Here is a 499,052-nt window from a genome sequence, read left to right on the forward strand (position 1 = left end):
TCAGTTTCCTCACTCTGATCTTTTACCCCAGATCGTAATGACTGTACGATACTTTCCTGGACACTTGGGCATGGCTGGTGGTTCTGCCTCTGCCTAGATCTTCACTGTGAGTGCTCTGCCTTTCTTCCTCTTGCCATTCTTCTGCTTGGTAACTGGGTGTATCCATGGCCACAGCCTCAACTTCATCCATTGGGGAACTTTGTGGGGTAGGGAGACACAAAAACATCCACCCCAGATAGAGGAGGCACCAAACAGAACAAAGTATTCCATTCAAGTCCAGCTTGGTGAACCAATGAGTTTATTGTCACTATGTATAGGAACATAAATGGCTCAAGGCAGTTACAACATTGGATCTGACACTTTGTTTATCTCTTATACAGCAGTGACTGAAATATCAGAAAGGGAGGAACTCATGTGGATCGTGTGAGCCTCTGTTTTCCTTCCATGACAGCACGTTGGGCCAGATCCCATGAGGGTCTCATGCAGGTCATCAGAGCTGCTAAGCTTCAAGATTTTGCTGGCCATGCTCAGCCTGGAGGCAGAGGCTACACCACACTAAGTTAGCTTTTGCTCATTATCTATGTTTCCCCTCTGTAATGGCATCAAGTTTTTAATAAAATCGTTATATCCATAAGCACTTTAAATATAAACACATTTGAGTTACTGCGTCTAGGCAATGCATGACTGTATCTTATACTAACAGTTGGTCACCTTAATCCAGTGTTGTGAGTTATTATGTTTTTAACTACACTTGTGAGCTGTATTTCATTTAAATACTCTAGCATGAAGAAGCACTGGCTGTAGTTGTTACAATAATGATGCTCTGGGCCTGGGAAGGTAGTTAGTACTTAAGAAAATCTAGGGAAATATGTCCTGCCTTTCAAACTCGAGATTAAAAAGAAATGCAAGGCAAACAGAAACATGATTCACTTGTCCTCTATGAACAACCATTAGTGAAATTAAGTTTGCATGTACCAAGTTACTTGTATCATGAATATGTTATTTACTGAAGCATTCTAATGATCCAAAAAATTGTCTTTTAGGGAAAGACGTGAATGTTATAAATTTGGTTGGTCCAAATAGCTGTGCAGTGCAGCCAAATTGATTTCTCTTACTAATGTCAGGCCCTGTAAGAAGGATTACCTTGATAAATCCTGATCTCTTAATCCACATACAATCCTTCAGCTGGAAAGTTGATTTATCATGAAGTTTGTGCCCACTTTAGAGAATGTCATTACTTAATCTAATGGCAAAATAGTGCTTAATAATTGCTTAGTTGGGGCCATGTGTTTCACACATTTATTTTCTAAGTTGGGATACAAAAGTTGCATAATTTGCAACTTTTAAAATTAAAGCCTAACCTGAGAAAACACTTTTGATAAAGCCTGGATCCCAGGGTCTAGTTTTTCTCTCATCCTGAATCCCTCTGACATATCTAGTTGTTGCACTTATTAGATATTTGTCCCATTTTAGACTGCATCTCAGAACTACCACAGACAATACAGATTTTTCTATACACAGGATTTCTGTTCCCAAGATTCCCTGCACACAGTAGAAGGAAAAGAACCAGCAAGCAGAGAAAGCAGCAGTCATTGGTCATAAGATGGTCAGTTCTAAATTGTATGGACTTATTTGCTCAGTCAGATTAGAATGTTAATCCCAAATTTAGCAATATTTTCATTAAACTGATTTCTGTTTCTCAAACAATCTTTTACTGTTTTTTTTTTAATGTGTGTTGAATAGAATTCTAGAAGTAGCATGAAGTCACTATACCAGGTTATCTAGGGCTCCAGCTTACACCTCACAAATTTGACTTTACCAGTAAATCTTGTAAATTTATATTTATGTTCTTTATTCTTTAGTTCTTCTACTAGGATAGTTAAAATTTCCAATCTCTCTATAGTACAACGCTTTTATGCTTTTTTTTTCATTGTTTTCCTATCAAGATCAAGAAACAGAACTGAACACTGATGGAAGGAATTGTCTGGTAGTGTTTCTATTGCTGGACATAGCAATGTGAAGGAATCATTAGAGAACTGTCCGTGTGACATGTCCAACTGTTAGGATTGTCAGCCTGAAGCTGACAGAGCTGAATGAGTGTGGAATCCTCAAAGTAGCTTAGTTTATTAGAGAGATGTGTGCTACCGATATAAGATGTGTGCACTGCTTCCTTTCTAAGTACTTGACTCAGACTGTAGCTTCTGTAACTTACAAAGCATCTATCTTAGCACCTATTGCCATTACAGCTATCTGTAATTGAGACATTTATTCTTATGAATTCTAATATCAAGGGGTAAGAACTAGTTATAGTTCATAGGTAACCTTTGGAACATGTAACCTTCTGCCAGAGGTTTATGGCTTTGACTGTTAGGTAGACAGCTGGGTCACAAGGAGAGCTGCTCCAGGACTGCCAAGGACTGCTGGCAGTACTCTGACCTTTCCTTATTGCATCCCCTCTGGTAGAATCTCACTGCTATTTAACTGTAATTATCTTAATTTGAGGCATTTTTAACATTCTCACCCTTCTGGAGGCTCTACGGAACAAGTCCTCTGTGGGCTCTTAGCCACAAGCACTAGCATACTTTCAGGATAAGAATTCCTAATAGGAATTTAAAAGAACTCAGCTAAATAACTCAAATAATTCAACTAAAAAATGGGGAACAGGCCTGAATAGGGAATTCTCAAAAAAGGAAACTCAGTTGAGTGAAAAACACATAAATAAATGTTCAGCGTCCTTATCCATCTGAGAAATTCAAAGCAAACTGCTTTGTGATTTCATATTTTACCTGGCTTGGATCAATAAAACAAGTGACAGCTCAGGATGGCAGGGATATCCTTCATTGCTAGTGGCAGGGCAAATTTGTATGGTTACAAAGGAAATAACTGTGGCAGTTTCTCAGAAAGATGACAATTGTTCTACCTCAGGACCCAGCTGTATACTCAAAGGATGCTTCATCTTACCACAGAGAAACTTGCTCACCCACGGGCAGTCCTGCCATATTCTTTATAGCCAGAAACTGAAAAGAACCTAGATTCAGCAGAAGAATAGACAAATAAAATGTAGTGCATTTGCACAATGGAGAATTACTCTGCCATTAAAAAAGAAAAAAAAGGAAGGAAAAAAATCATGAACTTTGCAGGTAAATGGATGGAACTAGAAAAAAATCTTCCTGAGTAAAGTTTCCCAGACCCCAAAAGACAAATATGGTATATAGTTGCTTAATGTGGATATTAGCTGCTACATCAATGATAACCAAGCTAGAATCTGTAGAACTACAAGAGTTTGGTATAGAGTATGGGGACAGATAGATCTTAGTAGGAAACTGAAATAGAGTAGACGGTAATAGATAGATGGATAGAAGGGACACATAGGTAAGGGGAGGGAAGACAGAGTGAGGACAGCCAGAATTAAGGGCCATTTGAAGTATGTATGTATGAAGTATGAGGTAAGTATGAAAACCTAATACAGTAGAACTCCATATGGGAGTTTCATATATATGAATCATATGTATGAATATATTTGATATATATATATATATCAAGATACATATGTATATCAACATATATGTATATCAAGATATATACATATACATATACATCATACACATATACATATGCATGATCTAACTGAAATCACCAAATAATGGGGAATACATAGCCCTAACTAGCCATTTTTTGTCACCAATGAAGTTTCTAGTACTTGAATTGAGTTACATCTCATTGAGTAGTTGGCCAAAGGAGTCCACAGGAATTCCAAACAACAGAGGCTGTTGCTAAGACTATAGGTTGCTTTCCACAAAATGACATAAAGGCCCCATTGCTGAAGACAATACCTACTCATTGAACATGAAGAAGTTGAGCTGGTGTCTATTTAGAGCTTTCACTGCTACAGTGTAGCATCTTTGGTACTGGAAGGTACTCTATGCACTACCAAAAGAGAAACATAAGAACCAACCCAGCCACAAACCCTTTGGGCTACAATAGTGTCTTGCCTGCAAGATATGCTAGGGCAATGGTAGTACAAAGCTTGAGAGAGTAGCCAACCTTGGCTTGAGGCCCACTCCATGAGATGTAACTCTTACCCAATACTACTTGGATATCCAAAAATAGATAGCCCAGGGACCTAGGCTAGGGTAAAACCAAATACTGCTGTTTTTTTTTTAAATATAGCAATAAAATGACTCCTAATGACATTCTGCTATAATCATATATCAGTGCCTTGACCAGCCATGATCAGAGAACTTTCTCCTGCTACACATGAGAACAAATGCAGAGACAGGTAGCTTGACATTAGACAGAGAGTGAGATACCATAGAACACTCAGCCCTAAACAGGTTGTCTCCTTCAGATATGTCTTCTCAGAGTTCAGGGAACTGTGGAAGAAGAGACAAAAAGTGTTAGAGCCAGAGTGGATGGAGGACATCAGGAAAACAAGACCTCTAAAGAGCATGATAGCAGCTCATGTGAACTCACAAAGATTGGGGTGCCATGTACAGAGCCATCACAGGCCTGTAGCAGGTCCTCTGCATGTATATCATGTATTCCAGTTTAGTGTGTTTGGGGAATTCCTTAGTGTTGGACTGAATGGGTTTCTGATTCCTATGCCTTTTCCTGGGCTCTTTTGTTTGCTTGTTTTGTCTGATTTCAATGTGTTAGTTTCTGTTTTACCTTATTATATTTTATATTATAAAAAATTAATTTGTTAAAATTGTCTATATTTAAAAAGAAAGAATGAAGGAAAGAAAGAAGGGGAGGGAGGGAGAGGGAGGGAGGGAGAAAGAGAGAGAGAGAGAGAGAGAGAGAGAGAGAGAGAGAGAGAGAGAGAGAGAGATACATATTCTTTTCCCCTGCTACTGCTGCTAGATGGAACTTATATTCTGGTCAAGTTGTACATAGGTCATGGTTAGTAGGTTAGTCACAACAAACTCTTAATGTCTTTCCAAAAGGAAGGAAAAATAATCCCCCAGTGGTGATGCTAGGGGGTCCCTTGAGGTCTTAACATACAGAATAAGTATCAATGAGTTTTAGGGAATGCAGTCTTTCATAGCTTCTACACACAAGATTTTTTAAGCAGATAGGATTCAAGCTCCAACTCTATAACTAATGGCTTTGCGGATTTGGGTTCCCAGGGTACAGTTGAAGAATTACTAGTGCCCAGCCCATACTTGCATGGAAACAGACGTGTGAGGCTTGGGATACATTCCGCCTGGATTCTGGCACTGGTTAATGTTAGCTTCCTTCTGCATGTCCTGTTGTACCCCTTAAGCCAAATGTGACCCTACCTATTTTTTGTTAAATTAGCTCTGTCTTGATTTTGGGTGTTCATCCTCAGATGTTATCTCCTCATCCTTTTAATTGGTTTACTAAGAAAAACAAACTTGGCAGAGGCGCAGTAGAGATGATAGTTATCCTCTGTAATGGCTTGGAGTACAGGTGCTTCCAGCTCATGGCCATGGCTTCCCTCAACTGGGTTGCCCTGTTCCTTCCCACCCCAAGGAGATCCTTCGGTTTTAATCACTGTGTGCATACAGTTATGGGCATTTTGCAAAATTACATTTCTTATGGTGAATTTCACTAGATTAAAATTACACTAGATAAAGATGAACAGGAGTCTCTTTGATTCCCATGGTAATCAGTTCCTTCCCATCAGTTTGTGAAGTGTGAATAGAAATGTCTCCCTGAATAATATCGAGCAGAAAGAGATCAGGTGTGCCTATGAAACTGTTACCTATAAATTAGTCTCTTATAGGATCTTGAATATTTAATCTGAAAACTAATTCTAAAAGTATGTCTCTCTGAAGAATTAAAAAGTTGTATGTGAGAAACCTTGTGAGAATGTTGGCTTTGAGTGGACTCGTATGTTAAATACTATTGAACAATAAATACTGCTTTTTGGATGAGATTTTGTTTCCCTTGTTTCCTTTCTTTTAAACGTTGCCCATAAGTGAGGATTGGGGAGTTGTGAGAGATCTCTGTTGGGAGTCTAGAAACCTACACTAAGTTGCACAATTACTGTATACTAGACAGGTGACTAGGAGCAAGCCAGTGTGCACAGTGGCCATGACAATGGCTATCTGCCTTGCTGGGGAGGAATGTGACTCACATAGCATTTCAAGCTGGACAATTTTTCTTATGAGTTTTGTACAAATGTCACATTACCATGATCTATAAATAAATGTAGACCATGTAAAACACAAATACAAGAGATTAATAGAGATGACTCTAAAGGAATGGAGAGACTTGACTGCGAAGCTCTGTCCTAGAACCCTAGGGTCCCTTCTCTTCTATATTATAGGGCTTCAAATTCGAGATTCCCTCAGAGGATCTTGCCTAAAGCCTTCACCCTGTAAAAACTCTTATCTCTTCTAATCAAAGCTGTCCTTAAGAACAAACTCTCCAATCTGGAAACACAAGTTTCTCTTAGCATATGCAGTGATTATTTTTGACTTAAAGTTCCCATGAGGGTGAGGGATAAGAACTACATAGAGTAGGCTGTCAAATCTAAAAGAAACTCTCACTTTTGAAAAAGAAGGTATATTTGACAAGACAGGGCTGTTGCTTGCTCAAAAATAAGTAAAGGAAAGAAGATAATTAAGAGACAGGAAACACCGAGAGAGGCTTTTCATAGTCTTCCAACGGTTTTTTATTTGAAAAGACTTTTTATTTGATGTTATCACTTACTTTTGTGTTCTTGCAGCATTACAAGAGGAAGCACTAGACCAGTGTACACTGCAAAGTCAAAGTCCTACCTTCAAAACTTCAATTTTATTGTGAAATTGCCAACATTCTGAGCTAGGGGGTCACAGCACTGGGAAATTTCTACAACAGATAAAATATATGTCTAACTTGCTTTGCCAGAAGCTATAAGGTCAGCCACATGGTAAAGCCTTGAGCTTCCAATAAGCATAAATCCCATAGGTACTTGCACTTCAAATCATGAAGAAGTAGTTTATTTCTTCATATAGATAACATACATTATAGAGATGACATAAAGTGCATAGTCACATGGACCCATTGATATATGGAGGCTTCCAAACCTTATGTTCTTGTCCAGATGATGTGGAAAACTGACATTTTCTTTATGTAATGAGACTTGGAGGAAGAGGCAGGAGGGAGAGGAGGAGGACAGGCATAGAGAAGATTCGTTGTGGTGTTTGAGGGCCTCTTCAAGTCTTCTCATGAAGCATATCTGGGTAACTGAGCAGGTTAGTTGCTGGCTCTGAAATAAATGTATAAATAAATAAATACATAAATAACACAGTAGATGTGTAAATAAATAAATACCACAGCAGTTAACATGGCCTCAAAGTACAAAACCCTTTCCCATCCTGTTTTGATACCTCTCTGTGAATTTGCCTATTTATAAATTAAAATGATACAGTTGATCAAAATTTGGCTTCCATTTTATTTGTAGTAGATACTTGCCAGCATAATAAGACCCAACTTGGAATGTGGGTGATCTCACAATAAAAATGGAGCTTAAAAGATATGTACGATACAAGATATATGGTGTTTCTCTACTTGTCATGCAAAGAAAATCATAAAAGTTGTGAATCTTCCTGAAAAAAAGTCCTTGAGAGAGTATACAGTATCAGTTTCAGCACTTTCTGTATCACCATCTTCTCTCTTTTACTTAGCTACAGGCTTCTGGCATGAAACAAGCCTTTCTGGTCAGTGATGACTCTTCCCCATGCTCCCCGAAACCCATACTGTCTCCTGCCTGTGTGTGAGCCCTACCTTTCTCTGATATCTCCTATTTGTTTCCGTCTCTCATTTGTTCCCTCAGTGTCCCTATTCTTACTGCCCTCTTCTATTCACCTTAAAAAGATTCCTAGATTCCTCATGTCCTAGGGAAATGAAACAAACCTGGCAAACCCAAGAATCTATACCTGCTTCTCCTGTTCCTCCGCCACCATCCTCATCGCCTTCACACTATTGTCCAGTAGAACAGTATTGTGCTGCTCTACTGGAAAACAACAACAACAACAAAACAAAACCAAAAACTCTTTCCAGTTCATAATCCTGTCCATTTCTTTCTTGTCCAGAATTTGATGCCCCTAACTCCTTATTCTTGAATACCTGCCAGTCTCTTTCTACTCCAGGCTGCGCTGACATTACTGCCAAGTTAGTCTTCCTTGAATTTAGAGCTAACCATACTTCCCTGATCAAAACTCATCAGTGGCTTCGTGAATAATTTACCCATGAAGTTAGAATTAATTTCCAAACAACCCGAATTTAAATACTTCTGCAGCAGGTCCTCACTCTTGCTATGGCTTAATTTTTTGTTTTCTTTTAAAGTTCCTGTGTTAGAGACTCAGTTCCCTGCACCATTGTGGTTGTAAAGGGAGAAAGTAGTATGTATGCAGACTGTAAGGCACCACCCTTATAAATAAATAGTGTTGTCATTGATGGAAAAAGTTTGTTATAGTAAGTTTATTTTTTAATTTTTTTAAAGATTTATTTTATATGTATAAGTATTTTGCTTACATGACTGTATGTTCCACATACCTGCCTGCCTAATGACTATGGAGGCCAGAAGAGGGCATCAGATTCCTTGAAAGATAACCACTTGGGTGTGGGGAATAGAACTGGGGTCATGTGGAAAAGTAGCCTGTGCTCTTTATTTTTTTTTTTTTTTGACAGAATTCTTTTTTTTCTATATTCTTTGTTTACATTCCAAATGCTTTCCCGTTTTCCAGTTCCCCCCTCCCCATATGTCCTATAAGCCCTCTTCTCTCCATCCATCCCCCAACAGCCCCCCTCCCATTTCTCTGTCCTGGTACTCCCCTACAATGCTGGATCAAGCCTTTCCAGGACCAGGGCCCTCTCCTTCCCTTTCCTTCTTGGGAATCATTTGATATGCTAATTGTGTCTAGAGTATTCAGAGCTTCTGGGCTAATTAATATCCACTTATCAGTGATTGCATTCCATGTGTATTCTTTTGTGATTGGGTTACCTCACTTAGGATGCTATTTTCCAGTTCCAACCATTTGCCTAAGAATTTCATGAATTCATTGTTTTTTAATTGCTGAGTAATATTCCATTGTGTAAATATACCACATTTTCTGTATCCATTCCTCCATTGAGGGACATCTGGGTTCCTTCCAGCTTCTGGCTATTATAAATAAGGCTGCTATGAACATAGAGGAGCATGTGTCCTTATTGCATGCCAGGGAATCCTCTAGGTATATGCCCAGGAGTGGTATAGCAAGGTCCTCAGGAAGTGTCATGCCCAGTTTACTGAGGAACCGCCAGACTGATTTCCAGAGTGCTTGCACCATCTTGCAATCCCACCAGCAGTGGAGGAGTGTTCCTCTTTCTCCACATCCTTGCTAACACCTGCTGTCTCCTGAGATTTTAATCTTAGGCCATTCTGACTGGTGTGAGATGAAATCTCGGGGTTGTTTTGATTTGCATTTCCCTAATGACTAATGATGTTGAACATTTCTTAAGGTGATTCTCAGTCATCTGAATTTCTTCAGGTGAAAATTCTTTGTTTAGCTCTGTACCCCATTTTTAATAGGGTTATTTGGGTCTCTGGGGTCTAACTTCTTGAGTTCTTTGTATATATTGGATATTAGCCCTCTGTCGGATTTAGGTTTGGTGAAGATCTTTTCTCAATTTGTTGGTTGCTGTTTTGTCCTTTTGATGGTGTCCTTTGCCTTACAGAAATTTTGTAATTTTATGAGGTCCGATTTGTCAATTCTTGATCGGGTACAAAGAAAAAAGGTCAATGAAATTAAAGAGAAATAATGTAATTAAAATAAATGGCTGAGTGATACCCAAAATATAAGAATGATAGAAAAGAAGAGAATCAATCTGAATATTCTTGAATGTTGTCAGCTCTTTATCAAATTACATTTTCAAACACTGGATTCTCTTCTTTTCTAACCTGTGCTCTTAACCACTAGGCCATCTTCTCAGCCTTGTGGATTGGGCTTAAAGCAACTTTAGCTTCATTTGCTGGTACATTCCTGTGCTCCCACCTCCTGGAGAAGAAGTTTGAGCACCCTCACCAGGTGTCAGGCCATGTTTTCAGATTTCCAGCCTCCAGAACCTCTACTCAGTCAATACATTTATTTTTAAAACTTGTTCAGCTCCAGTATTGTCTTCTTGACTAATCTCTCTTGCTAGGCATCTGAGAAACAATGACTTTTCCCTTTGTATGTATTAGCTGATTTTTCTGTCTTAAGTAATGCCCCCAATTCTTGGCAATTCATTTTCTTCATCTCTATCTGTCAAAGAACGTTTAGTTAGGGGCTACTTGAAATGTTTTCTTCGGCTTGACAAATTATCCTAATCCTACAGACACAATGTGCTACAAACATTTTAAACTCTTCTGCATAATTTTTTTGATGTCTTATGGGTTGGGTCTCTTTTTGATTTGTAGTTCTAGTAATTGTTTAAAACACTCTTAGTCCCATTTTTACAATCTGTATGTTAACAACAACAACAACAACAACAAAAAAACCCAAGAAAGTTTTCTTCAAATGAAAGAAAACCCAGGAAGTTGTATGTCTTCCTTCACCTTTATATTTCCGGGAAATTAAGCAAAGTGAGCAATAGTAGCACTACACTGAATCCCAGGGGTAGATGGGAAGGGGACAGATAGGCACAGAGTTGTCCAAGATCACAAGGAGGAGAATTAAATCATTTAACTTGAAAAAACATTGGGAAGGAGCAATAACTGGTATCCAGAGAAAGGATCTATCTGCAGCTAGAGCAGTGACCGGTTCCCAAGAGGAGGCGTGGTCTCTGATAGAGTGCACACCCACAGCACCTTTCAGCCTAGCAGGGAGGGAGCCAGGGAATAAACACACTGGCCTCTCCATTTCTCTCTACAGTCTGCTATGATTGTTTCTCAAAGTCCAAGTCAAAGTCCAAGTCCAAACTGCAGGGGAACTTATTAACTGAATTCATAAACGTCTGTTTCCTGGCGGCTTGAATGGTATGAAGAGTGAAGCATCAACCTGATTGGACAAGTGGAAGTTTTAAAGTTCAATAATGAACTTTATGGGAAATCAGTTTTTTCAATATTGGGCCCAGATGGAGTCCCAGGTCATGACTGTGCTAGTGACTAACCGAAGAAGCTTTGTATTGGTCTTTTAGGGCCAAAATCAATTAGGAAATGTACCATCAGCAGACAGGATGACTGCAACTAATTCTTTGTACTTATTTTGGGTATTTTGTGAAATACATTATGAGCGTTGGATAGCATCTCCTAAAAGGCAATCATTTCTCATTATGAGGAGGCACAAGAGACATTTCCATCTGGAGTAGAGTGATGTCACCTACTTGCTATTGGAAAACGAGTCAGAGAATAAATCAGCACACAGTGTTGTCACAGAGAAAAATGTCAGCCTGGGAGTTAGCAAGAGGAAATAAGAGGCATGAGAGTCCCTGGGGAAGCAAAGTGCTTTGACACTGAGTACAACCAGAGAAAGCCACTTCAGAGACCGAATTAAGATGTATAATCCAGTGTGTGGTTCCTGCAGAGCTGCTGTGTTTGAGTCAAAGCAGAGTGAGGAGATGCTGCCTAAAATAGCTCAGCATGGAGGGCTGTGCTGGGGCACTGAATGCCACTCCACACTCTGTGCCTTTTTACTTTGCCTCTTTCCTGTAAAACAGCGTTTCTTCCTCTGGTTTCTCAAATGGAAAAAGATCTGTGCAATGACTCAGCACCACAATCCTCCTTGCTAATGGATTCTCACAGCTAGAACCTTGTGCCTTCAAGCCTCTTTTAGCTTGGTGCCTTAGAAGGTTGAGAGTGTTCATTTGCTCACACTCTTTCCTCCTCTGGGTAAAGATTTTTGGAGTTTCTTGATCACAGATACTGCCTTGGGTATGAGGTAGACCCATTTGTATTATTCTGTCACAAACGCAACTTGTGACAGACAGGGTTCATTTCTTCCTCCAAACCTCAGGTCCCATTCTGTCTGTAAGGAATCAGGGCAAGAACTCAAGGCTTGGAGGCAGGAAATGAAGCGGAAGCCATGGAAGAATGCTGCTTATTGGGTTGCTTACTTTAACACAAATCAGGACCATTTGCACAGAGTTGGCACCACCCACAGTGAGATGGCTGGCTCTCCTGTATCAACCATCAATCAAGAAGACTCCTAGCAGACTTGCCTATAGGTCAGTCTTAGGGGAGCATTTTCTCAGTTGAGAGTCCCTCTTCCCAGATGACTTTAGCTTGTGTTAAAGTTGACATAAAAGCAATACAGCTACAGACTTCGGCCTCACAAATATGGTAAAGATACTCTACATTAAAGTCTCATGAAAGATGAAGATGCCACAATAATAGGAAGAATTTTTTTTATAATGCTAGCTTCATGCCTTGCATTATACTTATTGCTATAAAATATCATATCATAATTTCCTAAACTTTAGCTTGAATTTTGTGATTGGGACTAACAGACATTTTGTGTTTGTGGATTCAGTGAACTTTATTGATGGTATTCAAGAAAGTAGGGCTCCTTAGATTCCTCCCATTAATCTGGGTGTCTGGGATGGAAACTATAAGGTTGAAGCTGGTATTCCCTAACTCCAGGGCATCAGTTATTCCTGGAAACCTCAGTGGTGTGAGGAATGAAGGGGGCCTGAGCTGGACTGCCAGAATGAACCTGGGGGTGGGGGGGACAACTACAGCTTAGTATCAAATGGAGAGCATGGAGCAGCCTGATGTGGGAGACATAGGCTACAAGACTCTGTATGATGAAGGCTTCCCACCAAGACGGTTCTTGATGAGAGAGACAGTCCTTACTTGTCTATATTGTGTATTTATTGTTCATCGTTGAAAATGGGTGTATAGGACTTACTCAGGGTAGACCAGAGATTAAATTCCTTCTGCGGGAAGGAATGTCCAGGAAGGGAAGCTTATTGGCTAAACCTTCAGGGCCTGCCCATCTAGATACATCATTGACATACAGAACTCTGCTATGTGACTAAAGGTCACAATCTTCCCATGGGGGTCATGATCCAGGACAGGAACCCAGGTCGGGGAATAGGTGAAATTACTACCTATTCTGTATCATGACTCTTAGGTTATTGTAGTAAAAAAAAAATTGGGTGGGCTGGGGTGTAAGTATTAAAATAGAACACAACATGAGCCAGAGGGGTAATGAAGGGTGGGAGCTAGGAAGACAAGGGATTATTGACCTAATTAACTGTTCAATGGATTGAAATTGAGGGTGAGTTTGTACAGAATTTGTGAAGGTATTAACATTGGTTTTAAATAACATTTGATTTATCTACATAGACATAACATTTTTCTTACTATCATGTAAATTCCCGCAAGTTCAATAGCTATTAGGCTCTGGTAAGAAAGTTCATCTGTCAATGGAAGGTCTCAAGGCCAACTGTCATCTGTGGGTCTCACTCTCTACTTGCCATGAAAGTCTTCAGTCAGATCATGTGACTAGAAAAAGGTAGCTTCACAGCCCCAGGCAGGTCCAAAGAGATGGCCTTTCTGTCAGCCTGTGGTGGCAGCATTGTCTTTATTTCTTTTGTAGAGATAAATCTGTAGAATAATCATCACAAGAGAGCAGAACCCCATCAGGGTGATGTCTGTATAGGTGGCTAATGTATTTGTTAAACCTTTAGCAGGTTGATTGGGAGCACATTGGTGGTTTAATGTTATGGTCCTAGAAAGAAGGCAAGGGTGTTTGAAGAACTTAGACCTGGAAGGAATGCTTTAAGGGGGGGAGTTACCTGCATTATATTAAGGAAAGCAGAGGGAAGAGTTGAGAATCTGTCTGTTTGAGGTCATGTTAATTATGTATCTGGAATAAGTAGTAACAGTTTGTCTGTAAAAGGAAACTAGGTGTTAATTAAGGATTAAATAATGGTTATCCACATAGTTGATTTGACCTGTGGGATAGATTAAATATGAGTTTTGAAACTTAATAGAAATTTTAAACAAATTGAGAAATTTTGGAACAATTTTGGGTTAAAAAGCACAAACATTGTTTCAGGTGTTCCTGCTAGGGAGAAGAACAAGTGTTTAAACAAAGAAGCATGGAAACTTTGGGGTTAAGGCTTTTAGGTGTGGGGTTTTTTTTCCTGAATTCTCAGCAGCAAGAGCTCACCCATTGTTTTTCATTTGGTGGGCTCTTTCCGCCTAGACAGAGAGGGAGGAGCCTGTTCTGCCATGCTGTGACTGTTGGCCATTCGCTCTTGTGCCAAGGCTCTATATGATGAAGGCTCCCCTCCCACACATGACAGGGAGGGGGTAAGAAATTGTGTTACACTAAGTTGACATAACAAAGACGTTTTCTGCTCCCCAGTAGAAGCAGTAGCGGGAGAGCAGATTTACCCATAAGTCAATGGTGGGGGAAACAGATCTGGCTTTTAAATTTGCTTCTTATGGGAAATCCTCATAGATATTTTCCTTATGTCCACGACCTTCAATTTTTTTCTTCTGTAAAATGGTGCCATGTTGATTAAATGAGATGATGAATTCAAAGTGTATGTAACTCTTCCTTGGGAGGAGGCACTAGGCCGTCATAGTCCTACTTGAAATTATGACATGAACTTCTACTAGGAAGGGATTCTGCAAGGTCTGCAGTGTACTTCTCTACCTGTGTTAGACACTTCTCATCACCCAGGGAAGTCTGTGAGCTTCGGTGCACTGGAGGAGGATACTTGAAGATAGATGAGGGAATCTATGTTTCCACAATTCACGACAGCATTAGGGTACCGCCCTTCAGTGTGTCTGAGAATTCATAAATGGATGCTTGATGCTGAGTGCTCAGTATCATTCACAGCACACACCCACCACTCGCTATTGCTGCTGTACACCACAAACTAAAAGATTACCTCTCAAACGAGTTCTTAGGCATGTTCAGAGCCTTTGTACTGCAATTATCAAGTGTCCACACACAGACGTGGATGCTTAAGATGTACCCACAGTGAGCACTTTAGAAGGATTTTAAAGATATGACAAGTGGAATAAGAGCAGACCGTATGCAGCTGTGAAGAGGGCAAGGCCTGTGTTGGCTTCTCATCTCTTCTGTGCGTCTTCTCCTTGTGTCCTGATGACCCTTTGATTAAATGAATAAGAAATAACAGTATCTGTGACTATGCACTCAATCTATAAGAATCCTGTCTTGAAGGAAGTAGACTTTTCAAACACGCAGACATATTCTTATTTAAAATTATGTAATCTCTGAATCCTTCTGATACTTCTGTCTTGACCAGGTGACCCCACCCACTCATACCCACCCACCAGTTCATCACTTGGCTTCATATGTTTTCCTTAAGGAGTTTGCATTACACATTCTTCCTCCTGTCTGAACTCAAAATGTACTCTTACATAACTTTATTTTTCTGGTTTAGGGGAAAAAAAAACACCTGTGGAAAGTAAATTACAAACTGTATCAGTGGTTAAATGGTTCTTATTTTGTTATTCCTAGGGGATTTTCCTTTAAGTGAGAGCAACTTGAAGACTGGGTGTATTAACTTAAGACATGCAGTGTTGCAGTATGGAGTTCTAAGCCCTATATTAGCATAAGAACGTGTTAATTATGAAGACATTTTGGGACCCCTTCACATCACATAAGGAAGTGCCCATCTTCACCCCTCAGGTGACATTTCCAACCATGTCTATGGTCAGTCACTAAAAATCCCTAAGGACCAGCCATATTAGTCTCTCCGTTTCCCTTGGCTTCAACTAGAAACATGCAGATAGGGAAAAGATTACAAAGCAAAGTCAAGTTGGGCATGATAGTGCACACCTCTAATCTCAGCATTTGGGAGGCAGAGGCAGAAAGATCATCACAAGTTTGAGTCCAGCCTAGTCTACATAGCAAGTTCCAGGCCAGCCAAGACTACATAGCAAGACCGGTCTCAAAACAAAACTTGAGTAAGCCTCCTGATTTCCTTAATTTTAAACTTTTAAATGTAAAATTTCATTTTTTTTGGTACAAAGCTCTCTGATAGAACCTTGCAGAGAGTCAAGCAGGCCTGAAGCAGCATCTCTCGTCAGATAGCTGGTCTGATTATTTTTACTCCACACTGTGCTTTGAAGTAAGAGAATCTTATGATAACAAAAGCTTATCATCTTTGAAAATAATATTCCAAACACAAGTCATTAGAACAATTATCATGTCTAAGGTTCACAAAGTCCTGTTCTTCCAGAACTCCTGAAAGGTTCAATAGCTGTTTTACAGAAGAATAGAAACTATGCTCTGAAGAAGTAAAGAAAACGGATCAGCTCTAGGCTGTACAGTGGGTTCTCAAATGAAGCCAGGGACTTGTCTTAGGACTGAACTGAAGGCCCTTTCCTATCTCTCAGCTATAGAAATACCTCCTAATCAAGGTGGGTAGGAACCTAAGAAGCTGTAGTTAGGCTCCTAGCCAAAAGGAAGGACCAGTGTGGTTATGCTCTGATTGATGTCAGCCTGTGATGTGTACACTCTGTTAGACAAGCAGCTTTCTTCCTGTGTTTCTCCAACAGGCAGCCTCATTGCCAGAGAGGACTGTCAGCTGCCTGCCCTGCCTAGCCACCATCACATGCCTCCGGACTGAAGCTGACCACAGACAGACCAGCATCTCCACAGCATGAATAATTAGGTAGGCATAATGGAAGGCACTCACTGCACCCTCCAGCTGCATAACCCCATCACTGAACTCTGCTATATCAGCTTCTATCTTCCAAAAGGGGAAGTCAGAGGATTTTCATACAAGGGCACTGTAACTCTAGACAGATCCAATAACGCTTTCCATAACTGCTACCAAGTCCGGGAGGGGCCAGACATCACCAGCCTCAGCCAGCAGCCAAACGAACATCCAGGCGACATCTTTTTCAAACAGACTCCCACAAAAAACATTCTGACAGAGCTATACAAGCTCGCAGCAGAGAAGGAGAGGCTGCTGGACAGTCTGCTGAGGTCAGACAACATCCTCGGCATTTCGATGGGGAATCAGGAGGGAAAGTTGCAGGAGCTGTCAGTAAGCCTTGCCACCAGGGACGACCATTTCCAGAGTGCTGGCAACTGGCGCAGAGAACTCCCTGGGAGCTCGCTCATTAGGAGAAGCACCCAAGAGAACAAAAAGCCCCGGAGGTCTGGCAGGAGGAGAGAGAGCCTGGAGGAGCTCCGGGAGAAGAGAACCAGAAGGAAAGGGCGTGGCTGCCAGGAGTCAGTCTTTCAGATGGGGAAGGACCAGGTCTGTTCCGGTAGCTCCCTGTCTCCTGGAGCTAGGCCGAATCTCCGGCTCCTAGAAGAAAGAGGAAATTTAGTTCCCCAGGGAACATTTACCTCTTCGCTGAAGAGGAGAAGAGAGAGCTGCCCTGCCAACATCCTCAGGACACCAGATGCAGACCTGGGCTTCAGAAACTCTAGGAGGACCTCAGAGGACCCTGATCTTGAAGGACCTCTGTCCCCTGACAGCAGCCCCGCCGAGGTAGGAGTTGCTAATGTGGGAGGGCAGCTCAAGAGATCTCACCAGCAGGAGCCCCCACAACCAAATCTGTCTGAAAGTCACGTGAAACATCCAGGGGCAGAGAGGGGGGGCAGCAGGACTCGGAAGTCAAAGTCGTTGGAACGGACTTGCAGTAAGAAACCTGTTTCCAAAGTGGTGACCAAGGTCCAGGAATTATCTGCTCCAGTAAAAAGAATAGTTAGGGCACATCATGATGGCAAAGGAAGGGTTGCCTTCAGCCCAGATACCCAAACTGAGTCTATTTCAAAAGCTGACTTCCTCACCCTCCCAGGAGGTGAAGCTGAGACCCATAGTTCCAGGAGGCTGGTGGAGGAACAGGGAGGGATCAAGTTATTGTGGTCCTCATCCACAGAAAGAACCTCCCTTACCAAAGAACCAGCCAGCACCGAGGCCGCTGTGAACAAGGTTCTCCGCAAGGTGATAGAGAGTGAGAAGTTAGACGAAGCCACTGAGGGGAAAAGGTTGGGCTTCTCTCGCAGCACAAGGGCCACCCACACTTTCCCAGAGTCTCGAAGCCAAAGGAAGGCTGGGCTACCACACAGTGGCCATAAATTCTTGCTTCTAGATCTGCCCCACACAGTAGGTCCTGATTCCCTGCAACCCAAATGCGACGAGAGAAAGCCAAGCCCCCAGGCTCCAACAGCGCTCGGCATGGTATTTAATAATTCATCGCCTCAGTCCAGCGCACACAAACGGCTGTCACCTGTTCCCTCGCCTCTGTCTCCAAGGTGTCCCAGCCCACAGCAGCACCATAGGATCCTCCTGCTCCCTCCACTGCCTAGTGAGGGAGAAGCTGTGTTTAATGAGTGCCCTAGTAAGAAGAACGGCGGCGTCTTATCCTCTGGGTTCCCCTCTGCTGACACCTTGGAGCCATCATCTTCTACGAAGGTCACGGAGACCAAAGGAGCCAGCCCGACTTCCCTCAGAGCAAGTCAAACTTGGCTGGTACCTGAGGAAACTTCCGAAAAAAGCTTGGGGCTAGAGAAGGTTCCGGCTCCACCCCAGCACCAGTTGCTATCAGGTTAGTCTCTGTTTAAGCTATTTAGATCTGTTCTTGGGAGATTCAACAACTATTGATCCACTTCTGCTGCTAAGAGACTGACTAATTCACAATGGACTGATGCTCCTAGGGCGGTGTCATTCAGTCAGTAACAAGAAAACGGAGAATTGTGAATTGGGTGTGGTGATGATAAAGACTTTGTTGACCCAGAGAACTAAGAGTGAAATTGTCTCTAGAATGCTTTATACTAGCTTAGAGATCTGTTTGTTTGTTTGTGGCATATAAAGTTGCCTCCACAATTGCTTAAAGCTGAGACTCAAAAAGGACCAGGCAGAGAAGCAGCAGCTTGTCACTGCCTTTGATGTTAGCACTGAGTAATTGGCCCATTGACCTAAATTCTACTAGTGGTGCTCTGGATGTCATTGTAGGGAGTTTCTAAGCAGAATCACAAAGGCACACTGTTTTTACTCACAAGTTGGCAGCTACTTAGGTTTTGGTTGTCTTGTTTTCTATAAATACATTTGCAAGTGACATGATTTGTGACTTTATTTTTTTTTTTTAACCAGAAAGAAAGCATTCAATTTAATCTGAATATACTTGGGTACATGGTGTGTTGGTCCATGTCTATAAACCTAGAAGTTGGTCTGCTGACGCAGTAAAATCATCAGTTTAAGACTAGCCTTGGCTACAGGGAGAGTTGTTTAAGGTCTGCCTGGGTTACAGAGAGTTCAAGGCCAGCTAGACTCGATGAAAGGCTAGCTCTGTAAACAAAACTGTATATATATATATATATATATATATATATATATTGAAAAAGGAAGTTGGTTCAAGATTTCTTCCAATCTTTTTTTCTATTTAGCCACCCAAATGAGCACAAAGCAGCTGTTGAATGCTAAGTATGTTTTATGTATGGGTTGCTATGTGACTAGAGCAGCAATTCCATTTCTCATGCGTGAAGTACTAATGAGCTCCTCTGACTTGTACATTTTTACATGAAAATAATTTTGAGTGTTCAACCAGGAGTCCTAATCCCATACCCTTGGCATTTTCCAAGCCAGTGCACCCAAACATTCAGGCTTTGTATGTCACTGTACAGGCGAATCTGTTCTTCAGCAACATATGGTCAGCGTCTTAGACTAGGAAATAACTTGTAAATGATACATAATCTCTTATAGGGTATTGGAATTTTATTTATAGAAAAGTCTTGTAACATTTTGAGATAAAAATGTGGATCTAGGAAATAAAAGTTGCCAAAAGCTTTCTCTTTTTCTTGACCTTGTGACATTCTATAAATTTCTCTACATCCCTCATGCAGGGAGATTGTTTTTAAAAAAGGTGGTAAATGCTTTTCCATCCTCTTCATGTATTATGTTGATTTTAGTCCGGTAAAATTTGCCGCTTTCTGCCTCAAAATGAAAGTCATAGAATTGTAAAATTCATATCATGTACTGCACAGAACTAATAACAAAAATATTTTCTGAGCACGGATGCTGACAGCATGAAATCAGTTGGCAACCAAGCTCAATGGAGGTTGAGGAGGGAGCCGGGTGAGGTATTGTTGCCTTACCTCTAAAGTCTGTGTTATGGAGAGTGTGGATGTCAACTTGAGAGTCTAAATATACTGGGAGGTAGGCCTCAAGGCACGCCTGTGGAGAGTATCTTGATTATGTTTATTGGTAGATCTATCATAACTGTAGTTGGGACCATTACTTTGTCAGGGAATACTGGACCATATAAAATGGAGAAAGTGAGCATATATTCTAGATTGTGGATGCAGGACAAGCAACTGCTTCAAGTTCCTACTGCTTCGACTTCCCAACCATGAAGGGCTCTGAACCAAAATGAACCTTTCTCCCTTAAGTTGCTTTTGCCATGGTGTTTTGTCACAGCAACAGGAAAAGGGAACTATGACTTAGAAATTGCATCAAGTTCTAGTGACCTATGCACTCCTCATCCAGAATCTGTGCATTGAATGCCTTTGGTATTTCATAAGACTTCTGTCCCTTAATTTAGGATTACTGTGTCATTTGTTAGTTTCTTATGTTATAAAAACCCCATCATTTTATAAGCTAGTAAGGATTAAGCTTAATTGTTTGTAAGCACATAAGAAGACATTCAGTTTCTGTTGGCACTTGATCGTGACCCACTGAGGGACATGTTGAACGGACAGTTCCATTTTCCATGTGGCTTCTCCATGCAGTTGTTCATGACCACTCTTTGTACTTAAGCCTAGTCTTTTTCTGGGATCTTAGGTAACACTTTTAGGAGCCAGTTATAAAAATCTATGGTAGGATTCCCTACCACAGAGACCTCCTATGCTCCTAACATTATATAAGGAGTTAAAAGTGGGACAAGAGTTGGAGTAGGCGAGACCTTCATTTCCGTAGTAATTAGCATCTCTTAGACTTTGTCCTAGGACAGTCAAACCTGGCACTGGCTTGAGAAGCATGGATGAAGGGAGAGTTCTAGCTGGCACCTTGGATCTATGGTATATGTTTTACCCTTTCCTTCTTTCATACTTCACATTCCGTAGCCAGAGTCCTTGCCGTGTTTTAGTTAACTCCTGCTGCTGGTGAGATCAGAGATATCTTCTTTCTGGGTGCTTCTGTCTTGCTTCCCACATTTCCTCCCTCTCAGTCTCAGCAGAGGCCTCAGACAGAAGCAGCCAGCTCTTCAGAGGTAACTCATTTACCATCACCCTACAGTGGTCCTTCATCTGAATTCAACTCCCATCTTTCCCCCAAGTTAGCTATTAACTAGATGGAGTTTATGGTCTGTGGACATGTATTTCCTCTGGAAATCACTACGAGGGTTTTCACTGAAGTGATGAGAGTAAGATAATTGAAAGCCCTCTTTAATTACTTAAGTAAGAGATTAACTCTTTGAGGTTTAATGTTCACATTACTTTTCAGGTTTCCTGTTTTCATTTATTTTTGACCAAAAGACCCGTTTCTAGTTGGAAGGCTCTAGAGCTACAGACAAGTAAATTCTGAGTACATAATGAAACACATATCTTACAAGACCATGAACTTAAATCCAATGTCAAAGCCACCATGCAGGACATAACATAAAGGTATCAGAAAAGCCATTGATCCATCTCCTATTGGCTTTAAATTTTCTAACTCTTCATCCTATGAGCTACATAAGGAATTTCTTGCATGTTAACAATATGATGAAGCAGAGCACACACTAAATGTGAAAGACTTTTCTTCTCATAGACTCATCTAGTGACCACCCCATAATGGTTTTAGAAGACCTTACTTTGACAATAGAGGTAACTCCAGGTTACCAAGCCTCTGAGAAATGTATTTCCTTAAAATAACTTTGAGGGACTTTTGAGTTGTGCGAACCTACATAGCAGTGTTTTGGGAGCTTAGCATTGAGATTCGTTTCTGGTTTCCTGTTAAACCAAAAAATAAAATAAAATAAAATAAAAATAAATAAAGCTCCTTTAACGGCACAAGCATGACATGACAGTTGGCTCACCACACTGAAGAAACATCTAGTCTTTCTTGTGTTGTTTAGCAAACTTATGATTTTTCTTCTTTGGCATTAGTGAGGCATGATAGAAGCACATGTCTCAAGCATCAAGTTGCTTGATTTTAAAAATCATTTGACCAATTCTTGTGCTCATAAAAGATGTAACTAATGCCAGCTTCTTTAGAGTTGGGAGGCAGGCACTCATGTCAAAGAGTCTATTGTATCTAATCCTTCTGTCAAGTCTTTGGGCCTATAGTATGTGAAGTATATAAATTATTTGCATATAGATATTGAGATTTAATGTAATTTGATGAATTTTTTAAAAGTTCCAAATATTATTAGATATAGACACATATTTAGCTAACTTCAAAAATTTGGTATACACAAAAAGTTACCTGTAATTGCAAGGATAGTAGAGATTTCAGAAAGTGCATATACCTTATTATATCTAGAATAAAAAAGAATACAGTTGAGTTAACAAGAGATATCAAAGAGTCATCATTAAAATTATATGTATGACCTAGTGACCCTACCTTTAAGAACTTTGCTTAAATGAATATATATACCTATATGATTACATGCACACAGGTATTTACTGCAGCAGTTTAAAATTTTATTATCATTATTATGAGTGTTATGTGGGTGTGTGTGTGATGGAGATCATGTGCAGGCATAGACGTAGGAGCACTGCTTTGTGGTGACAGTTCTCTGCTTGGACCTTTATGTGTGCTCATGGGATTGACTTTAGGTCATCAGACTTACGGGGCAAGCACTTTAGCAGCTGACCGTCTTGCTGGCCCTGTAACATTTTTTTATACTTTCACAAAATCTAGGCAAAAAAAACCTGAACATTCATGAACGAAGACATGTTTACATAAGTTACAACACACTTTCCCTCTGTAACACTATGAAACTATCTAAAGTATTAATATAGATTTCTAACAAGCTGCAAAATAATATATAGAATGCTCTTGTTTCTTGTAAAAACCAGTGTGTGTTCTTCCCATATAAGCATCTTTCGCAGAGACTTGAATGTCAGAGAAACAGGTGTAAGGAAGGATTAGCCAGGCTGTTAACAGTCAAAGGGCAACAGCGGGGAATGGACCAGAGAACAAGATGTGAGACCTGGGTGTGTCGGCTCTTGTACCTTTCTGCTTTGTGTATTGTTACAGTGTTTCTCTAGATGTGGGGTGCATGTAACTTTCATAGTTTTGAGAGCATTATTTTTACCATTGTACTTACTATTTTTATTTATATTTTCAGGAACCAGTGTATTTTTATGCATTTATCCATCCCCAAAATGAAAAATTGATGACAGCCTTAGACCTAGAAAAAAATGATTAATTTTATATCCTCTTTCATCACTCATTTATTCCTACATTCAATCTTTCTTAATCCCCTAAAATTTAATCCTTTTTCCTGAAAATTTTGTGCTTTTATATTTTTTAGAGATAAATAGCATTTACACACACACACACACACACTACATATTTTCTTTTTTAAGATTGATTTTATGGTCAGGCAGTGGTGGGACCTTTAATCCCAGCACTTGGGAGGTGGAGGCAGGTGGATTTCAGAGTTCGAGGTCAGCCTGGTCTGCAGAGTAAGTTCCAGAACAGCTAGGGGTACAGAAACCCTGCCTCGAGAAACAAAACAAAACAAAGAAAGATTGATTTTATGTATATGAATTTTTGTTCATAGGCATGTCTTTGCCCCCTTTGAGGGCTTGGTACCGATGGAGGTCAGAAGTGGGCATGGGATCCCCTGAAACTAGAGTCATGTGTGATTATGAGCCTCCATGTGGTTGCTGGCCATTGGGTCACGATCCTCCACGAAAACAAAGAGGCTCTAACTACTGAACTATCAGTCCAGCCACATAGACCGATTTTCACTATCCATTCATGTGTTGGTGAACAACTAGGTTGATTGCAGTTCTTTGCCTTGGTGAATCAATAAATGTGGTGTGTAAATATCTCAGTGGTGGCATATAGAGTTCTCTGGATAAATGCCCAGAAGCAAAATAAATGGACCATATGGTAGTTCTATTTTTAATTTTTGAGGAATCTCAAAGCTGACTTCCACAATGGCTGCATTTAGTCCCCAACAACAGTGAATTAAGGTTTCTTTCTCTCCACATCCTCTCTCAGTCTCTTGACAGACTTATTGATGATAGCCACTCTGACTGGGGCGAGGTGCTTTGACAAAGTAGTTCCAATTTGTATTTTTTCAAGGGCTAAGGATGTTTAACACATTTAAAATAGTAATTGGCTATTTCTGTTTCTTTTTATAAGTCTTTATTCAGTTCATCTGCCTATTTGTTGATTGATAGTTTTGGTGGTTTTATTTCATTGGCATTTAATTTCTGCAGTTCTTTTTGAATTCTGGGCTTTTATTTCCTTGCTTAAGGATAGTTAGTCAAGGTCTTCTGCCTTTTCTTAGACTGTCCATTTGCTCTGATTGTTTCTTCTGCTGTTCAGAAACTGTCCATTCTCAGGTAGCCCCATCTGTTCATACTTAGACTTGGTTCCTATGCTATTGCTGTCCTATTTACAATTGCTACAGCTAATCTGGTACTGATGTTTCCTCTAAAAATTGCAGTTTTATTTCTTTAAGAAAAAACAAAGAAATATGCTTTACTGAGTGTCATGTATATGTGGGGGTAGGATTATAGTGGAAGCACATTTTTCTGTGTTTTTCTGTACCTTCCAATGAAGCAGGGAACTCAGCAATGAGAATATAGTATTTGTCAAAACAAACAAAAACAAACAAACAAACAGGAAAGTATCTGGAGAGCCATGAAGGTAATGCCTGAAAGGAGTATATTTGATGGTAAAATTAGATGAGAATACCACAAAATCCAGAATCTAACCATGAAGGCAGTATGACCGGGGGCGGGGGTGGGGGGCAGTGCCCTTCTGGATTCAACAGAGTCCGAACAGGAACAGACACCTCCAGGCCCTCCCAGGAAAGGGTGGGGGTCGAGGAGGGGTGTGTGACAAAGAATGGCATGGTCCCAGGGGTTGGGGGTGGCTGAAGAAGGGACCAAAAGGAGAAGAACATGTGAAGGGAGCAGTAAATAGCCTGGCCTGACTTTCTAAAGTAAAGCCAAAGGGGACCATCAAGTTGCTGGGTGTGGCCCGCAAGGTCTGCCCGTCAGGGCCCAGAGCAACGAGGGTGAAGTGTATCCCAAGGAGGAGCACATGGGAACCTTGATGATGGAGGTGAACTGCCTGCGACATGGAGACCAAGAAAAGACTTGATTGGCAGAGACCTGGAAGAAGACATCTCAGTAGAACCATCTGCTCTTAGGTAGTTGGTAAGCAGGTGGTAGGCAGGTAATTAGGGACAATGAGAGAGTAGAAAGAGTAGCTAACGTTTCCTACCTAATTTACCAGTGACTAGATGTGGAAAGTGGTTTTTAGACAGCCAGAGTGAACAGGAAGATGTCAGAGCACATGGTTGTCTTGGTGTTAAGTGAGCACTGTAGTATTTCTCTTCCTTTTCATATTTTATACTTCAGTGTTGAATTGGGTTGACTGTCTCTTCTGATGTTAATAAGTGCACATTGAAAAAGTAAATGAATTAGAAATAGAAACTTATTGTTTCGTCCATAGATTCAGAAAGAAATTACCTGTTTCTTTTTTTTGAAACAAGAGTTTATGTTTTCAACAGCGATTGGTATCACATTGCGTCTGCCTTTTTGTTTTTCAAGAACACAGAGTTGAATCTGTCTTACCCAGATATCTCACATTAAGAATAGATGGTCAATAGTATATGAAACACTCTGCCAACGAATGATTTGTACTCTGAGGTCAGTTCCTATACACAATAAATGAAGGGTATTTCTGAATGATTTTTTGAAGGGATTAGGACATGTGGCCTAGTTGGAGTGGGCGTGGCCTTGTTGGAGTGGGTGTGGCATCCTTGGAGAAAGTGTGTCACTGGATATGGGCTTTGAGATTTTAGAAGCTCGAATTCAGACTGTGGCTCACTCTCTCTTCCTGCTGCCTGCTGGTCCAGAAGTAGAGCTCTCCGCTGCCTCTTTCACACTATCTCTGCTTATGTCCCACCTCGATGACAATAAACAAAACTTCCAAAACTAAAAACCAGCCTCAATGAAATGTTTTCCTATATAAGAGGTGCCATGGTCATGGTGTCTCTTCACAGCAATAGAAACCCCAGATGAGACATGAGTATTAAACTTTGGAGATTACGTGTGTTTATATATAAGCATGTATTTATGTACACACACACACACACACACACACACACACAAGCATTCTTCCAGATTGTATAAAAACTCATACTTTTGAAGCTGACGCGGTGGCACATGCCTTTAATCTCAGCACTTGGGAATTAGAGGCAGGTGGATCACTGAGATCCAGGCTAGTCAGGGCTACATAGTGAAACCCCATCTGAAAACATAACCAGAAACATGAAACACCTCACACTTCTGAGCATGTAATTGAATTACAAGCATTTTATCTAATTGATGAAGCTAAATACTGACTGTTGAAGACTTATGTTTTATCCTATTTGTTTAGATCCTCTGAGTAAAGATTTTTTTTTTTTTTTGAGAACATGGAAACATTAGCTTGCACTCTGGGCCCACATTCTTTCTCTTAGTAACTGTTACTATATAATAACACTTTCGTTTGTTCGTGTGATGGACTTCATCTGCTTTCTGATCAGTGCTTTTAAATAATTACCTTTTTAAAAAATAGAATCTTTCATGTAGCCCAAGCTGGCCTCAAACTCAGCACTCCTCTGTGTAGGTATTCTAGACCAGAGTCAAGACACCCAGTTGAGTAATTCTTAGATAAAACTCAAACCATATTGAATGGCCCGTGGAATGTGAAGGTTGGGCATCCCATCTACCTCAAGTTCCTCTGCGTGGACTGGCAAGGCAGCCCCCAGTTTATAGTGTCTCATGGAGTTTCCACTCCCACAGAGAGGTGTGTGACTTACTTTCATCCTTATAAAACTTTTAGTGTTTCAAACCTGATTCTTTCTATGGGGCCAAGAACCTTCTAGGAAAGGGGTTGAAACTAGGTTAGAATTGGAATTCAGACATGTATAAGGTTGCACATGGATGTGTGGGGTCTTTGTAGGACAATTGGTAATAGAAAGGTTCACAGAATAGTGGGAAGAGGAGAGAAGTCTGGGTCGAGTATCTGGGCAGGCATCCCCTGCCCCTGGGAAGAATGCCTCAGGCTCTGTGCAGAAGGGAGTCTGGGAGGAATGGAAGCATGATGTTGACTGTTAGAGGCCAACAACTAGCAGTGTGGAAACTCAATGCAAGCAGAACCCTCCCTGCTGACAACTAACCTGAGGCTACATGAGAGTCGCTGTTAGCACACCAAGAGCAATATGGCTGAATAGAGCCCTGGGGCTCCCAAATGGTAGATCTAGGCATCAGTGGAAGGAGGGGATATGGATCAGATCTGCCTTCATGCTAGCCAGTGAACCTGGGCTTACAGCATTGCAATTCACACGCCTATAACTTTTGTAATAATTATATTCCTAAATTAGTAAGTTGGACCATCCAAGTTTTAGGTATTTCTTCTAAGTCCTGATAGCTTTTGTTATGGACTTAAGCTAATGTTCTGCAGCTGAGTTTTCTGTGTAAAGAAAGAGCTGTCAAATCATCCAGTGAGGTACCAAAGCCACTGACTTCCAGATTTCCCGGAGGAGTTGTGGAAAGTAAACAACGTGTGAAGCTTCAGGTCCCTTCCATTCTCCCTGGAGTTCAGAGCTGTCCGGGCATGCCTGCATAATCAGGTTAGGCCCATCCAGAGTCTAGCCTTTGAATCCGCAGAGGACTATCACAAGGCTCAGTTCACATGGAAGAAGGGAGGATGTGAGATCTGTTGAAAGGTACCAGCTTCAATGGGGGAGATAACTCTGAAAACAATATGATGCAGATCTTTACCCACTGGGTTTCTAGGATGCTCATGTCTGCTCCCTAGAAAGAAAACAACAAAAGACAGGGTTGTTATTTGAAAAAGAACGTTACTACAATTTCTTCGAGACATTGACGATGCAACCTCTGTAGCATAATGTACTTATATGGGTGCAGGCTCTCTACCCAGGGTGGTTTTGAAGCGGCAGGACAGGTATAACACATTGGAGTGAGCTAGATTTTATATTTTCCTAAGGAGAAGTGGGAAATGTGAGCAACTGTGCCTTGGGCAATCCATCTGGCATCTTCTATTGGAGCAGAACAAAGTGCCAATTTTGTCAGCATCAAAAGGCACCTTTAGGCAACCAGAATACAAGAGAACAGTACCCAAGAGGTTGGACATCACATTCGTATGATTGGGTCCATATGATTTCTAGGAGGGTCCAGGAAGGAACTGGCACATTTGTAGGGGGAGCCCAACCCGGATGGTGTGTATAGGCAGCTTATTTTGCATCTTAATATCCCAATGAATGCATTTGTTATAAAGCATAATATCTAATTTAGAATGTTCTCTAGTGAACTGATGACATAGTGTCATTGAAAATACTTCATGCACCACTAGGAAATGTTAGCTTAATTATAACTACAGGTTGCTGTCAGCCTGTGGGGAGTAGGATGGGACTTTAACAGCCATTGTCTGTTGCTGTTCTCCAGTAAGAAAATGGTGCTGCATATAGTATTTTAGAGCCAGTTACTCTGTGCTGTGATTTAATTGCTCTTGGTTAAATTTGATACATTTGTTTCTAGTTCTATATTGTGTTAATTTGTGTTGAATTGTATCTTGGAATACTTTGTCTCACTTTGTATCCCAGTAAACTCATGGCAATCCTCCTGCCTCAGATTCCTGAGTGCTGGTCTTTCAGATGTGGAATTACCAATGCTTGGCTTGCTTCTGTTTGGTTTGTTTGTTTTTATTTTTTTTGTTTTGTTTTGTTTTGCTTTTAGGTAACGGCTTACATAATGATTTTGTCTTTTTGAACAGGCTAATATTGGATTTTTCAAAAATCCAAATATCATAAGGAAAGGAGTTATTTATATATGATGCTTTTAATGTACTTGCATAAAGCTTGGTTTAAAATGGTTCATAGTAGCCTTTTAAATTAACTCTGGTGTTAAATTTTAATTAAATCACAAAGGAACTAAAATTGAATGATTACTAATGACATTGAAATATAAAATTATAAATTAAGTTATGAGATAATAAAAGACAAGAGAAACTAAAGTTCTTTTTTCCTACTAATTATTCATGGAATTTAATTTTCTCTCTAGAAAGCATTCTTAGTTTCTACAGGTATTGCCCATTCAGTTCCTCCTGACTCCTATATTAATTTGTCAAGGTGATAGGTTTTAGACCTCACTTGCTTGTGTCATTACACAGTAATATACATCCTATTGTAAAAGTCCCCATCAGACTCTTTGGGTTTATGACTTGCATTTCATTAATAGTGGGTCAACTTGTACTGATCTTTTTTAATGTACTTGCTGAATTTAATCGAAAGCAACCTTCCTACTTAAAATGACCAAGCAGTTGTCTATCCATCACCACAAATTCATGACCTTCCATAACTTCTGGGATGTGAAGGAATTTTGAAAATGTGATTGAGTGACTAATTTGTCTAGACAGTGATAATAGAGGGATGACACAGTGACCTTTAGAGCATTCGGACAGAACCGTTGGAAATTCCTTTAGCTGACTCCCACAAGAAGAGTAAGATTGGTTTGTCCCCGCCCTGTTCTCGGTATCCCATTACTGCCGAGAACTTGTTCAGTTGGTGTAAGAACACAGTGGGGTTGAAGCTAATGTTTCTCATTTTTAAAAAAGTTATCTTCAAAGTTAGCACTAGTGTTACATATATGTAGATTCAAATTGAATACATGAAACATTCTATTACTTAATAAGCATTTCATTGAAGAGTGAATTACTAGAAGGATGGATGGATGGATAATGTAGCATCTTGTCTACAAACTGACAGTGGGAACAATGTTTTCCCACTCACCCTATGTTAAAAAGAATGAAACTGCTCCATGCCATGTTATGCAATTTACACTGGTATTAGACACTGATACAGTACATTCTAACAAGTTATTTCTGTAAGAGCTGAAGAAGTCTAAGACCCACAGGCCATGAGAATGAAATTAAGTGTAAAAGGTACACATGCATACATGGTGGACAATTTTTTATCAGAGATCTTATATTTTATAATAAAACTTAACCTGACTGTCAAAGCCAGGTATAACCAAGTGCCCAAACTTGACATAGAAACCAACGTTATTTAATGCTTCATGTTTCCCACTGGTCACAGATTAGCCGTGTTGCATTATGCATGATCAAAGGCTGGCACAATTGCAGTTTGCCTTGCAGGTGCTCTGCTTTATGACCCATCATACATGCACTACAAGGCTGGGCAGGCACCTGTTGGTGCTCTTGGCTGCGACCCAGGGTTGTCTGCGACCCAGGGTTGTCTGCAAAGCTGTCCTGCTGAGTGGCTAATGCCCACCACTGGTGTTCACTTTCTGTGTGAAAGCATTCTACTAGGAAACTTACTCACATGCAGCCATAACTGAGGTCACGGGACCTCAGTTTATGCTTCCACACGTTTCTGGCAAAACATCACACTGATCTGTAAAGCTCCTGTTATCACCCAGTGAAGCAAGGTTTTTATAGAATCCTAAGAATGGACGCTGAAGAGAAGGCAAGAAAAGAACAGATGGACCCAGACAATAGCCTGAAAGTTTGAGGTTTTAAGCAGCGGGGAACTGTGGGAACCCCAAGGATCTTCATTTCATCTGCAGAATTCCTATAGTTTTGCTACATCATATAACTTAGCCACAGAGGATATGGTGGACCTGTATTCATAGTTTCTGCCCTTACTGAAGAAGGGGGATTCATTCTGAACATGTACACCAAAAGGCAGGAATCTTGAGACCTGAAAGTCCTCTCTAGTAGAGTGAACTTCCATAGTCTAGTACTTACTGTTTCCTCTCCTGTCTTGTCTTCCATTTCTACTATCAAAAGCTTGTTCTCACAACATTCCCTGAAGTAACTGTAAAGGTTGCCTCCATTTCTGGAACATACTAATCACAGTGTAGTGACAGGATGCTAGAGATGAACATTTTGGGTTAAATTCCAGATCTGCATCCTGCTAGAATATTGGTAACTACTGTACTTCCTTATCTATAAATTGAAATGATAAGTACACACACACACACACACACACTTGTATGTGTATTGAAGAGCTTTGCTCTTCCATATATGTTTAGCACATATTTCCTCAAAAATATTTAGTTCACTTTAGTTTGAAAAGTATTCAAGTTTTTGTTCATATTTTTTTATCCTATTCTTAACCTTGGTCACATAAAGTCTCAAACCGCATGTGTTGAAGAGATGGGAGAAGGGAACAGGGATATTTAAAAACTTTCTATAGCCGGGCGGTGGTGGCGCATGCCTGTAATCCCAGCACTTTGGGAGGCAGAGGCAGGTGGATTTCTGATTTTGAGGCCAGCCTGGTCTACAGAGTGAGTTCCAGGACAGCTAGGGCTATTCAGAGAAACCCTGTCTCGAAAAAACTAAATCCAAAAAACAAAAAACAAACAAACAAACAAACAAAAAACAAAAAAGCTTTCTATAAATCTAAAGTTATTTCAGTATAATAAATTCATTTGAATCTTAACCGTCTTCTCTATTATAAAACTCCTGATTTCTCTCATTGTAAGATAAACATCTTTTCTTTTTATTCTCAGGGAAATTCATGCATAATGTTTATCAGACAACATTATTAGTATTTGTTTATCTATCTAGACTGTAAACTCTGTGGAAGCAGAGGCTGTGCTATTACTCACCTGTGTATCTCTGGTGCACATTGATTCAGTATCTGACATAGTTCATAGGATGCCCAATCTGAAAATTACATGCATCCCAAGATTCCTGTGGGTGTGTTCCAACCCAAAATTGTAAATACTTAAAACATACAATTTTACTATTGTGAGTTCTTTTTTGTAACTTGACAAAAAAAGTGGTTCTTGGGCATTAACTTTGTAATGACAGTGTCATATCTCAATGTGAAAAGGTTGGACATGTCTGATGGCCTATGTTGCATAATTGCTATGTTAACAACTGATGAATGAAGCTCTCCCTGTATTGTGCACAAGTAATAAGGAAAAGGAGATATATGACCATAGGAAGTGTTAACACATGGGAGGGCCAGCGTGGCTGAGATCAGTGCTTTTTACATTGTGGTCACTGGACAACAGCATTATTGACCTCAAGCAGAAAGTGCATAAAATGCTGTTAGGCTGCATGGCATAACCATCAGAAGTGTGGGGTTGGGAGTGAGCAATTTACTTAATCATTTGAATAGAGACCAAGATAAAAGCATAAGCTACACTAACATGCAGCTATGTTAAATGAATTGAAAGTCTTTTCCATCCAAATATTTTATTAGTGAAATGATTAAGAGTTATGCTCCACAAATAATTAGATTCCCACTCAGCTATGTGTAATTATTGTGAATAACTGTTGTAGGTCTCATCAGATTTAGGAACTTGTACACTTGTTAGCATAAATATGCTTCTTATTTTTTATTAGCTCACTGATTAATTCTTTCACACTGCTTTTACATAGGAAGGGGGTGGGGTCTTGCTGAATATTTTTCCTTTCATTTGCTGCTGTGGTCACAATGTTTTATGTGGTCATAATAATAGCCATTCTGGCCTCACTGCAGATGTCTCTAAGGTATGGATGCCTGTCAAATGCCAGTCGCTGCCACACAGTCCAAGATGCACTTCCTCCAAACTGGATTCACATGCATATTAGTGTGCTACAATCTCAAGTCTGCCATCAGTTTTATGTTGTCATCAAATAACTGTTTGAGCCATTGGATTGCATCTACTGAAAACATGCAGACCTCATAATCACAAGTACACATCCTTACTGCTGTGTTGACTCCTTCCTCATGGCTTTAAGAACAGATGTCTAGAAAAATCACCTGATGATGGATGACTAGTCTCACACATGGCCTTTGTCAGGACACTGCCGGTGTCTTCACTGCAGAAGCTGCTCAGCCTTAGCCTCTGTGCTTTTGGAGAAAACTCATGCCTTACTGACCATTGATCTGGTTTTCCTTTCTGAGAAAGAGGTCTGCCTTTGAAGGACACAGCAGCCTTTTGGTCACCTTCCCCAAGTAGGCCATGATCCACACCATCCTTCAGTTGAGCTGGATTGAGGAAGATGCCCCTGTTCTGAAAGGGAGATAGGCTCACTACTGTACAACTCACTAAACCTCAGTCTTGAAATCAGAATGTCTGAATTAAACCCTGCCAACTATGGGTAATGTGTCACTGAGAAGTATGCGACTTGTTTGTATAACCAAAGGCTAATAATCAGTATATGACATTATGATGATGACTGCAGGTGGCAAACTCAAAAGTTGCAATCACTGTTCAATTATCTATGTGACTTCCAAAGTCCCTGTACCATGGAGACCCAATATTTGCAAGTGGGAGAGCTTGGTGCTTCTCCTACAGGACTGTTGACCTGAGACCTCTCTATGGGGGGTTGTGAGAGGCTTTAACAGGAGCCAGGGGCCCAAGGGGCGTGGCTAAATATCTGCCATCCCTTGGGGGCAGGGGGGGACAATCACCTGCTGGATCTCCTGCATTTTAAGCCTGAGCTCACCAGGAACCAGGATGACTATCACAGCTCACCACCCCACAGGAAGATTGTCTTGATTGTTAATTGAGGTAGGAGGGGCCTGCCCACTGTGGGCAGCACCATTCCCATGGCGGGTTATCCTAGGCTATATGAGGAAGCTAGCTATGCATGAGCCTGAGCAAGGCAGCAGGCAGCAGGCAGCATTCCTCTATGGTTTCTGCTTCAAGTTCCTGCCCCGACTTCCCTCATTGATGGGTTATTGCCAGGAGGTGTGAGCTAAATAAATCCTTTCCTCTCTTAAGAGGTTTCTGGTCAGAATGTTTTTATCACTGGTACTCATCCTAGTGTGAGGCATTAGTGTGTAGGGAGGGGCATGCAGATGGAGGAGGCCACTTTGGTGTTTTCTTCTAGTGCTCTCTACCTTACTTTCTGAGGCCAGCTCACTCACTGTAATTGGAGCTTGATGATTGGCTGGCAAACCCCCAGGAAGCTGCCTGTTCCGACCGCTCACCTTTGCTGATATTACAGGCATGCCCACCAAAGCTGGTCTTTTGTATAGAGTGCTGGGGATCCAAAGTCAGATTCTGGTGCTTGTGTGGCAGGCAGGTTACCAACTAAGCTGTCTCCCAGCTGCCTGGGAGGTATTTGATTGAATGGGATGACTCACCAGTTCCAAATGGCTTTTCTGTAAGGTCTCACTCTTCAAAATGAGGGCTGAAAACACAGATGCTATATTACAATTACTTTGTTTTTTGTGTGTATGTTTTTAAAATATACTTCCTAACATTATGGCAAGATTGACTCTATTTATGAAGGGCTTATAAATGATCACCACTCACAATGTATCATGCATTTAAATGTGGTCCCAACACCCAGATTAATTAAAGTGAGTCAGAAGATAACTTAGTTCTTTTTTTCCCCCATTGGCAGAACATAGCATAGATACAAAATAGGCCTTTGCCATTCAGTGCTTCTATTTCAAATATATTACTGTCTGGTGGTAATATCAGGCTTATTTTTAATCCTGAAAAATGAGATGAATATACTTTGCCTGAGAGATAAAATATGTTGACATATGTTTAAAAAAATAAATGGCCACTCTCAGGAATAAGCCCTTGGAAGCACATACCCTCAAGGAACCTTTTAGCAATTTCTAATTTCTTTTTTCTAAAGCCAATGGCAGTTCTACAAGCTCCACATTGATTTAGTCGTACTTGTTTTTTCTTCTTGTGATTATATAACTGTCAGCTAGTGCCTTCATGTTGTAGATAATGAAAAGCAGGGTTCTATCCACATTCGATGTTGAGGGGCAGGAGATCCTGGGTCTTCCAGCTTCAGTGTTGGTGTTTCCCCTTCTCCATAGGAAGCCCCTGCCACAAGTTTATAGGTAACGTGAAGTATATATGGATCTTTAATAATTTTGAGTTAGTACTACAATAGGTATTTAAGTATTTATTTGAATCTTAAAATTTCCTTTATACATGACTTAAAAAAATTTTTTTAAATGTGTGTAAGTATTTTGCCTAAATGTATGTCTGTACAGCATGTGTGCCTGATGCTCCTAGAGGCCAGAAGAAGGCTTTCGAGTTTCCATGTGGGTGCTAGGGATCAAACCCATGTCCTCTGAAAGAGCAGCCAGTGCTCTTAAGTCTGAACCATCTCTCCAGCCCTAAAACCAATTTACCAATACCCTTAATATTATTATCAATAATTAATGACCACTAGTACTTACATCCAATGGCATAAACAGCTTTAATATGAAACATCCAGATGTTTACTCAGTATGGATTAAGAGGCAAGGTTTTGAAAAAATATTCCTTGTTCAGCATATAAATTATCTCAAAATTCTAAGTATAATACATAGTCATTGAAATACCATTTGTAATAGTCCCAGACTTCTTTTGGCTAATTGGCAAACAAGGAGCTTAGAATGAATCTGTAAGGACAGCGACTCTTTGATGCTTGGCCTGTTCTAAGCCTCTGAATTCTCCAATTTTAATAACAGAGTGCTCACTCAGAATCTGCTTAGCTTCCACGGTTACCTGATGCCCAAAGGGTGAGTTTAAGAAATAAATGAGTTTTCTTGTATATGGCTTATTTGTTACTTTTTGGAAAGTAATGGATGATTAAGATACTACGTGGTCATTATAGAAGGTTCCTAAGGGTCTCCTTCACTAACAGTCTTCTATATGTGTCCCTATACTACATTCACTTTGTGAACTATCTTCTATCTAAATTTGTAAAATCATAGTTGCTTAAACTGTGCTATTTCTCTGTGCTTGGCTGGACGATGAGAAAAAGAGGCATCACAGAATGAAGGGAACTAGAAACCTGTTGCTTTGATAGATTGCATGTTAGAGAGAGACTCCTCAGTGTCAGTGTTCTCCGTGCTGGGAATGACAAAACACAGCGTTCTTAAGATGTCCGCAAGATGGTCATCACAGTGTCAATCACAGCACTGGGGTGTGCCAAGAGGAACAACTCCTGCTGATATTCCTGCTTCCACTGCTGGTCCACTATACTGTTCCTGATGACATGGAAGTACTAGCTAGTTTGGTGTGTTTTCACAGAGCATGTGTTTTCAAAGATATTCACGGCAGCCATAAATTGGATGTGTCAGCAAAGAGTTATGCTTCTGATTTCTACAATAATTTCTCTGCTTTTCTTCACTGTAACTGTTATCTGAAAGAATGCATAGCAAGTGGGTTGCTGGGGTTATCTGAAAGTGCTCAAACAGAGCGATGGATGGATTCAAATGGGGCTGGAATCTGAAAACTGCATTTCTCCAGTCTCGAGTTGTGCCTTTTCTTTTTCCTGTCTGTACTCCCAATCTGCAACCAAGAGATAGTGAGCATTTCATACAGCATTTGAGGCGATGCAGACTCCCTTTTAATGGTGACAAGGATTTGCTGCTGAGAAGGACTTAACTCAGTTTCATATGTAGAAACTGATCATTTCCAGCATCTATTCACTTTTCAGATAGGAAGGGGTTAAACCTTGAAACATGGCACGAGACCATAGTGAAGCATGTCCACAATATCTAAATAATCACTGAAGAGGCAGATTCCAGGTCAGACTTGACCAAAGTTCAGACTGTTCTCATAGACATCCTACAATGGCATTCATAAAGAAAAACATTTGTCAAAATCTAAAGTATCATTTACTGTGTATATTTCTTTGCATATCATCTGCCTAGGCTAATCTTAACTACTGAGCTATGTATAGTCGTTTATTGTCAAATAATTCTTGTTGTCATTTTAAGTTCATAAGTTAAAGAATAGTTCCTGCCATGGGTTTTTTATAATAGACCAAGAGGCCTTGTCTAATGGTTCCAAGCAAGAATTTCCTACTTGGGATTAGTAGGCAGCGAATAACCATTGCCTCTTCATGCTCTTCATGGAATAGGGCATGCATTCTACTAACACCAACTTTAAAAAAATATTAAAATGTGCTAATAAAAATTTCATCTGCTAGTACTATTTTTAAGTACTAGTTCAATAAATATTAACTTTGCATCACTCAAGGATTTTATTCCTGCAGAAGAAAATTCTTATCTAAAGCTAAGTTTTTGATCAATGCTCTGGTATTACTCAGACTCAAATATTCCAGCCCAACCCAACGTCTTTTTTTTTTGTCTTTTTTTTTTAATGTTGACAGAATCCCTCTAGCACTCCCAGTTATATTCCTCCTACATCTGCCAGCTAGCAGGCCTGTGTCCTTTCTTTCTCTTCAATTCTCCAAATCATTGGGAGAAGAAATTGAAAGAATCTATTGTTAATTGGCTGACTGCCAGAGTTTAGCTCTTCTTCTTACAAGTCCAATGACTCATTAAAAAAAAAAGCGGAAGACAGAGTTATTGAGAGTCCTGAGGATTTGCCATTTGTTATAAGATCTTGTCTTTGCAAACCTGATTACACAGAATTACTCCTTTCTCCAGGGGTCTGTGCCTTGCTCACCAGAGTGCATTCAGACATGAGATGCTCTGCCGGGAACCTTTCATACACTCTAGTTTTAGTTTGGGCTTTAGCTTCTTAATTTTATTTCTTTGTATAAAACATAAAGTTACTCAATACTTATGGTTTTATTATTGAGAAAGTCAGTTAGTCAATTAATTTTCTTGCATCTAATCTACCATTGTAATGCCTTAAAAGATCACATCTGTGCTTTTTAGGTTTTCTTACGAAATCTCCTGATGGCTTCTTCTGGTCACTGGTCACTCTCACCCATTGTGTCCCATTTCCTTCCAAGATGTCTTGTTTTCTTTTCTCAGCTCTTGGGCACTGTGAAGGTTCCACCCTGCCCTCTGGGGAGTTATGCTAACTAGTGTCAGCTGGAGGCCAGGTCTCCTGGGGATTGGGTAACTTGGAGTAGCTTTCACAGCAGACATCAGCCTTGTTTCTGTAAAATCTCGATCCTTTCCTCTTCTTGGCTTAAGCATATAAAGTGACTCCGTGTCCTCAAGAACTGACTGGGTGTCAGGCGTGTGGCTTAGTGAACCGACCCTTCAAGAAAAGTGGCTTATTATAAAGGACTGTTGAAAAATAGATAATGATCTTTTCTTTTTTCTTTTATTGGATATTTTCTTTATTTACATTTCAAATGTTATCTCCTTTCCCAGTTTTCCCTCTGGAAACCCCCCTATCCCATCCCTCCTCCCCCTGCTTCTATGAGGGTGCTCCTCCTACCTACCCACTCCCGCTTCCCCACCCTGGCACTCCCCTACACTGGAGCATCATGCCTTCACAGTACCAATATGTTCCAAATAGTTCTTTGTGAGAAGATTTAACCATGCACAGCTTCAGCTATAATTCTTGAGCCCCAGCTAAATATCTTTTAAAAAAATAAACAAAAACAACAAAAAAAAATCCTATCTTTTAAACAGAGCATGTGTCTTCCGGTCACTCTCAAAATGACAAACACAAAGGGAAGGAGAAGAGAACAACCTTGTATGTTTTCTGTGCCTAAGAAAAAGAACACAGGGCTGTTCTCTTGACCACTTACATGTGAATCTGCAAAAAATAATGATATTATAGACATCAAGGGAATGGACATAGTATAAAATGAAGTAAAATAAGAAGAATGCCCTATAAATGTCACCATGACAGTGTCCCTCAGCATGTCATTGGTGTTATTGCAAACAGGCAAGTTACAGAAAAGATTCTTGCTAAGAGAAGTAATGTGCATATTGAGTACCCTAAGCACGGAAAGAGCTAAGACAGCTTCCTGAAATGGGTGGGAAAAAATGTAGGAAAAAAAAAAGGCAAGAAGCCAAAGAGAAAGGCACCTGGTTCCAGCAAAGCCTCAACCTGCTGCCTGCTGCGCCTCAACAAACAGGCTTTGGGGGAGCTATCAGAAAGAGAGGCTTCAAGGGCTGTCTCCAAACACCTAAAGCCACCTCCTCTCACCTTAAAGGCTCTTTTGCCCCCCGGTAGCACCATTCTGAGGACCAGCTTTTAATACATGAGCATTAGGGGAACATTTGTGTCCAATCTGTATCAGTCCAGAAGGTGGGACTCTGCTGCATTTATTCAACTCGTTAAACTAGAGACAGCTTAGGGAAGAGAGAGTACAAATTGTTCTTGCATACAAAAGGAATTTAGGAGTCATAGCATCCACACGAAATATATAAACTTTGTCTGAAACATGGCTGAAATAACCCATTTCTAAAAATACAGATTTGAGACAATCACATAAATTGAGCATGGCCTATAAATTAGTATCAGATAATACTAAGGATTTGATCTAATTAAGAGAATATTTTGAGTCTCAGAAGAGTCCTTGGAATTTTAAACAGTGTTGAGACTATGAAAGACTAGAGGGACTTTTGAAGTTGTACTAAATGCATTTTGCACTGTGATGTGACCACAAGGGAGTGGAATGTGATGGTTTAAACAAGACTGTTTCCTCATAGGCTTATATGTTTGAATATTTGGTTTCCAGTTGGTGAAAGTGTTTGGGAAGGATTAGGAGGAGTGGCCTTGTTGGAGGGGGTGTGTCAGTGGAAGTGGGCTTTGAAGTTAAAAACAAAATCAAAATTAAAAAAAAAAAACTTAATATTCTCAGTTAACTCTCTTGGCTTTGTGGTTGCGTCTCAAGATGTGAGTTCTCAGAATCTGCTCCTATTCCTGCCTGCTTCTGTGTTTCCCACAGTGGTGACCATGAACTCTAATACTCTGAAACTATAAGCACAAAATAAACATGTTCTTTTATAAGTTGCCTTAGTCATAGTGTCTGATCACAACAATAAAAATTAACTACAACATCTAGTAAAACAGAGGAAAGCAGAGTTGCTACGCTAAGTCGAGTTGTCTCTGTCGTGTTGAAGTTCAGCTGAGAGGAGGCCTGGGTGGCTCTGGGAGATATAAGATGTGCTGGAAGGTGGCAGGGTAGAGAAAAGGATCCCACTGAAAGGAAACCTGCTCTGGCCACACTGTGCTGGCAAGAGTGAGTGAAACAGGAAGCTCAGGAGAACAAGAAGCAACAGCTGCAGAGTACAACGGCCACGAGCTGGTGACGCCTTTCACTCTGTTCATCTGTAGGTTGCCTCCGATAGGAATCTAATACCGCAAGTGTCTGCATCAGTGATAATGTTCCCATAGCAGCCTGTCCCAGCACGGACATGCATCCGTTTCTCTTCTCATATTCCTCTCTCTCTCTTCCATGTTCCAACACTGACTTTGACCCCATCTGTACCATCACATCTGTGCCTTTGGACATTGGTTTCCAAGTGGCAGTCACGGCAACAATAGGCATTTAGACAGGATCTAGACAGAGCTTCATAGAATCCAGGTATTGAATGGACACTTCATAAATACTATAGGTATTTCAAACCTCAATCCATGCAAGAGTTTCCAGTGCCTTCATTTTATAGAGGAGGAAAGGCAAAGTCAGAGAAATGAAACTGTTCTAGTCCAGGTGACAAAGTTACAGACCACCATGAACAGAAGGGCACCTTAGAGTCATTTATTAGCCAGCAACCAAGAGCAACCTCTTATCCTAAGAACTCTCAGTCTTAAAGCTAGGGGTACAGCATTTATAAAGGCAAAAATCCACCAGCGCCAGAATGACATCATTCTCAGGTGTGGGTCAGGCAAGCCTGGTAACATTTGTTTCGGCAGAACACATCAGCTGTTATACTTCTGGGCCATGGCCACAGTCATAGAAAGTCACAAATGTACGGCCAAGGTGTATGCAACTGATGAGTGCTTAGGAGCTGAAAAAAAAAAGGCCCTGAGTAAACACAAAATGGAGGCAGGTAAGAGCAGGACAAGATGGCATTACTTCAGTCAGGTTAAAGCAAAGTACCTGGGTCCCACATTGCTGGCAGGATGCAGAATCCAACTCGAGCTTGACCAACTGCAGTTACAGTGCTCTAGGTATCTGATTACTACGCCTTCCTTCACAGGAAACAGTAAATAGATTAAAAACCTGGATCCAGTTTGCTGAGCTAGCCACACAGGTCAGAGTCTCTTAAGAGTACCCGAGGCTCCCTGTTTCTATAAGGTCAGTCACATAAAGAGCAGTATGGGCTGTCTGGCAGGATGGCTCAACAGTTAAAACAAGTGGTTCCCCCACACCCCCAGCCCCAGGCAAGAGGACTAGAATTTGGATCCTCAGAACCCACATAAATTCCAGGTAAATGTGACTGACTACCTATAATTGCAGCCTCAGGGGGCAGAGACAAAAGATTCTTGTAGAAAGCTGGCCAGTGAGACTTGCCATATCTGCAGTCTCTGGATTTGGCTGGGAGACCTTAACACACAAAAGAATATGGTTAACCACATGTTGGGGTGTATGCCTTTAATCCAAGCACTTGAGAAGCAGAGGAGGGTGGATCTCTGTGACTTTCAGGCAGGCCTGTTCTACATGCTGAGATGCTGTCTCAAAGAGGGGGAGGAAAGAAGGAAGAGAAGAAGGAGGAGAAGGAAAAAGAAGAAGAGGAGGAGGAGAGGAAGGAGAAAAAAAGAGGAAGTTAGAGAACCACTGAGAAAGATTCTTGACCTTATCCTTTGGCTTGCGTACTCATATACCACATACATGAACATGAACCCACACAGGCAAGTGTAAACTTGCATACATGCACACCACACACACATACATACACACACACACACACACACACACGCACACACACACTCATGTGAAAAGGTGAAATATACATACACAAGCAATTCACATAGAGAGGGAAATGTGAAAGTAAATGTTATCTGATAGGGTAGGAAATATCATTGCTTGAATCAAATCTGAATTACAGCTGTTTTAAAAGTCCAAACTCCTTGCCGACACCGCTCTCAGGGGAGGCATGTGGATGTTAGAAATGTCCTTGGTATAATCACGAAGCATTGTGTGAGCTCATTCATCTTGGGCGTAACTGATCTATCAGTCATGTTGAATTCTTTGGGAACCACATGAGTTCCAAATCATGCAGCGATCTTTTTTTTTTTTTTTTTTTTTTTTTTTTTTGTTTCTCCTTAAAGTATACAGCTACCTTTCACATTTGGGGCGGGAATCCCCATACATCCTAAACCTCTTGGCGAGCATGTGGAGATAGCAGAAGTGAAGATCCCATTGCTTCAAAACACTGTCAGGAGTGGTCTTGGCTAAAGACTGAAAGAAAAAAAAAAGAACCAACAGATGCAGGCATTTGTGGCTGCATATTTTATTGTTTACATAGAACATGTTCACATGCACTGTCAACACATTCTTATAAAAATCTCTCTGAGGCGGGTATGCATATTTATACCTTCTTTTCTTAAGTCTTACTCTTTTCCAGGAAGTTTAAGGGACTTGTATTCAAAATAATAGATAATTTTTAAATGGTAATAAAAATTAGAACAGGAAGTATTGCTTTAGACTTGATAGACCCCTTTCTACTGTCTAGACCCTTTTTATTCCTCAGAGTCAATTTTTATGACTCCATTACCATGATCTTTGCTTCTCTGTTTTCAGGAAGAAAGTGTTGTAATATTGTTCACCAAGGAAAGCACTTGCTCAGAAAATTTCCATACTGAAATAGGTTATAAAATTTGCAAGCCACATTTTGAGAGCCTTTCTGCAAATCTAGGAGGTGTAAGATTTGAAGCCCTCCCCCAACCTTCCTTCTGTCTCTGCTTTTGCGGGTGTTTCTGTCATTGTCTGTGTGGGCGGATGACATATGTTCATGAAAATGTGTATTTTTCATAATTTTTCAAGAGACATACACAGCCTGAATACTTTTTGAGAGAGTTCTAACAGCCCTATCTTTGAGACAAAGATCATCTCCATCTGAATAAGTGTGGAGCCAAGATAGAGAAGGTTACATATTAAGGAAATAAAGACTCTGATGTTGTCACCTGTGTTCCCACCTCCTTAGCTACATTATGATGTCTCTATAACTGTGAAATGACACGCTGTGAAATTAAGCCATGTACGTAGCTCCATCACTGTGGTTATTCGTGTTTGAATTATGAGACATTCAAAAATCATTCTTGTCATTCATCAAATAACCTAATCATGGATTTATCACCCCTCTAGGCATAATAAACATAGACCCATCAGATAAAAACAAAGCTAATTTCTGTCTCCACAGAGCTCACATTCATTCTAGAGGGATAAATATCAAAATATATAAACCAGCGCATCAGCTGTGACCTCTAACTAATACAAGAAAATCCTTAGCCTTTTGACCTGTAGATTAGGTAGTTTACTATTGGTAGGATATCTGATGGTAACTCTTTCCACTTTAATGTGTTTTGCAACCAAGAGGAAGCCATGAAGTTGGCTCTAGTGGCATTCCTGTGGGAGAGTCAGTGCTTCTCAGGAGCCTCTGCAGACAGAGTCCTTGGTTTCCCAGCCTCACGAGCCCTTGCCAGGACAGCTTCAGTTCCAAAGGGACTGCCAGCCTCACATCTAAAGACAGACTCTTTCTTATCAGGTGCCAGTGAGAAGCAGGCCAGAGTGAGCAGACAGGCTGGGCAGGATTCTTTTCCCTGACTAGGCTCTACTGCACACTGAAGGATCTGCTGTGAAATCTTCATTTGGCACCAGTAGTTAATATCAGCAGTTCATTTTTGATAGACATGGCTCTACAATGGAAGACTTAAGAGAGGAAGAGAGTCCAGAGATTCTTAAGATGTTACATTGGACTCTTGAAAAGACTTGTTTGCCCAGAGGAATTTTTGGTACCAACCAGTTCTAACATAGTATCTTTAACTCCTTAGGTCTTACCAGTCTTGTGTGCAAGTAAGACCAAACTGCACTTCATTTGGAGCTTAAAACTTTTAACATTTCTTTGTAAACCAAAGATAGATAGATAGATAGATAGATAGATAGATAGATAGATAGATTAATATGAGCAAGGGTGTGGGTTGGAGCAGGGAGGGTGAACATTCAAGGATAATTTGAAGGAAGAAATTCCAGGAACAGAATATTTCAGGCATTTAAGTGACCTTTATTTTAATTGCAAAACTTTGTGAGAACAATGTATCTTCAGATTTTCTGACCAGTGCATTTTTAAATTTTCCATAAAAGGCACAGTAACCAAGTATCAGGCAAGATAAGCCACCATATGGGACAGTGCTTTTCCCAGCCCCCTCCTTTCAGGGCTCCTGCTCTTGACCTGACCTTGTGCTAAGCCTAACCCTGTGCACTTCTGTTTCCTGTCCTGTCTGCAGTGACTACAGAACGCATGTGGAACTGCAGTGGGGTGGAGTGGGCTGTGAGCAGCTAAGTAGAGACCTTGCTTTGAAACTCTTCACCTGACAAGCATGTGCTTCTCCTCAGGGCTGTTGCTTATCTGGGTTACCTGGACTAAGATGGAGTAGAGTTGTTAGTTCAGTGCCTGGCCACTGCTCAGCTGCCTCTTGAACTAGCCTCATACAACCCAGCGGCAGGCTTACTGTATTTCAATCTGTCTTCCTTGTGGATTCCTACACTTTGCATTTAAGATTAGTGGAGTCAGCTGTCTAACTGGGTCAAATTGTTGGGTGTGCTTACCACTGGCAGTGGTTTTCTGCGTGGTTTATGACATGACTTGTAGAGGCTTTGTGGTATGAAGATAGTGCCCTGGTCTGATAGCTCACTCGCCGGACAGGTGAGACGTCAACGTGTTGAATTGTGCTCTTCAAAACTCTGAGCATCAAGTTCAATGTAGACTCAGTTGTATTTATTATAAAGCAAGTAGAATCGTCAGTACTCCCTGATGTATCAGAGTACTCCTGGAGCTCTTAGGTCCTTATGAGAAAATATCGACCCTGATAATTACCATTAGCTACAAACATACAGAAACTTGTGCATTCAGACACAGCCTCATTTCTTCGTAAGCCAGAGCTTTGGAGACAAAAGCTGACTCCTCTAGGGACAACAGATGAATGGTGTTAGAGCCAGGATTGGGACACAGATATGGAGCATTCCAGTGGGCACTCTTCCTCTACACTGCCACGATGACTTTGCTTGTATGTTGAGCACTGTCACTTGCAGAGAATCCCACACCTCATATGTCTGTATGATGAGTCCTAGTTCCAGACTCAATCATGGTATGAATGACCGTGGTATGAATGGCAAAGGAAGTGCAGCCTTGTCATGCCTAGGCTCATGGAGGCTGCTGATGCTGTGCCAGAGATGAGTCCCCAGCTCTTGACTGCAAGAGCAGCACACTGTTCTGCCTTACAACACTCTGGGTTGTAGCTGATGGTTGTACCAGAGAAGGGTTTAACATTTAATGTGAATACCCCCGTGAACTCCATTGCCCAGATCTGGTGAACTGAACTGTGGAGGGATACATAGTTCCGTAAGATACTAACACTTGGTACAGAGCCGTGGCACTCTTCCACTAACTCCCCATGACTTTAGGTCATGGTGGAGCCTCTGCTTGCTCATCTACAGTCAAGACAGTGAACAAGGGACCCTTTTCTAGTCGACAGAGTTCCCTGGTCCTTTTCCAGATGCCTATGTACCTTCATGTTTCGTCCAGTAGAGGGGGGTATGTGCTTACAGACTTAACAGCCCTTCTGGTCTTCTCCCAGTTGGATAAATAGGGAGTTTCCTAGAGGGTGTTAGGATCATACAGGTCCAGGCAGGACATGGCATGCTCCTGGAAGTCATAGACCCAGTAGAGCGAGAATTCAAGTTGTGGCATTATACAGAATCAGCAGAGGACATAGTGAGAATGCCTAGGAAACAAACCACTAAGGCCCTGAAAGTTGTTAGGAGTATGTCCCACAGAAGAGAGACAGGTTGGCAAGCAGTTGTCCCCTCTGTTCTTAGGAGTGAATGACAGTAATGCAGGAAATGGCTGTGTCTCACAATGTCAAGCCAGTCCTGAGCTGAGGCTCCTTTGTCAAATGACATAAAGTGGGGGTGCATAAGAGGAAAAGGTAATGTCACCTAGTAGGTTGGGCATCTTCAAACCTGAAGCCTGAAATGCCAGTCGGTCCACAGTGTGTTAAATCAGAGTTCCATGAAAGAAAAACAGCGTCTGTGTGAAACAGTATTTCACCAGTGCACAGTAGAGAGGACAGCAGGCAAGACTGTTAGAGAGGAACCGCAGCTGCACTGCGGCACACGTGGAGGATGCTATGTGGAAAATAGTTCCTTGCTCATATGTCAACAGTCATATGTTGCTCATATATTCATATGATAGAAGGAGAGAGTGGTTAAGTAGTGGCACTTTGAAGGGTCACTGGTACAGGCTAAGAAAGGAAGGGAAAGAAAATATTTTGTCTAACCAGATATGGGAAATATTATTTCTGTTCTTCTAACAAGGCTAGATGATACATTGGGCGAGGAGGAAAGTGCACCCTCAGAACACATCCTAGACCCTGGCTGTCTTCAGCTGTTTTTGTTTGTTTGTTTGTTTGTTGTTTTCTGGTGGAGAGAGTCAAGTTAGGCATGTGGAGGTAAGGACACATACTCGGTCTGTCTGCTCTATTTGTAGGCGGGGCTTTTAAAGCAAGTTCTCTATAATCTATAATCTCTATAATCTATAGCACTGGACAACACTACAAAGTGCTTCCATCATTGGGTTGGATTACCCACCAAGGGCATTTTCCTAGTATGACTGGCTGCTCGTTTCACACTGATTCTTCTAGGTCTCTAACCTGCCAGGCTCATCAACTTCCTGCATTGGATCCCCTGCAGGCTTTTGAGCACTGGCCCAGGGTGATCTAATCATCTGTCTGTATAGAATACTCGGCAGCCTTGGCATCTGGAAGGATGCTTGCTGAGGGAAGCAGAAGCTTTTTGTACTCTACATTCACAGCTTATAAAAGATTTTATAATGATGGGGTCCATAGCCCTAAGAGTCCATCTCAGAGCGTGCTGGCCCTGCTCACACACAGTGAGCCAATGCTGATGACCCATAGTAACCAGGCCTCTTAAAAACTTATTTCCTTGTGCCACAGCCTTTGAGTTGATCAGGAGGACAGTCGAATCAGTAAAAGTAGTAGCCCCACTCACACACTTTTTAATACTGTACCGTGTCGTTTGCCACACATTTTCATAGCTGTCAGTCATCCTATCTGACCCACCCCTCAGCCCCATGGCAGCTTTTACATTTGTTCTTGTTTGTTCACATGTGGGAAAAGCTAAGCTATGTGAATTAAAGCTCCCATTAAGAAACACAGCTAGTGACCAAATCCTAATATACTGGGTATTTTCACAATAAAACTAGAATGTATTCTTTTAAAATAAATACCACTTAATGACTTGTGGTTTAAAATGCACATATATCATATAAAAGCCAAAGCTCAGTGTTTTATTGACATCAGAATTCCTTAAAAATCAAGGTTTATACATGTAATAGATTTGGGCTCACTGTAATGTTTAAAAGCTTTCTGTTGCATTCTTAGCTTTTGTTGATCTTTGTTCTCATATACTGACATTTGCTCTCATAGATTGCAATTTCTAAGTAATTTCATAAAGCTTATTTCTGGACTTCAGCATTTAAAATATGTTTTAAATATTTAAAGTATGTGTTGTTTGTTAGTTGATTGATTGGTGGTTTTTAAATGTGGTGTCTTGCTATGTAGCCTAGGCTGGACTTGAACTCAGAATTCTGCTTTGCCCTCTGTAGTGCCATGGTTGAAGGTGTATATCGCAGTCTGGATTTAAATGCTTGGTTTTTGCAGGGTACATACATATTTTCATATGTATAGCCACATTTGAGAGTTCAACAGACTTCTGAATGCAGTGAGTTTCTTAATGATATAAGTGGTTATAATAAATAAGAAATAGAAAACATCAGTAGAGTGACCTCAAATAGCTGGCACAGAGGATTCAGGGGAATTGGGTCAAAAGCCGCATCTCATACTTATCTCCGTGCTAGACTACATGGTCTTCCCGTGGGCCCAGGGCACTGTAACAGTTGTCCCTCGGTAGCATTTTCCATGTTTTATCATAATTGCTTGTAATTGCTTGTTTACTTGTGTGCCTCTGTGTATATGTCAGGGATGCCCATGACGGCCAGAAGAGCATGTCTGATCCGTTGCAGCTGGAGCTACAGGCCGCTGTAAGCTGTCTTTGTGTAGCTCCTACCAGACCGAGAACTCTTGACAGGATAACCTCTACCTTATTTACTATGGCACTTGGTTTTTTTATTAATATTTTATTTATTCTTTTAAAATTTCATTCATTTATACAATGTACTTTGATCATATGACATTTATAGCTTAAGTGCAGTGTGAGGTCCACGGTAAGTACTTGTGCGAGTTTGCTAGAGCCGTCACGACACTCTGTGACGTGTAATACCATACACTGGGTGACTTAAACCACAGAAATGTTATTGCATTGCTGTACTAGAGGCTGTAAGTTGGAGATCAAGGAGCTAGCAGGGGAGATTCCTTTTGTAACCCACATACCTGAAAGGAAGGAGGATATTCTAAAGAGATGCTGTGTCCCTCTATTTGGCAACTGGACTGTTAAATCAAGATATGCCAAGAATCTCAAGGAATCTCAGAAATCTCAACCCTAGTTAGCTCCAGCCAGAGAGGGAACTTTTTTCTCTAGAAAGCATATTTTGGGACTCAGCAGTTAAGACCACTGCTTATGCTTCCAGAGGTCCTGAGTTCAGTTACCAGCATCCACAGGGTGCCCCCAACCATCCATAATGGGATTGGATGCTCTCTTTTTACATGCAGATGTACAAGAAGACAGAAAACAAACAAACAAACAAACAAATACACCTCTGAGTTGTTAGCCAGTACTGCAGGATCCCAGAGCCTAGAAATTGACAGGGGTTTAGGGGTGGGGCTATAACCTGACCTGGATTGCTGAGCTACGTGTACCTTAGGCCAGGACTCCAAGGATAGGCTTGGAGAAATCATTGGATCTCCTTATCCCTCTTTTTAATGGGTCACATTGGCTCTTTTGATTGGTGTACTGAGGATCAGTAACCAATACTGGCTTCTTAGGACACTGACCCTAATAATTAAAACCCAGGCCTGTCTCCTAGACTGTGGACAACTACCTGTTGAGGTGGCCATCTCTTTGTGGACTTGAACATATGGAGACCATGAGTCCCAGTACACTTATTTGTCAAGAACACTAGTCAGTTTGGCTTCAGGAACACTGTAAGTATTTCATTATAACCCCACTATTCTCTGATTCTGAGAGATTAGGGCTTCAACACAGGGATTCAGGGGGAAGACAGTTCAGTCCATAACAGTACTGTTATCTGTTGTGAAATAGTTGAAATGCTTATGAATGCATTAAGTACATGATATTTTCATTCCAGCCTCCTACTTTTCTGGATCCCAGTCAACTTCTTTGTAGCCAGAGGTCTGAACAACTCAGGAAGTCTAATATTTTACAAAAATATGCCAGGCCTGGAATTCTATCCTGGCTTTGCCAATACCCACTGTATAGCTGCATTCCCTCCATATACCGCAAGCCCTGGTCTCTTCTGAAGTAGAAAAAAATCACACCCAGTGCAGAAGAAGGTGTGCAGCTAGCTCGCTGAGGTCATATATATGGGGTAAGGTGCATGCCATGAAGTAGACATCAGAAAACTCCAGAAAAACACGCTGTCAGTTAAAAGGCACATTTGAAATAAGCAGTATCAACCATTTGCATAAAAATTTCATGAATTCATTGTTTTTAATTGCTGAGTAGTATTCCATTATGTAAATATACCACATTTTCTGTATCCATTCCTTCATTGAGGGACATCTGGGTTCTTTCCAGCTTCTGGCTATTATAAATAAGGCTGCTATGAACATAGTGGAGCATGTGTCCTTATTGCATGCTGGGGAATCCTCTGGTTATATGCCCAGGAGGTATAGCTGGGTCCTCCTGAAGTGTCATGCCCAGTTTTCTGAGGAACCGCCAGACTGATTTCCAGAGTGCTTGTACCATCTTTCAATCCCACCAGCAGTGGAGGAGTGTTCCTTTTTCTCCACATCCTTGCCAGCACCTGCTGTCTCCTGAATTTTTAATCTTAGCCATTCTGACTGGTGTGAGGTGAAATCTCAGGGTTGTTTTGATTTGCATTTCCCTAATGACCAATGATGTTGAGCATTTTTTAAGGTGCTTCTCAGCCATCCAAATTTCTTCAGGTGAAATTTCTTTGTTTTGCTCTGTACCCCATTTTTAATAGGGAAAATATCATCCTAAGTGAGGTAACCCAATCACAAAAGAATACACATGGAATGCAATCACTGATAAGTGGATATTAATTACCTCAGAAGCTCTGAATACTGAAGACACAATTAGCATATCAAATGATTCCCATGAAGAAGGAAGGAGAGGGCCCTGATCCTGAAAAAGCTTGATCCAACATTGTAGGGGAGTACCAGGACAGAGAAAAGGGAGGGAGGTGATTGGAGAATGGATGGAGAGAAGAGGGCTTATGGGACATATGGGTAGGGAGGAACTGGGAAAGGGGAAAGCATTTGGAATGTAAACAAAGAATATAGAAAATTATATATATAAACAAAGAAAGAAAGAAGCAGTATCTCCTGAATGGGTGGGGGCACCACAGGATTTGGGGATCCCTGCTGCTATCAGTTGGGCTCTCTGCCACCAGGTCCCAGGGCCCCAGGTTTGTTTTGCTGCAACTCGATTTGGTTTATTTATCTTTTTTTTTTTAAATGACACATTAGCTGTATTTAAAGTACTTTTTTATGACCTAGAGTTTGTAGATTTCACTGAGTGATTTTAATTCTCACCTCTAATTTTTGGAAGCTAATCACACAGTGTTGTCACCTAATTGCTGTCTTCACTGACAGTTATGCAAATGGAGCTTTAAAATATGTCTTTATGCAAAACACCACCACGCCTCATCCTCTGTGTAATGCCTGTGGCGGCTCCCAGGAGGCTGAGGCTTTTAACAAATGGACTTTGAGGTGTCACATGAATACACATTCTTCTTTTAGAGACAGTGATTTTGCTGATTAATGAATGGACAACCAGTGAATTGTGGAGATCCTTTGGGAATCAGCAGACCAGAATCAGAGCCAGTAGCCATGGGCAAGCATAAGAGCATAAGTTGGTTGGTGTCTTGTTAGAAATTGTGGCGTTGCTTTTGTTGTTTTTATTAGTAAAATTTTCTCCTCCTCCTTCTCCTCCTCTTAGGAAGGATAAGTTGTTTATTTTCTGCTTCCCCATGCTATTTCTCTTGCACTCACCTCTTTTTCCTCTTTCTCTTAATTTATCCCTGTTTCTCCTCTACCCTAACTGCCCTTTCTCTCTGTCTCTTGATGATCTGGGCCTTCTACTATTATCCTCATGCTTTCTTATCCTGTGTATCACTCTCTCTCTCTCTCTCTCTCCCTCCCTCCCTCCTTCTTCCCTCTCTTCCTGTCCTGTTCATTCTCCTTTCTTGGCTTTCCCTACACTTCCCCTCACCCTTCGCTCCCCACCCCTGCCTGGCTGCCTAGTGATGGAGGGTATGAGATCCCTCAGAAACACAGCCGTGTCTTCACATGCCCCCCCCCCTCTCTCTCTCTCTCTCTCTCTCTCTCTCTCTCTCTCGTACTGATATGAGTTCCTCAGACTAACATGGAATGAAATGTCACATTTAGCATCACTAAAAAGGGGAGGTTTTGTTATCTCAAGTAGGAACTTCAGTTGGAATGGAGCTAGGTTTAATTTGAAAATATTTGTATTTTAGGTTAACTTTGGCTAAGTACCTTTAATATACCCGAAGCCTTCTTTTGTTTGCTTTTCTTTTAATTTTTCATTTGATTAAATGAAATTCGTTTCAATTAATTAATGCATGTATGTCTGAGAGGGAGAGGGAGGTGGATGTCAACTTCTGCTGCTACCTACCTTGTTTCTTTTGTTTCTTTTGTTTCTTTTTTGGTTTGGGGGATTTGTTTGTTTTTGTTTTTGTTTTTTGTTTTTTGTTTTTGCTTTGTTTTGTTTTGTTTTTTGAGACAGGGTTTCTCTGTATAGCCCTGGCTGTCCTGGAACTCATTCTGTAGACCAGACTGGCCTCAAACTCAGAAATCTGCCTGCCTCTGCCTCCCAGAGTGCTAGGATTACAGGCGTGCGCCACCACTGCCCAGCTACCTTGTTTCTTGAGAGAGTCTATTTTTCGGCCTGAAGTGGCTAAGTAGACTGGATGACCAGAAAGTCCCAGGGATCCTCCAGCATGGAGGTTACAAGTGCTTCCCACTGCCAGACCTATGTGCTTCTAGCGACTGCATTTGGTGTCTAATGCATTTGGTGTCTAGGCATTTGGTGTCTGCACAGTAAGTGCCTGAGATATTTCTTCAGCCTCCTGATCCATGGTTGTCCTGATCCATTTCTTGACACTGCAGTGAACCAGATGGTCCCTGTGTAGATAGAATCTAGTTTGTTGCAGGCCCTTAGAGTACATGCTGAATCTGGATAATATTAAGCATGGCTTCTCTAAACTGACAGGAAAGGAAATCTATGGTTGGATAATGATTTGGGTTTTTTGTTTGTTTTGTTTTTGTTTGAGAAAAATGTCTTAGAAGATAAGGTCTGGCCTTATCTTCTCTGTTGGACATAAGATGTAAAATCTCTGCTTGTTATTGTCAGTCTGACCCTATCTCAGCTCCCAACACAGTGCCTGGATAACAGCAGATGCTGGTGGCTTTCTGCAGCATTTGCCTTGTAGTCTTCTCTTACTCACACATGTAGACCCAATGGCATCCTGCAAACCCTCAGCAGCTCCAGCCAGCCCCAGTTCTTTCTTTCTCAAGAATCCCCTTGCCTTTAGTCCACGTGAACACTCCTCCCAATACACAGTTTTCCTGCCATAGTTATTTATGAGTATCAGTTTTCCTTCCTTCCCAAGGTTTCAAAGCCAGAGAACGCACCAGGAAGTCGGCTCCAGAATCCTTCAAGTTTCATGGCCCTGCAATTTAGCTGCTACAGTAATTTGTCTGTCCCTGCCCTCTCTCCCTGGTTTCTGCTCCAACCTGCCTGCAGCCTACACTACCCGTTTATTGCCTCCTCTTCCTGTCGGCCAAGTCGATTCTACTCTGGGCACTTTGCCAGGCTTTGCAGCTTCCTCTTTTCTGCCTACTTCTCAATCCTTCACCCCTTTTCTCCCTGATCTACTGCAGGATACGTAACTACCCAGACCACTCAACTAAATCGGTGGAACGCCATCAGGAAGTTTGAAGATAATATGGAGAGTAGACAAGGATGGCCTGTCTTCGTCATCTATCTACACAGACCTTCCTTTCCAAGTTCCATCTTACATCTATTTCCTGCACAAACGCTGGGCCCCGGGCTCCTCTCCTTTTGGCACTCTGCCCTGCTCTAGTGAATATCCAGTCCACTGTTCTTTCCTGATTCCTGCCTGCTTAGCTCCGCCATGTCCATGAAGGCTTGGAATCCCTATCTCTTCACAGTGGTGCTGCCCATCTCTTCCTCTGAAATCTAAAAGAACTCCCTGCGTGTCCTCACATGATGCTTAGTGACCATAGGAAGGTCATGTGGCCTTCATAGGAAGACATGGGCCTCCACATGACCCAGGGTAACCCTTGACACCAACAGCTGTGGCACCTGCACGTGGGAAGCAGGCTAAGTGTCACGTTCACTCACCCAGTACTTTGTCACCAGCAGAGCCCTTTCATCCGCTGAATCTCATCTGATTTACAGAACTGTATTACAAGGTCCACATCACTATCATCATCTCTTAGCAGCCTCAACTTAGTGACTTCAAAAAAAAAAAGCCCTTTTAACCACAAAAAAGAGTTCATAAAAGAGATAGTTTAGAAAGCAATTTGGCATTTTTTTTCTCCTACAGGCTATATAAATAACTAAGTCCTCCTGCTTGGGAAGGTAGGCATTTAGGCATCTAGTATTAATAAATCTGCTGCTAAATAACCCTGTGTGAAGGTTATGGAAGCCTTCATCCCTGAAATGGTGGCTGATTCTACAAAGCAGTCACCATACAAAACTCACCCTTTAAAGCAGCAGTTGAGAGATCAAAATTTGACAATTGCATATTTGAACCCCAAACATTACACTTTGGGAACACCGCTGGGTGCTTGCTCTGAGTAACTCTTCACGTGCGCTGCCCTAGTCATTGTTTATAGTTCACGAGGAGTCTAACTTCCTTTCCCTTAGCCCCCATCTTCAAGATGAGATTTTGGAGACAATATTATTTTAACTAAATGATGCCAGCTTGCCCTCTGTTGGAGCTTTCTCTGTATCACCATCATGAGAGTGTGTTTGAGAAATCGCACCAATGTATGGCCGACAAGTTTGGGCTTAGAGAGGTGACCTTCTTAAGCTGAGCACTTGGAGCAAAGACAAGTTGGACCTGCTATTGGTCCTCTACACATGGGGTGCCATGTGTCCTCCCTGGTTGTACTGTCATTGATGAGGTGTTAGGCAGTTCCAGAGAGGGGAGTGCTATCGAGACACTCTGCCACTTAAATTCTCTGAAAACCATGATGATGCAAGTGGTCCCCGGGCAGTGTTGTGTGCTTTCAGGGTGTTACTGCATTGAGTTGTCTCTAGTTCAGCATCAAGGCCTCAGCAGAGAGCAGCACATAGGATTTCAAGATTTGCCCTTGTAAACATGGCACCGTGATTTGGTACCCTCTCCAGTTTAAAGCAAACGTGTAAAAATAAAATTCAAGCACCCTCCACCATCTCACTTGGTATTGAATTACTCTTTGAGAATGTAATGAGTAGGATAACAGACTGCTGTTGTGTCTCAGGTCTGACTGATTTTAGTCTTTCTCCTTCCATATTTTATAGACAGGTTTCTAAAGAGCATAGCAAGCTTCTCATATTCCTGTTCTAGGAGAACATACAGTATTTAATTATTAGGTGACAAGATATGTGCGGTAACATCAATATTCTACGTGCTGATGGTGAAGACAGAAAGTGTCTCCTCTCCAGGGATTCTCAACTGTGATTGCATATTAGGGTCACAGAAGGACTTTAGAGAGACCTCATTGCTCAGACCCATGCAGGTAGGGGCTGGACAGCATCTTCTCAAGGTGCCTCTTCATTGGTCAGAATCTCTGAGTGGCATGGAGAAGCTCTAACAGGCCCACAAGAAGCTGATTGTGTCCTCAAAGTCCCGGCTGGACTTTTTTCACAGTGAATGCCAATATTTTCTTCCCTTGCACTCACATGTTACCCCTCTGTCTGAGAAGGGCACTCCTCTCCCTTCACAAGATCCATTTCACTTCATATGGTTAGAATAAGGCTGATCATCTTCCACTATCTAGAATCGGGCAGGGGAGAGTTCATGGCCTGTTCAGTAATGGGTTCACCCTAGCTTTTGCTGGAACAGCTAGGACATTCTTTCTAACAATGTTTACTGAGCTAGAAGGGTATAATTCTGAGGCTGTAATGACCATCTTGATTCTATAAGGGGAAGTCCTAATCAAGATGGCATACAACATTGGGGTACCTTGGCTGAACTGTGTCTGTAAGACTGGAACTTGTGGGTATAGAAGCTAATGGCGTGTTATTTTTCAGATGCCACTTTGATTATAGCATAATGAGTTCCAAGTGAGTGATTCTACCCAGTGTGACCCACAGGCCAACTGGAGGGAAGTACACCTTCATATTAAGCTAAGGATATGTGGAAAAGTCATACAGTTGTATAAAAATGAACTCAAATAGCTATCTCTGTTTGATTAACAACCATTATAGTATCACCTATCCACAAATGTTGTTTTTAATTTTTATCTTTCTTATATATTGTTGAATTTAAGACTAATAGACTCTAGAAGATCTCAATACTGCATCTTGATACAACACTATGACTGTTCTTGTAAGAACATATAGTCATTCAATAGGCATTTATTAATCATGTCTATAACCCATATTCTGAAGAGAGACATGAACATCATGCATAGGAGTGTTTACCTAATTTAAAAGATAATGAAAAGCCATAAAAGGCCTTTGATCTGAGGAGGGGCATGATACCAGCCTTGGCTCAGAAAGATTAGCCAGATGCCTAAGTGAGCCAAGGAAAAAAGCTAGAAAGGGCAAGGCCAGCTTGTAAGCCTGGAGAGAAAGGGCAGTGTTTAGAAAATTGTCCCAGAATAGACAAGTAGGTGTCATTATCTGAAGTTAAGGAAAAGAGGTAGGTTATAGGTAATTCCATCTTTTGAGCTTCAGTTAAAGGGGTGTGCACTTTCTCTAAACTTACTGAATTATGTGAACATGGTCAAAGCATTAAACCCTATGGCCTACCTGTTCATTTATGAGACATTAGTAATGATTACTTAGCAGTATAGTTACAAGGGATGATAGATGAATAGATAGATAGATAGGTAGATAGATAGATAGATAGATAGATAGATAGATGATAGGTAAGTAGATAATATTCAGATCAAAGCTTGACATATAATACATGGTAAATCAATGCAACCTTCCTTTATATTAATTATAATCCTAGACCATATCAATCTCCCACTCTTCTGACACATAAGAAATATTAACAATTCTTTCTCCTTTCAGATTATGAAGCAGATGATGGCAGTAGTCTGAACAGAAGAGAGCCGTATCTTTAGCTGTCTGGAAGAACAAACTTGAAGTAGACTAGGCCAGCAAGGACCAAACTCAGCATTTGTAGATTTGACACAGACACCAAGGTTTCTTTTTCTTTTTTTTTCTTCATCACACGTCAGTGGCCATTAGAAGGGCCCATTAGTGCATTACCTTGTGGGACTATTTAGAAGGTGATGTCAGGGTGTTGACCCGATTGTTTATTCTGTTGCTAGTTATATACTTAAGACACCTAGAAACTTTGCGTGAAACTGTCTGTGGGCTGAACATTGAAAAGACAAGACTACTGTGCAAGGCCTAAAAGCAACAGAACTTTTACAAAACCCATTTAAGCCACCTCACCTTCATGCTTAGCACATATACTCTCAGGAAGAATACTGCTAAAGAACGGCAAGGTTTACAAACAACTTTCTCCCTGAAAATCACAGTCATTGAGCATTAAGAATAGAGCAATATTTTGGGAAATTTCCACTTAATTAGGAATATATGGAATTGGACTATGTAAGACTAACAAAGCAGCATTCTTAGCTCATTTGCTTTGTGGAGGAGAGTAAGTCAGATCAGGCCTCTACTGATCTGCCTTCTACTGAAGGCGGGAGGGCTTGCTTTGTCAGCTGAGCAGAACTTGGTTCACTGTTTAGTTAGCTGTGGAAGCTCCCAGGAGGCTTTGGCCATACCTTGGGGTCATTGCTCTGCATCCCTTTCTCTGGCTGCTCCCCCTGACTATTGCTCAGCTGTTTGAAAGCAGTGACCGTATCCGATTTACCCGGTCTGCTTCAAGTGCAGTTAGTAAATGAATAAATGAAGTCAGTAATAGGAAAAAAAAAATGATGAAAGGCGGCTTCACTGTAGACTGCTCTAAGACTTTTGATTTCTGTTGCTGCTTAAGACTTTCAGACTAAAAAGTTATCTTGCCAACTATAAAATTATTAGGAAATGAGGTGATAGACATAGGATTTCCAAACGTGTATTTTTTTTTTTTTTGGTAAAAATAAAGTTCTTTCTCACTGGAAAGAAGACCTTCCTGTTGGCCTTCCAGGTTACAGACAGTCTGGGATATTGAAAACACTATCACTATTGATTTAAATATAACTATGAATCTCCCACGTGGTTTGGTTTAGTGGTGAAGAGGTACAAACAGCCAGTCATAAGACACCCATGCTCAGGCTGATCATGGGATTGAGGCCTTATTTGCAAAACACATTTTTTCCTCTAAGATGAGGAACTCACCATCCTGTCTGCAAAAGAGAAAGATTTGACTTTGTTGTGGTTGAACTAAATCCTTGGAGAATATTAACTATAAATCACAGATAAATGATTGTATGTACTGTTCTTAAAACTTGGTCTGGTCATTTTTCCATTATCTGTGGAAAACGTTGTCTAGCTCACATTTAAGTGCAGTGTGTTGTGTGTGTGTGTGTGTGTGTGTGTGTGTGTGTGTGTGTGCATTTGTGGAAGTCAATGGTCAGTGTTGTTGTTTATCTTTTTCACTTGCTTTCCACCCTGTTTTTGGGAGGCAGGATCTCCCTGAGCTTAGAGGTCACCAATTGGGTAGCAAGTCTTAGGAATTCACCTGTTTCCACTTCCCCTGGGATTACAGCCCATTGTCACTGGCTTTCAAAAAAATATTTTGTTGTTGTAGTTTAATTTGGGTATTAGAGATCAAACCCAGTGCCTCTTTTTGAGTAGCAAGCAACTTTCCGCCTTTTCACATTTTCAGGGTCATATACACGACAGCAGCGTTGCATCTTACAGAAAAAGGCAAAACCTCTGCTGCAAAGTGACCATAAGGATGGAGGGACAATTGTATTTCCATGCAAGAGTCACAATGCTATAAGCACCTCTCTGTGTAGAGCAATGGGAAAGAACAAAGCTTTAGAATCAGGCGTTCTTTAAATTATGTAATAATGGGAAACATAAAAATACCTTTTAAAGAAGCCCACAAATTTAGACATACAAAAACACTCATTGCAACTCTTAAGACAGAAAAAGAAATGCCCGAATGGCAAATAAAATGGGAAAGGATAACATAAATGTTATATATTTCCATACGTGTATGTGAAATGTAAATGTAGTCACTTAAAAGAACAGTATGACTGTATGCGAACTAACCGATTACAATGGGGAGGAGAAATTACCAAATTTGGAGAGACAGCCAAATGAAGCTCCAAGTCAATGTATCTGTATCCTTGCCTGGGGATAGCCACACATCTCTTTGTTCAGGAGTGCAAATCTCTGGAGGTGTCAACATAGACTCATTTTTTTTTTAAAATTGTATAACTCTGCTTCAAGTCTCAATGAATATGCATGATAAACTTGCAATATGGGTGATAAACTTGCAAATCGTGGGTGGAAGATAAGCTTGTTAGGATTATTTTGCAGTGGAAGTTTTGACTTTTTCTGTAAGATACTATACCACCATCATCTGTAAGTGAAATGGGGGACGGTGCTTGGCATGCACTGCTCTTCTTGCTAGGGTACGTGACCACTCTACACGACACAGGAACACTAGCTGTGGCCAGGTCCGTCCGTAGAGGGGTTGGTGGTGACCCTTGGAAACAGAAAGAGGAGTGAAAAGAAAATTAAATTGACTCCAGGTGTGACCTAATTTGTGATGTGATTTATTTTAATTTGCTTTTCTGTTGTCTAAACTTGTACAAAAAAAGAACAGATTGTCTTTAAAACACTAAGCACTGATGGTGACCTGGATGTCTTACTCAGTGGAACATGCCCTTGGAATTAGAGTCAAGAGGCCTGCGCTATGCTGTCTTTAGTTAGTACTATGACCTCAAATTTAATCATGTAATTGGTAATCTCTCTGTTTCCCTATCTGGGAAAATGGATAATAATAATAATAATCTTTAGTATAGCATTCCTGAATGGGGTGTTGCGAAGCTTAATATGATATTTTTGCAAAACGCTTTGAGCTCTTTAGATAAAAGACGCAATATAAACACAAAGTCTCATTAAGGTGATTATACAGTGGTTTTTCGGAGTTCAGGATTATGTCCGGCACTAAATGTAGTGATGGAGGTCACTCTGTAAAACTTGGGGTAAGGAGTAAAATTCCTAACATGTTCTGACAACAGATATAGTAGATACATTCATCTCTCAAACAAGAAAACTTGGTTTTGAGTGATATTAAAAATGTGAAAGTAAAAAAAAAAAAACCTGTAAGTTCTGTATTTAAATGAAAACATCTCTTGTATATTGAGCCGATCTCTGCTGGCTGCTGACAACAGAAGAGAACAAAAGGGCGCTCTTGAAGGGCACTGCTGGTTTCTATAAAGCTTTCTATCCTTACCCCCAGTGTGAGGTGGTGGAACCTGTCTGCCCACCGTGCCCTTGGAAGGTTGACTCACTCCTCCTGGCATAAGCTCTCTGCCCAGGTGGCTCTGTAGCAGCCACTCCTGTGATGGAGCGGGGAAGCTACCTTCTCCACGCAGTTCTTCTCAGGCTGTGCTGAGAGTCCATCATGTTTACCACAGGCTCACCGCCCTTCAGCACTATAGGTGCATGCTACCGCTATAATCCAAGATACGGGCAGCCCATTTCAGTTTCCAAGGTGTGGAAGTGCCGACACAGGCAGTCAGTAACCCCAGATGAAGGTAAGCTCCAAAGCCTGCATTTGGTTTGAGGTGGGGGAATGGGGTTTTGTTTTGCTTTGAGACAATCAGAATTGAAACTCTGCTCATTTTTAGGGCCTTTTCCAGTTCCCATGGGAAACTGTATTCAGAGGCCCACCAGTTAGAACTCTGAACTGTTGCTGGTCTCAGCTTTGTAAAATGCCATCTGAATGTTAATATTTCCCTTCGTTTATATTAAACAAAGCTAATGATTCCTTAATTTTTTAAAGGGTATTTGAAGGCTTATATTTTATAAAGGATTATTTTCACCCTAAATTCTTCCAATAAGAATGTGAATATTTGTGTTTTTGAAGTAGGAAAGTTTTATTCCATTTTTAAAAGTAGATCTGTATAATAGAATATTATATCAATATAAAATATAATCGACCTAAATTATTTAGCTAACCAGGTAGCAACATTTCAAACCTAGTATTTAGAATGAATGTTAGACTGTGAAGCAATTTCTCAATTCCTTCTTTTCTACAAGAATTTTCTCATAGCTTTTACTGTGTTTCTATAAAAAATTTTTATATTCAAACTGGAGAAATTACCTAGGAGAAATGAAAAATGTACAATACATTAAGTTCAGCCCTAAGGGGAAAACTAGCATTTTCTTTTACCTCATTCTTTCCACATGCTGGTGCTTATTCAACATTACAGTCCTGATTTTCTCATCTTTTTATGGGACTTGTTGGTAAGCCCTTGAGAATCTCTGTGCTTGGAGGATCAATACATTCAAATAGTTCCAAATGAAGTAGATAAAACATGAGGACGCATATTAATAAAACAAATGAGAAAAGTCTTTAAGATTAATTGCTTAGGGAACGAGTAATTAAAGCAGAAAATGCTAAAGTTTCCTTTGGAGGATATTAGGCAACAAATCAAATAATTTTAAGTTTGCAAACTACATTCTGTGATCTTTTAGCATTTCTTGGAGAGTATGCATGCATATTTGCATTAGCTTGGACTTCATAGTATTTCATCTTATGAGAAGGTCGGAATCAGCTTTGGAAAATGTTTGTGCAAATCGACAATTCTATATCATTATTTTGATTTGGAAAAACAAAGATTTTTGTCTCTAGGGTCATGAGGGAAATTAATTTTCCCTTCCTCTGATACCAGCTTGTTACAAAGACCCAGACTGCGTGAGGAGCAGGCATATGACTGAAGGGTACACCTGACTTTTGTTCTTGGTTCAGTTTCTTCCATGTCTCTGAGCATGTTATGCAAGTGTTGTTTGCTTTAGAGGTTCTTCCTTCAAGAGATGCTAATCTCTGTGTGTGTTCTGTCTTGTGGAGATAGTACAAACCTGCTGTTTGCTGAGGCGGCTCCCTTCCTTGGTAGATGTGGGTGTATCAGAAATTCATACCTGAATTGGCATCACTGAAAAATTTTCATAATTTTTAATTTGATATGTACCTCTGAACTGTTCCCTACCATTAATGCAATGCAAGGAGCAAACATTTTCATCTATTTGGGATTTTCTAATGGAAGGCATGTTGAGTTCCACTCATTTCCTTGAGGAGATGTTGTTAAATAGGATATCATTGTTATCGCCAGAATCTCAGGGAATATAGCTTCCAGTAGTGGCACCTGGCTTTGTTTGTTTGTTTGTTGTTGTTTTTTTAATGTCAGTGCTAGGGCCTCTTGAGAGAGAGCTGTTGGGAGATACAATTTTTGGCAACACTCAGTAGCTAAAGCACTTTCTCTTTTTGTTCATTATGCAGAATTTCTACTGGTTAAGTCCCGTCCCTGTCTGTACTACTGAAATAGGCTTAAAGCTAGATTATGTGGGTTCTCCACCATTCATAAGCCTTTGATATGTAAATGATGTATCTGGTTCTGAGAGTAACTCTGATTTCAAATAGGATGATCCTAGTTCCTGCAGGATCATCCATTCCTTTTACTTAGTCCATTGACTTTATTGCTGGGCTTTATTGGGTGTAGTAGTAAATTGTGTAGGTGGCAATGATAATATATATATATCACTCCCTCCATTATGTAAAGAACCTACCCGAAGTTAGGATAGTAATCTTTCTGAAATCAAAGCTCACATGTTTCTATTATTCTATATTTTATATGATAACCATATATATAAATATTGCATCACTTGCTATTTGTATTTTACAATAATGCCTTGACTTCAGTCAAGGATTCCCTCACCCCACTGCTTCGTGACAGGCACACTTGCTGGGAGAGGTTTGATGGCATACCTAAGAGTGGACAGCAATGTTTTAATTCTTCGATGTTAACTGTATACAGCCATTTTCCACCTTTTTGTCTTAGTATGAAGCAAGCATTCAGATAAAGAAAGCAGTCAGATTTTTCCAACCAGATACAAAAGAAAGTAGAAAATTAAATTTCCTGGCCTATAAGTCAATTCCACCCCGCCCCCCAAAAAAGTCTTCATATTTCTTTCTCTTCATAAAATGGGAGTCACAGGAGCTACTTTTGAAGCTCGGGAGAACAATAGTACTTAACCAGATCTCAGGGCTGAGCTGAAATTAGGGGCCCTTCTTTTTATGGTAAGATAGCTAGTCTTTTTGTGTCAGTGCCTTTTAAGATGAGAGACTATAGTCTGTATCTATCCCAAGAAAATTCTTTAACACAGTCCAGAACTACCAGATAATTAATAATAATAATAATGAATAATAATGAATAATTATCATTATCATAAGCAGATCTGTGTGAGAACCTAGTTAAATAAATAACTATGCAGATGGGTCTGCTGATAGAAGTTAATGAGAAATGCTGTCACCTGAAACTGCTAAAGTCAATAAACTCACCTGACCACAAACAGGACCCACAATAACCTAGACAGAGACCCCTAAGCGGTAACAAAGCCCGGCCGATGCCTGCAGTATGACAGGTGAGGATAGACTAGGGAATGGGAAAGGCAGGAAGGATGAGGAAGAGCAGCCAGACCACAGGATACAGACTAGATGATGCAGACGCTCTCCACAGCTGTGCTGTCAGGTGCTGGGCACATGGCTGTGGCCTGTGGGAGAACCACCTGCATCTAAAAGGTGGAGATGAAAGAGGTGGGGGTGTTAGGGAGGCTGGCAAGGAACCAAGTTTCTCTCCCATCAGGATATTTTCATGACTTGAGCATGAAGTATGGCGTACTTATCTGGAATGTGCACCAGGACCTTGAGGAGATGAGGTTTGCCTTTCTCTGACACAAGTAGCACAGATGTTGTCTTCTGCACACGTTTTACTATGGGTGATGTTCCTGGTTATTTCCCAAGAGGATTATTTCTCTGGTCCTCACCCTCTTACCCTTCCCTTCCCTTGTTTTAGATGGTATTCAACTTTTTTGTTGTTGTTGGTGGTGATTTCTTCTCACACTTAAATTGTGATAATTGTTGGTTTGGGGTTTTTTGTTTGGTTAGTTGGGTTGGGTTGGATTTTTTCATTTGGTTTGTTTGGTTTTTTGTTTGTTTTTGCTTTGTTTTGTTGGTTTGGGTTGTTGTTTTGCCATCACATTCTCTTCAGAGATTGGACATTTTTTTTTTTTTTTTTTTTTTTTTTTGGTTTTTCGAGACAGGGTTTCTCTGTGTAGCCCTGGCTGTCCTGGAACTCACTCACTCTGTAGACCAGGTTGGCCTCGAACTCAGAAATCCACCTGCCTCTGCCTCCCAAGAGCTGGGATTAAAGGCATGCGCCACCACTGCCTGGCGAGATTGGACTTCTTAAAGCCAGTGCTTAACTTGGTTGGTGCCTCATCAACGTTTTGACTGAATAGACAGGAGAGAAGTGTGTGTGTGTGTGTGTGTGTGTGTGTGTGTGTGTGTGTGTGAGCAGGTCGGGCCTCTCACTGATTTGGAACTTTCCAAGTAGGCAAGGGTGACTTCCAATAAGTTCAGGCAACTTCCTATCTCTTCCTTCCTGGTTGTGGGATTTGAAGCAACAAACACGATGCCTGGCCTTTCCTTCCTTCCTTTGTCTTTACATGGGTTCAGGGGGAAACATACGAAGGGAAACTGAAACCTTCCAGAAGTCTAAGGTCTAATCAGCCGAGGTGGGATCCTCCTCTGTCTTTGACTTATAGTACTATATGGCCATTTAAGTTCTGTCCATTGTCAAGCAGTGAGGAATCCACACTTCATAGTTCAGCCGGGACACTGCAGCCTCCATTACGCTGTATTTACTTGTTGACTGTTTCCTATAAAGGTGCATTGTTGGTCAGCTAGCAACAGAAGGAAATCCCAGGTGCTTTGTCATGAGACAAAGACTGATGCTTGCGTGGTATTCTAGTGCACACACACACACACACAAGCAGCTGGATGAGTCAAATGATTAAACTAACAATGATTTGTTCTAGACAAGGAGCATCCACCCATAGCAAAGATGGCCTTCTGGGAATCCAGAGTCCTTATACAGATTGAAATATTGTCTGGGCAAATATTCAGATTTTTATGATTTCTGTATATCTGTATTTAAGTCTAACTATTGAGGAAGCATCAGGCCCATTTTTTGTTTGTCTGTTTGTTTCTTGTGTCCAGGTCATGAGGTTATTGTGCCAGGATGTGTTAGAGTTGCGAGCTACTTGAGTGTCTTCCCACAAGGGAGGGAAATACCCATCTACCCACTGCTTAGCTCAGGGATTCCCCCTGGACCTGGCTTCCTCAGGTCCAAGTCAGGCCCATGGGCCCGGACTATGTGGCTGTGGAGAGCCACGCATCTGTTTCTGCAGAATGTGGAGATGAATGACGAGCCCTGAAAGTAGCATCTTATAGGACTTCCAGGACAGAGTAGGTGCCTGCCTGGGAGACCATGGAGTGCTGCCAGGAAAGGAATTTGACTTAGACCCAAGGAGCCAGGCCCAGGGGGATCCCCAAGCTAAGCCGTGGACAGATGGGTATTTCCCTCCCTTGTGGGAAGAGTAGATGCAGTTTTCCATGGAAATTTTATTGTCAAGGAGGGCTATGCTTTGAAGTATATGTAGTGGAAGTTTGGTGAACTGCACCACAGGAGATGCCCTGGAAAAGGACAGAAACACAGGATCTTACAAGACTGGTAAAGCTGAGAGCATAGTGCCCCATGTCTAAGGCGACACAAGAAAGCTCTGCTTTACTGTGGCTGCTGTTGTTGCTCAAGAGGCTCCTGCACAGAAGAGAACAGTAAACACACAGAGCAGGTGGTGCCACTATTCAACGTGGGCTCTTGAGGAAGGTACATCAACACATAGATGACAGGGTTTGTGGTTTTTTTTTTCCTTTGGGGCAGGAAAAAAATTATGAGGTCCCTACGGGCCTCATAATTGAATAAGGGTGGAATGAGGTTAAAGTTGTGGAAAAACAAACTTGCTACAAAAGGGCAGTTTTATAATAGTGTGTGCCACTCCATGTGTTCATATGAGGGCGCATCGAGAAAACAGCATGTCAATTGTTTATAAAAAGAAACACTGACACTCTGAAGCTAATAGAAAAGAAACTGGGGAAGACCATTGAGGACATCGGTACAGGGAGAAAGTTTCTGAACAGAACACCAATAGCGTATGCTCTAAGAGCAAGAATTGACAAATGGGACCTCATAAAATTACAAAGTTTCTGTAAGGCAAAGGACACCATCAAGAGGACAAATCGGCAACCAACAAATTGGGAAAAGATCTTCACCAATCCTACATCAGATAGAGGGCTAATATCCAATATATATAAAGAACTCAAGAAGTTAGACTCCAGAAAACCGAACAACCCTATTAAAAAATGGGGTACAGAGTTAAACCAAGAATTCTCACCTGAAGAACTTTGGATGGCGGAGAAGCATCTTAAAAAATGCTCAACTTCATTAGTCATTAGGGAAATGCAAATCAAAACAACCCTAAGATTTCATCTTACACCAGTCAGAATGGCTAAGATTAAAAATTCAGGAGACAGCAGGTGTTGGAGAGGGTATGGAGAAAGAGGAACACTCCTCCACTGCTGGTGGGGTTGCAAATTGGTACAACCACTCTGGAAAGCAGTCTGGCGGTTCCTCAGAAAACTGGGCACCTCACTTCCAGAAGATCCTGCTATACCACTCCTGGGCATATACCCAGAAGACTCCCCACCATGTAATAAGGATACATGCTCTACTATGTTCATAGCAGCCCTATTTATAATTGCCAGATGCTGGAAAGAACCCAGGTATCCCTCAACAGAAGAGTGGATGCAAAAAATGTGGTATATATACACAATGGAGTACTATTCAGCCATTAGAAACAATGAATTCATGAAATTCTTAGGCAAATGGATGGAGCTAGAGAATATCATACTAAGTGAGGTAATCCAGACTCAAAAGGTGAATCATGGTATGCACTCACTAATAAGTGGATATTAACCTAGAAAACTGGAATACCCAAAACATAATCCACACATCAAATGAGGTACAAGAAGAAAGGAGGAGTGGCCCCTGGTTCTGGAAAGACTCAGTGAAACAGTATTCGGCAAAACCAGAACGGGGAAGTGGGAAGGGGTGGGTGGGAGGACAGGGGAAGGGAAGGGGGCTTATGGGACTTTCGGGGAGTGGGGGGCTAGAAAAGGGAAATCATTTGAAATGTAAATAAATTATATCGAATAAAAAAAAAAAGAAACACTGGGGGGAAAGTCCAGTGATTCTCTGCCACAGTCATCCTTGAACACTGGAGCCAGTTTTCCTTCTACTCACCCATAGATTCAGTAAAAGCAAATTTGATCTCAGTAATAATTAAGCAGGGGTTGGGGAGATGGCACCGGAGATAAGTGTACCGAGCGCGCTTCTAGAGGACACAGGTCCAATTCCCACGGCCTGTATGGCAGCTAGCAATTGTCTGTAACTTCTGTTCCAGAGGATCTGATGCCTTCTTCTGGATTCTGATCCATACATTCACATGTGGTGTACAGACATACATGCAGGCAAAACACCATACCCTTAAAATTAAATAAGTAAAAACTTGTGAATAAAGGGCAGATCGAGATGCTCTTCAGATTTCACAGTTATGCATCATCAACTGAAGGAATCGGAGGCTGAGAAAGCACAAAACAACAAATAATTAAATGTGTCCTGGACATTTGCTTGTTCCTGCACTAAAGCTGAACTCATGCAAAGGAGCACAGGTCAGAAAGCGAATGCTCCCTTAACAGATTCTCAGACTATACACAGGTCAGACTTTGGGCCTGAGGCATCCAAATCAAACCAACCAAAGCCCTCATTTGATACCTAACATATTTAGAGGCAGATGGGCCTTGGGCTGGCCAGTGTTTCCATTGAACTTATTTATAAGTATCCAGGTCCCTGTTTCCCTCCACAATGAGACACTGAAGAAAACAGAGATTACGGGCCCACTAGCCAAGGTTCTCTATTCTCCCCCTGCCCTTTCCTCCTCTCAGTGCAGAGGGCAGTTGGAAGCTGGTAGCTATAGCTTTTGGCCAGTATCAACACCAAGGAAGGCTATTAGACTCAAGATTCTGATGCCCTGCTATGAATGCCTCTGTCTCCTCAGATCTGTACCTCACTTCCTAACAAACAACATTCATGTCTCCATCTCCCCCTGGATTCACGTGCACTCTCAGGGAAACCTGGTAGTATCTTAAGCTCCTGTTGATAGAGCATCAATTCTGGGTACTTGTTCTTGGTGAAACAGAACAAAGCCAAACAAACCATACATGTCCAAGTAGGATGAGTTCCTGTCACTCCATGAGCTGAGTTGTTGCAGACCCTGATACCTCTAATACTGCTGCTGTCTGCCATCTGTCCATATGTGCCCAATGCTCTTTTATTAGATATATCTAAGGAGCCTTCTAAATTCATTGGACTGATGTGCTTACTTCCGGTTTGAAGAAACGATAGCAATATCAATATCTTTCTTAATTGAGAGGGTTACAAAAGAAAGAAAAAGGCAAACAAAATCTTTTATAATCCAACCACTTGAATTCATCTCATGGAGACTGGTAGTTTAAGTGACTTATGTGTGTTCATTTTATATTTTAAATACTACTTCCCGACATTACTTTTAAACTTTTAATGTTTCCATATGATTTTTTAAGTTACAGCTTTTAGTTATGATGGCTGATAATATTTTACCATGTATATAAACCACAGTAGTTAGAGTTCATTATTATACATGAGCCCTTAAATTGTTTCAACTTGAAGCAAATATAAATGACTGTAGTTAGTGTTATTATGTACATAGCCTTGCCTCCAGTAAATTATATAAATATATAAAAATAGTTCATACAAGTATAAACACTTATTCACTGCAAGGTTTTTTTCCTTCAGGAAAACTATCATAATGAGTAATCCAAGTGACTGATATAAGATGGTAACCGACAGCTTATTTTAAGCTTTATGGAGATGTACCTCATAAATTATCCCAGTAAAAACGCAATATTCAGTTGTTCTCGTGTATTCACAATAATGTAATCACCATCCCAATTAATTTTAGAATATTTTACTACCCACTCCAAACTATATTTATTTTCATGTACTGTATCACACAATCCCCTCTAGTACTAGGTAACCATTAATCTACTTTTTGGACATTTCAAATAAATATAATATATATGTATTACATATGTGGTCTTTTGTGATAGGCATCTTTTAATCAGAATAATATCTTCAAATGATCTCTATAGACAAATGACATTCTGTTCTATAATTTGCCCATCCATTCATAAGAAGGTAGGCACTTGGTTTGTTTTCCCATTTTAGCTGTTAGGAAAAATGCTTCTATGAGCATTGGCATGCCAGGTCTCTGTGTGGGCACACCCCTTCCTTTTCCCTTGACATACTTGTAGAATTGATTCCTAGGCCATACTGTAATTCCATCCTTATCCTTTTGAGGAAATGCTGTGTTGGTTTCCGAGATGCTGCATGTGCTTATATTCCCACTGACACTGTATAAGTGTTTGGATTTCTTCACGTGCATGCTAACACTCGTAACTCTCTGATATTGTGGCTCTCTGACTTTGATGCTTTCAGGTCTACTATGAATTTTACACACATATATATGTAAATCACATATAAACATATATATATATCATATATGTTGAAAGAATTTTATATCATACTTCAACTAGAAATCATCCAGTATTAATCAGCTCATATACTGTGAGCTAAATGTACCACCAGAAATAAATACAACATCATAAATGCTATAGAAAAATTTGAAATAAAGTTTATAATTATATAGCACCTAGATATACTAACTCATTTACTCTGAACATTATTATCTTTTTTTTTCTATATTCTTTGTTTACATTCCAAATGATTTCCCCTTTCCCGGATCCCCCCTCCCCATATGTCCCATAAACCTTCTTCTCTCCATCCCTTCTCCAATCACCTCCCTCCTTTTTCTCTGTCCTTATATTCCCTTCCCATGCTAGATCAATCCTTTCCAGGATCATCTTAAGTGTCATCCAAAGATAATTTCAAAAATATGAAGGACTTGTACATGTTCAGTAAAGTTAATGAACTTATACTGCATGTCAAGTCTTTAAAATCCTTTTAATGTTGGAGTGTTTGTTTGAAGACAGGATATCTCTCTCTGTGTCTCTTTTTTGTCTGTCTCTCTGTCTCTGTCTCTCTGTCTCTGTCTCTGTCTCTCTCTCTCTCTCTCTCTCTCTCTCTCTCTCTCTCTCTCTTTCATCCTGGATGCTTCTATTTAGACCAAGCTGACCTGCAAATTCAGAGATCCATCCACTTCTCCTTCTTGAGTACCTGATCAAAGGTGTATGCCAGCACGTCTGGCTAATTTGGGAAATTTTTAATGGATTCAAATACTAACAAATTGAGTCTATTTTCATCGTAACATCAAGAACTGAGGATAATGGACTAGAAGCATTTTAATTTAGATTTCACAAGTTTCAAACAAAATAGTTGTACTTTTTTGTGATGCCTTACTGACTTGGGCATGTACAAATCTATCTTGAACAAAGGGAGAGAAAAACCCTGCAGAGTGTGATGTGTTCTCAGGAAGCTATTTGGTGTATAGTTCTCCAAAAGTGCTCTTCCTGTTTCACTAATGAGAATGTATGTTTTTGTTACAAAAGCGTTATATGGCCATCATTAAATAACCATAGAAATCATAAGGATAGAAAAAAATCTGTCCATCATTACCACCCTTGGAACTATTACTCTTGACATTTAAATTTCAGTAGAATGTTTTCACAATACTTTTAAAAAGTCTATGTACTTGCTGGATGGCTTTAAAGTTCAACATGTTCCTTGAAAATCTCATATTTTCAAATCTTTCATAAGCATTGTTTTAATGTTCTAAACTGTAAAGAAAACAAGACAATCTTTTATTTGCCAGTCTTGAACATTTGGTTTGTTTAAAGCTGTCAGAGGTTTGTTTGTTTGTTTCATCTGTTTTTTAGTGTGGTGGGTACTGAGATGTCATAGGATGTGTGTGGCCACCAGGGGCAGCATTGTGGGGCTTCTTCTCTTCCTGCCTTTGGGTGGGTCATGGGAATTGAACTTGGGTCCACAGGCTTGCCAGGCAAATGTCTTCACTTGCTGAGCGATTTCTCCAGCTTCAGGGGATTTAATGGTTTAATAACCCTTACACACATGTGTGTGCACGCGCGCACACACAGACACAGACACACACACAGACACACACACACACACACACACACAATCTTTACCTCTTAGAAATTCCTCTCTGGTGAAATATTTCTGGCAGTCATAAGTATGGCATTGGTCTGTTTCCCAGTATTTTTCTTCAGATTGCCTCCCTCTCTTCCTCCTTCCCTCTTCTCTTCTCTTCTTTCTCTCTCCTCACTCCTCCTCTCTCCTCTCTTCTCTCTCTCTCTCTCTCTCTCTCTCTCTATATATATATATATATAGAGAGAGAGAGAGAGTATATCCATGTCAGAAATATATATATATATATATATATAGAGAGAGAGAGAGAGAGAGAGAGAGAAATATATATATATATATATTTCTGACATGGTTCTACTATATAGACCAGGCTGGCTTCAGTCTCTCAGAGACCCACCTGCCTCTGCTAGGCCACCACACCTAGCTGTTCCTTTCTGTTTCTATTCAGTATACTCTCACAAAGTAATTATACATGTGTTAATTTATTTTTAAACAAAAATAATGGGAACTTTCTGCATCCAGTACCATAAGTATGTGGGGCTAGCTTAAACATGATGGGGTCCTTCCTGCTTGGAACGGAGTACCTACATTGCTACTGTGTTACCAGTATGTTCTTTGTATGTTGTATTTTAGCTTTGTATTTATTAGTGCTGTATTTTTAATTCCATTATCTTGTGTATCTTTCATTCCTAGTATGTAAACAGTCTTCACTCTTACTGATAAGGATACTTTTCCTTTTTAGTCTTCTGTGTTGAAAAAATAGACATCAGAGATGGCTGTGTTCCCTGTCCACTCAAATACCACAGATATTAAATGCCTGTTAGGACAAAGACATATTTTTAATTTCATAGATCATTTTGAGTTAACTTGTTTCTAAATAGTATATCCATCTTCATTTCAGGATCCTAAGTCATAGATCAAGTGTGGGTCATTCCTGTGTTCCTTGGAAAAGGTCTGTAAATAGAAAAGTCATAGCATGTCTTCTAAATTGTGAGGTTTTCTCTTGGGTTTTGGTGTATCTTTAGTATCATCAGATTGGATAACTGTCTGTCCTGTCAACTGATTGATTATCAGAGGGATTCATAATGGGAGGCAAGCAGCAATCAATATTGTAGGCTGAGGTCACTGACGGGCCAAAGACAATAATGTGTGAAATTTAGGATGAATTGCCTTGGGGGTTTTGTCTAGATTTACCCAGACAAGGGAGTTGTTTAGGCAAATATTGTGCTTTTCAGGGCTCTTTGAAGTGAGCATCTAATGAATCAAGGGAACGGCAGTTAAACCCCTCTTGGTGAGAAGATCAAAAGAAGAAGAGTTCGGTTACAGGTCTTTGGCGCTATCAGTTGACCTTTCCTGAGTGGAAGAGGAACCTGGATAGCCGGGTAGTTCTTAGTTTCTAGTGACTTTTATAATCCTTTCTCCCTGCTTTCTTATCCCCATCTTTATCATCTCTAGGCCTAGCCTTGCTTCATTACTCAATAACATAGAACATTGCATTATAAAGGTAATATCCTCTAAGGATAGAGACTCCTCCATCATTCTCTGTATTACATTGCTATAATCTCAGAATGTGATCTTCTTTTCTTAATTGTAACGAAAGCAAGATCATCAATTCTTTTTGGGTTTATTTCACATTTTCATATGCTATCATTCTCTTTCTCCACTAACAGGAGTGAGAGATGAATAAAAGATTCCCACCTACTAATTCACTGTGTCTTTTATTTTTACATGGTTTTAATTTCTCCTCTTGCAAACTTTCGCTGCGGTAACAAGTTGAACTTCATATATTTTCTGATTTCTTGTTAAGCTGACATGATGTCTATGATAAAGACCTGCCAATAAGTTAGCAGGCAAAAAACAGAGACATAGAGGTTAGTCAAAGAATGCCCAAAACAGGGTCACATTCTATCATACTTTTCGTCCTGAGCCAAGAAAGGCATTAAATAAACCGTAAAGCCCTTCCATGAAAGGGGCCTGAATTCTTGCCGATATTGTATTGTAACTATTCTTTCTCAACAGCATGGCGCCCAACCTGAGCCCTGTCTTCTCGTCTTACTACGTCTATAACATAATTCTGAGGCACTCCAGTCTTTGGAATGGTACTCATGCTCCATGGCAATCCATCATCTTACTTTGCAACTTATGAATACATTCCTAATTTCAGCCAGCCTCTCCTAGAGTGAAAGGGGGAAAGAGCAGAAACTAGTATTCATGAAACAGAAAACAAAAAGTAATATTTATTTGCAGTTATAGCATGTGAGAATATACAGATATAGTCATGATTCCTTCTAGTTATTACAAGGTTCTTTCTGGTACACTGGATCTTTCCTCAGTCATTGCTCTTGCATTTAGCAAGAGCATTTAGGTTGATCTGGAGCTCTTTGGGCAGCAACCACCATTTAGTACTAAAGTCTGGACCGTTGACAGCATAGCTCAGAAAACACAGTAGTCTGCTGCTAACTTCTCCTTCAAACTCTGTTCATGACTCACCAAATCACTACCAATCTCATGGAAACTGGCTGATCATGCCTACTTGATTCTGCCTGTTCTTATTCTGTTAGGTAGTAGTAACGAACCCTAGAGAATCTGAGGATGACTCCTGCTCCCCTGATCAGTGGGAATATATTACTAAACAGAGGTCTGCCCAGAGCCTTCAGAACTTAAGGTCTAGAGTCATGTAAGACTGTTGGACTTGCTCATGGTGAGTGGAGGAAACCCTGGATATGAATTGTAGATATGGACATGACCATACCAGGACCAAAGGTCTCGGACTCATGGGAAAATGTCAAAGCCTTCTCCGGACTAGGCTCAGGCAAATGACAAATCTTCTCTCTTGACCCAAGTATGAATGTTGATAATGTGTGCAGAAAATGTCCACCATAGCTTTGTCCTTATGATTATCTATAGCCTGAAAACTGGTCCCCTACAGAGACTGGTCCCCTATAGAGATTAGTTAAACCTGCCTATTGAGCCATATGATACCATAAACCCTGCCTCCTTGTTTATCTGTAATAATCCCACCTCCCTATTCTGCTGTAAGTAATAAGCCAACAGTATATAATAAGCACAATGAGTTTCCAGGGTGCGGGGAAGTTGAACTGTGTCACAAGACAGAAAAACTGGTAAGGTGGAGCAGATTAAGGGAACCCAGCAATTCTCATAATTGAGAATGGTAGGCATTTGAATCTGCTCCCAAACAGATTCCCGTTCTGGAGCATGTGACCATGACATCTCACCAAGAGGACCATGACAACTGGTCATGACCATAGAGCCCAGAGTTCTCCATACTAATGAGGTGTCTAGATGTGCTACCAGAGGATTTAGCCAGTAAGCTTCCCTTCTTTCCTCCAAAAGGTATTTAACCTCCGGCCCACCCTGAGTAAGTTGTATGCACCCTTTTCACCATGAATAAACAATTCGAATGAACAAGGATTGTTTCTCTCATCAAGAAATGCTGTGGGGGAAGCCTTCGTTACAGAGCTACACAGCCTAAGTCTCCTGCAGAAGGCCCCTCTGCGCTCCTGACACTCACCCTGAGCTGAGCCAGGTTCTCCCATCCCAGGACTCATCTCAAGCCTATGGGCCATGTTCTAAGCTCCTCCCCATTCCCAGTGGTGTCTGGGTGCCCACGAGTTTGGGAACCACAGCCTTGGCCCCAGCCTGCACCATTTCTCACCCTGAGAGACGCAGGTAGGAACCCTCTCATCTTAAGCTGCATTCTGCCTTCCCCGAGTCACCAGTCTGAGTCGGCGGTATGTCCCATGAGCCAGGCACCCCAAAGGTGGTGAGACTAACATAGCCTAGCACCCCTGTGTTTTGTCTCCCTGAGCAGCGTTTACACACACGAGCCGCAAGGCGAAAGGAAGAGCCACACTAGGGTGCTGTGATTTCTCCATCAGAGACCTCAGGCCACCCGAACCCAGTGTTTATGTACGTGTGTCCATTTGTCTGTTCTTTCTTTATTCCCTTGATGGCTCTCTTATCAGATCAAGTTCCTACAGCCATACAAAAATGCAGCAGTTGTTGCTAACCCTTCTATTTATGATCTCCTATAACCATGTAGAAAGAGATATATCAGCATGTATGGGCCCTTGGGTCAGCATGAGTTTTTGTGTCAGAAGGCTGCACCCTGCCTCACAGAGCACTGCTCCTACCCACCCCTGCAAACCCTTGAAAACAGTCATTTTGTCTTCATTCTGTTTACTACAGAAACAATAGAAGTGATTTCAAATTTTGCATTGCTTTTCCATTGTGAATGTATTGTATGTATATGTTCATGTGTGTAAGCTCAGTGCGTGTGTGTGTGTGTGTGTGTGTGTTGTTGTTGTTGTTTATGTGTGAAGTCAACAATAGATGTCTTCCTTATCACTTTTCACCTCATTGACACAGAATCTTTTACTGAACCTGGAGTTCATTCATTTGGCCAAGCTACAGTGAGCTGCAATGCTCTGGCTGCATCTGCCCCACTCCTGCAGCACTGCCATCACCAGTGTGTGCCGCTGCACCCCCCTTTTTATGTGGGTACTGGGGGTTGGAACTGAGGTCCTCATACCTATCCATCTAGCAGGCCTTTTACACACTGAGCCATTTTCCCAAGTTCTTCATTGCTTTTTTCTTGTAAGGATACAAATATTAAGACTCAAATTTGCATTGTTTTAAAAATATCCATGATTTAACAATTTTTTTTGCAAAGAAAATAGTGTCAAGTCTCTTCAGCAAAGTAACATCTTTAGTAATTTACATCAAATTATCCAATCGTTCCTCTACTGTTTTTTCCTTTTCAGTAATTCACGCTGTTCTGGATTCGGTGGCAAGTTGCAGAACTATTTTAAGATTAAATTAGCTGGAAGACATTGCTGCAGGAATAGATTTTTCTCACCAGTTGCCCTAGCAATGTGTTCTTATTTCCTTTCCCAGTTGGTTTCCCAGTGGCTTGAGCAATGCTGAGTCCCTGAAAAGTCTCTTCACCGGACCCCGCCCCCAGCCCCAGGGGTGAGCGAGCCTGCTGCTTTCCCCAGAAATCGGGTACATTGCTGCCCTTCGTGTGTACATTTTCATTTCAAATAAGGGAAGAGAGCATTAATGATTTGGAGCTTTGTTTATTACCAGACTCACCACTGGCCTATGTAATCCTCCTTTGGTTGTTTAACATGCGAGCCCACAGTAAAAGCCCGGCTTCTGATACATTTGTCTCTACAACACACATCAACCCAAGCCTTTTCGTTATACTGAAGCATTGCTGACAGTCTTGTACTGATTTATGGTTCCTCAGTAGCCTCAGGCTGTGAGATCCCTATTTTACTATTTGCTATTTTCCCAGTGAAGGTTTACCATGAATTGGAATGCATTGATAAGTCCTTTTTGGCCAAGAAAGATAACTCAGTTCTGTTCTTAGTATAGTTTTAACCCACTTTATGCATCAGTTGCTTTCATAAAAATTTTGGCTTATGGAATCAATTTTCTCTTAGTACATTGATTTTTCTACTGACATGCAATTTAAATTGGAGCTGTGTTTTCTGGTGCAATAATAGCCTAAAGACATAGCAAAATCACACTGATGGTTGCAACAGTCCCCTTGAGGGGGGTCAAATATTGATATGATGCTAAAAGAAAGCTAATTTATTAAACATGATTAGGACTAATTTCATGTTTGAACAAATGGATTTGAGGGGTAATGAAAAGAAACTGTGGCACTTTAGTTGAGCAAAACATGCTGAGAAGACCCTGAGACCTCTCGTATCCTCCTACATGAAGCTTCTCTTGTTGCTTCAGTGGCTAGTTGTCATTGTTGTTGTAGTTGTTTGGTTGGTTTGGCTTGGTTTTCTGGATCATATTATATATTGAAGAGAGGATCAGAAACAACAAAAATACTTAAAAGCAAGTAAGATGAATTTGAGATTATGTCAACATAATTGAAACATTCATTTGAGCATGAATGTGAACTCCTTATACCTATGTGTTCTGGGAGAAAAAGCATTATATTATTTCCCCTGTTTCTTGTAGACATACGCTACTCCATAAAGGAACTGAAGAGATTTATGCCAACATCAAAGACTGGAACAGTACAGAGATGGTGATTCATCCTTAACACTTTGCCACAGGAATTCCTTTAGGGTTAGTCAGGACTCTAGGTGACTTTCGGAGAACAGCTAGCCTTTTGTAAGCTCAGTTACACAGGGATGCCAATTGCAGCAGTAATTCAGATGTGGTATTGCTGCCAAATATGTCTGAGGAGTGCTCTGGTCCTGTGACTTTATTGATCTTTAAAATGCTTCCCTTTTGTACCAATTAAATCTGGGAAAGACAGTAGCATAGTTATTTACATCATTCCCTTTTGGGGGCTATGTCAATTTCCTCTTTTCTGTCAGAACAGAAGATGAGAAGGGGTTGTTCACATTGATAACTCACTGGAGAATTGATGGGCCGATCACATTATTGCTATTATTCTAAATAAGTACTGTGGGTAGCAGACAGAAAGGGCCTATGTAGATTAGTAAATATAAACATGTTAGAAGGCAGGAAATAGATACCATTGCCAACGCCAATATTTGTCAGAGTTCCTGATGGAAAGTTAGAGAGTAAAGTTAGTGTGTCCAGACTTGAAGGTAGTTTTTAGAGGTTGTGTATGAACTGAATGACTTAGTTAAGAAAACAAGCACTGGTTTATGGGTTTCCAGGAACAAACATGAGTGGGTGGCCCTTAAGACTCTTAGGCTTGAAGGGAAAACAAATTTCCAATCTTAGAAAGCTGACAAGAACTGTAGAATAGACAAGCAACAATCAGTAGAAGCTATGACTGTGAAAGAAAGCAGTCTTCAAGATCTTGGTGCAGTAGGCATGGAGTTACACAGCCTGTTTCTCCTTTTATTCTCCAGCTTCTTGCTTGCGGTATTAGAAGTTCTCAGCTAACTGACAGCCATTGGAACTGAAAAGCTAACTGGGCCAATAATGTATGTAAAGATTCTGACCTGGAACTTGACTATAGAGTGAGCTGGAAGGATTATCTTCCCAGGAACCTCTAATAGATTCAGCGTTCTTTCTCTTGAGCTGGTCCTGTTTCTTCAAGACCAGTGTCCAACATATGCCTAACCCTAGAGACTAAAAGATTCCTGGGAGCATAGCAGTGGGGAAAAGCCAAGGCTTTCAATAGCAGTGTTCAGAACGCATATGATCTTTTCTAGATCATATCCACTGTGTGCAACATTCCCCTAGCCAAAAGAGTTAGGGAGGGCCATTCAGTGTTGGAAAGGTCTATACATTACCCATTAATTCTACTTTAATTGTGATCCCAATATCCTCTCCTTTTTTGTGACTTTTTTGAGGTTAAGTATGTTGTCTAACTTTTAAATATTTGGTTATACATTCTACATATATCTGAAAAAGTGTATTTTTCAATTATTGGGTGGGATATTTTATAACTATTAGATAAAATCTGGTCTTTGTTTTATTAGATAAAATAAGTCTTTATATCTATTGATTTTGCAGTATTATTTTTGAGGTAGGCTCTCACTTTGTAGCCCAGGCTGTCCTGAACTTAGTTGACCTTGAACTCGGGTAATCTTCCTGCTTTAGCTTCCTGAGTGGTGGAGTTTCCAGAATAAGCCACCCTTCCTGACTTCTCCACTGATTTTCTGTCAATCTTTTATGGTGATTAATAAGAGAGTAATATGGAAGTGTCTCGCTATAATTTTGAGTTTGTATATTTCTCCATTCATTTCTGGTAGTTTTGTTTTACATACTTTGAAGGTCTTTTATTAGGCTTCAGTAGTAAACATTTAGGATTGTTATAACTTTGTAATAAAGCCAGTTGCCTATGCCATCCTCTCCCCTTCCTTTTGACTGCACTGAAGTGCTGCCAGCACTCACCGTCTTCTCCCTTTTTAGTTCTGATTGGAAGCTTGTGCTAGTGTCCAGCTTCCCCTACCTGCTTCGATAGTAGTCCTTCTATCAGTGGTTTTCAGCAAGTTTGTTTATTGCTAGTTTGTTGTGTTTGTCTTGCTTGTAGTTAGTTGGGCCATTTAAATCCATGGGTTTCTAACCTTCTTCAAACTTGAAAAATTAAAGCTAGTATCTCTTTGAATATTTTCTGCCCAATCCCTATGCTCCTAATAACGTCCATGCTAGAAAGCTTAAAATGTCAGATACGTTGCCAGGGCCTTGTTTCATTTTTCCTTTGCAATCCAGAAATCAGTGTTTGGCAGAAATCACAGACAGTTGAGTGGCTCACCTCACACACTTCTACTCTCCCAGGGATTAGACTGATGCTTTCCATTGGACATCTAAAGCTCATTGTTGCCTGTAGATGGTCTTGTTGTGTATGGCAGGAAGTTAGCAATGGACATGGGCTCTGAGTTCTGCTCTACTCACTTCTTGTTTTGCCCTGACCAAGGCTAACTTTCCCCATCACCACTTTTCCATCTTTAAACCCAGGAGATTTTTATGCCTAGCTTACAGGGTCATTGAGAAGATCCCCAGCCACATGTAATGTATATAAAGTGTATGATGCAGAATAAATTCCTCATATCAGACATTACTCACCCTTAGAACAATCAGTTTGTTGGGAGGCTTAGTGAAGGTTACTGGCACAAGGTGAAGAGATATTGGGAAATCCTGGTGTCCAAGACAGTGATTTGAGAATCTGACGGCTTCACAGAGACTTCTGACAGACAGTTCTTCTGAGGAATTTGGAACATTGGACACCTAAGGCAATAGGCCATGCTTCTCTGGCTAGAAGAGCTATTAGCAGGCAGCTTGGCATGCCTTAAGCCCCAATGCTGCCGGTAAAACTCAGTGCAGGTAACTGGAGAACAGCTGGCATGCAATTAAGGTTAATGTCAACCTACCTCTAGAGCTATTGATATCAGAATTTTGTATTAGAAAAAATCTGTATTAAACCCAAAGGACCAGTCATTTTCATTCTTTTGGTTACACAAATGAAATAATGAAACGTACTTTCATACTTTCTTTTACATCATGCCTAGAACCGTATTTTATTCTCATCCCTTAAATGTTTATCATTGATATTAATAAAAAAGGTACTTATTCCCCCCTGTTTATCTTGCTATTTATATTCTCAGTTCTTTGAATCTCAAAATGGTTTCCAAAGAAGTTCTAAAAATTTCATTCATGGTGGCTATAGAGATGGTTCAGCAGTTAAGAGCACTGACTTAACTGAGTTCAATTGCCAGCAACCACATGGTGGCTCACAATTCTCTTTAATGGGATCCAATGCTCTCTTCTAGTGTGTCTGAAGACAACAACAGTGTACTCACATATATAAAATAAACAAATCTTTAAAAACTTCATTCATATAAATGTTTTATAATCCAATGCTTATCAGTTTACAATTTTTCCTTTATCATCTCTCTTTAAATCGTTACATATTCTTTTAACCCAGCCTTCAAACTGTGCAACTTTTACAAGAAAAAAAGTTATAAGTTTTACTTTTAGTTATTAAAATTGTATACTTTCTGTATTCTTGACTTTACTTCAGAATTTTTAGTAAGTATATTTCTTATTATCCAACATACCTAGGTTTTTGATAACTTAGACATTTGAAGTACCAACATCTGTTTTCTTAAGCATTTCCTATCTGAGAGTATACAGAAGCCCTTAATGTCTCAGGACTTCCTAAACATTTTTCAGTGATTTTACACCAGATCTTACCTAGAAGTACCTCCCCCCAATCTTTACCCATTCTCAGCATAATTTGTATTACTTTAAATATGTGACTCTTGTTAAATGTTCAGCATAACCATATTCACAAATGAGTTTCTTTATTTGCAAGTCCATATCCTTCCCAGGAAAAAGGCCATATTAGACAGTTAATATAATTATTATTAGTATATATTGATGTAATTCTTTAAAATAATATTTCTTTGGAAGTTATGTTTATAAATAGGCTTTCTTGGCTCTACGATAATGAATTTGACCCTCAGTGAAGAAATGTCTTAGTGTCTCCATGAGGAGATTGGCTGATCAACCACTTACCTGAAGCTATTACATCAGATGATGTGATTTCTATTTTGGGTGCTAGAAAGACTTGGGAACTACTTTACTGGAATGTTCCATAAATTTTTATCAGCTTAATGATTCTTTTCAACTTCTTTGATAAAAAGTTGTCCTTCATTCGCAGATGTGATATTTAATTTATCTCCATTGCATTTAATAATTTTTAAGCCAGGATTTACTTGCACCCTTCATGCACTTCACACACCCACAGCCTCGGAAGTTTCCTTGGAGAGAATAATTTGGATTCCAGTTCATTGCCAGGCTTATCCTTATTATCTGACTTTTACTAGTAAGGCAATGATGACATAAGGATGTTTGACACTTCATGGTTAAGCAATTAGTATTAGAGGAAGCCAGGAATCAAGCTCAGCGGTCAAAAGCCCAAGCTCTTAGCCACTCCCACCATCTTCTGTCTCTTACCTCAGCATCCTCATTTGTGGTTTAGCAATAAATAATGTCCTTCAGCAAGTATCGTAGGATGCTTCTCTCTAGGAACTAGGAATTTTCATCCAAAGGTTGCCACTAAGTGTGCTGGAAATACTGAAGTCCTCCCTGGGTTTAGTTCCCTCAGCTGTAGAATGGGTGGGTAGCTGGGAAGACAGGCAAGAAAACCTTTTCTGCTTTAAATAGTGCTTCATTTAGTTTGACGTTAAATATCACTTTAGGCATCCAAACACTTTATTCATTTGGTAGCTATGATCCTTTTCCTGTAGACTCTCAAACTGGTGTAGCCTCCTTCCCACTCCATCCTGCTTCCTGGTCTACAACAGCCTACTTCTACTTGGAGACACCATCCTCCTGACACAATCCCATCTCGTGGTGGTGAGGACCTGGTGGTGCTTGCTCGTTGTTCTCCTGGGTTGGAGCAACAAGATTTTTTCTTCTCAGAATTCTATCCCCATTGCTAATTCAGTTACATGCTATCATTTCCCACCGTGGTAGTGGTGGTTGGGGTGTTGAGGTGTGATACTATAGAGCATTGAGTCTGACTGAAGGTAGCCATGAGCCTATTTGCCAGAGCTGTAGGTATGGATGTGTATAATTCCGTACAGAGCTGTGTCCCCTTGCCTCATTCAGCCAGAGATTTCGTGGCCAGATCCAATATGTGTGTGGCTACGAAACACTGGTTCTTATAGGAGTCACAGAGCCAAGAGGAAGATTCTGAACTCACACTGCCACTCAAGGAGGGAGCAAAGAAATCAAATAGCAATCTGTGAACCACGGGCAGAGAGACTGATTGATTGCATCTGGGGAAGGTGGATTGTGAATACTGCCTCCATTGTAAATGGCATATTACCTTTTCTTTCTGTCTGCTCCCACTGTTTTGATTACTGACAGCAGCCCCCAGGCTGATGCTGTAGGTTAGCATCAGCAAGGTGCAACTCATCATTTGAATGGTTGGGGAAAGCACAGACTTTCAAAGGTAAGCCACCTTACCCTTTGTGTATCTGTGCTGTGTGTCCTATTAACCATGATCACCTGTCAAATTAACCTTTGTGTGTATATGTGCTCAATCGAGGGGCTGATGTGCCTTTGAGAAACAAAACAACTAATAAATACCTGATAAAATTAGACACATAATGTGCACTAAAGAAAAGAGACATTTGATTAAGTTGATGATTTTTGGTGTTTCAGAAATGTAAATCTAACACCTTGAAAATCTCTGTGAATTAGAAATTGAGTGACAGTTGACTGCTGACAGATTTATTTGCTTCATTTTTTGCTTTTTTGTTTACTCAGCTGAAAAGAATAATATGGAGATGCCCTATTTTAATAAATATAGCCATGTATATTATCTTACAAGTCATTTGTATTTATATTATTAAAACTCCGTATTCAAAAATTACTTTATAAATTTGTTACTTATTCATTTTTCTTGAAAAGTTGGATTTGTCCTTCGTCCTTAGTTTGTCAAACTTTTGAGATAACACTCTGACATAACCTGTGTTTTCCTCTGGTCCTTTCATGTCCTAATGATCCTTGTCGGAGTTACCACGAGTCATGGCCTCTCTGCGTGTTTTCTTCATAGGCTATTGTCTGGTTAGATACTAGGCCTCAATAATAGGCTCTTTGAAATGAAAATCAACTCCAGAATTAAATTAACTTTTATTGTTTCTGCTTAAGCTTTCTATTGTTTTTCCTCTGTGTAAAGAGTGACTTGGATTGTATGCCTCACCTCATTAATGTGGTGTTGGCTAGACACTGCAGGTATGTGAGTGTGTGCATGTGTGTGTGCACATGAACATAGATGCACATGTGTGTTTTTACTGGGAACACCAAGCCTTTGCTATTTTGTGAATTCACCACTTTTTCATTCCACTCTTCACACTGTAATAATAAATCTAGTCTCACCAGACAATATGCCTCTGATAAAATTAATGTCTTACTTGGTGTACTGTACAGTGTATTTTGTGATAGATATTATGTGTTACATAGTTACATTAATCCATCTGACCTTCATCCAAAGCCAGCATTTACTCCATAGCCTAAAGGAAAAGAGTGTAGGGATCTAAGAGAGGGGTCTGGTTAGTAATTATCGACTCAGGAAGTGAGATGGTGTGAAGTGAGCACTCCATAGGTTCACGAGGGTGTGTCTCCTTCTTTCTTAACAGCAGGGACAGAAAGGTTCTAAGCCATCCCACCACCACTCTAGCTTCATGAGCTTTGGGTCTTCACAGTGATAATTTCCTTTCAGGGTTGTCTGTGGAGGCGCTTTGAGGTTCTTTTGGGCATTGGCTTCCTGCCCCATCCCTCGACCCCTGCTCCTTGAGAACAGTAGTTAGGGGCAGCCCCCAGGACATGACTCCTTAAGTCAAAGCTCAGGTGGACAGCTGTCTGCATGTTCTGTAGACAGTAGGTATGGGAGGCCTCAAGCAGACAGAGACTCATCTTAAGGCACTGTGGTCTTATGAAGAAAGTACCCGAGTTCACTTTCCAGATACCCTACATTTGCAGAGATGACAGCAGACTCCTGAGGTCCTGGACTCTCATTTTTCTCAGGAGCTGAAAGTGGTTTTTGAACAGCCTTCAAAACATTACAGTTGCAGTTTTAGAAGCATTGCGACCTCTGTCACCTTCACTCGGAAGTGTGATTAAAACTCAATGAACCGAACTGAACAAGCTAACAGAAATCCACACCTTACATGTCCTCAACTTCTCTGGCTCTTCAAATGCTACTCTCATAAGAGACAGGCATGCTGCCTCACAGCCCTTTGTGCACTGAGTTAGTCTCAGCTCAGATTACTAATGAGTCTGGTTTTCTGCATGACAAGGCCCTCAGCTGGCTTTGGATCACTTCCAGAGCACCTCTCTTACAGGGATTATGCATAATAAATACCCTATCGCATATCCAGCAATCCCTCTTGCAAAAGACACCGAGTCTAAGTCTTGAATGTCTACCTGGTTGCTTCAGGTTTTGCTGAGGTTGCTTACCAGGAATTCAAAGAGGACCAGGAGTGTGAGTGCCTCAGGAGGCTTGTCTGCCATTAGACAAATACTTGTCTAATCTAGTATTTTCCAAACTGCATTCCAGTGGAGCGCTAATAGTTTACAACATACTTGGCTCAACAGATGTCCCTTTAAATGGATCTCATGACCAAATAAGTTTGGGGATATCCCAATTGATAGGTTTAGGGCACTTGCTTTTTTTTTTTTTTTTTTTTTTTCATCAAGGGGCATTTCAAATTCCTCAGAAACCTGACATTAACTGAGAAGCACGGAAGGATACCCTTTCTGACTGTGACATACTTTTATCGTAGGACATGTGTTGCTATCTCAAGGATATCAGGCAGAGGCTATATATAGTTTTTAAGAACATAGCCTCTAGTGTTTAGCTGCCTGGTTTCCAACCATTGCTTTCTCCTTTATAGATCTTAAGAACTTGATACTGTTGCTTAGCAACTCTGTGCCTCAGTCCCCACCCACCCACCCAAATGGGAGTAACCGGTGTTTCCCAGCTTTAGGTTATGTTAAAATTTGAAGATATCCCTATTGTCACCTTTACATAGTCTAGGTAAGAGAAATTAGCTGATGATTCTGGAGATGACAAAAGTCATTCCCAAACGAGTTACTCATGCAGCACGCCCTCATCACCAAACATGGACCTGCATGCTTAGTGCACAATGAGTCTGTCCCTAGAAATAAGGCACAGCTTCAGTTCCAGAGGAGCAAATACATTATTGCCATGGCTTAGGTGACACCCTAGGGTGGTAGAGCTAAACGTCCATGCCCCTATTGCCCCACCCCTCCTCAGATTCTGTGGTGAACGAGCAGAAACCACCCCACATGGGCTGGCACCCAGGACTTTGGAGCATAGAAAAGAGCGAGGATACCAACTTTTTGGTGAGAAGGGCATATGATTGAAGATCCCAAAAAAGTACTTAGTAAAAGCCCTCTCAAGGACAGTCAGTAAACTCTAAAAGTATGCACTAGAAAGTGAAGCCAGAGCATGGAGAGGGCCTTGTAGAATCCCTAAACTTGCTGACGACATTGTATTTCATCTTCCTGTTGTGGTTGTGTGATTGACACTCTTCCCTGTGTTCACTTAGGTATTGCCTCTGAAGGCTTTCCCTGCGACAACTCCAATGAGCAGACAGCAAAAGACCTTCCCAATAAGGACGGAGGGGCTTGGGTCCTGGGATACAGAGCCGGACCACCCTGTCCATTTCCGCTCCATGAAGAGAAAGAGAAGACAAGTAGAAGCGAATTATACTTGGATCTCAACGTAAGTGGAAATCTTTGTGCTTATCCTGTAGCTCTTTGTGGTCTACAGAGGCTCATTTAATGCAGACTTAATGTAAAATGCATATGTAAAATTGCTGAGGCTGTATTCTATATGTAGATCATTGTTTGGAAAAAAAAATCAATGGACTGCAGCAAACCGAGGCAAAATCTGTGAGCTAGAAGGTGACTGTGTCTGTAGTTTCTTTGCAGAGTACTCTGTCTCATTAGCTGTGATGCCGAAACCTCCCTGCGGGAAGAAACCCATTTGCTGTTAGTCACTTAATATCATTGTACTAAAAATTTATGAATAACATATGCTAACTGACAGATATGCTCGGCGCTTTCCAGTGAAACCCAAGTCACCTGTCTTCATTGCACATCTATAAACGTCTCTTTCTCTCCAGCTGCTCAAATAACAGTCCAACAAGTTGGTGGGAAACCTGCCAAATGCAGGATGACCCATTTGAAAACATAGGCTGCTCCTTTCTCATTCATTTCCACATCCACTGACACAGAAGCATTGACTCTCCAGGACAAAGCATTGGGCAGGGCTAGCCACTCCCAGTGTTAGATGGCCCGATGGAGTTGGCCAGACCATGCCATTTGCCTCTCTTCCCCATAGCTTGCTGTGGCCTTTTCTGTTTTGCTTTAATTTTGATGCCCACCCACAATCTCATTCTCTGCTTTATTATATTCCAATCTGAAACTACACACACCACAGGTGTGAGTTAGACCTATAGTCATCTAGGTGACACTGTGGCTTCTCATAGGGGTGTTAGACCTGCCAGTTTTTTATGGGTAGTAGCCATTCAGTAGAACTTGGGGATTTTTTATAACCACACAATAATAGTTACTGTAGTTGTCTCAGAAAGACATTTGACATTGGTTTTCATAAAAAGAGGTTTGAAGGGTTGGAGAGCTGTCTCAGTGGTTGAGAGTGCTTTCTGGCTTCAGTTCCTAGTACCCACATGCATCTAACAACAACCTAAACAACCTAACTCCAGCTCAAGCGAAAATAACGTTCTTTTGGCCTCCACAAGTATATGCAAACAACACACACACACACACATACACACACACACACACACACACACACACACACACACACACACACACACACACACACACGGCGACAACCACACATGCATGCATGCATGTACACTCTCTGTCATATACACTCTTTCTCACACCCACACCCACACAGCTCACACACATAAATGACAGGGGGAGGGGAGGAGGAAGGAGAGGGGAGGGGAAAGGGAGAAGGAAAGGGGGAGTGAGAAGGAGAGGGAGAGGGAAAGGGAGAAGAGGGAAGGAAAGGGAGAGGGAGAGGGAGAGGGAGAGAGGGAGTTGCTCCTTACTTGAAAAGTCAAAGCTGGGATGTACTCATTTAAGTGCAACAGTGACATCTACTGGTGAATTATTTTAAGCTGCTGGGGACACCGGGACTCATAGGCAGCCTGGAAGATAACAGTGCACAAATGGACTTTGAAAGGCTGTGTCTTTTTCCTTTCATGATTGTAGTCTTGGTATTTGTTTCTTCGGGTTTTGTTTTAAAGTACTATAAACCATGTAATCCTGGTTTTCTTTCTTCTATGTGAATGAAATTATGTCTTTGCTTAATGTTTTACAACTACAGAAATCATACACAGTCCGTGAAAACTATTTAAAACATAGAGAGGGTACTTGTGGGGGCTCAGAAACAACTCATCGTCTCAGCCCAATGACATCACTGTGAAACGTTAATAAATTTCATTTTATTTTTTACTGTTCATGCTTGTTTTCAATGAGGATTTTTTTTTTTAAAGTAAGCATGCCACATTTTCCAAGTTTCTTTCTTCCTGGCTTACCCATACTGTTTCAAAGTCTTAACAGATAAGCTCTCAGTGATTGTGTGATATCAAGGGCATGCTCCAGTCTCATCATTTCCTCATTATTGAGTACTGGACTTTGTCAGTTTTGGAACTCTATCTATTTGGGCCCCCTCAACATTTAGGATCATTTCCTTATAAATTCCTATTCCCTGCAAGTGTTCTGGGGCTTTTGATAGTATCATTACATGGAAGGAGAGTTCTTTTCCTGGAAATATGAATGAAAATATATCTAAATATATATTTATATACTACCTATATGGATATATAATAAAAATAAAACATTTATGTGCCTCTTGGTTTTTCATTAATTATTAGTTTCTTCAGGGTAAGCAAGTCATCGGTTCCTACCCTCTGGACTCTGGATTTCCTCTCTTTTAGAGGATTTCCCCTTTCCTCAGGCAGTGTGGCTTGAATCTTACAGGTTTGAGATTGTTATTCCAGTTGAGGCTTCCACTCAGAATATCCTCCAGTTTAGAAAATTGTGTATGCAGCCTTGTAGTAACAAACACTCCAGAGGTCCTTCCCCAGAGGGGGAAGCAGGGCTGAGATGTAGACACTGTGATCAGCAGGTTTCCAATTAAGATCGCTGACATAAATCCAACTTATTGTTCGCTAAGGTTTCTGAGACCCTAGTTGGGGATCGGTTTGCTCCATTACTTTAGGTGTGTGATGCGGTATGCTGTTATGTCAGAGAATACAAGGCCAAGTCAGGCTGTTCACCTTCCCATGTTAGTCAGTAGGCAGACAGGGAGGATAGAGAGACATGAAGGCACAGCCTTAGCCAGGGTTACTACTGCTGTGATAAAGCAGCATAATCCAAGACAACATGGGGGAGGAAAGGGTTTGTTTCATTCACAGCTCCATAGAACAGTTCATCATCAAAAGCAGTGAGGGCAGGAACTCTAGCAGGGCAGGAGCCTGGAGGCAGGAGCTGATGCAGGGGCCACGGAGCGTTGCTGCTTGCAGGCTTGCTCCTCATGGCTTGCTCAGCCCGCTTTCTTATAGAACCCAGGACCACCAGCCCAGGGATGGCACCACCCACAACAGGCTAGGCCTTCTCCATCAACCACTAATTAAGAAAATGCCCTGCAGCTTGCCTACAGCCAAGCTCCCTCCTCTCTGATGATTCTGGCTTTTTTTTTTTTTTTTTTTTTTTTTTTTTTTTTTTTTTTTTTTTTTTTTTGAGATAGGGTTTCTCTGTATAGCCCTGGCTGTCCTGGAGCTCACTTTGTAGACCAGGCTGGCCTCGAACTCAGAAATTCGCCTGCCTCTGCCTCCCAGAGTGCTGGGATTACAAGCGTGCACCACCACCGCCTGGCAGCTTTCGTCAAGTTGACATAAAACTAGCTAGTACAGGAAGGAACCAAATGTCCTGAGGCATGCCCTAGTGACCCACTTCCTCCATCTAGGCCCCAACTCTTTTCTGTTTTCACCACTGCCCAATAGCCCATCACACTATGAACCTTTGAATAGATTAATCCATTGATGAAGTTAGAACAAAATCTGGCCACCTCCCTAATCCTCTTTGAGCACTGCATCGTAAGGGACCAAGGGACTCATGAGCTTTGGCCAGGGCATTTCAGATCCAAGTCATTACAAAACCTAGGGACAGGGAGGAATATATTACCAACAGTAGTTTGATCAGCACTATACCCTAGGTCAGCACTGCTCTAGTTTCAAATATGAACATGATTTCTAGTGTTAGCTTTAGATTACGGATTTCCTGAGCCTTTTGCTATGGCTGTGCTGACTCTCAATTGTATGTAAGGATGGCAGCCGGAACATTTAGTCGCTGTTGGGAGTTTTAGCATCCGTTAATCGTAGTACAGCCTGGCATGGGTCTGGATTACCAGAGTCCTTCCATCCAGCTGGATACTCATTGTTTAGTTATGAAAAGATCTAGGATGCAGAGTGTCTTCGTTTCCTTGATAAAATTCCATGACCAAAAGCAGCTTGGGGAGAAATGGGTTTATATTTTGGTTTCCACATCCCAATCATAGTCTATCACAGAGGGAAGTAGGGGCAGAAACTCAAGGCACGAACCCACAAACAGAAACTTAAGTAGAGACCATGGAAAGATGCTTCTTATTTGCTTGTTCACCTGCCCAGGGGTAATGAAACCCACAGTGTGTGGGGCCCTCCCCTCCCACATCAGTCATTCATCAAGAGCATATACCATAGGCTGGCTACCGGGTATCTGATGGAGGCTGTTTTTTTCTGTCTTAATTGAGATTTGTCTTAGAGTTATTATTGCTGTCAAGAGATGCATAACCATGGCAACTCTTTTAAAGGAACACATTTAACTGGGCCTGTTTACAATTTGAGAGATTGGTTCATTATCAGCATAGAGGGAAGCATGGCAGCATGCAAGCAGGCATGGTACTGTAGAAGGAGCTGGGAATTCATGGGGATTCACAAGCAGCAGGAAGAGAGGGAACCACTGGGCCTGACTTGGGCTCGGGCCCACCCCAGTAACATACTTCCTCCAACAAGGCCAAACCTTCTCCAACAAGGCCATACACATCTCCTAATCCCTTCATGCCGTACCACTCTCTGGTGACCAAGCAATGAATCTGTGAGCTTATAGGGGCTATTCTTATTCAAGCCACCACAAGGTTCCTCTTCTCAGATGACTCCAGCTGTGTCAAGGGAACAAAACAGTAGCCAGCACAGCAAAGAAACCCAGAGCAGCATCGAATTACCAAACTAAAGGCATTAAAACAGATTTTTTTCTTAAAGTGATCTCTTCAGTCTCAGTGTTTCAATAGAAAAGAAAACTGCTACACTATGGCTTTAAAAAAAACAAACACTACAAAATAGGAAGCACTTGTAATTAGATGCATCCAGTACAAAACCTGGCCTTGCCATTCCATGGGTATCTAATCTCAGACTTGACCTGATTTCTTTGAAATGCCTTATAACATCTATAACAGTGCCCAGTAGAGTGCCTGCTTATTGTGATTCATTTAAAGAGGTGGGTCTCTTTAAATGCATTACAATAAAATCATATTAAGCACTTCATTTCTTAGTCACTGCCCATGTTTTATGTGCATGGAGACCACCCTAGTGGAACCACTATTGACTGTTTGAGAGGGCAAGAGATAGAATGTTTCCTTTATTGTACAACTTGCACTGATCAGAGCAAATCTAAAATATAAGGCTGATGATAGCTTTCTCATAGCTTTGTGGGGGGAATTTAGGCATAAGAACAATTACATGAAGAATCCATCAAGAATAACGTACACATAAGACCTCAGTGGCATCCACAAACACGGGCTGGGCTGTCTCTACCTTTTGCCCATACTTTTCTCATCTATTTGCCTTTGCCTCCTTACCGCCCTCCCACCTCCCCTCCCTGCTTTGTTATGTTGGGGATTGAATTCAGAGTCTTATCATGTTAAACCAGCAAGCATCCTACCACTGAGCTATCTTCCCAGTACTTGGTTTGTTATTTGAGGCAGGAACTCAGTGAGTAGTCCAGGCTGCTCTCAAACTTTCTTTTGGCTCCAGCTTTCGAGTGCTGGGGCTATTGGTACATGCCACCACATACCCAGCTTCAGTTTGTTTTAGGTGTGTCTTCATCTTCCCTAGCCTTTTCTATTTATTCCTTTAAGTTAAACACACACACACACACACACACACACACACACAGAGGGGGGGGGTGTTGGGTGGTGGAGTTAGAGTTTTGCAGTTCAACTAATTCTCAAGATAACTAGAGAATGATGAAAAGAAATGGCAAGTATTCCAAGTTTTTCTCTCACATGCAGACTCTAGACTTTTTTCCAAAATGTTAAATCTATCTCTCAGTGTCATGTAAAGCAGAAGTGTAGGGGAAGGCTCTCCTGAGGAGCAGGAAATGATTATGAGTTGAAAGAGACAGGTATAAACAAGGTACAGTGATGCACATGTATGAAAGACATCCTAATGAGATCCTTGATTGTATACGCTAAGTAAACAGTTAATGTAAGAATTAGGCAGATACCTAGGTGTAGCAGCAAGGAGCTGCCTGGCATTGCTGCTAGGGAGGGAAGAGAAACACACTGCATGAAGCAAAAGTAGTTTATTACATTCCAGACCCTCTCGGTAACTTTTACCAGAAGCAACTTTGAAGTAGTTTCTCCACAGACTCCATGTCTTCTACCATAGTTGTCCCTGTGGCACAACAAAATTTCTCGCTTTGCTTGGGAAAACCCCCAGTATCCTTCAGAAACATGACCTACAAAATGCTGTACCTTAGTGGCTGCACCTCCCACCAGCCACACAAGTGGAGCCACAGATTTTCTGTTCCCACCATTTTGACATTTGTAGTGATTCCCCTTCACAGATAATCTTTGACACTGGCTGGAGGAATCCAGTCTCAGAAATATTTGATAGTAAGAACCTCATGAGCCTTGTAATGGCCAACATGATCTTACTTTTCACATCTGTAAGAGTAAATCATTGTAAAAGGAGCAGCACCTTAGAAGTCTAATGAGTTGAATTGAAGACAAAACAGAGTATCCGAGCTCTCATGGTGAGGATGGGTAATCACAGATGTGTGACTGGCTGCCCTTGCCGGGTTGCCGGCAGTGTGCTGCAGCAGGCATTTGAGGGAGAATGGAAAGACACTCCTGATCTACAGACTCTTCCACCCACAAAATGGTTGAGTTGGTTTGAAAAACATCATGGACCAGGAAATGTAATAAAAAATAGAGTGAACCTCGTGACCTTGTGCAGAGTCACCTGAGAAAACCTTACATTAATCACCCTATGAAGGTGAAAGAGATGGAAAATCCAACCCTGAAAGCACTAGCCCTGAAACACTCAAAGGGATCTCTCGAAAGAATTGACTTTGGTGTCCAAGTCACTTGGAGTATAGATGAGACATTGACTTGGGAGATCTTTAGTCCCAGTTTCCAAATGCATGTGTTATGGGGACTTGGGAGGGAACAACTCCCTGCTTGGACTATCAGTTCATCAGAAAATGTTTGTTTCCTACTGAAAAAAAACAAAACAAAACAAAATCATGTCTGATAGATATGGGCTGGCATCAGTAAGAAAGTTGTTTCTTTCCCATGAAAGCCTACAGTTCCCATGAAGTCCTCTGGCCAGGCACAGACAGGAATACCACACACATACAGTTGACTGTGTAATCCTCACCATCAACACAACACAGGTACTGTTGTTACATCAGTGTCCAGGTGACAGAGCAGCAGCGCTGGGAAGCTATGCCATTTGTCCAGGAGCGAGCTTGTAGGTGCCAAGCCTGCATGGAGCCTGAAAGCCAGAACCATGCTTAACTCTGCACATAGCCCCTGTTCACAGAAACATCATGCACACTCTGCTCTCTTCAAGTTCCACAGCTCGTCCAACCTCACCATTCTCCTCTTCAATTCTTTTATGCTGTTATCCATATTTAACCCGTTCCACAGTGGAAGCAGTCTTACAACTATTTTATATTGCTAAACAGGAAAAGGCCTTCATCATTGGGACCCATCCTTACAAAGTATATATGCAGCTTGCTTGTTGTTTGTTAGTTTGTTTTGTGTTTTGTTTTTGGAGACAGGGATTCTCTGTGTAGCCCTGGCTATTTTGGAACTTGCTCTGTAGATCAGGCTGGCCTTGAACTCAAGAGATCTGCCTACCTCTGCCTCTCTGGAATTACAGAGTTGGGTCATTGCCACCTGGCTATATGACCTTTTGTTGTTGTTGTTCAACTGATTAGCAGAAATAGTTGATGGCTATTATTTGGAACTGGTATAAGTTAGGAGGTATGGGAGGCACAGATGTTTCAAGCCTAGAAAAAGCTGATGGAGGTCTTGGGCTTGATTTATGTTATTGTGATCTCTCTCAGACTTAGTTCACATTACTCTGAATTAATTAGAAGTAAGAAGCTAGAGGATGTGGTAAGTAAGGGTAAGATCTCCTGGTCTGGCAATGGTCACTGTGCTGCCGAGCAGGTCGGAGGAAGGGAATCTCATTTCCCTTCTAGATTTGCCATTTGGGAGCTATCAGCCAATAGCAGCTGTTGACTCCTCTTGACTTTCCACATCTCCATCTTTAAAAATGAGGTAGAGATGTTTGACTTTCCAAGGTCCAAATTCAGCCTCAGATTTACCCATATCCTTCCATCACCCTGTGATCCTTTTAGATGAAACTTCATAATTTAAATGTCATTTCTTCTGCTCTCCCAATATTGTATCACATTGCATTTGGTGAACTAAAAGATATTCCCTGGACTCAGTTCAACCCACCCTCGCCCATTATTCTAAGTTCATTCATTGTGATATAAGAGACAGATGGCTCTCTGTACCTTGTAATGGAAAGAGGCCCATCATAGACAGTGCAGGTTGATGATATAAGTAATTGTGAGAACAGAGACTGGAGTTAAAAGGAAGATTAAAGGTTAACGTGACAGCTGAAGTGGGTGAATAAGAAGTCTAGTAGCTGGATCTGAGATAACCATGCTAGACCAGAAAGAAGAAAACACAGAATTCTGGGCCACTGGAAACAGCCCCCTGTGAAGCTCTTGAGGAATGAATGTGAAGCACGATTGTCCTTTTGTAGATCCATATTCCTAATGTAGCTGATTGTGACAGACTAACTGTAAGGAAAAACAGTTTCTAACTAGAAGCTTCCTGCTAGGAGACCACATCAGATAACTCTATAGATAAGAAACTAAATATGAAGTAACCAAGACTGCAGATAGACCTTAGTATCCAGCATAGAGTTAACTCTCTGCCATGGTAAAGCTATAAGCTTGTCATGTAAGCAAGAGAACAAAAAAAAAAGTCTAATGTAATTGACAGCGGTGAAACATATGCAAAATCTGAAGGTAGTAATGTTGGCCAAGTACCCAACAGCTAGTAGACAGGTAAGGTCAACGCTCCAGTCAGGAATGGACAGAGGGGGGCTTCATCTTCCCATGAGTGGTTGGGCAGCCCATGAACAGTAAATGACCATCTCCCTGATTGGGTGATGGTGACAGGCATAGTGAATCTAGGTTCACCTTTGCCTTAGTCCTTGAAAAGAAAGAGAATCAACTAATCTCAGCAGAGATTGCTTCACCCTCTGCCCAGGTCTGCCATGACCTACAAAGCTTCTAGACAAGGAAAAATCATTTTCCTCTGTTAGAAAGTCTGCTTCTGGAAGTTTCTCTCATTCTTCCTTTATGTCTGAGTTTTTGTTATAATTTGTCCTAAATAAAGTATTTGAATTACATTTAAATAAATACATACTGAAATATTTTGCCATAAGCTTCCCACAATGAAAACACATAATCAATCTTTGTCGATAAATTCTTTGAACTCCATCACTGTGTCTTCCCAAAGGAGAAATTGTACCTGAGATCCTAATAAGAGTCTACCCCCTTTGTAGACTCAGCCATGTATGGTGTCCTGTGACAGCAGGAAGCCCACTTCTGAGTTCTAGAGGATAGTTTAAGTGTGTCCTAGAGTCAAATCCTGGCTCCCTTGTTCATTAACCCTGATAACAGAGGTTATTTAATCTCTTAGATTATCTTAGAAACTTAGAAAATCTTAGTTTTCTAGCAGGAGAAACAGAAAGAGTTCCAAGCTATAGCGCCCATCTGTATCTATTGACTTAGTATATGTAAAGCATTTAATACAGTACTTGGGCACATAGTAAATGCTCATTTCTAGATATTACTGTATTCATTCCCACCTGCTACTCTGAGAAACTCTACTCAGTTACCTTCTCTTGACTTTGATTTCCTAATTTAAAATAAATCTAATAAAGCCTTACTGTCTAGAGCAGAAGCCTGTGAACGCAACGGTCTCCTGATCCATTTTCTATGAAACTGTGTTGGCACCTGTGGAGGAGGAGGGCAATGCTGGAGCCCTGTAAGTCTGCCCAGGGCTGTGGTGTGGACTCTACACAGTAGAGGGACTAATGAGCCCTTCCAGTGTATATTTTTGCCCAAGTCTGTTAAGATGCCTGAAAATTTACTCTGGGCAATATCTGAACAAATGAACCATCCTCAGAGAGAAGGGAAACACCAACTGCGCAGAGCTGTCTTCCTCCGTAGTCCTGTGATCCATGTGTGCAGCTCATGAAACTGGAGCGCTGATCCCGTCTTCCCACAGCCTCAGAGAAGGCAGATTTGTATCAGTGGACATTTCCTCTAGAGCGGAAGCTTTATTCATAGATGTAAATGACACCAACAGATCTCTCTCTCTCTCTCTCTCTCTCTCTCTCTCTCTCTCTCTCTCTCTCTCTCTCTCCCTCCCTCCTCCCTCCCTCGCTTCCTTTTGCCTTGCTCTGGTATTTACTTTGGGTTGTTTAATTTTGTTGTTTTGCTGTGCTGGAGATTGAGCCCAAAGCCTGGTCCTTGGTGGGCTCACACTCTGCTGATGAGGCTACATTCCTAGCACCATGTCAGTTAAGGTTACATCCCCCAGTACTCCCCCCAAAAGTCAACATTGTTGGAACTGCTTAGGATTTGTAATTCCCTGTAAGGGTTGGTGGAATAAATACCCCCTCCCCCCAATTTGTGGGTTTTTTTTTTTTTTGCAGTCACACATTATTAAAAATGCATTACTGCACCCAGAGTCCCTCAGACCCCTGGGTTTGACAGGAAGCTGTCCTACAGGTAACTAGGCATCTTTGATTGCCCTACCCCATATCCTCAGACCTCCCAGAGACAGCAGCATGTAATCAGAATGGCAATCTAAGCTGTGCTGGGCTTTCTTTCTTTCTTTCTTTCTTTCTTTCTTTCTTTCTTTCTTTCTTTCTTTCTTTCTTTCTTTCTTTCTTTCTGTCTTTTTTTTTCTATTTTGTACAAAATAGGCAGTGGAGGCCAGACTGATAGATACTTTAGACCTTTAGAGAAATAATAGATCATTGGGGATCTCTGGCGAATGACTAAGAGAGCAGATTGTTTGCGGAAAATCGTGCCATGCCTGGTCCATTTAATTTGGTTGCAACACCAAAGCTGAAAAGATTCCCTCCACCAGGATTTGTAACTCACAGTGGGAGTCATTGCTGTGGAGCGGAAAGAAACCTGACATTGGTCCACAACCCAAGACAGTAATCATTCCTACAGGGTTGGGGCTGTTTATTTTGCTGCCCTTTAGTAGGTGGACACTGGGTGCGGTAGGCGTGCTTGTCTAAGTACTTGTTTGCAGAACACCCAGGCAGGGCAGAGCTAAAACAGCAGTAACCTGAAACCAGTCTAGTTGGTTTTCCTCCCAGCAGTCAGAGAAAATCTGCATTCCAGATGAAACCTGCCAGCCGAAGGAAAGCATTTAAAAACAAAAGACATTCCAAGGGTAGTCAATTAACTGCTCTCAGAGTTGTGGGCTCTCTGAGAGGATACTTTTTCTTTACTTCCGGTCTTTGATTAAGGGTTTCTAAGAGGCTGTTGATGTGGGCAAATTGCTGGGTTTAGGGCCTCGCTGGCCCAGGCCTTTGATTACCATCCTATGGAAAAGAGAGCTCACTTTGGTCATTTTCTGCTGATTCACTTTGGAATCTCTTGGGCTGCACCAGGGGGTGGTTCAGGGCTGTCCGCACCAGCTTGCCGGCTCAGCACTTTTAAAAACCTCAACTTGCTCACCAATGAGGAAGTTGAATGCTACCAGGAGAATCATAGGCTCTGGGGCGGAGCTCCTCCTGAAGTCCTGGGCTGGGATTACGGGACAGGCTGACTTTGCCTGCGACAAAAAGCCTTTTGTCCTGGGGAGTAAATACGGAAGTCCAGAAGAGCAGCCTACCTGCCCATGTGTAGTAAGGTGTGCAGCCTCAGCTGCTTTGGGGCACAGAGTTGCCAAGACTTAACAAGTTGCCCTGGGCACGCCGGCATCCAGCAAACCGGAAGGGAGGACGCTTGTGACCTGAAAGAGACCAAGTGTGTTCTCTGAGCTGCTGAAAACCTGGCTCCCTCCCCGGTCCTGTCGCTCCCTGTCCTGTAAGTCAAGAGCAGATGGAGCGGATAAACTGAGGGAGCAGGGCAGGTAACACAAGGCAGAACTTGTGTCAAGGGCACTGCGGGGACATGGAGGAGGTTGGTAACTCTCTCAGCAGCAGAGATGTGCTGGACCCAGACAAATCCGAAGCCGGACTTGAGATGGCTCAGTCGATCCTGAGTAAATTCTCTATGAAATCCCTGTTTGGATTTACAAATAAATTGGACTCCTTGGATCCCGAAGAAGAGGAAGATGCTGTGCTGAAGGCATTTCGCAGTTTAGAGGTGGATCCCACTACTGAGCGAGGTGATCCCAGTAGAGGCTCAGATCGGCCACAGGCAGAGGCTCCAGTTCCACCTGATCTTAAAAATGATGGGAAATCAACAAGGGCGGAGACAGGAGCCGAGGGAAGTCCCGGGAAAGCAAATACCGCTTCCCCTGGTTCTGAGCTGCTTTTGCCTGCCACAGTGAGTGTGGACAGTGAGGAAGTCATTTGGGTCCGTGGCACCCTGGTTCACACCACCAGTGATTCTGACTCTGAAGATGGAGGCCAGGAGGCAGAAGAAGGAAGTAGCCTTGATAACCAAAAGCCCACCACTGCTATTTTATGTGAACCTTCTCAAGAGCCCAAAGACAGAGCAGGGGATTCCGAAGAAAATCCTGATGCTGGGAACACTGATGATGCAGAACTCTGTGCTGAAGAGTCTGAAAGAACGTTACCTGAGACAAATAGCAAACTGGAACCTGGTGGTGATGGTAGCCTTCCGGCAGAGCACAGCCCCAGGCAGGGCCAGACTGCGAAAGAGGGGCCTCAAATCCAACCCGCAGCAACAGACCAGACTGTAGGTGTCCTCGAGAGCACTGTTTCCAAAAGAGAAGCTCCCGGAGAGAAGTCCTTCCAGCTTCCAGCTTTCTTCAGTGGCCTCCGTGTGCTGAAGAAGGGGACTACCACAGAGGCAGGGGAGACCATCACTGAAATCAAACCCAAGGACGGGGACCTAGCTTTGCTCAAGTTGACCCAGCCTGTTCAGAAGTCTCTGGTACAGGGATGCCCACAGACAGTGAAGAGCCAGGGTAAAGCAACTGATCCGAAGGCCACACCCACTCTTTTGGAGCAGTTATCTCAGCTGCTCAACATTGACATGCCAAGAACTGAACCGAAAGAAGCGGACCCCGAGTTTCACGGTGCGGATGAGATGGGTTATAGTACTGACCAGGAGAGCCATAAGAGCCCTGGAGATGCCCACGTCCAGGGTGGTCAGGTGAAGGCCAAGCCACCAGAGACTGCCCTGGAGGCTTTTAAGGCCTTATTCATCCGACCCCCTAAAAAGGGGAGCACGGCTGACACCTCTGAGCTGGAAGCTCTTAAACGAAAGATGAGGCATGAGAAGGAATCACTCCGCGCTGTGTTCGAGAGGTCTAAGTCGCGGCCGGCAGACAGCCCTTCTGATCCCAAAAGCGTATGTAGAATTGGGTTCTGCGTTTTACCATAAAATATGCTATAAGTTTTTCTTTCTTTCCAGGTTTCCTGTTAAAATGATTTTACCTGCCTGTCATCATTATTATACTCCCTTGGGTAAAAAAAAAAAAAAAGAATTCTGATATTAAATGTCTTGCAAAAGAGTACTAAGTTGTTCAGAAGTGCTTCTCTTCTGTTTTTCTTGAATGTATTTAAGTGTGAGCTATGTGCGGATGTATGGGAAGGAAGAGAAAATGTGCACCTTGGGTTTACACATGGGTTTATCCATGGTCAATGTGCTTCTAAAGCATAAGCAACATGGTGAAGTGCCACCATGGACAGGTGTTGTTGAGGTTTACAGGTGTGTCTTTACCCTTTAGTCATGCACCGTGAATACTAGGCTCTCCTTTGAAAGTGCACCATTTAGCAAAATATGAGTTTATGATGTAACTGAATTGTCCTGTGTTGTTTATATAGCTTCCTGGCTGAGTATGGAATTTGGAATGAGTGTTGGTTTTTTAATACCAGCCTCTGCCTTTTATGGCAGGGTGACCTTGATAATTTCTGAGCCTGCCTTCCCACATCCCAAAGGAAGCAGCTAGCCCTAACCCTCATGGAAAGAGTAAAGGAGAGAACACAAGAGGATCTAGCAAATAAAAGCTGTGATTATTCAAAGAAACTCGAAGGTAATTTATAACGACCAGGGAGTGTTTGGCATTGAAAGTTCATGGAAACAGTGGACAGAATTTCTTGTCAAACATCAATTCGGTATAGGATTATCTTGTCTGCTTGTATATTTAATTAAGCTATTAAAAATTAAAGTCTGTAGAACAGTTACCACAGATTGTAGTTAAATCTAAACACAGCACAGTATTCCAGTTGCAAAATTCAACTCCTTAAAAAAAAGTTGAGCATAGAGCCCATCTCCTTTATTTTGTAATAGGAAAGAATCAAACTCAGTGTGGAATGCGTAGAGAAGTGTGTCTTCAATTATTGCTACTGTTCATGGGAAATGCAAACTTAGTCCTCATTGCGCAGAGTTTGTTTGGACTGCAGTTTTAAATAGTCTTTATAAGTGTGCAGATGATAGTGCATTTGGTTTTGTTTCTGCAGTTCAGAGTTTGCATGTGCCCTTTAAACTAGCTGAATAAAAAAAAAGAAAGGGTTGCATGTTAGGTAGTCTGGAGTGGGTTTTTTTTTTTTTTTTTTTGGTTTGTTTTTTATTTTGTTTTTATTTTTGTTTGTGGTTTCTTTTTTTTTTTTAACTTTAGTTTTTACCCCAACTGATCTTTCAACCCTCCCGGAGAAAGGTTCATCTTGTCCTAAGATGGCTCACTTACGCATAATGGAGGCACTGTGCCACTGGCCATTAAAATCGGTATTGGAATCAGTGTTAGAATGTGCAGCTTTGGGAATCAATTGGCTCTGGCCACACTTCGCTTAAATTAATCTTTGCCTGTTTTTGCACAGCCTGACCAGAGCCCCACAGAGCAGGACGACAGAACTCCAGGCAGACTCCAAGCTGTCTGGCCACCCCCAAAGACAAAGGACGCAGAAGAAAAAGTGGGACTGAAGTACACTGAAGCAGGTAACGTGAAAGGAAACTGTCACTCGGGAAGGGAAGGAACCTCTTCCCGCAATGGCCTTTAGCCTGAGTTCACGGGACTCTCAGCATTTGGGGTTCGAGTCACCGTACATTACAATGCAGAAGGCTTCTTCTGCTCTTGGCATGAAAGCACGCCACTTTCCACATTTGCCATGAGTGATGGTCTCAGGGATGAAACGTGACTACATGCAGTGAATGGAGTGGGGCACTCGGGTCAAGTAGGAGAGCCTTTGGGAGCGAAATGGAGCAGGTAGATTACAAATTCTCCTGGAAGCAGGTGGTTGGGCACATAGAATGCTTCTGTGAGCTGGCAGCGTGGCCAGGAGAGGCGAGTATGATTCTCCAGGACTGTAATCTGATGTTCTGTTTGTCTCTGAGTAATGCGTCCCAGATAAAGGAACCTTGTGCAGACTGAACATACAGATGCCATATCAGTTACTCGCTCGCTCTCGTTAGACAAAGCTTCGTTTAATGCATGTCCAATTCTAAGACACCCTACCTCTCTGGAAAACTTCCCAGGAACTCAACTTGAATCTATTTACATGGAACAGGACTCTAGATATTTTACTCTTTAAGTGGAAGGTTAAAAAAAAATCACTGTAGAACTAGACATCAATATATTTTAATTGTGTGTGTGTGTGTGAGTGTGAGAGTGTGTGTGTGTGTGTGTGTGTGTGTGTGTGTGTGTGTGAGGGGTAGGGAGTTGTGTTTTATCAAAACTCTCTACTTTCTTCCTGATATTTGGTGACTTATCTGTCCTACCCAGAGACTGCCACTCCAAAATTTGGTGACAGTGCTTTTATTTATTTAATTTAAAGGATTACCTAGAAACTGGCAGGTGCTAGAAGAGGCTTTCTGACAGCTTTTCATTGTCATGTTCCAGTTTTGACTAACTTCCCTGATGTGAGTTCTAATTGCGACACTGAACTAGCGAGTCCTAAGAAGGGGCTTCGTCCCTTGCTACCTGAACTGCGTTGCAACCTGAAGGCTGCTGCACCTGGGGTGCACTTCTGATCTCTGCCGAGCTTTTTCCTGACTAAACTCGCATGGTGGATAGACATAAGAAAGCTGAAGTCTGTGGTACACCCTCACAGGCTACCATTTTCTATTTCAGTCCTGGTCAGTATTCAAGGGGGAAAGTGTTCCTGTTGGAAAGAATCACTTACAATCCGTTGTCTGTTCTGTGAGCCCAAGGCCTTTGTATTTTCCACTTTCCCTCTTCCCTGTGGGACAGAGGACTCTTCACTGTGGGACCACATGATTTCCTCCATGTCTGTTCCCATTTTACCCATATGTTAGCAGTTCATTGCAGTGAATCTTTAGAAGGTAAAGAGAAGCCCTTCCTTTGTCCATCTTTTATATGTGGCTTTTTGGTGGTGGTGGTGGTGGTGGTGGTGGTGGTGGTGGTGGTGGTAAGCATGCTGTAAGTTTAGTCTACATAATGTATAGAAATACTTCTTTTTGTAAGAAGCTCAAAGTTTCGTTAACTCAGTAGGCCTTGTGTAACATCAAGCAGTGCTTGAGAGTTCACACCTTGGCAAGGGGGCCTGGAGGTGGTCTCGAGCCTCCACACACACAATCACAAACTTGTGGCTTCTCTGGGACAGTTAACTACATCATAGCTTGTTATTTTTCTGCACTGATTTTCTTATGGGATAAAAAAAATCCCTCATCCTGAGTGAAAATATGAATGGCCACTTGAGGTTTCCAATATGCACAAAGCTTCTCCCAAATGGAAGGCTGTCTGTGTTCACAATATTGACCCACTCACCCAGTCATTTGCTTAGCATGGTGCAGTGTGAGTGATTAAATGCCTTGAGATTGCCTTAACTTACAAAACATAGAATACAGTGAGTCCTAATGAATACGTTAGAGGTTTTAGTCTTAATCTAGTTGGTATAGCGTGGCAGCCTTCCTCACCATGGTGGGCAGTGCTAAGTAGACCAGGAAGTAAATGCGTCTTGAATGCAGTCTAGTCCTATTTTGCATTGCTCCTTAGTTTTTGCTTTGTGTTATTCCTTTGTCTTCTACTTCTGGGCACTCACTGGGGCAGCCATCCCAGTTAACAGTGGCTGTGATTCCTCGCCTAGTGTCTTGTCAGAGCCACTAAGACTTCACATGAGCTTGTGAGAAGGCAGCAGGTGAAAGGGGTATTAGTGATTACTCCATTAAGTAAGGCAGCAGGCTGGCCGTGCACTCGCTGGGGGCCCCTTGCTTACAGTACTTTGGTACAACTCTCTTCTGTGTCTGCTGCCTGGATGCCTGGGAGCCTTCTAGTACTGGTGTATTTTAGGGGATGTGATTTCCATACAGGGATTAGATACCCTACACATTTTGTACCTCATTGACAATTTTGAGAAAGTTAGTAGAACCCCTTCCCCCACCCCCTCGTGCTCATCTTAAGCTCTGTTGTTGAGTAAACTGAAATCGCAGAGGAATTTGGTGTGTAACTGAACGTGTTTTGTGAACTCTCCGTTGGTTTCCCTGTCCCTAGGGAAACATACTGAGATCAGCTAGTCTCTAGGGAGCTTAGAGACAGCAGTTTGAGTGACAGCAACTCAGGGTATCCAAAGTCTCGAGCGTTTTACATCTTCGGTGTACTTCAGTGTTCCCAGGATTTAGTAGTCACTAATTTAAGGAAACAGGGGAGTAAGACCTCAGTGTTTCTATTTGGCACATACATTAGAAGTCTGTACAAGCTGATGAAGGGAGGTGGTCAGTCCACCAGAAGCCTGGCTTGCCCATGAGTTGCCCCTACTCTACTCTGTGATGCTCTAGGCCATTTTTACTGACTTTTCTTTATCAAATGACTCTCTTTATCAAATGAAGAAATCACTTGATCGAATGAAGAAATCACTTCATCCTACAGGTTAAATGAAACGGAAATATAAGAGAATCTGTGAATTTTAAACGGTGGCTTCTAGAATGTTCTTAGTCCATGAGGGGACCTTGCAGTGGTTCCTCGTGTCCACTGCTCGCATGCTCCCTTCTGCAGCCACCAGCATCTTCTGCAGCTCTGGACACAGTGAAACTCTAGGTTTTGCTGGAGCATCCACTGCCTCAGCCTGTTCCGTGCCTGTGTTAAGGGCATTGCTGCTTCCACTCTCTGAGTTCTTGGGGCCTTGGTGACGGCCAGTTGAGAGCTGTCACTTAATGGACTGCCATAGGGACGGGAGTTGACTTCTACACAGGATTGCGTTTGGAACTCACAGTGTTAGTTCCTGCTGTCCCTGAAAGGCTTTGCTCAGATAGGACAGAACACCCCACCCCCACAGTGGATGAGCCTTCCTTCCTATACCGTTATCGGCAGTGTGAGCCAATCCTGAGTCTTGATGCCTCACGGTAACTTTGGGTGAGCAGAGCATTTTACCTCTGCTTTATTTGGCTCGGACTGGGACATAGGCCTCTCAGAATTCTTCCTCCCAATACCACCCTTTGCTATCGATGTGAGGTATGGATGCTTTTGTGTTGTTTTAAGTGGGTTCCTCTATCTTCTTTCCCATTAACAAAATTCTAAGAGAAGCCATGTCATCTGGAGCCACTTAAGAGACAGGTCATAAAGAACAGTGACAGTAATGAGGCAAGTTAATCATCCCCTGTGCAGGTACACTGCCTGTGTCCTGCATTCCTTAAATGATTTCCTTCTTCTTCTTCTTCTTCTTCTTCTTCTTCTTCTTCTTCTTCTTCTTCTTCTTCTTCTTCTTCTTCTTCTTCTTCTTCTTCTTCTTCTTCTTCTTTTCTTTCCCTCCGTTTCACAACAGAATTTGATTTGGAGCACAATCTGAGTAGAAGATCTGGGAGTTTTTTGTTCCTGAATCTTGAATTGATTTCACAGCAGGGTTTTAGAATAACTGTCCTCTCTCTAAATTTATGCCTGCGATGGACTTCCCGTGGCTGTGTTTGCACAGTTCCTTGGCATCTGCAGCCCTGCAGTGCCGCTGCACACCTCATAGAGTAGCACCCCAGTTTTCCTGCCTACTTCAAACAATATTTTCCACTTCTCTGATCTACCTGTTCTTCCAAAACTCTTTACAGAGGGGTCCCCTTTGGGAGTTTTTCTTGGGATTGTGTTACCTTGTTAGTGTGAGGTGGGAATGAACACTCTTAGTGTTTGTATATATTATAGAAAACTTTATCCAGGGCACCTTATGATTTTTAGAAAAATTTTAAAATTATTTGTATATATATATATAAACAGGTATGCATATATGTGTGTACCTTGCATTTTATCTCAATATATCTCCAGACACATTATTTAATAATAAATGCTTGCTTGGATTCGTTTCTTGGATTAGTTTTCTGTTTCTAGAATATTTCTAACTATCCAATGACGAAAGCTTCATGGGTTTTACATACTTCCTAGCCAAGTCTAGAGTGCGTCCCAGTATAGGTCATGGAGGCGCCTTCTCTGAGCCTTTGGTCAGTGATTCTAAGTATTTTGAGAATTTTTAAACCCTAGACATGGAGACTGGAGAGATGACTGGGAGCATGTAAATGGTCTTCCAGAGGAGCAGGGTTTGATTCCTAGCACCCAGATGGTAATTAGCCACAGTAGGTAACTCTAATTATAGGCTATCTGACGCTCTCTTCTGGCCTTTTGAGGTCATGCTGCACACACATGCACACAGACAAACCACCTGTCTACATAACATAAAAAGAAACAAATCTCAAATAATAAAACCAGGTAATGATAACCACAAACTACTGAAAAAAAATCATGCTGCCGTCAGCATTTCGTGGTGTGCCTGATGCCGAGGCGTCTGCTTGTGTCCCCCAGATTCAGATTCAGAGTCTGTCTCTGTTCTTGACACCCACTCCTCTTCTGCTACTATGTTCTGTGACTGGTGGCATGTCTCAATATATTATTATGGTGAAACTCAAAATCCTGAGAGACAATGAAGTCAAAGCTTGTGGACTTTAAAGGCACCACTTGTTCACTTGCCGATCTCTTAATTGATTGCCCATCAGAGGGAGGAGTCATGAGGCACAAAACCTCTCATATCTTCTTGTCTGAACTGGGCACCTTTGGCTTCTCTTCCTCTGAGCATCTAAGAAACCTTGTTCCCTACTGACAACACTTCCAAGCTAGGCTTGGCAAGCCCTAAATGCCATCCCCTGAGTGTTATGCTGGTTATGGCTTTTGTAGAAAAGAGAACTCAGGACGGGGTATTGACGTTCTGAGCTAGCCGCCAGCATAGGCCCCATTTCCTGGGCTTTCACTGGCAGAAGCTTGGAGGTACCAAGCTCAGAACAACTTGGAAATATTTCTTATCGAGAGACCTGAGGATCAGCTCAACCCTCACCTGAGTGAGGATCTGCCTACCCTCTGGTTTGTTTCTCATTTGCCTTAAGCGAGACAGCTCTTCCTAGTGAGTCAGACATCCTTGCTTCATCAACCAGGGAGAGCTAAAAATATCACGGAATTATTGGCTCACTGTAGCCCGAGTTTTAATTTCCCCATCCATGGCTAACAGAGTGTGTTAAGCCTGGGTGGATATTGCCTTAAAGTCATGTGTCTAGATGACTTGTCCCAAGTCCCCTTTCATTGCCTAGGCAGTGGATTTGCTTGCCGAGTGTTCTATGGCCTTTTAGGTCACTCTGCCATCACATGCGTGAAGTGACTCTGATAGCACATAATTTAGAGATTTCCGGACTAGAGACCAGAACAGCCTTGCATTTTGTGGGTACGTGCAGAAAAGAGGGACAGACTGGGAAGCAAAAGGTGAAAAAGTGTTCACTTCCACTTGTTTAATGCTTGGAAACCTGTTGGGAAAAATCAACTTCCCCAAACTACGTTGCAGCTGAAGCTTGACATTTAGCAAGGGCAGATCCAAATACTGTGTTCAAAGAGTTTAAAACCTGGCTTTTGTTTGTATATTTATTTTTGTTTTGTATATTTATGTAGTTAATTGCTGTTCTGGCTAATTGTATGTCAACTTAACGCACATACCAGAGTCATCTTAAAGGAGGGAACCCCAGTTGAGAAGATACCTCCATAAGATCCTGCTGTAGGGCATTTTCTTAGATAGTGATTGATGGGGGAGGGTCCAGCCCATTGTGGGTGGTGCCATCCTTGAGTTGGTAGTTCCAGGTACTATAAGAAGTCAGGCTGAGCAAGTCGAGGGTGACCAGCCAGTAAGCAGCACCCCACCATGGCCTCTGGATCAGCTCCTGCCTCCAGGTTCTTGCCTTGATTGAGTTTATATTTTATTTCCAAAGTAATGTATTAATTTATATTAACAATCAGTAATAACATGTAAATTTCGTTTTTCTCAAACTGATACCCCCTGCCCAGCCTCATTTAGCAGATGCTGCATTCTTGCAAAAGTGCCAGTTCACAACATGTATTCAAATTCATTCCATATTTTCGTCTCTTTCCAGACTTATTTATTTTCACTTATTGTAGCTATTACTTCTCTCACCCAGATATTATGCCAATAACGTCAATTTGCTCTTTCCTCTTGTATATACACTTTACAGTGAAATTTTCATGGCTCTGAGGTCAGGAAGATGCTTAGAGGATGTGAAGCATAAGGGGTGTGTACATAAGGGGTATGTGTGTGTGTGTGTGTGTGTGTGTGTGTGTGTGTGTGTGTGTGTGAGAGAGAGAGAGAGAGAGAGAGAGAGAGAGAGAGGAACAATCTTCTGTATATGCCAATAGAGGCTAGGCAGGGTGATGTGTATAATCCCAGTGCTGGAGAGGCAGAGCCAGGTGGATCCTGAAGGCTCACTGGCCAGCTAGTCTAGAAGAATCAAGAGCTTAAAGTTTAGTTAATGGTGTCTCAAATGATGCAGTAATGTCCATAACACTGCCTTATACACTGAAAACTGTTTATAATGACAAATATTGTTTACTGCATATCTTACTACATTAAAATTTAAAAACCAGGTTTCAGGAAACAGTTGAGTCAGTAAAGTACTTTTAATACAAACATTAATCACCCTAGTTCAGTCCTCAGAGCCCACCTAAAAATGCCAGGTGTCAGACATGCTTATAATCCCAGTGCCAGGGATTATAAACCAAGAATATCCTTGGTACTCACTGGACAGCTAGCTTGGCTTAATTCATGATCTCTAGGCCAATGAGAGATCCTGTCTCAAAGGAGGTGGAAGATGTTCCCAGTGTGGTCCCTGGGCCTCCACAGACGTGCATGTGTACTCACACGTATTTCTATACACATTCACAAAAGTGAAATCATCAATAAACAGTACCTGGTAGTCCAGGGCTATAATCCCAAGTACTCTAGAGTCCAAAGCAGGGGAATTTCAAGTTCAAGACTATCCTTAATTGTACATTAAATACAAGGCCAACCTGGGTTACAAAGTGGAAAGCTTTCAAAATAAACAGAATAGGGGCTGGAGAGATGGTTAAGAGCAGTTGCTGTGTGCAGGTATAAGTGCCTCTGTGGAAGCCTGGAGGCCTGAGGCCTATGTTGGGTGTAGTCTTCAAAAGCTGTCTATTCTACTATACACAGTATAATGTTCCCAGGGTTTACCAATGTTGGGGCATGTTTGAATACTTTGTATCTGTTACTGTGTTTTGTTTATACATTCTTCTGTGATGTGAGTTGTTCCTATCTCTTGTTTAGTGTCAGTAATGCACCTATTTGATTGTGCAAGGCTCCACTTCAAGATATGCCTTCAATCGTTTAGGGTGTATGTGTTCTCTCTCTCTCTCTCTCTCTCTCTCTCTCTCTCTCTCTCTCTCTCCCTCTCCCTCTCCCTCTCCCTCTCCCTCTCCCTCTCCCTCTCCCTCTCCCTCTCCCTCTCCCTCTCCCTCTCCCTCTCCCTCTCCCTTTGTGTGTGTGTTTGTGTGCATGCACATGTATGTACTACTGTGTGTGCGTATGTGTGTACATGCAGTCAGTGCCCAAAAGTGGTATTGACAGATTACTCTTTTTGAGGAATTTCCAGTGTTTTTATGTCCCCTGCCTTTGGAGGCAGGGTCCCAATGCATACTCTGGGTAGCCTGGGACTGCATAGATAGACCAGGCTGGCCTTGAACTCTCAGAGATTTTCCTGTCTCTGATGACTACCCCCCAAGTGCTGAGATTGAAGGAGCGTGTCACTAACCTGGCCTCTATACTTAAAACATAAATACATAGTAACATTATAATTTTTCATTGCTATCAACACTTCACAAACTTCTATTTCTTCACATCCTGCAAGCATTGTTTTTTTTTTTAACTTAGCCATCACAATGAATATGAAATGCTTTCTCCTCTGCTCTGAACTGCATCTCTAATGGTATGACACTGAGTGTCTTTCTGAGTGCCTCCTGGACATATATGTATCTTTGTTGGAGCAAATGTCTGTTCTATCCCTCTGTCCATTTTTTAATTGGATTGTTAACTTTAGAGAATAAATCACAGTTCCCCCTAGCCCTCCCTGCTTTCTGGTACTTGCCAAATAAAGCTGAAAATAGCTAATAGTTATCATCTTACGTCTTTTTTATCTCAAAGGCTTCCTTTCACTGTTGCCTAGTTCATGATCATATCGGACTAGAGATTTTATTTAATTTTATTATAGATCTGGACTTTTAAGTGCTGTTTGAATTTGCTCCACTAGGGATATTCTTATTAAAATGATTCATGATATTCTTCAACATTTTGATTTATTAATGAAAATCCATTTTTACTTTCTTTCCCTTAAAAAAAACCTGATTTATTTATTTATTATGTATACAGCATTCTGCTTGCATGTATGTATGTCTGCTTGCCAGAAGAGGGCACAAGATCTCATTATAGGTGGTTATGAGCCACCATATGGTTGCTGGGAATTGAACTCAGGATCTCTGGCAGAGAAGACAGTGCTCGTAACCTCTGAGTCATCTCTCCAGCCCTTATTTCTACTTTCTTGAGAAGGAAGTCCCATGAAATTGTGATGTAAGGCTGAATTTTATTTGATGACTCTCTGGTTCTTTATTTGACTGTTCCCCCATTTTCACCACAGTGATAGTTTAAGTAAGAAATGCCTCCCATGGGCTCATGTCCTTGGGCACTTGGTGTCCATTTGATGTTACAGGAGATTATAGAGTCTTCAGGAAGTGAAGCGTGGCTGGAGGAGGTACATCTCTGGGGGCGGGCTTTCGGAGTTGAAAGCTCTGCCTCATTTCCTGTTCTCTGTCTATATCTCTGTCTCTCTGTGCTTTCTCTGTGAGAGGATGTGATCGTCCTGCTTCTCCGTCCTGCTGCTGCTAGCCTTCTGCACCAACCATGATGGACCCATTTCTGAAACTGTAAGAAAAAATAAACCCCTTTCTTCCTTCAGTTGCTTCTGGAGATGGTATTTTACCACAGCGATAGAAAAGTAACCAACATAGTTAACATGCATTTATTATTTCCAATAAGGGCTTAATTATGGCATTTTCATAATGTGAAGATGATCATGTGTAATAAATGCATTAACCATATGCATTGTATCTTCTCCTTCTCTGAAAATCTGGCATCTTCAATACTGAAAAATGTCCACCAAAAATATCTTTGTGACTTCAAGATAAAGGAAAATATTAGGACATTTTTCTGTATATTAAGTAACAGAGAGTACAAGGGTGATGTCAGAGCACTAAATTTGTTAAGAACAGAAAGAAATGGATGATTTTCAGATCTGCATTCTGTGTTCTTTCCCCGTCTCCCCTTAGCATTAGGACTCCTTCAGTATACCAGTATTCAAGATAAGCAGAAGTGAATTGAGATAAAGAACTGCCATTGTGTGTTGAGCTCTATGCCATGGCTAGGGTAACTCCTAGGGGATTTTCCTTGAGTTTGTGAGAACACATTCTATCTCATGATGTAATCCTAGAACTTGCAAATGGCTGGGATATCAGAGTCCGAGATTATATCTCACTCCTATTTAGTGACACTAACACGCTATAAGTATCTACTTCATTGGTGCTGGTATTAATAATACACCCATTCATTTAGCAAAAATTCACCGAGTATCTGCTCCGTGCAGGTAAATGTGATAGGTGCTTGGAATGTAAAGAGGAACACAGCAAGACTGTTATTCGGAAGCGGCTTATGATTTTACTTTTAGGTTTTAGTGTTATTTTTCACCAGGGTCTAAGTGGGTAGGTTGGAGAATGGAGAAAATGTGAAATGTATACAGAGAGTGAATAGAAGATAGAAGGTATGTATGGCATGTGGTTGGATGACATCAGTCCTACACAGAGAAATGAGAAGGAGCCTTACAAGCCAGCTTGGAAAATGATCGTCTGGGTAAGAGGGAAGAAGCTGAGAAAGAGGAAACACAGAGACGGCAGTTCCTAGTGGTTATTATAAACGAGTACGTAAGCAAGCTGGGCCTGGCAGCACAGGCTTATACTGTCAGGTACTCTAGAGGCCGGATCAGGAGGACCCCAAGTTCTAGGCCATCCTGAGGGATCAACTGTATGGTGTGCGATGGTGTTAAACCTGTACTTTGGAGGAGATACGGGGTCTTTGGAGGAGAAGAAATGTGTGGTATGCCATGTTGAGGACTGACCTATAGACATTTGTGGAAGCTATTGAGCGATTTTAGGCAGAGAAATAACATAAGCAAATATGGGTTTTGTGAGAGTCCTGTCAGGGTATTAAGGAAGAATGTTGATGTCGGAGGGACGTAAGGAGGGGTGGAATGAGAAGGAATCTTGTTTGGAGTTCCGCGTGTGGTCTAGAGGGAAAATAATAGGGGCAGTCAGTGACTTTCATTGTCTTGTGAACAGATACACTGTAAATCCTCATTTTTTTTTTTTGTGATGTGATGTGATAATGAAAATGAGATAGTTTAAATCAGTAGATTCCTAAGGTTTCACTTTTAGGCGATGACTCATTTTTCTTTCTTTCTTTCTTTCTTTCTTTCTTTCTTTCTTTCTTTCTTTCTTTCTTTCTTTCTTCTTTTTTTTTTTTTAAACCTATTGCCTCGTATACGAGAAGAATAAAATAAGATCATTTGAACTTAATACATTTACTATCTTGTTCATCCTGGGAAGATTATGGAACTTTCAAGTGATATATGTGTGTGTATACTCTATTTTGTTTATGAGTTATTTAATTATTAGATGAAATGTATCTTTCATGTCATGGCCTAGTGCCAGGCTATTACATTAGTAATGAGCTTATATAATGCAGATTTTCTAAAAAAAAAAAACATTTCTAGGAATTATTTTTAATGACTTATTTTCTTTTTAATTAAAAAGTAATTATCACATTGCAGCAATCCAATTAGATAACATACTGCCACTGCACTAAGGTCCCTATGACCACCAATGCCAACTAAACTTTTCTATAATTTCAGACTCAGCCTATGTTTGTATCTCAGCTTCATCTTTCGGACTCTGCCCACTTTCCTCCCAGTCTCGGCTCTGCTTCCTTGACTCTCCCACCATCTCATGACATCTTCTGAGTCCCCATCGGACACTGCCTGAGACAGCTGTTTGATTATTGGGGTTTTATTTCAGATTTATGCCACTTGCTGAGCATTTTTTCCCTTGAGCCCTCTTTAAGGATGTCCAGTCTTCAGTGGAGAAGAGCCTAGAGAACCTTTTTATTAAGATTCACAAACATGGTGGGGAATCCTCTGGGTATATGCACAGGAGTGGTATAGCAGGATCTTCTGGAAGTGAGGTGCCCAGTTTTCGGAGGAACCGCCAGACTGATTTCCAGAGTGGTTGTACCACTCCTGGGCATATACCCAGAGGATTCCCCGCCATGTAATAAGGATACATGCTCTACTATGTTCATAGCAGCCCTATTTATAATTGCCAGAGGCTGGAAAGAACCCAGGTATCCCTCAACAGAAGAGTGGATGCAAAAAATGTGGTATATCTACACAATGGAGTACTATTCAGCCATTAGAAACAATGAATCCATGAAATTCTTAGGCAAATGGATGGAGCTAGAGAACATCATACTAAGTGAGGTAACCCAGTCTCAAAAGATCAATCATGGTATGCACTCACTAATAAGTGGATATTAACCTAGAAATCTGGAATACCCAAAACATAATACACACATCAAATGAGGTACAAGAAGAAAGGAGGAGTGGCCCCTGGTTCTGGAAAGACTCAGTGAAGCAGTATTCGGCAAAACCAGAACGGGGAAGTGGGAAGGGGTGGGTGGGAGGACAGGGGAAGAGAAGGGGGCTTACAGGACTTTTGGGGAGTGGGGGGCTAGAAAAGGAGAAATCATTTGAAATGTAAATAAAAAATTATATCGAATAAAAAAAATAAAATACAATAACCAATAAAAAAAAAGATGCACAAACATTTGAATAATCAAGAGATGGAGAGCCCATAAACCAAGGATCATAGCATGCCCTTTCCGGGTCCAGGGGAGACAACTTAGAGCAGTTTTTATCCCAGATGCTCCTTTACCTTTAGTAATGACATCTGAGATACCCTTGTCCATGCCAAAAACCAAACCAAACCAAAACCAAAACCAAATCAAAACAAAAACAAAAACAAAAAAACAAAACAAAACAAAACAAAACAAAACCCAATAGCAACAACAGCAACAAAACCTCCATAGCTCTTACATCTCATGGGATTTATTATTCTGGAGCCATGAGTGACTGTGCCCCTGGGACACTGGTTTATTTCTCCAAATTCCATGTTCTGTGTTCCAATATGCTAACAGTTTGATGAAGTTTTTTCTAATAATAGAAAAAAAAGAAGTTGTAAATCAAGGCACTTTTTAAATATGTTGATGGAGACAGTAAGTACACGTGGGTTAAAAGCTCCGCTGTAGGCCTCAGGTGCCATCTCATTATATTCTTAGCCTTTTGGTTGGTAGAAAGTAGAGTTTTCTTAATACATTCCAAAAAGTTTTTATCTGTTAGTCATAGGATGTTTCATTGCACACAGAAGTGGGCAGGCAGTGGCTGTTTAGGGGGCTAAAGTTAGCCCAAGATAAATTGTAATTAGTTTCTGAACATCCAACAGTCCACCCTGTCCTGGCCTGGTCAGGCATTGAAGTTCTATTGAGTTAGCTAACTTTGCAGAAGGTTCAAGTTGACAGTATAATTTCTTTCTGGAAACTTGTTCACAGTTTATTAAAATGGTTAACAATACATCCTACCCATTCAAATAAGATGAATAACTTGCCCAGAAGTAAACTTATAGCTAACATTGATAACTAGAATGCTCTTTTAAAATAATATTGTTATATTTCTATCCATTTCTATCCCGTAAAAATTATGAGATGTGATCAATACAAGGCATTCAGTTGGAAAACTAAATTATTGGGTGAGTTCTGTGGGGAGACTGAAATTTTTATTTATTTATTTTGCTTTTCAAGACAGGGTTTCATTGTGTATGGCCCTGCCTTTCCTGGAACTCATTCTGTAGACCAGGCTGGCCTCAAACTCACAGAGGGATTCCCTTGCCTCAGCCTCCCAACTAGTGGGACTTTGGTGTACATCACCACTGCCTGGCTCTGAAATGTTTTAAGAGATAAAAGAAACCATAAAAAAAGTTCTAAGTGTCAAAGCAGAATTTGTTCATACTTTCAAAAAACAGATGGTACTTTGTGCCATAAATCAGGATGTTTGTTAGATACCATTGGCTACACTTAAATCTGCCAGAGTTGCTTTAAGATCTCAGGATTCATAAATTCTTTATAACTTGACTTTGCCACAGTATCAATTTACAAATGTTTTAGGTGTCACTTTATTTATGTGTAAGGAGTATGCTATTTTTTTTTTAGAAAAATGCAAAACAAACCCGGGGTGCATGCACGGTTTGGAGAACACTGTTTTGGGCTACACTCTGAACAATACTGCTCCCACGTCACCTGAGACCTTGTTAAAAGTATGGGTTGCTGTTACTGGGTCTTATCTAGGAATGAGGACATGCATGACTATGGCTGACCTTTAATGAGTCACTGCTCCTAGGCAGAGCGAGCAGCTCATTTTACAGAAATGCCCGTATTGTTTATCTTACCCCAGGGCATGGCTAAGGTCCTTTCTCCATGCCTTCCTGCCCGGTTCACAGTGGTTTCCACCAGAGCCTAAGGTTACAGAGGGCGGCCAGCTCTCTAGAGTATCTTCTCCAACCCTTGTCCCAAGTCCGTCCAGAGTTCCTACAAGGGGCCTCAGTCAGGATTCCGGGCCCTTTCCTCCCCTCCTTACTCCTTCCCCAAGCTCAGAGGCTCTACTGAGAGTGGGATGTAGGTCTTTCCACCGTGAAAGACCGTGTCCTTCTGTGGTAAACCCAGAGAAACCATTTGGTGTCTGTACCTACAGGGCTAGCTAGCCTTTGAGTTGCCTCTGGGAGGTTTGCAAGAGAAGAACTGGAATATTATCTCATTTGTCCATTTTCAATAAAGTAAAACTAAAGTCAATGAAGGGCTTCAAGCCTCTTTAATAAAAATAATGTGTGAATTTCTGATATAGACCCATAGGACAGAAGAATAGGAGGAAATACAGTGAGATTGCTTCCTCCCCCTCCCCAAGGGGTTCTTTTAGGGAGACAGATGGGGTAGCTAGAACAGGCACCTGAACAGAGGGACAAGAAAAGAGAGGATGGCCAAGGGGATGCAGGCAAAGTCAACAGGAGATGCGAAGCCTCTAGGCTGCTGACAAAGTGTCCAGAAATAATCCAGAGCAGACATCTTTATCAAGAGCCTTTATAAAGAGGACTTCTGAGGATTCACAGGCAGAATTCAAAGGTCTATTGAGTAACATCAAATGGAAACTTAGATGCTATAAAATATTTGTTATCAAAATGTGCAGCCCCTTCAGAACTCTCCTTTTATACCAATTTTAAGATTATAAGAGTTTTATAGAACTTGGAAGGCTGAGGTAGTTTAAGGCCAATCTGGTCTATATTGTACATTTCATGTAAGATTTCTATCAAAAATAAAAATGGTTTTAGGTGCCATCTTATGTATGTGGCTTTTCTACTTGAATTTGTGGTTTTTATTATTTATTTATTTTAAAATGTCTTGGGTTCACAAGGAAAGCATTTGAAGAACAGTGTTCTTTGTTATACTTTAAAAAGCGCTATGCCTGAGGCTAGAGAGATGGCTCATAGGTTAATAGAGCACTGACTGCTCTTCTGAAGGTCCTGAGTTCAAATCCCGGCAACCACATGGTGGCTCACAACCATCCTTAAAGAGCGTTGTGCCACAGTCTTTCATGACCTTTGCTAAAAATGTGGATTACCATTACTGGGTGTCATCCAGAAGTGAAAATACACATGGTTAAAGCTGGCATTCACTGAGTTAGTTCAAAGCAGGTGGATGTGGAAGGCACATTTCTACAAAGTCTCAGTACTGTTTAAAACACATCAGACCTCACATCAGACCTCACTAGATCGCACTACTTACTGGAACACATGGGTCACATTGTACTTAAAAGCATTTAAAAACCTAATTGATTTCTCCTGCAATTCATTTTTATTTTTTTTAAATAAATGTAACACCATTAGTCTGGGAATCCCTAGACTTTGTCAGCTGTCAAAGGCGTCTGTGATGCAGGAGGATTAAGGGGTGAGCCTTTGATGTTGGACGTTGTAATCCCACATAGGGTTTGTTTGATTTGGTTGCATGCAAAGTGAAGAGGGAGTTACCAGACATATTGGAACAGAGGTATGGCTTAATAGTCCTGTTTAGAAAGACTCCCTATGGTTACTATGTTGAACTGAAAAACAAGGTAGGAGGTTGGGTGGGTAGCTTGACCCACAATTATAGGGAAACTGACTACTGAAGACAGTAATGGGAATACAGACAGGAGACTGTATTTGCATAGAGGGTGGCATCTTGAACTATGGTGACAGTAGTGGAGACATTTCTACATACTCAGTTGTAAGAACCACTACAATTTCCTGACAGATTGAATGTGAGGAGAAAAACTACAAAGTGTCCATTTCTGACACTGAGCAAAGAAAGTGTGGAATTTCCATGGACAGAAGGAGAAAGTGGGTGGATCAAGTGTATGTGGTAAAATTAAGACAGTGATAGGACATGCTGTAGCAGATGTTGAACTAGTGTTTGGAATTACGAATGGGGAATAGTGGGAGAGACTTTCCAACCAGCAGTTATGCCTTGGAGAGTCACTGCATAGGCAAAAGTCAGTGTTGAAAAGTTTGGACTAGATGAGACAGTCATTGTAGATGGAGAAGGAGAACCGGGGCTGACGTAGGGACTGTAGAGACTGAGATGAGGTCTAGTGAGAACTTACAGTGAGGCATCCTGAATACACTCAAGAAAGTGTCAAAGAAGAAGGGGACGTGCCACTGGCATTCTGTCTATGTCCGGGTGCAGACACTGCTCTCTGCACTGTATAAATATCAACCGGAAGGCTCGTAATGCCCGGTGCTGGAAATCAGAGTCATCTTCATTGACAGACAAGGAAACCCAGCAGATAACCTAAGCCCTTGGGTACCCTGCACTTGGATGGCAGACCTCAGATCGGAAGCAGGCCTCCTCTGTCCAGAATTTGTTTTGTTGGTCTCAGTGCTCTGATCTTGAAGTTGTTGGTTGGTGTGAGTGACAGCGGCTCCTCAACACTGGCTCAGAACCAGAGCTACACCAAGAAACCCAAACACTTTTATATGAGTTATTTTCATTCTCATAGTTAAGAAAACTTAGAAAACATATGGACATGCACAGAAGGGGAAAACTTTTATCAACTGTATCAACTTGTATCAACCTATGGAGTCTTAGGATGTCGATGAAGTAAAACAGCTGGTTTCACTGAACACATCATGTTGATATTAACAACAGTATTGTCATAGTGATGGGTAAACATTTAAAACATTGACTTTATTAAATACACCAAGTTGATGATTATTATATATAATAGCATCTGGATCTTTGACTGTACTCTAAATTTACTTTGGGGGCATGTTTTCAAAGGAAGACTTATTAAACTCCTTATGTACCTGTTCAAGACTTGAGAAAATTACTGCAGATGACACCAGTTTCTCTTTCTTATTAACCCATCACCCTGCCTGTCCTATAGAACATAGCACTGTGGTGTATTCCTTTGCACATGCTTCTCAGCACAGTACCTGTTTCATACAACAGATGTTACTGATTGTACTAACAGTAAGTTACCATCGTTTTGTCATCGATAATTATGGTAGCAAAGCTGTTATTTGTTGATTTTTTTTTTTTTTTTGGACACTGGATTTTGTGGTTGAGAGGTTTTAAAAGAGAAACGCAATAATGGCACATCGCCATTCGTTACTGTATCTTCGATGACCAGCAAAACTGAACATTTGTTCTTATGTTAAGGGAAATGTCGACCCTGGCTGTGACTTTCTATTTCTGTGGCATCTGTTACCATAGCAACTAAGGCAGTGAGCTACAAATGAAGTGCATACATTTCATGAGCCTGGCCGCCAGCTTGCTGGTTATGGAAGGCATAGGTGATGTACAGCCTCGGGCTGTGTTTCCTGGTAGCTGGGTACCTGGATGCTCTTTCAGCTGTGGCGTCTCTGTTCGGGACAACTGCGGATGTAACTCCAGGTATTATATTAATGAAATGAAATACATATCTGGAAAAATAGAAGCCTTATATATTCCTAAAAGTGCAATGGATTTAAAATGGACATAAGGAAGGGCTTCCCAGCTGGCAGAGATGAGTTGGTGCTGACCATTGGTGCCCAGGACTGTACTTCAGGAAGCTGCTAGCTGGGAAAGAAGCTTTGCAGAGGACCAGGCCTGCTATGACCTATTTTGTGGGATGCGAGGCCTCTCTGGTTTGTCCAAATCTTTCCGGTGCATCAGGCACAAACTCTCCAGTGCCCATTCCTTCTTTGAGTACAAAGCTCAGATTTGTACATCATAGTATTTCTTGTCTGTCTGTCTGTCTGTCTGTCTGTCTGCCTGTCTGTTCTTGGTTTTGGTTTTTGGATTTTTGAGATCTGGTTTCTCTGTGTAAAACCCTGGCTGTCCTGGAACTTGATTTGTAAACCAAGCTGCCTTGCTCACAAAGATCTGCCTACCCCTGCCTGCCAGAGTGCTGGGGTTAAAGGTGTGCACCCCCTTGCTGACCTTGTAATTCTTCTTTTCTTCTCCTCAGGACTCAGGGAGCCTAATAGCATTCTGTATGCATTTTGAGTTTAGCCTTTAGAGTTAGGTTTTCTGAGCTCAAATGCTGGCTCTTTAGCCTATTCTGTAATTTTAGGCAAATTAAAGCTTCCATTGTCTTGGTTTCTTTTCCTCAAATATGGAGGTGGTAGTGCTATCATGCACATAAAAGTCTTAGGAGAATTATTATATTATTAGTAGTATATTTTGCTTGCTGCATGGTGTACATTGTCTATATCTGCTATTTGGATATGCAGTTTTCATTGCAAAAGCTTTTCTTTGTGGGATAGAAGTACTAATGCATGTTAGAATCAGCGTTGGCTTCTAACTCCACACTTGTGGAATGTGTTATTTGCAAAGCATGAAATGCAGTGCATAGAAACATAGGTTGGCAACATAAAGTTCTAAAGAAGAGTTGACTATTATTCATTTGGTTTTTAATTATACCCAGACTAGAACAACCTCATAAACTTAAGGATCTATTTTGTTGCAAGCTCCTTATAGGAGAGGCCTTAAGAGCAAAACCAAAACATATCAAAGGACTAGACATCAATGAAGAAAGCATCTTTGGGTCCCTTGGAGTCTTTAAGTGTAGTCTATGCTTATCAAGAGCTATCTTTTCTTGGTATACCCATGACACAATGTCCTAAAATCCAAGTCTCTAATTTCCCTTGACGACCATTTGTAATCTTTTTTTTTTTTATTCTAAGTCACTTAATTCCAAGAGGTTTTTCTTCCAGTTTGGTCAATTAGTGACATGTACTTTATGGACTTTTAACATTTGTGGTTTCTCCCACCACTTTCAATTGTTCTGGGATCTTCCTCAGCTTTCTGCAAACACATACCCCGTGTTTTCTTCCTTGGGAACTTGACTCAATACACGTTCCTCTATCTGTGAACCCTTCCTTCGCTGGAATTCTGTGATACGATATTTCTAATAATGTCTTAATTTCATTAAGGAACAGACATCTAGGAATCCCCAGCTCTGGAGAAATTCTAATTCTTGTTCTTTCTTACTCTTAATCTGAACTGCAAAGAACATTAGAAGAGAATTCTGTAACTTTCGAGGTTCTGTCACTGTGAGTCTGTGTTCTCTGGCTATGTGTGGGCCCACAATACTGTGTTCTCTGATTTCATGTGGGAGATGTTCTGCCTGCCAGAGTCTCTGCCTTTCCAGCCCTTACTCCACTTATAGCAACCGCTACTAAATAATGCTCCACCCCTTCTCAAAACCCTGTTCTCTGCCTCTCCTTTTACTCTGAATGTTTGATTCCATTTTAAAACAAGAGGCTTTAAAGTATACTAGAAAATACATTTGCCTGGCAAACAGTCTGTCCCCAGCTAAACAACTATTTGTATTTTTCCTCTTGTGTGACCATAAAGTGTAATTCCAAATGCATACAGGCATTCTCTGTTATTAGTTTAATGGGCGATTTGATGATTATTCTTAATTTTCTTGTAAGGATTTTAAGGGAGGAGGACTGACTTCAGCAGCATCAGAAAATGCATCTTTAAAATCTGTGATTTTACAGTTTTGTTTTGTATATGACACTTAGCATAATTCCTGGGAAGACATGAACAAATGTCTTACTCCAGATACAGAACTGCCAACACACCAAAGAGAGGATATCACTAAAGTCCCACTTGATGAACCAGTAAGTTTTATTAGGGTTGCTTATAAGAATACAGGCATGTGGTTACTTATAGAAGCAGAACTAACTCAAAGGGAGCTGAATTACCAAAGCCCACCACAGCTGAAAACCTGGAGTGAAGCCCAAACCTGCAAGTGGTTCAAAAGGTTAGACAGTGTCCTCCCTAGGTCCATCAGTTGCTCTGGGCCTCTAAAAGGCAGCTCTACTTGTCTCAGTAGTCCTTACTGGTTATATATGCTTGGAAAGAGAAGGGCCTGGTGAATCTGGTTCATTTCAGGGACTTCTTGAAGCCATTGTGTTGTTTACTTCTTGAGTTTAAAAGTAGCTTTACTGAAGGATACAATGTTTCACCTCCACTTAGAACATCCCTTGTTTCACCTCCTGCATAACATCCTGTATCTTAATAAATTTCCCTCTGAATGGGAGGTTTAAATCTGGGATGAAAGTGCTACATCACGGGATACGGGCTCAGACTAAAGACTGGCCTTAATTTGTTGGAGATTATTTATGCCAATGCCATTTACTGTAAAGGAAAATTTATTCCTTTTCAATTGCATTATTCTCAGGCTCCTAAAACAAGTCTTAATGGGATCATTGCATCAGTTGGAAGGTGGAAGAATGTGAAGACACTTAAGAAGTGCTTTTGCTAAGCCTGGCATGGTGGTGCACATCTTTCATCCCAGCACTAGGCAGGCAGAGGCAGGCAGATCTGAGTTCAAGGGCAGCCTACAGCGAACTCCAGCATAGCTATGCCTGCACAGAGAACCTTGTCTTGATAAACAAACAAACAAACAAAGAAACAATTGCTTTTCTTTGTATCTTTTCTCTGTAACTACTCCTAGATGCTAGACTTTCAGGGGAACTGCATACAGTAAGATACCAAGAGTTTACCTCTACTGTGTTATTAGCTCTTAGTTACCTGCAGGGTCAACTTTGTGGCTTCATCCGCTGGAGAGAGCAGAGCTTGAGTTGTCGAATGTAGAGCATATCTTTTAAAACTGAGATGTAAACGTAGCCTCGGGTCCCTATGGCTTGAGAATAAAACAAAGCAAGCAAGCAAACAAAAGACAATGCCCTCCATTCTGGCTACCTTATCAAAGTCACCTGGAAAGCATTAAAACAAAGCAAAACACAACAAATCAGATTTCTGCTTTGGGGCTGGGACATCCAGTCATGAGCCAGGATCAACCCCCACAGGTTATAAACCAGCCCTGAAAAACAGAAGAATAGCAAGAGGTAAGGCTTTATGAGATGTTGAAATGGGTTGGCTGGTGAAAAAGTTTTGACTTTCACAGTTCCCTGATTATCTCATTTATGTTCCTGATTCTGAGGTTAATATCACTGTACAAAGGTCAGAGCTACTTAGCTGGGCTGTAAGAGCCCAGTGTCTCACTGTGGCCTCTGAGGTTACTTTATTTTTCATTGTGTTTTAGTGGAATCAGTGAGCTCTCTTCTTCTTCTTCTTCTTCTTCTTCTTCTTCTTCTTCTTCTTCTTCTTCTTCTTCTTCTTCTTCTTCTTCTTCTTCTTCTTCTCTTCTTCTCCTCCTCCTCCTCCTCCTCCTCCTCCTCTTCCTCCTCCCCTCCTCCTCTTCTTCTTCTTCTTCTTCCCCTTCCCCTTCCTCCTCCCCCTGCTCCTCCTCTTCCTTCCCCCTCCTCCTCCTCCTCCTCCTCCTCCTCCTCCTCCTCCTTCTTCTTGGGGGGGGGAGGAGGGTGTTCGAGACAGTGTTTCTCTGTATAGCCCTGGCTGTCCTGGAAATCACTCTGTAGACCAGGCTGGCCTCTAACTCAGAAATCCACCTGCGTCTGCCTCCCCAGTGCTGGGATTACAGGCGTGCGCCACCACTGCCTGGCCTCTCTTCTCTTTGTATGGCCTTATTCATGTTAGTCTCGGCTCTGAACAGGAAGGGGAAGTGGAGATTGTCTGTATTCACGTGTGTTTTATCTCTTTTAGTGTCTCATTGTTCATCTTGTTCACTTGGAAAACTAGAAATTTGCCACTGAATCTATCCTGAGATTATCTTAGATCCTGTTACTCAAAGGGGCTGGATATGGGGGCGAGGGAAATCCTAAAACATTGACTGCAACCTGGGTTCTTTTAAAAAGGCTTGTAAGATATGTGGAACCAATAATTTCTAGCTATCCCAAGGAATCTTCTTGTCGGTCCTTACCCACATGCATGCATAGTCCTGAGTTTCTACACATTGCTGGCCTGCTGCATGTAGTTTCCAAGAAGAATGCTTGGAAATCTTCAGATTGCTAAACAAAAATGTGAACCTCACATACAAGCTATGAATATATGTTTAGTGTCCATGTGTGTCACATATTCTGTGATCTCATCTGTTGTTGCTCTAAGCCCACGCTCTGAGCACAATGGAACACGTGTTTTTAGTTTATGTTTCTGGCAAAACTGTGGGCCTAGCAGTGTGTGTGTGTGTGTCAGGGGGGAGGCCAGAGCATTCTACATTCGTTTGTGGGTGGGTCCGCCTACACAGAGGCTACTGCTTTCTAATTTGGGAGTCCATTTGTACCTCAAATTATCAATTAGGTTGATTTTTTTTCCCCGTTTGTCTTAGAGGTCTGCTCACCTTTGATGTTAGAAATTAGTGATATAGGCTTGAAAATAGCATGTTCAACTACAAGCACATGTGCATGTGCAAACACACGTGCACACGTTCAAATCCCCAGCATTTATACAAAACAAAAAAACAATCTAACCTCCTGTACTGCAGCCCTGTGGGGGTGAGGAAATAGGAGGCTCTCCAAGGGCTGCTAACTGCCAGCCTAGCTCCCAGGTTCTCTCTCTCTCTCTCTCTCTCTCTCTCTCTCTCTCTCTCTCTCTCTCACACACACACACACACACACACACACACTTTTAAATTCTGAGCAGTAGACGTGATGCCAACTAAACTGTATAGCTACAGGCAACAATCCAGGTAGCAGCTGCAACATGTTATATTTAGAGTACTTTTCCACCATGTAAGAGGCACAAGTGTCTTGTCTCCTTTAGAAACCTGGGCAGGTAGCCTGGCCTGATTTAAGAGAAAATTCCACTCTCCTTCCAGTTACATTTGGCTGACTTCCACCTGCCTCTCCAGAGAGTAACCTTCAACTCTCTCTTCTGAGGTTCATTCTGTCAGCCTTAAATAAAGGGCTTTCAGCGACGGATTAAAAGCACAAGGGAGAAAGCAGGCAGCTTCTACCAACGTGTGACTCCAGGGAGTCCATGCCAGTCCATGCCACACGAAGAACGTGGTCATCTCTGAGCACCAAGTGTTCATTTTGTGTGGACTTCAGCTTTCTTCTAATTGACTATTTGGCTGTATCTACTGTCATATAAAATGTATGAGTGCATGTGCGTATATTAATTTTGAACATATCTGTTGTTGCTTACAGAAAAGAATCACAGATAATTATAAAATGATATAAAATAAAGGTAGAATAATATCTGTACCATATTAAGCCTGTCTCTATACCTCTGAGATTTATGAAGCCAGTGTTGAAGCCCCTTCTGCTAATCCCTGTATCAGATTTCTTTGCTGCTCTCTCTAGAGATGGTGAGCCAACCCAGCATTTCTTGTGTGCTCATCAGCTTGCAGAGCCCACTGGAGCGCCATCCACAGTCTACCTGTTTATGTGTTTCCAAGATGACAGAGAACCTGGGACTTCTGAGCTCTGTGCAAATGCTACCCCAATATATGTTTTTAACAACTATAAGATAATAATTTCATCTCTCTTGAAAGTGATCCCTACCCCGTTTTACCCCATTGTTTCAAAGCTCTAACATACTATAGGGAGATGTGGGTGATTACTCTCGGTGAGCCATTGAGTTTGTCTGGTTTACTTACACGAGTGAGCGTGGATGACACAGCACAGCTGGATCATGCTACGTTTGCTTGTGCGAGTTTGGGTTTTATTGATTTGAAAAACACCACGACCAAAAACAGTATAGGGAGGAAGGGCGTTCTTGCTTTTGTTTTGTTTTGTTTGTTTGTTTAGCTTGTAGCTTATAGTCCATCTCCATTACAAAAAGAAGTCAGAGCAGGAACTCAAGTTTGAACACTGCTAATGGTTTGCTCTCTATGACTTACTCATTCTGGCTTTTCGTGTGGAAGCACCACCCACAGTGGGCTGGGCCCTTCCATTTCAACCATTAATCAAGAAAATGCCCTACAGGCTTGCCTCTAGCTAATCTGATAGGGACATTTTTTTTCCAATTAAAGTTCCCTCTTTTAAGATTGTCTCTGTCTTGAGTCAGATTGACATAAAAACTAACCAGTGCAGTGGTCAATAACTCACAAGAGAACCACCCCTGGACCTCTCTACAAAACTCAAAGGCAGCTCACTGAATCAGAGTGTCTTCTCAGAAGTTACTTACTCATTATACAGCACTGTGGAGGGGCCTTGTGAATCCTGTCAGTTTCAGGAACTTCCACAGATTTAGACTGAGACTTGTAAGTTCCCTTTACTTCTTGAGTTGTAAGTTTACTTCTTCCTTTCAGAAGGGATTGTTTCAAGGAGAGGAAATAATTACACAGCAGTGCACCCCTTTCTTAATTCTTATATTCTTTCCTCCCCTCTCCTCCACAATGTTCCCTGAGTCTTATTTAGGGAGTGACATAAATTCCTGCTTATTTTTTGCCACTTACAGCTGGGAGCTTGACTGGTTATTATTCAGTAACCACTTCCCATAGTAAAAGAATAGGAAGCTTTCCTCCAGCAGCTTGGCGGATGGCATCTATGGGAGCAGACATAAAGCTTTAGAAAGCATAGTAGCAGACACATTACATATAGTTAACAAAATCATCACAGGTGCTTCTCTACGGAAGCATTCTATTTTATTTTAATTCAACACATGATTTATTGATATAGTTCTATGACGTTAAATAAAGTCAACATATTGACTCTCATTAGTAGTATGTAATTCAGTAAATATACTGTGGAAATTGTTACACTAATCCTACATGAATGGATTTGTCTCAAGTTTCACCACTACTTTGGAAATTTGCTGACGTTTTTGATAAATACTGTGATTGCCGGTGTGTGAAATGGCTCAGTGGTAAAGGCCCTTGCCAACAAGCTCAGGACCTGAGTTCAACTCCTGGGACCCAGAAGGTGGAAAATCTACACTGTGAGTTGCCCTCTGAGCTACACACTCACAAAAATCACAGCACGTATCATTTTACTATCTCTATATCAATGCCACAGTTCCTTAACTGACAGATGCCCCTTAGCCTTATTTCCTTGAGACAGGGTGTGTGTGTGTGAGCCAACCCGGGAGCTAGGCTGGCAGTCAGCAACCCTCACTCCCACAGGGCTGCAGTACAGGAGGCTAGATTGTTTTTTTTTTTTTTTTGTATGAATGCTGGGGATTTGAACTCAGGTCTTTATGCTTGTACAAGCGCTTTTGCCTGCTATGCCCCTTCCTTAGCTCTCTGATTCTTTCCTAATTTTCTTTTCTTGTGCCATGAAAACCTTTTAATTTTCAGCATCTTCTACTCAAAAATGCATTTTGGAGTAGAGTTTATGTGAGAGCACTTGAGTTTTTTTTATCTTGGTGCCTGTGTTGGGGTTTGCCATGTCAAGTCTTCGTAATCACCCACTGTTATTTTCTCAGCCTTACTTTAAAAGTGTGATCTTGTCACTTTTGTTAGCAGTGATTCTTCTTATTGTAGACTTGGTACAGATTCGGAAAACAATGAAACATTTTCAGTGCATTTGATATTTAAAATTTACATTGGGTGATTTAGTATTTCTGTTGTTGATCTTGTCTGCCTCCGTTGTTTATTTCCTTTATGATGCAAGTTACAAATTTGGCCTGAGGGCTCCTATCTTTAGAATAATTTGAGGAATCGAGTTGTGTATTTTGCAGTCTATGCAGGACGTATAGTTAGAAGTTCATCTTACAAGAATGATGTAAGCTTTGATACAGATGCTGTATAACTATCTTGGTGCCTGTGTTGGGGTTTGTCATCGGGGCGTCGTGGGATGGGATTTAAGATCTGAAGGTTGCTCTCGGGGCCCTAGTTGATGCTTTCTTCAGCTTTTCTTCCCACCCAGGGAAGCAGCACCCTCAGTGGGTTTCTGAGCTGTAAGCCTTAGATTCCCAACCCCACGGGTACTTAGCCCTGGTGACTCTGCTGTAACTGTCCTGCCCCTTGATATCTCACCGCGCATGGGCGCTTCATCATTCAACTGTCTAGGATGTTCAGCTCACCTGTGATTTGATTCTCTTGCGCTATCATTGAGCTACCGGTGATGTGTAGACATGGCAGAGGACCAGGCAAACTCCAGCCCAGATCACCCAGAAGCCCATTGGATCATGCTTGTCTTTTTTTGGATATATGGTTGGAAAAATCCCGTATTTGTTGTGTTTCTCCTCATCCGTTCGCTTTCTGAATGAGAGGGGCTGTTTCTCAGCTTTGGTTCAGTTCCCTACCCCAGGCCAGGCCCACTGCCTGCCCCTCATCCCTCCACCCTGACAAACCTTGAGGAGTTGTGGTGAGTCTTAGGACTGTTCAATGTGCAGTGCTGTGACTGCCATCTAGTGGCAGAATTGGGTACTTTTTTAAAAACATTTTCTTCTCAGTGTATGTCTTGAAGAGTAGGAAGCTTTATTATGCTTGCATCCTGGAATCGCATCCTAAACTGCTTGGCATCTTCATCCTAACAGAACAGGAAATAGATGTAAGAGGATGACGTGAAAAGGCAGCTTGTCTAAGGCAGCTAGGATTTTTGATGGAATGGCTACTTTCTCTGAGGTAAGCCATCCAGCAATGGAGTTTTTCTCTCAATACAAGTAATGTTCAGAGTCGTATGAACACTGACCTTTGAACCTGTTTTACATCAGTACCCCAGAACCTAAAGACACAAGTTCCTTGCTCAGAATTTTAGTATATAGTTGTTTATTTAGGCTCATTAACCGCTTTGCATGCCGGTCTATGTCACCTGGGAAAAATACGTCTTATGTCTCTAATCCTCTGAAATATATGCGTGGAGCTGAAAACGTGCCAAACATACTCATTTACCATTGCTTGCCAGCAGCAACAATGAATGCTTCGTAACAAGTCAGCGTAACATCCAACAGCTCCAAGTAACAACTATGTCGTTGCATGGGTATAAAGAGCGCAAGCCTATTTATATGCACTAGACTGGGCCCTTCTGAGCTGGCTTTCCTGTCTACTGTGCCTAGGGTTTGGGTCTGTGCATCTCTGGGACCCAGGCTGAGGAAGGAGCAGGCACTTATCATGTGTTCTCACCTAAAAGCGGAACAGCACTGCGAGAGGCAAGCAAGGCCATCAGTGATCAAATGTCAGGCCTTTCCCCTCATTCCCTCCTGAGTTCCAGCAGCTACAGCTACTTGGTGACCAAACTGAAAGCTAGGGGATTTCTACACAGCAAAGAGCACGGGGTGAAGGTAGACGAATAATGTTTTAGCAATGCTCCAATCCACTTCTGCAAATAAAACATTCAGAGAAGAGCAAAGAAGGCCTTGTGAGACAACAGGTTTAATGATTTCATCACAGAGCGTCTGTGATGAAGTTTCTCACGTATCAAAGATGTACACCGTGAAAGACCTTTGAGTTTGGGCATGTTTCTCCTCATTGTTCTCCACACCCAATGCTCAGTTCAGTGCGTGGCTCAGCGACGGAAGCTATCTGGTATAGTGGGTCCCATATGCCACTATAGAAAACATCCCATAGGCTGTGAAGCTTATAAACAATAGATAATTATTTCTTATAGTTCTGATGGCTGGGAAGTCTGAGCTCAAGGTTACAACAGGCGTTGGGGAGGATCTATTTCCTGGTTCACAGATGGCTGTGTTTCTGTTGGTTCTTATGTCTTCTCAAGGTGAAAGAGATGAAAGGGAGACTCTTTTATAAGCACACTAATTCCATTCATTGGTTCATGGTAACTTTTTCCTCATGACCCAGTTCCCACTCAGCAACCCCACCTCCTAATAGCATCACTCTGGGGGAATTAGTATTTTAATTCCCTAAGCAAATTGGCTCAGAACAATAGGATATTGGTAAGCTTAGGGAGTTGAGGGCTCTCCTCATCTTTTAATGTTGGTAATTCTTAATGTTTCTGCCTAAAGAAATCGGTATGGAGAATTATAAATCCTGAATTATGGTATTTCTCTCATCTGCTGTCTAGTGCTGTGTTGTTTGGGTGGAGAAATTATTTTTTTTCTGTATATATAATCAATTGATCCATTATCCACTTAGTCTCTTGATTGCCGATTGTTGTCCCTTTTGAAGGGACAACAATGACCTTCTGCCTCTAATCCAATTCAGATCCTGAGACCTTGTGTACACTGAACCCACACAGAACGTGTAAAAAGTTTTTTTTTTTTTTTGAGTACATCCTGAGATTTTCGTGACAAATCGGTCAAGCATATAAGGCTGGTCTGACATGACTTGAGGAAGAGAGAAGGGGATTGGCCTGGCATTTCATGGTATTAGGGGTCATGAATAGGGTGAGGGTTTCCACTCATGGGCAGTAAATTGTAATTGGTGTGGTCTGACTCCCTCGTCTGTCGTGGTTAAGGGCGTTCTTGCCCATTGGCTCAGAAGGAAGGAAGCTTAGAAGTTGTTAGCAGAGAAACTTCGAAAGGACCGAACATGGGTCTAAAGAGATAGCTCAGCAGTTCAGAGTATGAGAGTACTTACAGTTCTTGCAGAGGACCGGAGTTCAGCTCCCAGAACCCACATTTAGGCTGGTTACCACATCTCATAACTCCAGATCCAGGGCAGTGGACATCATCTTCCAGCATCCACGGGCACCAAACTTAATAAAACATGCACACACACACACACACACACACACACACACACACACACACGGTGATGTATGCCTTTAATCTGAATACTGGAGAGACAGAGGCAGATGGACCTGTGTGAGTTTAAGACTAGTCTAGTCTACAAAGCAAGTTCTGGGTCAGCCAGGGTTATATACTGCAACTCACTGTAAGAAGAGAAAAAGAATTATCCATCAATCCAGCAGAACTCGCATCATCCCCCCAACACCCTGCTAGCACACACCCTGCTAGTCCCTGCTCTAAGGTACTAAGCCTGGACCCAGGCTGGCTCCTTGACCCCTTTCCCACTGTTTCTTGGGGGGGGGGGGGGCAAAGGTTTCTTTCTTATGCTTAGAGCTATATTGTTGAAGGTGGCAGGGCAGATTGAGACCTGGCTGCATTTTTTGTCTGCCTACATATGCTAAATACAGGAGCTCAGTGTTTATTTTATTCTTGAGTTTTGGAGTAAATGGCTTGTGTTTGCTTTATACGACTGAATATTTTTATCTGCTTAAAAAAAAACATTGGAGAGTATTTTTGCATCCACTTGTGGGGTAAATTTGAATTTGTTTTTTTCTGTGAGGGATTACATCCTCCCATTCCTTATGTCCTTACCTTTTATCTTTGACACACATTTGTAATATTTCGGCTATTATTTTCACGTATTTCTTAATCTATTTTTTCCCCTTAAATTAAATGAACCTTCTCTTGGAGCAGTGGCACACCGACTTTCCCTTGTGTGGTGACACTTAGCCGCTTCTGTAGCGTTCTCCAGGTTCCGAGTCAGTAAGCAGGTGCATCATGGGAGTAAGGCTCTGCACATCTGAATAGTGTGGGTGGTCCACGGGCAGCTCTGGAAGCACTGAGTAGAGGTTGGGCGTAATGGAGGAAGAGTCCCTGCCATGGAAGACTGAAGGATGGATTTTAAAATGTAAAGACGGGGTACAGGGGAAGGCCCCAAAGGAGGATAAGTGGGACAAGCCTGAATTCCCAGACACACAGACAGTCATGACTCTCAAGCATTAGGTAATCAGAAAACATCTAGCTTCTTAAGATGGGGGTATTGGTGGGGGTGGGGGAAGGGAGGAGCGTAGTGTGAGAGAAGTCTAGGATCTATGTGTGTGTGAGAGGGTAAGTAAAATTTGATTTAACAACAAACTCTTACTGTTGGCCTGTAAGTCCAGAAAGAATGGACAAACACCTAACCTCTATCAATATTATTAGATGATAGACCTTATACAGTTTTCTTGACCCCCTTTCTCTCAAACCTTGGCATTAAAAAAAGATAAGATCTCCTTTTAAATAATTAATTTTTAAACTTTTAAAAATTTGTTTTACTCTTTGTGTGTATATATGTGTACCACATGTATGCCTGGTGCCTGCAGGGGTCAGATTAGGGAATGGGTTCCCATGGAACGTGGCTTACAGAGGGTTGTAATGGGTGCTGGGAATCTAATCTGGATCCTCCGGAAGACTAGCTCTTGATTGCTGAACATTGGCATAATATCTATTTTAATAACTTAGAGAAAAAGTCCAACATTTTTGAGTTCTTCTAGTGTTTGGACAAAGCTCCCAACCTTAAAATTTCTAGGGATTCTGAGTTTTGTGTGTACTTCATGATTACCTAACCAAAGAAACAAGAACCATACCAAGCACACAGTCCCCAGGGTAAATAGAGTCGTCCCCTGGATGTTGTCTTTGACGTTTACGGCTTGTGGCTCTAGGAAAGATGTTCACCTGAGCATTTTGCTTTCCTTCTCTGTCGTGTAGGCTTATCAATGATAAGGCCTTCTTGGAAGTCTGTAGGGGGTGCTTAGATCTGTTCTTGAAGCCAGTGCCATACAAAAGGGTGCCAGCAGTTTCACACTTATGAGGTGAGCACAGTCAGCTGTAGATTACAGCTGTGGTGGGCCTGTACCTTCTGTATTGCTTAAATTGTTTCTGATTCTGCCTTTGGCAAATAGGAGACCCTGCCCAGGCACTTGGAGGAAGAGAAGTCTCATTACTCTGAGCAGATCAGGAAACCACCAAGGGAAGCCCTGAGTTAGATGAAGCGCTTGATTAGAAGGAACTTTGTGGACAGAAGTTCTTGTGTGTTTGTTCCTCCAAAAGTTGAATTCTGCCACTAAAGAGATTTTCTGTCTTTCGTCTGAGATGTTTTAAAAACAAACAAACAAGCAAATAACTGCATCTTTTTTGATGCAAAATATTTTCATTAATTTCTTAGCTTTCATGGAGAGTCTGGTGACTGCAGCGGAATTTGCCATTTTCAAGGCCTTAGACTTAAAATCTCTGTTCCTCTGTCTCAAGTGAACAAGAGCTCTGCCATGAAATACCTCGGTTAAGTTCTCTTCTTTACTAACACTAACATCCTTGGTCTTGAACTTGACATCTCAGAAGAATGTTGACCCTCCCTGAGAATATGCCTCAAGCAGGGCAGATCACCTCTCAGAAGGCACGCATGGAAACTACCAGCCTGGCTTTGATTTGGCATCATTTGGGAACCTTTCTTAATTTTTTAAATTAGATTTAATGTATGTATGTGTATACATTATACATGTGTGTGAGTGTGTGAGTGTGTGTGTGAATGTTTATGTATGTAAGTGTATATATTATTGTGTATGTGGGTGTAAGAGTGTGTATGTGTGTGTGACTGTGTGTGTGTGTGTGTGTAAGTGTGCATGTCTCAATGCCTGTGTGGAGGACAGAGACAACTTTCAGGAGTCAGATCTTCCCTTTGACCCAAGCTCAGGCTTAGGCTGCCCGGCTTGGTGATAAGCACCTCCCCCCACTGAGTCATCTGCCAGCCCTAGGAGGGACCTTTATATTCTGTCCTGTTGCCCTGTGAGTCGAGATCTTAAATGAGCAATCCCACTGATCAAGGCTGCATTTCCTCTTCCTGGCTTCAGGTCATGCTTCCCCCCCCCCCACCTGTAATGGTGGACTGCTTAGCCAAAATATTTGCTTAAGGAGGAGACAGATCATGCTTTGCTCGGTGTTGGTTTTGCAGTGACCTCTTTTGTCAATTTGTTAGTAAGTTAGTCACAATTCTATGTACCACACCCTTACAGACACATTTCATATAAAATGAATAATTTTACAGCATAATTGTGTGAGTTCTGTTCAGAGGAGGGTAAATGTCCCAAGAGGCATTCCTTTCTCAAGAAGGTTGAATTAACTGGTTTCCTTTGGCTGCATTATAGATCGGATTCACTGGGCACCTGGATTTATGATCATAGGTTGTGACTCTACCTCAAAGTCCATTAGGAAAGCATTTGGCAGGTTTAAGAGTTGGCAAGAAACCAGTGTGCCTGTAGTGGAATGTACAAGTGGGAAGAGTAGCATGAGAAGAGAGAAGACAGAGATCATGAGAAGCCTGTGGCCTGCAGCCCTTGGTGTGTGTGTGTGTGTGTACCTGTGTGCTCATGTGTGTAGGTGTTTTCTCCCATACCTGTGTAGCAGGGGTATGGACACAGAGTTTGATGTCTGGTGATTTCCTCAACTGCTCTCAACCCCATTTTTTGGTCAGGGCCTCTCACAGACCTTTCTGTTTTGGTTAGACTGTCTAGCCAGTGAACCCTTGAACTCCACCTGTCTCTGGTCCTCTGGTCCACTTCTTCAGTTTCAGATGCATGCTGCCATATTTGGCTTTTATTTGGGTGATGGGTATCTGAACTCCAGTTTTCATACTTGTAGAAAGCACTGAAAGCACTGGAGCTCCTGAGCCACCTCCCCAGCCCTAACAGGTAGGAAGGAGTCGTAATGGCAGGTTCCATGAAATGCCAGAAGTAAAACACAGTCTGGATCGTGTCTTTAATAGATTGTCCAGACTTTCATGAGGAGACTCAGTTTTGATGTTCCTGAGAGGGGAGCAAGGGACCCTCTGAAAAGGAGAATGTAGGGTAGAGAAAGATGATGGTGGCTCAGACTACGTAGGTGGCTGTGGGGATAGCGATACGTGCTTTGATTCACGGTATGGTCTAGATGCCGACAGCATCGCTACTGGAGCACGGTCCTCGCAGGGCTGCAGTGTGGCTAGGCATAGCCCTCAACAACCCAGCTCCTCTCCTGCTGGCACTTTCCTATGGTCTTCCGCTTTGAACTGGAAGCCCAAAATGTCTGCCTAACTCAGGATACTGAGTTAGAGGAATAATCTGTTTGTTGCAATACAAAGTTGCGACCAAGAACATACTTGTAAACAACTGGTTTGTCCCACAAAAGTCAGTGTCACGGCATCTTGCTTTGTCGTTCCCTGCAGTGTGAATGTCTCTGTGGTTCTATGCACGTTAGCTGTTCTGTTGAAAGTAGTTGTCTCCTATTCTCAGCCCGATGGGATGGTAGTTTTGGTAGCTGGCTGCAGCTCCTGTGTACGTTGGGGTCAAAGTTTTGGAATGAATGTCATTATATTCAGATGAAAGGTGGACTAGAAATTTATTTTTGTCCTTCTTTCAGCCTCAGTTCTCTCAGGAATCTCCTTCAAATGACAAATAGTCTTGGCTTTCTTGGTTGATCAAGAGCCAAGAAAGGGGCCAGCATTAGCGTCTCTCTCTCTCTCTCTCTCTCTCTCTCTCTCTCTCTCTCTCTCTGTGTGTGTGTGTGTGTGTGTTAAACTGAGTTAAAAATAGAGTTCTGTGCTCTCAGATAGAAAGTTTCTTTTATAACCTCTCTTACTTAACACATCTGTGTTTGTTCTCTGTGGCATGAACTCTCAGCTCCTTGAAGACAAACACCTGACTTGGTCTTAACTGGCACTCGCGCGCCTCTTCCCTTTATAACCCTGCCCTCACTGCCAAACTTGGTACTTTTTGTGATACAGGCTGTGTCGAAGGGAAGGAATCCCCCTTTACTGCAGTCCTGGCCATCTCTCTCAGCTCTCCTTCCGGTGCACGCCTTGTGCACACCTTTGCTTGTTCAGAGGGTGGCTCCCACTGGGATTCAGGTGATGTGCCCTGGAATTCTCTGACTCATTCCGTGCTCCTTTGTAACTGGCTTCTCTTGTGATCTTCCAGAATACCAGGCTGCTATCCTACATCTGAAGAGGGAGCACAAAGAAGAAATTGAAAACCTGCAGGTATAGATCTTGTTGTTTCTACTAACCTGGCCCTTCAATGTTATCTTTCCCTGTGCAGAGCATTTAACTAGATAGTATCTGCAGCTCCCCGCTGCCAGTGGGCGCCAACATTACTCTGAGATGAAAATCTTGGATGTATGTGGCCCTTAATAAACTCTGGTTTCTAACTTTGAAAAATAAAATCACCATAAAAGCCTTTAGCTTGGGCTAGAAAAGTGATTATGTGTTTTAAATCAAGAAAGACAGAGTATTGAGACTTTTACTGCTCGAGAGATGTATCTTAGAACTTGATGGTGCTATCCACACTGTAAATCATTTCTGGTCCATGCATTCCCCTGCATGTTTCTTAGCCCCTCCCTGGGGTATGATACCGTGCAGATGAAGGTGCTGAGTCATTGTGTCCCCAGGGCGTGCTGTGCTGACAGGTGCCAGTGGCTCCGCCTCTGTTTGCCATCTAATTATCAGGGTCTAGGGTTGATGTTTGCCTACCGGACATATGGCAGGAAGTTTAGAATCTTAATTTCAAGCTGCAGGATGGTGACTCAAACCTCGAGCCTAGTTTATAAGTGGGTGGAAGCCCTGTGCATTACCCAGGAAGGACTAGCGGCAAATTTGAAGTAAAACTCCTTGTTCCCTTAACGCTAACTCATGATTTACCACTTGTGTCAGTTTGTGGCTAAAATATCCCTCCTCCTAAATTTTACTGACAAATAGAAATTATAATTCATAGTGCATGGCATGCTTGGAAACAGTATGTATTCTAGAGTGACTAAATTGGGTTTATTTATAAATGTACTATTTTAATGAATTTGTGGGTTGAATATTCTTCCTGGTACAGTGTGTTTTTGTTGACAAATAGGAGTTGGATCTAATTTACAGGGCACAAAGTGTTTTGAAATGTCATTCTTTGTAACATGACTGCTTGGAGTTCTCACTTCATATACTTATTCTTAACGAGCAGACTCCAGTCTCTCAGCAGTGTTTAAGTAGATGATACACAGCGACTTAAGCTACTGGAGTGGCCACCATGGCCAGTCACTTCCACTTCAGTCGTACCTAACTGACAACCTCTTTTAATTATTTCCCTACTTCTCACCGTAGTAGCACGTTAGACTTTCTGTCTCTGCGAATGCAACTCTCTTAAATCTGACATATGAGTGAGATCATGCAGGATTTATTTTTCAGTGCTAGGATTTTTTTTTTCTTGACATCTTTCAGGTTCATCCATATTGCTGCAAACTACAGGATTTCCTCTTTTCGAACAGCTGAATAGTATTCCATTGTATATATGCACAGGCCACAGTTTCTTTATCCTTTCTCACCAGATTAATTCTGTATCTTGGCTTTTATGAAAAAACGTTGGAGTGGGCGCAGAACTGCACCTATACAGTCCTTTTGGCAAATAGATTGTACTGAAGTTGCTCATTCGTGTGGTGGCTTAGTTTTGAATAACTCAAACTCTGCTCGTTTATATTCCTGTGGAGAAAGCTTAAAAATGTCTCTCTTTTCACCATGTCCTTGCCTGCACTTGCTTTGTTGTTGTGGTGGTGGTGGTCATTTGTTGCTGTTCTCTGAGGTGTGTTGTGGTGAGCCTGTGTGGTAGGAGAAGCCTGCTGACTTCACTGAGCTTGTGAAACAAAGCAAGAGACTGGAAGGGCCCAGGATCCCGCTCTTCCCTTCAAGGGCCCGCCCCCTCACTTCCTTCCACTAGGTTCGCCTTCCTGAAGGTGCTGTCTTCAGCTTCTTGTCCTATGGGCTGAGCACCAACCTTTTAACTTAAGCACTTTGAGGGACCATTGGACATCTAAGACGGGGAAATGAAGAGTAAATGACAGGAAGAAATGTAGTGTGAGGCTGATTCCTGTTTTAGATGTGAGTTAGATTATGATATGATTAGCATTACTTGTTATGTTTTCAGCACCAATGTTGTGATCATAAAAAGTGAAAGGGGTTTTAGAGAATGTGGTATACGGTGGTGTTGGGAACAGGGGTGCCTAGGTGGGCCCATGCCCAGGCATCCTTCCCCTGAGGGACAACACACCAACATGGTATAGAGTAGAGTTTATTCAGGACAGAGGATGGGAGTTAATGGGTCAGTGGAGGTAGAGAAAGGCAGAGAGAGGGAGAGAGTAGAGAAGTGGAGGCCGGCCATGACCATGTGGAGGGGGAGGGAAGGAGAGCCCAAGAGGGGCAATAGGAGAAAGAGAGATGAAGAGAGGCAAGAAGAATAAGAGACAGAGAGAGGAGGGGGCCTAGCATCCTGTTTTATAGGCCAGGCCTACCTGACTGTTGCCAGGCAACTGTGGGGAGAGGCATACCTGGCTGTTGCCAGGTAATTGTAGGGTGGAGCTTAGACAGAACCCTAACATTACTAAATATTAACAAATTTTCATAATCACACCTCAAGGTTTTGGAAAGTAAATGACTTAAATCATTATCTATTCTTTTGATGCTATTAGTAAAGCTAAATTCTTTATACCCCAAATATATGGTTTATGCCAAGTTGCAGAAACCCTGTGGCAAGGCACTGCTCTGTGGGCAGTAGGCCCAGTTTCTATAGCTGACTATCTCTTGAGGCATGTCTGCACTCACAGGGAGACAGCCAGAGGTCAGTGGTCTGCCCCCCCCCCAAAATTATTTTGTTTCAAATATAGCATTTTAAAGATTGAGATAGGAATCCACATTTTGAATGTAGAGATGTGTATAAAAGAAGCAGATACCGTTCATAAAATGGACAAACCAAAACCCACAGTGGCTGTCCTTGCACTCCTACCTATGGCATTCTTTAAGGAAAGCAAATCCCACTCTCTCGTGGAAGGTGATGGCCAGGAAGACTGATGCTTTGATGCTTGTGTCTTAATGCACCGTGGGCCCTAGCAGCCCTCAGTTATGATTTCTTTGTTATTAACAGGGCATGGAGAAGTCAGGTGTTTCACGACTTCCTCGGCCTGTCTTTCTGTGCCATTTTGGACCCCAGAAGAGTCCGTTGCTCACCTCCTCCTGTGACGGAAACCCCTCTTTCTAGCACGCTCTGGATAGGTGGTGCGCCTGTCACCGGGCACATGAAGGCCAGCGGTGCAGAAACACAGTTTTCAGCTTCATTCTGCTCTCTGCACCTGACGGTTGTTGAGTAGAGGGAGAAGGGCTTGGTCCTCAGCTTGGCTTTTCGAATGTGTCCTCTTACAGACATAAAGATTCTCATTGATGTCTTGACTGAATCCTGCCTGTATGGCCGCCTTGTACCCCCTCTGCTACTGTGTAAGCTCAACCGTTTGACTGATGTTTTTCCAGGGAAGGAGGTTGTGACAGGTCAGACATTTTCCACGATGTCATCATTTTATGCAATTTATGATTAAATTCACCATAGGAAAGTTCTTTCTTTTATCTCCTTCCCCCAAAATATATGTTCCTTTTAGTGTACTCCACTGTCAAAGTTTGGTCGTTTCGTGATACTCGGCACTGTCTAGTTGAGGTTTCAGTAACCTTATGGTTTTGGTTTCCTTTGGGAGGCAGAACCTTCCTTTGTGTTTGCTTAGAACTTCTTGCCTGAGAAGCTTGCGTGTTGGATTTGTAGAAAGCATTGCTTAACAAGTTCATGGTCATTGGTTAGAAACAGTTCAGACCTATTAGGCATTTGATTGAATTCATTCTCTCACAGCTCAATAGATATTCCTTTAAGATTGCTTAGGAACTAGGATTTGAAAATCACAACTCTTTCATAGCTGATCTATGTCTTGTTGCCATCTCAAGACTGGGCGAGATGTCAGTTTGTGTTGGATAACTGTGAGAGAACTTGATTTTGGCATCAGGACTCCACTCTTTTGCACAAGGACCATATGAAATCAATACCTTCTCTGAGAATCAGTTTCCTGGGTCTCAGCAACTGTATTGTTTAACGGTATTGATCAAGTTAATGGTAAAGCTAACAACACTACTCTGCCTGAGGGATGTTGAGTAAGACACACCCTGATGGCGTTGTTTCTGCAGCACATGCAGCCTGATGGCATTGAGTCTGCAGCACATGCAGCTTGATGGTGTTGTTTCTGCAGCACATGCAGCCTGATGGCATTGAATCTGCAGCACATGCAGTCTGATGGTGTTGTTTCTGCAGCACATGCAGTCTGATGGCATTGGTTCTGCAGCACATGCAGTCTGATGGCATTGGTTCTGCAGCACATGCAGTCTGATGGTGTTGTTTCTGCAGCACATGCAGTCTGATGGCATTGGTTCTGCAGCACATGCAGTCTGATGGCATTGGTTCTGCAGCACATGCAGTCTGATAGCATTGGTTCTGCAGCACATGCAGTCTGATGGCGTTGGTTCTATAGCACATGCTCAGCAGCTGCTTCTTATTCAACGTCCTTGGATTTTTATCTTTAGACAACCTCAGCTTAGCATGCCTTTGAGTTTTGTTTTTGTTGTTGTTGGTGCTATTGTTTCTATGTTTTGGAAGAGTTAGTTTGCTCTTTAAGTGTAAGTATGCCATTCTCTTCTGTCTTGGTGCTCAATATCAGGATGGTCTAAATCAGTTTTTTTTTTTTTCAGTTTTTCAACTTACAGCCCCACTTTACTCTAGAATGTTTTCATGCAATCCTGTTGCTCTGAGTTACTTCTCTTTTGCTATGATAAACTCCATGACCGGAAGCAACTTGGCATGGGTTGGGAGTGGAGCTGAGGGCCAGGACAGGTTTACTTGGCTTCTATGTTCAGGTCACAGTCCAAAACTGTAGGAAGTCAGGACAAGAGCTCACGCAGGAACTGAAACACACAGTGGAGGAATGCTGCTTACTAGTTTTCTCCTGGCCCATCGTGCTCAGCTGGCTGTCTTATGAAGCCCAGGCTAACATGCCTAGGGCGATGCTGCCCACAGTGGACTGAGCCTTTATACATCATTGGCAAGCAAAACAGTGCTCCATAGACATGCCTACAGGCCAACCTAATTCTTCAATGGAGGTTCCTGCTTCCCAAGTGACTTTGGGTTGTATCAAGCTGGCAATGAAAACTAATGAGAACTGGGCATTAGGTATATAAAGTACTTATACAAATCAAGTGTCTATTCATAATAAATCATAAAGCTTATTTTAAAACAACTTGAGCTGTGCACATCACTTTATCATTTACTACAGATAAAAGCACATTTGCATACTGATGAGGTGGGTATGTTTATTTTTGCATAAATAAATTTTGGCCAAATTGTTGATACTGAGTTACATAGAATATCTTCAGCACTTTTTAGATTTTTATTGATTTTTATATTTTATAATTAACAATGCTGAGATTCCCCACTATGCATAAGCACAAAATGGCAAAAGTGTATTTAAGGCCATTTCAGAAGTCATTGGAAATTCTGTTCTAATCCCAAGCCAACATTCATTTAATGATTTTTTTTAATGCAATCCAGGAACTCAGACATTAAAAATATTAAAACTAGACATTTTAAGATTGCCCAACCAAAGATAATTAATTTTAAATATAATGTGCTAAGGAATGATGAGAGGAAAATATTAGAGTGTTTGTTTTCTATAGGAAAGTATGTGCTTCTATGAGAGTGGAAAACTACAGTGAGAACACTGCAGTTCTTAATATCCCATTGTCTTCTCTGAGCTGAACTCTTGAGGTGTCACGTGGCATGCTGACATATGCAATGGGAAGAGAGCATTTGTACGTTCAGTTGTGAAGTTGTGTGACCCCACCAGGGTAAGCACCCACAGAACAACCTCAGATTCTGCACAGTTGGCTTTAATTAATTTTTAGTCATTTCACATTAGAATTCTCTTAACTATTGTCAAAATTTTTCATTACTTCCAACATTTATTTTAAAAAGCTGCGTACTAAACCAGGTTTCCCCGAAGCCTGTTTTACAGAACAGCAGCTTTTTGAAATGCTTTCTCATGAAAAGTTTGTGGTTTCCAGCCAGTTAAGTTTGAGAAATATCTACTTGTTCATTTGGTGCAGGCTTGCCTTGTTGGAAAAGAACTACAGAAATTTGAATGCCCTCTCTCTTCTAGAGATCGTGCTCTTTTAAGCTCCATGCTGTGTCATACAGTGAATTTTTTTCTATGCATAAGTTGCTTTCTGATTTCTACTCAATTCTTTTGGGAGGATTTATTACACATTTGTGTTGTAAGGCTCTGGTCACTCATCTTGCTTGCTCAGGGCATTTCAGAGGCAGGAAGGAGTGTTAGATTTTTCTCTCTGTCTAAGATACTGCTGACCCAATTATTACTTTTGCTGTGATAAAAAAAAAACAACAACAACAAAACTTCTGTCCAGAGGCAACATAAGAAAGAAAATCTTTTCCTTCCCCTCCTTATTTCTTCTCGTCCTTCTTTTCCTCCTCCACCTCCACCTCTACCTCCTCCTCCTCTACCTCTTCCTCCTCTTCTACCCCCTCCTCCACCTCGTTCTCCTCTACCACCTCCTCCTTTACCTCCTTTTCTACCTCCTCCTCTACCTCCTCCTCTACCTTCTCTACCTTTTCCACCTTCTCCTCCTCCTTCTCTTCTTTCTTCTACATGTCAGACCAAAGTCCACCATCAAGGAAAGTCAGGGCAGAACTCAAGAAGTATCTTGAAACAGAAACCATGGTGGAACCATCTTTTATCTCTCTTAAGCTCATGCTTGGCTAGCTAGCTTCCTTGTAGCGCAGAACTGCCTAAGAGATGTTTCCACCCACTGTGGGTCACGCCCCCTATATCAATTAACAATCAAGACAGGCACACCCACAGGCCATTCAGATCTGTTTTTTTCCCCTCAATTAAGACTTCATTCTCTGGAGATTCCTTTCAACCTTTACAATCCTCTTTGGGGATTGCATATTAGTTATGCTCCATACTAAATATTTACAGTATAATTCACAACAGATAAATTACAGCTAATGAAGAAGCAGTGAACTAATTTTAAGGTTCGGGGTCACCAAAACTCGAGGAACTGTATTAAACAGTTACAGCATTAGGAGGGTTGAGAACTGCTGCTCTCAGGTGTGTCCATTTGGCAGTTAAGGCTGACTAGGGCAAGTACCTAGCAAAGTTCTTGGTTCATGGGTTATACACAAATATTTATTGCAACTTATGCATGAAAAGAACTGTACCCAATGTTCCTAATGTGTGCCAAACACGAAACCTTTAAAGACCGTGGCTTGTCGGAAGTTTGAAACTAGTCAATGGTGAACCTGAGTTTAACCCAGCTCCGGAGGTCTGACTTGGAAGGCTTCCTCTTTCTGTTAAGCACTGCAGCACTAACCCAGAAAGCATTAGAGTCACATCTGGATTCTGCTCCGTTCTTCCCTGTGAATACCATGAACTTGAAGCGTGTGTTGGACTCACCTCCTCTACTTTTAAAACGAAGACTCAGGCTCTGTGGTCCCTGGTAGGGTCTTTCAGTGCTACACTGGGTCAATTTAATACTTAAAAGAAAAATCATCCATCATACTTCAGCGTAAGATTGTCTAATTCAGAAACTCTGAATTCCTACTTGTGCTCTCTCTTTAGAATAAACAAAAGCCTTTTAGCACCTCTAGATGTTGCCCTTGGTAACCAGCGAGCCTCGCTCAGTGGCCTGTGGGGAGCTGTTTGGTGGGTTTCCGGTTGTACCCTCCGCGGAGCCTCTGCTTTGTGGAGCCTTATCAGGTATGCCACTCACAGAAGGAAGCAGCGCCTAAAACAACCATCGAACCTTCTGTGGAAGGCCCGGGCCTCCTCTTGAAGTCAGGAGGGAAGCGGGATGAAAGGACTTAACTGGGTTTCTATTTTTCCCTCCATTTTAAAGGTGAAAGGGGAAAACAGAAGGCATCTCCTTTGTCTGCCCGTGGAGAGCTTGATAACTTAGCTGTGGTGTGTAGGGCCAGTCCTTTCAGCAGTTTGGAAGTGTCCTAGAGATGACAGGCTGTTTGGTCTGTTCTTCACTGATAGTCTTTGGGTTGTGGGATACAAGGAAATGGAGCAGTCAGCACTTGACCTTCCCGCTACGGGAAGCCTTTTGGTTTACTCCCGTCGTCACATGCTCCGTTCGTTCCTAAGTGAGGAGCAGCATCACTTGGTGAGGAGAGCCATGGCCTCTGGCAGGCTCCTCTCATTGTGCAATCCAGTCACATTTATGGTAACTCCCAGGGCGAAATGGTCCAGGGATAGCTGCCAAGTGGAAAATTAACGTAGGCTGTGCCTTGTCGCCAAGAGAACCGGATGGTATGGTGGCCTCCGTTAGGGGAAGCCTGTGGGCGCCCTTACTTTTCCATCTCTGACCCAGTTCATGGGTCCCTTTCTCAGGGTTTACACTTTGCTGTTGGCACAAACGGAGTGCTCTCTGCGCATGGGCTGGGACAGCTAAACTCACAAAAAAAAAATGTTAATCCGAGATCTATTCATTTGTGTCTTTTTCTTCAGCAACACAGCACATGGAAATCGTAATTTCTGAGAGGACAAGGGAGCAATTTGGGCATTAAACAAAACTGCCACAAACGTGAAATATGAAAATTTTGTAAAAACCTCCCTGGTATTCCCCTAACTGTTCATATCAGTGTAACTGAGATGCCAGCGAAGGAAGATAGAGAATTCCTTAAAGGATATTTTCACTTATCTTTCAGTGCACAATATAAACCATCACGAGTTTAGCAGAATTAAATCCTGGGTGTTGCTACTTGCAGATGTTGAGTCTGAGTCCTTCAGGCCCCTTAGAAGCCCGTGTGCAGACTTGCAGTTGAGTTCTGCTGGAGGCTGAGGAGTATCTCGTCCCCACACACCCAGGATCCAGGGTACCACAAAATGCAGACGTTGTCAAGCCGTGCCCACTGACAGGGAGCTGAGATAGAGGGAGGGATGTATTAGTTACTGGTGGCATGGACGTTTGTACCAAGTTATTACTGCCTCTTCATTTACCGTCAGCACTCGTCTTCCCTGAACTGCAGAATCATGGCTAGTTAGGAAGAAAATCTTCTAAAATATAATCTGACATATGCCTCTAACTGGCATAGATGGGTGACAATTTCTTACTATGTTCGTAGAAGCTTGTGCATTTGTTGATATAGTTCCATTAGTTTTATCTTAATTTTCTTCATTTGGTATGAATATAAATGGTAAACAGTCTTAACTGAGAAATGTAGTTTTCTGTCTGACAGGGAATCTGATTTCACTTTAGAAGCAATTTCCATACATACCACTAGGGGTCAGGCTGACCCTTTTACTTTTTGAACCAAGTAATCTTTTATACTGTGTTTTTTCTTGAAACAAGTGGAATTAAAAAAAAATTAGTGTGCATGTTTATACACAGAGATAAAGCTAAAATCAATCTACAGAAGTGATACAGCTTTTCTCTCAATTAAATCTGTCTTTCTGTGTATTCATCCAGACATCCATTGTACATAACAAAAGACGAAAGGATATATATAAAAAAAATGAGTTAAGAGACTATTTCATTTAAACATATTTATTTAAATATATTTATTTAATTTAAAATATATTTAATTTTACATTTATTTCATTTAAAAATAGAAAAGGGAGTTGGAGATCTCGTTCATTGGTTCATCCTTTCAGTGTGTATTAGTGAAGTTAATGAAGTGAGTGAACTGGCTGTCGTCGGCACTGTGCAGCAGCTGGAGGACTCAGGACAGACTTCTGCTGCATTGGGATGGGGAGAGGAGAGGAGACGGAAGAGAGGAGTGGGAGAGAGAGAGGACCATATCTGTCTCCTGGGATGTCCATGCTGAGTGTTTCTGAGGCGTGCTCTCAGAGGTGTAACTTTGGAGGAAAGGATAGACAGTATTAGGAACTGACAGTTTGAGTGGCGTGTAAGGTTCGAAGAGCCTGGCGACTCCAGAGGACCACAGAGAGCCTGCTCACCGGAGCATGGTAGTGGCAGACAGGGCAGCAGGTGGACATGAAGCCTTGAAGTGGAACCTTTCGAACTTTTTATACTGCATGTTAGAATAGGAAAGTCAATTTTTTGCCAAATCCTAGGTTCTACGTTTATATGTAGGTGAGACTTTGCAGGTCTTTTTCAAGTCCTCGAGTTTCGCCCTCAAGACAGTGAGATCCACGGACTGGTGCTGTGTGGATAAAGAAGCAGATCTGTGTTTCCAAAGTCCTGGCTGTGGCTGTCCAGTTGGAATTTAGGACGTGGAGGGCAGCTGGGACGGCTCACCATCATTCAGGTCAGACGGCTTCAAGGCACAAAGGACGAGCTACGGTTGCTGGCCAAGAGCACTTGTGTGGTGCCTGCGCCAGTGGCAGCTTCTGCTGCCACCAGGCCTGCTGGGGCTCTCTCCAAATCAGCAGCTCTCTCATCCTGCGGTCCTGACCCCCTCGGTAGTCACGTATCAGATATCCTGCATATCAGCTATTTACATCATGATTCATAACAGTAGCAAAATTAGAGTTAGGAAGCAGCAGTGAAGTAATGATATGGTTGGGGGGTCACCACATCACGAGGAACTGTATTAAGGGGGGGGGGGTGCAGCATTAGGAAGACTTTGAGCTACTGCTTTAAAGATTTACAGCTTGATGCTGTGTGTGGTATCTAGGATCTTGTAAGTCCACAGTAAATATTTCTCAGATGAATTACTGGGGAGGAAAGGGGTACCTATAACATAATACTGTAGTAAGTGACAGCTGGCCATCCTTTCCCTAGGTAAACCCATTATACATATGCCACCAGACAGTCATGTCCATTCACAGGGGCAGTTTCTTAGAATATCTGTGTTATCTATGTCATACAACTGTGCGGGATGTAGGTTGTTTGTTTGTTTTTGCTTTGTTTTGCTTTTAACTGAATGTCCTATCTGCTGTACAGATATAAGAAACAAAATTCAAAGTGTTCAGAAAACATACAGTTTTCCAATTCAACAGAGGAAGCTCACGGGTTGAATTGCTAACGTTTGACCAGTCCTGATGCATAAAGCAGTCAGTTTTACGCGACATAACTGAATCCATTCACCTTAGAAGACAAGGACACGGTTGTGGGGGCGGGGAGGCTTCTCCTCTGGATAGACCATCCTCTGAGATGCTCTCTGAGAGAGTGCATCTGAAACTATCACAAAACGTCACCTGGAGACTGAAGCGAGTCTTCTATGTCACTCCTCATAGAACTGTTGAAACATCTTGTGACTCCAGTGGGGAATGTTTTCCAGCTTTCAGGAAAATCTATGAAATATAAAAATCATTGACAACTGCTTACTAAATGCAAATTAATATTCCCTGGCCTAGTGAATAAGCTACATGGACCGCTCGTTCTTCTGACAGCCCAAATGAATGTTTTAACCCTTAAAACATAATTATGCCTAACCATTGATCGTATTAGTCCTTATATTGCAGGCCTTTCTAAAAGCCTTTGTAGTCCTGCTTGCTCGTAAATTGTGGTGGCACGTTTGCTTCTCCTCCTCCTCTCCTTCCTCCTCCTCCCTCTCTCCCCCCCCCCCCATCCTTTCTCCACTTCTTCTCCTGCACTGCATCAAATCTACTTCATAAATTCTTTATAGTAAAAATTTATTTTTCCAGTTACAGGAATGTGGAACTGTGGGCACAGATACAAATACTGGAAGACGATTAGACGATAAATCAAATACTTAAGTTGTATTTATTAAATATCTTTTCATAACAAATATATGATTGGGTAATTTCTTATTTCTCCCACAAATACAAGCTTTTAAATTTGTCACCGCTAGACACCTACGTCTGCGCTTTTCCCACCTCAGACTTGTGTTGGTCAAGCTCTTAAAGCCAGTCTCACAACAAACCTCATCACCTTTAACTATAGTGAGAAGCCTGTGATCAGCATGATGCGGAACAAGGCTTCCCTTTTGGTATTATGTCCTGAGCTCATAACGTAACACTGGATCCCAGCTGGATGAATACAGTATTATGGTATCTTGATTTTTCTGTGAAATCCTAATGTTCCAGAGGAGTGGCTCACTCTTAATAGTTGGGATGCCAAAAACCAATGCTTTTTCCCTCTCAGGGTAAAACAATGGTAGATGGATTCCAAACTGGGGAGAGGAGAGAACAAGATTGCCTTACAAGCTGGCAAGATCAGCCACACCAGGAAAACCAAACGCAATGATGTTTTATGGGTCTGAATTTATGTGAGTGCCCAGGATCAAAGGGCTCAAGTCCCCCTGGACTACAAGGTCCATAGTTCATGGCAAAAACTCATCAAAAAGAACACTTTAGTCGTTTAAACTTTTCATTTTAATCAGCCTCAGTAATAAAAGAGCCTTTAGGTGTCCAAAAACATTCTGCAAGATCAAGAGGCTGTTTTCTCATTTCTCCACACAGCGCCCGTGGTCTCAGAGTGTCAGAGGGCCATTGCCTCCACACCGTTTGCCCTGGTGGGATGGTTCCTTTCGGTTCTTCTAACTGTGCATTATGTGATAATAAATTATGGCACCTGACGGAAGGACTGTAAAATTTTCACACCATTTATCAAGCTCCCTTCAGCCATTTAAAGCTAGGCCTCTGACAGCGAGGCAGGGACGAATGTTTAGACAGAAACATAGCCCACTGCCCTGTGCCTTGACTAGCACCAGGAAACAGCTCTGCAGAGGAGAAAGAACACAAGACTTGAGAGTCACAAGATGCAAACCGAGTCACAGCCCGGCAGACACTAGCCACAGCTGCATGCTTTTTGATACCTCTGCCACTCGTCCTTAATGCACGGGGTGAGGTTTGTGAAGTTGCTAATGCTGCAGAAATAAGGAGCTGCAGAAAGAAGGAGCGAACGCTCGAAGGGCGGAGCATGAAACCAGCCCGTACATTACCAGTCTCACAGTCTTCAGCCTGAGCAGATCGATCCGGGAGCTGGATAGAAGGGCGTAAATTGCTCAGAAAATATTTTCGAGAATGTGGAAGATGGTGAAATCGAGATCAGAGGAATAGAGTGGGATGGGGGTGTGTGTGTGGGAGATTGTAGACCTATCAACAGCTTTTCTCTTTAGTTAGTTGCTTATACACACCTCAATTTTTTTTTTTTTTTTTTTTTTGCTTTGTACACACCCCCTCTCTTCACCCAGGAAAAGAGACTAACTCAGCTGATGCTCTTGCACACGGTCTTGGGCATCTTTCTTTGCTGTCTCCGGCACTTTTTTGCACATGGGTTGTTCTAATCTAGGCATGTGTCTTCCACGCTCTTGGTAATGAATCCAGCCATCCTCTACACTTAGGTTTCTTCCTTCAGTCATACTCTTCACTTGAGCTTAAATCCCTGCTGGCCTTGGGATTTAAGGCCAGACACTGATTACACGCCGCAGCTCCCCACACCAGTTTCCTCCTGTTACCAGTTGGTCTGACACAGCTTCGCAAACCACCATGAGGTAACTATCCAGTGCTGTCGGTGATCTTGGACCTATCTCTGTTGAGCTGGGTTGTAGAGCAGGCTCTGGTGTCTTGGGCCTGCATCATCTTTAAACACCCAGGACAGTGGAGTTGCCAGTTCTTTTCCTGGAAGCCATCGGCTATTCTTCTGCATTGTCTTTTCCAAGGTCTCGCAGTTTCAGCATCTTCCCGGTGGCCAAATGATGCTACTTGTAGCTTGCTACCTTGTCCTCTGATGTACACATCCTTCTGACATCCTCACTCTATCATGTGAGTGTAGTTAACACTTCCGCCAGCTTACACACATCCAAGCCCTTCTTAGTTCTTTACCCGTCTCCAAAGACTCATAGTTCCCACTTAGGCTGGTGCTTAGAACCTTCAGACTTCAGCTTCCTACCTATTTATTTTATAACTTCACCATTTACCTATAACTCCCCTTCTCTTTCATTGCATCTGCACTTACAGAGTCCAGTGAGAGCTCACTGGGATATATAAAATACTTCCCTTCTCTGAATCATGGGTTCTTCCTACTGTACTTATGAACCTAACAGACCCTTGAACATTATCAACATGTTCTTGTCTACTTCCCTCTGCCTGCCATCTTCAGTGCCTACAACAGGAGGGATCGAAGTCTTGAACAAAGAGTAGACACTTGTACTTTTCATCACAGTAAGATATACATTAGTGAATAAGTTAACCACAGTAGGTTTTTTTCTTTTTTTTGTTCCCTTATAATAGAATAGTCAGTGCTTTTCAAATTCAGAGAAAATATGAAACAGTAGTGGGAATACTATTTCCCAGAAACGTTTGGTTGTTGTTGTTGTTGTTGTTTTAGAGACATTTTGACAATTTGTAATTTTTTTACGGGTAGAGTGTTTGTACCTTGAGGTCATCTTAGGTTCTGGATTTAGACAGTTATTGTGAGTGATCATTTATATTAGCTGTCTGTGTCAATTTGTGGATTCTTTTTTGTTTGTTTGTTTTAGTGTTTATTGTAGAGAAGTAGAGAGAGGAAGGCCATGGACACGTGGCGAGAGGAGGAAGGTAATAGGGAGAGAGCAGGAGCACGGGGACACGAGACAAGAAAGTAATGGAGTAAGAGAGTAAGAGCAAGAATTCTTTATAGATGAAAAACTCAAAGCTGTTGTAGGGTGTAGCTTAAAGTCTATTTTTTTCTCTACATCTAATAGAGATGACACACTTCCAAATGGATTAAGGTTACCATAGATAAAACAACCAACCACCCTTTGAGAGTTGTGGTGGACTAGTTACAACCAGTTAGCAATAGGAGAGCCCAAGATGACATGTCAGAAGCATCGCATCATGACTGAAAGCTAAGTCTTTGCCCAGTCCATTGCTCCACCCAGCTGTCACATGGAGGTGTGGCTGAGGAGGATGGAGGAAGCATTGGTTTCACTGTAAGTGGAACAAAAGCCATCGTATAGCCTGCACTGGAGGGTGATGCTAAGAATAGACTGATATTTAAACATACGAGCTTAGAGACAAGTGTTTTCAGACAGATAATCAGTTAGGAATTCACAAATCAATCGAAGAAGAATCTGGCCACATCTTTGAACCATTTATTTTGATTACTTTTTTTTAAAAGCAAATAATTGTTCTTAAGGTCAAAATTTATTATGTGTTCCCCCCACCCCGTTCACTCTCATTCTTAATCACGTGTGGATTGCTTTATGAGTCTCAGACGAACTTCTATGGATTTGTGAGCTAGGGCGAAGTGTTCACACTTACTGTTCTTTTTAACTCAGACTCCAAAAGTATCACTCACACGTAGCTCATTAGCAACCTCATTACCTAGAGAAGAGACAGAGAGCATGCTGGGCAGGCCATCAGGTAATTAATACCTCTTGGAATGTTCCCCCTCCCCCAGTTTTCCCCCATCCCTGTACCCAGGCATTTGGGTTGCAAAAGATTTTTAAGAAAAACCTTACCCTAACATCAAGAGAACATTGCTGAAGACTGCTAGAAGATATTGCACAGCAATTTTGAGATCATAAAACCAGTTATACCCAGGCAGGGAAAGATGTTTCCTCCTTGATGAACACTGTCTATAAAATTGGATTATTAGTATTTTCATCACAAATAGGTCATGTTTGAACTTAATGCTACACTATTATTTCCTATGAATAATTAGTTAAAAGCCTGAAAAATAAGTGACTCGAAATAGTTTCGTTTTGTAACAAATATAGTTGAGATTAGGTTGTTTTAACAAAGTTTGGAAGAAAAAGTGATCTTCTTGCCAGTCTTTATAAAAATCAAAATTCTTTTCTTCCAAACACCTCAACCACCCTAACCAGTTTCATATGCTATGTCAATACCATGTTCAAATGCACACAACCAGAAAACCTTCTCCAGCTCTGATGCACACTACAGGAAAGGGGATGGTCCAGCTTGGAATTCCTAGTAATCTAAATATTTAGAATGAGAGTGGTTTGTAATTGTTTAAGGCAGAGAACTGGCATAGTGACTTGGCCAGCTCATTTTCTCCTGAAGGGTACATGGGTGAAGACTGAGAAGTTATCTCTTGTAGCTGGCACGCCCATTGTATAAGACAGCAAAATGGCTATCATGTGGAACAGCATATCTGCCATGTGCTTTGATGGAACGTTACAAGGTTGACCCTCTGTACCAAGCTAGTTATTAACCTTCTTATGACATGGGAAGGAGTTACAGCTGTACTTTCAGGTAAGACTGCCCCCATCTCTGTACCCTGTTCATATGTGCAGCTATAAAGTCTAAGATGGGTTGTGGCGAAGAAAAATAATAACCATCCATAATCCTCTGTCACAATAAATTTGAAATGATATTTAAACATTGGACAGAATTAGATATATGATGAAAACATTCTGTACATTATAGTTCAGTTTTGATCAGCTAGAAAATAAGACTGATTTAAATTCATGTCATCTACTTACTAGGGTAAAAACTGGTCTTGTAGCAATTATCCTTTGAAAAAGTACAAATTGCAGAGATGGGTATCAATCAGAATTAATAAAGTTTAATGAAGAGAGGAGGGAGGAAGGAGAATGTGGTTTGTCTTTATTCCAGGAGAATAGAATCAAGTCAAGATGAGATCCCTTCTACATTCTTCTGACAGCATCTTTGTAGAATGGCATTTCATGTGAATCTCAATGTTTCAAGGATCATCAGCCATCTACTAATCAGAAAACGTGCTCTGCCAAATCCAACTTATTATCTTAACTGTTTAAGGCATCAGACGCCCTAGGTTTATAAATATATAATTAAAGCCCCTACTTAAAAATAAACCTAGATGGGGGATTTACATTTTTTCTTAATTCATGTTTATATAAAGAACAGATCTGTTTTTAAATAGTACATCAGTTCTTTTTGAGCTCAAATAAATTGGTGTGACACTTTGCTGAAACCATTTCTAGAAACAATGGAAATTGATGCCCTGTGATCAAGAAACCCTTTCTGTAGAGTTTTAGAATTGTGCTGTTACTCAAAATGGATGCACTTTGTAGATTGTATCCTATGAGTTCTAAACATGCAAGGACCCTATATGAAGCAATTCAACTCAAGAAATATTTCTGCCCCATCTTATATAGTCCTCTAGATTTCCATGCTTTGGTAAACAAAATTACTTTAGTACAGAAACTGAGAAATATTCTTTTCACTACAAAGGAAAAAAAAATCCATCACCCACATTGTATTGCATGCTGTGTTCACCACGGTGAAAAATACTGAGAAAAAGAATTCAAAGTGAGAGAAGATTTGTTTGAGCTCACAATTTTAAAAGTTCCTGGTAGGCAAGGTTTATTGTTGCAGATCCAAGGGTGTGGTGGATCAAAGTAAGTCATCTCACAGTAGATAGGAAGCAGAGAGGCACAGGAAAGGACAAGATCGAGACCCTGAGGACATACCTGCAGCCTCTAGCAAGACCTCATCTTAAAAAGCTTCTAGGCCCTTCCTAATGCTGCCACATAGGAACCAAGATTTCAATAAAAGAACCAGGGCTGAGTGGATGGATTTCATGTCCAAACCATAGTAGGTGTTATATGTTAAGGTTCTTTTGTTATTCAAGGCATGTATATACCCATTTTCATCATTTTGTTGTCTGTTACAATGAAAGAGAATTGGGAACTATAACAATCAGTGTGCGAGTGTGTGTGTGTGTGTGTGTGTGTGTGTGCAAGTAGCACACATGCACTTAAAATAGCTGAAGTATATTCATCAAAGTAAATACTTTCATTCTCACTCTTTAATGGTGTTAGAAGAACAGTGCTCTGAAAATTCTTAAACAGAAATGTGGCATTTGTTTACAGTTACGGCAATATTTGATGTACTGAAGAATGTTTATTTAGACCGATTCTGGGTCACTTTGTTTATTGACTCTCTTCTGGGCCCTGGGTGTATTATATAATAATTTAACTGGAAGAACTAGTAGACAAAACAAACTCAATGCTGTCTGTATGAGATGGACCTAGAACTTTGGACGTTCTGAATGCTAGGATTTCATGAGATTTGGAGAAAAGATCATTGCCACCATCAGCTGTGTCCTTACCAGTATGAACTTCTTGAAGAAGGATCATAAGGGTGAGTCAGCCCTGCATCTAACAGTCCTTTCTTGGACACTACTCAGTCATCACTCCTTTTTCCTTTTATTAAGTGAGCCCATTGTTCTTAGGCAAAGTAACTAGAGACTTCTCAGGACTGAGGATATTAGAAAACTCTTCATTAATTCAGCAGTATCTGCTCTAGGGGTGTATAAAAGAACAAGAGGCAAAAAATGGCATCAAGAAGTTGACACATATTTGGATGGTAGGAAAAAAAGGGTGTAGGAGGCAGGATGATCTTAGACATAGCAGGAGGATCAAGATTCTAAAACCACCATAGAAAGCTAAAGTTCCAAAGGAGAATGACAGGGAGAATATCTACCAAGCTAGGTAATTTGGGTAAAATGCCACAACAGGAAGCGGTTGTCCTTTGTAGCAGTGTTTCTGTGAACATTTTAGCAGTTTGTCTAGATAAGGGAGCAGTTACAAATCCCAGTGTTCGGTGTCTTGGTTTCTTCTTTCTTCTTTCTTCCATCCCTCTTCTCTCCCTCCTTCCCTCACTCCATCCTTTATTTCCTCCCTTCTTCCTTCAAACATCTCCAAGGCAAAAAGAAACAAAAAATGCTTCAGAAAAATCTCAGCAAAATGTGTCACATGCGTATAAGTTATCCTGGCTTGTTTGTTGCATGTAGAAACAAAAGCCAAAAACAAAACATTCATCCTTGTCATGTACATATTCAATTTAACATTAGTTGTGTAGTAAAGAATGGATTTTATTCAGTCATAGTGTTTTAGTGTCTCATACACTACCATATAAGCATAAAACATAAACATTTATGTAGGGGACTTCTGGGTCATAGTCTTATCCTATGAATGAATGTGAATTTTCATTCCCAGCAAACTATTAGTTATATCTGATATCATATAAGCCACATGATGTTTCTCAGTCACAACAGTTATTTATTTTTACTTTTTCCGGAAGCTTGTTCTAAATGTCTTTCATTTTCCATGAAAACTGTATTGGGAAGCAAGGCAGCCAGAGCATCCTAGGTTTACAGATTAGAACTTTTGCAAGAATGAGAAGCAAATGATACTGATAGAACTATAGTCTTCAGTTTGGATCACTAACATATATGAGACAACTGATTTAATTACACCAGGGAGCAATCCTGTCTATTTTGATTGGAGATATTCTATGTAACTAAGGAAAATGTATGAACACATTTAGAAGCCAATTTTAAAAACCATAAGTACTCTTTTATACTAATGCTGATTTATTCTTAAGTCTGGATTAAGAAAAACACTAATAAAAAAAATCAAGCATGCTTTGGCTGCTCCAATTATGGGCCCTTTCCCCACCCCTACTGAATCAGTGGCCACTGATAAATTCTGGGAAGTTAGAAAGCACTGCCACCAGTGGTGTAACCACTGAGGAGCCCTACAGGAGAGCTCTAAGCCAAGGCTCACACAGATGGCCCTGCTTAAACTCACTGGGTTTATAGAAGCACAAGAATATGGCAGAGGGACTTGTAGGGAGGAGCTAGGACTGATAAGGGTTGGAGAGATTCAGAAATGGTGACAGAGTAAACAGAATGGAATCTATACTTGTGTGAAAATGTCAACACAACAACTGACAAAAGTAACTTGTTCGTCTGATAGATGATGTTAGATTTATTTTCCTTTCAGAATTTTGGAAACTTTTTGAAAAATAATTTCTTCTATTATATATTACATCCCAACCACGCTGTCCCCTTCCTCCATCTGTCCCTCACGTCCTTTACCCCCTCTACCTTCTCCCTCCTCATCCACTCCTCTTCTCTTCCCCTTTAGAAAAGGAACAGAACTCCCATGGATGCCAACCACACTTGGCATATAAAGTTGCAATAAGATTAGGCACCTCCGCTCCTATTGATGAGGTAACCCAGTAGGAGGACAATGGACTCAAAAGCAGGCAAACACATCAGAAACAGCTCCCTCTGTCAGGAGTCCCACAAATGCCAAGGTTCACAACTATAACATAGACACAGAGGGCCTAGGTTAGACCCATGCAGGCTCCTGATTTTCTGTTCAGTCTCAGGGAACTCCTATGAGCCCAGGATCTGTTGTTGATTCTGTGGGCTTTCTTGCCCTGTCCTTGACCCCTCTAGCTCCTACAATTCTTCCTCCCCCTCTTCAGCAGGATTCCCCAAACTCTACCTACAGTTTGGCTGTGATCTCTGCATCTGTTTCCATCAGTTGCTGGATGAAGCCTCTTTGGTGGCAGTTGGGTTAGGCACCAATCTATGAGTATAGCAGAATATCACTAGGCATCATTTCATTGCCTTTTTTTCTTTTGCCAGCTGTGTTTGCTTCTGTGCTAGATTTCTGAGCTTAGGAAACTGGCCTCTGGTTTCTGGTCCTTATAGCAACAATGGAAAGGTTTTTAAATCAGAGTTGTTCCTTTTATAGTAACAGGAAACCTGTTCAAGGAACCAGTAACATTCCTTAAAGCCCCTGGGGAAATCTGATTTGTAAACAGCTTGTGTCTTAGTTATGGTTTCTATTGCTCTGATAAAACAGTATGATCAAAGCAAATTGAGAAAGAAAGGTTTTATTTTATCTTACAGTTTATAATCCATCATCCAAGGAAGCCAAGGCAGGAGCTGACACAGAAGCCATGGAGAAGTTCTTCTTACTGGCTTGTAACCCATGGCTTGCTCAGCCTGCTTACACATAGCACCCAGCCCACCAGCCCAAGGCTGGCACTACCCATAGTGAGCACAGCCCTCCCACATCAATCATGAATCAAGAAAATGTGAGCCGGGCAGTGGTGGAGCACACCTTTAATCCCAGCACTTGGGAGGCAGAGGCAGGCAGATTTCTTAGTTCCAGGACAGCCTGGTCTACAGAGTGAGTTCCAGGACAGCCAGAACTATACAGAGAAACCCTGTCTCCAAAAAAACAAAACAAAACAAAACAAAAAAAATTAAAAGGAAAGGAAGAAAAGAAAAGAAAGAAAATGTGCCACAGACTTGCCTAAAAGCAATGTGGGGGCATTTTTCTTCCAGTTGAGATTCCCTCTTCCCAAATGACTCTAACTTGTGTCAACTTGACATGAACCCAGCAGCACACTGGGAATAGAGTCAGCAATGTCAAATAAATTTAAGATCATGCCGTAACTTTTTGATGAACTAATAGTAGGTTCCTTGACCGATCTTTATTTGTATTTTCCCCCTTTATTTTACCTTGCATCACAGAGTATGTCAGAAAACACTTCTCTTTGGGTTCATGACTGAAAGGTTGAGAGTGTACTTAACTTTGGAGTCTCTCTGACATCTTAGACTTTATGCAGTGAATACACCTTTTGGCTGGGACAAATAGCTTTTGGAAATTCAGGGAAACATTTTAGGCCAGGAACCTAGGTTGCAATGTCTTCCTGTTTATTTTCTCTGTTAATGACCCTACAATTTAGAACCCATTCAGTGGTAGATTTATCCAGTGATTGATCCCTGGGAAGGCTTAAAGTGTCAAAGAGAAGGTGGCTGTGGCCTAGTCAGATATCATTGGACTACACAGGACTACACAGCCATTTGCTCAAATAATGAAGCTAGAAGGCCAAGTACCTCCTGGATCACTCATGAAAATGGGTTTGGAGTAAGTCAGTAAGTGTTTGGGACCTAGACCAGATCATTGCTGGCATAACAAAAGCAGCATGGATGACATGGGGTGAACAGATAAACACGTTGTTGATCACAACGTGTTGATTCTTTATCCACAGTTGTCAAGTAAAACTTACAAGTGACTAGCACCTGATAGTAGCAGTCCTGTAAAGCCTTGCCAGCTCAGCTGTACTTCAGGTGACAAAGGATGTAAATATACTGCTATTTTGAGCTTCAAAATGAGCTTCTCCAAAGTACAGGGCTTATTTTCTCAAGATCTCATACACAAGATATGCTCATTCTGTAGTATTTGACTACGAGAGGTAGCAAAGAACCCCATCTCTAATGCAATGAAGAGTTCAAGAGAACAAAGGTCTCCTTGGGTCATAAGGAAATACTACAAAGAGCTGGACAGAAGTGGAGAATTTATCCAAATTATTTACTTGAGTGACATTCAGTTACCAGAGATCTATATCATTTGTAAAGACGTAAACTAATTTGTAGATAGTAGTCCTAGAATCTTAACATATCTTAATACATACTTATAGTAATATGTTTTCATATAATTTATATAACATAAGGTAGAATAATAATGTGTAGTAATATATGGTTATTATGTATTAAGATTCTTGGATTATTTAATATTTTGTATGTTACTTACTATATTACTATCAAATATACACATATGTATAATTATATACATACAAATATTAATTTGTTTGTTATTTATTTGGTAAGAGGTATGTGTGACTAGAGACAACATGTTGGAGTCAGTTCCCTCCTTCCACCATGGAGTCCCAAGCCTCAAACACAATTGTCAAGTGGGAAAGCAAGTGCCTTACCCAATAAGCCATTTCACTTGACCCTTAACCCTAGAATCTGATGTATAAATTTCAATCTTATTTTCATCCCAGAAGAACTTAGCAGTTGGTTATATTTGATATCTACTAACCCTCATTGGACAATTCTTTGTAACTTGCCTAATAGTCATTTTCAGTTTCCTACCTGGTTCTAAAAAACAAAAAACAAAAATCAAAAAACAACAAAAAACTAAACCAAAAACCAAAAACAAAACAAACTAAAACCAAACAAAAAACAAAAAAGACAAATTAGTAAAAGAATATTCAACCCAAAAGCTTGGAGTATGCAAAGCAGGCATAATTTAGTTTCAAATGATACCATATCCTAGTTCCAAATGTAATTGTCATACAGATGGGACATTGGCTACAGGATGGCTCCCCCTTGAAGACAAGAGGGTGAGTCACTAAGACCAAAATATTAAAGTGATTCCTATAGTGTGTCAGTTTTAAGGACCAGACAGCTGTTCCTCAGCATGCATGAGCTCTAGAGTGAGTGACACCTCCTTGGACTAGTTGTAGAGTTTGGAGAGATAATATGGCAAAAAGTCCCAGTTCTCCTTTCTTGCTGCAGAAAAGATTAGTGTACTGGATTATTGCCTAAAAAGACTCAGTCTTGTGCTTGCTCAAGTTAGAGTTACGTTTTGGAAAAATGAAGTCTCAAAATAATTTTCATGGATATTCTATTGTGCATTCATCCTATGACCGATACTCTATTTTGTGACTTAAAAGTTAGACATAAAATGTTACCAAAATGTCCCTTGAGTAATTATTTTCCCTTTATTTATTTCACAAAATATGTGTTGAAGACACGGTTGTTTTGTGCCCCAGTACAAACTCCAACATTATTTTCATTCTGTTTAACTTCCCCACTACTTCTGTGACTATTCCTATTTATAGTTGCTTATTTTGAAAGTTTGTGACTGAATGTTTAGAACTATCACCTTTCAAAACTAGGTCTAAACTAACATGCATTGTATATTTGACTACTGCTGTGTTTTACATATTAGTGAGTCTGTCTGACCGCATGAAAACATTTGTTAGTGAAGGCTAGGGCTCTTTATATAGACTGCATAATATTGCGCTCTAAGCTGTAATGAAGTTTTCAGAACTAAGGCTGTCTGCATTCAAGGATATTTGAAAGAAAGATAAGAAGTCTAGTGTGTGTGTGGAAATTATTAATGTACAGCTAGAAGAAACATCATGGATTAAATTTTAAATATCTAATTTTAGACAATAAAATGAAGCTTAAGGAAAATTTAAAACTTGGCAAAGGACAAGGAACTCATGACTGAAGTATGCAGAAATAGGATCTAGCTCTGTTGATCTTTTTGGCCAATTCTTTTTCTTCCATTTATATTGAAACCATTCAAGTTTCAGTCTGTTGGTTGTTGAATAACTCTAGATACTTTTCAGAAGAACAGAGAGAAAGTGATTACAACCAAGGGTCTCTGATAAGAAAATATCTTTATATTTGTTTTGGTAATTTGACTTCCTAAGAACTATTTAAGTAAGAAAAATATTAATCACTGAAATTGGATGATAACGTGTATGTTAGACTCATGTTTGTCTCTTAGTAGCCATTAACTTGATATGTCTGTACTTCTTTTTCCTTATTTGGGAAAAAAATAAATTAAAGACAGTGTTCTGATTGTTGTCAAAATTACACACATTAAGTGGTCTATATTATTATTCACCACTAATTTAGTTACTTTGGGTAAGTTACTATTTTGCTAGTCATTTGATAACCATTCAAAATGGTATTGTGGAAGGAAGATGAGTCTTGCCACCTAAAAGGATTCATATTCTTTTATGACCATTTCCCAGCTGTGTGCTCTCATACAGGTTGGAACACCACCCACAATGCTTGCCTCCCTGGAGTACAAGAGTTAGCATAAGTAAATGAGGACACTTGGCAGTGTGCTCAACTTCCTCGGTTGGTTTCTTTCCTTGCGCATGTTGAGCATCAGCGCTGCTTTCACAGACAGACAATGTATTCTCTCTCCAGCATCTCATGGATTGGGATCTGCTCCCACATCAGCCTAAGTGAACTTTTCATAGCTTTGAATGTTCTTTGCCCCTCCCCCATTGCTCCCATCCTGCCTCTCTCATTCTTAGTAAGTTCTCATTATGGTGATGTATCAGATGTGCCTGATATTTCAGAGTGTCCCTGAGATGCCCTTTTGGTTGTAACTTGATGTGCTTTTATTTCTGATAAGAAAAAAAAATTACTGATAATAGTTAATTAAAACCAGCTATTGGCAATTTATGCCTTTTCATAAACCCAATGCCGTTCTTTTCATTAATATAGACTTTTGATTTTACTGCAGCAAAGGTAGGCCAGTTAAATAAAGGGCAGTTGTGGTGTTTGTGTAGCTATCAAAATGAAACACAACAGAAAAACCCAGTCGACCATATCCAGTACCAAAGGAGCACCATCTTTTTACCATATCACAGCACTCCTTGAGAAGTGAAACGTAGCCTTTTCCAGCCTTCCATGCCCTTCCTGTTCCACTTTCCTTGGCTTCCTTTGCCTCTGCTCCTCTCAGTTTACACTGTGTTTCTCTGAAGTAGCGAAGCTTTTTTGTCCTTCTGCATAGTTCCCTAGAACTATCTAGCTTTCCCCCAACACAAGAATGGAGAATTTGGATGGATCCCTGGAAAAGACTAACTTGCTTCAATCACATAGCAGGTAACCTGACTTTTTACTGAGCTGGCAGCACCAATAGAAGACAATTCTTGTAACAACAGCAAAATGTTAATGGATCTTTTTTCCCCCAGGCTCTAACCTGATGTCTGTCATCAGGAGACATTTTTCCACCTTCTCTTTGACAGACATGCTGTTGGTGGAGACCAGACAAGCAAATGTCTTTTTCTGTTGCTTGAGTTTCAGTACAGTGTGTTCTTTCGATGATATCTCTGAAAGGTAGTACTATGGAGGATATTAAAAAATAATGAGGATTTGGTAGGGAAAGGGAGAACCAGCCCCAGAGGAAACTGGGGGCATGGTGTAGAGCCCAGTTCCTAATCAGATTAGAATCACAACTGTGATTCAGTTCTCACAGATGTGGGAATAGCCTTTGTACAGAGGGCACATATCTATATTATATATTTGGAATTATTAAAACAACGAAGTCAACATTAACTTTGAGAAATGCGTTAATTTTAGAAATTGAGTTTTCTAGACCAAAAAAGTAGATAGGGAACAGATCAGAAATGTCATCTTATCTGTTAAGAGTTGGCATCAGGGACACCCCCTACTCAACTACAGGCCACACACCTGCCAGAAAGCCAGGTAGCCTGCCTGAAGATCTTCTTTGTTCTCCCTGCTCCCTAAAAGACCCCATCCCTCAGGCTCACCCCAGTTGCAGCCCCGTCCCCACCCTCAATACCTCCTTTTGGTCCCCTTCTGACTTCCCAGAAATCAGCACCAAGACCTATGATCACCCCAAACTCAGATGTACACACACCTACACAATACCTTAAAAGCTCCTATATGAACATGGTAGAGGTCTTTTCCAAGACATAAAGGTAGAGATAAAACACTTTTTAGAATTCAATGAAATTGAATACACAGCACACCTACATGGGACCCACTGTTTATTAGAGCCTCATTCTTAATTGGATAGGAATACAGAAGCTCAGGTGAGTACTTAAAGGTGAATGGATTCAGCTCACCAAGCATTTGTGGATACTTAACTAGCCAAATGCTATGTAATTTTCTGAAAGTTTAAACATGCACAAGGCATGGTTCCCAACTGCCTAGGGCCTGTAGATTTGCAGAAAGGATAAGCATAAATGACTATTACACAGTTCTTACCTAGAAAGTTCTTTGGCAATGTGGACAATGGAAAATTTGTGTCTAGAAGAACCAAGAAAAGCTCAGATGAGCTTAAGTGAATTTTTTCCTAGGGCCTTCAGTGAGTGGAGATAAGAGGCTGAAGACATTGATGAGGTAGTATGTAAACAAGTGGGATGTGGGAGGTGATTGTGTGCACACTCAGGTGCAGCTTGGGGAATGTACATGTATATGTCTGAAAAAATAGTCAGAGGCCAACTTTACATGAGTTATGAGTACAATGTAAAGAATATAGTGCCTCCTATGTAAAATTACTTGTGTAAAATTTCAACATGGATAATGAAGAAATACCTTTTTTACTGAGACATATCAGAATTAGGAAAGGCCATCAAAAAGCACTAGTACCATGTTGTCATAATATCTGTGTTAGATCAGAATAAAGATGAACAACAATTGCTGTTGGTTTCAGCTCTGACTCTCATCAGATCCTCTTAGGGAGTCTTAATACTTCTGGTACAAGGTAAAGTCTGTAACAATGGGCCTAATCAGTATCTTCTAGAAAGCTCTCTGGATGTGAGTTTTAAAACCTTTGCTTGGAGTAATAGAAATAATGTTGAAGAAAGAAAGCAGCATGATTTAATTGGGATTGCCTTGTTGATGGCTGTGCTTCTGGAGGGGATAGGTATAGATTAACAGACTCTTGTGGGTCCCCTGTTCAAGTAAAGGAGAATGCCCAAATTATAGATGTATTATGTCTCATTCATTTAGTTTTATTTGTAGCTTGGGGTTCTGCAGGCCTGGGCATGATGACTCATAAAGAAATCCAGAATCCCGGAGGATTGTGTAAGAATAAATGCACGATTATCAATCAAAGGTCTGCTCTGAACCCCACTCACAGAATCACTTATCACTCTCTCTAGAGGTGAGTCTAGACAAAGAAGAGAAAATACCAGACAACTAGTAGGAAATGGATGGATTGAATGAGGAGCTTTCTACCAAGCCAAAGAGATTATTGAATAGTGATAGGCAATGGTTCTGCCTATGTTTGTGGGTAATTACATCTTAGTGATCAATAGGACTCGTCATCATCATCTCAGCATATTGGTGTGGAGTGCCTGGGAGTTCATTGTTTGCCTTCTTCTTTAGGCATCCCTCATGCCGGTGAATACAGTTTTGTAGATCTATTTGTGGAGTCTACAGTGGCTTATCTGCTCATGGTAATCTTTCCTTGGGTGTTTGCTGGAAAAAAAAGGAACTGTCCAGAGAAGACAGTATTTTTATGAAAGAGCATGGGCCTGGGAGATGCAAGGAGCTATATAAGACTGGATTCCAGGGCACATCTCAGCAAGAGGCCAGAAACCAAAGTGCTTAAAGGAGGCAGAAAAGCTATCAGAGGAGTCATCTGGGCTAAGTTTTCCATATAGGTTTGCAAGTAATAGCTAAGTGTTGGAGGGGTCTTAAGGAATAAAACACACAGATTTGTTTATGAGAAAAATCTTCCAGAAATCAGAGCTAGCTAAATTTATGTTGTCTAAAACAAAACAGAAAACAAGCAAATAAAACCAGGTAGATTTTTTTAACATTGTCCTGATTTTAAAAAAAAATGGGGGTGGGTGGGTGATAGAAAGGCGTAGGTGGCACAGATAAAAACAAAGCACTAAATCAGAAACTGAGAGAAACGAGGATCCCACATGGTGCGCAGGCAATTCCAGATGACATGAGAGGAATTTCAGAGGGAGGAACAAACCTGTTTCTTGTGGAGTCTCTGGTGGCTGGTTAAATGTGCAGCTATAGTAATCTAACAGGTAGTTGGATCAGAGTCTCAAGGTAGTAATTTAGAAGTTGCCAGTAGATCATCGAATGGATCTTACTTGTCATATGATACAGAAAACATTAAACAGAGAGTATAATGTGAGAAAAAGAATAGGAAAAAGATGCCTGATGGATCTGAGGAACGAAGGAGAAAGGATTCTGGGGCTGCCTGGACAGAACAGGGAGGTAGGGAGGAAAAATAGTTGCATGGGAGGAGTGTGGGGTGGAATTACGATTCCGGGGAAGTTCAATTGCAAGACACCAGCTTCCATCAATACAAATAGGACAGGGGAAATCCACTGAAAAATGCTGGCTAAATCCTGTTGAGTCCTCACAGAATAGTAGACAGAAGCCAACTGTAATTTGGCACAAGTAAATGGATGAGAAAGCAGACAAAGCAAACCCTGGATGACTTTTTAATGTCCTCCCCCCTTGAGTTTTCACCCCCTAAAAGCTCTGCCGTGAAGGAAAAAAAGTTGGTGAGGAAAACCCTGACAGCTAGAGGAATGTAAGGGTGCTTTTGAAACACGGGGCAGGATAGATAGGACATTGCCTTAGGAATCATACATAGTGACTTCAAACACGTGGGTGTGGTTATTGGCCTCTGCTGTGTCTGGAATCACAAAAGGCAACAGCAATGGTATTGGACTTACACAGTACTTGGTTCTAAATGTTCTTAATACCTTATTGTACAAATGGGCGTTCTACTGGGTAAAGGGTAATGGCGGTGCACATCTTTAATCCCAGCATTCGGGAGGCAGAGGCAGGTGAATGTCTGAGTTCAGTACCATCAGTGCTACAAAGAAACCCTGTTTCAAAACAAACAAACCAAATGGGGATTTATTTACGTTTCATGGCTGCTTTGGGAAGTGGATATACGGACCTTAACCTGCCCAATTTGTCTCCCTCCTGTCTCGTTAAGCTTATACATTAAACTCGGCGTCCAAGGCAATATTTAAGAATGAGTATCGCCAGATTTGACTGGGAGGTGGGACCCGCCTTTACTTGTAGATGCTGCTTCATTATCTTACAAAGGGGAATTTCTTCAGAAAACATCTTTGTCGTTATTTCATATGTCTGCAGGAGGTTGAACTCTTGCTTGACTCAGCAATACTTGTCAATGCAAAGCAACACAAGAACTTGTCTTGAAAATGAGCTTAGCAGGGAACACCAGTATGAAGTTATTCTCTGGTGACAAAGTTAAGGTAGCCACAAACATCAAACTAAAATGTTGGTGAGTGACTCAGAGTAAAAAAAAAAAAAAATCACAGTAGGATGTAGGAGAGGTGGGGAGAGAAATGAGGGATCTGGAATGATATTGAAGCAAAGAGAATGCTAACCACGCCATTGAATGAAGCTTGAAGTTGCTTGCAGGCACTTGGTAGTAGAATTCATTTGTAGTGTCGTGCTTATATTGATGGCTTCAGCTTTTCCTGGTTTTACACTTTCATTGAACCAATGTGCTATTTGAAAGTTTCAAAAATAATTAAGAATTTAGAAGCCTCTTATTTTACTGTTATTATTGACACCCACACAAGTTCCCCGATTTATGTGAAGCATCTCATTTTATCATTAAAAACCAATGCAATGCAAGCCAAAACAGAAGCAAACCTAGAAATGGCTCCATGTTATCCTCTCTTACAACTGAAGAAACAGGCTGGGCCAAGGTCACAGACTTAGACAGCAGTGAAGTTTAGACCTGGAACAAATAATGTGAATCCACTCTCTGTGCTGCACAGTTTAGTGCAATACTCTCTCCACTTCCTTCAGAGATTCTCTGGAGATACCATGTCTAAGAACGGGACAATTATCAATTACAAATCTTAGTCTCTATATTCTCCTAGTGTGTGAGAATTAGTTTGTCAGAATCAATATTGGGAAAATTTGAACCAAGATAAAAAAAAATAGACAGTTAAAAATGTATCCCAGTGGAAACAGAAAAGCTCCCCTTTTAAATTTAACTTTGCTGACTAGATTGTTAAACACATTTCTTTAACATTTCATGCTAAAGGGTTATGTATGTCCTTGTATGTTGCTTCTATTCTAGATATTTGTTGGCTGACGTTATACCAGAGTAACACTTGATTAGCCATTAAGCAAGGCTCTTGAGACAGGGAGCGTGCATGTGATTTTATCTATCTATCTTTCCAATACCGTGCTCACTACTGGGGTACAGAAATGTAGTCAGTATTCCACTGATGTCATCTGGTGGAGCTAATCATCTGGGTGAAGGCCAGCAGTAAGAAACAGACACAAACAGTGACCTTGGTCAGCTCTCATCTGGAAACTTAAAAAACAGACACAATAAAAAGTACCCTTGCTCTCCCAATGCCTCCTGTTTCTCTAGCAGTGCTATGGAACGATGCTGGAGACACTCTCTAAGGAGCACAAAGTACAGCAGCTCCATACCAGCGAGTTCTCAACTGCCTCCCTGCCCCTGTTTTCTCAATCCACACCAAAAGCTGTAAAAGATATAGTCAAGCCTATCCAAACTTCCATTAAATTAATTTCTTCTGCATTTGATATTAAAACGGAGTGGGAGTTCTTAAGTGGATTTGTTCTAAATATTAACCCAATAGCAGGAATCTCCCATGATTTCAGATGAGATGAAATTACCCCTAAATGTTTGTTCTCTGGAAAATTCTGAAATGAAAGTTTATACCCTTTTGGATTCTTGAACAAACATCTCCATTCTTTAGTGGTACATTTACACATTCATGGTACTATTAAATGTCTACTCAGGGTTTGTTATCATTAAAGTCTTACTTTCCCAATGACTTTTTCCCCTACAGGCACAGTTTGAACTCAAGACATTTCACATCCGGGGTGAGCATGCATTAGTAACAGCAAGACTTGAAGAAACGATTGAAAATTTCAAGCAACAGTTAGAAAAGCGTCGGGGAGGATGTGAGGAGATGAGAGATGTATGTGTTTCCACGGATGATGACTGCTCTCCAAAGGCCTTCAGAAACGTGTGCATCCAGACAGACAGAGAGACCTTCCTCAAGCCCTGTGATGCTGAAAGCAAAACAACCAGAAGCAGCCAGATAGTACCCAAGAAGCTGAATATCTCCTTAACCCAGCTCTCTCCCTCAAAAGACAGCAAAGACATCTATGCCCCAGTCCAGACAAGAGAAAGCATCTCCTCATCTAGTCAGCAGAAGATATCCCCTCCAACTCCTCCCACACCACCACCACTCCCTCCGCCTCCCATTCCTCCACCTCCGCCTCTCCCACCTGGACTTGGACCTTTGCCACCAGCACCACCCATATCACCTGTGAGTGCTGGGTCACCACTGCCACCTCCTCCACCTCCTCCTCCGCCTCCCCTGCCTCCAAGTGCTGGACCACCCCCACCTCCTCCTCCACCACCACTTCCTAACATCCCAGCTCTTCCTAACAGTGGAGGCCCTCCTCCTCCTCCCCCTCCTCCTCCCCCGCCAGGACTTACACCCCCACCTCCTCCTGGACTATCCTGTGGACTCAGCTCTTCTTCCTACCAATGTCCTCGTAAACCAGCCATTGAGCCCAGCTGTCCTATGAAACCTTTGTATTGGACTAGAATACAAATAAATGATAAGAGGTAAGCTCTCCCTTGACCCACTAACAGTTACAAATTCACAGGATTCTTCCCAAGTGATGCTTTATTACCCACAGTTCACTGAGGATTCCTACAGTATCTTTTATGATATCCTTTCTTAATTTTTGGTAACCAGCCTTGTGGTCTTGTGTTAGTCATATTTTTTTTTTCACTTACTACGGTGAGTACCTTAGGAAAATGTGGAAGAATTTATTTTGGCCTATGGTGTCAGAGATTTTAGTCTTTCATGGCAGTTTGGGTGTGGCACAGTGGTGTAGCTCATCTCCTGGCCAGGAAGGAGAAAAACAAAATATAACATCTGGGCTATTAGCCTATGGGAGGATCCTGATATTCAGAGCTGATCTTCCTACCCTTGGTTAATTCTCCTTGGGAATGTCCCTATAGACATATTCAAAGGATTCATTCAGCTCTTAGAGGCTTTGTGGTGAGTCTGTATATTTAAGTTATCTATGCTTTTCATTATTCTTGAAATTACTGAGACTTGGCTTAGTTATTTATTGTTTAGATTATAAGAGAGTCTTAAAATATACCCACCACACTTTTGAAGAATGGCTCATAAGACTTCTTTTACATCTTTATTCTTTATTGGCCTTCAGAGAAAATGCCCGAGTGCGGCCAGCTGATGTGGAGAGTACTTTCATTTGTATATGTTATGAAACTGGATCTGTAAGGCAGAAAGTCGTGATGACTTGGAAACTTCCATACAAGAAAGTTACAGTTAGATTTCTTGCTTCATTTCTGAATCTCTCAAAAGGACAATGACAAAGATATTGACTCAATTCTTGGCCAAGTTCTAGTTTTGAAATCTATTTGTTTGTAAAAAAAAATGTATAATAATAACGACGGTAATTTAAAAACTCCATTTCTAAGGTTATTCCCTAATTCAGGATTTTCAGGCTTATGTAAAATTCTACTTAGAGAATGGAAGATAATGAAACAAAATAACGTTATAGTTCACAATTTAAAAAAATAAAAGGAAATAAAACCATGGAAACCACTCTAAGAGCAGGGGAAATACCACCAGTCTTAGCATGTGACGAACCAAGCTGCTGCCATACTTCATACTGTCCCTAGTCTTCTTGCCAAAAAATAAGGGTCAAGAGTTGACATGTGGAAATTTCTAGATATATTGATGTAATGCTGATAAAAGTGCTGTAGAATTTCCCAAATGAATATTTGGTTGTGTGTGTGTGTGTGTGTGTGTTTAATAGGCGAGGTGATCCTAAAATAGTTCCCAACACTAACACTGAAGTGCTAGCATCCCATTTCTCACTTGAGATTGGGATATTTCCCAAGAGATGATTTCCCAGAACATTTGAGTCGTGTTTCTTTATTAGTGCTCTGAAGTCATTGCGCAGTCACCCTGCAGTGATGGATCCCACCTGTGAGCCCTAGCCTAGCGTGTCCTGGCAGCACACGTGACTGCCTCACACCTGCTTCTCACTGGCATGCCTCATTCCATTCCCCAAGAGACTTCGTGAGCATGGAGCACCATAGACACAGCATCATAAAGCTGAGCCCTGGGAGGGCGGACCTTCATCCACTGTTCAAGGAAGGGTAAATGAGATTTGGGGGAAATCACTGATTTGTTTTTCTTTCCTCCTGTGACTTCCCACCTTTTAAAATGGAAACCAGTCAGATGCTCAAGCTTTCCTTAGTTACCCTGGTTAAGCCAGTTGTGCAAGCATCGTAAACCTAGTGTTGCACTTTCAAATCAAATGAACAGGACATGAACAGGACATGAGGAGTGACTGACTGGGGGGATGTGGCAGCCTTGTGCCCTCTGTGATGTGGTAAGAACTCAGCAGTCACCTCTTGCTAGCACCACACACTCAGGCTCTATCTGTCATCAGGGGTCCCTCAAAAACAATTTATTCATCCCAGCACAACTGCTTTTAGTATGAAAATCATGACTTGGTAACTAATCATTTAATAGTATGACAGATATGTTTATTATATCTGTCATACTATATCTATAAGTAGACTATAATCTATAAGTAGACTATATCTTTATGTATATAGAAGAAATTTACTTTTTTTCCCGTGACACTAATAGTAACTTGATAAAGTACTTAATTCTGTCCATTTGAAGAAAAGAAACAACACATTCCAAATTAGGGCCCATATAGAGAAGTCTGTACACCTGACTCTTAGCGGTGGCTCTGACCCATTTGATTTCTGGCAACTTCTTGTTCTCTGGTCCATGACAGAATGACCTAGAGACTAAAATACAAACTCACCATGGATGCTTCAGTTGGAATCACCCTGGGGTGCCCATGCAAGGTGAAATTGTATGGCTTTCTGTAGTAATGTTATCTCTGGTGAGATGCTGTCAATTGATACATCAGATGAGCAGTTGACCAGTCATGTTTCGAAGCCCCTGGAATGAGATGACGTCAGTTAATCCTGAAGACTACATATAAAATCCTTAAAGGGAGTCACATCTTTACTGTTTCATTTTCAATCTTTTGAAGAATTACCTTGGGCTTTACAGAGTAGGATATGTGCAGTCAAGCCCAGAGACGTCAATCTAATTCCATGGGTCCTGGTGAAGGAAGGACAGAACTGACATGGTCCTCTGACTTGTACATGCATGCCATGGCATGCATATCCATTCCTCACGTACACATGCATATACATATACACACTAAGAATAAGTAAAATATAGCACCATTAGAAGGAATAACCTTGTCCATGTATGAAATTACCTATCCCATATCTCTCACTGTATTGCTGTTTTTCCCGGCTGGAGATGCTACAGTTAAGAGAGAAGCATTTTACATGGTCCAAACCTCACCTCCAAAAATTCTAGTCCTAAGGGCCTTCTCAGAGCTCTTGTACTAATCTAATGACCATTATATTTTTTGGATGTTTATATGAAGATGTGGGTTAAAATATCCTGTTTTGACTCCCGAAAATGTATAACATGAAAAGCTTCTATCCCAGCTTTACCAGGATTTTGGATTTTTTTTTTAAGTGAATTAGAGAAAGATTTCCTTGTATTATAATCTTTACTGCTTTGTTTTCTAGAGTTAACCTGATGCTTTCTTTTTCAAGCCAAGACGCCACACCAACTTTATGGGACTCCTTAGAAGAACCTCATATTAGGGACACAAGTGAATTTGAATATTTATTCTCCAAGGACACAACTCAACAGAAGAAAAAACCCCTGTCAGAGGCCTACGAGAAGAAGAACAAAGTCAAAAAGGTACTGTGCAGTCATCATTGTAATCGTATGCACATTGCAATCCACTACATCCTGCTGGTGGGTGCCTTCCCCAGAAAGTGATCCAAGTCTTGAATGCCAAAAGGATCCAGTTAGTTTAAGAAATCTGGGCTTACTACTTTGGCTTTCTCTCCTGAATTTTTAAATGTTGTTCTGAACTGTTGTTTTAGTGAGGGTTACTACTGATGTGATGAAACACCATGACCAAAGACTTGGGAAGGAGCATATTTATTATGTATATGCTTCCTCAGGACAGTCCATCAGTAAAGGGAATCTGGATGGGAATGCACAGGGCAGGAGTTGATGCAGAGGAGTGTTGCTTGTAGCTTGCTCAGCCTGCTTTCTGAGGACCACTGGCCTGCTGTGGCCCCACCCACAATTGACTGCACCCTCCTACATGGATAACCAATTAAGAAAATGCCCTATAGACTTGCCTGCAGCTGGGTCTTATAGAGGAATTTTTTTTCAATTGAAGTACCTTTCTCTCCAATGATCCTAGCATGTGTCAAGTTGACAAAAAAACTAGCCAGCACAATTATAGTCATTAATTCTATCGAAAAAATGTGTTCAAATTGCCAATAGTGAAAGTAGTTTGTGTTCCCCCCCCCCCCAAAATAGGTCTCATAGGCCTGTTGTGATTGCTAAGTTGGTAAAGTGCTTTGTCACTAAGCACAAGGACCTGAGAAGCAAAGCCAGGTGTAGCTGACTGAGTGCCTGTAATATCAGCATTGAAAAGACAGAGATAGGAGAGTCCTTGGAGCTTGCTGACCAGACAGTGTTGAGAACTCAAGGTTCAGTGAGAGAATCTGTAATTGAAGACACCCAGCTTCTGGCCTCCAAATGCACAAGTGCAAAGTTGCATAAGCATTTACTCATGCATGCATAAATATGTGCACATACATGTGAATATATCTCATTTATATATTCATTCATAGACCCAATTAGAGCCTGTGATACAATGCATCATACTAGGCCTTTGCTAGAATATGATAGGGGATAACATGTAGTCATTTAAATGATAACAATTAAGCAAAATGGAATGTTCAGTCTTTTAACTACACTAGGTACTTTTCTTCAGTAGCTACTAAATATGGTAACACAGTAAGTTCTATTGGACAGCTCCTTGTAAATATTAGTAATACGTGAGATGGGAAGAAACTAACCCTAAAATGGTCATTGGCCTGTGGAGTTTAACAGTCATTAATACAAGCAAATCTCTGCAATCCTATAGTAGAACAAGGAGTGAGATCAGCATAGGCAAGGTTTGGGTGGGGCCTGCAGTTTTCATTGGAGTTTTCAAGACAGGTCCCATTGGGAAGGTGACTTCTGTGTAAACACATGAGGATTTTAAAAGCCAAAAGCTATTAGTCATTTGTAGGACAATTTTACCATCCTCAAGCAATCAGGCAGATGTGAGGACCAGTCACATAGGACCCAAGGAACACTACCAGCCCTTGCTATCTCCTAATGCCTTAGCTGTGGCTTGAAATAATATCTGTTGTGGCTTAATGAGTCCCCCAAGGGCCCATTCAGGAAACCTTCGGGGCCCAGGGTGGTGCTATTGGACTCTTTAAGATATAGCATCCAGTAGAAGGTCCTTGGATCACTGGAGCATGTGCCCTCAGAGGATTGCGGGATTCTAGCCTCTTCTCAATACCAACTCATGAGTTACAGAGAGCAGTTGGGTCTGTCATGCTCTCCTGCCCTGATACAAAAGGCTGACACAAAAGAGACAACAGATTTAGACATAGAGCATACAGAGCAATGGGTAAAAATAACTCTTTCCTCTGTCTTATTTGCCTTGGCAAATAAATTGTTATCTTGTTACTGAGTGTGAAATCTGACTAATAGAGCAACCACACACCATGCCCTTCTGAAATAATGAAATGAATTCATATTGTACATAGTCTACAGTATGCAGTCAGTCCACATTGTGGGATGGCTGTTCTCTGGATTGCTATGGTCGCTGCCATTGCTACAGTTCCTTTGCATTCATGTTTTGTTAACAGTAGAGTGGTGCTAAGGACAGTGAGCCCTGGGCCAGTTGCCATGGGCTCTGGTTGTGTTCCTTCTCATTTTTCCTCTTCCCTATAATACATGGTGATGATCAATACCAACTATACTTAACTAGGGTGCTGTCAAATCTATGGGGATCTGAGAAAGGTACAGTATAGAGCAGATGGTGTTGCTGCCATCAGGGTTACTCCTCAAGTTATGTGGTGGGTTTCATGTGCCAGTTCATACTCCCTGTGCCAATGCAAACACATCTGTAATCTATGGAATGGGATGTGACCTACAATTCCTGATTGTAGTTTTGTGTTCCAAACTAAGCTTTCTCACGGACGGACCTGCTCAAAACCATGATCAACAATTTTCATCCTTCAAGTACACTAGAAGTATTTTATCATGAGAGAAATGTGATCTCAATAATTAGATATGGTAGTGAATCTTTACTCTTTTTTTTTAACTTTCAGTTATGTGCGTGTGTATGTATTTGTGTGTGTAAATATCCATGACTGTGGAGGCTGGAGGAGGGCCTTGCATCCCCTGGAACCATTGTGAGCTGTCTGAGTGTTTGGGATCAAACTCAAGTTCTCTGGATGAGCAGCAAGTGATCTTACCCACTACTCCATCTTTCTAATCCTCAGAGTGACTCTTTTGGGGTTCTTCTGTAAGAGCAGTACCAGACAATAGTCACTGACAAACCATGAATGTATTCCAGAAAAAATAGGTTCTTACGGATGATGATGTGTGTGTATGTGTGTGTGTGTTCGCGCGCGCGCGCACATCCGTAAGAACCTAATCATATTACATTCTTCTGTGTTCTTCATCTATTCTTCAATTGTATTGCTCATTTTGTTTTTCTCTGTATGTTTTGGTAACATGTTGTTTCCTCCTAAAATGAATTATTTCTGTTTTGGTAAGGAGTATTTGTTTTCAAATATGTTAACCATTGGTCATTCATTGTGTTTCTTATCTCCTAAGTGTGTGCCTATTCAACAGTTGATTTTAATTAAGGCAATTAGTCCTTGATTATTTGTTTTCTTGCTCTGTCTGAAGGAGAAATGTGCTTCCTTTGAACTCTTCAAGTGTTCTCCGTGGCGAGGCTCCATCACCTCACATGGAATCTACATGTATGTGTGTTCTGCTTGAGGGTTCAATGCAAATGGAGCTGAAAATTCTTCTGGGTTCAGTAGGCTCAACAGGAGGGATGATTTCACTGAACTTTGTAGCCTACCTCAACTTGTGTTTCTTAAGTGGTAAAGAAAGTTTAAAAAAAGAAAAAAAGCTAAATCAATGCCAAAAGACTGCACCCCTGCTCTTTGAGCCTGCACAGCTTCCATGCCTGTGGCAAGATGGGTCCTGTGATTTCCTCTAGAATCAGATGTTTGTTTTCTTTTCTCCTGAAGAGAAGATGAAAGTGGCTTTTTAGAGGACATTCAACTTTGAGGGACAAATAATGCTTTCAGTGTGATCATGAGATCGTCTCCATATGAGAAGACCACAAGAACACTTGCCAAACAGGTCTTTTTATAATACCTGATCTGGAGAGAGGAGCGTGTTTGATGGATATTGAAGCATTGACTTTCTGAATCTTGGGAGGAGATGCTCAGATGCTCAGCCAGCATCAGGAGGAAATGTCTGAATCTCTCTCTCTCTCTCTCTCTGTCTCTCTCTCATAGAACTGGTGTGGTCCTTGTGTGTATCAGAAAGAGTAGGCTTGGTTGTTGAGTCTGCTGAACTCAGCTGAGAGTGTCTGATGACAGTCTTCATATCTGTGTTTTCATTTCCCAGTATTGAGCCTGCCTTGCACTAAGACAGACATCGATTACCACGAACTGCAGTAAGTAGTGTAAGAATCCGAAGGATGCCCACTGTAGTGTAGTCCTCTCTCTCTCATTAGGACACAGAACCAAGACTGGAATGACTTGTGCCGCTTTGCACATCTCTAACTGGGAAGGTGTGAATGACAACGAGCACTGGAGAATCCACATAAGAGCTTCCGCCTATGTCTGCGGCTCCTGTCTAAATTCACTACACTGTGGATAGCCAGCGTCTTCCCTGAGAGGACTGAGTTAAAGTGGATGAGGAGGAACAGCCATTGCTACAGGAGTCAAGACACAGCTCCATGTGATGAAGTCTAAACTGTTTCTTTCATTGTGAGATTATACAAAGTGTTCTTTAGTATTCCAACTGAAAAAAAAACCACAAAGGATTCAACCTCCTGAAGAAAAATTGTGTGCCTTATGTACAATTATGGCAAAGAAACACATAGGTTTCAATTGTGTTATTTCCTTTGACTCAGCCCATTGCACTTGACATATTATTTATGACTAAAATCGTAGGCATGGCAACATTTGCAGCCTCAGGGCTGCCATCCTCCAAGGTTACACCAAGACCATCAGCCACTGCAAGCACAACACTGAGAAGAGGAGCTTCGAGCACAAGGATTCATAACACCACCTCTTGGTACAGTCTTTCTTATTCCTCTTTTCATAGCAAATGACCGTCCCACATCAATATATATATATAAAGATAGAAGTTCTAGGGTGAGCTAGGCTACATGAGACTGTGTCTTTAAAAAAAAAAAACTTAGAAAAGAATCTAGAACATCTCCTGACTGTTGTCATTTTCCAGTATTTATGGAAGCATTCCACAACTTCCTATAATGACACATTCCAACATCTAGTACTTCATCTTGGGTTGGCTTGCGTTCTCTTTCTTGCACTGTAAGATAAGTGTTTACACTGCTAGTGTGCTCGTGTTTACACTGTCCCTGAGTTAAATTTGTTCCCAAGCAAGAAGGTCAGGGCCTTGACGGGGATCCAAGTGTCTGTCTCTGCTGTCAGAGGCTCTTTCCTCTTGGCATCTGTCCAGGAGGTCACTACGTCGATGAGCTTCCCAGTTATGTTCTAAACTTGCTTGACAGAAAATCTGCGAGACCCGCCAATATCCTTCTGCCCTTGAGATCCTGTGATCTGACTTTGAATTGTGAATCGTTTGTTTGTTTCCTCTTCCCTGAGATGTATAAAAAGCATTCTCCTCCCTCTGTCTCCTCAGGAGAGATTTCTTAAGAATTAATGAGATACTGGCTACTTTCTCTGAGCCCTTTGGGGGAGATGGACTGTGATGGCTCTGCAGATGATATTCTGTTGAAACTTTCTGGTGCCAAAATCCTTCAGCATTGATTGTAATTTGGTCACTTTGGCGGGGATTGTGGCTTAAATGCTCAAGTCCCAGACTTCGTGTCTCATTGTAGAGAGGAGGGGAGAAGGGTGGAAAGAGAACATTGCTTGGAAGCCGGACATAAATTTATAGAGTTTTTATAACCTGCTGCCCTTCCAAGTTTATATTACTCCAGCTTTTGTAACAATGATGGTTTCTCTGGGCTGCCTTGGGGAGGTATGTGTATTATTCTTCCCCTGGGGTGAGGATAAGTTTTTCCACCTTTTTTACATTTCTCTTGTGTTTGATAAAAGCATGTGGGGCTGAGTTATCCTGTACAGAGGGCCCGTGTGTTGATTGTACTAATCTGTGCTCTGAGAATATCAGTATTTTTCACCCAGATCCCAGGAGTAGGACCTGGAATAAGCAAGGCTTTCCTGTTCTACAGTTATCAGACCCAGACCAGCTAGATTTACCCACAGGAAGTGAGAGCCTCTCCCGGACAGGCACCAGCACAGCACTTCTACCTTTCCAGTTTTATTTAGACTTGAGATGATCCCCAAAGTTGGCTTGCACATCTCCTTGATCGGCCCGTTTTTTTTAAAAGTAGCTAAAGCTTATCATCTATGGACATCAGTGTTTCTTTCGGAATAACAACTCTAGGTACTGTCCTGGAAGTTAAGCGTTGTTTCTCCAGTTGGCTGTTAAAAGAATTATTTAATCTAGGTTGTTAACTCAGGCCTGCTCAAGAGTCTCCAGAACTGTCAATACCTCCTGAAGGCCACAAGAGGGCAGCTTACAATGAGAGACAAAGCTAAATTTCTTCTATCCCAGAGATAGCAATGGAAGCCCAGGAGGCCAGATTTTACAGCACATTATCCTGAATTCTCAGAGCCAAGCGCATATTAGAAAAGCTTGTGGGTGTCGGCAAAGCAAAAACTGTTTCTCGGCAGAGTTGCGGAGTTTGGAATGAATGACTGTAGTCTAAAATGGATGAAGGATGGGACTTGGCTCCTTTGGAACTAATTCCAGAACCTTTCCTTCCTTCTACCATAACTTTTAAATCTATATAAAGACAGAAAAGAGTTACTTGAATATTCATTTGGGTATCATCTAATTTAAAAGTACAAGGTGTGATTAGATATCTGGAGGTACACTTAGTTAAACCAGTTAAATCCAGTGATTTTTTTTTTTTTTAAGAGTAGCCTGGAAGCTCATTCGTTTCCCCCAAGTGTAGGACCCTGTCTAAGATGGGGACTATGGGTAGAGCTGGAGAAGGGATGAGGCCCAGTAGCCATGCTGGAGTGTGATGGTGGCCCCGACTCTTCCAGCTTCCAGACCTAAGGAGAAGTGTTCTGAAGATGGGAAAAGTAGAACGGAAGGTCCTATCTATGTACTCAACTTACAAGCCCAGGTCATATGGCTGCTGCACACTAAACTGGAAAAGCTTTGCAGGGCACACAATAGCCCCTTCACCGTCACAGACCCCCTGGCCCCTCCTCCAGCCTACTGCTTATTGTGATCTGAAGTCTCAATTACTTTGGATTTTGGAGTATTTTCCAAGTGAAAATGACCATGTGTGCTTTCACTTGTAGTAATAATGCTAAGAGGTGTTAATAGTTTAGTTGCTTGGTATGTATTAACTTAGTTAATGCCACAAGACCCGAAGAAGACGGTTACCGTCTTATTCCCATTTTGTCAACGAGGACATTGGCGTGTAGAGAGGTTGGGTAATTTGCTCAGCATCACTCAGCTCATAAGCGGCAGATCAAGGATAGACAGCTCAGGGCGGTGTTCTTAGTTACATGAAAACCAATGTTACTACAGTGTTGAATTCAGGGTCACTCTGCAAAATCCTAATGCTATTTCCGGTCATGGTCTGGAAAGAGTAGAACTGGCTTGCTGTCAGTGTGCCTGGTTCATAGGTCTGACTGACCCTAGCTGAGAACGGGATCCAGGACAAGGCCTTTGAAGTTTCTGTATGGTGGCTGTCTCGTCTGTCAATAGATGAGCTTCAGTTTGAAGGGTTCCGAGGCTCACATGGTGACTCTGAGGACGAGAACACCTAACATCCACCAGCCTTAATTTAACTTCTGTGTGATTGGGCAACTAGACAAGGGAATCCCACCCGGACGGACCAACATCTCAGTACTCCTAGAGCATTCTGCAGACTCAGCTGCCTTATAGCGTAAGCTGTGTCAAATGAGTCATGGATACTCATACAGCCTCAGAGAGCAACTGTGATTTTAATAACCCGTAGCTTTAATGGAATTATTTTAAAATAAAGTTCTTTTAGGTACCGGCAGTCTTTGGAAAATCGTAATGTAGATTTGGAATCAGCAGCTAGTTGGCCTTGAAGGTAGCTGATTATGGTCTGATGTTTCTTGTTTGTTTGTCTTTGGTTTTTTGTTTGTTTGTTTTGTATCATTTAGTGTTTGTACATAGCATAGCATCTGGAGTGGAAGTTTAAACAACTTTCCAGGTACAAAATATCAGAACTTACCTGCATGTGAAGACCTGTCTCACAGAGGTTTTGAAACTGAGTGAGTATATTGCAGACCAAGTTGCAAACACATTTCTTTCTCTAAAGGTGCAACATTCCTTCACCACAATTGCCCACATATACAAAGAGTGCTTGGCAACTTAGCCATTGGTAGCCATCTGTAACCACTGGCTTGGCTTGGCTCTTCCTCACCCCACCATCTCTTACAGCCACTTTTGTGTTCCAAAGGCCAAGAGTTCAGGTTACACCAGACAAAGCTGTCCACTCACTTCCTAAGGGAGCTGGTTTAACCCCAGTACTATGGCCACATTTGTAATTTTTGATAAAATACCTTTGACCCAGTGTGTGATTTCATTTAGGCCCGACCTGAGTTCTCTCCAGCTGAGGCTAATTTGCATGGCTGTAAACACGGGCCTTACAAAGCTCACCAACTGTGATAAAAGCCAAAGAAACTTGAGACCCCTGGAAACTCAAAAATTGGACCTTGGTGTCTAAGGCTGATTCTGAGTCACACGTCAGCCCCAGAAGGCTGCCAGGGAGCAGCAGCTAAAGAAATGTTATTCTGATTGATCTGATTAGAACTGCAAGGTTAGCCATGGTCAATTTACAAAGACAGTATGAGAAGAAATCATGTGTACAGTCATGTTATGGGTCAGTGAGGCCCCTGCCAGAGGTTCGAAAAGACCGAGGTCTGCCAGGACTGTTATCAGATCTCCTCAGTGGGGTACAAATGGGATTGGAGGTTTAGGGGCCCTCTGGTGAAATGAATGACAAAGAAGCCTGCACTACCAGTGAGTCATGCTTGTCTCCAGCTGGATTCCTTACCTGCAGGTCCCTTCCAAGTGAGTGTCAGAACCCCTGGGCGGCCCCGGGCCCCAGGACAACCAGATCCTCTGCATTGGAAAGAAGGAGGAAAGGCTAATTTGCTATGGCCATGAGGCACTCTGCTGACCTACAGAAGCAGCCAGATGGAGCCTATTGGGCAGTTTGATCCCTTCCTTTACCACAACAGTAGATTAATTGGGATCTGGCTCCAGGCCCTGATTACTAAATAACCTGAGTTTTAATGTTTTCATCTTCATTAATTAACTTTTATGCCAGGTGCCTTATGAAGTCACATTAAGGTGTTTTGCATATGTAAAATATCCCAGGTGAGAATCCGGTCTTAAAAGCAAGAGAGCTCAGAGCACATTCAGGGTCTGGTTATGGACTTGTTCTCTACTGTCATAGCCTCTGTCAACTTCCTCAGTTTAAGACAAGCCTGGAACGTTGCTTTTCACGTGGCTGTTGCATTCTCATCAATCCTGAAGACTGATGGAGCTTCCTCCTGGGGCGTGGTTCTCCTCCTCCCGGTCCAACTCGGGAACATCCTTGTGACTTGCAACTCTGGGATAAAGCACATTAATTAACAAAGAGAGATGCATTTAAAACTCGGCCAAGGAAAAGCCACAGCGCTTAAGCTGGGGCTTCTTATAAATAGATCACTCTGTACTCTAATCATCTCGCTAATGGAAAAACTGAGACTCGGAGATGATTGCTTAGGGAAGAATGTGATTCAAAGTGCAGCAGTGAGATGCCTGCAGCACACTATGTTTAGAAGGCATTAGTAAGATCTTGTGAAACTCGGCCTTTTAGGGGCTTAGCCATTGAATTGCCACCCATGGAAGCTATGGGCTTCTGAGACTGACTATGCTTCCGAGAAGGAGGTGGAGGGACTTGCATCAGTACACAGAACTCTCACCTGTCGGCTGAGGTCTCCATTTCTGCTCAGAGCAACAGGAAGTCAGTGGGTGGCAAGGCTGCAGAAGAGGCCTGAAAAGAGGCCTTTTTGGCCAGGTGCCTTATTAAGTCACTTTAAGGTGTTTTGTATGTGCAGAATATCCTAGGCGAGAAGGGGAGAGCCACAGATACCAGGGCTTTGTTCCTGATCCAGTTATGACATTGTTCTTTATTCTTTCATGGACTCTGTCAACTTCCTCAGTTTGAGATAAGCCTGGAACCCAGCCTTTAAGCCTTGTTTTCCATGTGACTAATGCATTAGCATCAATACTGAAGATGGATGGGTGGGGCTTCAGTTTGGGGTGTGTACCCAACCATGTGCTTTCTCTTGTAAACTCAGTGAGATTAGAGACACACAGGAGTCGACTAATCATAGTAGAGAATAAGAAGGCCCGAGAAGCTTGAGCAACAACTGTGCACTTCCGTACACTGCTCAAGTCCTTCCATCTTCCTAAGGCTCAGCTGTACAGTTCTCTGTATAAGATTGTCACTGTTCCCACTGAATCGCCAGCATCACCATCAGCAGAAACAGCAACAGCAATGAACATCTTCAGTGTCCTCCCAAAGGAGAGCAGAAGGCTGGGTTGTACCAGGTATCGCGTCCCTCACTCAGTGATTCCTGGACCCCCACTGGCTTAGCAGAAATCCATTTTGCTCTACCTTTGTGTTTGTGTGAGCTCTGCTGGGGCACAATTATGGGATTGAAATGAGGGACTTTCAGCTAGACACTGGGAGATGGCAAAAGAAAACCATGGAATAGAACAAACGATGACAGAATGTCCCTCTGCTTCTTGGCAATATTTTCAGTTGGCTTTCATGTAGCCTGTGCCCAGGGTACAGTGTAAATGGACATGGTCAGTAGCACGGTGTGGCCTCCGTCAGTCTTTGTAGACGACAATGGTCTCTATAAACAGATAATGCAGACATGAGTAAAATGGCTGATTCAGGGGATGAGGAGGAGATCTAATGATGCTTTCCTAGGCTGAGTTCTCTAACAAGTTCACTGAATTAACTGCCATATTGATACGTGCATAAAGTTTTTTTTGAGAGCAGGGTTTTTTGTTTGTTTGTTTTGTTGTTATTGTTGTAGGGTTTTGAGGCAGGGTCTCATTCAGACAGACTTACAATTCATACTGAAACTCATTTCTGAACCTCTGAAATTCTGGAATCATAGTGGTGAAGCACTATGCCTGGCAAGTCAAGAAACTGTATTTTACAGCAGTTTTAGAAATAACAAGGAAGAACATTGCAAATGTCCACAGATGATAAGAATTTCTCCACATGGTGCACGGCCTTTAGTAAAAATGAGATAGTGTTAGAAATCATTCATTCACGCATTCAACAACCAAACAATTCATAGAGGTAAAAAAGAAATGCTTTTGTTTTTAAAACCCTAGTCATCAGAACTAGTCATGGGCTAGGAAATTAAATATAATAGAATTTGGAGAATAGATACCACAAAATTTTTTTTTAAATATTGGGTGTGAAAATTCAAAAGTGAAGATGAAATGTATGGTTGTAAATATTTAAATCAATAAGATAAGGACAAAAATGTGAAACTTCCAAAATTAATGTCTAAAATAATCGAAAGAACCAACCCCCACAACAAACAAACAAACAAACAAACAAAAAAACCCGAGGGAATTAGAAGAAAAGTTTGCATTAATAACTAAAAACTGTTTTTGCAATTTAAAGTTTCATGGGGGTGAGCTCTGCACATTTACAATGACCTAAGAATGGAAATTTTAAAAAATTTAACCACAGTACAACAAATCAATACAGATAACAATTTCTTTGCAAACATCACCAGTATTCACAAGATCAGCAGAACTGGACAAAATGAACAAGTAAGAGCGCTGGAAAGGAAGAGTGCAGGTCCCTCCCAACGCAGGGGAGGTGCATGTGGCAGACCAGGGGCCAACCCTGCCAGTAAATGAAATAGCATGAGGTAACTCCCTAGAAAAATATCAACTATCAGAACAGCCAAGAAGAAATCAGGCACCTGGATGGCTCTATAAATATTAAGGAAATTAGATTAGTAGGTTCAAATCATCACGCAGAGCACGGGCCAGGGCCATATGGTTTTATTGCTCCCAACTTTCCCTAGACACGGGGCTTCAGGGAACTGAGCATCATGTTAACGTCATGGATAGGATCCATGTCCTTGATGGTGCTACCAGACAAGGACCTGGGTCAGATACAGGGGAAACTGCAAAGGTAGAAACAAAGATCCCAGGCAGACTATCAACAAATGGGATGCGACACAGTCTAAAAGTCGTGTGATGATTGATGTGACCTGTTTCAGAAAGAAACATTTAATTCAAAATTATAAAGTGCTTTTATAGATTACTGGGTTGTTAACAGATTAAGGAAAGAAAAACAATATGATTATCAAAAATGACGCAGAAACATTTGACTAAATGTCGTTATGATGTATAATGAAATTTTATAGCTAACTATTCACAGAAAGAGCATGATTATTGGCTAACAAAGCACCTAAGATAAAGGGATATTTGTTGAGAATTTTAAAGCTTTCTTGAAATCAGAACAAGACAGAAATACCTACATGTCCTGCTTTTGTTCATGATCGTGGTAGAGATTCAACCCAGTGTAGTCAAGCAAAGGAATGATAAATAAACCATGTTGCAAAGGTAAAGATACAACAACAGTGTTTCTAGAGGTTTTCAGTGTAGAAACTCCCTTACTGTTGAAGTCAACCTAGACATAAGAGAATATAATGTGTAGGTTAGATATAATGCTGTCTTACAGAAACCAATTGCACTTTTATATATTAGCAATGAGGAGCTTTGAATTTGAATTGTCAAAGTACTATTATAGGAACATTAAATATCTCAGGATAAGTCTAAGCATAACTAATATGAATTGCCTTTATTGAAACCATGTAAGTAGACTAAAACAAAAGGAGACAGGCAAATTGTCATCATGAAGGACAAGCACTCTGTCAGCTACCCAAGCATATTCATAGCTTTCAAGAACTTCAGTCTAAAACAAATAGGATTACTTAGTATTAAAGGAGTCAACTCTAAAATTTATTTAAAAGAAAAATTTTCAAAACAACCTCAAAACTCAAAAAATAAATAAAAGTAAAATTGAGTGAAAGACCCTTTATACTTCATAGCTAGAAAAATGAAATGAGTTTTCGTAGGATAGTATAGAAAGCTAGTAATTAGTGTAGCAGGAAAGATGGTTCAAAATAAGAGGACTGTCTGCATGCAGAAGAACAATCTATGAGAAACGTGTGTCTCAAATCCACAGACAAAAATCAACTATTGAAAAACATATTTTATAAGTTAAATGTATATTGCGTGAAAAGAAATAAAACAAAACCCAGCTTCCCTTACCGAATAAAAGCCTATAAGGCTTATAAAGCTTATAAGGCTATCAAGTTTAAAAAAAAAAAACAAATACTGTTTTAGAAAAGACTATAGAGCCATACCTCCTGGCCTCATATGGAAAAGATAAAGAAGACATTATTAAAAGAGGAATGGTGATCCCATTAAAATAAGGAATGCTCACTTGCAAGTAAACACTGCAGTGTGGGAAAATTCACCCGCAAGCTTACAGAGCACATCTGAAATGCATACCAACAAATTAACATGTTTTACAATGTATATGGGACTCTCACTAAAGATGTCCCACTTCCAATAGAGAGGTGATAAAGGGAGATATCAGCGGATAAAGGCACTCGGCTCCAAGCCTGAAGGCCTGTCTTGATCCTTGCACACTTCACAGTGGAAGGTGAGAGCCGAGTCCTGTGTTGTCCTTTGACCAGCACAAATGTACCACTGTGTGTGTACACTCCCACACAGATGTACACACTAAATAAGTAATAAATAAATAGATAGATAAATAAGTGAATAAATTTGGCCAGACTTATAGAATGAATTGCCAATAAACTTGAGATGCACAGCACTCAAATATATGTGTGTGTGTATGTATGTATGTATGTGTGTGTGTGTGTGTATGTATGTATGTATGTATGTATGTATGAAGTCCATTTAGGACCTGTAGGCTTGAAAAACAATGGAAAAGTCTAATTCTGAAATGCTGGAATGGCTAAGAAGTATAGTAACTTGCTAGTAGCATTCCAACCTTCCTTGTGCTTGGAAGGCAGGGTAGCTCTGTCTAGTAAATAAAAGCCTATGTAGACCCTCTATCCAGATTTTCACACATTTGTCCAAGGAGACACACACAAAAGTGTTTGTGAAGCCTCTATTAAAATAATTTATGAAAACAACAGCAATGATCATCAATGCTAGAATGGATAAATGAACTCATGTAGAATATAGAAAAGGACACAGCTTTGAGAAAAGTGAGTTTAGCCACCTTCACCCTTATCACTGGTTCTCTTCCATCTTTGTTTTGCGTGTATCCCAGACTAACTTAGGAACTTGGGGTTTCGCACAGCTGTTCTCCAACTAGCAAGGTTCCACAAGTGCTGAGCTGGCCCATACATGCTACCATATCCACCCACGATGATGATACTTCAATATGACCTTCAGTAAAATATTCTCTAAAGAAAAATTCCATTGGTCTTAAGTTCAAGAATAAGAACAACTAAAGAATTTTATAGGATTATGTGTTTGTGACAGCTATTTTAAAGAAGCAAAGCAAAATAAAATTCTAATCAGCACTTGGTTACAGACTTGCTGTGTATAATAAAATGGAAGATGTGGCTAGCCTAGATGAAATATAGTAGAACAGATGGGCAGCGTTCCAAAGTGTTGTGGATGGTTTTGGACTTTTTAAGGCGAGATGCATTTCAAGTGATGGAACACAAGATGCTTGCATGACTACACCAATCACCTTCTGTGTGTTTATTATGAACTAGTCCATTTGAAGAAATCTTCCGGTGCTTACATTTGTGATTCTAGAGTTGGTAGATTAGAGGCTTGCTCCAGGAATGGTGCTAAATAGAGATTGTGGGTCTCAGTACCGCATCTTTCACTGGAAGACTTAGCAGGCAAGAAACAGGCATTCCTTTCCTCTATCCGTTGTACTGTGGGAGGCAGGGCGGGAACCAGAAGACTAATTAGAGGGACAGTGTTCTTGAATCCCCACAAGACCTAGCAGTCCAGTAATTGTCACACGTACACACAAAGCACTGTCCCAGCTTTCCATTCTTATATGTCTCTTGTGATCATCATCTTAAGTGTTTGGAAGAAACTCTGCCGCAAGAAACTGTGCAATGCCCATGTCAGTGGCTGCTTCTCAGAAAATTAATAGAGACGCATCCATTCCAGCAGTGGTGGCCAGTTAAGACTCCAGAGAATTGCTCTAGGTAAAGTGCATCTACCAAAGGAAGCTGTGATGTCACCTTGGGTATCTTCAAAGGAGGAAGTGTTTCCTTGTGAGTTCTGGGTCACCTATGACCATCCAATGGCTGGAGATCCTGAAGTGTGGACTGCTCACTGTGGCTTGATCTTCGCCAGCGATGAAGGAGTCAGATCAAGCCAGGTGATTTGCATCTTGGATATTCTTGAAATCACAAGCCATCCATCATGTCTGATACCTTGAATTCAATGATTATCATATCAAAGGCATATGATGACATTGAGGATAATAACTTCTCTGTTGCCCATTATCTCTAAGCAGCTTGGAGTAATTACTAGCATATGTTCTTTTCAGGAGACCAGCTAGTACTTCAGACTTGGGAAATGAAAGCAGCATTTGAACAACCCAGGATATATAAGAGACGGGGTTCAAGGTTTTCTTATTAGATGGGAGATTATATAGAGATGAGACAGAAAGTCCAGATGTCGTGCAAACTTTGTTCTCAGAGTTTTTAGAAGGGCAATATAGTAGTCTGTGTACTTGGGGTTTGTCTTATATGAGAAAGATTTTTTGCCACCCCATTGACTAAATTTGTGGATAAGTCTGGGGATCCCGACACTAGAGCATATTACCAGCTAGTTAATAAACAGAAAAAGGTAGTCACACATTAGGGATTTATAAACTTACTGAAGAGATAGCTCAGCAGCTAACAGTGCATACTGCTCTTGCAGAGGGCTGGAGTTCAGTTCCCAGCACCCACATTGGGCAGCTCACAACCACCTCCAGCTCTGGCTCCAGGGGTTTTAAAGCCCACTTCTGACCTCAGAGGTCACCGCCACACACATGCATATACGTATATGTAGATACACAAAGAGTAAATTAAATCTTCTTAAACACACAGGCATATATTCAAGACTGCTCCCACCTTCAGTTACAGGAAACAGCCTTAATGTGAAGTCACCTAACCAGTGACGTGCCACCTGTGGACCACTAGAGTAAGCGTCAACTGGAGCTTACCCAGAACCTCAGAACACTGTGCCCTGTTGCCATTCAAGGCTAACTTAACAATCTGCCACAAAACAGCCACTGAAACAGCCAAACCTTGTGGTGTCATGAATCTGCAGTGTCAAAACTGAATAATCAAGCTACCTGCAGTCGATGGTTTCTCCTGGTCGTTTCTTCTCTCAAGATTCATGATCAATAGAAAAAACAAAAAACAAAAACATGTGATTTGGTTTGGGAGCTTTCTTACTAAATAACACAAAAGTGGTGAATCCTTCAGAAATGTCTCCTGCCTGTCCCACCCCCTGCGCTCTCCCCTATCACAGCCACGGCCTTCACCTGCTGTGGCCTCCTCAGAGCTTGCTGTCAGGACAGATTTCACCAGCCTTTAAACCAATAAAAGCGTTTTTTCAGTCTCATCAGTGTGGGGACGGGTTTGCCAAATATGTTCTCAGACTCAGGACAGGATGACAATTTGCCTTTTCACATTTCTTGGTAAGGAGCCCAAATCCTTAAAGTAAACTTCATCTGGGCAATTTTATGTGTCCCCAAAAATAAGGCCATGGAAGGGAGTCAGACTTAACATTCTTACAGAACAGTGAAGCTCAGTTTCCCTTGAGACATTTAATGGGCGGATTATCAGGCTGCGTGTGGAAAGCTCATTTAGTGGCATTATCAGACCAGTTGACGGAGGCCTCTACCCAGAAGCATGCTGGCCTACACTGGCCATCAGCAGCCGGGGCTTGTTTGCACCAAATCAGTTGGCATTTCATAATATGGCACCATAGAGTCAGCCAATTAGCTCCTCTGGTGCTATGCCAGCGGCAGGGGGTGGAGCATGGAAATGCAGGGAGGCAAGGCCTGAGTCTGCATTTGTTTTCCTGGGCACCTGCCTAGGAGCAATTGTGTGTGTGTGTGTGTGTGTGTGTGTGTGTGTGTGTCCAAGGAAGTACTCTTTGTCTCTGAGGGGGAAAAAGCAAAATGGCTGCCAACACTGGTCCAGCTCTTCTTCTCAGTTGCCACCCACTCTTGCCACCAGCTGAGAGAAGTGGTTGCTCACTTCCATATGAGAAATGGCAGAAAGGGGTCTGCCTCAGGTAAGGTTACTATTACCATGATTAAACAGCATGGCCAAAAGCAAATTGGGGAGGAAATGGTTTATTTTACAAACTGAAGGTGACAGCTTAGCTTGTCTTATTCAGTGTGATCTTCACATTTCTCAGGCACAGGGTTCCAAAACTAAACAAGAGGGGATGTCACAGTCGTTACAACAGCCCCAGGAGAGGCTCCATCCACAGTGGGCTGGGCCTCCCACGTTAGTCACTAATTAAGAAAATTCTCTGCGAGCTGACCAATGTTTTGGAGCTATTTTCTCAAATATTCCCTCCTGTCAGATGACGCTAACTTGTGTCAAGCTGACATAAAGTTAGCCAGCACAGTCATAAGAATACGCATAGCTATAGAGTGGGATCATGTCCCTAGGATCCCATCCTTTATGCCATGCCTTCCACACTGGTAGACTAGTGTTCTGTGACTATGCTACACCCCCAGCTCCAGTTTCTTCCTCTTTGATGGAAGATTATGCCTGTTTTCAAACCTAATCCATGTATCCAGGCAGCTGGATATATTGTCTTAGGCCTGACATCTGAGCACTCAGGACACTGAGGCTTAAATGAATAATCACAAGTTCGAGACCAGCATGGGTGACATACTTGGACTACATCTCAAAGCAAAGAAGAACAAAACTTCTGTAATGACTACGCAAAGTACAAGAACAGAGCATGGGGTCAGAGAGATGTCCCAGTGGTTAGGAATGCTCACTGCTCTATCAAAGGACCTGAGTTTGGTTCCCAGCACCCACATTAGGTTCCGAGCCTGCAGCTCTGGGGTTCTGACTTCCTCTATAGCCAGCTCAGACTCCATACTCATATGTGCAACCCCAACACTTCCCACACACACACAATTAAAACTAAAAATACTATATGATTTAATAAGTATCCTGGCTGTTACTCATATGTAAAAGGCCATGATGAAATGAATCAGCATCATATTACATTAAAACAAATTTACCCCTTTTGAAGATTTAATTTTGGGAGAATCAATTTTCTCATTTTTTTCTGCATTCTCTCCACCCTTTCATTTAATATAACCCAGACAAGCCACATGGCCATTATTCTGCATCCTCAAAAGTCTGCTACCCATAGATATGTGAGATATATCACTGTGAAAGTAAACGTCTACCCTCCTATCTTTTTAAGTGGGCAGGAGGCCTGTCCTTCAGGTTCTGTGATAATTGGAACTTGATGGGTAACAAAACTCCCATTACTGAGACTAGCACTGTTCAAGCCTGTGAACTAAGCATAAGAACAAATGATGTGGGGGATCTGTTAGAGATCTGAATGTGTCTGGTGTCCATAGATACATAATGGTAGGAATCAATCCTGATGACTTGAGCAAAGACAAGGCTCCATGGGAGAAGGAGTCAACGTGGCTGTGACACACTCTTCATTCATCCAAGACCGAGTACAGCTTTTATGGTTCCTTCAGAACCATCTATTTTTAGTTTTACCCTTGGTAACATCTGCCAAGTGCAGGCAGCAAGCTGGCAATATGTATGGATTCCTGTGGATGTAAAAGTCTCCCTGAACTTGGCAAGGATTCTTCCTCAGTCTGTCCACTGTGATGTTTCCAGGTGAGTGGTGAGGGTGTGGTTTTTCCAGTATAGCCATCTGTCTTCTTGGTTTGGTTCTAATTCTCGTTCAGTGAGGCAGCATTCCCTTTTAATCTATATAGGTAAGAAATGTCAATGGTGTGCACCAGCCCAGGTTCCAGTGCTGCAAAGTAGGCTTGCCTTTTCTCTGTTGGTGCTCCCTGGGCACTGTAATAATATGCATATGTGACATGCCCTAATCCAGGCATGTGGCAGGAGTCTGGAAAGGCTCTGCCTTAAACTAGGCGTGTCTAATAGGGTTTAATGCAACCTGTGAATTTGCCCCTGCAACAGGGTCAGCTTGTAGGTCAGCAGAATGCTGCCCAAATCACATTCTCTTCCCAGACTGTAATTATACCTAAGATGAAGGCTGTGTGCTGCCAAGTTCTGCTGACTCCAGATAGAACTGAGATAAACTGAGGGCTTGCTAACATTCCTCAGAAACGGATTCCTCAGGATTTGATATAAAGCATCTCTTGTTAAGAGCCAGGTATGGCTTCCCAAGCTTGGTGTGGGGGGATGTGATCAGCTGTTTTCTGTCTTCCCCAGCCAGGAGAGAGTAAAGGGCCTTAGACTGGGCAATGGGAATTTGAGTTAGGTCTGAAGTAACACACTTCTGTAAGAAAGTCACTGGCTAGTATGGAGTGAGTTTGAGGATTCGGACAAATCAAGAAGGATGCATGAGAGTAAAAAGTGGGTACTACAAAGGATGAAAAGTTTAGTTTACGTTTAGCTGGAGTAAAACTCTGAGTTATTTATTTGGAAGAAATGACTAGGAGTATATGTGCCTTGCATTGATATAATTGTAAGAATTTCATAATTTTATTCAAGTGCACTGGTTCTAAAATCTACTTCATATTTAAATACATAGCACCAGAAGGATAAATTAGGCAAAATTTGCAGATTTCTTCATTGTTAAAGCTTAAACAATCCTAAAGTCTTTAGTTCAGCAGAGTGCATATCAGTTATACAAAGTTATATAAATCCCTATGTTCTCTAGTAATTGTTTTTATGAAAAAATCTTTCCCATATAACCTGGACTAGATCCTGCTTTTTAAAAAAATATTAAAGATTTAATATTTAATATTTTTAAAAAATAGATGGTTCTGTATACTAGATCCATGTAAACATGGAAAAACATTAATGTGAGATTCATTAAATGAAGCTTTAGAATATTAGCATCAGAAATCCCACCAATGTCCAGCAATGAAAAGTGATACACTGACCCCATGCCCTTCTGCGTCATGAGAACCCTCACTGCCTTTGGATCCTAAAGCCTTGAAGCACCTCCAGCATGGTAGCCCTCAGAGTCAGAGGGCAACAGTGCCTGAACATGGGGCTCCTGGTTTATAAGGCTGATTTCTCTGCTAGCCTCCATTGGGAGATTTTTTTTGAGGGTCAGACTTTGAACTTGTGTTGCAGGAAAAAGATAACACATTGAAAGTTATTGTGTGGTCCACCGAGATTGATGGAAATAGCCATCTCATTCAAAATCCTTCTCTAAATATGTTCATTTTCAGAAAGCCTCTGGATTCCTCTCCTATCTCCCTCTCCAGTGTTGGGATTATAGGCACACATTAGTAAGCCTGGCTTTTACATGGGTGCTAGGGATTTGACCTCTGGTCCTCATGCTTGCATAGCAGACCCTAAGCCGATCAAGCTGTCTCTCCAGCTGTATATGTTTAGTCTTTGAACTCCCTTCAAACACACACACACACACACACACATGTACAACCTTTCCATCCTTGCAGCAGACATGTCAGTTTGCATATTGTGAGAGATGCTATTCTGGATACACTGCCTGTCCAAATCTGGCTTAAGGATGAGTTGGTGAGCAAGGACGTGTTCCACCCAGTCCTGATACTGATCGCACTCTACAGCCGGACAATGGACCACAAAGGGTCAGTCTACAGCTGGCCAGAAGAACTACAGATGCCCTCACCCTAAGCCTTGTCTTTCTAAATTGTTATATTGATATTTTAGGGTTGATATTTTAGGGCAGACAACTTTTAAAAAAAATGGTGAAAGTAGTCCTGAACAATGAATACCAGACTACTAAATGGAATGAGTGGGTCTTAATGAATTTTTTATCTAATTGTTTGGTATAATCTTTTGTATTTGTAATTCTGTGGTTATTTTTTAAATGTACTAGTTAAGTTTTCTACTTGTCCTCATTTTAATTTCTGTTTCTGTAAAACATGCTGACCAACAGCATTTGGCTTACAGTTCTATGTTATAGCCTATTATTGCAGAGAAGTTGCAAAGGCAAGAACTTGAGAAAACTTGCCACACCACATTCACAGTCATGAGTAAAAAAAAAAAAAAAAAAAAGAATGTATTCATGCTGATTGATTCACTCAGCCAGCTTTCTTTTGTTTTATACTGTTATAGAACCTCCTGCCTAGGGAATGGTCCTGCCCTCAATAAACTAAGGTCTTCCTACTTCAGTTAACAACTAAGAAAATCACCCAGACATGCATAGAGACCAACCTGATCTAGAAAGTTCCTCAAGTGAGTCTCTTTTCTTTGTGATTCCAAGTTCTGGAAAGTTCATATTTGAAATTAATCATCATACTACTATCAAAAGATATTTAATATCTGACAATCTCAAACAACTTTGGAACCTTAATATTTTCAAGTAATCATCATGATCACCAGTCTGGAATATTCATTAAATCTGAAAGTATGGAGGTATAATCAATTGGGTTTTATTTCCTTCAAGCCCACTCTATCCTAAATAACAATAAACTTAGTGCAACAAATATCTAATACTCATGCATCTGTGTCCCGCGCTATCGTCTTGCCAGCAAGAACGCACGCGGACACCAGGATCCTTCTGCAGCAAAGCGTTTATTGCAATTCTTGAAGAGGAAGACCCCAGGTCCCAAAAAGGCGCTGCTTATATATGGTTAGGAGACTCGTGTCGCTACCTGATTGGTGCAGGTCTCAATGCCCAATTAGCATGCCCCGAGAGTGGGCTGTGACATACTTGGGTCATGCGCACTGTGTCCTTCGAGGTGGACAATAGCCGTGTCTTGCTGACTCATGCACAGGAAACCAGCGCCATCTTTGGGCGTGGTACAGGCGGCTGCCAACACATCTGCTTGTCATGTGGTTTTTCTCTTCTAAGAAGAATTCCTTAAATTTACTTTGCCTATCTAGAAACTAGCTTACTAGTGATACATCCAATGCAATAAAAGAAAAGCCAGGGGAAATTTATGCTAAATCAAGTTCTGATTATTTGAAGTTTTATAGTGACCCTAAAACTCGTTTTTAAAACAAAGTAATGGCTTTTGGTAGAAAACCAACTGACTATTCAAAGTCTCAGCCTCTTTGAAATATCCATTCTTCCATTTGTTTTCTTTGTCCCTTTGCCTCCATGTATTTTTTTCTAGCTAATCAAGTAGAAAGGCAAATCCCTCAGTTCATGGAAAGATAGTTGGTAAGGAGAGCCTAGGTATTGATCACAGTTAATACTGATAACCTAGTCAAGTGTTTTGGTTTCTGGACTCCTGAAATGAGCCATATGAGGGGATTGTATTTACCTTTAGGATCTCAGAGTCTAGAAACATTGCCAATTGTATCAAGTTCACTGGAGCTGACTAAAATTTATATACTAAAATGCCAATGGATTAAAATTTATAATCGCAGAGTCTTCAATGATCCAACTGTATGTCTAGACTCTTGAAGATGCAGTGGACTGAGGCACAGAAAACAGTGGTTCTAAGACCTCTGATTCCTTTAGGAAATGCCCTTCACCCAAAACAGTCTCTCTGAAGTTCTTTCTGTCCTGCTCTGTCCTTATTTAACTTCCTTTATAGCATATCAGCCTAATAAATATAGCCAATAGAGAACATACCAAGAATGATATAAAGACAATTCACAAAAACATGCACCCATAATCTGAATCATCAGTAAAATTGCAGACTGAAAAAATAAACATTTTATCTTTTTCGTTTTAAAAAAATTAATGTCGGGGCAAGAAGACAATCAGTCTGGGAAATACTTGTGAGGGTTCAAATTCCTACCTTTTATTAGAAACAATCTGTTGATGTGTATCAAATTTTAGAATGGGAATATTGTTTGAACAACGGTCAACCTTTCCCACAGAAAAGCATACGGGTGACTGAAGGTGTTCCTTTGGTGTTGATTGCAACATTCTTAATAATTGGCAACATTTGAGAAATCCCAAAAAGTCCCTCAGTAGAAGACATAAATACTATCACATGCTTCGATGTGGCTTTACCTTAACTGACACGGGATTTCACAGGGATGTCTTTCTGAACTGGGACAAAAGTTGATGAATGAGAAACAAGCGTACACAAACAAGCCTGCAGAGACAACCGTGTAGTCTTGCCTTTCTTCTCTCCCTGGTGAACCCAGGACCTCATATGCCTATGCTAGGCATGCACTCTGCCGCCGAGCTACAATACCAATGAACTACTTGCAATACATAAGCTGGATGCATGGGGACAAGTGTTCAAGTGTAGACTGTGGTAAAACCCCCATCGCTAGTGCAGGTAACTGGAGAGTGAAATCAGAAGACAAGAAAGCAGATTCACTCTTTGTATTTTTAAAAGCAGTTTGTACTACTTAAATGTCAAAAGACATTTGTGGGGTTGGGGAGCTGACTCAGAGAAAGACTTAAGTTCAAATCTGAAACCCTCACATAAAAAGCTGGACGTGGCATTGTGTGACTGTGACCCATTGAGGGATGGAGACAGGTCGATGCTTTGAGCATGATGGCCGGCCAGCCTGTTAGTGAAAGAAGACCCTGTCTTAGAGGAATAAGGTGGGGGCAGATAGAGGGAGGCACCTGGACTTCTCCTCTGGCCTCTGTGTACCCATGCACATGTGTCATCCACCACACACCATCTCCACCTCGCAGACATTTGTTTCCATCATCAAAAACGCCGCAAGTCCACAAAAGACAAAGAGAAAGACAATCACAGCACAGTATCTCTGTGGATCCTTGATCTGCATCTTCATTCCTTGGCTCCACATCTGGCCACTCAGAATCTTTAGCATGAGAGATTTCAGTGCTTGGCAGAGTCCGTCAACCATCTTCCCTTTTCTCTCACTCAGCCTTCAAGTTTCCTTTACCTCCTTACTTCTAACACTTGCTTCCTGCAGCCCTCGTGGACAGTCTGACTAAATTTCGAATGATCGAAATATGCGTGGCAGTTTCTTTTGGTCCTTTAGAATTCTAAGGTGGTGTGTGTGTGTGTGTGTGTGTGTGTGTGTATGTGTGTCTGTCTGTCTCTCTGTGTCCATGTCCGTGTCCGTGTGTGTGTGTGTGTGTGTCTGTCTGTGTCTGTGTCCGTGTGTGTGTGTGTGCATGTATGTGAATGTGTGTGTGTATATGTGTGTGTGAATGTATGTATGTGTGTGTGAATGTATGTGTTGCTATTATTGACTGTTTTGTTTCCATTTGTTTCCCTCTAGTCATTTAGCATAAAGGAATTAAAAAGGATACATATTCCTTCTCTTCCTTTCCTTTTCTCTCCATTTAAAATTGTTTGTTTGATACTGTCTTCCAACTATGAAGGAGAAGCAAGGCCCCTTGAAGTATGGACTGAATCAACCTCAGGATGATGTGAACCACCTGGGCTCAAGCATACCAGCCACTTTAGCCACCCCCTTCTCTTTATGTGTCTCTCTGACTCTCAGGACCATGTCCTGATGGTGTGATGGCGAAAGCGCCATTTCTTCCTTGTCCCAGGAGCATACCAGTTCCCTTGATCAGAAATCATTAAGTGTTTCCTACATGCCCTGTCCCCTAAAGAATATCACATTGAAGTTGCTTGGAAAAGGTGTGGCATTTTCAGACTGGAGAATCTGCTCTCTCTTCTAACTGCATAGTGATCTACAGAAAACACTCAACTTCTCTGGGAAGGGAAAGGAAGAAGCCCATTTGTTTCAGGTCTATTCTAGAGCACCCGAAAGACCAATTTCAGGTTGAATCCAAGAGGAAAGATGCCAAGTTGGGTGGGGGGAGGCTCTGAGCAAAGGTGACCATGCTAACTAGTGTGCACTCAGTTGCCAGTTACTCTTCCCTTTCTCAAGGCAGAGTGTGTTGGAGGAAACCCCTAACTCTTGGATTCTCCCTTGGGAGGAAAAAGTTGGAGCATGCAACCAGTGTTCTGGCTCTTTGGAGGGTTGCCCAGGGACTGGTTTCTGTCTTCCTGACTTAAGAGAGCTGACAAGACCCAGCATGAACTCCATGAGTAGGGACTACTGGGAACAAGAAAGAGCTGGTTGTGGCTTGCTGTTGCCACAGAGCACCTGTGGTGAGCAGACCGAGGCCAACACAGCTTAGTGGCTCCTCCCCTGGGTTACAAGAGAGGAAAGAGTGGAGGTTGCCTACAGTGTTCTAATTTTTTTTTCAGTTAATTTCTTTCTTACTCAATTCATTCTGTAGATAGGACTTGACATACTCTAGATGCTTGGAGACATGATGAGAACAGAAATAAATTAAGAACATTTTAATGCCTCTAGAGAAGTGGTGGTGCTCCAGACAACAGAGGAAGCAGCGTAATAGGGTTGGGGGAGCCATTAAGACCTCTTTCATTGGGGACTTGGGAGTTCATGTGTCTGCAGGATTTTCATCCATGGGCTTAAGAAGTCATAGTCATTTGGCTTACTGGCAGGAGACTTCCCTATTGACACCAATCTGTAAAGTTAAAGATTGGGACAAATGACTATTTTTTTCCAATAAATATACCAACACAAAGTAACAAGGCATATAGAGAAATGCAAAGGTACAAAGCAGATACCAGAAATGAATTTGTAGTTGCAAAAACACATGATGTACTTGACAAGTAATTCTAAATAAGTGTGATAGTGATGTTCAGGGAGCTGGGAGAAGGATGCAGGGACAGGAGGAGGGATTAGCAAAGCCAGTAAGCGTTTGAAATGAGCGAATAAAAACTGTGAAATAGTGAAATCGAATCACTGAGTTGAAAAATTATGACAAAGCTTCAGTACCCAGGCAGAAGGGGTAGTCAGAGATCTCAGACCAAGGAAGAGTGAAAAAGTCTAAAATGATAAATGATGCCACCAGTCAGCACATAATGGGAAACAATGGGGGAGGAGGGGCAGAACACACAATTAAAGAAAGAAAATGCCTGAAACTAGGGCTGGAAATGGATTTTCCTGATGGACTCCAGTGAAAATAACCAACAGGACACAGAAGGATTTACTATAATTAAATTTTCAGAAGGAAAAGGATGAGAAAACTTTTGAACACAAGACAAAAGCTGCTTGTTACATTAACAGGCACACCGCCATAACTGACAGTGAAATTTTCATCAATGACTTCTGGGCCCCAAGGATGCTATGTTTCAAATACTAAAAGACTTCCAGCCAATAGTAATGTATGCAAGCAAACGGTCACTTGGTATGAAGGAAAGTAAACAAAGATGAGGAGCAGCTGCAGAAGGTCTTTATCACCTGACTTAGTGATGAGCTTTATACAGAATAAGGCAGGTGTTTATTCTGTAAGCTGAAACAAGGGGGCAGGGCACTGCGTGCGCGGGTACGTGTGCGCGCGCGCGCGCGCGCACACACACACACACACACACACAAGCATACGAGTGCAAAGCTCATTGGTGAAACAAATATCCAAACAAATATATGATATGATAATGGCTCTGAGAAAATAATTTTTAACCATGCTAGAGGGCTTTAAAAATAGTGTAGAAAGCTTAACCACCATGCATTCTTAACTGCACAGTTAGAAGTCTGTAACTCATGGCACCAGTAACAACGAGGAGGGCAGTGAAGAACTAAGTAGAAAGAAGCCTTGTATGGGAATGATCAGCTTCAGACGGACTCTGACAAGTATACGGCAGTTAGAGTAAATCCCATGCTAACAGAACTGGGTTTATCAGAAGGCCCAGCAAAGAAAATAAGAAGGTAACCAACATGTATCACTCTGAGGAATGACCAAGTCCAAGTCCCTGAGAAGAAAAGGACAGCAAGGTACAAAACCAGAGAAATTAAGAAGCTGGCAGCACTACGTCTCTATCAGTAAGGACTGCGAATGCAATTGGGTGCGTTGTTTTTCAGTCAGAAGAGTGATTTGACAAAATAAAAGCTGGCCAGTATGCCTTCCACAGGAGATAGACTTTAGATGTAGGTACACAAGGGGCCTAAAAGTGCAAGTATAGAAAAAACACAGAGTGTTGCTTTGAAAAAATCAGTAAAACTGAAAAATTCTTAGCTAAGCAAAAACAGAAGCCAAATATTCATATAAAATATGACTCTACAAAATAGACTTCAAGAACTGTCACAAAGACAAAGATAGATAGTATGAAGTGGTAAAATAGCAACCCACCCAAAAATATTTGTAGTTATAACTATGCACACACCCAATATCAGCATCAACTCCTCAAAACAAACTGACAGAACTTAAACTCCAGAAGACTCAGAAAGCAGCGTTTTAGCAGCACATGCTGTGCTGGGCTCTTACACATGGAGTGCCAGGGTGGCATGCTCTGCTGCAGCCTTTCCAGGTCCTTAGTCTCTCCTAAGAACTAATGTTCTCCTGAACACGGAGCACTCACTGTTTGCCTCTTGTTCACCTATTTAAACTATGATAGTTGTATCTATTCTGAACATAAGCAGATGTATTTCTTGCCATTATATCCTGAGCAATACTGCATAATAGAGATCTATGTACAACTTATAGGACATTGGTAGTATAAATAATTATTAAACATACAATAAAAGTATATACAATAAAAGGCTAGACTATCAGTAGGTTTACATATCTGCTATAGCCCTGGTGCCAGTCCTCTAGGGATGCCTAGAGGCAACTCTGCACTGCATTCTGCTAACAGGAATGGAGCCCACATTCTTCCCAACTGGAACATTGTTGGGGGTTGAAAGAATTTTAGGTCACAAAACAAGTCTGAACAAGTTTAAGATGTTGCAAACGTACCAAATAGCTTTTGTGACGTCAATGGAATGAAAACTAGCAGAAGGAAAAGTGGAAAAAAAATAAGAAACAAGTCAGAGTTAACAGACTTCTGAGTAGCTAGTGAGTTAAAGAAGTCCAAAGGAAAATAGAAAGAATGCTTGAGGCGAACAAAAGCAAAACACAACATGCTGACCTCACTCAATACCAAAAATAACAATAACGAAGGATTTAGAAGTCTGAACAAGTTCATTGAAAACTATCCTAACTATAACTTCACACACCGTGTAAGTAGAACAGATGAAGTCCGGAGTCCGCTGAGGGTTAAACAATAAACATTGAATACGAGTATATAACAGAGGGATTGGACTCATGCTAAAAAATGTATTAGAACTCTTTTCCATGCCAGACACAAGTGATAAGTCTTTAAATGGAAAGAGACAAAAGAGAGAAGAGACTCAAATATGTTAACTCAAAACCAAAAGCCCAGAATTTATAACAGATGCCAGAGAGAACAAATATAAGAAACCAATATATATATATATATATATATATATATATATATATATATATATATCCATATTTGATATGCGAAAATTTGAGTAACCTGGATGAGATGGATCCTACGGACCTGTAACCCACCCATGATAGTGTCATGAGGAAATGGAAGATCTGAACAGCTTTATTCTGGAAAGTTGGACCGATCTCCAATATCTCCCAGGAAAGAAAACTCAAAGACTTTTAGTGGACAAGTCTACCAAACCTCAAGGAAAATTCAAGACCATTTCTTTACAATGTCCTTGAAACACTAAAATTGTAGCACTTTCAGATTCATTCTCTTTATGAAATGAGGATTACTCTGATACTAAAGGCACTGTAAAAAATGAAAAGCATTTATCTGATAAAGAGCTGACCCAATGCTAATAGTCCACATCAGAGGAAGTCAGGGCAGGAACTCAAGGCAGAAACCTGGAGGGAGGATCTGAAGGCAGGGATCACAGTGGATGCTGCTTGCTAATTTTTTTTCCTCGTGGCTTGCTCAGGCTACTTTCCAATACAACTCAGGACCACCTGTCCAAGGGTGGCACCACCCACAATGAGCTGAGACTGCCCACATCAGTCAGTAATCAATAAAATTCCCTACACACTTGCTGGTAGACCAATCAGATAGAGGTGTTTTCTTACCTGAGATTGTATTGACAAAAACAAAAACAAACAAACAAACAAACAAACAAACAAACAAACAAAAACCCCTCAGCTGAACTAGTACAAAACATTTCATAATAAAAAAATCGTACTGAACTCACAACAGAAGGAAATTGCCTGAGCATGATAAAGAGCACATTTTAAAGGCTTGAATGCAGCCTAGCCAATGGCAAGCAAGTGAGACCTTTGTCACTGACATCAGGAACACGTCATTGGCACCCATGTTCACAGCTAATGTAGTAGTAGAGGGTCTAGAGATCTAGGGAAGAAAATTAATTAGTTTAATCAGTTTAGTCTTAGTCCATGTTCTGTTGCTCTCTGCTGCTGCGAGGAGACACCTCAATGACCATAGCATCTCTTACAAAACTAATCATTGAACTGGGGCTGGCTGGCAGTTTCAGAGGTTTAGTCCATTAGCATCATGAGACAAAGCGTGTTAGCTCACAGGCAATCAGAGTAAAATATAAAATCATGGTAAAATATAATTTTTGTTGTTTGTGTCAGGCCTTCTGAATTCTGCATGGCGTTTTCTTTACTTTTAAAAGTCTGTAATTGTAGATACACTATTTTCCCTTGGAGCATTAAGTCATGCGCCTGTGATACTGGATCAGTTTTTCCATCAGTGCACCAGTGAATCTAAAAGTCTTAATGTCTTTAGTGTGTGCTCTTTCTGAATGACTGCATGATCATTTGAGCTTCCATTTTCTGTTTTTATTTAAAATTACAGATCATCAAGTTATTGGATGGAAAGCGATCTCAAACTGTGGGAATCTTGATATCTAGTTTGCATCTAGAAATGAAGGATATTCAACAGGGTAAGTCTTTCCCATCCCTTCCCTCCAGCTTGTAAATTCTCTGTAGCTTCTCCAGGCAAGTTAACAGCATAAGATTGCGGCTTCATCATGACATTTCATACCTACCTGTACATGTGGTACTTCATTGCTTCTGCATTTCCTGCCAAGCCCCTTCTATTCTGTAACAGTGTAACAGTGTTCCTTTGACCGTTTTTGAACATTGTGAAAGTTTTGAACATGCCCAAGAGTTAGAATGCTCCAGTGTATCCCTGGTAACTAGTACCCAGTTAAAATCTATTGTTACTTTTGTAACAGTATTGCCCCTCCACCAACTAGATCGTTATGAAAAAGATCTCTCACAGACATTTTGTAATTCATCATGTAAAACCATTAGCACTACCAGGAAAAATGAAGGGGCTTTTCTAAAGTACAACTATAGCACCATCTTCTTGAAAACGATTAACAAAAAGTCTCCTAGCATCATCCCAGATACAGTTATTATGTACTTAGTTGGAGGTGTAGTAGTTGGCCACCTTCTCTGTTGAGCCTGTGTTCAGTGAGGATCCCAACAGACACGCTACATTGTCATTGATGTGTCTCTGAAGTTTCTTGTCTTGTACTTTCCCCCACAGTGAGCTTTTGCCAATGACATGACCATGTTTTATCTCTCTATCTTCTGTGTTCCCTGTGAAGCTTTAATTTAGTGTAGATTTACACTGGGTAGTGAGAAATTCTCCATAGATCCTGAACACGCTGTGTGTATATGCTATATATACAGGACTTCTTCAAAGTTACTATTGAACGCTTCATGAGGTTAGTAGGCAGTGAGGACATTTTGTCTAGGTTTATTCTTTCAGTACAAATATACAAAACATTGATGTATGGATTTCATCATTTCTTATTCATTAGATGGAGTATAACTGTAGAGAAAAATACTTAATAACCACTTGAGTTTTACCACTGTTCCTTATGGTCCCTCCTTTCTTCAAATGACAGCATTTTAATTTGATATCTGTGCTTCATTTTTAAATAAAATCATTTTGAGTTAATACATAGATTGGCTAGGAGAAAGTGGAATTGAGATGAAGGGGGAAAATTCCACTTTTATTTCTGTCTTTCATATTTGCTCCTTGGAAAGACATATAAATAAAAATAGAATTCAGAACCTCAGAACCTGAACTCAAAAAAAAAAAAGACTTACCAAAAAATGCTTTCTATTATACATTTTAAGTGATTTTTTAAAATTTTGTGTGAATGGATGTTTTCTGTGTATATGTCTGTGCGGCATAGGCATGCAGAGGCCATGGAAACCAAGAAGGCCTTGGGTCCTATGAGCCAGAGTCACAGTAGTTGTTAGTTATGATGTGGGTTCGGGGAACTGAGGCCTCTACCAAAGCAACAAGTGCTCTTTACCACTGAGCCATCTCTCCAGCCTCTTTTAATTATAATTTCTAAAAGAATATGTTTTACTTGTACATAGTTTCCTTAATAAAAGTATACCAAAATAAGACTTGGGTCTTACATTAAATCAAACTCCCTTTATTCAGCCATCAGTTGAACGTAAGCCGCTACTTAGATACTGTGCTTTCCGCGTCTTGTGTGGTAATGCTGCACGGGAGCGGTTTTCACTTCAGGTGAGCAGGACTGAATGACTCAGACATTCTGAGGCAGCCCTTCCTCTATGGCTTCAGTCCCTGTTGCCCAAAGGCAACATTTTACTCCTCTGCTGCTCTGGAGAAGGCTCCCGAAGACACTAAACTGCTATTAATTTGTTCTTTTCTCACACGGCTTGTCCTTTCAAAATGGCTTTGAAATTTTGCTACATTTTATTTTTAAAATGTGGTTCTTAAAGATAATAAAACAGACTGGAGAGATGGCTCATCTGTTAAAAGCACTGGCTGCTCCTCCAGAGGTCGTGAGTTCAATTCCCAGCAACCACATGGTGGCTCACAACCATCTGTAATGGGATCCAGTGCCCTCTTCTGATGTGTCTAAAGATAGACAGTGAGGATATACTCATGCACATAAAATAAATAAATAAATCTTTTTTTTTAAAAAAAAAAAGAAGATAAAACATTTTAAGTAAATGATAGTCACAGAGTATTTAAATAGGCTGATTGTTTCGTTTTGGTTTTTTTGGTTCTCCCTCACTAGCATACACCACCCATACCCCCCATACGGGTTTCTCTGTGTAGCCCTGACTGTCCTGGGACTTTCTCTGTAGACCATGCTGGCCTCAAACTCAGAGATCTGCCTGCCTCTGTATTCCAGTGTGCTGGGATGTGTCTCCACTGCTTGGTAATAGGCTGCTTTTTAAAAAACATTCTGGCTTCATAATAGAACCAAACACGTATGTGGAATATTAAACTTGAAAAATACAATGTAAGAGTTGGTGACAGTTTGAAACAGAGGGAGTTTGAAAGGCCTACTGTGGGAAGGAGATATTTTCATTGGCTGTAGACCCTTCTAAAGTGAACCTTGTGATCAGGATTTGATAGTCTCTTGATGAGAAACAAACACATAGGGCACAATAATTGGAATGAGAAGATTTATTGACCGTGATACAAAAGTTTTGTTATTAATTTGTACTTCTTATGCACTTGTTAGATCCTAGGGAGATTTGATCTTATCTAACAGTGTTGATATGAATTTTCCAGCTTTTAACATCACTGAAAACTTTGCTCCGTTCCTTTTGCATCTGTCACTGAGTATGTCAGATTGCCATGTGGATAAAGGGGCATTTGGATCATGTGATACAGCAATTACCAGGTCCAGACTATGCATTTTTCCATTGCAGTCCCATTGGACTAAATATCCATTGTGATGTGAACGAGAGTTTAGTTTGCCTAGACCTTCCCAGTTCTCTACTCTAGTCAAGAACATATGTATGTGGAAGCAAATAAATGATCTTTCATTTCAGCATTGTCAACCCTATTCATACCATAACAGAACCCTGTGTCTGCGTGTATGATTACAGATTTTCCTCTGCCACCAACACCTATGTTATGTTCTACACATTTGGCTCCTAAGTTCTAAAAGAAAACTGATCTCCATGTCATTTCTTCACCTAATAATGTACACCACACGAGTATAGCAAAATAAGCAGAGTGTTATTAAATTATCTTTAGAGTCATTGACTGACACTTGTTTCTGAATGAATTTCATTCCGAATCCAAGTCTCACAGTGAATGGAGTATACTTGGCTCTGTGCTGTTGTCCTGTTGAAAGAATACCTCATGCTGATGCCAGCCTCATCCTTGAATGTTAATGTGAGGGGACTGGATCTGAGTTGGTGAACTGACTGCTCGACAAATCCTCACTGCTGTCATGACCTGTTAAGAGCATATCCTCCATTTTCTGGACATAGGGTCATATTTGTCAGGATGTGAAGACAAAGTGTGTTAACTTTTTCTCTTAAGAAAGTCTCAAGAAATAATGTATATGACTTAAAATCCAATATGTTAAAGTTCACATTTATTTCATAGAACCGTGTTTTCAACTACAGCACAGGAAATGTGCAGGCGACCTACTACCTTGTTTCCAATGAATGACAATGAATTGTCAGTCCATTGAGACTGTAATGCCATGGGAAGGTTTATGGTCGAGAGTTGTTAACAACAATATCAGATGACTCTAATAACCCTCATCTATGTGTCATACTCAACAAGATATATGCAAAAGGAACTGAGTAAAGTTTGTTATAAGTAAAACAGTTAACCAGGCCTGCTCATTGTTTCCTCTTTATCCTTGCCTTCACTTGATGTTATATATGTTGTTTGCCTCATAAGTCGTGATCTCTACTACACTAGTTTAACACATGCATGGCAAACACGATAAATATGTTTTGAGTAAGCAGTAAGAATAGGCAGATGACTGTACAGAAATAAGCATAAGCAAATTCTGATAATTAAACACCTGATTCTTGGAAAATGTACTCTTTAACTGACCAGTAGAGGTACCTGTAGACATCCTGAAGCACTTCAGGGTTCTCAGTGTCAAAATGACAGTGACTTTTCAATACTTCTTGCTGGGATTACAACTATCATCCATCCATCCATCATCCATCCATCCATCCATCCACCTACCTATCTATCTGTAATGCTGAGGATCAAACCCACAATCTTGCACATCTCCATCATTTGCTCTGCTGCTGAGCTACACGCCCACCTGCTACCATTTAAGTATCACGTATGCAAGTGATCTGATGCTTACTAGTTCAGCTTTTAGAAGAACAAACATGTTTGCTTTGTTTTAAAGACAAACCCTCTCTGTGGACCACTGTCTAAACAAATGGTCATAATATGAAATTCTGGGACTCTAAATAGCAATACAGCATGTAACAAAGACAGTTCCTGTATAGTTATATCAGGTTTCAAGGAAGTTCTCTTGACTGTTAAGCTCTGCTTACAACTAGATGAACTAATTTGCTCAAAATGACATTCAAAAGTCTTCTTTTCATGTATGTTGAATTTAATTTCAATTCCAAAACCAAAAATGATTAAACATTGTTATGCTAAATAAAATAGATTCTGCTCCACTGCTTTATGCCTTGCCTTTGGGGTATGGTTAGTGCCAACCCTGAAAGGCACCACAGCTTCATTAGGACCATGCTGTAAGCATTCTCAGGAGCTCACAGAATGTGTTATCAGCCAAACATTCCCAAAGAGTTGACTGTGAAATCACAACCATGGTATTCTGTAGGACTGGAGGAAAGGCCTAGAAAGTGCAGTGATGGTGACAGCAGGGAAAGGAGTCTTTCCAAGGGAAGAAAAATAATGAGGTGACAAGTGAAACGAGGGCCACAACTGGAGGGTATGGGCAGCAATCAAATGGAACTTGTTTCAGAATCTAAGACTCAAATCGTGAGCAGCATGCAACCAGGAGGGGCCACCAATATTATCACAAGGGATCTGCATGCTATTAGATCAGAAACAGTAGAAATCTGAGGTTCAGAGTGCCGCCATGATCTGAGCTTGAGTACTACGGTATCTTGAAACTCTGATGTCATGCATACTCCTGCCAAACATTCTCTGCATTTCTTCTAACTAGCCACCATGGCCTTCCTTGATTCCGTAAGGAACTGCCTTTGTATCTTTGAGTGTCCTGCACATTTAGTGTAGAGGAATTTTAGTTCAGCAACATGGCTGCTCTGGCAAGGAATCACAATCCAAAGATAATGATCCAGCTAGAATGCTGACATGCCACACACCTTTAATCCAGCTGGCTGGAATACTGACATCAGTGCACACCTTTAATCCCAAACAATGACATCTAATTGAAGGACAGACAAAGTGATGAATCAGAGAAAGATCTGATAGAATGAGTCAGAGATAGGATACACACAAATCTCATGAGAACAAACAGGAAAGAGAAGATACTGTGCTGTGAGGGAGAGAGAATTCAATGGAATTCAATCCTGTTTAGTTGAGAGCAGTTCATTTTAGAGGCAGTCTTTCCAAGCAGAACAATTTAGACAAAAACTGAGAAGCTGATTTGAATCATTCAGCTTGGTGAGGAGGAAGAGCTGAGTTGAACCAGCCTGCCAGAGTTCAGAAAGAGCCTGAAAGGGCAAGTTTATTCAGCAGTAAGTCTTGGGGGCTGAAACATCCTAGGCCTAAGTTAGCAGACAGAGGCTGGAAGCTGAAGCCTTCATAGTCTGGGCTTACAGAAGATTAGGCTGTACAGAGGCTAAAAGCTTCTAGGCCTAGGGATAGTCAGTTAGAAATGCTCTGAGTTCAGCCCAAGTCATATATTTGTAAAGCTTGGGTATACCTCTCATCTTATCACTTTGAGGAAATACAAGCTACATTTACTTTTACATTTAGCGTGTACCGTGCACACCTCTTTCAGAAATGTGTTCCTCCCAGTCTGTACAGTCAGCCCCTGATCTTTACTGTGGATTTGTACTTAACTATCACCTCAAACATGGCTTCAACGAACTAAGTGATAAATCAGAGCCCTTGTGAGCTGCCTGCTCCCTCTGCATGGTCTGTGTCTCTGCAGATGTTATCATGGACTTGTCCAGAAGGATACCTCATACCCCAGGTGTTTCCTAATCCGATCAGGATGGCAGGCACAGCTATCACACCATCTTCAGCTCTATTTTCATGTATTCATTTCATCAGACAAGCTCTTGATGCTCACCGTGTGCATATCAGACACCAGCAGGAGCTTCTAGGGTTCACATCTGTGGGGACTCTCCTTCTTGGAGCTTATATTCTGAGTGGATGTAAATCTGAAACCCTGATCCAAATCCTTCCTTCTCTGTCTCTGTTGGGTATTTGGTCATAATTAGAAGAAAAGTAACTAATATCAGTGGATAGATGTATTAGAGATTGTATGGGCTTAGATGATAAATGATGAAGGTCAGCACCAAGGCTGGCATACATTAATGTAAAGGGAAGACACAGACAAGGGGTATTTAGAGAGAATGGTTACAGATACTAACAGCAACTATAGGAGGAATGGCAACAAAATTTGGGCTGCACCTTAAGCAGTAAAATCCAAATAAACAAAAACTACAACAACAAAGGCAGGGGGTTGGGGGAGGCCAGCCAGGGGTCTAGCAGCAAAAGCAACATCGAAGAGAATATAAATTCTGTTTTAGGGAATTTGAATGTCCCTTAACTGGAGCTGTATAAACTAGTGTCTGTGGAACACTGAAAACTCGACCATGGTGGTCTGTGAGTGAGGCTAGGCTATAGACACAGCGCCCTTCAAAAGGTAACTCTGGGGTTTAATCTTCTCAACGTTGTATGCTTCCTGAAGCCTAGAACATAGGAGGGATTATGGAGGAAATACTTTTTGTAATTTTTTTCAAGATAGAGCTTCTCTGTGTAACTCTGGCTGTCCTAGAAGTTGCTCTGTTTACCAGGCTGGTCTCAAACTCAGAGAACTGCCTGCCTCTGCCTCTCGAGTGCTGGGATCAAAGGTGGCACCACCACCTCCCAGTTTGGATGAAACAGTTTTAAAAGACCAACAGAGGTTTCACAAAGCCTAGGTTTTACCCACGATATGCCAAGTCAGTGATTTACTTTGTTCTGGCTTTCCGTCATGGGATTGAATGACTTATATTTAGAAGCATTTGGCATGTGTGGACACAGTGACTGGCTTCATGATTGCAAATTAGTGTTTTCATTCCATGTTAGTAATTTCCTCTTATTCTCATCCCAGGGGAGATGGAAAATTGCTGTTGACTATTCTTGATACAAACTTCCATATGCCTTGCAACAGATTAGGTGCCAGAAACCTCCTGGCATGCATTTGGAATTTCCCGCACACCCAGAACTTATATTTATAATATTTAATCTGACATCAAAATACAAATTTTTTTTTTCATTTGAGTTCCTGCTGGTCTGGTCAGAGAGTTCAGCTGCATTGCGTCCTATGGTCTATGTCAGAGGCTCAATTCGAGAAAGGAAGGCCAGCTTAGGAAGACTTAGAGGCTGGAACCTAGATCCCAGAGTCCTCAACCACTGGTCTTTGTTGTTTTGCACCAGTTAGTTCCAGAAACATTGCAATGCTCTTGGGAGTTAACAAAAATGAATTTGATAAGGCACTGGGAATGCACTGTAGATTTTTTAAAGACTCTCCTAAGAAAAATTCCACGTTAGTCTAAGAAGCCCTACTTGAAAGATTTTTAGTCTCCACAGTATCCTTACAGAGAATGCTCACCAGTCTGCAGTTCTAGAGACACGTGATGAGGCATGCTCTCTCATATACACACTGCACATGTGCACAGAAGAACTAACATCCACACTGAAACACAGAAGGTCCAAAATTTAAAGGAGAGGCACATGGTTTTAAATGTCTTGCTAATTTTGATGGCTTTGGATTTTTTTTTTTTTTTTTTTGGATATAAAAATGCTGAAAAGGTGGAAACTTGTGAAGGTTTATGGGACAGAGCTCCTTGGCAAATACCCTCAGATCGTCGCGTCTACTCTGTGAGACAAAGTCTCTACCTTTTTCTTATCGCTTACTTTCTATGTAGGGTTTCTCTGAAGAAATCTCAAATCTAACTTGTTTACGTTGTGATGTTTAATTTAGTTTAATTAGATATCCACCTTAAAGTTAAAGGAACTGCATGTAAGTTGTTCTCTCCATTGCAAACCACCACATATTGAAAGCAAAGAATACGAAATGGACACATCCTGAGGGAGCTTACCCACCAAAAGTGCCCTGTGACTGATCCGCTGGCGTGCCATCCCAATGACGAGGCCAGTGTCAGTCAGTTCTTTAGAACTGATAGAGGCTGATTTAGAAAATTAGGGGGGGAAAGGTCTTTCCAATGCTTCCCTTTCTTTTCTTTACCACATTTTCTTTCCCCCTACTGAGTCTAAGACCCCTCAAGCCGCGGGGCTCCCCTCACCTCTCTGTAAGCCTTTCTACATTCCTTCAATAGCAGGATGGAGTCAGAAAGCAGAGGCTGGTCCCTCCTTACACTTCCCTTCAGGCAATCCACCAAGAGCATCCAATCTGCCTGGAATGTAATTTGGTTCAAAAAAGCAGAACGAATGGAGGAACAGAAGCAGCTTAACCCAAACTGGTCCTTATCCCACTGCCCTCCGGAGAACAGGGGATGGAGGCCAGGAGGCGTTGTGAATTCTGCACTCTGCCTGTCTTTGAGGTTTGAACCATGGACAATTTTAATTGTAGCTACACGATGGTATCTTGGGGCATAGTACATGCCTGGACTTAGAGGAGAGTTGGGGGGGGGTCTCCTATAAGATTGAATGATTTTTGAGGTTTTGGGATATATGAGCTAAAGGTCTCCTCTGTGGCCATTTCCACTCCTTTCCAGACAGCCCGTATTTACTGTGTCTTTCACACCTGCCTCTCATCCCATCAGGGACTAAATTAAGGTCTTCATCAACTAACAAGAAGCCTTGACAGGCAATCCAAAGTTCAGTGAAGACTGGAAATTACATTCCCTTGATATTTCTTATTCTTTATGGATTAAGGGAACTTCGTGGTTCTTCAGTTTTCAATGTGTTTTTCCTTCCATTTTATTGAGTTTTGGCAGAAAAGAAAAACTTTCCAGTGACTTGTATAGATTTTGTTTAAAATAAGGCATTCTCAAATCTTTATTTCTTTCTTCCCAGAAATTCTGTGTTACATAACTCTGTTGGCATACTAGTTCTTTAGAATTGCTTCAGCCATGGAAAGACTGAAGTTAGGTCATTGTATTAGATAAACTGAAATTGCATACTAGCATTAACACTGGAGATAATAAAATATTAGCAAATATGGGTATTAGTAATGTTATACATGAATTTTCATAACAAAGGCCATGTGAGATTCCCCTCATAGACTAATTATTTGTGTAAAAGGCACATGGTGGCATTCAGAAATCAAGGTTTCTCTGTAGACTTTTGCCTGCTAGTTGATGGTTCATTATCTCGGGGAGGTTTAGGTTGTTTTTAGATTTCGCTATTTCTTGTTAAAATATATTTTCTGATGGTAAAGGTTGTACCTATATAGAGTGGAAGATGTAGTAAAGATGTAGTGGAAGGCCCAGTAAATCCCTCCTCCACCAGAGGAAAGTGGACGACTGCACCGCTGACCTTGAGAAATCATGCAGAGCGATTCCTTACCTCACTTTTACCATTCATACAATCCAAGCAGCAGCATCGCCTTCTTTATACTGTTCCATGTGGAATGCTTTGAGCAGTGTTGAAGGGGAGAGGAAGCTTGAAGCAAACACTAACTGCTACCTCAGGAAAGTCCGCCCTGTTGATCCCATCCTTACCCTCTGATGCAGTGGGCTGAGTTTTCTTTAAGCTGCTTTTTAGTGGGGGCCCTGGAACATCTCACTTGGATATTAGTAAGGGTTTGTGTGACTCTGGGTGCCCAGAGGAGGAGAGATGCAGTGACTGGGAGGTGGAGTGTGGGGTGGGGTGTCATAGCAGCGTGAGGAATGCCCCCTAGAGGAATTTTGCTACTGTGAAAAAAAGAGGCAGTAGGGGCAGGAGGTCTCCCCTCAGACTGGTTCTTCCACACTGTGCCTCCACACTCCTCTCTGCCTGCCCTGTCCCTTCCTCTCACCGTGTGGACTCCTAGCTCCAGCTCCCTCAAGAGTGCTGGCCTCCATTGTTGGGAGCCAAAGCAGTGAGAATTCTCTCTCTCTCTCTCTCTCTCTCTCTCTCTCTCTCTCTCTCTCTCTCTCTCACACACACACACACACACACACACACACACACATACACACACACACCAGCATTTAGAATCCACCATCGCCCTCCCCTGAATCCCATCACACCTCCTTTCTTCTTGATTGAGCCTGAGAGGGTAAAGTTTTTTTTTGTGTTTTGTTTGTTTGTTTTTTTTGTTTTTTGCAATTTCTTAGAGAGGCAGAGTTTTTAAAATCCAAATTCTTCTAATTATCTTTTCTTTCTCTTTTCTCTTTTACTAACCAGTGACTGTTGTTGATCCTTTAAAAAGAAATGGAGCAATTTGAGCAAAACAACTAAGTTTTAGATCTGCTTCTCAGCAGTTTAACATTGTCAGCAAAATAAGGTTCACTAACAGAGTCAACTGACTGTAGCCGGCTGTCTTTCCCCAGCTGATAAAAGATCATTAGTGCTGGTTGCAAGTTACTCTGTACAAGGCGATCCTGTCAGCTACTTAAGGAAATACAAAGGCATAAACTGGACTGCATAAAAATTACCCTGTCCTACCCAGCCCTGGGAACCTGGGTGCCAGTGCTAACCTGTCTGCTAGAAGCAACCGTACTCCTGATAACCAGACTTTCTTTGGCTGTTCTCTAACAAAGGCTCTTGCCTGGAGATGATCCTTCAGGTAAAGTGACCATCTCCCGAGCTGAGAATACATCTCAATAGTGAGTAGTTCTAAGCATGAGCAAAGTCCTGGGTTTAATTCTAGCACCACCAAAAGAAAACCAAGGAACAAATATCTGTGACAAGTCACTTTTCATGTTTTACTTGGTTTTCTAGTTACACATCTTTCAAATAGCATGCACTCTATCCATTTGGACATGGTACACTCAGCGATAGAGTTCTGTTCTGAGTGGGAAAGAGCTGAAGGGATGAAAGAACTCCCGTAGGTTCTTCCTGCTTGTGGGACAGGAGAACCCGTGAGAGCATTTGCCTGTTGTGTAAGACCCTGACCTTCACATGTGCCTCAAGTAGTCGCATAGTTTTTATGTGCGCCTGTTAGTTTGAATTTGTGATACCGGTCTGCTTTTTGTCCCTGCTGACGGTTATTATATCCTAATGGGTGAAACAGTACTCTAATGATCCTTGTGTATATAATCCTTGGAGTACAGAGCAGGCACCAGAGGATCACATAAAAATGTTTGCCTCAATTTCCCTGCGAAAAAAAGAAGCCCAGAAACCAGACTTGACCAAGTAACAGATTTTTAAAGGTAAAGGAACCCAATAAAATTCCCGGCTTTTCACAGCGTGTGTCTCCTTCCTTTTGACATATTGTGAGGTGTAGGTGAAATATTCGAACTGAACTGACAGTGTGAGGCGGGAACAACCAAGGAGGGAGGGAGATAAAAGTAAAACCCACCAGCAATGATTGATATTGCAGTAGCAAAGACCGGCTGGGGTCTCCCCTTTGTGGATTTGACACTTCACCTTTCTGACACCGTCTGCAGGAGTGTCGGAATAATGAGCCCTTTGCAGATGGAACCAAAGCTAGAATTACTGTAGGAAAGTTTTGTGGCTTTCTAGAGAAACATTTGAGCAGTCATTGGTTGATTTGGTTTAGAAGTTGAAAGTTGGACATCTATGTGTGGGGTGATAGGAGTGACAGAGAGAAAAAGAGAGAGATGAGTTTGTTTGCTTGCTGTTTCGTTATACTGACAATTGACCCCATGGCCTTGTGTGCACTAGCCCTTTACCATTGACCTACATCTTCAGTCAAGAAAGCATATTTTCTAGTACAAAACGGAAGAAGCAATCGGATCCAAGGGAACTCCACAAATGTTTTAATCAAAGACTCTGGTCAGCAGTTAACTAATTAAATAGGTCTATGTAATGGTTTCAACGTTGAATACAAATGCTTACAGGACTGACCTGATGGGTTGTTTATTTATGTCCATATTCTAAGGCATATCAGACATATGGATCCTGCCACCACCTCCAATACCTAGACTACATTTGGTGAATAGGAAACTGAATTATGTCCAAGTATAACAGATCTCTTCAGAGACCTGGGACTTTTACGTCTTAGTCCTGTGGCTCAGCCTAACCTTCCATGAACTTGTTATAGGAAGGAAAAAAATAGAAGTAATTTAATGTCCTGAAGACTGCAGGATTAACTAGTTCTCTTGAAACTGCTTCCTCTTTCTTTGAATTATATTTTAATGTTTGGATCCGTATACTTTAATGTTTGGGTCCGTATCTGACCTCCATATGTTTTGTTTTGTTTCTCCTTTAGCCTTCTCTTTCCTCTGTTCCATTCCTCCTTGTACCGAGGGAGAAAGGTCTGTTCTCTGTGTGCTTCTGTTCGGGTGGCATGGGGCTTCTCCCTCGACCTGGTTTACTGAAGCTTCAGAATGGCTTTATCTCCCAGTTCCTTGAGTCTCCTGAGCTTGTCAGGGATAGGACCAAAGACTGCTCCTGAGAGCTGCCATATTCCCAGGTCTTTCTGTCCACATCATGTAGATTTTTCACACCTTAGCCACTGCATTAGGTGCCAAACTGCCCAAATTTGGGTCTGTCTAGTACACACCTCAGTGCAAAACTGCCTAGCATCTCTGATGCTTATCAAGTGCACTTGATGTAAAGCTCATACAAACTCCTTTCATATGACTCTTAAGTTCTACAAGTCCTCATCCTCAGCCACCTGCAGAACCATCACCTCGGTCTCTTTAATTATTTTCAAGTCTGTATACTTTCTAGAACATTCTGTGGGCCCGTATATACCACTTCCCTTCACTGTCTTACACCCTGTCAGTTTTCACATTTTTCCAATTTATGTTACCTGGCACTTTGTAAATCTAGAAATTGACTTTGCCTGGGAACAGTTTGGCTTATTTAATGATGATCACCAAATGGGTAGTTTAGGCACCTTCCTTAAGTAACGTACCAGTTAACTTTAACTGTCACTTTCCCCCTAAAGTGACATTTCTTATTAAAATGTTTGTGAAGAGTGAAAATGGAGTGGAGTGGTGGGAACAGCACCTGTCAAGTTCATTCTTTAGTAAACTGAGATATCTGAGCCTGTACTTGCCGTGTTGATGAAGCTTCCTGAGTTATGCCTTTGTTGGATTCTTATAGGAAGGACCAAGAGGGTCTCATAGGAAAGACTATCTGAAACTGAAGAGTTATTGGAAATTGGAATTACAGTATGAATTTCTGGTAGTTCCAGTCTTCTCTACTTCTTAGTGGCATTAGGAGATAAAGCATTTGTATATTTGATTTTGTATATTTGTATTTTTGTGCATTTGTATATTTGTATAAGGCAAGCTTGTATATTTGAAGTCATATTCATTATAGGCCATCCTTAGGTTCTGTCATGAGCTTATACTTTTTGTGCTGTGGCAACCAATATATGTGTGTGTGTGTGTATTTTTTCTTTCAGTTAGGAGTAAAAGATATCAGGTCTGCTTTACAAATAACCTCAAGTCCCAACAACCTACCTACCACTTGACTCTCGAAATGAAAAAGGTTTGCTCTGTTCATGGGAGTCATTTTGGTCTTCAGAACCCACTGCCCACCTACACCCCCACAAAAGAATCTTGCTTTTGCAGTTCTCTCTCCCAGGAATGTTTTTCTGCCAAGATAGTGACAAAGTGGACCTCTTTAAGAGCTTAACTGTCACCTCCCTCAAGGAGCCTTTCTTGATCACGTGATCTCCTGTTGCACATCTTGGCCTGCTTTATTCTTTGTTGTTGTGGCTTTCCTGTCCTTTTGGTTGCTAAGGATCAAATCCAGGAACCTGTGCATTCTAGGCAACTGCTCCATCGCTGACCTATAACCCCAGCCCAGGTTACTTCTCTCAAAGCTTATTACCACCTGAAGTTCCGCAGTTATGTATGCTCTGTCCCTTAATCTGAGACATTAATATCATGAGATCAAATAATTATTTGGTGCCTGGGAGGATGAACGGGTGAATAAGCTTCTCCCAACTCAGGCTGTTTCTAGGCCCATCGTTACTTTGTATTTTCTTTTTGCTGCCTGGTACACAGTAGTACAAACCATCAAGCCTTGTTTCTCTTTAAAATCAACCATGTGACTGTATAAAGCCAAGCACTTACTCAGTGTGGAAGACTGTGGAAGACCTCAGCTCCTTCTCTTTCTTGGTGACAGAGATTGTTTGATTCATGTTCTCTAAGCTGGGATACAGCCCTCAGGATGTATATGATTCTTTTAAGCAAACATTCCTTTTAAAAACCTCCTTTATATTTGTGCCTTTTCTTACTCATTTATATTAGTTATTTTCTTAAAAAAAACAGAATATTGAGGTTCTCACAAAAGAAACATTGTTCTTGGGAATTTTTTTGTTTGTTTGTTTGTGTTTAGAAACAACAACCATTCAGAAATGTGTCATGCATCCATCAGACCAACAATGCAGTCCTGAGAGGCCAAGTTCTCTTACACTTCCCTCAAATCACGTGGTGGTGGGGGTGGAGTGGTCACCCGGGCTTTTCTGGAAGTGTTGTTTTGTCCTTTGCTAGTAGGCTCTGAATCGTCCCCAGTCCCCATCCACAAGTCTAGAAATAGCTTGTGGATGAGCATGCAAATTAGAGAAAAAGCGGCCTATGAAGGAGTTTTCAATATCCTTCCTGGTGTTCTATGAAGGGACATGCTGTTACCACAGCTAACTAATTTTATCAAAAATTTTAATGTGTTCCTATGATTCTAAATGACAGAGGAAAGGAAAAAAAAAAACAAAAGACAAAACAAAACAAATTCAGAAGCAACCTGCCCTTTGCCTTGATCTTTGCACACTCTGGGAGAAACGTGGTATAATATAAGGGCCAGAGGAGCTGGAGAGCAGAAGTTTAAGGCTTTCTAAGTATCACTGGCTGGTTTAATAAAATTAATTAGCCTGCCACAGAGAAAATTTACTAGCGTGCTGGTTAATTTCACAATGTAAAGCCAGGGAATGGTGGTACGGGGGAGAGGACAAACCTTATTAGTTTTGAATAATTATTTAAAGATGTGGGCCCGGCTAATTTCAAACACTTTGATAGCCAATTCCATTAAGGCTTTAAAAATCTGTTGCATGTGTAACCGAACGTATCAGAGAAGGAACCTCCACAGATGAAATCCTCAGTATATAGCTCACAGCAAAATGACAGACCGAAAGGCAGAATCATAATAAAAACATGGAAATAGAAACTTACTTTGGTGCTGGCACCTGGGAGGTTTCTATGATCTTAATTTGCTGTTGATTCAATGATTATTCTTTCTTGTCTTTTTAATCCAAACAAGATGTTTGTGGTAGCCACAGAAAGGTGCCTGAAATCACATGCCTGAATTCATTTAATTTGCCAACATTGTCTTTTTTTTTTCCTTCTCTTTCCCTTCCTGGTAATGGGCAAGAGTCAATTCTTCTGCATTAAGTGCTAAATCTCTTCAATTACCAGCCGGGAAGAAAGATTTAAAATTGTGCTTCAAACCTCCAAACTGATTTAGTTTAAAAGCACAAGCACTTCTCCTGTGGAGCCTAAATTAAACTGCAGAAAGGATTCAAAGCCTGAAGAATTAAACAGCACAGGGCCAAGGCTCAGGCCAGCTATAGGGACCATTATGGGTTTGTTTTCAAATGAGCATCCGCCACCCTGGGTATGAGAGAAAGGGGAACACAGACTGTCAGGCAGAGCCTGTATAAGAAGTTCAGGGCTATGCTGGGGGAAAGCTGGGCTTGGGGTGAACACTGGTGTTGGAATCAAATCAAAGCCTTTATCCCCTTTTCCTCTTTCTTTTTGACAGCCATATTTAACGTGGATGACTCCGTGGTTGACCTGGAAACCTTAGCAGCCTTATATGAAAATGTGAGTGTAACAACATACAGGGCTGGAAGCACTGTCTTTCTTTTCTACTCTTGATATCACAGAGCCTTTCCTGTTCTTTGGTAGGATTTGAGCTTCTGTGTGGAGGAGATTCAGGCACCAAGAAGTAGATTTGCATGTTAACTCCTACTGTAGTGTCTGTCCTAGTAGATCTTTAGACACCTGCAAGGCAGGCTGGTTCAAGGCAGAGACCGCCGATGTGGTCTTGCTGACCAAGTGAATGAAAACAAGCTTCCTATTTGATTCTGATGCTGGCACCCTCCAGTGTCTTGCTCTGAGGAATAGGGATCTGAATGGACGCTTGGATGATTGCTCTCCTACCAGAGGAGCTGATAACATTAAATGCAGGTCGCAGCCTTGGATGTCAACTGTGTGCTCTACCTTTAAAATCAAAGAGTCCTAACTTTGAGGCCCAGCTCTGTCTTTGCCCACTTGGTGATATTGGTAAGGCCAGTTGCTTAAACGGCTTATCCTGTTTCGTTTTGTTGTTTAGCACAACGTAGAATATAGTGGAACTCTACTTGATTTTTTTTTTATTGAACAAGAATTTGATCTAAGTATCCTGTGAGTTCTTCTCATGGAGTCTAGAGCCCCTCTCACAAAGCTGATTTGCAGAGTTTAGGGACATGATGAATTATGTTTAAGAAACATCACTGCAGTATTCAAAGTCTTTAGGTGTCTTTTTTTTTTTTAATTGTAAGTGGAAACAACCAGAGGAGTCCATAAGCTCCTGTGAAGAGATGATACTGGAGAGTCAGAATTCCCATGATTGTCAACTGTTCTGGTTCATTAAATCTAGGGCTGTAGAAACATAGGTAGAACTGTATTCTCTAGCCACAGCAATCCTCAGATAACTGGGGCCCTGTGACATGCATACTATGGTCACTCTGATGCATCAGAAGCAGTCTGTACACAATTGGAAATGTTGAGCAGATCATGGAGAATGTGACTTGAACTCCTAAATGACTGATGTAAACAATGCACACTTAATAAAATTCAGGAAAAGGAAAGGTGGCAACTACATATAACAGTGTACAAAGCCTGTGTGAGACACAGAAGTGCTAGATAAGACTACTGTTCTGTGGAAAAGAAAGTTAGGACAGCTTGCCCCACAGCTGCCCAAAGGAGACTCAAACATAGCTGTCAGCGGCCTTGGCCTGTGTGTCTAGATGCACACACTTGTTATGACCATTGCCAAACTTGAACATGTATCAGAAGGACATGGAAGGATTTTCTGGGTCCAACCTGTAGATTGTCTTATGCCTGGGAGAGGCCCAGGTGATGGCAGTGCTGTGGGGGAGGATCGCGTCTGGATTCCTGTGCTTTCAGGCTGATCCTCTTGACTTTGTGACTGTATGTGTATGTTGTTTCTCCTGTCGATGCAGCGAGCCCAAGAGGATGAACTGACTAAAATAAGAAAGTACTATGAGACATCCAAAGAAGAAGACTTGAAACTTCTGGACAAACCTGAACAGTAAGCACACTCGAACTGCCTTTGGTTAGTCTGAAAGGAGAGCTCCAGGCTACAGCTGTCTGCTCTTGGCTCTGAATGGCACGGCTCCCAGGCGGACGTGGAGAGCTGAGTTACAACAGTGTCCTCCCGCGCTCTATTTCGTCCAGCAGGATGAGTCGACTGCCAGGAAGGGTGCTGAGACCCGGCCTGTCCGGTGCAGCCTGTTTCTCTCCCTGCTCTCACCCCACACCCCTCCCCTCTCTTGTTCTAGAGACTTAATTCCTCCTAGACTAAACATTTTAGCTAAAAGGGCAACTGAGGAAGGGAGGAAGGCAGTACTGCTCCGCCTCAAGTTCTGCTGATGCATTAAAAAGATATCGGCGTCACTGAATTTCAACTGCTTTTCTTAAATGTCATGCTCAGTAAATGTAGCCCCGAGTGTGGCAGTGTTCCCACAACTGTCTCCACTCCTGCTGATTAGGTTCCATCTTTCTCATCCCCAGTCTCTGTGGCCCACTCTCTCCATGTATTCTCTAGGGTGGCTAGTTCTGGTTCACAGCATCATCTCCCATACACTGAGATATCAGACCTCTGCTGCATACCTTAGGAACTTGTTCGCTAGGCCCTTGAGGTCTGCAAGCCACAGATGAGTTCCTGGGAGTCCCCAGCAAGACATTTAGGGACTAAGACTGCAAATGTGCCTCTGGTTTGGAACTCTTGTGCCTGATGCTATTTTGAGTGCTTCATGTTTCTTTCAAGCCTTCTAGACCAGGAGAGAGGAGACTGCAAAGAGGAAACAGAAAATAGAATGTTAACAGGCTACCCCTACAGGCACGCAAGGTTCTCTCTTACCCTCTATGCCTAATGTTTGTGACCTCTCTGATGCCTCAGTTCTCATAGGCATCCAGACCCAGAGGAGAATATCTTTGACTGACCGTTGAGGTAGTTTGTTAGAGATCCTAAGTTCACCCAGTACTGTCAAGCCTCAATGAAAGCTTATGATCCTTGAGATGATAGCTTCTCACATGAAGCTAGAGCCCAGACCCTTGTCTCCTAAACCTGGTCCTCACAGCCTAAGACTGTGTGTAGATGGCTTCAGATGGGATTCCAGTGCACTTTTGTCTCATTGACCTTAGCCATCAGCATTACCATCCTCCACCCCAGCTGATGCTGCTCCTCTGGAAGCTATGTTTACTTACTGTGAGTTCACTCCTGTTACATCGCTAATCTTCAAAGTAGATGTTGACTAATAGTGGGATATGAAGACACTAACCTGGTCCCTGGTAGAGTCTGTGGATGCTAGGGCAGAGCAAGCATTTAGGTAGGGTTAGTTATGCCAGATTATGGGATGAAATTGTAAGCCTGGAGTTGGCAACTTTTCCCTGTGAAAGACCAGATGATATGTTATACTTTGTGGGTCCAAGGATCTGGCATGGCTCCTCCAGTCGGCCACTGGACCATGGTGCCTCAAAACCAACCACAGATAATAATATATAAGCAAAGGGACACAGCTGGACCCCCATCCATTTTATTTAGAATTTGAATTTGAATAAGATTTGAATTTCACATGCCAAAAATACTCTGTACTGTTTTGTTTTGTTTTTTTAACAACCATTCAAAGTGGGGAAAACCCTGAATCACACAAATACAAATAGCAGGTGGAGTTTGGTTTATGAGCTCTGACTGAGCCGCATTCAAGCCACTCAGGAAAACCTGCCGTAGGCTGATGGGATGGGAGTACAAGGGACCACTGGTGTGAGATGAACAGTGTGTGTCTCCAGGAGAGGCATTCATTCTTCTGCCTTTTGTGGTACAACCTCCCAGCATTGTTTCTCCGCACTAATTGCCAGGACATAGAATAATGGCGGTAACTAATTAGTGTACCACTTATCATTCCTCTACCCCTCCCCTCGATGGTCTAGCTAGATAAGCATCTTGAGAGTTTGGAGGGCCATTGTGCTGACGCCAGGAACCCTCACAGCTATTCCTGAAGGCAGAGATGCCTGTCATGTGGGGCTGCTCAGGTGGCAGACTGGGCCCGAGGGACTAGCATGGAGAGAGGCAGAGGTCTCCAGACCGATCACCTTTGCTCTCCACCTCTCTGAAGGCAGCTTTTGTCTGATCTGTGCCAGAGTCTGGCTCTCTGACGATTTATTTGCCACTGACTCCCAGTGAGTGGACTGTAAGCATGTTTTACATACTGGAAAATATGAATCATGGAGTTTAGCATTTCAGTTTCTTAAGAGCAGAGCCCTGCAGTGCCCAGTCCTATAAATCACAGCTCTGAGCCGCTGGTCTCATCACTCACCTCATCAACTCTCTTACACCCCAGTGCCAGATTTAGAAAGCCATTTCTCACAGAGGTGTCATCTGCCTGGGACCTGGCTGTCTGAGAGCCACTCCCTCAGGATACCCCTAGACTCCCTTCATATCCTGCCTTGAGATGTTGGTGAGAAGGGATGGAGGCACTACTGATGAGCCTGTTGACTGACAAGGCTGAAAGGTGCTGGCCTTGTATGGTCTGCAGTGAGGAGACTGTGCACGTCGTCCTCGGCTCATCCACGGTGTCTATAGCTATAGGGAACTGGTTTGTTCCCTAGAGGACAGGCTACATTGTAAAGTGGACATGGCCCCTGTGGAACACACACCATATAGATCATACTGCCCATGGTTTAGTAATGATGATAGACCAGATTGGTTTCTTTACAAAGCCTGGAACACATGGCATCACTAACCCTGTCAGCTGAGTTGCCATTATGGCTGTAAATCCATACAAAGTGAACCACCGGCCTTCTCTCATGGTTACAGGCTGGGCTGTAGTCCTTCCTGGAAAAATAAGCCACATAAAATAAGGAAGGAATAGTTCGTGTTCCCTCGTTCGTGTTCCCTCTGTCCTTTCTATTATAGAGTCTGGAATGTAACTGTAGAGTAGCCCAAAGGGAAATTAGTCCATGAATATTTATAATTATGAAGGTCAACTAGCCATTAGACTCTGGCTGGGGGGGGGGGTGTCTTATTATCCCAGCACTTCAGAGTAGGACATACAGCACAAGGGGGCAAGGGGCAGATGCATACCGGACACTGGGCTTGCATAGCCTCTTCAATGAGCTTACCTTTTGCTACTTTGACAGACAAATGAGAAAAGAGATATGGTGCCTTTGCCTACTTATATTTGTACTAAGAGTTGCATAAAATTATCTGTTTTCTTTTCTAATTTTACTTCTTTGGTGTTTATCTTTAAAAGTTCCAAATGCAAGCCCAAACCCCACAAGTCATCTTGGCCTTCTCCAGCATCATGAGGGACAGACTGACCACTCAGGTCTTCACATCCCTCTCACCCACTTGTTCTCCTCCACAGTCCTCTTACCTCCCCCCCCCCCAAAAGGTCACAGTAGTGACTCCCAGTTCTCTCAGCCTGAAATCGCCTAATGTTTCCAGGTAGCCAAGCCACTACTAAGGTGATTTATATGAAATAAAAATTTGAAAGTATTACTTTTCTGTCTAAAATCCTCCATTTGCTCAAGGAAAAAGGTGCATTTCAGAATACAAAACTCCATTTACTTTCACCCATCTTCCTTATATACATTGTCCAGCCTGTCCAGTTTGCCTCTCTGGTCCTCAGGCGTGCCGTGCACAGTGACACGGCACTCACTCAATGGCTGCTCAATGACAGCCAACATCACTCCCCGAAGCCTGTCATTACTGATCACATCTTTCACACACTTCAGTAATCATGGGTTTGGTTTTTGTAGTATCAAAAGGAACCATGTTTAAGCTAAACCCTGTTTTCAGGCCTTACCACGCACCTGTAAAGGCATACACCCCAAGAACTGAGTAACCATGGCTAATGCACTAGACATCAGCAGCAGCGATAGACTATACAAAAGCCAAGTCCCTCCATCTGCCATTTCCTCCCAACTCCTGAGACCTGGGGCTTGAGGATGAGAACCTTCTCAGAGCAAGGCCCAACACTAACAGGTTTTTAATCTTTTCTTTCCTGAGTAGCCTCTAGTCTTGTTTCCACAAATGGATCCTATGGCTCCTCTGAGGGACGAGTAGTTGTTGGTCCTCCAGCATTACCTGCTTGTCCTCTGTGTCCTAGTGAGGGAACTGAGGTATCGCTCTGCTCACATGTGCTGTCTATGGCTGCTTCACTTGTGTATTCATTTTAAGCAGGGCATTTACCTAGTCCACAGATCTAGGTCCTACTTGGGGTATGAAGAGGTGACATGACCCGTTTTGTGAGGGGAGAAATTCAGAGCATTTTCTCAAGTAATACTCATCATCCAAAGGAGTAAATCTTTTCAAAATTTATCACAGAACCAAATGCTACCAGTCCCCAGAGATGTTTGCAACTCACCATTTGTGAAAACTGGCGACAGCTCTGATGTCATTCATGATAAATGACTCAGTTGGTCAATGCTGCACTGTACTTATGAGGGCAACATTTACCAGGGAAGGCTAGTTACTTTCTTCCTGTCTCTGCAGTACTTCTGTATTTCATTCAATGCTATATTTTATAGTATGATGATAACTGTGTCTACAGGTACTGAGCCTGAAGACAAGGGAGAAAGAATGTTCTACTACAAGCCCCCCATGCTTCATTTCCATAGTATTTTAAAAGGCTGGGGCTGGGAAAGTGATGTCTAGGAACTGGTTGGAGGAGATAAGTAAAACCAGCTGATAATAATTTTAAAAATGTATCAAATCCCCATTTTCATTAGGACTTGGTATTTTACAACTATAATCCCAGGACTTGGGAAGCTGATACAGGGGTATTGAAATTTTGAGGCAGCCTAATCTATAAGTAAGCTATAGGTAAGACTTGTCTCAAACAAAACAACATGCCTACTAAATCACCTCTCCCAACAAAAAAAATCTGCAGAAGGAAGAGAATGTAGAGCAAGAAAACAAAATTGAGGGCAGAAAGGAGTGAAGAAGAAGGTGGTGGTACAGCCTTATAATTCTTGCAATTGAGGATACTGAGGCAGGGCAGTGGTGAATTAGAGGCTATTCTGTACTACATATGATGACTTTGCCAATAGAGGAAGAAAGCCGGACGCGCCCCCTCCCCCACTGCCTTTTTCTCTAGCTCCTCCAGGTCTGTCTGCCCCATCTCCTCCTGCTGCTCCTTCTCTTTCCCTTTTCCTTTTGACAGAGAGAGAGTAGTAAATTCTTTTATCTACAAGACTATATTTGGTGAGAGAGTACAAAATTTCAAAGTGATGGTATTGCAAATTGACCAAGACTTTCAGAAATATCAGTAAATAATAATTTCAACCACAAAATGAAGTTAAGGGCAATTAGTGGATTCTCTCCCTTTTTTGAGTTAATAGCCAACTGTTTCAGCTCATATTAGTTTATATCCTTTCTTCTGTTGGTTGGCCTCAAAAGTGTGTAGCTCTTCCAGCTTCATTTTGCAAAGGACACCAATGCCAGTCACTCAGACAGTGAGCTACTGTGTGCAGAGCAGTAACCAATTCTGACTCTTAAGAGCTATTTGGCATACTATTTAAATATTTTAGGTTGTCAACTTTGTGGGTATCTGCTTTCTTCTAAGTACTAACTTATTTCTTAGCCATGCCTATGTGGATAAATTGACATAAAGTTACAGTACTATATGGGAAAATTGACCATTATAGACTGTTGGAATTGAGGAAAAATAATAGCAATTCACTTCAAAACTATCACTTGATTGCAGACATTTTAGGCAACGAAGACTCTGTCTATGTAGATATACTTCTGGAGTATTCTGCATGAATAGGAGTTGATTGTGCCCTTTTCTCATGCAGTAAAGACCAGGGCTTTTCATTGGGTTTAGCTTCTTCTTTCGATAGCAGGAGATAAGTAATGTTTTCAGGATACTTGCACAAACTTTCTGTTCATCTGCATTATTCACTATCATATGAACTCACCAGCTAGAGGCTTCTTCACAGTCAGAAATGAGACCTGTACTCTTGGAGCTTGTCGTAGTTTGTGTTTTACTGTTGTGAAGAAATACCAAGACAACAGTTATAAATACAAGCACTTAATTGGGGCTGGCTTACAGCTTCCGAGGTTCAGTCCATGATCATCATGGCAGGAAGCATGGCAGAGTCCAGGCAGACATGATGCTGGAGAAGGAACTGAGAGTTCTATATCTTGATCCAAAGGCATGCACTGGGTAGAGCTTGAGTATTAGGAGCTTTCAAAGCCTGCCTACACAGTGACACACTTCTTCCAACAAGGCCACATGTACTAGTAGCACTTCACATGAGCCCAGAATATTTAAGCCACTATAATCTACTCCCTGGCCCCCATAGGCTTGTTAAAACTTAATGAATCTGTGGAAGCCATACTTAGACATAGAATAATGCAAAATACATTTAGTCCAACTTCAAAAATCCCATTGTATATAACAGTCTATACAATGTTAAGACTCCAAAGTTGAAAGTCTCATCTTAAATTCATACATTTAACTGTAATCTCATATAAAATCAAAATAAAAAAAAATCACATCACATACCTCAAATATCACAGGATATACATTACCACTCCAAAACATCATAGTGAGGAAATACTGGACTAAAAGCCAAAGCAAAAACAAAAGCCATCAGCAAACTCTATAAACTGTATCTCCATGTCTGATGTCAAAGCACTCTTCTGGATCGTCAACTCCTTTCATCTTTGTTGACTACAACAAACTTCTTTCTCTTGGGCTGGTCCCACTTCCTGTTAGCAGTATTCCTCAGCAGGTATCCCATAGCACTGGCATCTCTAGCATCTTGGGGTCTCCAAGACATCCTCAACTTTACAGCTTCCCAGTGTCTGGGATCCACACATGATCTTCTGGACTCCTTCAAAGGGCTTGGGTCACTTCTCCATCTCTGCCCTCAGTATCACTCTGGGCTCTGGTTGACTCCACTCCATTGCTACTGCTGTTCTTGGTGTTCCATGGCACTGGGATTTCCAACACTCCGGGGTCTTCCACTACAACTAAGCTTTACCAATAGCCTCTCACAGGCTCCTTTCATGATGCCAAGCCTCAGTTTCTTTGCTTGGTCCCTTTAGTCCTAAGCCTTCAACTGCAACTGAGGCTGCACCTTCATCAATGGCCTTTCCTGGCCTCTCATAGTGCCAAACTTCAGCTGTGCTTTATGACCCCTTTATACCTTCAAAAATAGTACCACCTAGATGATTCTTACATATGACCAAGTCCAGCTGCAGTTTGAGGTCCAGCCTTGGCTGTCTCTGTCACACAGCTTCTTTGTGCTCTCAGAAAACTCTTCCCAGATTTCACTCAGTGATGCTGATCTCTTCTTAATCATTAATTTCTTCACTCAAACTAACCAGCATCAATTATCCCGGTAACTCCATCTACTCTTCACTCTAAAGCCAAAGCTGCTGAGTTCTGCCACTTACTGGGTCTGTAGCATGGCTCCATCATTCTATTAGATCATCACCAGCTTTTTGTTTAACAACTCTTTCACTGCCTTAGCTTGGCTGTCCTAGAACTGGCTCTGTAGCCTGACCTTAAATTCAGAGATCTGTATGCCTATCTCCTGAATGCTGTGATTAAAGGCGTAGTCTTGCACACCTGGACCTTAGCGTTTCTCTATGGAACTTGCTCTGTACCAGGCTAACCGTGAACTCAGAGATCTGCTTGTCTGTTTACTGGGATTAAAGGCATATGCCACCATGCCTGGACCTAAGCTTTTCATGCCTCAAGATCTGGATCAAAGCCTGTGTCTTTCAGCTGCAAGATCTGGATCATAGGTATGCCCTCCATTTCTGGATCACAGTTCATTCTAGATTAAAAGTCCAAATGAAAGCAATAACCAGATAATAATACCTAACATGGTATAACTATCCCTGTTCTGCCGTAAACACATACACAATAAGTTTAGCTGTGTGGAATCTCGCCCCAGGTCAACACTCCCTTCATCTCTTTATCTCCTTGAACACAAGATTCATATCAATTCTACTTCCTGGTGCCACTTTATCATTATGCAGGAGAATGACTCTGCTGCACTGGGTGAAGGTTGAGCATTAAGAGCTCTCGAGGCCTGCCTACACAGTGACACACTTCCTCCAACAAGGCCACACCTACTAGTAGCACTTCCTATGGGCCAAGAAAGACCAAAATTATGATCTCCAGTGGAGATTCGTACAGTTTTCTAATGACTATGTAAAGCAAGATGATTTGTTTTATTTTTACAGATTTTTGCATGAGTTAGCCCAGATTCCTAACTTTGCTGAGCGTGCCCAGTGCATAATCTTCAGGGCTATATTTTCTGAGGGTATCACATCCTTACATCGAAAAGTAGAAATTGTCACAAGAGCCTCCAAGGTATGTCTGCTGTTTAAATGTTTGATTTGCCCTTACTGGTAGGAAATGAGGAAATGGGAGGTGAGGGAGACCTAATATTGGTGATTTTCTTTACACTGAGTGTTAGTCTAAGTGGGTTTGTCCTGTTTAAGTCTATGGAGGATAGGGGAGGAAGGATATGGTCGGAAGAAGAGACAGAAGAGGGGAAAGTAAGGCGTTTTACAGATGTCTTCTTAAAAAAAAAAAATGTCAGTATCTCACCATGTCTATACTGGCCACAAAAACTAAAAGCAAAACAGTAAATTTTGATTTCTATTCAACTCTTCAAATCACAAACAGATTTTACTTGGAACCCATGCACATGAGCTTCTGAAATCTGTGCACATCATAAAATGAAAAGATTCTGGAGGCTTGAAGTAATTGTAATAACGAGTTTCTGTGTCCACACATACTAATAACCCCTGAAAGAGAAGGGAAGAAGTCTACCTGGTTCTGAGCTTTATTATTATTATTATTATTATTATTATTTATAGCCTAAAATAAACAAAGATAAAGTTAGGCTGGCAATATAGCTCAGCAAGTAAAGGTACCTGCTACAAAGGCTGATGATGGGAGTTGGATCTTTGGAGTTGAAGGAAAGAACCAGTTCCTGCAAGTTGTCCCTGACCTCCACATGCTTGCACATACCCAAAGCACCCCACATGTGCATGCCCCCTCACACACGCATACATGTAACTAAAAAGAAGATAATGCTAGTTGATTATATAAAAAGAATTTCTGCTTGAAAGTTTGCACTTTAAGCAAAGATAGGAGAGAAAAAATGAATAAGATAAGTAGCTAAAGAGAATTCTTAACAGTGTAATGTTGTGAAAGTTAATAAATATGAAGCAAACTCCCAGAGGAGATACATTTTGAAAAAACTTAATGAATATAACCTCTGACCTTAAAGTGCATTATCATAATTCATCTCTGAGGACTACACCCACTCTTGCTACTGCATCTAACCCCAATTTGAATATACTTTTTGTATTTAGGTCTGCAGTGCCAAAAGGTATTCTGAAAAGATATTTGGCCTCTTTCAACTTTAGAAGTTATCAAAAGTTAACTAAGTTATCTGTTATTAACCTATAAGTGCTTTCTCAAGATTAAAATGGCCTATAGTGAAAAACAGACACAAAGATTCAGCCCTCATCATCATCAGATCTTACCCTGCTTATAACTTTGGTGCATGAATAGGAGATTGTGGCTGTTTGTGACACACCCCCTCACCCCTTCAAGATATTGCTGTAGTGAAATGTATTTTGTACTTGCCAACTGTTGATACAACTAGCAACAAGCCACGTAACTCTGTAAAGTAACTTGGTTACTTCAATGAGGGTTAGCTGTTGAGCAGATATGACTGGTTTGCTGTTCAGGCCATAATAAGTGCTGTTCGCCATTGCAGGGCTTGTTGCACATGAAGAGTGTGAAGGATATCTTAGCTCTCATTCTGGCTTTTGGAAATTATATGAATGGAGGAAACAGGACGCGAGGACAAGCAGATGGATATAGTTTAGAAATTCTGCCCAAACTCAAAGACGTCAAAAGCCGGGTATTTATTGACTTTTCTTACTGACTGTCTATGTGCTATGGTTAGTTTTCTTTTGAACCTATAATTTAAAACCAAATATTACGGACTGAGACCCATTTATCTTACCTTTCCTCTAGTGACAATTGTTTATCTGAAAACATGTAGTTTTGTTTTTCCCTTCTGCCCTTTCTTTTGACTTGAAAATGGTAGGTTTTTCAGATCAGACCTCATGTTCAGTGATAAAATCCATTTTTTATTTTAGCTGTAACATACGTGATTAGGTGTTGAACCACTACTGCGATACAAGATAAAACAGCATTCTGAAGCGGTCATCCTGCAGAGACTAGAGTCTGTTGGGATTTAATATTGGCTGCTTGTAATTTACTCATTCTGGAGCAGCAGACACTGTTGAGCCTAGGATTTGAATTATTCTTTTGCCTCCAACAATTGGGGCTGGGGTCTCCTGTCAACTCTCTGAGCCTGATTATCATTTGGCTCCACACCCCTGCAGAGCCACCTTTTTAGAAACAACCAGCCCATATCTGGGCGTCCCATGGGGGAAGGGGGGGGCAGGGAAGGGAAATACACAGGCAAATTAGAATTAGCCCCCTGTGACCAGGACACAAAGGCTGCCTTGTGGGAGGGCCTGCTCCCCCTGGCCTTCCAGGGTCATAAAGTGGCTTGGCTTCCCTTTTAAGCTGCTCCTGATTGTTTTTTCACGCCATTAAGAGCACACATTTTCTGAGAAGTTGGAAGGGAGGGATGGTTTTCTCCTCTAGTATGCAGCTCCCTTCAGTATTTTCCAGCCCCTCCTGTCTTAGCAGCATGCCAGGAAATATTGGGCAGTGGATTTTTTGTTTGTTCGCTTGCTTATTTGTTTTTGTTTGTACATTGGTCTCTGTCATTATCTCAGAGATCTCCTGGATTACCTGTCCTGTTTTATTATTTTTCCTCCCACAAAAGATGATGTGGTGTCATTTATTTTTATAGCTGGCATTTTTTTTAAAAAAATGGATTAAACTAGGAGGAAGGAAAATCTGATCAGTCTGTAACAGAAATATGACTCAGTCTCATAAATTATAAGTGTGGAGAACTGGGATCTCGGGTCTCAACTGAAAAGCATGCAGGGTCTTATGTGAACAGCTGTCATTTGAGTTTCTCTTTAAACCTAGGATAATGGGATGAGTCTGGTGGACTATGTTGTGAAGTACTACCTGCGACACTATGATCAGGTAGGAAACGGCACTGGGACAAATGTCACAGGGTTTTCAACTCTAACTATTGCTAGCATTCGGAAATTGGATAGTGGCTATATATGGAGGGATGGCTTTTCATCCAATGGAACACTGCATCTGAGACCCCTGAGTGAAGGCAAAGGGTACCTACCTCAGAGTTCTAGAAGAGGAAGTATCCAAAAGACACTAGACTGCTGAGTCTCAATCTACCATAGAACTGAGCTTCAGAAAGACCCTTTCATGGACCCATGACCTGGTTGTGGACTTTTCTGAACTCTAGATCCAGTCAGGAGTTGCTTAGATACTGAACAACATTGAGGGAATCTTGAAAGCACTGTCATTCTTTTTTATTTTTTAAAGAAAAATGACTTATTTTTCTATTTATTCATATTTTCATGCACATACATGTTTGCCTGTGTGAGTTTGTATGTGCCACGTGTGTGCAGGAGGCTACAGAGGCCAGAAGAGGAGTCAGATCCCCAATAACTGCAGTTACAGCAGTTGCGAGCTGCCACACTGGTGATGGAAATCAAGTCTGGATGCTCTGTAAGAGCAGTGAACGCTCCTGACTGCGGAGCTAGCGCTCCAGCCTACTTATTTTTATTGGTTGGCTTGTTTGGGGGACAAGGTTTCACTATTTAAATCCCAGGCTGTCCCAAAACTCACTCACTATGTAGACCAGGCTGTACTTGAACTCACCCTGCCTGCCTCTGAGTGCTAGAATTAACCACACCCACCCTAATAACAAAAATTCAGCCAACAATGCATCTGGGAACAAGTTAGAGACTCCACAATTGAGAATGAAACAAAATAAGAACGTTCTTTTTGCTTAGACTATATTTAAATTAAAATTAAGCATGTGTATGAGACCATTCCTAGACACAATTTTCTCCTTTATTCCTTCTTTTGAACTAAGAACAGAGAGTCTTGACTTTGTGACGAAAGGAAGGCTGTTGTTAGTTCTTTCTTTTTTCTTTCTTTAAAAGCAAATGAGATAAAATGACAAAAGTCTCCAGAGAAAGTGTGGCGAGGAGTCCCATCCGTTATTAGCCCTGCAAGCAGAGCATATAGCTCCTGGGCAGGAATGATGAAGGTAAAACCAAACTTCTAGCATCTTGTCCCCAGGTCTAATTCTGTCAAGCAGACAACTTCAGTGCTCATGTTTCTCCCAGCCTGTCTGGTGAACGTATCTGTCCTCAACCTGTGTATCTGCACCCAGGCTTATTGTACCCCACTTAACTTCTCCCCTCTCTCTGTCAAGGTTTTAATGATTCTTAGTCACCCAGCTCTGGAGATGTATGCTCCTCAGTCGCCGTTCGCTGCCCACCAGCTAAATTGTTTCCAGGGTCACTCCATTTGGCTGTCCTGCTTACCTCAGCTCATGGAGGCATTAAAGCTGCTCTCCCGGAGGAGAATCCCTGCGCATCCCACCTCATCTCCTGTCTCTAGATCTCCCTGACTCTAGGCAGCTCCCTCTAGACCATTGGTTCTCAACCTTCTTAGTGCGGCTCTGTAGTGCAGTTTGTCATGTTATGGCGGCCTCCAAACATAACATCATTTCACTGCTACTTCATAACTCTAACTTTGCTACTGTTAGGAATTGTGGTGTAACTCTCTGATATGTAGAATATGTGATATGTGACCCCTGCAAGAGAGTTGTTCTACCCCGAAGGGGTCACGACCCACAGCTTGAGAAATGCTGCCCTTGCCCATCTCACAGTCTTTTATGTGTGTCTCCAATACAACTTTTATCCTCAAACAGAAATGGCTCTCTACCTGAAGTGAATCAAGACCTGAGACTCTGATGTCCACCTAGACCAGAACTATCTTTGTCTCAACTCTTTTTTTTTAAAGATTTATTTATTTTTATTTTATATACATGAGGTTTCCCTGCCTGTGTATAAGAATAGCATGTGCATATGTGGCACCTGCAGAGGCCCGACAATGGCGTCAGCACCAGACCCCTGGGTCTAGAGTTACAGGCTGCTGTGAGCTGCTGTGTAGATGGTGGCAAATAGATCCAGGTCCTCTGCAAGAACAGCAAATGCTATTAACCACGGGGCCAACCCGCTAGCCTCCTGACTCATGTCTTGCTATAAAATTTAGTTTATCTTGCTAATATTCCCCCCAGGAAATAACATATCTGGAGGTCTTAGGAAAAAAATTCAATGATGGATTATGGATTTCTCGGCAAGTGCAGAGGCAGGTGAAGAAATGATATAACTTTATGTAAATAAAGACCACAGTAATGGTCAACATGTGTACTAAAATGTTCAACATTAATAATTAGTACTCACGGCCCTGGTGAGATATACTAACACTCCCATTAGGACAGTCACTCTAGAATTTAAAAAAAATGTTGCCAAAGTTAGGGGCTCTTTAGAACCCTTGAGCATGGTTTGTGAGAATGTAAAATGGTACAGGGACTATGAAAATCACATTATGGGCGATTTTCAAGGAATTAAAAACAACAGGATCCAGCAGTCTTACAGGGGACACCTTTTCTTAATTCATACATAAGTGCTCACAAGATTTCAGCCTTTCTGTATCAAAAGGTCTGGAAATATGCATATATTTTCTTGGGATTTATAACTGAAGAGTCACAGTACTGTTCTGCTTATGATAATTAGTGATAGTAAGAGATTTGAGGTATCCAATGGATAACAATAAAGTCAAAGGAATCATATTAGAATCATCGAATAGAATAGTATACTGCTATTGTAAATGTTTAAGACACAATGTAGTGGCCCTGAAGAGTATTTTTGCCTGTCTAAACTATATGCGTGGAGGGCACACACGCAGCAGGGAGACAGAGGCAGATGGATCTCTTAGTTCCAGGCCAGCTTGGTCTACAAAGTGAGTTGCAGACAGTCAGGAATATGCAGAGAAACTCTGTCTGAAAAAAAACAAGGAAAAATTAGATGCATGTGTTTTAAATGTGTGTGTGTGTGTGTGTGTGTGTGTGTGTGTGTGTGAGAGAGAGAGAGAGAGAGAGAGAGAGAGAGAGAGAGAGAGAGAGAGAGAGAGAGAGAATGTCTTAGTCAGGGTTTCTATTCCTGCACAAACATTATGACCAAGAAGCAAGTTGGGGGGGGGGTGGGGCAAGGGTTTATTGAGCTTTCACTTCCACACTGCTGTTCATCACCAAAGAAAGTCAGGACTGGAACTCAAGCAGGTCAGGAAGCAGGAGCTGATGCAGAGGCCATGGAGGGAAGTTACTTACTGGCTTGCTTCCCCTGGCTTGCTCAGCCTGCTTTCTTATAGAACCCAGGCCCTCCCACCCTTGATCACTAATTGAGAAAATGCCTCACAGCTGGACCTCATGGAGGCATTTCTTCAAGGGAGAAGCAATCTTAATCTTAATTAAGATTAATCTATATAGATATAGATTAAGCATATCTGTGCATTAAACATTTGTGCATCACCCTCCCAGGGCTCACTGCAGAACACAGTGCGCTCTAGGGTAGTGTGGAGTTGTGTGATTTATGAAACTCCTTTTCCCTTGGGCAGAAGAAGTGATTTTGTTTTTGTGGTCAGTGATGATTAGCAATGGCCCGAGGAAATGGCTTCCTGCTCCTGCCTCATATAGGTCTGTGTAGGTAGGTCCGTGTGGGCTGAAGAAAACCACGCAGAGATGACACCTTGTCAACTCCCAATGCTTCCGACTAGACCTCTTCCCTGGCTGACTCATCACCAGCATTTTCTTTTTTCACTTTACAAGAAAAACAAGCCAGAGTAGAGTCAGACACACAGCTTAGAGAGTATTATAGCCAAATTCCTCCAGTGTGGGTCTCTGTGAGGGCCTGAGATGGCTCTTCACTTTGCATTCAGACTTGACATTCACAATGTTCCAGCTGTTTTTAAAGTATAAAAATAAGGATAGGAAGATTGAGAAATATGGATAGATTAAGTACTGATAAAATAAGGAAAGCTACCTTCCCGAAACATCCAAATGAACCTGAAAGACTTAAGAGTAGTAGTTCTCAACCCTCCTATTGCTGCAACCCTTTAATACAGTTCTTCATGTTGTGGTGATCCCCCAGCTATAAAATTATTTTTGTTGCTACTTTATAACTGTACTTTTGTTACAGTTATTAATCATAAATAACTGTGTTTTCTTATGTTCTTAATCAACCCCTGTGAAAGGGTCATTCAATCTCCAAGGGGTTGGGACCCACAGGCTGAGAATTCCTGACTTAGAGAAAAGGTAATGGTCCACGCAATTCCTGAAACGATATGAAAGCATAGTCATAAACTACACACCTGGTACTGTGGAGTAGTCAGCTCTAAGCAGGACTTCTATGTCACCCCACATGCAGAAGACCTGCACAAGATAAAGACAGCCCAAATCCCAAAGTGGGTGGTGGAGGAGCTCAAAAAGTACCGCCCTTTACCAACAAGACACTTCTTCAGGGATGAAGCCACTGGGAGCCTATCGATGCTCTAGTAGATGATCCTTCATGCTTTTGCATACAAGATAGTACTAAATGGACTTGGTATTCTTAAAAGAAAACATGAAAAGTTAGAAAAGAGGTTGTAGGGGAAAGGGAAAAATTTTAAGGAGCACAGGAATGAGGAATAGATTTGATCAAATACACCTTATACATGTATGAAATTCTCAAGCAAAATACACATACACACATATAAATTAAACTAGTTCGGTGTCTTATGGTAAACTTGCTGACTTCACAGAACAATATTTCATGAACTGTCTGCTGTGGTGCCTACCAACCAAAACCATTTATTGATATGTCAGACGTTATATACTATACCCAGTGTAAGACAGAGTCCTGACCACTGATGTGTTTATAGTCCGGTGACATATCAGACATACAATCTAAAGCTAAACATTCTAAATTAATAGCAATAAGTGCTATGGTGATAGGATCAGACATTCTTGGATAACACAGAGAAACACCCAAGTTTGGGGAGGTCCTAGAAATCTTTGAGGAGGTGCTGTTTGTTTTAAGACTTGAAAGATGGGTATGATCAAGGAGCCATGAGGAAACTCTAGGGAGATGAAAAAGAACAGCTTTGTAGGTAAAGGCCTAGAGGCAAGAGACTCGCTTGTCCTCTTGTTCCAGGAAGGCTCAGGAGAAGGACTTGAAGTTGGGGGAGAGGCAGATCTAAAGCTGGTACTGTAGACAGAGGCCAGATCTTAAAGTGCCTTGTAAAGCGGTTTGGGCATTTGGAGTTACTCCTAATGGCACTGGGAAAGATGGAATGTGACGGACAGCTGGCAAAGTAGTGTGTGCAGAGAAAGACACAAGTGAAGACTGTCTAAGATATGCGGGCTAGAGCTTACACTAAACTCAGGAGAAAACAGCCTAGGCTGAGGAGGATATCTAAGGCTCTCCTTCGGTTTCAGTATGTTGGAAGTTTTGTCTCTTAACAAAATAATAATTATTATTATTCACAGCACCTTGTCAAAACTGCATCCAACCATACCTACTACAGATACCTCCTAAAATGAGCCAACAGCAGTTAGATGCACTTTTTACACACACAAGTCAGATTGTGCACACATTCATCATAGATGAAGCTGCAGAAGGGTGAGTAAAGGAAGGGGTAGCATCTCCCATTCAGTGCCCTCTTATCCAACACACACCCACTGGCACACCCCAAGATGAGTTATCTAATTGCTAGCATGTGTAACTGAAACAGGGACTCTCAGTGTAAGCACTTTCATGTGTTTCCCCTGTCTTTTCCCGTGGGAATAGAGGGAGACAGATTAGAATATACCTGACAGTTTCTTCTTGCACTTAGAAGGTAAGATCAAAATGCAGGCCAAGCCAGCACCATAGCTAATCTCAATGTCAGAAAGACCAAAAAGATACCATAAAGGACTCAAAAGCTTCAAAAGTACAGTGTCCTGGTTTAGGAAATCAGTACCATGATTCCTATTTAACCATGTGCCTGAACTTAATTTTGTTTTCTCACTGATGCTTTGGAATGTCAGCCAAAACAAGAAGTGGGAAGTAGAATGTTCTCTTGCTTTACCCTGTCTTTTAGGAAGCTGGAACGGACAAGAGTGTTTTCCCACTGCCTGAACCACAGGATTTCTTCCTGGCCTCCCAAGTCAAATTTGAAGACCTCATAAAGGATTTGAGAAAACTAAAGCGTCAACTAGAAGGTAATGGGGACTGTTGGGATCATTGCCGGGGTGACTTCCTAGAACAGTTTCATCTGATGGCAGGTTCATGGAGTGTATGATCCCTCATGAGCTCCTGCGGCTAGCACGGGACAGTCCTTCTCTGGGCAGTACTTGCAGGCGGCAAATCCATGCATTCCTCTGATTTAGCCGTTGATCATTTGATATCTCTGTGTCTCGCCATATCGTCCTTTACGCCTGTATGTTCACCTGTTTGTGTTTGGAGGGGTTTGCAAGCACCTGTGTGTGTGTGTGTGTGTGTGTGTGTGTGTGTGTGTGTGTGTGTGTGTATAGAGGTCAACTCTTGGGCATAGCTTATCTTGTTGGTTTAGTTTTTGTTTCGTCCTTGAGCTATGATCTCTCATTGGCCTAGAATTCACCAAGTAGGCTACCTGGGTTTGCAAACAAGACCCAGGGGTCTGCTCACCCTCCCCCTGGCCATCCTAGGATTACAAGTGCTCACCACCATAGCTGCTTTTTAAAACGGGGTTCTTGGCCTCAACCTTGATTCCTCATACTTACTTCCAAGGCAAACACTTTTCCTACTCTTTCCCCCACTCCATATCTTCCTTCTTTCTGATAGTCAGCAGTTACATCTTTAATAATAATGGGTGCTTGTTGCAGGCATACCATTTTCTTATATTGTTCTTGGAACTACCATGAGAAGCAGGAACTATATTAATGTCATTTAGAGATGAGAAAGTTGAGACTTAGAGAAATTGTCTGTAGTCAGAGGCACATGTCTCCTGCTTTGATCAGACATATCAAATAAAACATATATGTTCTAAGCTTATTTTACTATGCATACACATATATATGTATATAAATGTGTACACACACACACACACACACACATATGTTCTTGTCACATAGCATATGTACCATAACTCTATATTTATTTTTTTACAACTCTAATAATGACAAAGAAACACATATTAAATGTTCTATTTCGGTTAAATGTGCATTTTAAATGATGGAATTCAAAAACCTGAAAACTGCATTTTCTTTTCCTTTTTTTTTAAATTTTCTTCTTTCTTTTTTTCTTTTCTTTTCTTTCCTTTCTTTCTTTTTATGTGCATGACTTTTTAGAAGGTGAAAGTATGTGTCTCTTGAGCAGGGATTTTCCTTTGGCATCTCTTGAGTCCTATGTTTTCACTGTGGAGACATCTTTTTGTCCAGGAATATAAACACTAGCTTTGGCGCTGTTGGGAACTAGTGGAGACACTAGGGAGTGTGTTAATGTGGAAATGGAGCCCTGCCCCAGGTGCCAGAAGGAAAGCTTGAGGAAATGAAGAGCTTCACCCAGGAATATTTTTTGCACTAAAACATAAAATAAACATCAAAAAGAAATCTGTTGTGAGAGAGTGCTTCAGGGCTCCACTCTTTAGTTTGAGACCTGCCTGGCCGTGGAAGCAACGTGGGAGCGATGCACCCCAGGACCAGGGGGAGTTATTTATTTCTACTTTGGGCATAAAACTTGTTTCAGTATGGATGGTGGTTACGAGTTAATATTTTTAACATTGTAAATTATTCTTAAAGGAGCATTCTGGTTTTTCTCTATACCCACTGTTGGTGGTGTTGAGAGAATGAACTCAATCAAGCAGACCCTTCATACAGGCATCTAATATGTGAACTTTGGGTTCTTTTGTAAGGACCTGACAGCTTTATCTTTATCTTTGATACCAGTTCAATTTGTATTGTAATAAATCAGAAAAAGTAAGCCATCACATGGAATCTTCTCTGTACTTCTTCAGGGGTAGACTTAGGAGGCAGGGGACTCTCACAGATGACAGCACATGCCCTGTAGTATAGAATAGGGATGCCTTAGAGTCAATTCTTAGGCTGGTCTCTCTGTCCCTTGGCCTGGCCCTTCATAGATGTTGGAGAAGAAACTTGATCTCTGTTTGATCTTTACCCTCTACTGCCAGGGGCTATCTCCTCACATGGCCTCATGGCTGCCCTTGTCTATAGGAGCTTGATGTTGAAGAGCAAAGGGATGGGAGGAGAGTGGATGGGCAGGTTCCCCTGGGCACCTCACTTTGTCCAGGGTTGCTACTGAGTGTCTCTTTGGCCTCTGCCTCTCCACTGACACTCCCCTTGGTCATTCCAAGGATCTACAGGAGCTTCTGGAGCTAGCAGATCATCTTTCAGAGAAAAGACTGAGCATCACCTGGGTTATTTCCCTTCCCTAAACTGTGCAGACCCCAGACACATGAAGTCCCATGAGCACCAAGGAGCGAACGCCACCCCACCCCCACCCCACACACATTGAATATTTAAACAAAAATGCCCTGCTAATCTTTAGAGATGCCAGTGTTTCTAACACATGAAAGGTACCCAGTAAATATTTAAAGAAAACACAGAGTCTGGCCTCTCTAATGAATTTCTTTTTCTTCTAAATAGCATCTGGTGAGATGGCGAGGATCAAGGCGGTCCGTCTCATCTGCAGTCCCCATTCGGTTTCACCTCCCTTTCCATAAGGCCTTGGTGTGAACCCAGATTGAATGTTTAATTGAGGAGGACATAATTTTCACACATACAGCAAAGATTTGATGAGGCTTTGAGGTTTATTGTAGCCATTAAAATGTCGTAGCTGCTGGCAAAATCCCAGAAAATGTCTAAAGCTAAACCAGATGTGATTAGCAAGTTTCAAGTGGTGTCAGGGCCTGGGTCTCTGGACAGGCATGACACCACCTTTTAGAAGAGAAGAATGTTTAGTAGCATCAACCACACCTTGCTGGAAAAGATTTAAATTTAACCTAGGGCTGGTGGGTATACAAATATCACTGATGTGAGTCTTGGAAGTAGTCAATAAAATTCTTCCTGAAAGACAAGACCCATTTTTTTTGTGTGAAGTAAACAAAGAGGTATGGCCTCAACAGAAATGTATTATGTGATTATTATTCTCAGATTCTTTTCATGTCTCTTAGCACTTATTGTGGTCCTTTGGAATTAGTATTACTTTTGACTTCTCCAAAGATGAAGAAACTGAAGTCCTTCATGTTAAAGTAATTCTTTAATTAATCACAGGTAAGGATCCAGCCATATTTGAAACTGGATATAATGCTAGGATATGGCTTAGGTCCTGGACACACCCTCCCTGTGGCTAAGAAGGCTTGCCGTTACACGATCATGTCCCACCACTACCTTCACTAGCTGAAGAACTTGGGTTCCTCCTGTTAATGGTGGGTGGTCCAGCCCAGGCACCCCGTCTGAGACAGAGACATGCTCATTGCTGCCCTACAGTGTGTCCTAGGCTTCCCATGTCTTCTTTATTCACCTTAAACACAACCTGGCTCCTAACCAGCATCCCTTTCTTTCACACATCCATTTCTTTAGATGTCTCTAAATGAGTCTTTGAATTATTTTCTTTATCGTATACATTTCCCTTCCCTGGACTCCCACATGGAGGAAAAAACTGTCAAACTCCACCTCCACCACCACAGTTGCTGACTCTTTCATTTCCTTACTTGTTTACATTTTTAGCATGTAAGATGGTAAATACTTTCCTTATATATGTATTGTAGATACACAAAATGTGTCGTGGAATTTAGTGTTAATGAGAATGTCTTGTCCTGAATTTGAATTTTTCAATATAAATGCTTAGTGAAGCATAAAAAGCAAATAACTCAGGCTGTGGAGTCAGATGTGTACAATTTACTGGTTTGGTGAAACTAAAATCTTATTAAGTAATATAACTATAAAATGTTACCTGCAGAAAAGGTGGATAGGTTAATGTATTCATATACATTGACTAGCAACAAATGGCCCTGGGCTCAATCTTCAACCAACACACACGCACATGTACACACAAGAAATTTAACTAAAATATTCCATTTCAGTTGGGTATGTTGGATAATGCTTCTAATGTTAGCACTTGGGATTCTACAGAGGGGAATTGCCTTGAGTTTCAGTTTAGCTTGGGCCACATAATGAGACATTGTCAAGAATAAAGCAAAACTAAACCCACTTAATTTTCTTACTTGGAAATCTGGATTAAATAAGCACTACATCATAGGAAACAATCAATGGTTCCTCTGATAGTAACAATCAGAGATACACCCCTATTACTGTTATGATTATAACCTATAGAATTGGTCCCTGCTACTCAAGAGCCAGCTGGCTGTGACTGGGGAGTATCTTATTCCCAGATGAACATCCTTCCTTCATGAGGACAAAGCTAAATTTTGCCGCTGACAAACATATACTTGGTTTATTCCACATTTCTGACTCAGACAGTGGTTTTGATTTCCTCACTCCTCTTACATTATAGGATATCATTGAGCAAGTACCTGTGATCTTTTTTAGTCCTTGACCTTGTCTGCTGGCCAGAACTCTCAAGGTATTCTTACCAACCCATATACAGTAGGTGAACTAGTGCCCCACCCATCAATACTCAAAAATCCCCAGTTCCTAGAATCCATGATTATGTTACCTTACATGGAATAGGGGGACTCTGAAGATGCTGACATGGGGAGATTATTCAGGCCTGGCCAAGTGGAACTAATCTAATCACATGAATCTTTAAAATGAATCTTTAAAAGCTGAAAGCTTTCCCTGGCTGTGATCAGAGAGAAACATAACTACAGACGAATGATCAGAGGGATGCAATATTGCTGGCTTTGACAATGGAGGAAATGGGCAGTAGGCCAAGGAATGTATGAAGCCTGTGGAATGGGAAAAAGCAAGGAGCAGACACTTCCTAGAACTAACAGGGAATATAGCCCCGTCAAACCCTTGATTGTAGCATAGCTAAGAGGAAAGTGTGTGTCCAATTTCTACCATGAACAACCGTAAGATATATTTTGGTGTCTTATACCATCTAATATTTGTCCTAATTTATTATAAACTGGAAACAAATGCATCATGGCATGGATCCTCTCTGTATCTGGTACATCCAGCCCTACACACACACACACACACTCACACACACACACACACACATTCATAAACACACACAACCTAACTGATACTATAGTTCATAGGATTCCCAAGAAGAAGCATTAATAATGTGGGGTGAAATGTGATTTTTTTTCAAAAAAGTCTATAGGAAGTATATACCAACATTTTTATTACATTTTTTGGTGTGTGTGAGTACATACATGTATGCATTCAAGAGTACACATGTTAAGGCCAAAGGACAACTTAAAAGTCTTGGTCCTTTCATTCTGCCATCCCTGAGCTCAAACTTGGCTCATTAAACTTGGTGACAAATACTTTACCTGCTGAATCATTTATTGAACACTAAATAGATATTAAAATGCTATATATTAAAATCATACCATGGAGGCTGGGAAGATGGCTCAGTGGTGGCTGCTTTTCCAGAGGACTCACCTGCACTCATGTGGTGGCTCCAACTGTATAACACCAGTCTCAAGGTATCCATTGTCTCTTCTGGCCTCCTCTGGCTCTGTACACACAAGCTGCACAGATATACGTGCAGGGAAGATAGCCATACACATACATAAAAGTAAACATAAAAAAATAAAAATCATATCATATAGGTCCATTGTGTACATGAGACTGTTGGAAGATTAGAAGCTCTTGAAATCTTGAAATAAATAAGATCTAAATCTGTTTACAACAGCATCTGTCAGCTAAAAGAATGAAATGTCAGTTTTCTTCTCTTCACTGATCATGTAGTATTTTACAAAACATACATGTATTAAGTACAGTGTGTCAGGATGATGTATTGGTATTTGTCTTAGTTAGGATTTTATGGGTATGACGTCATGATCACAGCAACTTTGACAAAGGAAAACATTTAATTGAGGCTGGCTTTAGATATTCAGTTCATTATCATCATGGCGGGAAGCCCAGCAGCACAGAGGTATTCATGGTGATGGATGTGTATCTGAGAGTTCCACATCTGGATTTGCAGGTAACAGGAAGAGACAATGACACTGGGCCTGGCTTGAGCATTTGAAACGTCAAAGACTATCTACACAATGACACACATCCTCCAACAAGGCCATACCCCCTAATAGTGCCACTCCCTATGAGCCTATGGGAGCTATTTTTATTTAAACTGCCACAGAATTCCTGTCAAACTTTCAAAGTACTTACACAGTTGCAGGTTAGTGAGCATTACTGTGTGACCCTAATAGGAGGCATGGAGTGACCCATGCTGCCTAGCACTGGCTATATTGGTTGATTTCTGGTTGTTTCTGTGGGAAACATGCCGCCTTCCTTGAGTTTTTCATCCACAGACACAGCAAGTAGGTCCTCCTTGATGTCTTGATGCTTCAAATTTGAACTAAGTGACACTAGTGGTCTCTGGAATTTTGGGTGGAATGCTCCCACCCCAAATATACATGTCTTTGATGTAATCCTGTGATAGTATTTTGCCATGGAAAAATTTATTCTGCATAGGATATAAGAAAGCTGCATTAATTTTTAAATCAGAAACTGAGCTAGGAATTCTTTGGGTAGATGTTGAAAAGCCTACCCTTTCTTGAAAAATTACTCTAAGAATAAAAATACTTTGCTTTTCTGGTTAAAAGTAGTTATTTAACATTCCCTCTCATTACGATCGAGCTTTATAATAAATGGAATCTGTATAAAATCTCTCCTTGAAAACAAAGCAGTATTAGCACGGTTGTTCTGTGCCTGGACAGTATCAGCCCTAGTTAACCACAGTACAAGATGCTCAGGTTTGTGAGTGTTGGCAGAGATACAAGTTCACACATATATCCTTCATGGTGTTCCTGACTGTAGCTTTTCCTCTAAATATTTAAGAATATATATGTGAACATCCCCTCTTATGTTCCATTTAGATATATTTAGAAATACACTTAGATGGCTATGGAAAAGCAAGAATAGGCTGACCTTTTTACTTTCAGCTCTTATTCTACAAATATTTATGCTGGAAATGTTTGTCCTCATGTGTTAATGTTTCTAAGGCTTTCCTAGATGAGCTGCCCAGTGAAACACATAGGCTGAGCATTCAAAGACCATTACAGACACTTAAAGTGGAAATCTCTCTATGCTGATTCAAATTGTAGTTATCCCATTGATCCGAATTGTTATTTTCATAATTGTGTGTGTGTGTGTGTGTGTGTGTGTGTGTGTGTGTGTGTGTGTGTGTGTGCCAGAGGTCAGTGTCAGGTGTCCTCCTCTATCACGTACACTCTCACAGAGCCTGGAAGTATCCAGTTTGGTTACAGTGAGTGGGCAGCAAACACCAACAATCCTTCTGTATCTTCCTTCCCAATGCCGGGTTTAGAGGCATGTGTTTTGCTTGTTTTCTTAATGGAAATAAGATTTTTTTTTTAAATACAGTATATTCAGATTGCAGTGTCCCCTCCCCCAATTCCTTCCAGATCCATCCCTTGTACCTACTCACCCAAATCCAACCCTTTCTGTCTCTCTTTAGAATATAAACAGGCATCTAGAAAATGATGATGATGATGATGATGATACAAACCAGAAAAGGTCAAAGCAAGCAAACAAAAGAGCCAAAGAAAAAGGCGCAAGAAACACATAGACTCACACATTCGCACACAGAGAAGACCCATAAAAACAAAATAGGAAACTGCAATATGTAAGCAAAAAAAAGGGCAGGGGATGCCAAATCAAAGTATAGTAAGGCAAAAACAGACCCCTCCAAACATACAGCTGAGTATGGTTTGTGTTGGCATCTATTGATGGGTATGGGGCCTGCCTAAAGTGAGTTTGTCTGTATAACTACTGCCTTCTGGGAGAAAGCTAGCTTTTTTGTGTGAGTAGTTATCAGTTAGGGATAGCTTCTGGGATGAGGCCTTGTGTCTACTTCCCCTCTCAGGATTAGGACTTCGTCAGGACTGGCCTGTCTAGTCTCTGTGCATGGCATTTTCCACCTGGGTGCTAGTTATTGAACTCAGCCCCACCCAGTTACAGGCATTTTAGCTCTTCTGTCCTTATGTTATGTGCCAACCAGATCGGCTCAGAGCTGCTGCTCTCTGTTTGGGCAAGCCTAGAACCTTCTACCTCAAAACCTTAATTATAAGCAGATATAAGTGCACATATAAAACTCAGTTTCAAGAAAGCCTTCCTTTTTGAAGGTCTTTTAAAACTATATGATAGTCAATATATTATCGTATGAAATGGCAGATGAATTCATTCATATAGCTCTGTATTTTCCCAAGGGTCATCATGTGGTTAAACAACACTCACATAATTTTAAATATGGCATATAATATAACTTTTAACGCGGGCATAGAGTGGCATAGTAAACATAGTTCAAGTCTTTGAATGTGTATATGTGACTTTTACACTTACAACTTAGTGTTTGTTTGTCTTCTTGCTTGCTTGTTTGTTTGTTTTTCTGAGACAGTTTCTCTGTGTAGTCCTGACTGTCCTGGAACGCACTCTGTAGATCAGGTAGGCCTCCAAAGATTCGCTTGCCTCTGCCACCTGAGTGCTGGAACTAAAGTCATGGACCACACCAGCCAGCTCATCACTTAGTTTAAAAGCATACATTGTGGTCTACTCTCAGTGGATAGAATAATTAGGTTAAATATTTGAGAAAGATTAAAGATAGGTTATTTTAAATATTAATTCACCAAATCAGCTTAACCATTTACATTCTGGGAAAACTTTCCTATTCAACAGTACTCAATAAACAGTAAACTAGCTGCCGACTGTCCTACAAGCTATCATATCATTGCTAGGGAGCTATGAAAAGATCGGATTCCGGGGGCAGTATCGCTCCCAGTGCAGATTCCTGTGTCCACTCTTCTATCAGTTAGACAAAAGAAAAGACTCAAAACATTTTGAGAAATGTACTTTCTGATCTCCATATGCAGCCATCCTCAGAATGCCCACTGAGGCATGCTCTCCCACTAGGCAGAAGCACTGGTTATGGGAAACAAAAGGTCCAGTAAACAAGGAAGGTGAGGTCTTCCCAGGATAGATTAAGAACTCTGAATCACAGACAGGTACAGAGAGAAAAACCTTCGAGGCTAGGTCACAACAATGGAATCAGGGAAAATATTCTTTTCTTTTCATTCTTTCTTTTCTTTCTTTTGGCTTTATTTAATTACTTATTTTTTGATTGGACAAAAAATCAAGGACCCAAGGGCCTCTCCTCCCAACAAGGTCATCCTCTGCTACATATGTGGCCAGTGCCAGGGGTGGCTCCATGTGTATTCTCTGATTGGTGGTCCAGTCCCTGGGAGCTCTGGGGGTGGGGGACTGGCCTGTTGACCCTGTTGCTTCCTCCATGGGGCTTCAAAACCCCTTAGCTTCTTCAGTCCCTTCTCCAACGGGGACTGTCGAATCTCAGTCCAATGGTTGACTGCGAACTTCTGCCTCTGAATTTGTCAGGCTTTGGCAGAGCCAGGGAGAATATTTTGAAGTGTTTAGGTGCGTCTGGATGTCATATACAGAACAAAAAATTGGATTAATCACCAATAAATGGAAATCCATTTAATGATAAGCATGTGGGGGGAGCAGTTTTTGACAGAAGGTTCAGTTGTGAAGAGGATAGAACTTTGGATGGTGAAGGTCGAGGAGAGAGTGAAGGGAAGAGAACACTGTCATTTATGCTCCACAAAGAAATATTTCCAAGTGCCAAGAGTCCTACAGTGAAATTCCAAAATGGTTATTGTAAATTGGTGAAAATTCATGCCACTGAAGAGACAAACAAGACTAACAGGCTAAAGGAGAGATGTTGCCCTTTGCCTGCATAGTATTTATTATATAAACTAAGTGCATATATACCTTCTATACACAGCCTTTTCCTCATGAATAGCAATAAACCAATTCACTCGTATGTGATAGCTATGGTTGAGTAGTAGATTGAATTCAGGGATAAGGTATCCAAGTTTGACACATTCCTAGCCTCTGTGAAACTCAGTTGAAACAGTGAAGATATCATATTCCTCTACCCCGCTCAGCTCGGGTGAATACTGGAAGGTCCCAGTGTGAGGAGGTGCTGAGGAACTACAGCAGGTATCAGCTGGGGAGAGCTCTTACAAGAAACATGGGCAGTTGATCCGTTGGGACAAGTCTGGCTCATTTATCACCTTTGAGGAAGTTCCAGAAGATCTGAGTTGAATGATTATTGACCATGCCTAATTTATTAGCTCCTTGCATCTTTGCAGCCCATTTGTCCATGGCAGAAGTTTGCTAAGTATGAACTCTGGTACAAGACTGGATACATTAGCCAGAGTCCTGACCATGTTGCCATGGTGTTAAAAATATTTGGTCTTGCAAGCAAAGTCTTAGAAATAATTTTTTTAAAAAAAATCTTTGATATGATTTATTTTTGTAAAATCATTTCAACAAAACAGGCCTTAAGGAACTGGGATAAATGTTTGAGAAAGGCTGTGGGTGTAAAAAGCTGAACAGCACTGTGATTTTTCAGGCGAAGCATCCAATTAAGTGTGGCATAGTGGGTAAAGGTCACACAATTCCCGAGTGGAATGCCTTCAAAGATGAATTATACCAAGAGAAGAAAGGATACGGAGACTGAGGCTTGACTTGTCCATTACATTAATGGAAGAAGTGTGTGTTTTCCTTTGGAGCCATGCTTGTGCCTTCTCCAGGTGGTGGGCATGAGTTGGTTGAGTCCTGCTGTCCTGGCTGCCTCCTCCCACTTTATACTGTTTCATTCTGTGTCCATAAAGCAGCGCCATTAAGAGAATTTAATTCGTTTCTTTGTTTTTCTTTGATAAGCATAAAAATAGCTCCTTTTTTGGAAAAGTCTGAGTCAGAAGACCTGAGTTAAAAAATCTTTGATTTATAAACTGTCTAACCCTTGGCACGTCATTGGGTTTCCTCACCTCCCAATATCCAAGAACTAAAATTAAGGCACCGTTACTCACTCCCATGAGTTCTGTAGAATTTATAGGAGCATATGAAGGCAATCCCTAAGTACAGTGTGAGCACAGTAGATGGTGTCTTCTACTCCCCTTTGTGCCTTTGCATATGGACTTGAGTCCATCTGTGGGCTCTGTTCACACTCGCCTTCAGAATGCCTTGGCTTCTTGCATTGCTTCCATCTTTGTACAGTGTACATCCTCAGTTGGCTGAAGTGCTCCTAACACATGGCATCAGATCCCCCCCCCCCTCTCTCTCATGTATAAGCACTGTATCTGCATATACACCTGCATGCCAGAAGAGGGCATCAGATCCCATTACGGATGGTTGGGAGCTACCTTGTGGTTGCTGGAACTTGAACTCAGGATCTCTGGAAGAGGAATCAGTGCTCTTAACTGCTGAGCCATCTCTTCAGTCCCAAGATCTAATCTCATAGCCATAGACTTCAGATGCTACCTTTACTTCCTCTACCTCTGCCACTCCCATCTAGTCCTGCCCTGTTAGCCACATAATACTTCCTCTGGTTCCAGCCTGATGAACCTTGTCTCTACCTCAGGACCTTTGCAGTAGCTATTTATTCCCTTTGGCCCATGGCTCCAGGACTTGAGCCTTCTCTGCCTGCCCAGGCCTCAGGAGTCACTTTAAATTCAAGATCTCCACTGCAACTCTCTATTTTGGTGTTGCTCTTAATTTCTATTTATTTTCTATAAATTTGCCTTCTTCTGTCATCTTCCTTCATTGTAGGTATATATTTAACATGGCACTTTTAGTTTCTTTGTATTATGCCTGACAGGACATGCCATATGCTCACCATTCATTCTGTATCTGCCGAGTAAATAGATAATCAGACAAATCACTAATGATAGAAATGATTCAGTTTCAGATAATTGTTGGTTTTGGCAACTTGACACAATCAAAGAGTGATTTTGGGAAAAGGGAATCTCAGTTGAGAAAATACCCTCACCTGATTGGCCCATGGTCAAGCCTCTGGGCATTTTCTAGATTAATGACTGATGTGGGAGAGCCCAGCTTGGTGTGGGTGCTGCTATCCCTGGGTTGGTGGTCCCGAGTTGTATAAGAAACAGGCTGAGAGAACCAGGAAATAGTGTTTCTCCGTGGGTCCATGCTTCCTGTTCCTGCCTCCAGGTTCCTGCCTTCACTTCCCTCAATGATTGGCTATTACCTGGAAGTCTAAGATCAGTCAGGTCTTTCCCTGTGAGCTGCTTTTCACCATGGATTTTATTACACTAATAAAAAACTAAGACAGTTGCTAACTTTGCTCTCAGAGAGAAACTGGCAATCTCAGAAAGATTAAATCCTTAATGTCTATAGATGTCAACAAGCATCAGAGGATCAACTCTTGCAAGAAACAGACTTTAAAGCTGTCTAAAGTTTGATGGACCAGGGATGGCGACTCCGTTAGCTTCCGACAATTAGAAGACTGTTATTGTAAACAGGCAAAACAGATGCCTTTAGAAGTTGCTAGGTAATTCTGAAGATGCAATCCAACTTTGATCTTACTAGATTGATATGGCTGCGGAGTGTTAGTGTACAGTACAAAACTCTTATTCAGTGGGTTGTTGAATGGATTTCTAGACTTAAGTGACTTGGAATAACTGAAAATCCCAGGGAATCTGAACACTTACAGGATAAAAAAGCCAACTGTAAAGTTTTATCAGGCTCAAATTTCAGGTGTGTTCTTTATAAGTGATTCTCAAAGATCTGTCTTGAATTAATCCATGCCTCGAGTATTCTTGATTTGATAGTGCCTAGAAGTAGAACTCATATTCAGTGTAGCATCCAGTCAATGGGGGCAAAAACTGGCCAAAGCAAGTACTCATAGAAGAAGACACTCTATCCCTCACCCTTTAGTCTAGAATGGACTTCTGACAATGATACCTTTCCATGACTATGAAATCAACTGTAGCCCTTCAGGTTTTCCTCATACAATCTGTACTCATAGCAGATCTGGCACTTTTTAAAGTACGGCGATGACTCACAGATGCCCACATAAAACCTTCCAGATCTTTATAATCATTCTCAACCTTTAAAATCTATTTTGTGTTTGTCTATTATTTTTCATTTTGGAATAATTTTAACCAATTAAAATGTAAAAGTTGCATAGATGTTCCTGGCTGGTTCTCATAGGACCTTCATCCAGCTTCCCCAGTCTCATCACCATGGATTGCTGTGGAGTGTTTGTCAAAACTAATACAGTTCTATTAGCTAGACTTCGGGGTTCTATGGAGCTCACTGCCTTTTCCATCTGTGCCCTCTTCCTGTCCTGGGGCCACCATACTCTGATGCTGTGGCTTCCTGTTCTCCCCTGATGTCCTATACCTATGTTTAACAATAATAGCATTTGACCCTTTTCATTTAAATGAACACAAGCAGAACCATTTACACAGCCATATACCTTCAGTGTCCCGTCAAATAATGAAATTACAAAGATTCCGTAAAACGAGAAACGAACACAATCAAGTTTAGAAAGACCACAGCTTCTCTTGACAGGGACAAACTCAGAAGTGAGAGAACAAGGACAGCAGACAGCGGCGCATAAGCTGCGAGCTTTTAACCCGAGTCTGTACTAACTGTATAACCACTAACTTGACACGTTTGATAAAACAAGAGTGAGGAGGTATCCACAAAGTTACACTGGTAGAATGGTTTAACCATTCTTCCACAGAAGTAGACCAAAGTCTGGGAGAGGAAGCAGTAAGACTAGGATCCTGCAGGCAGGCCGGGCACTCCCGTCTTGGTTGACAAGCCAGTGCTCAAGCTACAGCATCGTAAACTTGTATCAGGTCCAAATATTTTCTAAACAGAAGAAGATCTGTGGGTGTTCGTGAATACCAAAACATTTCTCTCCCCAAGTAAATTGTGTATCTAGGATCTCATGGAAGATTCACAATGCACAAGTGAAAACTGTCTTTGTCAGAAAACCAAATGACCAATTAGAAGGAGATCTCTTTAGTCAGACCAAAGAGAATTGGGAGTTTTAGCAATTACCTTTCTTCTTGGGTTCTCCCCGAGGCTTCTTGGTTTAGGAGGACAGGGGCTGTGGGCTGTGCCTCTGACTTTTAGTCACAGGAAGCACAGTGGGCCTACCTGGTGACCAGCAACCCTGGTTTTGATGGTTTTCGTGCCATTCAGAAACCTCACCTCTTACTAGGCCCTCTGTTTCCTATTTCAAATAAATGGGTCCCCATAACAACACTTGGAGGTTTGGCTAATGTTTCCCCAGGGTCTTTAGAGTCCCTGAGGCATGTTCACCAGTGGCCCAGTTTTTCCAGAGCTTCCCTGGAGACTGTAGAGGTAAGAACAGGGTCGCACAAAGGGAGGCTGAAACCATGGGCTCAGATTCTGCCTCAGCTACAAGTGATTTGTGTGACTTTTCTCACCCTAGTTAAAAACGGAGCGCATAACAGGACCAAACTTTGAGTTCTCATGAAAAACGAAGGAGGTAACCTAATGCAGAAATGCTGCTAGAGTTGACAGTATGAGACAGAAACATAAAGATGATCCACTTTGGACTGTAAAGGTTAAGAACTTGTAGTAGTTTGAAGGAGTTAGACAAAGATATGTACGTCCACGAAAGATTGGAGGACCACACAGGGTAGGACAACCAACCATCCTTGCTCGCTAACACAAAAAGGAAACAACCAATAGAAATCTAGGGTGCTGGATAACACATGAAACCTGAAAAAACACAAAAACCATTTGTGTTTTTAAATTACTTTTCTGGATCATTTCGATGGTTGTTAAAACCATCATCGAATCCCTCAGTATAAAGAAGAAAAATCTGCAGGGTAGGAGGACCTTGTTCAACCTTTTCAATGTGTTTATTTTTTCAGCAAATATTTATTCTAAGCACTGAGCAAACTGCTAATTTTAAATAAACTCGCTGAAATATCAAGCCCTTTAGAAACACATTTTAAGAACAAGTATTTTCCCCACTTCTACAGAAGAAATTTACCCCTAGTTGTTTTCGGGTTTTTTCTGCTGCTAAGAACAGGCAACAGTTCAACTTCCGGATCTGACTAGGGTAGGAAGATGCATGCCATATGCTCTGGATTCTGTTCTGCAACTTCACAGATGCATTTCCAAAACCCTTCCCAGTTACAACCACACAGAGAGCATCAGAAAATACTGCTGCCTCTTGTTTCGAGTGATTCTGTAGCGTGGAGTTACTATGTTTTATAAATCCATATTTCCCTTTGGGTTAGGAGCCTAATCCAAAATGGAATATTTTAAGCTTTAGGGTAACTTTTCAAATTAAGAGTGTACATTTTAAAATTATTTTTTTATCTTTAAATCCATTATAAAAGTAATTGTAAACCACAATCCATAATGGTAAGTTCTTAGATGCAACGGCAAAAATAAGACAGCTAGCTAAGCGACTAAGAACACGTGATTGAACAGCTTACATGATTGTACTAAAGTAGCTGGTCACCTCTAAGACACAGAGATGAATGCCTGGCGTACCCAAGACAGCAAGAGAGAGCTCCGACGGTCCTACTTTACTTTAAAATTTATCTTTTTAGCTCATTAGAATAAGGACTGATGTCTGATTTGGTGATCATTTTGGGCTTTATTATATAACACCACGCCTTTCTCAGAGAATCCTGCTTATCTCCAAATCAGCCGTCTCACAGCCCCTCATTCTCCCTAACATACACCACACAAATCACATGTAACCACACAATAGTCTCCACTTACAAGTCTCACCAGCTCATGTCCTCTAATTGGACAGACACTGGGATGCAGACTACCAAGGACTGCTGGACCTGCAGCTCTCCTTTTGCCACAACTCAAGAGCAAGGTAGGATCCATGACAGGTTTACAGGAGAACATGCCTTCCGAAAGCTAAGGTCAGTGTCTAGAAGCTTCCCGCTGTACGGCAAGGGAGACCATTGGCCACTTCGTTACCCACTCTAAACTATTTCTGATCTTCAACTTTATTTTCAAACACATCCTGAGAAATCATGACTCCCGGCAAACTGACAATGTGGCCCTCTTTATGTGAAGCCTTGTTTATAGGCCACAATTCTCCTGACAGATTTACAAGAGTCTGTGGAGTTTTAAAGGACGATTGCTTAACAAGCATTAAGTGAGACACATAGGACTGTGTAAATATTTTAGCTGGAATAGGGGATTTTTTAAAAAAAGGCCTGAGCCAAATATTGCATTAAATCTGACGACAGTGGCACATTGATCAGCGAGTGGCCAGCCTTGAGCTTGGCCAGCGATTCCTGTAGCCAAGTCTAGATACCGAAATCCAGCCACTGCGCTAATGAAGTGTGTTTTTTAAAGTAACTTTCCACACACCCCTCCTCTGTTTTCTTCTGTGGCTTTCAATCTTCTGACTTTTATTTCCTTTATGATCTATTTAGATGTAAACACTTCCCAGAGTAGAAAATTACAGTTGACGTAAATACCTAGGAAGATGGAACCGCTGGGCTCTGAGGTCAGAAACCCCCAGAAGGGCTTGCTACCATCCCAGCTGAGCGGTGTGGAAACAGGTTGCATTTTGCTGTTAAGTTGGGTGCATTGACCACTGACTTCTCTGCAGCCAGCTGTCTGTACTACTGGGAGAGAAAGTCTCAAGAGGAGTCTGGCTGCCTCGACCACCCGTTTGCTGACCTCTGTGGAAGGAGAAAGCCTTTTGCCCTCAAGATTTCTGTGTCTGTGCAATTGTGTCGTGCCAGTGGAGTAACCACTGTCATAAAATAACCCTTTTGACGTGATAAACCGGAGCAGGGAGCCCAGTGCCTGGCTCTCCCGCCTGCATAATTGCTGTGGAAGTAAGAGCTTGGCCCCGCCCTCAGCGATTCTACCGGCAGCCTCCTCGTGATTTTTACTCATGAATTCCCACTAATTATAGGTACATACTTGAAGTAATTCCAGTGGGCTGCCCCAGACTGCAGGCTCCCTTTCTCTTCCACGGATGGCTCAGTGTGCCATACATCCAAATCATTGTTTGATATTGTTGACCGGCCAATCCGAACATCCTACATTGTTTACAAATACAGAGATGTATATTTGAGAAATAGCGTTTGATGTAAATATGTGTTAATATTGACAAAGTTAAACGTGTCATTAGGATGCCACACACACACACACACACACACACACAAACACACAAGCTGGTTTATTTAATAGACTTCCAAAACAATCTAAAACTTTTTGTCGATTTTTATAGATAGCTAGTTATTGTCTGTTTGGCTAAGTTGTTTCTTGCTGTTATACCTTCTAGAGGATAATCACTTCAAGTTCCTGTATTACAGTGGTAGACAACAGTTCTAGCCTCTGAAAGGAGGCCCAGCCACCTCTGCAAAGTGGCATGGAAATCACATTTTTCAAAGACTCCCCTCTCTATCCCTCACAGTAGTGTAAGCTTTGGCTGTACCAAAAGCCATGGTGACCTCCATGTTTGGAGAACTCCAAAAACTGTTTTCCCACATTGCATGTAGTTTAGCCTGCTACAGCTTAAGGAGGCAAATCTGAATTCAGAATACATTTGTATGGACAGTCATAGCTCAGTCCCTGGCTCCCTGTAGGACGGCTGCGCAGAAAGGCCTTCCTGCCCAGCTGCAGTGGGACTGCTGAGGGAACGACGGCACACACGGTTGAAACTCTCTTATGACTCTAAAACACAATGCGCTGCTCATGAATTTTACAAAAGAACGTCAGAAAGTATAAGTGAAAGTTGAATAGAAATTATAAATGTTATATTGGCAATTGTAGGTATATAAAAGCTCATGTATAAAGATAGCCTGTGTGTTTTACAGACAGCCAGGCTGTGATGCAGAGGCCGAGACATAGAAAAACAAAAGGGAACATGCTGGCTCCGCTCTCTTGCCGTGGTACCATGGAAGAGTTTTCCACTACTAGTTTTTTATTGTTATTTTACTTTTCTGCACATGTGTCTGTTACCTTTATAGTACTTTTTAGAAGCTAACTGCTGGTCTTCTCCAAGATGATTCCCTTCCCTTTCGAAGCCTAGTGATGTCATGCTTAGCTCCTGCCTCACACGGCTTATGGTCAGTCTGGCAGTCTGTCTTGTTGAATGGGCTTTTGTTCCCCCCTCTTTCTCTCTCTCTCACTCTCACTCTCTCTCTCTCTCTCTCTCTCTCTCTCTCTCCCCTCCTCCTCCTCCTCCTTTTTCTTCTTCCTCCCTCCCTCCTTTCTTCCTTCTCTTTCCCCCCATCATACAAAGACACTTTTTTTTTGACACCAGGTATCATTCCACAACCCAGCCTGAGCTGAAACTCACTATGTAGCCCAGGTTAGCCTGCAACTAATAAACCTCCAGTCAGCCTTCCCAGTGCAAGGGTGATTGACCCAGTTTTTCTGTCTATTGCTTGAAATATCCTTATTTCCCTAAACAAATGGATTTCTCTTACATATAGATTTATGGCAAAAATTCATGAATTCTTCATGATAATGCTTTATCTTTCAAGTTATCTATTTATATATCTCACAAGACCTTTTGGAATTACAGTCATTAGTTCAAATGAAGGCTTCTAAAGATGACAATTTTCATGGAGACCTGTGCAGGGAACATTTTTTTGGTAAATGGCTGCATCATTTAACACTCTATAAATCAAATCATGCCCAATCCATCTGTATTTAGGCTGGTCGTGGGTAGGTGATTAATGAATATTTTTCATGCTAATGTCTCACAGACCAAGGCTGCACCCATAACCACATAATCATCACAGTGGAAACGGTGACTCAGCTCTGATGTCTGATAGGAGGGTCCTAGGAATCGGGTAGACAATACCGTGCAAAGGCTGCACTTGCTGGCCCTGCTTCGCAAATCTTTCCAGACGTTCTAAAGCGTGTTGGCAGGTCCTCACTTAGCCCTGTCACTTCGACTTAAATTTTTTCATGCAAAATAGTCACAATCATGGGACATTAAGGTGCATTTGATCTCCAGCAGCCTCCCTCCGTGAAGTGAATCAGAATCATGGGATTCCCCTGGGCCTGAGTTTCCTGGTGGGTTTATTTTTACACAACATTCCTCTGGAGAAAGAGGCACCCACTCCCTAGAGGGCTGTGACCCTTCTGTACTTAATCAGGACAGCCCAATGGACTGTTCTTTCGACAGAGTCCTACTCCAGGAGAAGATCTCTGAAACATCTCAGGCAACTATAAACTGATCTGGTGTGTGTGTGCGTGCGTGCATACATATGTGTGTGTGTGTGTTTACACATATGTGTAGAGGCCAGAGGTTGACATCACATCTTCCTCAACCATTGTTCTTCTTTTTATTGAGGCAAGGTCTCTCACTGAACCTTGAGCTTGCTGTTTAAGATAGACTGAGTAGCCAATGGCCCCCTTCATCTAACGGTCTCTGCCCACTGGCACTGGAGTTACAGGTTCTTACCACCACATCTAGCTTTTACATGAGCACTTGCAGTCTGAACTCGGGTCTCTGTGGTTGCATAGCAAGACTTTTACCCATTGATCCATCTTCCTAGAGCTCTCTGATCTAATTTGATGAAGTCTCTATAAAGAAAGAATTTCTTTTGGCTTTACAGTTCTGGGTGGATATAGCCTATCATGGCTGGGACTGTATGGTTATAGAAATCCCAACACTCATGGTTTACATCTCATGGTCAGTCAGAAAGAAGATAGTAGACAGGAAGTAGGGCTACTCATAAGACCCTCAAGTTCTTCTTCCAGCAGTGAGAAGTTCCACAGTGCCTCCTTACTGTTCCACAGCCTTCCAGAACAGCTCCGCTCGCTGAGGGCAAGGTTCAGGGCTGTGGCGGTCTTTTCATGTCACCTGAAAATGAACTCTCCTCGGCTCGCCTGTGCTTTAGCCATTCTTTCTCCAGCTTAATTCCATATACATATTGAAACTTAACTCTAAACATCCATGACTGCAGGGTGGGATGCAGTCCACCTAGCCTGCCCTCCTCCATCTTGGCATACCACTCCCTGCCCCCACTTAGCAGTGAACATTGTGACGCCATCATTGACTCCCATGCGGCAGGTCTCCAGTCTATCTTCTTTGATGCTCAGCAGGTCTGTATAGAGCTGTGAGCTTGGTCCTTCCTGCTGTACTGTTTTCCTCTTGCAACGTATAATTCTGCGTTCCTCGTTTCTCATTTTTCCTCCCAGCTGGCCTGTCCTGCAGTGTCTGCATGCCCCAGGCTGTGTGCTGAAGTCCTCTCTCCTCTGGCTACAGTCCCTCCTTGGCAACTCATCTATTGCTGTGGCTTTAAATACCAATTTTATGTCCATGACTCCCTGGTGTATTTTTGTCCCAGTCATGTGTCCTCAAGTGCATGCTTTTATATACAACATGAGTGTCTAGTTAACATTTCAAGCTTAACATGTCCTGAGTAATACCCTGGGTTTCCACTCTCGAGCTCGCTCATGGCCTGCTTCCTTACTTCAATTAAAATCTCCAGTCGAGCATCTTCATGGTGGGATGTTTCCCGACTTCTTTAAAGAGGGCTCTATGCCCCCCGTGCTTTTGGCACCTCCTGATGTCCTTGTCCCTTTGCAGACTCTAGAACCACCCTCCCCAGCATATCACCTGATAAATCTCTGGAGTTGGAGATCTGTTCTTACAGACACTTTTCCTTGAAGCTAAACTCTGAACAATAGGAAACCAAAGAGAGGAGGTCTCTTAGCTCTTGTGACATACTACGCCACTGTGCCACCTCAACATGCTTTAGTGTCATTCCTGGCGCTGCTTCTTCCATTGCTTCTCGCTGCTTCTTCCATTGCTTCTCTTGGCATTTCAATGTTTCGTAAGCTGACCTTTCTGAATAACCTTTCCGAATAACCTTTCCCAGCCCAATATACATTAAGAGTGCCCGACCCAGTGTTCCGTGACACTCACCACACTGTAATACAATGTATTGATTTCGTGGAATTTTTGTTTTTGTTTCGTTTTGTTTCACTGTCAGTAGGTGGCAGTTTTATAAGAAGAATGTGGGTCTTGTTAGACATTTGTCCCTAATGTGTGGCATAGTGCCAAGCAGCAGTGGTGCCCCTCTTCCTCCTTATGCAAGAGCGTTGCTCTGAACCATCTCTAAGCTCTGTATACAACTCATTCCATTTCTGTTCACAGCTCACCCACACGGGAATCCGTGCCTGCTTGGCTGGTTTCAGTGAAGTTGTGAGGCTTCACAGACGCCAGCCTCATACAAGTCATTTGTTGCTGTCCTTTAACCCTTGCCTGTCTGTAACCAGCTCTTAAAGGTGGTTCCAAGTCTTCCTCTCCTGCGAAAGACATCCCTTGCCTAGAGCTAGAATATCAGATATCACCTATGCAGACTGGAATGCAGAGCAGGGAAGGCAGAGTGCCTGGCTTCAGGGACTCATTAGAGATTATGGATCTACTACTAGGTGTGATCTATCTGTATCTATATACATATATGTAACAATAATTCAAGTAGAAGAGGGATGGCAGGAATTTGAGGGGCAGTAGGCAGGAGATAGCCACTCCAGGGCCATGCGGGCTGTTTGAGAAATTGCAGGCAAACTCCATGGAAGCCATGGTAGATAAAAAACAGGGGGCTGGTATACCAGATGTTGTAACTTGCCTCCAGTATAGGGACAAATCGGGCAATCGTGAGCAAAAAGAACAGTTCAGGAGGCACAAACAGTTTGATAGATATCAGTGCATCTCAGAGAGCACCAGGAAGTGAAATTGTGGGCCAGGTGTGTGAAGGACGGTCACCTCTTACAGAGGGTCACTGAAATGTTTATTAGGATGCAATGGCATAGCACGGCAAGAAAGGAAACCTTGTATAAAATCCAAAAGAACACCATATTTAATGATAGAGCTAGGAAGCTGACAGGGAGGTCAGGATGGGGCAGGAGGCTGGGGCAGCAAAGACAGCAGAGCAAACAGGGAGTTGCAACTCCCAGGACGGGGGACACAGAAGGGAAGCACCCGCTATGAAATTTCACTGCCAGCTCCTGCGCTAGGTAGAGTGGGGGGACTGGTGAATTCACAGAACATTATTTTACAATAATGTTTCTAAACTGTTATTTTAATCTTTTATTGTTAGTGTTGTTTATTCAGGGTTGTTGTTACTGTTGCTGTTTGGAAGGTTGTTTGAGTATTTTGAGAGAAGGTATCAGAATGGAACCCAGACTGCTTTGAACTCATGATTCCCGCCTTGCCTCTGCCTCTTCTAATTACTGGCATCACAGGATTCTATACCATAGCCAGGCTGTTGTTAATTTTTTGAAAAGTGTGTGTGTGTGTGTGTGTGTGTGTGTGTGTGTGTGTGTATTTGTGTGTGTATTTGTGTGGGTTTATGTGAATTGTATACAGGGAGGATGTTCCAAAGGCCAGAAGAGTGTTAGTTCCTCTGGAAGTCAAGTTACAGGTAATTGTGAGCCACCATGTGGTTTCTGGGAACTGAACCCAGGTTGTCCACTAAGCCATCTTAACTATTTGTGTTTTAACTTGTTTTTATTTTATTCGTGTTACACCTGGATCAGAGCCCCATGCCCTCCCATCTTCCCAGTTCCACCCTTACAGATCTCTACTCCATTATCCTCTCCCCTCGGGTACCACCTCACCCTGTGACGTCTAGTCTGAGCAGAACTAGCCACATCCTCTCCTGCTGAGGCCCAACCAGGCAGTCCGGGTGGGGGAAGGGAATCCAATGGCAGGGGACCCAGACAGCTCCTGCTCTATTTGTTAGGTGGACCCATGAAGTCCAAGCTGCACATTACTACAGATGGATAGGGCTGGGGCCTAGGTCCAGCTCCCACATGCTGCCCAGGCTCTGTTAGTCCTCATGGTCCCAGTTAGTTGACTCTGTGGCCCTTCTTGTGGTGTCCTTGAACCCCCACCCCCAGCTTGCTCACCTCTATGCCCCACTCTTTCACAAGACTCCCTGAGCTCTGTCCAAAGCTTAGTGGGTGATCTCTGTATCTGCTTCCATCTGCTGCTGGTTGAAGCCTCTTTAGGCCACAGTTATGCTAGGTTCCTGTCTGCAAGCAGAGCAGGGTATCATTAATAATGTCAGGATTTGGCTCTCTCACATGGGATGAGTCTCAAGTTAGACCAGTCAGTGGTTAGCTGTTCCCTCAGTCTCTGCTCCATCGTTATCCCTGAGCATCTTGTAGGCAAAACAAATTCTGAGTTGAAGGCTTTGTGGGTAGACTGATGTTTCCTTCTCTCCTCTGCAAGTCCTTCCTGGCTACAGGAAGGGGCCACTTCAGTTTCTACATCTTTCTCATGTAGGGATCTCAGTTAGGGTCACCCCCATAGACTCCCCATATCCTCACCTGTTCCAGGCCTCCATCCAGTCCCTAGAGATGCTACCCCTTCCCCCAATTTCCATTCTCACTCCCAGCCCTCCTTCCCCTGCTTTCTCCACACCTGTTTGTGGTTCCCCGTTCCTTTCTCTCCTCACCCCATCTCCTGACCGGTTCTCTCTCTCCATCTACCTTCAATGACCATTTACTTTCCCCTTCTGAGTGAGAGTCACACTTCTGCCCTTGGGACCTCCTTCTTACCCAGTTTCTTTGGGTCTGCTGATTGTAGCATGGTTATCTGCACTTTATGGCTAATATCCACTTATAAGTGAGTACATACCACACATGCCTTTCTGACTCCCAGGTTCTTTACTCAGGATGATATTCTCAAGTTTCATCCATTTGCCTGCAAAATTCATGATGTCTTTGTTTTTAATAGCCAAATAGTATTCCATTGTGTAGATGTACCACATTTTCTTTATCCATTCTTCAGCTGAGGGCCGTCTATGTTGTTTCCAGTTTCTGGCTAATAAATCTGCTATGAACATAGCTATGTTCATAGCAAGTGTCCCTGAAGTATAGTTGAGCATGAGTATAGCTGTGTCTTGAGATAGAACTATTCCCAGGTTTCTGAGAAACTGACATATTGATTTCCAAAGTGGTTGTGCAAGTTTGCACTCTCACTAGCAATGAAGGAGTGTTCCCCTTGCTGCACATCCTCACCAGCATGTACTGTTCCTTGAGTGTTTGATCTTAGCCATTCTGGGAGATGTAAAATAGAACCTTAGGGTTATTTTGATTTGCATTTCCCTGATGACCAAGGACACTGAACATTTCTTTAAGTGCTGTTCCACTATTTGAGATTCCTCTGTTGGGAATTCTCTGTTTAGCTCTATATTGCAGTTTTTAATTGAGTTATTTGGACTGTTAGTGTATAATTTAGTATATTTAGTATATAATTTCTTGAGCTTTTTTGAATATATATATAAATTTTGGATATTAGCCCTCTGTTGGATGTAGGGTTGCTGAATATCTCTTCCCATTTTGTAGGTTGCTTTTTTGTCCTATTGACAGTCTTCTTTGCCTTTCAGAAGCTTTTCAGTTTCAGAAGGTCCCATTTATCAGTTGTTGATCTTAGTATCTGAGCTGTTGGTGCTCTATTCAGAAAGTTTTCTCCTGCACCAATGTTCAGGGCTATTAACTTTTTAAATATTAACAGACTTTTATTTGTATTTCTTGCCACTCTCTTGTCTAGTTCCAGCTGTTTTTAGTAGAATTTTATTAGTTACTACATGTTGCTATATTTTGGAGATAGACTATTACATTTGGTTTCTCAAGTATTTCTATGTCACAAGGCTATTTCCGAGTTCTGATCCACTCTGATATACATATATTTATAACTATGATGAAAATCATAGTTGTACTTAAGATTCTAAAATTCGCCTTCTAAAAGGAAGCCAGATGTTTTTCTTTTACCAGTTCATTTTAGCTTCAGTTTAAATCTGACTTTTAATTACCATTTTTGTTATTTTTAAGAAAAATATAATTCACCCATTTAATATGTACAATGCAGTGAAATCTACTATTTTTGCAGAGTAGTGTAGCCATAAATGTGTTTTAGAAAAATTTTAGAGAATTATTTACTACTCTAGGAAAAACACACTGTATGTCTTAGTCATTACCCCCACACACATATACACACACACATACCTTCCTCTTCAAGCTCTAGACATCCCTAATATATTTTGTCTTTTTGATTCTGTTTATTTAGACTGTTTCAAACAGAATTATACAATACATGATATTTTGTCATTGGCTTTGTTCATTTACAATAGTGTTTTAAATTGTTTATTCATGTTGCAGTATGTATCATGTCATTTTTAATGACCAGATAATATTTCATGATGTATATGAAATGCATTTTACTTATTTCATCCATCATTTGGTGGATAATTAGATTATTTCTATTTTGTGGAATACCAAAGCTGAACATTCAACATAAGGTTCTATCTAGCCTCAGAGGTAGAAGTACTGTGAGTTTACTGATGTAGGACAGCACATTCATGCAAAAGTTTATGTAGCAGTGTCTGCAGTATCCTGGAGCAACATCCTGATCCAATATGCAAGCCCTATGTTTTATTTCCTAATATACAGTTCTCCACTGAAGTGTTTTAATCCAGTTTAAAAACAGATGTTGTTCTTGTATAGATAGTCCTTGGAAGAAATACTTTGCATATGATACTAGCAGAATTCCCGAACTACAACTAAAGAAACATCTTTGGTTGCATGTAGATTGTCCACAACTGGATCTTTGGTGCACAGCTGTCTAACTTGAACCTGGAAATGTGGCCTTTGGAGAGCTACTTGGCAAAAAATACTCACAAAGCAATGTCCTTCAAATCTGTGTTATATGGATTTCTCCTAGAATAGATTTTTCCTTCACTCTTGCCCATCTACTTTGGCCTAAGATTGTCGATGACACCACCGCTACCTATTACCACTCCATGCTCTCAAATATTTGTAATGTAACTATGAAAAATCATGCACAGGAAATACATGCTTTATTTATACATGCTTCTAGGAGTTTATCATCTGGCTGCTTTGAAAAATCCCATTGAAATCTCTCCTTACATTGCCTTTTCATGTATATTGTATGTATACATACATAGATATATACACGTATACAAATATTGTTTATATGTATATATGTGTATATATATGTGTATGTGTGTGTGTATACATATATGCATGTTGCTTGGTAATAGACCTTTTCTGTAACATGTATAAGGCCTTGGATCCCATCCTTATTATTGTAGAAGAAAGGGACAAAGAACAGGAGGGAAGGAGGCACAGAGGGAGAGAGAAAGATTTGGAAGTCCTACAAAATAGGACCACCATGCTGACTTTTAACAAGCACGTGAAAGCACGTTAATATTTTATTAGTTCAAAATCTGCTTTCTACCTTTTGTAGAAGTAATAGTTCACATCAAAGCTGATATCATTAAAAAGTGTATAGTTAAGCTATTATCCAGATTTTGATTTCTAAATACACTTTTCTTTAAAGTTTATTTTTAACAAAAGCATGTTTGGGGGAGCAAAGTGGTCACTTTTTAACAAAACCCATACATACATGAGTTACTTGATGTGTGGAAAGCATGAGAATATTGTGCATCCTGTTAACTCTGACAGGAAAGATGTGTAAATACAGCCATTACTGTGTGCTGTATAAGAAGAGTCAGTGACTCCCTCCCTCCAGTGAGTGAGGGAAAGACATTAGTGTAGTTCTCTCACCAACATCTCCCCAGTGCCTGGTCCAATTTCATGCACATCATAGTGGCCTCGCAGATATTTGCTAAGTTGATGTATGGATTCAAGGAATTCCTTCATTAAGCATCAGATACTTTTTACAGTCTGGCTCTGATTTCCCCCTCTTACCTAAAACCCACTAATACAACACAAACATGTTTATAAGCAAACAATTTGATATGTTCCCCTGACAGTCCTCAGTGCTGGTCCTTTGAACATGGAGCTTGTGGGAAAGACAGAGCTTACAAATCCTAAGAATAAATAGAGCTCACCCAGAACCATGGCAGCATGGGAAGTAGGTAAGCAGAGGGAAGACGATTGCAGATTCAGGAAGCATCAGTTCTACATACAGTGTAGTTTGGCTTTGCAAAGTCTTGGATACAATCCTCAGCAATACACACACACACACACACACACACACACATATGCACACATACACACACACACACATATGCACATACACACACCACATTCTGACTTGAGTCCATATAGTAGTATCACAATAATTAATAATATTTTCCCATGTACTTTGATACAAAACACATATGATTTTGACCAAACATATCAAAGTTGCTTCTATGTTCTTCTGACATACACTTGCTTTTTGAAAGTGCCTCAATGAAATTTACTTTTAAGAGTCAAAAGCCAAAAAGAGTTAACCATCAGTCTGGTCTTAGAAGCTTGACATTTGAAATCTTAAAACATTCAAGAACATATTTTTTTCACTGCACAAAAATTGCTTAGCCTTTAAATGAGAGTCTGATTTAGTTGTTTTCTATTCTTTCCTCATACATCAGTTTATATTTCTCTGTTACTACTAACCACTTATTAGTAGTTAACTTTAGAAACTAATGTCTTTTACAGTTGAAAGTTTTACAGAGAGCAAAGAAGACAGGCTTGGTTTTAATGTTGGAGGTCCTGGCACAGACTGTGTTTAAGGCAACTTTGGTGGTCTGGCAAGACTGTCTAGTAAGTAGTCTTCTGGTTGGACAATGAGAGGCATTTACGAATTTGTCCATGACCTCTCTTCTTTGTGCCCCTCCAGTCTCCAGTGTCATCATTAATTAGTCTTAGGTCTCCCATTTGTCTGTTCTAAAGTGTCTTGGGTAAGCCAAGTTAATAAATTGGAGTGTGTGAGCTGCTGGCCACTGGAACATGCGACTGTGCAGGGGCAGTTTGAGGGCAGCCTTCTCCTTTGATCCTGTGGAGAAGTTTAATTCCAGCAGGTCGCACGGGAGTCCCAGCCTGGTGGGGTGCAGAGGGTTTTTTTGAGCACACCCATGGGACTGCTGTCATTTGTCCTGGTTTTACTTTCTAATTTCTAAAACAGAGGGCTCCAAGACACTGAGAATGATTTCACAAGTTTTCTCAGATTTCCAGAGAATTTGCTGGCATTCTTCAGTGGATTCTCACAAAGGTGGCGGGGTCTCAGCAAGGGGATGAGAGGCATTATTCGCATCTTCTAAATAAAGTGGCTAAGCACCCAGCTTCTTCAACGTTTAGCCCCTACCCCTCACACTGTAACCTTCCTGCTGTGAAATACTTCCCCGACCAGTTTGACATCATCATAATAATACATAATAGTTCAGTTGATTGCTAATGCTACACACTCTGAAAAGTGCTTTTATGCATTATCTCATGTCATACAGGAAGACAGGGGCCATCATTTGCAGATAAGACAAAAAGTCACAGCCCACCTGAGCTCAGGGAAATCTTGGTCTAAGCAGAGAATAATATGGCCCATAAAATTTGAACAGTTTTATAGCCATCCTATTTGTCACAACTGTTAGGACAAAAGAAGAGCCACAGTAATCAGTCTTTTCATTTCAGAAGTTGAAGACTTGCTTTAGTGACTATATGGGCCCAAGCTCTTTTTACTTTGATTAGAAAAAGTAACTTTTGCCTAGGCATGACTGCATACTCCTGTAGTCCCAATACTTGGGACGTAGAGTCAGGAGGATCTCTATGAGTTACAGGCCAGCCTGGTCTACAAAGCAAATCTCAGGAGAGCCATGTCTCTTACACAGAAAAACCCTGTCTTGAAAAACCAAAAGAGAGGGAGAGAGAGGTAGACAGAGGGAGGGAAGGAGGGAGAGAGAGAGCATGCATAGAAGGAAGGAAGGAAGGAAGGAGGAGGAAGGAAGGAAGGAAGGAAGGAAGGAAGGAAGGAAGGAAGGAAGGAAGGAAGGAAGGAAGGAAGGAAGGAAGGAAGGAGGAGGAGGAAGGAAGGAAGGAAGGAAGGAAGGAAGGAAGGAAGGAAGGAAGGAAGGAAGGAAGGAAGGAAGGAAGGAGGGAGACCTCGAAGGGATCAACTATGCTTTCAGTTCCCTCTTATTTCTAAATTGATAGCATGACATATTATTTATGCTCACAAAAATAGTTCTAACAATAGTTACTGGAACTTGAATATCACTGAGAGGTTTTTGAATTTAAGGAATCAGTGATTTATACTGTGAGAAATTGTGTGACTTTGTGTTCTCAGTCATAACTGCTCATCAGGAGAAAAGCATAGCACTCTGAAAGTTCATTGTCAAGTGATGATTCAAAGCAGAAATCATTCAAAGTTTTTTTGCCCAGTCGTCTGCGCACTGGCCTCTCTGCCCAGCTGGTGTGATCATCTTCACTACCTTCCTTATGCTTTGTGGGAGGAGATGATGAGCAGGGCTAGGGTCATAAAAGTTCACTAAGTCAGGTGGTGACTCAGCCAATGAAATGCTTGCCATCGAAGCATGAGGGAGGACCTAAGCCCCGCTTACCAGCACCCAGGTTGTCTTAGTCAGGGTTTCTGTTCCTGCTCAAACATCATGACCAAGAAGCAAGTTGGTGAGGAAAGGGTTTATTGAGCTTACACTTCCACGTTGCAGTTCATCACTAAAGGAAGTCAGGACTGGAACTCAAGCAGGTCAGGAAGCAGGAGCTGATGCAGAGACCATGAAGGGATGTTTTTTACTGGCTTGCTTCCCCTGGCTAACTCAGCCTGTTCTCTTATAGAACCCAAGAATACCAGCCCAGGGATGGTACCACCCACAAGGGGCCCTTCCCCCTTGATCACTAATTGAGAAAATGCCTCACAGTTGGATCTCATGGAGGCACTTCCCCAACTGAAACTCCTTTCTCTGTGATAACTCCAGCCTGTGTCAAGTTGACACACAAAACCAGCCAGTACCCATGTCAAAGCCAGGTATGACAGTACTGGCCTGAAAACCCAGTGCTCAGAAAGGCAAGGGCAGTCAGATCCCAGGGTCTGGCTGGCAAGTCACTGGTTCAGAGAGGAACTCCATCTCAAAAAAATAAAAGGGAGAGTGAAAAGAAGATAATCAGTGTCAACCTTTGGCTTTCATGCACACACATTCACACACACATGCACTCATACATGCACACATGTGCACACACACATGCACATACACATTAAACATGCACACACAGAACAGAACATACAACTGAACATTTTTTTAGATACAGCGATCCCTTTTAGATGGACTTGGGACCACCCATTATGACATTCTCACTCTTTAACCCTGCCCTGACTTCATCCTCCAGATCTGTTTGTTCCACCTTCAAAATGTGTCCCAGCTCCGTCTGCCCCCTCCCCCTTCTTCTGTCCTCCGGCATCGATCAAGTTCAAAGCACTTCTGTTTCATTGTTCCAGCAAGAGAATAATGATATCGGGAGGTATGCATACCATTGTCCAAATGGTTTATCTACTTAAGAAAGAGAAATCTGATAATAGAAAAGTTATAGAGTACTTTTTACTCTTTCAACTCCCTCCTGTAATATCAGCACTTGAGAGACTGAACCAGAGGTCAAGGCAAGAGCAAGATGTCCCAAACAGAAAAAGGGTCAGGAGACTACTTGCAGAGAGGTACACTCAAGTCCCATCTGCCCTAAGTACTTCACAGACACACACTACATGGCTGTTTCTCCATTTTATTTTAACTTGGAAGCATGATACACTTATGAAAACAATCCAAGGCTTTGTACTCACTTCGGCAGCACATATTCTAAAAAAAAAACCCAAGGCTTTAATTTGGATTCTTAGACAAGGCTTTATCAGTAATTTGCAGCCATGACCAATAGTTGAAGCCACTGGCCAGAAGTATGAAGAAAACATCAGAAAACCTCTTTTTCCTGAGTGTAAAGATCAGCTAAGCTAGACAGAGTGCTCCAGTCTGCCCTGATACCATATGAAACTCTGTCTTAAGGGGCTAGGGGCAAAGGTAGAGAAATGTGCCCTTTACATTTTGAAAGACTCTATAAACACAAAAGAAAGGCATTTTGGAAGTGAGCAGTTGGGAAGGGACTTTTATTTACATCAGAAACTCTTCTTGATTCTTGTGGTTACCATATAACCAAAACTGGCTCAAGGCAACCCAATTGTCAAGGGAGCCCTTTGTTGTAAATTCCGTGTTTAGCGGATCTAGTGAAAGTATTCATGTGTTAGTGAAGCTGGAGGTGAGTGGCATGAGGTCGAAGGGCCTCACTTTGTAATGAGTGTGCTGGAGACTCAGTAGCAAGAGTAAGGCAGGTTATTTTATGATCTTGAAAGGTTGCACTCCAACCTCCAAAACGGAGGGAAGAGTACTTGTCACCCTGTAACTTAGGTCCCCCCGCATTGGTCAAGCAGTCAGGAGAGGGGGACTCAATCTTACTCATCACCTGCTACTTAATATTTGTCTATTTCTCCATCAAAACCGGTGGGTGGGTTTATTTCTACATTTTGTATCCTACTTATTTTAGACCCCTTTTTAGGTGGCTTTAAGTGTCCTAAGTCTGCAGGTCACTGGGCCAGTTTAGCTGCTAATGCTTTTCTACTCTGAGTTGTAGTTTGAGTGAGGAGAGATGGACTTGGATGTATGAGCAGGGAGAGGGGCTTGTAGGGGCGGGGATCCAGTGCTTTCTGGCCGCTCAGTGCGGCAGCGCATACACTGACTCTCAGCACATTCATCTTGAAACTGGACCTTTGGGTTTTTGGTTTGTTTTTTTGTTTGTTTGTTTGTTTTTGTTTTTTGTTTTGTTTTGTTTTGTTTTTTTGCTTTAACTAAGAGGCATCGGAAGCACATGCAGAATGCATCCTAAACTGAACTGAAGCATGCATCCTGGAGATTCTCTAACCTGATGGTTTGGGGCAATTTAGATTTGTGGGAACTTGAGCAAAATCTCTTTCAGTCTTTGGATCTAAGGAAGGTTAGGGACCTTCCTTCCCCAGGATCAGACCTTAAGTACCCCTGTCCCCATTATGAGGAACAAAAAAGCAGAATACTTTACCTGGAACAGGTCACAGATCTTTTTGTGAATGGCTGAAAGGAAAATTGAAGACTGTGCATATCCCTGTTCCCAAAAAGAGGCATAGACTATGTTCTTTTTACTCATAAGAGTTTGGTTAAACTGTGATTTTCAGGGAATCTGCACAATTAATAATGAAACACAGTGCCCAAGCAGGCCCTCAGCAGGTATGTCTTCTTGATTGAGTTTAACCTACACCTCTCTTTGCAGCAAGTGAGCAACAGATGAAGCTGGTGTGTATGGAGTCCCCAAAGGAGTACTTGCAGCCTTTCAAGGACAAACTGGAGGAGTTCTTCAAGAAAGGTAGGACGTTTCTCAGTTTATCAAGGGTACTCTTCTACTTGATCTCTCTCTCTCTCCCTCCCTCACTCCCTCCTTCCCTCTCTCTCTTTCTCCCTTCCTCCCTCTTTCCCTCCTTCCCTGTGTCCCTTCCTCCCTCCTTCCCTCCTTCCTTCTCTCCCTTTCTCCTTCCTTCCTCCTTCCCTCTCTCTTTCCCTCTTCCTTCCTCCTTCCCTTCCTCCTTCCCTCTCCCTCCCTCCCTTCCTCCCTCCTTCCTTCCCTCTCTTACACCTTTTCTCCTTCCCTCCCTCCCTCTCTTTCCCTCCTTCTCTCCCTCCCTCCCTCCTCCCCCTCCTTCTCTCTCTCCTTCCTTCCCTCCCTCCCTCCCTCTCTCTCCTTTCTTTCCTCCTCCCTCCCTCTCCCTCTTTCCCTCCCTCCCTCTCCCTCCTTCTCTCTCTCTCTCTCTCTCTCTCTCTCTCTCTCTCTCTCTCTCTGACCCCAATTACCACTTACTTCCTGCATGATCATAGATACCACCACTGGGTCCATGGTCCATTATTATCCAATGTTGGTTTCATCCTCAATGTTGAATTGTAGCTTCTATGTCACCTTGTCAGAACATTTCATCCTTTAAATCATTCATTCTTATTCCTGCTTTTGAGATATTTGGAGGGTAAACCTTCCTGTCTCTTCTGGACAGTAGGTATCCTTGATTCATGTTAACTGAACACACTGCATACATGTAAGGCTTATATAGTCCTGCAGCTCAGATTGATGGTCACCCCTGACAGGGCAATGGGGTTTATATTCCTGGTCTTGTGAGCATGGCAACTTGGAAATTTGAAATTTGTTGTTGCTTGTTGCATTGCTTTTTTCAATTCCTGTACAGAAAGGCACTGGGGCACAGTGAATGTCATCATTCCACTGCTTGGCACCCGGTGCTTCCCTGGGATACTCATAAGATCCAGCACTTGCTTAGAAACCTTTTCAGGTTCTGTACCTTCCTCCATATTTTGGGGAGAACTAAGACACTTTGGTTGGTTTGGGTTCGTGAACTTGAAAAGACAATGCTTCTATGTATTTCCTATTTTAATTTCCAAAAACCAGTTTAAGATTCAAAAGAAAACTGAATATGGGGTTTTTGAAGGGAGCTTTCTTCCTTACTAGAAGGCCAGGGGAAATGCATGCAGGGATTTTTGGGGAAATGTCAACATGCTGTTTCCATTACCAAATAAGGCCACATGATAGTATACCATTAGAAGGCTGCTAAGTTGGGTCAATTGACAAACCACCTTGGACATTAGCAGAGAAATTCTCAGCCCATGAGTCATAGGAACTCCATCCCAGCTGCTCCCTCTGCAGAGATCTCTGTTTTTTCCTCTCTGCAAGACCTTGTTTCCATGAAGGCAGAAAGCAGAAGACTTGGTCTTGTTTAACCTCATGTTTGATGGGAGTAATGGATCAGACAAATGGATCTAGTACCATCTAGAGAGCAAACAATGACACAAGCATTTTGTACTATGTGAATAGGTAGGTTTTTATAAATGTGATTCATCAAGGTAAATTGTTGCTTTATGCACTAAACCATACATAAATAACCTGTAAAAGCTTCCATAACTGAAAGATACTTCTACTTGTTACCCCTAATTTATGACTATTTCTTTTCACATATGTAAACTGAACTTGAGATATATAGGGCTTAGATTCTTTTTAATTTTTTTTATTATTCAATAGCTGCAAAATTCCAAAATACACACACACACACACACACACACACACACACACACACACACACGCATGCATGCTCGCACAAATACACACATATATTGGAGTTTTATCCACCTTCATATCTTAATGGGCTTAAATTCTCTCTTTAAAAGAGCCAGAATCTTCCTACATTGAAAAATCTGTTATTTTGATGAAAAGGGATAAATATGAATAAGTTAAAACCTTGAAAACCTTTCAAACTTGGAAAATTTACTAGGTTTCTCAGCTCAAGGAAGGAAGCCCTAAAGTAGTTCTTGGGAATTTCAGGGTTTTTTTTGTTTTTTTGTTTTTTTGTTTGTTTTGAGTATTTTGATCATATTGACCCCATTCCTAGCTCCTCAGAGATCCATTCTCTTTGCATTCACTTTCCTATTTAACTTTTGAATTTTCTTCTTTCTTCAAAAAAAACATTGGGTGCAGTTTATGTTTACTAACTACTCTTGGGAATGGGGCCTGTCATACTACATTACACAATTAAAGAAAATTGAAGCGGGAGAGATGACTTAGCTATCAGGAGCACTGACTGCTCTTCCAGAGGTCCTGAGTTCGATCTTAAGCACCCACATGATGGCTCACAACCATCTGTAATGAGATCTGTAGTGTACTCATTCGCATAGAAAAAGAAAATTGACTCTTTCTCTCCCAATAGCTATCAAATACATATAATTCCTCAGCTGTCAATGGGATTCTATATCCACCCCCAACCCTCATTCTGGGATTTCATCTGGCTTGATTTTGCACAGATCTTACACATGTTGTCACAATCCATATGAGTTCACCTGTGCAACTTCCCTGTTGTATTCGGAAACCACTACTACAGTTCCAAATGAGGCAGTGATTCTGTAGTTTAGTGGTATATAAGAACTGCATGACACGTAATGTCCCCTAATATGGTTCAGACCTGAGTAGCTTTGCTAGCTTGAAGAGTGCACAAATGGGAATATCTCTTGATTATTGTTAGGGCAATAAAGATCAGTTCCTTTGAAAAATAGAAAAGATTTATTTTGGGTCAGAGTTTCATTATCCACTGGCTCTACTGGGCTGTGTTAGACAGAGCATCGTGAAGTGAACTCAGGGAAAAGACGGTACTCCTTTTTAAAGTGTAGCTGTTTCTCTGACTAATAGAAAATGCAAAATTCTCTGACCACCACAAGTACGCATTATTAACCTTGGATAATCACATTTTATGGTAATTTTCATGCGATTTAAGTTCAGTATTTATCTGATTCCACATTCTCATAATCAGTACCACTGTTACATGTGTCTCTAAGGAAAATACTAATGCTAACCCAGCTCATAAAATATACCCCAATATCAGAAATGCTGAAATGTGACATCTCCATTCCTTCTGAAGGTGATACGATATGTCATATGGCCGATATGACAGTAACCTTGGGCAATTCTTCTCAGACAGGTTAGGAAATGCATTCCAGGCAGAGGGAACCCTGCAAACCTATAAAAGGAGAAGGTGTGAAGGGTTTGGGAAATGGATCAGACCAGGTGCAACCAGATCATAGGCTTTATGTGAAAAACACAAGAAGAAAATTGCCCAAGGTCTTGATGAGGAACCTGAGCTTTATGTTCTAGATAACAGACAGGAGTGAAGCAGGAACGGCAAGCGCAGGCTGGACTGCGGATCTTGTTTGAAGGAATATTAAGGGATCACTTTTTCTTTTGTTATTAAGAAATGTATTATAACTATCAATGGTATAAAGTTAATTGAAGGAACAAAAGACTCAAAAAGAACCTGAGTAAAAACAGTGGTGCTGGAAGGAAGGAAGGAAGGAAGGAAGGAAGGAAGAAAGGAAGGAAGGAAGGAAGGAAGGAAGGAAGGAAGGAAGGAAGGAAGGAAGGAGGAAGGAAGGAAGGAGGGAGGAAGGAGGAAGGGAGGAGGGAAGGAAGTAAGAAGGAAGGAAGGCAGGAGGGAAGGAAGGAGGAAGGAAGGAAGGAGGGAGGAAGGAAGGAGGAAGGAAGGAGGAAGGAGGGAAGGAGGAAGGAAGGAAGGAAAGAAGACAGGCAGGAGGGAAGGATTCTATATGAGCTGTGTTAGGAAAAATGCAAGAATAAAGCGAAACATGAAGAAAAGATAATGCTCCTTTTCTTTCTCCCTGACAACTGGCTAGATCCTGAGGAGGAAGACAGTGAATAAACTTTGAACATGATACCTTTGATGTGCAGATGTGCCGGTATAGCTCATGGGTAGAGATGCTGTGTTTATGGAAGAGAGCTGTGTGATACTACAACAGGATGCTACCATCTAAAGAGTTCACACGCAAGAAATCTGCAACTGAGTTACAAAGGAAATCAAAAAATTTCCTTTTTATGTTTTAAGAAGCTTACGAGTTTATGTCGAGTCGCATTCATAGCTATCCTTAGCTGCCTGTGGCTGCAAACTGTTCAAGAAGGTAGTGCTTTAAGACTTACAGGCGAATGTGTCCATCCAAAGACAAGCTGTAGAATAAAAAGATTCCTCCACGTCTCAGAGCAGCTGAGTATAGGGCCGTATTAGAAGTTGAGAGAGCTTGCTGTGGCAGAGCCTGTGTGGAGCATTTAGCAAGAGAGCTAGCTTTCTGTTAGGGGTCTTCTCACTCAGAAAATATTAAGCAATTAGGGTTTGAGTGTTTTGGTTTTTTTTTTTTTTTTAAGCCTGAGAAGTCACATGCATTGTGACTCAGTTGATTCATGATTAGAATTATTTGTATATAAGCAGCAATTCAACTCTTGTAATTTTCCATTTGTAAATCACATCCTGTTGCCACACTGGAATGAGATGATGTGTTTGTCTTGATCATCCTTCCTTTCTCAGAACACTCTTAAATAATGTTGACAAAGCCATGGTACTTATTCTCAACTAATTTTCATTTCCTGAGGCTAAACCGAAAGAACTTTTAATGGCACTTTTCTGGGTTTCGATCCCTGTGGCGTCTAAACCTTTTCCCGTCTCTTCCACAGTAGGCTCTTGTGGATGCCAATTTATAGTGCAGGTCTAAGCAGTCTTGTGCAGCCATTCGTTTGTCTTGTTTGAGCTCCCACTTTCCCACCCTCAGATCAAACATGGCCAATAACGATATGGCCTTCAAAAACCATGATGCTCACATTAAAAGTCTCCATAAACATAGCAGGGATCCTATAATTGAAAGAAGCCACAAAGCAACTGATTAGATTCTAGGTCTAGATCTTATAGGTGGTCTTTCCTTGCTGTTAAATTGGCCATTTGTATTTATAGCTTCGGCAGAGAAGGCTGTAACTAAGACTGGCCCTAATTCCAGCACCCTCCCACGCTTGGTCTTATCTGACATTCTGTTACCCGTGGATGGTGATAAATTTCAACCTGACTCTGAATGAATAGCTCTGCTTCCTTTGAGGTTATTTGGCCAGATAAGATAATACTTTTTTTAGTGTCAAGAAACTTTTCTGGAAAACACTACTACTACAACTACCACCACTCCTACTACTCCTACTACCCCTACTACTCCTACTACTCCTACTCCTACTCCTACTACTACTACTAAATAATACAAAACCAAGTTAAACAAAATTTTACCAAGTTAAACAAAAAGCAGAAGTCCGATTCCGCATGCTGAATGCAGGCAGTTCCAATATGCAAATGGATAAATATTCCACAGTAGCTGAGACTATGGCTGTCAGACCCTATTCTCTTTATACCTTCTCTGAACCTGTAACACAGCCTCAGCCTGACCTATGATACATAGTTATCACTGTCTGTTGAATTTGTGAACAAACACCCAGAACTGGGTGAAGTCCATATAGGGTGTGTATTTTCCCTCTGTGGCTTTCTTCTTTAAATGCTTTCAGAATCACAGAATCCTGGCAAAAGATATTTTCAGCCTCTAATTCTCAGCACTGGTTAGGCCTCTTCCCTATAAAAATCTGTATTTTTGTTGGATATATACATCTAATAAATTATTTTGTAAAAGTCTTTGTCAAATAACATTGACAAGGGCTATAACTGAACCTCAAAACAGAACAACAAACTACAGTCAGCCTTGTCATTGCGACCTCAAGATCATGGAAGTAAAACTGAATCACCGTGTTTTGATCCAGTGACCTGGAGGGTGGCCTCTGAAAGAATGGAATGTTCACTCAGTACATGGAGGAAGGGAGAGGGGCTGGGCCGATGTGTGTATGTCGCTCCTGGGCCAGGGTGAGGACTGCTGAGTCTCAATACAACTCAAAAAGGCTGGCTTCAGGTGTCATTGGACAGCAAAACTGTGTCATGTGTCATGAGTCTTCGGAAAGTCGAAAAAGCTCTCTTAGGGGGCCTTACTCATCAGGGTTTTCATCTGAAGAGCTTAGTGTGGATCTTTTTATTTACTAATGGAAAGTTTTTGAACCAATTAGATGGCACAGCACTTGGAGTAACTTTTCACATGCTGATGTCCTCTCTCTCTCTCTCTCTCACACACACACACACACACACACACACACACACACACACACACACACACACATTATTCAGAGAGTTCATATATACCTGCTGAAGAAAATCCATTCCTCCTCTCTTTTCCTGTCTTCCTACTCTTTACCCTCCTCTTCCCCCTCCCCACACCTTCTCCCCACCTTGATAGCCTTCATTCACTGTTTTTGTAAAAGCCAGGAATCCACTTGGCTTTCAGTAACTCTAGTTCCCTTTTTATTTTTCATCAATACTAAGTTGTAAAAAGAAAAATGTCTAAATCTTTTAGATGTATCTGGGAAAAAAATCTATAGACAAACTTCACCATAGTTATAAAATTCTATATAAGCTACTAGTCCATGACCAAATAGAAATAATTCCAGGGATATGGAGATAATTAGATACCTGGAAATCAAAGGAACAGTCACATGACAATTGCTTAGGATTAGGTCATAAAAGGTATATTACAAAATTTACTATCCACTCTTCATTTAAAAGGCTTAACAAAGCATTAAATAATATCTACTTCCTCACTATAATAAAAAAATCAAAATAGACCCCACACAAGTCTGTGTAGCTTTTACCATTTGTAGCTTTGACCATAGACAAAGTTCTAAGTGCCTATAATAAAAGAGTTCCCAGGCATTGAACAATGCATAAAAATACACGTAATTAGCAAAGCTGTAGAAACTGTTCATAAAACATAAGAAAAGATTCCACTCTTACCATAGAAGATGTGTAAGGTAAATTACTCTGAAATTTCATTTTTTATCCATTAGATTATCAAAATTACAAAAGTTTCAAGGCAGAGTATCTTGGCTTTGTAGTGAGATGTCATTCTAACACATTGCTTTTGTTACAGTTCATTATCAAATAGCAGCATCCACTAAAGTCTAGTGTGTGCTTCTCAAATGAAGATGTGCCATGCTGATGTGGGTATGATGCTGTAAGAATGATTAGGGTGGGTCTTCCTAGCTCACTTAACCTAATCTGCATACTCCCCTCTAGATGCACCCAGAGAGGATTATCTGTTCAGTGATTCCAGATCCTGTCAAGGTGACAGTCATTATTAATCATTATAGTATTTTACCTCTTACATTTCTTCCCTGTTACCAAATCTGGTTCTGTATTTCTGGCTAGCCCCCTTACTTTCTATTGCAGGAGTGCATTGGAATCTATATGCTCATTCCAGGACAAGATAAGGGATCTTTATCCTAAATTACCCTAACATACAGTATCTTCCATGCCTAACCACAAAGGAAGACCAAATATTATTTTTTTATGTCTTAAGATTATTGTCAGAATCTGACCATTAAGTAGATATTTGCTTTTCAAGCCCTAAATCTAATTTTCTGAGCATGGTGGAGAAGCCTTTAATCCCCACACTCAGAAGGCAGAAGTAGACAAATCTCTGCGAGTATGAGGCCAGCCTGGTTCCAGAATAGCTAGGGTTATATAATGAAATCCTATCTTCCAAAGGAGGGGGAAGAGACAAAGAAAGGAAGGGAGAAAAGAAAAAGAAAAACTCTAATTCTGTGTTGTTGTTGCTTCTTCTTCTTCTAATAATAATAATAATAATAATAATAAAAACAGGGCCTCATTGTAGCACAGGCTAACCTTGAACTGACCATATAGCCAAGAATCACCTTGAACTCCTGATACTCCTGCTTCTACCTCTTTATTAGGGGTTATTTCTGGCTCCTTAACTCTAATTATTGAAAGACAGTCTTTTGCCTCTGACTTTAAGCAGTTTATCAGAACTTCCCACAAATGAGCGATGGTGGTTGGTGGTATAGTTTGGACAGGCATCAAGTAAATCCTGCTAACCATTCCAAGATGTCCTATGAAGGCACAGAAATTTAGACACACAAGGTCACAGCCACCCATGTCCCCACCCTTCCAAGCGTATGGGACTGGACACTTTCTTTGCTCTGTTGGAACAAGGACTAAAACATAAATTCATTTTTACAGCCGTGAGTCATGTAAGCATTGGTGAACTGCTAAGATCCAGCTCATGGCGGAAGTGTTGCGTGTCTCTTCATTTTCCTTTCTCTTAGGAGAAGTCAAGGCCCTATGATGACCATCACTTCTCTCAGATGACATAGAAGTTGGGGAGAAGTGAGCTGGGCTTCTCTTTCTGTTCCCACTTTGATATCCACTGTGGACTTATGGATACTCTGTCTCCATATGTCACTGGTTTCTTTAGGGAAAAATATAAAGCATTTCCCTGAGACTAGGTTTTATTAACCTATGAAGTTGTCATCATTATATTCACCTACAATCTCCTAATTTACTTTTCCTGTCATGACAGTATATGCACTTTTAAGTTATATTTTTAGATGCAGTTACATCTCTTGAAAAAATTATGCATCTTCATATTCATATACTTCAACTTTATATTATTATGTGAGAGGCATTCAGACCTAGGTTTGTAGCATACAGTTGTTAACTACAGACACTATAGAATGTGTGTGTGTGTGTGTGTGTGTGTGTGTTTTGTTTTGAATGAAGGGGCTGAAAACATCCAATGGAAAAAAGATAGCCTTTTCAACAAATGGTGCTGGTTCAACTGGAGGTCAGCATGCAGAAGAATGCGAATTGATCCATCCTTGTCTCCTTGTACTAAGCTCAAATCCAAATGGATCAAGGACCTCCACATAAAGCCAGACACTCTGAAGCTAATAGAAAAGAAACTGGGGAAGACCCTTGAGGACATCAGGGTACAGGGGGAAAGTTCCTGAACAGAATACCAATAGCTTATGCTCTAAGATCAAGAATTGACAAATGGGAGTTCATAAAATTACAAAGTTTCTGTAAAGCAAAGGTCACCATCAAAAGGACAAATTGGCAACCAACAAATTAGGAAGAGATCTTCACCAACCCTACATCAGATAGAGGGCTAATATCCAATATATACAAAGAACTCAAGAAGTTAGACCCCAGAAAACCAAATAACCCTATTAAAAATGGGGCACAGAGTTAAAGAATTCTCACCTGAAGAACTTTGGATGGTGGAGAAACATCTTTAAAAATGCTCAACTTCACTAGTCATCAGGGAAATGCAAATCAAAACAACCCTGAGATTTCACCTTACACCAGTCAGAATGGCTAAGATTAAAAATTCAGGAGACAGCAGGTGTTGGCAAGGATGTGGAGAAAGAGGATCCTCATCCACTGCTGGTGGGGTTGCAAATTGGTACAACCACTCTGGAAATCAGTCTGGCAGTTCCTCAGAAAACTGGACACCTCACTTCTGAAAGATCCTGCTATACCACTCCTGGGCATATACCCAGAGGATTCCCCAGCATGTGATAAGGATATATGCTCCACTATGTTCATAGCAGCCCTATTTATAATAGCCAGAAGCTGGAAAGAACCCAGGTATCCCTCAACAGAAGAATGGATGCAAAAAATGTGGTATATATACATAGTGGAGTACTGTTCAGCCATTAGAAACAATGAATTCATGAAATTCTTAGGCAAATGGATGGAGCTGGAGAACATCATACTAAGTGAGATAACCCAGTCTCAAAAGATCAATCATGGTATGCACTCACTAATAAGTGGATATTAGCCTGGAAAACTGGAATACCCAAAACATAATCCACACATCAAATGAGGTACAAAAAGAAAGGAGGAGTGGCCCCTGGTTCTGGAAAGACTCAGTGTAGCAGTATAAGGCAAAACCAGAACAGGGAAGTGGGAAGGGGTGGATGGGAGAACAGGTGGAGGGAAGGGGGCTTATGTGACTTTCGGGGAGTGGGGGACCAGAAAAGGGGAAATCATTTGAAATGTAAATAAAAAATATATCGAATAAAAAAAAGAACAGCTTAAAATAAAAAAAAAGAAGAAGACCTTGTACTGAGTACTGAGTACTGCCCTTCTGAGTCCATGTCCCCGAGTCTTTGTTCAGACTTATAAATGCCTCTGAAAGAATAAACTGAGATAGCACACGGACATGATACCACCTTGATGAGGCAAATGTTAGGTTTAGAGCATCACTGTCTCCCACTGGCATCCTCAGTGGGAGGGTTTAGGCTTTGGTGCGGAGTAGTTGTGTGGTGTGTGGCATGACAGCTGAAGTGTATTGCTTCACTGCGACACTGCAGCCATCTGTTGAGCCTGTTTCTGTCATCTGTCACTTTCCAGCCAAGGAAACTGAGTCTGAAGGGTTTGGTAACTCACTTTACGTCAGTATGATCTCATCCCCAGGGTTATTCTGTGCCATACTAATAACTCATTCTCCCTTTGTGCCAAGACTTTTTTCTTTTCTTCTTTTTTATGTATTTGATTGGATATTCTCTTTATTTACATTTCAAATGTTATTCCCCTTTCCCAGTTAACTCCCCCTCCTGGAAAGCCCCTATCCCATCCTCCCCACTGCTTCTATGAGGGTGTTCCTCCATCCACCCAACTCCCACCTCCCCGCCCTGGATTCCCCTACTCTGGGGCATTTATCAAGTCTTTATAGGACTAAGGACCTCTCCTCCCATTGAATCCTGACAAGGTAATCCTCTGCTACATATGCAGCTGGAGCCATGGGTCCTTCCATGTGTACTCCTTGGTTGATTGTGCCAAGGCTTTTGTGGGTAAAAGAAACATTCTGCACCCCACCAATGAAATAGAAAAAATCAGAATAGACTTTCTGTATAACTGAGGATAATACCTTAGTCTTAGCACTCCTTTCTGGAAATCCCAATTTTAAAAAAACAAAAAACACATTTATCTTCATAACAGTAGCAAACACATATCAGTGGTGACTCTAAAAGATGGAGTGCCCCCCCCCTTTTAGAGGGAGGGTGATGAATATCTTCTTATGCTGTGGGATCAGTATTCAGCCCTGCATCTTGCATAATCATTGTTTTTCTGATAAATTACACCAAGTAATCATTGGCCCAGCCACCACTTCCTCTTTGGACTCTCTACAACTATGAGGAGGTTTTTCTTTTGTTTTGTTTCTTTGTTTTTCATTTCAGAGATTTAAATTTACAATTTAAAACTTTTAGATTGCAATATAATTATCACCTCTCCCCTTCCCGCCCCCAGTCCCTCCCGTGTACCCTCTACTCCCTCTGAAGTTGACAGCTCTTTTTCTTGATTCTTATTACTATACGTGTGCGTATATATGTATTTAAGCATAAAAATGTAAATCAGGCCCCTGAGCCTGTTTGGTATGGCTTGTGTGTATATGATTTGGGGGCTGAAAGCTTGTATAGGATAACCAATTAGGGGGCCAATCCCTGAGAGCCCATTCCCTCTATTTCTCAGCAGTCATTAGTGTTATAGTTCCTTGTCTAAGGATGGGGGAACCTGGGAAATTCCTACCTTCTACATTAGTGTGTCTCTTGGTAGTATCGTTGGTCAGGTCTTGTTTAGGCAGCCATATTGTTAAGCTACCATGGATGTAGCTTCCCTGTAATTTCTAGGAGACACCATCTCACTGTAAACTTCTTGGAGTTCTGGCTCTTACAATCTTTACAACCTCTCTTGCACCATGTTCTCAGAACCTGAGGTATAGGAGTTTTGTTGTATATCTAATCATTGGAGCTGGGCAATTGATCTCTATAGTAGGACCAGTTGTGGTTTTCTGTGGTATCAATTTTCTTCTAAGAGAAGCTTCATTGATATGGAGTGAGAGCTACACCTTTCTGTGGCTATAAAGGTAAGCATGGCAATTATGTTAGGATTAGGATGTCTAGTATGACCTCGATAGCCCTGGGTAGTTGGCCAGGTTTCAAGTACCAGGTAGAGTTTCCCAATTGAACTGGCCTTAATTAGACAGCTGTTGGTTACTGCCAAAATATGAGTGCCACAACTGCACCTTTGGGGATATCTTGCCATGTTGGTGATTGTTAGATTCATAGGCATCACCAGTGGGTAGGACTTCTCTGATTGTTCCCCTTCCTTGGCAGCTTGCAGAGTGCCTCTGTTAGCTCTCAGGGAACAGGCTCACAGGTTAGATCCAGGTTGGATCTCCAAAGTCCTTGAATCTTCCATGTCTTGTGTCCCAGAGTTTTCAAACTCAGAGGCAACCAAGGACAACATCCATTAGCATACATTGCTCAGAAGTCACTCGGACTCCCCTGACCAACGACTTGAATGGAGGTTTCTCATACTGGGCACTGCAATTCTTGTTACTCTCTGGCTTTTGTGGGGAGCATTGTCAGCCCAAGTCAACTCTCTCTCTCTCTCTCTCTCTCTCTCTCTCTCTCTCTCTCTCTCTCTCTCTCTCACACACACACACACACACACACACACACACAATTGTAGGTACATATAAAATAACACAAGTCTTTAGTGTAATTTGTATCTCCTCCCCACTCCCTTACTGTAGTGACCTTCCTTTCACTTCCCTAGTGGAAACTGCTCTCTCCATTTTCCCCATTTCCCACTTTGCATGTGGAATTCATATCCTGCCTCTCTGCTCTCCAGCCCTCACCCATGGTCCCCTCTAACTCTCCCGGTTTCTGTGGTTACTCCGGGTGTGTATACTCACTGTCACCTGAAGGTTTGGGACTAAGAACCGCAAATGAGAGAGAGCAAGTGGTATTTGTCCCTGCGGGTCTGGGTTACTTCACTCAGTGGGCTTTTTTCGAGTTCCATTATGGGGAGGTTTTAGTGGGTGAATTTATTTATCACATGGCTCCTTTTGTTCTTGGATATTGCCATCCTTATGATAGGAGAACTTGACACCTCTGTTGTGTTTGCAAACTGTTTTGAGAATAAGTATCATCGTATACCTGACTTTTGTAGGTAATGTACAGTCCTGCAGTGATCATTTTTTCTCTCAAATTGTTTCTTTTCTGAGTTCATTTTGCTTTAAAAAGATCATGGCAGTGCTAATAAGAGCCCAGGACCAATGAAAGCATTTAGTCCAGAGTCTGGTGCTAGCCACGCATAGCAACCAGCCGGCTCTTACATTCTTAGTCATTTTTCAGAGTCCTTTCAGTTGCTCAGAGTAGGGCTCAGAAAGTCAAGAGAGGTGATGGCACCAATTTCTAAAGGTGATTAGTTAATTATGGAAGACTTCACTAGTGGGAAGAAGTCATGTTTATCTGTCTCCCCTAAAATCTAGACAAAAGTGATCTGTGAGATCTGCATTTATCTAAAATAGAAAGCTTCCCTTTTGTTAAAATGTGTACGTTGTCATAAATATAAGTCAGGTAAGCGATTACTTCTCAATGACAGAGGAGATATTCTCAATTCCATCAAGGACAACCATGCCTTACTAGCACACACTATGGCTGCCAAAATCCACGACGTCACCACCTAGTGGCCATTATGTTGAACTGCAAGCACTTGATTCTTGAGCTCCGCAGTGTGATGCCTCCTCTCCATGCCAAAGTGATAATGACCAACCTTACTGACAGCTTCAGCACTCAAGCTTGGCTTTCTAGCAAATTGGAGAATGATGAGGATTTGCTTTGCCTTTCTATTTCTTTCTTTTCTAAAAACTTAGTTTTAAAGATTGTAAACAAAGGCTGAACAACATGGCCCCACCATTCCTGATCCTTATATTAATCGTTTGAGTTAAGAGCAAGATCAAGTTACCATAGATGTGTGGGTTTAGCTGGACGGTGGTGGCGCACGCCTTTGATCCCAGCACTTGGGAAGCAGAGGCAGGTGGATTTCTGAGTTCAAGGCCAGCCTGATCTACAGAGTGAGTTCCAGGACAGCCAGGGCTATACAGAGAAACCCTGTCTCAAATCCCTCCCCCGCAAAAAGAACAAATCCATCTGTGTGGTAGCTTTGTGCAGACATTTTCATTTGCTTCTGAAAAATATAAATGCATAGAATAGACAAGAACTGTTTTAAGTAGTGATGAACACTTTTCTCATCATAGGGTGCAAGTGCGGCTGGTTCATGTCCCTTCAAAGTTTTAGACTCACATGAGCACTCAGACTCTTCGGCCTGCCAGGCCTTGCTAGGTCACCCTTTCTCCACCTGAAAAACAGATACCAGGGCCTTTGCTGTGGACAACTCCCCCTCCTCCCTCAGCATCCACCAAGTGGTTGGCGTTCAAGTTATTGATTAAAATGATCAGCTGCCCGCCTAATGGGCTCATCACAGCATCCCATTTCCTTGCTGAAATAATGAAATGTGGAGTGAGTAATTATGCTGTAATAATTCAAGAAGGCTTTAATGCGTTCAAGTAAATCATGTGGAAAGCCACAGAACAGTTATTTGAAATGGCTAATCTTCCCAGAAGGGCTCTATTTTCCCTTAGCATCTTCCCTTGAGTTTCACAAGAAGTGAGTCTGGTGGCTAGCATAGGATACGTGCATGGTTATCTGCTGTCTTGGTCTTAAGCTTCCCCTAGCATTGATTGATTCGTAGTTTGAATTCATGACTGAAGCACTGATCACAGTTTGTCCGAGTACCAATGGTGACGTAGGTTTTAGCATCTGGACAGCAAGTGATGGAAGTGGACAGCCCTGGAAAAGACTCAGTGGTGATCTCTGTCAAGTTTTTTTCCTGTTTCTGTTGTAGTTTGAACAATATGATAACATGATATGAACACTTTGATAGTATAATGCAAAGAAGATTGGCTTTAGAATTATACGAACCTGAGTTCAAATCCCTTGCTAAGTTTCTGACTTGGAAAACAGGCTGACTTCCTTCATCGTAATGATAGAGATAATAATACCAACCTTATATTTGGGGGCATTGCAATTGTGAAATCAGCTGAAGTGTCTCAGCCCTCTGATACATAATCCTACACACACACACACACACACCTGCACATACGTGCCTTCATGCTCCTTTAGCTTTACTTCTATTGCTTAGACAAAGTCAGAATTTCATTTAATCTATCAAACCATATTAACCACAAGTCTCTCCTTTGTCTTATTAAGAAGAAATTGTGCAAACTGCTAATTAAATATGAGTTTAGTTTTTTATTGTGTTGTGGGCACTGTACACTCAGTGAAGAGACAGATGCACACCGGTTTTGCCTCAGTCCACAGCGTATACTTAAGTTCTTTGTTGCTGTATTGCCTACTGCTTCAAAACTTCATATCTCAAAGTAATACTGTTTTCTCTTGGGTTGTTCTGTGGGTTGACAAGACTCCATTGGCTGGTTATGCAACGGGTCTCCTATGAATTCGGAGTCCTATGGTGGGTAGAATTTGAATATTGCAAAAATAGCTTTTCCATACACGTATGTGTATCTACCACAGGTTGGACAGGGTGTTTGAGGTCAGAGGACTATCTCGGAAATTCTAAGTAGCCATTGCATGTCACTTTGGGCTTTCTTTCCCAGTACAGTGGTCTCTGGGTAGCCAACTTATCCCAAAGCAAATGACTTTCACTTGTGGTAGAAAACAAAAATGGCCAACCTTTTCTAAATAAAAAAAAGAAAGACATTATATACTTTTGATAAAATAAGTTGTACACCAACCCATTTTCAACATCCTGAAGCAGGGGCACACACGGTCTCTCATTAAGAGATCAGCAGGCATGCAGAGAAGGAGGTCATCATGGAGGTAAGCTTTCCCAATGGCTACTCCTTAGGTTACCTTCTCTTGAGACCATAACTGTGTAGGTTCTGACCTCTACTTTGTTCATAGAGGCTTACAAAGGCTACCCTCTGTACTTGCCTTGGGGAAAGGGATAGTGTCTTCAATGATCAATAAATAATCAAATGAAAGTGTGTTGTAGTTCTTAGAACTTCAGAAAAAAATGTTATTTCCAGGGAGTGGTACTTTATCTTTCTTCTCAATCTGAAGGAAACTCTTTGTTTCTCTGTGTTTCTACTTGGGGTAAACACACAGCTCATAAATCTTAGCTCCACACACCCAGTGCTACAAAGTGACTCACATGTTTGTGACTATTTTTACACATAAGAACCATCCTCGTCAGCCAGAATGTATTTCCCAGGACATTAAGTCCCTTATGCCAGAGTTTCTATCACACTTCTGAGATACTGTCTTTGCAGTTGGAATCCTAGGAAATCAATCCTCTGAGACTTCTGTACTTCTGCACCTGATGTAATAAACACTCCTTCTCTTCCTTTCCCAGGAACAAATGGCCTCAAACTACTCTTGTAGGCCCTTTCCTACAACTGTGCAAAAACTCTTATTTTAATATAATTCAGTGTCTGAAAGATGGGGAGGGGGGGGATGAAGGGTGAGGAGGGAGGAAAGAAGCCCAGAGTTATCTTTCCAACTACAAGAGTAAATAAACAAGTTTAATCTACAAACGCATGACAAGCACTTCTCAAATTAAATTCTGAATTTAAATATTTTTATATTTGTCAATAATAATTTATTTAAAATTGAGTAGGTATTATCTAGAATATGACTAAGCTTTAGGGGTCAAAATGAGAAGTTTATTAACTGTTTCCTATACTCTTCTTTGAATCAAAGTTCCTTTTTGGAGGGGGATTGTGATCTCTGTGGTCCCTGTATGGACAATTAGTGATGGCCACTCTGACAACTGAGGACCAAGGCTACATTCCATCCTAGAAAGGCAGAAATCATCAGGGACTGGCATGCTTGAACTGAAATATAAATCCACAGAGTTGAAGGGTTTTCCCCAAAAGGGTAAAGGGTATTTAGACACAGACTCATGAATAGATTTTGTAGACATAGCAGGAAATTATGATCATGTGGGATCTGAATGTGTCGTTTGTACTTAAATCTTTTCTTCCTGTGAGTCTTGTAGATAACATTTTTGAAAGAAAATAATCCCAACCAATTGCACTGTTGCACAGAAGGTCTCAGACGTCCTCTCCAATTGGAATGGAGCCAGTAGAATGTGTAGAGAGAGTGAAGGGCCACTTCCAAATCCATGTTGGAAAAATTCTCAATTTTTACTTCTTATGTCAATTGACTGTTCCTGAAAATATAGATAAGTAATCAGGATATGGAATTTATATTAAAGTTCGTGGATTCTGATTACATGTTCCAGGTGTATGAGTTTGACACAGCACCTGTCTTAATTTAAAAAGATGAATTTATCCTCTTGTGGGACCTCTCCTCCAGGATCACACCACATATACTCTGATATTAAAATACCATATATCTCCGTGTTAAATTTATTTCTCAAAAGTATTGAATGGACAGCATCCAAGAGACACCTAAATAAAAGTAAGCTAGAAAATGTGGCTCTTGTTTTCTCCAGTCTATGACACTATAAAGCGAAGATCAGCAAATTGCCAGGAGATGGGGGCAGGACAAACACACCATCTCCGGAAGTGGTTCCCAACCTTCCTGAATCTGCAGTGACCCATTAATACCTCATGTTATGGTGGTTCCTCATGTTATGGTGACCCCCTCCCACCATAAAATAATTTCTTTTTCTTTTCTTTTCTTTTTTTTTGGTTTTTTTTTTTTTTTTTTTTTTTTTTTTTTTTTTTTTTTTTTTTGGTTTTTCCAGACAGGGTTTCCCTGTAGCCTTGGCTGTCCTGGAACTCGAACTCACTCTGTAGACCAGGCTGGCCTTGAACTCAGAAATCCTCCTGTCTCTGCCTCCCAAGTGCTGGGATTAAAGGCATGCACCACCACCGCCCAGTTTAAAATAATTTCTATGGCTATCTCATAACTAATTTTGCTACTATTATGAATTGTAATATAAACACCTGATATGCAGGATATCTAATATGAGATCCTCAAAGGGGGTCACGACCCACAAGGTGAGAACTACTGATCTAAAGTGATACCCGAGGACCTGAAGAAAGCCAACGGGTACATAAACTGATCCATGGCCACTGTTTGTTTGTATTAAGAGTGGCATATTTCCTTCTTTGGATAACTCTCTCACATCCTATAGGGCTTAATGAACCGAGGGCTCCTTCTTTGGATATTCCTTTTTTCATCCAGAATGTCTCAGTGTGTGGTTGCTCTTACTGCTCTGTGACTGGAAGATTGTGGCCTGTATTGTTTTGTACATTTGGGTGGCCTAACCATGCCTGTCCTCTCAAGCACCTCCCCCAGCCTCCCAGCCCCCCTCCACCACCAAGCAGTGATAAGTAAGCGCCTTGGCACTTGCTGAAGCAGCCAATCCCCAAGACAGTACTTTCACACATGTGATTCAAAATGCCATGCACACAGCCACCCTGTCCAGAAGGAAATGCACTGAGCCAGGGTGCACTGTTGGGATGTGCAGAAATTAGATGTATCCACCATACAGTCACAATCACCAATGGAGTGTCATCAAGTTGCTCCTACCAGATAACTCCACTGTTCTCAGAACAATCTGGTAAGAACATTTCCTCTCCCCTTCTCACCAAGCTCCTCCAATAGCAGAGGCTGAGCCCCAACACACAGGCCGCTGGCTAGAGACCAGAGCCCAGGAGTTATAGGCAGCAGGCTGGGAAGATTGGGGCTGCCGAGTTGCTGAGTTTCCTCTACAGACCCGAGGCTCCTACTCCCCCAGTTCCACATCTCAGGCCTTCGATCTTTTCTGCAGAGTGGGGGTGGTGGGGAGGGGTTGGGGGGTGCCAGTCAATGCTAGACTTTCTTCAATGGAGTTTATTACACTTTTCCTTACATCCACTGTGTGTCTCTCTAGATGCCTATAGATAAACATCTGAAATCGGGTTTGTATTGTCTTCTTTATACAACTTTCCCAGACATCAAGTAGCTAGTCTGTAGTATGCTTACAATGCGTTCTGAATGATTAGAAGCAAATCATCAAGGGCCCACTTTGTTTCATTGTGCTCTGGGGCTGGGGGGCTGGGCGTTAGCCGTCATCTATGGCAGCTATCGGGAAGCTAATTTTGCCATGCCCAGCTACTGTGAGTAGAAACCGATGTGTTTTCCCCTCCTTGGAGAACAGGGTTCGTTTGTGATAAACACAAGGTCTTGCTATGTAGCCCAGGCTAACCTTGTGTTTATGATCCTCCTGCATCAACCCCCAAGCTGGGCTGACAGATAATGTCACTGCTGACTAGACGAATAGAGTCTTGAGCAAATGGTCACAACCCTATTCCAGGGACACTGATAAGTGCCGGTCATCACTGACCCCGGCGCACATGGTGAAGGAGAAAGGAACTTCCTTATGTTGGCAAGTAGGAAAACAGAAGAGTCTAAAGAGTTACCCATCAGCAACTGTAAGCATGGATGGTGGCACTTCGCTTGTAAGACCTTGTAAAGGTCTGTGCTGTGGAGTTTGAAGGCCTTCAGACTCCTCAGGTAGGTTACTGTCTTCCTTTAGGAGACAAGGAGCAGTGGAAATATAAGCTGTTTGACAGTGTAGCAATAAGCTGCAACTCAAATCCAAAACAGGCTGGAAACTCACCGGAACAGAATCGGTCTAGCTGCCCAAACTTGGCTTGGTGTTGACACTTAGCATTTGACTCATTCATCTGAATATCTGGAAACGGCCTGACTCTGAGTGGAGGTCCAGCTCTGTGCCGGAGAGGCAGGGTGGGTGGGGTAAGAGACCAGGAGGCAGAAAGCTGTGCAAAAGAAGCCCTTGTGGGAGGCCGGCTGCTCGCACCAATCTCTGCCTGGCTCACTGGACCGAGGCTTTGATCTCAAGGCCCTTTCCCATGAGAGATCTTCCCTTTCCTCTTGTCACATATGACAGCACCCCTCGCCCACTATACACACCCCGGTTTGGTCCAGTTTCAAGGGAAATGAGCTGTTTGTGCAGTCACCATCTCTGGGCTGTATAAACAAGCAGAAGAGCGGTCAGCATCCTTCCAGGGCCCTGGACTGCTGTTCTGCTTGCACAAATGGAGAATCATCCATCACTCATTTTTTTGGACTGTAGTCGCACAAGCGTGAGATAATGGGGACAGCTCGGCTTTTGCGATCTCTTCATGCTGTTTAGATTTCAGTCTCCGTGTCAAAATCCCATTGTTCAAAGCCGCGTTGGCAGCAGCAGCCATTGCCACTCAACTCACTCGGGAAAATAATAAGTCAGGTCCTGCTGCCGTGACTTCTTTTTCCTTACTAAACCAAGTCTTGGCGAGCAGAAAACAGACCCCTCCCCACAAAAGGCTTTGTTCTGAAAATACATAGAGGATAGCCTCCCTTAATTATCCAAATATCAATAGGCTCGGTCATTTAGCGAAGAGCGGTTTGTTTTGTTTCTCACCTTAAGGGCCTTGGCTATTGAGGACTGACTGGAGGCCCCAGGAGAATGGAGCAGTCTGGAGACTTGTCACCCCAGGGCTGTGACATTCTTGTCACCTGAGCATTTCAGTGTGGGCACTGTTCTTGTTTCTTCTGATTCACAATACCCCAGAGGCTTTGTGGAGGGTTCTCCCTGACCGCCCCTGTCTCCTCAGAACTCAGACTGGCTTCCTGGAGCCTGGCTGTTGTCAGTGCAAGCTCTCCTACTGCCTTGCTGCTCCTCCAGGCGCCCTGTCAGGCTTCCTAGGGTGCCTTTTCTCTAGCCAGCCTGTAATTCTTTTCTCCATTACTTCAGTCATTCTCTCTCTCTCTCTCTCTCTCTCTCTCTCTCTCTCTCTCTCTCTACCAACCTTTGTTTCTAGTTCCCTGTGCTTTGCGCTTCATATTTTTTTCAGTTCGGATTTCTGTCACCCTGGACAGTGTGATGTGTTCAAACTCCCTCCCTCCTCTCCTCCCCCTCCCCTCCCCCACCCCTCATTGCTTTTCTGTTGGTTTTCATTTCTTCCCAAACCCTTCCTTCACCTTAGATTCCTAAAACCTCTGAAGTTTTTCAGCCTGGGAGTGTCTCTTGGATCGTGTCACTTTGATGAGGCAAGAACACATGGCATGGTGGTCATCTTCTTCTGTGTCTGTCCTGATGAAGGCATCTGCTCCTGGGGCAGGGTATCAACAGAGAGGACATCTTGTTCTCTGTGGCTGGCAACTATTATTTTTTATCTGATCACTCAGCATTTAGATTGTCTAAGGCCTAAAGGAAACATGATGCAAATTCTAGTCTCAGGGACTACAGAGCTGCCCCAAATCTTACCCAGCTTATTAGCAGTGTCTACTCTCAGTGACCATTCAGGTGTTAGAATACTCTCTCTCAGCTCAGGCTGTCACCGTGCTTCCTTATCCTCTGCTTGTCCGTCTTTTTGATCCGGAAACAGAGCAGAGCTCTGGACTTTCTCCCAGAGTCGTGTCTAGCTTGGCTCACCTGCTAGAGCATCCCTCCTTGGCCTTTATTTCAATGGCTATCAAATTTGTATCTCTAACGCATACGTCCCTAGGAAGCCCAGATTTGTATATCCAACTGTCAATTAAATACCTCAAACTTGGTGTCCCAGACCAAACTCTGATTTCCTCACTTCACCCTTTGGGCCGCCATCTGTCCTCTGCTCAGAGGTGGGAGTGTCCTCCCTTGACCTGCTAAAGCTGAAGTCTTGGAAAGCCTTACCCTTTTCTCACTCTCCCACCACAACTAGTCCCTTAGCGTTTCTATTATCACAGTGGCCCCGGCACCACCCTTTCTCAAATGTACTCGTCCTGCCCATCTTTAAAAGCTCATGTCAGATTGTTACTCATTTTCTAGAGTCTTCTGGCAACCCATCATTTAATCCTAAAATCCAGAGTCTTATAAAGCCTGCAAGCCCCCCTATGCTACAGCTGTCTTCAGCTTCACTCCCTTCCCCCCTGCCTTGGTCTCTGCCCATCTCCCATCTCCCCATTGCATCATGATCCAGGAACTTCCCAGCTCTCTGGGGTTTGGTCGTTCTCATCCAAGGTTTCTGGCCTTTCAGTGAACACTGTGTTGTCTTTAGCATCTACTGAATCTCTCATTAACTTCATTCTTTGGGACTCAGTTTCTGTACTTAAAGGAGATGGTATTAGGTACTGAAATGCTGAAGGGCAAGTCTTCTACCGTGCTCTATGTGTCTGTATTAGGAAGTAAAATGGGAAAATTCAAGAAGTAATGAGAAATGGGAAAATGTTCCTAGGTTGTGGCAAGTCCAGGTGGACCCAAGGATCTATGTTTTACATTTGGGGGGGTGGGCATTAAAGATTCTCAGAGGACAATGGTATGATAAGCACTGTAGAATAAAAAGATATTGGCCATGGTGTGCACAAGAAGCTAGAGGCAGGAGGGATAGTAAGTAAAAGTAGAATGATAATTTAAGAGGAAATGGGATAATAGAAGGGTAAGGTAATCAGGAAATGAACTGGGGTACATTGTACAGAACGAAAACATTAGAAGGGGAGCATGGTGTCACTGCAGGTACGGGAGCAGGCTGCACACAAACTTCATAAAAGTGGACATCACTGCTCATGACCTCACTGCTGTATTCACTCCCCAGGTCCAACCACGCAGTATTCGGGAGCTGAATGCTTGTCTGATTGATGAGCAGTGGGCACTGGGTGTGGTAGAAGGGGGTGAAAATAGCACCCTGAGCTTCAGTTACCAAAAGCGTAAAGGCCAAAACAATAAAGCTGAAGTTAGACTGTGAATCGTTGCTGTGATAAGTCACACTAATAGCCAGTTGTAGAGGAGAAAATGTGGTACTCCTGAAGGAGCGGCCTCAAGCACAGTGCATGTGAAGCTGATTTCCTTGAATTCACAAGCTTTACACCAGACACGGACCATCAAGAGTGTCCCTTGCCTGTGTCCCACGGTCTTCCAAAGCGCTAGCAATCTAGAGGTATTGAAATAGGATTCCCACGGTGTTACACATGGCATCCCTTTGTAAACATGCGCGCGCGCGCAAACACACACACACACACTCAGAGAGAGGAGAGAGAATTACATGTGGCATCCTCTTTAAAACACACACAGAGTATGTGTGTTACACATGGCATCGTTTTAAACACACACACACACACAAACACACCATGTCTGCATTTTCAAATGTCTTTGGTTGGAAACCAGAATCGAGCATCTGATCACTGGCAGAAACCTGTCTGTCAGTCTGAGCCAGGAAAGTGATATTTGAATTTGGAAGAGGAAAATAATTCTAAGTTTGTTTTTAAGGCTATGATGTCATAAACACAATGAACAAAAATGAGAGGCACCTTTTATTCAGAAAAGCAGTCTGGTTGGAACAAGGAGCTCTCCCTGCGTGAATGCCTGTGTTTGCCTTGTCTTCCAGACCCGCTGTGAGTAGGCCAGTCGATGCTTCTCCCGCTCAATGGCAGCAAGGTTTAAGAAGAAGGGAGTGAAATTCCCTGATGCTTCTGAATTCTCCCCAATTTAAATTCACAAACTAACACAAATTATGATGCCCTCCTCTAAGTAATTCTGTGATTGTTAGTATTATCTGTTGACATGATCAAGAATCACCTGGGAAGAGAGGCCCAGTGAAGGGCTGTGTAGGTTAAAGGCAGCTTATGGACCTACCTGTGGGGTTTTATTTTCATTATGTTAGTTGAGGCGGGAAGCCCCACCTATGGTGGGCAGCACCGCTCCCTGGGCTTTGGGGCTAGACTGTCTAAGTGGAAGGAACAAACGGTACTAGCTCTCTGCTCTCGGCTGTGGACATGACTGGCCGACTGAGTTCTGCCTCCTTTACTTTCCCCACAGTGACAGACCATAACCTGGAATTGCGAGCTAAAATCAACTCTTTCTTTGCTAAGTTGCTTTTGTCAAGTTTTTTTTTTCATAGCAACAACAAATGAAACTAAGATAGTGATCAAAAGCTGCGATACCTCCATGAAACTTTGCAGTAGCTTGGAATTCAGTTTGAAGGTTAAGCCTCAGACTTGTCTATGCCATGACTAGAAAACACCTATTTCTAAAATCTACCCATATAAGACTAGTATCTAATACCCCAAAGCCCGCCTTTGAACAGTGTTTTTTTTTAATTATTATTATTTTCAACATCAGTGGAAAGAAGAAAAAGCCTTCATTCAAAGAAGGCAGCTCCCTCGGTTGTGTGTGTGCATACGTGCACATATTTGTAGGGTGTATGTGTGTACATGGCTTTGTGTATATGTGATCATCTGGAAACCAGAAGCTGGTATTGGTTATCTTCCTAAACTGCCCTCTACAGCACTTCAAGACAGAGCTTCTTACTGAACCTGGAGCTCGCTGGATGCAGGAGCTGCCAACAAGCTACAGGGAGCCTCCTGCCTCTGCCCTCCCCTTGCTGGGTTGCAGATATCTGCTACCATGCTCAGCTTTGTGGGTACGCTGGAAATTGGAACTCAGGTCCTTTTCCTTGTTGGCTGACGACTGACTTGGCTATCTTCCCAGCCCATCACTTGTTCAATTCTTGATAATGATGCTCTTCTTTGGGGGATTAAAAAATACAGCTGAAAATAGTAATGGTAGATATGGAGAGAGCTGGAAAGGAGATGAGTCTCACACACATTTAGGTGGGAAGAGAAACCAGATGGGTAGAATTGGGCCGTGTCGCTTACGTTTTCTTTGAGGCAGAATTAATAGCCTTGGCTTTTGACTATCTGTCCATCTGTCTCTCTCTCTCTCTCTCTCTCTCTCTCTCTCTCTCTCTCTCTCTCTCTCACACACACACACACACACACACACACACACACACACACACAAACACACACACATATCTATCATCTACCTATCTAGCTCTTCCTGTTCCCTTCCCTCCCTCTCTGACCCTGTCTCTTCTTCTTTCCCCTCTCCATCTCTCCCTCCTTCATAGCCTCTCCTCCATCTCTCCTTTCTTCTTTCCTCCCCTTCCTCCTTTACCTTCCACCCTCCCACATGCAGCTTGAAAAGAAATGGCAAAGGATCAAAGCTGACATGTCTCTATGGGATTAAATCTTACTTCCCATTTGCTGCTGCCAGAACCCGAGGGGACACCAGGTTCTGCCCCAGAAGCCATGCAGAAGAGAAGAGACTGGTGGAAGAGGCTGAGGCAGGTTCAGGAGCTTCCTTCATTATTTCGATCCTCACTTAAGGTCATGATTGATACAATATAAATGCAATGGTTTTCTGGGTAAAGAACCACTAGAACTTTAGATGGAGGGGATACACCCACTCTTGAAGGGGTTCACTTATGTCTCATCATGATATGACAGAACAGGCATACTTGGGTCTGAGTTCCGCTAACAGTGCCAGTGAGAACAAATTAACTACATAGGAGGTGCATGCCAGGAGGTACTGAGAACCAGAATAAAACAGGAAGGACCCTTTTTGGTGGTGCTGACTGAAGGCTGCTGTCTGAGCCCTGTGTGGACAGAATGGGCTTTGAGTGTGTAAAACTGGGCTAATGAAGCGATCCAAGAAGCTGAGACTGGCAAAGGAAAGTTGGCATTCGAGTGAAGATGTCCACATTCCTTTTCACTGTGTACAACAAGATTAAACTCGGAGCTTCTGATATATTTAAGATCTTGGATTGTTTGCCAAGAAGGTTGAAGTTTTTGTTTTGTTTTGTTTAGGGAGGGGATATTTATGTTTTTTTGAATATAATTTGTGTGTAGTTCATCACAGCATACCCAGAGAAGCAGGAAAACAGTGCTTGCTACTAACTTCCTTAAAGAAAGCCTTTGGAGACCTATCAAAAAACAAAACAAAACAACAACCAAAAAAAAAAAATGCTCAGCTACCTTGTCATGTTTCATAGAAGTATCTAGACTTACCCCTGTAACTTACTTCTCCTTATAATTGTACATCTGGTATACCTTTGGGTTAGTAATGAGGGTGCCAAGCCATTCTAGTACACTGTTCCGTCTCTCCTCCATGGCTGCTGGATGAACCACGCCCGTCAGGAGGCTTGCCCTCTTTGATCCTGATATAGGGACTGGTTTATTGCTAGTTGGCTTTCTGTGGTTCTCCCTCTCCAGTGTCGGGTGAATCACACTACCCAGTGAAGATTCATCAAAGCAGCAAACAAACAAACAATTTGTTGTCTCAGAAAATATTTCTGGGCCTTGGGAAGAAGATTGCTCCATTGCTAATGTGCTTGCTCCACAAGCGGGAAGGCCTGGCGGAAATGCCCAGACCCCACAAACTGAGCACAGTGGTGCTGACTCGTGAGCTCAGTGCTGTGGAGCCCGAGACCCTGTGGCTTGCTCACCAGCCAGTCTAAGCCAGTCAGTGAGCTTCAGGTTCAGTGAGAGACCTTATCTCAAAAATAAAGTGCTGAACGACCGAGGGACACCCTACACATGAAAACACCCCAGGGGACTGGAAAAAATGTAAGACATTCCTTTTTCTGTAACCCAGATCCTTTCCTCCCCATTGGCTATGTTAATTAATGACCTAAACCATGGCTTCCTTCTTCTTTTTTTTTTTTATGTATCACAATTTACAGATTTATTTCAGCAGTGTCATATGGGAGAAGATTGAGATATATGCTGTGGACATTTATAAATTAGGAAACCCGGGGTCAAAGAGATTATTGCTTAGCCAGATCATTTGCTGATGATGTGGTAGATTTCTTTTTTTTTTTTTAATTTTTTTTAATTTTTTTATTCGATATAATTTATTTACATTTCAAATGATTTCCCCTTTTCTAGCCCCCCACTCCCCGAAAGTCCCATAAGCCCCCTTCTCTTCCCCTGTCTTCCCACCCACCCCTTCCCACTTCCCCGTTCTGGTTTTGCCGAATACTGTTTCACTGAGTCTTTCCAGAACCAGGGGCCACTCCTCCTTTCTTCTTGTACCTCATTTGATGTGTGGATTATGTTTTGGGTATTCCAGTTTTCACAAACATGGCTTCCTTCTTACCTCTCCTATTTTCTACCACAAACTGGGATGGCAAGGACAGCATCAGCATCCTAGAAATACGACCATTAAATAAGCAGCTGGGTGGGGGAGGGGATAGGAAAGAGGGGAGAAGAAATGGGGAGAGGTAGTGGAGTGAGGAAGAGAATGAGTTCAGGTGAAAAGCCCTTTGCTTCGCTCTTGCATGTCCGTCTATGAATGCTGTCTGCCTGCCTCCAATCCTCTTTAGCACCCTGAGCTATGAAGCTTAGCCTAGTATGAGAAGCTGGGTCAGAAGGGAGATTTATCAACAGGCAGCGCTGAACATATCCAAAGCCGCAGCAAATGGCTTCCGTGTCATCGAGCCTGGAGTTGCTGACAACCCTCCCATCCCCGGTCTTTGAGTGACTACCCCAAAACTGCCTTCAAATCTCTCACAGCATCAGCTCAGCCATAAAAACCTTCTTCGCAGTGAACCAGCACTGCCCTGTGTAGGAAGCAAAACCAGGGGGCCCATGGAACAACTGCAGTTTCTTTGCAAACTGCAGATGCATCGGAAGAAACGCTGAGCAGGCAGAGCGGATCTTGCTTTGTACAGACAGCCCTCCGACTTAGAATCTGGGCTGAGCAACAGCATTAATTCCGCCAGGCTTTGAGAAAGGCCAATGCTTTCTTTTTCTTTTTTTTTTTTTCTTTTTCTTTTTTTTTGTTTCTCTTTTGCTACCACAATTTACATAACAAATCGCTACAAAACGCAATCAATCGTGTCAGATGCTGGAAATAATTCTTTGGGGTATAGCTATTTTTAAACAACCCATAGTTATAGGGATGTTTTAAAAACATGCACAGCCTGAGTATGTTTCAAAGCCTAAGTGGTTACAGGGATTCGGCATTTTTCGGCTTGTGTTGGCCCATGGACCAGGAAAGCTTTTTTTCTATAGAGCCTGAACCCCCTCAGGAATGATGTTTAACAGATACACAAAAATGCAACTTGGCTGTAGATTGAAGCCCTCTTACTAGGCAGGTAGGGGAGAGTCCTAAGTGCCAGGACCTCTGCCTGGTTTAGAGCTCTTGCAAATAACCAAAGTGCTGCCCTGCTGGAGGTTGTATTTCCTCACAGCAGCAATGAGCATTCCTTTCCCACTCTTGTTCTTCCCCCATAGGAATCAGATCTTAGTAGAAAGAACGCTGAGTTTTTCAGGATTTTTTGCATCAATCTCAGAGCTGATGTCCATGGATTCTTTTTCTGCCCTACTTTTCCAAGTATACTGTTCCCATAAACATTTTTCTTCAGTCTTATGGGTATCTTTACTGTGACTTATGTAAATACCCCCTTAGTGTGAGTGGACACACTCACACACACATTCACACACTCACACACAGAGTCACACACACTCCACTCACCTGCCACTCTCTTTCCCAAGAGGGTCATGCCGTTTAGAACTTCCCTCAAGTCTTACATCTACCTATAAAAAGTTCCTAAAATTCTATAGTATTTGTGGTTCTTTACTAAATAAAAGTAAATAAAAATAATATTAGATATTTATTCAGTATTCTTGGCCTCTTTCTCTCTCTGTCAGAGCTAGCTAGCTCTGGCAAGGTTTTATAATATTGTTTGGGCTAGCCTTGAACTCACCATGTAAGCCAGGCTCCTCTCAAGCTTGGGATTCTCTTGCCTCCGAGTTACTGAGTTACTCGGCTTACAGGTGCTCCCCAGCAGTGCTGGTAAGTGCTCCTTTTCAAGCCTCACTTTAAACTCTTTAGGAGATAATCAAACTCAAGCTAGATCTGTTTGATAGAGGAGGAAGCCAATGAAGGCAGTTTGGTGCAGGATCCTGGTGGATTGGGATCGAATGGCCAAGTAAGTATAGGAGCTGATCCTATATTTAAATGGTACAATCCATGGACATGTGACAGACCAGATATTACCCTTCAGATTTGCAAGGTTCCACTGGAGGTCCCCAACCCCCATCATATGTTAACTGTGCTTCCTAGTCCTGGGGCAGTTGGGAGGCTCCACTGCTACTCCCTGACTAGGAGTCCTCCTTCTTCAACACTGTGTATGAAATGCCTCCAAAGAGAGACAGGCTTTCCTTGGACCTACTCCTGTAAAAACAGTGTCTTTTTGTTATTATTAACAGAAACTTTGCTGTTCCTTTCTTGCTCTGTGGCACTTGTCTGTATTTTTATATATTTGAGAAATTGCCTAGCTACCAATAATACTCCCTATTTTATTCACTCCGTATATCTCCTACTTCATGGGCAGTAGGTGTTCAGCCAATACTGGGGGAAGCTTTCTTAACAGGGAAAGAGTTAAAGAGGTCTCCCTACCTTGAGATCTTAAATGGAATGAAATTCCTAAATGGAGGCAAACATGACATTAAAAAAGGAACAATAAAATCAACTCTTTCCAACCTCTATCTTAATGAAGATGGAAGGGCAAAATCTTGATCAAAGCAACAAACTAGTGAACAATGAGATACTGAATTAAGAGTGACTACCCTTTTGCAGTGATGACTTGGCTGGAGTAATTTTTTTTAAAAAAAAAAAAGAATCTGTTATGGTTAAGAGCTCATAAGATGAGATTCAGCACATTCAGGGCAGCTTGGTCTTCTTGGGGGTCCTGGAAAAACTGGAGTGGGTGCTATCCCAAAAGCTGATCTGTTCTTGTAGCTGGGCTGCCTTGTGTAGCCTCAGTGGGAGAGGATGCAACTAGCCTCGCAGACTTGATGTGCCGGAGCTGGGGGGTACCCATGGGGTGCCCCACCTGCTCAGAGGAGAAGGGCAGCAGGAAGAACTATGAGAGAGGGTGACCAGGATGAGAACAGTGAGTGGGATGTAAAATTAATAAGTAAGAACAAATAAAATTTTGTTTTAAAAAGACCTCATCTGAAACCCAGATTACAATATTTATGTTAGTAGTGTTTGAACACTACAGATCCTCCCAAATTCTAGGCAAGTGTTCTACCACTGAGCTATGACTCCAATACCTTGTCACTTGTGCTGGGCCCTGTAGTTTAATAACTTTATTTGTGCTTCTTTATTTTTAGTCTGTAGTATTTAGTTTGCAGTCTTCTTCGCTATCAATCACTACAACTCTGGGCAGTCCTGATGTACAATTCTCCATTACAACCCAGAGAAAGTGTAACACCCTTTTCTCACCCACTCACTTTAAAATATAAAGGCAACATTAAAATGGATCACAGATAAAAAATAGTCCTTATTTAATAAGTCTCCCTTTTGGTCTCAGTGTAAGAGTAGAATTTGAATTCATTATCCCCAACCCTGTGACATTTCTATGTGCGTATTTGTCCAAATCTCACCTTTCTTTCCATTACTGGTGGATGGGTGTAGAATATACTTATATATAGATGTAACTGCTTTTATCACTCAACACATCTTACCATTTAAACATTTGAAGTTACCCTCTGAAAGGGTTATTTACACAGATTGCCAGAAGTCTGAGAATTCTTATCCTAAGTCAACAGAATAGAGCCAGTCCAAAATGCCTGCAGATAAGGTGTTTTAGAATACATACGTATGCATTACGTATGTTCAGAATCACATGTGTATCCTACAGTAATGGTTTTAGGAAGAAGTTCAAGCAAAATGTCCTCAAAAGAAAGCCAGCTGGGCCCTTGTCTCCTCAAGCAGCTGCATATATGTGTCTTAATATAAATAAAAGTCTATGTTTTGGGAAACCTCTCTCTCACTGCCGTAACACTGAGCCTGTGCTATAGATAAAGGATTCGAGTGGTGTGACAGTAGCCTAGACCTACTGGTTGCACACTTCTGCAGAACCAGAAGGTTGCTAAAACTTCTGCTGGGGTGTCTGTTTTCAACTTACTAGGAAGATTAGATTCCTCTCGTGAATCGTTGCCCAGTCCTAAATAGATATTGCATAATAAATTTTTGTCACTGGATCTTTGACTAGTTACATCAGGATTAAATTAAAGAAGACCTGGCGGGTGCAGAGAAGGGCATTTCCCTTCAATTTGCCTGGAGTTTTGCTGTCTTTGTCCTCTGCCCTTCCATATTGCATTTTCAGTTTATGATCTAATGCTTATCTACTGCCATAAGAAAGAAAATACTAGCATGCTTGTCAAAAGGACAAAATATTTGATGTACTGCACATGTAGAAGGCACTAGTGGGATATTTTTTTAATGAGAACGCTAGAAAATATTAGTGGGAGGACTCCTAACATTCTTACATAAAAGACCTTGAAGTACTAAAGTGTTCCTTGATTGGATCAGTATCCCCAGTCATTAGAACATGCTTTTTTATTCCTGTGATGTATCCTGAAGAACCTGAAGAGCCGTGCTTAGTGAGGAGAGAGCACCCCCAAGCCTATGGAAGATTTCTTCTTTTGTCTAAGACAGAGGCTTAACCGAAAGTATCAATCTTTTGGTTAAGATGACTAACCTATGTTGTGAGCGATCCTTAGCAGAGGGCAACAGGTGCTTTGTGGAACTAAATTTGCCTATACCGTTCTTGTATTTACTTGATTAGCACTTATTTTCAATACTCCATTCTGTTCTTGGGCTCCCACTCGTGTGTGTGTGTGTGTGTGTGTGTGTGTGTGTGTGTGTGTGTACACATTAGAAAGTATTGCTTCTAACTGCCTTTCTCCATTTCCATTCCAATATCCTTCCCATTGCTCTGGTAGCCACTGTTGTATTCTGCCATCCCTCCAGCACCTGGTCAAAGATGCTTCTAAGTGCACACTTTACCACCACTCGAGCTTATTCCTGGCTCCAGCCCTTCCATTGTGGTGTCTCCTGTGTGAGCTGGGGGTTGGGGGTGGGGGTATGCTCCTATCCCCAAAGCCTTTGCAATCTCGACGTGGTTTTCAGAACTTAAGTCTTATTTTTCCACAGATGACTTTTAATAGAACTGTAAAAAGTAGTGGGTGGAGTCTGGCAGAAGTGTACACTCCATCATGGCTTCCAATGCTTTTAAGAAAAGATGTTATCTTAAAGATAAGATATAGAGATATATAAGGTAAAGATAAGACAACTCTATAACCTTCGCCATTGTCATTGTGAGATGACAGAAACTTGGTCTGCGAAAAACACACTGAAAGAAAGTTATCGATAGAGCATTCTGTACCATCTTTTTAACTACCTTTGAGAGTTTAGGAACTTTATTTCAATATTAATGCCTATTAAATGGGTGGTTTTTTATGGTTAGCTACAACTGCATTGCTATATCATTACTTATGACAATTACATTTGCTTTTTATTCACATTTAAAATGTAACATAAAGATCTGAAAGCATGCATGAAGTAGCATGTTATCAAAGAATCTATCAGGAAAGAAATGTAAAACATTTGAGCTTTAAAATGTGAGAAGTTGTTTAGAATGACGTTTGGAGACATTTTCTCATTCTACAACACAGCCCCATTGGACATACACTGTAGTGGAAGACAATAGCATCGAGTTTGTCTCTCCAGACAGGACCACAGAAAGGAGTCTTGCATGGAAGAGAGAGCAGGACCATGAGTAGCAATGATTTTAGTGCAGGAAGGGAACCTGGCAGTGCACTTGATTCTCTGAAGCAACTAGAATGCAGACTGCATCCTAACATCCTATCCCAGTACTCACTGGTGAGGCTTAGCCACAAAAGATGCTTTACCAGCTAGAATCAACAAGTGGGAATACCGGCAAATAACAACAAATAGAAATTAGATCCGATACACTTTTAGAGAGAGCACATCAGAACATAAACATTTTATAATCCTGAAAAATTACAAGAGGCAGTTATCTTGCTTACACAAACAAACAAACAAACAAACACAACAAAAAGAGCCCAATGAAGAACGTAGAAATGAAATTTTGGCTGATGAATTTTTTTTAAAGTGTGTACACTGAGTAGTGAATTAGACATTGTTATCATCATCATCATTATTATTACAAACTAGTCAGCTACAAGACTGAGTCCATGAATTCTAGTATAGAGCATAAACAGAAAAATTGATGAGAAGTGTGGAGAAGAACTGGCACATAGAAAAAAATGTTCAAAAGTTTAGTCTATTTAACCACAGGGCCATTGAATACAAGTTGTCTTAGAGTTATAAAACAGTACTATTTTATAATAGTGTCTTGGTCATAGGACCAGAAGCGGCATGAGGAGGAAAGGGTTTGTTTCAGCTTGGAGTCCTGTTCACAGTCCATCGTGAACACGTATGGATGCCAGGATAGTAACCCAAGGCAAGAGTCTGAGGGCAAGAAATGAAACAGAGCCAGTGAACGAACGCTGCATGCAGCCTGGACTCCACCTCATGACTCGTTCAGCTTGCTTTCTTGTGTCACCTGCCCAGATGTTGCACCACCTGCCCAGATGTTGTACTGCCCACAGTGGGTGGGACCCTTTCATGTCAGCCATCAGTCAGTCAGCTGCATCACAGGCTTGCCTACAATCCTGACTTGATTTTCCCTCTTCAAATGACTATAGCTAGTGACAAGTTGACTTTATAAACTAGTCAGCACGTGAGTCAAAAAGAGAGAAATAGATAGGCAATGAAGAAAGGCATTACATTCTAAAGAATCAGGCCACTATTACAAATGAAAGATAAACACACAGAAATTCTGATAGGAAAAAAAATTTAAACCCAGAGTTCTTCTCTTACCTAGCTATTGTTGAAATGAATGAGAAAAATACATTCCCCTTAGAAGCACAGAGTTTTCTGTTACTATTCAGGCATCTTCTCAAGTTTTTGCTTCTTCAAAAGGAAAATGATTATAGGAAGAAGTTAATGGATAAATGATTTATTAAGTGAATAAATTAATAAAATAATGTGGTAAGTATTAATAATTATTAATGCTGAAGCATTCTTTTAGATAATCTCTAAGTGAAATTACAACCCCTGAATTTTGTAGGAAACACATTGAAAAACCAGACCATTCTTCATTGTTCAAATTAGTATATTGCTATTTACTTACGCTTGATACTTTGAAGATGACAGTCACTGTGCATGTTAGGAATTTAAGGTTTTGTGAGCCAAAAGTTAGCATTTACCTTGTTAAAGCCATTAAAGGACAAACAAGCAAAGACAGTTGGGTGAGTCCCACAAAAGTCACCAGGAAAGGAAATAGCTAGAAAGCTTTGTGGTAACTAGGAAATAAATTCAGCGAGGATAAAGCCAAATACATACATCAACATAAACATGAGTGGGCAGCTTAACCTGGACAGCTGAAAGCTTAGCCAAAATGACAGAAATGACACATGGATGCAGAAGAGAGACTGAGACAGAAAGACCATTGCTGAGACATTTTCTTTAAAACTTTTATTGTTCTTCATTTCTGCAAATGCATAATAGGCACCTTCATCCCTACAAGCTCCCTTCTCACAACTCATGACATTTTGTGGTCATTTTGTTTTGAAACCCACTTGAGCTTAGCCAGGATTATTTGTGTGGATATGGGTTTTTAACTATCCTCTAGAGCCTAGTGGACTCTTTAGTGGGTACACAACTAAAGATAGTGGCTAGTCCTCTCCCAGAATCTGTCAGCTGCCAATAGTTGGGTAAGAAGTACTAGGGCCCAGTGAGTTCCTTCTCCGTCAATGGTTGACTATTGATAGGTGTTATGTAGGCACATTGCAGGCAGGCATGGCTGCTATCAAATCATGAGTTTATTGGCTGTGCCATTGTTGATGCCATTGGGTAAAGTCTGTGATATATGAACACCACTCATTTGTATTTCAGAGAGGAGACGCTGACTCTCTTGGTTGTGAATGATTAATGACCTAAATGTGAAAAGATAAGGTATAAGTATAAAGAAAAGGTATAAGTAGTATAAGAAAATTTGGATTGTCTTTATAATCTATTTATAAGTCACTTCAAAGTGAGTTAAAAGGTGAAAGATATATGATATTTAACTCTCTCAAGATTGAATAGATATAATTACATATACATAATCAACATTATCAACAAATTCAGAAGGTGGGAAAAGCTTAACAAGTATATTCAACCTTAGATATTGGCACAGTCAAGGATTAGGATTAGATTAGATTTTCAAATCACTTAGATATTGGCACAATTAGAAGGATTGTGCCAATATCTACGTGATTTGAAAAATCTAAAATGTTCCATAAGTTTTTGGACCTTAGGAGCATAAAATGATTCTATCATCATGAAGGACTATTGACAGTCCTGAATAAATTTAAATTGTGTATACATGGTTAGCAAACAAGTCTATTCTTGTCCAAGGAAATTTGCATTTTAGTACCAGGGACACTTAGAAGTTCAGGAAGAGTTTGACCCACTGTTAACAGTAGTTGAGTCTCTGTAGACCACTAAATGTGTTTAGTTAGTGGAGAATGTGGTGCATTGGGCAATCAAAAGGTACTTCATCTCTTAATAGTTATGTTTTATAATGAGAGTTATAATATAATGAGAGTTATATTACCTAGAGTCATTAAAATCAATTTGGGAGAACTGAGGAATCAGTAAAATGCATGCTGCATACATGTGGGAGCCTGAGTTTAAACCCTAGCACACAATCAAAAGTGTTTGCCTGTAATGCCAGCACTGGGGATGCAGAGGCATCCAGTCTAGACAAATGGGTGAACTCTGGGTTCAGTGAGAGACTCTGCCTTAAGAACAAGCTAAAAAGCAATGGAGGAAGACACCCAATGTTAAGCTCAGGCCTTTACATGCACACACACACACACACACACACACTCGCACATACACGCGTGCACACACACTCACATATACACATACACATGTAATTTTTCAATATTTTTAAGACTGTTAAGTTTTAGTTTTGTCTTATAGACTTCAGAGTTAAAGTTCACTCTTGGTAGTTAAATGAAACATCTCCTATTTGTTGCTAGACGGCTCCAGGTTGGGTTCAATGTTTATATAGTCAGGAGCCTTGGGGACTGTCCTGTGGTTATAATAGGGAGAGTTTTAGATGAAGATGAAGTTTACATAGTCACTTCACATGGGCTTGATGGATTTCAGTTGGAAGTTGTCTGGGTTTATCTCTGGGCATATCAATTTTAAATGTTTAAATGTCTTAGAATTGTTTTTAACTCAACAAGGATTTATTCACGGGAATACATGTAAGAAGGAGAGGAGGGAGAAAGAACAGAAAAACCAAACAAATGAAGTGAGGAGGATTCAGACCACTGCTTATTCTCTAGCTTTTGACTTTTATGCTGTGTGCATGTATTTAGAGCACAAAGCGCCAGCAGCACACACCAGTACAGTGCAGGAAACCACATCACATCCATTAACTTAAAATACCCCTAAGAGCGTGCTTTTTACAATGGCAAAAAGAAAGGCTTGGGGCCAATACATTGAGTGGGGACAAACATTTAAATGTAAGAACCTCTGTCCAACTTCTAATTGTCTTTTTGTGTCAACTAACACTGACAAATCTTTTACCATGTATTTTGAAACTTTGAACAGTTTTCATTAAACTGTTCTATGACTGGACTTCTTGGTTAGCCCACCATTTAGAGCAGCAAGTGTTAAGAACATGACGAGCAGATCACCTTCCCCAGCCGGCTTCAAGTATGCGGAAAATGGCAGGTGCTGACATTTTGTAACTTCATTACAGGGATGGTGTTAAACACACTACAAAGTAACTGGTGATATAACATCATTGTTTCATGGAGTAGCTATGCATGCTGGGAGTCTTAATTTTACCTCCTCAGGATAAGCAGGTTTGGGGCGGAGGTTGTTTTGTTTTTTTCTTTTTAAGTTAGGTCTAAATTCTCTACTTTTGCCTTTTCCCTCCTCCTTTGGATTTTTTTCAATCTGTCATTATGTTTAAGAAACTTATTTTTTAAAAAATATTTAAGGCAAGGAACAAAGCTAGCAAAGAAACAGATGTGTCCCACATAAAATATGCAATAAATCTTGTCCCACAAATTCTTTGCTCTGAACTTTCTGACAGAAACTGTCAAATATCCACTTTAATTCAGGTATAAAATGTTCACTCCGTGCCATGGCGCCAACTGCCATATGTCAGAATAAAGTTAGCGACCCGCCATAAAAACAGTGGCGTAGGCACCTTCGAAACCATACAAGTCATCGTGGGTGAGAACGAGCCATATAAATCCATGGGGAATTAATCTGGGCTTTGCTACTATCCTGCTGCGCATTTACAATGAGCTTCTACTCTGGCACAGCAGTAGTAGTAATACGTTTTAAAAGGAGAGAGAAAATAAGGAAAGCAGTGTGTCCCCTAATGAGCCCGTGCGGGGGAGGGGCCGCCCGATCCAAAGTCAGCCGCTTCTCCTCCCCCTCCCCCTCCCAGCTCTGGAATCCCGTGAAGAGGTGGGCCCCAGCCTGGGTTGAACATGTGGGGTTCCCCTTCAGCCAGCCCAGCCTGGCTCAGCACATCACGTGAAACCAATCTCCCCGAAGTGCAATCATAGAAATGACTTCAGCTTCATAAATCATCCTTATCATGCATCCTGCAGAAGGAGGCAATGCTATAGGTTTTCTCCAGAAAAACATTTCAGGCCTCCAATTTCACAAGTTATTCCCAAACTACACACACACACACACACACACACATACACTGGCTCCAGGCTCCTACCACTCAGGCCTCCAATTTCACAAGTTATTCCCAAACTACACACACACACACACACACACACACACACATACACTGGCTCCAGGCTCCTACCACTCAGGCCTCCAATTTCACAAGTTATTCCCAAACTACACACACACACACACACACACACACACACACACACACACACTGGCTCCAGGCTCCTACCTAAAGAAGGCAGCCAGAGCTTCTTTAGTATACCTAATTTTGCAACATTTTCAGGTGTCAGATTTTAAGATCAACCCTGTCTAAAAGGTGGGGCAGGGGGATTGTCCAAGTTCACACTTCCGCTTTAAGGACCTACCTCCCTGGCCCCGCACCTCTATCCCTCCATTCCCCCCCCCCCATTTAAGGAACTTCATCTCTCTCTTTTTTCCAGTAACGATTTGTCTTTGCTCAACAATTCCAGATATCAAATGTATTAAACCACTTATAGACATCCAAAGCATTTTGTCTATGAAACAATAAAATTGTTAGGGCCAAGGGATAGATTTATTTCCGAACTAAATCAAAACCCATCAATCTGTATTCACTGTAGTTGATAATACTGTAATAATCCTACCTAAACTTCTCCCCTATAAGGTCTGGTTTAAGAAATACTGCAAGAGAATTGTTGTGATGTACTACCTCGTGAGTTTCTAGAACATTGTTTTATTTAATAGATTCCCATCACCACTTTTGAGTAAGAGGGAAATTTTCCCTAATTATATTCAATGATGTTAAATTTAAATATAAGTTGGTTACAGAATTATTCATTTAAGAGTTGACCTTAGCATATTTGGAGAAAAAGCATTATGGAATCAATATGATCTCTTACATATGAACAATCGCCAACATGAACTTTCAGATAATTATGTTCATAAAGCTGGATTGACATTATTAGCAGCTACTCCTTCAAGAAAATCTTGTGTGTGCTTTTTATTTTCTTGGGTTTTTTTTTCCCCCTCAACCATCTAAATGTTCTATAATGAGGATTTCTTATTTTAAAATCTGGAAAAATAAATATAAAGATTGCCTAAAAAAATACCACTTCAACTTTCATTCTTACTGAATCTATTATCAAATCACTACCACAACCCAGTTTTTTTTTTTTTTTTATCCATAGCTGTACAGGTTTTTCCTATCAAAGCCTTCTCTGAGAGTGGATGGCAATTGCTGACTCTGGGTTAAGCTTACACTAGCCACTTTCCCGCCCGCACCTTTACACAGCACAGTCACCGTTTACACCAAGCCCCATTTCCTTGTTTGCATTTACTGACTCCAGTCAAGATCATCTGTACCAACTCTCCTATCTGTACTATCTCTGTATCCTCTGCTGACAGAACACATCAAAAGTGCCAAGTGTGCCTCCCATAGTACTTGGGGAGTGAATCTCGGTTTCTCCAGTGTTTTCTCTTATTGGAAATACTGGCGGAACAACCCCCAGCAGCTCCACCACTTTTAGATATGAGTAATATCAGAAGTATGGAAGCTACAGGAGTCTAGGGGATCCCTGCAGGTGGACCCATATCAACCCCTAATATAGCAAAACCTTGTTCAAATTAAAGTAGCTTAGAGGATTATTTGATCTTGAAGTGACGGCTAATGTCAGGAAACTTGGACTGTTTTATAAACGGTCTCCGTGGCTCCTGGCATTTGGATTCCTAAGGACACCTTGAATAGAGCAAGGCTCTGCTGAAAGCATGGTTATAGCCACAGTGGGTCTCTGTGATTACTTGCAGGGATTTTTGTGGAGCTCTAGCTGTTGTGAGCGAACATCTAGGCAACTGTATTCCAGAAGGATGGCATCCATTAGTTAACAAACTGCTTTAAGCACTAAAGCAGAGACTTGGTGTAACTAACTCTAAATGAAGAAGAAATAACCCCTGGAAGGAAGTAGATGCCCTGCTAGATTTTCCTCTCTTGATCAGTATTGATTTATTAAACCTTCGTATGGTGTATAACACCTTTAAAAAAAAAGGTTTGCTCTTTATGTGATGAAAGCCATCTTTGGTAATGGGAAGGAAGATCAAGCCCCCAGGATCTCAGGCATGCTAGGCAAGATCTCTACCACTGAGCTATACTAGAAATCATGTTTATATTGGACACATGTCTGAACAATTTACAAAAATACGTAGAATGACTGTTTTATGAAGACAGTAGGAATTCGTATCCAAGGGTATATGTAATATAAATAAAAGGGTTCAAAGTGGTTAACTATCCACTTAAAGTTAACTGGAGCAAATTCACTTCTAACTTATTTTTCTGTCTGTTCAATTCTATAAAGATATGACAGTTTTATGGTTTTTCTAGCCAAGACCTAGAAGAATAGCAGTGTTCTATAGGCAAAGCTAAACTGGAGTCAAAGAACAGATTCTTCTTTTGTTCAAAATGAGTTTTATGACATTCAGTAAGTATTTGTTTGATTTCCTATTTAACTCAATTCACTTTTGAACCATAGCATGCGGGTTGACACTAGGTAATTTCCTAGGATTCTCATAGCTCCACAGTTCTCAAATGTAAACTTTTACTGTCTCTAGAGTATAAGTGGACAAATTAAAATATAAAGAACCAGAGCTGGAGTGGTGGATCAGTGGGGACTCACCAGGCAAGCATGAGGAGCTGTGTTCAAATCCCCAGGTCGCATGAGAAGTTAGGTAGTGCATACCTATTAGTCCCAGCAGTTCTATAGCAAGAAGAGCAACTTGCTTGTGTATGCTGCTGTATACACAACAAGAAACAACCAAGAGAACCTGGTTTCAGATGGGAGGTGAGGACCCACCCTTAAGCTTGTCCAGTGACCACACAGGCTGTGACACATGATGTGTATACACATACAAATATATTTGTAAAGATCTAGGCTTTAAAAGACAGATATAAAGACTCAAGTGACGATAGTCCTTATAATATGAATTATTCTCAAAGCAGTCATGAAATCCTCAAAGAATCCAAGTAGAGATTATTTTTTTCCCAATTTGAGAATGGGAATGCCAGAATGCTGAGAGAGGAAAAGACAAAAGAGATACTTGACTTGTGAAGGGAAGGGCTGCACTGAATCAGAGAGAAAATAAATCCATAGCCTGCCCTCCAGTTCTCTCTGTGCTCTCAAACCTAGCACAGGTTCCATCTATCCACTGCCGTGCAGTCTATCTCACCAAGGAACAGAATAACAAAGTGCAGCTTGCTAAGCCCTGCATTTACAGTCTCAAGCATGTGAGTGAAAGGTTGAAAGCAAAACACACGGACAAACAAAACCTGACAGGCTGTGTCTTCCAGAAGAGAGCCACATTTAGACGATGCTAACACCAGGACAGGACAAAGTTGCCTGGGGAAGAGAGCTTCTCCTGCCACATCCCCAGCTTACCAGTAGCTATTGAGAGCTTCCCAGTGCTAAGCCTCCTTAATTTTGAAATTTTAGCCGTTTTTGGTCCAACAAGATGGGAACAGTTCTCTCAAAAATTAAATTTCTCCCTAAAAGATGTGGCCATAGACATCACTCTCCCACAGGACACCTAAAAGCATTCCAGAAAGTCTGAGTCTTTGAGTTAGAAATAAGATGGCTGGAAGATAGGACAGGCAGTACAAGAAAAAATAAACCCAGGTAAATTATTCCCTAGGTAAAAAAGCATATTTTATAAATATGATAATTGAGAGGTATCTGTAAAATAAATGAGAATTTTTTTATAAAAGGTACATCACTTAATTAATGCTAAGGAGTGAAAGTGTGTCCTGGTTTGAACCAAGGAGGCACAGCACTCAGAGATTCAAGAGCTGTGGAAGGACTCACCAGCTGCCTCCCATGAGTGCTAATGAGCCTCTCTCAAGGGATCACTCTAAAAAAAACATGGTCTGTGTTGGAGCAGCAAGAGTCCAGAAATTAGGAGCGAAAGCTGAACTTCCTGCTCAGAACTTTTTCTATGATGCTTATTCTCAATGGAAAGTATGTGGTTCGGTGAAGATCCAAAGATGCCACCATATCATGTGAGAATTCTGGGGAAAAACAAAGTTCCTTGGGAAATAGTAGGGACATTGGATAATGTACTACACAGAATCAAACCCTAGCTCCTGCTTAGATATCTAAGGAATGCGAAATGGACAAAGAAAATGTGGCATTGATGCACAAAATTTATTGTTTTTTCACTCCAAAAAAAAAAGTAGAAGAAGAAGAAGTTACAAGGATTTCTAAAACTCCCTTTTATCAGTAATTACTCATTCTTTTTGCCACAGGCCTTGGCTTTCTAGTGTAAGGGGACATGGCCATCAAACTGCATCCTAGACATACCACCACACAGCCTCCCACTGCTTTACACGGAAAACGCTGGTTGCCTTTACTATGTGTCTAAATACTGCCAAATGAAAGTCCTGTGGCAAACTAGAAATAACCACTCTAGTTTAACCACAACTAGGAAAACTAAGGAGACAAGAAGACCAGAGAAGATATTTCATGGTTAAACATACCACAAAAGCCAGGCATGGTGATAGACTCCTCTGATCACAGAACTTGGGAGGCAGAGGCAGACAAGCCTCTGTGAGCTTGAGGCCAGCGTGGTCAACACTGGGAGCTCGGGCAAGCCAAAGCTATTTAGCAAGGCCCTGTCTCAAAATAAATAAGTCCCAAATTTTAAAAAGAAGAAGAAAAAGAAGTAAGATGTACAAGTCCTCCGTAACTCACTGGTCCCATGTAAGCAAGTGTTGAAGGTGGCACCCTTTCTTCAGTGTCGATGTGTTGCTTGCTGCCTGGCTTGCCAGAAAGCATTGCTTTCTCCTAGAGGGATGCATGAGAAGGTGATTCCCTCAGAAATGAAGAATGACAGGCATGCTCATATCAGATGGAGACCCGGTGAACCAGAGCTCACCACCTCCCTTCGCTTCCCCATTAACATTACCCGACTGCTCCAACTGTAGAGTTATAATAAAACCAGCTTCTTTACTGTGTGTCCTGTGGGTTTATGCCAACCACACCAGGTCCATAAACCATGGTATATTAAAGTGTAATAGACTGTGTAAAGAATTCTAGGAAGATCTTCCAACCTCTCTCTCTTCCCCTCACTTCACATTTTACTACTTCCCTATGAGTATTCATAAATATGACTTTATAGTGTTTAGAATAAAGCCCTCAATCTCTGCACAGTCTTCTTTGCCTACATCCAATGGATGCTTGAGATTAAAACATCAAAGACTTGCGTACATTTAAATATTGTCAGGTTTTGTGAGGATATTTTCTGAATGTCCAGTCTTATTTATAAAACCTTTCCCTTAAAAAAAATAATCCCAGAAAAATAATTAAAGGCACCAGTCCCTTGTGCTTGTGAAAATACTCCAAATGGAGGCAGCAAATAATGCAGGAGAAACATGCTCAGAGTTTGAATACTCACTTACTCCTATTGCTTTATTGTAAACAAACAAAAGAGACTTGAGCCAGACATGGCTCAGAACTTTAATCCTACCACTGTAGAGACAGAGGCATGTGGATCTCTGTGAGTTCCTGGACAACCTGGTCTACATAGCAAGTTCAAGGACTTCCAGTACTATATATAGAGATCCTGTCTTTTTCTTTTAAAAAAGGAGATTTGAATTACACTGCCAAGAAATAGACTCTGGTATACTCAGGAAGAGACCCTAGAGACTCGGTTCTATTCCTGTGAGTAATTCTGCTGTCCATTTATCCATCTTCACATAAGGGTAAGCAACCTTCATTGCCACTCTCAAGAAGCAAAATGGAGTGGGAAAGGCTGACTGCCAGCTGACGGTCTCAGAAGTGCACACCGTGTACCACGGTTCTGTTGGAGATCCCAGGAAAGACTAGTTCTGCACCATGGGAAGAGGTCTAGAGGGCTTCATCAAGCAGGACGATTTTAAGCTTGATTTCTGACGGGGAAGAAAACACTTTGGTAATGGAGACTGGGTGGGGGAAGAGAAGGAATCAAGAGGCATTCAAAATGAGAAACAGCCACTTGTCCCCCCAATAAAAAAACATGAGAGAAAACCCAGAGAATGTTGAAGCTCAGTGTGACAGTCGCATTGGGCGAGCGTTGAGAGAATGAAGAACCGGGTCATGAGGGCTTGCTGTGCAAGGAAGAGGTATCCATCCTGTACCTGGGTCATGGGGTGGGGCTGCGGAGGGAGCCGGATGCAGACAGAGAGAGAACTGTAAGATAAATGGCAGCATAATTTTACTTTAAGATGGCAATTCTAGAAGTTAATGAAACTTTTACTCTAGAACATTTATATTTTAAAACCAGACTCCTGTATAATTATCTTTTATGTCGTATAAAAGACATGATCGGGTTAATCAAGTTAAATAGCTTAGAACTTAGTTGTCACTAAGTGGGAAAAAAATTTAGATTCACCCTAAGCACATCTTGCCTCAATTCTGTTGTGACCACCCCCCCCAAAAAAGTGGTATTTGTAAAATAGTAAACCACTTCTTCCCTTGAAGATCAAATAAGAGTAAAATGAGATGGCAAAGCATAAACATGATAGGAAGGATCCAGACTCCATTGTTAAATGAGAAACTTGACATTTCCTATTGAACACAATATAACTACCCTTAAATAATCATAAAAGTTCTCAACTAAGCCTGTAATGGATGCTATATCCTAAAAGAAAAATATTATTCTAAAGTGTTGTAATAACTGTCCTCAAATCAAGGAAGTGTGGGAAAGAAAGAGCTCACCTCACTGCACCTGGCCTCACCAGGCTTGTCAAATACTGCATCTGAACAAATGAAATGTCTGGGGAAACTCTGCCTTATGTGACACCATCTGCCACTTCCCCAACCGCATCTGCTCACTTGTCAATTTCTGTCACATTTTGATAATTTTTGCAGTGTTTTATATTTTTCATCTGTCATAGTTGCCTGTGACCAGTGATCATGTGTGTGTGTGTGTGTGTGTGTGTGTGTGTGTGTGTGTGTATGTGCTCACAGAGGACAGAAGACAGTATCATATCTCCTAGAGTTGGAGTTATAGGTACTTGTGAACCACTGGACTTGGATGCTAGGAACTGAACTCAGATCCTCTGTAAGTAGGAAGTGCTCTATGATGCTGAGCCATCTCTCTAGCGCCATCACTTATCATTGGTGTTACCAAGTGCAATTGTTTCAGATCCCTTCAACTCTGCCTATCTAACACTGAAAGCCTACTCTGTAAATAGGGGTCTCTCTGTCTGCTCCATCAACTAGCACTTTCCTCATCTCTTTCTCTTCAGACTTTGCTGCTCCTCCTGACAAAGTCAGACCAGTTAGTAGAACTACAGTGGGCAATCAAGGGAAATGAAGAGTTCCCCAATTCAAATCTAAACATGGAAATGGTACGGTCTAATGAGAAAGGCATCCCATATCAAGCACAAGACAGGCAGAAAGCTAAAGTTTTGTGCACCAAATAATTAGCCAATCAGCCAATGCTAAGGAAACAGTCCAGAGGATTTGAAAGTGCTATTTCAGTCAATATATAAATATTAGTGATCTAAATAGAAGATCAAACCAGCCACATCTCCTATTCTTTGAATGCTGAGGGGAAGTGACATGGCTACAAAAGAAAAGTTTAAGGAAAGATTTCATCTTCATGACATGAACATAGAAATTAAACTAGCAAATACTGTTATCCAAGCTGCAACATATTATACACAGTTCTAGCTTCTGGTTACTGATATTACTGGCTGCAACAGATGGCTAATAAACATGAAAAGTCTTCATATCGGAAGACAATATCCTGTAGGTCTCCTTTAGCTACAATACAGAGTAGAAGTCAGGCATAGTCAGACTCACCAGGGACTAATGCAGATGCTGACTATTTGCTGTTTCTCTGCTATGAACATCCAAAGACACTTAAGGATACTAACTCTTCTCTGCTTGTGCTCCACAAATGGATCAAGAAAGCTTAGCTGACAGCACATCTGTTTACAACATGATTTACTGGATCTTCTAAGCCCACTGTTGAGACTTATTTAGAAGGAAGCGGGGCGGAGGTGGGTTAGCCCTCTCAAAATGTCACTTCTTACTAGCAAGACATCTGGTGAACCAGGAGCTCTATTTGTGATGGGCAATGAGAGGAAGGTTGGTTTTTGCCCACAAACTTAAGATCTATTCTACATGTGACTTTTAGTCTTGTTGAATACATTCATTTTGTGATGCTATAACCACTACACTTAATTATTTCCTTGGGTAAATAGAGGCAAAGTCGATTGAAAACTATTCTAGAAAAGACTCACCATTATGGACTGTAAAAAACGCATCTATGGTTCATGGGAGGAGCTTAAGTTAATTCCTACCGGTAGGTTTGACGTTGAGAGGGTGTAGTCTTTGGGGCAATAACTGGAAATGTAATGCACATGGAAAATGAATTAGGATCAGAGTCTAATGATGTGGTTGACTTTTTCCAATCTCAAGCAACCAATGAGTTGCTTCTCCTGGATAAGCAAAGAAAGCAGTCTCATAATCTCCTGGTAAAGATGTTAGGCTATAACTGAAATAACATCAAATCATTTGCCCAGGGGTTTTACCACCTACAGTGGGATGGACCTTTCACATCAATTGTTCATCAAGAAACTGCCCCACAAATTGTTCATCAAGAAACTGCCCCACAAAGCATGAGAGATCTGGTGCAGGCAGTTCTTCAACTGAGGCTACTCTTTCAAGGTGACACTACTTTGTGTCAAATTGACAAAAATGGACCAGTGTAGCTGTGCATGAGCTTGACACATTTGTAGATGACAATATCAAAAGGTTAGACACTCTTAGACATGCAGCCTTGACAAGAAGTTTGGAAGACAGAATTGGTGCTAAGAATCTTCTATTGTTGGAATTCTTACTTTTAAAAATCCCTTTATTGTCTTAAAAACTGACTTTATTTCTTAAATTGTAATATAATTATTTAACTTCCTGTATGCTTTTTAAAAGTGTCTTGTAAACAAGAGATAGTAGCAAAGTGAGGATGTGTATTATCTTCCTATATCTTCTGACAACACTTCCAAATATATTCCTCTAAGAAGTCTGTCCACTCTACCCCTACTAGTAATGCCACAATTTAAATTGTAGTAGAAAGAATACTTAGAAACACCAAATTACCACCTACATGACTTTTCCTAGTAGATCAAGTATATTCCATATGTAGATCCAGGGGTGTTAGCTAAAGTTGCCAGATAAGAGACATGTTCACAATGTTTATTAACATCATTGTATTGTGTTTGGGGCTTGGTTTTCAGCATATCAGTATCCCAACTGTGACCATCTAGACTAATTTAGCAACCTTTGTGGGCTTTGTCTGTGCTCTGAAAATCTCCTGCTACCACTTACCAAAAATTGCTTACAAGTGAGTCCTGTCCCCTCAGGTTTAACACATTTCTTCCCTGACTAAATTGAAAGTTCTGTAGAGATGCAGCTCTGCTTTCCAGTAGATCCCAAGCATCCTAGAATGGGCTCTGGCACTTGGAATATAAGAGCAACTCACCTCATTCACAATGCCAAGAGCTGCTTCAGGCTGGTGTCACTAGTTGCCAAGGAAACTATGGCCAAGTCACTGGTTGCCAACGAAGCTATGGCCAGCCAGAATATTCTCTTTGCTGTATGGAATATTGTTGAACATTAGCGTATCCTCTTTTTTATCTCTCTGAAATATGGAAGATGCAGGAATCAGACCAGCACCTCACATCTCTTGAATGAAACAGAGTCTTCCTATTTTCCTTTCATTTCCCATTCACCCACACCAGGACTTTAGGTCCAGTACTGAGAAAGGAGGGATGACATTTGAGAACAATGGGATTTTTACACTTGGCTCAAAGTTACTTTCATTGTTAAAAATGTTAGAATTTGAGACTCTGAATTCTGAATACAGTCTTTAAATGTTTTCTTTCTAAATAACATATTTGATTGCCTTAAATGGAGCATTTGATAACTTAAAATGTGTCAGTGGCACAGCTGGAAATGTCACTCACTGAGGTGGTGAATTATGTTAGGCTGGTAGGGTGTCTACTTCATAGTCTATCCTTTTCTGTCTGTACATGGCCCCTTAGCATTGGGAATGAAAGCTCCTAGTTACTATCACTTTCCTTAAAACACTTTCTATCAAACTCTCAGAAATTTACAATTCATTGCCTCTTGCATTTGGAGATGTTGTTTCTTTTTAAATCACCATATTCATGGCAATATTGTAGTTCTTATCTACTGCTTTATTCAGTTGGTATATGCTATTGCTTGTCACTGAGTTCCTATGTGGTGACAACTTGGCCATAGCTAACTTGCCACGTAATGGACATGGCCATTTGGAAACTGTCCAATGACAGATCAGGGCATAGGTACTCCGGGAAGACCACTCATGCTCAAGGGGAAAAAATTCCTTCTATTTAGCCGTGCACACAGTTTAACATCACTGGGCACAAATAAATCATTAGTTTGTTTCACATTTGAGGGGGACTCGAGCTTGAGAGATTCAGGTTAGTTCTCAGCATCTCATTGGCAGAGAAGCAGAGTAATGCACAGAAAATTCTATTGAGACTCTCTGGGGAGTCAAATAGCAAAGGAGAGCCACAGTAGCAATCGGTCCTCTGAAAATGATGCACTTATCAAGAAAGATCATTTAATATTGGTGCAATCTTATTACTTGAAACTACATACACACACACACACACATATATACATATACATATATACATATATACATATATATATATATATATATATATATGGAGAGAGAGAGAGAGAAAGAGAGAGAGAGAGAGAACACCACATTGTCTCACTACTTAGCTTATGTTTATATTCTAAATATTCAGTTGTTTGCTTAGGAAAACCAGTATCTTTCTTATTAAGTCCTTTGTGACAGATACAGATATATATAATCACATGAAGTCACTTTTCTCGTGGAGCTTAATTGTACTGAGGTATTATAGGCAGATGAGTAAAGAAATCGTCTAGACTGTTGGGTGGAGAGAGGCAGAAGGTGGGGAAATGACCCAAGAAGGCAGAGACCATAAGAACAACTTGGGGATGACAGGTGACAATGGATGTTCTTCTCCTTAGTGAGACCAGTCAGAGAAGGTGGCCTATGGGCTGAGGCCTGCATACAGTGAGGGAGTCCCAGGTACTGAGGCTGGGCAGGGTACTCCAACAAGGAGAAACACCAGGAGCAGGGTCTCAGATACTCACACTCAATATGCTCAAACCTCTTCTGACCACACAAAAACATGAGCACGGAAAAGAAAGGGAGATGTTTCCAAGGAGCCAGGGCCTCCTAGGACATTGTGAACACTTTAGAAGTTATGTCAAGTATGACGACGTCAGAGAGGAAATTTGAACTTACACTTTGAAAAGAGGATGAAGTGGTAAGAGTGGCTGTCAGGTCAAGGAAGGCGCATGTGTTGTGTGGTAAACCCTGTGCCTGCATTATCTCATGTAACCTTGACAGTAACTACTGTGGCTATCCTTAGAGGGCAGATGAGGCAGCTATTAAAGCATTTGATCATGAGTAACTTGTCCATAGCCACACACACAGGTAGTAAGTGGCAGACCTGGGTTTTTGTTTGTTTTTTTCATTCATTCATTTATTTACCTCCTGAGCTCAGCCCCCTCAAGTCCCTCCCAAACATAGCCTCTCCCTCTGAGAAAGGGGAAGCCCTCCCTGCATACCAACCCACCCTGCCACATGGAATCACTGCAAGACTAGGCACATCCTCTCCCCAGTTCTGGAAATAGGATCCTCAAGCAGGCAACAGAGTCCAGTTGTCAGCGGACCTGCGTGAAGACCAGGCTGCACATCAGCTACATATGTCTCAGGGTAGAGGAACTAGGTCCAGCCCATATATGCTCTTAGGTCGGTGGTTGAGTCTCTGGGAGTCCCCAAGGCTGATTCAGGTTTTATCAATGCAAATATTATATATCCTTTAATACTCTTCATGGAGTATCCCAAAGAAGATAGATATGATTGACTTTTTGTTTATTCATTTAAAGTTATCGTACGTCTCTCATAGGTTATACTGTGGCCTACTTTTTTTTTCCTGGGTATTTTAAAGTTATGAGTGTTGTTTTCATACATAATGATACCATCTTCAAACTGGAAATTTTTGTAAAACACTCCAAACAAAACCTTATTAAATAATCCCAAAGCAAAAGCTCTTCATCTATAGATTCATAATTGTGTCTCAGTGTTATTAATTTCCACAGTGATCTTACATGCTTTCTTTCCCAATGCATTTACAAAATGTTGACCTGAGAAAATCCTCAGTAGGTTTACCCCACACTGTGCTGACCTGGTGAGTGGGAGGGAGGCTAGGATTCTTGTTCTTGTTCTGGAACCCTGCAGAACTGCTGCAGACACTGTTGTAGTATGTTCGGGGGTAAGAAAGAATACATTGGGCACATGGTAAGGATCATGGAGAGGCCGACTATAGCTCAAGCAAGCACATCCATCAGGACTTTCCCGATTTATATAATTTCCCAGGTATAGTTGTTTTCATTCCCTTTCCTTCTCAGGAGTATCTCAGACAAACCAGAATTATTTGGTTACAGCTATAGCCATGTTGAAGAAGAATGGATCTGGTCTGGACTCCAGGCATGTGACACGGAATGCACTCTTGAATTCCCGTAATAATGAGTGGGCATGATCAAAGCTATATGATTGCACAAAGGATATTATGTTCAAAAATGGTTTAATCATACTTATTTCTTTTTCACAGCCAAAAAAGAGCACAAGACGGAAGAAAGTCACTTGGAGAATGCACAGAAAAGGTAAGCAGCTGTGATTTGGTCTCTATTCTTTCTCAGACTAGACATCCTCTCTTTTTATTATCATAGGGAATAGTTCCATCGCTACACAACCCAACCGTCAGTCTCTAGAACAGTGTCTGAAACTGTCCATAGTCACACACTCAGGGGTAAGTAGTGGACCCAGAGGTTGTCCCCGCCCCCATTTATGTATTATTTACATCCGATAGCAGTCCCCCCACTCCCAGTCCCCTGTCACACAGCTCCTCTCCCAACAGCTACTCCTGCACTTCCTACCTCCTTGTGCAGCCTTGTAGCATTTCACTTTTATGACTAACTTATCTCACTTGCACTGTGTTTGAGCAGCCAGTGCTTTGGTCCTGTCAGTTGAGACCTCTGTGAACAGTGAGCCCTATGAGACCCACCTGCCGTCAGATACACTATGATCCCATTCCATCCTCTTGCCTCTCCTCCCAACTCTGCTCCTGAACTGGCTTATGGAAGTTAGGAAGATAGATAGCATCGTAACTAGGTTAGGCCAATTGCATAAATAGCTAGGAAGTTATTTCAGTTTCTTTGCTCAGATCTTAGAGGCTTTTATAGTCAAGGGACAGAAGGAGAAAGGAACTACCTTCTGCATACAGACACTCCGACCAGAAGTCAGAAGAGATCCTAGAGTTCTTCCTTTGAGCCTAGCCCCCCTTCCTGACCCCTGCTTCTCTCAGTAGACACCAGAGTATAGCTATTACTTCACCAGACTCTATATGTTCGAATCCCCAAGGGAAAGGTTCTCTTAGTTCACCGTGCCAGTCCCTTGGGTGTACCTCCCTTCTAGAAGGGAGTGTAAGGGGGTATTGTCCTTCAGAGGAGAACACTGAGATATGTGATAGGAATATTGTTCAAGGTAATTAAATGAGGGCATTGGTCTAGGAAATAGTGTCTAAGGGAAAAAAATCGCTGAGAAGAATTTCACAGCGATGAACATAAATAAGAGCGCCTGAATGAGGACTGAGCCCTTTTCTTCACTCTAGCCATAATTCTGAAGCGTTCTAACAACCCAGAGACAGGTGCCAGCGCTTAGTCCTGCATCCTGCCCGAATCTGCCAACAAAATTAAGATGCCGATGAAAGCAAGATGAAGGGCCAGTCCTGTCGTTTCCTAAGTGCAGACATGTTCTCCGGGCATGAGCAGCACCCTATCATGATAACTGTCGAAATTCAAACAATTACACGCTTGTGCTTTCAAATTTTGGCTCCCCTCAGTTGGGCTTACCCCCACATTGCTCTTTCTTTCCTTGGTGTGTAAAATTAATGTCAGAGACTCAGCACTCAGAGAGGAGACCATCAACAGGGGCAGACTGGTATCAGGCCAAGCGGCAGTTCAGCTTCCGGGGTGCACGTCAAGCTTCTAATCCCTTTTCAAGCCTTTTGCTGAGGGGCAAGGGGCTCAGGCTGGTGAGGCCCAGGCTGCTGCTGCACATTAGACATGCTAAGGGAGTCATAACTTTGGGTTGTCAGCATTTTCTGTGGCTTTGTGGTGAAGGTAGTCTAGCTTTCAGGTCATACTTGAAATATGTCAGATCTCATCTTTAATGTAGAAACCACGGTTGTTTGCTTGCACTCTTTAAGGAGGCTGTGGTCAGTGTTGCAATATTCGTGTGAGACTTAGTAAATTCCTATGTTTGATTCTCAAGAGAAACAATTTACTCTGAGGCTAAGGGCTATTTGCTTTCCCTAAGCAGTTTCTGAAGGCACACATGAGAAAACAGTAAGGGGAAGTGCTCCGCGCCAGCATCTCCACACCAAGTGTAGAGCACTTCGCTTTTTTGGCTCTGTGCTCTTTGTCATCTGTCCTTAAAAAAAATGTTTGGCCAAATTAAAAGGATGTAGATGAGACAAGGAAATGTAATGGAGTAGAGTTGGAAACCACTTTAAAGTGAGATTAAAGAAGTTGGTATAAAACAAAACATATGATTAGAAATTAATCTTTTTTTAAAAGTTGGGAGTTACATTCTGAGAATTGGACATTTCAAGAAGCACGCAGCATCTTTTGTCTGCTGTCTGTTGGAGAAGAGTCTTCCTGGCAGTTAAATATTAGTAATTTTTTTTTCTTGTCCAAATTTCAAGTTTTCGGTACACTGTTCTGTGAACCAAAACTAAATTTTTTGTGAAGAACATTTTGGCTGGAGATGGCAGTAGTCTGGACATTATCAGGCAGTGGTGGGTTCATAGTGCAGCGCTGAGCTTTTTCCTCAATAGAAAGGAATCACTGGGGTCAAATGAGGCAGGCACCTCCTCAGAGTGGCTGTCTGTCAGCATTGCTCTGCTGTCATCAAAGACTCTACTTGCTTCTTCTGAACAGAGTCACTTACTCTACAGGTTCCCAAACACTTAGGGGAAACATACTGAAATCTAGTGTCTTTTTATTTTCATCCTCTCTGACAGAGGTGAGCAAGGCCTCCCAAATCCACTCCCTTGAACTCACACACACACACACACACACACACACACACAGGACAAGAGGCTAGGAGGACAGAGTTTTGGAAAGAGAAACCCCCTGGCCACTGACATATTTGTGATAAATGTTGGCAACAGTGTTGCTTCTGACTCCGTACCAGTTTGTCTAGAGTGTCCAAATGTGGTTCCAGATAATGCAGAGGTGTTCAGGTGATGGAGGAATCATAGCAATTAGTCATATGTGCTCAACATTACACCCTGCTATGAGATGGGAAGACAATGAGTGCTCTGGATACAGAGTAAAATATTTTCTCTCCTGTGTCAGTGTGCATACAAACCCATGTCTGTGTAGGAAGTAGAGAAGGAAAGAAGAGGAAAAAGTGGTGGCATGCCATCCTGGGGTGACCCATGCTCGTGTGTGACACATGAGTCTGAGGGAGGATGGGAGGAAGTGTGGGAGGTGCCTGTGGCGCGCCCATAACCAACCGGAGGGGAGAGCAGAATATGCATGTCACAGGGAGTTGGGAACATGAATAGAGACCCCGCGCTGACAGCAGATGAGGTGATTCAGTCTTCCCAGGATTCCACTGTCTCATCGATAAGATAGAATGAGAATATTGGAAATATTGAAAATGTTAACCTGACTGGCAGCTCTAGTTCCAAACCCAATAACCCAGTAAGAAATCCACAGCCTGTCTCTATTGGTTGTTTAAGTGTCTGTCTATCCTCATATTGCAATCAATATAAATTCCATGGTGAATGATGCAAGGGTATATGATGTAGAGTACTCATTTGGTTTTGTCAGTATTTTGACAGCTCTAGATGTGGGGAGAGAATAGACTTCACTACTTTCTTTGATTACTGATTTTGCTTCAAAATGTGTGCATTTGGAATCATTAGAAAGTCCTTTGGAGATTACTGCCATCATTGCCTCTCTCCACTTAAACACTTGTAGTCTTTTAATAACTAGGAGCCAAATTCCCTGGCCAGTAGCTTTAATTTGCATTAAAAACAGATTTGTTATTTACAGAAGCACACAGAATTTATGAGATTTGGAGCAGCAGCTCCAGCTTGGATCTCACCTAATCGTAGCCATGGAATCAATTAACAGTTCATCTGTGAAATGTGATAAAACCTTATGAGATACATATTGCCCAATAACGGAGGAGGAGATGAAAGTATACTCTATAATAGTCACAGGGCTTCGGGGTTTTACAATCACCACTGAATAGAGTCCCATTAGAAACTCAGTGTTCAGGATGGCCACAAAACACACCATGCCTGAGCAGATGACAGAGCACTGAGTAGTAAACCTGGCTGGCCGTTCCTGCTTTGATTAGTTTCCAACACCCTTGAAAGGGGGCTGTTTAAGAGTGTTTGCTCTTGGCAAATGAGCCTGTGAAGCTTGGGGTGGGTGAGGGCGAGGGGGGGGGAAGACTCAGTTCAGAGCTATAAATCGCTGCCAAGCCAGTGCCTCCGTGAAGGGCTGCTTGGGAGGCCCAGGCCAGCGGGCAGCATGCCTTCACGGGCAGGTCACGGCATTATCCAAGAGTCTACCTTAGAAAAGCCTGAGCTCCTTTCTAACCTGATTGGCGTTTGTTTTTCAAACCCTTGCTAGACTCACAAGGATGTATGTCTCTTTTTTTATTATTTTTGTAATTAATTAATGTATTTATGTATTGTATGTCCGTGGTTTATATTCTTCCATCATGGTCACATTAAAGGCCATATAGTGTAAATTTCTTATTTTACTCTTGAATCAATGAGGGTAAGATGTCAAATGATGGGGCCAAGAACTAGAACATGCCAGAGCGCAGAGGGGACAAAAGTGTTCTGATTTCTCATGTTCCCAATCTGCCATCCAAGTGGCTACTATTATTAGGACAGTCAATATGTCCAGGTCTGACATATAATCATTAAATACAGAGCAAGGATGAGAAAAATTGACTTGCACTTAAGATGGAGAATAAACTTAAGCTTAAGTTACATAACCCCCAGAATTCTGCTGTTCTTCAGTTCACACAGATAAGATGTGCCCAGTAGCTTTCCCAATCACGTTGAATGGAATGGCAATTGTATTTAGGCTTCCCGAGGTTTTGAGCACTCTCCAGTAACTGTGAGCCCTGACTCCTGTGTCAGGGAATAGACATGTGGGGAGCTGCCCGCACTGTCCCTTCTCAGTGCCCTAATGGGTTTTAGTGTTGACAGTCACTTATCCCCTCCATGTTCCCCCCCCCTACCTTCTGCAGTTTTGAAACAACAGTGGGATATTTTGGAATGAAGCCAAAGACTGGAGAGAAGGAGGTCACCCCCAGCTATGTGTTTATGGTGTGGTTTGAGTTCTGCAGCGACTTCAAGACCATTTGGAAGCGAGAGAGTAAGAACATATCTAAAGAAAGGTAAGGCTGGACGAGGCACGGATGCCTCTGGAGCAGCTCCCCAAGGCCGCTGAAGTGAGCCTGGCTCACAGCTTCGCCCTTTTCTTTTGCATCAAGTCAACATCTAGGAAGGATTCTTGTCTCAAGAGTTCCCAGAGAAATTCAGGGAAAACTTGCAGCCCCCGTGGGCAAGATACACTCACATGATCTGATAAAGCTCCATTCTCTTAACCCCTTCCAATTACTAGCTAGTAAATGAAAGGAGAGTTGTGCTAATTTGCAACAGATTGCTTCTCTGTGTATTTTCACATGGGCCTAAGCTAAATGAGGCAGCCTTGCTGTGGCAGACAGTACAGACAAATAAAAGTGAATGCTTTTTCCCATTAATATACTGCATTTGCATCAAAGGGAACTCTCCCCAGCTCAGGCCACACTTCACACAGTGTTGAAGCCCCACGCTGGATTTACAGCATCACTTCTGACTCCCTGTATCCTGCTGAGGACATCAAACTGTGCCGCTCCTTGGCCGCCCTGCAGCCTCTTGATTTTATTAGTTTGGGGGGGGAAGGGGGAGAAAAAAGACTCAGCTATGAACATAGGCACTGTGTGTGTGTGTGTGTGTGTGAGAGAGAGAGAGAGAGAGAGAGAGAGAGAGGAGGGAGGAAGGGAAGGAGGAAGAGAGAGTGAGACTTTAGCCCTCTTTTTCAGAAAGAAAACATTTCTGTTTAACTGTGGCATTCAAGGCTGCCATGAATAATCAATCTATAAAGGGTGTCAAGGATTGAAACTTTAAACAGGTCTTATCTCTAACTACTGAGGAACAGGATTGAGACTGTTGTTATTCAGGAGGCTAGAGAAAGGAAAAGAAGGTTGTACAAAGTCAACGTGAAAGAGACTGTCCACTGCTGTAAACAATGAGACACAAAAATTCCACAATAAGTATTCTTGTTCTCTGATTTGCATAAACTGCTATCTGTGAGGGTTTTCTATATGAAGACAATGCACACTAACATGCACTTTACACTGGTTTTATCAAGATGAAAATTTAGAGATTTTTATTCAATATTGTTAAATCTCTAAATATTTTTTCAAGGATTTTTTTAACATGTCTTTTCTTTTTTTTATTTAATTTTTTTATTGATATATTTTTATTTACATAGAACCCAACCCCCACTTTTTTTTTAAAGTAAGTTAAAACTTCTTTTTCATCTGGGCCTGGGTGTGAATGACCATACCTACAGTTTAAGTACCTAGAAGTCTCGAGAAGGAACTGGCCTTCAATTCCAGGCCAACCTAGAATACAAAGTGAATTCAAGACTGGATTGCACCATGAGACCCTGCCTTAAAAAAAAAAAAAATTAAAGGCTATTTATCTGCTCATCATCCCAGCATTTCCTCTTCAGGAACAAGACAAATTAAGACTGAGTGTGGTCAAGCAATGTGTGGAGGTGCGTGTCTATAATCCCGGTCCTCAGGAAGCTGAGGGTCGGGGATAGTTGTGAGGGCAATCTGGGTTTGTATTGAGACTCCATCTGAAAAAGACAGAAAGAAACTTTAAATGTTTAAAAGCCAAGAACTCAACTCACAATGCAGATAAAGTGAAGCAGAGACAGATGACTTTCAGCACAACAAGGTGACCATGATTGACACATCACTGCATGTCACAGTGAGTAGAGAGGACTCTACTGGTTGTAACACAAAGACACGAGCATTTGAAGCATTGCCCTGGACAGTTTCTCCAACTGGACCATTATGCCACATATACAGAGTACACAAAGACGTCTTACAATAAATATGAACTACTAGGTGTTAAGAATATAAAAATTAACAGACATTGAGAAAGTAGCTTGCTGAACATATGGAGAAAAATAATTCTGAAAAATGTACCCAAGTCTGCATTCTCACCCATAGTAGTGTTGCCTAAATTAATGTCCATAGAATAAGTCTTTTTGAGGCTGGAAGAGTGAAACTCCTCTTCTTGATCTACTGGGGACTTCTGGTTCATTGCCAGACCACTCCATCTTCACACCCTCCTTCAACAGGCTGCCGGGCTACAGGGAGTTCTGAGCATATACACAGCCTTTGGGGATTTTCTTCTCAGATTTTGAGGGTAGTTCTTAATGAGTTGTCTCTGAAGCCCCCTAAAATGGTCCAGAACAAAGAAACAAAAGCAGAGAGGGTAATTAATTGCTTTTTGTTTAAAAAAAAACTGTAGAAATCTTGAAGTGCATTCTACACTGTATCACACCCACCCTGCCCCACACTCACAGAAGGTATGGGTCTGCTGAGGTAGAGACCATTCATCTTTCAGAGTTTCACCTTTTCTCTGATTCCCAGCGTGCACATTCACAGCATTGCTTCCTGGGTACAGCTGGGGAATTGCTTGCTTCACACTCTGTAAACCAGCACCTCCCCAGGGTCATGACTTCCCAAAAGCCTTCGCTGATCATTTAGCGGTTTCCGGGGTCTCTTCATTGCAGCTCTGCTCTGGGGAGATGGATCACCAGGGAAGGGTCACCCTGAAACATGACTAAACTGACTGAGAAAAGCCTACCATTAAAGACATCTTACGCATCCATTCAGCCAATTATAAATCGATTATCCAGGATCTTCCTATGCAGGTTATTTTTTTTTTCATGATAAGGAATTTGGCTTTTAGACTCTTAAGTGGCATTATTCATTAGTGTAAAATAAGCAAACCAGCTTAAGTTAGTTTTAACTTGTTACAATGAAACTAGAAATAATATAATTGCTTTGCTTTGACACTTATTTAATGATGTTTGATATTTATATTTTTAATTACAGTTTCCCCACAAACATATTGAATCTCTGTAACACTAAATGCAGTGAGGCAATATAACATCATTCACCAGAAGTCTCCAAAAGCAGTCTAACAAACAAAATCCACAGCCAAATGAAAAGTTGTTATCATGTAACTGCTGGGGTTGGGGGGGGGGGGCAGGAAATGTGGTTTGGTATCTCATCACAAGAAATTAAGATCACATGATTTTTAAATGTGTCTGAAGGCCAATTGAAACCCAAGAGGTTACTGGAAAAAAATTAATCAATAATGGTGTTTTCAAAGAGAAGGACCCAAAGGTAAATGCTGTTTGTTCAAACCCCACTCCCAAATGAAATGAAAGTATGAGACTGCTTTAAGCCGCTAGAGGTTAATTTTAGGTAACAGAATATTTACTTATTTTTCTGCTTAGTGCAGATTTCATGAATATGCATTAGGCTAGCACAACATTTAGACCCATGTGTCTTCATAGCAAGCTAGCAACTCCCCCCATAAAGCTAGAGTACTCTCTAAATGTTGTATTAAAATGTTCAATGTTGGTATGCCATTAAATAGTAAACTAAACCCTGTGAGTAATAGGAGAGAGAGAGATTTCCTGGAGACATGGTTTATCCTTGTATTAACTGTGCCATTAGAAAAGCAATTTACTACATAGCAGTATATTAATGGTCTTAAATTTTCTTCATTTAAGCCAGTATTAGGCCACAGAGCATGTTCCCATGTCTAAGCACAAATCCAGAAGGTTCCCTCTCTATCATTGTGTGGCCTCCAGTGGTGACCCTAATTCCCCCAGTGAAGCCTTCTGATTCCTTCTCCTATCCCTTCAGAGTACAAACAGTGCTCAGTAGTATGAAAGGGACCTCTAGACAGAGGGCAGTTCTCAAAATGTCTCCCCTTCACTTTGCCACTAATCTGCTGTGCAACTTTAGGCCAGATGCTCACTGCATAAAGTGTGAGTATTGGGATGAAGCAGGAACTAGAGGTTAACTCTGGTCTCTTCTAGCTTGAAACCATTATGATTCTGGAAACGACTTTTCTGGTATTCTAGAACCAGTGCAATTGTGAGATAACAGTCCTCACTTTTGCTTGAGCTTATTAAGGGTAATACTGGATATTGTTTCAAACCAACCATCTGATACATGATTGGGATAAGATTTGGGGCAAGAGGAGTTGTCGCTGCCCTCTAGGCTTTGACAGACGTGCACAATATCACTCTTCCGGTTTTGTGGTTATTTACAAAGTTCTAATATTCATCTTGAAGGGCTCTTTTTTTCTCCGCTGCAAAAGCAAGAGGTTTACTCTGTGGTACATTAGGGTCAACCCAAATCAGTCCCTTGAGGCAAGTGAGGAGAAGGCCGTCCCCGAATGGCTATTGGGGCACAAGTTCCATCAGCAAGGTTACAGTTCAAACTTATTGGATAAGCCTATTGACCTTTACATCTGTTGGCTAGCAAGCATGACATGCATTTGAAATCTACCTGGGCCTTTCCAGAGGGTCAGGTAACTATCAGTCAGTACATTCTGAGAATTTTTTACTCAAGAATGTTCCTGTGAGTAGAGAATGAAACTTGGTCTAGCCTTTACCCCAGGTGGGAGGGGGAAGCTGAAGGGAGGGTGTGGGACTGGAAAACCCCGTTAGGGTCCCTCATTCCCCATTTTTTCGTGTACAATCTCCAATCCTGGAGCTACGCTCAGGGGTCTGGGTAACTAACTCATATTCTTCAGGTCCTATCCTCAGGGTCTCATATTGTAGGCGCAGGACCATCAGCTGCAATGCGCCTATTCTCTCTTTTATGAAAGCTATAAGCTTGCTCCATATGCAAGGTCCAGAGGTCAACAATAGCAGGAGAACAATTAGGGATCCAAATAGGATGGATATGAGGGTGGTTAACCAAGAGGAGGAGTTAAACCAAAACTCGAACCTGCCCTGACTCTGTTCTCTTTCTCTCTTCCGCTTGGTAGGAAGGGCTCATTTTTTAAATCAAGGATGTACGCACAAAAGTGTTTTCTGCGCTCTGCAGCATTGTGTTTAGCTGAATGGTACAGCTGACCAAGACCATATTTCATACTCAGTGGCAGCTTTGCATTAGTTTTACCTCTTCATATACATTTTGCATCTGAATCTCTTCATGTTTGAACTCTTTATGGATTTTTAATACATACACTTTCCATTTATTAAATCCAAATATTATCCAATCACCTGCATAACAACTGCAAGAAGATATCCTAAAATTTTCTGCATTTTGTTTAATTGTTTAATTGTCTGCTCCATGGATCCTTGCTTCTCAAACATTTCCCGAGTTAGGATCTCATCAGACTTTGCCCACATATGCCCACCCATGCACACAAACCACACAGTGAGCTGTGAATTAGCAGAAGGTGAATAGGACCCAGGGGAGCCACGACTCCAGGAATAATGTCCATGCAAATGTTTCACTCCAAGCCAAGGCAAACCTTAAAAGTACCATTTAAAAAGCCCATAATGGGCCTGTGAGGAGTGAACAAGAAGTTTTGGTAATGTTATGGGCAAATGCAAATAAGATATTGCATTATATGCATAGCGATCGTTTACACCACGGGAGAACGGGAAGCTGCTTACCCTGTTTTCTTAGCTCCCGCTGAAGACCAACAGGGTTTTGTTTTGAGTCTATCCCTTGAAGCTGTTATGGTTAGTTATGCAACAGCCTTAGATCATGGGAGAGATCGAGGCTGGGTTCTGTGATCCCAAAGGGTGTTCCCAGAGATCCCTCCTGGTCATGGTGCTGTACGAGTAAGGACTGAGCAAGGTCACCCCTTCACCCACGTACAACTGTAGTACAGTACTGCAAGAATCCATATTTTTGCTTGGTAAAGTTTTCCTTGGAAGAAGTTGAGCTAACCAGAATTTTTATTTAATTTTTTTGCTCTCTTACGGACACATGATCAATCATTCCAGTTACTTGTAAGAAGACAGCGTCCTTTTCCCTAGCCTTCTACTATGTAGGGTTGTATACATCTGGCCAGGAAAATGCTTCAGCATTTGAAGAAATCCCTTTAAAATACAAATAATCAAACCTCTAGTTTGAATTTCCCTCTCACAGTTGAAAACAGTCCTCTGTAAGTACACACACAGTAAGTGCCCTCATGAACCTAATTGAAGCACAGGATTGTCTAAACAAGAAAAGAAAAGAAAAAAAGAAACTCTTCTTATCTCACCTGCAGTAAATCGAATCCTTTAAATTAAAATTTAATTTTAAATCAAAAATAGATCACATGGGTTAAATAGATGAATTAGCCATTAAAGGCCGAGGCTCACGTCTGAAAGGATGAGTTTGCCGTGAAAGCGCTACAGACTAAAATGCAATGAGTGTTATAGGGCTGCATTTTTAAGCATGTGTCATGTGTGCAAATGCACATATGCATCCGCATGCAGTTTCCATGCACATTCCATTCCATCAGATCCCCAGGAGCTGCAGTCATGAGATTATGAACATCCCTTGTGACAAGTGGAAACTAAACCTCTGGAAGAGAGGCAAGTTCTCTCAACTGCTGAGCCATCTACCTCCCCAGCCCCATCACTGATTTTTTTCCAATAAAATCTTCTGGCTTTCTTTCTCCTGGATACCGTCAGTTCATTTCTTCTCCTTTCCTTTCTAATCTTAAGACTTTATTATTCATTTCTTTACCAATGTTACTTTTTATGTCTTAATAAAAATAAAGTTCTCACCACCATAACAAAGACCAAAATAACTGTTACTTAAAGAAGAAAAATTAATTTTCTACTTGTATAGCAACCTGGATATAAGGAGTTTCACTGTTGGGATGTGGTTTTCTTCCTTTTGTAGCTGAAGTCCTTAAGAGGTTGTCCTTACTCTCATTCAGGATGGCTCATGTTGTGTCTGCCTTCACCAAAACTAATTCCTGCCAGTAGGTGTGTGTGTTGGGGGGGGGGGGGTGGAGCTGCCTTTTTAGCAGTGTGAAATGGAAGGTGCGTATACCTGCTTCGTTCCTAGTCCATTGGGTTGAACTGAATCCCATGGACAAATACAGGGGGGACCAAGAAAGGCAGCCTCAGCTGGGATCCTTGCGCCCAGCTCAAGTGCCATGAGATTGGTTACTTGCAGTGTTAGGAAATCTGTATGATAAAACCACTGGCAGGCTCGGCCACATTTCCCACTTGTGGAGTCGATGGTTAACTCCACCATTACTTCTTTTTGACAATAGCACTTTCTTTATCATACATACATACATATATATATATGTATATACATATATATATACACACACACACACACACACACACACACATATATATATATATATATATATATATATACACACACACATATATATATGCCTGTCCTGTTCTGGGCCTCTTTTTCCTCCCATCCCTAAGCATAAAGGCTTCCCCCGTTCCAGGTCTCTGTGTCATTCTCTTTGTGCTTCCTCCGTCCTGTGCCATCCCCTGCAATACACGGTTTTGTCCATCACATTGGCCTTGGCCTCCTAAATCTTCCTGCCCAGAATGGATATATTCAGGTAGGCCTGAATCTCCTATTGCATAATCAAGAGTATGCCCAGCATTCCTCTGCAAATCACTATGCCCCAACCAGAGATCTTTCCTTCTCATCAGAGGCCTACCTCTCACAGCTTGCCCAATTTTCAGTCACAACAGTACCCTTGTCTTGGCACTGCCAAGTAAGCTGGAAATCCATTCTCCATCTCTTTCTGATCCTTTCAGGTTTTGCCTGCCCTGTGTGGTTACTAGTCTTCACCTCATATCCACAGAAGCTCCGCCCTCACATATTCACAGAAGCTCCTTCTTCACCTCGTATCTACAGAAGCTCCACCCCACATTAGAAATTCATCATCCTAATTCTCCAGCCACAAGCTTGCTCCATTCGCCTTGACATCTCTTAGTGTTGAGTTTATGTAACTTTGAACATACCCTGTTTCCCAGTGCTAATGAAATAACAGGAGGGAACCGTAGCCATGGTTGGTCCGTTAACTTTGGGGGTCCTCACAACCCTGCAAAGGAATGTTTTTGCTATTTTAAAATAAACATAGGGGTGTAAGTGAACTGCCAGCATCACAGTTTCTCTAGTAACTTAAGACTGGGGAGTAAAAACCGAGAACCTACTCTGTACTCACTAACAGCCCCTTCTCTGCAGCCCCACTCTGCACCTACTGTAGCGACCCTGCTGTTTCTCACACTTGGACTTTCTTGCCTTCTTACTCTTCATGGTTCTCAGCTGCTTCCTATTGCCCAAAACATACTTATCCTTCAAAACCACCTCTTTTAAAATTCTTTTGTAATTCTCCTAAGTGGAATTGCTCTTTCCCATTGGTCTGTAACTGCAGGTTTTGTTGTTGTTGTTTTCGTTTGTTGTTAACATTGTATTAGTCAGGGTTCTTTAGAGAAATAGAACTGATGGGATACATACATACATGCATACATACATACCTACATACATACATATAAAATTGACTAGTGTGGCTTTCAGGTTATGGCCCTACTCTTCCAACAATGGCTGTCTCCCAATGGAAAGTCCAAAAGCCCAGTAGTTGTTTAGCCCATGAGGTTGCATGTCTCAGGAGACCTTTATTTAATATACAATGTAATTCCGAAGAGGTAGGCTCTAATGTCAGTGAAAAGGCAAAGAACAAGCGCATCCTTCTTCCATGTCTTTTATATAAGCCTCCACCAGGAGGTGTGGCTCAGATCAAAGAGGTACCTTCCTACCTCAAAAGACCTGGATTTAGGGTATGTCTTCCCACCTCATATGATTCAGGTGTACACCACAGCCTGGGCTTTAGTTAATTCCAGTCAAGTGAACAACCAAGAATACCCATCACACCCCCTTTTAGCATTTAACTCATATTACCTTAATAATTTAGTTGCTTATCTTCTTCCTCTGATCTCTAAGATATAATCCTGTTTTCTATTGTGCCTGTGGTGGCAAATTACCTGGAATAGATCCTAATACATATGTATCTGAATGGAAAGGGCCTCATCATACAGTCAGATGTTATTAAATGGGCATTAGAGATTCCTTGTGATTGTGGAAAAGAAAATGATCTCAGGAAAATGTGGAAATAGAAAGAACTTTGGCTTTGGGAGCATCATTAATCTACCAAAATACCATCTCCAGTAGATTTGAAGCTGGAACAGAAGCCAGTGGGGGAGATATTTGAGATCACTGGCTTCCTAATTAGGGAGGCCCTTGGGATCACCAAAAAGCATTGTGCAAATGAGAGCCCATTTACTGAGTCAGGATCCAATGGGATAGGCGCCCGGAGCCTGTGGTCTTAGGAACAGTTTCCAGACTGTGGTCTGTGCTTGACTAAGGCTTGATAAATACCTTGACTCTGCTTACCTTAAATATGAGACATGAACATTTGGGCACCTCCCCGGAAGTTGCTATTTAGCTAAGTTTGGAAATGACAGGACTCAGGTTATCTTGGAGGTCTCCCCAAACCTGATTTTCTGAATTGTGTGGGAAAAAAAACCCTACATGTTGACAAAACAGATGAATCTGTTCTTAAAAGAAGATGGAGTGAGGGGATGTGAAGGGCTCACACTGCAAAGGTGCATGTGGTTGACACACGTTTTAGAAGAATCACATAGTGCAGCCCTGAGATTAGGCTGATTTACTGCCTTCTCTATTTGTTCAACATACCCCACCTATTTGCATATTTCCATATTCTCATTTAAGGTTGAGTGCATAAACGCATGCTTTAAAAATATCTATTATGACAGTAACTTAAACACATGCTTAAATACCCATTATGTCTCAGGTGACACACAGGAATACAGAAATGTGTCTCAGGTGATACACAGAAATGAGACTGTTCTAGAAATTTCATGGTTCTGTCTTTCCTGCAAAATTCTGGGGGGGAGGGGGCGGTTACTGTGCTATCAACATGAGCACTTAATGATTTATTTTTCATTCATTTTGATACTAATAATTTGATTTCTTAAATCCATTGTATGCCCAAGGCAATGATTTTTATTTTCTCTGTAGCACCTCCTGTTTCCTTATATACAGCAGATGCTCAATTAATGCTGAACACACACACACACACACACACACACACACACACACACAGATGCTCTGTTTATTTGGCCGTGTCCAAACTGATTATAAGATTTTCTGTCTCACTAATAAGTGGATATTAACCTAGAAAACTGGAATACCCAAAACATAATCCACACATCAAATGAGGTACAAGAAGAAAGGAAGAGTGGCCCCCTGTTCTGGAAAGACTCAGTGAAGTAGTATTTGGCAAAACCAGAACGGGGAAGTGGGAAGGGGTGGGTGGGAGGACAGGGGGAGAGAAGAGGGCTTGCGGGACTTTCGGGGAGTGGGGGGCTAGAAAAGGGGAAATCATTTGAAATGTAAATAAAAAAATATATCGAATAAAAAACAAAAAAGAACAGCACTAGGTCCATCACCCCCCCCCCCCCCAAAAAAGATTTTCTGTCTATGGCTGATAAGTGAGAAATCTTAGTTTATTTTCATTTTCTTGGTAGGATACCTCAAATAAGTCCCATGTACATAATTTTTGTCCAAAGATACACAATCTAAATAAATGTGTCAAAGGGAAAAGACATGAGTAGAACAAGAAAAACCAACTGCTGGAGTCAAATAATCCCCAACTCTGTTCTTCGAGTGCATCACTTTCAATTTGCTTTTTAAAAAGGTAAGAAAAAATAAAAGAAGGCAGTGAAAATCCTCAGGATCCATCACTGTTCCAAATCTCAAACTCCTTTGGCACTCAAAGCATGACCTTAGAGAGTGTCTGTCCACACTCTGTTTCTCTAGCTTGGCAGAGACTGATGGAAACCCAGAGTAAGTCTTCATTCAGCCAGAATGTTTCTAAAGCACTTATGTGTGGGACTTCTGACAGCTCCCACTGTGGGCTACCCCAATGGTGGAAGCTGTCAGAAGGGTTCTGTCTAGGTAGTATGATCAGGTAGTATCCAGGTAGAATCATACTACCCAGGTAGTATGATCTGAGGAGCACCAGGGAGGCTCTCTGCTCTGAACAATCTCATCACCTTTTTTAATATAATTGTTTCGGCCACTGCACAGTTGGTGCCAATTCTAGTCTTTAGTAAGACTCAGTAGGCGGTAGAGATTTCAAAACTGAAAGGTGGGGTCGTCATTATCTGCAAGCACATACCTGTCTTCAGTATCAGAATTGGGATTGTCTTCCAGAGGCTGCCTGCCCCTGTCCGTGTCATCTGTAGACTTGACACAGTTTCCTTCATTTCCAAGCCACCTCCCAGGGCCTCTCCCAGGAGAGGAAACACAGTGCTGGTGCCTTTCACTCTGCACCTCATCCCTGGGTCGATTAGGGTGTTATGTCTACCAAGTGCAGAGTGATTGGCTTTAACTGATCATGCATTCCAGAGCACGTCTAGCCCCACGCCACTTCCACTCCCCTGTGACCTGGACAAGAAGCTCTGCCAACGGAAGCAGCCTTTGTTCTGCAATTAATCACTCCAAGTCAAAGTGTGTTTGGGTACTATAAGTGATAACCCTCGAGAGCTACGAAGTGGCTGATTTGTGTAGCTGTTGAAATCCAGGCTGTGTGAGGACATCTTGGGTTGTAAGTAGATATCTTAGGCACAGACCAGGGGAAACGTCACATTTCAGGAAGTAGAAATCATAGGTTAATTCATCATGGAATAACTTTGAAGGGAGAAATCGTGATATGTTAATTAGTCAGGTCATCTAAGCTGAGGGTCTATGTTGTGTTCCTGCTACTCTGTCGTGTGAAGGGTACTGAGATGAACCTGGGGACCATGAGAGCAGAGGCAAGAGGATAGGGGTCAGGGGGAGGGTCAGACTCCAGGAAAAGAAGAGCTAAAAGAGTGTGTGTGTCTAAGTGTGGCCCCACTGAGCTGCCTGTGGGGCAAATGGGTTAGAGTAATGCTTTGTTTCATAGTCTCCTCCATGGATTTTTTCCAATTTACCTTTTTTCCCTTTGTAAGTAGCACAAAAAAATCACCAGACATGTCCCCACCAGCTGCTGCAGTGAAGAAGTTGCCTTTTCCACTGAGGAGTAATGAATTGTATCTTTTTTTTTCTTTATGACAATGCAGAGTGACGTTGGTTATTTCCTTGACTTTCATAACTATTAATCATGTGTGGTTCTACCATTAAGAATTCAGAAATGCTGAGTGAGTGAATTCTGTCAAGAAAGATAAAATGGTAGCTATTCCCACAGCCCTCGTGGGTCTCGGGGAGTAGAGGAGGGTCACTTATTTAGAATTGTGCCTAGACACTAGCTCAGTTTCCTCCAACCATGAAAAAACAACTTGATTTAGCAAACTGGAGAGAGAACTTTGTGGATACCAGTGAGATGTCCTAAGACTTGAACCAATGCCACAGGGCCAAGCAAACAAGGCTGTCTCACATCTAGCCTAGTGGAAGATAGATGCAGGACCAAGAGGGACATCTATAATATCCACAAAGCCCACTGAAACATTGTATCTTTCTTGACATAATGACAATTCCATATTTGCTTCAGAGAATCCTAAGGAAGATAATATCAAAATGCTGTCACTGATCTTCTCTGTCTAACGTGTCACCATATCATTTATGTTTAATGCCTATCTTCTAACTTGTTACCCGCTGGCCCCAGTGTGAAGCCAGGATTGTGAGCATTTCCCTAGGCAGAAGCATCATACATTTCTTGTATGTATGCATTTCCTCAGGACAGACTGGCAGCTATTTCAGTTTGCTGGAGCTTGCAGTGACTCCTGGGGGAGCAGATGTATTACAGAGAGGAAGAAGAAAGGATAGGAGGGTTTCCAGACGGTTTGCTAAAGTATTTATGTGCTGAAGTTACAGCTTTTTCTTTCTCAAACATTCTCATATTGGAATGCTTTCCCTGTGTCTAAAATTATATTTGAAGGGCTCAGCATATAACCATTAATATGAAATCTAGGTTCTTTTAACTACCAGCAATCATGAGCAACTATGTGTGATATTCTAAAGTAAATGTTTAGACCAGAAACAAAAATAGAACCCACATCTCAGCCAGAAACAAAAACAAGTTCCTAAACAATTGAATCAGGAGGAGGTGGAATATCTGTATAGCTAGGAATTGTCTAGTCAGCCTAGTTCCAGTTAAATGCAAAAAGAAAAGAATGTCTTCCTGGGTGAGATAGAAAACCCCTGAGCCAGGACAAAGTTATCCAAAGTTACATCACTCCTTGTGGGTAAATACTATGTATATCTTCAGAAATACTGGCATGCATACATAAGTTGGCATATATCAATACTTAGCACATGTTAGGTGGCCTGCAGAACCTTTTCTCTTACACATTTAAGACTCATGGGGCTAATCGGTAGCTAGAAGTGAACTTCTAAATGTATGGATTTTTTACCCCAAAAGTCAATGCAGAAAGTAAGTCTTTTAATAAGTCTTTACTAAACTTTTAAACTGTTTAAAATGGAAAGGCATTCAACCCCTCAGATAGGTGTGAAGAACTGACTTGTGCAGACACGGGATAGGTATTGAAAAATGGATGTTCCCAGGTACACAGAAGGCCTGTTGATTTCCACACATGGTCCTAGTGGCTGTAGAGAAATAAGACACCTAGCTCTGAGATGTAAAGCCTCAAATACCTCGAGAGAGGCACAAAGTGTCCTTTCCATTGAGAAAAGAGAAATTACTCCTGGCTACAAGAGAGGAAGGAAGCATCCGTAACTTTTGCACTTAAGCAAATAGTAGTATGAGAATGGAAGACATTAAACACATGGGGATGAGCTAGACAAGAATGGTTCCTGAGCTGGCTGGCCTGTCCAGCCAGCTAAAGGAGGTAACTACGTGTCAACCTCTCTTTCATTCCCACATCAACAATGTTATTTAGTTGTACTGTAGTACCCACTTTTGAGAGATGAGGAAAAGGTGGCCAGAGGAGTTAAGTGACTTATCCAAGAACATTGATCTAAACTGAACTAACATAATGTTCTTACTGAAATGAGTCTGGACCTAAAACAGTAACTGCATTAAATTTAGAACAGAGCGAAGAGATCAGACTGCCATGATAAAGACTTTGAATCACATACTATAGTTCAAAGACTGGTATATTATAGCCTATGAGCCAAATCTGATTCATTCCCAGAACTTGTGAATAAAGAGGATTATTAGAACATAGAACTGCCTGACCCCCTTCTTCCCTGTGTGTGTTATTAGTATACTACAGTAACAGATTTGAGTATCTGCAACACAACCTATAGCCCCAAAGTCACAACTGTTTATTGTCTGGCCCTTGGTCAGGAGTATTTCCTGACCGCTGCTCTCACTGACGAGGGCTCATTTGAAAGTGTTGGAGAAAGGAAGCCATATTCTTAGAGTCATGCATTCCTAACTGGGGCCATCACAATCTGTAGAGTAGCTTTAAAGGAGCTAGGTTATTTTAACACTACTTCAGTGGTCTGGGCTGTCATCCCTACTTGTCCTGTGTCCCACAACAACCTTTCTTCAAGTCTCCTTGCCAAAACTCCAAGACTCTCAGAGTCTAGGCTGGTAATAAAGGTGGGTGAAGTGAGCAAAGGGCTTGGAAACCAAATGGTACAAGGACGATGGTCTATGCGAAGGACGTGATGGAAGTGCTGGGACACGCCACAGACTGAGTCGGTCCTACTGTACCTGATGTTTCTCCCAATTTGGAAAAGCTCCACTCTGGTGTGATAGGGAAGGAGTTAAAAATCGGTCACAACACAGTAATACATAAGAACCTTAAAAGCAGTTTCCATTAAATCTATTCTACCCAACTAAGTGTTCACTTATGTCACTGGCCCCTAGGAGAGTGTTGTGACCAGGACAGGATTGTGGGTGAGTTCCCACTCTCTCGTGATTTCTTAGCCTACATAACCACTTCCCTGACTCCAATGGTCAGATACCCAGATGACCCAGAGAGTGGTCAAGGGCCACAGAGAGACTCAGGAAGTGGGAGGGGGATGCTAAGCAGAAGCCAGGCCAACTCTGAAAGCAGGGACCAGACCTGACAGGTAGAAGAAAGGAACAATTAAAGGTTACCCTAAAATGTCCTCTTCAAGTTAGGGACCCTGGGGTAAGATAATACTTGTTCTTTGAACAGATTCCTAGCTGAAGAAAAAAAAAAAAAAACTCCAGAAAAACAAAAACAAACAAAAAAAAAGCAACAAAAAACTAAGCAACAAAAAACCCACAAGCTGAGGGCTCATTTCCATCTTCGTCATCTAAGTTGGCAAACTTCTCCTAATGGCCATTCTCCATTAAGTGCAGTCTGACCTGGATTTGATCCACTTAATTCGTTCTGTTCTTGGCTGGATATAGTCGCCATTGTTGCCTCAAATGGGAAGCTTTAGTAAGCAATGTGGTGTAGACGCTCGGACCTATCACAATTGTCTCTGGGCAGCTTTGCAAATATATTTCTTCATGGGTTCTGTAAAATATTAATCCTTTCTGTTTCACTTTTATTAACTTTTCTGATGCACCATCAACATGTGAAAATGAGGATATAATCTACATGTGGCCAGGCTGGCTGGATTGGTGAATATGTGTTCTAAACACTTGTGTCAAGCCCTCTAAGAGTTGGGCCGCTCAGCCATTTTAGATGATAACAAGTATACAATTATTATGAAGGTACAGATTTTTTTTTGAAATTCTGAAGGAAAAAAATGCTATATTTTAAATGTCTATGAATTGGTCAGTCTTTAAAATGTTAATGTTTTTTTTAGAATTTTGGGGAAATAGTAAAAGTAAAAACACTAGAGAAAGGACCCAAGGAGCTGAAGTTGCCTGCAGCCTCATAGGAGGAACAACAATATGAACCAACTAGTACCCCCAGAGCTCCCAGGGACTACTAAACCACCAACCAAAGAGTACACATGGAGGGACCCATTGCTCCAGCTGCACATGTAGCAGAGGATGGCCTTGTTGGACATCAAAGGGAGGAGAGTCCCTTGGTCCTGAGAAGACTTGATGCCCCAGTATAGGGAAATGCCAGGAGAGGGAAGTGGGAATGGGTGGGTTGGTGAGCAGAGGGAGAGGGTATGGGTTAGGTTGATTTTTGGAGGGGAAACCAAGAAAGAGGAAACATTTGAAATGTAAATAAAGAAAATATCTAATAAAAAAGAAAAAAGTAAAAGCACATGCTCTTATTACCTAGAACAGTAGTTCCCAACATGTGGGCTATGACCCTTTCACAGGGGTTGTTCTCCTAAGACCACCAGAAAACACAGATATTTATATATTATGATTCATAACACTAGCAAAATTACAGTTATGAAGTAGCAACAAAAATAATTTTATGGTTGGTAGTCACCACAACAAGAACTGTATTAAAGAGTCACAGCATATTCTCTATAAGAGTTAAAAAAAACACTATTAGTATTATATATGTAAAATGGAATTCTATTTAATATATTACTCAGCCCCATTTCATCTCCTGTTTTTAGCAATCAGCTCTCTAAATAATTTCATACCTTTCCAGTCTTCTTTTAATACTGTTGAGTCTATTAATGACATTATAATTCTTTTCATGTACCTATGGATCATTTATATGTCATTTTTGGAGAAATGTTTGTTAAAGTCGATCTTATTCACCTACTACTCCCCCCCTTGTGCCCCCAAGTCTATCTGTCTGTCTGTCTATCTGTCTGTTTTTAGAGGAACTATCTCAACACAAGCTATCCTGGTCCTCTGGCTCTTAAAATCTTTCTGTCCTCCTCCTCGATGTTTCCTGAACTTTAAGTAGGAAGATTGTTATGTAAAATATGTATTTATATTAAATTAAATATATTAGTTAATATATTTATTAATTGTGGTATGCATCATAATTGGTCTTGAGTTATAAGTATTCATATATATTCATATATGTATGTATGCATGTATGAATATATTCTGGACAAAAGTTCCACATTAGATATATTATGATTCATAGTTTTTCTTTCCATTTTTTAGGTTGTCTTTTCACTTCGTTGCAGTGAATTTATGAGTTTGATACTTACAGTGTTCATATGCTTTCTCAAAGTTTTAATTTTCTGAAACTGTCTGGGCATTCTCTCCTGTGTAGATAATAGGTCCAAGCGCACGGAACAGTGCCTGACACACATAGAATTCTCTTCATCCCAGACTTCTGTGTTGTTGTTCACCAAAGCACAGCCTCCCCCTGGTCCTCTCAGTGGGCTCACCAGTGAAAACTGAGCTGTGGCTGAGCAGAGAAGAACTATAAGCTAGAGGCAGAATGTAATAGCAGAATGCTAGGACAAGCCTGTGGCTGCCGTTACAATTCAGATCACTCTGGCCAACAATAGACCACATAAAAAGGATATAAAGGGGGAAATGGTATGTTAATATTTACAGTGTGCCTCTTCTTTGTTTTGATATGTTCAGACATGCCATTGCTTACCAGTGTGTTACAGTTACCTGCAGGATTCTGCCTGACCCTGTGCCCTACAGGTTTATGTTTTAGCTGTTGTGGGCTTTCCCATTGGGGTTTAGAGCTGTTCAGTGGATAAGTGTCACTGTGACAAGATTACCTAGCAGCACATTCCTCAGAATGTATCCCTGTGGTTATGTGTTCAGAATTCTGAGCACTGAGCTTTGAACTAGGATTCCTGTCTAACTCGGCCCCTTCCCTTTTCTTCTTCTTCTCCTCTTCCTGCCCTTTCATCCCCCTGCCCCTGTTTCTGTTTCAGATTGAAAATGGCTCAGGCATCCGTCAGCAAACTGACATCAGAGAAGAAAGTGGAGACAAAGAAAATCAATCCCACCGCTAGTCTGGTAAGCCACATTTTTCACCAGAACCTCTAGATTTTTCATTAAAGCTGGGGTACGCTCCCGAGGGTCTGCGAATTTAAAGGACAAAATGCAGGGAGGAAATGGGGTATTGGTATCCTTCCTTCCTCCCATCCTAATATTATGTGATTTAAAAACAAAACTAGACATGAAGGAACAAAGCACAGTCCCATGTGTTTCCACTGCAAACTCAACGGAGGTCACATATGATAAAGCAAACTGTACCACTTGTCATAAGCATCTCCATGTCTCCCCCTCTTATCTCCATGTACCTTCCTCCTGAAAGGCTCCTGGGTAGTCACCATCATTCATCCCATTAAAGAAAGAGGCAGGATGTCCCCAAGGAGTTGTTAAGAGAGAAGAGATGCAGAAATGCACAGTCTGCCTAATGTCACCTGGCAAACAGATGACAAAAATCCTGACCAGATGGGGGTGGGGAATCTCCTCACCTTTCCTCCCTGTGCTGGAGACGAGCCAGCCTCCTTATATCTTTTTAAGTTTGATAAAGTTGTTACTCAGGGTCCAGTGTTAAAGTAGACATCACAGTGATTCTCCACACACTGTCTTAGCAACCGTTCCTGTTGCTGTGATAACATACCCTGACAAAAGCAACTTATGGGAAAAAAGGGTTTATTTTGGCTCACAGTTTGAAGTTGCATTATGTTATGGTGGTGAAGTCACAGAAGCCAGATCGCAGGATATCTGGTCACATGCCACCTACAGTCAAGAAGCAGGGAGCAGTGAATGCTAGTGCTAAGTTCACTGTCTCCCTCTTACACCGTCCAGGTGCCCAGCACAGGGAATGGCGCCGCCCATGGTGAGCAGGTCTTCCTAATACAGTTATCCTAACAAGATAATCAGTCACAGGTGTGAGCAGAGGTTAACTAACCCCTCACAGATGTGCGAGGAGGCTTGTCTCCCATATGATTCCAGATTTGTTCGGTTGAAAACTAACATTAGCCATCATACAGACAGTAGCCAGAATTGATACATGATTAGGAAAATACCTGAATTGATACATGATTATTGGGAAAGAGGCAGCTGAGGTATAAATCTCAGCACTGTCATAGAGCCTTTGTAAGCTACTTTGCTTCATTCTCTTCAAGGAAAAGAGGGCAATGACAAGACTATCCTTAATTTAGGTTTATTTTGAGGAAACTCAGGAAAGGCAGGTAGAGTATCAATTACATAAAAGAAGATCAGTACATGTCAGCCACTGTTCTTGCTTCCATGGACCCTGTCGAGGAACTGCAGTAGGGAGCCTGTGGGAATGTCTCTCTCCACACCGTGTGTGTGGTAGGTTGATAGAATCAGATAACTGGGGATTCCACAGGAAAGCACAGTAGGAATACTCTAATTTCTAGAGTATTTAGTAGTTATACTCGGCATTTCAGATGAGAATTGAAGAAAGTTATCAAAGATAATGGATCTTCTTTTTTCCTTAAACAACAGAAAGAAAGACTGCGTCAGAAGGAAGCCAGCGTGGCCACCAACTAAGATGAAAATGGAAGGGAGCTACAGCGTGAGAGGCAGCGCCTCAATGCTCCTGCAGACATGAGGGCCACGGGACTTCCTGAAAAATCAGTTAGGGACATTTGCTCATTTCCTTCTGAGGACATCTGCAGAAAGTGCCCTGTGCCTTCTTTGAGAAGTCTCTTGTCAATCCACAGAAACAATGCAAAGCTATGTATGGGAATACTACAGGAATATTTAATTGCTTCTTACAGAAGTCCGAAGTCCACCCGATAATAAGATCAGAAGATATTTCATTCTTTTCACATTTTATTTAAAGTAGAAATTCTAAGCCTTCCAGTGTATGACCTTGTCATGGAAAAAGGTACACTTTTTATGGCGATCCCCAAGAGAACCTTATTACTCACACACTACAGTTTTTTGTATTGATCTTAATTTTTATCCTGTTATACTAAGATCCTATCGCATTTTTACCAAAAAAATTGAAACTTACCAGAACTGTTTTGTTGAAGAGTTTTAATACTGTGTATCTCCAAGACTAGGGAGATGATTTTTGAGAAGGATGATGATAATGATAATGATGATGGTGGTGGTGGTAGTGGTCATGGTGGTGGTGATGATGATGATGATGACGACGACAATGACGATGATATAATGACATGGAAAGGCTAGAAATGTCACATGGGTGGAGAGAGAATAATAATCATAAGTCTTAATCGGGAGAAGAAGTTATGATGCTGGAATTGAACATCAGCTATTGAGATAGGCCCACTCAGTTAATATGGCTTCCTGGCCAGTAGCGATTCAGTACCAACTTCAAATAGAAATGGGGTGAGGACAGACTTGGATCAAGAGTACCCACTTGTGTGAGAGACCATGAGGCTTCTGATCCAGAGTGTACAGCAAATGAATGCTGTGGAGACATGCAGATGATGTCTACACTGCATTCTACAATTTGTATCCTGGTCTCTCCAACCACCTGCATCAATTTCTAGACAGGAGAGCAAATGCCACTGTCCCCTTTTATGGTGACCTTGTCATATGAGCACCTGAAAGAAGGTAGCCAGGGGACATTTGTTGTCCAAAAAAGGTATGAGCAGAAAAGAGAATTATTCTGCAACAACAAATGCTTATGTTGACATTAACCTGCGAATGAACCATCAGCGCAAGGTGGTGTCTTCTAACTCTTGCCCTTAGTCACAGAGAAAGCCACCTTGCCCCCTTTCCCTCCACTATGTCAACTTCCCAGGTGAGAGAACAAGAAAGAGGACTGGGCATAAACTCAGGATTGCATTGAAGACTGTGGTTTTTCAGCTGCGATATAATGAAAGACCGTGCTTTCGTGTTGTTGAAGACAGTCTAGAGTTGCTCAGTATCTTGTAAGTTTTGCTGATCGGGAGACTGTTGGCTGCCATGTGGGCTCCACCTCTTGCCTCAGCAATTTTTGAGAACTTGCCAGATCCCTTCAGTGTCTTCCCAGAATCTGCCCACCAATCGTCAGTCCCCCACCCCGCACTCAGGGACACTCTGATAATAGACACAAGCTAAGGAAAGCCTGACTGTAGTCTGACATAGTGCAAACCTGGTGAAGCAAGAGTAGCTGGCATCTTAGTCACTGAGGCCATCTTCATACAACCGCTAGCTGTCTTTCTGTGGCTCAAAGGAAAGATCTGTGGTCACATGGTTTGTTTTCCTCAAAATGAAGAGACAGGACAAAAGAGACACTCAAATATGGACCTTAGCACAGCTAGAATGGCGTGACTTCACTGTTCTTTTCCTGTAGCTTTTTAGTGTTGTTTCTCCTCAGTTTCATTGTGACGACGAGCAAGAGACTTAATCAGCAAGGCAAACCCCACTTGCAGACATCCTTTACACTGTGGTGCCCCTGTTGATACTGAAGTACAAAAGAGAAATGCAGTTTTGTTTATGGCACAGAAATCATCTCAGCATTCTGTGAGATCTGCATAAGCCTAGATGTGCAATGGATGCTGTGGGTAGAGTGAGTAGAAACAGATGCTACCTCAGGTCTCTAAGATGCTCATGCATCAACACAGGCAACACTGTCTCTCTTCCTTGGTCCTTCAGGACAATAGCTGTCCGGACAGGCTGTCAGGAAGTAGACCATACTATAGCATGTTAGGGTTGGGGATCTCTTTGTTTCCTAACATCCTGACTCTATTTTGTATTACTTACCTTGCCTGTTAAAAAAGTCAAAGATAAAACCAGTTGGGTTAAGGATGCTGCAGAGATGGCTCAACACTTAGGAGTACAAAGTGTTCTTGTAGATGGCGTGAGTTTGGATTCTAGTGCCCATGCTGAATGGCTCACAATCACCCATAACTCTATATTGGGGAGTCTGACATCCTCCACTGTACTCCATGGTCACCTGCACTCACATGCACAGATACAAGCACAGTCATCATACATGTCCTCACACAAAGACATATACATGTGCACATAATTAAAAAATAAAAATGAATCTTAAAAAAACAAGTGGATACATGGTATGGCAAGATAAATGAGGGGAAAAAAAAACTAAAAATATACTTTTGTCCCAAATATCGTATTTTACAAAGTAGTTTAAATTGTGTTAAAGATCACTAGAAAAAAGTATACATTTTCTTTGATTTTTATTTTCATTTTCCTTTGACAGAACTTATCAAAGGAAAAAAAAGATCATGGGAAAGCCTCTGTTTCCATAGATTTAGTAATATACAAACAAGTTTAATTATTGAATCACAAAACAGGGACACATTATCAAATCCAAAGTGGTAACAGTGCTAAATAAGCATGTATGAAATTAAATGGTCATGATGGCCAGTGGGCAGAGACAAAGAGTTTACCATCTCTGCCTGAGACTTCAGTTTATTCCAGGCCATTTTTACTATGGATTTTCAAGAGTTTAGGATTGTCTTGGGAAACTTAATCTAGAAAAAGACATTTAGAGAATGATGTGATGTTCTGGGGTTGCATGCATCTGTGTTCTTCCTATGAAGTCTCCTTAAGGGGAGTTTATAAGTGAGCAGAATATCAGAAGACCATGAAGGCAATTCATAGTTGAGCTGTGCTGGCTTAAGGGATGCTGCAGCTAAGCAGGGTGGACTTGTAAAGCAATGAACTTTCAGGAATGTCAGCTACTTCATCTGCATAAGGAAATCCAAAATGCAGGTGAGGTGAGTCTGTTCCCCAACTGATAAGGCTGTAAAAGAATGGATTAATTTTTAGCTCTCACAAAATACAAATAACCTTGGAAACATCACCATCTTCTAACTATATAAAGAGACAATCCAGCTGCTCAGAAGCTGTGACCAGTACAGAACTGACTTCTGTACTGAAAAGCACCTCCAAAAACTCAACTCAGTATCCCTTCCCCCATGGACTTAACCCAAGTGTTCTTAATGCTGGTGGCAATTGGATCCAGGCACAACCAGACTTAGTTACAGAGCTGTATGTGACCAAGAGGCACATTTCGTGTCACCCCTGTTTTCCTGTCAGCTGTTGACACCTTGTTAGGAACTCTCATTATTACTTTCTTCATTCTACACATCCCTCCTCAAGGATGGGCAATCTACCAAACTCCCCCAACATAACGCTTTGCCAGGAAGTGGTGAATTTAAAAGTTGAAGCATGTTTCATGTGAAGCCAGTTCAGCAGCCTTATTTATTTCAAGACAATGCCTTCTATCACATTGTGGGAGTTTGAATACTTAACAGCTTCCTTGGAAACATGAAGACATTAACATGCTAGCTCATTGACTTTGTCTCTTCAGTTGTCATCAGGTTTCTACCAAAAGAATACTAGAAAAACGAAAGAAGCCATATGCTGTCCTTAAGCAGAACATACTGGTCTACCTTCCCCACTCCATCACAGCCCAACTCCAAATACCCTATGGCTGACCAGCTTCACTGAGGCCCTTTTATTTCTCCGCTTTTCTCTTTTCTCATTGGAGCCCATGGGAACCCTACATTTATCCCATATTTTTTCTGTCAACTTCTTGGTCTGAAGGAGACTGAGCTAACCTCAGCTTGCTTGGTTGGTTGCTTGCTTGCCCTTAAGGAACAGATGAAGCCTACATACTCCATACAGTATACTTCATACTGCAAGCTCCATCTGTCCTCAGATAATTATCTGACTTTTTTTAGTCTTAAGTATACAGGGAATCCCCTGGAGGCTGATCCAACTGTCTCTGTGGTTCCACAGTATTTTTCATGGTTCATGTGAAACGTGATAGCACTGGGCTGCCAAAGCACAAATGAGTCAGTATGCTTGGGCAGAAATGAGCATCCCAAGGATTTGACAGGGAATAAACAGGCTCTAGCACATTAAGGGTGTGACTTAGGCTGAGTGTTACCTTAAAATGCCTTGTGCTCTCCACATCTAAAGCAATAAAAGAGTCTTAGAGAGAATACTCATCTAATAAATGGTGTGAATTTCCAATGTGTTATCTTATATCAAGTATGAAATCAAGTATATATCAGCAGAGGTTTACCAAAGTCATACCTGCCCTCCTCCACTATTCCTTTCCAGAGTTTTCTTCAACTTTCATCTTATAAAGCCAGGTATTTTTAATTGTTCATCTGGCTTTCCTAGTCCATATTTCTCAAACAAAACACCAGCCCCATAGACCCTTGAGCACCCAGGGAGGTTACTTGGCCTCCCCATAGCATCACTAATAGATGTTCAAAAATGAGCAATTCTGGGAATCCATGGAGTGGGGTTTAAGGTAATTAATATCTATGGTTATATTAAAAGGAGCAGTCATCATATACAAATTGTACTGCTTTTCCATTGAATGGAAAAGACATTTAGTATACATTGTAGATATGTTTCATGAACTACAAATACCTTTTTCCCTCTTTTTAAAAAAAGATATACTCATTTTTAAATTTTATGTGTATGATTGTTTGCCTACATGTATGTATGTGCACCACCTGTGTGCCTGATGTCCTTAGAAGCCAGGAGGAGGCTGTTGAATCTCCTGGGCCTGGAGTTCCAAACAGTTGTGAGCCACCATGTGAGTGCTAGGACCTAGCCTGGATCCTCTGCAAGAGCAACAAGTACTGCTAACCCCTGGACCATTTCTTCAGCCCCCTTTCCCTATCATATAGCCCTAGATATAACCTAAGTTTTTCATGTCTGACCATCAGTCTCTAGTGGTTCTACACAGATTTTGGAAGGCATTCACTACTCTTGGAAACAAACCCATGAATGAAGAAGAAACTCTTAAAGTGTTTTGTCTGCAGTGATTCAAAGAGGATTTGTGGGGAAGAAAACTAAAGACATGGGTTTCTTCCAAGAATCATTAATTTTTCTAATTCTACTATTTTTCAACTTGCTGAAATACAAATACTATGCCCCTCCTGTCCTACTTACCTCTTGGTGTATAAGGTCTTTAAGGAATACGTGCTTTTAGAAAAAAGGATTTCCCTTTAAGGGAGCAATCTAAGATACTCTCTGAAAGGCAGAAAGTTTACAAATTAGACACTGGGTATTTTAAAGAACCTTTAGTGGAAGCATGTCATCAATTCATCACAGGCTTTTCCTGTCTTTGAATTATAATCCAGACTAGTGTGGGAAGCAGTCTCCCTGGACTTTGATTTAGGGATCGTGTTTTGGCCTGGAAAATAAGCATTGGCCTGCATGTTAGAAGCTCCCTGAAATCAGTTAGCATCCTAATATAAGTCAGATGCAGCAGAAACGTAAGGCACTTCAAGTCATTTATGGTTTGGCTTGGTTTGGCCTTAGCACCACCTGGGATCACAAAGTCTCCTTCCTAAGATTCATGACACTTTTGTAGTGTTTCCTGTCCACCTTTTGAGACAGAGGGAAAACAGGAAATAGGAGAGAAGAAAGAGTAAACAAATTCAGTACGGTGTTTTGTACAACTTTTGCTATGATAGTACCAGGGGCAGGTTTTAATAGAAATTGAAGCCATTTGTTTTAGGAAAATAGGAGAATCCACATATTATTATAACTCCATGACAGACTCTGTGCTACAAAGGCAGGTATTCCAATGACACTGGCCTATGCTTAGTTGAGTAGCTTCCAGCTTCAGATTCTGTTACAAGTGTCACTTGCCCAAGAACTTTACTGTTCGTTCTAAGTATCCCAGCACCTGGTGTCATCCAGCTTTCCTCCATCCATACTTTGTCTTCAGCTTTCCCTTCCCTCATATATCACAGCCCTTCTCTCCTGAAGAGACCTTTGCAGCTTCTCCTGGACCCAGAAACCCTTTACTTCTGCAGCATAGACACCAAATGTCCCATAGTCCTCTCACACCCTGTGCTCCAGCCTTCAGTGTTTGGACAGAGCACCACTGTCACCAAGGAGCCTGTATGAGACACACTGCTGTGACTGCCTCTTGTTAATGTCACCATCACCTCATCACTCAGGCAAAGAGGGGAAAATCCATAAAAGAGGTGGAAAATGCATTTCATTTTTTTCATTTTGTTCTACTTTATTAAAAAAGGTTGGGTGTTCTAGTTCTTGGTTTCTCATAGATTTTTAAACTCTCTAATTAGAGAGCACTTTTGATCCGTTGCAGCAGGTCACCAACCATGACAAGGCATGATCTAGGACGCTCAGCTTCCTGCGCTGCTGAACACATTGACCTCTGTGCAAACATTTTGAATTGTAAGACTTCTTATTGCCACTCCATTCTTGCTATTGCTCATGACTCAAATGTCTACCACAATCTGAATTGGGATGTTGACATTTTGTGGTTATTTTCAGATTAATAGTAACTGTTATGCTCTTAAAAGCACTCATAGAAAGTGTAAGCATGTCCTGAATAGTTTACTATTCTGTCATGGTAAAACAGAGCCTTTCTGTTCAAATATTAGGCCAATCTGTAGGTGGAAAATTAACCAATAAAATAAAGACAGCTTTGGAAAGGAGAAGGCACTCTAAAAACATGAAACCTTGTATTACATGCTCTTGGATGTTTTTAAGCATAATAAGTTAACTGGATTTGGGTATATTGCCTTTAAGTTAAAAATAATATGTATTTCTAATTTGCATATTTAATTTTGTCAACACTGAGAAATGTTCATGGATTGAATTTGTAAATGTAATTTGCAACCAAATGAAGTATTTATTTTTAAAAAGCAAAGGTGGAGGAACCAATATCAACTTGTACATAATGAAAATATGCATGTATATATATTTTTCCTTCTTGACCCTACTTGATCATTATATCAAGTGTATTTTTGTACATAATATATATTGGTTAGAAAAATTTAGATTGTCTATTGAAAGAAATTCTATCTCTGTGATAGATTATATTTATCCTAATCTATTGATATTCTGTTGATTTGTTTTAAGAGATAGAACTCTATTTTTTTGAACTCCCAGAGAAATGCATTCATGGCTTCTACTTGTAAATATGCTAAGGGTATTTTAATAAATCTTGGTTTCATGTCCATCTGGTGTGTGGTGGAGATTTTTGTTTCAGCGGCCACTTGATGCAGTCCTCTTTAACATGCATTACTGCTGGATTTCAGTAATTCTACTGAGCTGCAAGGGCAAGTTCTTAGTAACTTCACCATTTAGTTCCTTTCTCCCCATCCATCTAATCAGCATCAGGCAATCTGGCTAAACATTCAAAACTAACAACAAATGAAAACCCATCCAGGCCTTATCGAAAACATTGCCACTACAACAAAAGTTTCTCAAGGAGGAGACACATAAGGCTTGGTGACTTCAAGTTGAAGGTGGAAAAATTATATACTAGGGAGATGTGATAGAATTTACATGTTTTCTGGTATGTAAATTACATATATTCACCAAGCAGAGGTACAAGTTTTGTTTTGTTTTCAAGCAATAATACAAAGTATAGCAACACTTTATATGCAACATTAAAGCCCATGGCTTAAAGTAATTTTAAAAAGCACTTCTACTGAAATTGGTCTTGATCAACTCGTTTTTTTAATCGTTACATCAGTGCACAGAGATTAGATACTTCATGACTAGATCATCTTCCAAATGACAGAGTCACTGAGCTGTGGAATTCTTGGGACAATAGAGGGGAAAAAAACCTCTTCATCTCTAGAAAAACCAATGAAGTCCAATTGACTCACAGAAAACGGGATCCAGAATATGAATATATCAAGATGAGACTTGATCTCTTGGCAATGTCACAAAAGCCCACTGATTGCTCCTCATCTCTAGCCTATTAAATTGGCCTCCAAATACTCCTTTGTGGAGAATCTTTCTAGGGTGATTGTTGAAAAGGAAGGATCTAAAGGTGGTTCTTTTGTTTAGAGCATCTTAGTGGGGAGGAGGCTTATACAGCCTAAAGACCCAGGGAAAGATGCCAGATTAGCACAGGCATCTTCTGTCTGCTTGAACCATAACTTATTATTCTCCCATGCTGAATTTTTACATGTGCCGTTTTTCTGTTCTTTAAATTGTGTAGCTAATGTTCTAATTTTCAAATTTAGAACTGTTTTGTGTTATAACAGTGCCCAGGGCTAGGTGATTTACAAGCACACATGTGTAGGCTCAGAGTACTAGACATTGACTAGACCAATATCACAGCACCAGACCCTGGCAAGAGACTTCTTGCTGCATCATCCATCACAAGGCACAAGGCAGAAGAGCTGAAGCTAAGTCAATTGCTTCATAATAGGATTGACCACCATCGAGCTTGAGAACAGAAGACCCAAGTGATTGCCTATAGTGCCTTTTGAAAAGGGAAACATTCAAACCATAGTACAGACCTGTGCCTGACACTAAATCAACTATCCATTTGACTTTTACTTTTATGTGGTTTATACTGATGAGGATAAAAGACTTTAGAGTTGACCTATATGAGTTCTGTCTGTATTCCTTTGACTTGGAATCCTCTTGGCCTAAATCTTTTCAAGGAGGGTAGCATTTGCTTCATACTCAACATTAGCTGAAGAGGAATGGTAAAAAAAAAATAACAATATTCGTTATTAACTGCTGTGTAACAAAAATTAAAACATTACCAATTATTTCTTGTCTCTAATGGCTTTTGATAGTCAAGAGTTTGGGAAATACAAACATGGAGTCTCTTATTTCTCCACACTGGTGTTGTTTGTTAGTAACTGAATGAAACTTTCTCAGAAGCTTGGAATAGATCTTTCCTTGACCTTGACTATCATATGTATGTGTTTATGATGCAATATTATTAAGTTTTAAGAAGGAAGGAAATATCTTTACTATATTATGGATGAGCCTCAAATACAAGATGCTAAGTGAAAAAAGCCAATCACAATTTCATAGTGGGAGAAAAGTAGATGATGGTTCCTAGGAGATAGTGGGACAGAGAAATGAGCTATATATTATTTAACAGATATGCTTTATGTTTGGGAAAATGAGAAGACAATATGAATGTGTTTAATGACACAGAAATTTTAAATTGTTAGAGTGGTAAGATTTTTATATATTTTACAATAAAAAGTTATACCATATATGTTGCATTAAAGCTTCCTATATGGGTTGGGAAGATGGCTCCATCAGTAAATGTACTTGCTGCCTTGCCTAATTACCTGAATTCAATACCTGGGACCCACATGATGGAAGGAAAAAACTGACTCCCTCAACTTATCCTCTGATATTCATATTTATGTATATGAGTACACTGTAGCTGTCTACAGACACACCAGAAGAGGGCATTGGATCCCATTACAGATGGGTGTGAGCCACCATGTGGTTACTGGGAATTGAACTCAGGACCTCTGGAAGAACAGCCAGTGCTCTTAGCAACTGAACTATCTCTCCAGCCCCTGATATTCATATTTAAACCATGACATGTGCATACTTATACACACACATACACACACACACACACACACACACACACACACACACACACACACACAAGTAAATAATGTAATAGTTTTTCCAAAGCATCCTGTAATTTGGGAATTATATGAATTTTGCATGCATTACAATGTTTAAATCTTCAAGAAAAGGTCACTACTGTCCCCATTTTACAGAAGAAAATGGAATTATTGACAACTACCCATGGGATTAGTGAATGGGAAAGCACAAGTCAAGTACTCCAAGGAAGCAATGCTAGCCACTACTGTGCTTCTGAGTCTACAGAAATGCCATTTACTGGTTCTTGAGATAAAATGGATTGCTAGATAATGGTTATAAAGACTTCAAAACAGTTTAGTAATTTGTCAGGAATGTTAACATTTGCCATCTAACAAGTTCCTTATTTTTCATGCATTATTGATCTATCAAGTCATAGTAACCTTTTTGTCAAAATCCAACCCAAAAATATTGGCGATACCTGCAGTTCTGTAAAAGTCTAAATAACTAAGACAATACAGCTGTGTGTTTGTGTCCTCCAGAAACAGCTTCCTTCCTTGCAGAGCTTCCTTCCTTCCACTGGTGAGATAAAACAGAGTAGAGAGGGGGTCACGTGTGGTCAAGAGTTGCTGAGAACTATAGGAGAGATAGTTTAAGACTGGTGCCGAGCTGTCTTTGAGTTGTTATCCTAACATAACCATGTAGTGAAGCAGAGTGGAAATATACCCAATAAGGTAAACCATATTTGTACCAAAAGCAAACGAAGAATGTTTAAACAAAAACTGAAGCATCTATCAACATTGTGACTGCATCTACTGATTGATGTGAGACCAAAATAGCACCCAGTTTGACTTTATTCAGGCTCACTAAGCTTATATTTTCTGCTAGAAAAACAAAACAAAACAACAACAACAAAAACCTTTCTGTATAAACTTTTGATTGTTAGTGGAAGAACCACTAGCAGTTTCTGTATTCAATTTCTGAAAATATTTTCATTGTGTTTCATTTACTCACTGGAAAGGAGGGATGCACTAATGCCAATGCATGTATGCAGAAGGAATCAGTTTTTTCTTTCCATCATGGGGGTCCTGCCAATACAACTCAGGCATTCAGGTTTAGCTGCAAATACCTTTACCCTCTGAGCTGTCTTACTGGCCTATATTCAATTTTGTTATACTGACCAGAACTAGAAGCAAATCAAAAGAGAAAAAAAATTCTTCAAGAAAAATATGTCCTCCCATCTTTCAAGTTCTAGAAGACATCAAGAATTACTAAATTATTTGATGGCAGGAAGAATTGGGGGTAAAGGTGCAAGCTCCAGAAGTCTAGGGACCTGGGTTTTGTCTGTGGAACCAGATCAAGAAGGAAAGAGAAAACTTACTCCAAAGGTCATTTTCTGACCACCACACATGTGACATCACCACAGGGTTGTGATTGTGTACATGCACACATAGAGAGGCTGACATTCACTAAGAATAATTTTTAAAGAATTACCAAGTTATCTAAGCACTCTACTTAGTCTTCTAATATTCAGTGTAGTTGCAAAGACCAAAATGTTCTGGGTACATTTAAGAAACTGAAACTCGAATGTAAAATTTTTGAAAATAAGGTAAAAGACACAATGAGGCCAGAACTCTATTACTAATGATAAGACAAAAGGATGAAAGAAATATACAAATATATATTCTTTATAGTTGCAAAAATTATCTTGTCTGCCGAATATGTTACAATTCAAAGTAGCACACACGCCATGAAACTACAGTAGCTGGTGACTATCATCAAGGTAGCCTGAGAATCAAAGAAAGTGGGGGGGGGGGTCACATTGAGGAAAGACTTAACTTGGTGAGAAAATAAAACAATTTTATTTCACTTACCACATAGCCACAAGTTATAGGAAAAAAAATTGAACAATAATGATAAAAAGAAAACTCCATTAACACTGTGGAAAATTCCATGGCTATGGTAAGAGATGATGGAAACAATATGAGCCAACCAAGGCATGGCTAGAACACAGTACTAACAACCTTCTAAGCAAAAAGAAGATTTATAAACTGTAATCACTAATTAGGCTCTAAGGCTAATCTTATCAAATTTAGTAGAATCAGCTATAGACACAGACAATTGCACTGAAAACTAAGCAATTAACTTCGGAAGAAATAATCATTTAGACCACAAAGTATCTCAGTTGTGACTTAAGAAATACAGTTTTAAATAACTAGTGAGTAAAATAAATCATGATGAAACTAAGAAAATATTTTGACATTGAGTGGTCATATTTCCTGGAAAAGATTGTGGAAGTGGGCAAAAAATACTGGAGTATTCAAGAGGAATTTTATAGTGATAAATTTACAATTATAAAAGAAGGCTCAATATTAGTAGCTAACATCCATCTTAAGAAACAAAGAAAATGTGAGTAAATAAATTCAAAGAAAGTAAAATAAAAAGGTAATTGAAAATTCAAAGTAAGTTCATGATACCTAAAGTTGGTTCTTTTTAAATGTCTAATAGCTCCACAGCTCTGCCTGCCTCCCAAGAGGCCTGCTCCAACCTTGAACATCCAGGGACTACTAAGCCAGCCAACACCAGAGACAACCAGATGGCAAAAGGTAAGTACAAGAATATAATCAAGAGAAGCCAGTAGAATATAGCACCATCAGAATGCAGCTCTCCCACTACAGCAAGTCCTGAATATTCCTCACCTGAAAAACAAGACTATGATCTTAAATCTTATCTTGTGAAGATAATAGAGGCCTTTAAGTAGATGTAAATAAATCCCTTAAAGAAATACAGGAAAACATAATCAATCATGTAGAAACCTTTCAAGAAGAACCAAATCCCTTAAAGAAATGACGGAAAATACAATCAAACAGGTAAAGGAAATGAATAAAATGATCCAAGACATATAAATGGCTATAGAAGAAATAAATAAAAACAAATGGAGGCAATCATGGAAATGGAAAACTTAAGAAAGAGAATGGGAACTACATATGTATGACCAAGAGAATACAAGATATGGAAGAAAGAATCTCAGGTGCAGACGATACCATAAAAGAAATTGATGCATCAGTCAAAAAAATGTAAAAAAAAATTCACAACTCAAAACATCCAGGAAATTGGGGACACTGAAAAGACCAAAGTTAAGAATAATATAAAAGGGTGAAGATTCCCAGTTCCAGAAAGTACCTTCAAAAAAATCATAGAAGGAAACTTCCCTAACATAAAGAGATGACTATAAACATTCAAGAAGCTTACATAACACCAAAGAGAATGGACCAGGAAGAAAATTCTCCTACCACAAAACACTAAATGCACAGAACAAAGAAAGAATTTTAAAGCTGCAAGGGAATAAGGCAAACCTATCAGAATTATACCTGATTTTTCAACAGAAACTCTAAAAACCAGAAGATCCTGGATAGATATCATGTAGATCCTAAGACAAAAAAAAAGCTATCTCAGACTACTATACCCAACAAAATTCTCAATCACCATGGATACTCCATGACAAGTCCAAATTTAAAGGATATCTTTCTAGCTAACCCAGCCCTATAGTAGATACTAGAAGGAAAACTCCAACAAAAGAGGGATAACTATGCCTGAGAAAAACACAAGAAATGCATCATCTCACAGCAAAACCAAAAGAAGAGAATCACATGATACCACCTGCAACATCAAAATAACAAGAAATAACAGTCATTAGTCATTCATAAAGCTCAATGGGTTCGATGCACCAGTAAAAAGAGACAGGCTAACACTAGAACAGGATCCATCATTCTGCTTCATGCAGAAAACACACTTCAGCAACAAAGATACTACCTCAGAGTAAAGAGCTGGACAAGCGGTTTTCTCAGCAAAGTGGTTCAAGAAACAAACTGGAGTAGCCGTTCTGATATCTAATAAAAAAGTCTTTCAACCAAAAGTAACCAAAAGAGATGGGGAAGGACACTTCATACTCTTCAAAGGAAAAATCCACCAAATGACATCTCAATTCTGGACATCAATGCCCTAAATGCAAAGGCACCAAGTTTGTAAAAGAAACTTTACTAAAGCTCAACTCACATATTGAACACCACACAATAATAATGGGACACTTCAACACCCCACTCTCACTAATAGGTCAGCAAAACATAAACAAAACAGAGAAACAATAAAATTAACATGTTATGAACCAAATGGATTTAACTGATATCTACAGAATTTTTCACTCCAAAACAAAAGAATCTACCTTTTTCTCAACACCCCACAGAACCTTTTCTCAAACTGACCGTATAGGTGGGCATGAGGCAAGCATAAAAGATACAAGATTGAAATAACCTCTTGTATTTTATCAGATCACCACGGATTAAGACTGGACTTCCACATCAGAAAGCCCATGTACTCATGGAAACTGAACGACTCTCTACTCAATGATCACATAGTCATGGAAAAATAAAGAAAGAAACTAAAAACTTCCTAGAATTCAATGAAAATGAAGGCAGAGCATACCCAAACTTATGGGACACAATGAAAGCAGTGCTGACAAGAAAGTTCATAGTACTAAATATGTCCATAAAGAAACCAGAAAGTTCTCATACCAGCAATTTAAAGTCATACCTGAAAGCTCTAGAAAAAAGAAGCAAATACTCTGAATAGGAGTTAAAAGGCAGAAAATAACCAAAATCAGGGCTGAAGTCAATCAGTTAAAAACAAAGAAAACAATACAAAGAACCAACAAAACTGGTTCAGCTGGTTCTTTGAGAAAATCAACAAAATAGACAAACCTTTAGCTAAACTAAAAGACACAGAGACCTATCCAAATTAACAAAATCAGAAGTGAAAAGGGAAATATAAATACAGAAACTAAGGAGATTTAAAAAAAATAAGTCTTACTTCAAAAGCCTGTATTCCACAAAATTGGAAAATCTAAATGAAATGGATGATTTTCTAGACAGAAACCACTTACCGAAGTGAAATCATGATCAGGGAAACTATCTGAACAGTCCTATAACCCTTAAGGAAAGAGAAGCAGTCATTAAAAGTCTCCCAACCAGAAAAAAAAAGTTATTGTTATTAAGAAGTACCACTTATTCATAATAATGTATCTACTGGTAGAGGAAAACACTGGGTAAAAACTCTTCCAAGTATAAGAAGAAGCAAGAATTTTTTTAAGGAAAAAAAAATCCAGTAGCACAGGAAATAGTACCAAAAATTGACAAATGGGATTATGTGGTTAAAAATTTCTTCACAAAGGAAATAATATCCAAAGTGCAGTGGCAGCTCACAGAAATGAAAATCTAGATTTTAAAATAGTGTGTGTGACATTTTGGCTGCAAGACACAGAGAAATCGATCTGAAACCTACTTGGAAACTTCCTCCCCAGCTGGGCGGTGGTGGAGCACGCCTTTAATCCCAGCACTTGGGAGGCAGAGGCAGGCGGATTTCTGAGTTCGAGGCCAGCCTGGTCTAAGAGTGAGTTCCAGGACAGCCAGGGCTACACAGAGAAACCGTGTCTCGGAAGAAAAACCAAACAAAGAAAAAGAAACTTCCTCCCCGATAGCCAGGTTTCATAGTTCTACAAGGAGCTGGCCATTCAGGTTCCTGGGGGAGAAAAGTCATCAATGGTCTTAACCAGTGATGGATCATGCATGTTGCACTATCAAACTGTTAGGTAAGATATCATCCCTGGTGCAGTAGTGGTACACTGTTAGGTAGTAACTACTGGCTTTCTGGTTGGACTTTAAGCCTGTTGCACTGGAGGCAATTTCATGTCTGGTCCTATAATCCTGTGATGGTTCCAGGTCCTAGGGTAGAACTAGCTGTTGTCATTTTACTAGATGGTCATACTGTTAAATTGCCTTCTTTTCTTAAAATTTATTAACTATTTTTATTAATTATTTTCTGTTTACATTCCAAATAATATCCCCCTTCCCGGTTACCCCTCCATACACATCCCATCCCATTCTCCTTCTCCCCCTTCCCTTTGCCTCTTCAAGAGTACTCCTCTACCCATTCACCCACTCCTGCCTCACACCTCTAGCATCCCCCTACACTGGGACATAAAGCCTCCCTCCCCTCCCGTTGATGTCAGATAAAGCAATCCTCAACTCCATATGTAGTTGGAGCTGTGGGTCCCTCCATGTATACTCTTTGGTTGGTGGTTTAGTCCCTGGGAGCTCTGGATGGTTCAGTTAGTTGATATTGTTCTTCTTATGGGGTTGCAATCTTTTTCAGCTCCTTCAGTTCTTCCCCTAGGTCTTCCATTGGGATTCCTCGGCTCAGTCTAATGGGTGGCTGTATTTGCATCTATATTGGTCAGGTGCTGGCGGAACCTTTCAGGAAACAGTTATCCATGTCGGGCTCCTGTCAGCAAGCACTTCTTGGCATCAGCAATAGTGTGAGGGTTTGGTGTCTACAGATGGGATGGATTCCTAGGAGGAGGTCTTGGAGGGTCTTTCCTTCAGTCTCTGTTCTATATTTTGTCCATGTATTTCCTTTGGACAGAAACATTTCTGGATTAAAAAAAAAAAACTTGAGAGGCATGGGTGGCCCTATCCCTCAACTGGGGGGCCGTGCCTATCTACCAAAGGTGGTCTCTATAGGTTGTATCTGTCCTTTGTTGGATATTTATGCTTATACCTATATACTCAAGACTGCCCTTAAGCTAGGTGACAGAAGCTTCTTTGCAGTGGGCAGCAGTGGATAGAGAAAGGAAGTATATCTGGTCAAAATGCTAGCAATAAAAGCCTGAGCTTTTCAGTCCTGAATGGGACACCCATACAGCTGGAGCCTGGTATTTTCTTCAAAACTTCAAGTTTGGGACTGCTGAGAAAAATGTCCTAGGGAAGCATGATTTAGTGAACAAAAGGCTTGCTCTCCTCCTGAGCCCTCACCTCTCCTGAAAGCCATTCAGGTTGGCAAAGAGCTTCTCTTGGGAGCCATCAACATCAGACTTAAAAGCTTCAGCTGTGGCTGTAGTTCATATTTCACAACCATAAAGTAGGAAGAAATGGTTTATAGCCTAATACCTGATATCCAAGGAATTGATTGAAAACTGTCTGGAAAACCTGATAGATGTGTTGACATAACAGGTCAGACTGAACTCTGTTCCCACACTACAAAGATAAGCTGCACCCCAGAAAACCAGAAAGCTGGGATGGGGATGAGGTTGGGGACTGGTATTTATTGTTTGTTTTCTTTTCTGCCATCTCACTGCATGCTTTTGTAGCTTGTCTTCTGGAAGAAACTGGGAGGGCAGTCCTGACGAGAAGGGCTGGGTTTGTTCCCTAACTGCAGCATCTGTTTGCAAAGGCTTTTAAAAAAAATAATAATAGTAATAAACAAGACTTCTTGTCCTTACTGTATGTGGGTAGAAGCAAAGGTGGTGGATGAGATGAGGTTTTATTTGAAAGAAAGAAAGAAAGAAAGAAAGAAAGAAAGAAAGAAAGAAAGAAAGAAAGAAAGAAAGAAAGAAAGAAAGAAAGAAAGAAAGAAAGAAAAGCCAAACCCTCAGGAAGGAGTGAGCAGGTCTAGACACATCTTTACCCTCAGACTAAAGATGGCACTTGTCTGACTTCTGGAAACCTTTAATTCAGTGTCACCCTAAAATATGAAGGATGGGACCATGCTAGCTGTTTCACTGGGCTCAGGTAAGATTTTAACCTTGGAAAGGCTTTTAAAGGTTCTACTGATGTGAGCCTATCCACTATCCCAGGTCAAAAAGCAGAGATGAAGGGAAGTATTGACTTACCCAATGTCCCAGTGTTCCAGACTACTAAAAGTGTGCTGAGACTTGAACCTTTCTTCACCAGCACCGGGTGTTCTGTCCAGAGCATGCTCACTTCTTGGGGGCAATCATTTGTGGTTACACTCTTTTGCAGGTGAATGCTGGGACAAATGCCTTCAGCCATTCAAATGGGAGCCTGCTTCATTTTGTCAGTGAAAGTCACTGAAGGCGGTTCCCAAAGGCTACTTAACTCCTCATATCTGGACCCTTGTAACTCCATGGCCACAGTGAAGTTAAACTGCCTAGGAGGCTGACAGGGGCTACACATTGGGAAGAACAAAGCAAGAAGAAAGTTTTCACAGACGGGCGGTGGCGTAGCAGCAGAGGAGGGCGCTCAGCTTGGAGTTCCTTCACCTGAATCCAGCTCTTCTTCACTGCTCTACTAAGAGAGACGCTCTGAAGGGAACATTTCTATACATTTGGCTGAGTCTGTAAGACAGAACCTTTGTTCAGGGTAAAAACAACTAGATGAAAGTTCCTGTCCCAAGTACAGCTTTGTTTCTTTACAGAGAAAATGCATGAGGCTCTGCCTGGCCTGGCTTCTAAGCTACTTGGCGTGATTTTGGCCTTCATTGAACCACTCCGGTTGCCTATATATAGCCTTGTCTTGCTTAAAGAATTTAAAAAGCATTAGAATGCAGAAATCAAAGAGACAATAAATTTAAAACCAATCTTATTGTCTGCAGCCTAAAGTGTTATTCAGATCAAAGGGGAGGGGACATCTGGCTTCTGGCTTGCTACAAAAGGCAGATCACATTACCTACCAATAGAGGGATTCATCCACTCTCTCATATTCAGGAGGTCTAGGGTACACGGCTTTTTCAACTCTCAGGGAAGCAAATTGGGGAATCAGTCAAGCTCCTTATAGTTTCAAAGAGAAACACGCTCTGTTGGACCATATAAAAATGCACTGATAATTTTGTCCCCAGAGTCTCATTTCTCATCTGTGAGATCTTCAAGAGCTCAAGGCCATGCCTTTTTGGCCAGTCTGTGATCCAACCCTCTTTAGACTCAAGGCCCCCAAAGCAGAAAATTCTGGATTTTTGTAGCTAACTTACTAGTCGAGAAAACACTTCTGTTGTACTATTTGAATTAGCTTTAATGCCCAAGTCACAGTTGGGGACTGAGTCACTGAATGTTTAGTTGAAAGCTTGTGTTCCTTTCCCCCTATATTTTTGCTATGAAAAGCAGATCCGTCTTACTGTAAATTATTCTAACACTGTTAAAAAAAAAGATCAATGGTGCTCCTAGAGCAGAAATATGCTTGTATCTGTACAAATTCACCATTCCTTTACACATTGCAGTGTGGCATGAGGAAGCATTATAACACTGTCAAGGCCTTTCTCAGTACTAAAAAACAAAGTGTCGTCAGTTAGCACGAACATCCGACTCTACTGTGGGCAAAGTGCACAAACACAGGATGTTTCCTCCAGATTGTTTCACGGCGGAGTGATCAATGAAGTATCAGTATTTTCCAGTTACTCAGTAGCTCTCTCATCAATTCTTCATTCCCCAAATAGAATAACCTACTGACAATGCAATAGATCTGTGCTCAGGATAACTCCACACAAAGCTCCCAGCAGCACTTGGCTGTGAGTTAACACAGTCTGGGTAAGGCAGAGTGTGGCTTGTTAGGAATCCCCCACTGCTTGCTACTCCCAGTCTTGTGCGTATGTTTTCTTTCACTACAATGTCCTACTGATTTTGCTTTCTTGCCTTTCATAAGCACCTTCTGGAACAAAGAACAAAATGATCTGTCTTGACATCTTATCTCTCAACCTTTCTCCTCCTCAGCTAGTCTCACAGCCACTGATCTTTCAGGGGAAGGGCTGTTTGACAATCAAAATCAGAAAGAGAAATGACCAAGATGTGGCCATGGTCCTAGGCTGCTAACCTCCGAGACACAGGATTCTTTCCCACATCCTTCACTGAGTGCCTCTTTTGTTGTTGAAAGTCTGTAGTCCTTGACAGGTATGAATAGTCTCTGGCAAGAGGTAAGGTGGTGGAAATAGATTTTCAATGGATTATGTGAGAAATCGGAGATGGAGAAGTGGTGTGGAGGAAGAACAGGAATGCAGAGCTACAGTTTCTGGATGTGAAGGTGGGATTCAGTGGGTTTTCATGTATAACCTTCTCTCTACATTAATAGCTCTTTAGTTTGGGTTTGAGTTGTGTCTGGTTCCTCCAGAATAATGAGTACACAGTGAAGAGGGAATTCAGTAGGACTCTGGCATTCAGTTTTTTATAGTGTCTGAAAATATGAAAGAAGAAACCAGTAAGGAAGTAAAGAACTATTTTAGCCTTAAAAATAAAGCAACCTAGTAACTGGAGCGGCAACTTAGATGTGCTGAGACCCAGGGCAAGAAACTCAAACAGCTTATCCTTAAAACTCGCTTCTATTCTCCCTTTACTAAAAAAATTCCCAAGCTCTCTCTGGAGCTCAGTGTGACATCCTCAACAGTCTGTGAAATACCTTCCTACTTGGAAAAAAAGTCAAAACAGCAGGTATATTCTAACAGCTAACTTATAAAAGTTAGTTTTCTTAATTAGGACGTTAACATCATTGAGTAACCTATGACTGAAAAGGATTTGGCCTACCCCTAGAACTTTGTGTGTTACAATATGTCTGTATATCTATAGATATACAATATAAAATATACAATTTATAGGTATATAATATGTCTGTATACACAATGGCATAAACATTTTGTCTTCCCCAATAGATATCCTAGGTTTAATTTTGATAGGCATAATTTCCCTTTATTTCTAAAATGTGTACCGTGTTCCACCCTGCCTTCTCCCATCTCTGCTGAAAGTACAATTCATAAAGCCCAATTTTGTCAGAAGAGAAAAAAGTGAAGAGTAGAAATGAATGTCAAATAATGGGAAGCACCATGGATTCCATTATAGTTTATGGCTTTGTTCTAGGAGTCGGATGAACGCACTGTAAAGAATGTGGCACTAAATTTATTATCGTGGTTATCATCTTTCAGACAAGACATAAAGTAGAGGAGGCTTCTCCCATCACCTGCCATCACTAGAGATCCCATGGCACCTTCTACAAGAAGAGTCGAGTTATCCTGGCCCAGATCCAGATCCTACTATCTGATGACTTATATTTCCTTTGTAGTATGTCTGGGAGACATTATGGGTTCTTCCTCTTTGAAACTGTCATTACCATAAGCACAGCCGAAGTGGGCTCCTGCAAAGTGATGTGGAGGAAAGGTTCTCACATTCCAGCATGTGGATCAAGTGAAGGAATGAACAGTCTGCCCTGGAATAGGAAGCTGAGCTGTCATCAAAGTCTTTCTAGTGGGCCACTAAGTCGGTTCCTGACCAACCAAACCCACTACAGCCGTTCATCGATATGAAAGCTCATTGATTAGGCTGGAGCTATACAGGAGCACTTGACTAGCACATGCAAAACTCTAGATTCAATATCCACTACTAAAAATAAAATCTAAGGTTGTGACACTGTCACACAAATTCTAGTTTTTATGAACTTCATACACTGTATGTCCCCCTCAACTGTGTAAAACCAAAAGAAAAGAGATTTTTTTCCAGATTTTGTTCTTAACTCCAAAACATTTTCCTATGGAGGTAAAAGAAAACAATCACTTACACAACATTTTTCAAATAGTTTTTTCACCTCTGGTTTTAGATTATTCACATCTAAATGGAAATTATGGCAATATCTGTACTATATTTCTCCAAAATTAAGGTATATCAAATGAAATAATGTATGCAAAAGTGTGTTTTCTTTTAATTTATAACCCTCTATTAAATAACAGAAAGTACAACTTTTGTTACAGTCTGATGACTACACTATGAATTTGTGAAACTCCATAAAAGCAGAGAATTTCAAAGCTATGAGAACACAAGGACAATGAATTAAAAAATAATACAAATTTGATGATTTAAATAAAATCTTCAAGGAATACAAAATTTTCACCTATACTGAAAAGATACAGATTTGATATTTAGAGAGTGGGGGGAACGGAATGGATAGTGTAACAGGTCTCTCCATGGCTTCAATTGCTAGCTCCTCTCTGTAAAACAGAGCACTCGAGAGGCTGGGCGATACCATATCTCTGCTGTATGCAAAGGTTTTGCCTTCTACAGTACCAGCTTGGATGCCACTGATAGGTTATCTTAGTCCCTTATCCTGTTGCTATGAAAAACTAGCCTGACAAAAAGGAAGTTTTTTTCTGATTCACAGATCAAAGTCCATCATGTAAGGGAAGTCTTGGAAGCATAGGATAGCTGGTCAGGAGGCATCCAATGGCGGTTGCTATACATACTGGTAAGAAGCTACTTGTCTTCCTTTTATTCAGTCCAACAATTAAAGTAAGTCCTCCCACTTCAGTTAACCTGATCTAGATAATCTCTTGTAGACATTGATAGAAGCTCGTCTCTGATGATTCCAGATCCTGTCAAGTTGACATTCAGCATTACTTCAACATAGTTGTAGACTAGCAAGCATCACACATCTCCACCTGCATATGATAAGTTCACTAGGTAAACATGAATTTAAAACATAATGTTGGAAGTGGAATCTTGGTTTGGACTTCTATTGCTCTGATAAACAGCATGACCAATAGCAACTTGAGGGGGGTCACATTTCACCTTATACTTCTCTGGTTACACTCCATCACTGAGTGAAGTCAAAGCAGGAACTCAAGGAAGAAAGCTGGAGTCAGGAACTGAAGAAGAAGCTATAGAGGAACAGTACTTACTGGCTTGTTCCTCATGACTTACTCAGCCTGCTTTCTTACAAAATCCAGAAACACTTGCCCGGAAATGACACCACTCACAATTGGGCTGGGCCCTCCCCCACCAATCATTAATTAGAAATCCTCCCCCTTGTCTCTAGGTAATCTGCTTGGGATTCCTTTGCCTAGATATCTCTAGCTTGTGTTAAGTTGACAAACAAAACAAATAACACATCTGGGTATAGATATTGTCTAGGACTCTTGGGCTGTAATTCACAGAAACCCAAATCAAGCTAAGACAAAAATAACATGGATGCATTTATGAAACTGAAAGCATAATAGTTTTAAGAGATAGTCACAAAATTCCTGAGACTATTCCCTTTAAGAGGTAGTCTTGGTGTCCTCTCTTGACTGTGGGAAGACTTGCTTCTAGCAGACCAGGTAGTACATGTGAAAGGATGTAACCTTGAAGATAAAGTCATGAAAGGCACTGTGCCTTCTCTTGGATACTTTACTCTGGAGGAAGTCATTTCTATTCAAAAGAGAGATCTACAGTTGAGACTCTCAAGGGCTCCAAACAGTCACTAGTCGTGCAAGTGCTCCATGTTGGAAGTGTATTCTCCAATACCAGCCCGGCCTTTAGATGATTATAGTATCCATGACTCTTTGATTACAACCTGATTCTGAGTCAGAACCTCCACATTAACTACCCCCAGAACTCTGAGACAATTTGTAAGACGGTAACTGTTTGTTGTTTAAGACTACGAAATGTGCCACCTGTTGCAGAGTAATATTGGGCTCAGTTTGGGAAAACATTGCCTCAGTAGGATACTCCATCTCCTGGCTCTGTTTTTCAATGAATGGGGCTTCATTGTTCGATGGGTTTCTTCTATATACTGTGGAGAGATAAATATCATTACACTCCAGTCTATGAGCTTTTTGTAACTTATGAAGCTCAAGAAGGTCTTTTTTTCATTTTCCATATTTGAATTTTTAAAAAGGGTCTTTTATCCATTCCTCCACTGAGGGACATCTGGGTTTATTTCCAGCTTCTGGCTATTATAAATAAGGCTGCTATGAACATAGTGGAGCATGTGTCCTTATTGCATGCTGGGGAATCCTCTGGGTAAATGCCCAGGAGTGGTATAACAGGGTCCTCCGGAAGTATCATGCCCAGTTTTCTAAGGAACCACCAGACAGATTTCCAGAGTAGTTGTATCAGTTTGCAATCCCACCAGCAGTGGAGGAGTGTTCCTCTTTCTCCATATCCTTGCCAGCTCCTGCTGTCTCCTGAGTTTTTAATCTTAGCCATTCTGACTAGTGTGAGGTGAAGGAGGAATGGATACAGAAAATGTGGTATATTTACACAATGGAATACTACTCAGCAATTAAAAACAATGAATTCATGAAATTCTTAGGCAAATGGTTGGAACTGGAAAGTATCATCCTAAGTGAGGTAACCTATTCACAAAAGAACACACATGGAATGCAGTCACTGATAAGTGGATATTAGCCCAGAAGCTCTGAATACCCAAGACACAATTCACATGTCAAATGATTCCCAAGAAGAAGGAAGGAGAGGGCCCTGGTTCTGGAAAGGCTTGATACAGCAATGTAGGGGATTACCAGGACAGAGAAGTGGGAGGGGGTTCACTGGGGAATGGGCAGAAGGAAGAGGGCTTATGGGACTTATGGGGAGGGGGGAACTGGGAAAGGGGAAATCATTTGGAATGTAAACAAAAAATATAGAAAATTTTAAAAGGGTCTTTTATAATTTCTATTTTGCTTATTTATTTTTTATTATGTGGTGTGTGTGTGTGTGTGTGTGTGTGTGTGTGTGTTCAGGCATATGCATGCATGTCAAGGACCACATGTAGAAATCAGAGGACAATTAACTTGTGGAAACTGCTTTCTCCTTCTACTTTGTGGGTCCTGGGGTTGAAATCAGGTTGTCAGACTTGGCAGCAAATATTTTCAAGTGCTGAGCCTTGACATTCCCTTAAAGAAGATTCTTATAGACTTTGTCTCGAGTTCTTTTCCAAAACCCACCATGTTGATCAATTGGAACCAGGATTATTGCCATATGATGTCATGTTTCACCCATATCTTGAAAGGGACAAGAAAATAAACGCCAGGAGAGTGGTACAATGTGGAATAATGAAAGGGTTGTTCTTTAAAACATTCTTAAAATCCTCCCCACATGTGGACTTTGGCTGTCACTGTGACGGAACGCTAAGCTTCCACATTCCATAATACACTTGTAACATGGATTATCTGGAAGCCAGTGGAGCAGCCTCAAAGTGTGTGCTCTGGCACTTATGGTTTACAAGGAGAGGAGAACAAGAGGCACAGATAAGGACAAAGCCCTTCTGTTAGCGTTCTTTTATGAGAATAAAGAAGAGAGAGCTGCAGCAGTGAGGAAGAATAGTTATTTACAATGCAAGCAAATATTCAGTTTATTTGGACATATAAGGCATGAAAACCAACCTTGAATAAAATGTCAACTGTTAATATAGCGTCAGTGGCTAAAAGTGCAATACTACACAACAGATCTCTAGAACTCGCTTTCCTTGTTTAACTGAGAGTGTATCTGTTGATAAGTGATGGTGTATCTCCACCCTCCCTGTCCCTAGAAACCACCATTTGAATCTGATATTGACTGTGGATGTCTGGGAGACCTCATATATATGAGTATTTGTCTTTGACTTATTTAATACACAATAAGATCAATGTCCCAGAATTTTGGTTTTAAAGGCTTAGCAATGCTCCTCTGTCTCTCTCTCTGTGTGTGTCTCTCTGTCTCTCTCTCTCTCTCTCTCTCTCTCTCTCTCTCTCTCTCTCACACACACACACACACACACATATTTGTCAATTGGTGTTTCTACCTGGCTGTCATAAATAGCACTACATTGATAGTTTGGCTTCTTAATTCCAAATCCTTTGGACATGTATCTAGAAGTAGATTTGCTTATATTAATTCTGATTTTAATTGTTTGCCTCTTTAATTAATGTATATCTACTGTATGAAATAATGGATTTCCTTTGGACACTTTAATACATGTATATCATTTACTGTGGCCAAGGCCAGCTAATCTACCTTGTTCCCCTTTCTCAGTCACTTTCCTTTTCCCAATAGTCATCATTCTCCTTTACGTCTTATCTAAACTAGAGATTCTATATATGAGGGGGAAATGTCTTTCTGTGCTTGACATATTTCATTTAATATGATGAACTCCAGTTTCACTCATTTTCTAGCCTATTACTGGATTTTGTTCTTCTGAGTCTGAATAATGCTTATTGTATACATATACCCTATTTCCTCTATTTTATTCATTTTTGGTAGACAACTAGACTCATTCCATAACATGGATATTATGAACAGTGTCACAATAAACATTATTATATGCTGATTGCTGATTCTGATTCCTTTGGGTATATATATATATATATATATATATATACCCAAGAGTATAGCCAAATGGTGTGCCTGAAGAATGGCATGGTTTTCCAGTATGGTAGTTCTGTTTTTATGTTTTATGTTTGTGAAGAACTTGCATACTCTTCTAATGTGGTGTGCTATTTTGCACTCCTGTCATCAGTGTGTAAGGGACCAAATTTCCTTATGTTCTTATGAACATACATTGTTTCTTATTTCTTTTGGAATTGCCATTCTGACCTACAAGAGTTAATATCTCAGTGTGGTTCCGATTTACACTTCAATAATGGCTTGCGATACTGAGCATTTTTCATACATATGTTGCCTTTTGTATCTTTTTTTGTAATGTGGAAGTTAGCTATTGCTGTTGCTATTATCTATTTGCTGTTAGGTTGGAGGAGTGTCTCCTTTAACCTTTTACTGGCTAAATCATTTGAAAAGATTTTCTCCTTCTGTGGTTTGCCTTCCTTTTCCACTTGCTTGCTTGCCATGTGGAAAGATTTATTTTCATATACTACCACTTGCTTATTTAGATTCTGTTTATGTTTTAGAGTCCATCTTATGAAAGCATTACCCAAGCAAGTATTATAAGTTCCATAAGAACTGAGGACATGGGTCAGCAGGTTAGACCACCTGATACTCAAGCATGAGAAACTAAGTTTAGATCATCAGTACCCACATAGAAAGCCAGGCATGGGAATGTGTGCTTTGTAATTCCAGTACAGGCAGGCAGAGCAAGGCAGATCCTTAGAAGCTGACTGGTCACCCACCTGCTGAGCTCCATCCAGGTTCAGTGAGACGTTTGCTCTCAAAAAATAAGGTAGAGAGCAATAGAGGAAGTCAGCCAGTGTCAACCTCTGGCTTCACGCATTCAGGCCCAGCTGTTTGCACCCATACATATGTGTGTACACACACATATACTTGCACACAGACACACACCAGGGTGACAACTGTTTTTCTATATTTTCTTCTAGTAGTTTATTTAAGGTCTGCCTTTTAAATCTATAATCCATTTGAGTTTCTTTTTGTGTGGCATAAAAGAACAGTGCAATTTAACTTTCTGAATGTGTATACCCAATTTTCCCATACCATTTGTGTAACCTACAATCCTTTCCCCATTCTTTAGATTGAGCCCTTGCCAAACACCAGTTGATTGTTTATACATTTTTGCCGCACTCATTTTGTTCCATTTGCTTATGCCTGTCTTTATTCCAACATCACAGTTGTGTTTTCTATGACTATACAATATATTTTGATAACAAGAGGGGTGGTTTCTCTGGCCTTTTTTTTTTTCTTTCTTAAGGTTGATTTGTTCCTTCATGGTCTTTTGTGATTTCATAAGTTTTACAATGTTTTCTTCTATTTATATACAATGCCAATGGCATGTTCAATGCTGTGGAGTTGTATTGGATTGGTAAACTGTTGCAGGCAATATGGACAATTTAACAATATTAACTATTTCAGTCTGGACACATATGTCTCACCATTTGCGAGCATCTTTTCTATTTTCTTAGACTAGTGTATTGCAATTTTTACTATGTGAGTTTTTCACATTCTTTGTTAACTTAATTTCTATGATTTTTTTTTTCTTTTTGGTGTATTCTAAATGACACCTTTCTCCCAATTTTTCCAGCTATCTTATTGTCAAAATCTAGAATAATCACTGATTTGTGTGTTAGGTTAATACTGCAAGACTGAAATGGTAGCTGAAATGGCAAAGCACTGCACTGTGTGCAGGCATACAGACCAGAGTTTGATCCTCAGAACCCATATTGAACAACAACAAAACACCACATGGTGATGTATGCATGTAATCTCAGTGCTGGGGAGATGGAGAGAGGTAGATGGAGCCCTAGGACTTGCTGCTAGTCAGCCTAGCCTAATCTGAACGTTTCAGGCCACATGAGAGACTGTGTCAAAAAACCCAAAAAATTGGCAGCACTGCAAATTTACTGGATTTTGTATTTCTTTTTCGCTGAATTCTTCTGTTTATTTTTCTTGCCTAATTGCTATGGTGATAACCCCTAGTAGTATAAGAAATAGGGTCAGTGATGGTGAGCCTCTTTTCCCTTTTCTGTCTCACTGTTTCTCATCCCTGAATGTGTAGCCAGCTCTGGGTTTTTTATATGTGGCCTTTGTTACAACTGGGTGCTGCCTTCCTATTCTAAGATTGTTCAGAATTTTTACCATAAGAGGCTGTTAAAGTTTGGCAAATTCCTCTTCTATACACATTAGGTTAACATATGATTTTTATACATATACTTCTTAATATACTGTCTCTCATGTTGGGCCATCCATGTATCCCAAGAATAACTGCAATTACGTATTGCACTATAATTAAGCTATTTAATTCAGTTTTCTAGTATTTTATTGAAGACATCTAATGATATCTTCGTCAGGGTAATGCTGGTCTTACATAATAAATTTGGAAGTATTCCTTCCTCTTGACTTTGTTTGGGGGGGAGAGGAAATTTAGCCCATCATTAAATTTGTTGAAATATGTAAATTTTGTCAGTAAAACCATCTGGTCCTGGATTTTTCTCAGTTGATAGTGTGTAATTTTTAATTTAAACCCCACACCAGTCCAAGGACTATTCAGATATTTTATTATTTAGCCTTGATGGGTTGAGTGTGTTGAGGAATTTAGTCATGTTTTCAGATCTATTTAGTTTTTTTTGTGTGTGTCTAATTTTTCCTAGTAGTCCTTATATTCCTTTTTATTTCTATGGTATCAGTTATAACTTCTCCTCTTCTTTTTTTTTAATGTCTCCTCTTCTACTTGTGATTTTTTTTTTAGTCCTTTCTTTCTACTCTTGTGTCCCAAAGAGTTTGCTGATTTAACTACCTTTACAAAACTCCAGCTCAGCATAAGAACACTCTTTGTCCTGTTAAACAAAAAGTCTGTGTATGGTGGGTCTAGAAGTGACTTACTCTTTTGACCTGGAAGGGAGGTTATAATGATCTTCATAAAGACAATATTTATGTAACACTCGATTACAAAAAAAAAGAAAGAAAGAAAAGAAAAGAAAAGAAAAAAAAAACCTTAAAAATAAAAAACACAGTGCAGTAAGAACAGCCAGACCTAAAGTCTTTTCAGTGAACTTCTGTCCAGTTAAACCATCTATGCTGAAGCCGTGCGACATCACACTGGATCTTACACATTCGCTATCAGTTATAATTTCATGTATTCAAGACTATAATAGGGTTTTAGGACTCAATTCAAGCTTTTCTTTTTATCACTGTAATAGTTTGCAACTGGATTAGAGTGTTGGGTTGTGAATGTGTTCTTTGTCAATGAAACTGTAAAAATATGGAGAGGGACTCTGTAACTTAAAAGACTGGTTAAAACTAGTGTGTAGAAAATGTTTGACATTGAGTGGTATATAAAAAGAGTTTTGGAGAAACAGGAGTTTCTGCTACCTAACCTAATAGTTGGAAGAAAGATGCCTGGGATGTTAACATGTGTGTGTGTGTGTGTGTGTGTGTGTGTGTGTGTGTGTGAATGTATATGGATATTATATGAATTTTATGAACAGTTTGTTCATTTCTAGAAGGAAGCCAGCCAAAAGCTCATAGAAATTGACCCTGTAGAACGACACTAATTCTTATAAACCATGGATAAAGCTTCTGTTTCCACTGATTTGAGTATCTTTTAATATCTGTAAGCAATATTTCATCATTTTCTGTGAGCAATGATTCTATTTCTTTTAACTGAATTCATTTTGTATATTTGTATGGGACTGAAAATGGAATCATTTGCTTAGTCCTTTCACATTTCTAATTGTCCATGTATGAAATTACATAGAATTGTAATTAGCTTTTGTCTTTTGTCCTGCAACCTAGCTGAACTTGTTCCCGGGCTCCCTGCTCATCCCTTGACATTCCACGTATAAGACGATGCCACTTGAAAATACAAATATTGTTACTTATTTTCTTCCAATCTTAATTTTTTTCTTGTTTAAACTGTTCTTGGTAGACCCTCTAGTATGATGCTGAACAGAAATGGGGAAAGATTTCCTGCTGGATGCCTCTCTCAAAAGAGAAACCTGTTAGTAGTTTACTATTAAGGATCCATGCAGATTTTTCACAGATGTCATATTTTGGGTTGAGAAAGTTCCTTTCTCTTCTAATGTGTTGAGTTGTTTTTTAACATGAATGGTGTTAAATTCTGTCAAATGAGTTGTCCAATTATTCAATGATCAAGCAGTATCTGTCCCTCATCCTATTAGCATGATGAATAACTTCAAGTTATTTTTAAAGCTACGTGGTAAGGGCATTTACATTATTTTTATATATAGATGACTTCAGTTACTTAGTATTTTGCATCAATATTCATAGGGGATATTAATCATAATTATATTTTAATGGTATATTTATCTAGACTTGGAATCAAGGTTATACTGCTCTTAAAGGATGGATTAGAAGTGCTGACTGTTCTATATTTTTATTTTTAAAATTATATTTGTATGTATGAGTGTGTGCGAGTATGTGTGCCTGTGTGTATGGGTGGGTAAATGTGGGTGAGTGGGTGAATAGGTGTATGTCTGTGTGTGTGTCTGTTTGTGTATGTGTGTGTGGCCATTTGTATATGTGTGTGTGAGACTGTGAGCTTGTGTATGTGTGTGTATGATTTTTGTGCATGAGAGTGGATGTGGTTGTGTATCTGTGTGTATATATGTTTGTGTCTGCACTGTGTGTATATGTGTGTGTGGTTGGATGGATGTGGGTGAGTATGTGTCTCTGTGTTTGTGTGTGTGAGAGAGAGTTTGTGTATATATGAGTGTGTAAGTGTGGGTGACTGCATGTGTGTGTCTGTCTGTATGTGTCTGTCTTTGTGTGTGTGTATGTGTGTGTCTGTGTGTGTGTGTTTCTATGTGTATCTGTCTGTATCTAAGTGTGTGAGAGTATGTGTCTGTATGTATGAGTATGTGTGTTTGTGTGTGTCTGCATCTCTATGTGTCTCTGTGTGTGTGCCTGTGAATGAATCTGTGTATATGCATGCCTTCCACCATGTGAGTCTAGGTATCTCGCTTCAGTGGTCAAACTCATCACTCAAGAACTTTTGCCCATTGGGCCATTTCTTGGCCTTATCACCTCTATTTTTAAGGACAACTTGGTAAAGAACAGTATATGAGTGCTTTGTTAAGTATTTGGTGAAGCCATTCTGTGTGGGCTTTACTTTGCAGGAAATATTTAATCTGTAGTATGATAGCTATGCAGTATGATAGCTAGTTGCAGTATCATAACTCCAACTTTTAGTTCTACTTATGGCATTTTGGGTAATTTGAATATGAAAAAGTGTTATGGATACCTCCATAAATAATGTGGATTCTTGCCTAAATTCGGTTCAGTTGCATAGATGATAATGGTGGCACACCATTCCGAAGAGGGAAAGCGATCCTTAACTCCTGTTCTGCTTTGCACATCACTCAGGAAGCAGGGAGAGACTTGCTTTGGATTTTATGGTAATTGAGAGTTAAAGGTCCCCATGAGGCAGGGCGCCATCATCCCATTCGTGCTGCACTTAGGGAGCCTGGTTTTCTAGTCAGCTTGCCCAAATGTAAGCGAGAAGAGAAAGGGAAAGAGAGAAACTTAGAATATGTCATCAGAACATATAATTCATAATGTTGGCTATAATCAAAATTTTACTTATGAAGGTTTCCAGTGGTTTACTATTCATTGCAATTGGATCATTCGTCTATTTTTAGTAAAGTTTATAAAACACAAGCATAAAATCAGATTTTTTCTTTAGCTTTATATTTTTATATTTTATGTTTATAGTTGTTAATAGAATTTTTTGTAGTGCATTTAAAAAAATTTTGGTAAGGTCAGGAATGATGTTTGTTCTTTTATATCTGAGGTTTTTGCTTGTTTGGTTGGGTTTTTATTTGTGTGTTTGTTTAATACACAGTCTATGTACTATGTAGATCTGCCTGGTTTCAAACTCACTACATAGACCATGCTGGCCTTGAAGTCACAGAGAGCTGCCTGCCCTGCCTTCTGCGTCCTGAGATTAGAGTTGTCATATTTGGTTTCACGTTCTTCCTCCTCTTCATTCCCTATCTGTCTCCTCCTTTCTCTCTCATGTTTTATATTCTAACTAATGAAGTTTATTTTAGCTGCTAGCTTTCCAACCTCAATTTCAATTTGGGTATTCTTTCATAATTCTTCTCTTTCTCCTTCTCCCTTTCCTTCTCTTCCTTCTCTTTCTCCTTCTTCTCTTCTTCCCTGTCCTTGTCTCTGTCTCTGAGTCTCTGTCACATCATTTCCAGGTTCCCAAAATATCATACTCTATTTTTCTCTATTTCTTTAGAACTTGTTTATCTGCTTAACATGAGCACTGTGGTGAGTGCTTATAAATCTAGCAACCAAAGGGACAGAGACTTGAGAATGGCTTGAACTCAGAAATCAGTTCCTTCAAGGAGTCTGCCTTAGGCCTTGCTTTTTTTCTGTAGACAAGGTTGTTTTGAGCCTGCAGAGTTCTTTGTTGAGCTCCACTCTCACCTTTCAAGCCTTATTTGGGTGCTGCCTCCTGGGTGTGGCTTTCTGAAGGACCCTACCTGTCCCAGCTCACCTCCCCTGCAAACCCCCCCCCATCTATAAGAGGGGAGAGGAGTGGGAGCCGGGCGTGGTGGTGCACACTTGTAATCCCAGCACTTGGGAGGCAGAGGCAGGTGGATTTCTGAGTTCGAGGCCAGCCTGGTCTACAGAGTGAGTTCCAGGACAGCCAGGGTTACACAGAGAAACCCTGTCTCGGAAAAAAAAAAAAAAAAAAAAAGAGGGGAGAGGAGTGGCAAATAAGCTTCAAGCCAGTGTTTCTAAATGCATTCATGCAACTATTCTGAACTATTCATGCAGCCTCAGGATGGCCTTAGTCAATAATCAAAAGCTGAATCTGGGTTCTGTTCTTAGGGAGAAGTCACTTCTACGGAAAATTCTTACAATTTTTAAGGGCTGAAGTGTGTCAGTAACACCACATTAAGTCTGGGACTTCCGCTTAGGGAGGATAGCAGTGCCTTCTGCATCGAGCTCTCCTGAGAAATGAGGAACAACACAACCTCTTTGCTCTGTGTGCAACATTAGCACCTTACACTCACAGCTGCTGAGATTGGGCTACTATTGCCAGCTTTCCAATGCTAAGTGACAATGTATGTTCAGGTAAGGCCAACTCTCTCAGAGAACTAACTCTCCTTATATTTCTATGGAATAATAATTAGCACATTTAAAGATGTTTCCAAGAAAAACCAAATTTGTCTCCCCCAAGGCAGTTCCTGGGATTGCTGACTACTCTCTTCATCACAACTCTTTTCTCTATGGAACTCAAATCTTTCTCCTCACCCTTCCTCCGCCATCTTCTCCACATAACCGCTCCTCTCTGTCATAATTGAGAGGGAACTCCTCCTACCAGCAGTTCTTGGGGAGACTGCTGGAGACTCAGTCACAGGTCAGCCTCCTCTGTCTTTAACCACCTGGGTCCCAACTAAACTCAAAAAAGATCAAAAAGATCTGGGTGCAATGAGAGGATCCCTCTTTTCAAAAGAGAAATCTCTCCTTTGTTCCTTTTTCCCTCTCTGGGGCAAGTGAATCCCTGGCTCCCTCCCTGGCCCCAGGCCCTGCAGAGAGACTTCCACAGTTACAATTCAAACACACATACACAAAAAGAAGACGTTTAATTTATTGATTGCTTTGTTTGGCAAAGGTTATATAGAATGTTATTAGGGAGAAAATAAAATTCTAGTTACAGATTTATAAAACTTTAAGCCAAATTAGCTTTTATGAGACCATTAAATCCTGCCTCATTCTCATCCATAGCAAGGTAGTAGTTCCATCATAGCCTATATAATCCTTTGTTGTTTTAAAACGATTAAAAGCATATTAAATACACAATGTAGATGCTATTAAATATCTTGAGGAATGACAAACCAATAGAAACTTTTTCAGTCGTTCAGCTCGGACTTCTTGTTTAGAAATGTTCTGCTTGTATATGTCTAAACTGGCCATCATTATCTTCTATTTGCTTGTATACACACATCATAAGTCTCTCAAAATAACATTTTAAGTCTTTCTTAATATTGCTTCAGAAGTGTCAACCTTTAAGGAACATTCAATTTTAAAAAATAAAAGTTCATCCTTGACTTGGTAACATCTCTTCATATGTGACAAGACTGTGTTTCCCTCTGATTTGACAAAAGTCTCTAACAACATATATCGGCCCGTTTCTTCTTTGCCCAACTCAGAGGCTGTCATAAAATACAGAAAGGAAACATTTCTGCTTGAAATCACAGTAACCGAAGGACTCTGAATTCCTAATTACATTAAATAACCATAACTTTTTGCTTATTCACATTCCACATGGTGGAAACTATCCTTTCCTCCAGGTTTTTCACTTAAGAGCTTTGAAGAGTAAGCACCGTTGCAAAGAAGCACTCAGACTTACACGGTGTGTGGTTTTCCTCTTTCGGTGCCAAGCACAAATTGAACGCCATAAGATTCATATTTGGTTTCTGGCATTATTCTCGAAGGTAAGATGGAGATCACAACTAATCTTGCCAAAGAACAGTTCTACAACATTGGAGAAAATGCTCACCATTATTACATCACTGGTGCATCCAAAATAACCAGCAAACAGGGCATCTCCAATAAACGATGGAGGACACTTATTTCTGATAGTCTAGGCACAGCAAGGAAGGCAGACACCCCTGTCTGGCCAGTGATGTGCTTTTAGAGGACTTATGCTGCTGATAGTTCCAAAGAAGTTAATTTTGAGGTAATCCTATTGACATGAACCAAATCTAAATCCAACTCACATGAAAGACTGTGGTACAAGCTCCTAGAAGGTTACTGTGGCTGCAAAAAAATTTATTATTATTTTATTTTTTAGCCATACTGCATGTCTGTGGCAGAATTAAGATGCAACGTGAAGTGTTTCTAAGCACTGAGTGTCATTTTCCATTTCTGGTGTGGTTCAACATTTTCAGCTTTCCCTCTCTTATTTTTCTCTCTTCACTACCCTCCAAAGTCTGCCTTTGTGTTTGTGGGCCTAATCAAATCCATCCTGCGACTTATTGACTATGGATATGCAAGACTCAGAGATTCAGGGAAGAGCATGCAGGACACATGAAACTCACAGGCTGTGCTTGAACAAATTCACTTAGTGTGGATTCATCAGTAGTGACTTTTAAACTTTCAAAATTAGGCCCACTGTTTTGGAAATTCAATATAGCATTTGCCTTACAGTATGGCTCCTCTTCAGATGTCACATAGGAGTGGGCTAGACTAAAATAAAAGTTTCTTTACTTCCAATGATTCTTTCATCGTGTTATCTTTGATGGGCAGTGAACGTCTGCCTTCCTAATGACATATAACTTGACTAGTCACTCTGAGAGGAAAAGACCAAAAAAAAAGTATTTGGGGCATTCATAGCTTGAATCTCAGTCTTAAGAAGTATTGCTTAGCCAAACCAAAATGTCCCAAGGCCCACCCACCTTTCACTCTGGCCCTTACATAAATGCTAAGTAGACATTTGGGGAGCCATGTGTATTCAGAGGACAGCATCCACAGTGGGCGTGATGATTACAATGCCGCACAGAGCTACTGGGAGTAAGGTGGCCTGGTGATTACCTTAGTGCTCTGTTTATTGACCTTCTAAGAGCAAATGAGGCAAACACAGCCCTTACTTCTCCAGACACTACCTAGCCACCTAGCCAATCTCTCTCTCTCTCTCTCTCTCTCTCTCTCTCTCTCTCTCTCTCTCTCTCTCTCTCTCTCTCTCTCTCTCTCCTTCTCTGATTCTCTCCTATAACAAAAGCCAAACAGAAAAGGCCCCAGACATGTCTAACTCAAACGCAGCAGATGGCTTTCCATCTCACACTGTTTCTTATTGGCAGGCAGCCTCAAGAAAAGCAGGATTTTATTGAAAGGTTCTGCATGTCTGAGGCATTTTTCAGGAATGACGGACAAGGAATGTTAATCCAGCTAAACCAAGCTCAGGACGTTTTACCTTTTCTTACCCCAGTGAACAGGGCTCTCAGTTGTCCTCCTGAGAGGCAAAGTAAAGTAGAAGACCACATTTTTTTTCTTTCACTTGGTTCTTAAAACAGGGGTGGTCTGGCAGCAGGTGGTGGTGGCACATGCCTTTAATCCCAGCACTTGGGAGGCAGAGCTCTGCAGGAGGATTTCTGAGTTTGAGGCCAGCCTGATCTACAGAGTGAGTTCCAGGATAGCCAGGGCTACACAGAGAAGCCCTGTCTCGAAAACAAACAAACAAACAAACAAACATGGGTAGTCATTATTTTACCCTTAACTTTGAGTTACAGCTAGTGTCAGTAGGTCACAGAAGCCTACACAGAGAATTGGGGTTTTTTTTGTTTTTGGTTTTTTTTTTTTTTTTTTTTTTTTTTTTTGCTGATTATATTTCTCCTCTGTGCATCTGGGTTCTTTTAAATATCAGGAAAGCCCTTTTACTAAAACGAGGCTCATATTGTTTTGGGAAACAACTTTCAAACTCTGGACATCTTGCTACTGAATTTCACTGGCCCAGACTGGTCCTCAGCCTCACCGCTCCTGGGTCAATCCTCCATCTTGTTTGCCATCACATGTCTCCTCACATATTGAAGGTTCTTCACAAGACAAAAGACATTTACACACGCGCGCGGTCAAGTGAATTAATTTAGGAACATGGGCTAAGACTGAGATATCAGGGAGAGCAAAGAAAGGAATGGGTTGTGGGAGTATTGGGCACGCACTGAACAGTTCTGAGTCATATGCAGCCCTCAGAGTTACCTCCTCCTTTAGTTAGTATTCATTCTCAAGCGAAATCCTGGTGCCCAGGAGGCACATGGAACACAGTGACAAAGCCAAGCTACAGCCCTGCCCCTGTGAGTGTTTGGGTCCAGTGGTGTGGGCATTTCCGGCCATCTGAAGCAGAGTAACAGGAAGTGCCTTCTAGCAGAGGCTGTTCCCCGCAGGTGTTTGGAAACACCCACAGGCACCCATGCACACTCCTGCGCATATACTATGCATAAGCAGCCTCCAGCCAGGAAGCAACTGCTGGTTCTTCTGGCCTCTAGGTTTAAGCCAAGTAGGAATCGGGTGGTTTGGGTGTGGCTCTCGGCATGGCTATGACAGGCTGAAAGTGCCCCCTTTGATTTAATCCAAATCGATGGATATGCAACGACACTGCTTCACGCGTGTGACCCTTTTCTTCTTGGTGGGTGGCTGTAGCTCAGGACAGTTGAGTGTGACCATCATGGTGGTGAACTTTTTGGGCTTGCAGAAGGAACAAGACTGAAAGGAGCCTTCCTCCTTTCGGATGTGTCTGGGGATGTAGAAGGAGTTGCACTGGCCGTAACAGAAGCGGTTGATAATGGTGCGGCTGTTGCAACCCTCCTCGTGGATGGTCTGCTTCAGGGGCTGAGTTTTGCACCAATCTCGCTTCAGGTACTTGCGCTCTGTCACGTGCAGGGCCTCTTGGCTGGACTCAAGCACCTCCTCTCCAGGCATGGCGGTGCCCCGCCCCTGGCCCCGCCCCCGGGTCCTGGAGCCAGGTTGCGGTGGCGACTGGGTCTGCTCAGAGTCATTGTGCTGAGCCTTGTCAGGAGGCGGGATGGCTCCTTGGGAACCTTTCTTTTTCCCTTCAGCTGTTGGCAGTAGGGTTCCGAGGAGGAGAAGCAAAGCTCCCACAGTGTACGCGGTGCGATTCATTCTGGGCAAGGGACAAAGAGAGGGAGAGAGACATAGACAATAAGAAAGTTATTTAATAAAAATTAATAACTACACCTAGCATCTTACACTGTACTCACTACACACTTCAGTTGCACTGACTTCTAACAGCATCACTAGCTATTGGATACTATTACTCCCATTATTCTCTCAGCCATCAAACTGAGTAATTCGACACAGGTCACACAGTGAATTTGCCAAGCTTTAAACTCAGTCAGGACCGGTCTCTTTTTTGAACCAGCTCCCATTAGAATTCCTTACTGGCTCCTGACACAATTGCATGTGACTTTTTTAATGCTCACTTAACTGTATTTATTCTTGAATTTGACAACATGAGACTTTTCACTGTTCCAGTACTGGAAAGAGACCAGGAAACCTGTAAAAAAAAAAATTGAACCTAAAAGGAGGGATGTAGAGAAGGCCAAGAGGATAAAGATGGCTGGTGCCATTCTGTCATGATATAACACGTGTGTGTGTGTGTGTGTGTGTGTGTGTGTGTGTGTTAATCCATGTGTGTGCCTAGGGAGGACAATAGAGGACCCCAGAATTCCTGGAGCTGGAGTTATAGGAAGTTGTGAGCCCCCAATGTGAGTGCTGGCAACTGAACTCAAAACCTTTGGAAGAACAGAAAGTGTTCTTAACTGATGAGCCATTTCTCCAGACCCCACTTTTCAACGATTTTAAGTGGTAAAATGTCACCCATCCATGCGCCTATGTATGAATAGAATTTGTTTTGTCTGATTAACTTATCAGGTAGGCCTTTAATTCTTTGGCTTTAATTATTAAGTTGGTGCACAAAATGGGTTTCATTACAGATTTTCATACATATCTGTCACCGCGCCTTCTTCACATTCCCCTCTCCCGCTGCTTTACTGTGTCCATTCACGTGTGTGTGTGTGTGTGTGTGTGGTTACTTCTAAAATAGACAAAAATAAACAAATTAAGATAGAAAACCAGGCACAGTAGAATAAGTACAGGAATATTTTAATTTGTAAGAATAGCATTGATGCCAATGAACTGTGAGCAAATCTTGACCTTGATATATGGCAAGGGCATATAACACTGAATGAATAAATAAATAAATAAATAAATAAATACATACATACATAAATAATAAAGAAAGCGAAGAGTGGAGGGGGTGGGAGAAGAAACAGAGAGACGGGAGCACGTGGTAAACAAAGCAAATCAGAGAGGAGGGGACTTTTCCAGAGGCAGGGTTCTTCAGAAAAGACAGGGCAGGCAGGCAGAGAAGGGGAAGAGAGGCAGCAGACTGTCAGGATTCTTCTGGGGCAGACTCCCTGGACACAGTCATCTGGGAAAGCGTTACTATGAAGACCCTAATTCAGTCAGTCAGCCTTCCCACCCAGCTCAAGGCCTGGAACCCTTGCTGGCCTGGAGCACACCAAGAATTGTTAAAGCATTGAAGGATTTCTTTTCAATGAGAACAGTTTCAGATTCATAGTGTCTCTTCTGGGCATGGCAGTGTCCTGGGGTTTCCTCTGCCCCGTGCTTAAGGTTTGCTGCACAAGAACAGCTGTGAAGCACCCGTTTTCTCTCTGCTAAATACCAGTATTGCATGTGGCACCCACTAAGTGCATATTAATATAAGCTTTTTTAGTATAGCCTTCGTTTCCAAGGAACCAGACAAGTTGGTATCATTGTCTAGACCAATTATCTTTAAGAAACAAAAGCAGCATAAGATGTATCTTCTTTAAAGGACAGCTTCTGGCAAGTGAGGACCATTCAGCCCTAAGGCTAGCATCGAACCAAGATAATTGAATGTTTCATTAAAAATATTCTTAAATGTCATTGTTTTCCTGACATTAACTTAATACTTTGGAGCAGTTTAAAGCTGATAATGTAACATTCAACTCCTATTCCAACTGTTGTTCCTTGGCTTGTGTCAGCTTGTGTTACCATGTATCTGATCTTTAAACAAAACCATGCTGACCACTACAACAACAATAACAAAAAATAATGGCTTTGTTTTGTCTTATAAGACATCACTTACAAAGAGAGGCCAGTTATAAAACAGTACAGATTTTCTCCAGAGGCCAAGGTAAATTAAGCCATGTCTATTCTGTCTCCAAGGAACTATAATGCAAATCAAAGACAGTTTCACAAGGTTCTGGTGACTCCCAATTGAGGGCCAGAGTCTAAAATAAAAGGCCAAGTGCTAAGATAAAATCCATTCAATGATATTTTGAAGGAATATTACATAGATGGCCCTAGATCTAGGTTGACAATCTCTCTCCACATCTACTAAAAAGTGACCTCCAAGCCAATTCACTCCTCAGTGTCCACAACCACTGACTGTGGACGTTTGCTGACTGCATGTGTGTTACAGAGCCATACTGTTCTACAGACATCCATTCACAAAGCTGAAATTTATTTTTCCAGAGCAACTAAGGACCCCTTATTTATTGAACTCTTCTTTCCTGGCTTATTTACATCTGCTATTGAATATTGTTATATCTACCCTGAGAAGGGATGAAGGCTAATTCATCATCTGACCCTTTGTTCCTGACACAGAGGAGGTACTCCTGAGCATTTGTTAAGTGATTGTTTTTATACCACATAAGTTTGATACAGTTTCTGTTCTTTGTATTTTAAAGTACCATTGGGGACATGAAGGCACCCGCTACATGAAATGCTTTTACCTCCTGACCCTTAGGAGTGTAGCGTTCTTCCAGCCTAGACAGCTTTCTAACACTTGTCTTTCTTTTTCTAGGAAATCTCTATTTGCTCTCAAGTTTTGTTATTGTTGTTTGGATGCTTGTTTTTTGTTTTTAATTTTTTGGTTCTATGCAGAATAGTACGAGTTTTATTTTAACCCAATGATAAAGCAATAATTAGTTCAACTATGGTTTTGAGGTTTAATTTGGGAAAATTTTTCTGTTCCTATTTAAGAGTGAGTAACACATAAGTCATAACAGTTTATGTTACACTGTCTGACTTTTCACTAAAGGAAAGTAAAATTAAATAAATAAATATTAAAAATTACTGGGCGTAAAAAGTATGGGTCTTTTTCCATTTTAAAATGCTTAATCTTTGCTGGTTTATTGTGAGGCTTTCAAGTTCTTAAACTTTAGTGTTACGAAGAAAAACCCTCCAAGGATATCAATGAACAGAAATCAGCAGTGCCATCGAGCCTTTACAGGACCAAGGGCCTCTCCTCCCATTGATGCCATCCTCTGCCGCATATGCAGCTGGAGCCATGGGTACCTCCATGTGTACTGCTTGGTTGGTGGTTTAATCCCTGGGAGCTCTGGGGGTCTGGTTGGTTGATATTGTTGTTCTTCCTATGGGGCTGCAAACCCCTTCAGCTTCTTCAGTCCTTTTTCTAACTCTTCCATTAGGGACCCCAGTGTAGGGGAATTTAAGGGCAGAGAGGTGAGAGTGGGTGGATGGGGGAATCCCCTCATAGAAACAGGGGGAGGGGAGGGGAGGGGAAAGGGATAAGGGGTTTCCAGGGGGAGGGTAACTGGGAAAGGGGACAACATTTGAAATGCAAATAAAGCAAATATCCAATAAAAAGAAAGATGAGTAGAAAGGCCAGTGTGCTTCGGATGGTCTCCTTGAGGGGGAGTGAGGAGAACAGCGCTGGAAGGCTGCAGCCAGGCTCTGGGGTCACTGTGTCCATTCATCCAAGCCGCCTACCACCTAGTGTTGATTATTCAGTCAAGGAACTGGAGCATTTTCTTCTTGAAATTGCAACTCTGTTTTTACCAAATGCTTATCATTTTCTGTGTATCACTAGTATGGAGCAAATAAAGAAGATGGCATTTCCTTCCAGACAATTCTTTCCACATCAATCCCTACACACCCAAAACACTGGTCCACATTTAGAGGTTCTTATACCTTCCCACTCATGTCCAGTCACTGCATCCCAAACTCAAAGTGTATCATGACATGTGGTGAGCATCGCCCTTGGCTCTCCCATACAGATACCATCGTTCTTCATCCCAAACCCTGCCTTAATATCCCCCTAGTGCATTTCTGCTGTTGAGTGATGTTACTATTCGGAGGCAAGCTCTCTCCACAGCTCATCTCTGCCAACAACTTTACCCTCCTCTCCTTTCATTTCACCACCATGCTCCTCCAATCACTCTTCTCAATGGACAAACCCTCAAAACAGGTCTTCCCTGCCTCCCATTTGTCCCCAATTCTCTTGGTGTTCAAGAATAAACACTTCCAAGCAAGGAAAGGATGGTAATCACTTCTGCCCTGGTAACTTGTGAAAAAATTTCACAAAATCACCAGGAATGGTCTTCGGAGTCTGGCGATTCAGAAACCCAAAAAGTATGTCTGACTTGTTTCCCATATTCTTGATATGTTTAGGGAATCTAGGGCCGGCTTCTTTCCGCACACTTCTCATTGTGGCTCTCACATTAGTCAAGCAGCCTGCCTGCCCGTTCAGTGAGCTAAACGGAGTTTTGAGTAACAATTACAGTGAACTCCAGATGTTTGTACCTGAACCGGGCCATTGTTCCTCTGCTGGATGACCTTTAGAAAGACGGGCAACAAGAATGACATGAGCTCATTCTCCTGGCATAAAACACAATGGAATTTGCTGCAATTGCTTTATAGACAGGCCAGATTTAAAAAGAATCCATTTCTTTCCCCCTTAAGCCTTAGTCTTTAAGGAGAGCGAAAGTTAAATTTAGTTAGATATTTAACTTTAAATTTTAGAGTCAGCCTTAAGAAATTAACTAGGGAATTCCTTAATAATAATAAAGGCTGGCTTATTTCTCAGAAAAAATATACCAAGGAGATAAGAAAAATTAAGAAAAATTAATGATTGGCACATGTCATAAGTTTTATGCCCCGCATGTTTATTGCAAGTCTCTTAAAGATAATCTGCCCATTAGGGCTAAGTGAGGCTGAAACCTAACACCACACAAGGTGAGGAGGAGACACCTGGTGGTTAAATATCTTTGTAGTTCCCTGGGAGATTTATTTTTAGTGAGGTTAATAATTGTATACAATTATTTGAATCAACAGGAAATTAATTAGGATGTATAAATATCAAATGTTCACCAAGCAGCACTGCTGAGTGACAGCCAAGTCTTGTGCTGCATTTTGTAGTGGTTTCGAATAAATGGGATTTGGGATTATTTAGAATTTAGAATCGGCCTCTGGCCTCTCATGCCCCAACACAGCCACTAGTAATAAAAGGTTCCTTATTTTTTAGCTTTTACTACATCAGACATTATGCTAAATACTGTCCAAGTTTTGTCATGATAAATTATGAGGTATATGATAATGTCTTCCTGTTACTAATCAGGAATCCATCCAAGGTCACATAGTTTATAGAGTGGGTAGCCAGGGTTTGAGCCCAGTTTCATCTAATCCTAACATGTCCTTAGTTACTACGCCAGTGGCATTCAGCACAGCACGTTTAACAAGGAGCATGTGGCTTTGCCTTTTTAATGCAGTAAATTTCTGAAAAATATTGTAAATCTAATAATTATCTATTTTGTATCTTTATATTTGCATGCAAAGGAAAAGACTTCTCCTGTCACGGGAATTTCTGTTGTACTTTGCATCTCTAAGAACATATGTTAAAACTAAAGAAAATTCTTTGCAGATGTAAGACATGGGCTGGTAGCACTTGCCTGGTCAGTGCCTTTCAGTTAAATGTGCGGTCACCAGTCACTGCTCCTAACTGCCTCCTTCTTCTCCTCTTTACATAAAAGGCTCCAGTTCTCCTATATGTCTTTGCATTCTCAAAAATACTCCGAAACTTTGCTGCCAGCAAGCATTTCTTGGGGAGAAGTCTGGGGCTATGGGCGTTCTTTGTATTCTGTCACTTTGTAGACTGGACCATCAAGACTGAGGTCACCAACAGCATCAATTTAGAAGGGACAAGAGGTGGACATTGAAGGATGTAAGGACTTAACGTCTTTCTGTTCTTCTCTCCCTAAGTGCTGGTGTGAAAACCACATTAGCCAATTTGAATTTCCTACAGATTGTGGGTTAACAAAACATTTTACTCAAAGTGAACTTTGAAGAACATAGGAAAGCTGTGAAATTACAAAGTTTACAAAAGACTCTAATTCTTACAATGCCCTGGGGGTTAAATACACACAACACACACACACACACACACACACACACACACACGGAGAAGCCTTAAATAATTAGTAACTTCTTATAAATCCAACAGTACAATGTGTCCAATAAGAGTAATGAAAACACCTATATTTGTAGACTTGGTTTTGGAGATGGTGAAGGAGGCTCTTGTTTTCTTAAGATCTTTTTCCTTCTTTGCTTTGAAATGTCTGTACTCCCAAGTGCCCTGTGCCGCCTGCCTGCCTTGTCCCAAAAAGAAAAAAGGGAGGGGGTGAGGAGAGGGCAGCCCTGGGGTGAAAGAAGACCCCTCACCCTGGGATGGGGTTATCTTAACCTCTTCTACGCTATTTATTTAACTTGTAAGAGCAGTCAGAAGGAAACCACTACTCTGGAGTCCCTGGGACAGCTTAAAGCCCTGGTGACCCATTGAACACCGTAGATTGTTTTAATCAGTTCGTATCCTGGCACCATCTCAGGGGAACATAAACAGACGCGCGCACCACTTGGGTTTGCTCTTTCCACCAAGAGATCCAATTACCTATTGATGGTCGTCATTCTGCCCTCCAACAGTTAAGAGGAGATTTTAACCCCTCACTTCTAGGCTATATTTCTCCATCAAAGAGTAAGGATTTGGGTTCTACTGGGGAGGGGAAAGACTGTTGCTGAGCTAGACCAGAGAGCCCCCTAAGGCTCTCGCAGAACAACTTAAAGGCTGGTCATCCCGCATCCTCGCCAGCCAGCCTCGCTGGTGGATGGTTGCCAGAGCCGGGTATAGACAAACACTAAACTGGAACACGCCCGAGGGGGGATAGCCAGTCCACAACTAAACTAGAATTCTGGAAATAAGTAGGACCAGGGAGATGACAGCCGCATTGCCTTTCCCTTCACTCTAGACTTCTACCCGGAGCTAGAGAGGGCTCACCGGAATGGGCTAGGCTAGGAGAAAGAGGCGAGGCTCATAATAGAGCTCAGTCGCTAGCGAGCGCAGCGAGGCGTTACCCGGGCCGGTGGGGGTACAGATCGGCCAGCATCTACGGAAGTGGGAACCAGCCAGTGGTGGCTGCCCGGCGCCTGCAGGTCTGCAGTATGGAGGATGAGAGCGTAGAATCCCCCAAGAGGCTCAAAAAAGACAGCCACGCGCCGGCCGGAGCACAGCTAACACAAGAGTGTGTGGCGCGTGCCGCGGGAGCACCGCGAGCAGCAAAGCACTCAAGCTTTGAGGTACCTGACCGACCTCCACCCCCACCCCCCGACTTTGTTGATCCGCACGGATTCTGTCTTACCAGCCTCAGTCACATCTGCCATACCTGCAAACGCACACGCCACCGATTTCCAAATCCTCAGCAGTTACCACTCACGGCCCTAGGACCGCCACTACTACAGACGCCCCCCAGTCCCAGCCCGGTACCCAACCCTCGAGGGCAGTCTCCGCTTGCAACTTGCTGCGAGGTCGGCTTCAGCTCACAGAGACGCGACTCTGGGACTCCGACTCAGGCAACAGTGCGCTATCCCGGCTGGCGACTTCCGCGGGCTCTGTGCTTCAAGCACCGGGACGGTGTTTGCAGGGCTCCCGCACAATGGAAACGGGATGCACTTTCTAGACAACTTCTCTCTCTACCTCCCCCCCCCCCCATGAACCCAGTGCCCCACAGTCACCATTTCTACCTCTGCGGCAGGAAGGACCAGGTTCGGTTCTTTAAGGTGCACTAAAGGGAACGCCAGGTCTTTGGTGCACCAAGGGGCTGTGTCACAGCTAAGAAGAATTTGAGATGGTATGGATCCTGTCTGGGGACTCCTTGGCTAGCCTGGGTACCAACACACACACCACACACCCGCACACACACACGCACACGCACACGCACGCACACACACACTACAGAGTGCCACCGCGCTCACCTGTCACTGCAGTGGGTCCTTGGGTCCTTCGCTGCGGACGTGTGGCGCTGCGTGCGACCGTGGCCGGGCTCGATGCGGTAGGAAGATGAAGGAGAGTGCCGCTACCGCGGTGCTCTGGGTCTCCAGGTCTGCACCGAGTGTCGGGCATCTCCCGGTCTCCGGTTTAAATGCCGCCGGCCAAGCGCCGGGGACCGCGTCTCTCCATTGGTCAGGCGCCGCTGCCGCTGCGGGACCCGCTATCCGCCCCCTTTCCCGGTAGTGCCCCCGCCCACTGTACCCCTCCTGCTTCCCCGCGGGGTCCCCTCTCCGCCCGCCTCGCCTCTTTGTCTACTCCCGCCCCCTGCCCCTGCCCGGCTGGGTGGGAGAGGTCACCCCAGGGAACCGCGCCTGGAATGCACAGCAAATCACATTTTCCGCTCCCGTTGGAGAGGGGAGCGAGGGAGGAAATCCCCCCAGCTCCGCTCCCAGCCCCTCATCCCTTTCCATCCCCAGGTCTGTCCTTCTCTAGCCAGCTGAACTTCGCCTGCATGGGGCTCCACTGTCAGGAGCCCCGGCTGCTCTGAGCAGAGCAACGGAAGCGGGTCCTGACAAACTAGGTGTTTCCTAGGTGTTTCCTCACCGTTGTGCTGAATGGCACCGTTGGACACTCTGACCAAGCAGTGCAGGGGCCTTAACGGATCTGCCAGAGGCCCCCAATTTAAAGGGCGCCAACCCTGTCGCTGGTGTTAACCCAGGCAGGCTTGTCAAAGGATACCCTCCTCTTCTTGCCCTCCACCATCTCCTTCAGCTCAGATGCTCATCTGCTTCAGCATGAATATATAATATGAATATATATTGAATATAGATATATATATTCAAAGGAACTGAAGCAAGGAGGAAGCCTCTGTTAATATCTCAAAAATTAGGATGTACTGAATGATGTTTGCACAAATAGCAAGTTGTATACCTATACTCTTTAGTGCACTTCACCACCACCACACACTGTTCCATAGTTAATGGTTGTCTAGGCACATCAGGTGGGCTTCTAGATCTCTCCTGGTCAAGTGAACTTGAGCAGAGTTATGAGTCAGAAGCGCGAAGTGTTTTTATGCAATGAATGTGGAGTTCATTGGAGCCCAGCATGAGGGTGCTTGGAGCCAGTGTGAGAACAATCCCCCCCCCCCAGAGAAAAGGGAGTTTATTTTATAAATTCATTAACTCCCTCTCTTCTAAAATCAAAGCTTTAATTACATACCCCTTCCCGACTCATATGAACTATTCCAAATAACAAATGCAAAGAGGTGAAATTACCCTCCTTAACGAAGTGTTAGCTTTTGGAACGCGGATGCTAGCGTTTTTCTCCACAGTCCACTTCATCTCCCAGTCATTACATCATTTTTCTTCATCATCATCTATCACCTCCTGCCACCCAAGTATTTTCTAGAATGTAAACTTCATGAGAGCAGGGCCTTTTCTATTTTGGTTGCTTTGATTACATGACACAAAATATGATGTCTAACATAACCAGGCTTTGATAAATTCTTGTGGGCTGAGAAAGTTGGGCATATTTCCACTAAGTAGGACTGTCAGCTGGGCCAAGTGCTGCGGCAGAGGCCTTAGCCTCTTCAATTTAGAGTCTAGGATGTTTGTAAATATTTATGTAAATAGACACTTTTTTTTCTTTGTATCCACTTTTCCACAGGTCACAACCAATGGTTGTCAACCATTATGTAATCTGAGTGAAAGTAACAGAGTAGAGATTCTTCAGAACCCTTTAAGCCTAATCATACAATCAAAACTTGCTTTTAATAAGGGGGAAATAAAGATTACTCAATTAAGTTACTCAAATTAAACTTTGATGGTGTTGAGTTAGAAGGGGAATTTAGACAGGGTCTCAGAACGTAGTCTGGGCTAGCCTTGGCTCTGAAACAATTCTTATTGTTAGATAAATTCTTAGTTTATTTCCTAAGTGCTAGGATTACAGATCTGAGCTATCATGTCCAGGCCCAAGTAAAACTCTCAAATCTGAGGTGCCTATGCAAGGGTTACTAAATGACAGATTCTACTTTTAAACTACTCTGAGGTGATGTGAGAGGAGTTTATCCTGATTGGCTACTGCTTAGTAATGTTCTCTTCTCCTGCTTCACCATGGAATGTCTACCCCAAGAGTGCCAACAGGAACTGTTCTCCATGTTTGGGAAGAACCTGAAAGACATTTATAGGAAGGTTTTGCTTAGAGCTCTCTCTCTCTCTCTCTCTCTCTCTCTCTCCTCCCCCCCATGTGTGTGTGTGTGTGTGTGTGTGTGTGTGTGTTCCACTTTATTTGTCCTTTTACGAAGACTAGGAAGCAGGCATCTGTGGGGTTTATTATCGGGGACACAGCTACATGAGGATCAGAACCCAGAGCTGTCCTTGCTCCCTCACGTGGCTTACGCTTGGCTCCTGTAACACTAGAATTGGCATGTAAACATCATGACTTCTGCAGAAATCACTGTGTGAAAAATGTCCCAGTCAGTGAGCAGTCGTGGCCCTTCTTCCTGTAACCTGGCACTTGAGAGGCTGAGGCAGAAAGATTATCATGAATTTGAGGCTTCTGTGAGCTAGTAGTGAGTTTTGAGTCATTAACTTTGGGCTTAAAGAGTGGAACCCTGTCTCAAAACAAAAGTCATAAGTGTACTATTGTATTATACACAACAGAAAAAATTTTTTACAGACACATCTAATTACAAGGCAATTTAAATAATTAAACAGCCAGCATTGTGTAATATGAACATATATATGAACAATGCAAGTTTGATGACATAGAATTTTACTTACGAAGACTTACGAATACATAGTCATTGAAATTAGATGTGCTCTGTCTTCTTGGGGTGTTCTATAAAAGCTTGAGCCTTCCTTAGCTCCTTTATGGCCACTGTGACTTACAGAAGTCTATTTTTAAAGCACATTTACCCATTATTATTTGACAGTTTTGTACATATATGTGTTGAATTTTGGTCATTTTTATACCTTATCACCATGTGGTAGCCCCCATATCCTTCACCTGCTGAAAGCTTTATTCTTTAGAGGAAAATGCTGCTCTTACTTCCATGTCCTGTGTGTGTGGAACCCACTGAGTCTAAAGAGGATCACCTAGCTGCACATGGGTAGGTTATACACTAGAGTATAGGTGGTGTGTCATGTGTTATGTCTCTGAAGCGTGTGATTTCCCTCCCTAAGGATGACTTTAGGCTGATGGTGACTGACAGAAGGGGAGGTCTCATGAGCCCTTCTCCCCTATGATAAAATGTTGACAGGCTCTATCGTCTGCAGGTCTTACACAGGTAACCATAGCAACAATGAGTTCATGAATGCATTGATTGTGTTATATCCAGATGACGTTGCTTTGAAACTGCACCCCCCATCTCTGTCTCTTATAATTTCTTCATTCATCTCTTCTGCAATGTTCCCTGAGACTTAGCCAGAAGAAATGATATAGATGTTCTGTTTAAAGCCAAGCACAGTTATCTATTTTTGGCACTTGGCCAGTTATCGGTCTCTGTACTAACTGTAGTCCATTGCTGGGGGGCGAGGAAGCTTGTCTAATGAGGGCTGAGAGATGAACTACCTATGAGTATAGAGATGAATATTGAGAAGGCACTTTAATACCGTATCCACTGAACAGAATAATAGTAGTCCATTTTCCTCTAGGGTCCATGACCTCCCTACCCACAGGGTCTTGGCAAAGGTTATAGTAGCAGGTATGAATCTTTCCTGTGGAGCAGACCTGAAGTCCATCAGAAAGTCGCTGATTCCTTCCATAACTACCTTGCCATTGTTGTACGAGTGGGCACATATGGTCAGGCTGGTGATGACTGTAGCTTAAAGAGCTGACATCCAGCTAAGATTGGCAATGATGTTTCCTACAGCAGCTTCTGTAGCACCTTCTGGCACCCTATAAGTTAGCCAGCATAGAGGAAGCTACCAGGACAAGGAAAGCTTGATGACTTCATGTCCTTTGACAAAAGTATGTGGCATTTTAAAGGGTTTTGCCATTGAGTGCTGGTGGTTAGTCAAGAGCAATAGCATTGTCGTGGATAGCAATAGCAATATAAGCATTGTCTTGTATTGTTTTGAGACCTCTGGGACCAACCTGACCAACACACAGAAAGAGTCTACATTCGGTGCTTAGATTTTTAATTACCTGAGGTTTCTGGGAGGTGAATTATCTCTGTATCTAGGGCACCTCCAGCCAACCCTCTTTTTAGAATAACATTTTACTTATTCTTTAAGTTTGTCTTCTTCCTTCTCCTCCTCCTCCTCTTCATCCCCTGCTCCTTTTCCTTTCTCCCAATCTGAGATAGGGGCTCAGGATGCGGCCCCCCTGCTGGCCTGGAACGCTTGTAGACCAGACTAGCTTCAAACTCAGAGATCTGCATACTACTACCTCCCCTGTGCTAAGATTAACGGTGTGTACCATACCACTACTCCCCATCTATACAGTGTATTTTGATTATATCCATCCAACATTATCTCTTTCCAGTTGTCTTTGATGCCTTATCTCCCTCCTAACTTCCGGTCCTCCATGGGTTGGGGCAGGCAAACTCCTTTTAAAAATTGTATTTTAAACTATTTTTTGTTTGTTTTTGTTTGTTTTGTGTGTGTGTGTGTGTGTGTGTGTGTGTGTGTGTGTGTATTCCACATAGATGTGGCTGTGACTTGATGTGGGTCCTGGTACCCAGATTCAGGTCCTCAAGGACAGTAGCAAGTGCTCTTAGCCTCTGAGCCACATTCGTCTCAGGATCCTTTTATTATATTTTTTGAAGAGCTTATAAAACAGTATGTTCCTTTAGTATTGGTTATCCCTCCCTGTACCTCATTTCTGCCCTCTCCACACCATCCCCCACACTCCAACCTTTCCCTCCTCTCCCCTTCACACTGTCTCTAGTCTGCTGTCCCTTCTCCCTTGAAGCCTTTCTCCTCCACTCTGTGGTGGCTGTTTCCTAGCTCCCTGCTTTCTACACTTATTACAAATCAAACACAGAATCTGGATTTTTTTGAACCTAGGACCCACACCCGAGAGTAAGTGTGGCAGTGGTCTTTCTGATTCTAGGTTAGCACATGTTTATTTTAAATTAGGAAATTACAAATGAGCTGGAGCTAGGGGGCTTTTGGTGTTTGTGCTCAAAAGAGAGAGCATAAGAATAGAGGCAGGGGAGTAAGTCCCAGGCCTGATTCCCTCTGCAGACAAACCTGAACTTGATTGCCACTTGACATTTGGCAAAGGTCAAAGTTTAAATATTTTAAATTTCATTTATCATTATTATTGTGTGTGAGAGAATGCTGAGTGTGTTGTGGGCATGTGTGCCACATGCACACGTGGAGATCAGAAGACAATCTTGTGGAGTTGATTCTCTCCTTGCATCTCTAAGTCAGTTCTGTGACTCGGAGACTCATGTTGACAGGCCTGTGCAGCAAGCACCTTTACCTAGTGAACCATCTTGTTGGTCCCTTAATTGAAATTTTCTCCACTCCTTTGCTTCCTGAATTAAAAATTGGATCTTCTGGAATATGTTTTCTCATTCCCTTTAAAAAAACAAACAAACAAAAGAAAAGTAAACTATGTTCTCCTCTCTACCTGTGTCAGAGCAATACATGTGCACTTTATATAAACTAGCCACTTGTCTATTAATGTCTACAAAGAGCCTCATAGACATGAAGCACTTGGGACATATTCTCTAGAGAAACATAGTGTCACTGGAAGAGTCAGACAAGGAAGAAAACAATTATGAGAGAAATTCCTTCATATTTACATCCAAAATGCAAGAGAAATCCCGGAGAGGAGCATTCAGTCTGTTTGCCCTGACTTTGAAAGAAGTCCTGGAGAGAGAAAGCTTTTCCAACAGGGTGAGGTAATCTTGACTGTAGTGTTTGTTTCTGTACCCTGTGTTGCTTGTCTACATGACAAGAGAGACAAAATAAAACGGACAAGCTTTGAAGTGGGAAGCATGGCTCTGTGTCCCCAGACACTGACTTCAGATGATCTCCCACGTGTCTGCCAGGTGCAGTGAGATTCCTGGTGACTCCGATCACATCACTCTGAGCAGCAAAGGGTCTGCAGGATCTCAGGCACCCGAGTGGAGGCCATATTCCTTCGTTTCCTTCATATTGGAGGGAAGTGGCTGGACCACACAGTGATCTTAGAGAATGAATTGCATTTGTCTACTGTCATGAAGGCATATTGTAATAGACTGAACCCTTGCTGAAAATCAGTCACAATGATTCATATAGCAGCTACATTGCCAACCAGAGCAACCCACTGTTTTGAGGCAGTGAAGAGTGGAATGTTGATGGTTGTTTCTTACTATTCTAGAAAACCTAGCCTGGAATTCTCTTAGGCTTTCAGTCTTTTTGGGAAGGAAGGAGAGAAGGAAGGAAGGAAGGAAGGAAGGAAGGAAGGAAGGAAGGAAGGAAGGAAGAAGAAAGGAAGAAGAAAGGAAGAAGGAAGGAAGGAGAAAGGAAAGGAGGAGATAAACATAAGGACAGGAGTTAAAAAATGGGGAAGAGAGGGGAGAATGTGTATTTTTAAATGTTTATTTCAAAGACAGGCAGCTTCTCTACGTGGAACTGAAGTCTTAGCTTTTTTTTATGGAAGTTACTGACATGTCAATTCCATGATATGAATCCAGGGGAAAGAATCCTGTCACTAAGAAGACAGCTTTCAAAGCAAGAATTGTATTTCCAGTCTAGGTATTTAATATGAACATTAAGCTGCCCACATATAGCAAGGAATTTGAGGATGGAGATCAAACAAAATGATAGTCACTCCCTTTTGCCCTGTGTTCAGTATTTGCCTGGTAGTCTCAGTCTCCTCTGCTCTTGAGCAAACCAGCCCTGAGTGCACAGAGAAGTACGTCTACCCTCATCTTTGAGTCCCTGTGTGTCTAGCACAGACTGAGCTGAATCAAAACTAAAGTGCCATGAGTCTTGTCAGCTGCACTCTGACTTGTTTTATCCCATCACCAAAGGAACCATGCTGGTGTTCACCCAAACCTTAGTTGCCAGTGGCAGTTCACATATTTGACTGCAAAATACCCCCAGTCCAGGTCAGGATCACTGCATATCTGGATGGCTGCCATGGTTTCTCTGCTGTCCTGCTCATGCCCACCAGGCTGTCTCTTGAGCAAACATTTAGGATCAGCACTGGACTCTACACTTCTTCTGCCTAAAGCCCTTCCTAGCTCTTGCCAGATTTTCATATTACCCAGTTTGATAATTTGTCTAATTTTCATACATTTCCTTCATGTGAGATCTATGTAGGGACAAGAGCCATTTCTTGTTCACTACCTCCCTGGAGGACAGAAGCATTTGCTGCCATCAAAACTACAGAGTTCTCATTCTCCTCTGGGTGACAATCACATAACCACAAAGAAGCTTCTACTGTTGTCAGCCTGCTCTGGTTTCTACCTTTTAGCTGAAACTCCCTGGAGAGCTAAGCATTGTAGTTCTGGATCACAGTCCTCCAGGAGAGCTTCCTTTGTTATGATTGCTGAGGAATTGGAGAACACACCCCTGTGTTCCTTGGTTCTCTGTCCACCAGGAGCAACAGGACAATGGCATTTGACCCATCCCTATAAAACCAATAGAAAGTGCACAGTCCTCCAGCCTTTGACATCTTCTATCTCTGCCAACTGTTAGGCCTGTCCATCCACAGTATACCCTATTGTTCTTTTTGTTTGTTTGTTTTTTAAGAAATTATAGAATAGAGGAAATGGACCTCGCTGGTCCAGATAGAGCAATGGACTGAACTGACCTGCCACCAACTGGAGTTTGAGGAGGTTGTAACAAGAGCTTATCACCAATTAAGTGTTCTGGAAGCTGATTTAGGACTGTGCAACTATGCCTACACACAATGAAAAATGTAGCTGCCCAGAGTGATGCCAGGCAAGGCCCGTGCAACCTAGGGGAACCCTAATGGATTAGGCTCCTAAGACCCGAGTGAACTGCTTAATAGTTTAAGCAGAACACAACTAGAATGTCCTTGGTTCATGGGATAGTGCCACATGACATTTCCTGGATGTCTGGGATGTACATAATGGTTTTAGAACAGGTGACAAATGAAACAGACTTCTGTACAGAAAACTGGGTTTTAAATTTTGTCATCCTGGTACAATCTCCATTTTATGAATGTGAAGGTGTTCTTCTGCCATTCCTAAAAATCCAGCCCATTTTTCGATGTAAAACTGTCAGATACAGAATACATAAGCTTTTTAACTGATGCTTTTTTTTTACAGTTTTCTGAAGATGTTTTCCTATTTAGACCTGTTTATTTAGGGGGCCCTAAATGAGATCCTGGCAGCTTTAGTACTTAATATTCAAAAGATTCATAGTTTAAAGGTTAAATATGTTGACTACCAGAAAGAATATGGTTTTTCCCTTTGAATTTCCGATAATTTTGTTTTAATAGCCTAAGAAAATAGGGTAATATGTAAAAATATATGGAAACTAATATAAAAAGGATAGAAATAACTTGTAAAATAAAAGGATGGTTTTTCCAGATCCTAAAGAAGTAAGTTTTGGTGCCCTGTCATGCTCACCTTACTACAAACAGTGAGATCATTTTCATCAGAAGTTAATAGTGCACTCTCACCTTGGCTTTCTGCGCCACTTTAAGGATGCAGTGTAGGGAATATTTCAGCTTTATTACCCTTAGTGCAAAGGAAAAAAAGATTTGAATAAAATAAAGAATAATCCTGCTGTAGAAATGACTCAGTGATTAAGAGCACTGATTGCTCTTCCAGAGGACCCAGGTTCAATTCCCAGTACCCCCAAGGCAGGTCCCCACTGTCTGTATCTCAAAGACACACTCATACAGACATACATGCAGGCAAAACACCAATATATAAAATAAAAATAAATAATTATTTTCAAATAATTTATTTAATTTTGTTTTATGTGCACCAGTGTGAGGGTGAGTGACCCCTTGGAACTGGAGTCACAGACAGTTGTGAACTGCCATGGTGGAATTGAACCCGGGTCCTTCAGAAAGTAGACAGTGATCTTAACCACTGAGACATCTCTCCAGCCCCAATATATTATATTTTTTTAAAAAAAATAATTGGATATGTAGCATATGGTTACCAGACCTTTTAAACCCTCTTGTTTTGGAACAAGGTCAGGGCTAAGATTCCTTGAGAGTGACTTCGATTGCAAATGTCTCTTGCTTTTCCAGCACTGAGACAGGACTGAGGATTCAATGGATCATGGGAGAAGAGCCTGTGACACTAATGTGCACCTTCTGAAGCACACTTGCAAAGCACAGGAGGCCTGGAAGGAAAGCTGGCCAGCTAGGGAGGCCTAGGTCTCTAGGAGTAGGGTTGGAAGACAGTCCAAGCACATTCCTCAGAGCTGGCTGGATTCTGTAAGACTGTGTGTAGTTTTATAGGCTGTTCACCAAGCACTGAGGTACCATATTCTACCCTCTTCTCTGGGTTGTTATCTTTGCCCATTCTCACACCATCTCTGTATGCAGTATTTTCCCAAATCAACTATATCAGAGTCAATGTTAGAACGTAAAAGGAAAAAGAAAAAGATTCTCAAAGCATTCTCTAGACTACTGAATCAGAATTTCCTGGGCTGAGGCCCAAGAATCTGTATTTTTACACAGCTTTCCAAATGATTTTGATAAGCAGCCAGCTTTTGAGCATCACTCATGTGGTGGAAAGAATTTGATTTGCACCTGGGCTCAACTACCAGCTACTTGAACAGCTTCTGACAAGTCAACTCCTGGGTCATCAGGAAAACAGGGGCAGGGATGCCCAGATAACGCACTTTGGAACATTAAAAAGCCCTGCATGTGTGATCTACCTCAACATGACTTTAATTGGTTGAGTTAGTTAGCACTCTGCTGATGACCCAGAAGCCTCCTAGAAGGCTTTTTTTTCCTTCCTAGAAAAAGGATTTAGCTTCCTCTTCCATGTTTAATTCCTTATGAAACTTTGCATCTCCCTTCATCAGTCACCAAGGACAAGCCCATATGTAGATGAGTCATGAGCCCATTACGCCATGTGTTCTAAAACCCTTCACTGCTAAAGAAACACTCAACAGTTAATGTATATTGCTTCTCCATATCTCTTTCCAAATTGCTAGTACGATTTCCATTTCTGGGAAATTACATAGACATGTCTGGATCCAGCTCTTTTATCTTTGCATTTCCAACTGCTCTGTTTTCCTTCTTTCTTCCCATCAAATTCTCATATTTTGACATTTTTAAGACCAACTCTTCCTTGATCTTTTCCTTCCTGTAATACAATGCATCGAAAAGAGCCCATTCTCCTTGGTGTGCTTTCTCTCCAAACACAAAATACTCTGAAGTTCAAATTATCTTCCTCTGCGTGAGTTAAGATCACAAAAGACTTGTGGTTTCATCCATCATAAACAAGAGTGTTTTAAATGAACTCTGCTTCTTTTCTCATAAGAAACCCAGAAAGTCTGGGACAAAGTAAAATAAAATTGTAAAAAAAGAAAGATATGTATTAAAATAGTGGTGATAAAAATATATTGTTTAAATGGGAAAATGTTTAAATTGTTCCATATATATACATATACACATACACATATACATACATACAAACACACATATCTATACCTATACCTATACCTAAACCTATACCTATATCTATATCTATTTACCAATAGATATAGATATAAAGATAGATAGATAGATAGATAGATAGATAGATAGATAGATAGATAGATAGATATAAATAATTGGGAACAAAAAATACTTTGCCTCTTGAAAAATCTGTTTGCTCTGTTATGTATTCACTGATTATAACCAAAATTTCCCCTTCTCTTAGGATGGATAGTGGATTATGCCCTGCACACAGAGTATCTGATCTCATGTCATATGAGAAAGTTGCAGCTTTTGCTTGTGTGCATATTAACGTAGTATAAGCTGCTGATGGTATCCTCGATTAAACCAATTGCCAAAGCAGAAGAAATCCTACATTTACACCTTTAGTTCCCTCTTTTCCTTAACAAAAATTCTGCAATGTGGTTTGAGTTGTGAATCTATTAAAGACATCTTTGATGAATCAACAGTCAAGACATATGTAAAAAGTGATTTGGGAAATTCTTCATGGCCTATTGGTAGTGGGTAAAATAGAATATTTGGGCATCTCTTCATTTTCCATCTGTCTTTTTTTTTGGTCCCCTGTCAGTCCCTAAGTTCATCTGGTATTACAAAAAATAATAATTACTTCCCTCCCTGATTATTAGTGGCTAGTTTTAAAATAATTTGAGTTTTCTTGGACAACTGGTCCATCTCAATATGATAGATTATTCCTCTAGCCAACACTGGAAAAAAAACATCACTTAAGTTGAAAAGTTCCTAACATTTGGGATATTAAGTTTACTAGCTGCCTAATCTAAAAAGCAATCAAAATAAGACCAAAGCATAATAAAAGATTGCAGAGACACACCTCCATGGCCATCGCTTTCGTTAATGCCATTGTGAATCCCAGGCAGGAGGGAATGATGTCTACATCAAAATCCATGCACAGCTTAAGCTTGATGTGTGTCTGTGCTACAATCACTTATTTTCTTTAGAGTAAGCCTTCTTATTTTATCAGACAAGAAGACTGGAAAAAATAATCTTTAAATTTCCAAAATCACACCTTTCTCCTTTAAGCTGTTAAGTAAAGTGGATTAATGGCTAGCCTGAGATCAGTATAACTGGGCAATGCATTGGCTCTTGACAGAACAGTCAAGTTACCAATAGTTTGGCTACCTCTACATGGAAAATATAAATGATAGTTGCCAGTCAGGAATCTGGAGGCAAACCAGAGCACCAAATAATATGCATATCCACAGTATCCTCTGAAGGTGGAAGAGAGAAAACACTTCTCTGCAGTTGCTACGGCTGTTATCAGAGACCTTAGCTGCAGACAAGATAGCATTCTGCTGCCCAGACAATGGCTTTGTGGTGTCATGCATCAGCCTGAATGTTGTGGCCAGGGCAGTGACACCAGCCTCTGCTTCCTGACCTGTAGATTCCAGCAATGCCAGTGACCTTGAAGTGACCTGGCCATGGATCCCCGTTCTGTGCTTCACAACATCTTCCAGTAGTTCTGCAAGCACCTAATACCTCACAGTGAAGTCCTTTCATCTAGGGATGTCCTAGAGTGAGAATTGATTCTTGCATGGAATTTACCTTCACATTAATTTCATGAGGTAGGTGTGGCCATGCCCATTTATTTTTCATATGAAAGAAGATTCCATGAGCTGAAAGCTCTCCACTTCTAAGTTATACAAACTATGAATCATAAAACTCAGGGTCAGTGTAGCTCTACTTAAAATTTTTTGTGTCTAACTGCTTCGTTCACCTACAGAGATGCAAGATTCAGTGCAAGTAGACCATTGGGCATCTTTTTGCTCACCATGTAAGAACCCCTATTTTATACATTTTTTTTTTTTGCAGAAGATTCTGCACTGGTTAGTTTTTATTGTCAATTTGGCACAACTTAGAGCCACCTGGGAAGAAGAAACCTCCAATGAGGAATTGCTCAGATCAGAGTAGCCTGTGGTTATGTCTGTGAGAGGTTGGTTTGAATGGTGATTAATGTGTGACCCAGACCATGGTGGGCAGCACCCGGGGCAAGTGGGCCTGGGCTGTGTAAGAAGCCTAGTGAGATGATCAGGAAAGCAGCATCCCTCCATGGTTCTTCCTCCAGTTCCTACTCAGCTTCCCTCACTGATGGACCAGGACCTGGAAGCATAAGCCAAGTAATTCCCTTTCTCCCCAGTTTGCTGTTGGTCATAGTGCTTTATCACAGCCACAGAAATCATACTAGGACAGCCTCCCCGTCCCAGAAGAGGGCTCAGTATATAAGAGTACCTAGAATATGTCTTGATAATAACTACTTAATGAATATGTAAAATGTTGTGGCAAGGAAAGTAACAACAAACGATGAACAAATCATCTGAGGCCCTGCTTATGGGGGACTGCTGTGGTGGCAAAGTGGATTTTGTTAACATGTTTTGCACTTCTTGGGTCTTTAAAGGAGGGTAGCAATTCTGGAGAGATTTTCTTTACAGCATCTAAGTTCATATGTTTCAAATCCCAAATTCCAGGGCATTTTCTACTAGAATCATCACAATACCCTCCTTTGATGCTGAACTTAAGAAGCCGAGGTGTAACAATGCTCACCCAAAACAAGCAAACAACAAACAAACACACAACTCTTGTCACCTTTCTCCATGGATCCGTCTGTTCTTGTCATCAATTCAGCTTTCCCTGCACATCTAGGACGACGTTTTTGTGGTCCTTGTTTTCTCGCTAGACTTTTGGGCAAAGAAATTTGTTTTGTGAAAACATCTTGCTAACTAAGTTTAGATAAAGCCTCTTTTCTTCTTTAGAAAACTGAGATGACGGCTTGAAAGAAAAAGCCTGAACCAAGCTACACCCAAGCTGTGGGGAAACCCAGGCCTCCTGTGATTTAATGCTACGCCTAAAAGATATAGTTCTAGTTAGGTATATCTGGCTTCCAGGCAGATACAGAACAATGCCCCAGAATGTCCACTCCCTGACCGCTCTTTGCAATGCTCCCCCAATCCTCCAATTAGGCCCACCACTGATTGGCCAACTCTTCCCAAGTCTCTCTCTAGTCATTCCTAAGGCTATTGCTGTAGTGCTGGATACAAGTTAAGGGCTGGCACATGCCCTACATGCTGCCCATTTGGCTATGGGGTATCCCATGGTCAGAGGGGCACCAACTAATGAAAACCCATAGTGGAATCCAGTGCTTGCTTCAGAGCAGCTATCATGAAGAGCAGGTTTATTACCCTACTCACCATACACTGGTGCTCAGCTATCCTTGAAATGCAGCAAATGGAGGAGTCTAGATGGACTTCTGCACTTCTGCCTTAAATGTGTTATCGTAGGACAGTGACTTTTGAAAGAAAAGCATTTGCCTCTGCTGGGGTCCCTCCCAGAAAAGCCTGAGAATCATGCCGAAAGTCTTAAAGGTCATAGCACACTTATTTCTTTTTGTGGGATGTATTTGTGTGTGTGTGTGTGTGTGTGTGTGTGTGTTCCTATGTATAAAGATGCACATGTGAATATATGTGTGTATGTGTGGTATATATATGTATATGTGTTTGTATGTGTGTGTGCACATGTGTGCTGGTGTGTGTGTGAGGTTGAAGTTTGTCTTTCTGTATCCCTCATTTTCTGAGGTAGGGACGTTCAATGGTCCCAGAGCTCACTGACTGGCTAAAGTGACTAGACAATGAACTTTAGGAATTGAAGTGGCACCGGTCCAGTCTGGGGTTTCAGAGTCCCCAACATCTGCTTTTCCGTCGGAGCTGAGAACCTGAACTGAGGTCTCCGGGCTTGTGCAGCACATGCTTCTTACTGAGCGAGGTGGCTCTGCCATCCAGACCTCACTTTTCATTTGTTTGTTTGGTTTGGTTTTGGTTTTGAGACAGAGTCACTTACTGACCAATTACTCTCAGCTGGCTGGCCCACAAGCCCCAGGGAACTGTATATATTCACCTGTATGGTACCGGAATTGCAAGCATGTCACCATTCTTGGCCTCTTAACTGTGGCCTTGGAATTAAAGTCATGTTTTTATGTTTCTGGGTAAGCATTTTATCCACTGAGCTCTGGAGCCCATCCTTCTTTATACGTATGCCAAGATGAAGCTTTTATAAGTTTTTCAAAACATTCCTTAACATCCATTCATTTGGCACCCAGGTATGCTTTTGGAAAGCTCTCTGGAAGATGTCAGGCTAAAAAGAAAGACAAGACAGAGTCGATGGCGTCAAGGAGCTATAACTGTTGACTGAGGCAAAGAGAGCAAGTGAACAGGCGCTGTGCAGCAGACAGGTAGTGGGTGTTCAAAACTTAAGGCACTAGTGGAAATGTAGCCGGTTTTGACATTATTATGCAGAAAAGGATGCTGACAGAGAAAAGGTAAAAATGGCTGGAACACTGATCTGAAGTAAGACAATGATTTTTTTAAAACCGCTGATTTCAAGAAAATCCTGACCGTCTTCTCATAGACCAGATTTCCCCCTTCCCAGAATCTCCACCCTATTGGTTTAGGATGCAGACCCTGTTCCTCTCATAATTTTGCACATGTTAAAATATTCAACTATCCATGTCTCTCCTGGCTTTGAGGATAATCTTTCTATCATTGTAAGGAATACTGGAAGAAATAAGTTACAAAGAGAAAAGATTCACTCTTCAGACACTTTACCCATTGACTGGTTCTACTCACTGTCTTGCTGTTAGCAGCTTGTCATGATAGGAGGGTGTGGCAGAGCATGACCAAGAAGCAAAAGAGAGGGGATGGAGAGCTTCCTTGAGGGCATATCCTCAATGATTTGAAACTTTCCCATGAGGCCTTTGCCTATTAAAGACTGAGTCACTTCCCAATAACAGGACACACGGGAACCGAGCTCTTAACACCTGCATTTGTCTAACCCATCACAAGCATTCCATTCTTTCCTGATGTACTTCTTGTGTGTAGGCTGCCTCTCTCCTCCCACTCCACCTGCTTCTCTTTGTCTCTTTTGTTTGCTTGTTTTTTGTGATTGGGTCTCACACTGTAGCCCAGACCAACCTCACGGGATTACAGGTGTAAGTCACCATGCCAAACTAAACTTCTCTTTCTCTGAGTCTTTTTTACACTTCTCTTTTTTTCATCTATGACTTCTACATCTGATACTCTACACTGAATATCTGGGATCATAAATCGTTCTGTGTCTCTCATGGCACAGTCTCAGCTCATGAAACACTTGGGTGAATTATATCACCTAACAGAGATGTTCCAGTTACTCCCATTGTAACAAACCGGGTGCCCAATGAAAGCTTTTTGTAATGCCAGCGTCTTCTGTGTTTGGAGCAGTGTGTTGCCTTATGGAGTGGAGACAAAAATACTGTGAGGCACAGTCATGGGCTCTCCTCAAATGTATAAATACACGTTAAAAATCCTACTGTCCTAGGATAACTTATAGTGTGTAACATGCCTGTATTTATTTTTTAAGATTAATTTATTTGTATTTTATGTGTATGTATGCCTGATCACACTGCTTTCTATAACCTAACTCCATGTTCAGGAATCTATTACTAATCAATTTAGAATGACAAGAATATGGGGCTGGGTTGATGAGCTGGTGTAAGATTGGGCAGGATGTCATAGTAACCCCCATTCTGAGCATACTACAGTCTATACAGAAGCAGGGAAAGGCTCTATGTCTAGAGTTTTATCATCACATCACTATTACAAAAGTGAAACAGAACAACAAATTTGACCTTCAGAGACCTCAGAATAGCATCTGTGTTAGCCACTGCTCTCCAATGCTGCTGCTGTGCAGTCAGCAAGGAGCAAGCTGACCCACCCAATGGAAGAGCTGTTCCTCATGAAGTAGCAGCAACCCACGGGAACATTCCCTGCACTCAGTGTTTGAAATGCATCCTGGTTCTTTTTTTATATCTTTAATAATTTTTCAAGCATATAATTGGCTTAGTAGCAGACACTTCAGAATTTCCTTCCTGAGAATGAAAGTAAGTTGTTTAGTCTCTTGTCTAAGTAGTCGCTGCGGCATTCCTCACATCTTTTAGTAGGGTCTCCCACAAATGCATACTAAATGTGGAGAGTATTCTCTATGTTGCTGTATGAAGAGACCCCTGAAACAGCGCTGATCAATAAACCCAGTTCACTACTCTCCTTCCTCTTGCTCTGCTGTTCAGCCTCAGCAGCCTCCCAGCCTTCCGAGTAGTGGGACTAATGATCAACCATGCCACTCCACACTTACCTCCTGTCTGCCAGCACTTAACTTTATCCTGGGAGGACAGTTTCCAGAACTCGTAGTCTTATTAGAATTTCTTGATTAGCCCCCCCCAATTCTCCCCACCCCACCTTTTCCAGCTTCCTGGTCCCTGTGTGTTCCATGCACCTTAGTGATTTGCTATGTGTTGTATATAGCAGATGCCTGGAGATACATGATCCTCAGATCCTTAGCCAGTGCGAGCTGCACTCCGTAGGCACATGTAGGCTTACTGAAGGAGCACACTTCCTGTTCCAGGGTGGTCAGAAGATGTGGGGTGTCTGGTCATGCTGCTACTTGTGTGGCAGTCATGGTGGGATGGAAGATTAATCCAATTTTCCAAGATCATATCACCTCCAGATAGCTTCACTATACTAATAAAACCTGAGTTCCCTGGTAGAAATGTTTCAAGCTCAGAACTGATCCTTTCAGGAATTCTCGGTATTCTGAAATATTCTGGATTATAGTGGCAAATATATTTTGAATAGTTATTTCTTGAAGACTCAGCCTAATGAATCATGTGGCAGGAGTGAAGAGTAGCTTCAGTGACAAGACATACAACAGATAACATTGAACAATTCTCTACTCCCCCCACCCCAGTAGCAATCACAGAAGAAATCCTCTTCTAGAATGGCCCCATTGTATCATCCTCTGGGGCTACAGCCCTCATGCCCTCCAGGGGCCTCCAGTGAGCTGGTACCCACAGAGTTCAATCAGGGCGATGCTGACAGTTCCTGCACCATATGCTTTACTTATGCCTACTGTGCCAAACATGTTCTCCTTTTGTTCCCCAAATGTCCTTGGGCTGACTACAACCACCTTCCTAACTTCAAAGATCCTTGGCTGTAGCACTATGGAAAGACTGATGGGTGGTAATGCCCCTTCTCAGCCAAGGAAATTCAATGAATGCATTTGCTGTGGATGTGGTCCAGGCCCCACCTGGAAGAGCACATCCCTTTCAAGTCTATTAGTCTACTGTAGTCCTCTCTAAGTTTCCTTCCTCTTCTATGAAAATCTCTTTTCTGCCCAGACACTCTGGCCCCTCCCCTCTACCCAACTCATCCTACCTATCCCCAAACAAATTTTCTCCCCATAGAGTCCTGTGGCACATTCTTCCACCGTGGTCAGGGGAAATATTCTACATTCACTCTTCATATCTCTATGCATCAAGATTTCTACTTTATTTGCTACATTTCCCGACCAGTGCTCACCATAAGTTGGTCTTACTGTTGAGCCTCACCTCTGTGGCTAACGTAGAAAATTTTCAAGCCTATTGAAGCAGAGAGGTAGAAGTACAGGAAGTCCTCATGTACATGGGACCCAGCTTCAACAGCTATCAATACAGCTAATCAGACTCATCGAAATCCCAAGGTTCTCCCTATCCCTCCCCACCTGCACAAAGTTCAGAAGACATCTCCAAGACACAAGGGCCCTTTCAAAAATTTCATAAAACTTTGCAGCAACTAAATAGCACCAAATATTCAGCCACTACTCACACTTGTCAGACTGACAGTATAGATTTGTTTTTAACTTGAATCAGAAAACAAAGAAAAACCTATGTGTGTTTCATTTGGTTTATATTTCTCTTAAGTCCTTTAAAATTTATAGCATTTTTCACACACACACACACACACACACACACACACACACACACACACTTGGGAGGGGGTGTTTCCGTTCTGGGTTTTGATGATTATTCCCATCATGTGTTGAGTATTCTCAGTTCTAACACATGTGAAATGAGATCACACCTTCCCTATTGACTTCATAGCATTAGCACTAAAATTAGATACTTCTGCAAGTCACCTCGCTCTATTAAGCAAAGAAATTGATTTTATACTGTTATATAAAAAGAAAAAACTTCCCAAGCCAATGCTCGCACATACATTTATTAAGAAGCAGTAGAGTGAGATGTGTCAGCCCCTCCCCTTGAGTACAAACTTCTTTATTGGTGTGTAACAAGGCCCAAGGGCTAGATACTCTACATAATCAAAATCAAATGCTAGCTTTTTACAGACTTGGCCCAAACAGCACAACCCAAAACTGCAAGAAATCTGAGTATTTCATATCCGTGTTTTTATTATACTTGACATATACATTTTAATTGTAATGTTTCTTGCAGATCCACATCAAAAAAATCCCCAAAAGAGAAGGAGCTTTTATTCTAATTTAGCAGAAAGCACAGGCATTGGTATGGAGGCAAGGACAGCTGCTTTCCATCCATAAATATGTAAAATGCATGCTGTCACTCATGGGCTCTATGAACATGCACATAAGCATTGTATGGGTTTCCACCTACTGTCTTCTCTTTATTCTGGTTCTTTCTCCTCTTCTGAGAAGTGAGGGACAGATTTCTTTGCCACAACATTGTCCAACCTCTTTCCTTGTAGATAGGGATTGACACTCTGAAAAAAAAAATATGTTTAGCATTACATGAGAACTTCAGATACAGAGCCTTCGCATAAGTGAATGAGAATTGTTTTGTGACTGTTGGGTTAACAAAAAGATCACATAGCACTTACACTTTTGAGCCGGTTAGTCCCTCAGTACAGTGCACAGTCTCACTGACAGATGTTACTAATAGTGTCTTTCATATAGCCATAGTGTTCTTGATCAAATGCAATATAATCTTTTTATTGTTATATTTAGTTAAAAGTTTGGGGTGAACTGGGAAAGTCTTACCATTAATTTAGTTACCGAGTGTCATGTGAAAGAAAATGATTAGTCTATGGTCCTATTGCAGTGGGAGTGAGATTCTGAAATGCATTAATTACTCTTACAGAAAAGCATTTTCAAAAGAAAAGACAAACCGAACCAAGTAGGAATTAGTATTCTAAGACTGGCAGTAGGTCATCCCATGGCTACAACTCTTCTATGCAAGGATTCTGTTTAACAGTTCATTAAAGACTCCAGCGATCACTTCCAACTGTCCCTCAGTCAAACCCAAAAAGTAAACTAAAACACACAGCCATCCAATGGCCTTCGTGTTTTATTCAGTCCTTCATATTCTGGAATCTCTTTCATCTGTTGATGTTCTGAATGAGTCAAAGAGTTTCCATTGCTTCTCTAATAATATCAATTTTTTTTTGAGGTTTGGATTTGAACTGGTAACCAGAGCTTTGCACCATAGTCTTTAGTGAACAGGAAAAAAAAATTTGAATGTTTTGGAAGGTATTTGTTTGTTGAAGTTGCCTTCCAGCGATGGAACAGAAATATAAGAAATAGGCTGAGGTTACAAATGAGGAGTAATCCTATTGCAATTCCAAGTGCCCATGAACAAACGGATACAATTCTCAGGTGGGCCTGGCCTGCATGACTCTCTTGAAAGGTGATCAGGCATGTTCCAAAAGACTTGGGATGGAGCACCAGAGTGGCCCTAATCAGTGGTCTTCACATTCTGATGCATGAACATGTGAATCAGAAAGGACCCAGCCACTCTGCAGAGATGACTCACAAATAAGGTGAAGATTACAAAGTGAATGGAGTCTTTACATATTTGGAAAAAGGCATGTCACAAAAACATATTCATCCTTAAAGTATTCAAAATAGTACTCTTTTGTAAATTGTCAACAGACTTAGCATACTTAGAAAAAGTATGTTTAGGGCTGGAAAGATGGCTCAAAAATCCTAAGTCCCCTTCCCAACAGCCACATGGTAGCTTATAACCATCTATAATGAGATTTGGTGCCCTCTTCTGGCATGCAGGCAGAATACTGTGCATATAATAAACAAATCTTTAAAAAAATAAAAAGTATATCAATACCAGAAATATTTTTATGTTTTGTAACATTAATTCTTAAAATTCTCATATGTTAAAAGATAATATGAGATATTTCCCAACTTGGGACTAAGTAACTAATAAACTGTTTAAGATAACTAGTGGTTTTTCAATTGTATCAAGATATAGCTACAGAGTTAAAATATTCTCAAAATCTCTTAAAAGTACACTGATCTTTTATACATGAAGCACTCAGGAACTCAAATGCTCTGGAGTGAGTTTAAAAGCCACAGAAAATGACCTGGGGCTTTGGTTGTAACTTTAGGGATCAGTCCCCTTGCTAAGAAACTTCCATGGTGGGAGACAGGCTAAAATTTCCGTGCAAAATGGGCTGTCTAATCCCAGAAAATTTCTGTGAGGAAAGGGGAAGAGGGAGACACCAGAGTTGAGCCTCTTTCGTTTCAGATTGATGTTCAATTATGAATTAAGTACTTTAAGTGTGTCCCAAAGAACTCACAATACTTATCTATGTATGGTCATTATTGGGTAGGTTACGCGTGATCATTATTCATCTGAGAACTGGAAGGACAGCTTGGATAGACCCTTGCTTGTTGCCCTTTTCAAATCCTCAGTAGATAGTGAGCTTCACCAGAGTAACCTTTAGTTCTTCAAATACCTGAGCTATGATTTCTTTATATTGATTCATGCTGCAGAGAAGGTGGTTAAGGTCTTCAAGAAGGGAACAGCAGTTGAGACGTGGTGGTGTGAAAGGAAAGTTGTGTTTGCCCATCAGTCTACAGTGGCCCAGGGCAAAAGCAATGAAATTAGGCTTTGGAGATATCTGAGAAGAACTGACACCCCATGGTCACAGTGACCCTTCTTTCCTTAAATTCCAAGCCTTGTCTATGTGGAAGAAGTTGATGCCAAAGTAAAAGTCCTTTATATGTCTTAGCCAGAATTTTGAATTTTGGTAATTACTAGTCTCATGGAAATGTGACCTACAGTTAACCTAAGCTCCTCAGAGTCCAGGCAGAAGGTGTGGTGGACCAGCAAGTAGAGACAATTAAAGCTGCATGCTAAGTTACTCATTTGGGGTCAGTAATTGGTCTTATTTGGAAATGTCCTTGTACCATGGGGAGATATTCAAGCCATCTTCCTGGTAAATTATGTGTATTCTGAGCTCCTAGAATAGAATTTCTTGATGTTCTCTCAAGAACGCATTACACCCTTCCTGTCACCATGTGCCATTGGAAGCTGTAATCACCAAGAAAAACCCTAATAACCCTGTTCATTCTCCCAAAGAAGATCTGCTTCCAGATGTAACAGTTTTCTGCTTCTTCCATAGGAAATTGCCTGTGTATTTGTGTTTGTCAAGCAACCCATGGGTCTTATGATTAATACCAAGGCCATAAACCCCACACTTAAAGCATTTTCTGATTGTACTTGGCCAAGCTCTTCAGATGGGCCAAAATTGCCACTAATCTACCCAAAATTGGGAATCTACCCAATTTTCCCCAAAATCCGTGTACTTGCAATTCCAAAGAAATGGTCAGTGGCCTTGGGTTGGTTTGTATATTTTAACTAACACAATTACTATGGTAGTACTTTACTAGGCAATAGCAAAGTTTTTACCCCTCCTGTTTGGTCGGATAAAAGAGTGTACCAGTAGATTAGCAGGATGGATATTGAGCACTTTTAGTCTGAGGTCTATAAACATGCACTGGAAACTCAATGCAACCTTGACATTCAGATTTATACCAGGCAATACCATATTAGTGGCAAAATGCACAACACAGAGGCCAAAGGTCCATCTTGGACGACCCTACAATGAGAACGAACAAAGGCTGTACCAGACTAGGCAGTCAGGAAGTGAGATGAGTGAAATGCATACCATACTAGCCTGGCTAGGATAGTAGGAAAAAAATTATGTAGAAGAAATTCAAAATTATGATCTGCAGTATACACTTTCACACTTCCTGGTTTCTGTCTTGTGATTTGCATAATGGATGCAGATGTGTGAGCCATTTCCTTACAGAATATATGGGGAAAGTCATCCCCGAATAGCTTCCCTGCATACTCCTCCCCTGCATGGGTAGGAGTCTGTTCTACCTATTGAAACTACTCTTGATGGTTGCTGGCCAGCACGGAAGTAATGAGTGTTGCATGATTTTCATGTAACACCCCTAAAACCCAGGGAGGAGACCAGCCCAGAAACCAAGGGTATATATGCTGGGTGTGGCCCCTGCCATATACGACTTCTGTTCTAGTCTTTGCAATTGCATCAGAAAAGATTCTTCTATTTCCCCCAAACCAAATGTTTCAGTTGCCCCTCTCAGAAACACTAAAGATCCCAGAAACACCCAGGTCCCCGTGTGACCTACCCTCCGCTTCCGCCTCTGTCCTCCCTTCAGCTTCTCATAAAGGAGTTTCTTGTTCTAGAGTGGAGAGAAAAGAAAACACAAATGTAGAAGTATGGATTGAATTTGGTAACTGTCTATTTTAAAGCAGCACTTGGTGTGTCCTCTGGTTATTTGCATGCACATATTTTGGAAACAAAGCCAGATGAAAGGAATGTCGTGTCAGAATGATAGACCGCAAGAGAAAAGCTGGTGACTGCACGGCTTTTCACAAAGTCCTCTGCACTGCCTCGAGGCACACAGTGCCACCAACAATCTCATAAACAGGGGGAGATGGCATGCTAAAATACCAGGGTGTAGGAAGCCAGGCTCCTCACTTTGAATGGCTTTGTTTGAGATAAATAACGTTATCTCAGTATCTGATTCCCTTTTTATGAACTTCACACATGACTGTTCTCTGGAGCAGTGTCTGACCATTAACAACAATCCTCTGTGTAAGGAAACGAGACATTGACTTCTGCAGCCATCCCTCCCGTGGCTCAAGTTAGTGGCCCCGTCAAGCCAATCACAGAACCATTTGGTCTATAACATTTTTAATAGAGTGAACCTTTTAAAAACTGCCAAAAAACTTCTTGGCAGAAAGGAAAGTTATGTTGTGTGTGTTGGGGGCTGGGGGGGGGGGGAGCTGTTCTGTTACCACAGTTTGTATAAGTGTTTCCACATATGGCTGAGTTTCAAACACACAGTGGATTTGGGGGGGGGGGGGGGTACTGTTCTGTGACCACAGTTTGTGTAAGTGTTTCCGCATACGGCTATGTTTCAAACACACAGTGGATTTAAATGAGCTCTAGAATATCAGACACATGCCCAACACATTGTTCTCCGGTTGAGATTGTAAAAGACAGAACACTTAATCTGAATGTAAAACCAAAGAAAGGGATTTGGGTGTTTTGCTTGTGTTGTTTTATTTCATTTTTCTAATCATAAGGAAAATAATGTACGAAAGACAATTCATCTTGCTAAGAGACCCTAATGCTAACTTCTAGAAAAACAAGTTTTTGGTGAGGAGTTCTGTTGAGGAGCAAGTTTATACAACATTTGTATCCTCTGAGATACAAATGTTTAAATACAAATATTTAAATGGTAGATTTGAAAGTGAAAATGACAAATGCCAAGAATGAGCTTCGTGGTTTTCTTGTTCATTAAAACCTACCACCTGCAATTTACAATGAACAGCTCTGCCCAACCTCAAATATCCAGGGGCAGGGTGTGTGCCAGGAGAAGCATGCCCATTGCCAGAAACACCAGCATTAGCCAGAGCCCTTATCTCTGCCTCACTTCGGGGCATGGATTAAGTAAATATCAGGAGGGAGAAAAGGCAGGCCTGCTGGCCATTCCCTTGAGGAATGAGAATATTGTATTTGGTCTCAACCTCAGTGTCTGACTGTAAACAACTACAATGCACACAGAATCTTCCGGGTGCTTAGGCCAGAGTTAGGAAGGAGGTTGGGGTAAGGAGGGTGGGGATAGTGGCTACTCATATGCATCACTCTCTCCAGCTGTCTGAACTGGAGGGAGGACAGAGGGTCTAGCAAGCTGGTGCAGTGAAAACCCACTGCTCATCAGACTTGGCACAGCTCCAGCCTGCTGCAAACACGATGAAGGCAGTAACATCTCAATCCCCTTTAGAGCTTCTTGAGGAAAATTATAAGCAGAAGTATACAAGGTGTAGAAGTCTTCCTCTCCAAGATAGTTCCTGCTTTCCTGGAGAGCAGAGGTCAGGACTAGCATGTCCATACCCTGGCCCCTCCATGGTGGAAACGCCTGGGTCTTCTCCATCTGCTCTGTATCAGTGTGGGTTTGGTGGCAGGGGTTGGCATGTGAATGAAAAAAGGCATACATAATGAATGAAAATGCGTCAGCTGCCTCCTCTGACATTCATTTGTTAGTGCCTGGGGTGGAGTGGCCTAAGGGCTAGGAAAGCAACTGGTTTAAGTTCACTAAAGGGCTTTCCATTTCAAGATTTTGGTAAACCAGTTCCATTCCTAAAGGACACTGGGAGATGGACAGTTTTTTGGAGAACTGTCTGATCATAGGGCTAGGCTATCAGAAGTACAAAAATGAATGACGCCAAATACCTGATTGGGCCAGAAAGTAAGGATATGTTCAGCTAAGTGCTAGAGTTGGGTCCAAAGGAAGGACATGCCAGCTTGAAGAAATCCTTACTGGCCAAATGCAGGACATTTTGAACATCAAAATTAGTAACAACAAACCTATAGAGGTACTGAATAAATGAGCGTTTATAAACAGGAAAGAGAGTAGTGGAGGCTCTGCATGGGAGTAGGATGCAAATGGAAAAGACCAAGAAAGCAAGAAGCTCATCCTTCTGTAACTACTGGGGTTATCACTGACTCTGGCGAATACCATCAATGAATACAAAATACATTGGTGAACAGCCTCATGGAGATCAGAATATTTACAGTCTCAAGGTAGTTTCCCATAGGTTAATTTCAAATGGAAAATGATAGTTTTATACCAGAGAAACATGGACACCACTTTACTAAAGAGAATGAAACTAGCACTAAGAGGTGACACACTGACACCAGGTCCCCCATGATACAAAGGGATATCCATGAAGAGCGTGATGATGGAGCTAACAGAGAGAAGAATGGTGACTCCCAGAGCTGGGGACCGTGAAGGAGGACAGAACATAGTGGCAATCCAGGTCACACGCAGTTAAGGAGAAGTAAGTGTCCGTGTGCTTTACCACAGCCGAAGGAGCGTTTCAGCAAGCTGTGTGGTTTCGCACAGTAAACTGTACTGTTCTAAAACACAGTTTTACAGCTAGTACTCTGAACATCTTCAACATGAAGAAAAGAACTGAGGTGATGGAGAGGTGGCTCAGTAGTTAAAGAGCACTGGCTGCTCTTCCGGGGAACCCAGTTCCATTCCCAGCATCCATATGGCAGCTCACAGCTGTCTCTAACTCCAGTCCAGGGAACCCGGTGCTCTCTTCTGGCCTCTGAGCATACCACACTTCCAGGAAGCACGGTCACACATGGGGACATAGCACCCATACACATAAAATAAAATAAGAAAAATGTTAAAAGAAATAAACCCAGATCTCACCATCACACATGATGTGTGGGCACATACAGGTATAAACGTGTCGCAGTCTACTCCATAAATACGTAAATATGTACAATAAATATGTGTCAATTAGAAGACGACATATAACACATAGCTCAAGTCTAATGACATGGAAACCAAGACAAGACAGAGCTGGAGAGTACTCCAATATTCAAACATGGTATGGTCACGCAAGATAAACGAAGTCGGAGAGGGACCGAGCACAGTCCTCCTGTCTCCCATCGGCTCAGCTCGGGCTTTGATCAAATACTGATGAAAGCTGTTGGAGGTGCTGGAAAAGGCGAGGCATTTGGGTTGTGATGCACTGAGGAAGTACATTAAGGTAAAGGCTAGCATCAGCCTTCTACCCAGACCTCTGCCTTGCATCTTCTCTTTTAGACAATAAGAGTGATGAGGGTGGGCAGCCTGGATAAAATGATTGAGGCAAAATATCAACACAGTGTCTGGCGTGCAGTGTGAGTGCTATAAATATTAGAATTTCTTGTTATATAACAAGTATTGGTATCTTCCCATTACCCAACACAGGGCCCAGAGGTCATATGGTGTATATTTAATAAACATGACTTGATTCAGTAACAAGGAAAGAGCCCTGCAGGAAATAAGACAGATGCACTGATATTTGTAATGTGGAAATCATTGCTAAAGATGCAACTCAGCTCCAGATAATACAAAAAACAGGGCAGTACTGTCAAGGAAGCAGGGGCGGGGGGATTTGTGTGCCATTTATTTGAGAGATGACTGTTTTGCAAGTTGAAAGGATAGTTGAGTTGCAGACATGCTTGAGACTATCCTTCTATATAAACACCCAGGCTGTTTTGTGGATCCTGGCTTTAAAAAGCAATAGATACTCAGTTAACACTTCCATGTGAAGATCAAGCAAACACTGTTTTATTGCTGGGTGGTAATGAGAAAATAAACAAGGAAACTGATGTTTAAACAAACACATCATTAGAGCTGATAAGAGGCATAAATGTCATTCCTTTGCCATTGATATGTGATAGCACTTTTTATTCTTGGTTTTAAATTCTAGTCTTCAACTCTGATGTGGACAATGAATCAGGGTGATTGAGAGAAACCCAAGGAGTGTTCCAAGAAGGGCGGGAAGGGAGAGGGGAGGGAGAGGGAAGAGAAGTGTTCCAAAAGGGGAGATGAGTGGATTTGGTGAGGGGGTGAGCTTTTGAAGAAGTAGATGTAGCACTGTACACCTTTAATCCCAGCACCCCTGAGGCAGAGCCAGTGGGAGCTCTGTGAGTTGAGATTGAGGCTAGCCTGGTCTACAGAGTGAGTTCCAGGACAGCCAGGATTGTTTAAAAAACAAAAACAAGAAAAAAAAAAAAAAACAAACCCTGCCTACTATCAAAAAAAAAAAACAAATACACAAAAAACCAAACAAAATAACAAAATGCTTGGTGAAGAAGCTAGCACCTCTTTCACCCCATCACAACCCCAGATGGGCTCTGCCCACTCTCAGATTTCTTCCATTTCCTCTCTTCTTTCTCTTCTTGTTCTCAGGTCCTGCCTCCTCTTGGCTGTGCCCCTCCCCTAAGACTTCAGAACTCCACAGTGCCTCTGCTTCCTCTGTGGTTAAGTAACAATCAGGCTCACTGGCCTCACATCTTCCTCTGCCGTTAGCTTTCATCTTTCCTAGGGTTGGGAGCCAGTCTTCACTGTACCACCAGAATGGGCACTGTATCTGTGGAAATCTGGGCTTATTATATCTTCATGCTTTTCATTTAAAGACGATAAAACTGTGGAAAGTCCAGAGACACTTGAGTCCTGGAGACCATGCACCAAGCACAGTATCTAAAACAAAGCAGGCTCAGACCTGTTTGCTCCCGTCTGAACCTGGTCCTTGCTATGCTCAGCAATACCTACCCATCTACTGTGGGTCTTTTCCTAGCACTCCTCTTAACTATCTGCTCTTTCTTTTCCTTTCTCCTTTAAATTGGCACATAAATGCATAATGCATCTCTTCTTCTCTCGTTTTAAAATTCCTCATAGGGAGAGTTTATGTATATAAACTTTCATATAGATTCTGTCTCTCTGTCGCCCTCTCTGTCTCTCTGTCTCTCTGTCTCTGTCTCAGTCTCTCTCTCTCTTTCTGTGTGTGTGTGTATGTGTGTCTATAGTATATAACCATTCTGTTTGTGTTACTCCCTTTGAAATGACACCCATTCTTATGTTCATCACTATCTACAGGACCAGCATAAGTGTAATTACTTTATTTCTTTCTCCATTTTCTTTCTGTCTTCAGTTTCCCTCCATACTACCTCTTACTATCTCATTGAGATACATTTTATAGGAGATTTTCATAACACTCAAGGTTTTTTTTTCTGTTTCTGTTTTAAACTCTGCGAGAAGAAGGCTTGAAAATAGTTTGACAAAACAATTTCTCCCTAACAGGACTATATGTGTGGGCAAGGAGAGAGAGAGAGAGAGAGAGAGGAGAGGGAAAGGGAGGGGGAGGGGGAGTAGGGGAGGGGGAGGAAGAGGGGGAGAAAGGGAGATGGGTGTAAAGAGGGGAGAAAGAGGGAGAGTAGTACAAATTAAAGATGAAAGTGTGTTACTTTCCTGCCTTAATTTGGAAATGTATTTTGAGGGCAGAGGGAACTGAACTGACTTAATGTGATGTGAAGAAAGATGGTAGAAAAAAATGAAAGTGGTTATTTAGGATAAATTTCTTTCTCCAAAACAATGCAGAAGGAAGTGGAATATGTAGCTTCATGGCTTCAGTGTGCACTGCAACACAATTACTGAGGCTGCAGCTAGCACTGACCTAGAAGGGACTGATGGGGCCAGAGGGCTTAGGTTACCTGGACTGTGTTGGAGCGACCCTTCCCCATTCACTCATTCCACAGCGCCATTGACCACCTACTCTCCTCTGTGAATTAACACTGTTCAGGATTTCCCTGGTTTTTTCTCACATGACTTCATCATCGGATTACATAGGCCCGACCACAGGCACCTAGACACATTCCCATTCAATTGTAATCTTCCTTGGCTCATTGTTCCAGCCTGTTGGGATCATCTTGAATCCCAACTCTGTCATCCAGTCTGCTCCCTTCCAACTTTGTGTCATCTTCTGAGAATCTGAAAAGTGTGTGATCTGTCCTTTTATTACCAGCATTGATACACATGTGGGGGCGGGGCAGCACTCAGAGCTGCAGGACTCCCTGCACCGTCTCCCTCCCCTCCTGACACAGCTTCTTTAACAAACTGTCTTTCGGTGGTATTCTGTTGACTTGGCTATGTGCCTTCACCTCTTCCAATGGGAGATCATAAAAGATCTTGTCAAATACTTAGATGAAGTCCAAGGGCACCGTGCCTACTTCATTGCCCTCATTAAGCTGGCACGCATAATGCTGGCAATGGAATAACATGAGCAGATCGACAAAACTTGTTTTTAGCACACCAGTGCCAAGTGGCCATGATTCCTCTTTCCAAGTGCTTATAAAACAACACCCTTCATTGACAGCTATTCATAGTTGCATGCGACCAACAGCAAGCTCACTGCCACGCATCTGGAGACTGTCTCTCTTTCCACAAAGCAGACTTATGTATGCCTTTTTACAAGTCTGGATGTCTTTATTTCCTTGATTCTGCAGAGATAAACACGAATCATCCATTTTGCATAGTCTAGAGATCAACTTTACAACTGTCTCAGTATCTCTTCTTTTGAAACACTCCCCTCCTTTTCATGGATTTGAGTGGCATTGAGGCACTAGTGAGACTAGAGAATGGTATAACTCAGTCTGTGGAATGGAGCAGAAGAGAAGCCTCTAATGTATGGTTTAGATGTGCTGCCTCTTTCAATGGGATAAGTATATCGCTGTATAGACATACAAGTGTGGTCTGAAATAATAATTGCATAGTGTTCCCTTCACCAGAGATTTCTGAGGAATCAACTCCTAAACAATTTTTCTTCCTTCCTTCTCTTCATGCATGCTGTTTATCTCCAGCATTACTATCCCTATCCCCACAAGATCTGAGTGAAAACTCTACCAGACGCTGAAAATGGACTTACCCACTTGCCCAAACCTGGGTAGTCATGTTCTGGATCAAAAAGGTGCTGGTCTAACTGGAATTCTCGACTGAACTCTGCAGTGTCGGGGGCGTTTTCTAGACATCCATCATCTGCTGTGGACAAAGGTTTTTGAGAAATGGTCAAAGCATCTGTTGTTATTCTAAATGTTAATTTACTAAAAACATCTAGACACACAAGGGTCATAGTCTGTTTGTATCAGATACTCTAAGTCACATTCCCTCTGGGATTCAATGTTCCTGGTAGATGGGACTACTTTGGGAGCAAAGACCTGTTGGGTGCACTCCAAACCCACTTCCCTTTTCTTCTTGACAAATAGCAAGGCTAAATTTCCAGCCTTTCTTTGCAATAATGTGGAGTCAAATGCCTAGGCTAATATAACGTAGACAAGAGTTATATATTCCACTTCCAGACCTGACACAAAACTGTTTTATTACGGTCTACTTCCCCGACTCTACCCCATCTGCCAGTATGCATGCTGCCAGCCAGGGCAACTGGGGACATAGTCAAGATAGCAGAACTATCTACCTGTGTTATTCCCTTACCTCTCTGTGATCCTACTGCATATAAATAAAAATCAAGTTACTATTGTGAAGAACCACAAGATCAGTGGTTCTCAACCCGTGGGTCACAACCCCTTTGGTGGTCAAATGACCTAAGACCATCAGAAAACACAGATATTATATTACAACTTATAGCAGTAGCAAAACTGCAGTTATGAAGTAGCAATGGAAATAACTGTGGTCAGGGGTCAGCAAGCACAACAGGATCACAGTACAGCACACAGGATCATGGGGAAGGCTGAGAACCACTACTCTAGAATGTTTCATTTGCTTCACCATCAAGTGTTTCCTTAGGTGATATGTTTCATTCCATATGAGTCCCTCGGTTTCTCTTGAGTGCTGACTTAGGAACCATTCCAATATCTTCAGACAGGCCTGGGTGCTGTGAATTACAGCAGCAGTGACTTGAGTTTTAGAGTGAGACAGATAAAAACTTAAGGATCAAGCCCAGAACATGTAGTATCTATAGGTTTCACTTCCTAAAGCTAACCCAGCTTCTTTAATTCTAATCAGATATTTACCTAGTTGTCCTAAGAAATGAAAATGCCCGTGCATGATACCTTTGGTACAGGGGAAGGTTGCAGAATGTTTAAGGCCGGTCTCTGCCACCGCCCTTTAAATGAAAGTTTATTCCAAGATATCTGTTTTGTTGTTGTTGTTTAGTTTTGCTTTGTTTTGCTTGCTCCCACCATGAGCCTGCTCTGTAGCTCAGGCTGCCCACAAACTCACAGTCCTCTTGCCAATGCCTTCCGAAGGCTAGGATTACAGAAATAGGACATCGTATTCCACTGCAGTGGTTCATTGAAGTATATATACATCATGCTTTCTGTGGAAACCAAAGAAAGCAGGCTATCTGCCCTAGCTTTTGTTTTTCTTTAAGATCTATAATCGCTAGCTATGATCCCCTAAAAGAGAGTTTTTAAAACTATCTGCTTCTGATGTATTTTAGACATTTTTAAAATGGGAGAAATAGGAGTAGGAGATGTATCTCAGTTGTTGAGTACCTGTTTAGCACATGTGAGATGCTAGGTTCAAGACCCAGCATCATAAAATTTGATAGAGAAGCAGAGGGGGGTGAAAACAAAGGCTTCAAACATTTGTACAAGATCAGGATAGGAAAGAAGGTTCCCCAATTCAAAAGCCCCAGTGCTGTGTATTACAAAGGGATAATGACCTGTCAAGTCAACAATGAGAGAAGACCTATTTGCAATTAGCAAGGTGGTCTAGCTCTTAGGACTAAACTGAAGGCTTTCAAATGCAGTGCAGCAGTGCTGAGCCCCAGGAGGCTAGTGTAGAAGTTATTAGTCTTCCAAACAACTCCCAGTGTGACTCCTCACTTTGCACTGAGTTATTTCTAATGCCTTTATTATGTGGGAAAGGGATTCCACGCAGAGTGCTCTAAATGCAGTAGCTTGGCAACATTTTGGTAATTATTTCTCAAGTACCTCTAAGTGGGCTGAGATCAGCTGTGGAGATGAAGCCCGGCTGAGAGACACCTGTGATTTTAGGGGGCTGAAAATGTGCCCTAAAAGTAACCTTCTAACCCCGTGGCCATGTTAGGTCCTAGGAGCGGCTCGGATCTGCACAGGTAGATAGATAGGTGATGATTCGGATGAGATCATGCCAGAGCAGAGGCAAGTCAGGATTCCATTCTTGGGCCATTCAACTGTGCTGTCCTATATCATTCATGGTAAGGTGGTCTCCAAAGTCCTCCCCCAACAGCAGCTAAATTTAGCAAGTGATTTCTTTTCTTAGATTGCCAATTAAGGCAGGAAAACAGTGTGGAGTATGTTAACTTCATGGAATGATACAAAGGCAAAAGCAGATTCTGAGGCCTAGCGCTGGGATCTCAACCACCTCTGTGAGCTCACTCTGCGGTCTCCTCTCAGTGTCAAGGGCATGCACAGAGTACTGTGTCACCAAAGGTCTTGTTCAGGAAAACCTAGAACTTACACTATACATTTTTAAGGTATTGGGTGTGTCATATTTTTATAGATGAAGAGACAGAAGCCTAAAGAAGCGAAGTCATACTGCAGAGCTAACTATGGAACTCAGATCTCTTGGCGCAGACTCTGGGTCTCTTTCCTTTGTCTTCTAATAGTAGATTTCAGACTTCAGCGTGCTCCAAGGCTGCTCACTACACCGAGGGCTAGAAGCCAGGTTCAGCGTTTCTGATCCAGTAAGTCTGATTCAGCTTAAGGAGCTGCATTTCTAGCTTATGTGAAATTGCAGGCTATGCTGCTGCTGCTGGCCCAGGTACCCCACTTTAAGAACCTCTGTGCTATCTTATCAACTTTTCCAGACTCCCACACTCTGAGCTGGTCTTTTTCCCTACCCATCCAAACCCTACAAGCAAGTCAAAGATGACTGATGGGTTTGATGCCAGCCAGTGACTCAAGATTTCCTGTCATCCAGGACCAGCCTCCCCATACTGGCTTGGTCATATCCAACTCCCATGTTGCTCCACCCAATATGGGAGATCTGTGCTTCAGGGAAGAGAGGCCTCACCCTAATAAAAAGAGGAACATTCTTCAGAGAGCGCTCACACTGTAGCTGGGGTCAGAATTTCCATTTACCTCCCATTATAACCCAGGGCCATGTTCCTTACCAGTTTTCCCAAGAGGACAGGGATTTGGAGGGTCTGGGTAGCCTTGATCCTCACTGAAGTCCTTAGGAATGTTGTCACCGGTCAACTCTGCCACTATGTTGGGGATGTTGCCGAAAGGACCCAGATGCTGAAGACCCTCATGAGCTCCCCCTGCAGCATGGAAGGAAACACCTTTAAATTGACATCTACTCAACAGACAAAGCACTGTGCTTAGTAAGCAAAGGAAGTATATGAAATTGATCCTGCCTTCTTGAGGTTTGGAATTTAAACAAAGAAATGGACACACAATATGAATCAGTCATTTCTCAGAATGTGAATTGTATATTACATACATTAGAACTGCTAAGACAGCATTATAGAGCTTGGAGATGAGACAGTTCCATACAGCTGGCGAATGACTGGGTTTCTGGATACTCACATAGGTGAGCAGGACTCTGGAAAATGGGTACAGACTTGGGTGGAAATGAGGGACACATAAGGGAGCAACTGTCACAAAGGTCTAATAGATGGAAGGAATACAACTGGGGGAGAATGAAAGAAAAACTCACTAATATACTGCCACCCCAGCTTAAGAACTCAAAATTTGGTTGTTCCAACTATTTTCTTCCATATATATTTTTCTGCATAATTCTTTACAAGGACTGGAATAATCACTCAGTCATTAAGAATGTGTGCTGCTCTTTCAGAGGATCTGAGTTTGGTTCCCACCCTCCACACTCAGCAGTGGCAACTACCTGTGGCATTAGTGGGCACCCACACTCATATGCACATCCACACACAAAAATGTAAACACCTTATGACTTTTTTTCATATGAAATCACAAGAATCTTTCCCTTTGTCTGCCTGTACTCCATTTCTGTACTTAAGAAGGACAACATTGTTTTACATTCAATCAGTGTACCATGACACATTAACTATCCTCTATTGTGAGACACTTAGCATTTCCCAATTTATTTTAGGTCCTTAATTTCTTCCATATTTTGGATTAATTTTCTTCAGGAGAAGTTCCCAGAAGCAAGTCAAATTACTAGGTCAAAGGCTATAAACATTTTTACGGCTCATGATATTGTCCTGCCAAATATTTTCCAAAAAGGAGGTACTAATTTAAATATCACCAAAACATGAGAGTACCACTTTTACAACATGCTCGCTAGCACTGGGTTTCATAAAAATAAAATTTCATATTTTTTTCTTGCTCATTTAAATGGATTTGCCAGCCAAATCAATCAAATATCTTCCATATGTTTATTTACTGGTTTTCTTTTCTTTTTTATGACTTGTCTGTTTATGCTTCTAGAATTACAATGTTTCTCTTATCAATTTGTACAAACATTTCATTTAATAAAGATATCAGGCCTTTGTCTGTCACATTCTCTGCAAACATTTCCCAACATTGTCTGACTTTGAATTCTGGTTGCTATTATAATATTTTGCTAACATAAGTTTTTAATATTTGTATAGTCTGAGTTGTTTTTAACTCTCCTTTGCGATTTCTTTTTATCTGTCTAGACTTGTAAAACCATTGCCTCTTCAGGGTTATGATCAATATTTGTATATTTCTTTTAATTTACTTTTAAAAAATTAACCCTTTAATCCATTATTTATCATGTTTCAAATGGATAGCCTATTATCCCATTCCATTTGTCCAGTAACTGGATGGCCCATGTCTTTCATGGCAGCAACAGACTTCTAAGAGCCTCCTCTATACACAGACAGCATGAATCAGAAGTTCCCATGCATGCCCTGCTTTTCTGTACCTATACCTACTGTGTGCCTACACCTACTGTGTACCTATACCCACCATGTACCTACACCTACTATGTCCTACTCCACTCATAACACTGACATTTTACAAGGTCAAGAAGCTTCCTCTTTCCAGAGCCTTTCTTAGGAAGACTATATTTTTCAACTCTGTTGGGAGACGGGTGTTCTTCCCTCATAGCTGCACTGATCAATGTACAGGGTGCTCACAGATGTCCAGGGGAGGGGCCCCACTCAAAATCAAAGAATGAGCTGGTGTGCATGAAACTACAGTCAAATCTGGGGGATACCCCTCGTCCTTCCATGTCCGTGAGAAACATGACCTTCCCATCTGGCCACTTTACCTAAGTCCAGCCAGGCAAATCTCCTTTGGCCTCCATGACTACACTGGTTTAGTATTTTGGGCCAAGCCTGCTCCTCTTTGGACAAGTCACGTTGTTTTCTTTGGGGCTATAAATATATTCAAGCAGGATCATCATGGGGAGAGCTTGGTGTCTTTCTGAGGAGTTTTTCCATCACAGTCTCTGTTATGTTAAAGGGACAAACTTACCTCCCTTAGTACCATTAGCCCTCACATCTAGACAGCAAACCATGCAGTTTTATTTGTGCTTATATTGTATTCCATTATTTTGCAATTCCAGTGGATATCTAAAAATGTATATATTTGAAAAAATGTTTGGGGATGGAGAAAGAGCACATTGGTTAGGATAGCTCTTCCAGAGGACCCTGTTCGATTATCAGCACCCACACAATGGCTTACAACCATTTGTAACTCCAGTATTAGAGTATCCAAAACTCTCTTCTAGCTTCCATGGGCACTGCATGTACACTGCATATAAACATATATGCAGGCAGAAAACCCATATGTATATAATAAAAGTAAAACTTAAAAAAAATTTTGTAGGGCACTGGTAGGGCACTTTTAATCTCAGTGTTTGGGAGGCAGAGGCAGACAGATCTTTGAATCTGAGATCAGCCTGTTGTACAGAGAGAGTTCCAGGACAGCCTACATAGAGAAACTCTGTCTCGAAAACAAGCAGATCAAAAAAAGGTATTTCTATTGTGGACCACTATAACTATGTGGACATCTAAAATAAGCTATTTCATATAACTCATAAGCAAATATAACTGATATTCAATATTACTGATGTTCATATTCTTATTCATATTTTATCATAATCTATATTAAAATATATACTAAACATATTGTGCTACTTGTTAAAAATCTACTATGACTAATATGTACTGGTCAGTCTCTTTGCTTACTATTTTCATGTTATCGCTCTGATGATATGTTAGTTGATGTGTCCAATGGAAAACATTCTTCATTTTAATTGTTGGTAGTTGATTTGTTAAAACTAATTTGTAAATGACACTTTGGTTTGTAATTCTGTTCTTAACTTACTACTCTCCTACTTTGGTCTGCCTTTATTTTTAACCATTCTGAGTCTTCATAAAGAGTTTTCCAAGTCACACGGTAGTGCTGCTTTCAGCAGTGCTCTGGGGATATATGCTTGTTTTTCCAAATTAACCTCCAAACTGCAAAGGTTAAACCAATGGATCAGTGCATTTGGTACTGGTAAACTTAAAGCTTAGTATGATTTTGGCAGTGTAGTCACTACCATGCTTGTTACAGGGCATGCTCTCTGGTGTGTCAATACATGTCTCTGCTTTTGAAAGCACCCTGGAATTAAATGCCAGGAATTATCCAACTTGGCTCAGAGGGAACGCATGTCTTAATGCTCCATTAGTAATTAATGAAGGAAGCAAACACAGTTTCCCTTACGGAAAACCTGCCAGGGCTCTATTTACCTCTGTGCACTGGTGCCGTTTAAATGAATGTAGTACTTGTTAGGTAGCAACAGATGTTTACAACTAGGTAGATCTATTAGAACACAAACTCTTTTCAAACCATGCATAATGACATTGAATCCAGATGCACTCAGTTAGGCAGGAACTGTGGGGGACTTGTAGATGTCAAAGATGCTATCCTGTACACATCTAGAAAATAACTTCCAAAGTAGTGTCATATGCAACCAAATGCTACCTTTCTGATGCATTATATTGTTTAGATAGGTCTGTTACATCACATGCTAAACCAGCCAAAATGCCACGATACTGCAGGTTCTGCTTGGTCCACTTACCTCAATCTTCTTAACTCGTATCACCCAAACACATATTTAAAAGTTATTATTCAATCAATTTAAAATATTTATTAAATATATTCTATGCATCAACACTTGAAGAAAAAACTAAATATCTAGATTGAGCATTAGAGGGTGTGGTGGTTTGAATGAGAAAGGCCCCCATAGGCTCACGGATTGGTCACCAGGGAGTGGCACTATTTGAGGGATTAGAAGATGTGACCTTGCTGAAGAGAGCATGTCACTGGAGGTGGGTTTTGGGGTTTTCAAAATCCCAAGCCAGACTCAGCGGCTCTATCCATATATAGAACTCTCAGCTACATCTCCAACACCATGTCTGCCTGCTTCCCTCCATGATGATGCTGGACTGAACCTCTGAAACTGTAAGACAGCCCCAATCAAATGCTCTCTTTTGTAAGAATGCCTATGGTCCTGGTGTCATCTCATGCCAAGGGTGTCTATAGAGCCATGTAGCGGGCATCAGTGCTGAACTATAAAGGAGAATTGTGGTGGGGAAGCCTGGTGTCAAGAAGCTAACAGCATGTTACCATTTAAATGATTTAAAATAGCTGTCAGTATGCAATAAGTGAAATTATAAAAACTGAATACCAATAAATCCCCAAATTTTATCTAGCCTTGATCCGGTATGGGCTTTCTGGTGCACTGGATGAATTGTAAGCTTTTCATAGAGTAATTCTAAAGTATTACAAAGTATTCGGAAGTCATTTGACTCTCCATGAGCCAAATCCAATGTGAGGTTTCCAATTGTGGTATTTTATCTCTCTTTGCTGGAGAAGATGGATCTCCACATAGTACCCAGAAGACTGGAGCATCCTTATTAAAGTCAACAATCATTTAATCTAATCATTCAAAGAAAACTTGCCCCAGTGAATTGTAGATAGACATCTAAATCTTAAGAATATGATTTGGCCTCTTTATAATAATCTTGGACCATCACTGCTCACATCAATGACTACAGAGTCACATGGTGTTCTTTACTCTAAAGGACACAAGAGAACTCTATTCAATTGTCCCAGCTGTTTTTTAAGTCCTTGTTTCATCCCTTCTTGGAAGCTCATAATGCTAGCCATACCACACCCTCTTGTAGTGACTACATGATTAAAATTAAAGTGAGGGGAGGCATCACAAGTCCCTGTCCTGCTTTTCTTTACCAGGGTTGCGCTCAGGGCTTTGGCCAAATGCAGATTCCCGTGCAGTAGGCAAAGGGCAGAGCCTAAACTTGTGTTTTCCATTCCCGGGTTAGTGCTCTCGTCGCTGCTCTTTCAGTGGCAATAGTTAAAATCTGACAGCCATGTGTTTTAGAACAGTGAATAAAGTAAGATTAAGTTAGCTCTGAGAGCACCTTAGGGTGTTACTCCTGCCTCCTGCAATTTAGGGTTTGGAAGATACTTGAGGTTTGGAATTACAGGAGCTGCAGCTGTGGTGATATCTTTTGGTTTCAAGTTCTACTCTGGGTAGAGAGGCACTCTCTCATTTTCACAAGAAAGCCCTTCCAGCCCCACTTCTCATTCCAACAAATCCTATAGAATTGTCAGGAAAGCATGCCCCTTGCTGGTAACGTTCCATGGTAGTGGTGGTGTCTTTCAGAGAGCTGATCTCATCTCACCAAGACACAAAAGCCTCGTGCAGCTGGACCACCTGGAACCATCATCGTAGAGATCAACACTGCTGGTCAGAATCAGGAACAAATAAAGAAGGGGCCTGGCCTTCCTTCCGTCCCTCATTGCTCCCCCACGTTTGGGCCACATTATGATTCAATAGTTTCAAAGCACTTTTCTATCCTGTGGAGCTCTAGTGAGGTCCTTAGGACAAGGATTACTTCTCTTAAGATAATTCTGGAATATGGCTACTTGGCCTTCAGCAAGTTTGTAGTCTGATGGTTTACAGTCTACAACTTTGAAAGACATCAGAGGCATGCCATGGGGCTTGGTGGACCCCACATTCACCCTCTCCAGTGGCTTTCCTTTCCTTCCCTCCCCCCCCCACCCCAATTAGGTTCTGCTCTGGTGCAACAGTGGCAGAATGACTTGTCAGGATAACTGGTATCTCTGGCAGATTCTATCTCCCTCCAAGGGGGCCCAAATACATCAGTGACCAGGGGTTTGGCTTCCCACTGGGGAGCAAGGTACCAACAGAAACACTCCGAGATGGGAAGCCAGCCTCTGTCCTCACTCTCCCAGTTCCTTCGTGTCTGATTGCTGCCTCATGCCAGAAGACTCGGCGTGTCCAGACGGATCCCTGCCCGGCAGACTCTGCCTCACAATTTGGTAACACCCTGACAAGCTCGCAGCCAGCAGAGTCCCATCAGTGCCCCTCGCCCCATGCCGAGGCTGTCTGTGGAGCCATGGAGCTGGGCATCAGTGCCGAGCCATAAAGCAGAATTGTGGCGGGGCAGCCTGGTGCCAAGGAGCTAGTCACCCACCTCATAAAAGGGGAGTTCGTGAGGAGAGTCTGGCAGGGAGAGGGCACAGACTCTTCAATACGAGCCATTCAGTGGAAGGGAAGGGATCCAGCAGTTTTCACTTATGTTGCCACAAGCTGCAGGCACTAAAAATACACTTCAGTCCCATCTTGGGTTCTTTCAGTGTCTCCATCCACCACGTAGGAAGCCACCACACACTTTCTTTTGTCAATCACTGTCCGGGAGAGCAGAGCAACCACATAACTGTTCTAAAGGGGGCCTGGCTTTGCCTTCTTTTTGCCTTGTTTCCCCCCCTTCAGACTCTTCAGAGAGAGCTGAGGTACAAGACAGACCTTATCTACAGAAAGTCGAAACGACATGAGGAAAGAAATGGAGGCTCTCATCCTATTTTTAGGACAGAGAGAAGTGAAGTGCACAGAGGCCTCTGAGTTCTCACTTTAAAGGCCACGGACCAGGCGTGGAAGGTGAGGAAGAGGTTGGACACAGTCCTTGTGTAACATTAGGAAACATAGGAAGTGTGAGGGCGCTTGGAAGAGCTGTGTGTGTGAGGAACTTTAAGGGTTTTCCTCAGGACACTGTCCTTTGCTCTGAACGTGTGGGAATCTTGTCCCTGATGTGACACACACACACACACACACACACACACACACACATACACACACACACACACACACACACACAGACAAACACGCACACACACCCCACGATTTCTGCTGAGAGAAAAGTGTTCTAATATTCAGGTACATTTATGAAAAGCTACTATCTTCTTTAGCTAGGGAGACATAGACAATAGAACTCCTGTTATAGCAAAAACCATTATCGATTCCTGATATTTGAGAATTGATTCAAGCATACCGGCTACCATGGTATGCCATTTCTTAATCTCCCAGTTGGAGCTCAGTTTCCTCTGGTCTAATGCAGGAATGAGATACTTGTTGGGGAATCACACCAGACACTGTGCACTGTATAAAATGCCCACCTTAGTGCCGCGGCTTATTACTAAACACTCAACACATATTAGCTGCGTTTTTCACTACGTACTCTTTCCTAACAGCACAACTCACAGAGCCACAAGCAATATCCTATTATCTTTCATTGTAAAGCCTTAGTCCTGTATTTGAACTTTCAAGCAATACCAGCTCAAAACAATTGGCACATATTGATAACATTTATGAGCCCCTACCAGTTAACACTAGTTAAATATTAATTTCTAGTTAAAAATTAATATTCTAACTTATTCTCCTCATTGATCTCAGAGCAGTTCTTCCTAAAACCACTGGCACCCCCACTCTCAAGGCACATGTCCTCTAGTTAAAGGGAAAAAGATGTCACGGTGGACAAGCACGTGATGGACATGCCCCCTTGACAGGGCAGACCATGACCACATGGCCGGACAGAGATGTGCTTCTAGCATGAAGAAACAAGCATTGCACCCTCCGCTCTTCAACATGGATGCTGTGGGCCCCCTCCTATTAAGGAAAGATATTTAAAGTAGACAAGGTTTATGTTGCAATAACTACATTCCTTGGACTCATGACATGTGACCCCAAAGCACAGAACACTTGGTAAATGGGGAAAACAAAGGAATCATGTTATCTTTGCCCGCTTGGCTTTGCCTCGATTTGCCACAGGACAGGGGCTGGCCCAGGCAGTTTGCTTACACTCCTTGAGCCCCAGCCCCCAGGTTTAAACCTGGCCTTCAGGGGTTCAGCCCCACAAGCCTGCCTGGAGAGATCTGCATTGGGTGAGTCTGGCAGAGCCACAAGGAAAACTGGTTGTTCAGATGCTTTGGGTTGAAAGGCGTTTGTTTCCATTCCTCTTCTTTCTTCTGCCTCCTCCTCCTCTTACTAGGATCTAAAACCCCAGGGCTCCTCCGAGACCCAAGGCTACAGAGCTCCTCTAGGCACACAGGCAGCAGAGGCAGAACTGCGGAGCCAGGGTGCACTGAATTTGTAAGCTCCCCACCTCCATGTGGTCCCAATTTAGGATCCCAGGCAAAGCTGTTTATTTTAGGAAAGCTTTTTAGTTCACTTTTAAGGTATTTTGCTTAGACACTGCTTGCTTTTCAAAAGAAGAAAATGTCTACTTTTTTTTTTTCTTCACCAAAGCGTGTTTGTTTTGGCTGTTTACTCAATTGCCGAAGTTCACATTTTATTCTATGAATTTAATTTTCGTGAAGCCACCACGAGCCATGCCTCTCTTAATACACACAAAATGCAAAGAATAAAACAGAATAATTGGGACGTGGGACCATTTCTAGGAGACTTAAGAACCTGGGAGGTTTGAGAAAAGCCATCATGAGTAAGTAATTTGCAGAAGTGCTTATACCTTCTTCATAGAACTTTTATTTGTTGTCTGAAATAAAGGATCAACTCATTGAATTATAGAGAGGCCGAGTATACTTTTATACTGAGATTTAAAAGGCCCATTTTTGATGCTTTAAAAACTTGAATTCTGATTCCGCGTGAAAGCACATGACTCACCAGAGTGGAGCCCTTGTTCGTGTAGTACTTGAAAACAAAGTGGCACATCTACTGTGGAGGTGGTTGGGGTTGGGTGAGGAGACTCTAGCGAAGAGGCTGTGTTAACACTGGTGCTCCCGCATCTGCTTGGACCCCCGTTGCACTTTGCCGTCTGAAGCCGCACTTACCCACGACACCCTTTGTCTAAAGCTGTTCTGTCCTCTAGGCCTAAGTCATTCCACAATAACGAGTAGTGATTCTACTGCAACCCATTGCGTACTCCATCCATATCTTAAAAGACTTCTCGGGTGATCTGATGTCACTGCGCTGATATGCTGACAGGAGCTCCAGGTACCCTGGTTTACCAGCTAATGAGTCAAGTGAAGCTATGTCGTGGTGTTGGGTACGGAAAGTGTACAAAGCCAATTTGAGCCTAGTAGACAGACAGAAAGCAAGATAAGCAGATGTCAGAGGCCAAACTAGGCCCCGGGGAAATAATTCAGAAACTCCTAATCAGAGAAGATCAAACTCTGAGAAGAAGGTTAAAACCTCATCAATAAAGGAGAGCCACAGAAGCCCTAGGAAAGGGGAGTCTGATGGTGGGTAAGCACAGGACTCGAGGAAAGTGGGTATGACCCTCTGCCCCAGGCCCAAAGTTCATTAATGGTCTCTACCAAGGTCAGCTTTCCAGCTCTCCTGGACTTCTAAAGGGAAACAAGGCCACAGGGAAACAAGGTCACATGGTCAAGACAGAGTACGAACACAGAGTGGACATGAGAGGGCCCCTAGCTCTGTTATATCAGACCACACTCCCATCGGCCTGGAGTATAAAGCCTGTACTAGCTTAGACAATAGGTACACAGCTCAGAAAAATATCATTCCAAATGTCAGTGTCCACCCCTGGCCCTCAACCCTGTGTTCAGTGTAGGAAAAATGCCTCAGTTTGGGTGAGAGAAGGTCTTCGAGTCATGACAGACTACTCTAACTTGACCCTGCCACAGAGTAACTACATTAATTAGCAATCTTGTTTTTCCTCTCTCCACCCAAAGCTGCTGTAGATAAGTAAGTATCCTTTGTAAATTGCTAACACAAACATTTATTTTGGACAAACAGAACATTCTTTTTTGTTTCTGACTTTTACCAGATATCACCACTTAAAAAAATCTGTCCTGAGGAGGGGAGTTGGAAGAACATGTGATGTGGGGGAGAAATGCTTAAAATAAATCCCCTACCAAGCTTCGGTGATGTCCCTCTAGCGTGTGGCTTTCCCATCTCTACAAATGTTCCCAGCTTCTTCCTTTTGTACCCACATAATCTCTGCCTAGCAATTGTCATTAGCTATAAAACAACAATAACAACAACAAACCAAAGCACTGGGCATTTGTCATTTGCCAGTTATGTCAGACACTGCAGGGTGCTGGGCCCCAAAGGCATGTGATCGGAAACACATTTGAAAGGTATCACAGAGCTGGGTGGTGGGTGTGACACTTCACGCTGTGGAGGCCAGGAGTGGGATGGCAGCAGGCAGAACTCAATCAGCAAGTAGAGCTCCCCTTAGTGACAAGGGGACATCGCTTATCTGATCCTTTTGATTTCTCTTTTACGTACACATGATAATAATGGAGATTCAAGTCCATAAATAACTAAGGACTTAGGAACTTCTCAATCCGCCATCCTAAGCAAAGCTTTAACTAGGTTACTGAGGAGCATCAACCTCAGTCTGGCTAAGTTTCAGTTTCTATATATTTTGGAATAGTATACTGAAACACTACCTGATAGCAATATAATGTAAACTTTATATAACTGAAAATTGTCTGATAGCTTCATTTCAGAAAGCAAAAAAAGCAGATGAAACTAAATTTTTAATAAATTTATTTTAAATTTATTATTTATATTTATAATTAATTTTTATTTATATAAAATCATATTAAATAAATTGATATAAAATTATATTAAATAATATAATTAAATTTACATTTAAATTTATCTATCTCCGTCTATCCAAATTGTTATTTCAACACACTGCTAATATTAAAAAAACCTATCACTGGAATGTTTTACACTCTTTTTCCACACTTTCTTCAGTATATTCTGGGTAGTTTGTACTTAGGGAATCTGCCAATTTAAGTGGCCCGTCTGGCACCTGCCTAGGAGCCATATGGGGTGGTGACCCACGTGTGGGGTGGGCAGGCATGCAGAGAACTCTGCTGTGGGCTCTGAAAGCCACAGCCTCTGTAGTCTGACTGCTTGAGTTTGAATCTTGGCTCCATCAAACTGGATGCATGACTTCTTGTGTAAAATAAAAAGATTAAAAATTCCAAACATTTGCAGGATGGCATCAGGATAAAATAAAACATTTTTCTTAAGGCTTTTTATATGCCTCCTGGCCAATACTAGATGTTTAATAAAGGTCAGTTGTGGTCATCATTTTATAATGTGTAGGACATGTACAACTTACAACCTTATGTGATTCTGGGCAAACACTCTCTACCCTTTGAATGCTAGCGTCCTCCTCTATAAACAGGTGATAAGAATGACATACTTATTACCTGTCCATTTTGTTTCCCTCAGACTTAGGTATGGATGAACAGATAACTAAAGGCGCGTAGAGTAGCCACTGAAGTAAAGAAATGTACCTGGGCAACGGCCAACTGCAGCGCGACAGAGTTACCTGTACAGGAGACAAGTCTCCAGAAGCTTCCACTCTGTCTCTGTGAGCATCTTTTATAATCTGCCTACTTGAAAATACCCCCTCACACCAGTCAGCAAGGCTAAGATGAAAAACTCAGGGGACAGAAGATGCTGGAGAGGATGTGGAGAAAGAGGAACATTTCTCCATTAATGGTGGGATTGCAAGCTAGTACAACCACTCTGGAAATCAATTTGGCAGTTCCTCAGAAAACTGGACATAGTACTGCCTGAAGACCTAACTATACAACTCCTGGGCATAAACCCAGAAGATGCTCCAACATGTAATAAGGACACATGCTCCACTATGTTCATAACAGCCTTATTTATAATAGCCAGAAGTTGGAAAGAACCCAGATGTCCCTCAACAGAGGAATGGATACAGAAAATGTGGTACATTTACACAATGGAGTACCACTCAGCTATTAAAAACAATGAATTTATGAAATTTTTAGGCAAATGTGTGGAACTAGAAAATATCATCCCGAGTGGGGTAACCCAATCACGAAAGAACACACATGGTATGCACTCACTGATAAGTGGATATTATCCCAGAAGCTTGGAATACCCAAGATGAAATTCACAGACCACATGAAGCTCAAGAAGAAGTGTGGATACTTTGGTCCTTCTTAGAAGGGGGAACAAAATATCCATGGCTCACAGCCAACCAATGCGCTGAGCGTAGGGTCCCCAGTGGAAGAGCTAGAGAAAGGACCCAAGGAGTTAAAGAGGTTTGCAGCCCTGCAGGAGGAACAATAATATGTATCAACAAGTGTCCCCAGAGCTCCCAGGGACTAAACCACCAACCAAACAGTACACATGGAGAGACCCATGGCTCCAGCTACATATGTAGCAGAGGATGGCCTTTTCAGACATCAATGAGAGGAGAAGCCATTGGTCCTGTGAAGGCTTCATGCCCCGGTGTAGGGGAATGCCAGGCCAGGAAAGTGGGAGGGGGAAGTTAAGGGGGGGTAAGGGGATGAGATATGGGAGGTTTTAAAGGGGTAATGAGGAAAAGGGATAACATTTGAAATGTAAATAAAACAAATATCCAATTAAAAAAGAAAAGAAGAGAAAAGAAAAGAAAAGGAAAGGAAAGGAAAGGAAAGGAAAGGAAAGGAAAGGAAAGAAAAGAAAAGAAAGGAAAAAAAGAAAAGGAAAGAAAAGACCTAACAGCGAGTTGCTTTTCTATAGGCTGACACACAGGGTGTTTGCATCATATGGGGTATGATTGAGGTTTTGGGTTTATTTACTACTACTGTGAGTGTTGGCATGTGTGTGTATATGTAACATCTCTGTGGAGTCTGTTTCCTTCTTCCAAATTCATGTGGTTCCTGAGGATCAAACTCAGCAAAGTGCTTACCTGTTGAACCACTTCATGGGCCCCTGTAGTTAGTGTTTTTTGAAGGAATAGTCTTGCTTCTTTCCACAAGACCAACTAGTTATTATAAGCTTCAAAATCCCTATTGGGAGCGGCTCTTACTGCTTTTCTATTGGAAAGTTTTCTTAATGGGTCATACAGGATTTTGAAGAAGAAATATTGTTAATTGAAACCATGTTTTAAATACCTTTCTGCTGTTCTGTATAGTTTAATTTTTTCCTCAGGATGTATTTGTTAAAAGTTTTAGAATTATCCAGGAAGCACTCCTGAAGATATCTACAATTGCATTTCCAAATAGGGAGTGATACCTACGTGATGGGATTGGTCATGGTGTCAGAGATGGACATGCGCGCCTCAGACCACGGGCTCTGGAGCCCTCGCGCTGCACTGCATGGGAGTTGTGAAAGCTTCGTTTCCAAGCTTCCCTGTGCTTATTTCTGAGCAACACTGAAGCTGGCGCATCTGCAATGGCCAGACATGCAGTCAGGTCTCCCTGCCATCCAAGGTCGTTCCGAGGAAAGGGAAATGGCGCTGCAGTGCTTACCTAATAGGACTCCACAACTCTTGACTGTCGCCCTCTTCTTCACAGAAACTCAGCAGACCCAGACCCAACAATGAAAATGAATGAGGCAAATAGCCAAGTTCTCCTGAGCCTGGAATTATCTCGACTTCCAAGTTGTATCATTTGGGACGTGGCAGAAAACAGGGTAAAAACAAAGGAAAAAAGTCAAATGCTGATATTATCATTTAAGGAGACAGAATGAATGAACGTGTGGTTCTCCAGAACGATGTTGGCATAGATTACTAAGATGTGCATTTGTTCTATTATTTCAGGGACATCAGGTACACTTTGGGGAAAGGCTACCCTGGTCATACATCTTCCTTCTGTTCACTTCAGGACAGCAGTGTGAATTTAAGGGACTTGGCCTGTGACTCAGAACTTCAAAAATCCGTGTAAATCTTGAGAATATCCTCATCCCTCAATGCTAAATGGCTTTATTCATGGACAAAGCATCCGGAAGAAGAAGAAGAAGTATGAAAGATTCTCTGAGAACAAACTGAGGTGTGGGTGGCTAGGAAGGAAACTGGCCTGAGTGTCTACCAGGGCTTCTGTGCCACACATCCTGGGTGAGGCGGCACTTCCCCAGCCTCACTGCTCTCTTTGGTAACCCTCACATGGAACGGGTGTTCAGTGCATGTCTATTTCTAGGATTGTCTTTATTCCATGAGAGTAGAAGGTAATGAAATGCTTCTCAGTACACAAGGCCTCATTTCTGCAAACAGGTCTATCCTATTTTACAAAGTCCTAGCAGTAGACTGACAGGGAAGTTGAGTGCAGCCCCTCATTGCATGCACTACTTCAAAGACCTTGCAGCCATTACTATTATTTTCCAATTGTATGTGTATGGGTGTTCTGACTTTATACAGTCTATGCATCATGTGTATATCTGATGCCTGCAGAGTTCAGAAAAGGGGCACTGGGTTCCCTAGAACTGTAGTTAGAGACAGTTTTAAGGTGCCATGTAGATGCTGGGAATTCATCCCTGGTCCTCTGGAATAGCAGTGTTCTTAACCACTTAGCCATCTATTGCAGCCCTTTTGAAATGCAAGTTTGTACTGTTCTTAACATGGGTTTCCCGGTTGCACAAGACTCCTAAAGCCATCTACGATTCTTTCAGATGCCATTACTTCAACTCATACCCATTCAGCACAAATATTTACAGATCCAGTAGATCTGTAGCCATGGAGAAATGAGTCTTAAGTCTACTCAATTCCCAAGGAAGGGAGTTGGGCAAGAGTGGGCAAAGGAAGAGAAGGAGAAGCAAAACTGTGACTCCCAGACTCACGGTTGACCTTCCATCCACAGCCGTCATAGGCCTTCAGCAAAGAATGTCACCTCTTCAGACTCAATTTACTACGAAATGCAGTGGGTGGATAGGAAGTTCCCAAACGTCCCACCCTGTCCCTTGATTCTGTCCCATGCACCAGTTTGCTTTAGTGTGTCACTTCTCGCTGGATATTCATAACAGCCCCAGGCACCAGTCAGTGGAATTTTCTGGTGAGCTTCAGGCATCAAATTAAATATTCTTCCTACTATGCTGTGCTTAGATTCTTGCCAGCTGAACAGCAAGGAAGGCTGATGTCATTAGTTTTGATGGCCTTCAGCTATGTCCTGTTGTCAGACGAAGTCAAAGATGACCATTTGATAGTGAACAGCATTGCAGCCTGCTGAGGGGCAGGGGCGCTGCAGCCAGAGCTGGAGCAGCGGGTGGCAGGGAAAGGCTCTGCTTCTCCTGTGCCTTCTTCTCTTCAGATTGACCTCCCCACTGCTGCCAGCTCGGTTGTCAGTGGAGTTATGAGAGTTACTAATATACAAGCTTTACCAGCCATAGATGCCCAGTGTACCAAATCCAAGCTCTGAGAGGCGTGGGGCCCAGATAGCTTCCATCCTAGCATTCCCAGCTAAACAGTGAAGAGCCGTCATATAGAAAGATCATTATTCTCGGCAGTTCTGGAAGTGCTCGTGCCTCCTCTCAGGAAGTCAGGTTGGGCAGTACTGGTAAGCTTAAAGCAATAGAATCATCATCACAAAGAAAACATACAAAGGTTCCTATATAAAATCACTGTGAAAGCAAGTCCATGGGCAGAATAGTCAGTGCTCGTGGGGTACTGGGAAAGGGGAGAGTGAGGTAGGAGAGAGGACAGGGGTGAAAAAGGAAAGGTTCCTTTCTGAGATGATGAAAATATTATAAAATGGCTTGTTGTGACACAAATGCATTGAAAACCACAAAACTGTACAGTTTATTAGGCAACGGCGTACTGTGTAAGACACAGCTGTCACATATTTTAAACAAAACCAGAAATGGTCCTGACCTTTTGACCCAGAGCACATACAAATGCATCAGGCCCACTCAGGATCACTATCAGGTTAATTGCAAACGGGACCAGTGGGTGTCTACGAAGGCAAAGAGCTCTCAAGGATCTTCACCACCCAGCCTAGTCCATGACCAGGGTTCAATTAACAGACTCCCACCTGCCAGAGCAATGATTCTATCCTGAGCCAATGGTGCCACCTGGTGGCCGTCACGCAAATAAGTCCCTGTCTTCTCCTGGATTTTCACCCCAGTATCATTCTACTTGTACTAAAAATCTTAGAAAAACTTTTGCTACAAATCTGAATATGAAAACCCAAGGCACACGAGGCAGGAAACATGAATGTGTCAAATAGAACTATAGCTGATAGGGAAGGAATGCACTTTGCTAGCAAACACTTCAAAGAATTAGAAAAACACACGGAAGGAAAGACGTTCAGGTTTGTAGATCACAAAATAAATACTAATTAAAACAGTAAGATGAGATACTTTATGCTGTTTGTAGCTATTGTGAAGGGGGTCATTTCCCTAATTTCTTTCTCAGTCTGCTTATCCTTTGAATATATAAAGGCTACTGATTTGCTTGTGTTGATTTTGTAGCCAGCCACTTTGCTGAAGTTGTTTATCAGCTGTAGGAGTTCTCTAGTAGAGTTTTTAGGGTCACTTAAGTATACGATCATATCATCTGCAAATAGTGATAGTTTGACTTCTTCCTTTCCAATTTGTATCCCTTTGACTTCCTTATGTTGTCTAATTGCTCTAGCTAGGACTTCAAGAACTATATTGAAAAGATATGGAGAGGGGGGGCAGCCTTGTCTAGTCCCTGATTTTAGTGGGATTGCTTCAAGTTTCTCTCCATTTAGTTTGATGTTGGCTACCAGTTTGCTGTATATTGCTTTTACTATGTTTAGATATGGGCCTTGAACAGCATAAGGTATCTTGGGGTGACTCTAACCAAACAAGTGAAAGACCTATATGACAAGAACTTCAGATCTCTGAAGAAGGAAATCGAAGATCTCAGAAAATGGAAAAATCTTCCATGCTTGTGGATTGGCAGGATTAATATAGTTAAAATGGCCATCTTGCCAAAGGCAATCTACAGATTCAATGCTATCCCCATAAAAATCCCAACCCAGTTCTTCATAGAGCTAGAAAGAGCAATGCTCAAATTCATCTGGAATAACAAAAAACCCAGGATAGTCAAAACTATTCTCAACAGTAAAAGAACTTCAGGGGGATTCAGTATCCCAGACTTTAAACTTTACTACAGAGCAATAGTGATAAAAACTTCATGGTATTGGTACAATATCAGGCAAGCGGATCAATGGAATAGGATTGAAGACCCAGAAATGAACCAACACACCTATGGTCACTTGGTCTTCGACAAAGGAGCTGAAAGCATCCAGTGGAAAAAAGATTGTCTTTTCAACAAATGGTGCTGGTTCAATTGGAGGTCAGCATGTAGAAGAATGCGAATTGATCCATTCTTATCTCCTTGTACCAAGCTCAACTCCAAATGGATCAAGGACCTCCATGTAAAACTTGACACACTGAAACTAACTGAAAACTGGGGAAGACCCTGGAGGACATGGGCACAGGGGAAAAGTTCTTGAATAAAATACCAATAGCTTACGCTCTAAGATCAAGAATTGACAAATGGGACCTCATAAAACTACAAAGTTTCTGTAGGCAAAGGACACCGTCAAAAGGACAAAACGTCAACCAACAGACTGGGAAAGGATCTTCACCAACCCTAAATCTGACAGAGGGCTAATATCTAATATATACCAAGAACTCAAGAAAGTAGAACCCAGAGAAACAAATAACCCCATTAAAAAGTGGGGTATGGAGATAAACAAAGAATTTTCACATGAAGAACTTCGGAGAGCTGAGAAACACCTAAAGAAATGTTCGACATCATTAATCATTAGGGAAATGCAAATCAAAACAACCCTGAGATTTCACCTCACACCAGTCAGAATGGCTAAGGTCAAAAACTCAGAAGACAGCAGGTGTTGGTGAGGATGTGGAGAAAGAGGAATACTGCTCCACTGGTGGGATTGCAAGATGGTGCAACCACTTTGGAAATCAGTCTGGCGGTCCCTCAGAAAACTGGGCATGTCACTTCCTGAGGACCCTGTTATACCACTCCTGGGCATATATCCAGAGGATTCTTCAGCATGCAATAAGGACACATGCTCCACTATGTTCATAGCAGCCCTATTTGTAGTAGCCAGAAGCTGGAAAGAACCTAGGTGTCCTTCAACAGAGGAATGGATACAAAAAATGTGGTATATTTACACAATAGAGTACTATTCAGCCATTAGAAACAATGAATTCATTAAATTCTTAGACAAATGGATGGAGCTGGAGAACATCATACTAAGTGAGGTAACCCAGTCTCAAAAGATCAATCATGGTATGCACTCACTGATAAGTGGATATTAGCCTAGAAACTTTGAATACCCAGGACATAATCCACAAATTAAATGATGTCCAAAAAGAATGGAGGAGTGGCCCCTGGTTCTGGAAAGACTCAGTGCAAGAGTATAGGGGAATTCCAGAACAGGGAAGTGGGAAGGGGTGGATGGAAGAACAGGGGGATGGAAGAGGGCCTATGGGGCTTGCAGAGAGTGGGGACCCAGAAAAGGGGAAATCATTTGAAATGTAAATAAAAAATATATCAATAAAAAAAAACAGTAAGATGATAGTTTTACTTTTCAAGAGGTTTTTAAAAGGACAGTGCTCATATAAAAGCTGCCGGTGCGGAGAGGAGAGAAGGAGAGGAGAGGGAGAGGGGGAGGAAGGAGATGGAGGGAGAGAGAAACACTACAGTTATCGGTTAAACAGTTGAGAGCAACTTGACAGTAGTTAGGAAACAGGACCCAAAAATATATAGAGTTTGACCAAAATATTCTTTTCCCTGAAATGTGCATTCTATGAAATTTATCAAGAGTCTACATGAAAGGTCATGTACATGAAAGGAAATATTAATGAAAATAATAAGTTGGGAAAACTCTAATTGCCTAATCTAACTTGGGGAATGTTCGAACTGTGAATATCAGTATAATAGGAATGTAATGCAGTTACTAAAAATAATGACATTAACTTGTTAGGATATACAAAAATATTTTTCTGGAATATTACCTATGAATTACAGATAAACACTATGAAAGCAGGGAAGATGGCTCAGTGGTCAAGAGCATTTACTGTTCTGACAGAGGGCCTGAGTTTGGTTCCTGGCACCCACAACAGTAAGCTTACAACCTCCTGTGATGGCCGCTGTGAAAGGAATCTGACCCTGTCTTCTGGCCTCTGCACTCACATGCACACAGCCCCTAGCAATCTTCCCACAGATAATTGTAAATCCTTTATTTGAAGTGTTATTTTCAAGGATACCTATTAAGAGGAAATCATCAAAGTAAAGGGCCCTACATATACACACACATACACACACACACACACACACATATGTGCACACACATACACACATGCACACACATACACACATGCGCATGTACATATACACATGCACACATGTGCACACACATACACACATGTGCACACATATACACACATACACATGTGCACACACATATACATATGTGTACATACATACACACATACATATGTGTACACACATATATACACACATACACACATACACATACATTTGCATGCACATACACATATACACAAACATACAGGATAAACACAAACAAACTAAACAAATCCCAAAAGTAGAAACTTCTAAGTGGTAAGACTGTAAATAATCTTTAATATTTTGTACTAATGATTCACAATGTTTTTAATACTTTTATGATAAGAAATGTTTTAATATAATTAGAGTCCCTAAAGTTACTTCCCATATTTTGTTTTGAATGTGCAGGGGTAAGAAAGAGACAGATAGGGGAAAGAAGAGAAGAAAAGGAAGGGGAGCTATACATACATACATATATATTCACACACACAAACACACACATAATGTATATATGCACATACATTGCATCTATACATATGCATACACATAGATATACACAACGCACATATACATTGCAGAGAAAATTCAACAGATTTTAACCTGCAAGGAACATTTAAAATCGCCTGAAGATTTTTTAGTCGTCCTACTGAGGAAAATCTACTGCCCTCTAGTGGACAGAGGCTAGCGGTGCAGACTGTCAATGGGAACTGCTGCAGCCTAGGTATCAACAGTGGTGCACCCTCACCGCGCAAATTCTGCTCTAGATTCAAATACAAGTGCGCCAAATCTATGTCCTTGACCTGTCTTTGCACACTTCTCAACCACTTCCAGTGTAAAACAGAACCATCCACATAGGATTTATGAGGACAAAAATTGTAATATATAACATGCGGGGCGACAGTAGACACAAAATGGGGATTATTTCCCTTCTACTAAAACATTTCCCTTTGAATAAGTATTTTACAGATCTCTTTTTACCCTTCATATGGAGACTCATTTCAAGTATTTAAAAAACATAAACATTTACTTTAATGTGTATAAATGTTTTGTGCATATATATATATATATATATATATATATATATGTATGTATGCCCACCATTTATGTGTGCCCAGTACCGGTGGAAGCCAAAGGCGGCACAGGTCTCTGGACAGGTGTTACTCATGGTCCTGGGCTACCATATGGGTGCTATGAACTGAACCCCGGTCCTGTGAAAGAGCAGCAAGTGCTCTTAACCATTGAGCCATCTCCCCAGCTCCCCTCAAACGAGTTTCTGAGGTTAGATAAGTGCTATCATATTTCCTTTAGATTTTAGAGCTTTAACACTGGGGAGAAAGGATGCATCAGAATTCACCGTCCTACCCTATTCTTAAACAAGAACTCACGGGGGCAGATATTCTGAGTACAGGGGGCAATGCCAGGAAAAGACTGGCCTCCTGCCCTACAAGGTATGCCCCATGGTTAGAAGACTGCAGAGTGTCTGAGAGTCGTGGGGCAGCAGAGGACTTCAGTGTCAGCATGCATGTCCAATTATCCACAAAAGCTGCACATACACAGCTTCTGGGAGTCATTTAGTCATTTGGGTTGTTTGTATTTTTACCTTTGCAGAAGGAGCTCTACAGATCTCCTTCTAGACATGCAGCATACTCTATTGAAAGCAGGGCTCAAAACCCAAGTGCTGCTGGCCCCATCCTTACAGATTCTCCATCAGAACAGCATTGTTGCTGCTGCTGCCCAGGGCAGGGTATACTCAGCCAGTTGCCTCTCAACACCTCACATTTTTAATGTCTTCCCTGAGGGTTAGGGAGGTGATTTGACCAACCTCGACAGCACAGACATCCAGAGGCAGGGGCATGAGAAGGCTTTAGTAAGGCAGGTAGGCATCAGGAGGAAGGTGAACAGGTACAGACAATTTACTGTAACCAGCCTCCGCGATCTGACCAGCTGGGAGTAAGCTGACCACGCCCTGCCTGCAGGCACATCTTGCTGGTCCGTGGCCCAGACCCCAAGGCACCAAAACTTTGCCTGTAAAAAAAGCCAGAGGCACTTACCAGGCTCCAGTGTGCTGTATACAGACCTAGTTAAATGAGAGCCAATGCCAACAGTCCTAGTCACTGTTCACACATTGAAAGAAAAGGCCTCTCAGTATTAGTGCAATGTATCATTTTCCTGTCGGAATAACTGCTCTTTCTCCCCTTTCTTTGTAAACAGGTTTAGACAACAGCACCTGCATCGTTGCCATGTTTTTACACACTTCAGTGACCAAGAACTATTCAGGGTCTGGACAGACTCAACAAATGGTTCCTCCCACCATCTGCTGAGAGCCTGGAAACATGGGAAGAAAGGAAGAGACAAGGGGAGAGACAAGCTGGTTGGATTCAGGAGACAGGCACGCTCCGTGGTTTAGAGCAAAGGAAGCCTTCCCAGCATGCCCATCCGTTCCCACTGCCTGGGGGGAAAACGTTAGTCATTCACATTTATCCAAACTGCTCAGGGAGGCCTGCTGAGCTGTCCTACTAGGAGGATGGCATTAGGGAAGTCCCTTGGGCCTTCCTCTACAAGGCAGGCCAGCAGCCCTGTCTGTCCCCTCAGGCAAAGAAAAATTGGGACAGTTTCCGGTGGAGGATGATTACCAGTTCCTGAGTCTGCTCCTGGGAGAACCTCTCAGCACAGTCATCTCAGCCCCTAGGTAAGTGTCACCTGCCTTGGTCAGGTCTCTTTCCTGTGGGCTGAGCACCCCTCCCCAGTCCGTGTACTGAGGATATTCTAAACTGCTATAATGGGTCTGTGCTCCACCCTCTGGGAGTCTATAATCCAAAGTGTCCAAGTGAGCAGCTGCCTGGAAAGGGTGAGGTTCGCTTTACGGAGTATCTGACTTATGCTGAGTAACAAACACTCATAAATGCCACGCTGAGGAGAACCAGCCTCTGTCTGCTGCTATTCCAACGGTGCTCGTGAGCTCTGTGCGGGGATCTAACCAGTGCAAACAGAACTGTCCTCCCAGCCAAGGACACGGACCACTGCTGCCACTGCCCCTGGGGTGATGGCCAGATGCATGGAAGCATTAGGGGACAAGTACCGTGTGGGCTCTGGGAGAGGCCGTGTTTCCCTGTGTGAGCTTAGGGGCTGGGCAGCCTCATGGAGCCACTGTCCTGACATAGACAACATGTCGACAGTCTCAAGCGGCCTTTCCTGCCACCCCCACCCCACCCTGTAACCATTCTGAATTTGACAGAGTGGCTGAAAAGTTTTTCTCTTTCCTTCTGCTACTCAAACCCAAGTCTCCATGATACACATCCTCACAGAAGCTCTGCTCAAGTGTAATGATGATTCCAGTGGCAACTGCCCTGGTTCGATTCCTTGGCCCCGACAGAACCGTTTCTTTAATGATCTATGTATAGCCCAGTACACCACAGACATGCAGGAAGATTTTTGTGTCCCTTCCCTAACTCATTTTGAGGCTCCTATGATAGGGCTACAGGTCAGGGTAGGAAGGAGATGTCGAACTGGCCTGGTCCTCCTCTTTGCCGTCCCTCATGTAGCCAGCCCACTTCACTGGAGTGAGGTGCTGAGCAGAAACACAGCCCACGGTTCCAGATCTTTCTTGTGTGTCATCCTTATTCCTATGAGTGGGTCTTAAATGAAGACCTATGGGAACCTCAGCTACCACGGGAAGATCACAGCAGTCAAAACCTGCCATGACCCTCACAGTCTAGAAAACTGTGACATTCCTCTGGTCAGAGCTGATCCTTCACAAAGAGGTTAAGATAATGCCTGATTTGTAGTTGGTTTACAAGATTCTAAAAGATCCCTGCCTACCGGTTTTGAAACCTATGAAGGCCAGAGTTCCCAGAACACTCTAAGAATGGAATTGCTTGTTGAATGAATAAAAGTAGAAAGGCATCATCAGTGGGCATCGGGATGGGATGCTGGTGGGTGTAAATGGCCAGAGAGGCCGGCAAGCAGACAGTCTGCTTCCAGCCCACCGCACACTTGCCTCTCAGCAGCACCGCTGATGTTCATCTGCGACAGGGTCCTCTTTTGCCTTGGTGTTTGCTGAAAGGGTCATGAAGTCACGAGAGCAAGAAACAGGAAGGGCGAGTCTGCACGGGGAAAGTCGCTGCTCACTCGTCCTCCCTACAGCCCCATGGGCCGGTATACATACAAGACCAGGGAAACGGATTCCTCCGAAGCTTAATAGGCAACCATTGAGAGTGCGTTGTCTCAGGCCTGAGCTTAGCAGGGCACAGGGAACTGGAAGATAGGATCACCTTTCGAACCTCCAGCTGCTTGTAACCGGAAGTGGATATGGGAGGGCAGAAGAAGTAGGAAACATGGCGGTCCTTTGCGAGATGGGGGTGGAGCACAGCAGCGGAGCACCTGCCTAGCAAGGGCGAGGACCTGAACCGGACTCCGGGCCTCACTAAACAAGCAAGCAAACAAATACATTTCATGTCCCTAGAACACTTTTACCTTTTTCAAAGTGTCGTGACGTCCCTTAATTTGGCTGTCACAACACTGTGAGATGGTCCGGACAGCTCATCGGCATCTTTAGACTGGCAAAGAACACTGTCTGGTAGACATCACTGTCTTGCCACTCATCTGAGAAGGAACTAGCGTAGCCTATCTCAATGTACACCCTGCTAGCTGTATCCATCCTCCTCTTACTCCGCAAACCCAAACCCCACACGCCTCTCCCTCTGCTAAAACTCACATGGCACACGGTGCACAGCGGCCATTGTGCACACTCAGACTTAATTGCCACGCCTAAGTGTGGTCTGCTAAGCCCAGCCTGCCTCACTAGCTCTCTGTGGACTGCGGTGACCAAGATGTTCACCAATTTGTTCCAAGAGGGAAACTTGTCAGAACATTCGCTTCCTGTAGCCTCGGGTCCCTGAAATACCAGCCACCCAAATCACCTGTGGTTTACCATAATGCCTCACATCATAATCGTTTCTCAGCTAACTAGCCCAGGATTATTCAAGTCTACAGGGATAGATGTACTCAAACCTAACATAGCTGGCTTGCCAACACACTTAAAAAACTGAAGCCACTGCTGGAAAGCATAAATAGTCTCAATAGTTAGGGTGATTATATCAAATAGGACAGGTTACAGGAAAGCAGTTCTGCAAACCATAAATGTTACATAAGATCTGGCTGCTGCTCTTCCGTTTCCTCTGTGTATGTAATCCACTCTGTCAATTTTCTGTGGAAAATCCTTCATTGCAGCTTCCCAGGTGACTCATGGTGCTTCTTGTTGCCTGGGTCTTTTTCCAGATGGGACGAATCAGGTGACAGGAGACAGAGCCCTAGTTTAAACACCACGGACTTCGCACAGATATGCCTGACAGGAAAAACCCCAGGAGCCAAGGTTCAGCAGGAACCAAGAAGCCTCCTAGGTTAAACCACACTAAAGAGCAGGGTAAGGAGTCTTCGCTGCCAGCCTCGAAGCAATGCCTTACAAGAGGGTGGGAAGGGAGGAATGTGTAACATTTCATGCTTAGATTATTTTTTTTCCCTGCCAAACTCTCATGTGAACCATATGGAAAGTGGGATGGAAGAAAAAGGGTCAGAAAAAAATGAATTATGCTTTTCAAACCTCATCAGGATTTAGGGGAAATGAAGTTCACTGTCCGCTCTCACTCCATTCAGGTTATTGTCACAGAAATGGGCTGGGCTCATGGTTCAAATGCGTTTTTCCATGGAGACGGCACACATTTGGGACTTGGTATTCACAAGAATGAGTTAGGTTATAGAACCTACAAGAAGCAGGATTCAGTGGAAGCGCGGGCTCTAGTTCAGGCCCTGCACCCACAGATGGACACTAGCCATACTAAGCACTCAGTGTTTATATCCCCTTAAAAATTATATGCTGAAGTCTGACCCCAATGTGGTGACAGTGACAGTGTCCTCCGCGAGTTCTCCAGCCCCTCGGCCATGTGAAGTGTCAGCTATCTGTGAAACATGAAGCAGGTTCTCATCAAACACCTCGGCCAGTGCTTGATCTAGACGTTCAAGAGCTGTGAGCAGGAGCAGTAGACCAAGACGCCTGGGCGGATGAAGGCAAGCTGGGCTTCAGATAACTAACTTTTCTAATGACGTCTTAGCAGCACATTCAATTTTACATTTCTAATTTTGCTGCTTTTCTATGGCCTTCTGACATCTGTGCTGGCTGGTTTTGTGTCAACTTGAGAGAGGCTGGAGTTATCTGATAGGAGGGAGACTCAATTGAGAAAAGGCCTCCATAAGATTAGGCTGTAGAACATTTGTGATTGATGGGGGAGGGTCCAGCCCATTGCAGGTAGTGTGATCCTGGGTTCTATAAGAAAGCAGGCCGAGTAAGTCACGAGGAGCAAGCCAGTAAGAAGCACCCTTCCATGGCCTCTGCATCAGCTCCTGCCTCCAGATATGAGCCCTGTGTGAATCCCTGACTTCCTTCAGGGATGGACTACTATGTGGATGTGTAAGCTAATTAACCCTTCCTTCCCCGAGTTGCTTTTGGTCATGTTTTATCACAGCGGTAGTAATCCTAGCCAAGACAATACCATAAGAAAATCTTATTTATTTTGGAGATGAGCCAATACTGCATATTGTTCAAAAATCATGGATACTGACATTTTCCACTTAGTCTTTAAAGTGCCATAGCCGTGTTTACAGCTACTGAGTCTTCCACTTGGAATTTGTGATTCTGTATTTGAGACAAGTCCACATTATGGACCCAGACTGACCTGGAACTCACTATCTAAAATAGGCTACCCTCAAATTTATGATCCTCCTGCCTCTGCCCAATTTTTCAGTGCTTGGATTGCAGGTGTGTGCTAGCATATCTAGCCTGGATCTATGCTCCTTAGCAAACTGTCCTACTGGGTCATTCATCTTATTTTATATTCTGTGCACACAGTTAAGCTGTACTTTTGTCACATGGTTGCAAGGACATAAAATGTCTTTCAGGATTAGTTTCCCCTGAGTCGTCAGCTCCTTTCACCTAAACAACTTCAACACTCTCACATCTGAAGAGAGATGACCTTAAGAAAAATCTCCCCCACTTCTGTGTCACAGCCCACCCCAATCCTTTCACCATTCTGCCTTACCCTGACCATTCTCCGGACCTGTCTTCCTCCTCTTCCCCTCTAGTATTGTCTCAACACACTGCAATGTGGGTTTGTCCCCTGCCCCCAATTTTTCACGAAATTGACTCTGTCTAAAGCTCTAATAACTCCTATATGGTCCTATCTCGTGTTTCTCTTTTTCTGGTCTTCCTTGTGCTCCTCGTCCTGATCAGTCTCTCTTTCTCCCACTCTCCCTACTTGGTTTTCAAACACAGGGCTGCAAGCCAGCTAGGCAAACGCCCTCCTGTGGAGCCACTTCTGCAGGCCCCAGTTTCCTTTGTAGATTTTGTCTGCCTGGCCTTTCTGTGTTGAGTTCTTCAGGACTTTGTCTTAGGTGCTCTGTCCCCATTAGCGATGTTTACCTGGACACCTCAACCACTCTATAGCCTCAGCCACATCTGACATGGAGAGGACCCCAGAGCCTTCCTTCTCCCAGACATTCCTCTTGTGTTATGCACATCCAAAGTACCAACTTCATGTCCTCCAAGACACCCTGAAGTGCCTTAAAGACAATCATTGTCATCTTCCTATCCTACAAGCATCTAAGATTTTTTTTTATCCATCCACACAGGATGTTTAAAATCATTTTTCAAGGTCTTTTTTTTACAAGAATTTCACTTGTATGGGTGATTTCAAGGTAGCCTCAGAGGGCATAGGCCAAACAGGAGACCTCAGTGCAGGCAAAGTGAGTCATCAACTCCTGTTATCGTTGGTCCCTCTAGAATGGGGAAAACTAGAAACAGACTTTAGAAAAGTTATCTGGGCCAAGAGACAGTCGTCTCCTCCTCCTTCTCTTCCTCCTCCTTCCTTCTCCTCCCTCCTCCTCCTCCTTCCTCCTCCCTTCTCTGCCTCTCCCATCAGCCTTTGATTGGGAGGCAGCTATTGCCACCCTGTGGCAGAATAGAGGTACTGCAGCTCCTTTATTCAGCAAGTTTGGCCAAACATAGGTGCCTTAAAACCTACTTGCCTTTCCAATGATGCCACCTTACAAAGGACTTTCCCCCCATTTGATATAATTTTTTAAAAGTTTCAGTACCCTTTATTTTGAAAAGAATTAGATTGAGGTTCCAAACATGTTATAAAAACATTTTGATATATTTTAACAATATAAGTATAATTTACAACCATCAAATGCTAATATTTATAACATCTGCTTTAGTGGTTTAAGACTTAAGTGTTATCACAGTGCTCAGTATTAGATGGCTTAAGTGTGGAAGGAAGAAACAGGTGACACTTTAGGAGAACAGTTTGCTACTGTTTTGGTTTTTTTATTTTTAAGCTGAGGCTGTTAATATTCCAAGTTTGATCAACCCCAATCCAATAAGAATGTCAGTCAATGGGACGGTTTTTATTCACCAAAGTCCTCACCTGTAGCAAACAGCTCTGCAAGTCTGTCCCTGGGAGAGCTGCTAGCTCACCCTGCTGCTGAGGAGCAATAGTAGCATTTAGCCATGTCAGAGATCGGCTCCGGCAGCTGGGGGAAGATGAGCAGTGCTGAGCTGAAATATTAGGTGCAGAGGCTGACCAGTGCTGGTGATGAGCGCTTAGAAAGATGACCAGTAACCCCAGGAGGTGGAGTCAGGGCTGTGAGAAGTTCAAGGCCAGGCTGAGCTATAAGAGATCCTGTCTCAAACAACAAATAAAAACTGACGAACAAGCAAAGCCCTTGTGCTGCCGAAATGCCCAGAGAGGCGGTGGGGCCTTGCAGTCTTTTTATTAACAGTTCACATGACTGTATGTAAAGGAAGCCTTATTTCATCCATAGGAAAATCACCTTTCAGAGAGGGTGCCGAGATCACATGTGGCAAGGAAGCAGTGTGCACGCGACACAGGCTCAGTTCCCCTGCTAGGGATCTCCTGAGGTTGCCTTTACATGAGACCACTTCCTAGCAGACTTTTCTTTGTCCTTTTGTCTTGGTTTTGGCCTAGAATTTCTACATTTGGAAGATGCTGCTACTGAGCTATTTTTAAGGTACCTACAGAGATCTGCCTAAGCTAAATAGAAAAAAAGAAATAACTCACTAAAAGATGACAGCACCAGGAAGTGATGGAGTTGGCATTTAAATCTAGGGAGCTCTGGAAACATAACTCAGAGCATCCACATTCAATATGTGTTGAAATTTACACAGAAATACGTGTACTGTGTATGTGCTCTATTAAAATTAGGGCACACCTTTAACTGATTCTTTCTGATGCTGGTAAGAGAATGGAAGGACTATTGCACACGGTCTGAGTGAGTTTCTGGGCATACAGTACAGACAGATGGCTGAGCTGAAACAACGACCTGTTCACATAAATAAGAACCAGGCCATCCTGGGCTGGAGAGATGGCTCAGCGGTTAAGAGCACTGACTGCTCTTCCAGAGGTCCTGAGTTCAATTCCCAGCAACCACATGGTGGTTCACGACCATCTGTAATGGGATCCGATGCCCTCTTCTGGTGTGTCTGAAGAGAGCAATGGCGTACTCATACATAAAATAAATAAAGAACCAGGCCATCCAACTGGAACCCAGGATGGACTGGGAAAGGCACAGGGTTTGTGCTTCCTTTCTTTGGTCCCACTGTCTTTGAACCACTTCCTGTCAGTTTCTATCTACCTCAGCTATAAGAGGCAGAATTCTAAATGGCGCCAAGATTCTTACCTGCTGAGCATACAAGATTCTCTCGGCTTGTGTGAGGTAGAGACTGGAGATAACTGGCTACAATCTTAAATGGCAAAGGTGGCTCGAGGGTCACTCAGCTGATAGCCATCAGCTGATAGCCATCAAGCAAGGGGGAACTTCAGCTGATAACTGCACGGAAATGAAGTCTGCCAATCACCCTAACGAGCTTTTTAGAAGCTCCCACACCAGCTTGGTTGTATTTCTGATCAACCTTGGTTTGATCATCAGAATTCACCTTGGTTTGACTACGAATGGAGAGAGACGGCCAAAGTTGAGACCAGAGGTAACTGGAAGACAATGGGAAGACCGTTACCTCAAGATGGGTTATTGGTGGAATATCAGTGGAAATTCGGTAACTCTGATCTACTGTAATCCATCAATCCATCCTCTTTCCTTCCCTGAGCCTTCTCTCCTTGCTCCCCTGGGGATTTCCTATACAAACTTCAAGACCCAGGTCAAATGGAACTTCTCCTGAGAAGCATTACGGGCCTCTGTTCCTGACCTGTCTCCTACTCTTTGTTCCATGGAAGCAGTGCATATCAGGATACACTGTAATGACTTGTCGGTTCCCTTCTCCCAGTTAGCCTGAACCATATAGGACAGAGGTGTCCCAGTATCCCACAAAGTGCATGTGGAGGGCAGTACGTGGTTGTATACTGGGTGAATAAAATGAGGCTCTGAATAAACACAGGCTTTGGATACCAAGGAGAACCTTCCCCATGACAACAGCAGATTGCTTAATCATGCACTGTATTCGTGGAGAGAGCAAATATTTACCATCTCAAACAAATTTAAATAAACGGCCCGGTGCCGTTTAGAGTTTAGACTCTCCTAAAAGAATGGCAAGGAGTCCTAGATGATTTCTCCTGATTTAAGCTATCTGCTGTGGTTGCACGCCATAACAGTCATAGCACCTCAACACAGTGAAGATTTGGGCTCATCTACTCCTGAAATCAAATGTCAACCAAAATATACAGCAATATCAATGGCTCAAAATGACGGCAACAAGACAGAAATGGGGATCAAATATTAACACTATTCCCAGCATTCATAAACCCCTGTAGCAGACAGTACTGTCAGGCAATCATAGTCAGGAATCCATCAGAAACAGTACTTGCTGGATGTGGTTTCTGAGAGAATCCAAGGTGAGAATTCATATTTTTCTATAAGATCCACTGCCCACTTCTAAGGGGAAGGCTCTTTGTTTATATATAAGTAAATAGTAGGCAAGTGAAATGCAGCTTTTTACTTAAGTTTTTTTTTATAAGAACATTATGAGGAACTTGGAAAACTGGAAAGTTCATGAGAGGTGGTCTTGTCATCCTCACGAATGTGCTATTCATGTATCACTGTGCAGAACACGAAGGGGACACAGGGCCAGGGATGCAGCTTAGCCCATAGAGTGCTTGCTTAGCCTGTAGCCTGAAGCCCCAGCTTCCTTCCTCAGCATCTCATAAAGTTGCCCCATCTTAGCCCTGGGGAGGTGGAGGCAGCATGATCAGGAGCTCAAGGTCATCCCAGGCTACATAGGGAACTCATGGTAAGTCTGCTCTAAATAAGATTCTACCAGTAAAAAGAGAAAAGAAAACAATACCCCACCCCACCCTCACACATATACCAAACAAAACCAAACCCAGGGCGAACGGAGACTGTATTCTCGGAACTACAATGGAAACATTGTGAGTTTGGAACAGCACCTACCTTCAATGCTCTGCGGCCCAACAAGATTCATGGCCTGGTGAGCTGGGTACTCCACCCGCGGCCTGGCAATGCCCAGCTGCTCCATAACGCCATGGAGTAGCCTCTGGATGTCTGTCTCTGAGACCCGGTCAGGGCTCCGTGGACTATACGCCACCACTGGGCTCCACTCAGACACCAACCAAAACAAAAGGCCGGACAGCATGGCCATCCTCGAGGCCATTTTTAACCTGCAGAAGAGAGGACCAAGTTTATATAACTTGGCCAAATGGGCAACCATAACACAACGGAGGTGATGTGACCATGAATCGCAAGCTGAGGCTGAAGAACCACCCTGAAAGGAGATTCAAATAAAAACTTCCTAGATGTTTGCTTTTGTGTCCAAGCCAGTAGGAAACCACTGTGTGAAGGGAATAAGACAAAAGAGTCCAGGGTAAGCAAGTCCTCTAGTCAGCACCCGAGGATTCTAAGGACAGGAGCGAGTTCTCATACCTCTGGTCTGTGATCCTTGCAATCAAAGCACTTTTGGATTTGAGATAGGGAGGGTGATAATTTTTGAGATTTCCCAGTTTAAGGAGTAACAAAGGGGACCCAAACAGTAAAAACAAGCAAACAAACAAAAACAACCCATAGAAAGTTCTGGAGTGGTGGCCGGGGATGTTAGCAGAGAGACAATACATGAAGATCCTGAGCAGAGGTACACTAGCTCAGATCCTGTTCTGTGATGTGGGCGGCAAGCAACATGAAAGACACTGGCTGCGCACCACCTAGGTATTCTTGGGCAAGTCCCTCGGCCTCCTTTTCTACAGAACAAGGATAGTAACAATCTATCTTACAGAGTTATTGTGAAGATAAAGATCAAAATCATGTAAGGAAATGGAACAAAGCCAGGGCCACAGTAAGCCCCTGCACCTTCTAGCCCATTGATGGTAAGCAGTTCCGGGAGTTAAGATGTGCGGAGGTGTCAGAGAGGAGAGGGAAGACAGTGAAATGGTGGGGGGGGAATCTGAGGTGTCGATCTGCCTGACATGTTGGCGTCCCTGGAAGCCACGGAAAACTGAACAAGGAAACAGTATTCACACAGCTTCCCCGGCGGCTGCTTGCTTAGGATGGGTGCTTCAGGCCACAGCCAGATAAACACCTCTGAGCATTCACGCGGATAAGGATTAGAAATAAGCCAAACATCTTTCCTAAAATATTCATTTTATCTGTCTTTCTGCTGCTAAAGGCCTTTCCTTGTAACTCGCAGACATTAAAACCTTGCTCTTCAAAGAGCCAAGGACGGCTATTTTAGCAGCACAGTGTACCCCTGTAATGAAAGGGCTGTATGCGGGCACCAGGCTCCATCAGCTCCATAAACTCCCAATACAGGATGCCTTCTTTACTAGCTAGCCCACGGACCAACTACCCAATCGCTGCTCCCTTCCCCACCCCTTATTTACAACCACCCCTTGTAATCCCCGCATCCATCCTTTGTCTGACCCTAGCTAGGGTTTCTGAAGGGCATCCTCCCCCACCTCAGGAACCCAAGTACTGCCGCTTTCAGCTCAGGCCGCTTCACTTACATCACCGAGGAGCTCACGGTGTGACTGCAGGCGAGCTTCTTGCAATCTGGGCCAAAACAGGGAGCTGACGTGCTGGATAGCTCCTGCGTCACCGCCCTCCACCGGGGCTCCGCCCATGGCAGGTGGAAGAGGCCTTCCCAGAATTCCTGAAAGGCGTTGCAGACTCCTGCGTCTCTGGCCTGGAGCCTGACTCAGCTCCAGGGGAAGCAGTCTGTCTCTTGGCTGTTCCTAGGGTGCCCCCTTCCTCCATCGACCCCTATGAACGTCATTTACCTCCTTTATCAGTCTCAAGCAATTGCCTAAACCTAGACCACTAGATAGCATATCTTTAATTTTGCCATCTTCTAGATTTTAAAATTACCAAATGGGTTTCATGCTGGAATTTTCGTCTTTTCTAGTACTTTCCTTCCCTATCCCCTCACTGAAGCCCTTTCCCCAACTAGTTTCAAGACCCACACATTCACAAGTAGAAAAACAAAAAGCCCCAATCTATGAGAGAAAATGTGCATTGTGGCAATGGCAGGGGTGACTAAGAAAAATCCAAGTCCTAAGGGTTTCTGGTGACAATGCTCCCTCTACTGCACCCTTCCTTAATTCCCAGGTCACCCAGAAGCTCTGAGCACTGCTTCTTAAGTTCACCAAGAGAAATCACACTTGTAGGACATGCAGAACTTGTCTAAACTGACCTGGAATTTATTATATTTCGTGGTGCTAACGGTGGGACCAAGGATCTTATGTGATTCCCAGCCCTAAAAGTAACAGTACAAAAGCTGCAAAGTCCTCATCAAGAAACTTCTGGTAACAGGGCCAGAGAGAGCAGGGCAGGAGGGAGAGCTGGAGAGATAGCTCAGAGGTTAAGAGCACTGACTGCTCTTCCAAAGATCCTGAGTTCAACTCCCAGCAACCACATGGTGGCTCACAACCATCTGTAATGTGATCAGATGCACTCTTCTGGTGTGTCTGAAGACAGCTACAATGTACTTACATATAATAAACTTAAAACAAAGAAACCTCTGGTAAACAGTAAGTTCCAGGATGTGGTTAGAATTCAGGTTTTTTTTCTTACTGCAGCTAGAAGCAGCAAACCCACCAACATTTTACTGTAATGAATTGGGGCTAGGAGACTTGTCAGTCAGAAGTTTCTGTGAAAAGCCAGACATCTACTGCCTTTTGTTCCCTTGATGCTGTTTCAATCAACACGATACTCTGCTGGATTCAGGTACACAATACTTACTACTAACAAATAGTTTGCTCTCAAGTTGACTTCAACATAGTTCAGTTATATTCAACTTAATATTGGAAAAATAGGTTGCTGGCTATGTGGTTGACATACCAAAAATGATTCATATTGTACTTATGAGACAGGGTATGAAGGCCTTTTTATTACTGACAAAAAGCAAATGGAAAGGAATTTTTTTTTAAATTTGGTTCACAACTTTTGAGATTCTAGTACATGATGATGGGAGCCCATGCAGGGTCAGGATAAACAGCAGAGCACACAAAGAACTGGGGGTCCCCCAATGACCACACTTCCTCCTACAGGTTCTACAACCTCTAAACAGTCCCACTAACTAACTAGGAACAAAGCATTCAGCATGAGCTCATGGGTGACAGTTCACATGTAAGCTTGCATACAAGCATCTTACCCAGGCTGATCTCAAAACACCTCCGTAGTGATGACTGCAGGTGTGTGCCAGTACACTTGACTAAATTTTGGTATTTTTAAAACATGAATCATATATTCTATACTTGTTTCTCAAAACCCCACATTAAGTTCTTAGTGACTATAGAATGTGACCTAGAAACCCACTAATTTTAGTTCTCTGTGTGTTAAAATCTACTGCTTACTTATGAGAACACCCAAATACTAGTTTCTTACACTTAAAAAATGAGCATTCTTAAAGTTACTGCACACTTTTAACTTCAGAAAGCACAAATGTATATACGGTCTGATCTTTTAGCCCATGAAATTAGCAACAATCAAAATTCAACAACTCTGAGTAATACAAAAGTGAAACCACATTTTAAAACTTTCTCACCACCCAAATATGAAATGTGGAATCAGAGTTAAACTCATTCCTCAATCTTAAATTGCAGTTTTCACTTAAAATTGAGCTAAGCTCTCCATATCGCCCATCTCTATCTCCTGAGTGCATCTGCACCATGCCCTGCTCATGCATTAAAGACCCACTGAAATCATAGGAGGCATTCTTACTATACAGGAAAGCTTAGCTCAAAATGTGTCCAATCTTGAAGCACTTCAACCAATAAAACCTATGTAAATATTCCAAAATCTAAAATATTTCTCTTATCAACTTAAAAGAACTTTACAACCTGTTCCAGCCATATTGAAAATGCATGGCTAGTTTGTTTTGATCAGATGAATATGAAGTTTAGGACTAGAGAGTTTTACTAGACAATGAACATTGGAAATAACCTTGAAATACAGAAATTTTGGGGTCGAAGGGTTGTTCTACAGTTAAAAGCACTTGTTGCACAAATCGCAAAACAAATGACTCCCATGAAGAAGTATGGAGAAGGTCCTGATCCTGGAAAGGATTGATCTAGCATTGGAGAGAAATATAAAGACAGAGAAAAAAAAGGAGGGAGGTCATTGGAGAATGGATGGAGAGAAGAGGGTTTATAGAACATATGGGGAGGGGGGATCCGGGAAAGGGGAAATCATCTGGAATGTAACAAAGAATATAGAAAATAAAAATATTAAAAAAAAAAAAAAGCACTTGTTGCTCTTGTAGGACTCAGGTTTGGTTCCCAGTCCTACAGAGAAGGCCCAGGTTTGGTTACCAGAACCAACATAGTGGCTCACAACCATCCAGGGTATCAACTGCTGTTTTTAGAAAATAGGCACATATGTGTTACACATACTTACATGGATTAATATGCACACACGCAGACAAAAGCACATGTAAAAATAAATCTAATCCCCACATGTCTTCACGTAGAACCTGCAAAGTAAACCTAAGAACTTGAAGTTCTTCACACACACAAATGCACACTAATAGTGTGTGCAATGCTTTGCATCTAAAATACAACACAGAGACAAGATGTTTTCCAGGAGCTATTTTTAATGTCTATGCTAAATAAATATAATTTAAACACATGATAACACTATCAGATATTTATCTAAGTAGAATGTACACAGGTACATTAACAATTCAAATTCTAAAATCAATCATCTTCATAGGAAAAAACATTTCGATTAAAATTTTCCAGTTTAATTATACCTCCCTAAAAATTTCATTATCATACTGGACAAAATATGATTCAAATCTCCTTTAAAAATCAAGTATGGCTTAAGAGTAATCAGTTTCCTCAACATCATACTGTATGAAGCACCTTGGTCTCATTCTGCTTTATTCACTGTCTAATTCAAAATTCAAGAGACAGCACAGGCAATGCTGACAAATCCCTCTGTCCCCAACAAGAGTAAGTGTTCACACACCACTGAGGCCAATTAACTTCTTGGTTTTGGGTCAAGACAACAAACATGAATGATTCAAAACATAAGATTTACAGTACTTCACCATTCCCTTTATGTAATAGAAGTTTCTAGTGGGCAATGTTCCCGATGTGAAGGAATAACAGGGGGTACAAGCACAACTTCCCCTGTTCTTCTGATCAAGCATGCAGAATAAAACTCATGTCCCTTTTTATATAAATAAATCTAGCCAACAATATCTTCTAAAGTTATTATAACCCCTGCTTCAGGAAATCGAAGTTTAAATGTTTGAGTAATAAAGAAAAACAAAGTAGCCTTATGTGCCAGTATGAAGTCCGAATTGCTCAAGCAGTGTGACCTCTTCAGAAAGAACCTGCTTGACATGCATCTTGAGCTACACACTATCACACAAGCATCTTGAAACTGCCCACTGTATCTACACACCAGCACTCGGGCATTCTGCAACCTCACCCTGCAATTGCTAATTTTATTTACACTGAGGCCAAGCACTGCATTTGACAGTTACAAGTCTACAGGCTTACTCGTTGGTAGCAGCTGAGTCTTTCCAATAGGATTTTTAGGAGAACCTTTGTACCAGACCCTTTCTTTTTCTGATGGTTTCCTAAGAACTCTGTTTTTTATCCCCGGAGAAAAGGCCACATTGTTATTTACAACAGATTTTAATCTATCTTGATTAGTGAGATCATCCAAGGGAAACTTAACTTGGCCATTAGGTTTATTCTCCTGTTTACAAAGCCTAGTAGTTCCAAGGGAAGCATTCAAAGGATCCAGATGTCTCTTCATTTTTGTGAAAGATTTAGAAGTTAACTCAACACTTGATTTATTACAAGATGTAGACTTCTGTGCTTCAAGACCTGACTTAGTGTATGGAACAGTGGGACCTTTTGATGTGCTTTGTACACAAGAGGGAAGAGCACTGTCACAGCTCACTGATTTAACAAGAGGAGAAGCTGTGTCACGAAGGATTGCCAACTTCTGCCTCACAGGCTGCCTGTCATACTCCAACAAAGAATTAATTCTTCTGACAGATTGACGGACAGGAGTACGCTGAAATTTTAGAGGTGACTTCACTTTTCCTCTGTTTGGTTCATTTAGAGACAGTTTATTAAACCACTGTATGTGATCAGAAACCTTGCCATGCTCTGTCACTTGTTGACCCCCAGGAACTGCACTGTCACATTTTTCCACCAGTGACTGTCGCCTAGCAAGTCTCTGGGGCTGAGGTTCCAAAAGGACTGCCACACTGCATGTGCTCTGCTCCAAAGACCGAGCCTCCTCTTCCTCAGGAGCTTCACGTGCCCCAGAGTTCCCCTCCACCACATTCTCATCCACCTGTGACGGAGTATTTAGTTGGTTCCTTGGGGACTGTGGTTCCTCAGTTGGTTCCTCACCAGGGATTGCTTGCTGGACGAGGTCAGCTTTGGGTATTTCTGAGTGTATGTCTTCACGTTCTACCTTCATCTGAGTTAAGTAACATTCCTCATTGGCTTCTCTGGCAAATTCTGGCCTTTGATGCGGCGAGAAATCCCTTTCTGAAGGATAGTTCTCATCCTCCTCAGTATAGCCCCCATCATGTCCCTTTGACTCACTCACGGTCACATCTCTGGATTCAACTTCTTCCCCCATATTTGTTACTGATGACTGCTCATGATTTATCACCATTTGAAGATCACTCCCAGATTCAGAAAATGCTTTCTGAATCTTTTGCAAGGTCTCAGAGGCCAGACCTTCATCCCCACTAAAGGAACTCCCCAGCACACTGCTGTCAGGTTGGCTATGGAAGGTGGAAGGCCTGAGCTCACAGGACACAACTGGTGATTTTTCAACAGTAATGTCAGTCTCCAAAGAAAAGCTCTTCACCTCAAGATTTTGCATTATTGGAGAAGTTCCATTTGTACTCATGTCTTGAAAACTTGAATTACTGGGTTCTGTCCAAGACATCCGGTAACCTGTTCCATCTAGTTGATCTGGAGTTAGAAAGTGTTCCTCAGATTTTCTGATCTTTTCTGAGCCTAAAATAAAGCAGTTGATGCTTTTAATACCTTACATCTTACCTAGTTTTGAAATCTATTCCGAACATATAACAAAGCTACTGAGCATTATTTCCAAAACATTGAAGATGCTATCATTTAAGGTAAGAATGCCCAATGTTGGCATTTACAAGCATCCTCCAATTACAGAAAGCTACACAGCCAAGTCAAATATTTTCACCATCAAATGAGAACTTTAAACTTACAGAATACAAAAGATTATATTTTGTCTTAAAGAAACAGATACCAGAATTTGAGGTAAAATTCTAACAGTATTGTGTAAATGTACCTTTCTTTAGCAATCTTTCATCAATATCTGGGCTAAAAAGCAGGCCTGTTTTTACAGACTCAATCCTATTTTCTAGATTTTGCTGATTCGCTAGTCGTCGACCAACATTTTCATATCTATTGATGACAGAACATCCATTCTGTACAGAAAAGAAAATTTAAAAATGGTTTAGTAAAGTAAATCCAGTTAATTAAAACTGTTAAAACCAATTAAGTATTAAAATTAGTAACTAACTTTCAAAGGATTATAAACTGAAAAGTAACTTTGTAACCAGTGCAAACAATCTGGCCTGCTGTGAAATGCATAAATATTAGGCAACATTTTGCAAAGTAAAAAAAAAAAAAAAAGAGCACAACAAACTGATTCAGTATTATAAAAAGCTTAAGTTCTTGTACTGCTCTGTGCCAGGGTCTGTTGACAAACTGTGTGCCTGTTGTGTGTGTTATATGCATGGGGGGAGGGGTAGTAAAACATTTTTCCTCATAGTATTTACATTGTGAGATTTTAAAAAAGTACAATATATATCAATATAATACAAGGTGAAAAGTGATATGGAAAGTGGTGGAACAGTGGAGATCACTGTGGGGAGAGCGGGAGTCTAACTTCACACTCCGGTCATGTGGAGCAGTCACTCCCTGTGAGGCTGGGGTCTCATTCGGGATGAAATGTATTATTGGGGGGTCAGAACAGAAAAGCAGTATGACTTCATTTAGTTTTTTAAGGTCTATTCTGGGAGGCAAGTATTGCAGAAAGGGTAGAAACAGGCACACTTAGATTAACTGCAAGTTATCCAGGAAAAGACAATTTGGAGACAGCTAAGATCAAAAATTAAGCAGGCTTCTCTAAAGGACAATGTGGCACAGGAGACTGTCAGTGAGGAGTCACGGAGGGGCACGGTCTGGCTGCACGGCGGAAATGGGAGATGGCAGTGAAAGGGGGCTTTGTTGTAGGGACAGCTGAGGCAAGGGACATACATACATGTGTGTGTGTGTGTGTGTGTGTGTGTGTGAGCGATTGTGTGCGCACATAATTGGTTTTGCCTGAACATCCAAGGAGGAGATAAACAGAAATCAAGATTCAGTATCATAACACATGCTCAGCACAATAAAAGACAAAATACTCCCAAAAATCAAATAAAGTCAAACACCCAACCCAGCAAGCAAAGACAGACACTTGCTTGTTTAGGAGGACACTGCAGGCCAGAGAACTTAAATGTGGTATTTTAGACAAACAGTGTTGGATAATCCACTACAAAGGAGTTTGAAAAGTATGAGGGGTCCTGAGCCAAATGCTAGGAGGATACAGTGAAGCCTTTTAGCTGACAACTCTTGACTACTTGCTTAAGAGTGCTGGCACACACCTTTAATCCCAGCATGTGGGAGGGGGAGGCAGGAGGATTTCTGAGTTTGAGGACAGTCTGGTTTACACAGTGAGTTCCAGGATAGCCAGGGCTATACAGAGAAAACCTGTCTCAAAGGAAAAAAAAAACTCACTCTCTCTCTCTTTCACACACACACACACACACACACACACACACACACACACACACACACACACACACACACACACTGTTCCTTGCCACAGCTGTTTGAGTGAGAGCAGTTTCAGTAGAGTTCTGAGATTAAAAAGACGTTGATCAAAGAGTATTGGTCTGCTGGGCTGTGGTGGTGCATGCCTTTAATCCCAGCACTTGGGAGGCAGTGCAGATTTTTGAGTTTGAGGCCAGCCTGGCCAGAACAGCCAGGGCTATACAGAGAAACCCTGTCTCGAAACAAGACAAAACAAAAAGAAGAGTATCAGTGCAGGTGCATGGGTCATTATTTTGGAAGGAAGGCAAATGTGAGGAAGGCATAAGTCTTCAGTTTTATGTTACTATGCTTTGTGCTGTGCTAACAAATTAATAAGGCCATAAGCCACCATGATGTTCATAATTGTGAACATAACTAAGACAGGCCTAGAACATTAGACAGGCACACCTCTGGGGGTCTATGTGACAGCATTTCCAGAGATTATTACAGAAGAGCTCTGGCCTAATGAATGAAGTAATCCCATGAGTCCTAAGCTGCTGGCACAGCTTAGGAGGTTGTAAACATGGGAACTGATGAAAGGACAGGTGCTTGGGGCCGGACCCTCCCAGCCCTTCCTGCATTCCTTCTGTTTCTTAGCTGCCAGGCTGTGAAGGGCTCCTACAGCCACACCCCCACCCGGAGGAACTGACCCTTCTGAAAAGGCCAACCAAAGACATTCCTCCTTTGTGCAGCCTGTTGGTTTTTCTGACACAAGAACAAGACACTTACTGAATCTCTGTTCTTCCCCAGACTAAATTTCAGACGGAGAGATCTTCTGGTCTTTTCTTTACGACTGACTTTGGGAGAGAAGCAGCCTGCTTTTCCAGATTCTACCCTAGAGAGTACAATTTAAAATGTCAATTTCTGGTATAAATATCACAAATTCTTACAAATAAAAATTTGATTACGTCCAAAGAAGTCATATTGCTAATAACTAAATAACAATTTAAAAAAATTACTTAAACTTTGGCATTCTCTATATAAATGATCATCTGTACATGACAATTATTTATCATCCTTAGTCACATACAAACCAGGATCTTTAGAATGGATTACTTGTAAGTCCAACAAATTTAAAATTACACCATCAACATAGAACAGGATTTTTATCAAGGACAGTGGATTCAATTTTGTATGTTTTTTCTTCTTTCTGATGGCATACGAAGAGCCTATAATTAGTAAGGACAAACATAAAGACCGAGGGACTTAACGAATCTGATTAAGCTGTAATTCTCCGTGGGACAGTTCACACACCACTAATCAGCCAGTGAAAACATCACACCTTGGGCAGATTACCTGTAAACTTTTTTGCTGGCAATCCTTTTACTTCGCCTTAAGTCTGTACCGACCAGATAGTTTCCACTCATGGCAATTGGTGAGAGAGAACTCTGAGATGACCCATCAGGACTTGTATCTAAATGAACTATAAGAAGGAAAATATCACATATACTTATTTTCTTTGCAAAACATAAAAGTGCAGCAAACAGATTTAAATCCAATTTCTACCATCCAAGTAGCAACAAGTAGTACAACTTCTGGTAAGAGGTTTCAGGTATCATTAATTGACCAGAAAAAGGAAGTATTAATCTCCTATTTAAAAGTTGCCAATTAAGGGTTAGATTAACCCTAATCTTCTAGCAGTTATGATTTAAACACTTAGCAACAAGGGAGGGATAAACCCTGCCAAACTTTGAAGAGCAGGCAATGGAGAAAGAGAACTTGCCTATCACTACTAAATGGCTTTGGACTCTAGGAATGCAGTTCCTTGATGAACATAAATATTACTGCCAAGGACTATTAAATGTGGAAAGGATATCCATTAATGTTATAATAAAACCCACTATGCATAATATATGCTAATTAAAACTTCAAAAAATGATTGACAAATTTGAGTGTGAACTTTCAGGATAAAACTGCTAGCCAAACATCTACCAGACAAGTATAATTCACTAATAATTTCTGTCAAACAAACAAAATCCAATAATCCAAAGCCATGCCTAACCCATTCATCCCTGCCATGTTCCAGGCAAGTAATTCATGTTTAAAACAGTGCTCAATCTCATTATTCAGTGGTATCTAATCTGAGTAGATAGAATCATGTAATTTGTTATAGGAAAAAATAGATAGACAATGGAGGTTACATATAAATTAGACGTGTATATATATCCTAATTATACCCAGTATACTTCCAATGAACAGTCAATTTATTAGTTATTGATTAAAAATATCCACAAAGTGTCCAAAAAGGTATTTGTGGGTTTGTTTAGTCATGAAAATAGTGATCTTAGTGACTTCTTCATGCATGGGCCAAAGAGCATTTTAATGGTCAATAACATATCCAATGTGACCTAGTCACCTTGAAAATACATACGGTCATAAGAAGCACAGTCAGAATAGGCAGTATAATGTAAATTAATCACACACAAAATTACAAGTAGGTAGGTACACGAATTGTAGGTTATTATCTTTATACAGTGAGGGAAAAAAAGAGGATCTTTTAAAACTCAAATATAGAAACCGACCTGTCTTCAGACTTGCAAATATTTTAACTGTTTAGTGAATAAGTAAGCAGGCCAAAAGAAGAATGATGAATTAATAGTAACCAAATTACCACTGAACATTTCATAAAGAAAACTCAAACTAAGCTCGAAATAACACAAGAACGCTTCCCCTTTCCACTTGGGGGAGCAGCAGAAGTCTTCCAACCAGGATAGGCTTTTAAATATCACACAAGTATGAAGTTTAAGAGTTTATTTAAGTCTCCAACCTCTGGTTACTAAAGGCACCACAGCTGTAGTTGTTAGCTTTCTTGTGCTTCTAGTTTAATGAGCCCTGCATAACCTGTGAGGGTTTCCCTTCTGGAAAACCACAATTTGCTATTCTGTTCAATTTAAGCAAAATATGAACTTAAAAAAAAAAGGACTTCTGGGAAGAATTCACAAGTCAGCTAGTGTGCTCAAAACGAAACAATCAATGGGGCTTAAAACTCGAAAAGATTCAGATTTTTATTAACTGTGAGAGGGGACCCCTAGGCTTTGGGGTTCTCTTCACTTTTGGTTGATGAGATTCATAGGTACCATGAACCAATCCATACTCTGTGTGCTAAAAGAATAAACTAATCTAAGATTCTGGCAACAAAAATGTGTGCTCAATACTTAATAAAATTTCAATTTCACTGAAATGAAGAAATTACAAATGTTTGAAACAGTAAGTCAATTACCTTGACCCAAATTAAAGAGCTTGTGTAAAACCTACTTGAGTGAGTCTCATGGATTTGGAGAAACTTCTGACCTTGGCTCAACTGAAGATAACAAGAGTCCTTCTTATTAGGTATTGTATTTACCATAACAATGTGATGTGGGCTCTTGTGGGTGGCATTAAGTAGTTATCTGCTGAGAAAAGGGCCTCATGTTAATGTTTACACTCCATGTTACCTGATACTGGTGTAGAATTGCTGCTAAAGAGATGACTTGGCAACAGTTCAAAGTTCAAGTTGTGCTTGATGGACTTCCTTTTCTTACTCGAGAAGGCATGAGAAGACTCTCCTGGCAGTTTACGCTTAACACTTGGTGTGAGAATCAGTGGTGATACAGAGGCCTGGGCTGAAAACCACAGAGAAATGACTTGCTTCTCCACACACATGGTAGCATACAAAAGCTGTAATCTCTTATAAGCACTATTACTTAGATGTTATCAACAAAAGTAAGAGATGATTTGTATGATCAACTATTACTTAGCTAACTTAACACTGCAATTATTTAAAATAAAAACAACAAAGTTCCAAAAAGGCTAGATTATATTTTTCTTTATTGCCTGAAGTGGGATCTCCCCACTATGTAGCCCAGACAGGACTTGAACATGAGATTCTTCTGCCTCGTTCTCCCAAGCACTAGTGTTAAAGGTACAAGCAACCATACTTGGCAAAGCTCTTAAAAAGCAGCATAAATTAAACAGAGCAATAGACAGATGAAATAATATCAATACAGGGAAGAAAACTACATTCAAAGATAAAACTAACTCTGTTACTTGCTTCTCCTAAGTGAGCACTGGACGATTCATTTCACTGGAAACAAAACATATTGCCTTTGATTGGTCAAGTACATTTATTTACTCACAAGCAAACTGGTACACAGTACTAGAATACAGATGTTTAACTTCCTTATTCTGATATAATGTGAGGTTTAGCCATATTCAAATGCTCTAAATTATAAACAACTGAAAATCATGATTAAAATTATTTTTAAAAAAATGACAACAGATAAAGACATTCTTCCCTACTTACAATTTTGAGTTCATCATACTCAATATAACTAAATATAGTATGCACAGTACAATATTTTTAATGAAATATTACTGGGATTGGATTATTAGGCAATTATCTGATAATTAAGTAATTATAATAACTGTCCTTTACAGAGCACTAAAGACATTTTCATTAAATAAAATAAAATAAATAAATAAATAAATAAATCAAATCAAATACCTACCTGTTCTATCTTGTTGAGGTGTAATAGAGGGTGTTCTGCTAGATTTAAGTTTATTTAGGGCTCCATTCACAAAATCTGAAATGCAAGGCATATGTATACAGTAACATAAGCAATCAAAATGTAATATTACATGCCTTGTACCAATAATAAAGATCACCCATGTCTAAGAAATATATATATTTGTGGCAGGAAGTTTTATAGGTTGAATTGTGTGTTCTTGATAGAAGCAGGGTAGAGATAAGAACAGATTTCAGAGCCTAGCTGACAATGATGGATTTGGTTTTTTCGAGACAGGGTTTCTCTGTATAGCCTTGGCTGTCCTGGAACTCACTCTGTAGACCAGGCTGGCCTCAAACTCAGAAATCCGCCTGCCTCTGCCTCCCAGAGTGCTGGGATTACAGGCATGTGCCACTGCCAACCAGCTAGAACAGTGATTTCTAAGTCACTCAATTTGTGTCTTTTGACACAGTAGCCCTATGAAAATAGGAAAGAATAAAAAGAACCTACAAAAGTAGCAAAGAACATAAGAAAGCAATAACTAAGTCAAAAGATTTCAAAAGAAATGCTCCCAAATGGAAATGGATAAGTGATCTACTCAGTGGATAAAGTACTTCCTGTGCAAGTGTGAAGACCTATGCTCATATCTCAAGAACTCACATTAAAGCTGGGGATGGCAGTATGAATATGGAGTCTCACTGTTCCTTTGGAGAAAGTAGGAGGCAGAGATAGTAGAATCCCTGAAAGCTCATAGGACAGCTAGTCTGGAGTACACTGCAGTAAGCAGAGATCCTATCTCAAAACTCAGAACAGACATCCAAGGTTGGATGGCCCTTTGTAACCATGCATGTGAACATGTTTGAGGCCAAGCAGAACAATTCAGGAGAAGCCAAGAAAAGCCAGATTGAACGAGTGTGTAGAGTTTTGAGTGATTATGACCCAGTAAACCTTCTATTAAAGATCAAACACTTAATATTGTATTATCACTTAAACTAATATGTACATTTTAGATAAAAGCCAATCTCAGCACCACCCTAAAATGAGAGCAACAATTACCTCCAACACTTTGTCTTCTTTTTCTCTTACATTCACCAGGAGTTTCATAGTCTCCTTCAAAGCCTTCCAGGGATGGAGTAGTACAGAGTCCATCAATACCTAACATGGCTGGGATCTTTTCCAGGATAAAATCTGGCACTCGTCCTAACAGTGAACAGATTTATAAAAAATGTTCATAAGGCAATTATTCCTTTCTTCCTTCCTTTCCCATGCCAAAGCACAGGTATTATTAGTACAGCTGTCTTCATAGTTCACATGGAAGCAGCCAGGATCTCCCTCATCTAAACACACTCCACTGCTAGACAATGCAGCTATCTCTTACCAATGTCTGATGCACAGTCAATAAAAGTCTGCACTACTGCTGCCTGCAGACGTAGCTTCTTCTCTGTGTTGGCAGACATCTTCTCATGGCCTTCACTTGTCTGAAGGAGATTTGGTGCAAATATTACTGCAAGATTGCTGCTGTCCATTTTATTCTCATTTGCCCTGATGACAAAAGACTTTTTTAAATGACGGAAAAGACTCCAGGAAGTTAAAATAACATACTGAGTGCATTTACTTTACCTGACACCTAAAAGGAAAACAGCTCTGGTTGATCCACCCACACACCTGGCCTGAGGAAGGAAAGAGTACTAGGAGTACTAGGGTAAGGCTTGAGCGGGAGTCTATCTGATGTGCAGGCCTGAGTGCCAACCTCAGCACTCAGATTCATAAAGACTGTACTAATAAGTACACACTTTTTTTCCTCACCCAAATTAAGTCTGTTTATCTGACTTTTAGAGCCACAAATAGTGAACAAATCACTAGAAGATATCAATTATAAACAAGTAGGTTCACTAACTGGAATAAGAGGAAAATTATGAAACACAAGACATTTTTAAAAGAATACCAACAAGAATCCATCCAATAGACAATGTCATTAAGGCATCAAATAATGAAGATTCTAATGAGGCGGATTATTAAATTATCCAGTATACTGTTTCTTAAATTACACAGGGTATATTTCCTATAGTAAAGACATTAATTTTTTTTCATTCCAAATTAACTATTAAGAACATCTTTAGGCAACAAACTCATTTAAGGCTTTTAATTACCACTTACCTAAGAGAAACATTCTTAAGAAAGTTAAAGAAGTATCTTAATATATCAACTGTAGGATCTGCCATAAGACACGACAGCAACAATGTAGCTTTAGTCCTCTCCTCTGCTCCTAACTGTTGAGCTTTGAAAAGTGCTTCATGCAGATCAGCTGGGAGGACAGGCTCTGGCAATTCCCGGAAGAACTGCTTAAGCAGGCCTGCAACATCACACGGAAGTGCAGAAGACAGGCAGGCCTCACCGTGATCCAGTTTACTCTAAAACAGACAAAGAATCTTGAGCCTTCTAGAAGCTTAAGAATATATTAAATACAGTAATGGTTATGATATCTAGTTAAGAACTCTAGTTTAAAATTCTAGTTCTTTCTAAAAGGCTAAAAATAATAAAGCTGAGTTTTCTTTTCATATAGTAATTTATAAGATTCAAGAGCACAAATCTGAATGCATACTATATTTTTAAAGCATAGATAAATTCACTTAACTATTTTTTAGAAAAATACTTCAACTGTAAAAATCAAATCAGGAAGTGGTACTACTAGAAGAATATAGTTCAAAACTGTGCCTACCTTTAGTGCCTTTAGACGAATTACAGACCCCGACTTCCTAAAAAGTCCTTCTGTATGAATATGCTCTTTTAAAGACGTGCATGCATCAACAAGAAAGCTGAAAGAGAAACCACATTCTTTCAGGGGCTGGATACCCACCTCAATAGTCCCATTCTACTGCTAATACACAAGCAGCTCCCGTGCACAAAGTCCTCTTGATCCTTGTAACAAAATATTATCTAGTTGTTTTCCTCGCTTCCTAACTTTTCCTCTAAGGTCTACAGCTTTACTCATGACAGTGTCAGTGTGTACCACATCCAGCAAGAGTCCAGGGACAGAACTAAGGGTGGTGGGGGAATGAAGAAAAATCAGACACGGAAAAATAGCTGAGGTCAGGTGGACTGGGCTCCTTGATAAAGAAACCACAGCTCACTTAAACTCAATGTGTTTATTACATAAACTTGAACAAAGAGATGGGGTTATTGCATACTGCAGAATAAGCAGGGAAGTTATTTCATACAGGAAAAAAGAAGCTGGGCTTATCATATACAGCAAGATCAAGAAGGCAGTCTTGATCTAATTGCTAATGTCTTTGGAAGAAGTCTTTAAAGAATATCAGTTTCCACTCCAGGTAGGGTAGAGGGTTATGGTAGACATTTTCTGAATACACTGCCAACACTTGCCCTTAGAAGCCCAAAGCCCAAAGAAGGCTTTGCCATTTCCTTCTGAGCCTCATTCTGTGGAGAAGGTTTTCCTATTCCTCCATGGCTATGAAGCTCTGGGGCCGTGGACATGACTGTGCCCATAAGCAGCACACATTCACTAGGACCTCACACAGTTAGGGCTTTCTGTTTGACACAGGTGTCCTATCAAGTCTACATTCTTTCCTGCCTCTTCCTAACTCAAGCCTTGCCTATCACATCCCCTTCTCTACCTAACTCTGACATATTCATCCTCACTGCTAACAACTTTCTCCAAGGATACCAATGCCCTTCAACTCACCAAGTCAGAGTCAACCCACTGTCTCCTCATACTGCTTTACTCACAGACAGGTGATGCATCCGACCACTCCCCTGCTCAAGTGTCCTTTTCACTATTCGTCTGGCTTTCCTGCTATCTCCTTAACTACTGGTTCTCAAGCTCCTTTTAGGTGCCTTTTCTTGATGTCTACATGTGGAATGATTTGAGCTTTGTTCACCATTTTTAAAGACAAAGTTTCATGTAGCCCCGATTGGCCTCACATTTTGCTGTGTAGCCAGTGACTTGGAACTGCAATTCCTTCAGTCTCCAAGCATTGGCATTACAAATATTAGCCACCATGCCTACCTGGCCCAGGGCTTGCTCTAGCCACTGTTTCCACAGTGGTGACCTGGTACAGCATGCATACCTATCATCTTATATTTCCCCCCAAAACAACATCAAGCTTTTTTCATTCTAATATTTTCTTTTGCAAAAACAGAATCCTTCCCTGTCCTTATAATAATTTTTGTGTTAAGGTTCAATTTTACCTACAAACTAATCTCAACCAATGCTAACTTTAAATTCAACAGCTGGCACCAAAAAATTAGAAAGCATGCCAACTACAAGTAATGGCTGAGCTGTACTGAAAGAGATTAGATGTCAGCCCTGGGAACAGGGCAACTAAGGCTGGCTTTGTGTTTATGTCCAGGCAGCCAAGAGATGACAACAGTTTGAGTCATTACTTCCAGATCTAAGAGTTTGTGATTGTTACCCCAGCACATGTATATATGATGCGTATGTGTTGGTGCCACAGCTCCCACACTGGAGGCCAGAGAACAACTCTGTGAAGCTGCCTTCTCTCCTTTCGCCTTTATACATGGGTTTGACACCAGGCTTATGATGCTGCCAGCACCTTTACCCACTAAGTCATCGTTTCGCCCCATGTTTGTTTGTTTTAATAACCGGCAACACTCAGAGATGAAATTAAGTGGTTGTAAGCAAATGTACACATCAACTATTTTCAAACTATTTTTCAAACCAGTTTGAAATATTCTCTCCATTTTGAAGTTGGCTCACCTTGGAATGTGTCCATATTCTGGAACAACTGAATGAGGCAAGGAATTAAAGGGAACTCCAAATATTTTACCCTAAAATGACAAACTCGGTTATTCATAAACTCGGTTAGGCATAAAGGAAAATCTTTAACATTAGGCAAATAAAGATCTTAGGAATGAAAACATCAGAAATAAGCTCCAAGCTATCAATTAACCAATACAAAACGATTAACCGAAGTACATTTATTTGAAAGTAACTCCAAGACATTATGCTAGATGTTTTGAGTAAAAAGACACCAAGATAAAACACTGCCTTCAAGTACTCTAGTGCATTCAGCCAGCCTTTGACCTCATTATGGAAAATTAATACAATTAGTGCTTAAATCAAATGTATCCCAAATATTAACCCTTCCCTATGATACACATTTCTTCAGTGACCTTATTTGTACTTTTCTCTAGTCATCCTACAAATACCAATTTACATAAAAGACCAAGTCAGCTGGAAAATCAAACAGTAACTCCTGAGTTCCTGCCACATCTGAGTACTTAAAATGCATGATGTGGGTATTTTGAGACTTTATGACTTTTACCTTTTTCACACTGTACAGCAAAGTGCTTTGCAGTTATGTCCTGAGGTACACAAGACCAGACTGTAACATTTAAGGTAATTTTCATTTAGCTATCTTAAGACTCCCTTTTTAAGAATATACATTCATAGTTCAACACCAAGGATTCCCAAAGTACACTCGAGGTGTTGGTGCTTTTTGCCTCTGTGTTCCTATTATGTCTTAACAAAAGCTGTGGCTTTGCAACGGATTGAAAAAGTCAAGCCTGTATATGTCTGCATACTCAACATTAAGTCAGTGCACCTAACTCCTATTGGTTTAGTAGAGATGCGCCAGCTCTCCATACTTCTACTCCAGTCATTCTGCTTGAGAGCACTGCTAGGCACTGCTGATTCAACCCAATAATGAAATTTTACTGTCCCGTTTCTAGCACTTGGCTTGTTTTGACAAATATTCCAAGCAAAAAGACTCCCAAGTTGGCCAGGTGGTGGTGGCACACGCCTTTAATCCCAGCACTTGGGAGGCAGAGGCAGGCGGATTTCGAGGCCAGTCTGGTCTACAAAGTGAGTTCCAGGACAGCCAGGGCTACACAGAGAAACCATGTCTCAAAGAAAACCAAAAATAGATAAATAAATAAACAAATAAACAAACAAACCAAAAAAAAAAAAAAAAGAAATTAAGTTCCCACTGGAAAGACTGCCAGTTTGTCTAATTTTTAGCTGTGCAATCTTAATCAAACCATTATAACATTCTCTGTCTCTTATATCTGAGCCTGAATCTTATGCCACTGTGTTAGAGAATATTTGCATGTCACTAGAATGTTACTAGCATTCATAGCTAAATTTATAGCATACAATAATTAGGATATAGATAACTATCATAGTTGAAAAGGAGGCAAGTGAAAGGTACTGTGTCAGGCTTACCGACAGAACTTCACAGGAATTACCACTTTATAGAACAAGAGACAGAAGCTCAGTGAGAATAAACAAACAGTCCACATTCATAGTTAACTGCAAAAGTCAAACTCATGCCTGTCTCTAGAGGCAAGTGTCGGATTTGTTTGTTAAGGAATGAAAGAAAAAGAGCAAATACCTATTTTTTAAGGCCGTGGAAAGCCAGTTTTAACTACAGAAGTAATCACTGTAATGTTTAGCAATAAGCAAGCATATTAGGTAGATGGTAGCACACCTTTGTAATCTCAGTACTGGGGGTGGGGGTGAGGGTGGGTGGGTTGGTTAGAGGATCAGCTTCAGCTAGTAAGTTCAAGGTCAGCCTGGGCTATCTAACACTCCATCTCAAGACAACAAAATTATGGAAATTAATTTTTAGTTTTTTTGTCTTCAGGTACTACAAAGTGCTAATAACAAATTACTCACATACCTTTTTTGTTTTGTTTTGTCTTGTTGGAGACAGGATTTCTCTGTGTAGCCCTGGCCTGGAACTCACTCCCTAGACCTGGATAGCCTGGAATTCAGTGGTCTGCCTTTGCCTCCCTAGTGCTGGGATTTAAGGTGTGTGCTCCCACCCAGCTCCCACTTTAAAATGACTTATATTCAGTTTTCACAATTAAAGTCTTAGAGATAAAATCGAAACCGAAATCTCTTGGCCTCTACCACTAAATCAAAAAACAGCTTACTGACTGAGCCAGTGAGAGAGTTTGAAGAGGAGAGTGTTTGTTGCTAAGCCTGAGATCCTGAGTTTCATCCCCAAGGCCCACAAACAGGAGAGAACTAATTCATGCAAGCTGTCCTTGTGACACCCAGATGCATGTCATGTCATGGGTCCGACAACTGACACACACAAAAGTACCTGGGAAGCACTGGGTGGAGGTGAGGATCCTGAAACTTTAGCAAAAGTAAGAACTCAGTGCTGAATCGTCTTAAAAAACAAAACAAAACAAAACAAAAACTTCAACCAACTCTGGATTCTCAATTTGCTTGTTAAAAACCAGCTTTGTTTCAATTAAGGACTGATGTTGGGTAGGTAATGTTTATACCTCTAAAGAGACCAGAAGTGTGATAAGTCGAACAGCAGCAGGCCTCTTTTCTTAAATTGCTGAATACAGACGGATCATATGAAGTCTACTTCTAAACTTGGCCCTGACTTTCTCAACTAATGATTCGTTTGAAATGCCCTGACTGCCCACTTCAGCCTGACAGAGAATAGTGTGTTCCCCTCCCCCACGTACTGCTTGTTTAAAACACCAAAGATTAACACCAAAGATTATCAGATCAGTAGCACAGTATTTAAGTAGAAAGCCCAGTACCCTATTTCAAGCACTGTAAACAAAAATCCACAATATAGGGAGGCACATTTGACCATCACCACAGAGACTGAATTCTAAGCACGTGTCCTTATCCAGAATAAAATGGGTGTGCCCTTGTTTTAACTTACTCTTATTTCCGTAGCTGCAGTTTCATGTCTCCTGCGATCACACTGACCGCGGCCACCTTTGACCTTAATGCCATAGACAGTCCGAAGCTGCTGCAGCAGGGCCAATCTGATCAGTCTCTGATCCCACATCCCGAACACGTCGCCCACTCTCCGAGGCCGACGACGGGTCCTGATTTTCTTTGCCACCAACCAACTCTTCCAATTTCCAAACACCCTCAGGCTTGAGCTCTGCTCCGCTGCCTTCCGACCACCTCTGACACTCTTCTGGCCCCGGCCACTTCCTCCACTTTCCCTCGACCCACTTACACAGACCTTCTTCTCTCCCGCCACACTTCACTCTTGTTTCACTTCCACCAGCCTTCTTACCGGGTCACTCAGCCCTGTCAGTTACTTCCACAAACTTCCCTTTTCCCTGACTCCTCCGTTTTCCCCAGACTAACGCCTGCGGCTAGTTTCTCACTTCCGGACACTTCCACTTATCCTCTTCTACGCAGGGTGGCCTTCCTCGCTCAGATCTCGAGATGGAACCGCAACCTTAAGTTCCTTCCTCCCGCCGGGCCAGCCGGCTGCTCAGGGATCCCCAGTCCCGGTCCCCGCCCGGGCTGGTCCCCGCCGTCACCCCGTCTCACACGCAGCCTTTCTTCTAGCCCATTAGCCTTGCTTGTGGCCCCGGTCTGCTAAAGTTTGGTGGCTCGGCTTATGCCAGCGCCCCACCTTCTCGGCAAACATCAGACCCGACGCGACCGCACCTGAGCAGTGGCTCAAATGCCAGCGCCAAACATCGCTCTGCATCTGATTGGCCCGCTCCTGTTTTCAAATGAGGACCCTTTTGGGTGGCCAGGAGCTGCCTGTCTGAAAGGTTCCGGCAAAGCAGAAAGCACAACGAGCGTGGTGAGCAGGCTTAAGAAATGTGAAGGGAGTGAATTCCACTTTCTCTTTGCCGATTTCCTTGAAAGAAAAATGTCTAAAGCGTGTTTAAATATATTTGCTTTGCTCTTCAGCGAATATACTTCGGGGATCCGAATAGACAACTCAAACCTCCCTCCCCACCTCCGCCCTTTTCAGTTCTCAGCTGCAGCTAAAGGTCCCATCAGAGAGAAAAACCGATTCTACGGAAGGCGGGAGGAATCAACTTTAGTTATAAATCACAAACGCCGGGGCTTTTTTGTTTGTTTTGTTTTATTTTATTTGTTATTGTTTATTTTTGAGACTCGGACCCAAGGTCTTAACAGGGAATTGGAACCGTGGGCCACTGGTCTTTCTTTGGGAGACTGGTGGTATTATTAAATTTTCTTACATAAGGTAGTTAAGCACATCAAAGATGACTTGTCACAAGAGAGTTCTGGAGGAATACGGAGCCCATGGAAGGCTGCCGCAATAGCTTCCCTCTGTGGGACTTGGTTAAAGGACCAAAAGTCCTGTTAGCCATTGCCATTACTGAAACCTCAGCTGTCTGATTTACTTGCATGACATCACCTTCTCGTCTTGTTTACCAGAGCTGCCTTTCCATTTTCAAACACCAGTAATCCAACTGTGTGTGTGTGTTTGTGTGTGTGTGTGTGTGAGAGAGAGAGAGAGCGCGCGCCCCATGCAAACTCAGAACTGCAACAGAATTTTCTGAGATGAGGACTTGAGACTTGGCATGAGCAACCCTGGGCAGTTTGTTAGACTAGGAGGATAAAAGACATTGAAGATTTAGACAAAGAGCTATAGACAACCAGTGGCTACTGAAAGAGGGAATCGGTGTTCTCCAGAGATGAGTTCTCTGATAGGTTATCCAATCCCAAAGGCCAGCGGGAAACAGGTACGTAAGAGCAACATAGGTCTGTAGTAGGTATGTTCCAGGAGCCAGGACTCCATCACCATCATGGTAGTGAGCATGGCCGTAGGCATGCTGGCACGAAGCTTTAACAGTAGCTCAGAGCTCACATCTTTCTCCACAAATAGGAAGCAGAGAGAGCTAGCATAAACTGGCACAGACCTTTTGAAGCCTCATAGCCTGTTCCCAATGACATACTTCCTCCAGCAAGGACACACATCCTAACACTTACATCCCCAAACAGCTACCAACTGGGGACTAAGTATTTAAACATCCAAGATTATGGAGTTTAAGGGAGTCCTCTCATTCAAACAAGGTGATTGTGTGTGTGTGTGTGTGTGTGTGTGTGTGTGTGGTCTGTGTATGCATTCAGTCATAACTTTAAAAATAACTTATGTTTTGTATATCCTTATTTAGGCCACGTTGTTCTGGTTCTCAGATGACTAAGAATTACCTTTAAGGTGCTTAGATCAGTTTTTGAATATTAAGTAGTGTTTTCTAATTTACATCCGGGTATTTATTGCTGGATAGTTTTTATGCCACCTTAACCCAAGTTAGAAGTATCTGAAGGAAAGAGAAAATGCCACTGTAGGACCTCCTTTTGGGGAGACCCCCCACTCTATTCTCGGGATAGCGTACACCCAAGGAAACATGAGAGACCGATTTGATGCAAACATAAGAGGTAATTTATTATCAGAGCTCTGGGCCGTCAAGTATCTCACATAGGAGACAGAGGAGTCGACCCTGAGGCTCAAAAGTTAGGGGTTTCTATAGGAAAAGTCAGGGGGGTTGTCAGGGGGGTTTGGCACGGTTACACATGATTTGCTGATTCAAACATTGGCGGGGGATTCTGGCGCGCAGGGTGGGTTTTTTTTTTTTTTTTTTTTTTTTGGCATACGTGCAGATCGGGCCGTCAGCAATGTAGGAGGGTGGTTTATTTTTGTTAGCAGGAAGGTCACTTTGACGTTAGTAAACTGCATCCAAGGGACTGGAGTCAGGAGACTCCAGTCCAGATAGTGTATGACCCATAGGAGTTTTCCCAGGCATGCCCCTTATCTTTTATGGCCGGTCTGTTTGTGGAATGGCTCAACCATAACCTTGCTTCAAGCTTGTCCAGCATGCCCGGGTTCTAGTCTGCTTGCTGCCTCAACTATGGATTCTGAAAAGTCCCAACTCCCTTCACCACTAAGTAATCGATGGGGAAGACCCATCCCATTGTGAATGGTGCCATCCATGGGTAGGTGGTTTTGGGTTTTGTAAGAAATCAGTCTGAGTAGCACTCCTCCATGGCCGCTGCATCAGTTCTTGCTTTCAGGTTCCTGTCCTGTTTGAGTTCCTTTCCTGGCTTCCTTCAATGATGGACAGTGATGTGAATATATAACGCTAAATACCTCTTTCTTCACCATGTTGCTTTTGATCACAGTGTTTCATCACACCGATAGTTAACTGTAATTGAAAACACAAGTCGGTACCAAGGAGTAGGGTATTGCTGTGACAGGTGCGGCCAGGACATGCTGTTATAGGAATATGGAAGCTATTAGGACTTTGGACTAAAAAGGTAGTTGAACATTTGAAGTGGATATTCCTGGGTCGTCTTATTGGGAACATGGGAGACAATGGTGCTGAGAGCAGTGCAGATGATGGTGGCTCAGCCCAAGAGGTTTCAGAGGGGCAGAAGTGTTTCAGGATATTTGAACACATTGTGAAACCCAAGATTGTGAACTAGGAAAACCTTGCGGTGTGGCTCAACCCTAGCATATACCTTTAACCCAAGAGCTAAATAAAGTCAACCCAAGGTCAAGAGACAGAGCAAGTCACCAAGCTGACAGGGAGTGAACATAGATAAGTAAACAGTTGAAGGGTACAGCACAGAGAAAGAGAAAAGGCTTTGTCCTTTTGGGACATTGCTGAGTAGGAAAGTCAGCTAGATGCTTTCTCTGCCTCTCTGAGCTAGTAGGTTTTCTGGCTCCTGAGTCTTCATTTAGTAAAATGGAATAATTGAGATTTTGTTTTTAAAACAACAAAAAATTATGATATTTTGTAGAAGAATGTGGCTGCTTTCTGCTCTTATAAAAAGAAAAAGAAAGAAATCTGCCCAAGGATTAAGAGTTTGGGTTAGTGGCATTGAACGAGACTTCAAGAGAGCCTAGTATCGACTGTGTTGTGTGTCTATTAGTGGTCACTCTTATGCAGGTATATAATGAAAAGGAACAAGATGGACAAGGAGAAATGCAAAATGTACAGTGTGAGAAGAAAAGAAAGTGTGAGGGAGCTAAGTCCAGTGCTCAGGGTGATAAAATGTTGAAAGAAAGCCTGGTGGTAAATAGGATAAAGGGAGTAGTGACTTTAGGGCAAGAGCCCACCCAGGTGAGCGTTCAACTTGTGAAAAGGAATTAAACAAAAGCCTAACCAGGGAAAGCACAAGTCAACTCCAGAAAGCTTATGCAAATGTAATTGAAGGAGTGGCCTAAGTTCCAGCCCCAGCCCACTGAGCCCAGAGCTGGTTAACTGCAGGCATTTCTGGCTTTAGAATCAGGGAGATGAGATAGGAGCTATGGAATAACTAAGGAAAGCCACCGAGGCCAGACATATGTGGAGGCTACTTCTCCATGGACGCCTAGAGAGGCCATTGTGTGAGGCTGCCAATGTAAAATCTGAATTATGTTGGAAACTCTGAGATGTTGGAGCTGTCAGTTGTGGGATAGCTATCAAAAAGAGCTTGATGGAACCAGCAAGGGGAGGGAGGAGAGAGCGAGAGAAAGAGAGAGAAAGAGAGAGAGAGAAAGAAGTTCATTTGTTGCAGTCATTCAACAAAACTGAAAGCAGTAGAAAAGCCAAAGAGTGCTTTGACATCAGGCAAAGAGATGTAGCATTTGGAGTTTGTCCGGCTGGGTTTTGGTCTTGCTTTGGTTTAGTTTTTCCGCACTCTGCTCCTCCCTCCTGCCCATCTTTTATGGGATAGTAATGTATATTCTGTGCCATTGAATGTTTGATGTTTGTGATCTGCTTTTAAAATTTTTGATTTTATAGAGTGTTACAGTTAGCCAATTACCTTGAGTCTTAGAAGAGACATTTTGAACTTAGAAGAGACAGTTTGAACATTAAACAGTGTTGAGACTGATAGATGATGGGGACTTTTGAAGTTGACTTGAATACATTTTTGCATTATGATATGGCTACAAGCCTATGGACCAGGGAGTAGGATGTGGTATGAATAAGAATGCCCCCCCATAGATTCATATATTTGAATGCTTGTAACCAGGTAGTTACTCTATTTGAAAGGATTAGAGGGATTAGGAGGTGTGGCCTTGTTGGAAGAAGTGTGTCATTAGGAGTGGATTTTGAGGTTACAAACACCCATGCCAAACCCAGAGCCTCTTTCTTTGTTTATGGATAAGGACAGAGTTCTCAGGTACTGCTCCAGTATGTACCTGCATGCTACCATTCTTCCTGCCATGATGATAATGGACTGAACCAATGAAAATGTAAGCAAGCTCCTATTAATTCTTTCTCTTATAATAGTTGCCTTAGTCATGTTATCGCTTCACAGCAAAAGAACAGGGACTAACACGATGTGTGTGTATATATGTATATATTGTTACATATATATGTAACAGTAATTGAAGGAAAAGAGGTCAGGAAGTGAAGAGTTAGTAGGAAGATGTGGAACCAGTTGGAGCCGAAAGAGGGAGAATGGGAGATGATGATATAAAGATAGTATTCATGCATAATATTCTCAGAAAATTAAAAATTTATGCAAAAAAGGTAGGAAAATAAATGTGACCAGAATGTATTATACACATATGTGAAATTTTCAAGGAATAAATTAATTTTTTAAAAGTGAAGGTGAGATGGCTGAGTAGAAACAGCATTAAAGACAAACTCCTGCAGAAAACTATAAAGTTTTAATAAGAATCTGCTTTAAAGGGAAAACGGAGTCTATTCCCTATCTTCTTGCTTCAATCATAAGTCTAAAATATAACTTATGTTGTGCATATCCTTTTCAAGATGACATTTTTTCTTGTCTCAGATGGCTCAGAATGTCTTTTAAGACTCTTAGATCAGCTCTTGAATAAGAAATGCTTTCTATTTATGTTGAACTCCAATTTTATACCTGAACTCTATAAAATTTTGACTATTATTATAATGAAAATAATGGTAATTAATTATATTTAGGTAGGTGTATATTTGTTTTATCCATAGGTGTTCACATATGGAAAACAGAATAACAATAACAGAATAAACAACGACTCAACAAGAGTAACAGTACAAAATTGCTCACAAAGAAGTGATGAATGAATGATGGTTACATTTATCACAGTTACCCTTATAACTTGATACAACCTAGAATCACCTGGGTAAGGGTCTCAATGAAGGATGATTTACATGGGGTTGATCTACAGGTATGTCTGTAGGACAATTAAATTAATTGATGTGGGAAACCCAGCCCACCGTGGGTGCCATCATTCCCTAGTTAGCGAGTCCTGAATTTTATGAATGTAGAAATCAAGATGAGTACAAGCAAGCAAGTAGTGACCATGTACACATTCATCTCTCTCTGCTTTTGACTGCGGATGTGATGTTATTAGTTGTTTGAAGTTCCAGCCTTGACTTCCCCATGATGGACAATAGTCTGGTATTGTACACTGCAATAAACTTCTCTCCTCCTTAATTTTTTTTTGTTAGGGTATTTTATCACAGCAACAGAAATAAAACAGGGACAGAAATTGGTACTGTGAAAGGGGAAGAGGACTGCTGTGATAGAACTGACTGTGTGGCTTTTATGGTTTGTGATGGTCTGAATAAAAATGGTCCCATAGGGAGTGGCACTATTAGGAGGCGTGGGCCTGCTGCAATTAGTGTAGCTTTGTTTGAGGAACTATGTCACTGCCTTTGAGGTCTCAGATGCTCAAGCCAGACCTCTGTGTCTCATGGTCTTCCTGCTGCCTGCTGGTCTGAGTAAAGAACTCTCAGCTACCTCTCCAGAACCATGCCTGCCTGCATGCTGCCAGCCATGATGATAATGTACTAAGCTTCTAAACTGTAATCTAGCCCCAATTAAATATTTTCTTATAAGAGTTGCCATGGTCATAATGTCTTTTCACAGCAATAGAAAGCCTAACTAAGACATGCTTTGAGCTATTTTTGTGGGAAGAATGTGGACGCATTTGGTCCACTGAGCTAGAAAAACTATTGAATATGAAAGCAGAGCCTAATGGGATATTTTAGTGGGAACTTCAATAGTAATAATGCTGAGTTAAATATGGATAGTTGCAGCATGCCTCATGAATTTTTAGAAAGGAATAAAGACCCTACCAGGGAAAGGTATACGAGCTATTTCTGTGATATTTTGGCTAAGAATGTGTGTGTTCTGATGAGACAAGGGCTGAAGAAGCAGCTGTGGTTTTTAAAGGAATCAACATCACTAAAGTGAAAACTCCCGTGGTTCATTGGGAACATAGGAAAGTATTCCCCTGGAGTCAGCACGCAAAGGAAGACACAACTTTGGCCCAATTTGGCCTGGCTATATCTCAAGCTCCTAACAGAACTTGTAATGTATATCAGCCATGTGGTACTGTTTTCACAGCATGAAAGAATGAGGGCTTAAGGAGAGTGAGAGTGATTGGTACCATGTGACAGGATTAGAGTCCCTCTGCAGAGGCCCCTGAGAGGACATTCAATGGGGCTGTGTGAATGTAAAGTTTCAGTCTCAGTGCAGATTCCAAGATCCTATAGTTGATGGGACCATGGGATGTCTACCAAAAGAGGTGAAGGTGTGTGGTAGAGAGAGTCTAAACCCAAGGCAGAAGCTGTGTGTGCAGCAGATGGCAGGGAAGGGTGGACTACTCAAGCTCTTTGGAGCCAAGAAAATTGCATTGTGAGCTCCAGATGATGGACACATCTTCCTTTGGTATGACTGTTTACTTGCTATACTTTTGTTTTTCCATTTTTGGATAAGAATGTTTGTTTTTTGTAATTATATTTGGAAAGTATAAAGTTTGTTTTTTCCCTTTTTTCTTTTATTATTATTAGTCATTCCATTCATTTACATCTCAAATGATATCTCAGTTCACAGTTACCCCCTCCACCAACTCCCCAGCCCATGATATCCCACTTCTCAGTTATCCCTCTGCCACCAACCCATCCCACATCTGCCCTTCCTCCTCCCTTTCGCCTGTATGAGAGTGCTTCCCCATCCTCTGCTACATATGTGTCTGGAGCCATAGATACTTCTAGACACACTCCTTGGTTGGTGATCTAGTCTCTAGAACTCGGTGGTCAGGCCAGCCTATGTTGTTTTTCCAATGGGGATGCAATCCCACTCTGCTCCTCCAGTCCTTCTGCCAGCTCACCCACCAGGTTCCCTGAGTTCAACCTGATGGTTGGCTCCAAGCATCCTCCTCTGCATTGGTCAGTTGCTGGCTGGACCTCTCCAGGAACTGCCACACTTGGTCCCTGTCCAAAAGCGCTTCTTGACCACAGCAACGGTGTTGGGTTTGGTGTCTGCAGACATGATGTATCCCCAGATGGGGCTGTTTCCTGGTTGTCCCTTCCTTCAGTCTCTGTTCCATTTTTTTTGTCCCTGTTCTTCCTTTGGACAGGAACATTTCTGGGTTAAAAATTTTTTTTGAGATGGGCGTGTGGCCCCATCCCGCGACTGGAGGTGGTTCTATCTCCCCGTTCTCTGTGCATTACTGCTTAAGTCAACCCCATTCATCCTGGGAGCCTCACATTTCTCTGGTGTCTGGGAGCCTCCAGTGGCTATCCCCAGTTCCTCATCCCCCCTGCTTCCTCCTTTTATTCAATTTTCTAGCCCTCTGTTCCTCTCTCATGTCTCCTCCAGATTCTGATACTGCCACCCTTATTTCCTCCTCTTCCTTTCTCCCTCCCTTGTCCCCCTCTCCTTCCATCTCCCACAGTCATCCTGTTCCCCCCTCAGTGCAGGACTGGAGCATCCACCCCCTGGTTTTCTTTCCTTCTACACTCCATATGGTCTATAGGTTGTATCATAGGCATTTTGGGTTAGTATCCACTTATCAGTGAGTACCTACCATGTGTGTTCTTTTGTGTCTGGGTTACCTAACTCAGGATGATATTTTATAGTTCCATACATTTACCTTCAAATTTTATGAAGTCACTGTTTTTAACCACTACATATATGAGATCATCGTTAAGAGAGTTTGGACTTTTAAAATATTGGAGCTATGGTCTTGGGGCCTTAAACATTGAATTGTATTTCATATTATTTAAAAAAAGGGGATGGGGTACAGGAGAGATGGCTCAATAGTTAAGATCACTGACTGCTCTACCAGGGATCTTGAGTTCAATTCCCAAACACTACATGTTATATATCTCACAACCATATATAATGGAATTCAATGCCCTCTTCTGGCCTGCAGGCATTTATACAGACAGAGCTTTCATACACATTAAATACATAAATACTCTCAAAATAATTTTGTAAAATTCTATATAAAATAAAATATATTAAATTTTGGAGTTAATGTCAGAAGGTTATAACTTAAAAGTGATGTGTTTGGGGCTGGAGAGCTAGTTTAGCAGTTAAGAGTGCATACAACTTAACTTAATTGCTTTTCTTGTGTTGTGATAATACACTGTGTCCAAGGTAATGTATAAAAGAAAGTGTTTAACTGGGGAGTACAGTTTCAAAAGGTTAGAGTTCATGATAGTAGAGCAAAGGCACGTGTCTTAGTTAGGGTTTTACCATTGTGAACAAACACCATGGCCAAGGCAAGTCTTATTATAAAGGGCAACATTTAATTGGGTCTGTCTTACAGGCTCATAAGTTCAGTCCAGTATCATCAAGGCAGGGGAACATCCAGGCAAGAGGAGCTGAGAGTTCTATATCTTCATCTGAAGGCTTCCAGGCAGCTAGAATGAGGGTCTCAAAGCCCACACCCACAATGACACACCTGCTCCAACAAGGCCAGGCCTCCAAATAGTGCCACTCCCTGGACTGAGCATATACAAACCATAACAGCATGGCAATAGGAACAGTTGAGAGCTTCCATATTGATCCACAAATACGTAAAGGAAGACGGAAAACTAACTGGAAATGATACGGGCTTTTGAAAATAAAAATGAAAGTTGTTTCCTTCCAGTTACACATCTCCTTGAATAATTCCCCCCTTCCTAATTCTTTCCAAATAGTTCTACCAACTGGGGACCAAATGTTCAAGCACGTGAGCCTATGGGGCCCATTCTCGTTCAAACTCCTTGCAAAGGACCCTAGTTTGATTCCCAGGACCAACATCCCATAGGCCACAACCATCTGTAAGTCTAGCGCCAGAAAGATCTAATGTCTCTGGATTCCACAGCCACCTTCTCTCTCTCTCTCTCTCTCTCTCTCTCTCTCTCTCTCTCTCTCTCTCTCACTCACACACACACACACTTTTAAAAATGTTTTTGGTGTCAAGTTGACTAGCAGTGAAGTTGTGGCTAGTTTACAGATTTGACACAATCTAGAATTCCCTAGAAGGAGAATCTCCATGAGGCATTATCTAGTTTATCTAGATTCTATTGGTCTGTGAATCTATCCATAAGAGGTTGTCTTGATGCAATTAATGTAGGAAGACACCATGCCTGGATTTGGGGCCCTGGGCAGTGTAGGAGCATGGAATAACAGCTGAAAACTCAGTAAGCATGCATTCATTTCTCTTCAGTCATGACAGTAGATATGATGTAAGCAGCTTCAAGCTTCTGTCCCTGACATCCCTACAGTGATGGACTGTTACATGGCATTGTAAACACAAATAAACCCTTCCTCCCTAAGTTGCTTTTTGTCAGTATATAATCTTAACAAACAGAAATGAAACTAGGACTCTGATCAAAAATCTCTCTAGCAGTTCCCACTTAACCCTTGCACAAGTAGACAAGGCTAGAGTTTTAAACTCGTCTCCAAAACAAAGCATGGATAGTGTGTTCTTTGGGCTTTCCAAGAAGCAGATGCTAAGACAAACAGTTGTACAAGAGAGCTGTTGGAGGGGAGCACTTTAAAGTAGAAAGGGAAGATAGCAGGGGTAATCATAGGGAAATTTTAGTCCAAGACTCCTGTGAAAGGAGAACAGAAAGGTGGAATTGCATAAGAACCTCAAATCAGTGCTAAGAAAAACTGGACAAGCTGATAGAAAGTTCCCCATCCAGCATCTACCTGGGAGAAGAGTCTGAACCCCCAGGAATGCTGGGTCACTGGCTGCAGCAGTATGGACTGAAAACACAGTGATGGGCCCAAAAGTCAGCAACATGGTCTCAGTTGCTTACACTCTTCCAATTAAGAAATCAGAGTAGGACATTTTGATGGCCTTGGAGAGTGTTGTTAGACAACTGGGGCAAAAATTCCAACTCTACCACGTAGTCATGGGTGATTTACTGAACTTCTGTGACTTTTTTCTTCTGATTTTTTTTTCAAGACAAGAGTTTCTCTATGTAGCACTTGTTTTCCTGGAACTCACTTTGTAGACCAGACTGGCCTTGAACTCACAGAGATCTGCCTGCCTCTGCTACTGGAGTACCAGGATTAAAGGTGTGTGTCACCATCACCTAACACTTCTATGATTCATAAACTCCTCATAAGTAAGCTGGGCCATGTGGCAAATACCTTTAAGTACTTGGGTGACAGAGGCAGGGAGATCACAGAATGAGTCCTAGAACAGCCAGGGCTACAGAAAAAAATCCTTATATGCAATATAATCTACCTCATTAAGCTATTAGGAGAGTAATACAACTCATGCTGTAGTCCAAACATTTTGTCTGATATATCAAATACTTCAATGAATATTAAATATTTTTATGACATATAATTAAATTGGACAAAGTCAGAAGTCAGCCTTCAGGTATTTTTGACAGTTGCATTAGATGCTGAAAGGGAGAAAAAGCCCACCTTCACATGTGCTGCGCCCTGTCTACTCTTCTCAGCATCTTTCTAGAATGACCATCTCTTCTGCTTCTTGGATACTGCTGAATTTTACCTCCAAGTGCTTAGCAACAGAGAAGAGGGTCCAAACTCAGGTCCTTGTGGTTATGCAGCAGACTCGTTTCCAACTGAACCATTTTCCCAGACCATTGATAAGATTGGTTCTTGTTTTACAAACTTTCCTGAAAATTCAAGGAAAGACAAAAAATGAGCTCTCATTTTGGCCCAAAGGTTAATACAGGACTATTTGTCAGGGATGCCAGCCACCAGCTGCATGATTTTATAACATTAACTGACTCAAATTCATGATCTAGTCTTCCACTGACCATGCAGCAGAGATGACAGGCAGAGGTGACTGTTAACTACAAATAGCAGCTTTACAACTCAGGAAGAAAGTAAGTAAAAACACACAAAGATGCTGTGTGGCTATCTCCTATCTATACGTCCACAAGAAAAGGCCCTATACCCTTGAGCATACTAGGTAAGAGACCTGACTTGGAAATATTTCTAGGGAATAGTCTCTAGAAAAGGTTGTTCTTCTGCATAGCCTCAAAACCGTGAATGTTTGTGAATTGTCTAGTCTCTTGCAAAATTTAAATTCTGTAGCCATCTAAGAAGCTCCACCAAAGGACCAGGTGGAGCAGCAGCATACCTTCAGCACAGCAGTCAGTTGCTCATTGCTTGCTTAGGGAGACGCTGTTATCCCCACTTACAGATAAGACAGCTAAAACTTGGAGAATGAAATTGTACATCCCAACACATTACCAGCCACTTTAGTTTTCAAAGGAGGAGATTGATGTCATTGTGTAGAGATAAGAAAAGGCCTTGTGGAAATAAATGACAATGTCAACAAATATGGAATCTACTTTAGAATCATTTGAAGCTGCCCACCTGATTCTGATTACTTCCTAGGAAGGATGAGTTATGGGTTTCATGGTGTGGATACCTATCAAATGGCACTGTTGTAAGAGGGAACAAATAGAAGAATGGTCTGCACTGTAAAGAACCACGAAAGTGAGCCATCGATTTTAACTGGTAAATAAACTAATTTTATAATAATTATTTTCTGTCCAAATACACTTCACACTGTGCCAAGCTCCATTCTTTTGAGCATGCATCTAATATCACTGGGGGAGGGTGTACCAAAAAGATACCTGAATATAGTAATGGCCTATTCTAATTAATAGTTTTATGAATTTTAAACTAAAATAGTACATGAAAAAACAAATAATTTTAAAGCAAAATTAATGCACATATCAATTTAATTTTACAATAACTAAAAACTATACTAGAGTTTACCAGCAGAGGGGAGTAAGGGAACATAAAATAATTTTGGTTCCAGGTAATTTTAGTGCATGAATAGGCTCAAAGCTCTAGACTCTATACTTTTTTTCCTTAGCCAGAGGATTCATGGGAGTGCACTAAATTTAATTAATAATTCCAAATCCACTTGTGATGGTGAGCAAGAGCTATTCATGTCAAAAGGAGAGTGACTTATATCAGAAGGTGTAGAAGAAGAGAAGAATGATTAATGGTGTTAACCTTTACAAGTCATTTCTGGATTCTCTGAGTAAGCCAAGAGCTCTTGGGTTCATGATCTGTCTCATGAGTGCCTTCGTTTCAGCCTCTAAGTCCACTTTTATGGTCTTGACTCTAAAGTTCTATAACAAATTCTATCTGCTTTTCTCTAGCAGTAAAACATGATGGAGCCTGCAGCGGATGCGACAGTTTCTCCATGGCATCATTGTAATGCCTTTTAAAGTTCCCCGAGTTTGTCTTCTGGAATGGGAATAGGTACCACTTTTGTATTATGGGACAAAAGACTTAATACATTCACTGAGATAATTATCACAGAAATAAATACATATTGTGTATTATGGGATATATCGTTCTATTATCAAAACTGCCAAACTTATAGGAGGGAGACAGAGAAAGCAAAACATTGAGTTGCATTAGTTACTTCCTGTGAGACGACTGTGATAGACTTTGCTAGAGACTGATGAGTGGTTTGTCAGCCCAGCCATCAGTAGTCCCAGATTCTGGTTTGATGGTGAATCCTATTAGTGATACCTAGGAGAGTTCTTCTACTGCTTTTGGTTTACTTACATGGAAGATGATTTTTACATATGATTTGATCACATTCACACAACAAGAAAGGAATAGATATATAGGGATCTGGTTAGTTTGGGGGTCAACTTGACACATCTGAGAAGAAAAAGGCCCTATGGAAGAATTGCTTCCAATAATTGGCCAGTGGGAGAGTCGGTGAGACATTTTATGATTGCTGATTAATATAAGAGGCCCAGCCACTGTAGGCAGTTCCACCCCCAGGAGTTTGGACCTAGGTTGTACAAGAAAGATAGCTGAACATAAACCAGAAGCAAGTCACCAAGCAGCCTTCCTCTTGTATTGCTCTAACTTCTGCCTCCAGGTTCTGGCCTTGGGTTCCTGTTTTGGCTTCCCCACTGGATGGGGCAGGTAGCTTGTAAGTCAAATAAACCCTGTTCTCTCCTAAATTGCTTTTGGGTAGTGTTTTATCACAGAAGCCAAAAGCAAATTAGAAAAACAGGCAATAATGTTTACATGTCTATTGTTATTTTAATAGTAGAGAAAAATCTAAATCTATTTTTTCCTCTTCTTCCCTGAGAATTAAGGAGCTTGCTGTAAAGTGCAAAGAGAAATTATTCCATGTGTGAAAGAGAGGTGTATGCTCAAAACTCTTATTCTCAATTCTTTCCCCTGAAGGAGGCACCCTCTTTCTGCCCAGTGATGTTTCCAGCTACACAGACAAACCCATCCATTTTTCACTTCAGGATCTTGTTTCAATTTTTCATCTATTTTTTGTTCCTATTTTTTTCCTTTTCAATTGGTTCTTTTCTTATCCTAAAAAAAAGGACTCATCTCAGAAAACCAACCAACCAACCAACCAACCAAAGAACAAGAACAACAAAAAAGAAATATAAGAGAAATTTTTTCTTAAGTTCTTAATCTACCCTATCCCACCCACTGAATTCATACAAAAATCTTGCAAGAGTGTCTGATAGCCATGACTTTCTGGTCCTGGATGTCCCTGGGTCTCATGGTAATTAGTACACTGAGAATGCTCTTGCTGAGGAGACAGCAAACTGGGAGACAAGCTGGCTGGCTGGTTTTCAGCCGTTATTGCACGGTCCTGGCTAGCTGACAGTGCCTTTCTCTAGGATGTCTTCGAGTCCTTTCCTATGTCACTCATGCTGTAAGGTCTCCCTGGGGCTTTGTCCTCATTCCCTTCCCACGCTGCATGCTCACCCTGAGTGATGCATGCACTAGTGTGGCTTTCCTTTCTTATCACAGGGCTTTCAGCTCTGTATTGCCCTGGTTCAGATCTTACTGGGGTGCTCCAAGTCCACCTTACTGACTGTGTCTCCATGAACAGTTCTCCTGGCTTGCCATAGGTTTCCTCCATGCTCCTCGGTCTCCTCATCAGTGTCTTGGTGTCCACCCCTCAGCAGCCTGTTCGTTCTTCTTCCTGTTCTTTTCATATCAGTTAATGTCATTACCTCCTGTTCATCCTTAAAAATCTAAGTTATCCTAAATGCAGCCCTGCAATACCTTTTGAAGCTAATCATGGATTAACACCCCTCATTGTTCAATTTGTAAGAACAATTAAGACTTTGGAGTTCTTTTTATGTCTAGGCAAGTCCACTTTTTAAAATCCATGTGGAAGAAACAGCCTTAACTCAAGAGTGTCATGCAGGCACTTCCAGGCTCTTTGCATCTGAATCTTGATGCCAATTCAGCACCAGCGCTACCATGTGCTCTGCCATACTCTGTCATGTCTGTGTCACACCCTATCACACATCCTGCACAAAGCTTTGGAAATCACTACTGACAAGCCTTAGGAGGGGATGGCATCACTCACACAGTGGGAGGAGAGAATGAGGACAAAGCCTGGGCCTTCCTGTGTCTACAGGAGATAACTGGCATCTCTTGAACTAGAGCTGGGGAGGGGTGACAGGGACATTCAGAGTGTCGGATACTTACTATGTAATCGTGAATATCGGAGTGTGAATCAGCACACCCACATAAAAGTCAGGCATGGGGTGGAGACAGGAGGATCCTAGGAAACTGCTTGCCAGCCAGCCTGGCCCAAACAGTGAGATTCAGGTTCAATCTGAGACAAGACATACTCTCAGGGAATAAGGCAGAGAGTGGTAGAGGCAGGCACCTGGTTCCTTCTCTGGTCTCCATTTATGCTGTGTATGTACACTTTTCATATATACACACACACACACTTTACACACAAAGAATAGAATTGTCTTATAGGTACATATGAGAATGCACACAGCCATATACATACCTGTAAATGATGTTTGAGGTTTGTAAAGTGGTTTTGATTCAGGTTTTTACATACTAAAAATAATATGGATAAAAGCAAATAATTTCATTTAAAAAAAAGTTCATTTGAAAAAAATGTCAAGAAGAAAGTTGAGATGAGATTTCAAAATGTCTTTTTTGAGCTTCACTGCTTTAAAAAAAATTAAAATAACTCTCCAGTCATTCAAAAATGAAGCCTCAGGCTGAGCAGATTCTTTGGTCTTTAGCAATCCTTTACAATAGGAAGCATCTCAAAGTACCCCAGAAGGGTCTTAGAAATTTCCTGCATACCTCTATCTCTCCCACGGAAGACATAAACAGTAGAGGTAAAATGGAATTCAGGGTTCTTTTTAATTGTTTCCTGCCCTCATTTGGCTCATTTCTATCATTGAACCTCTGGGGCTACTCCAATATAAAAGGTCCTTAACCACTGAAATGGAGCAGTAGATTCCAAGCCGAGAAACTGACAAGAAGAGGCAGGAGAATTGCCACTTGCCTAGGGAGGGATAGAACCCCCTCCCCCCTGCCACGATATGTTTCGCCTCTGAATCTTCAGCCAGGGGCTCAGCGCAGCGCCCCCAGACCTGCCTCAGCATCTCTCCCTAGTCTGCAAGAAGTGCATCTCTGCTGTCTGAGCCCTGCCATTTCTGAGTTGCCTTGGAGCTATACATCATTAACTCGATCTGTGTTACCCTGAAATGCTCAAAATAAAAATAGCATCGGGGAGCCCACTGCCTTAGATCCCTGCTCTTTCACATAAAGATTTCATTCTTCCTTGAGCTACTGCTGCTTTCTGACCATCCCTCCGTTACCGCTGCTATCCCAAAATTCATTTTTCTACCAGTTCTGTCAGCAAACTTACTAGGGAGAAGCAGAATTCTCTTTCTCTGTGTGTAAAAGCAGGAAGTGTGGACAAGCAGGTCTACCAAACTGTGGGAGTCCTTTTTCTGGTCACCCATATGTTTATGCAGATGGTACCAAATGAAAGTGCATTTCTTGCCAGACCTGATGGCTCACACCTTTAATTCCAGCATTCAGGAGACAGGTGCATGGGTCTCTATGAGATCCAGTTCAGCCTGGTTGATTTTGAGTATGTTTGTTTGTGGAACAAAGAGAGAATGTAGAACCCAAACAACTTAAGGGAGGAAGACTTGAGCTGGCTTACAGAGCCACAGTATCTGTCTATCGTGGGGAAAAAGCATGTTGGTTGTGGGGCTCCATCAATGGCATTGGGAGCATGCCACGGATTATCCATGTTTTAATGAATGGGGGGGGGGGGGGGCGAGAGATAGGACCAAAGGCAAGACTAGATTCAGCTATCAAGGCAGATCCCAAGTGGCCCACAGCCACCAGGTGGACCTCATGTCCCAAAAGACTCTAAACAGTATGGTAGTTGGGGACCAAGCATTCAAATATATCAGCCTGAGGGGAATAGTCCCTAGTCAATATGTGACAGTTCTCCACTGACCCCTAATAATCTCATAGCCTTTTCAACATGCCAAATTATTCAGTCCAATTTCAAGAATCCCCAAAGTCTTAATAGCCCCAACACTGCTCAAAAGCTCAAGGCTCTATCTAGATTCAAGGAAAGCACTTAGCTATGAATTTCTACAAAATATAACCAACAAATTACATGAGGTTTTTTCTTCTAATTTTTTTCTAGGATAGCTCTGTATGTGTAGTCCTGACTGTCCTGGAACTTACTCTGTAGACCAGGCTGGCCCTGAACTCAGATGCACCTGCCTCTGCCTCCCAAGCACTAGGATTAAAGGTATATACTACTTGATCCTGATTTAGTTTTGGTGTCTGATATCTGTCTAGGAAACTGTCCATTTCCTCCAGATTCTCCAGTTGTGTTGAGTATAGGCTTTTGTAGTAGGATCTAATGATTTTTTTTGAATTTCCTCAGTTTCTGTTGTTATATCTCCCTTTTCATTTCTAAGTTTGTTAATCTGGATACTGTCTTTCTGCCCTTTGGTTAGTCTGGCTAAGGGTTTATCTATCTTGTTGATTTTCTCAAAGAAGCAGCTCCTGGTTTTGTTGATTCTTTGTATGGTTCTCTTTGTTTCTAGTTGATTGATTTTGGCCCTGAGTTTGTTGATTTCCTGCCTTCTACTCCTCCTGGGTGAAATAGCTTCTTTTTGTTCCAGGGCTTTCAGGTGTGTCATTAAGCTGTTAGTGTATACTCTCTCCATTCTCTTTTTGGAGGCACTCAGGGCTATGAGTTTTCCTCTTAGCACTGCTTTCATTATGTCCCATAGATCTGGGTATGTTGTGTCTTCATTTTCATTAAATTCTAAAAAGTCTTTAATTTCTTTATTTCTTCCTTGAATTCAAGGCCCATACCTAAACATTGTTAAAGCAATATACAGCAAACCAGTAGCCAACATCAAACTAAACGGAGAGAAACTTGAAGCAATCCCACTAAAATCAGGGACTAGACAAGGCTGTCCTCTCTCTCTGTATCTTTTCAATATAGTACTTGAAGTTCTAACTAGAGCAATTAGACAACATAAGGAGGTCAAGGGGATACAAATTGGAAAGGAAGAAGTCAAATTATCACTATTTGCAGATGACATGATAGTCTACTTAAGTGACCCGAAAACCTCCCCCAGAGAACTCCTACAGCTGATAAACAACTTCAGCAAAGTGGCTGGTTATAAAATCAACTCAAGCAAATCAGTTGCCTTCCTATACTCAAAGGATAAGCAGGCTGAGAAAGAAGTTAGAGAAATGACATCCTTCACAATAGCCACAAACAATATAAAGTATCTTGGTGTGACTCTAGCCAAACAAGTGAAAGATCTATACGACAAGAACTTCAGGTCTCTGAAGAAGGAAATGGAAGAAGACCTCAGAAAATGGAAAAATCTGCCATGCTCATGGATTGGCAGGATTAATACAGTTAAAATGGCCATCTTACCAAAAGCAATCTATAGATTCAATGCAATCCCCATCAAAATCCCAACTCAGTTCTTCACAGAGTTAGAAAGAGCAATTCTCAAATTCATCTGGAATAACAAAAAACCCAGGATAGCTAAAACTATTCTCAACAACAAAAGAAATTCTGGGGGAATCAGTATCCCTGACTTCAAGCAATACTACAGAGCAATAGTGTTAAAAACTGCATGGTATTGGCACAATGACAGACAAGTGGACCAATGGAATAGAATTGAAGACCCAGAAATGAATCCACATACCTATGGTCACTTGATCGTTGACAAAAGAGCCGAAAACATCCAGTGGAAAAAAGATAGCCTTTTCAACAAATGGTGCTGGTTCAGTTGGAGGTCAGCATGCAGAAGAATGCAAATTGATCCATTCTTATCTCCATGTACTAAACTCCACTCCAAGTGGATCAAGGACCTCCACGTAAAACCAGACACACTGAAACTAATAGAAAAGAAACTGTGGAAAACACTTGAGGACATGGGCACAGGGGAAAAGTTCCTGAACAGAACACCAATAGTGTATGCTCTAAGATCAAGAATTGACAAATGGGACCTCATAAAATTACAAAGTTTCTATAAGGCAAAGGACACTGTTAAAAGGACAAAACAGCAACCAACAAATTGGGAAAGGATATTCACCAACCCTAGATCTGATAGAGGGCTAATATCCAATATATACAAAGAACTCAAGAAGTTAGACCCCAGGGAACCAAATAACCCTATTAAAAAATGGGGTACAGAACTAAACAAAGAATTTTCACTTGAAGAAATTTGGATGACCTAGAGGCACCTTAAGGAGTGCTCAACATCATTAGTCATTAGGGAAATGCAGATCAAAACAACCCTGAGATTTCACCTTACACCAGTCAGAATGTCTAAGGTCAAAAACTCAGGAGACAGCAGGTGTTGGCAAGGATGTGGAGAAAGAGGAACACTCCTCCATTGCTAGTGGGGCTGTAAGATGGTACAACCACTTTGGAAATCAGTCTGGCAGTTCCTCAGAAAACTGGACATGACACTTCCAGAGGACCCTGCTATACCCTCTCCTGGGCATATACCCCAGCATGCAATAAAGACACATGCTCCATTATGCTCATAGCAGCCTTATTTATAATAGCCAGAAGCTGAAAAGAACCCAGATGTCCCTCAAAGGAGGAATGGATACAGAAAATGTGGTATATTTACACAATGGAATACTACTCAGCAATTAGAAACAATGAATTCACAAAATTTTTAGGCAAGTGGTTTGATCTGGAAAATATCATCCTAAGTGAGGTAACCCAATCACAAAAGAATACACATGGAATGCAATCTCTGATAAGTGGATATTAATTAGCCCAGAAGTTCTGAATACCGAAGGCACAAATTGCATAACAAATGACTCCCATGAAGAAGTATGGAGAGGGTCCTAATCCTGGAAAGGATTGATCTAGTGTTGGAAGGGAATATTAGGACAGAGAAAAAGGAGGGAGGTGATTGGAGAATGGGTGGAGAGAAGAAGGTTTATGGGACATATGGGGAAGGGGGATCTGGGAAAGGGGAAATCGTTTGGAATGTCAACAAAGAATATAGAAAATAAAAATATTAAAATGAAAAAAAAAAAACAAACCAAAATAACAACAAAAAAAAGGTATATACTGTGGCGATCCACACCATTCGCCATTACAAGATGGCGCCGAGGAGTGCAGTAAACACCTTTATTTTGGCCCATGTCCCAGCACGAGTCTGCCCGGCAACAGCTGCAACCTATCCCAGCCTGACTAGCTTATCAACAGGGGGAAGTCCCTGCCCCGCCTATATATGCCGCTCCCTCTCCTCCTCCCTCGCCCCTTGCCTCCAGCTCTCCCACAACCAAGAAGTGTTCCAATAAAGTGTGATCAGAGAAGAATCCTCGTGTCGGTGGTTTTCTTCCCCTGCTAGTCAGGGGGCTCGCCACAATATACTACTACCGCCCAGTCACATACTTTTAACATATAATGACACTGAGTAAAGATTTCCATTCCAAAAGTGAGGAGTGGAGTCATAGCAAAGAAAGATCAGACCAATGCAAGACTGAGACTTAGGACAACAAACATCAAGTTTTGTAGCTCCTTGACCTATATTAGGGCTCATGGTCACATCATCTAGGTCAATGGTTCTCAAGATTCCTAATGTTGTGACCATTTAATACAGCTCCTCATGTTGAGGTGATTCCCACTAAATTATTTTCATTGTTACATTGTAACTGTAATTTTGCTATTGTTATGAATCATAATGGAAATGTCTGTTTTCTGATGGTCTTGAGAAACTCCTGTGAAAGAGTTGGGGTCAGGACCCACAGGTTGACAACTGCTTATCTAGGCTATAACAAGTTTTGGGAACTGGAATTCTAGGGCTTTGTTGGCTACAACACATAGCATGTTCCACTTACTGCCTACAGCTTTTCTTAGAAGACATCCCTGACATCTCCCTCATCAGGAAGTCTCCACTGCTTCACCTTCATAGCTTCACACTCAGATCACTTACCCATACCAACAGGGTCACCTTATAGGTTAACTGACCCTAGGGTGTGGCCTTTCTCAGGAACCTTAGCACAAGCATTGATTATCAAGTCCACACCTGCAAAATCAGCATCAAATGTATGATGCCAGTCTTGGCTGCTAGCTTCATATACAGCTTATCCCTTTTTTACTATTGTCACAGTGACCTCTGAGTACCTACACAGAAACAAAACAAAATGAAGCAAAATACTTTCCCAAGTAGCCCTGTTCAAGCATGACATCCCGAAGGCTCTGTCTTCTTACAAGTGAAGATCTCTCAAACGAGTTTATGTTCTTAGGTTCTGTGGGCTTTGAGAAGTGGCATCTTGCCTTTAAAGCACCTTCCCTGTTGTCCCAGGGTGAAGTGCACACGCTGATCTCTCTCTCCCTGCTTCTGCTGCATCAGTGCGTCCTTGTTCACAGCTTTAAATGCACTCAGGTGCTCCCAAGCCTCACTGGCTTAACACCAGTCTCTTCCATTTTCTCCATTTTCACCGCAGAAGGGCTAAAAGCAAGCAGTAGCAAACATGCCCAGCCAGAATAGCAATGTTATGCTATTCTGAAAATTTTCGCCACCAAAGGGGTTCATTACTTTTTAATTCAACCTCACAAATTGTCAGGACATCGGCAACATGTAGCTGATCTTTTGCCAGAATGTAACATCATCTTTAGTGTAGTTCTCTCTGATTTCTCTTTTTCCTGTGCCAATGAATTCCAAGCTATTCCCTACTTTCTCAGATTTGGTGTATCTGGTTTTATGTTGGTTCTTCGATATATTCAGAGTTGAGTTTTGTGCAGGGTGCTAAGTATGGGTCTACTTGGAGTCTTCTACATGTCGCCATCCAACTTGACCAGCTCCATTTGTTAAAGATGCTTTTTTTCTCAGTGTGTATTTCTGCCTTCTTCATCAAAACTCAGGTGTTCAGATGTGTGTAGATTTATGTCTGGGTTTTCAGCTTGATTCCATTGATTGTCATGTCTGTTCTATTTCTATACTGTTCTTGCCACTATAGCTCTGTAGTACAACTTGAAATCAAAGATGGTGATACCTCAGTTGTCCTTCTTTTATTTCAGAATTTTTTATTTTAGCTAGCCTGAGTTTTTTATGTTTCTATATTTAGCTGAACATTGTCCTTTCAAGATCTGTGAGGAATTGTGTGGGAATTTAGATGGATATTGCACAGGGTTGTGTGTGGAGGCCTGGGGCAGGAGTGGGGAAATATGCAAATCTCAGGATGAGATTTCTGGGGTCTGGACTCAACTCTATTCTTGCTCCAGGCCTGCTCCCTCCCCATGTACCATGGCTCCCTGGCCCCACACATTGTTTCATTGATTCTTTGTTATTGTTGCTTTTGATTTGCTTGTTTTTATTTTATTGATTTCAGCCATGAGTTTGATTATTTCTTGATATCTACTCCTTTGGGGCATGGTTTCTTCCTTTTGTTCTAGAGCTTTCAGGGATGCTATTAAGTTAGTAGGATGATTCTCTCCATTTCTTTTATGTGGACACTTATTACTACGAACTTGCCCCTTAGACCTACCTTCATTGTGTCCCATAGTTTAGGTATATTGTGTATTCATTTTCATTCAATTCTAGAAAGTCTTTAATTTCTTGTGTAATTTCTGTCTTGACCTGCTTTTCATTCAGTAGTGAGCTGTTCAGTTTTCATAAACAACTGATCATAAGCTTTCTGTTGTTTCTGTTGTTGTTGATATACAACTTTAATCTGTGATGGTCAGATAGGATGCGGGGCGTTAGTTCTGTTTTTTGTATCAGTCAAGACTTGCTTTGTGTCTGACAATATGGTCAATTTTGGAGAAAGTTCCATAAGGTCCAGGGGAAAACATATATTCCTTCATGTTTAGTGAAATGTGCAAACATCTGATAGGCCCTTTTGGATTATAACATCAGTCAGCTCTAGCATTTCTGTTTAGTTTTTATGTGAATGACCTGTCTATTGTTGTGAATGAGGTATTGAAGTCTCCCACTACCAGATTGTGAGAATCAATATATGATTTAAGCTGTAGTAGTCTTTCTTATGGACTTGGGTACATTTTGTTTAGTGCATAGATGCTAATAATTGCAGTGTCTTCTTGGTGGATTTTTCTCTGATGAGTATATAACGTCCTTCACAATTTCTTCAGATTAATTTCAGTTTGAAGTCTGTTTGTCAAATATTAAAATAGTTATACCAACTTGCTTTTATATGTCCATTTTCTTGGAATATCTTTTTCTATCCTTTTATGCTGAGGTGATGTCTATCCTTAATGTTAATGTTTTTTGTATTCAACAGAAGAATGGATCTTGTTTTCACATCTATTCTGTTAGTCTGTGTCTTTTTATTGAAGCTGTTGATGCTGAGAGATAACAATGAGTAGTGTTTGTTGATTCCTGTTATTTTGTTGTTGTTGTTGTTGTTGTTGTTGTTGTTGGTGGTGGTGGTGGTGGTGGGGTGTGTGTGTGTGTGTGTGTTTCCTTTCTTTTGATATTTTTTTTGGTCTGGGATTAGTTACTACCTGTGTTCTCTTGTGTGTAGGTAATCTTCTTAGGTTGAAGTTTTCTTTCTCTTGCCTTCTGGATTTATAGACCTATACTGCTTAAATTTGTTTTTTATCATGGAATTTCTTCTCTGTCTATTGTGATTGAAAGTTTTGCTGGATATAGTACTTTGGTCTTGCACCTGTGGCCTTTTAGAGTATGTAAAAAAAAAATGAAATAATACTCTTGAAACCATAATACTCTTGAAACCATCAGATCTGTAAGATTCACAGGGTAGTGGTAAGGAAGAGTCCTCTTGCTTCATTCATCCAAATGACTGACTTATCAACAACCACATTCCAGAGTCCTCTCAGTACAGGCTTTATTTAAGCACCTACTACATCTTTACCTTTGCCTACACGTCAGAATGCCTTCCCATCGCCTGTCAAAATCCCCTTTAGAGTCTTGTCAGGAATTGTGATGATGCAGTTAGCCAAGATTAGATGCCTAAAACATTCTGCTTCCCAGATGGGAAGATCAGTGCAGCATGCATGCAAGAGTTCGAAGACTCTTGTCCTGGATTATAATTTCAGATATGAGAAACATAAGATTAGTAAGACAGGATTGGTCAGAGATGCTCCCTGGAGAGAGTGGAACACAGCCAACACAAGCTGGGTCTTGTCTTCTGAATCTAGAAGGACAGTAAGTAAATGAGCCAGAGGGAGGAGCGGTGGACAGCAGAGACAGTGAGCAACTACAGGAACACAGGGTCAAAGGGGAGATATGCTTGAAAGAGTACAGTGTGGTTGGACTATGGAGATCTTTGGATGAGAAATGTGACTTTGAAGAGAATTGTCATAGGCAGTGCAACTATTGTCAGCCCATGAACAGGAATAATACTAGGGATTGTGGTATCATGGGAGAAAAATGTGACCTAGTCACATTGACAGTGGCAGTGGTAAGGTTTGAGGTGTAGAGTCTATTTCAATTATCTAGTGACAATACAACCAGTTTTCTTATGGCTTTAATTCTGTGCCCACATCATCATACATTTACACTCAATGCTGTTTTCTGATAAATTCCTGAAAATATACCATTTAAGAATGAGTCACTTATCTTTTCTTTAATCATCATTACTTTCCCCTGGAAAGGTCGTGTGGTTTTACTATGGCACTTACATAACTCACTAGACCCTGAATTACTGGATATTTCATGACCTGTCAGCTTTTCTGTTCATGTTGGGGGTTTGGAAGTACTTGAGCCATTCTTCAGATTCCCTCTGTTTATTCTCCTCACAACTTCTAGGGATGATCTTATACTGTGTAAACTGTTTTAGCTTCATAATTTGAACAGAAAAATCAAATAATGGGTCATACTTATTAAAGGAGAATATAATCTGAAAAGTGTTTGATACTAAGGTTTTGCTGAAGTCAGTTAAGGCTTTGGGTAAAAAAGAGAGTGTGGGAGAATCCTTACCCAGGTGTCCAAAATTGTTCATGGGGTTACTAAAGCATACAGGGAGAAATACAGGTGAAATCTAACATGATGAGCTTAATGTTGTATTCAAGAGTTGCTTACTACAACTCTTCAGGCCCATTTCGAGATAGCCATGTAAGATTAGAATTGTTATTTAACTACTTGGAGCATCAGCTTTTTTGCCTGTTCAATGGAGGTTATCAAACTGATCAAGTATCTTTCTTAAGTATAAATTATTTTTGGCTGATCAGATGGCTTTGTAGGTACTTGCCACCAAACTTGATAGCCAGAGATTAATCCCAGGGACCCACACAGAGGAAGGAGAGAACTGACTCCAGGAAGTTGTTCTCTGACCTCTCCACACATATACATACACAGAAGCACAAATAAGTCAATTAACAAAAATTCTGTATTTCATAATATTAATAAATACACATGATTGTGTGCTTTTAAAGTCTTTTGGTAGTGAAGTAGCATTTATCCTTGAGGCTGGTGACTTTTAGGACAGGTGAGACCTCTTGCCTCTTAAAGTATATGAGCAAATAAGCATGAAGAGAAGAAATAGATGAATTCAGACCACTCAGCAACTGGGGACCTTGTGGACACCCCAACACACTGACTGGATGAGAGACTGCTCATGGATGTAGGACAGTAGGGTAAGATGGGGTGACTGGCATGGGCCCACATACAGTGTGTTCAGAGAGAGAGATGCAGGCTGCTGTGGTGGTGCGGTCGGTGGTGCCATCACCTGAGACAGGGGATCCTGACGGAATGAGACATCTCAAGGAAATCAGGTGTGAGAGTCTTGCCACCAAGTATGGGTTTAGAACAGTCTTAGAGCAGACACTGGAGTTGGTTTTGATTGTTTCCTCAACTTATTTGAGACATCTAGAGTATATCATAGCTGAGACATTTGTCATACACTGGCGTTCACAGAATGCCCACCACTATCTAGCAGTATTGTTCCCTGTGAGAGGCCTTGCTGTCACCTAGACACTTAAATGACATAAAATTATACCTCAACATAATGAAGGCATTTCTCATATCTAAAGTCATACAACAAAGGAATTAATTTGTAAGTTAGTAAATCTACTGTCTTGATTAAATTCATGTTTGTCCTGAAAAGAATTGTTTCTATAAATAGTGCCTTAAGGCTATTTTGTACTTCTATATTGCAATTTACAAAGAGAAGAAAATTATGGAGTTTTAGAAAATATAATTTTAGAAAATTATAGAATTGTGAAAGCTGGGAAATCCAAAGGCATGGTGCTGGCATCTGCTTGAACTCTGAGGAGGGTTTCTGTGCTGTACCCTCCTGCAGTGGGACGAAAGGGCAGGAGAAGGCGCGTATGAGTGCGCAGAAAGCAAGCTCACTTTCATATATGCATTGGCATGGAGACAATATTCTCTTCACAATATTCTCCCTCATTCCTGTTCACCTCTTAACACAGCCCACCTTTCACCACTGTTGCACTATAGGCTAAGTTCCAACATATGAACTTCAAGGGACACATTCACACCATGATAGATACCCTTAGCATTGTCTCCTGTCTTGTTAGCTTTCTTTTCCTTGTGGAATCAGGGCGGAAACCTGGGTTTCGTATGCACTAAACACCCACTTTACTGCTGGCTAACCTCCAGGTTAGCTGGAGTGACTTTTTCAGGTGTGGCATTACCACTCTCTATTGATCTGAGATAACACTACGATTTGTTTTCACCAATAATAGACACTGGGAATTACACAATACAACTTTATAGTTCAAAGAGGCTTTACAGTTTCCATTTCTTCCTCATGCAGCCACAGCACCAACTCAATTCAGTGGGACCCCAGGCAAAGCCAGCAGAGGAGCCATCTAGCTGAGCCCACCCAACCCATACTGCTAATGAGAAGCACTGCTTTTGTGACTAACAGCTAGTGGGTCTCTTTGCTCTAGTCCATCATGACAGTGGTAATTACAAAATCAGGGTTTTCTAGTATTAATTCTTTATGTATCTCGTAAACAATTTTCCCTCGGCTCATAGGGCAGAACAAACCATTGAGTGCCTTTTGTCATCATTTGACAACTCAATTATTTCATTTCACTGACAAATTCACTGTTTGTCAAAGATGGCAAGGTAAGTTTTATTTTTTCTTGTTCTGATTTTAGTTTTAATATCACTATGAACTCATGGATTTACAACATTTGATACATTTTATTCCCCTGCTCTTCATCTTTCCGATGCACAAGTTGCCCTGCCCTGGCTAATGGAAAGCTAATGTCTAGGTGACAGGAAGCCCTCTCACCTGGAGCATCACTGTTAGATGAGTATTGACCCATGATGTCAACTCTGTGGACATGCTTTGAGTGGCCCACTGCATGGCAAATGTCTCAGCTGTGATATACTCTATATGTGTCAAATATCTGGGGGAACAAACAAAACAAAACTCCAGAATCTGTTCTGGGACTCGTGGAAACCTATGCTCAGGGAAAACTTGAACATTTTACCTCAGGCTGCTGCAATAAAACATTGTCATACTTACATACCACATAATGACATTTCAGTCAACGACAAACAGCATATACAATTTTTATAATGGACCTGAAAAATTCCTATTGCCTGATGGTATTATAGCCATCAAAACACCATTCCTCAGCTGGGTGCAGTGAATTCTTGGACCACTCAGGAAGCTGCCAGGATGATTATGAGTTTGAGACTAACCTTGGCCACTCAATGAGACCCTATATATAACAAAGGTAGTTACTTACGTTTGTGGTGATACTGGTTTATGCAAATGTACTAAGATGTTGGTAGTATAAAAGCCCAGTACATGCAACTTTGTGCAGTGCCTGATATTTAATGATGATAGCGATGGAATATGTTAGTTGTGTATGCATTTACTATGTGATACCTTGTGAGGCTATCAGGGTTTCATTCCTGATTCTATGACAGATACTCCGAGAAAAGGAATAGAGAGGAGTAAGTGGTTTATTTACATTGAAATTCCACATTAAAATCCATTCTTTTGGGGAAGTCAAGGAAGGAACTCAAGCATTGAGTCACATTACATCCGTGTCCACATCACAAACATGTCCAAGTTTACTTGTGCTTTGTTGGTTTTTCTCACTTATATTACAGTTCAGGATCTATGAAATGGTGACACATTCAGGGTCAGTATGTTTAGTTTACCTCAATTAACAGTCAGACAATCCCTCACGAACATACCTGTAGGCTAAGCTGATCTAGATAATTCCTCATCTGAGGCTTCCTTCTAAAACAACCACCCTGATGGCTGTTGTAGAGAACACTCCTATTTATGAAAAAAAAGAGTTTCCTGAAGAGCACCATGCCCATTACTTCAGCAGAATCATCTAGTACCTTTCACCACAGTTTTTGGTTGTATCTCTTACTCTTGTCCTTGACTTAACCTTGGACCATTTGTTCTTCATGTCCCCTGTGCATACAAAACACACTTCTAATACTGTGAATAAGAAAACACATAGAGTGGTTGTTCTAGGAAGGAAATGTACAAATATTAAAGATTAAGATGGTGGAAAGTCAGTGATGGTCACTGCTCAGCAGTGAGGCATGTCCTTTCCCACCATACCCACAGTCTTGAAGAGTAAGAACCAAGCTCCTTAACTGAAGGCAAAGACACAAACAAAACTTCAGAAGGTCCTGTATAGTATATGGGGAAACTGATAATGATCTAATTTGAGATCATATCCCTTTTAGTCCCATGATAATCACAGCCCAAGCTAAAAACTTGTGTATACTGCTGAAAGAGGAGTCTGCATGCAAGTTTCATGTTAAACTTCCTACTAGGTCTAGGTACTTTCAAAGACTCAAGAATCATTATTTATAATATAATAGAGTTATGTGCATACAAGGGCTGACTTAATGGGAGCTGAATGACTGTAGATTCTAGATAAGCAGATGGAAGAGGAAAGTTACTTCCCAGAGCAAACTTTCTAAACAAAATTCCACTTTCCCAGAGACATGTGTCTGAAAAGACTTTTCTCTATATGGCATATTGACTTCACATTTCAAAACTTCTAAGGACAAGAAAAGAATCTTGCCTGGGACCGTGTTGAAGCCATTTGTGGTCTAGCAGTGTGAGAAGCTAGGGCACTCCTATGTTATTAGGACACAAACACTGTTGACACATTTACAACATCAGATAATCATATGTGACCCAACTTCCTCCCATGCCCTCTGTGCCAGGAAAACAGAGGCTACATCCTTCATATGTGTGCAAGTACACTCAGTGATGTTCACACAATGAAGACATCACCAAAGGATGCATGTCTCAGAATGTTTCTTTGTCATTAAATGATGAATGACTTTTCCATAGCCTAGGCGGATTAAGCTACAGGAATATCCAGTTCTGATAATGGAAATCAATGTGCTGGCTGACTCCAGCTCCTGGAGAGAGCTTCTTTCCTGGCTTACTTTATTCTTACTTATAAGGAGTAGAGAGAAATACTTCTCTTCTCTTGCTTTGTAAAGATATTAACTTCATTCATAAAATGTCTCACCTCTGTGACCTAATTACTTCCCAAAGGCCCATCTGCAAATATCACCACATTGAGATCTGAATTTGCGCCTATGAACTTGGGAAGATCCAGACATGTAGGCTAAAGAAACAATCTTGCACAGTTCTCTTGTTTATTTAGTGTGACCAGGCTCAGATGCATCCTTTACTTTAGAATTTGAATCAGCCATTTCTCTCAAATGTATCTTTTCCTATTATTGTAAA

The 499,052-nt window shown here is 41.5% G+C and overlaps 5 protein-coding genes across 6 annotated transcripts; 2 read left to right on the plus strand and 3 right to left on the minus strand.

Moving 5' to 3' along the window:
- Positions 1 to 16,581: 16,581 nt before the first annotated feature.
- On the plus strand, positions 16,582 to 92,544 carry LOC127684892 (formin-1-like). Its single transcript, XM_052181675.1, has 5 exons — positions 16,582 to 18,463; positions 59,955 to 60,074; positions 84,922 to 85,010; positions 85,217 to 85,392; positions 92,421 to 92,544. The coding sequence occupies exons 1-5, from the start codon at positions 16,582 to 16,584 to the stop codon at positions 92,542 to 92,544; spliced, it is 2,391 nt and encodes a 796-aa protein (XP_052037635.1).
- Positions 92,545 to 96,872: 4,328 nt separating this feature from the next.
- On the plus strand, positions 96,873 to 345,756 carry LOC127685716 (formin-1-like). The gene is made up of 17 exons (XM_052183177.1): positions 96,873 to 98,630; positions 100,100 to 100,217; positions 133,708 to 133,769; positions 164,501 to 165,291; positions 168,367 to 168,517; positions 197,844 to 197,931; positions 213,819 to 213,880; positions 215,284 to 215,372; positions 223,551 to 223,680; positions 225,104 to 225,250; positions 226,402 to 226,461; positions 232,477 to 232,597; positions 264,461 to 264,553; positions 314,452 to 314,503; positions 319,185 to 319,334; positions 336,798 to 336,882; positions 338,350 to 345,756. Exons 1-17 carry the CDS (start codon positions 97,260 to 97,262, stop codon positions 338,392 to 338,394), a joined length of 3,615 nt encoding a protein of 1,204 aa, XP_052039137.1. The 5' UTR covers positions 96,873 to 97,259; the 3' UTR covers positions 338,395 to 345,756.
- Positions 345,757 to 374,465: 28,709 nt separating this feature from the next.
- Positions 374,466 to 383,910, minus strand: Grem1 (gremlin 1, DAN family BMP antagonist). Its single transcript, XM_052181445.1, has 2 exons — positions 383,756 to 383,910; positions 374,466 to 375,767 (listed from the first exon to the last, which is right to left on the minus strand). The coding sequence occupies exon 2, from the start codon at positions 375,764 to 375,766 to the stop codon at positions 375,212 to 375,214; it is 555 nt and encodes a 184-aa protein (XP_052037405.1). The 5' UTR covers position 375,767; positions 383,756 to 383,910; the 3' UTR covers positions 374,466 to 375,211.
- An 18,510-nt stretch (positions 383,911 to 402,420) lies between these two features.
- Positions 402,421 to 449,334, minus strand: Scg5 (secretogranin V). Of its 2 annotated transcripts, none has more exons than XM_052183180.1 (6): positions 449,256 to 449,334; positions 447,694 to 447,920; positions 416,989 to 417,138; positions 413,800 to 413,912; positions 406,650 to 406,703; positions 402,421 to 402,955 (listed from the first exon to the last, which is right to left on the minus strand). In XM_052183180.1, coding segments are annotated over exons 1-6 (642 nt in total). In that variant the 5' UTR covers positions 449,258 to 449,334; the 3' UTR covers positions 402,421 to 402,859. The 2 variants fall into 2 exon arrangements, with proteins under 2 accessions (XP_052039140.1, XP_052039139.1); XM_052183179.1 differs by lacking the exon at positions 449,256 to 449,334 and adding an exon at positions 448,183 to 448,307 and having other exon boundaries at positions 413,800 to 413,909.
- A 2,987-nt stretch (positions 449,335 to 452,321) lies between these two features.
- Arhgap11a (Rho GTPase activating protein 11A) lies at positions 452,322 to 469,569 on the minus strand. Its single transcript, XM_052183178.1, has 12 exons — positions 468,781 to 469,569; positions 465,843 to 465,913; positions 463,827 to 463,923; positions 463,265 to 463,518; positions 462,486 to 462,649; positions 462,164 to 462,307; positions 461,111 to 461,185; positions 460,058 to 460,225; positions 457,920 to 458,046; positions 457,353 to 457,458; positions 455,056 to 455,194; positions 452,322 to 454,748 (listed from the first exon to the last, which is right to left on the minus strand). The coding sequence occupies exons 1-12, from the start codon at positions 468,907 to 468,909 to the stop codon at positions 453,238 to 453,240; spliced, it is 2,985 nt and encodes a 994-aa protein (XP_052039138.1). The 5' UTR covers positions 468,910 to 469,569; the 3' UTR covers positions 452,322 to 453,237.
- Positions 469,570 to 499,052: the final 29,483 nt, after the last annotated feature.

This window comes from Apodemus sylvaticus, chromosome 5 (assembly GCF_947179515.1).
Source record: "Apodemus sylvaticus chromosome 5, mApoSyl1.1, whole genome shotgun sequence".
Lineage (NCBI taxonomy): Eukaryota > Metazoa > Chordata > Mammalia > Rodentia > Muridae > Apodemus > Apodemus sylvaticus.

What these genes read in the sequence shown, in the direction of transcription:
- LOC127684892 (XM_052181675.1), top strand. Translation starts at nt 16,582, where the DNA reads ATGGAAGGCACTCACTGCACCCTCCAGCTGCATAACCCCATCACTGAA. An exon ending in CCAGCACCAGTTGCTATCAG is followed by an intron (nt 18,464 to 59,954) that starts GTTAGTCTCTGT and finishes TGTTTACCACAG; the next exon opens with GCTCACCGCCCTTCAGCACT. An exon ending in GTCAGTAACCCCAGATGAAG is followed by an intron (nt 60,075 to 84,921) that starts GTAAGCTCCAAA and finishes ACCCCTCCTCAG; the next exon opens with ATTCTGTGGTGAACGAGCAG.
- LOC127685716 (XM_052183177.1), top strand. Translation starts at nt 97,260, where the DNA reads ATGGAGGAGGTTGGTAACTCTCTCAGCAGCAGAGATGTGCTGGACCCA. An exon ending in ATACAAATAAATGATAAGAG is followed by an intron (nt 165,292 to 168,366) that starts GTAAGCTCTCCC and finishes TTCTTTTTCAAG; the next exon opens with CCAAGACGCCACACCAACTT. An exon ending in TCAAAGACGTCAAAAGCCGG is followed by an intron (nt 225,251 to 226,401) that starts GTATTTATTGAC and finishes CTTTAAACCTAG; the next exon opens with GATAATGGGATGAGTCTGGT.
- Grem1 (XM_052181445.1), bottom strand. Translation starts at nt 375,766, where the DNA reads ATGAATCGCACCGCGTACACTGTGGGAGCTTTGCTTCTCCTCCTCGGA.
- Scg5 (XM_052183180.1), bottom strand. An exon ending in TGGGCCGCAGAGCATTGAAG is followed by an intron (nt 417,139 to 447,693) that starts GTAGGTGCTGTT and finishes TCCATGCTGCAG; the next exon opens with GGGGAGCTCATGAGGGTCTT. An exon ending in GACAGAGGCGGAAGCGGAGG is followed by an intron (nt 402,956 to 406,649) that starts GTAGGTCACACG and finishes TTTTTTTTTCAG; the next exon opens with AGTGTCAATCCCTATCTACA.
- Arhgap11a (XM_052183178.1), bottom strand. Translation starts at nt 468,909, where the DNA reads ATGTGGGATCAGAGACTGATCAGATTGGCCCTGCTGCAGCAGCTTCGG. An exon ending in AAGAAGACAAAGTGTTGGAG is followed by an intron (nt 461,186 to 462,163) that starts GTAATTGTTGCT and finishes CTTGCATTTCAG; the next exon opens with ATTTTGTGAATGGAGCCCTA. An exon ending in CAATTCTACACCAGTATCAG is followed by an intron (nt 458,047 to 460,057) that starts GTAACATGGAGT and finishes TCCTTCTTATAG; the next exon opens with TTCATTTAGATACAAGTCCT.